Source organism: Stegodyphus dumicola, chromosome 5 (assembly GCF_044657685.1).
Source record: "Stegodyphus dumicola isolate Sdum_Otavi_A_Nest chromosome 5, ASM4465768v1".
In the NCBI taxonomy this organism is placed as follows: Eukaryota; Metazoa; Arthropoda; class Arachnida; order Araneae; family Eresidae; genus Stegodyphus; species Stegodyphus dumicola.
In genome coordinates, this window is record NC_140772.1 from 218,730,314 (window position 1) to 219,285,500 (window position 555,187).

Sequence of the window (555,187 nt, forward strand, 5' to 3'; positions counted from 1 at the left end):
CATTTGAAACTTAGCAGTATAGTGTATTTGTTGCCAATCTAGAGAAACTAAGCTTCGCATCAACAAAGATTATGTCTTCTTTTTAATATTGCGAATTGAATTGTGCTTAATTCATTCTGGAATTATCATTTAGGTTATTAAATTATCCCATATATTGACTCAGCGTAGCATCCAAAACAAATTCAGTTTCTATACCTTCAGTGTCTTTTTGTCAAGTGACACCAAAAGTAAACTTTTAGTTTTGTGCACTGAAAAATTTGCCTTCTTGCTTATTTTTGCGTAGAAACTCTAATTTTAATAGTAAAATTATTTTTAAATTTTTTTAACTGTAGTTTCACGTATTTTTGAATTGTCGCTAAGTGAGAACTGAATTAATTGAATGAGAAATATAGCTAATGAAATTTGAGGAAATAAGTTTAAACGGAATTCAGGAAAAAATTCGTATAATTTAATATTCCGTACAAGGAAGTCATGTGGTGTATACATCAATTTTTTTCATTTATATTTAAATTGCTATAATTGAATTTTTAATGAAATAAAAAAAGTGTTCGATAATTTTCACTGATGATTCGAAACCACTTCTACACTGAAACATAAATTTCATTAAAGTACTTCATTCTTACGTAGAAGATAAATAATCCATAATAAGCTTATTTAACATTATATTTACTAGGTTAATTTCTCTAATAGTTAACAAAGACAGATGTTTGACATCAATTGTGTGATTCCAAATAAACATACCTGTCCATTTCTGTTTAAATACTGTTCGGCTCAGGCTTGTTCTCTGAATAAGTTTATGAAATGAATGAAGCAAATAAAAGTCTTCAGCTACCGCAATAATGCACTTTTGTAACAAACAGGCTGAGAAAAGTGGAATTTATTGAAAACGCAAATAGATATTAAATAATTGGTACATTTGAACTTTTAACAAAGTTCAGATTCATAGAAATGTTTTATATCATGTATTAGAAAATTTGTATTTATGTTTATATACTTTTTTAATATAATACTGAAAGTAGAGTTATTTCCTGAGATTATTGTAATAGTTGTACTTCGAAATTCTACAGTCATAAAAATTTTAGATAGTATTGAGATTTATAAGAAACTGAGAATAATTTTAAATTAAATAAAAAATATTTCAGATTTATACTACTCTGAAAGGGGCGTTTTTTTATTTACACCTACGTACACATTTCGAGAGCATTTGGACTGACTCCCCTTTAGGCTGAAAATATTTAAAAACAGCATATCTTTAGAATTTCCGATAGACAATCTCGCGTGCTGAAAGTAAATATATTTTATTCCGTACATTGTGTTACCACTGCTCGCTTTGAAGTCGTTGAATTTCTTGATCAAAAATTCGTTAAAGTTTAAAAAATATGAGAGATAACAAAACAAGTTCGAAATTCAAGATTCGGACTTCCAGTTGCCCGTATTCGGATGGATTAATACGTTATTTAAAATTTTATGGCTCTAGGTACCTCTGTTTTGTACCTCTGTTACCACAATGCGAGAAACATACATACATTTATGCATATTCTTCATTATTTAATTTCTTTAAATATAATACAGTGTAAAGTCACTAGGTAATTGGAAGCAGAAAAGATGAAAAATTAGCAACCGCCTTCGCCAGGAATCGAACCACGGACCTCTGGAATACCGGCCCAGCGTGCGACCTTTACACCACGAAGCCACGCTAGGGAAGTGGGAGAAATACCTTACATACTCCCCTTTTTAAAGGGCGGCAAGGATTTTAGGAGACCTAGTCGCCAAATCCTGGGTGCGGAGAATCATCATCCACAACCCTTTTAGTTCGGGCGCCACTTGTCATTATGTAATTGGAAGCAGAAACGATGAAAAATTAGCAACCGCCTTCGCCGGGAATCGAACCACGGACCTCTGGAATACCGGCCCAGCGTGCTACCGTTCCACCACGAAGGCACGCTAGGGAAGTTGGAGAAATACCTTATAATAGGACAATGATACTTGGCATCAACAATTTAAAAAGTGATATATACGTTTATAATGATTCGATGCAAAATGCTGCGTAGAGACTAATAGCGTTTCTATGCGAATGCCTGTCTGGGTTAATTATATAATAGCTTCAAAACTATTCAGCTTCGGTATAAATTTAATTGATTTAGGAGATCAAAGTATGTATGAATAAATTAGCTGTTTAAAGTAGCTATAATTACTGTGGTAAAAATGCACTATACTTTACCGGATATAAAGGCCTCTACAGAATGTAAATCTAAATTCATGTTATGTCCAGGCTCATTTCATGTTTTGAACAATGATGATCAACAAATTACAAATTAACGTAATACAAAGGCCTTTACAGAATGCAGAAGTGCATAATCTAAGTTCATGTTATGCCCAGGCTCATTTCATGTTTTGAAAAAAGACGATTAACAAATGATGAAGGTAATACAGAATCGATTTCAGTTCTTTGATTTAGGAGACCTATTATAATTTTTTTCACGGTGAGGTATATGGTATATTTAAGAAGCATTTTTGCCTTTTTAAATTTTACATAAAACTTTTATACGCATTTACGAAATGTGTAATTGAAGTTACGTCAGTTTAGATTTTTGTTATTCTGCAGAGAAGTTAATCTATATTACAAAGGAAGAAAAAGGATAACCAGTGGTTATTATTTTTTATTTAGGAAATATCAGAAACAAATCCCAGCTAATTCTTTGGGGAATCTTCCTTTTTCATTCCTCTTTTAATAACTCTCTCTGCGAAAGCTGGGTGTGGCCTTTCAAAACCAGTAAACTGCTTAACCTTTAAACGAGACCAAACACATCTTAAGAAGATGATCAGGGCGTCGGCTTTGGAAAAGAACATAGGAACTAACGGAATAATAAACGATTGTTTCGTAAGGAAATTCTGTTAAATCTATTAGGAAAACCTCAGTTTCAATAACTAATAAAGATTTTTTTCCTGGTGGCATTCTCCGCAGTTACAATAACTTCATAAGTTACTATTTATAAAAATAATTATTATTACTATTCCATTTCATTTAATTGAATTTAATTAAAGCATTCTTGCATAAAAAATGCACATTTTCGCATCTAACCATTTTTACAGCTTCATTGTAATTACTATTTAATATACTCGTTTTTAAATTTAACTGGATGGGACTTGAAAGTTTTATTTCGATCAGAGAAAAACTATACCCTTTGATATATTATTGTTGCATATGGATATCAGTTTGAGATGAGAAGATATACAGCTTATCATATATCTTCCCAGCTCACTGGATATTTTTGTATAAATATTATACCCGAAATTTTCGTTGTTACAATACTTCCTTTATTTTGTACAAGGAATTAGTACAAATTATTACATCCAAAAGTTACAGTTAAAAGGGAAGAAACGTAAGAACTAGTAAGCGAATAATCGCTTAAGTTCATGAGACAGTGAATAAACTTGGAAAGGGTTAAAAGACTCATTATTATTCAAATAAGATTTAACAGAACTCCGTCTTGGAGTTGTACAATAAAGCCGACACTCGGGCAACTTAAGAAACTAAGAATTAAACTAAACTAATCTTAACTAAAGAGATACAGCCGAAGCTATCAACATTCTAACAGAGTTGGCTCCTTAACGCTAATTGACTTCGAAGCTATCAAGGGCCTAAAGTACGGCCGAGCGTAATAATAGCTTACGAGAAAGAAGCCTAAAAAGGCGGACTCATACCAGAATATCTTGTATCTCTCTCAATAAGACAGTAGAACTTCGCGCTTAAATACCGCTCTTCCTCATTATCATTCAGACGTGATTCTAAAACTGCGTTCTGGCCGGAAGTGGTAAGTTGAAATTAAGAAGCGATAGAAAAGGAAGTTTAACTCAAAATTTAGCTGTTAATAAAATTAACATAATCCTTACAACTGCTTGGAGTTGTAAAAAATGTTCGACATTTTTGGTTAATATTTTGCTCCTCTGACATTTTTCACAAAATTTATAGGAACTATACCCAGAAAAAATACTTAGTATTTGAAAGCATTGGAAAATATAAAATTATTTAATTTATTTGTTCTTTGTTTTGAAGCCACGGATGGCAACGACTTTTAAAGCAGTTAAAATGGAATCCTAGTTTTAACACCCTAATTTTGGTAAACAGGTAAGAGGTTATTTTTATATAGTTAAGGTAGGGAATTTTAAGATTCTAATTATGTAATCAATAAGATATGATTGTCTTATTATTTTGACCTAATGAGTTGCTTTCTGAAAAATTTCCTCATGTTCCTTCTAAGATATTATGAGATGAATCAGCCTTAAAGCATGTGTTGCCTATATTAGTTATTATTTATTGTTCATCAGTTTGTGGAGGTGGCTAGTTAATCATTGAAGAACCACGCGTTTCGGCCTATGTGCTTGCCTCGGCAAATTGTTAATCTTTCAACGTGGTATTCAGAGTTTGCTGAATTATCAGCGGTATTTTAGAACGCGGTGAGGTTAGTTACGTTTAGAGAGCCTCGTAGTTAGTGACTTGTTATTATCTCTTTTTAGTTTCTTATTTTTATTTTACCGCCGGGTCGGCGTAGTTTGTGAGCGTCAAGAGCACGCATGTGTAACTTCTAAAGTTGAATAAAAAGGGACTTAAACCCTTCCCAAGACTCTGTCTAATTTCCAGTTTCAGCAGTCACCACTTTGTTGCGTGCAGGTTGGAGGCGCGCAACTCTACAAGTTATTTTTTTCATTATTAGCAACGGCACCAGCGTCTTGGTTAGTATGATTCAGAAAGGCGAAGTAAAAAGAATGGCGAAGGAAACTGGACTCATTCAGCTGATCAAGGTTTACGTTTATAAATAATGATTTCGAAAATGAGAGTAATCAGAAACAGTTTCAGAGAGATAATTGAGCAACCAAAAAGTTTTAGTTCTCGACGAGTTAGCGTCAATAATCAAAAACATTATTCGAGACATTAGGAATTGAAAACAAAGGCTAAACTTTGGACAAGACATTGGATAAAGTATTACTCGATTCGCTAATCGGGAGCTTATGAGTTGTATACAAATTATGACGCGACGTATGTTTCTTAATAGAAAGCACGTGCTAAACATTTATTGCTTTTATCTCTTGAAGAAGGATTTTATAGCTTTTATCTTACTTTAGTCTATATGTAGATTAAAGAAACAAGAGGAAAGATTGTGTAGCTTCTTTTGCCATTAGTTGTTGTTCACATATTTTCTTTTGCGTTTTTAATAGTTGTTTAGCTGTGTTGTTGTTGCTTATGCTTTCTTGTCTGACGTAGTCAGCCCAAGCCCACGAAATACCCCGTGCTAGATTACGTTTTTGAGTACCTAGATTACGTCTCCCTTTGGCAACAGCCTTGAGTACCATTAAGGTGACAGTGCGATTTAGCTCAGTTCCGCCCCCAATTTTGATGGAGAACACCCCGCGTGAGGACGGATCCGAGGGTCTCCCACCCTTTTCCCTTCCACCAAATTACAGGAGAGGACTTTCGACTCGCCCCGTATATAGAGTGCCGCCATGCCGCACTGACACTATACATTTACAAACAACCAAGCCTTCTCCAGGATTCGAACCCGGGCCTTCGGCAAGTCAGCGACTCACCATATCGGTGATTAAATCTTGCTTCCCTCAAGGAATACATTTAAAATAATAGTTTATTTTGCTATTTAGTACTCTCCGAAAATATTATGATCTAAAATTGATATTTACTGAAAATATGATATGCTATGCACCATAAATACTTACATAAATATTGAAAATATTCGAAAACATTATTCTTCATAACAGTTACCTCAAACTATTTTGAAATGGTTTTTGGATGTAAAACAACTACATTTTTCAGACTCAATGTCGCGAAATAATTTTTTTGCCAGTTTCCTTTTTTTTTTTTAGTCCAAAGGGATTTGAATCCCGAAGGACTATTAGTTTCGTTTTGGCATTTTGCGTCGGACGGATAAATGTCCGTTCACTTTTCAAACTGTTGCCATAAAATGTTAGAGTCCTGCATTATATTTGAAGAAATTAAATAATGAAAATCTGCGTAAATGTATGTATATTTCTCACATTGTCATAAAATAACGGTACATAGAGTCATCGAATTTTGAATAACGTAATCCTCCAACGAATATGAGCATGTGGAAGACCAAATTTGAAATTTGTTTTATGATCGATTTCCTATTTTTTAAAACTTTGACGAATTTTTGATTAACAAACTCAAGGATTTCAAAGCGAGCAATGGCAACGTTGTGCAGAAAAAACATTTTTATCTCCAGCGCGTGAGTCTCTGTATCGGAAATTCTAAAGATATGCTCGTTTTAAAACTATTTTGCGATATTGCTGTTGCACTGGATCTTATGGTTTAAGTGCGAGGAACATGATATTTAATAAAGAAAGGTAAGACACAAAATGTTAAAAAACGCCCCTTTGGACGTAATTTAAAATCTGAAACATTTCAGATTTTTTTTTTTTTTTGTAGTGGCTTTGTTCCTGAAGGGTTATTATTTTCGTTTTTGCGATTTTGCGTTGAATCACTATAAATGTTCGTTTCAATTTTCAAACTGTTGCCACCCAATGTTAGAGTCCTGCATTATATTTGAAGAAATTAAATAATGAAAAATCTGCATAAATGCATGTCTATTTCTCGCATTGTGATAAAACAACGGTAGATGGAGCCGTCGAATTTTGTATGACGTAATCCTCCTACGAATATGGGGATGTGGAAGACCAAATTTGAAATTTAGAATTTGTTTTATTATCAATTTCATATTTTGTAAAACTTTAGAGAATTTTTCAGTAACAAACTCAACGATTTAAAAGCGAGTAATGGCAAAACTCTGCGGCGGGGGAAAAAAAACCTCTTTATCTCCACCGGGTACAGAACTGTGTATCGGAAATTCTAAAGATATTTATTTTTAAAATTATTTCGCGACATTGTTGCTGAACTGAATTTTATGGTTTGAGTGCGAAGAACATGATATTTAATAAAAAAAGGTAACACGCAAAACGTTAAAAAACGACATTTTGGATGTAATTTAAAATCTGAAACCTTTCAGATTTCTTTTTTCATATATATATATATAAATGGCAACTCCCTCGTTCCTGAAGTGCTGGTAGTTTCTTTGCTCAACCTTTGTTTCGACACTTCCAGCAATATCTTCTGTCGCTTTGTCTCTTGGGTGATATTCTTTTGTTTGTATATGCGTTTTTACAAGATTTTAGCCTTTCAAAAACAAAATCGATAGGAACTTTTTTCGAAGTCGATAAGGATAATTTTTTTCACGATTTATATATTTTAAAGTAAAAAACAAAAGCAAAAGCAATATATATGCTGATATATCTAATAGATTGTGGAATACAACCAGTGAATAATTTGTCTTTTTTTTTGAAAAATATCCATCTACTATTTTGTCTAACGTAGCGAGAACTCCCTTAGTTTTCTTATAACCAACGATTTTATTTAATTTTCTATCCAGTCTCTATGCAATATTCTTTGGAGAACAACACTTTAATTTTTCTTTGGAATGAGACAATTGCTGTGTCTTTACTAAAGGAAAAAGTTATATCTTGCTTACAAAATATTTATAGGTATAGTTTTTTTTTTTTTTCTTCGTAGTGTGCCAATCATCGTAATATTCCTTTTGAGTAGCATTTAAGCTAAATTATAAGATGTAAAGATATTGTCACAGGTAATTTTATGTCGTCGTAAACAATACGATAAACCCAAAACTCTCAATCCTTAATTCTTTTCTGGAACAGATCCTGGTTTTCTCTAAATATGACTGGTTATTCCAAGCATAGCAAGGCCATTATCACCCAAAATCCAATATTTTATCTCATACTTAACATGGTAGGTATGTTTCGTTCAGATGAAGTTTTTTTTTGTCGTAAATTTTGTGGTAAAAGGCATGAAAGACATAAAATCAATTCTCTCATGTTTAACCCTTTCCGACGCGCTACCTTTTAAAGTGCAGTTTTGATTTAAAAAATATATATAGGCAGTCTAATTAGGCCTAGAGGAGTACACAGGTAAAATTTTGTGAAGATAGCACTTATCGTTTTAATTCTGTGGGTGTGCCCAAAGTGGCACACTAACTGAATAGAGATTCGAAAAGAGTGATGAAACGAGCATTGTTGTCAATGAAATGACCGATGAGATGCGGAGAAACAAAGAATAAAGTTGTCCTAGGTTATCAATGAACCCGGTCCGGGCACACCTAGGGTTCGCCGTTTGATTTTAGGCAAGATTTCAAGGTAAAAATTTAAAGCTAATATAGAATAAGGAGATTAGCATACAGCCAAAAAAAAAGCATAGAAATTTCTTTTCAAACAATTTCTTTTATACCTTAAAAAAATCTGGAAGATTTTTTTGAAAAATGAAAGTCTTAAAAAACTAAACATGGCTAAAATATATGGACTTGTTTGCGTTGAGCTGTCATCTACTATAAATAAAGAAGGTTCAGAGTAACCTATAAATCCTTTTTCATTCAATTTTTCTGTGCGTACAGAAGGAAATTTTTAGGTGTGTCCAGACCGGACACATTGTGCCGCAAAGGGTTAACATGGTTTAAGCCGCAGCCAATCAGAGAAGGGTATATCGCGTATGCTTAAATATATAGCTGACTCAGTGAAACCTCGACCAATGTTTGCTTCCCTGTGATGGGTCATTTCATACACCACGTTACCATAAAGTTGAAAATTTATGACTTCTAGGAAAAATTTAAATGTTTAAGAATTAGAATTTTAGAACAATTTTTGAAAAACTGAACGTTAGAACCTTTCTTCTGTAGAGTCATTAGGTGGAAAACAGGAAAAATGAGCATTGCCCTTACCGAGGCTCGAACCTGGACTCTCGATTACGTTCTGAGTGTGCTTATAAACTCCCCTTTTTAAAGAACGATCGGGGATTAGGGGACCAAATAGCAAAAAAATCGTTAAATTGCATTCCATAGCGGTCAAAATGGATATCTTATTTGAATTATGATACCTGGAATTTTCGTAATTACAAGTCATGCAGAAAGGAGGGAGAAAATACCTTTAAAGTAATTTTGTGGAGTAGTAATTTTTGGTTGCCTAGCAACAAAGTTCAAGTCAGATTTCTTACGATCTTAAAGCTATCATGTGAACAAAGCTTAAAGAGCTTCCTCTAAAAGCAGTAAGTTTTCGAACAGTCATTATATAAGCTTCTGAATTAAAAAAATTGCTAAAATTTCTACCCATTTATCTCCTAATTCTCTGATAGCTGCAAATTTGTTATTTCATCTTTTTCTTTGTCGAATTCTGTCCAATATTTTCCATATACATATACATGTTTACCTTCAACATTTGAATAAATTAAAATCGTAGTTTTCAGATTATGGGGGAAAATGCAGTATACATCATCTTCTAGTCATGTTGTTTTTGAAATCTAAGTACGATCAGTGGCGAGATTCAACATATTACTGCAGAGTAATCTACAAGCATTTGGAAATTTTTATTTTGCTATCTTTTGACACCATAATATGAGGTAATTCCTTCTTGTTTATATTCCTTTATCAGATTGTAGGATTTATATTTATTTTAACTAACATTTATTTTAAGTTTAAACTATCTTTCCTGTCAAGCCTTACTTTCCCCTGGAATTGCCAGTGCCAGAGTATGTAAATTTTAGTAGAACGCGCAATGATTCAAATTATCAGCGGAAGTATTCTGAGTTAAATAGAAAGGAAACGAGTTCGAAAGGGTGCTTTTTTGCTCCACCAGTGTGGCTAGTTAGAAATTGAAGAACCACGCGTTGCGGCCTGTGTGCTTGCCTCGGCAAATTGTTAATCTTTCAACGTAATATTCAGAGTTTGCTGAATTATCAGCGGTATTTTAGAACGCGGTGAGGTTAGTTACGTTTAGAGAACCTCGTAGTTAGTGACTTGTTATTATCTCTTTTTAGTTTCTTATTTTTATTTTACCGCCGGGTCGGCGTATTTTGTGAGCGTCAAGAGCACGCATTTGTAACTTCTAAAGTTGAATGAAAGGGATTTAAACCCTTCTCAAGACTTTGGTTTATTTCCAGTTCTCAGCAGTCACCACTTTGTTGCGTGCAAGTTGGAAGCGCGCAACTTTACAAGATGAAGAAGTATTAATTCGTACATGATCCTCTTCATTCGATACAACATTAGCCACGTAATTTTCATCTTCATTATAGTCTTCCAACATCTCGAAATACTATTTTCATGTAAAGAATCCGAAAAATATATACAAACCTTTTTTCTGCACAGAAATATTCAGCCTCATTCTAAAAATCTAGCATTTCTACTAAATTATCGAACATACCAGACAAAACAATTTCTTTTTCATTATTACTTGACGCCAAATGTCTCATAAATTAATTCCCTTTACTCATTTATCCTGTATCTGTAATTTCTCTACAGTTGCATGTCAAAACTAAAATCAAACTTTCCAGTAATGAATACTATAGAGACTGCACTTTTTGTCGTTTATTAGGAGTATCTACTACTCAGAATATACAAAATTGTACTGTTTCGAGGCACTCGAGGTTCCGAATCCATAAGAACGAATTGTCCTTTAATAAATGTTTTACTGTATTAACGATTTTTTCATTGAAATAATAAGTAACTGTTTTATTATTGGGTCAAAAAAAGACTCTACAGCATTATAGTGTTCGATTTTTCTACAGTAAAATATAAGACCCCAAATTATTTGAAATTTTAATAAATTATCGTTTTGAACAAAAGAAGTAGTCCCTAAGCTACTAGAAGTTTTAACAAATAGCTTCTGAAATACAGATGCGTATAAACTTGGTAAATCTATTTTTGGTAAAATCTATTTTTCTTTCTAGAAAGATCCATGGAGGATCTTTAGGGTTAAATGTTCATTTAAGGAGAATAAATGTTCCTCAAATTTGTTAAGGGTTAGTATTAGATGTTATAGTGTGCGGATTGACAACACTGCGTATATAGAGTATATGATAATTTTGCAAAGCTTTGCACGTTGAAAACAGTAACTCCTGCTTGCAAGCGTTAAAGATGAAACAACAACAACAAAAACCTGTGATTATAAAAGCGCAAAAGTCCTATGCTTACCTTGTCTGAGTTGAAATCATTGGAACTAGATGCATTTTTATTCCACATTTCTTTATCATAAAATGCTTTTAATTCTTTGGCAATTACAACGGATTTTCAAACTTATTCTGCAGGTTTTCCTCTAGGATGCATATTCATTCAAATCAATTCAGCGTAAGAAAAGACACATTTAAAGAAGAATTTGGCAACAGCTTAAATTTTGAAGATTTCTTTTAGTTTTTTCACAGCGATGCAATTTAACGATCTTGAAGAGTAATAAAATGTTACAGCCGCCTTCCAAAAGCTTTTATTACGCTCCAATGGACAAGCTTAAAAACCTTTCCACTTCATTTGCGAAAAAGAAAGAAAAATAGATTTTACCATCGAACATTTGATAGTCGCTTTTCCCTCCAATCCATCGTCAACGCCAATGTCCGGCTATTCCGGCACATCAGGAAAAAGAAACTTTCTTTCGCTTTCTCACAGCGCCTCGAAGTCGTTTCGCTTCTGCCGGACTAGTAGGTGGCCGGATAATTGGCCCCTGGGCAGCGGTGCGTAGAACTCCTAAAGTAAAATATAAAAAGTTTTAGAGTTGACATCTGGCAACTTCTAGAAGTCGAAAAGACAACAAATTGTGTTTTCTGCTTGAAGAAATATTCTCGGGAACTTTGTGGTAAATGTAACCAAGCTGTACAAAACAGGTGAATGTATTTTGTAAAACAAGCCAGTATTCACTGTAGAAAGGAGAAAAGTGTTAATTTGAGTTATCAATCAGAGTCACATACAAACAATGTATATGTTTCGATGAGTGAGGGAAAGGTTAAAATATACTCTAAAACTGATTAAAACTAGGTCACGCTTTCATAATTTCAAAACATTAAATTATGCTTTTCAGTTTATGAATACTTTAGATAATATTACTGAAAAAAAAAAAAAGTAAGTTTAAAATTTCCCTTTTTTTTTTTTTTTTTTTTTTTTTTTTGTGCTTTTTTGAGTTGTTGAATTTTAGGTAATTCCATTCTGCAGAAATTAAACGTTTTAATATGTCATTTTCATATTAGACTTCAGCAGTATGTGCTGGTATCCTTTTCATACTGTGGAGACATTAGATTATTTTGAAGTAGAAGACATGAAAAATGAGTAATGCCGTCACCGGGACTCGAACATTTACCTCTCGAATACGCTTTGAGTGTGCTAACCGTTACACCGCCCAGGCATACAGAAAGGAGGGAGAAAATATCTTGAATACTCCCTATTTTACAGCGATACTAGGGATTAGCTGACCTAGTTGTCGAATCCTGGTGGTGAAGAATCATCAACTACCACCGTTAGAGTTCGGGTGCCATTGTCGGGAGTCATTAGGATAAATACATTAAATAGGAAACACGAAAAATGAGCAATGCCATCACCAGAACTCGAACGTGGACCTCTGGAGTACTCGCTGAGTGTTCTACCGTTTCACCACCAAGACATGCAGAAAGGAGGGAAAAAATGCCTTATATATTTCCCCTTTTAAAGTGTGACTGAGGATTAGGGAAGCCAATCGCCAAATCCTAGTCGTGAAGAATCGTCTTCTAGCACCTTTTAATTCGGGAGCCACTGTCGAGACATTATGTTATTTTGAAGTATGAAACGTGATAAATGAGCAATGTCCTCGCCGGGACTCAAACCTGGACCTCTCGAATACGCAATGTGTGTGCGTACACGGAATCGTTACATGGAAGGCATGCAGAAGAAGAAGAAAATACTTTATAATAGTTTTTAATTTTGTATTTGATATAACAGACATTTTGTTTTTGATATGATATACTTTTAACTTAAATTAATATTTTAATTACGCTGCATTTCAATTATAAAGACAGGTTTTGAGGGATAGCAGAACAATCCCATATGCTATTAGTATTTCGCTAGAATTCATGACCACATTAACTCTATAATTATAAAAAATTTCTTAATTTTTTATTACTAAGAAAGTATTATAAAAGTGTTGTGATTCACTCTTTTAATGCCATGCTAAATGAATTTATTATATACGTCATTAATGCAATGAATTAATTTATAGTTTACGGAACACATTAACCAGAAATCACGAAAGTTTACAGGAAAAGGGGAATGGTGAAAGAAATAACGGTAGCATACTTGTATATATCTGCTTCAGCACTGGTGGGCCAGATGTGATTTGTAAATATCGATTGAGTTAAAATTAAATGTAAAAGGAAAACGGTTAACAATTAAGAAAATTATTAGCAATACCATTAAGTGGACGGTGGACTTTTAAAATAGTTAAAAATCAACCAAAATATTGAATTTGTCTCTTTACTCTCGTAATATGTCATATGCATAATTACATCGTATGCAAAAACCGAATTCAAATATTCTAATTTTTAAAGAATTTACAAGCATTTAAAATGTGTAAACAACGTAAACTTTGCGCTTTAAATTTTGGAGAAAATTTTTAAAAAATGTATTTCAACAGTTATTTACCGATGTTATAATTTATATATTTGCCCAAAAGTGTTTATTTCTAAAAAAAAGGATAGAAATGTCAGTATTGACAATTATTAATGAATTTAGCTTTGGTTATGTAAATGCTATACGCGTAGAACCGGAAAAAAACAAACTCGTTTTCCCTACTCGTTGCGAAAAAGCGTGATTAACGTCGTTTGAACCAAACCAAAGCGAAGGTTACCTGCTTGGAAAAAATAGAAATATTACAAAATATCGCAAATCAGTAAAAGATAATGTAAATGTAACAATGAAGGTAAAACTTATGATGCGGGTGAATCTTAAAAGTTTCATTTCATATAATGCATAAATTTTTTCTACCTATAACTTCGAATCACGTACCAACTTGCAATATGTTTATCTTCCTAATATTTAATATTATGAGATTAAAATTAGTTAAATGATATGAAAATGTTATCTAGTGTTTACATATGCCTATTTAAAGTAAATTTACTGTTTCTCGTAACCATGTATTAAAAGTAAGTTTAAAGAAAACTTTACATTTGGTTTCCTCAAAACAAATGTTTTCGCAGTTCGAATGTCTTGGAAAGGCTCCATGCGTCTCATTATTAGCTTAAAATGAATGATATATCAAAGAAACTGTCTTGTTGTATGTTACAGTAGATCTGTATATGCATTTATGGGTAGAAGTTTTTTAAACTTGTGAAAATTTTTAACAAAAGGTGTAATTTTTCCGAAAACTGTGTTTAAGTTCACAAAAATCCTTTTTAAAAATATCTAATCCATCATATTCAATAACGGATATATAAAACTTTTGCCAAGTCTTTATAACTAACTGAAAGGAAAAATTAGGAAAAAATATTGAAAATTAGCGAGCAAGGAGCAATTTAAATCTCAAATTAAAATAATTAATTATTTGTTTTAAAAATTTTTAAATTAAAATAAATTGAAATTTTGAACATATATTTTATAAACTGATGTTATAATATGTATATGTGTAACATTTCTTGTTGACAACACAAAAGCTTAAAAAACCAATTTTTAAAGTTCACTGTCCCTTTTAATCATCAGAAAACTTTAAAATCAGTAGTAACCATACCTTAAAGTCACCAAATATCCATCATTGAAGGTGAGTTTTGCTCCCCAAAATATTATCGTCCTGAAATATTGAAATGTGGTATTTTCAATTTACTAAGCCCTAAAGACATTATGTAAATTTTTATTTATTAATGATACATTTCACACAATTACTTATTATTTGTTAGAAATGTACTCATGAAAAGTACTGTATAACATCCGATGGGAGAAAAGAAGGACTACAAAGGCTTCACTTGCATAGGCATTACAGTTTTTTGAAGCTGTAGAGGTGAAAAATATCCAGTGACCTTGCAGGAACTTGTATCTGAAGCTCTCGAATATAAACCGAGTGTGCTACTGTTACTCCACGAAGGCATGTTGGAAGGAGGGAGAAAATACCTTATATACTTCCTAAAATACTAAAATACTAAAATACCAGACAAATAATGTGTAAATCAGGTATTTATTTAACATGTATAGCTTCTTTTTCTTTTACTCTAAATTTCTGAAGACGGGAACATAAAAATATAATCTCCTTTAGTAATTTATGATTTTTCTGGCATCTTTATTACTAGAGAGAGATTTCCAAGTTCCAGAAGCTCTGATATGTCCAAACTATAGCTTTAACAACTTATCAGGATGCAGCTATGAGAACAAATGCATTCCGTAAACTAGCTGTTTAATCTTCCTCCATTCAGGACGTACATGCTTCTAGCAGAAATGACACGCTGAAGCAATTACTCAGTTCCTGAGTCCTTACACGGAATACTCCAAATAGCGGAATCTTGCAATTCACCTCTAAATAAGGCTACTTGACTTCGCAAAGGACGATGCTAATTAAGGCAGCGTTTCGTGCTCCGGATCTGCTTTCAAAGCTCCTTGACTCCTTAGAAGTAAAGTGCAGATAGCACTGAGCTCAGAGATTTGATATCCCTGTGAAATAACGCTATCAAGGAGTTTCAGAGACTGCAAACCGAAACAATATATTAACATCTGTATATGGGCACGCCATGGATACGTTTTTAGTGCACGATATCCCAGCGTTTACTAACAGGGGTCGTATTTATATTTAATTTCAAAGAAGAGAAGGACATATCATATTATTATTTGAACATATTGCAAACGTATGATTATTTTCACTTTCTTGTACGAAGTATCGTAATCGCGAAAAGTTTCAGGCAGCATATTTCAAAGAAAATATCTATTTTGACCGCTATCGAATGCAATTTAACGATATTTTTGCTTGACATCTGTACGTAAAGACAAAATAAAAGACTCTTTTGCTCCAAAAAAATTATAAATCTGCTTTAAAATTAATTCTGAAGAGAATTTTTCGTGTCGTGCGTACGTACGTATTTCGCATAACTCAAAAACGAATAGCCGCAGAACGTTGAAATATTGTATGCAGAACTGCTAGGTTCTGAACATTTAGATTGTGCACCTCGTAACTGAACATGTAGATATGCACCTCGTATTTTGGTAGCAATCGGCCGTACCAAACGTATATCCACTCTGTTAGCCGGCTTAGTGATCTCAGTATCTTTATTCTTATATGTTTGTAAATTGTGCATTTTTTGCTTTAAAAATTATTTAATTATAATGTTCTCATCTTCCGGTTAAGGTGTTTAAGCCTTTAGTAAATCTGCAAGCAATATTTGTACAATTATCAAGAATTTAAAAGCTGTTTAAGTGCGGTTAAGCCTAATTTTTAAATAACATGGCGGACAAATTTGTTTACTTTTGAAACAGGAGAATTGTAGATTTGCTGCCGATCTAGAGAGTCTAATATTCGCAACAATAAAGATAACGTCCTCTTTTATTATTGCGAATTAAATCATGCTTTATCCTTTCTGGAAATTTTTCGAGGAAATCAGTATTTAAGATTTACTTCGTAATTTTTAATATAGATATTTTGAGTTTTTATGTATTTTTGCCTTGTCGCGAAGTGAGAACTGAATTAATTGACTGAGAAATACGCAATCGTCTGTGAAAAACTGTTTTTTTTTTGTTTTGTTTGCTTAATTTCTATTATACATCGTTCTACATTTATTATAGTATTTGAATAGAACATGTGGCAATGATTAGATAATTCTTCAAATGATATAAATTTTGTGCATATGAATATGAACGAAATATAACGCTGTTAAGTGAACCTTGCGCGAGGGTGTCGCTATGGTAAACAAATGTATTAAATTTTAAAGAGTGCATTTATTCTACTGTGGTTTATGCGCTATCGAAGAAGTAGATTTGATTCAATCCAATAAGTTTAAATGAAATGCAAGAAAAAGTACTCATAATTTAATATTCCGTACAAGGAAGTCATGTGGTGTACACATCAGATTTTTGTTTTAAAATGAATGACTTCATTTTTAATCTGCAAAGTATGAAACGTGTCCAGTAATTAAGGATAAAATATTTCTACAGATTGTAAGGTATTACTTACATTAACCAGTTACTATAATTTGGTTCTTTACTATAACTTCCGCTCCCCGTTTTCCTTACCATAATTTAAATGTATTAGTTAGCATTTAAATTAAGATTTTTGGATTTTATGTTGTAGAGTTTCATTTATTTTTACTCATAGTTATTTTAATTTGTACACTTTTACATGCTTTCTCTTATTTCCCTTGCGTTTCCTCGCTAGAATTGCAGTGAGAGAGGATTAACGAGGGTATTAAACTGTTAGAGAGGAACGTTTTGTCGGAGCGGGATTTCACTATTCTGAACGCCCGTTACTATCACCTGTTAACTTTAATACCAACTACGCATTCTTGCCGCCGAGTTATTATACTGCCGGTTTAGGTTCTGAGTCAACCTGTTAGCTGAAGCTGAATTAAGTAGTCTCGCACTACTCTTTAAAATTAGTATTACAATATCCTTTTAATTTCTCATCGCAAATGGTCGGTGTTTGTAAATACATAAGTCATGCCGCCTGTAAATTATATTGCGTTAAAAAAGGGCCTTTTACACCCTTTTTTTGGCTGTTTTCATCTTTTCGCCTGTGCGAGAATTCCCAAGGATCGACACTTGGTTACATCTAATTGCATTTTATTATAACTAAAAAGACTAGATCTTACAAAGTGAGAGGGTGTACCTGGTCTGCGCGTGTACGCTATATTTAATTCTTGCCAGATCTGATAGTTTTAATTATTCAGCTGTACGTTATGTAGTTGCTAATACCCTGCGTTTTATCGTTATCTATCGTACAAGTTCAAAACTTGATTCTGACGCTCTGTTAGAATTCTTGAGTCAGCCTCAAAATTGTGTATATTAAATTGTGTGTTGAAATCTTAGTCTTTAACTACTAGTCCATGTTTTAACTTGAGTTTGACTCTGTAGTTGCCTTATCTTGAGATGTAGCGGATTATATCGATTTCCATGATATAGAAATTTATTTAGATCAAATTTCCGAGAAGTGTAAAACTTTACTAAATACTGATGACTTTTTATTGGAACTTCTACAGAAAAAGGACTATACTCAAGAAGAGTTTGAAATAAAATTTAGTGCAGCTCAAGGAAATTAGGGCAAATTACTTACGTTGAAAATAAAAGGCAACAGAAAAAACGTACGTGTTAAAAGCCTTCTACGGGTGCAACAAATAGTGGTACTTTATCAGTAATAGCTACAATAGCAAAAGAGAAACTTCCGGAAATCGAGCTGGTGAAATTTGATGGGGGACATCTGAAACTGGCTAACGGTTTGGACGAGATTTAGTTAAATACATTGTAAGGATCTTAAGTTTTACTAACGTTTATTTTTATTTTAAATCTTTACTATCACTTCTTATTTTCTACTTCCGGCCAGAATTATAAGCGTGAAGGTATTTATGCAAAGTTTGTCTGGCGAACGCCAAGTATTTAAGTTGTGGCTTTTTGCCAAGCGAGAGAGAGGAAGCAGAGAGTCGAAGCAGGCCGCTTACCTTAGAAGTTACGCAGTTGCTGTTTGCCTTCCAGGCCAGAGGTTTTAATCCTCTTGATAAATTTTAAAACGTATTGTAGTGTTCACAGTTCTCTGTACTACATACGCTTCCTGTTAATATAAAGCCAATCTTCCACGTTTATAATTTTAAAGTTAAATTAGAGTTTAGTTATATTTTTATATTCTTACGTTTGGACCACAAGTAGTGGGTCTTTGTATTCCGAAGTACGGAAGTTATTGTATATAGAGAAAAATAAAGGGTTTTGTATACCCTTCGTGTGTATCCTGTCTACTTACCACAATTATTGAACATAGCTTTAGTAAACTCTCTGTTCCGAGTCAGGTCCTTGTATGTTCCCGAAGAAGGTAAGAAGGAACATTGACCCGGATAGTGGCGCCCAACGAAGAAGAATAACCATGGCCGAGTTTCAAGAAGAACTTGTGCTGCCTGAAGAAACGGCTCAGAATCCAGAAATGCCAGCTGCCGCCCTGGAAGGATTTGTTACATCGTCCAGACCATGCGCGCTTCGATGAAACCAGAAGCAACATTTAATGGAAACTCACAGGTAACCAGTTTTTTGGAAAAATTGGATGACCACTTCATGCTCTACCCCGTGCACGAGTTTCAAAAAGTTACCTTAGCTACCAGCGCTTTGAGGGGCCAAGCGCTTAACTGGTTCAATTGTATAGGCAGAACTCTCTTGGGTCAAGCAGGAAGTCCCACCTATACTTACGAAAATTTCAAGACTGCCCTACTAAAAGCCTTCCGTGTTGTAAGGGATCGTGCGAAATTAGAAACGGAAATTTTCAGTATATATCAACAAAGAATTGAAAACCTCTCGAGCTTTATTTTAAAAAAATTCACGTTTTCAAGCTCTTGTATGGAAATCGTCCGGATCCTGAAATAATTCAAGTGATTTTGCCGAGGTTACTGCCCCAAGTGCAAGACTTTATTGAATTAAGAAATCCGACTACACTGGAAAAGTTATTTGAGCTAGCAATCCAGTTTGAAAGTAGAAGAACGGCGGACGTCGAAAGAAGACGCCAATATCAACAGCGAAACCAATTTGGTACGCCAAGACTACAGCAAACTCAAGCACACGGCTACGGAGAAAAAGCGAATCAGTGGGCAAGGAAACCCGAGCATTCAAAAACAGCCGGCGAACGTCGACAGTTCAATAGCAACCCAGGAAAAAAGTCTCAAGGCCAGTGGAAAAAGAAGGAAAGCACGGAAAGGAAAAATAATTTAAACTAAAACGGATTTCTGCTTACGAGAGGGTGCGGAAATCCGAAGGCCACGAAAACCCCTCTTCCTACAAGTTAAATACAGTAATGGTGAAAATTTTGACTCTTCCGAAGATTGAAGACTTGGTGAATAATATCCCAGCCACCGCACTCCTGGATATCGGCGCAATGTTCCTGTGTGGCAGAAGATTTTTTTAGGAAGTATTTTCGCAAATACCGCATATATAATGCGGATAATACGACAGTGTTAGCGGCGCAAGGAGAAAAATGTAAGTGCGTAGGTAAAGTACCTTTGCATATCCGTATCAAGGACGAACAAGTAAAGGTGGTGTTTTTTATAGTAAAGAATCTGCAAGCACATTTAATTTTAGGAATAGATTTTCTTTCAGAAGCACAAGCTACGCTGGATTTTAATGAAGCGTCCCTTAAGCTGACAATGAAACCAGTTCGTACAGAAAACGCTGAAACGCCGATGTTAAAACTTGACCACCTCTCTAATGACGAGCAAGGAAGAATCCGACAAGTGGTAAGGGAATTTGCTTCGTTATTTAGTGATATTCTAGGATTTACTCAGGTTACTAACCATAGTATTGACACCGGAGATGCAATGCCAGTTCGTCAAAAACCATACCGGTATGATAAGAATAAGGAAAAAATTATAGAATGGCATATTACCGATATGCTACGTAAAAAGATCATAACGCCCATCTCAAGTAGTTATGCTAGCCCGGTGGTTTTATGTAAGAAAAATAATGACTATCCTTTGACGCATCCAAAAAGATGGAGATTCGCTATTGATTACCGTAAATTAAACTCCATAACTAAATATCCGGTATATCCGTTACCGATCATAGAAGGAATTTTAGGGAACATAAAATCAACCAAATTTATGACGACTTTAGACTTAACGACTGGTTATTTTCAAATAGGGGTTAGGCCTGAGGACGTGCCTAAGACTGCTTTTATAACCAAGTCTGGGACTTATGCATTTCTGCGTATGCCGTTTGGCCTTTCAGGGGCACCGGCAACATTTCAGCGATGTATGGACATTGTGTTAAGGCCTGTTCATGGAAAGTCCACATTTATCTATTTAGAGGATATCATTATTACTAGTGATAATCTCGACCAACATGTACAGGATTTAAGACAGGTGTTTTCTTTATTAAATGAGGCCGGTCTAAAAGTTAATGTCGAAAAGTGTAAATTTGCAGCCCCTGAATTAAAATATTTAGGTTACAAAATATCGCAAAAAGGGATCGAGACAGATGAATCAAAAATAATCGCTGTACAAAAGTATCCGACTCCAAACACGGCAAAGAAGCTCTCTTCTTTTCTAGGACTTTGTTCATATTATAGGTCCTTTATAAAAGATTTTGCGGCTATCGCTGAGCCATTGTTAAAATTAAAAAGGAAAAAGGCAAGATTCTCGTGGACGGCTGAAGCCAATAGTGCTTTCGAAAAATTAAAACAAGCATTAACGCAAGCCCCTGTGTTGAAATTTCCTGAAAAGGATGAAAATTTAGAAATTTCAGCGGATGCTTCGGATTATGCGGTAGGAGCGGTACTTTCGCAAAATCAGCAGCCCGTGGCATTTTTTAGCCGAACTTTAAATCAAACACAAAGAAACTATTCCGCGAACGAGAGAGAGGCACTTGCAGTGAAGAGAACCAGGAGAAATGACGGCAACTATAACCCGGTTCTAAAACGGAAGATCTACTCATCCGACAGGACTCTCCGCAGTAAATGTCGCCGAACTGCGGAAGGGCCGTCAGCGGCGGAGGAAAAGTTACAAGGAAAATTTGAACGGCCAGCAACGAGGTCCAAGCAGGAACACGACAGAAGTTTCCCGGTTCCACCAAGACCAGCTGCCATCAAACGGCCAAGACCACAAGCAGAGGAGAAAAAGAAGCTATTCAAGGGTGGCCGAACTGGTGAAAAAAGGAAGCTTCCAGAGGAAGGCACTGAAAGGCGAGCAAGTACAAGAAGGAGGATAAATCAAACTACTATCTGCAATACCTTTAAAGACTGGGCCCAGAAAATGATGTCCGAATATTACACAGATAAGTAAAATTTTATGTTACTTTGCAAACTTAAGTTAATCTTTCATTCTTACTGCAAGTGGCAGATTTCAAGAAGTTTTACCTCATGCGATGTCTACCTTTATCACCAAAAGGGCGAGAAATGAGTTGTTACCGATTTCCGTATTATGTTTTTAAATTACTCGCGCGTAAAACTAAAGTTGATGTATAATAGCGTTGTGTAAAGACTTAAATATTGAAAAAAGTTATTGTATAAATTTTATTTAAAACATTCTAACAAGAGAGAAGTTTTAGTCTGAAAGACTTTTTGAAATGTAGTATTTCAATGTAGAAAGAATTGGCACTTGCTTTGAAAAGAATAGAAGTTAACAATGTACTACTAATGTATGTTTTCAAATATGTAAAATGAACGGCATGTTGATATGTTCTTATATACAATGTGAACTGTTATTTTAAATGTTAAGAAATACCGTGATATGGTAAAAGTGAATGTTAATTTTTTTTTATTCGTGTGACTGTAAAAAGACTAAAGCATGGCGAATATGTGTTAAAGGTTGAATGATGTAGTTAGGCTCTCTGACGCTACACTTTAGAGTTAGCCACTTTCAGAATAGTACCTCAGGGTTTAGAGTTGAAATTAGGGTGTGTTAAGAGGTCTTGTTATGTTGAATTTTAACACGTTAGTGTTTTGATTGTAGGAGGAAATGTGGAACACGTAGACAGAAACACATTCGTGTTTGGTGTTCTTTTACAACACACGTCAGAGAGTACGGGGAGAGATAATTAAAATAGTCATGAATGAAATAAGAATGTTAAGAGAAGTATAATTGTATATGTTACTTGCCATTTCATTGTGTAACATTTCATTAAACTAGTTTTCCTTCCAGATCTCTGGAAGGAACCAGAATTGAATAAAAGCTCCTGTTTAGATGCAGTACAGATGAAAAAAAATTGTTGTATATCCTGGGAGCTGCTATTGTAAGAATAACAAATTTCTTTCTTTTAAATTTCTAGTTTCTAGCGAAGTATGTTTGTAAAAGATTGGCCTCGCGTTAGATTCTAGAGCTAAAAGTTTTCAACAAGGTCGTTTTAGACCTCAGTTTCAAACTAATTAACTCTGGCGGGAAGTATGTAAGGATCTTAAGTTTTACTAACGTTTATTTTTATTTTAAATCTTTACTATCACTTCTTATTTTCTACTTCCGGCCAGAATTATAAGCGTGAAAGTATTTATGCAAAGTTTGTCTGGCGAACGCCAAGTATTTAAGTTGTGGCTTTTTGCCAAGCGAGAGAGAGGAAGCAGAGAGTCGAAGCAGGCCGCTTACCTTAGAAGTTTCGCAGTTGCTGTTTGCCTTCCAGGCCAGAGGTTTTAATCCTCTTGATAAATTTTAAAACGTATTGTAGTGTTCACAGTTCTCTGTACTACATACGCTTCCTGTTAATATAAGGCCAATCTTCCACGTTTATTAGTTTAAAGTTAAATTAGAGTTTAGTTTTATTTTTATACTTTTACGTTAGACCCCAAGTAGCGGGTCAGTGTATTCCGAAGTACGGAAGTTATTGTATATAGAGAAAAATAAAGGGTTTTGTATACCCTTCGTGTGTATCCTGTCTACTTACCACAATTAGTGAACATAGCTTTAGTAAACTCTCTGTTCCGAGTCAGGTCCTTGTATGTTCCCTAAGAAGGTAAGAAGGAACATTGACCCTGATAACATGAAGATAAGAACATCGAGAAGAGAGACAAGTTTCGTTATCGGCTTCAGTCAACAAAAACTGACACGACACTTTTAAAACATCAACATTCTCCAACATTTAAAACACCAACACTGGCACTCTTCGGTTATCGGAACTGGATTCAGAAATGTCTGTATATATGCATGTATGTGCGCACATACATGCATACCTACATATATATATATATATATATATATGCATGCCTACGTACACTTCTGAATCCAGTCCCGATAACAGAAGAGTACCCATTTACTTATCACACCTTTTTTTGGCTACAAATGGGCCTAGTAGTTTTTTCTTAACAGTAGTTGTAATTTTAATTCTTCCCTCTAAGTTCCCTTACATTTCGCACCTTGGAATTTGGAAGCGCAAACAGCTACTCGCTTGTTAAAGTATACTACGTCTTAAACATAATACATACACGGAGCTTCACAGTAATTTCCTGAAAGATTCCGTACCATTTTGCCCGTCGCTTTACGCTGTCCCACATCTCACAGTGTGCCCTCTGACGACGACTTTCTTACAATGTCATCTGTTAGCTTATTATATTATTATATGGGACATCGTAAAAGACGTGCAACGGTTAGTTGGATTCTTCATGTCGTGCAACCGAAGAAAACTTCGAGGAAATTCTTCAACTCTTGACCGAAGACTGTCGGTTCAAAAGCCACGCCACTTGACTCTTTATCAGCTAGATGAGAGGATTTCGCCGCGCGGAGACTTTGTTGTCAGGCAGATAATGACCGCCCTTTCTTCAATGGATCATTACGGGCGATAAGGTATAGTGTCTGAACTACGATCCGAAACCGAAGAAGCAAAGCATGGAGCTATGTGATCCAAAGTACCCCAATTCCAAAAATGTTAGTTGGAGAGGTCGCCCATCAAGGGCAAGGCAATACTGATTACCTCTTCCGATGCTGGGAGTATACCCCAGTATAACGTAAATGGGTCCTTATGTTATGTGCTGCATAATACCCGCATCCAGAACGCCATGCTTTGTGTGCAGACGACACCATAATCATCTTCCAAAATGCACCTTTGAGTTCAGCCTTACATATCCATATAATTTACAGATAATAAATAGGCTAAATAAATAAAGAAATCAAAATTAATGTCGATAAATCAGAACTTTTTATTCACACATAGAAGCACAAATTGGATCGTAACATCAGCATGCATTATACAGTTATCCAATGGGGGCAAGCAACTAAAACCCTTGATGTTGTTTTGGATCAATAACTCACATGGATCCCACAAGTTAGACAAATTTATTGTCATGGATTTCAGACATGAATGTTTCAAGTGATATTCTTTGAAGTTTTTCCCTATCGGTATGTATCTTATACATAATAACTGCATTCTGGAGTCTTTTCGTAATCTTTTTTTGTGTCGCCAATTCTTCTACTTTAGTTGCGTTTCTCTTTTTTCGGACTATGGTACAGCTGTTGTTGTCTCTGCCTTATACTGAACCAGTCTAGCATTTGACAGACTATACAGTCGCTCGTCTTCAATATTTTGGTCTCGATAAAAAAAAGTTGTTTTGTCACTGCAGATGATAAGACAAAAATAATCCCCCTGATATGAATGATTATAAGAAGCAGTTTAAGACCAGATAATGACAGTGTTGGCCGAAGTAAAATTTTAAGTACTCGCATGTCTTGTCACTCATTATAAATACTCTACATTATATCATTGTATCACTTGACGACAGACATCCAATCTATAGTCCATTTTCAGCTCCCATACGTTGAGGCATATCCTATCTGATTAACACAAGAGTACAGATAATGTACATTTTGAGTTTATTAAAGGCGGATCTAAGCTATAGCAAAAAAGAATAGTTTAGATGTAACTTCTCGCCCTTCCTCAAAACATTTGCAAGGAACACGTTCCTGAGATTTGGGAAACTTGCTGAGGTATGCGTTGTTATTATTGCTTTGGACTACAGAGTGAATGAGTATTTTGTGGCAAAAAACACCCGCACTTAGAACATCTGTAAGCTACTATGACCAGAATGTTTTTAATTTAATGTTAAACCTCATGAATCACAGGTAAATATGTGCGAGTTAAATTGCCTGTTGCAATAATCTGTATGTTTTTTTGCTTTTTATTGTTCCTAACTATAGCATCTAAAACGCAATAGGTGTTTTCAATTCAAGAGAATACAAACTATATATTTTGAAGAATATGAGGTAGAAGATAGGACAAAACGAGCAACTGAAAATGTTCATTATGACAATTACTTCTCTTATTATTACAATTCGTTTTTTCTTCTTAGATTATAGGGTATTTTCTTTCGCCTTTCTGTATGCCTTCGTGGTGTAAAGGTTAGCACACTCGGCGCGTATTCAAGAGGTTCAGGTTTGAGTTCCGGAGAGGGCACTGCTCATTTTCCATGTACTTCTGCTTCAACAAAACCTAATATCTCAACAAGATAAAACCTATAGTTTTATGGTTAAAATACTTAATTCTTGAAAAGGAATTCTTATTTACTTGTAAAGGAAAATACAGTATTTGAATAAATCGTCTATTTGAAACATACAATTGTAGGATTTTTTTTTCAAACGAATCAATTATCTGAATTCATTTTCGCACAGATTATGGAGAACTTTCAATGCTGCATTTCACACATTATTGTTAGTAGCCACCTTATATTCACGTCTGTTCTATAAGTCTTGTTCTTAATGAGCAATTTCATTCTTGGATTTAATAATCAGTAAAACTACGGCCCTTTGTAAATTCTGAATATCAGGGCGTATCTTATATTCACAAGTTGGAATATATAAATATAAATAAATTGCTCTCAGCTATGAGTTATGCACACTCAATTGTAGCAGTTCTTAACCAGTTAGAGTCACGCAATCCCGCGGTTAGTAAATTAATCTTACATTCTAAAGTCATTTACTTAAATTAGCCTCCTTAATTTAACTAAACCTTTTCATTAAACTAGAGAGTGCCGGTTCGAAAAGCGAAAAGGGGGTTATTTTGCTTGAAATAATTACCGCAATTTAGTTATTAGTCCCCAAAATTACAAATGAGTAATCACCATTAGCACACAATAGATAGCCGCCTTTTTTCATAGATTCATATCTACTTATACCTTCAACACGTCCAACAATGCTATATTTCCTTTCGAATGGCTTAACCTTAGTGAACTAAATAGGATTACCGAACACTGTTAGCTTGATCCTCTGCCGCATCCCTAGTAATAGAGGAGATTCCCGACATCGTGTTTTTACGGTTTTCGTAGTGATAAAAATAGCATAAATGATAAGATTTCCCGCAAATAGGGGCAAAATTTATTATTTTTACTTCATAAGGTTCTCTTTAATATTTTATCAAGGTTTCTGAAATATATTCCTTTTAAGACAGATAAGTATACAGTTCACTTCTTATATGGAAACTTATCTGATGGAGACAAGTTAATGATCTACCTATCTGTTATTTAATTAAATATATTTACCGCCCTTTAGCCTTCATTTTATGCAATTTTAGTAAAGAAATATCATCAAGCTGACCGATTCGAAAATCGAAATTTGGAAAACGCGTCATGTACATAAAAAGCATCTAGAATGGAGGAAACAGCAATAATGTTCTAACGATTCCAACTACAAACGAAAAGAGATGAGACATTTAACGATTTCAACAATAGTTTTATATAATTTATTATGACTATTTTAAATCATTTTTAACTAGTCCGTTGTTGAAACATGAATTTCATTAGTTAAGTATTATGTATTTTCTCCATTGCTACTCCACACATGTGGAATAACATTTATGTAATAAACTTGCTTAAACAGCTTTAAATGTATTTTCATACATGAAATTTCAAACTGCATTCCAAAATATTGTGTGACTTGAATACTGCGTCATTGAGTGAACACATGCAATTTCATTCTGCCGGAATAATGTCTAATGTAAAAACTGAACAGCGAATCAACATCAAGTTTCTTGTGAAACTTCAGAAATCAGTCATGGAAACATTTCAAATGTTAACCAAAGCTGTCTCGTGTATGAATGTTTGAATGGCATAAGCGATTTTCAGAGGCTAGGGGCAGTGTGGAAGATGATGAACGTCAAGGCATGAAAATTCAAGGCAATGAAAATTGTCTTCTTCGACATGATTGGAACTGTAATGATTGAGTATGTTCCCAGGGGTCAGACTGTTAATCAACACTGTTTACTACATTGAAATACTAAAAGACTTCGTGAAAAAATTAGGAAAATAAGGCCATAGTTGGGGAGTGATGGAGGGCTGTTGCACTAGGACAATGCTCCTACTCGCACGGCCCTATCTGTCAAGCAGCTTCTGACCAGTAAAATCATTACTGCGATGCGGCCTCCTCCTTATTATCACCAGATTTGGCTCCATGCCACTTTTTTTATTTCCTAAAGTTAAATCTTGACTAAAGGGATCCCATTTTGCCTCAATTGAAGAAGTTCAGGCAAAAACGGAGAATCTTCTCAAGGGCTTTCCAAAACGCTTTTTCCAGAACTGTTACCAGTAATGGCAGCAACGAATGCAGAAGTGTGTGTATACTGAAAGGAACTACTTTTAAGCTGATAATGTCACGAAGAACTGCTTCTGTATGTACAATGATTTATTGGACCAGTCTCTTTTTTTTTTATATCATACCTCGTATATGTAAGTACTTTTAGCGAAATTATGTTATCCTATATATGATGTACCATAAGGAGTTTTAAGAGATGAAACTTTGCCAAAAATATAAGATTACAGAAGGAGACCTATTTAACGTCGAGGTAAATGACTGTCTCGCTAAGTTGACAAAATATCGTCAAGCAGCCGATAGATTTGGGAACTAATTTTCGTCGTCAAATTTGGCAAATGTCGCCAAGCTAGTCCGTCATTTGGTCTTTGTATAGCTTTGATAATTGAACGCTGCTGAAGAGGACTCGCGGCCCTAGCTATGATAAGCCTTATGCTCCTTTTAGACAGTAGTATAAATGTCATAGATGTATAGTCATAAGTCATAAAAGGAGGGAGTTTCGTTAACAACTGCGAGACAGGGTCTAAGTCATAGCTAATTAAAAAGAGGAGCTAAATTTAAGCATGCGTGTTATTTGTGTCTACAGCTTTCCTGCTTTGTTTCTTCGCTCAATAGGTTTCACGCGTTTGCTCCGATTGGTCGACTCTTATACCAAATATTTAAATCTTCGAACTTTGTGCCAAAACCTCTAAAACAGTTTCTGTGACGTAGCAAGGTTAAGTTACCTAGGAACAAAACTCGGATTAAACCAGTTATGACATTTATACCACCGACTGAACGGAGCCTTACGACAGTTGTTTCAACCTGGCAGATGTTGTCACTCCCAGATCTAACAGCATTTTCGATTTCACATCAAATGAGATACATAATCACAAAATTATTTTACTTTTTTTTTAGTTTCTGCAACTTTCTGGTAGTTAAAACTGCTTCTGCTTTAACTACTAAAATATAATTTAACAATTACAATATATATACTACAATACTTTACCCTGGGCAATGCTACTATATTATTTTATGCTACAGTCCTACAATATATTTTACATTGGGTACATACAATACGACACTATCCCACATAAATTCAAAACACGGAAAAATACAACTATGCCTATGGTTAAACAAATGCCTATTTTTTACTGTAATGCAGTGGTATTAGAAGAATTTAGTATCGTACCGGACTTTGTACAAAGCAATACCTACAAAACATTATACTGTATTATTTAAAAATACAGGGGTAAAAGTTTTTTTTTTTTTTTTTAATTTTTTTTTTTTTTTTTTTTTTTTTTTTGAAGTTTTTTTATATAGATTGAAACTGGCCCTTAATTATTCTTCATTTTAAAAGGCATACAATTACCTAAATAAGCTTGCTATTAAAAAAGCAAACGGCTGAAATTTTACTTAAAATGCATTTCTGAAAATGTAATGACAGATAATTAGAAAATGTCTTCAAATCTCAGGATCAGGAACTTTCATCATATTTTAACACTCTAATTATTTAATTGTAGAATTTGCTTCTTAAACCTATTCTCTTAAATCTCTTCTTCAGCTATACAGGTATTGAATCATAGATTCAAACCATCACTTTGCTCAAAGAATTCCTATAGATACTACATTTAATAAAATCATTAAAATCCTGCCACAAATTGGCTCGTCTGACATTCACTCACGTAAATGCAAATTAAACCTCGACGTACTCAGTAAACTCCTAATTGCCAACGTAACGAAAGCTCCCCCATCAGATATTATAGGAGACAATGCGTGTTCCCTTCAGCTTTGGGTTATTCCTGCGGGTGTCCGAAAATTCCATTGCTTCACACACATGTCTTTATTGATTAAAGTCTCCAAGAGCCATCTGCGAGGGAAGACAGACATTTGAATTTAATCTGCTAGGCCTTCAATGTATGCGTTTACACAAGATTTGCATTGAAAACTGCTCATTGTCCGTCTAAATGTTTCAATAGGGATCAACTACATATTGCTCTATCATAATATTTCCCCTTTATGTTACGTATTTTTTATATACAAGTATATTTTGATTCCTATGCGTTATGAAGATTTTGATGAATGCATTAGTTTTTACGATACGTAAGTCTATAAATATGTAGGTTGCACTACTGATTATTTGGCAAAGCTTGCATTTATTGAAACGTGAGAGTAGAAACGAGAGCTAAAAACGAGAAATTAACATTTTCGCAAGAAATCTATAAAATTATTTCATTGCTCAAAGGCTTAGGCTGTGTATGGGAATATAACTAAATTTAAGCATTCATTTTGCAGATTCATCAGTTTTCTTTCGGAGTACAAAAATGAACAAACAGCAATTGCCCCGCCAAGATCTGAACTCCCAACGACTCGACTACTAGAGGGATGTACTTCCTATTACACTAAGAAGACACACTTTAAGGACGGAGACAATATTTTACATTCTCCCTCATTTTAAATGCAATTAAGGAAAAGTTCATTTGAAGTGCGATTAAGGAGAAGGACGTCACATCACCAAATCCCAGTGTTGAGCCACCATTTTAGCTGGTGCGCCACTATAGAGCCTCTGAATATTTTGGAACCAATAAAGCTAAAAGAACTTCAGGGATTCAAACTTCCCCTCCCCTTAATTCTCCGATGCTAGTCGAAAATGCTACACGAAGGCACGCGGTAGGAGGAGAAAATGCCTTACACTTTGTCTTTTAATAAATTATTTTTAAGGGAAAATAATCTGTTTATTCTACAAATTTAGACAGGCCTTATACAAGCAGTTTGAAAATATTTTAAGTTCAGCGTATGCTTTATAAAACGAAAATAACAGGCATTTATTGACACACATTTTCACAGCTCATCAGAAAATTTTATATAAATTATGTAACAATTTAAATGCAAACAGCAACCAAACCTTGATTTATTCATAAATGTTAGTTTAATTTCTACCAAATTAACGTTATCTGAAGTAAACACACTTTAGACAACTCACGTTTTCTGCATGATTCGCAACAGAAGCAATTTAACTTCGCTAGCTCATCATTGACTGGTCACGAATGTTAAGCAGACCTACAGAACTTTAAATATCTGTGTTATGACAACATTAAAAATAATCAGAACAACTGGTTAATCAATTATTGGTATACGTAATTATTCGTACTTGTCTTTTAAACAACTTTATTTGATGTTTTATTTATAAAATGCTGGACTCATCGCATTAATAGGGGCAGAGACAGATAAAACAATGATTAAAAATGGTTTATATAAAAAAAAACACAAAAGAATTTTGTAAAGATCTTACTTTTATTAAGATACAGTAGTAAAGAAAGGAAACAAAAAATGTTGCTGAATGATTAAGCTTAAATAATTAAAATTATGAAAAAAAATATCTATTGAAATATAATCTAAAAGAATAAATAACAGCTCGAAGTGAAATTAATAAATAGCAATCACTGTCACATTAGATACAAGAAGTAAAAATCTCAAATTTTGGGGATAAACGAACATAATAAATGAGCCACAGAGCTCTAAAAATTCTTATAATTAGAAGGGAAATCAGTTTTTCATAAAGCACATTACAAAATTCTAATGCAGTTCGCATTTTATAATAGACAACGCTACACTAAAATGGTAAATACTCTGTTAAAATAATATGAATGCTAAAGTTTATTTTGACCCGAAGTAGCTTCTTTTTGTGACGTGACCCCAGGAGTGGACGAGTGGCTAAGACCTCTGAATGTTGGTAATTTCGCGAGAGTTCGAACCCAGACTAATGTGTTGACTGTGTGGATGATTTTTGTAGTTTTTCTCGATGTCTAACGTAAAAACGAGCCAGTTACCCTAAAAAACTCTCCAAGAAGGCACCCATTCCGTTAGGCAGATAGCCCTTGTGTGCTTTGTCATGTTCAGATAGTCTAACCTGCTAGCGACAGAATAAGTTATATTTTCTTTATTCATAAATATTAATATATATATATATATATATATGAAATGTAAATTCTCATACATTATTTGTTTTGTGCAGCCGGGGCAACAGAAATGAGACAAATTTTGGAATATAAAGTGCTAGGTTTATTTTAGCATCCATCTCGTAAGCGTTCTCCTCGTACCTTGAGCAGAAGCCCTACTTATACATATGTGTACTTCACGAGGCTCCTCCAATCAGCGATATTAATTGAAATCACGAGGTGACGCTATCTTCTCATCAGGAGTGTTCTTAAGTACTTTATGTAATATGACAGATTTATGAGTTTGGCGATTTGGCGGGCGCCAACAGGTTAATATGTTTTATACTAAAGAAAGGATTTCGCCAAAATTTAGGAACAGGGATGCAATTTAGGTAAAGAATCGCCAACACATTATTAAGCAATATTAATAGAATTTAATTTAATAAATTGATTTAAAAATATCATTACAGTCCAGATAGTGAGAGCAGAAAATTTAGTTATTAGGAAATTAAGTGAGTAGGAAAACTGATTGGATTTACCTCAAGGCACACAAAATGTTTACATAAAATATGACATAAAATATTTGAATATAATTAATACAGTATATAAAATATAATAAATGATTAATGAAATTATAATATAGTAACTAAGTGCAGAACAAATAAAGCACTAATAACATATTGCTGGTTAGCTACGCGGCAATAGGAAATAGTAATATAACTGAATTTGTAAGTTTATATCTTAGGGCATGCCATTCACAGTTTGTGTATGAGTCCGTACAATCATTAGAGTTGTCATTCAGCCTCATCTTCAGTCTTTTACTGGTCTTTGGAGATCTCCGGATCATTTAATTAACGCTAGAATTATGGATCAGCATTGGCACTGAAAACATTTGAGTTTTTATGTCACGATACTAGAGCTCTTATACTCTTGTTGAAAATACACATTTTGCTAGGTTTTTAACATATTTTGTCACTCTATTTTTCTTTTATTAATGATAACAAAACAAAATTTAACTTTCAACATCCATACCAGTTTTTTGTACACGATGCTGCAGAAACATAAAATGAAATTCAGAAATTTCAACAACTGAAATTTAACTTTTCCAACTGTTGCTACAATTTATAACACTAACATAGGAAAACATGAGCTCAAGGAAATGTGAGGGTATAGTACTCTACTTGTAGTATAGCCTCAATTGAGTGTTTCCCACACGGAAAGTGCATTGAACCTGAAACTCAAGTTTGAAGGAGCCCAGTAAAAGAAAAGGGCAGACAAACTTTTCAGACGCTGAGAGATAAATCAACTATTAAGGGGGACAACAGGATGAAAACTAAAAGAAGGGTTATGGATAGTTTATTGATTTATAAATTTTGATTTATTCATGATGTAATTTAAAGTTCTCGGGTGGATAATAGAACCTTAATTTTGACGCATGTACAATCTCAGTTGGTTTCTTCGTGTGAAAATTTTCCCTGTCGATTTCATAATTAACTTCAGATAATTTATTCATAATCCGATAAGGGCCTGAATAGGGTGAAGTCAATTTTCTAGTATTTGGGTATTCAAATTCCTCGTAAAGGACAAAATCTCCAGGTTGAAATTTAGATTCTACAAATCTGATGTCATATCTAGTTTTATTCTTTCGGTGATATTCGATAGTTCTTTTCTTTGCTAAAGCCCTTGCTTCATTTAAGGAAGGGTATTTATTTTGATCAACTGGAGATTCAAAAGGGAGGTTACCAAATAGTAAGTATGCTGGGGTGAACTTAGTTACCGTATGAGGGGAGTTGTTATATTCGATAACAACTTGCTCTAGCACTTTAGTCCATGGTACTTTTTTAGAAGAATTTACATTTTAGTCGACTTACTATTGATTGATTTACTCTTTCTACTTTACCATTTGTCTGGGGATGGTGAGATGAAGTTAAAAGTTGTTTAACATTATGCTTTTTAAGAAATTTTTTGAATCTAGAGGAAGTGAAGGCTGCATTCCTGTCACTCAGAATTTTTTCGGGGACTTGTAGTTGAAATATTTGTTTTAGACAATTGGCATAGGTTTCTGAAGTTACACTTTTAGAGGGAAAAGCCCAGACATATCTTCTTTCACAGTAGTTTCATAGCTTGAAGCTGAAATTCTACTACTATTAAATCGATTGTAATCTTGGGTACTGTTCCCAATCGGAGTAACAAATCTGCGAGGTTCACTTTTGATTTGTTGATTTTCGCTAATCTTAATAAGCTTATGGACATGAGTAAGCCAAGAGATGGGGTCAGAGGGTGCGTTGATCGTCATTAAGGATTTTAATTCTATAGGAAGGCCATCCGTCAGACCCTCCAAGATCATTTCATGAGTTAGATTTAATTTTTTACCAATATCTAATTTTTTGCGAAAATATTGCGTTATGTCCTCTTTATGATTGTACTTGTAATTGGCAAAATCACCAAACGTAGTTAAAGTGGTGTCGAAAAAATTTTCCTTTAAAATTTGGACTAATTCCACATATTTAGTAATTTTATGGCAGTTTTTGACATATACGCTAAGTGTTTTAGATTACCTTTTAGATATCTAGCTACATTATTAAGCTTCCACGTTTCATCTTTATCTAAATGAGTTTTGTTAAAGTACTCAAGCCATGAATTTATATCCATATCATTCTGCGCGTCAAAGGGAATTATACTTGTTTCAGGTTCAGCGCTAGCTGCCCTTAATGAATCATCAGGATCAGAGAGGTTTTCATTAGCCATTATTCTTTTAATAATACTTTCATAAATAAAACTAATAATACTTTATAAATAAAACTAATAATACTTTCATAAATAAAACTAATTCAAAAATAATACTCTTTAAATTTTCCCAAAACAATATTAAAACCAAAATACATCCTTTAAATACCAAATTTAAAAAAACATTTATAACAAAATAATACTTTTTAAAATTTTCAAAATAAAAACACTATTATTAAATCAGTAATTATAACTCAATAGTAATAATATCATTTGCATCGCCAATCTTTTTACTAATTGCTTCTGTTTGACTTATTGTGACGAGAATACAAGTGATGAAATCGACACGAAAATACACATTTTTGTGCACTCTTGTTTTGATTTTCGTAAAACACGATCAATCACCACACAAGCACAAAGCTCTCGAGAGCAACACAGAACGGCGTAGACGTAGGGAAAGATTTCCATCCTCAAAAGTAGGTCAACGGTAAGAGCACATTTGATGAACGACGAACTTACGATGGAAACACAGATCACACATCACAGGGGGCAGAAGGATGCTTCTCTGGACGTAAAATAATCTGCAGAATACCAGAATACAGGTAACAGAAGGATGATTCTCTTGAAGCAAGAACGCCTAGCGAAAAATGTAGAAACATAGAAGTCGCACAGCGGCAAATTCATCTAAAGTGCGTAACATTTTATCCGTATAATCCTTGGGGTATTTTCTTTTTTAGATAATCCCTTTGAAGGTGGTATCCTACCGGCTTTCTGAAATGTAAATTCTCATACATTATTTGTTTTGTGCAGCCGGGGCAACAGAAATGAGACAAATTTTGGAATATAAAGTGCTAGGTTTATTTTAGCATCCATCTCGTAAGCGTTCTCCTCGTACCTTGAGCAGAAGCCCTACTTATACATATGTGTACTTCACGAGGCTCCTCCAATCAGCGATATTAATTGAAATCACGAGGTGACGCTATCTTCTCATCAGGAGTGTTCTTAAGTACTTTATGTAATATGACAGATTTATGAGTTTGGCGATTTGGCGGGCGCCAACAGGTTAATGTGTTTTATACTAAAGAAAGGATTTCGCCAAAATTTAGGAACAGGGATGCAATTTAGGTAAAGAATCGCCAACACATTATTAAGCAATATTAATAGAATTTAATTTAATCAATTGATTTAAAAATATCATTACATATATATATATTAACTGCATATATATATTTACAATGAATAAAATAATTTTTTTGCAAGACTGCATTTTATGCTTGATATCAATTGTGATATTTTGATATAATTGTGATTTTGTAATTTTATCTAATTTTAAATACCTGTGTATAATTAAATGAAAAATGGTTTTAAAAGTTAATATTAATTATCAGAGGAGAGTTTTCATGCGATCTTTAACTTTAAATTAAAATTTTATTATGTATATATATATAAGACCTATTATATGCAGATCTAAAATTTAACACATGATTCAAAATATTATTTATTTCTTTACAGTTTTTTTTTTCAGTTTTACTACAATAAAATCTAAACGACATAGACTTAAAAGTCTGACTAAAATATATTCCAATAATTCACCGTTTTAATTAAATGTATGCTCCTTGCAGATGATATATTAATATCTTTTCTAATAATAAAGTATATACATGTAATTTATTATTAGAGTGATTATAAACATGCATTAAGAACATACTCACGAAGCAGGGATAAAATATCGTTTTATAGTCTACAGCTGAGAAAAGATTTTAACGTTTGACGAAAATTAGAAAATTAGACTGGTATTATAAGGAAGTTAGAGTTTTTTCAGTCGCTAAAGCATCTTAGAAGAAAAGACTGCAACAATATTCAAAATATTTATAACATTTAATATTCCAATAGATGAAATTGAAGTGTTGCATGTGAATTTTTTTGTCAATTTGTTATTCAAATATGTAAACGACAGTTAATAATTCGATTCAACAATTAGCAAGTACCAATGGTTAACATTACACTGACTATTAATTACTTCAAACATCAGCCATCGTTTTAAAAATATCCCAAATTAAAATTGCTTTAGTCATCTTTGCATTTTCAATAGTAACAGCGTCAAGTTTTTCAGTGTGTTTCAGGTCCAGGAGTTATAGTATAAAAAATCGCATTAAACAACACATACAATTACGAAGCATAAACCAAACCTTCTCTTAGTTTAATTTTATATTATGAAGTGATATTGTCAGTTACAGTTATGAAAAATCTACTAAACATATAATAGAATAAAAAAAAGTATATTTCATGAAAAGCAAGGACGCATTATATGAAAACGATAATGTCTACAACTCAGGTAAATTAGCTCTTTTTTAGTGAATAAAAAATGTGTTACCACTGCGGATATATTTTTACTACAAAAAATTTTTATTGTCTATTCCCTAAGGTATATAGTATATTTATACTGCTTTCAGCGATATGTCTGAAATTTATCAAAACTTGACATGGAAATACTTAATGTTTTTTCCCCACACCTTAGAATAATAAATATAAGACCACGTCTAAGAAAAAGGCACTGAAATAAGAACTCCGAATAAAAATTACATTGAGACGAAAAGAAGCTGTTAGAAATTGCTTTGTAAATGTTTATCTCAGCTGAAAGAGCACCTTTAAATCTAACCTGTTCTTTATAAGTTTTAAATCCCTACTATTGCAGTCTAAAACAATATTTAAAAACTTTTTTTTTATCATTCTTACATACAGTCACATTGCTGCGACTTCTTGCTTTACCTTGCTTCAAATTGTAATGTTTGTTTATTAGTCCGTCATATTTTAATTGAGTGTCCATGTTTTAATAGTCTTCGTCAGAAATATTTTAATAGCTGTGACTTACCTCTCGACCGTTTAATCGGAAGAGAGGTCAATTGTAATTTATTTTATCATTTAAAAGAGACTGGATTTTATTACTTAATGTAATCTGTTCTGCAGATTGTGCATTGGATTTTTAATGTGTGGTTTTACCTTGTTTTTATGACTTCATCCGCTGGATTTGTTACATTTGTCCACTTGTTTTTATTTATTGTATTTTAATTTCATTAATTGTAATCATCCCATCTTGTGTTTGGCGCGCTATAATAATCTTTGGTTTGCGCCAATAACCTCTCACTCACTCATTCACCCCCAGAATATATATCCGTAATGTCAGCTCGTTCATAAGATCAGCCATAAGATTCCATAAGATTAGCTTGTGAAGCCTTCTAGTCCATAAGATCAGCTATAAGATTCCATAAGATTAATCATAAAATTCCATAAGATCAGCTGGTGAAGCCCTCTAGTCCATAAAATCAGCCGTAAGATTCCATAAGATCAGCTGGTGAACCCCTCTAGTCAGATATCAGAAAAAAATTTCTAAAAAAAATCTTGTTGCACGTACTTATTCTAGTTCCTTCTTCGCAAGGGTTGCATTATCTCTGTTGCCTAGTAAGATATATATTAATTTTGAAATTAAATTTAAAATATTAAGTTTCCCTTGTTCTTTTCCTTCCTTCCAAAAGATTTCATTCAAGAGTATGAAATTATATTCCGTTTCCATAATTTCCTTTCTCTTACTGTTAATAGCCCACCAGCGGCCGAGCGGTAACGTCGGTAACGTCGCTGAACACTGGTAATTCGGACCGAGGTTCAAATCCTGCGAACGGCCTGGCTGCATGGGTGTTTTCGTGGTTTTCTCCATGTGTAACGTGTATACGAGCCAGTTCCCTTAAAACGTCCTAAACGAAGGTATCCCTGCCTTAAGGCAGATAGCCCTCGAATGCTTTGCCGTAATTTAATAAACCAAACCAAACCGTTAATATTAGATCTTCGGGCTCTTAGGTGCCCATGTTCGGGTGGACGACTATGCTGTTCAAAACTTGATGACTCTAGGTACCTTTTTTTTCACAATGCAAGAAACACACACACAATCAAATATATTTTATTATTTAATTTCTGTAAATATAATACAGTGCGATAATATTTGATGGCAGCTATTTGAAAAGCGATTCGGGCATTTAAAATTATGCGATGCAAAATGTCGTTTTGAAAGTAATATCCCTTCTGTGTTAATGACAATTTGGGCTATTTATTTAAGGTAAAGTTATATTAATTTAAAAATCATTGGAGTTTCAAACTGAAAGGATACAAAACTAAGAGATGTAAAAAAGTGAGCTCTAGTTTATTCACTAACGAATCTAAAATTTAATTATGTCTACAGATCTCGATTTACCTAAACTTTGGTATGCATGGACACGCAGTTTCTTTCTGATGATTTGAATTTACGCCGTCTCTTTTCTCGTGTAATAATAAATCATACATTTGTTAAAAATGAAAGTGCAAACTTAGAAGAGTTTAATACGAAGCAATCTTATATAGAACAGAAATATGTAAATGTAAAGAGGTTCATTTGGGTCAATGTGATTATGGCAAAGTCTCGAGGGCTATCTGCCTATGGGAAGTTGCACTCGTGGAAGACATTTTGAGGGAAACTAGCTGTACACTTTATACATGGCGTAAAAAGAAAGCGTAAACAGAAAATACATTTTAAAGCAATACACAAGCATAGATAACTATTTAACTAATTTTTTAACTTAATTTTTTATTTAACTTAATTTTTTGGTTGATGTGGGGTTCTCTTGCAGAGACGAAAATATATTTTATAAAAATTCAAAAAATGTTTCTCGATCTAAGGACTATTTTATTAGCCTGATTAGACTGCAGTGTACTTTTTATCTATAAATATAAGCTATAAAACATTCATGTATGTTAATAAATAACAAATTCATTATAAACAGAAAGTGACAAATTAAATAATATGAAGAGAGAGAATATGAAATAGGAACAGTGTTATTACTAATTAGGTAATTTTAAATAATGTAAAATCAAATGTGCAATAAATTTCAAAATAACAATAAACGTATTGTTGGTTCCTTAGGTTTATAAATGTGATTCTATGGAATCAAAGCGAGTAAAGGAAGCGTTGTAATCACCAAAAATTTCGGCTATGGTATTTCAAAGATAATATTCATTTCTACCGCACTCGATTCCACCTGAACGATGTTTTCGCGCTCTATCTGTACATGCGGACAGAATAAAGGTCTCAAAAAAGATTAGCCTCAGAATGTTAAATTTTGTATATGGGATTGGTATAAGATGTAGATGTCCACCTTCATTTTTGGTTGAAATTGGCCTCACCAAAAAGTATATAAATATATGTATATTTGTACACGGCTCAGTGAGCTAAGTTAATTTATTCTTATATATTAGTAAACTGTGCATAAACTAAACTAAACTCAGCGGCGCAAACAGCTCTAATGGACCAAGGCCTGCAGTGCCCCCAAATCAAATGTGTATTGCTTTCTTCACCGTGGACTCCGGGGTGCGGAAGCATATGCCCTGAGAAGTGGTCAGCTTGTCGCAGGATCCTCAGTGTTTATTAGTCCCCAAGCGAACTTGGTTCTTATTTTATCGATCCAAGGGATGGAAATCAAGGGATGAAAGACTGAGTCGACCTCGCCCAGCCCGGGGTTCGAACCCCGGATCTGTGGTGCTGCTGCGCGATGCGCTAGCCACTGCACAACCGAGTCTAAACTGTGCATTTTTTGCTTTAATTGAATTATATTGGTGTTATGTTCCGATTAAGGTTTTTATACGTTTAGTTAATCTGCATGCAATAGTTGTAGAATTATCAACACTTTGAAAGTTGTTTAAGTTCCACTAAGCCTAACGACGCAGCCATTTGCTTACATTTGAAAAGTAGTAGTATAGTGTATTAAGGGAGTTTCTGCACATACTTCAGTGTCTTTTTGCCGAGTGGGGCCAAAAATTTTGTGCACCGAAAAATCTGTCTTTCTGCCTAATTTTAATTAATTTATATTATAATTTTTAATTGTAATTTTTTAACGGTTCTTAACTCTTTATGGTCTTTTAGGTTTCTCTGTAATGAACAAATTTTAATGAAGTTGTTTTAAGTTTTTATGTAATTTTTTTTCTTTATCGTGAAGTGAGAACTGAATTGATTGAATTAGAAAGATATGTTTTAATAAAATTCGGTGATATAAGTTTAAATGTAAGGCAGCAAAAAATAGTATAATTTAATGGAAAGGAAGTCTTGAGGTGTCCAAATCAGATTTTTTTTTTGTGTGCTGTATCCGTTTAGAGTTCTGTATTTTTGAGTTATGTCAAGTAAAATTTAATTCCGTTCACTACTTTTTTTATTTAGGGAAACTGTACTGAAAACTACATTCGTTTCGATGACACTAATCACAAATGTAAATAAATTCAAATATTTACCATTTTAATGGGTATATAAATAATTGTAAGAAGTCTTTATCAATGACCACTGTAAGTAGTCCTTTATTTGAGATATCACTTCGAATTAATTTCCTCGTCATTCATGGAAAAGGAATTTTAGTTTAAACTATTTCTATAATTTATTTCAGAATCCATCTCCTCATACTATATCCGGAAAGCTATAATCAGGTTTAAATTAGTGTGAAGAACAGCCGAGTGATTAATTTGCCATAGGGAAACAATCTCCAGTTTCTAATGTTATTTGGGAAAAGGGTTTTCCGCTTCCCATTCGAACTTATTCGATGCCATTTTAAATACCACAATAATGCTTAATTTATCGTAATTAAAAGCATTCAGGAGAGTAAGACAAAATAAAAACTTTTCACTCAGTCTACTTGAAATTCCAATACTTTGGGATTCTTCGCCATTTCTCATTTAAATTAAGGTAATATATGTTTCACGTTCAGACAGTAAAGGCAGGAAAGGATATTCAAGCTCCTTTATTTGCAGAATTGCTTTAAAACAAAGGCCTAGTTAGTGAAACTAAAGAAAAATCAATTGTAATCATTAATGCGTTATGATGAAAATGCTGTAAGTAATTCCATGTCACGGTATAGCAATTAGATTATTGCAATATATTGATATTTTTCTCTCCACTGTGATGTAAATGTGCAAAGCATGAAATCATTTCAATTTGAGTTGTGAAAAGAAGCATAATATTCTAATAAATGCATAAAATTTGCACGAATATATTCTTATATAGGAATAATTCTCTTTTACGGAAAGCGTATTTCTAAAAATACTTCAAAAAATTCCCTTAAGTAATTTAGGAATTATCCTGTATTACGGCAAATATTTATAGAAATGTATGCTAATTAAAAATATTAATTGCTTTAGGCATATTACTATGTAGCTAGAAAATTATTAATTGATACAAAACTCATGAATATACAAAGTACAAAAAAATTTAAAACTTCTTTTAAAGGAATTTAAAACTGAATCGCAAAACTGAATAATTTAAATCTGGATCGCAATGTAGCAATGATTCTGTATTCGTTCTACCTGAAAACCTTTTGAGGCGATTTAACTTAGAAGCAAGCTACGTTCACAAAACACATATGTGCAGTTTATTTCCATAAAGTAATACATAATTTAATAATACGGATTTTAGTCACATGCCTATAGAGGTACTGAATTTGATACCTATAAGTTGATAATTATATTCCTTCTGGGCAGAAATCAAAAATGTTTTCCAAAATGCCAGTGTACCAGGAGGCCTACTTGATGGTTGAGAATAATGATTTATTAACACAAGCTTCTAAGTATATTTTGTCTACCCCAATTTTCCGATTTTTATAATTAGTTTGGTGGAAGAAATCCTCCCTCCCAAAAACGAAAAGGGGTTTTGTATATCTTTAGCGAGGAGCAAGTGTTGAACACTCTCATATTACTCACTGCTCCATCCATGGCGGAGTTTTCATTTTAAATCCGGAGTTTTTCTATAGAGGAGCATAATATCATGGAAGCGGTTATATGAATTCTCAAAGCTACTGAAAACGGAGATCCTACATGTGTTTGTCGAGCTTATTTTGCCTATTGTGAAAATTATTATCTGGTGTGCCATGTGAAAATGGCAATTATTGTGTCTTGACGACAATGAATATTGAAATCTGCCAAGATACTATCCGAGAGTTCATTCATTGTCTCATCGCATGAGAATGAATATACTTCTGGATATAACAAGGTATTGTGAAATATCTCGCAGTACATTCCACCATGAAAATTCTGGGGAAGTATTGTTAACCAAATCGCATTTAAAGATCGTGGCCCCTAAGGTCTCCAGTAATTTCAATTACTTTTTGTGGAATCGATCGAAAAAAATCTCGTATATAAATAATGGAAGAGTTGGAAATAAAAATGAAGCCTCATTTCTTTCCTTTCTAAGGAAAGGCTTCGCAGGGTTTCTAGGAATATGGTAAACGCGTAGATATCCATGCTTTCCGAAGGACAGCGGTCATCCCAGCAAATCTTAAATATTACGTCCCCTAGCTAATATTTGGGATTTGAAATAGCTGCCAGATTCAAAAATAAATATTAACCCTTTGAAGGCGGTCAAAACGCCCGAGACAGCCTTTAACCCAAACGACCTTGTAGGGTTTATATTTATTTTAACTAACATTTATTTTAAGCTATCTTTCCTGTCAAGCCTTTACTTTCCCCTAGAATGCCAGAGTATGTAAATCGTAGTAGAACGCGCAGAGTATTCAAATTTTAGCAGAAGTAGTTGAGTTTAAATAGAAGGGAAGCGAGATTGTAAGTGTGCTTCTTGAATCACGAGCGTGAAGGTTGCTTGGTAGAAAGTTTAAGAACCGCACGTTTCGGCCTGTGCGCCTATTTCGACAGTTCGTTGAATCTTTCAAATTCTTAATCAGAAAGTTTGCTGAATCTCAGCTGTATCTTAGAACGCGGTTAAGATAGTTACAATTATAGAGCCTCGTAGATAGTGACTTCGTTATTTATGCATCCTGTCATTCATTTTTAGTTGTACTTTCCTACTTTTATTTAACCGTCGGGTCGGCGTAGTTTGTGAGCGTCGAGTGAACGCAGCTGTGACTTCTAAAGTGAAATAAAAAGGGGAGTTAAACGCTTCTTAAGAGTCTGTGTAATTTCCAGTTCATAGCAGTCACTACTACTGTTGCTGTTAAGTTAGGGCCTCCCAACATCATAACCTAAAGCGCCCTAAACGGCCAAGATTGCGATGATGTGTTCTTCCCTTCTCCTAAGGTATAAAGTAGGAGGTTCAGTTTCCACAAATGCATTCAGTTTATTGTAGATACAGCTTGCCCTAAAACGCTAATGAAATCTTCTTTGTTAGGAAGTAGTAAGGATGTCATTTGAAATCTTCACACCTCTTCATGAGTTAATGGACAGGAAGTGGACTAAATGGACGGGAGGGTTAATGGACTGGGAAGGGTGTTTTGGTATTTTAGCCATACATGTTAGAGAAAGCTTCGATGTTCTAAGAGTTCAACTAATAAGAACAGGCAATCCTCGTGCTTAAGAAATCCAAAGAGAGCTTGGATGACACGCTTATCAAACATTGTTATTCTTCACTATTAGAGCATGCCGCTTCACATTTCTTGACTCCTCTCCAACCGGGCATCAGCCTGTAGACTGCATCTGAAAAAGGAAACCCACATGGTTTTTATTTTTATTTTTTATTTTTATTTTTTTTTATCTTCATCTGGTCTATCACAGGATGTTTCTATAACACGAGACATCAATTACATTCAATAAGACACAACATACCACAGTCAAAACCTCTCCAAGTGCATTGATCCTCGAAACAGACGAACGTCTTTTACTTCTGATACCTCATTTCTCTAAATCTTGCATCATAATTTTTTAAGATTATCATCCGGAATATTCTGTGATAAAAAGTACGATAGCAATGCCAACAGCTTATTTCTTTTGCATTACTTAAAAGGAATTTCTTCCAAAGCTATGCCAGGTAATTTTTATGAAAACATATTATATTTTGCGCGTTTTTTTCAAACTGTTTTAAATGTATGTGCATCTACATGAATTCGAAAATTATAATTTTAGGATGGAGTTTTCAGACCTTTATACCTAAAATTGGGACATCAGGAAAGAAAGTAAATGTGCTTCAACAAATCATTTTTGCAAACAACTTTCACCAGAAATCATATGTTGTAATGGATGACCTCAAAAAGAGTTATTTCTTTACTACTAAGTAGGTAGGAGAGTTTAAGCAGACCCAAACTCATATTTCTTTAACTTTGTAAACAAGTGTAGGTCTTTTTTTCAAATCGACAGAAAATACACATGAAAATGTGTTCCATGAAAATAAAATAGTGTCTCCTTGCAGAAAACTAAACTCTTCCGATTAAGCCTTCATAAAGCTTGCATAACATTTTTCTTAATACTACTACTTCAATTAATTCAGCATCCATTTAACTTAGATTATGCATACTTACGGAAATGCATAAAACATTTGTTGAAGGTTTCATAATGCCCATGTACTGGGACAGTGTATTTTATCTTACAATAATGCTTAGGTGTTACTTTACGCATTTTCTTGCACGTGCTTACGACATCTAGAAAACTTCTTATTTTCTGGGCATATCGGTAAATACAAAAGCTACAAACGTTTCAAAAATGGCAAAGGATTTTTTAATTTCCTTTTACGAACAAAACTTTATTTGGATAAAAAAAGTTTATTCAGTTTATTGTGACAGAGCTCCTGATATGCATGGTAAAACATCGAGTTTTGCTTCTTTAGTGAAAAAACAGAAAACTTTCCATGTTATCCTTATTTTGTGGTTTTACTCAGATATGAATTGCCGACAGAGATTCTTTCAAGACTCATCATATTTTTAAAATAAGTTACTAAGAATTTGGAGGAGAATATGAAGTACTTGAAAGAGCGCTTATTATCTTGAAGAAAGTAATTAAAATATAACTTAGCCAAAAAAAATTAAAAATTGTTCGCTTGTCTGATTTGACAACACATCATAATAACAATGAAAGCAGCATTCTACTAAATCGAGATAAATGGTGCTCTCATCACGTAAACTGACAGCTTTCATAGTAGAAAAAAATTTCTAGACATCTTTCGAATATCCTCAGATTGTTAGCCACAGATTACATAACTTAATTCGGTGTTTGTTCTGTTTTTTTCGCATAGTTTTTACTCATATCTATGTTTTTAGTTTATGTGTCCATTATCCTTATACTGTAATTTCACCTTCTTTGGTAACATAAACCACATGAGAACTCTGGAAAATATAAAAGAATCATAATTTTTGCATCTTCATATTCTACAAAATGAGAATTTAAGTTTAACGGAAGTAGATTACAAACGTTTTACTGTCGAAAGTGACTGTGGATTTCCTAGCAGCCCTTATGTTATCGACAATAATTCCAAATCAGTCCATGGGACTAACTGCAGCCGGTTGGAACTGCAGAATTTTCCTTAGAACATAGTTCTTACAGGTGTTCGGGTGGCAGTATACAGTCTCACCATCTATGGTAATATACAGTAAATGAAAACTCTTGAAGAACTAAACGAATTTTTACCATATCTTGGAAATTACAACGAAGTAGTTCAAAGAGAGTAAAACACCATTTTTTTAACTCAGATAATGTAACAGAAGTCACAACTTGTGCTTACAAAACCAGCCAGTATTTATAGCGTAAATTCAGAGTAATGAATTGAAATTAACTAAGTAAATTAACAAGTTAGCCCAAAAGCTACAAATACAAAATGCGCTCATATCTAATATCAACTTGAAAGTCTAACGGCGAGAATAAGCCAACGACGCTGATACTCTGCTATCAAGGGATTCAATTAGTAACGTGGTATTCAGCAGCAGAAACACGATCTGGTTTTTCAATATAAAAATCTTCCTTTAAATACTGTCTCTTTCTATCTCATATGAATATGCGCTAAATCGAAATTAGCATTCTGACCGTAAAGATAGTTAACATAAAATTCCTGGTCAGTAAAACTAAATATATCCTAATAACATTGCCTATTCTCTCTCCTATTTACATAATACGCTTATGTCAGATAAAATAAAATTAAATAAAGACACACAATATTAGTATTAAAAGCTCTATGATTTACTATTTGTATTTAATTGAAATATTTGAAAACCCTCTGGAAGCGAAAATTCGCTTGTCTTCTTACCCATATTGTATCTACATGTGAAAGTTTATCCTGGTTGGTCTGTTACTTTACCACTCTATCCGTGCATAGATAACTAATATACACACACGTCATCCATTAGAGTTTAACATATAAAAAAATATTTGTTTCGTAATGGGACATTAGTTTGGATTTTGATTTATAGAAAATGTAATGTAATTATTTCTTGTAAACAATCATGAAAATTTTCTAAAGATCATTCGCAATATTTATATTATAATTTATAAAATTAATATATAAAATTCATATAATATATAAAGTTCCATATATAAAATTTGGAGATGTTTCCAGGGAAGAATTACTATTGTAAAAATCCTTTTATTTTTTCAGTACAAAATCAATAATTTGCCGAAAATATAAATTTCTGTTTTCTTAGTTGCAACATATTAGAAATCTATAATAGATAAAGCAAAATCACATTATGTTTATATTCGTACTAAAATAAATAAATAATTTTAATAAAATCGTACCGAGAAAATGACATCGGTGCAAATTTATGAAGAGTTAAGTATAAATTTTTAAACCAGAAAAAAATAATTAATATTTAAAATTTCACGTCAAAAGAAGTTTATTGCAGTTAATATAAATATATTATTTCTACATGCACTAAATATTTTTGTAATATAGAAGAAGCAAATTTAGAGTTCATATATATTTATGTATACTGATCTTTTACAATACCGTTAAATTAAAAATTCATACAGTCCACCTAATTTAATGAAATCCTTCGACCGCCTTGATTAAATGAAAAATTAATAATTTGAAAAATCATGTTATTTTAAGACGCGTTTTTGAATATTTCATTAAAAATCGGACAAACGCTCCAGTCTGATAATGAAAATTTCTAACTCCCTGGTGTTCCAAAAAAAAAAAATTAAAAAGTCATTCCAGTTTATTCCTTAAGGGTGTCATCCTTTCTAGTAGTAAGAGATGTATGAAGAATTTTAATTTCGTGAAAGTTACAAATTCTAAATTTCTAATTACGTTCTCGAAACGTTTTTTAATTCCATTAATTCCCAAGATGCATTAGAAAAAAGAAACTGAATTGAATTCTACTTATTCACTTGATGCACCAATTTGATAAAAAAGTACTCGACTAAATAGTAAGCACGTTCTACCAGGCGAAATGTTGAACAGAAGAAGACATTTTGATCAAGTGCTAATTCCTAGTCTGACAATTGAATTACGTGCAGAGCTTTTCTGTCTCTATGGTAACCAAGCAATTTCTGGCGGTAAAGGAGACTTTCCGTGTGGAAATCACAAAAGCACTCATTAGTGAAGGAATTATTTTAATTAGTGAGAAGATCTTCGGCCTCATTAGGATCGAAAGTAGGAACCAATGATGTTCGATTTCCTTCATAGGGGCTCTCAAGTTACTTTGTTTTGAATTTAAGTGAAGCGAATCTGAAAATTAATCCATAGCTACAAATGGATCGATTAATCACAACTAGTGTTTTGAAAGGGATAATCAGTTAGCAGGAAATTCAATCCACTAGTTTTCTAAATTGCAAATATTAATCATTCAGTCAAAAGACCTTATTGAAAAAGAAAAAGATTAATTTAATTTATTATTCTGATCGGAGATTTAATTGTTTCTCTTTCATTACACTAGCAGGTTGTAAAGAAACTTACTTAATATCAGACTCATTTTTCAGCATAAATATTGATATTCAGAATTTTAAATAAATTAAAATATCCAAGTTATTAATAATTACAGAAGTTTATTATTAACTAGTGGGCCAGCCCACAAGATGAGCGAGCTGGAGCCAAAGCAAAATTTATAAGTTCTATATACACTTGAAGAGAAAATGTATAAAAACAGTTCAGTATGAATAAAATTTGTTCCTTCTTTCCAAATAACAATTCGCAAAAAAATTTTTGTTGCCAAACCAGGAACCAAAAGCTTTTGACACTTCAAGTACATGTATGATGCCCTGATTTAAATATAATGTAATATAACCGGTTTTTCTCAATCTCAATAAAAGAATTAGCGTGACAAGAACATATAGGGTCTATTATCCTAACCTGAAACAAAAAATCTCCCAACAGTAGCTTTTTATTTAAAATGCTGGCATTAACAAAAATGTTCCAAAGTAGTCACAGACAAACGTGTGTTTTCTTCTAGGTCAGAATATGACCTTATATAATAAAAATCTGAAAGGTTTCAGATTTTAAATTACGTCCGAAGGGACCTTTTTTTAACATTTTGTGTGAACCTTTATTTATTAAATACCATGTTCTTCGCACTTAAACCATAAAATTCAGTTCAACAGCAATATCGAAAAATAATTTAAAAATGAAAATATGTTTAGAATTTCCGATACCCAGTCTCGCGCGCTGGAGATAAAAATGTTTTTTTTTTTTTTTTTTTTTTTTTTTTCGTGCATTATTGCCACTGCTCCCTTTGAAATCATTTATTTTATTAATTAGAAATTCGTTGAAGCGTACAAAATATTAAATCCATAATAAAACAAATTTCAAATTCGAATTAAGGTTTCCACATGCCCATATTCTTTGGAAGATTACAGTATTTCTTTGGAAGATTACAGTTGATGGCTCTAGGTACCGTTGTTTTATCACAGTGCGAGAAACATACATGATTTCATGCAGATTCTTCTTTATTTATTTACTTTAATGCAGGGTGATAATATTTGGTGGCAACAATTTAAAAATTAAAATTCATAACGAAGTTAATAGTCCTTCTGTGCAAACTGCCCCTTTGGACTAATGGTATGTTTAATGTCTGGCAGTGTTATTTTTATTTCATACTTTGTAAAACTTACAAATTTATATTTAACAAAATCTACGATTTGAAATCAAGCAGCGGCGACGCTTTTCTAGATAAAATATTTTTATCTCCAGCGCCCGAGACTGTTGCCATTGGGAAAATTGTGTGCGAAAATTAGCGATTTCAGAGTTTTGAGTTTTTAATTAATATCTGGACTGATTAAATTCGTACGAAGATGAGAATGGTCGCATGACTTCGCACGAAATTCTGGAATCCTTTCTCGAAAGTCAACTTCCTACCGTTCCAGAGGAGATGATGTCTAAAACAAACAAACAGAAAGACGCTCACAGATTTTAATAGTATAGATTAGTTATTGTTCTAAAAACTAATTTTCATTGATTTGTGAAACAGAAATATATTGAGTTGTTCTTAAATATTTTATGTGATAAAAATGGCTTAAGAATCTGTTTTAATGTATCCGTAAATGCTGAAAATTCTGATAAAAGAAAATTTTATATAACTAAATTCTTTTACAGATTAAAATAGAATAATCAAAATAATTGCTTGAAAACAAGCAAAAGTTCACAAAAAATTGTACATAATATTTTCTGCATAGGTTTCTGAAATGAAAGCCTCATATAAACACAAATAATTTCTGTTATGTAACTGAGACATTTTAACAGACTCGTAAATAAATGCTTTAAAAGCTTTTAAAGCTAGAGCACTTAAATTATTTAATTTATCAGGTGGGAGAATTTTGGTTTACAATGTTTTGTTGATAATCAAATAAATATAGTAGATGAATAATTATTTATTTTTATTTAATTTAAAAATTAAATATTTGTAAACAAAAAAGGTATTAAAAATTTGTAAACAAAAAAAGATATTAAAAATTTGTAAACAAAAAAGCATGTCAAGTTAGCATTTGCTTATAACACTTAGTAATATAGTGTAGTATATACACTTAGTATATACACCTTCTGTAAACAGCGAAGAACATGATTAGTCCAGATACATTCTTGCAAAAAATACTTTAGAGGTCTCTTAGAAATGCATATATTTCTTCTAAGTAAATCTACTTCTATAGTGGATGCTGGGATTCCTTTTTGAAGTTTAATAATAAACGCATAGCAGTGTAAAGCAAAATTAATCTATTAGAGCATGAAATTGTATTATTTATGAAAGTGTTGGCGTTTCAGTGAATACAGTATAAGATGTAGTGCTACAATTGGGAAGTTGGAATGCTTTGTCGAAAGACGAGTGGTGAGACTCGGAAGATATTTTTCCGAGCCTCAATCAGAGACGAATAATACACCATAGTTTTCCCTCCGTTTCTATTGCTGTGAATGCTACGACATCTAGTTCATACCGTTCTCACTTTATCCGACCGATACCTTTATTTGTTAGCAATTGCTAATAGCTTGCTTTCTTAGAAATAAACGAATTGTGCTATTTATTAAACAAAAACAGAAAAATAACAGTTATAATTACATTTATAATAAGTAATATTACATTCACTTTTATTAATTGAATTTTCATTTGAATGTGGTTGTTTATCAAAAGAATCTTTACAAATACTTTGTCTAATTTCCCATAATATTAAATAAGTGTACAAAAATGTAAAAAATAAGTAAAAGAAGTCTTATAAAATATCTGGTTATGCTATGAGTCTAAAAACACAGATGTAAAGAAATGAGAATCAGAATGAAACAAAATTTCCTGTCCTATCAAAAGATTCTTTATATAAATTAAATAGCTATTTTGGATATGCTATTCTTAAAGTAAACCTAAGAGTTGAACGCTTTTAAGTATATAGAACTTTCTCAATTTTAGCGGGGTAAAATAGAAAGGTCATTGAATCACGAATCAGGAGAATGTAGTTTATCGAAATCTGTATATATGAATTTAGAGTAAATAATATTTCCTTTCTTTCACATTATAATTAAGTGAAAATGGCTTTTAGCTGCTACTAGAGAAGGTAAGGAATAATTCTTGCACTTACTTTTGCGACTGATTAGTGACTGAGTTGTGGTTAACCTTGAAGTTTATAAACCTTTAAGTTTCTAATAAAGGAAAAATTTTGAATCTGTGCAGATGAATGATAAAACCAATATTAAAATATGATATGACTAATCAACAGAATGAAAACTGAAATGATGAAGAGTAAAAACACATAAGGTAAAAGCACACAATAAAATACTTGGAACATTTATAAAAACTGCAAAGTAAATCAAATTAAATGATAAAATTCAATCTCTTTTAGATAGGAAAACAGGTTGTCGTTCACCTCTTTCCCGATCAAACAGTGTAGAGGTACGTCATAGCTGTTAAAGTATTTAAAGCGAAATTCCTTAAAACAGGAGCAGTCTACTAAAATATGATGAACTGATAAAAGAGCTTTGCACTTTGAGCAAATAAGTTCACTCTCGGCGTTTAGGAGGTACCCATTTATAGCTCGACAGTTACCTATTCTAATACGTGCTAAAAGAACCTGCTCCTTTCGACTTCTAGTTGCATTCCAATATTCATTCAGAGGTTTTACAGTTCTTAGCTTGTTATTAAACTGTAGATCCCATAGCAATTGCCACTTATCTACCCCTTTCCTCTTGATGACCTTACAGATGTTTCTGTAAGGAGCAAGCTGGCTGCACGTATTAAGAGCGGATTTAGCTGCGATGTCTGCCAACTAGTTTTCTTTTATCCCCACGTGTCCGGGTACCCAACAATACAAAATCTGATATCCTCGCCTTCACAAGTTCACCTTGTCCACAGTTATTGAGTTGTGAGTTGCTGAATATGATTCTTAGGCTTTTAGAACACTATAAGAGTCAGTGTAGATAATAAACTTTTTCTAGTAATGAACTGGTGCACGACACTTTTTCTGGCGCATGTAGATATGTAAAATAGGGCATAATGTGACTGATGAGAAACGATGCTGATCTAAGTGAAATTAACAAAGGACAGATTGTAATGATCCAAAGACTCGAAGCAAGTAGCTTCGAAACAGCACAACTAGTTATTTACGATCTGCCATATTTATGCAAAGTACCTAAATGACGATGAAATCAGCAGTAGACGCCAAGGCGTTGGACCTCAACGTGTCATCATAAAGGACATCAGAGACTGTGCCGCTTGGTACAGCAAAACCGGCGCCAATGGCTTAGCTGATGGCCTAGTGAGAGGCAGATCCAAGTGCAAGTGTTTCGGAACCCACAGTTCAGCAGAAATTGTGGGATATGGGACTGCCCAGCAGACGTCTCATTCGTGTGCCTCCTCTGTAGAGTGGTGTTTGCTACACCTGGGTGCCTGAACTCAAAGCTCTACCGCATGTAGAATAAGTTAGAGATTACGAAAGATGATATAAATTAACCTAAAAGGGCATTATAATATATTTTTCTTTAAATATATACACACATATATATATATATATATAAGTTTTAATTAAATGCTAGTAGACAGTTCAAGGCCTAGTAAACAAATTGAGCATAATCTAGCTGGGAACTTAATAAGCTGTTAAAGTTTGCAAGCGCAAGAGGCTGTCGTGTATGCGTGTGCCTCTGTTGACTAAGCCTTAATTTCAACTACGCCTACAGGGGGCTCAGGAACATCGACACTGGACAGTGTATAAGTTGAGGACAGTTGCCTAGTCAGGTGAATTCAGATTTCTCATTCATTATGTTGATATCCGTGTCAGGATACGCTGTTTTCCAGGTGAACTGTTGCTCTTTGCCTCTACAGAAGGTCATACACAGGCTGGTGGTGGCGGTATTATGCTTTGAGGTAGAACAAACTATGAAATCTGCGGACGTATCAGTTGCTCCATGACATGGCTTTTGTCTTCCCAACTGGAAGTGGAATCTTTGAAGAGGACATCACCCAATGTCAAAGGCTGTAATTGTGCTGGAGTTGTTCGAGGAGCATAAAGATAAATTCCAGTTAATGTCCTGGTCACCTAACTGCCGGATCTTAACACGATAGTGCACATTTTTATGTCATAAAATCATTTGGTGAAAAAAACCAATTCATCACTTCAAATAAAATGCAGCCTACGTGATACCGAGCGATTAATTCGCTGAATACTGATAGCTCCGACGTGGGTTCAATTCTGAACGAACGAGCTGGCTGCATTGAAGATTCGTGGTTTTTTTATAGTGTGTAACGTGTATACTAGCCAGTTTCCCTTAGAACTTTGTTAACGAATCCACGCCTTCCCTCAGTAGATAGTCCTGGTGCGCTTTGTCGTTATCTCACTAAACCAAACCAAACTAAGCCAAACCTAGCAGATATTTGTTTTCATTACATTAGACAGTTATATTACAAGAGGAAAACTGACGTTACGTATGTGACAGAAATACAAATGTCCCTCTTTATTTTAGTGTAGAATTTTGGCAGGGACAAAAAGAAAAGGTATGGATCTCTTAGGTCTTGAACTTTAACTAGCGAATGCATTTTTTCTGTTTTCAAGTCTAAGAGAGAGAGCGATGGGAAATTTGCAATCCCTCTAGCTCTGCGCAGTGCCGAAGGGAGAAAAATCTAATATTATATATAATCTCGCATTAGAAGCTAAGAAATTTGTGAAAATTTTATCGTTCCGATGTTCTCATCCAAGGCTTGCGTTGTCCTACTTACCATCGTGGCCAGCAGCCGTGATATTTTCCAACGTGGTGCGGCGATTTAATGCATGGAACATAATAGAACATAATTCTGCAAAGATTAGATTAGGAACAGAAATTTAGTAGATTGTCAATGTTAGCATTTATAAGAAGCGTCGCATGGAATTGTAGCCGAGTACCTGCCGACCTAAATGAAATGCCTAGTAGACTCCTCTACTCACATAATGCAGTTGTTATACTAATCAAGTTAATGAAGCACGTTTCCTACTGAGCAATTAATCTCAATAATACGAAAAAACAAACAACAAATGAAAATTATTTTAAATTCAGAACTCTTTTTACACAAACTGTGCTTGAAACCTGGGTTGAAGCGCTTGATTACGAACTTAAGACAAAAGTATTCTACCTGAATAATCCTCAGCACAGCTTGCAGTTTTTATTTGCTCAAAGAAGGCAGTTTGCTCAAAAGGTCTATTAATTTCGTTTTCGCATTTTGCATTCGTTCACTATACATGGTTTTAACTTTTCAAATTGCTGCCACCAAATATTACGGGTGTGTATTATATTAAAAAAATTAAATAACGAAGAATCTGCATGAATTATTGTATGTTTCTCGCACTTTGAAAAAGCAACGGAGCCTATCAAATTATGAACAACGTAGTTCTCTACTCCAATATGGGCATCAGGAAGCCCAAATTTCGAATTTGGAATTTGTTTTATTATCTATTTCATATTTCGTAAAATTTTAAGGAATTTTTTTATTAACAAACTTAATGATTTCAAAAGGAATAATGGCATCACTATACGGAGAAGAAAAAAGAAAAAAAAAACAGTTTTATCTCCAGCGCGCGAGACTGTGTGTGTCAGAAATTTTAAAGATATGCTCGTTTTAAATTATTTTATGATAATGCTGTTGAATTCAATTTTATGGCTTAATTGCGAAGAACATATAATTTAATAAATAAGGATAACACACAAAATAAAAAGCATCCCTTTGGGAGTATACAAAATTTGATAGCTTTCAGATTTTTTCCCTCCTTTCTTTTGAAACCACTTATCCTTTTATGCCAATCTGGAGAAACATTTGGATGCCTTTATACAATTCATACGCATGATGCATCTTTCGTTATTAGACATATCATTGTTTCAATGTATTATGAAGGCTGTACAGAGATATGATTTACATGAAAATAAGTAGTTGTATTTCTATATAAGTATGATAACTATGCGGACAATTGAAGCACAAATTTCGAATTTGGAAGTCCAAATTTCGAATTTCGAATTTGTAGTATCGCAATTTTTAATTTATGTTGTTTTTCGACATCTTTTGGAAGTTGTGTATAAAGTGTAGATACATATACGTATGCGAGCCATTATTGTAAAAATTAATTAGCATTTAAAATTCTTAACATCATTTAGATTTTTAATATTAAAAATTATAGCAATTAAAAGCAATAACATCATTTATCTTTTCTAAGTTGAGATTAATTAACAATTACAAATGTTAACATCATTTAAATTTTTACTGAAAGCAAACAACTGAAATGTGCTCTATAAGTCTAATGCTACTGATATACAACCTTAGCATCGAAAAGTAAATATTACTATTATAAATCTTACTATTGTTAAGTTTTATTTTGCTGAAAATGTATTGAGTTGGTTCATCAAATGAAACGTTACGTAACAGTGCACATTTAATTAGCCAAAAGAAAACGGAAATAAGCCGAAAAATTGCATCTTTTTGTGCACATGTTTCTAACTAAAGGACCTGTCAGCAATTAAAATAATTATGTATGCTTTAATATAACAATTATAGCCCAGACAAAAACTGTAATTTTATTTTTATTTTCCTAATATTGCAAATATTGCTTTAATATTATATTACTGTAATTGCAATTATTGCTTTAATAAATAAGCTCTAATACTGCTATACTTGCAAATATTACTTCAATATAACAATATTGCTTTAATACTATATTGCTTTAATTACATTGTCTTAATATTGCTATAATTATATTGCCTAATATTGCTGTAATATTAGCAAAGAAAAAAATTATTTTATTTTTTATTTTTATTTTATTTTATTTCAAAATTGTTATTTTATTTTTAAATTGTTAATTAATTTTATTTATATATTCCTAATAGTGCAAATATTGCTTTAATATTGCTATAATTGCAAATATTGCTTTAATATTATATTTCTTTAATTTTTCTAGAATTGCAAATATTGCTTCAATATAATAATATTGCTATAATTATATTGCCTAATATCAATTTAATATAACAATTTTACCCCAGACGAAAATTATTATTTTGATTATAGACTCTTAATATTGCAAATAACATTATTTATAAGCTTCTAATATGTATATGTTTCTAATATTAAGGATCCAAATCGACTCTATCCATAATCAAAGATTCAGCTGCTAAGAAATAATCAATAATATATATATATATATATATATATATATATATATATATATACAGAGAAGAATATCGTAAACTGGGTAATATTTTATTTCTAAATACTATGATACTTACGTACTTATGTGTATATATATATATGAATTCTTCTCTAGTTAAGAATGAATATATATGAATTCTTCTCTAGTTTTCTGTGTCCTGGAATTAAGTATAGATTTGTATGTCAAGCAAAAAGTATACTTATTTATTCTTCTCCATTGGCATTTATATCTGATCTGAATCTAAGAAACTTCGAGAGAAAAGTTTATAATGCCTCACAGAAGAGATTTTGGACAAATTGCCAGTCGTCGTTCTTTCTAGGGGCTGTAAATCGCTTCATCCTCTCTGCTGGGAAGCGATATGGGGAAACTTGAGCCTCTCATGAATTATTCCATCCCCTCTGCTGCATTTTCCCGACTCTCGGACGCACTTTTGTCTCTTATCGGTGTCCTGCCAAGTGTCAAATACTGAAGGGCAGGAAAATGCCATAATAATCCCATACTGAAACAAGTATCGATACATAGATAGTCAGAAATTACTCTTTAATGTATCTAGGAACGTATGTATCGCGCAGTAAATGATATAAAATGGATACTTGGTGATTTTAATTAAATCGAAAATGTATGGATCTAAGAACGAAATAAACGAATGCATTACACTATTTCCATATTGTAAAACATACTGATTTTAGAAACCGTAAATTGTTACAATAGCATTTTTCAAATGAATTTAAATAATTATAACATTTATTTAAGTTTTACAATCAAAAATAACACAAACACCGGTTTTCTTATAACATAATATATTCCTCTGATTTTTAACCCCAAGACCGTTAGCCCAGAAGAGCTATTAATTCCGTTTTGGCATTTTGCGTTGAAAACTTTAAAAGGTATTTCTCCTCCCTTCTTAGCTTGCTTTCGTGGTGTAATGGTCAGCACGCTCGGCGCGTATTCGAGAGGCTCGTGGTTCAAATTCTGGCGAGGGTATTGCTCATTTCTCATCTCTCCTATTTCAAAAATACCTAATGTCTCTACAATGGCGCTCGAACTAAAAAGGTAGTAGATGACGATACTCCACCAGGATTTGGCGATTGTGTCCCCTAATCCCCAGTCTCCCTTTAAAAGGTGGAGTATATAACGTATTTCTTCCGCATTCTTCGCGTGTCTTCATGGTGTAGTGGTCAGCACACTCGGCGCGTATTCCAGAGGACCGTGATTCAAGTCCCGGCGAGGGCATTGCCCAGTTTTTACATCTCTCAGCATCGAAAATTCTAATGTCTCTACAAATTTAAATGTCCGTTTCACTTTTGAAATTGTTGTCACCAAATATTATCACAGTGTGTTAGATTTAAAGAAATTATATAATAAAGAATCTTCATGAATGTACATATATTTCTCGCATTGTGGTAAAACAACGGTACCTACAACCATCAAATATTGAATAACGTGCGTTTCTGCCTGCATCTGGAAGCCCGAATTTGTTTTATTATCGATTTCATATTTTGTAACATTTTAACGAATTTTTTATTAATACACTCAACGATTTCAAAGCTAGCAATGGCAAAATTGTACGAAAAAAAAATTATCTCCAGCGCACGAGATTGTGTATCGTAAATTCTAAAGATATGCCCATTTTAAAATTATTTTGAATTAAATTTTTATGCTTTGAGTGCGCAGAACATGATGTTTAATAAATAAAGGCAACACAAAAAACGTTAAAAAACGCCATTTTGGGTTTAATGTAAAATCTGAAAGCTTTCAGATTTTTTTTATTTCAATCTTTAATTAGATATGGCATAAATATTCTTGTAAGAAAATACAGAAAACTGATGAACTTTTGTTTAAATATTCATCACAATAAATCCGACCTTGTCAAAATCAGCGTGATGCTGAAATTTCTAAATACAGAAGGATTTCTGCTTTTATTTTTCATAACCTGTATGTTTAATTTCTTGGAATCCTAACAAGTAAAATTTTAACTATTAATTAGAATTACATAAAAAGGTCTCCCTCAAAAAGTAGTTCTAGATAACTTGTAGCTCTAAGAAATCCTATGTAAATTATACGGTACTGCTGAATTAAACAGAATTGTTTCCTCAATTGTGGATTGAATGCAATGAGATGTTACCTAACTCTCTATTGAGCTGCATGTTGAGTGTGTTGATGTGCACTGCGAGCAACAGTCTAGCTATTATCAGTTAATCGGTTTTACGCATGTTAAGATGATAACCTGAAAGGCACAATTCTAATTTAAACCATGGAAATGATTTTATTCTTCGTTTATTCTTATTCGTAATGATTTAAACAAAGTAATCGAAAGAAATTATATTTTATGACTAACAAGGCACTTCAGTTATGCATAATTTTACATAAATTACTTACTGTAACTTTTTAAAAATAATTATCCGAATTGACAATTATGAAATTTTAATATTTATGTTTAATAAAGGCATTCTAATTCATTAATAAAGACTATTCGATATGCATTTTTATTCTTAATTTGCGCATTTTTATTTTTAATGATATCTTAAATACCTTTCGAATAATATGCTTCATCTAAAATCCTAATATTCTGGGAGACTTTGTTGACTGTCATTTACTTATTGACTGTCAAAGGCGATATGCATGTTTAGTCTTTATAATGAAGTTTTGAATAACCTTCGAATATATTTAAAATCCTAATATTTTGAGAGATTTATCTCACTTTCATTTTTTGAGTCTACTTGCAACATTTTGCTTGTATTAAAAATAAATAAAATTGAAACATTGCCAGAAATTAGAGTTAACAGTGAGAAACATTGCGAGGAACACGTGTGTACAGCTGTTCTTCAGTAAATTATTGTACTCATGGATATTTATTCGGCATTTGTAAGGCAGATAATCATCACAGTTTAGTGATAATCAAACAGATATGCACCTTTCTTGTTTTACTTGTAGATACATTAGGTTATTTCGAAGCTTGAGACGCGAAAAATGAGCAATGCCCTCGCCGGGACTCGAACCTTGGACCTCACGATACGCGCCAAGTATGCTGACCACTACACCACGAAGGCATGATTAGAAGGCGGGAGAAATACCTTATATACTCTCCCTTTTAAAGAACGACTGAGGATTAAGGGACCCAAACGCCAAATCCTGGTGGTGAAGAATCAGCATTTGGACGACACTGTAGAGACATTCGGTATTTTTGATACTGGTAACGTGACAAATGAGAGATGCCCTAGCCGGGACTCGAACCACAGACCTCTCGAATAGGCGCGAAGCGTGCTAACCATTACACCACGAAGGCATGCTAGGAAGGCGAGAGAAATACCTTATATCCTCACTAGCTTTAAATAAAGCAACAATATAGTTTGTAGAGCAATATAGTTAGCTTTTATTATACATTGTGTCTTTAAATGAGAAATTAAGGTAATTTACTTATGTCTGTTTTATTTCTTTTTCTGTCTGTATTTCTGTTTGATTAATATGCCTTTCTTACGTGAATGTTTTTGATTTTCTCGGTAGGAAGAAAATCGCAGTATTGCTCTTTATTAGTGCATGCATTCTTAGTCAGTTTATTCTGCAATATATATGTGTTAGATAGTTTATAAATAATTTAACTGATGTTTTAACTTCATTTGACGACTAGTACTTAAATATCGAAATTCGCATTCTCTATTTAAGATACTGTATAGTACTACTATGAAGTTTAAGAAAAGAAACATGCGAGGTAGGATATACCAATGAACATTCGCAGCTCTTTACACCCATTGATCATGTGTCTCAGTGACATTTAGATCTTCCTGGAAATTTCTAGGAGATCTAGTCCACGCATTTAGGGCATCTTAAAAAAACACAGCTTTCACCTGCCCATCGAAAGATAAAGCCTTTGAAATATCGCTTTAATATATATAAACAAAATAAAACTGATAGCACTACCATGAGTCTTTCATTCCGCGACAGTTAAAATACTGAATGCTTTTTCCTATATTTTTAAGATCAATATCTGTGACTTATAAAACTGTATATAGAAGTAAGCATTTTATTAGCATTCCCAATATTCCTTATTTCTGCTATTTTTTTTTTTTTTTTTTTTTTTTTTTCAATAAGTAGCCTTAAACTTTACTTCTGTTGTGCAGAATGTGTTTAAAAATCTGAAACACTTTTAACGTATTCTTTAAAGTAAACCACCTGCTGGATTGTGGCTTGGTTGTGTCTAAATCCAGATTAGGCTACTGATAATGAATTCTCAATCTCTAGAAATCATTTAAGTCTTGAGGTAAACGATCCTTTCAATAATGTACTAATAAATATATTAGTAAAACTATGAAATGTACTTGAATCACTTTGCTCGTTACTGTTTATATACTTACTTGTTTATATTATAACGTTGCGCGCCTCCAACTTGCACGCAAACAAGAGGTGACTGTGAAAGCTGTATACACAGAGTCTTGGGAAGGGTTTAAGTCCCTTTTTATTCAACGTAAAAATTACAATTGCGTGCTCTTGACGCTTACAGACGGTGCCAACTCGGCAGTCAAATAAAAATAATAACCTGAAAAGAAACTAAAGACAAGATTCTAACTACGAGGCTCTCTAAAATAACTAACTCACCGCGTTTTACAATACCGCTGCTAATTCAGCAGACTTGAAGCTCACTGGAACGATTAACACTACTTCCCGCCAAGCACATAGGCCGAAACGCGGGGTTCTCCAATTCTCGCTAACTACCTCCGCGCTCGTGCAGTAAGAATATCACACACCGAACTCGTTTCCTTCTATTTAAATCAGAATACTTCCGCTGATAATTTGAATGCTAGCGCGTTCTACTCAAATTTACATATTCTGGCATTGGCAGTTCCAGGGGAAAGTAAGGCTTGACAGGAAAGATAGTTTAAACTTAAATGTTAGTAAAAATAAATATAAACCCTACATTTGCCGCTGCCAGAATTTGGAAAACTTGGAAGCAGGTCCTACAAACGACCTGTTGTAATTTTCTCTAATTCTGAACTAACTGGCGAGAACCTCGTTTACACAAAAAAATCTTATGTAACAAATTGTATTCTGTTGCTCGTTTTAACTCTCTCTTCTTACAGCAAATTTTCCTGGACTTCATCAATCAATCTTGGTTTTTCCTTCCAGCATCTTTGAGTTTTCGATGCTTGAAACTCCGTCATTCGTTTTTGGCAGAATTGATCCCAAGTTAGAGGTTTCATGGATGTTAATCTTCTCCTTACTGCCCTCCGAGTGTCGTCCACCTGACTTTTTCTTTTGCGTCCTCTACATGCTGGCCTCTTGACGGAGTAATCGTCTGGTTGTTGGCCTTTCCGTTTCTCCCTGGGACGGCTGGTCTTGACGTCCTCCGGTCTGGAGTCCTTCTTGAATTTCTTCTGTTCCTCGTATTTTTGTGCCTCCTGTTGGCGTTTCAGTTTCCGGAACGGCGGCCTTGCTGGCACCTGACTTTGTGGCCGTGTGCGCGTTCTCCTTGATGTGTAATTTCTCCTGCTATCCTTTGTAGGTGGTGTTTTTCTCTTTACCATGGTTTCTTTACCCGGTGCATCTGTATTTTTGTTTTTCTTAAATGCTGGAGTTTGAAAATTATTTTTTCTTTTTGATACCGACGTCCGGGTTGTAGAAGTGCTAGGTCTCTCTTCAGTTCTCTGTTTCTTGGGTAGTGGAATAGTTATTGTCTCTGGCCCTTCTATTTCGTTTAGACTTGAGTCCTGCAAGAAACTTTTAAGGATTTCAAAATCATTTGGATTATAGTATTTTTTCACCTGGTCGGGACTTACTTTACAGATTTCCCCTCTCTCGTTCTTAAGATATAAGACTACTCCTTTGATTTCCTGAATTACATAGGGGCCTTCAAACTTTGGAGCTAGCTTTGCCATAAAATTGTCTGGGGCACTTGATAAAGAAAATTTCCGCTTCAATACTTTATCCCCAACTTTAAAATCTGCTTCACGGCGTTTCCTATCGTAATATAGTTTCTGCCTATTTCTTGCCGTATCCGAGGTTTTAAGCGCCTGATCAATCAACTTTTGCACATCTTTTTGTTTAAACTCCTGCTCTCTTTGTTGCACAAAGAATAATTTATCTAAAGGCGTAATTAATTTTCGGCCTAAGAATAATTCTGCTGGAGTTTTTCCCGTAGTATCATGATGTGCCGTTCTTAAAGCATAAGCTAATTCATTTATGTAGCCATCCCAGCGCTTGTGATGTGTGCTCACGTAACTGCGAATTATTTTTACTATGTTTTTATTAACTCTTTCTGCTATGTTAGCCTGTGGTCTATACGGAACCATTTTGATATGGCGTATGCCAAGTCCATTGCATATGTTTTCAAATATTTGACTAATGAATTGTTTTCCGTTATCGCTAATGACTTTTATCGGTGCACCGTATTTTAAAATGTATCTGTGTAAGAATGCATCTGCGACTGTTTTGGCTGACGCGCGTTTAAGTGGAACAATTTCTATCCATTTTGAGAAATGATCTACTATTACTAAAAGAAAACGATTTTTATTTAACTCGCTCTGGGGGAAGGGACCAAGAAGATCTATGCCTAAAATTTCATTCGGAAATGTAGCGCGAATACTATTTAAGTAACCGGCCGTACAGTAATTAATATCATTTATTAACTGACATTGATTGCAGGACCTGACATACGCCGTTACTATTTTGTATAATTGCGGAAAATATACCGCCTCGCGTACCCTTTTTATAGTCTTTCTGACCCCGAGGTGGCCCGCTGTTTTTTCTTCGTGCAACTCCTTCAAAATGCTTAATCGAAGCGAGGCTGGGATGACTGGCTTATACTCAAGATTTTCGTTTGTTGTTTTCGTATAGAATAATAAATTATCTATTATTTCATAGTTTTTTGCTCTATTTCTTATCGCATCGATATCTGTATGCTCAAAGCTTTCGGGGTCTTTCAAATAAGCATAGATATTTCCAAATTCAGGATCAGCTTTCAGTTCAGTAATAACCGTATCTCTAGAATCTAAAATTTTTGAAGTCAACACAGCGCATTTAAGTTCATTTCCTTCATCGTCCAGTTTTATACGAGAAAGTGCGTCAGCTACATTGTTTTCCTTACCCGGTTTATATTTTATTGTGATATTATATTCTTGGAGTTTTAAAGCCCATCTTATTAACCTGGGCGTTAGGTTTTTTCCCGAGTAAAGTCTACCAACAGCCGCATGATCCGAAAAGGCTGTTACTGGCGATTTGCCGAAATAAACTCGAAATTTGTGTACAGCCATTAATACGGCTAATGTTTCTCTTTCTGTAGCTGTATAATTCCTTTGTGTCTGATTCAACGTTTTACTAAAAAATGCCAGCGGATGGTTATTTTGCATAAGAACCGCACCCACCGCATAGTCTGACGCATCTGCTGCAATTTCCAGGTTTTCGTCCCCCTCCGGGTATTTTAAAACAGGGGCATTAATAAGCGCTTCTTTTAATCTTTCAAAAGCTGTGTTAGCTTCCGCTGTCCACGTAAATTTAGCCCTTTTTCTTTTGATTACTAAGAGTGGTTCAACAATATTAGCGAAATCTTTTATGAAAGATCGATAGTAAGAACATAATCCAAGGAAAGAAGAAAGTTTCTTGGCGGTGTTGGGCGGTGGGAAATTCTTAATAGCTTTTATTTTTGAATCTTGCGTTTCTATACCCTTTTGCGAAATTTTATAACCGAGATATTTAAGTTCTTTAGTTGCGAACTTGCATTTTGAGGCGTTAATTGTAAGACCGGCCTCTTTTAATAATTTAAAAACTTGTTCGAGGTCATTAATGTGTTGTTCCAACGTACTACTCGTTATAATTATATCATCTAGATAAATTAAAGTGGATTTTCCTAGGACAGGCTTTAGAACAATGTCCATAGCTCTCTGGAATGTTGATGGGGCCCCACACAACCCAAAGGGCATGCGTAAAAATGCATAAGTGCCCGATTTTGTTATAAACGCGGTTTTATGTATGTCTTCGGGTCTCATAGCTGTTTGATAGTAGCCAGACGTTAAGTCCAAAGTAGACATATATCTTGTCGATTTGATCTGTCTAATGATCTCGTCTATAAGCGGCAAAGGGTAAACTGGAAATTTGGTAATACTATTTAGTTTTCTGTAATCAATAGCAAACCTCTAAGCCCTTTTATCCGAAGGAGGAAACTCGTTCTTTTTCCTACATAGTACGACTGGACTCGCGTACTCACTATTTATGGGCGTTATTATTTTATTCTTTAACATCTCCTGAATATGTTCTTTGATGATTAAGTCTTTTTGTTTGTCATAACGGTATGGCTTAGTCCTACAAGGTTTTTCGGCTTTTAATTGAATCTTGTGAGTCACGATTTGGCAGTTTCCTGGTTTTTCTGAAAACAAATGAGAAAAATTACTCACCACTTGCTGTATTGCTTTCCTTTCATGGTCATTCAGATGGCTAAGGTCCACTTCAGGTGTCTCCACAGGTTCCACCACCCTCTGGTCCATCTCCAACACCACGGAACTATCTTCAAAATTTAATTTGGCCCTCGCGGCCCTTAAAAAGTCCATACCTAAAATAAGAGAGTGTTGTAGGTCTTTCACCACAAAATTAATACTTTGAGACTTTCCTCTTTTACCTGTAAGTTTAATGATAATTTCCCGATGCAGTGACATGTTTTTCCTTGCGCCGCTATAATTTCCGTATTTTTGGTTTTAAATAGTCGTATCCTATAAAAATTCTTTTTGGAGAAATTTTCACTCATAAAATTTCCTTCTGCTCCTGTATCTATGAGGGCTTCTACTGGTACATCGCCAACCAGGACTTGTATAATTGGTAGCTGTGAGTTTTTTACGATGACCGTGTTTAAATGTCTATTTGAGGGTTTTTTTAAAACTTCCGGGGTCTGGACCCTCCTTTTCACAGGCCCCTCTACTCGTTTAAAGCTTTCCTTTCAATCTGTGTCTTCTGGGTACGCGGATGTTTATTTTCAAATTTTCTTTTTGGGCCTTGACCTTCGAGTTTCGATGCGTTAGCTTGATAGTTCTTTCCCCCATAAGAGCGATTTCCATTTCTGGTTTCCTCCTCCTTTCGGGTACTTTGAGAATATGTTTCCCCTCTCGCTTTTCCCGCTAATCTGCGATTTTGAAACTTCACCGCCAATTCGAAAAGTTCCTGCAATGTGCTTGGGTTTCTAATTTCAAAGTAGTCTTGGACAGCGGGTAACAATCTTGGTAATATTATTTCAATTATCTCCGCATCGGGTTTCTTTCCATACAGCATATCCGTTAGCTTGATTTTTCGTAGAATAAAGTCCGTCAATTCTGCTGTATCCCGTTGGTAGAAACTATATAGTTCGGCTTCCAGCCGTGCGCGATCTTTCACTATGGGGAAGGCCTTTACTAACGATTTTTTGAAATTTTCAAATGTATACGTCGGGCTTCCAAATTCACCTAGTAAAAATTTGCCTATGTTTTTCCACCATAGCGCGGCCTGTCCTTTTAGTGCTGATGTGGCGATGGCAACTTTTTGTCTTTCAGGCACAGGGTAGAGCTGAAAGTGGTTTTCTAGACTTTCTAGAAATACCGCCACCGAATTTTTTCCGTCAAAATGGACGTTTGGCTTGATTGATGCTCTCAAAGTCTGGACCAGGTATCCAAATCCTTCTAACTGAGTTGTCATTTCTTGGTGTTGTCCAGCGGCTTCCATCCAATTTTCGGCCATTTCAGTTCGATAATTGTTCGGGCGCCAATATAACGTTGCGCGCCTCCAACTTGCACGCAACCAAGAGGTGACTGTGAAAGCTGTATAAAACCACAGAGTCTTGGGAAGGGTTTAAGTCCCTTTTTATTCAACGTAAAAATTACAATTGCGTGCTTGACGCTTACAGACGGTGCCAACTCGGCAGTCAAATAAAAATAATAACCTGAAAAGAAACTAAAGACAAGATTCTAACTACGAGGCTCTCTAAAATAACTAACTCACCGCGTTTTACAATACCGCTGCTAATTCAGCAGACTTGAAGCTCACTGGAACGATTAACACTACTTCCCGCCAAGCACATAGGCCGAAACGCGGGGTTCTCCAATTCTCGCTAACTACCTCCGCGCTCGTGCAGTAAGAATATCACACACCGAACTCGTTTCCTTCTATTTAAATCAATACTTCCGCTGATAATTTGAATGCTTGCGCGTTCTACTCAAATTTACATATTCTGGCATTGGCAGTTCCAGGGGAAAGTAAGGCTTGACAGGAAAGATAGTTTAAACTTAAAATAAATGTTAGTAAAAATAAATATAAACCCTACAATATATATTAACGTTTACCCGCTTCATGTAGTCTAACCTCAAACATTGCTTTCTTATTTTTTTTTTTAATTTATTTTTTTTTTTTTTATTTATTTATTTTTTTTTTTTTTTTTTTTTTTTTTTTTTTTTTTTTTTTTGTTTGGAGAACCACAATAAGCATTTGTTTCGAAAACAAAGTAGCAAAATCAATGGCAATTCGTTTGTCATCTTAAATGTCTTTGACATTTACAGTTACGCTTTTCTAAATATATTACTAAAACTAACATTTTTGAATGTTTAGGCTTATCTATGTATCCATGTATTACTAGTTTCCCTGGGTATAATCATTCCCTGTGTAAATGCATTGGAGATCTGAGGGTTTTCTTTTATTATTTAATTCTTAAAAATGCAACAATAAATTTAAAACAAAAGCATTGTTATATTTTTATGTTTAAAACATTTTATTGTTATAGTGCCATTTGCAAAGATGGCCGCCCTGGTAATCTGCAAAATGAAACTCTAAAAAAAATCTGCTCTTAAACAAGAACCAGATTTTGAGCAATTCAGTAAGGATGGCTGGACAGTCAAAAAGATGTGCAGTTGTCAGTCCTGTGTCTAGCCAGTAATGACAGTTGTTATAGGTTTTGCTATCCTCTTTTTGAATTCCCTGTAATGGCCAGCTCTGAATCTCAAAAGGTTTTAGTTATAAGTCGATCTCCACTGATGTTATGGAGCTGGTGCTTTATTGGAATTGAAAGTTCCTTCAATTTGTATTTACCTATAGCATTTGCATCTGAAAGGGTGACATTTACATTGTTAGTATTGTTGAGATTTCAAGCCTCTTTTGCCAGTATCTGCGGATCAGTATCTCTTTTGCCAGTATCATTATCTACGTTTTCATTACCTGTGATGTTGATGTGCGTTGGCAACCACTGAAGAATGTAGACCTTATTTAACATTCGAAGCTCGTTTTAGGCAAAAGTGAATTCCGTTAGTAATCTAGAAGCTTCCCTCTAGAGCTGCCTTTGAGTTACAGAGAAAAAAAGATGCCTTTTGCTTGTTCAGAAATGGGAAGGGATGTACATAATTGCCACCGCTATTGTCAGGAGCTCGCAATTGAAATTAGAGACTATGGCTCCAGCGCCAAGTTTGTGTTGATGAGAAGTATCATCTAGGGTAGTTAGAAGTGCTTCAGAACCTCTGTTATTGATTGTCTCATCTGATGAACCATGTGTATAAGCTTCTACAAAGTCCTCTTTTGGATACTGTTTCAACGGTTCTGATCTTTTTCGCTTTAATGATATCAATAAATTACATTTTATTGCAGGGCTCTAATAGATAATACAACATACTGAACTTATCCTACTGATAAAACATTTTATCCATGGGATACGAGGCCCACCAGCGGCCGAGTCGGTCGTTGAACACTGGTAGTTCGGTCCGAAGTTCGAATCCCGCGAACGGGCTGGCTGCATGGGCGTTTTCGTGGTTTTCCCCATGTGTAACGTGTATACGAGCCAGTTTCCCTTAGAAAGTCCTCCACAAAGGCATCCCTCCTCTTAGGCAGATAGCCCTCGAGGCTTTGCCATAATCACACACACACACACACACCATGGGATACGTTTATTTTAAGACAAAGTTAGAACTGTTTTGAGCTAGTAACCGATCTTTATATCAAGCCTTCCTTATATTTGATATATAATTGAATTCTACCGACTTCTTCACGTCAACATACTTCTTTTTTCTTAGAATAGAAATGTTAATAGCCCTTTCTATGCACAATTTAGCATTAGAGTAAAACATGTTTAATCACATGAGAAAGAGTGTCAGTGAATTACGATTCCTCATGTGTTAAAAAATCTGTCATAAATGAAATATAGAGTAAAAGTTTTACTTTTTCAACTTTTTTTCCTAGGATATTAAGAGTAGAATTAAAAACAGGGCTTCCCGCTTCATGTAGTCTAATCTCAATCATTGCTTTCTTATTCTTTTTTTTTTTTTTTTTTTTGTTTGGAGAACCACAATAAGCATTTGTTTCGAAAACAAAGTAGCAAAATCAATGGCAATTCGTTTGTCATCTTAAATGTCCTTGACATTTACAGTTACGCTTTTCTAAATATATTACCAAAACTAACATTTTTGAATGTTTAGGCTTATCTATGTATCTATGTATTACTAGTTTCCCTGTGTATAATTTAATGCGCATCTTGCGCTTAATGCGCACCCAGTGCAAAACATTATTACAATCTGATGCTAATGTATCTGTTACCAGTATACGGCATATTAGGAATGAAAATTAATGTAATAAGTAGTTAATTGAATGTTAAGGTAAGGCGTTATTTCGTCTTGTCAATCTGATGTGTAGAATATAATGTAATGTGTAAATCATGTATCGCAATATATAATGTAATATATAGTGTAGTGTGTACTGATAAACGAAGTATACACTATCTTGTTAATTTGATATGTATACATAATCTAATGCATAAGCCATGTATCTTTATATAAAATGTGATATGTAATGTTATCGTAATAGTGTCATATGTATCATAATATATAATGTAATATGTAATGTAGAATGTACAGATTAATAAGCAACATGACACATAATGCAAAGCCCAACTGAAACAATGTGAATGCAAACTGTATAATAGCATTGTGTATAACGATGTAGGCAGTGTATCGAGTAACAGGTGCAATTGGCATGGTGCTGATGACAATTCAATATGCATGCAGTGTATAAAGCTTATTATGTATATAATTTATCCTGTATAATGCAATACCTGTGTGTATTTCCTGTGAATAATTTAACCTGTATCGTGCTTCAAACCTCTTATTGCGTATAATGTTCCTATGTATCATTAATTTCCTCGTGTATAATGTAATGCGTACGCAGTGTATAATGATAATATAATGCGTATCCGGTGTCTAATGCGAATCCTGTGCAAAATAACCCTTTTATAATGTACCAATGTACCGATATAGGGTTTATTAGGAAAGAATTTTAATGCAATAAGTTGATGTGAAGTTAATGTAATGTTAGAGTAAGGTATTATTTTGATATGTAATATATAATGCAATTTGTAAATCATGTATCGTAATATATAATGTAATATGAAATGTAAGATAAAGGTGGACGTGGTGCTGTACTGAGTAACCCATATGGTAAAGGGACAGTGCCTACGTCCTCCGTCACTTATCACTATACGTTATAGACCAGGGTTTTTTATTTTTCTGTTCAGTATTTAGTTTTAGTTTATGAATATAAAATGCTGATGCAATTTAAGTTTTGGTATTTATCAACTTTTTCTATAGTTTTGTAATTTTATTAACAAAACACTTTAAAAATAATCTATATCTAAATAAATGTGTATGTATTTTTTACGTTTTGGAAAGGAATGGGGGAATGAACTTTTAGCAGTGAAGAGAGGCATGCATAGAGCCAAAAGTGATTAATAATCTCTGTCATACATATTTCCAACAAATTTCAAAAACTTATAGAAGTGTAAAAATATAAACAACTGACGAATACTATTACGTTTTCACTGTAATAAATCTGAAATTAATTTTTCTTAATACATAATTTTTATATGTCTTCCACTTTTCATTCTTATTCGTACATCAAACTTTAAAATTTTATTTATCCTAAACTATCTACATGTTCTGCTAGAAACCATTTTATTCAAACACCGATTGAGATATATATTTCCAACAGCATGATTCTTTAAAAGAAGAATAAATATATAAACTTTACAAATAAAGTAAAAGGAAATTTCATTTTATTTCCTTTTATCGCTTCTGCACTTCCTACAATCTCCTCTACGCCAAAGTCCAGCTTAGAAAAAAAATTTCCGCTTTCGCTGCATTTTTTTGTCATTTTCTTTGAGTTGCTTCAAGGCGAAAGATTTGACGCCATTCGTTTTATACGGTCCTTCTATCCACCATGTTGACTGCTTTTAAAAAATTTAAACTCCCATCACCAAATCCGAGTAACACATCGAAGTGGTAATAATAAAATAATCGTAAAAAGAACTTACGCCCGGACCGAGGACATACTCAGTGGCACATCGCGTTTTAAAATGCATCACGCCAACAAAAATAATCCGAACAGTGCTGTTTTGTACCATAAATGTACCATAAAATGTACCCTCCAGTACACGGAGATGAGGTAAGATGGTATAACACCAGAAGCCGGACCAAAAATAAATAAAGATTTAACAAAAAAGGAAAAGAAAGGAAATCTGTAGGCCACAAAATTTCTAAAAAGATTCAAGAAGAAAAGTGGTACGTGAGCAAGCCGCAACTCTGCTTTCTGATGCTTTACAAGTACAGTTTTGTAGTAGTAGTCAAAAAATGCAACGAAATGTGTTCATCAAATTAAGGAGTACGACACTGAGTGTATTTTTGAAAAATCGTTCCATCGGAAGCAAAGTATATTTTCTGGCTTAAAAAAAGGCATTTTCAGTTACTTAAGATAAAATTTTTTTAACATATCATATATAGTTATATGTAGCGAAACGTTTTAGTCTTAATCGCTTCGTTGATCTTGACAGGATTTTCATTGTTAGCTCAAAAGGAGAGTTAGCGCAGAAGGCGGATTAATATCGAAATGGCAATCTGTGTCGAATCACTAAAAGCATTAAATGACGTTTCAAATTGTTGCCACCAAATATTATCGCCATGTATTAGATTTAAAGAAAATTAAATAATGTAGAATCAGCATTTAAGTTTCTCGCATTGTGAAAAAACAATGGGGACAAGAGCCATCAAATTTTGAATAACGTTGTCCTCCACCCGAACATTGGCACCTGGAGGCTCGAGTCTGGAATTTCGAATTTGTTTTCTACTCTATTGAGCATTTTGTAAAACTTTAACTAACTGCTGATTAAAATACTGGACGATTTCAAAGCGACCAGTGGCAACACTGTACAGAGTAAAACATATTAAATTTTCAGCAGTATGCATTTACTAAACTTGATCTCGGTTTTAAACTTCAGCTAAACAGGTACAAAATAAGTAACTTGCTTTGCAAACAGATAAAAGATTTGCCATTGTAAACTAAAGGAAGCATATTTTATGCACTTTTAAATATTAAAATTTTATTTCCAGTCTGGAGAAGAAAATAGAAAAATATAATAAAGTTGACAAAAAAGAAGCGTGTTAATTTAAATAACCCTAGCAAGCTTTGCCTTAAGGTGCGTTTTAAAAATAACTGTTGAGAAATACGTAACTTTTTTTTGCACCAACCGGAAACTGATATTTTCCTAAAAGCGATAGCTGAACATGTTGTTATGTCTCCTAAAAGGGTAGTAACCCGTCTTTAGCAAATTGGTAGAATTTTGTGCTGCAGTTTTTAACTAAATGATAATGAAGCAACTGTAACAGGAATGTAAGGCATTGAATGAGAGCAGGTGGATTATTGTTATATTTAATATACTCTCATTTAAGTAGAAATATAAGCTTTTGTTATATTTGTATGGAATTTAAAGTCACAAAATGGAAATTGCAATATGAATATTTCCTTACCATTCTAGATGCATTTCTGTTATTGAACAAACTTACATAATGATAAATATCAAAACATAAGAGAATTAAATCTGTTCGAGAATCTGTTGAATTTTTCTCTTCATATGCATTATTGCTAAATATTAGAAATTCTAGATAAAAATATAAGTTAAAAATACATTACTCAGTGTTGGTAAATGAAGCATTTGAAATTAATAGATAAATAAAAGGATGGATTTTGTTACTTTGCGTAATGTCACTCTCGATTTATTCGTTAGTCTGTAGAGATTTAAATTTATCTTTTTATTAATATTACCGTCATTATCTTTATCACGTTTGCATGTTTTAACAGCTATCAAAATTTGTGTAATTTACAAGCAGTAACATTTATGTAGAAACACGATCGAATGAAATGCACTATAATTGCTTCTCGTTACAGTCATCTCATTTTTGTCTTGGTGCCCGTTTAATGAGAAAAGATAAATATTCGGATTCTTCGCTACTGCGAACGTAAATAGAAAATTAATCCATGGATGTATTTAAAAGCGAATCCATATTATGCTATTATAAACCCGTCCACTGCTATTATAAAATACCCCAGAAAATTTGTTCAACTTTTTTATCAAATTTTTTCTATGATTTTTAATGTGATTTTCAGTACGCTGCACGAAGTATATAGAATTCCTTTGTAAGCATTTTTCTTTTTTGCTAAGTTTTTTTCTATTAAAATCTGTGCTTCAATTAATTACAAAAATGCATTAAAATTGGGTCTACAACCACAGTTGTTAATGTCCAGTGTAATACATCTCCCTTCTGATGTTAAACTTTTCCTTCCAAAACGTATTACAATATTTTATACCTAATATGCCAATTAAAAACGATCAGAAACTAATCGCTATCACAGGAGTCGACAACTTCGTAGCTATGAGTGCCAAACCAATCAACCAATATGATTCAGGAACAATTTCGATTCTCGCAGAAATGCATGCAACGTTAGGGAACATTCTTCAAGAATATAGATTTAGAGTTTTATTAAGTATTAATTATGCATCATTTAAATGTATTTATTAATAAACAATAAACAAAAAAGGGTAAAACATTTTAAAGGTTTCAGATTTTATATTACGCCCAAACAGGTTTTCTGTGTTAACTTTATTCGTTAAATATTATGTTCTCCGCACTTTAACCATAGCATTCAATCCAACAGCAATATCGCAAAATATTTAAAACAGCATAGCTTTAGAATTTCCGATACATAATCTCGCACGTTGGAGATAAAATTGTATTTTTTCTCGTACAGTGTTGCCATTGTTAGCTTTGAAATCGTTGAGTGTCTTAATAAAAACTCATAAATACTTTGCAAAATATGAAACAGATTGTAATAAAATTCCAAATTCGCGCATTCAGATGTCCATATTCGGGTAGAGCCGTATAATATTCAAAATTTAATGGCTCCAGGTACCGTTGTTTTATCACAATGCGAGAAACATAAATACATTTATGCAGATTCTTCATTATTTAATTTCTTTAAATATAATACAGGACGATAATATTTGGCAGCAACAATTTCAAAAGTGATTCGCCGTTTATAGTGAATGGATGCAAAATGAACAAACGAAATTAACTGCCCTTCTGAGCTAACGCTCCTTTGGGCTAAAAATAAAGTATAACTATTCCATGAACATAAATAAAAAATCTTAATTATACATATATTATGTATCTTTTAAACATTGTCATTAAAATAAAAAAAGAACAACACACAATTACATCACACTAACAAGACATGCAACCTCTACCTCATGATAAAATCGCATGTTTTAATTCTCCATTCTGACAATTGTACGTTTTCTTTTAGCGCTTGTTGCTTATTTTTTTAGAACGAATGTATTTTAGATGAGTTTGTTATCAACAGCTGAGCGTTTATACAGTAATTTGAGAGTTTGTTGGTATGTTGTATTAAAAACAGTATTTCGGCTTATTAGCCCATTCTTATTAGTCCATTATTCTTAGTAGGCCATTTCGACTTATTAAATCCCGCGAACGGGCTGGCTGCATGGGCGTTTTCGTGGTTTTCCCCATGTGTAACGTGTATACGAGCCAGTTTCCCTTAGAAAGTCCTCCACGAAAGGCATCCCTCCCCTTAGGCAGATAGCCCTAGTGTGCTTTGCCATAATTAAATACACCACCACCACACCACACCAATATGGGCATATGAAAACCCTAGTTTGGAATTTTTTTTTTTATTTTCAAATTTCATATTCTTGTAACAATTTGATGAATTATTGCTTAACAAACTCAACGATTTCAAATCAAGCAGTGGCAACACTGTACAGAAAAAAAAATCATTTTTATCTCCAGCGCGCAAGACTATAACGGAAATTCTAAAGATATGCTCATTTTAAAATTACTTTGCGATATTTCTGTTGAATGAATTGATTTTTCTGTTTTAACCCTAGAACACTAGCGTGTTTATATATGCCGCTATCACTAGCGATACGTAAAATTTACGTGCTCGTTTAAAATTCATTTTTTTACTTATATTACATTAATGATGTTTATAAATATGTTTTTATTTGCTGTTTTACCCAATATTACTAAATTTTCATTAACTTGATAATTAATTGTATTTAAAAATATAATTGAAAACTATAAAAATGTATACTGATAGATAAAATATAAATAAAATATAGTTTAACACATTTTATTTTCAATTAATAATAGACTTAAAAAACCACGAAAACAAAAAAAAAAAAAAAAAAAAAAAAACTATAATAAAAGTTGTTCGCCTTTTAAATTTAATATAATTGACACAATTAAAAAATAAATTTACATAATAATTAGTTACCAATACAATTATGTCTATACACAAGAAGGACATGACTTCATCTGGTGCTCTCCACATATAGCTTTTCGACATTTGCAGTAGGTGGTTGTCATTCTCTTTTTTTATAGTCACAAAAGCTGCAATAGGTTCGAAGACCTTGCTGATTTTGGGGAAGTTCTAAAATCTGTGGTTCCTGTCCTAACGCTTTTGTGATTATATCTTTCAATTCTCTTGACAGATTTGGAACATTTAGACGTTGAAGTTGCCATTTTTCACATAATTGTTGATGAAGTTTCAACATGAAGTTCAATCTTGATAATGGCATTCCATTTCCAGTTCGATCTCTGTAAAAATTATGCAGATAAATTACGTATGCATTTATTCCTGCTATATTTATAATATCATAGAAAAAAGCCATTGGCCATCTTTTGGTTTTTCTGCCACAGTTCATATGATTACACAATTGATCAAAACAGTCAACTCCACCTTTTGTAGAATTGTATGTCATAACTATTTCTGGTTTTCCGGTTGACTGGTTAACTTCTGAGTTAGAATGCATCGTTGATATTAAAGTCACAAGTTTTTTCTTTGCTATGTAAGATACTGCAGTGACTTCATCGTGAAATAAAAACAAACTAGAACCATTCTTTCGCTCTTGATACTTTACATCAGTAAATTCCGGAGGAAACTCCCTTTTATTTTTCTTTATCGTGCCAACCACTGTTAGTTTGTCTTCTTTTAGCATCTTTTCAACAAGAGGCACATTCGAGAACCAATTGTCCATTGTTACGTTTCTGTTACTGTTCTTGATAGTTTCGGTCAGTTTGTTTACAAAATAGTCTGCTGCAACCATTCCTCTAGGTACACTTCCGCTTCCTAAATATGGGACCGCATTCATCATGTATTTAGTGCTGTTGTTGCATATCATTATCACTTTTATCCCGTACTTGTTGGGTTTTGACGGAATGTACATGCGAAAAGGACACCTTCCCCGAAATCCAATCAACTGCTCGTCTATAGTCGTGTATGAACTGGGTTTGTAATATTTTTTACAATTTTCAATAAGAATTTCCCATATTTGGCGAATAGCAGCTAATTTATCAGTTTTTTTACGCTCTCCCCTTGTATCTTTTTCATCAAATCTTAAGCAATCCAAAAGAAATGAAAAGCGTCTCTCAGAAAATGTTGCTCTATACCTTCCACCAGAAAAAGTTACATCAAACATAACTTTTGTTGACAAATGGTTATCTTTTAAAGCTACAGAAAGTATTAATATTCCAAACAAGGCATTCAGTTCATTATAATTTAAATTATTTAGGGAACCATCCGTAGCATTGGCATAACCCATCTTCTTTCTGTTTATCTCTGCGTTTGTGTGAGTAAGTATTTCTTCCTTTACTACATCGGAAATAAACAAATTAAAACAATCAATTGGTTCCTTAGCAAATCGAGCCTCAGCAACTGGACCTGGTCTAATATGAACTATATTTTTTGCGCTGGTTTTCTGTTTAGTGGTGTCATTAATTTTCGTACACCACTCATAACCATTTATTCCTTTTACTAAGTCAGCATCCAGAAATATAATATGTCCTTGTTCATTTGTATCTTCAATATTTGTAGTCTTTCTATTTTTCTTTTCAACATTTAATTCAACTTTCTTTTTCTTACTTTTGTCCATATCACTACTGCACTCAATATCTTGTATCGGGGAATCAATCACTAAATCAGGATCAATCTCTATTCTATCATCAGGAATATAATCCGGATCAGCATCACTGTCATCAATATCTTCATCAAATTCAACATTATCACCACTTTCACTTTCATCAGATTCCAAAAGCATTGCTTGAATTTCTTCATTCGTTAAATATTTGCGGCGTTTCGCCATTTTTTCAACACAGTATGAAATAAGATTTGAAACACATTTATATATGTCGCTCACAAATTTAAAAATAACAGACGCTATCACTAGGACTACGTTAAAATTACGTATTTGAAAAGTCGTATATTACTAGTGACACGAAAAATTTACGTGTTCAAAATTTCGAGTATTACTAGCGACACGTAAAATTCACGTCTGAGCTCTAGCTCATGTAACGAGACAAATGAACCGCAGACGAAAAAAAATCAAACCACGTGGCATGCAGCCAACTACATGACCCCTCGAAGCACTCAAGGTCAAACAAGTGTATAGATGAAAAGGAAAGGGCAGAAAGGAACCAATAAAGGATGACAGCACGTAAAATTTACGTACACTACTGTTCTAGGGTTAAGAACATGCTATTTAATAAATAAAGGTAATATACAAAACGTTAAAAAAACGCCCTTTTTGGCTTACTATAAAACCTGAAAACATTTTACACGGATATTTTTTTTCTTTTTTCAAGTTGCCTGAATGCATTGAGTCCGGTTGAAAATTTAGGGAAATATGTGGCAAAATATAAAGATATCAGTTAATTTCTCTGATTATCAAGTGGAAAATTTAACCATCAAAATTAAATTTCAGACTAATGTAAAAAGACTAATGTAAAAATTAAATTTCAGACTAATGTAAAAAGACTAATGTAAAAATTAAATTTCAGACTAATGTAAACCTCTGTCCAAAGTGGTTTTAACTAAGAGATCACTCTAGAAAAAGAACCGTTTAATGATTTATTTAGGTTCAATTCCAATATTTACCTTACTACATTAACGTTTTCTGTAACTTTGTCAATTCCTTAATTACAGGAAGCAATATTTGTGTATTTGTGTCAGCATGTAAACATAATACATTAGTTTCATTTTGAAATATTAGTTTATATCACATTAAATTCACTAAAATAATATATCCTGAAAGCTTATGTAGATAGAAATTTAATTATCTTTTCTTTTCTCACATTCGCTTCTGTTTCTTTTTACCCGACTAAAGTACTATAATATCATACATTTACTATTTTACACTTTATTTAATTCGAGTTACAAAATTTTAAATTTAGTTGCCCTTGTAAATGCCTCGATTGGCGATTGGTGTCATTTCTCTGAGTTAACACAAGTGAATTCGCTTTTAAGCGATTACAAATAATTCTTTCTTACATTTTAAATTAGCATTATACATATCTGATGTGGGTGTCTCTTCTCTGTTAAAAAGGAAAGAACAAACAGCATCATTAGACAAATAATTTTAAAATATATATTCCCTGCATGTTCAGAACACCATGTATTTAAAATTGAGAATATACGTGATAATTTTTACTCTTGTAACCATTCATTAAGCTAAATGCATACTAATTAAACTAAATATGAGTTGGTTCTCCAGAATATGCCCTGAGGGTGATAAGACCTGACAAAGGTTTTCACTCTAAGGAGTTCTGTCACTGTGAGGAAATCTAGTACATAAATCGCTTTTCTCATAAAGAATGTATTTTCGGACAAACTTGAAAAAACATGAATTATGCATTTAGCTTCGAATAAAATTCGTGTAGGCAGCGATTTACTGTAGCGTGCCAGAAGATCAGTACCACAGGTTGGTTACGAGTTCAAGAACTGTTAGTACACTGTCATGTAATATTTTCATAATTTCTGAGTTGGAGTTTAGAGATTTAACATCCACCTTTCTTTTCATATTGAGCATGGCAGAAAATTAGAAAGCTTTCTTTGAGAAATGAAAATTTAATCAGCTAAATTTGACTTTAGAATGTTGTATATAAACTTTAGAAACACATGACGTGTTTTCATTAACATATCATTACTTTTTGAATTCTTTTAACCCAAGAAATTCTTATTTTATTTCTTTCAGAGAGATCCCATTAAATTTTTCCAGTCTCTAATAAGCTTGTCATATATTATAGTATATTCTTCTTCTTCAAATCTTGAATAAAAACCTTATAGCTTATAAGGTATTTTCTCCCTCCATGCCTTCGTAGCACACTCGGCGAGTATTTCAAAAGTCCAGGCTGGAGTACGGGCGAGGCATTGCTCGTTGCTCTGTCTGCATACTTCATAAACTAACCTAATGATTCTACAGTGGCGCACGAACTAAAAGATGGTGGACAATAATTCGTCACCACCGCAATTTGGCGATTGGTTCCTCTAAACTCCCAGTCGCGCTTTAACCCTTAGCCTGTCGAGTGATTTTCTGCGAATCCCTTTAAAACTGTCGCTAGTTTTGGACCGAACTTCCCGTAAAATGTCGCGAAAATAACCCTAAACCTCTGAAAATTGTCAAGCAGTTCTTTTGTTATTTCCCATCCCTCCCAGAATTTTACTTCAATGATCCCGCTAAGTGAGATTGATTACTAAATATTGTTCCGTGAGCTCTTAAGAGAATTGCAAAAGGCTAGACTCTCCGTGATGACCGTCTTAGTGCCGCAGGGGGTACACCTGCGAAACTTAAAAGTTACCTTCCCTTAAACAATCATATCTCTACATATCTTCTCTACATATAATAAAAGAAATCTGTCTGTGTGTGTGCCTTTCGTTCGCGCTGCGCGTAAGCTAATAGACCCACGGCTACGAAATTTAGTAAGTAGGTGCATCTAGACAAGAGCCAGTGCACCTCGAAGCGATTTTTTCGAAATTCAAATTCGATTTCTTTTATTTTATGTTTTGTGACGAAATCGCGTCATTTTGAGGAATAGGAAAGCGAGATTTTACTCTACACTCTCCATTTTCACGTCGTCATGAAACGCAGGCACTTAGCTATTTTACGAACTTAAAATAAATTTCGTGTTTTAATAAATCGATTAAATACAAATTTATTGAACAAAGGGAATTAATTTTAACACTTTTTCAATGGGATTTTTTCTAAAAAAGTTTATTTTTAAAAATGTACAGTTTATTTTTCTTTGATTTTTGGACACGTTAAACTTTCATCCTTGCGAATGCTTTTACAAAAAGAATTTTGGAAAAATGATAATATTTTGTATTTTTAAAACATTTTTTAAATGAAGCTTCCGAGTACTCTTCTCACATCTCACATCTTTAAAAATGTGATTTTGGCAACAATTTTCCTGTCTTATTGTTGTTGATAGATTTTTGATGAAATCGCATCGTTTTCAATAGTTTCATTCTTTTAGAAATATGGGTTTGGCAACAATTTTTCATCGTATTTCTTATGTCACTGTTTTTAAGAGATTGGCATATTTCATTGTCATTTTTATATAAATATATTTTTATTGATTTTTTTTAATAAAGTTGTCCTGTGGAGTAAAATTCTGCTCGGAATTTTATGTTTTTTGAGTTGCTTTCATGTTATTTTTTTGCTTATTTCACTGTTTATAAGATATTGAAAAGTTTTGCATGATTTTTGTTCTTCTACGGAAAGTTGGTTAATTTTTTAATTAGGATAATTAATATTTGTATTAAGAGATATAGCTTATTTCATTGTAATTTTTTCCCTTGAAAACATAAGATAAAATATCATTAATTATATTTTGCTTTTCAGAATTTTTTGTTTTTTGCATTCCTTTATTTTATTTATTGCTCATTTCACTGTTTTTAAGATATTGAAAAGTTTTGACTGATTTTTTTAGGAAACAAAGTTCTTAACTTCCTTTATACCATTTGAGTTCTTAAGATTTTGCAAAGGGAATTTGGTTAATTTATTTATTAGGATAATTAATATTTGTATTAAGGGATATTGCTTATTTCATTGTATTTTTGTTATACGTAATAACTTTTTTTATGAAGTTGTTCTGCAGAGTAAAATCCTACGCAGTATTTAAATTTAACGTTTGGAGTTCCCTTCAGCCATTTTTCCGGTACATTTAGAAGTCAGACGAAGACTCGCAGAGAAGCTGCTAGTTTTCAAATAAATTGGTTTTAAAATTTACCCGGTTATATTTTAAATTGTTACGCATTTTTAACCTAAGTAACCTAAATCTGTATGTCACTGATTATCACCGGAATTTCAATGCAGACTGATTAAACTGCTATCACTAAAATTATATTCTGACAAATATCTTGTGCAACTTTTATTCCTTTTGAGATATTGCTGAAACATTTCGTATTATTTCCGATTTTCTGTATTTCTGTCATTAATTAAAAATCTTTAAAACCTTCAGCATTTTCCTATATTCTTCAACTGCATGCAACTAATAATTATTTTAAATAATTTCTTTTTTCCTTAATTATTACGTAGTTTTTAGAGAGTAATTAGCGAAACATTTAGGTGTTTTTTAAGGGTGATAATATTAATATTAAATTTGCATTTTACTTTTTCATATACATTCAGGATATTCAGAAAGGGAATTATAACTTGAAACCGTTTTCAGTGTATCATAAATTTATTGATTCAAATTAAAAATTCTTGCTTTCCTGTCCAAGAAACACTAGTAAATTTTATCTGAAATAGGAAAGATGAGACATATTAATAACAAACAAAGCAATTAATTTGGAAGTCAAAGAACAAAAACCAGCGTTATATTTTCAAATTTTCACAGGAATAGTTTCGATGGTTTTACCGAACCATCATCTTCAGCTGCAAAAGCGCAAATGAACGAGATAAGATATAATGAAAATTAGATTGTGAAAATTTGAAAATATAACGCTGATTTTTGTTGTTTGACTTCCAATTTAATGTTTGTTCGTCTTGTTATTGTATCTTAATTAAACAAAGCAATGTTGTTACTTATAAGCTTACAATATAATTTATTCAATATGGTATTTTTGTAAAGAAAGAGTGTTGCTGTACATTTGGTAAAGTAAAAATAAACATTTCATTTAATAATTATAAAAGTTATTAATTATTTAATAATTAATCATAAGAATATGAATAATTAAATATTTTTTCGGAGATCTATTTTCCGGCGATATTTTTTTCTAGGGATCCCAGCATACATTTTTGAAGCATTATGCTCTAAATAAATGTCTTGTTTGAACATAGCATTTATTGTTGACAAATCTCCAACCAAAGGAAATACCTTACTAGGGAGGATATTAAAACAAAAATTTTATTAGAATAAATATTTTCGTTATTTTAATACTACTAATAATATACAAACATTAGTTTAAGTTCACTATAGTTGAGTGAATAAGATTGCTGGATGTTGGTAGTTTTTTGTTGACAACCGAACAGATTAGCTGCTTGTAGTCTTTATGATTTTCCCGATGCGTAACGTGAACTCAAGCTAATTTTATTTAGAAAATTGCCCACGAAGGTGTTCTCTTAAAGCAGATAACCCATGACTTCTTAAAAACTGTAAAATATAACCTGTGGATATTTTCCGTTATACGATAACACGAAGAAAATGATTTCTTATACGAAACATATGATCAGCGCTGTTATTGCGCGCCGTTTAATTAAATGCATCCATCTTATTCTTTACAATTAATTTTTCTTTTTGAAAGAAAGTTTGATTTCAGTAAAATGTACTATTTACAATGTGTCATTTTATTTTGCTCGTTTTTTATGCAAATATTCAAATTCAGATAGATATTGCGTAAGTTCAGAAAGCCAACTAGTCTCCAAGCGGTAAGATAGCTGAGCACCGGTAAATTCTAGAGGCTGCATGGAAGGCTTAGGGGTTTTTCATAAGTACAATTGATTGTGAATTAACAGTTTGTTTCCCACAAAAAAAAAAATCTACCCTGAAGACTTCCTTTCCCTTAGACAAATAGGTCCTGTGTGCTTTATCATAATCCAAAATCTTAAGCGTATAAATCTTTATCATAGCCGATGATGACGATAAAATATTTTCTATCTGATGTGTCAAGTTAGCATAATTGTATATTTCTAACGAAAACTGTTTGGCTCATGTTACCCTATAATGAAAAAAAGATTCAAATCGGTTTTTAGCTTAAAAGTATTTTCATTATTAATTATATCACGAATTTTATCAATAGTATTCTTAGTATTAATTGCAGGCACGTATTCAAGAATATAATATACACAAAGCTGTATCTAATGATTACGGCTATTTTTATATAAAATTTTATAGTATAAAAATTTAGGTTCATAGGTCAGCCATATTTGAAAGAGTACTTGTGTATTATAAGAAAAGAGAGAGAGAAATTTAAGAATCAAAAAATTTACCACGAAGTAATATAAAAATGCAATAGAATACAAAAGAGTACAATACTATTTCATGTTTTGTGGATATACTTGAAGACAGAAACATGTTTCAGCTGTATTCGTTCATCGGAGAAAAACTTTTCATATGAAGCTATTTTTTTCAAATCTTTCACTATACAAGTAATACAAAAGCAGTATAGGAATTTCTTTTCTTAATACCCAACCGAAGAGCTGAGGGGACGTACAATGATTAACATACAATGGGTGCCTTGAATTATTTTGCTTTACATGCAGTTTCCTTATATATGTAAACAAATTAAACTTTCACCCATTCCAAGATTTCAAGAACTCACAGAGAGAGAGAGAGAGAAATATCTATAACAAATTTTATTGCTGTCTGACTGATTGCTTCGGGAACGTCTTCCAACTCAAGCTTTCAAGCTTCAAGCTATTCAAATACGAACGCTTCTCAGCAAAGCCATTTGGACCGCATTTGCTTTCTTAAAGTAAACCTTTTGGGGGTAAAATCATCCACTTCATCGGGTTTTTCAAACAGGTCCTGTTACTACCTGCTGACCTAGAGAAATTTCTCAGAAACTTTTGTTCGAAAAAAACGAGTGTTATATTTTTAAGAATTTCCATTCTGACAGCAAGATTTTGTTATTTTTCATATATAGATGAAAAGAAACTAATTTGTTTCTAATAAAGAAGAAAAAAATTAATAAGCTTATTTAAATTTTTTACACAGCACCGAGTAAGGAGACGAAATTTAATTTTCTTTATAAATATTTTTCTCAGACAATACTTTAGTGTTTTTCAAATTACGAGAATGGTGCGTTAGTGCATGCATTTTCAAATCAGATTTATTTAATTAATTATGTTATGGATAAGCATGTTATGGATAAATATTTGAAGCATGTCATTTATATATACGGATATGCCGAACAAGCACACTTTCGCCCACATACGCTGTATATTATTACATACATAAAAATGAAATAAAATTTGAAAACAAGCAATTTAAAAACAACTGTATTGAAAAATTATTGAAAATTTGTTTTTACCTCATTTTTTTTTTCGTTATATACATTTACTTCAGTTTTTTTATATGCATTTATAATTTTATTTTCTTATATGCATTTACTTAATTTTATTTTGTTATATGCATCTGTTAGTCTTTTTGAAAAATTTTTAGATTTTTTGAGTATGGCAAAGGAAACGAGACCTATAAGCCGAAAGGCAATGAATGTCTCCATGGACGACTCTCTTAGTAAAACGTACTCATGTTCATGTTACACATAGGGGAAATCACAAAATTCAACCAGTTCATTTGTTTGGGTTCGAATATGAGTCGAAATAGCGATAATCAGATATCTTAGCCAGGAGGCCATTGATTGGGTTTGACAGATTTGGAAACCTAATAAATAGTATTTGATAATATAATATTATTAAACCAATCGGATTTATATAAACCAAATTAAATTCTTATATCGAACACAACTAAAACTCGATATAACTTACACTGATAAACTGATGTGTAATAACACTGATAAATTAAAATACTAAACGGAATATACATTAATTGTACATAGATAATTTTTTGTAATGTATTTCGCTGGGAATGTCTGGCCGCAAAATCCTGATTATATATACCTTATTTTAAGGTTGTCACATATCTGATGGTTTGACTTTTACCTCAAAACACAAAGAATCCACAAAATTCAATAAAATTAATATCTTTATTTCCCTGTTGAAAATTCTCTGAATCTTTTCAAATATAAAAGCACACACGCCAAGCAGTTTGCTTTAAATAAATATATGCAGCAACGAGAAGATGCGCTTTTGACAGCAACTCGTTTCGAAAATCGAAATTTTTTCTAAATGTAAGAGATTTGTCGCTTAAATTAATTTTTCATTAAACAAAAAAAACAAAATAGAATTGCATATTAGTAAAAGAATTTTATTGATAATTCAGATTCTGAAAACAAGAACATTGTTGTTATAAAAAACAAAGAAAAAATAAACAACATACTTCATTCAACGGGGGCCAACTTTGGCGCATAAACTTTTCAACATAAAAATATTTGAAGCATGTTATGGATAAAGCATAACAGGATAAATATTTGAAGCATGTTATGGATAAATATTTGAAGCATGTCATTTATTTGATTATGGAAAAGTACTCGATGGTTATTTGCCTAAGGTGAAGGATGCCTTTGTTCGAGGACTGCCTAACGGAAATTGGCTTGCATACATGTTACATTAATTGATACAAAGATTACAAAAGGCCGCCAACGAAGTAGCGGTAAAATCGTTGAATATTAATAGTTTGAAGCGGGTTCAAATCCTGACGAATGGATTGCCTGCATACCAGTTTTAGCGAATTTTTGCTGCCCATGTTTAATGTGAATATGAGCCAATTTTAGTTAGCTTTTCATGATGACGTGCCTTGACTACAAGTCCTCGCTCGGGTTGTGTTTGGTTTGACTTGTTAGATTATTAAGCACGTGAAGGCGATCTGTCTAAGGGAAGGTATGCTTTCGTGACAGATTTTCTAAGGTAAACAATCTCGCACTACAAAAAGTTAAAACCATAAAAACGCCCATGCAATCATATCGTATTCTTATTTCTTAGTCTTAGTTTAGATTCTTATTTCTTAGTCTTAGTCTTAGTTTATATATTCTTAGTTTTCCATATGTTACACATATGGAAAACTAAGAATATCATCCTGGCAACCAGCCCGTTTGCCGGGTTTTGAACCCCGGACAGAGCCACCAGTTGTTCCGTTAGACTCCGCTCAGTCGCTGGTGGGCTGTCCGATAACGGAAAAGTTCAAAATTTCATATTAGAGGAAAAGTGGTAGCATAGTATAATTCGAAGTTATTGCCATTTCAGTAATGTGAAGCGATTTCAAGAATGTTTAATTATTTTATTTAGCTTATGACAAACTAAACAAAATAATTAAACATTCTTGAAATCGCTTCTCTTAACATACTGGTAGTTTGACCTGCATTCAAACCCCCGTGAACAAGCTGATTGCATGGGCGTTTTTATGGTTTTAACTTTTTGTACTGCGAGATTGTTTCCCTTAGAAAATCTGTCACGAAAGCATACCTTCCCTTAGACAGATCGCCTTCACGTGCTTAATAATCTAACAAGCCAAACCAAACACAACCCGAGCGAGGACTTGTAGTCAAGGCACATCATCATGAAAAACTAACTAAAATTGGCTCATATTCACCTTAAACATGGGCAGCAAAAATTCGCTAAAACTGGCATGCAGGCAATCCATTCGTCAGGATTTGAACCCGCTTTAAACTATTAATATTCAACGATTTTACCGCTACTTCGTTGACGGCCTTTTGTAGTATCTATAAGAAAGGTAATCGCAAAGACACAATCATTGCGTACCGACGGATGAATTAAGTTCGGAATTTAAAGAATAACTTTCATTCGTGCTATTGCTGTTAGCATTGACATTTGGACAGATGTTAATTTATTTTAAATTCTTTTAATGTAATTAATTCATATCTTTAAATAATTGATCTTCTGACTGTAATTTTTTGTGCGGAGTATATCTAACCCTTCCGTACACTTTAATTCATTTACACTCCATTAATTTTAAGAGATTTTATATCGATAGATTTCTTTCCAAAAATGTTTCAAGGATTACATATTTTTTCTTTAGATTCCAAAACATTTTGGATTTAAAATCTTAATAATAAAATTTTTAAAACAAATATTTCTAGAAATTCCTTCTGCGTATTCATTTATTCGATTTAGTTGAAGTTTCGAGTAGAATATCTTCCTTTCAACATTCATATAATTTTTATATGTCAGTTCGCCATTTCTACGGAGCATAGAGCCACACATACGAGTACAAAACTCAGGCATGCTGAAAGCACAGTTTTAACATTTAAGAATGTAAAAAGAAGAATATACCATTATAATAACGCTCATTTGAAATACGAAGGCAAACAAGAAAGCTGGTTGCAACATTTTATATTTTTTCCTGACGAATCAGAAATTGTAATCATTTTTCAATACAAAAATAAAATATTTGATTCTATAACATATAGGCATAAAGGCGTCCTCCGTTACAATTCTTATAATTTCTTGTTTCTACTAAAATTCGGCAATGTACTATAACAACGTCGGATCCTGTTTGACTTTCATTTGTATAAAGTACCACAAGGCAAACAGTTGTAAAACGATTTATCTTCTTTCGCAAACTTTCAGTCGGCACACAGATAATACATACCTGCTGTCTGACAAAGATATATCACTCTAAGGACTTTTTCCTAAAGTGCTCTTTTCAAAGAGATTCACACCCTATTAAGACTTTTATGTCAACTGACAGCCGCCTGCATAAAGCTAGGGGAAGGAAGACCAGATCGCGTCGTCTAAACACGTCTTAAGCAATCTTCGCGAAATTCGGGCTTCGTGTATACACGTCTTAAGCATTTTTCCTGCGATTTGAAATTCGTGTAAAGACGTCTCAAGCATTTTTAAAGAATTCCAAAAACGTTTAAACACGTCTTAAGCAGTTAAAGGGTTAAAAGAGGGAGTATATAGGGTATTTTCTGAATCGGCTTCATGGTGTAACGGTGTCACACTCGGAGGTTCGAGAGGTTCGGGCTCGAGCCCCGGTGAGGGCATTGCACATTTTAATATCTCCTACGTAATGACGCTACCTGACAAATGCAACTATTTCTATGTAAGTTGAAACTTTCTCTACACCACGATGGTCACCATTCAGTTTGTTCAGTTTGGTCTGGAGTTTTGATCAGCGTGAGTTTAGCGTAAGTTTTAAATGAAATTCCATCGATTTCGAGCACGACCAAGCAGAAAGTTTTTTTCCTCATGAAGAGAGTGCTACATCCATTCGCCCTCGAAATCAATAAAGTTTTTAAATCGGTATCAAGCACAAGGCTGTTGTTTTGCCTAAATTTAAGATTGAGAACCAGATTTAAAATCCATTTCATTTATTATATTTTTGTCTATATTCGCTATATTGTAACATAGCATCAAACATGACTTATAAATGATGTCAGCATATATCTAATCGAATTTTTAAAAAGAAATGCCATGTTAAAATATATGATAATTATTTTTAAAAATAAGTTAAATAAGTATAAATAAGTGTAAATATATATGAATTTTTTGCATGTGTTGTAAAATAGGAATATAATGCTGTACTGTGCATTGTTCTTGTGGATTAAAATAATTGTATTTCATAATATTTTAAACCTAACCATAAAATACAGCAAAGTATCGCGGAATTGTCGAATTTACTCTGATTCACAAACTGTAAGGTCTAGAAGAAAAAACAACATTTGGAATTGCCTGTACTCTTCCTAAATATGTAGCCAGCGTTAAAATGTCACTCAGTTTCAGTTCAGGCTTAACCGCAAATTCAGCCCATTTTTAAAACTTCATTAAACAGTAAAAGGTAAAAGATTAGCTCGTAGGGTGGAGAAGCAGTAGTAATACATGAAATTTAAAATTAATAAATATTATTTTAATAAATTCGTACATTACGATTTGGACAAACTTCTCTGAATGTAGAAGCAGAATTAAATGTGTGAAAATTTCTTTTCTAGAACTCGCTAAATTTAAAGTTAAAAGACTGATGGATTGCGCAAGCTGATATCAGAGGACATTTTATCAACGCAATATCAGACTTATGTTGACGAACTGGTTATTGTGCAGACGAAGGGTTAACTTAAACCTTCATGCACAGTCAGCATCGGATGGGTAACATCTCTAAATACATAAATATTCCTTCTATTTATCCCTCTTAGAAACAAATGAGCCAAGCAGCTATGTCTCCCAATAAATTTAAATCTTTTGACTTCCAAATTATTTTCTTTACTTCCTTATGTTTTTTACACTTCAGAACCTCATCTGTATTGTACTCAAAATATCCAATTAAGGATCTTTATTAAAAATATTAAAATTTATTTTATTTTACTTCTGTGACCATTTAACGAATAAAATCCATATTTTCCTGCATTAGCCTAATATTTTCACTAATATATTGGCGAATTCATTTCACAAGCTCAGGCACTAAACCATCCCGTTTTTATCTCGCTCTACAAGCCCTTTCCTATTTTTCAGTCTGCTTTTCTGGCAGTCAGCTCAGCTAAGTCAAGCTTAGTTTAGGTTTGCACTTTGACAACCTAAATTTCGACGCGATTTTAATGAAGCCACTTTAATGGTGTAGTGGTGTATTTAATTATGGCAAAGCACACTAGGGCTATCTGCCTAAGGAGAGGGATGCTTCGTGGAGGACATTCTAAGGCCACTTTAATGAAGGATTGCATATGTAAAGCTCAGGATTCTGTGTTAAAAAGTACAACTCCTCTCTATTTCCTTATTTCATTTAGTTTCAGGCATTGCATCTTTATAACGTTAATAAATTGTAACTTAGAAATGAATCATTTTTTATTGATTTTATTAAAATTTTCACTACCTTAATTTTTGTTTCCTGTGATGATTTAACTGTTTGTTTATAAATGCAGTATTTTTAACAAAGTGCAGTAATTAAAATAAAAACTAAGCTTAATGGCGCAAACAGCCCTAATGGGCCAATACCATGGTGCTTCTGCGCGATGCGCTAGCCACTTTGCCACTGGGCTTCAAAGTACAGTAATTAAGATTGCTTAAAACATTTTCTATCTTTTGTTTTCATTGTTTACCTCTGTATGTAAAGTAAAAAAAGCTCTTTAGGGATAGCATTGTATCAGATGACGTTCAATTATTAATGACCTAAGAATTTACTTTTTCTGTTAATGATTTTCAAATTCATCTGATTTCATGTCAGAAAATGGCTTTTAATATTAATTCAATTAACTGATCAACATGAGAAACAGCTTAAGTGAATGAAATTTATATTGATCCTTCATTTTTGGATTTATGTATTTGTTCGCTAATTATTAACAAATTGAATAATTTTGTATTTAATTCGCTTTCTTTTTAGAGTTAATTTAATTTCATTAAAAGTGTTTTGTAATATTTCTTTGCTTAATTAATTAATGAAGAATTAAAAACTCGTCCACTGAATCTTTTATCAAAGATACGATATTACATCTTCTCGAAAGATACAATGACGTAATATATTTTTAACATAACTACTGCTTCTGAAAGTATATATTTTCACGAATATATTTTAGCATTGGATTTCTAATTTGCAATTATAATTATCTATGAATCATTTACCGCCCATAAATATTATATTTTCAGGAAAATAAAGGAATAAGTTTACATTTTTGTTTACTGAAATATTAAATTTAAATTACAGAAACGAGAGCATATGTATTACACAAAATACAGTGTTTGATTGATAAATACAACGCTCAAATTCTGCCGCAGGAAATGTCGATGGAATATCTTCATGAAACATGTTTTCATTTCTTAAAATGAATATATGAATAAAGGAATTTATGTCTTAAAACGGGATGTATTTGTGTTTAGTTTGCCTGAATTTAGTTGAACATACACAAACCATTTCGGTATTGACAAATTACATTTTAGGACACCATTTATAAAATTTCTTACTAATTACTATTGCCTGTTTGATTCATTTTTTTCAACATTAATCATTTTAGTATGAAGTTGCATGCACTGATATACATAATTAATGCATTTGTTTGAAAAATAATAAATTATAATAATTATAAACAAAAAAAGATGAATATTTAAGAAAATATTTTTTAAACTTCTAAAGTTTGATAAATTTATTACATAACTATTCAAATAAGTATTCATTGTTTTGGTTTCCTTCCACCTTTGTTTTTATGATACTTGTTGATTTTCGACGGACTATCCTGGGAATTAAGTATTTTATTTCTTCGAAATAATAAATGTTGAATTTAGGTAATGGAAGTGAAACACATGGCCAATACAACACTTCATGTTTCAAGCCAACGAATAAGTGTTTCTAGATGAAAAGCATGAAATGTTTACAGTTATGTCAAGATCATCAGGTTCTGTTATTTAAACCTTCAGCGAAATTACACAGATAGAGAGAGAGAGAGAGACGTAACAGAGACATTACAATTTATATTTATATAAATGAATGCTATATAGGGCTCAAAGAGTTCAAAGGGGAAACACAGCCATGGCATATTTTTTTTTTTTTTTTTTTTTTTTTTTTTTTTGCGTGTTGTATCTCTTACTAGTTATTTAGCATTTTTACAGATGAATGGAATGCAACAGTATTCATGCACGTAGCGGCATTCCAAAAACGCGTAGACAATCGGCCAATCCGAAGTATACGGAAGTTATATAATTAAGATGCTAGAATGTTAGATCGAGTTATGGCTCAAAAATATACAGCAACTTATACCTAAATTATGCCAGAACTTCACATTTTTCCTAAATGAGTCAATTCTTCTCTCTATAACTGCCGGTCATGTGATTCACAGCATTAACATTTACGGTTTATTAGTTAATGCAAAGCCGTTGTTAACCATTCATCCTCTGACCGCTGGTTTCAGTGGTTTCAAAAACTGACAAATCCATTTTCATCGTCTTTCTCACGTCTGGGAAAATGTACTTCACAGACACATGATTCCGGCAGTCTAATACACAGAAAGACGTTTGGATATTATTTGTCATTGGTAAGATGTTGGGATTCAGTGTCATAAAAGTTTCTTGGAACAATTGTTATTCTCGATAGTTACGTTATTGCCAAGAACTATCAATGTCCACATAGTTGCTAAACCCTGTGTCCCGAAACATGTACATCAGAACGACGATACATCAGTTCTTACCGCAAAATTGGTAACAAAAGTCGTTAAAAGGATATGAATACTTGTTTAAGCATCTTCCATATGCTGCGAATGCTTCTGATCTCAACCATGTTCAGTCTTTATGGATTATGCTTCGTAAACTGTTTTCCACCTTTCACTTGCATATGAGAACTGAAAAGCAGTTTATTTCTTCATCATCATGAAACGAAACGGCTAGCGTCTTGCAAGATCAATGGCTACGAGTATCTTTAATAATTGGAAAAGACTTGTATCGATCACTTTCAAGAAAATGTTTGAAGAAATATAGTTGTAATATCTGTATGTAAAAGCAATTTTGTGCCGTAGTGCCGTATTACAGAATAAATGCAGATGTTTCAATTTGATTAGCCTTTACATTTACCTAGCTTTGATTAGCCTTTACATTATCTTTACATTTACGATACCTTTGCATTTACCTAGGATTCCACAATGAATATGGCTTTTAACATTTCTATTAACGGAAGTGGGATATAAGAATTATGAAGATTTCTTTTAGGCTGCTATCACACGTCGGTTTGTTTCGGAAGAGCAACTGTTTGGAAATTTTTTTTTTGCTTTTTCACAACAGCCAATCACCATAGATAGCTTTGGGGTTAACACAGCGAAAACTGGTTCCTCATTACAAACAAGCTGATTGTTTGAAAACGAACAACTTGCAATTTTTTGTGAAACAAACAGGTAGAAATATTGTTCGAAACAGTTGTTAGTGTGAAACAAACGCCTTGTGATATGGGCCTTAGAAGACCAGTCACAGTTCCAGAAAATTTACCTTTCAGTGCAAGTGGGGTGAAAAGAGAATATGTTTAGAATCTATTTCATAATGTTCTCCTTTAATTTAACCTTAGGAGCAATTCTGTTTTAGATCATGAGCATTCAAACACTTATGAAAACTTTAATAAACATGATTCTAAATTCATCTCATTTCTAAAATATGACTGAAATAGACAATACATGAAATATGGTTCGAAAACATACACTAATAAATGCAACTGTCTTTCAAAATATTGACACGAATTTATTCTTTCAAGTATTTAAAATGATATTATCAATCACAGAAGTCATTAAACAAAATAAATGATCATGCAAGGCTTAAAATTTTAAAAACGTACCACATATTATATACACAAAAAAAAATCTATTTACGACGCATTTCCCAGCATCAAATTACTAGAATCACAATAGTGAGGGAAAATATGTAACATTACACTTCATACTTATAATATGACACTTCACTTTGAAAATAAAAAAGTACATACACACATCTATAAATCAAACCTTATACTGATGAGAAACACAAATATTCAAGAACAAAAGTGCATCGATACTGGTTTCGATAGAAACATAGAAAACATGATATACATAACAGCTCCTTCTCAAATCCATGCCATATACTTGATACTTTAAAAATCGATACAATATACACTTGATACCTTAAAAATCGATATTGGTTGAATTATTTAATGCAGGGCTTCTTAAACTGTGGGTAGCGGGACCTGCAGCAGGAGGTCGTCAAAAATTTTAGCAGTTTTGATATTTCTTTAACTTATTACAATAATTTTACAATTACCAAGTATTTTTACACAATTTATCTGAAAATAGATAAAGATAATACAGACAAAATAAGAAACGAAATCGTTTTGACGCATTGTTTTTATAATATAAACTTTCATTTTCCTTGCTTTGCTCGTGACGCTGTCATTCCGTCTGTTACTTATTTAAAATTTTCACATTGTTCTATGTCTTAAAACTAGAAATTAATGACCTAAAAACGTAATAGTATATTACAGTACAAGTGAAAAAATTGAAAGTGTCACTCAGGCGCGTATCGTATTTGTGCAATATTTATGGGGTCCCACGAAAGTTTTGTAAATATTATGGGGTCCTGGGAGTTTCGAAAAAATCTCAGTGATAAAAGGGGGTGGCAAATGGAAAAAAGTTTGAGAAACCCTGGTTTAATGCATGTTTTAAATAAGTTATAACCATATGACCACATAATATATTTAATGCACTTCGTAACCATACTTTGAACCAAACAATGTTGTACATCTTTTAAAATGTTTTGTAACCAAACAATGAATTTGGTTGTACATCTTTTAAAATATGATTGTAAAGTAGCACTTAAGTCTTTTAAACCATTTTAGCTAATTAGCATTTATGTTTACATATCATTTACATTTTACTACGAGTTTTACACTTTCTGCTTAATTATATACATGACGAAATACCGACAAGAAAGTAACTTCAACGAAAATGTGATAATGTCTTTTCTAGTATTTATCTACAATTTATTCCAAAGCCTAGTACGTAATTCTGATATGGTATATGGATAGGCTGCAAGAATTAAATTTATATAGGATAAATAACAAAGATGTATAAATTAATTCAAAGGGCCCAGAGCAAATGAGGTTATGACAAACATTCACAGCAGCACTTCAAACACTTTATCGAAGCAAGGCCGAAGAGAATTGAGGCATAATTATAAGCCAGTTGTCATAATACTAAATATTAAAATGTATTAGTATTACTTAAAATATGATTAACGGTACTGTAACGGACTGTAACGACCTTATTTTATTCTAACCAATTATTTTTAGTTTGCGAAACTTTCCTTTCTCTTCTGAATTCAGTTTCCTGTAAATATAAATTTTAATAACCTAGTATGCAAATCTAAGTCAGTACGGAATCAATATTTAAGCAGCTGTTCTAGCCAGTTAGCTGTAGCGCTCTTGTTTAAGAGTGCGCAGCGTTTTGTGTCGCCAGAATCAAGCCATGACGAATATATTCGTCCATCACAGAGTAATTTGCGCTGGTAAGAATTTTATTACTAATATTTGCTAATTTGGTTAAAATAAGCATATATTACATACATTAAACTAAAAGCGCAATAAATTCAATTGTTTATTATACATATAAAAGTAAAAATTTAAATTCCTGCTGTAGAGTGATATTCAGCCAAACAGGGTAATTATACACAATGGGGCTTTGCAATCGAACACCAGGAACGCGATTCCTTCCTGATCTTAAGTTTGTAGCAATGCGAACACCTTCGAGTAGGGTTTTTTTTTCCGATGTTCCAGGTATATAATCAGGAACATGTTTCCCACCTAATTGGGTTATATTAGGTCTAAATGGCCGAGTTTGTGTCGATTTATTTCTTTCAATTGGACCCGTCGCAAAAATGTCTTCAATAAATTTGAGTAAAAAGTTGATACGCGATAATGTTCCATTATTTTCTATTATATAATATGAATGCATTCAGACACATAATGTCTAAGAAATGGAGAAATGTATTTTTGTAGTACTTTTTGAGTCGTTTTCTTGCTGTGGAGTACGCTATGATAATTCCATCGCTCATATCTACTCCACCCATTTGATTATTATAATCAATCCCTAGCTCGGTTTCTTCGTTATTATTTTTCTTCTCTCTTTTTCTATTACGTTGTCATTATGTACAGTACTTACTAAATACATTTTCCTCTTATCTTTCCAATTCATTATACGCGTGACGAGTATGCTCATCAATACACAATATCGCGCCGCTTCTCCATGACGAGTATACTCGTCAATCACAGTTAACTAGTTAAAAATAGTAGTAGGACAGTTAGTGCCGCGTGTTTGAAAGAGCTTTGTAAGTGAATAGTTGGTGTTTAGCCAATCTCTTTAGATCATACTGATACTTAGGTTCGGTTTCCTGTGCGCAGCCGATTTAGCCGTTTAGATTAAATAAGGAGCCAGTCGCGCAGTCCATCTTACTTATTCTGATTTTGCATTTCCATTTTCTCTTCGAGTTACTTAGCCACCAATGGTAGTAAATTGTGAGCATTGAGGAGTGCATTCTTTCTTTACTTCAGTTCAAATAAAAAGGTTATTTGAACCTTCTTCTACAGTATCTGTTCTTCAAAGACATAGCGAGAATTCGCTACTCAATATTTTCAGTAAAGTCTACCCATGAAAAAACAAGACGACTTTTGCAGCACGTCTTTTGTTTGGATATACCATCAATGTGTAGTTAATCTCTAAGATATCACTCTTAACCATAGCACTAAATACTTTAGAGAAGGTTTTATATAAATCTATAATAATTTGGACAATATAACATTTATTAAGATTATTAATTTTATATTACTTTAGAAACAAAAAAACTGGGCTTTTATTTTATTTAATTGCACACATAAAGTAAATAACACTCAGTTGGGTGCAATGTACACGTTTGTGGGATTTTCTACATCTTACTAATTTGAGTAAGAATATTTAAGAATATCTACACTTCTTAATTCAATTATTCAAATGCTAGAACGTAGTTCAAAAATATATTTTGAGATTAACAATTTTGTTAAAATTTATATAACTATTATAATATTTAACTCTCATGACGGATTTAAAACTAATTATCAAATTCAAATCATCAAATACGTTAGTACACAATAACTAGGTTTTACTATCATAACTTTCTTTAGGAAAAAAAAAAGATTAGCAAAATATCTCAGACGAACTGACTGCTTATATATATATATATGTAATAATGAGCTGTACAATTTGAGAAAAAAAAGCATTGTCACCATCTGCTAAGAAAAAAAGCAAATTTATAGTAAAATCTTTTTCTGAAACTCTCATTTAATTCTTTTTGCTGCTAACAAAATGCAGTTCACAATTTCAATATGCAGATATAAATATAAAATATTTTTCCATCGGAAACAACTTGTAATTAATCTTAACCCTTAGAAAACCGAATCCTTATCTAACGTCTATGCTTAGAATATCGAAGCACCCGTTCCCGTACTTTACTCGTTGAGTACGTTTTCTTCCAACCCGTCATTTAACGCATAAAAAGCGCTGTGAGCAGTACAAATGGCATCCTTTCTACTTCCTAACAAATAAGCTTCCATTAGCCTTTTTGGACAAGTAGTCTGCAATAAACTGATACAATGCATTTGGGGAAACTCAACCTGTTATTGCATACCTTAGGGTTAGGAAGAAAACAACATTGCCATCTCGGCCGTTTCGGGTGGTTGCGGTAGCTTGAATGAAAGGCCATCTGGGCGTTTGTGCCTTCAAACAGTTAAATCAGTTCATTTAAAAGTAGGTGTATGATATAGTTCATATTTTGCTACATTTAAATATATTAGTTCACGTTTAACAGTTCTTCATTATCTTAAGAGAGTGAATTACATACTTCTATATATGTTGCATTTGAATATTTTTCAGAAATAAAAAATGAGTCGCTTGTTATTTTTTCCTGATCTCAAAATATTTGCATTTAACATGCTACCAAGTTTTTTTATAGCAAATCAAAATCACAGATAAAGTATAAAAGTTGCAACATCGCTCCTTTCTTCAGTAAAAATCATTGATTGTATACATTATAGTGCATACTTAGTGCATAAAGATAATTTTATGCAGAAGACAAGAAGCATACGAAAAAACGTCTTACATACGAAACGTGAACACGTACATATAAAACAACAGCTGAAGTTCACTGTGAAGGTTATTTTTAAAGAACGAATTAAAATTCTTTAACATCCAGGCTGTATATTACTCAGCAAGCAAAAATGAAATTTAAGCCTTTGAATAAATATCTAATAATTTTAGAAAAGAGATTTTTTTTTCCTTTTAGTTTTTTCAATAAACGAAAGCTGCTGTCCGTTAATTGTAATGCTGCGCATTTATAAACAATAGTTAATTCATATACATTAAGGAAAAAATTAAGGCATCTCTTGACATATTCGTCTGCCCTCTCAATGTAATTCTCAAATTATATGGACATTGCAAATTCTTAATTATTTTGGGTATAAAATAAAAACTGTATAATTAACAGGTAAATAATAAATGAATTTAAATAAAAATAAAACGTGCAAAATGAGAAACTTAAATAATTATTTTAGACATAATTCAACTTTCAAATCTGACTGCAGTTCCTTTTTTTGTCCCAGCCTGGAGGTAAGGAATAAGCAAAAATATTCATTTCACCTCCACAGTATTATTAGCAAAAAGAAGATGTAAGTAGTCTTGATTGACACAGTATCTGAGGAACTTGTATCTCCGTCCAAGCAACCGAGGTCTTTATTTGTGACGTAAGCGATTGCTTTACCCTTGAGATGTGGAGGGGCTTCACATCTGGTCTCCCGTGGCATGTTAACAACTGAAGATTTTACATCCTTCATCCAATCTTTAAACCATAAAATTTGGCAGTTGCAGTGGAATGGATTTTCTGAAACAAAACAACAGAAAAAAATAATAAATATTAGTAAAATGTCTGAATTGTTTATAATTATCTTCTTAGAACATAATAGGTCACCTGAAAACCTTTTAAATAGGAAACATATAAGCAAGGGTTATCGCAAATCGACATTTAAGTTAATCAATGCACTCACAAAAGCGTTATTTTGATGTAAGATTTAATATTTAATAGTGTTTAGAATACATATCTCAAACATCTACGTAAATTAAATGTATTAACATGAGGAAAATATATTGTTTTAATTAATTTGCAAGGAATTCAAATCTTATATATTTATTAAAATAATTTAAGATTATTTATTAAAATTTAAATTAAATGAATAAATTAAATTAAATTAAAAATAAATTTATTAAAATTAAAATATTATTTATTAAAATAATTTTTGATTATTTTAATAAATAATATTACTTGTAATTGATATGAAAAATATTAAAAAAAGTTTTTGAAAAATAAACTTTTATCTAAAACATAAAATAATTAACCAAACTGAAGGGTGAAGAATAATTTATCATATAGTTTAATCGGCTTAATAGATTGAATAAATCTCCCTACATAATTTATTTACTGTTTCCTATTGCGAATGAGAAAAGCGAGGAGATCTCTTGATGATTTCATAGAAATATTAGCTGATACTTTTCACAAGGTAATTAAAAAATATTTTTTTCAATATTTTTTTTATTTTAATATTTCCAATTTCAATTACAAGTTATCGAACAAATTATTTAAATAATAAACTGTCGTTTAGAAACTGCTAATCACTCTTTTATGCCAACAAGTCTGTTTCGTCAAATAATCGAAAAAAAACTAGCGATTTTGCCAAATATTCAGTAATCATGTCAAAGTGGTAAAGTAATATAAACATCATTTAACAGATTGTTTTCGATTTTATCCGTTGGTGCAAACAGTAAAATTCTGGCAGAGTTTTTTTTTTTTTTTTTTTTTTTTTTTTTTTTTTTTTTTATTAAACGAACATGTCTGCAAAAAATAGTTCAATATTAAATAAAAAAACTGTAAATCAAATTTTAAAGATATGTCCACCACATAGTTATCCATAGTGAGTCTACCTGCAAAATGTGAGCTGCATATTTACCAGCGAATTCTTTAAAAATATATGGCAATGTTTCAATAACCGTAGTAATAAATCCTCTAAAAACGAGGCGAGCATTTAAAGAATGAAGTCCTAAAAAAGTCGCCTCCTTAACACATTTTCAAATCATTATTATTGTAAAAGAGAGTGTAGAGTATCTTTCTTAGCCTTTAAAAAATTTTAAATCTTGTATAAATATGCAATAAACAAGTCAAATAAAAATTATAAAAACAAGGCATTATAAAAACAAGGCATTTGTAGCATTTAAAAAAATGCTACAAATTAAACTCATTAATGATTTTTTAAATCATTTTTGTTTTAAAAGAGGGTGAAGATTTTCTTTTATAATCTTTGAAAATTTAAAATCTTTGAAAATTACAGATGCAGTTTTGGATGTTAATATTTTAAACTATTAAACTACTATCAACAAGATATTTGTCTCGCTTTCTTAGCATGCCTTCGTAGTGTAGTGGTCAGCACGCTCGGCGCGTATTCGAGAGGACCGTGATTCGAGCCTCGTCGAAGGGCTTGCTCATTTTTTAAGTCTCCTGCTTCCAAATAACCTAATTACTCTACAAATGGCGTCCGAACTGAAAAAGATGGTGGATGATGATTCTTCACCACCAGGATGTGGTGGATGGGGGAAATAGCTAATCCACAGTCGCCCTTGAAAAAGGGGAGTAGATAATGCATTTATCCCGTCTTCTTAGCATGCCTTCGTGGTGTAGTGGTCAGCACACTCGACACGTATTCGAGAGGTCCGTTTTTCGAGTCCTGGCGAGGACATTGCTCATTTTTCATCTCTCTCGTTTTGAAATAACCTAATGTCTCTATAACTATATTTAAAAAGTATAATAGTACGTACCATGATAAAATTAAGAAAAATCAACCTTTAAAATGAAATCTAGAAAAAAAAATGCATGTAAACTAATGAAAAGAAAACGATTTGTGACTCTGTAGATTTTATTGTGAAGCAGTGTCATGTTAGCCTTGAAAATGCGTTTCACAGCACGATCGAAGGAAGAAGCTACTCTTTTTCACATCGTAGGCTTTTTCTAAATACAAAGGGAGGAAATAGCTAAATTACAATTCTTTAATAATATTTTTTCTGTTTTAAAAGATGGTTAAGGGTTCGTTTTTCAGTCTGTGAAAAATACACTAAAATTTTCAAAGCATTGTCAAATAATTGTAAACATCGAATTTTGATGGTTCGATAGTTAAGCCATTGAAACTAGCCCTGAAAAATGCGCAAATATAACAATGATTTTTGTTGTTTGACTTCTAAAATAATCTAATACTAACTAAAAGTAACGAGCCAAAGCTACACAGCATCAACTACGAGAGTCGACCCTTATTTAAGATCACTGGCGTATAGTAACAGGCAAGTAATAGTAAGGCAGTTAGACTAGCAGCAACAACGTGGCCGAAAGGCAGAACACGCTATCCTATTGCAGTAACGCAGACTTCAGCTTAAATACTCGATTTTACCTCATTTACATAATGAAATTTTGAAAACTTATTCTGGCAGGGAAACGTAGGTGGGAAAGGAGAGTGTATAAAAAAGGCTTGTTCCAAAACAAAAACAAAAAAAATTAACTGTTAGAAAAATAAAGTAAAACTTACAACTCATTATCATTACGAGTATATAAGGTGCTGGAATAAGAAATGTTGCAATAAGAAACAGGAATATTTTCAACTCTTATCTTTGCTGATATGCAGCAAAACATTATGAATATAGTTTAGTAGTAAATACTAAACTATGTGGGGAGAAAATTTTTAAAATAAGAAATTTACCTTAGGACTACTGTCAGTATTTCAAAGAATGATGCGTAAATCTCAAATGCGTCAGAAGTAATCCTGGATAGAAGGAAAAAGTTGTCCAAGATTTACTTCTACTGTTTGAAATGTTAACGTCAGAAAAATGACTACTTGTGTAAAGATTTTAAATTTTATTATCGTTTATTTTATTTTAAAACTTTACTGTCCCCTCTTATTTTAAACTTCTGGCAAGAATAAACGCGGTTAGTTTTAGTATACAAACTGAGCTTTTAAACTCTTAAGTATTTAAGTTTTGGTTTTTAGTCAAGAAAGAGTTAGAGAGAGAGACTTCTTGCCACCTTATTTCGCGCACGCTTTTCATTCAATTGCCGTCCGCCTTTAAGGCCAGAAATTTAGTACTCTTGATATTGAAGACACATTGTAGTTTTCCCGTATTCTGCATACTACATACGTAAAGATCTAAAAGAGGCCAATGTTAGCGTTACTAATCTTTGTATAGTAATTAAGTTTAGCTCTTATTTAACTTTTTTTTTCGTTCAAACCACGAGTACTGGTCTTTGTATCCTGAAGTGGGGGAGCAGCTGTAAGCTGTTAAGAATAAAAGGTAATTAAACCCTTCCCATCCCTGACATACATATCTTCTACAATTTCATTGGATATAGTTTAAAGTAAACTCGCTGTTCTACTCAGAAAACCCACATGTTTGCCAAAGCAATTAGACGCAATAGTAGTCCTGATACTTGTAAAGTTTACGTTTTGGACAACCACAGAATTTACAATATTGTTATGCGTTTTGTGCATAGATATATGATTTTATGTGACATTACAATTACGTTACAATTATATGTTAAATTGTTGTATTTTTCTAAGTAATGTAACGCGAAAAATCTTAAGAGATAAGCTAGGTGGGTAAAGTAAGAATACAGGGGCAGGTCCTTTTAACATTGAATGAATGGGCATCTTGCTTAAATTGGCGAAACATCGTCAAGTTGACTACAGATTTGGCCACTTTTTTTCGCCTAACTTGACGACCATTTTTAGTCCAAAGGGGCTTTGTCCCTGAAGGACTATTTCGTTTTGCGATTTTGCGTTGAATCACTGTAAATGTCCGTTTCACTTTTCAAACTGTTGGTACCAAATGTTAGAAACCTGCGTTATATTTGAAGAAATTAAGTAGTGAAAAGTCTGCATAAATGTATGTATATTTCTCGCATTGTGATAAAACAACGGTACATAGAGCCATCGAATTTCGAATGACGTCAGCCTCCTACGAATATGGGCATGTGGAAGACCAAATTTGAAATTTTAAAATTTATTTCGTTATCGATTTCATATTTTGTAAACCTTTAACGAACTTTTGAGTAACAAACTCAACTATTTAAAAGCGAGCAATGGAAACACTCTACGGCGGTGAAAAAACGCTTTTATCTCCAGCGAGAGAGGAACTGTGTATCGGAAATTCTAAAGATATGCTCATTTTAAAAATTATTTTGCGACATTGCTACTGAACTGAATTTTATGGTTTAAGTGCAAAGAACAGGATATTTAATAAATAAAGGTAACACACAAAACGTTCAAAAAACGCCCCTTCGGTCGCCATTTAAAATCTGAAACCTTTCAGATTTTTTGGGGGGTCGGCTTGTTTTACTTTTTTACGGTTCTTGTATCACCATAATAAGTATTGTAAATAAATATAATTGATAACTATATTAGCTTTAACCATAATTCGACCCTCATATTGCTTTCCAGTAATTCTGAGGAGCAGAAAGCACTATATATCTCGGCGGCTGGTTGAAAACTATATATGACCGGAGGGAACATCTGTACTCAGTTAGTTGTTGTTATCGTTGCGAGTTATTATTTCAGAGATCGGATTAGCTTTCTCTTTAGATACGCTTTGCATTTCATTATGTTTACGTTCTAAGTAGTTTGCAGTGTAACTACTTATTTTACTGTGTAACACTGCGAGTACCTGTACAACATTGAAGTGTTTCTGTTGATAAAATAAATTTTACTAATCTATAATCGGACCTATGTACATTCAGTCTATTACGAACCCGTACGCGCGAAACAATATCTCTAAATTAAAAAAAATACATGAACCAGATAAGGTGAAATTTTTCAAATAACTAAACTGATTATATTTTATTTGTTTAACAAAAAGTCATATTGTTAGCAGTTGCAAAGCATATTTTCTTACGTAAACTGCAAATCGAGGTATAACTCACAATGCTGCTTCGAACAAGACAAAACCGCCAATTTAACAGAGAGCACATGATATGTTACATCACTATAGCAAATGTTGCGTATCTTCACACATGTAGAGGTAATTATTCACTGAACGCGAAAATGAGTATTTTCTGAAGCAAATATTGAAAACAAGCCTTTTCGGAATCGGCGATTTTAATACGTAGTTTTTAAAAGTGCTCTAATTTCCACTGCATTTCCCCACTCTAAAAACAGAAACGGAAATTTCGTAGCAATTCATAGTTATAATTCATTAGAGAAATTAGAATTTCGTGAAGAGAAAATAAATTTTTCGTATCGGCTTTGATGATCGTAAGATGTAAACGGACCGCCGTTGTTACCATGTCCGGATTAATTTTAGCAGTGGCGGTATTGGGCGAGAAAACTGACCTACCAGGGCAGTAATACTCTGCATATAGCCCAAACATAGGCAACACACAAATAAAAGTAAGTAATATTTGATTTCTGTTCTTTTACGGTGAGTGTCATGCAAATTTATAAAGAAATTCCCGCTAGGCCATGCCCACTGCTTAGAAGTGCGCTTGGCATTGCTTTACAACAATACCAGCGCACGTCTAAGATTGTTAGTAAAGATTAGACATTTTTATATTTTTATGAATTCATTTGTCTATGGTTCTTGATCCAGTGCAGAAAAAATCTTTCTTTAGCCTACAAGTGAAAATGTCACTTTACATATTACAGTTGCAGACATTCCAAATGTTACTAAAAAACCACAGATTAGATATAGACCGAAGATATTGTAAATATGTTATGAAGAAAATGCGGCACAATTTGGTAAAGTAATGGCCAAAAAATTGACTGAAGAAGTTGCACATTTTGTGATACCTGCGAAGAACGACTGTTTTTACGTTTACCGTGCTTCAGTAAAAATCCATTAAAACAATGAATTTTATGAATTTATTTAGCTTTATATCGTATTTATCATTGTCAATCACGGGCGACTGTTGTGACTTGAACGGAAAATTGACTATTAGTCACCGGTGACTGACGTGGCCTGAATGGAAAGTTCAGTATCAGTCACCGGTGGCACTCACACTGTTGAAAGAGCAATCACGGGGAAAGGGATGTTCTTTACACTAGAAAACAAAACCACCCCGCGCGTCGTGTTAAAGATGTTACAAAATTCTGAAAAAAATGTAATCCGATGCAAAAATCTCAAATCAGAAAATGAAGGATCTGTCGAAACAATAAATTAAAAACAACTAATAATCCTAAAAAAATTCAATCATGCTACTTATTTTTCCAATCTTTTCTTTTATATTCATGCACTGGAAAAAAGCATTCACTGGTTTCGTGCTATAGGAGATCATAGCACTGCATGCACCTAGCATCACAATGGAAACTAAATCAATTTAATAAATCACAATGGAAACTACTGGTGTCATAATATTTTACGGCCGAAACACCGGCAATCAGTATTCAACCCGAATCGTTTTTTTTTTTTTTTTTTTTTTTTTTTGTGCTTCGTAAAAAGGCTTTTGTCCATATTTACCATTTTGCTAAACGCCTCGTTTTTACAGAAAGCCCTCTAGTCCCACCAGAGGGTCAAGTAGTTAAGACCGCTCAATACTTGCAAATCGACCCAGGCGCACGGGCTGGCTGGATGGTTGATTTTCGGGAATTGCCCCCATGTGTAAGCTGAATTCGAGCCTATTTCCTGTAAATAGTCCTCCACGAAGGCATCCATCACTTTAGGCAGATAGCCTCGTGTGTTTTGTCACATTCATATAGAGACACGAGGCAGATAGCATCATGTGTCTCGCCACATTCACAACCTAATTATAAGCTCTGCTTAGAACTTCATAAATGCAAACTTCTGTCAAATAATTCTTACATATTATTTTTGTTTTATCGACCATTTTCAGCTGATCATATCATGCCCATATGCATATTTTCTTTTCTGAGCCAGCCATATGGTATAGGGGTTGCGGGAGCCGATTGCGATACCAAAGATTCCGGGTTCGAATGCGGAGAAGGCATGGTTGTAACTGTCCAACCCTTCATAGGAGGCAACGGCGACCGCCTATTAGGTGCCTCCACAATAAAATGGCCACCACATCTGCCCTGAAGAGTGGCCAAGCCTAAGCTGGCCCGCCATTAAATTTAAAACAATATTTCTTATTTAAATGTAATTAATACACATACCACAGGGATCATTTATAACATTTGACTTTGAGATAGATAAAAAAATAATTCCAAAGCCTTTTCATAAAATTAAAATTAACAAAGCAAATAAGGCAGAAAAACAGAAAATGTGTGTTACTATTAATAATAGGTTCCAAAGTTTGTAGTAATATACTTTAATGTTATCAAGAATAATTAAATATTTTACAAGATTATGATAAATTTTATTATTGAGATGATGAATTCAAGGTAACTAGCTTCTTAATTGCTACTCAAAATAACTTTTAATTTTCGACTTCTTAAAAGTTTATTCTTAATCTCATGAATAAATGATATTTTCTTGATTATAATTAAAAAATGACTCCCATGATTCCTCTTCTTCCAATATACATCCAATCCCTAATTGTATACATTAAAAGCTGCAGACGTTTTATGTGTAATGAATACGAACACAACACTTCTTTACGGAATTTTACGTGCAGAGTGGTAAGAGTGTTAAAGGTTTATAATTATACATATAAATGTATGTAAGGCATTCAAACTAAGATAAATAAGAGCAGTTAAATAAAAAAATATGCGTATTTCTGGAGGAAAATCAAATAGCATTAAATGTAATTTTAGGACAGCAAGTCGTCAATCAAACCTACTTTCTTCTTGAGATCAGTGAAATTAGTTTGACTAATAATTTAAGTAAAACACATAGCAAAAACTTTCGAGGAAAAATTTCTTTCCATACTATAATAAACTTCTTAAATTTATTCGCACTCTTTTGCTAATGTAGAGAAAAAATGAAAATTAAATATCCAGAATTAAGTGCACTTTTTAAATCGATAACAGTAAACAGAAAAGAATATATCCATAAAATGCTTTGAACATTCTGAAAACAAGATTGTATATTTTTTTTATCTCCTGTTTCCTAAAATAACTAATTTCTCCCCCTCCCTTAACATGAAGAGCGGGATCAATTAACTCTCTGCCCAATGCGTTATTAAGTCCTTGAACTTTCGTTAAAAAGCGACGATCAATCTTTTCGAGTGTGACGTCAATATCAGACGATAGCATGTCCCTTCAACTCCCTACTTCTGCTTTGGAACCCTTCATTTCCCGTCTCGTTCTAATTTTCGAGTGAAGCGTGAAAATTGAAGTTTCGCTTGGAATTATATTGATACCTGCAAGCGCCAATCTCAAGAGTAGAGATTACAATTTTTTTTTCCTTTTTCCAAAGGGGAGGCTGTTATTGCTGCAGCGGAAAACCAGGAGTGTTCTAGAAATTTTTTATAAAGTTTTTACCTTCTTTTTTTGTTCCATTGATAATTGCTTCGATAAAAAAGCGTTACTAATTATTTCCATCCCTTAATTAGCTTGCATTATTTGGTAGGGTACGTAAACGAAATGTTCAAAGTTACTTACCCTACAGCCAAAGAATTTCACTCCGAGAAAAAGAAAATGCATATGCAATGCTGTTTTAATTTTGAATTAAGGAAAATATGTGATGCCCCAATTTTCATGAACGCATGTATCTAATATATATGCAAATATCTATAAATTTGTACTTACACGAACATGCATTCTTTAGCCTTTATTCTTTGGACAAGATCTGTTTTCCATTACATTATACCTAAAGGCAGGCAGAATCTTCTTGGCGTGTTTACGTCAAATCATATGAACATTTGTGTTATATAAAAAGTCTTTCTCTAGGACTTCAGTTTACGCAGGCTTTTTGTACACTTTTTTAGACGATTTTGCTTTTCTATAAAAAACTTCCTCTGCTTAGAATTTTTTCAACTGCAACTATATTTTTGTAAGTATAAATTATCGTCTTCCACTTGATAGTTTTGTTCTTATGCAAAATGGAGAGCTTTTAAAAAAGTAAGGCTTGGAAGTCTATGTCTGGGCTCTTTCCGAAAACATCTAGTTATTAAAAAGTATATAAAAAATCTGAAAGCTTTCAGATATTCCATTCCGCCCAAAGGGACTTTTTTTTAACTTTTTGTGTGTTGTTTTTAGTTATTAAATGTTCTTTACTCTGAAACCATAAAATTAAATCCAACAGCAATATCGCAAAATAATTTTAAAATGAGCATATCTTTGCAATTTCCGATACACAGCCTCGCGCATTAGAGATAAAAATGGTTTTTCTTCCTTACAGTTTTGCTATTGCTCGTTTTCGAATCGTTAACTTTGTTAATAAAAAATTCGTTGAAGTGATACAAAGTATAAAATCGGTAATAACACAAATTTCAAATTCCAAATTAAGACATCCAGATGTCCATATTTGGTAGAAGATTACGTTATTTATATTTTGATGGGTGTAGGTATCGTTGTTTTACCAGAATGCAAGAAAAATACATACTTTTTTGCAGATTCTTCATTATTTAATTTCTTTAAATATAACACAGGACGATACTATTTGGTGGCAAAATTCTGAAAAGTGAACCGACATTTAAAGTTTTCAACGCAAAATAACAAACCGAAATTAAAAGTACTTCTCGGCTAACGCTCTTTGAGCTAAAAACAATGTGAAAGCTATGGTTTTTTAATATTTAAAGCTACTATTGGTAATATTGTCAACAAGAAAGGAAACAGACATCGAAGTTTGGCATAAAGTGTTCTATATTAGAAATCACGCTTCAGCACGAAGTAGCCTTTAATTAAAAACTCGCATCATAGATTTAAAAATAATCTCTTTCATTAATATACTATAATTGCTGTGATTATTTACAGAATAGAATCAATTTCAACGAAAACAATCTTTATTATCCCGAAATAAATCAATAACGCTCCTAGCGTTCCTACATAGCTCTCGAACTTGAATATCTATTACTATTGCCATACACAAATTACTAAACTGTACTAACAAAGTCTGAGTGAGGCTTGCTCGTGAGCCAGGAAATATAAAACACAAGTAATAAACATTAAAATAAGTAATTTATTATTACCATTCTCCCACCTTTAAATTATAAACCATAATCAAAACATAAAATTAGTACTTAAGTCATTTTAAGTTAGTATTGAAAATATATGCGTATTCCGTACTAATTAAATAAACCACAGAAATACTCTCAAGTATAAGAAATAATAATAACAACCAATAAAAATGTATTTCACTAAAGCACATATTTAAATTAAAAGTCCACTTTTTCTGGAATCTTAATTTTTTACCAGTTCTACTAATATTTGGCTTCTTGTCAAACACACTACCTCTTTTGGGTTAGGACTAAATGGGCAGATTCAGGAATACTAGTTTGCAGTCATAAGCAAAGAGTGGGAAAAGATAGCATTGCAATCAAAAGTATACGTTAGACAAATAAAGATAATACCCAAGTGTTTCATACCCTTTTTAACTAACTTCGAAAGAAAAAAAAACATCCTAACCTTATATTCCAGCTGACACCTATTTATTTCTCAGAGTCAAATGGGAACCATCTGACAATGTGAGACTTTAATTATTGTAGTAAAAAGCCAATTAGCTAGGTTGGCTTTTGAAGAGAGATTTAAATTGCATTTATGAGAGTTTAGTTCTAATACAGAAATGAAGTATTGAAAAGGAGGCCCAAATGTAGGCAATCAAAAGGGCATTGAGTGGATTTCTTTCGAACTACTATGTAGTTTAGTGCTATGTTGCTAGCAATCCTCTTGATCTGAACAAAGTACAGATTACATCCGCGAATTTTCAGTGGGCAAGAAGAAGAGGTAAACACCCATAGGTCATTTGAACTATTTAGGCAGCAGCAATAATGTCCAACTACGTCTTAATCTTGATGGCAGAAACACCGGGGAATGGAATAATCAGCTGGTCTCATGGTCCCTCAAGGGGACATTCCGTTCAATAATGTTTCGAATGTCCCACTCCATAATAACGCATTGCATTTACAAACAGTTATTCCTTCTTCATAATTAGAATTTGGACCCAAAAATAAGACAGCCAAACCGCTAATCACCATATTGATGACAGTAAGGTTTAGTTTCAGTTTGGACACATTTTTGAAAAGTAGACGTAAACATAAGCAATAAAATGTCACTAATTGGGTGTCCTTCCGAAGACTTATTTTCGACTTAATTCAACTACATTTACATTTTATTTTAGATGTTACTTATATTTTTTATTAAAATATTAGTTCTAATCTGAAAATCAAGTGCTAGAAAAGATACACACACTGCTAAGATTTTAACTTTTATTAGCCTTTGACATATTTCAGAAAGCATTCATAGTTTAATATTTTAGTTAAAGTACACAATTATCTACCAATCGAGATGTAGTTGGAAATTGCATTTCCTTTCAGAGAAAAGCAGTTGATATTATAAGCTCTGATTCAATAAACTTCTAATATAAATTTCAACTTGATCGTAAACTTCTGCAAATGGCTTTAAATTTAAAAAATAAATATCGATTTAGACTTTTTTAATTGGGGTTAGACAGAATCTTTTATAGCCATAAAAGATCAATGGAGCTTCCTTCAAGATAACATTAAGCAAAAGAAAATTAATTAATAATAAAATATTAAATTACCAATTTGGCTTAGGTGAAATTATTCAGAAGATACTTTTTATGTTTTCTAAATAAAAATTTATCAAACGGAAAGAAATTATTGTTGAGGAAGATAGCTAAAGTTTATTATCACCCGCCACGAAAATTTCTTATTTTATTAATCGAAAGGAAAAAGAATCTCTTGCACATTCCATGCCTTATTAGCATCTCGAATGGAAGAAGTTTCAATTGTGACTTTTTTATCTACTTATAAGGGATGGGAATGTCGAGAAGGGAGATTAAAACTTAAATAAAAATAAAAGCAAGATTTAAAAGAGAAAGTTAACTAAAATAATTAACATAGCATTGTATAATGTAAGCAGTCTTATGAAAATATCTTCTTTGTTTAAAAGTGCAGTATCAGTTATTTTATCTAAAATATTGAGATTATGTATATCTTTTTTCGTGGATTCTAGATATAAATTCTACCGATTTAAATGAAAATAAAGAATTCCTACACAGAAATGAAATTCTTAAGTTAGCTTGAATATGACAACTACCAGCAAAGAATCTGTAAAGGTATTAAAATTATTTACACTAGTAAACAAAAAGTAGCTTGGGACGTCCAACTCTTGTTTTTTCGACCAAAAATTTCAACCTGCACATTGAAGCGCTATTATTTCTATTGTGTTTATAGTAACAACAATGTTTAAAAGAGTTTCAATGAAAAATAAAGACGTTTGTTGAAAACACATGAGCAACTGCTTTACATTTTATATAACACAAAACCAGCGTACTTTAAAAATTACTTTTTTCATTCCATACAGTTAAGGAACTAGTTAATTGACTCTCTACCTGTATGATATTCTCCATTAAGATTCCAATTTATATAAAACTTTAAAGAAACGAAAGGAGAGAAAAGTCTTATAATTTTGCATTATTATAAAATAAATATTTTTAAAAAAGCTTATATTTAAAACTCGAAAAATAAATAATGAACTAAAAACATAAAAACAAAATTCATATAGTTTAGTAGAAACAAAAGACTAAATCATTCTCTCAGCAAAATTCATCTACAATTCATCTACCTATTAATTCATTTGCAATGTCAAAATTATAAACCTTTATCTTTATAAATTTATAAATGATTTTATCAATCGTTCAAAATTCCTCTACAATTTTATATTATGTATGATTAAGCATGAGGCACGCTTTATAAATTTATAAAGATAATGGCTTATAATTTTGACATTTCAATTAAATGATTAGATTTCGTTACATAGGTGCTATGCATGTATTATTAATGATATATAATTGTATGTGAATTTTGTAAACTTGTAGCTGTAAACTGGTAAGTTCATAATTTGTATTAATTAAGCACTAAAGTATTTACTCGAATTCTTAGAACACTTTGTAACTATTTTATCTGTAACGTTCCTCCATTTTATTCTACTAAACCAAGTGTTGAGGAACGTAGTGAACTACTAATCGAATAATTGCTTAAGTCTAGTCCAGAAACACAGACGTAAACTCAGGGTTAATTATCCTTTATTGTTCAGAATAAAGATTCACAGATGGCCCCTTTCTCAGTGCGTACAACAAAGCCTCCGTTTGGGTTTAACTTAAAACGCAAGAAATAAGAACTATCTAATGACCAAATAAAGAGATTTAGCCGAAGCTAGCATAAATTCTAACCTATTTGGCTCGTAATATTAAATTAGCTAGCGAAGCTATCAAAAGGCACGTAATACGGCCGAGCATAGTAACAGTTAGAGAAACGTAGCCAAAAGGCAAACGCGCGCTATTCATGAATCCTAACTCTCTCTCTCTCGTGAAGTCAATGGAAATTTGACTTAAATACTACTCTACTTCTCATTTGCATTTAGGGCGATTCTAAAACCTCATTCTGGTAAGAAATTGTAAGCTAAAGCTAGAAGTGATAGGAAAGTGTAATAAACTTAAAATAACTATTATAAAATTAGGATATACGTTACATATCTTCTAATGATATCCGTAAAACCTACATATAAGCAACAATATGTCCATAAGCTAAAATTTCAATATTCGTTATATATTTCGTCATGGTCACAATTACCATGCAGTTATATATATAAGTAAAGAATGAAATATAATTCAATGAAACCAAAAAGAGCCGATTTTATTTCTTATACCATGGCTTCTAAATTAAAAGAACTAAAATAATATTTTTCTTCCCTCACCAACCCGAAAAAACCTTATAGCAAACAAATGCATTCAGAAAGTTAATTCTAGAGATTAGCTTCTTAGGAATTACACCTTTCTTGTGGTTTTTAACAACTCCAAGTGAAACAGTCACTTGTAAAGTAGAAAAATAAACTTGCATGCCAAAAAAAAAAAAAAAAACCTCTTACCGATATAATTGAAGAATGAAGTTTTAAAAATCCGTAAAAAATATTGTCATAAAAAATCTAGTCTGGTAAACATTTGCACGTAAATGTTAATTAATATGCATTAAATTTAAGAAAAAAAAACAAGATGTTTAAAAAACAAGAATATTACGTTTTTATGCTTTTCCCCTTCATTCGGTTCGTTAGGTAACCAGGGATGAAGCTCTCAATCACATGATAATAAGCAATAAATATTCATGTTTCTTTAGTAAAAAAAAGTGTGAATAAGTAGATAATAAAGCAAGCAAAGATATTTTTCAAATTAATTAATGTGGTCTTTAAAACTGCCAGGCCTTTTTGAATAGTTGAATATGAAAGATCAGTTTCAAACTAGTAATTAAAATGTCTTTTTTTCCGCAAGAGTGTTTTCGGAAATGATGTTTTTGCATGCTCCTTTAACACGCAGCTTTTCATTTTAAAATTTAGTAAAATGGTTCTGCAGCTATGAATCTGAAAGAAAATTATTTAGCGTGAAAAGCCATGTCAAAACAACAAGAATGATATTTCTTAATTTTTGGCTTTAAATAGCAATTGCTTAGATAATAATTAACGCCTACTTGTTTCAAGCTACAATATAAATACACTTTTTATACACTAGCGGAAAAATTAAAGGAATGACAATAGGAAGGTGCTTTACATTAATTATGTGAAGTCGAATGCAAGTAGTTGGATGGTAGTACAAGATCAGTGTTATTATATAGTCCAATGAGATTCATCTTCGTTACAGTAAATATGAAAAAATTTTCACGCTCTCTTTCAGCACGGGGAGTAGCAAAATGGTTGCTTCAAATTCTAATTTCAGTTCCATTCAGTTGAGGATGAGTGGAGACATTTTGTCTTTCACAGTGCTTAGTACGTATTTACCCATATCCATCAGTACTTAGATTTATATTCATTTTAAATAAGCAATTTATTTTTCCTTTTTACTTCCTTGTACGAAATAAATGATGTATTGTAATTGCCAAAAAAATTCCGAGTATCCTATTTCAAAGAAAATATCCATTTTGACCGCTATCGAATGCAATTTAACGATGTTTTTGCTTGACATAGCTACGTAAGGACAGAATAAAGGATTAATTTCCCCAAACAGATTGTAAACTTGATTTCAAATGGGTTCAGAAGAGATTTTTTCGTAATGTCTGTACTACGTATATTACCTATGCATGAATCTATCTCTCATAACTCTAAAACGAGTAGTCTCAGAACGTTGATATTATGTATATAGGACTGTTATAATATATAGTTATGTATCTCAGTTCTTTTTTTTTCAATCGGACGCACCAAAAGCATTATATATATATATATATATATATATATCTAACCCTATGACTCTGTGACTTGATAAGCTCAATTTGTTTATTCTAATATGTTGGTAATTTGTACCTTTTTTGCTTTAAAAATTATTGAAATTATGTTGTTCTTCTCTTCTGGTTAAGATTTTTATGTCTTTAGTTATTCTGCATGCAATAGCTGTAGAATTATCAAGAATTTAAAAAATGTTTAGATGCGGTTAAAATTATATTTTACCATAGCAGCCATATTTGTTTTCACATGAAATTTGCAGAATAATGAATTCCGTCAGTTTCTGCACTTTCAGTGTCTTTTTGCCGAAAGGGACCAAAAGTAAACTTTCAGTTTTGTGCATTGAAAAGTCTGCCTTCTTGCCTGCTGGCGGAATTGCTTTTTTGTGTGTATAAACTCAAATTCTACTTTTTAAAAAAAACTGTATTTGGTGTTTTATGTGTTTTTTTAATTATTATTATTTTTATTTTTTATTTATTTATTTATTTATTTATTTATTTTTTATTTTTATTTTTTAAATTTTTAATGAAGATATTTTGAGGTTTTATGTATTTTTGCCTTGCCACGAAGTGAGAACTGAATTAATTAAAGGAGAAATCTATCTCTAATGAAATTCGAGGAAATAAGTTCAAATGAAATGCAGAAAAATTGCATATAATTTAATATTTCATACAAGGAAATCATGTCTTGAATTTTTATATTATAATGCTTAATATAAATTTATAAATTTTGAAGCATTTTACAAGAAAGAGGGATAACAAACCGAACGTAAATTAAACTGCAAACGCATTAAAAATAAAGTTCATGACGACCACCGTCTATGGAGTGCATAAAGTAGATCCAACATCATAATACGATCATAAAAAATCATAGCGTCTTTATTAATATCTTTACATCTTTTGCTCAAAAATAAACTTACTATGTGTGAGCTTGTAAATAAAGTAATGAAATCTTTAATAAAGATGTAACTATGCTATAATTATATCTATACTTTTATTTATGATGAAAAATATATTTTCGCAATGCAAAAAGTAGCTTCATAATTTTGCAAATTCTAAGAATAAGGTGTCTTTGCTTAAAGCAATATCTTGAAAGAACTGAGAATAGCTGCGGTAAATTTAATATTTTATTGTTTAGATAAGAGGCATTCCATTACATAGAAATCTGAAGATCCTATATCTTCACAGGCACAAAGATCAGCATTGGTTAAACCATGTTTATAGTAAAACACTGTGAAGGGACAGTGTCCTGTTATCTATGTAACAGGGATCGAATACGCACCGGGTGTAATGGTTTCACCACAAAGGCATGCTGGAAGAAGGAATAAAATGCTTTGTAGTGTATATTCCGCATTATGATTTTTGGCAGCCTCTCTTACTAACTGGTTCTCTTACTCATTGTCATATAACCAGCATGATTTTTATCCAACAAATATTGAAATTGTCATTAATCCTTCTGCTGTTCTGTAATAAATTCTAAGTCTTGTGAATTAATGGCGTTTTCTCTGAATAATTGAAGTTGCAAAAAATGTTACCTATTTTCATTACTATAAACATTTGAATGAGCAATATTATAGTTTACAATATATTCAATTGTTTCAATCATAGCTAATAGCTCTGCTTAGAATTTATTATTTTCATCGTCAAGTTGTTCTTTCCATTGATATTTCATATAATTACACTCCAATAGAACAAATGCGAATCCTACATTATCATTAATTTTAGAACAATGAGTGCGTATTCTGAGCAATCTATTGTGAATTGATAAATGTTCAAGATATAATTCTTTATAATTTTTATTAATTAATATACTTTCAGACAGTTATGCGCCGGGTGAAAATACTAATTTTAAACTATACCAGTATTTTGGAAAACATTTTTGCTTGTGATAAATGGAGCATATAGTTGGGAAGGCATTTGATGGATCATGAGAAATGACGCGCATCTGGAAGCATGGAAACAGGACAGATACTGAAGATTTGTTGGTCTTTAAAGACCAACAAATAGTCAGTATTTCGCTATTTGTTGCTCTTTAAAGACCAACAAATAGCGAAATGTTGCAAGTAAAGAATCTGTAAATAGTTTAAAGTAACTGGTGTTGCAAGCAGACCACCATGTCAATTTCGTAAACGTGCCATTTTCACAAGACTCACAGGAGCGTTCTTTTGCAACGATTGTTACACGAAATAAAAAAACTGATGTCAGCTCAGATCGCAAGGAAGTTCGCTGCAGGTACAAAACCACGACTGTCCAGATATACCTTCAGTCATAGGCTGCATGAAAAAAGGACACCCGTCCGTGTTCCACTAAACTGGCTTTCTAAATGTTCACGGTTGCAGTGGTGCAGTTGTGATTACAATATAATGGACTAGAGCAATGTTTTCTTAGAGTCTCGTTTTTGTTTTGAGAATGATTCCAAATGTGACATAATCTGGAAGAAGCAAAACGCACGTAATAAGCCTCGAAACACGTATGAAAAGCATAGGTATAAACGTTGGGAATTGTGATAAGTATAGGCATTATTTTGAATGGATGCATAGAACTGCATATTTAAATTAGAAGAGAATAATAAATGCTGACCCACACAGAAATGAGATACTTGATCCTCATGTTAAGTTCTTTACTGGTGCGATGGGTAATAATGTTTTTATAATGAACTACACTGCTCTCCAAAAGTTAAAACACAGAATGTTTCTCAAAGCTATTCGTTGCAAAAATGTCAGTAACATTGAAACTCACAATTTATATGTATGATAGTAAAAACGTTTACGAAAATATATGCAAAAACAATATATAGTACTTTTATTTTATGTAAATTAATATTTATGTAAGAATTGAAGCGCTCTGTAAATGCGAAGCATAGAGCGACGCTCTATACCCGAGGAGCTGTTCGCCATCACTTTAAAAATATTTAACGTTTTTAAATACTTCTTTCTCAGGTTTAAAACATGAGAAAGGAAAGTCAATTTTCGGTCGAACGTCACTCCTAAAAATTTTACTTCAGGCGAAACTGGAATAATTGTACCATTCAGATATAACTCAGTCTCAGGACGGAGACATCGCTTCCTGCAAAAGTGCACGCACAAAGTTTTTTGTTTGGAGAAAGTAAATTCCTGTTTGTTTGACCATTCTTGGATCATATTCAGAGCCATTTGCAATTGCCTCTCTATGTACCTCATGTCTGCCCCTCGAAAGCTAATATGTAAATCATCAACATATAGAGATCCCAAGATGGTGGGAGGAAGTTATTTTAATACAGAGTTTATTTTTAAACTGAACAGGGTTTCACTAAGCACATAGCCCTTAGGCACACCCTCTTCCTGTTCAAAAACATCCTACAAAACAGAGACAATCCGTACTTGAAAAGTTCTAGTGTTGAAGAAATTCTGAATGAAAATTGGTAGGTTGCCGCGCAAGACACTCTCATGAAGATCCCGAAGTATACCGTATCTCCATGCCTTATCATAAGCTTTCTCAATGTCAAAAAATACTGCCACAAGGTGACTTCTTCTTACAAAAGCTTTTCGAATGGATGTCTCTAAGAGGAGCATGTTATCTAGTGCTGTTCTCCCCTTTCGAAAACCGCTTTGATAAGGCGATATGATATTATTCTTTTCCAAGAAGTAGACTAGGCGGCTGTTTACCATTTTTTCAAACAGCTTGCATACGCAACTCGTAAGGGCAATTGGCCGATAGTTGGAGGGATTTCTTGGATCTGTCCCTGTCTTATCAATAGGAATTACAACAGCTCTCCTCCATGCACTGGGAAAAATACGCTCCTTTCACACTCTGTTATAAAGAGTGAGGAGGGCAGTCAGTGATTTATAGGACAGATGCTTTAGCATTTCGTAATTCACGCCATCAAGACCCGGAGAAGACTTACGTGTCTGCAACAAAGCTTTCCTTAATTCAAGCATAGTAAAGGCTCAGATTTGGAAGAGTTGAATGCAATGGGATTTATTTCAGAGTGCTGCTTCATAGATAGAAATGCAGGTGAATAGTTTCTGCTGGAAGAAACAGCAGAAAAAGTGTCACCAATAATATTCACAATTTCTTCTATGGAGCTAATCACTCGGCATTCTTTTTCAAAAAAGGAAAGTAAATGGTCTTTATATATTCCGCATGCTTTTCGAACTCTTTCCCAAACCCGCTTACTAGGAGTAGAAGTTGTTACTGACGACACATATGAAATCCAAGAATTCCTTTGTCTCTGTATTCTTACTTTTCGTGCATTTGCTTTGGCTCTTTTAAATGCTATGAGGTTTCACAGAGTGGGACTACATAGGAAGACCGTTTGTTTCTTTAACTCCTCCTCGGGTGTTATATGAGCTTGAACAAGGATTAGTCCGTGTTTGGTCACTGCTTCCCCTTTCACTGATCGACAACTTAATGACAGCAAGAAACGTCGCTGCCGCTAATGTATTGCAACTATGGGTGGGCACATTCCCTATTAGAACCCATTTTGGTAATGTTACCACCCCATTTGTTCTCGAAAAACTGTGATATACTGTTTCTCCAAGATTGGATTTCTCTGCCAAGAGAGCAATTTTTTGTTGTAAATAATTTTTCTGTTGAACTGAAGAAGCATTTTCCATCACATTCATTAAAGGACTGTTTAGTGAAAATGTCCGCTAAATTTCTCGTTTTTCAAATTAGACACCAAAAACATGTTATTCCTTAATTTTAGGAGGGCAGTGTATGATGCTCGTTCGCATATATTGGTGATCGATCGTTGTAAAGACGAAACAATTCAACCAATGGTATGCCTCATATATTCACTAGATTCAAATCCTATAGAATATGTTGCTGAACGCCGAAATGTATTACTTCAGCCCTCACCTAAAACTCTTCAGGAGTTCTCATCAGCGCATTTTATTACCGTAGGATCGCCTAGACAATCTGTCACATTGCAGAGGGAATCGTTACAAACCTTCTATTAAGGTTAGAGATGAACTCTCACCTCGCACTTATGTCCATATTGATTTATTTATTGAATTCAGTATTTTTATTTTAGTTTTATATATATTTTACATTTATTTTGTTTTATTATTCATTTACTTTCAGAAACAGGTATTTAATGAATTTCGAAGATATGTCAGGCATGAAACAATAAAGATTTGAACCAAGTCTACATTCGTAACAACAAAAATCATTCAAGGAATATGAGTTTTTACAGTTGTTCCTTTAATTTGCTCTGCCAGGATATTTTCTGATCACAGGGAATTTACATTTTAATATAATTCTTCTTTTTAACAACGGATTCTGATGCATCTCATAATAGCTTACGTAACAATAATTCTAGGCAGTTTACCAGATGCTTTACGTAATAAAGAAAATCAAACCGTAGCAATTTATTTGAAGGAACAAATTTACTAGACGTAAATTTCCAAAATAACTAAAGCAGACCAGTTAGAGTTTTCTATTATCTAATAAAGACAGGGTAAATAATGAACCCCCACATGCAATGAGAGATAAATATAAGAACAAGGCATTAAAAGCTAATAATCGTTAATTTGAAACCTATGCAAGTCATGAAAATATATTGCATAGATTTTAAAATTAGCGATTACAACTATTTAATGAAATTCAGAAGACGAATTTCAGAATCATTATTAAAACCCTCATATAAAACAGTTCTCATTTAAACGATCGCAGTACAGCATCTCTCATTAATGAAAATAGCTCAAGAAATTATTAAAATTCTACTAGTCAAAGTTCTTCGAGCGCTACTAGACAGAGCGAGTCATTGCTTCGTCTGAAACAAATCACAGAGACTAAGAAAGGTTTAAATTACCCTTTTATTTACGTCAAAATTAACAGAAAGCACAACGTTTGAGACGGATGAACTTTCTAGACCTGCGGGTATTTAAATTAATATAGTAGAAGATTAGATTTCAAGTGCAGGAAAGTAGAATGAGACCACACAAAAACAGACTAATTAAGCTAGCTCAGATATTTAATGACACGTATTTTAAACGTCTGTTAATAATACACTAACAGATAACAGTGTACAACTTATGCAGAGCTGGCGATAATAAGTAATAGCAATATGTGGCCGCTAAAAGCTCCTATTTGAGCAGTTTAAACCCTCATCTTAAATACATAAAACAACTAATTTTCATTCTGGTAAGGAATATGACAAGAAGTTATAGTGAAGGCTTAAATTACAATAATTGGTTAATTAACGCAAATTACCTTACAAATTTAAGTATAAGACTCTGCTTCCGGATACTTGAACTAGAATATGGAAAATCACTGGTGAGAATAAATTTCTCTAAAGAGAAGAACAAAATTAATCCATGTCTTCACTGACTCTCAGCAAAGACTGCGGCATTTATGTTTACTAAAGAAATGTTACTTTATTTACACCTTTCTGCTTACTTTCGCCACGGAGTTTACGTATTCTGGAACTGGAGTAGATTTTAGTGGCAAGCAGTTTTATTATAAATTTTAGAGGAATTAGGAATAGCTGTGAGTAAGATGTTTGGAATTCTAGCCACAATTGCTTTGTATAAAACTGTTTTTCCTGTTCGTGACTCGATGCTAATGTAGAACTAATTAGTGTACTGAAAGGATAGATTTATGTTAATAAGTAGTACGTTTGAATTTCTGTTGTGGTCTAGGCAAAGCTAATAGCCGCTGATAGCTTTTTTATTAAGTTGACTGAATTCATACCAGGTTGAAGAAAGTTTGAGTTTAAGCCAGTGCCAGGTCATTGATAATTTTATGTTGTATATTATAATATTATATTTACAATTGTAAAGGGAAAATATATTTAAAGTTACTTCATTTCTCTGTCTGTGTGTGCTAGAGTTAGAAATGCTCGTAGTAAATATACACTCGTAGAACACATGTGACACCTCAACTGGATTGTACGTGAGCTAATTAAAATTAGCAGGAACTCGAGACAAGTGTTACAAATTTGCTTACATTTGAGCTTTGCATGAATTATTCTTTGTTCCACGCAAGTACGAATGTATATGTACATATAGATACATGATAAATATAACTCTAAGAATACAAATAAAAACACTTGAAAAATAGCGTTAAAAGCTCCTCTATAATAAAGGATGAGAATACAACATTAGCTAAGCATGTATATATCCTTTGTCAGAAAGGTTCCAGGATAATGTTTTATTCCTGAGTTTTCTGTACTAAAAAGGAAAAACAACGTTGTCTCTATGTTGCCTGGTATATAGGTTTACTTGACGAAACTCACTAGGGGACAGAGCTGTGTTTAGCAACACACTGTTCAAAATGTTGTCGCATTCATTAGGTTAACACAAGGGATGCTGATTGTGAGCAAAGAGTGAACATTAAGATCTGCGTTTAGTTTGTAAAAACTCCTAGTGAAATGTGGAACATGGTTAAGCAAGCATATGCACGCGAGTCACTTTCAAGAAGTCGTGTTTTCGGAGTAGTACAAAAGGTTTCGGGAAGGCAGATATTCAGTGCAGGACGATCCCAGAGCTGGTCACCCGTCTATAGCACCCGTCTGATGCAAACGTGTAGCGTGTAAGGCAGTTATTTCAAGAAGACAATCATGCAACTGTGCGTATGATAACAGAAGAACTGAATTTGAATAGTGATGTGTCTCATAAGATTTTACGCGAAGATTTAGGAAAGTAGAAATTTAATGCAAGAATCGTCCTTCACTCTCTAACAGATAAACAGAAAGAGGAAAGACGAAGATATTCTGCTGAGCTATTGAATAGAACCAGACGTGATCCCACATTTATGCCAAACATTAATGTGATGTTTTCTTGTTTCCTTGAGTAAAAGGGTGGCTGAAAGGAAAGCTTCATCAAGATTATTGCAGACAGCCAACGGGCTGTGACAAATGAGCTTGCAAGCATCGAAGTTAAAGATTTCCCTGATTGCTTCCAAGATCTCCTGAAACGTTGGCAATTGTGTATAGGTAGCCAAGGGGACTACTTTGATAGCAGCTAGTATCATTACTTGGTAAACGCAATTTTCTAATTTTTACGACCATTGTCCTGGAACATTTCTGTCAAAGAATGCACATGTATGTATATATGCATTCTTTGTATGTATGGGTGTGTGTGTAAGAATAAAACAAGCATTTATTTTGAATGGAAGGAAGTAACGGAGAGCATTAGGTTTCTTATATTATTTTGATATTTATTCTTTTGGCTATATTTGTAAAATTTTTTTAGGGACAAATTTTTCTACCAGGTAAACAAGAAAGTTCTTACGGCTTTTGAAAACAGCTAGATTTGGTACATTAGCGTGGTTAAATTGATTCTGATGACATAACATGTTTACATTCCTTTCAAACCTTATTCAGTAGAGTGTTCTTCGGTGCATCTCACATTTCGCTATTGGTTTTGTAGAAAGCGCAATTTTCAAAGAACATGCCATTGGAAAAGGAGATTTTGAGGACGATTCTGCTTTACGAGTACAAATTAGGACACAAAGTTTCAGAGGCCATTAAAAGAATATCCTCCGTGCTTGGAGAGACGTCAGAGAGTAAACGGAGTATTATATTTTCATAACTGTGAAATAACATCGAAACTAAGAAAATGGCTTGTTCATGTCTTGCCCGAGGAGAATAAACTCTATCGGTTGAATATCCGTTGCGCCATTCCAAGGCGTCGTTCCAGGACCCAATCCTCACATTGGACAAAAAATGGATCATGTATGATAACCGGAAAAGGAAATATTCTTGGTCGACTTCTGGTTCGGTTTCATTGGCCGCTAAATCGGACATTCATTAAAAAAAGGTAATGTTGTGTATTTGGTGGAGCAGAGTTGGCATATTCCGCTACGAATATTTAAAATGGGAAAACCGCAAAAGCTGAGATCTACTCGCCAAATCTGCAAAGAGTATCAGCTGCACTGCACCAGAAGCAGCCGCACTAGTCAAGAGAAGAGAAGTAGTTCTCCACGATAATGAAATTGCGACGAAAGTGGTAATCAAAATCACAGGACTGGAAGTTCTGCCTCAGCTACTCTATACCCAGAACATTGCCACAGCTGACTATTGCCTATTTTTGGCCATGGATAACCCAGCTGCATGAGCAGCAGTTCCGAAAATTCGTCGATGTCACAAAAACTGTATCATAATTTTTGGACTCCAGAAAAAAGCTTTTTTTTTTTTTTTTTTCAAAAATACCATTTATAGACCTTTGTCGCACTGGGAATATGTAACTGAAGCCAATGGTTATTATTTCGAAGAATGAAATGGGTGTTTAAGATTTTCGTGAGCAGTGTTTGATGAGTGACGAAAGCCAAACGAACTTTCTTGATGCTTTTAAGACTTTATTGTTTACTTCAAAAATTTAAACACTTACTCCATGTGATTGTAGGGCATATTATCAGGTTTGCAAACGTAATCGAACTCAACCATAAGGAAAAAAATCAGATATGAAATGCCAACACTATGAAAAAATGTATGCATTAAATTTAAACAATATCACATGAATTCTGGACAACTTTTCATTTGAAGCTTGTTGGAAAAAAATTCCTGTTATAGGTAGATCTTAATAATTTATTAGTATTATTTTAATAATATTATTAAAATGGGGATAGAATACGAATTTTAATAGTGTCATTAAAATATGGATATTAATTTTAGTGTTGTATTAAGACGGATAAAACTTCAGATAAAGGAATTTTCTTACTGATAGTCAAAATCTTTTAGTACTGTGGATTAATTCAGCAAACATTTTAATGTTTTCTAAAAAGTATTTATTAATTCGTTCTCAAGTATGGGCATATACATTCATAATTCAATGAATTAATTCAATGAATGTGTAACATATTGCTTAGATTTTTTAATCCAGTTAGATAATCCTGTCTTTCGCACAGATTTTTATTTTCGCTACTGCTCTTTAAAAATAAGAAAAGCTTCAAAGATGAGAAGTGAAAAAAAGAACAATAATTTCAGGGAAAATCATACCATTTTAGCTTAAATTTGTTTTTTTTTATTTCGAAAAGCAATTATGCGGACGGTGAAGGTGGATGTTTTACCTGAATATATTAGCAAGAGAAGCGAATTTTTAAATTCAATGAAACAGACTTTGTATTTTATTTTATCTGAGAAGACTTTTCGCATGGTTAGTGAAGCATGCTACTTTTTTGTATTATCTACAGAAAAGGCTTGACTTCCCACTCTGTGTAAAATATTATATTATACCTTGCAATTGTATCAGGCTCGGTAATGATATTAACTCCTGAAACGTATTTCATATTTGATTTTGCAGAATAAAATAGCATAAGACATAATAGAAATAAAAACATTATTACACAATTAAATGTCTATTTTTTACAGAAATTTATCATTTATCCGTGTATAATTTCTGCTAATGCAATAGTTTTACTTTAATTAGTAATTCTCAGCAGCATATCACATCATTTATAATGTAAAAAAAAAGGTTCTTTTGCTATAGAATAAAACGTTTCTCTTAGCTATACAGTATATTCTATAGAATATTCTGCAGTTACAGAATTCTATAGAGTATTCTGGAGCTAGGTCTTAGCTATAGAAAATTTTCTGAGTTGTATATCTTAGCTATAGAATACTTTCTGAATTGTATGGCTTGATGTATAATATGTTTCTCTGAGATACAAGACTTAGCTGAAGTTTAGATACAAATGGAATCAGTACACAAATTCTTCCTTTTATCACGTCTGTCATGGAATTAAACCTTTTTACCGATAGTGTTCGTCTTACTCTTAGGGAAATACTTCTGATTAGTTATACAGTGATAAAGTAGATTTATATCGCTTTGTAAGTTTTTCTATCAGGTTACCTACACAAGGTTTTAAGTTGCTTATGATAAACAGCGAAGGTAAATTAAATTCCATATGCATGTTTGACGTATACATAAAATACAAAGCGAAAACAAAATCATCATACATAAGACTTTTCGAAAATGCATAAGAACTAGAACGTTCACCAGAACAAGCTAAGTAAAAACTTCAGCTGTTATTAACACATCTATCCAAAACTTAATAATGAACATTATTATTCAAAGTTACAGACGAAGAAACCAAATCAATGAATCTTTCTGTCACTGTACACTTAAAACTCACACAGCAGAAGGTTGAAAATTATGCAGATTTCCTATTCTTGAATTTAGAGAAGTCAAGTGGTAATAGAAAGAGCGTAAAAAGGAAATCAGCACCACACTATCAACGAATTCAGTAGACGTTTTGAACTTGTCTTAATTTTCGTCCTTTCTCAGAGACATCGTCTGATTGAATGAAGACCGAAGATTGAAGACTGAGAACTAAATGATGAATGATTGAAGATTACAGGAGTTTTGCGAGAAACTGCTAAGCTGCAAGAGAGTTTTGAACAGAACAACGTGTTATGTCCAAACGTAGATAGAGCTGCGGAAAGAATGGAGCTCAGTTTTGTTCCAAATACTGCATGATTTGAATTGCATGTATTCCAAAGACCCTACAGGAAATATTTTTTTCCTACAAATCTGTATAAGAAGACGAATATATAGCGGTAATACCTAAATTTGATACGATGCTACGATGTTTTGAAAAATCTTCTGTACAGCCCAGGAAGAGGATATACTCTCAAACTTTAACTAGACATTCGAATTATATAGGATTTTATGTTCATTTACCGATCGTCTGTGTTTAGCTATCCGAAAACCAGTAGACATTTGCAGTGATTTCAGATCTATCTAAACCTGACAAAGCAAAAGTAAGTCAATATCTCGTTCATCGATCAGAACTGATTCAGATTGCATTCGAATTCCCGGTTCATCTGACATAAAACTTGTGAGAAGTAAAAGCAGCAGGAAAGTATTAGAAAGGTATTGTTGTATTGGTGTTATGGGAATAGTATGAGGTTGTACCGTCACTGATTTATGAGCTCTGTTACTGGTCTTGGAAAATGATTCCATAAAGGGCCACTGCTACTGCAAAGTTTCTTACCTCCATCTTCGCTTGTTATGTGCTGCCATTTCTGAAGCATTTTTATGGGTGATTCCGCATTATTTTTGAAACAAAAGCATTCAACAATCTTCGGAGAATGCATATTTCGTCGAATCGTCTAGCCAACTGACGCCCCAGACAACAGTCCCATTGAGCACTGAGCACGTGTGGAACATTATATAAACTCAAGATACGCGAGTCGCAATCGTTTGCAGGAAATATAAGCAAACTTTAATCATTTTTTGAATGGATGAGTCGAACAGTCTCCAGCATGAAGTCATAAAGACCTTAATGTTGAACATGCAGTGGAATTTTTTTTTTTTTTTTGCTACATCCTCTATTTTAAGGAAAACATATGCCATACTGAATAGTGAAATTTTCTGCGATTTTTCTGTGCTTCTCACCATCTTTCACTCATGCACAACTCTTATATGTAACTTTCTGCAATAGAATTATTACCATTATCTTTCATTTCTTTCCACGAGTTTATTAGTTATTATGTTAAGCATCGGGAAATGAATAACTGATCATAAGTGTCTGCAGTTACGCACCTTTTTCCCAGCTCACAATAAATATTTCTCTTATTAAATTTCACACGTATGTGTATATTGACTTCGCTTGTCCATGAAGCCAATATTCTATTTTCTATTTTACTAAAATATAATTAGAATAAATAGCTTTATATGTTGATATATAAGCATATATTTAATAATCTTGTTCATTTTAGCAGGAATTGACAACTTTTCTACTCAATTCGGTATTTGTTTTTCGAAATCGAAGTTATAATTCCAGTCACTGAAGATCTTTAACATTCCTTAGTCATAAATTAAGTATAGCCATATTTGATTGTAAATCATTAATATTAAATATTTGCAAGGTTTTATTTATTTTTATCTAACAATTATTTTATGTAAATAGCTTCACTGCCATTCTTCTTTTCCGATTTCTTGCCATAATGCTAATTTTAGTTCGAAAATATTTAAATGAGACATAAAAAGTCAGCACTTAAAGGAAAGTTTTTAGATTGCGGAATCAGAGCGTCTTCTGCCTGCTGAAGGCGATGTTACTAGTTAAAACTCTTCGATTGCAATATGTTTTGTGCATTCCGTTATTCTTGCCATTAGGGCTTGTCACGGCGGCTTAGATTTGAGTCAATTTGCGCATTATTCATTCACTTCGCTACATTACCTTTTAAAATTTACATTCATTAATTTTAAGTTACGCAATAAATGCTGGCTGGTTTTGTAAGCATTAGAAGTGCCTTCTGTTAATTTAACTAGTTTCTAATAAAAGGGTCTTTTACACCCTTCTTACGTTTCTCTGCCTTCGTTCTGGACACAGCGCTCAACTTGAGTCTCGAATCCGTTTACGCCTCCAAAGAAAGCGAGACTCGATATATTGAATATTATAAACATCTCTGAAACTCATTAAAATGAATTCTCGTTCTAGTTTTCCACTTTTTATCACATTATAAAAGCGAATCTTACCGTGTTTTGATCCCTGCCGCTAGAAACAGGTAAATAATGAAAATGAATAAATAAAAAAAAGTTTAAAAGTTTGTTTGGGTAGTCATTATTGCAGAATCCCGGCTTCGAAGTCAATATTAGCTATAATATGCCATAATGTCGGTCCTATTATTATTCTTAAAATACTTATAAGGTATTTTCTCCCTCCTCCCAGCATGCCTTCGCGGTCTTCGCGGCGCGTATTCGAGAGGACCAGGTTCGAGTCCCGGCGAGAGGAGTGCGCATTTTCCACATAACCTGCTTCAAAATAACCTAAAATGCTATACATGCTTCTTTGAAGCGGTGCCAGTTTTGTTAATTTAAAAACTCAAGAAATATATTAAATTAAATTAAAAGCTTTAAATATGTATTCAAAAAATAAAATACTGTTCTGTATCTCAAATTCGTCTTTAAAGCTAAATCAAAGTATATCTACACTAAACTTGCTTTAAAATGCAACAACCTTCCATTTGTATAAACAAAGTAAGAAATGTGTAGAAAAGTAATAAATTGAAAATCTTGGATGTGGTATTGTGAAATATATAAATTTTAATTTTAATAGGTTACTCCCCCAAAAAAAATTGTAAATAAAAGAGAAGAAAGGCATCTTTTAAAATCTATAACGTAATATTTAGAAAATTCGCAATAGTTAAATCTTTATATGTGCTATTTAAATCTTCAAACTGTATAATGTTGTTAGTATTGTACGGCATTTATAATAAATATAACAAACGTTTCAGATAACAAAAGACCAAGACTTATTTTATAAAAGCAAAAAAAGAGAACATAAGAAAATAATTATACACACAGTCTTTTAATAACATAATTTACAAGCAATTTTCCTTTAATGAAATTTTAACATTCTTAGTCAAGGTTAAATTAGCCTAATTTCCGTTCCTTTAAGAAAATTTATTTAACATGAAAATTAACCTCAAATACCCATTAGCGTCCAACTAATTAGATATTAGATAAAGTTCTTGCTCTCAGTAAAAAAATAATTTTAGATTTATTCTAATCTTTTCTATAGCGGAAAAAACATAGGACAGAAATAATGCGTTAAACCGTTGCCTAATTATAACATCTTTGTATTTTAATTAAGAAACGTTTTCTAACGTAAAACATTTTTAATGTTTTATTTATTCATTCAGAATAAGAGTATTCTTCAAAAATAAACAAAATAAACCGTCTGAACACTCTTTTCGTGCCGAAATCCGATGTTATTACTACAGATTGCAGTTTTTTTATCTGGAAATATGAGCCTAAGTTACCCATTTTCTCCGTACGTTTTTGTTGTTTATTTATTTTACGTTATTTTTTTTTCATTTTATCTCTTTTAAGTTATGTTATTATAATTAATTACATATTATATATCAATATTGCGTAAATGTCTTTATACGATGTTAATAGATGTACACTGCAAAAAAAAAATTGACTATTCTATATCTCCCGTTCTACTTAGCCGATTGACGAAATTCAACTTTCGTTTTTCATGTCTCGAAAGCGCAACTTAGGATATGTATTAGATTTATATACAGCATTGTTCTAATATACATATTTTGACACAAAGTCGGATTTTTTCTGAAACGACATGTCAATTTGTTTCCATGTTTTGATACTACGACTCAAATTTTGCCAAAGTGGCAAGTTTCGTAAAACTCGCACAAGTAATTTTTAAAAAAATAGCTCTCAATATTTTAGCTTCTCAATGTTAATTGATTTTGTATATATTTATTAATCTCTCTTTTCTTATTAATATTATTTGATTCTTTAGATAATTAGTAAAATTCATACGGACAACTCTGTTACTCATTAGTTTGTAGGAAAATACAAGTATGTTCTTAATGTTGGAATAGCACGTATTATCTCCTTAATAGTCATTTGATATGCAATCATGTTTAGCAGTGCTATTGAAAAAAAAAACGCTCCGGAAAATGTACACTAGCAAAAAAAAATCACTTGCAAAATGCATCTGAAAAAAGGGCATCACTTATTTTTCCACAACAAAACTGATCGCACTTTCGAATCTTGTCAATTAACCTATTCAAACATAGGTGAAAAAAATAGCTGAAATTTAATTTGGACTCCTTTATGATTCTTCTATTGAGAGTGAAGGTTTTCTTTGATATTCTTGGCGAGCTAGCTGAAGCTCATCAGTTTCATCTACAATAATTTTCCAAGCTACTTTATGCGCCCGTCGCTTTACTACAGGAGAATCGCTTTTGTCCATTCATATATCCAATACAAATTTTGCCATCGTCATTCAGAGATTTGATATTAAATGTACTAATATCCATATATCTTCAAAGGACACTGCAGGAAGGAAAAACAAAATAATATGTCTTACATTAATAATCTTTGAAGCGTTATGTTGTAGTATACTTTAAAGTTAAAAGATTACTAGAATACTGTTAAATATTACTTCACGGCACCATTGTTAAATAAGAAACTACTTGCCGTGAAAGGTTTCTACTTCCTCTTAGGGAGGAAACTAAACTCTTAAGAATTTTTGCTAATTACCAAACTTTTAGTGATCGTATAGTGAATTTTTAATGCATTACGTTGTAAAAATTGCATCCCGGGACCGCGCCGTGAGAGGATCGTAAACATAAGAAAACATATACAAGTTATATAGGAAAAACATATTAAATATATAAAGAAACATACTGTAATAGGTTTCCAGATTAAATATCAGTTTATTCAATTTCATCACAATAAAATAAAATCTTATCCTCATCAGAGAGTCTAATGGGAATTCTTCAATTTGTCATTTACTTTTTTTTTTTACATTTAAATTCATATAAAAAACTTTAAGGTTTGTCTTGGTAATTTAAAAGGGGAAAGGGAAACAATTGAAAGCCTGAGAATTAAATTAAGATTCGACGTTGTTATTTTACATTCCAAGGAAATCGTTGAAACCTTACTTAAAGTTCAAACACAAAAAATAGACTTATCTGGTCAGAACGTCTCGAAATGGAGGACTCGTATCCTAATAAGCGTTGACGTCGGCGGGGCTCATCTTTACGGTCACAAATGGAAGTTTCAGAAGACATCGTCCTGTCCTGGCACTATTGGCGAAAACACACACGCAGGTAACTGGTTTTCATAACGACGAAGCTATTTTTACTCTGGAAAACAGAAACAGGAGCACTGCTGCCCAGCACGGCTATCCGCTTGGTCTTGAAAGTCTTAAGTCAACACGCAGGTAACTGTTTTTCATAATGACGAAGCTATTTTAACTCTGGAAAACAGAAACAGGAGCACTGCTGCCCAGCACGGCTATCCGCCTGGTCTTGAAATTCTTAAGTCACTCGCCCGGTTCAATTTCGCCTTTTAACCAGAACGCGACAGGGGAGCATCTCTCTTCGTAAATTACATCTTTTTCAAGCAAGTTTCAAGAGTAACCTCCAAAAGTAAGTTCAGCAAGTCAGTCAGTAAGTCTCGCCTCTTAACCAAAACGCGGCCGGGGAGCATATTTGCCGCTCCCCGCCGGGAAACATCTCTCTTCGTAAATTACATCTTGTCTATCGCTTTCAAGCCAGTTTTCAAGAGTAACGTCCTAAAGTAAATCCAGCCAGCCAGAGAGTGATTCAACTCAAATTTTCTTCGTCTCGTTCACAAAAACGGGCTCCCACTATGGCTTCAATTATCGCCCCCTTAATTTTGGCAAAATTTGCGTTTTCAACCCCTGAATGCGGAAATAAGGGTGATTGCGCATGCGCGCCCTTCTTCACTTAGCCAACAACCGGACCCTCAATCGCCAAAAACCTGAATGACTTACATCGAAAGTCAAGTAGCAACCTTTGACCTTTCTGTCACGTACTTCCTCTCTTAAGGTCAACTACACAATGAAATTCCTTCTAGAACATTCTAAAGGACAAAGCGCGCGAAATCATGACTTAGCAAAAATTGCTTCCCTTTCCCTGCTTCTTTTCACAATGAATCAAAGCTTGTACAAAATTTGCAAATAAAAGAAAATAAATAATATTCTTTTAAACTAAATAATATTCCCAGAAGCATCTGTTTTTCCCCAAAATTAAAGCCTTAAAATAAATAATTCAGAATCAAATAAAATTAAGATTTCCATAAATCAGAAAATCATTCACCTAGTTTTTATAACGCTATCAGACAAATTATCTACACAACAATACAATAACTAAACAGTGTGTTGGTACATTTCAGCACACTGTTTAATTGTATTTAGTAATGATTTTGATATACAAATCAAAACATCCATAGCATTCATTTCACAGTTTATGAATGCAGAGGCTTGAAAGGGCCATATAATTATTCTTCTTAAGATATTCGAGATTAAAGAAACTACGTAAGCCGTGTACTCAACACTTTCATCTTGAGGTTACGAGATAGCTCGCCCTCCAGGAATTATTGCTGTGCGCGAAAAGCGAGATAACTCGTCCTTTACTCAAGGTTATTCTGTAGTATTGCAGCGTGTCCCATGACTTTTAGGGTATAGAAGACTCTAATATTTTGTCTTTACAACATTTCTACGACATGGCGCCAGGAGCACAATTTGTAGTGCTTTCACTTTTATTACGTTTCTCGTACGTTCTCTTTCTCTTGGGTTTTTCTTCCACTTTTTCTCTTTCTCTTTCACTTCTCCTAGATTCTCTTTCGCTTTATCTTTCACTTTTGTTACGTTTCTCTTATTACGTTTTTCTTTTTCTTTTTTCTTTATTACGTTTCTCTCTTCTTACTTTTACTGCGTTTCTCCTTTCTATCTTTTATTATGTTTCTCGTTTTTTCTTTACTTATATTACGTTTCTAGCCTTTCTTTTATTACGTTTCTCGTTCTCTCTCAGAAATCCTCCGATATGTCGCGCATGGATGAACAACATTACTTGGACATAATAACAGCAACCTCAAGTAACGAACGTAGGACACACAAAATTCGACGAGAGATTCGTTATCTGTGCAAGCCATGCACAAGCCATCATTATGTGCAGTACTTTGTTTTGAAAATTTTCACAGTTCAGAGTGATTATAATTAATACAATATTTTGGATTTTTATTTTTTATTTTATTATTATTTTAATTTTTTTATTATTATTATTTTTATGTCTGTAAACACAAATAAATCATTATAGTGAGAATTGTAATTGATTCCAATTGATTATTACTTTTCAAAGTAAAATAAACAAAGTTTTAAAGAAATTTGTGTTTTGTTCACATTCTAGTACTGCGGCGCAGACTCTTAGCGCAGAGGATGGGACAAAAGTGCGCCATCGCCGCGATGAAAGTGCCAAATTAATAACAGCTCGGAGACAGTCATCCAGATTAATACACCAATATTAATGCACAAAATCTATATATTTCAACATAAAATTAAAAGCTATACATGATTCTTAATATCTTAAAGTATTTTCATAATTAATCATTTTAGTTTGTGACTTGGCAAAAATTTCAATAAAGATTAAGTCACTTACCATGAAGATCAAGTATCTGAAGTGTGTTGAGTACAGATCTGTAAGTTTCATACGGTGCAGATGTTAGCTGATTAGACTGTAAGTATAGCCATTCTAAGGATATCAGATCCATAAATGCGTTGTCTTCGATTGTGTGTATTCTGAAAGTAAAATTACCAGGTGAAGTCAATCAAAATGCGTAATATCTTTCTGTTCAAGATGCATAATTTGCATTTGTGCTCTACTCAAGATGCATTATAAAATAAAAGGCAACATAAGCTGTTAGAAAAAATGAAGTAATTTACTAAAACGAAAAGTGTATATATTACGCCTGTTGCGTTTCCATAACCTTTGATAAATCATCACAGTAATTCATGATACCAATAATTATTATAATTTGCCACACATAATAATGCACTATAACAATACAATAGAAGTTGTGGACGCTCCTTCATTTTACGTTATCGTCTTCTGAATATAACTAATGTATATTTTACTTAACGTCATCCAGGATTTTTTATCTTAATGATACCTTTTCATCATGTAACGGTGATCAAAGTCTCGTAATATCTCTGAAGTTCAATCTGAAACGCTTTTCAAGTCAGATTTAAAATTTTATTTATGATGTTTTGGGTACGACTTAATATTTTAAGTAAATTGCAGCTTAGTTTATGAACTTTCAAAGTTTTCATTTTCATTTTTTGAAGACTTTTTAGACTGCTTTCATGGATTTTAGTTCCATTAAAAAATTATATAAATATTTCATTTTCTGATAACTAATTATTGATAAATAATCATGCTAATTTCAAAGAAGATTAAAAAAATCTAGTTTATATTGCATAGCATGAATAATTTTCTAATTTAACCATGAAAACGCTAAGCCGCCCAGACGGTGTAGTGTTTAGGGTAGCTTCCTGCGGTACCGAAGGGTACGCATTGGAATCCTGCAGAGGGCATGCTTGTACTGCTCGTCCCTTTATAGGAGGTTATGGTGGCCACCTATTACGTGGCTCTACAATAAAATGGCCACCACTACTGTCCTTAGAAGTGGCCAAAGTCGAATAGGCAAATGCCAGCCATTAGATTAAAAAAAAACATCAAAATTTAAAATAAACAAATCTGAATGTTTTCAGATTTTACATTACGCCCAAAGGGACTTTTTTAACGTTTTGTGTGTTATCTCTATTTATTAAATAGCATGTTCTTCACACTTAAAACATAAAATTCACTTCAACGGCAATATCGGAAATTAATTTTAAAATGAGCGTATCTTTAGAATTTCCAATACACAGTCTCGCTCGCTGGAGATAAAGTTTTTTTCCCGTTTTTTCTCCCGTAATTTGGAGTCATCCTTATTGTCGGCCTACTTCGTCTAAGTTTTACCGGTCAAACGATGCAAATACTTTTATTTATAATAACGAAAACTGAGCGCAGCACACACACTTCTAAAAATAACATCGCATTTTTTCATTTCCTGCTTATTGACATAGGGTTACAATTTTCTTTTTAAAAAAGTTAATTCAGGATAATTTTGAAAAATTTAATTTCCGAGTTGAGAAAATATTAGGATTTTAAAATTAATGCTACAGACGGGAATCTAACATGCAGAAATAAAAGCTAATCCAGGATATTTTGGAAAAAATAAGTTTTAGAGTTAAAAGAGAATTAATTAGTTTTAGAGCTAAAAGAGAATTGAGAAATATTAAGATTTATAAGTTAATGCTACAGATGAAAATTTAACATTCAGAAATAAAAGCTTCTCCAGGATATTTTGGAGAACAATAGTTCTAGAGTTAAAAAAAATTTTGAGAAATATTAAGATTTTTAAGTTAATGCTGCAGACGAAACATCCAGAGATAAAAGCTAATCCAGGATATTTGGGGGAAAATAAATTTCCGAGTTACGAATATTACAATATTACGAATTTAAATTAATGCTACAAATGAAAATTTAACTATAGGAAAAAAAGCAAAGGTAAAAGCAAAGAATTTGAACATCAAAAATACTGAGAATACTTAAAAATTGCTTGCATTCTTCAACAGATCAAGAATAAAAGCTGTAGATAACGCGGAACTGTGTTAAAGAAGTTGTGTAATTTTATTCTAAAACACTTACAGTCCAGTAAAAATCATTATTAAAATTTCAGTGGATCTTTGCTCTTCTATAAATTAATAAGTCCATTTTCGGATTTTTCACCCACTCATTTAAACAACCAGGATTTTTAGTCCAAAGGGATTTGAATCCCGAAGGACTATTAGTTTCGTTTTGGCATTTTGCGTCGGACTCATAAATGTCGGTTCACTTTTCAAACTGTTGCCACAAAATGTTATATTTGAGTCCTGCATTATATTTGAAGAAATTAAATAATGAAAAATCTGCATAAATGTATGTATATTTCTCGTATTGTGATAAAACAACGGCACATAGAGTCATCGAATTTTGAATAACGTAATCCTCCAACGAATATGAGCATGTGGAAGACCAAATTTGAAATTTGAAATTTGTTTTATGATCGATTTCCTATTTTTTAAAACTTTGACGAATTTTTGATTAACAAACTCAAGGATTTCAAAGCGAGCAATGGCAACGTTGTGCAGAAAAAACATTTTTATCTCCAGCGCGTGAGTCTCTGTATCGGAAATTCTAAAGATATGCTCGTTTTAAAACTATTTTGCGATATTGCTGTTGCACTGGATCTTATGGTTTAAGTGCGAGGAACATGATATTTAATAAAGAAAGGTAACACACAAAATGTTAAAAAACGCCCCTTTTGACGTAATTTAAAATCTGAAACATTTCAGATTTTTTTTTAATTTATTTATTTATTTATTTTATTTTATTTTATTTTTATCAAGGAAACAGTGCTGGACATAATTAAGGATCCAAGTGTGTTCTGTACAATCGTGGACGTCTGTTAACCCTAAAGTGAACAATAATTTTGTTTTTAAAATTCCATCTCCGTATTTAATATAATAAAATTCGCAATTAACGAAATAGTTCCCCTGCCATTCTGTGAATGAGCTCAAGTGAAACATTAGAAATTACAGCTATTTTTATTGCCCTCAGGAAATCCATTCCGGTATGGATCCGTTCTTCCTCTTAACAACATTGCTGTTAAGATACAATATACATCGTTATGAAAAGCCTAAACACTGCGCTTAGTAGACAGTTGCGCTCTTCTGTTTCGTCTCATTCAGCCCCATTATCTCTTTCAATGCTCAGTAGAATGGAAGTAGAACAATTAATTTAGCAATCCGTTGGTTCATCCGCTTTTCAGGAATTACAAAGTTGCTGACTTAGAGTATCCCTTGTAGTTGCCTTCCGTTCCGATTAGAGAGGAGAGCATTGTTACAAATTGGACGAATTACGGTTGTCGAGAACGGTTTCGGATTAATGGGTTGTCGAAGCTTAGGTCGACTATATAGCACATGCTGGTGCAGCTGAACAATACATCTGCCAACGTCAAGAAATATTGCTTTAAAATGGCGATGTTCGCATAGGCTGACATATTTTGAATTCACAAGAGAACCTTTATTGAAGTTAACTCCGGTTCCAATTACTCATTCTCTTGAATAATTATGCGTTATGTGTTTGTAGTACGCTTGGAAATGCCCTCGTTAAAACAAGGCATTATTAGTTTCGCCAAGATTTATAGGAGTTAAAATGCTTTCCTTTAGAGACTGCCTGGCCCTAATAATGTCTGATAATAGAAATGTTCAAAAGCAATACACTTCTTTAAAAGAAAATTTAATAAAACAGAATATCATAATGTATTTTCTAGAGTTCTAAGAAATGTCGAAAAGATACACGTTTACAAGGTATTTTTTATGTCCTCGTAAGAAGTAAAGGAAGTATTGCAATAGGAAAAATTTCGGGTATCATATTTCAACCGCTCTCAAAACCATTTGGACGATGTTTTTGCAAGACATCTGTGCGCACGGTTAAAATAAAAGATTGCCTTTGCCAAAAATGGATTGGAAAATGGATTTAAAATGAATTAACAAGAGATATTGTTTCTTGACATTTCTACGTACGTATGTATGTATCTCGCATAACTCATGAACAAGAAGACATAGAATGTCCAAATTTTGTGTATGGGACAGGTATAACATGTACGTGTATACCTCTCGTTTTCGTTGCAATCGATTAATAGTGCATATATATATATATTTCCTCCCTATTACGTGGTTGATAAGCATTTTATTCTTATATGTCAGTAAATTGCTTATTTTTGTGCTTTAAATATATTGAATTATGTGTTTCTTATGTTCAGGTTATAGGTTTTATGCTTTTGTTAATCTATATGCAATAGTTGTAGAATTATGAGCAATTAAAAGTTGTTTCAGTGCATCTAAGCCTAACTTTTTTTTTTTTTTTTTTTTTTTGCCATAGCAATCACATTTGTTTATATTTGAACTTAGCAGAATAGAGAATTAAGTTATTTTCTGCAACTTCGGTGTCTTTTTGCCAAATGGGACCAAGAGTAAAATTTCAGTTCTGTGCACCGAAAAATCTGCCTTCTTCCCCGCTGGCCAAATTGCTTTTTTTCGCGCAGAAACTCCATTTTTAATTGCAAAACTTGCTTTTTACTTGTTTTAACTGTAGTTGGCATTTTATACTTTTCTATACCTTTCGATTTTTAATGAAAATACTTTGAGTTTTTATGTATCTTTGCTTTGCTGCGAAGTGAATGAAAATGGGAATTAATTGAATGAGAAATATATCTTTAATGAAATTGGAGGAAATATGTTTAAATGAAATGCAGCAAAAATTCGTATAATTTACTATTCCGTACAAGGAAGTCATGCGGTGTACACATCAGACTTGGTTTCAAAATATTAAGCGCACGTGAAATGTTTAAACGTGTTTTCCTCGAAACAACGGTTGTGCGCGTTTATGTTTTTGAAATTCATGGTGGTGACCATTAAATGTAAACTTGCATATAAAAAATTACAATAAAATGCTTACCATTTTTTATTTTGTACTCGGTAGAATGATGTGTGTGTTTCAGATTGGATTTTCGTTTATTAGGGAAATCAGATCTTAAAATTAAGTGTTATTAAATAAGTCTACTTAATTTGGCTGTACGGAATTTTAGTACACAGGATACTGATAATTACTACTGTGAAATGTTTTCGGAATCTTTAACATACATGTAAGAAAAAAAATAATATGTAAAAGATTAAATTAGCAGCGTAAATTAATTTCCCTTCTTAATTCTAAAAATCGTAACCCCTCTCTGCACTGCGTCATTTCGAGACTATTCTATGTCATATGATGATGTAAATGGAACTAAACCATCCAATAGTAATTTTACAGCAATAAATAAACTGTCCAATCAAAATTCTTTGAAAACCAAAACTAACTCAGTCTGACTTGAGATTTCATCCTGAACATTACGCACTTGCTTTCTACGCTTTGCCTTAGGTGGACTGTAGTCTGTTTGCTTTTTTTTTTTTTTTTTCTGCAAATTTATATAAAATGAAAGCCCTTCGGAACAGGCACCTATAATGTGCCGACTTGTGTGTAACCGCAACATGTTGCTAAAAATAAAACTGAAGATTTAATATGCCTTCGCCTCCAATTTCTTAGTCATTGTGGATCAACATATCTGCGCCATCAAAACTTCTGTTCCTGGTCATCGCTTCTGATTTTGAATCTATTACATACATATGCAACTGACGTTTTTGTTTTGATGCATCTCTTCTCTAACTTGAAAAATATCGCGTAATAAAGGAATTTGAAAAAAAAATAACAAAAACCAGAATTTATTTTTTTCTCTTGTGTCTTCAATTAAATCATTATCACCTTTACATATTTTAGAGAAGTCCGTAATTTGAAATAGATTTCAATTTAAACTGCACTACTAAAGATATTAATTAGTTGCTAAATATTTTAATTAACTACTAAATATATTAATTAACTACTAAAGATATTAATTAACTACTAAATATATTAATTAATAAAGTTTCTTACTCAGCTTTGAATCACTTAACAGCAGCCAACTGATAATATCTTCCCTTACACTGACATTCTATAGAACCATCTTTTAATTCCTATAAAGCGAATTCAATAACTTGTCAAGATATCTTAAAAAATGATTTTGATAAACTCCGAATTACTTTTAGTCGTCTATTGACAACGAGAATCCGGCTAGCTGTCCATAGAAACATTTGAGGACAAAAGCTCTGCCGTCAGATATGTCACACACTTCCAGCAACAACATCGAGCTGTTATTCTCAGTAATCCAATATATGACGGATTTAATAACGTTTAGTCTTCCAATAAATGAGAGTGCACTGACAAGTATAAACCGGTTAAATTACATTTTACATAATTTAGTTTAATGCTACAATAAGCTTTAAGTAATTATTACAGATTTCCATAGTACAAAGCAATTGATAGTAAATGATATTCCCGTAAAGTAAAGTTTTTATATATGTGCGTGCGCTAAATAACCTGCAAATGTAAATATTAATTTTATGCCATTTCTCAGCATCATTGTGCATTAGTTTAAAATTATGTAAACTTTTAAACATTAATTACACAAAACATAAAACATTACATACTGTTTCATTAAATTAATCAATTTTTTTTAAATTTCAATGGCAGGATGGGAGAATTCACATTGCAACCAAGAAGTTTCTTAATTCACTCTGTGTTTATAACGTTTTTGCAAATTTTGTAAGCGTTAGTTAAAGGTTACCATCTTAAATATGGTGTACTTTTCTTAAAAAAATAATTTTACATTGTTATGTATCCCAGATCTATATTAAATAGAAATACATTTCACATTCTAAAATGATATTTATTGATAAATATTCTTTTAAATAAATATTTTTAAGTAATCTTATGTATGAATATGGTGGCTAAAATAATTATATCAACAGTTCGCAAACATTTAGTATAATTTCTCTCAAATGTGAGAAAAGATTTTGCAACTCATATTTTCTTCCCATTTTGCTCTATTGTTATAGTCTGCTTAATTAAACAATAGATTAGGAACCCCAAAAGTATGCGCTAATTTGCATTAGCATTTTCTTAGACAAAAGGGCATCACATAAACTAAATTAAATTATTTCATTATATTTGACCCTAAACTCATGTGTGGTATGTGAATGTCATATATGGATATGTATTCATAAAATATGATATGCAAATAAAGCAAAAATGCGTCAGATCACGTTGTCTATGCATATAATATTAGTCTTATGTTATTATTGTTACATAGAATAACATATGTTATTATTACCACTTCAGATTCTGAAACCTTTTCACAAACCATGTTTCATATTTATCTTATAAGGTATTTCTCCTGCCTTCCTAGCGTGCCGTCGTGGTGTAGTGGTCCACGTTTGCTAATTTTTGCTAATTTTTCATCTTGCCTGCTTCCAAAAAAATCCTAACGTCTCTAGAATCTAATGGGCATAACACGAATTTTTACTTCAGATGCTGAAATTTTAATAAACCGTGTTTCATATTTATTATCCAATGGACATAGTACGATATTTTAATCAATTGCCTAATCGTATCCGAAATATACATCCGCTATAATAGTAAGCAAATGAAGTATTTGAAGTATTTTTAAGAAGTAAAGACAAAATAGCGAAGTATTTTGTAAGAAACTGAGCTGCCAAAATGCTTAGCTGATATATCCAGACTCACTGTACAATTTTAAGACTGACTTTTTCATTCAGAATTGGATGAATCTATTGATTCTTTTTTGCTTTTCAAAATTCTAAAATTCAAACAATAAACTACATTTTTCAAATGTTAAAAAAATGTAAAAAATTGTGCTTATTCAAAATCAATTATAATGTAGTTTATTTAAAGTTCAATGGTTAGTGAGTTCTTGCATTTTGTTATATGATCTCATTATTTATTTGTGCCTTTCAAATAAATTTTTCTATAAAAACAATTAAGACAATTTTCAGTAAATTTTACAGTTATTAATAAGCTTTATTTACTCACTTATCTTTGAATTTTCAAATGATTTATAAACTAAATGCTGTTGGAAACATCACCAATGCTTTAGGTTTTAAACTTGTCCATTCCTTTCCTTTTAAATAGAGAACCAGTAATGATTTTATAGTGTTGCTCTCAGCACTACTTTGTATATCAGAAACTGAATACGCGTTCGGGGCTTCATTTAGATGAAAAGTCATATAAAAATCATATTTCTATGCCAAATATTTATCATACGTGTTTCTAATACTATTTGCTATGTTACTACTAAAATTCATATCCAGAGCATGCTATTTAATAGCAAAACGTACGTATCATTTTTGAAATCTTAAAAATGAATTCCGATTTTTTCACGATTTTATTTTCTGGTGCATTTTTTTTAAAAGGAAAAAATAAGATCATGAAAAAGGAGGAAAGGTATATTTCATCCATTTTATTCGAGTATTTCGGATACTAGAAATCTCAAAGCGGTTGCTTCAAAGTTATAGGGAAGCATCATTCTTCATTTTTACGAATGTGAAATAACTGACAATATATCATTGTTGCTCTGAAACTCAGTTCTTATTATATTCATAATTTAGACTCTGTGTCGAAATCTCCTTTTGCATCTCATGGCTGGCAAGTATTAAGACCCAGCGATGCGTGAATATGCAATCGACTGCTGATGTCCCTCCCTTCTCTTCCCATTCATTCATTCACACTCCCTTCTCTCATTCGAAAGCTCGCATCTTCAGGCCTTTCCGTTTCAAAGGACTGCGTTCGAAATTAAGCTATCTGTTATGTCCAGGATAAAGTAACCTCGTTTATGCAAGACTAGTCCGAGAGATGGCGCTGAGTTGAACAAGCATTGAGTCTTTATAATGAGTATGATTTATCACAATTTTTGGTGCCTCTAGTCCACAACAAGCAATTCTGCATCTTTAATGATTTATTAGGCAATTATTTCACAAGTGGAATATTTATCACAATCTGCTGTTGAGGTCTTGAAAGTATTTCGTAAGTGATAAGCCCATTGAACGAAACTAACGATATTTATATCTTCTAAAATTTTAATAATTTCTTCTAGCAGAAATGTATTATCTATTCTTTCATTATTATCACATTCAGTGGTCTATGCTTTATGAATGTACGGTAGGAAATTTAAAAAATTGATGTATTTATCGCAAACAGAATATACCGACAATTTAAAAGCATGATCTTTTCAAATCGTGTTGCCAAAACAATTCTGTAAGGAATATTTCTACTTCTCAGTTATTTACAGTTTCAAATGACATATTTACCCAAGTTACGCAACGAATTTCTTCTTCAAATTAAAGACAATATCTACTATAATTTTCAAATTAAATAATTACGATTTATGTTTCCAAAGCATAAAAGTGTCTCAAAAGCTGATAAAAAGTTACAAGTTAATTTAAATAAAGATTATAGGTAATAGAATCAAAAATCCCTCAAACGTAGTGCGAATATAAACATTTTTCTTACCTCAATTAAATTGTCAAGTTAAACAATTTTAATACATTTCTTATAATCAGAGTATGAACAAAATATGTCTCTGTTGTTTTACCTGTAGCAGCTGTAATTCCTTCAAACAATGTTTGATTGTTTCAGAAATGTTGTTCTCAGTGTCAATAAAACACTTATTCAGAGAAAATGAATTTTTGAAACATTTTTCATTCCTTGATTCACTTTCTTAATTTGCACTTCCTCGCATCATACAAGATATAAGCAAAACGTTAAGTTGAGACAGTAAGAAGTGCGGATAAACTAAAACTATTGAAAAACCGTATATAATTCACAAATCAGCTGAAGAATTTTCTTAATATCACTAATTTAATTTAGATCAGTGATCGTTCAGTGAATTAACATACGACTCATTTGCTAATGTTCAAAATAAAGACAATTTCTACATTTGGACGAATATTTCTAGAAGTAGTGAAAATATTTAATAGAAATTAAGTACAAGCATAGTTGAAATAACGTAAAAAATACGTCTACGTTTTATACGGTTTAGTTCTGCAGATCTGGCTATCCATTACAACCGGTTGGTATCCTCCCTAATCAGAAAATCATCCACCATCTTAACTCTATTTGTATGAGCACTGCTGTCCATAAAATTGAACTGAGGGACAAATGCACTCTTGAAAATGTGGAAAGATAGGACTTAAAGATCTCTTCCTTATACGTTGCAGCAGTACATAACCTCTGACAAAGACGTGAAGATCTGTGGTCCCGTCCGACGTGGTTCCTACCCAAACCATCTAGCTTCCGTCTTCATACTAGTCCTTCTGTTGAATGTTGAGATATAGTTAGCGAATATCTGATGTTTTTCCATTTCAAGGTACATCAAGTATCACTGGTTAGGCTTCTTCGGGATTTATATGTGATAAAAAAGGTTTTTAACTGGGACTTGGTTCAAAGTTGATGTATTCTTCACATGCACAAACGTCAGCAGAATGCAAGCAGCTGATCTGCTTGCAAACCAGCATCTCATTTTGATTTTTCAAAGCAGTACCCCTTAAACCTTAATCTGTTACTGAAACATCTGTTGCATTCTTATTCCACTCACTGAAATCAACAAATGTGGATCATAATTAGCCAATGTGGCTCTTTGAAGACATTGCCCAGACAAATGCTGCCTGGCGTAACATATATGTCTTTAGTTATTTTCATTTGCGACTACTTCATATTTTCCCCTTGTTTCTCCTCCTAAATACCTTATTCAAACATTGGTGGCTATAAATTTGAAGTGTCCGCTTTTCAGTTTCATTTAATGTTGCAATACAAACACCAGGAATCTCGATCATGACGAGATGATGAACGAAGCATGGAATGTCATCAACGATGTAATTATAAAACTATTTTTTTTTAAAATTGAAAAAATGAATTTTGAAATTGAGTAAATAGCTTACTTTTGACATTCATTTTCAATTATTAGTTTAGGATTAATTACTTGATTAATTGTAATTTATTATTTTACTTTAAAATTGAAAACTGACATAATGATTTGCAATACACAAATCATCGTCTCAGCCGTCTAATAAACTCAAAAATATGTATAAGGTATTTTCTCCCTCTCTTCAGCATGCCTTCGTGGTGAAACGGTAGCACACTCGGCGCGTATTCTAGAGTATTCCAGGTTAGAATCCCGGCAAGACCGTTTCACATTTTTCATGGCTCCTGATTAAAGAAAAAAACCCTAGTGACTCTGTACATGTATCGGACGGAAGTGGTTTTTAGAAGCGTGGGTAGTGCTCTGTAAATATAACTGATAATTACTGTCAATTTAATAATCTTTCTATCACAAATATGATTAATAAGTTTTAATATTATTCATATCATAGCAACAATAAATACAGTCGTTATTTGTTGGTGAAAATCAACTGGCGTGTATGATCTTTCGTAGTTCAGCACTGGATCTACGAAAAAAGTCTTGATCGCAGAAGTATGAAGCTTTGGAGAACATTTAACAGTAGGGACTAAATTTATCGTTGTAGGAGCTATAAAGTTACCATTAAGCTAACATATGTTTTAGTAATTTAAATCGATGGTTGTATGTGTATGAACGAATTCATTTCTATGAAAGAAAATGATTGGATGATTTTATTGCTGTTTCCTAAATCAAAACATACAATACTGTATCTGAATATATATACAAATATAAAGTGTCTTGAAATATGTCTAAAAGTTTTATCTTAATTTAAGTGACATGTGTATTTTTCTAGACTGCTACTTGATGGATTCTGATTTTAGATTTCGACCAAATATGTGACTTAAAAAATGTGAAGCTAAATTTGTAGTTTTATTTCGATTTCGCACGGAAGAAACGAGCAGACATTTTTTCCCAACAATCTGCTAGCCGAATTACGCTTATGCTAGAACTTTTATGGAACAAAAGTGCTTAATCATGACGAAGATTAGGTGCGAAATTGGGAGAAAGTGCAGAATCGCCCACTGCTTGCCGCGTTTTTAAGAATTGCACATACACGGTATCCATGTACACGTCGACCTATTTTCACTAAAAAAACATCCCAGAATTGCACAAAAATGGCATTGCGCACATTCTTGACTTTATCCATGTACATTGCTTAAGTCCTAGCTACCTTTATCGCCTTACCAAAATGTCGCCAAACTACCTGTTACCATATTCCAAAGATTAACCGTTAATTCCAAAATTATATAAATGTATCGGAATTTATAATGAATATAAATTGTTTAGGAAATGTTAATTTGAGCCAATATGATCGCATTTAATCATGATCTTTAAAATAATTAATTGTTGAAAAAATTGTGGAATTAAATATAAAACGATTCTAACAATAAGAATTTTTAATGAGCTCATTCGAAGAAATACAACTTATAATTTTTTTTTGCAACGATAATATTGTAAATTCTCGAAATTAAAATAAAAATTAAAATTTAGAATCAGACTTTAATTTTGAAACATAACGCAATAACTCGTTTATATTTTAATTATTTGAATCATATCCAATAACACTCTTGATAAACTAACCTGACATATTTTAATATGCACGTATATACGTTCTTACAGATATCACAAAAAGTATTCTAGGCCGTAAATACAATAATTATACCTTTAGTATAATAATATATTAATATTATTATACTAAAGTTATAATTATCGTATATGATTCAAATACTTAAATAATACATTTCAATTTTAATTCACATCAAACAATTCGCATTTAGATAATAATGAAGAAAGTAACAAAATGTAAATAAAAAGTAAATAAATATTTACTTAAACCCTCTAAGCGGCCTATAATATTTTTTGTGATATCTATAAAAACGTATATATACGTGTATATTAAAATATGTCAAGTTAGTTTATCAAGAATGTTATGAATATAGCTCATTACTTTTACGCATATGGAGTAATTGCAATAAATCAAGATTACATCTCTCCTCTGTTTAGGTAAATGAATAAGCATCCAACCTAAGTTACTTGGATCAACACAACAGTAAACGATATGACTGTATTTCATGTCATATCGATGAGAGTGGACCGTTTTATTTAGTACAGTGGTAAGTGTTAACGACTGCCGTATCGTTGATCCGATTTGAATGGCAGAAAAAGCCTGGATATTCGTAATAGCATTTTTTTTTTTTTTTTTTTTTTTTTTTTGCATGGGAGCATTTAAAGTGCACGGTGAGCCGAAATTCCTCTAGAATGATTTAGTAGTAGGGAAAGACGCACAGTAGTAGGCAAAGCAGCAGTAGTAGAGACAGAGGAGTGGCAGACTCTTGGATCCGTCTTCTGGAGCATTCTCCTTCAAGATAAAGATAGTAATGAGCCTAGAAATTGTGCCAGAATTCAAACGGAATTTGAGCATAGTTTAACTTTGTCTTGCAAACTTTCTTAAGGCCTGTTCAATGACAGATGAAATCCGACGCTCTACGCCACGATAAAATCTCCAATCCACGGTCTATTAGTTCTGATGTTACTACCAGACACGTGAGACGAGCCGCATCAATAACTATGATTAAACAGCAGGTTTTCTCAATAATGAATTGGACATTTAAATATGATCACACTCAGTAGGTTATTTATTCTTCTGTTTTAAAAATAAAATGAAGAGTCTGCTTTCCTTCTATTTGAAAAATAAAATGAAGAGTCTGGTCATTTTAAGTTTAATGTTTTAAATGCATAAATTTTGGGTATTTTCTTGAAAATGGCAAAGAACTTACAGATTTTTTTGCAGGAATATAAACTTTAGGGTTCTTCCATAGTGCTCGAAATCCACATCGCTAAGTCTTGTAATACGATTTTGTCTGATGTCTAACTGTCGTAACTTTTCCAGACGGTGAAGTGCCTCGTGAGGAATTGCTTCAAGTAGGTTCCCTCCGAGTTTCAGCCATTCTAATGAATCTAGAAAAAAAATGAATTTTTAAAACGTTATTACTTACATAGTAAGTTTTACTAATAGCATCCACAAGTTATTGTGTGAGTAGTATATTTTAAAATACAAAAAAATATAAAAAAATTTTTCGACATGTGCATATAAAAACAGAGAAATAGAATTCAGAAGCATCTATTTATATACAAAACTGTTTTTAATTTAAAATCACGTTATCCTAAGCAGTATATAACCTTAAATACTGCTGGAGAATAGATATGTAAAAACTGCATGTCTGATGGTCATTTTATGAAATGACCTAAAAATTTACTTTCGTATTAGATACACTATGATCATCGCAACGACACTACAAATTTAGTAGTTTTGTTTCCATTAGGTCATTGCCAATAAACGATGATTATGCATAATGAATCCGTAAAGATTGTCTAATCTTTACGATTGTCCAATTCACAATTTACTTTGTTTTTTTGCCCATTTTGTTGTAAATGTCCACAAAGGTTAAAAAAATGAAATATGGTGTTTTTATGGGAGCAGAAGAGATGAAAAATTAACAACGTCTTCGCCGGGAATCGGACCGTGGACCTCTGTAATCCCGGCCTAGTGTGCAAACAACTGCACCACGAAGGCACGCCAAGAAGGTGCGAGAAATACCTTAAAAACACATTTTATGATTTACTTGTTTTTTTTTCCTGTTAATTCTAATCACCACAGAGGTTTCCTCATCAGTACCTCATGTAAACGGTTGTTTCTGGGCATTGATCTCTGAACCACATGCATATAAACAAAGTTAAAACTATCTTAAAGTACGAATACCATCTTCCTTCATTAAAAATAAATTCATTAGACGTCCCGAATTGTGAGGGATAGTCTGAGATTTCAGTAAATTTCTTATTTCAGGATATATCGCGGATCATATTCATTCGTATTTGGATTTTTGTACATATACAGCAGACTTCCGACTAATTGGTTATGAAACTGGAGACGATCCCCACAGTGCGCCTAATATCAAGGCTAATCCAGCAGTTAGTGCCCATGTTCGGGTGAAAGATTACGCTATTCAAAATTTAATGGCTCTATGTACCGTCGTATTTTCACAAGAAGAACATACATACATTCATGCAGATGAATTTCTTTGAATATAATGCAAGGTGGTAATATTTGGTAGCAGTAATTTAAAAAGTGATTCGTCGTTTATAGTGAAATGCCACAGAATGCCGTTTTGAGATTAATAGCCCTTCTGAGCTAATGTTCCTTTGTTTAAAATTTATTTTGAATAAAGTACTTATTTAATTCTTTTTTTTTTAATTTTTAGCACTTATTTAATTTAGAAAATAAGTTCGTTCGGTTCTGCAAATTAAATCAACACTCAAAAGATTAATAGCCATACACTGAATTTGTTTTTAAGACTTAGCAATTTCCTTTTAACAAATGATTTAACAAGGTTCATATTATATTCCAGATTATATACACTGGGCAGAAAAAATGAGACAGTTCTATATGTTCCGTTGTATTGGGCCGGTCGAAGAAATTCAAATTGCGTTTTCTATGTCTCGAAAGTGCCACTTAGGATATTTATTAGATTTACATATAGCATTGTTCTAATATATACATTTTAACACAAAAACGGATTTTTTTCTGTAATGATATGCCAATTCTATTTTCCATATTTCAATTCTACTACTCAAATTATGCCAAGATGCCAAGTTTTATAAAACTCGAAAATTAAGTATCAAAATTTTAGCTTCTCAATGTTAATTCATTTGACATATATAATTATCTCTTTTTTATTAAACTTGTTTGATTCTTCAAATTTAGGTTCATTCAAAATAAAATTCTCCCATTTTTTGCGATTTATTTTTAAATAATTTTTACAAATTTTTCGAAAACAATTCTGATTTATAACTCACAAAAGTTTTGTAGGTTATAATGTAGTAAGTAGATGTATTTCTAAGCATACCATCAAAACGTTAATATTTTTAATTCAAAATTTCCCAACATATGCTTGAATTCACATTTGGCACGTTTTGAAATTTGGCGTATTTATGATAAGCGATAATAACGAAAACGTGGTCTACCTACTTTTTAAAAATTATTTGAAGTATGAACAATGACTTTTCCCCGCTAGTGGACAATAAAAAAAAAGGAAAGGAAAATAGGTTGCTATAAATTAAGAAGTTCTCCATGCGAGTTATTCCTGGCTCAAATTGAAAAAAAAATGTACCAAGATAAATTTTTAAATTGTTCCATGAATTTCTCACCAAAAGATTACAAAATTTAATATATATTCATGATTTGAGTTGTGCAATCGAAAGACGAAAAAATTGGTACGTCCGATTTTGTTTCAAAATACCTACGGTAGAACAATGCTATATATAAATCTAATATATCCTAAGCCGCGCTTTTGAGACATGCAAAAGGCAATTCCAGTTCGTCAATCAGCCCAGTAGAACGGGAGATATAGAACTCATTCTTTTTTTTATACAACTGACGCTGTTATTTTTGGCGCAAATTTATACGCTGTATACAATTAATTAACGCTCTGTTGTAGATAAAACAATTTCTAGATACTATGACTTTAGTTTGCTCCCTTTGCAGTTGTCTCAAACATTTTCGTTTCTATTTTAAATTTTCCTCTGGAAATTTTGCTTTATTCCTATTTTGGTGACAGTAAATTTTCCATCCAAACAAACGTTTTTTAGTCTAAAGTAAACAAACTTTAGGCATTTAGAAGTAAATAAGTTTATATAAACTTATATGAACTTAATTTTCTTAAACTTAATTACCTAAATTAAAAAGGTTCGATTAATACGCTTCTGCTAAATCGGGAGATGGCTTTATTTAATGAATATTATATCATATATTTACTAAAATGCTGCATTTTTTTTCTTAATTTATTAGTCATTTACACTTAATATTAAGTTCAAAAACGGTACTATTTATGAGTAAGTAAGTCCATACATAATGAAATTAAATTCGGCTGTTGATTAATCTTTGGCCTACACTGTAACCCATCATTTTCGGGAAAAAATACTTAACTCGGAAAAAGCATGGTCTGCATAGCGCCTGTCATGCATTCCATAAATTTTACTAGATTCATAAAAGTTAGGAATGCAGAATGATTCATAGAGGAAAGGAGTTTCTCAGTAATAATAATGAAAAGCAGAGTTTCCTGAATCAACCTATTAACGTGCTCCGCATTCCGCTCTTGTTACACAGTCTGGAAAGTTTATAAGTAATATATACCACAGGTTTGATATTAGACAGTTGCAATTATAATGAACTGAACCAGATGTTAGGACTTTTAGTATATATGATAATATGCGTAAACAATGCATAACAGTAGTTTAGCCAGATGATTCTTTATAAATGCCTAAAGGTATAATTATTGTATATGATTCAAATAATTAAAGAAAGCATTTCACTTTTTTTATTCACATCAAGCAATTCTTATTTAGATAATAATGAAGAAAGTAAAAAATTGCAAATAAAAAGTAAATAAATAGTTGCTCAAGTTGATATTTTGCTAATAAGGATGTTTTTCCAAAATTTAATATCATAATATTACAATAGAACCTCAATGTATCAATCCTACAAGAAGCATTTCCACACATATATATTTTGCAAGAATAATACTATATATTGTAGAGGCAATAGGCATTTTGGAAGCCGGGGAGATGAACAATTAGCAACGCCTTCGCTGGAAATCGAACCACGGACCTCTGAAATACCGGCTCAGTGTGCGGACCACTACACGCGGGAGAAATACCTTATATACTCCCCGTTTTAAAGGGTGACTCGGGTTTTTTGGAGACCCATTCGCCAAATCCTGGGTGCGGAGAATCCTCATCCAACATCCTTTTAGTTCCGGCGCCACTGTAGAGACATTAGGATTTTTTAGAAGCAGGAGAAATGAAAAATATGTAACGCCTCTGCCGGGAATCGAACCACGGATCTCTAAATTACGCACTGAGCGTGCAGACCACCACACCACGAAGGCATGCGAAGAAGGCGGGAGAAATACCTTATAACCCAAAGTCTGGAAATTATTTGGAGGCCGGAGAGATGAAAAAATAGAAAACGCCTTCGCCGGGAATCGAACCAAGGATCTCTGGAATACCGGACCAGCGTGCAGAACCACTGCACCACAAAAGCACGCCAGGAAAGTGCGAGAAATACCTTATAATATAAATAACGCTATTTATCCCGTATCTCCATGAAATGTACTTTTACCTCATCAGTTTTCGAATACAATGTTCAGGTCGCAAAGCTTCGCGCATGTATTCTCAGAGGGAATATTAATTGAAGAAATTAGAAATTGATTGATTGACTAACAATTCAAAAACAAGAAAAGCAACTGAAATTGTTTTTATATATCAATACGAAACAAAGAAGATGAAGAAGAAAAAATTCTGAAACATTTCAGATTATAACGGTGGCCCCCAAATTGTTCGTTAAGGTTTTTTAAGCTCTGCTGAGCTCGCAATCAACATATCTGCTGGTGCATTCACTCCTGCTAACCACTTTTTTTTGTTTTTGGTGATTTTACATTTATTACAAAACATCGTTTTCTGCGTACTTAATCCACCTACAATTCATAGCCAAATAACTAAAATTTTAAAAACAACGCAGCAACATATGTTTAGAATTCTGGATGCAATGTTAAGTGCTAGCATACATTTTTTAGTCCAGACGGGCTATTTGCCTAGAAGGCCTATTAATTTCGTTTTGGAATTTTGCTTTGAAAGCTATAGACGGAGAATCACTTTTCAAATTGCTGCCACTAAATATTAGTTTCCTGTATTATATTTAAAGAAATTAAATAATGAAGAATCTGCATGAATATATGTATGTTTCTCGCTTGTAATAAATCGACGGTACGTAGAACCATCGAAATTTGAATAACGTAGAATATAGACAAGTAAAAGCCCTAATTTGAATTGATATTCTTTTTATTATCTGTTTCATATTTTGTAACATTTCAATGAATTTTTGAATAACAAACTAAACGATTTCAAGCGAGCAATGGCAAAACTGTACGAAAAAAGCATTTTTATCTCCAGCGTGAGGTTCTCTATATCGGAAATTCTAAACTTATGCTCATTTTAAAATAAATTTGCGATACTGCTGTTGAACTGAATTTTACGCTTTGTGTAAGTAGAATATGATATATAATAATTAAAGGTAACACACAAAAAAGTCCCCTTTGGACATAATTTAAAACCTGAAATCTTTCAAATATAATTTTTTCTTTGCTTTATAATTTGTTTTCAGTTCATCATATCAATGTGAAGTCTTCTTAGTATTGATGGCTTACAAATCGTTCTTCGGACTTTTTGTTGTTAATGTTTCGTGTTTCAAGTTATTAAATATCATATTCGTTACACTTACGCTACATATATTTTTAGAACTCCTGAAAGATGGTCTCGCGTGCAGGAGATGAAAATGTTTTATTTCGTATGATTCCATGTTAAATACGTCTTATTTGCCCAATTCATTATACTCTCTTTGAATAATACATTTGGCAACACAGTAATGCAGTGACACTTTGCGCCAGGCTATCAAACCCATGTCTTAGTCATTCTCTAAAATTATTTCATCATTTGCCCTTTTTCCTTGTTAATTTGCTTAAGTTTAGAAGTTATTTGCTCTTTCCAGTCTACATCGTGTATGGAGGCTGAAGATAGAAATGAGCAAAAGATTGATGCCGAATTCTTTCGCTTTTCACTTACAAAGCTCTTTTGCTCTTTTTGAAGCACCAGAGACATGGAAAGTCTCGAAAAGTTGTATTCTCAATTCAGAAGAATTCAACCAAGAACTTGAGCATAAGGTGATATTTTTTTCTTTTTGCTCTTAAAACTATATTTTTATTACAGTATATTGATTAACAATTTATTCATATTTATAAAGTTGTCTCTGGTAATCGTTTGAAAAAGAAATTGACATTCTTACTGTATTAGTAGTGTTTTAGTTGATCCAAATTTCGTTATTGTTTTACACAGAGAACGTTTTTAAATAATAAACTATCAACCATTCAATTCTTAATTATGAAACCAAAGAGTACTTTTGGCAGCAAAGAAGAATACAGTTGTAATAATCAATTCCAATTTTATAAGACAAGGATTGCATGTTTATTTAAAACTAAACAAGTGAATTTAACAATTTTTTACGTTTCTTCATTTAACTTATTTTTCAGTTACTGCACAACATTAAATTAACATTAAATTAATTAACCGCATAACACATACTTTATGTAAAATGTTTTTTCTTTGTTTATTAAACCTATTATCGTATTCTTTTTACCCTTACGATCACTTCTACTTTCGTCGTCTCCCACCAGGATGCATAATTAGTTAACATACATAAGAAAAGTTCTCTAAGCTACGAGAGTGTTTTTGCAGCGATACCAGACTTTCTCTGAACTATTTTCTTAGGTTTAACTAAATCGGCTTTAGCTTTTTACTAGCCGTGGTTGCTCTTGTTGAGTAGAAGACCTCATCCAAGGCTTATATTAGAATTTTGTGAATTTGTACTTTAAATTCTTAAGTTTCACTTTGACTGTTATATTCTACTAAATTTCGCAAGAAAGGATTAACTAACTCTATGAGTCAATTTACGCGAACCGTGTAGAGTGTTAACTTAAAATTATAATAAAAAATTTCATTTTAAGCATTCTGATTTCTGAATTATATTCACTGGAAGATTAAGACGGGACAATGAGTAACCTGGCTACCTACATGAAGGTAGAATTTGGCTTTGAAATACTTATGTTCTTCATAAATGGACTTGAAGTTAAAAATGTTTTAAAATTTGAAATTTTTTATGGTTTAGCGTAAAACTGTTTTTAAATTTAAAATTTTCAAATAGAAATTTTTAGTCAAAAATGAATTTAAACTTTGGCTTTTTGTTTAAAAAAAAATAATTAAATAGAGTTGATGGCTTGTATTTAGACTGTATTTTCAAACAACCCATAAATTCATATATAATAATTGATTCAGTAGATATCGGCCTTTGTTAAGCACTTTATCGAGAATAAGAAATAATTATCAATACAAGGATTTAAAAAAAATTATCGCATTAGTTATACCTTCCATAATTTAGATTTCTATGTTCATAAATTCTTTATTTAAAATTAACCGGTTTTGTCCTTTTTTAGAATTTGAAATGGAGCTGATTTTTGTTATCAGTTTACAGTTTGTTGTTTATTTTTAATAGAACATAATTATAACAGACTAAAAAGGATAAATTTCTTCCTTATGTGATTTAATTTTAACCCAATTTAAAGTTGTTAATATTTTAAAAGACCTTTGTAGCCATGGTTTCTCTTATATTGTGAGAATTTATTTATCTATTTTAATTAATAGTTAATTTTAGCTAAAGTAACTTCCCTGTTGCTCTTCTTTTCACCCACGCTTTCCTGCCACAATGTAAATCAGTTAATGAGAGTTTATTCAAATTAAATGAGAAAGATCTGCTATTTAAGCGAAGGTTTCCGAAGTTGATTTTTAAACCGTGTTACGTCTGCTTATAGGCCATGATGTTACCTTGATTTAATAGATTTGATTATGTGGCGTTGAGTGCTTCTAGCCATTAGGTTGCCTGCCGGCTGCTATCATCGAGAGCCTTTCTGCGAGTTTGAATTATCCACAGGATATTTTAAGTTGCATTGCATTTTATTTTATTTTAATTGCATTTTATTTTTTGCATTTTATTTTATTCTAATTGCATTTTATTTTATTTTAAGTTCAACATCACTTGTTTAAGTGAAGTCAAAAGTGCTGGCTTATGTAAACCTTAGTGGCGTTATCTATGAACTCTTTTTGTTAGAATAAAAGGTCATTTACACCCTTCTTTTAACTTTGTCTGTATCGTAAGACCAGAGGAAAATTACTCTACAGTCTTTCTAGAGCTCGTTAGTTACCAAAGAATACGAGATTCTAAACGGTTAACACGTCAAAGTCACTAATGCTATCTTTTGCGTTTATTGAAACTGACAGGTAGAGGTCAAGTCAAGCAAAACTTGATGTAAATAAAGAATTCTATCGCCCAATAAAGAATTCTATCGCCCAGTTAGCGTCGCTGACTGCCGTGTCGAAGGCGTGGTTTCGAATCCCGGAGAAGGCATGGATGTTTTTAAAAGTATAGTGTTATGGCGGCACTCTAAACATGCGGCGAGCCGAAAGTCCTCTCGTGTGGTTTGGTGGAAGGGAAGAGGGGTGGAAGACACTCGGACCAGTTTCCCCGGGGTGATCTCCATCAAAATTGGAAGCGGAACTGGGGCAAACCGAACTGTCACCTGTTAGGTGCTCGAGGCTGTTGACAACGGCAGGCTAATCTTGCGCTCCTTGCCACAAGGAATTTCGTGGGCTTGGGCTGACTACGTCAGACAAGTGGGCATAAGCAACAACAGCATTGTAAATTCTTACGCTTTTCTCTTTTTTAATAGTGATAAACACTTTTAAATTACTCTTTTTATAAATATCTGACACTGTGATTACAATTAATACTTAAATAATGAGTAAGAAAGAAAATTCTGTATAATTTAAAATAAGCGTTCAAATTGCTTCAAATATTCATCTTAAAAGAGTGGATAACAAGGTTAAAAATAGTCACGCTTTTCGCAAGAATCTGTAGAAAATTAAAACGATTTATTTCCATCGTTTTAAATAAATTAGCCTAAACAAAAGCACCACAGTCATCGTTGAAAATATAACAGCAGAAAAAATATAAAAGCGTAAAAGGCCAAATAATTGCAAATAATATGAAAATTCTTAAAATTAACTTGAAAATTAACTTCCATCCTTTCATGCAAATATAAATGTTTACTATTCCCTGCCACATAGGTATTATGTAATTAAACTAATTTGAAATCTTTAGCCTCTTAATAGCTCTATCACAGATAATTTTGAAGTTTAACGACGAATAAAAATTCAGATGTTCGCGAAAATGACAGATTCATGGTAAGGCCTTCGGAATCAGCAAATAATAGTTTTGAAGACACTCTTCGATACTACAACACATAATTGGCAGATTTCATTCAACTTTAATTTCGTATCGCTAAATATTCGAAAACACAGGTAATTAAATAATGTCTTTTGTTTAGAATTTAATATCGCTGACTCTTCAAATGTGCATAATTAGGAGCTTTATCCCATTCACAAATTAGTATCGCTGAATTTCCAAATGCATGCAAGTGAGATACTTCCTATCTTTTTTTTTTTTTTTTTTTTTTTTCTGTCAATGAAATTTGAAAAGCTCACATATTCAGTTCATTTATTCTGATTAAAATGCGAAATTACACGATTTCTTCCTTTTAGAGTTTGGTATCATTGAATCGACAAAAACACGAAAATACCCGTGTAATAAATAAATGGGTGACAAATGTGATAGAAGTGTGTGGTCTAAAAGAAAACATGGAATTAAAAGTAACTTACCCCCAAAGGATGACTCTTCAAATAATGTGAATTACGAGAAATTTATTATATCTTGAAATCGTGAAATTTTAAATTAATACTAGTATAAATCAAGAAAACATAGCCAGACAGAAGACAATATACGACGTACTACTGCGGCAGTAAGAATCAGTCCTACTATTCCGAGTCCTAATCTTTCGTGCACAAAATGCGTAAAGTTCCAATCTACTAAATTTCAGATCATCTTCGCTGCACAAGGTTACATGATAACAAATTTGAATTTTTATAGAGAAGGCCGTTGGTTTGAATTTTTATTCCAATATATTTTTGTGGAAACACAAGGCCAATTTTAGCATCAAGCCGCAACACGTGCACGGAATTTCCTTCCGAGAACGTCTCAAGTCGTAAAACATCATTCATTTACCGCAAAAGTAAGCATCTAAGTCAATTTTAGTTCAATCTTCATATTACTTACTATTATTTTTTGATATAATGCATTCTCTTGAAACTATATGGAGATGGTCGTCAGAAAGGCACGAAAAGAACAAATTACAGACACGCATGATCCGCGGTGAGGACGGACAGAAGCCCACCCTACACCTTCAGAGTCTACCAGCACAAGAGACAGAAAATCGGTTGTTGTGGTCAATCTCGCTCTGTCATTGAGCGGTCCGAGTGAACAGACTTTATGTTGAATAAATGTGGAGGCTTGCCTGCACAGCCCGATTTCATTATTTATAATTTCATTTAGTTGAATGACTGAAACACCAAAATGCACATAACCGAAAATCTTCTTCTACTTAGTATAGTATCGCCCATTCTACAAAGACTCTAAGCTGGCAAACTTTTTCTATTAATACTGTAGTAGCACTGCTAAGTGATGAAAATGTAGCTACTTTATTTATAAATTTTTTATCTTTGATTTATTGAAAGCATACAAACTGACATATATGCCTATTTAGAATTTTACGAAACTGGCCTAGTTTGCTTTATATTTATGTTTATAATTCAGTGTTTATCAGTGAGACAAAAATAATGAACTCTTTGAAAATATAAAATGAGAACCTCAAGTTAGACTCCCAAACCTCGAAAATAATTACTTCTGCTCGTATTCTTTTCGAAATTTTCTAACAGAAGAACGTTGAATAAATTTAATAGCTTAAATAAATGTTTCTTTAAAGTTTAGTGTAGTACAATATTTCGTTAAATTTAGACAAAATGCTATGAAGAAGGCTATGAGAAATCGTCATTCAGGCTGATATTTCAGCGGGAAGTGGCGAAAAGCATGCTGCAATGTCAGCAATGTATGTTACCGCAAAATGAATAGAATACCCTCAGTGTGCAATAAACACGAAGAGCCAGGTCTTTCTACGAATAAGAAAACCAAAAATGACGATGATAGAAGTTTAGTTTATTTTTTATTTACATATTTTTTCTGTTTTATCTGGTGACCTTGGAATCTCAATTTTTGACTCTGACCACATACGTATTTTTAGATTTAAATAGAGTCAGAGGTATTTCCTTACAATTTTTCCGTAATATATTGACTCCTACGTGTGGATATAACATTTCCTAAAAAAATATATGCATATTTACTTGTCGTTGTCGCTGTGACTTATTTCCCTTTTTTGACAGTAACGTCAGAATAAACCCTAAAACCCATTGTAGCAAGGAGTTCAAGATTGCGCCTGTCGCTGGTAGTCAGGTACCTTGAGCACTATACAGGTACACTACTACGTTGCTCAGTTCCGTCCCTAATTCTGGTGGAGGGAACCCCGGGGGACCTGTCTCTCACCTCTCTTCCTCCATGCTCTTGAGAGGACTCTTGAGAGGACCTCTTGAGAGGACTCTAAATATGAGTAAATAATATACGTTCTCTAAATATGAGTTCCCCCATGACGCACAGACACTATACATTTACAAACATTGAGGCTTTTCCAATTCTATATATCTCTTCCGAGATTCGAAACCTGGCCCTCCGGTACGTCACTCAGCGTCGCTAACCACTTTCCCGGTTGGGTGGCACATATTTATTTTAATCTGTGTTTAACAAAATATAGATCAAGGAATTGCGCAATCAAAATCTTAGAGATTCGTTTAGTTACAAAATGGAACTTTCCGAGTATTTAGTTGACGCTACTGAAATCCCCGAAAAGCAAACGTTACTTGTAAATGATTAGTTAATAAAATCAACTACATTTGCTTAGGCAGCGTAGTCATCCTCGGAATCTACTAATTCTGTCATCATTTTGAAAATAACTGGATGTTTTAGATAAATAGTCAAGAAAATATGAGTTTTCAATTGTATACTAGGCTTTGCCATCGCAAAGTTTTCTCACACTAAAATGCGGTCGAAACTGTGGGAGAGGCAAATGTTAAAGTGAACCGTTTTTAGAACGACATGTTAAGAGGCATCTTATTTGTTGATAACTGTCTGTTTGCTATGTGTCACGCAAATTAGCATTATGATGATCCACTTAAGCCAGGGTGAAGGACGATGCGATGAATCGCTTCAGTAGTACAGCGCAATAAAATGAGCAGTGTCTTGTAAGGTGAAGATATTGTTTGGAATGATGATTAGATTTATAATCCCCTCATTAATTGATATCTAGTTTATGATCGTTATGCTACAGCCATTTTTCATTACTTGCGACAATCCAATGTAAAATTCCTTTCTGTTTTTGCCACATACAGGAACCTTGCACTTCCAGACCAGTGGCAGTTCATACCGCATTTATTTGTCCAAATTTTTCATTTTGCTGATTGCGGGAATACGCCAAAAGCAGTGCTTTGGGTCTACAAATCTTACCTGGAATAACACAGACACTTTGCTGTAAATCAGCTTATTCTTCAATAATTCGCCTGATCTTCATACCTATCTGTAGTCACGACGCTCATTTACAAGTGCTAAGTTACCAGCATGAAATGGCATGTATCAGCAGAATATAGTACGTATACATTAATCATATCTGTGTCAGAAGCAGTTTCAAAGTTTTGTGTTAAAACTCTTCCAAAATGTTTCATTTTAAACTTATTAAGCAAAATTACTCATACTGGTTTGCTCTCCGTGTTTCAATATGCCAAGTCCTCTTCAACAGCATTATACCTACAGATGGCCTGAAAATGACTGTTGTGCTGACCTCTAGTGAAGAATATTTCTGTGTCTGCAATGAATGGTTCTTTAGTTATGCAATGAATAGTTCTCTTCAAAGGCTGCGTAAAATGATTTCTATAATGAATTAGAAAAAAAAAAAAAAACATTTGTTTTGAAATAAACATTTCTGACAAAAGCTTACTGATTCAAATGAGAAATATTCTCTTCTACATTTAAATTTACTGTTTCTTGAAAATGTTGTATGTAAATTAGCTGTAGATTGAAGGATACGTTTTTGAGTTTACCAAAGAGAAATATTCTTATTCCGTAACTCAAAAGGCTACGAAATGCATTTTATTAAAATTTCGAAATGCAAAATAAGCAGCATTATTAATCGCAAAGTGAAATAATCGTCAATCATTACTTCTACACGGGGAGAAAGACACCAAAGACATACCCGGCAAAGGTCCGTAGAGTTTCTAATGTAACTAAAGTTACACCTTTCGTAACAGTTTTCTGGATAGGTAACAGTTTTCTGGTAATTTCGTAACAGTTTTCTGGTAGTTTTCTGGATTCAATCTTTGGTCTCCCGTGATTTAGAACAATATCTTTGCTCGGAGATCATGGCCGGGCCGCTGGACGCCATTGTTTGTGGATGGATGGAGGAGGGTCCTTATAACCATGAGGCAACACTGCAGGCGGGTGGACCCCTCTCTCCTCTTCTTACCTTTCGTAACAACATAAAATCCGCCAATACGGAAATCAATTATAAAGTTTTTAAATACATTTGTAGAAAAATAAATAAAATAATTAGCGAAGGTTTACATCTTAGAAACGCTAAAAACAATGCTTACCAGCTTTTCCCGAGAAATGTTGCTCAACGTAGAACTATACTGAGAACTCTGCATGAAAACGATTTGTTAGGACCTAAATAAGAATCCGCCGCGACCCTTATTGACGCAAAGATTTACCTAAATTGCTGCACCAATAAAATGTCTATATACGATTGAAAATGAAAAGAAAAAAATTGTAAACCTTGTTCCGTTAATCCAAAGAAAATTCCGACAGGTGTTTATGATTATAAGCAGATTCTCTTATAATGGGATATTAAAAATAAGAAGAGTGGGAAAAAATGGTAAAATCAACTCAACGTACAAACAGAAAATGGTTTTCAGTCCAGTATTCGCAAAAAAAAATTCAATTTCTTTAAGACGGGAGTGCTAACCAGAAGTCGTTTTAATGTCTGAAAATAATTTTCTTCCTCTGATCCCAATGACCGTGCTTACGTTCTTCTCGGATTATTTAGATGTCTAGCTGTTTCTTAAAATTTCGGTATGAATCTTTTTCACCAGAAATACATCTGGAAAAATGATTGTACTTGTTTCATGGAGTGGCATCTTCTGTAGAGCATAGGAATTTTTCTGGATCAGCTTCTAATTCCCTCACCAGTAGTCCAGCGACCAAGATACTTTAATTTACTGCAACGAAAACTGCATTTCTCGCGATTTACACGACGCTTAAATTGCGACAGTCTCTCGAAAACTGATAGATCAACTACATGTTTTTTGAAAGTATTATAATATAAGTGAAAGAGAACAAGCATATCTTTTAAGTCTCTTCGAAATTTATCAATTAATTCTTAAAAATTGGCCGAAGCAAATTTCAATGCGAAAGTCATTCTGACGATTCGGAAGGTTTCAAATTGGGAAGCAAATGCTGTTATGTCTCTATCTGTAGGGCAAACGCTGACTGATGGTACTGAGACCGCAAATGAGTGGTTGTCATATATGCTGTATGTTTAGCAGCAAGCAATAAGTCATCTATCGCAGGTAATGGATATAAGTCTGACATTGTAACAGCTTTACGCCCTCGGTAATCAACGCAATGTCGGACTTTGCCGTTTTATTTGGGCACAAGAAACGCTGACGCGGCATATGGAGGCTCAAATACAGTGCAAAATCATTCAAAATGTTCAAACAATTTAAATCAATTTAAAATTTCGTTTTCTTCATCAATGTCAATGATGTGTAATGTCATGTGTTTTTTTAATGTCCGAGTGTTTATTTAATAGCCGTTAGCCTTACGCCACTACAAGGACCGAATGTGGCAGACATTTCATTATGGAAGCACCTAGTACGTGGCCACCGTTGCCTCTTATGAAAGGATGGACAGCTAACAACCATGCCTTCTCCAGGATTCAAACCGTACAAAAACTGAGAAGAAAAATTGTGTACAACTATAGATGCAGCTTTTCGGAATATCTAAAATGTGAACTTTCAACTGCGTCCTCTCCGGAAATCAATTCAAGGGTCTTCCAGCTACTAGGTGGATGTTCTAGTTCCTCAAACCACAAGGAGAATATCATAGTTTCCTTAAAATCTCAATATAAGACTTAAACGTTTTCGTGTTAATAACTACAAAAAGTTATTCTTAGTCCTTCAGGAGCTACGTTCAAAGTACTTAATTTTGTCCGATTCAAATGTGCAAGATACTATATGCACTGACTATATATGCAATGTACTGACTAATATATGCACTTTTAATGAAGACAAAAGAACGATACCACTTTATAAAGTTTCATTTGCGTTGGCAGCATAAACTAGTATCAAACTCCTAACAGACATGAAGAGAATTGTAGGTTGGTTTGAAGATGAGTTCGGATAATTTTTTTAATCAGAACTTGAAAAAAAATTGCGTGTATCATACTCATAGAAACGTCACCATTTGTGCGATGTAACTCCAAGTAGCAATCAAATTCACAGTTTAACCTAAATCGAATAATTAATGACTGCACAATTGATTTTAACTCTAAGGTGGCTCAATGTCTCACTGGTATAACATTTAAATGTCCGTAGCAATAACATAAAGCCGAAGAATTAGATACTATTCAGAGCTGGCTATACCTAGTGTTACGAATTTTGTATACAGATGATGTACCGTACAACTTAAACAATGTGTAAAATCATAGAGTTTTGAGCCTACATCCTAATTCAAGCCAGTAAATTGTAGCGCTATTATCTTTGTAACAGTTACTGATTTAAATATCGTATTTTAAACCTTTCCTGCCATATCGTATTAAATGCAATAAGGCATTGAACGAAATAGCTTCTACTGGAACTGTCGTCACTAAGTCTAGAAGCAATGCCAATTTTTCACATTTAGATCGTTTTTATATGTTCGCACTAGCGGTTACCTCCATAGTGTTTCATTGATGATAAGTAGCTCCGAGCGCTTTCTGACATCCATGTGCACTCTTAAGAACCCATTCTGAGACAGCAAGAATTCTAGAAATTTATGTCCTACATCAATTGGTAAGACTTCTCCATAAATGTTATAAATTGCTTCCATGTATTAAAGCCACCTGGCCATCATCATAACGGAACTTGCATAAACGTAATTACGGGTAGTTAGAGTGATAAAGTGGAGCAGTTTTTGCTATTATTTTGTTTCGCTCTTTTGCGGTTTAATTTGTCAATCAAAGAAATGCGTGATGTGTTTCTGTAAAATATTACGCATTCATTACTGGGGAAATATTTCTGCCTTTCGAATTTATTTCGGAGAATTATGTTATCGCTTTAGTGGAAAAGGAATTGCGAACATTTGCCCGTTAGCTTAGCCCTGTTTCGCGAGCGCTGGAATGCAGTAGATTTATTATTAATAAAATTGCACTTCTTTGGCATAACTGAATGACGTATGCAGATTTCCGCTTTGTTATAAGATGCCAGTTAGTCTAATCACGTTCAAACTGGTTGAATATTTTGCCAAATGGATTATAAGGTCTTATTTGTTATTCAGTTTATGAAAATTGAAATGAAAAATTGTTGTAGGTATTTATTATTTTGAGATTCCATACACTTTTTAATAATTACTCTCTATCATGATAAAACATTTTTTAATATTTTGTAGGGATTAATTTATTTTTATGGAGAGGTTTCATTTTCATAAGTGACTTTTGGTCTCTAAGAATAAAGATCCAAAATTGTTGTCAATCGAGGAGGTTCAGGCTATTTATATTACCTTCAAATTTACAAACATGCGCGGATCACCATTTAAATTATAATTTTATCACCTTTTTAACGGCATTTTCGAAAAAACATTATTTTAATAAATTTTGTTTCTAACGCCCGCCTTGTACATTCCAGCATTTCAAACTTTATTTATTGTGCACAATATTTTCTGTATCAAAAATAAAATCTTATAAAACTGAATAAATTTTGCATCTACATACGTTTTACAATTCTCTTTCTCTATATAAACATATACCGAGTTTTAGATTTCTATACAAATGAAAAACAGTTTGAAACATAAGGGTGCTATTCAACAGAAAAATATTTTCTAATACTTCGAAGATATGTTACTTTTCTCAACTAAGAATAAAATCTTGCCCGTCTTAAATACGGATCCGCAAAATGGCACCATACTGGTGCCATTCGATAATGCTTAAATATTTTATCCACCTCCAATATTATAAATTTTTTTTGTAAATCTTAAGGGAGCTCATACACCTTAAACCTCTTATGAGCTTCGAATTATGTGACTGTTGCAAGAATTGAGATATTTTATTTATTTTAAAAGTAATTACCTCCAACTTTTAACAGCTGACTACATAATATAGCTGCTTTGGAAACTAGTAACCAGAAAGTTTGTGTTGCCACAAAAAATTTTGTAATTTAATCAGCTTTGTGACAAAATTTTTCGTCCTGTTTCCACTTTGCGCGCATGATATTTTAAAAATGTCTAATGGTACATACTTGAAATTGGATGGAATTCTTTATATGGGCACTGTTTTCTAACTGAACCAAAACTTTGATGAATATTTTAATATTAAAAAATTTTATGCCCGAAAACGTTACAGATTTTTTTAATAAAATAGATTTTATAAACTCAACTTCAAATAAAATAAAAATTTAACATGAAATTCACAGTTTTTTTGGTTTGCAATAGTTTCCAAATGTTATAAAATCTATATATAAACTATGGAATTAAATAATGCAACAGATAATTTTAAACTGTGCGCGCAAGGTGGAAACATGACGAAAATTTTTGTCACGAAGCGGATTAAATTATAAAAATATTTGTGGCAACACAAAATTTCTGATTACGATTTCAGAAAGCAGCTATATTATGTAGTCCGCCATAAAAAGTTGAAAATAATTGCTTTTAAAATAAATAAGTTATCCCAATTCTTGCAACAGTCACATATTTGAAGATCATAAGGGGTTTAAGGTGTATGAGCCCCCTTAAGAGATCGAATTAGATAAAAATATCTAAACAGTGTTTAGTAATAAAGGCTACTTTATAAGTGCAGTATACAAACATGTTCCCACTATTCAATTCATTGCAAAATTTTCCAGTTTCAGTTCTTTTTCATCTAAAGTAAAACCAAATGTTGACGGCGAAATTTAAAAGTAACAAAACTAATATTCAGAAGACTGTAAATGTCTGACTCACTTGATATATATTTATATAATCAAGACACAAAAATTAACAATTAAGGGGTATCAGTAATCCTATACCGACAATGTTAAATTGACCATTTTTGATGTACCTTTTCTCAAAATCTGCTGTAGATACACGCTTGAATTTTTTGTGTAGTTAAAGTATACCTATCTGATTATACTGAAATGAGCTTTTGAAACATTTTGAATTTTAAAATAATTTTCAAAATATTTTGTTAGGCATAGTAAAATTTAGCACTTTAAAATGCCTAACAAAGTTTGTTTAAAAGGTTTAAATTTAACCTTTTAAAGATATTTGGATTCCAATATCACTTAAATGCGTGTAGTTTCCATTAGGCAACATACAAATATTAGTCATATAACTCACTAGTTTACTGCATAGTGTAATCAATTGTATGCATACTGTTTACGTGCCTAGTTTTAAAAATTTCAATGTGGTCGCGCCATTAACGGTGTAAAGTTCATTATTGTGAGTTGATGTACGGTGTGGACATCTTTAAGTTTACGAATTTTTGATTTTGTGTTTGTTGTTATTTTGATGTATTCAAGGTCTTTAATTGTTTGAACAAGTTTATAAGGTATGTATTATTATATAAAATTATTATTACAAATTTGCCTATCATATTTGTTTTAGTAAACGTTAATAATATTTTTTCAAATTTAATATTTTTTTTACTTTAAAAATTCATGTATTTAACGGTTAAAATTCCACTATGAAAGGTGAGCTGTTACCAAAAGGAAATGCTAACACAGAAACATAGATTTCCAAATAAAAAAAATTCAAAAAGATTTTAAAATTATAAAATATAAAAAATATAAATATGTAAAAAAATTATTGACAATTCCTTGTCTTTTTAAAGGAGCAGTCGAAGATTCTTCTGAATTATATCTAGAGGATTTTAAAACTAGACACATTTAAAAAACTATAGAAAATACCAATAAAGGAAATTCGGTTAGAATTAAGTTAATTAAAGTTCGCCAAAAGTGCAATAAATTAAATTTTAAATTTTTTTTATTTAATAATCACTAAGATATAACCTTCTAAAATCTGACCCTCAAAAATTGAATAGTTCTCAAGTAAGAAAAACAGAAAAACCAAAGGTTAAATCAAAAGTTAGTAATCTGTTTTTCTAAAGTTATTGTTTCTATAAGATTATTTTTAAATATTAATTTGTTTTCTTGTCACTCTAGAAACAAGCTATTTTACTTATTTCGTTTCACCAACCGCCTGACAGCGATGCAGCGAATAATGCAAATATCATTTCTCAATTTTCGTTATTGATTTTGGCATGTTTTGCCTAACTATTTGCTACTGCTTGCCACTCTGCCTCTATTTTTATATGGTTTATTCCGAATTGAATACAAATTGATTTAGAATTGACGCAGTCGAGAAAAGTTATTACTATCTTTACAATAGAAAGAGAGAAAATACCCAAATTAAAAACAAGGAATTGAGAGACTATTGCTAAATTAAATTACAAAGCTGATTTACATATTTTTTGTCTTACACATATATATAATTAAGATACAATAACACACATAACACAAATAAAATTATTAAATTAATACATACATATATATTATCAGGTTCAATGTTCCGTCTTACTTTCTTCGGGAACTTGCAAGGACCTGACTCGGAACAGAGAGCTTACTAAAGCTATGTTCAATAACTGTGGGAAGTAGACAGGATACACAAGAAGGGTATACAAAACCCTTTATTTTTTCTCTATTTACAATAACTTCCGTACTTCGGAATACACAGACCCACTACTTGTGGTCTAAACGTAAAAATATAAAAATAAAACTAAACTCTTAAATTTGAAATAATAAACGTGGAAGATTGGCCTTATATTAACAGGAAGCCGTATGTAGTACAAAGAACTGTTAACAATACAATACGTTTAAAGTTATCAAGAGAATTAAACCTCTGGCCTGGAAGGCAACCAGCAACCGAGTAAAACTTCTAAGGTAAGCGGCCTGCTTCGACTAACTCCTTCCTCTCTTTCGCTTGGCAAAAAGCCACAACTTAAATACTTGGCGTTCGCCAGACAAACTTTGCATAAATACGTTAACGCTTATAATTCTGGCCGGAAGTAGAAAATAAGAAGTGATAGTAAAGATTTAAAATAAAATAAACGTTAGTAAAACTTAAGATCCTTACATACTTCCCGCCAGAGTTAATTAGTTTGAAACTGAGGTCAAAAACGACCTTGTTGAAAACTTTTAGCTCTAGAATCTAACGCGAGGCCAATCTTTTACAAACATACTTCGCTAGAAACTAGAAATTTAAAAGAAAGAAATTTGTTATTCTTACAATAGCAGCTCCCAGGATATACAACAATTTTTTTTCATCTGTACTGCATCTAAACAGGAGCTTTTATTCAATTCTGGTTCCTTCCAGAGATCTGGAAGGAAAACTAGTTTAATGAAATGTTATACAATGAAATGGCAAGTAACATATACAATTATACTTCTCTTAACATTCTTATTTCATTCATGACTATTTTAATTATCTCTCCCCGTGCTCTCTGACATGTGTTGTAAAAGAACACCAAACACGAATGTGTTTCTGTCTACGTGTTCCACACTTCCTCCTACAATGAAAACACTAACGTGTTAAAATTCAACATAACAGGACCTCTTAACACACCCTAATTTCAACTCTAAACCCTGAGGTACTATTCTGAAAGTGGCTAACTCTAAAGTGTAGCGTCAGAGAGCCTAACTACATCATTCAACCTTTAACACATATTCGCCATGCTTTAGTCTTTTTACAGTCACACGAATAAAAAAAAATTAACATTCACTTTTACCATATCACGGTATTTCTTAACATTTAAAATAACAGTTCACATTGTATATAAGAACATATCAACATGCCGTTCATTTTACATATTTGAAAACATACATTAGTAGTACATTGTTAACTTCTATTCTTTTCAAAGCAAGTGCCAATTCTTTCTACATTGAAATACTACATTTCAAAAAGTCTTTCAGACTAAAACTTCTCTCTTGTTAGAATGATTTAAATAAAATTTATACAATAACTTTTTACAATATTTAAGTCTTTACACAACGCTATTATACATCAACTTTAGTTTTACGCGCGAGTAATTGAAAAACATAATACCAAAATCGGTAACAACTCATTTCTCACCCTTTTGGCGATAAAGGTAGACCTCGCATGAGGTAAAACTTCTTGAAATCTGCCACTTGCAGTAAGAATGAAAGATTAACTTAAGTTTGCAAAGTAACATAAAATTTTACTTATCTTTGTGATATTCGGACATTCTTTTCTGAGCCCAGTCCTGGAAAGTAGCGTAGATTGTTGTTTGATTTATCCTCCTTCGTGTGCGGGCTCGCCCTTCAGTGCCTTCCTCTAGAAGCTTTCTTTTCTTTCCAGTTCGGTCACCCTTGAATACCTTCTTTTTCGCCTCTGCCTCTGGTCTTGGCCGTTTGATCGCAGCTGGTCTTGGCGGAACCGGGAGACTTCTTTCGCGTTCCTGCTTGGACCTCGTTGCTGGCCGTTCAAATTTTCCTTGTAACTTTTCCTCCGCCGCTGGTGGCCCTTCCGCAGTTCGGCGACATTTGCTGCGGAGAGTCCTGTCGGATGAGTAGATCTTCCGTTTTAGAGCCGGGTTACAGTTGCCGTCATTTCTCCTGGCTCTCTTTGCATACGTCGTCCTTCTCCCTTCTTCATTGTGGGGGTGTTCGTGAGCTCTGTTTTCTGGACGTTGGAACGGCTTCTTTTTCTTGTTACCTTCAAGTTTCCCGCGGGGAAACTTTCTTTTCACTTGCTCCTGCCTCTTAATGGCTTGCCCTTGTACTTGTCGTTGTTCCACCTCTGGAACTTGTGCCTGCGGTGTCTGCCGTGCCGGAACCTGCAAAAGATCTCTAAATATTTGCATTTTATTACGATCATGGTAGGGTTTGATTTGATCAATGTTTGCGGAGCAGGTTTCACCATTTCTATCTTTTAACACCACTACAGCGTGAGTTATTTTTCCTATGACATATGGTCCTTCAAATCGTGGAAAAAATTTGGCAGTTTTATCTTCTGGTGCTGAAGAAAGTGAATGCTTAATTTTTAATACATCATCCCCTACTTTATAAGTTACTCCCCGTCGTTTCAAGTCATAATATAGCTTTTGTTTTCTCTGTGCTACTTCAGTATTCTTTTTTGCTTCTTTAATTAGTTTTTCTATATCACCCATTTTAAATTCTGGGGCTCTTTGTTGCACATAAAATAATTTATCTAACGGCGTTATAATCTTTCTGCCTAAAAATAACTCAGCAGGAGTTTTGCCCGTTGTATCATGTTTTGCGGTCCTAAGGGCGAAAGCAAATTCATTGACATAGTTATCCCAGCTTTTATGAAAATTTTTAACATAACTACGGATAATTTTCACTATATTTCTATTGACCCGTTCCGCTATATTTGATTGCGGCCGATACGGGACCATTTTTAAATGACGTATGCCCAGTTTTTGGCACATGTCTTCAAATACATTACTTACAAATTGAGGACCATTATCCGATATAACTTTTAGGGGCGCCCCGTATTTTAAAATATATTTATTTAAAATAGAATCAGTAACTAATTTCGCGGAGGCTCGTTTTAAGGGAACAATTTCGGTCCACTTACTAAATTGATCAACCATAACAAGGAGATAGCGACTTTTATTTAACTGACTTTTGGGAAAGGGCCCAATAAATCGATGCCAATTATTTCATTTGGAAATTCGGATTTAATACTATTTAGAAACCCGGCCGGGCGGAAATTAATATAATTAACTGCTTGACATGTTGGGCAGGACTGGACATACGCCCTTGTTAACTTTTGCAGTTCAGGAAAATAGACTGCCTCGCGTACGCGTTGGATAGTTTTTCGAATACCAGCATGAGAAGCTAAAGGGCTGTCATGGAGCTCCTGCAGGATATTTAATCTAAGACTAGCTGTGATAACAGGTCGAAATTCGTTGTTGGAATTCGTAGTTTTTGTATAGAATAATAGACCATCTATTAGTTCGTAATGGGCCGCCCTATTTCTTATCGCCACAATATCTTGGTGGCTAAAACTTTCAGGATCCTTTAAATACTCATAAATGCTTCCAAACTCAGGATCCTTACCCAGTTCGGTTATTACAGTTTCTCGGGAATTTATTGTACATGCTGTGAGCATTGCCACGTTTACGGTATTACCTTCTTCATCTATTTTAATTCTGGATAGGGCATCTGCTACGATATTTTCCTTTCCGGGGGTATGCTTGATTGCCAGATTATATTCTTGTAGCTTGAGTGCCCATCTTATTAACCTTGGGGATAAGTCTTTCCCTGAGTACAATCTAGTTACTGCCGCATAATCAGAGTACACTGTTATTGGCGCCTTTCCAAAATAGACTCGGAACTTTTGCACTGCTAACAGAACTGCAAGTGCCTCTCTCTCGGTCGCGGAATAGTTTCTTTGTGTTTGATTTAAAGTTTGGCTAAAAAATGCCACGGTTTGCTGATTTTGCGAAAGTACCGCTCATACCGCATAATCCGAAGCATCCGCAGAAATTTCTAAATTCTCATCCTTTTCAGGAAATTTCAACACAGTCGCTTGCGTTAATGCTTGTTTTAATTTTTCGAAAGCACTATTGGCTTCGGCCGTCCACGAGAATCTTGCCTTTTTCCTTTTTAATTTTAACAATGGTTCAGCAATAGCTGCAAAATTTTTATAAAGGACCTATAATATGAACAAAGTCCTAGAAAAGAAGAGAGCTTCTTCGCCGTGTTTGGAGTCGGATACTTTTGTACAGCGATTATTTTTGATTCATCTGTCTCGATTCCCTTCTGAGATATTTTGTAACCTAAATATTTTAATTCAGGGGCTGCAAATTTGCACTTTTCGACATTAACTTTTAGACCGGCCTCATTTAATAACGAAAACCCCTCTCTTAAATCCTATACATGTTGGTTGAGATTATCACTAGTAATAATGATATCGTCTAAATAGATAAATGTGGACTTTCCAAGAACAGGTGTTAACACAATGTCCATACATCGCTCAAATGTTGCCGGTGCCCCTGAAAGGCCAAACGGCATACGCAAAAATGCATACGTGCCAGACTTGGTTATAAAAGCAGTCTTAGGCACGTCCTCATGCCTAACCCCTATTTGAAAATAACCAGTCGTTAAGTCTAAAGTCGTCATATATTTGGTAGATGTTATGTTCCTTAGAATTTCTTCAATAATATGTAACGGATATACCGGATATTTAGTTATGGAGTTTAATTTACGGTAGTCAATTGCGAATCTCCACCTTTTTGGATGTGTCAAAGGATAGTCATTATTTTTCTTACATAAAACCACCGGGTTAGCATAACTACTTGAGATGGGCGTTATGATCTTTTTACGTAGCATATCGGTGATATGCCATTCTATAATTTTTTCCTTATTCTTATCATACCGGTATGCTTTGTGGCGAACTGGCATTGAATCTCCGGTGTCAATACTATGGTTAGTAACCTGAGTAAATCCTAGAATATCACTAAATAATGAAGCAAATTCACTTACCACTTGTCGGATTCTTCCTTACTCGTCATTAGGCAGGTGGTCAAGATTTAACATCGGCGGTTCAGCCTTTTCTCCACGAACTGGTTTCATCGTCAGTTAAGGGACGCTTCATTAAAATCCAGCGTTGCTTGTGCCTCTGAAAGAAAATCTATTCCTAAAATAACATGTGCTTGCAGATTCTTTACTATGAAAAACATCACCTTTACTTGTTCGTCCTTGATACGGACATACAGCGGTAATTTACCTATACACTTACATTTTTCTCCTTGCGCCGCTAACACTGTCGTATTATCCGAATTATATATGCGGTATTTCCGAAAATACTTTCTAAAAAATCTTCTGCCACACAGGAACACTGCGCGCCTATATCCAGGAGTGCGGTGGCTGGGATATTATTCACCAACACTTCAATCTTCGGAAGAGTCAAATTTTTCACCATTACTGTATTTAACTTGAAGGAAGAGGGGTTTTCTTGGCCTTCGGATTTCCGCACCCTCCCGTCAGCAGAAATCCGTTTTAGTTTAAATTATTTTTCATTTCCGTGCTTTCCTTCTTTTTCCACTGGCCTTGAGACTTTTTTCCTGGATTGCTATTGAACTGTCGACGTTCGCCGGCTGTTTTTGAATGCTCGGGTTTCCTTGCCCACTGATTCGCTTTGCTTCCGTAGCCGTGTGCTTGAGTTTGCTGTAGTCTTGGCGCACCAAATTGGTTTCGCTGTTGATATTGGCGTCTTCTTTCAATGTCCGCCATTCGTCTACTTTCAAACTGGATTGCTAGCTCAAATAACTTTTCCAGTGTAGTCGGATTTCTTAATTCAATAAAGTCTTGCACTTGGGGCAGTAACCTCGGCAAAATCACTTGAATTATCTCAGGATCCGGACGGTTTCCATACAAGAGTTTGAAGACGTGAATTTTTCTTAAAATAAAGCTTGAGAGATTTTCGATTCTTTGCTGATATATACTAAAAAGTTCCGTTTCTAATTTCGCACGATCCGTTACAACAGGGAAGGCTTTTACTAGGGCAGTCTTGAAATTCTCGTAAGTATAGGTGAGACTTCCTGCTTGACCCAAGAGACTTCTGCTTATACATTTGAACCAGTTAAGCGCTTGGCCCCTCAAAGCGCTGGTAGCTAAGGTAACTTTTTGAAATTCGTGCACGGGGTAGAGCATGAAGTGGTCATCCAATTTTTCCAAAAAACTGGTTACCGGTGAGTTTCCATTAAATGTTGCTTCTGGTTTCATCGAAGCGCGCATGGTCTGGACGATGTAACCAAATTCTTCCAGGGCGGCAGCTGGCATTTCAGGATTCTGAGCCGCTTCTGCAGGCAGCACAGGTTCTTCTTGAAACTCGGCCATGGTTATTCTTCTTCGTTGGGCGCCACTATCAGGTTCAATGTTCCGTCTTACTTTCTTTGGGAACATGCAAGGACCTGACTCGGAACAGAGAGCTTACTAAAGCTATGTTCAATAACTGTGGGAAGTAGACAGGATACACAAGAAGGGTATACAAAACCCTTTATTTTTTCTCTATTTACAATAACTTCCGTACTTCGGAATACACAGACCCACTACTTGTGGTCTAAACGTAAAAATATAATAATAAAACTAAACTCTTAACTTTGAAATAATAAACGTGGAAGATTGGCCTTATATTAACAGGAAGCCGTATGTAGTACAGAGAACTGTTAACACTACAATACGTTTAAAGTTATCAAGAGGATTAAACCTCTGGCCTGGAAGGCAACCAGCAACCGAGTAAAACTGCTAAGGTAAGCGGCCTGCTTCGACTAACTCCTTCCTCTCTTTCGCTTGGCAAAAAGCCACAACTTAAATACTTGGCGTTCGCCAGACAAACTTTGCATAAATACGTTAACGCTTATAATTCTGGCCGGAAGTAGAAAATAAGAAGTGATAGTAAAGATTTAAAATAAAATAAACGTTAGTAAATCTTAAGATCCATACAATATATATGAAACACTTTTGCTTGCATTAATTATTGTTAATTGATCGGAAATTAATTTGTTAGCCTTGCCAAGTCAACTAATTTCTGGTCAATAACGTTAATTACTTAGTTTATTGATTTCACTTTAATTTTTAAATTTTTAAAATATTTCAATTTCCTCTGTGCTCTCATATTATCTATTTCAATACCTCACTGTAAAAACATATTAATATATATACAGGCTATGCTGATAATTTATTGTTAATATTTTGGTCTCATATATATAAAAGCTCTCCTTGTAAAAGTTGAGAAAATACATGCAGTGAAAATTAACTGGGTGAAAGCCCATTATGGTGCTACAGGCAATGAAACGGCCGACATGCTGGCCCATTAATTTTTAAATTTTTAAAATATTTCAATTTCCTGTGTACTCTCATATTACCTATTTCAATACCTCACTGTAAAAATATATTAATATATATACAGGCTATGCTGATAATTTATTGTTAATATTTTGGTCTCATATATAAAAGCTCTCCTTGTAAAAGTTGAGAAAATACATGCAGTGAAAATTAACTGGGTGAAAGCCCATTAAACGGCCGACATGCTGGCCAAAGTGGCTGCTATGAGTAATGCCGGGGATACGTTCGATATTTAAGCACCAAAAAGAATTGTTATTGGTAATATCAAGGATTTCTATTATGATTGTAAGAAAGAGAAGTGGAACATTTCAGGAAAATGGGAAGATTATTTGTTGAACTTTGAAATTTCTAAAAATATGAGAATGATGTGTGATTTTGATTATAATCAAGTAATTAGAGGCTTTCCGGCATAGCCGAAAAGAGTTAACTTACATTGCAATCTTTTAGAAAGAAAGGAAAAGATTTAGTTTAATTAACATTAAGATTTAATTTAATTAAGATTAAGATTTAATTTAAGATTAAGATTTAAGAATCCTGAAAAGATTTAATTTACATTCAGTCGAAGACTGCATATTATTGGGACATGTTAGGGAAAAACATGGTAACATATAGAAATTCTATTGCCACAATAAGAGATATATCAGTTTAGACAGAACAATACTGGGAATTTTGATCTGATGTTTTAAACTGTATTTCTGTTTTAATCTACGTATGTTGGATGTGCCGCGTTAACCATGAGACCGATTATTATCTACCAGAAGGGTTGCACTGCACTCGTATATTACAATACATTATATAACCTATTTCAATTTTAAATATGCTAATGAGTAAATTTATTACAATATAATTCTAAATTAACTACTTTATTTTCCTAGAAGGTAATATATAATATATTCAATAATACATAATATATTCAATAATATATATATATATATATATAACAGTTTAGGAAATAAATTATTATACATATATATATATATATATATAATATTATGTATGTATGTATTGTATACGTATAATGCATATATTTGTTACACTACAATTTATTTCATATAAGCTGAAATCAAAATTACACTAATATTAAAAATAGTGGTTGAAAGTTAAAATTATTTTAGAAAAATGTATTCAAATTTAGAGGCCACCTTTCGCACTGAATCCCTTAATACTGTAACGTAGCCTTCTTAAAAATATACAAAGAATGAGATCTTTCCCACCTTCTTAGACAATTCTTTCCAAAGCTAAAAGCTTCATTCGTACACTTTTCTAATAAAGCAACGAGATCTACAAATGTTAAATTGCTAGTTTCGAATGGAGATTGTTAAAAGTAACACAGCATGCGTATAATTTTGCGTAAAATGTTTTTACTTTCACCTCACGTTCTTGCCTTAGTCACGTGCCTGATTCAAACTGCCAGCTTTGCCCTCGTAAAAATGCGTTCTTTCTCTCTTTATTTCCTGATAATTTCATTCTAATTTTTTCACAACAAGTGCTTTTAAACGTTTTCGAACATTTAAAGAATTGCACCACGTTCCAGCTAAAAACTTGGAAACCTTTCTAGTTTTCTTACGCTTCAACAATTTTAAACTTCCTGCCTTTGTTACATTTCAAGACTTTTCAACAAAATGCAGTTATGAAAGCTGTTCAATGAATCTGTGTTGTGTAGCAAAAACTAAAGTAATAATAATTTTTTTTTAAAAACATTCTTCTACTAGCAAGGTTTTCGGCAGTCACGTGCCTAACAGGAAAAATCTAGTGTATGATAAATATATTTTGAATACCTTAAAATGACTACATATTAAGAATCATTTTTATTTCAAATCTTTTCGCTTTAGATAAACGGCATGAATTAATGTATGGTATAAATTAATGAATTAGCAGATCTCTTTCATACTTTCATATCTATTTACAAATTACTTTTATATTATGGTCAAATGCAATCAAAAGATCAATAAAAGATCAATAAAAATAAATTTTGTTAGTATATGTAATAATCATATGATTGCAAATCACGTTTTAATATAAATAGAAAAGGTGCATAAATCAATGTCTATATAATGCTATTAAGTGCATAAAACTCCGTCCAGACGGTATAGTGGAAGCCTAATGCGGTACCGAAGAGCCCGAGTTCAAATCCCGAGACTGCACGGATGTTTGCAAATGGATAGTGTCTTTGCGGCAAGGGGCACTCTAAATAATACAGAGAGCCGAAATCCTTCTCGTTCAAACTTAGGGGGGATAGACACCCCCGGAGTGCTTTTCCTTAAAATTGCGGTGGAAATAGTAGTCCAACCTTCTTGATGATCTGGCAACCATTCTTCCGTGAAATTCATGGACAAAACAACAACAAATGCATAAAATCTCTAAACTTACAAATAATTAAAATTTCTAATTATTTATATGTTTGCATTGAAAATTCACATTTATCGAACATGATTACTAAGGAGATTGCTTTAGTTTATTTTTTTAATTTATTTTTTCTTTGTATCAATATTTTATTGTTAATTTAAAGTATGTTGTTCAAGGCTGATGGGAAATCCTATTAATTATTAAATGAAAGTCTTTTACGGCAATAACTAAAAGTCTTTTACGGCAATAACAAATACTCCCAAATAGCTTAAACACTAATATATTTAAGAATATCGACTTACTTTACATACAACTCGAAGTCAGTAACTTAACATTGAGAAAATCTAAAAGAGATTTGAAATTCAGAAATTGAGAACAAGTTATATATTTGTTGGATAATGGTTGTGAACGAAATTTTTTACCTGCCATACATTTTTTTAATTTACTTTCCCTAGTACAGATAATTTGAAGTGAAAGATATTGAAACTGCACAGCCTGGCCGATGTTTGGTTCTAGATAGCACAACTGTAAACAATAATTAATGCGTAAAGCCAAACTATGTGTTAACCTAAGCACCCAACTATACATATTAAAAGTAAAAATTGAACGAAACAGGTGTAAAGTACCTTAAACATAAATATTAAGTACCCTAAACAAAAGTATTAATCAATCTCTGAGTAAATGTAAACTGCACTATGAAATGTGTATAATATGTACCATGCAAGTATTAATTAATATTATTAATTAATAATTAAATTCTTAGAAATGTAATCTGTATTATGTAATGCGTGTACTATGTATCATGCAAGTCTTCTCAGTAAATATAATCTGTATAATATGCAGCATGCAAACCTGTAAACAATAATGAATGCGTAGTGTTAAACTATGTGTTAACCTAAGTACCTAAAGTGTAAAGTACCTTTAACATAAGTATTAATCAATCTCTCTGTGTGTAATATGTACCATGCAATTCTGTAAATAATAATGAATGCATAGAGCTAACCTAAGTATCTAATCATTTATAATTAAATTAATTAATAATTAACGTAAATATTGAACCTCACGGATGCAAAGAACCTTAAACACATAAGTCATAATCAATTTCCCAGTAAATGTAATGTGTAATATGTAATGTGTGAAGTATGTACCATGGAATATGAATGTAAATGCACCATGCAAGTATGAATAAACAAGTCCGAATATGGCATGTATAATAGTCATGCAAATCAGAGTATGGCAATATGTACCATGCAAATCTGAATGGGTAGTGATAACCTAAGTACCTAATTATGTCATTCTAAATAAGGGCGGACGTGGTGCTCATACCAATTAACCGTAACGGTAGAGGGATGGTGCCCACGTCCTCCGTCACTCACTCACTCTAGATAGCACAACAATAAGTATACAATTTTTAAAAAATGCTTTAAAAGTTGATGTTTTGGGTTTTAAAATTTTTACAAACTGAATTCATTCTGAAAAAGAATTTTCTGCAGGAAAGCAAATCACAAATTAACTTTAAAAAAAAAAAAAAAAAAAAAAAGAACTCACTTACATTGGATAAAACTGATAAAGCGCTTAAGGTGAAACGTTAAACGCTAAACTAGAAAATCTTGCCGTGGGAAATAAGAAAAACGTAATTTATACCATAAAAGAATTTTCCGAATTATTTAGCGATAAGCCTGTACAAAACTTACGACATAATTCAAGAAACTGAAACAGAGCAATATTTTTCTTATACATCAAAGTAATGTAAATATGATGCGATTTAAAAAAAAGAATTATCAAGGCATGCATAAAAACGTATCAGAAAACAAAATTACAATCTTGGTATCAAAGGCATATGCGAGTCCTTTAGCAAGAAAAAGAAGTAGTAGATTTTCGACACTGGAGATTCGCTGCTAAATACTGTACGTTAAATAAAATTACAAAGTACCCCACCGTATTCACTGCCTAGTATCGAGTAAATAATTCGTAGAATACAAAGTGCGTGATACATGACACTATCTGGTCTGACCAGCGGACACTTTCAAATAGCTATAAAGCAGGAAGATGTTAATGAAATAGCCTTTATTACGAAATCAGGGAGTTGCGCGTTTAAATACGCATGGCAATTATGTTATCAGGTAGCCAGTTACCTATGAGTATAAAGGAGGGGGATGGATGTTTTTTTTTTTTTTTTTTTTTTCTCAGGGCCTATCAGGAGAAAAAAATTCTTTTATATAACTAGATGATAGACTTGTAAACCCGGAATCACAAGAAAATAACATTATATTAAAATATGCAAGAATAAATGTAACTATTGAGAAATAATGTAAATTTTCTTCGAAAGAATAAAAATATTTAGGATTTAAGCTCATTCAAGGAAGCATTAAGACAAACGAGTAGAAATCTTGCTATAAAAGACTTTCTGATTCCAAACAATGCCAACATTTAGCACCGTTCCTCAGATCATATTTATGTTATAGAACATTTATCATAAAATTTCCAGATAATCTCAAGCTCCGGTTGGAGTTACAAAGAACAAAATCTGATGTGTACACCATATGACTTCCTTGTACGGAATTTTAAATTATACGCATTTTTCTTGCATTTCATTTAAACTTATTGAATTGAATTAAATCTACTTCGTCGATACCGCATAAACCAGAATAGAATAAATGCACTCTTTAAAATTCTCCTATATTTGTTTACCATAGCGATACTCTGGCGCTAGGTTGAATTAACAGCGTTATATTTCGTTCATATTACAAGTCAGAATGCAAAAAATTTATATCATTTGATAAATTATCTAATCACTGCTACATTTCATTTAAACTTATTGAATTGAATTAAATCTACTTCGTCGATACCGCATAAACCAGAATAGAATAAATGCACTCTTTAAAATTCTCCTATATTTGTTTACCATAGCGATACTCTGGCGCTAGGTTGAATTAACAGCGTTATATTTCGTTCATATTACAAGTCAGAATGCAAAAAATTTATATCATTTGATAAATTATCTAATCACTGCTACATGTTCTATTCAAATGCTATAATAAATTTAGAACGATGTATAAAAGAAATCAAGCAAACAAAACAAAACAAAAATATTTTTCACAGATGATTCAGCATTTCTCATTCGAAATAATTCAGTTCTCACTTCGCGACAAGGCAAAAATACATAAAAACTCAAAATGTCTGCATTGAAAATTATGAAGTAAACCTGAAACACTTATTTGCTCGAAGAAATTCCAGAATGGATTGAGCATGATTTAATTCGCAATAATAAAAGAAGGCATTATCTTTGTTATTGCGTAGCATACTTTCTCCAGATTGGCAACAAATCTACTATTTTGTTGTTTCAAATGTAAACATGCACTGGCCGACATGGCAAAAATTATTAGGCTTAGCGGCCCTTAAACAACTTTTAAATTGTTGTTAATTCTAAAATTATTGCATACAGGTTTACTAAAGGCATAAAAACCTTAACCGGAAGATAAGAACAGCATAATTCAATCATTTTTAAAACAAAAATTGCACATATAAGAGTAAGAAACAGAGAGGATATATATATAAATGTATTTATATAAGTTTGGTGCTATCGATTGCAACCAAAATACGAGGTGCACATCTATATGTTATAGCAGTCCTATATACAAAATTGCAACGTTCTGAAGCTATTCGTTTTTGAGTTATGCGAGATACATACGTAAGTACGTACAGACACCACGAAAAATTCTCTTCAGAATTCATTTTAAAGCAGTTTTATATTTTTTTCAAGGAAAAGAGTCTTTTATTCTGTCCTTACGTACAGATGTCACGCAAAAACATCGTTAAAGTGCATTCGATAGCAGTCAAAATGGATATTTTCTTTGAAATATGCTGTCTGAAACTTTCCGTGATTACAATATTTCATTTTTACTTCGTACAAGGAAGTAAAAACCAGGTTTAAATGGTTTGGAGAGGCAGACAAGACTAACTACAGCCTAAAACAGGAACTGATTTGAAAGTAACCGACCTACAAAAATATTCCAAATTTACAATGATAGATCCGATTTTTCAGTAAGAGTAGTTCTGATTCAAAAGGGACATCGGATAACGTATTTGAGTAAGAATTTTAAGACCAACGGAAAGAACTTATTCTATTACTGAGCGGGAAGTACTGCCATGTGCGGTGCGTGTGCGGTGAAAAAAATTATATTTATTTCTCGCAAAAACAAGTTGAAACATTCGCCAAACATATGACGATAACGAAGCTGAAAAATGCAAAATGTAATACCAAGAATGATCGGGTGTACCTTGTAACTGCAAGAGTGTAATTTACGAATACAGCTTCGCGTTGGAGTTGAAAATAAAGTAGCAGATGCTTTATTAAGAACTAAGTTAGACGAGAATGGCAATAAAATAAAACTTAACATGTTAAACATCTGTCCTTTTAGATTCTACGGAAACGTTTATAAAGAAATTACAGTGGGATTTCGAATTTGAACAAATTTATTCATTGAGACAGAAGTGAAGCACGCCGAAGTAAAACATAAAAGTAAAGCAGCAACACTGCATTAGGCTTAGATTTTAAGTCAAGACTATATCGATTTCGAGGGCAGTCATGTACAGTTCCTTTTTCGTCACGAACAAAGGAATTTGCAAAGAAAGGAAACAGTCCTATTTGTACCCAATAGGAGTAAAACGAACAAAAAGGTACCGTCATCTATCGGTAGAAATAACAAAAATTTGAAAGATTATATTAATCGAATTTTAAAAACCTTAGGAAGGAGTAAACCGGATTAAAGTCATTTATTAAAATAAATAAATATTTGTGAATGTGAAGAGCTTCGCGAAAATCCATTTCACCAATGGAAGAAACTTTTCGGATAATTTTTGCAGATCCAATGTTAAAGTTATGATTCAACTGCCAACTATGACTAGCTGTTAAAAACCTGTTAACTTCGGCTTTTCAGATTTACGATTCGTATTCGTAAATCTATTCGTAAAACGCGAAACGTTAATACCCTATTAGTTTGGCCGATGTATCCCAAACCACACTGAAAAACAATGCTATAAATTCCTCAAAAATAAAAACTCAAAATGGAATCTATAAGAACTGAGCCATGCATTTTATTGATAGGCGCAAAAATGACTAGAAAATTTGAATTTCTTGGGAATCCGTGCAATTTTGGGTACTGTCCTGTTATCAGGAACGGACCCAGAAACGTACTATGTATGGATAAATGGATGTGTTCCTGAATGCATGTATACATGTAAGCACGAATGCATGTGTGTGTATACATATATGCACATGCATACATATACAAATATATGCACATGCATACATCCAGACGCTCATACATTTCTGAATCCGGTTTCGATAACAGAACAGTACCCAATTCTGTAACTGACAGAAGGATGAAATGGGGACGCCTCAAGGTTATTAATGGCCAAACTGAAAGACAAAATGAGTTAAAAATTTAACTTCTGAGAATCCATGCAAATTTTCTATGTGACAGAAGGATGAAATGGAAGCACGACAAAGTTATTAACCCAAATCGATAAAGTCTTGCGTAAAATATATCCCAAACGCTGTTGCTTTGCTATTTTTAAATTTATGCATATTTAATAGATCCAGAAATGTTTCACGCAGTGAATGTGGGATGAAGCCCACCCGTCTGGTTGCAGGCCTCATGGTTGCAGGAACTTCTCCCCTCAAACCACAAACGACGGCAACCAGCGGCCCAGCCGTGTCCGGGAATAAGAAGTTATACAGATATTAAATATCAATCGCGCTGTGAATGGTATAGAAATTAAGGGTATAGCTGAGCATTTTGTAATAATTGTTGACTTTTTATTTTATAAAAACAGTTTATGAAAATTTTGATCATCCCATCTCCAATTTCAGCTCATATGAGGTAGGGAAGAAAACAATAGAGAAAGTGAGCGAAGTTATATTCTTCCCAAATTTGCAGCAAACTGCACACCAGTATGGCCAACCTGTATCACATGCCAGAAGTGTAAATTCGTAAATTTCGTTCCGGCTGCAATCCGGAAGCAAACGGGAAAAGAATGGTGAAAACCGTTGACGATCCATTGCTTCTCCCACACAGAATCAACACGCTTAGGCTGTAGCAGTAAGGAATATATATGGTAAAAGACATTACCTCGGAAGTCGGAGTACGAAAGGTTAGTCCAAAAGTAGCCGCTTTAAAGGAGCGTGGTTTTAGAGCAACTATACGAATCATCGTTAGAGCGAGTGTAGCAGGAGCCAAATTTAGCATCTAACAGGATTTCAGGACTGGTGTCATCAAATATTGATAGCATGAAAAAAGCACGAAAAGCAATGGACTAAGAAAAATAAGAACTAAGTATACTTTTCTTAATATTTCAGGCTGATGCATAAATTAAGGCGAAGCAAAACACATATTTTGTAGAACATCAATTGAAATAACAGAGTTAGTAGTTGGCTTTAAAGAAAGCTGCGCAAGTAGTTGAGACTTTAAAAGAGGTCATGTGTGAATGGTGAGGTATAATAAACTTTCAAGACTTTTTTTTTTTTTAATTCTATGTCCGTTTGTTTGATGATTTAGTATTCTGGTGGTGAAAATTCACCTAAAATACCATAAGCCTTATTGCTACTGGATTGACCTACAAAAGTTATTTGGAGCCCACACAATGTGTTACAAGATCTCTAAGGTTAAAAAAAAATGAAGAAAACAGTAAAGAATTGCTAATTCTTAAACGTGTAACTACCATGTATGACAGAAACTTGTAGCAAGAAGTTTAAGTAATATGTTAATTAGTGAAATAAACATTTGTCTTTTCAAACAAAAAATTATTTTACATTAATAACTAGGAAGGATATTGTATTGTGTATTTGTAAAGTTAACTTGTAGTTAAACAGTTGACAACTTTTAATTAATTATAACAGTAACTTTAAAAATTATCCCTATATTTATTAATTTCATTACTTGAGTAACATTTTAATTTGTATTCCGGCAACCTAGTACCCTTACTGACCATGGTTGTTGTTAGTTGCAAGTTTTTAGTTTGGATGCCACTCAATTTTTAAATGTATAAATCTACAGTGTTCTATGTCTATGACACAAATGCTGTTGCCTAATTTATCAGAACAAAAAGAGGTTTCTCTTGAAGTATCCTTCCTATAATGAAATACAGTTATATTCATTAATGACTCCTTTAAATATTTCTCACGGCATTTCTTAAAGAGGTCTTTTACACTAAATCCTTGGGAGGACATAAGCTTCTGTAACCCGATTAGTATCTAGGTTTCTAGCTTTAATGTAATCCCCAAAAGTTGGCAATGTGCTACTGCTGATAAAAACCGAAAATTGCCTTTTTATTCCTACTTCGGCTGCTACTCTATGCTAATGGATATTGTTCCACGGCATATTAAATACATACGTTTTTAATTCTGGTAGTTTTCCTTATGGGGCATTTTAGTAGTTTCCATACATGTTTATCCATAAATCATCGAAAAACTCCTGACACCGGATTTTATTTTACTGCCTTGTGTTCTACGTGCAAAATAGCTGCAGTACCTTCAAATATAAAGATAAAAATGTCAAATTTAACTGTCTTCAAACTTCACCATGGAATGTGTTCTTCACAATTTCGCAAAATATACTCACAGTTAGTACGCAGTATATTTTTTATTTGTTGTTGCTGTTATTGTTGACTAATGCTCCCTTGTCTCACCTATAGTCAACAACCCACGCCCACGAAATTCCTCGTGGCAAGGAGCGTAAGTTTTACGCCTGCCGTTGGCAACAGCCTTGAGCACCTTACAGGCGACAATGTGACTTAGCTCAGCTCCGTCCCTAATTTTGATGCAGAGCGCCTGAGGAGATAGGTCCCAGGTGCTTCCACCACCTCTATCCCTACCAGCAACCTCTCGAGAGGACTTTCGTCTCGACGCATATTTAGAATGCCCCTATGCCGCACGGACATAATACATTTACAAATAGTCATGCTTTCTCCGGAATTCAAGCCCGGACCCTTCGTCACGACATTCAGCAACTCTAAACTCTTTACCGGTTGTGTGGCTTTATATTTGTATTTTCGTGAAATCCTTTTTATAAAGAAAATATCACTTATATTTTTACCTTGTTAAAGACTCTTTTAGAGAGATAAAGAATTTCAAAAGATCTCTTACACTACAAATTAAGAAAGGTAACTATCAAATACCAATGTTTATGGAGCATGAATTTATTTAAATGTGGTTTATTATTATCATTAAAATGTCATAGTGACATAAAGTGCTGTTTATGGGTTCTGATGAAGAGGAATGATACACTCGTGGACTATTTAAGAAATATACTGAATATATGCATAACCTTGGCCTCTACATATTTATCTCCAACGTTTAGGGCTCCATAAAGTGCCACCAATTGATGTTTGAACTATACACTAATTTCTGGAAATCTAATAAACTGGTATAACTTACGCTAAATGCGTGTTTCTATTTAAAAGTACCTAAAATATAAATATAAACAGAAGGTATAGTACAAATGGGAAAATGAATCATAATTAGCTCATTGAACTGCATTAGATGGCCTAAGTTAATGGCACTTCATATTCTGTAAGTATTTTGTTGCATTTATTATCATTCAGAATTTAGGCTTTTAGTTATCTATGGCATTTTTCAAATTTAGCAGTATTGAGAAATATATCTTTTTAATCAAATATTGCTTTAAATCCTCTTTTATTAAGATGATAACTTACTTAAAGTACACAAAATTCAATTCAACAGCAATATCGCAAAATATTTAAAAACAGTATATCTTTAGTATTTCCGATAGACAGTCTCGTGTGCTGGGATAATTTTTTTTTTTTTTTTTTTTTTTTTTTTTTTTCGTACAGTGTTGCTATTGCTCGCTTTGAAACAGTTGAGTTTGTTAATCAAAAATTCCTTAACGTTTTACCAAACATGATACAGATAATGAAACAAATTCCAGAATTTAAATTCGGGCTTCCAGGTGCCCGTTTTCGGGTGGAGGACTACGCTATTTAAAATTTGATGGCTCTAGGTACCGTTAGTTTCCCCAATGCGAGAAATATACATTCATGCATGCAGATTCTACATTATTTAGTTTCTTCAAATATAATGCAGAGCGATAATATATGGTGGCAACAATATGAAAAGTGATTCAGCGTTTTTAGTGATTCAACGCAAAATGCCGTTTCGAGAATAATAGCCCTTCTGGGCTAGTATATTCGATGTATGTCACTAGTAATAATTAATAAATTTAACTAATAATGTAAGCATTTCAAGTGAAACATTAAAATTATTTCCTATATAACATGCTTCAGTATTTATGTTGGGAGAAGTAATATGTTTTATGTGGTATTTTATACTGTTCTTAATTTAAGATCATCCATTATTTAGTTTAGTTCATGAATAAATTAAAGCAGAAAAAGCTTTATTGTTTTTTACGTACAAGAGTAAATAAGATAATATATTACATCTAATAACATCCTAAGAATGGAAATTAACAATTTTCGGATACTCTTATTTAGATCATGCAATCTCGGGAACCTTTGAGGACAGTTCTCCATCCAATCCAACCATTTATGGGGCCGAATTTCAAAGGTCGATAGCTAAGTTGCTTTCCCACCGAACAACTAAGGGATGATGTATTTCACTTTCATTATTAATACTACACTGGGAATTATTAATACTACACTGGGAATTATTAATACTACACTATACATTATTAATACTACACTTTTATTATTAATACTACACTGTATTTACACTGGGAGCCAACTGAACTGACTACTTACGGTACCAAAATGACTGGTAAAATCATGTGAAAATAAAACAAATACACATATAAATGAAAACACAGCTGCTAAAATCTAATAATATAAATACTAGAACCAATGAGTACATACATGCTAAAATTCATAAAAATTTAATTATACTGGTCATTCTTTAAAATCAAAGTCTACGTGACCTACAATAAATTTAATTTCTCTCTTTAAAGAGGGACAGATATCAAATGATCATGTTTCCAAACCATACTTCTGATTAGAAACCACACAGTTAACACATTTCCTATCTTTATCTTTATTCTTACAAATAGTCGCAAGAAGATTCCCAGCCCATTCAGCACAATGGACTTGATCTTATGAAAATCTTTTTTGCTTGTAATTTTGTGTTAGATGTGCTTACTTATTTTTAATTTAGTATTTTTGTTTGTTGTTTGCGGGCGGCTGGGTTGCTGGCTTCCCTCGTTTGTGGAGAGACGAGGCACCTTCTTTTGAGCTATGGGGACACTCATGTCCAGGTGGGCTGAAGAGAGCCTCCAATTCTTACACATTTTTACCAAAATGACTGGAGAGGGCCTTCGGATACGCTTTAGTATTGTTGCAATACTATCACCTCTTAAGTTACACGTGGTTTGTTTCTCTTTCAGAAAAATAAAAGCGGGCGATGTTATTATTACTTCTTCATGAGTTATTTAAAATTCTTATTTGTAAGTACTTATTCGAACATACTATATGATAAAACACTGCATAATGAAAATCAAATTCGCAAATTAATATTAGAGAAAGAATTCTAGCTTACCTTCAATTCCTTCAAAAGCGTTAGGATGAATGAAATGAATGTGGTTGTTTTCCAGATCCAAAGAGTTCAGCGTCTTTAAATTTTTAAAAGCTCTTTCAGGAAGCTCTTTCAGTTGGTTGTCAGAAAGCTCCAACGCATCTATGTTTTCTCCCATCCCTTCAAACTCGTCTGCTATGATAGCTGTTATATTATTGTTATGCAGTTGAAGCTTCTGCAGCACAGTCAAATTTTTAAGAGGCCTAGAAGGCACTGAAGACAGGTGATTGTCACCAAAGTTTATGTGCGTTAAATTACCTCCTGTACCCTCGAAGGCTAAATTGTCAATAAATTTTATTTTATTGCCGAATAGATTTAGCCTTACGAGGGAAATTAGTCCTCGAAAAGCCTCAGCGTGCAAGATCTCAATTTTATTATAGTTAAGATTCAATGATGCTAAATTGGAAAGATTTTCCAATGCTGTTGTTGGAACACGATCTAAGCTGTTCTGTGCGAGATCCAAAGTTTCAAGGTACTCCGCTATTCCCGAGAAAGCTTCATCGTCAATTGAAGATAGACTGGAATTATGAACAATAAAGTGAGTCACATGCATGTCTCCCAGAATATCGCGAGGAATGTTATTTAATTTCAAGTTGCGTAACTTCAGATACCAGACATTCTCTTTGGTGCCCGTCACTGCTTTTATAGATTGACGTAGATCATCCAGTCCAGCCCTATCACAACTGAGATCCAGGCCACGTGTTTTTATTACGCAGGAGCATGTTTTAGAAGGTGGTAATAACGGGCAACTTATAGCTTCTGTTCTTACTGCATATGTCATCAAAAGCACTAGCTGCCAAACGTGAAGGCGATGCATAATTACTCTTTATCATTTACTGAATCATGGCTCAGAATCTGCAAAGAAAAGAAAGAATATGTTAGAGTGTGCTCTGGCATTCTTCATAGATACATTTTACTTTGCGTTTTGTATTAAATCATAACATGTTCATGCATTTATTGAAATCAAATAAATTTCTAGCTAGGTTTTTAAGAATTCATGAACAGTTAACGAATTTTATTAAGCATAAATTAATTTATTACAATATGAACTCATGCAATTTTTGGTAATGATTTGCATTTAATTAAGTGGGAAGATACTCAGAATTAGCTCCTCCATGGATACGATACGAGAACCCTGTGGTTGCTCCAATCAGATATTTCTGCAGAAAATATTACAGCAATACAGAAAAATGTTGACAAGCTTCCGTCTTGTTACTCTAGAAGTTTATGAGGCTGCATATGCATATTGTCAAGCTGTAGTGATTACGTGAATTCGGCATGAAAATGCCAATGTTTATTCCCTATTTTTCACCGCTGTAGCGTTCTATAAATTACTTTCTTTGTGCTGATTTTTTAAAAATTAAGATTTTAGTTTTATTATCGGGAATATTTCATATGTCAGAAAAAATACATCGGATCTAAGTATTTTAACTTTGTCAAATCACCCTAAAAACGTCAATTTATTTTACGAATAACATTTAATTAGACAAATTAATTTTTGTATTTGTTTCCGTGTAGCCGCCCAGAGGGTGCAGAGGATAGGGGAGTCTACTGCGATACCGAAAGGCCGAAGTTTGAATCCCTGAGAAGGCATAACTCAAATTGTTCATCCCTTCAAGGGAAGTAACGGTGCCCCACCTATTAGCTGCTTCCATAACTGCTGGCCACCAACTTCTGGCCTTAGTAGTGGCCAAACCTAAGTCGGCTCAGTGGCCGCAAATGGGGAAAAATTAGTGTTCGTTTCCGCAAATACTGGCATGAAGTCGATTTCTCTTCTTCGATCGAACGGAAATATTTGAAAATTCATATTTATATATTATTGAAACATTTTCACCTCCCTTCATTGTGTAATTCGAAGCAAATTTGTCTAGCAATCGGGAAGTCCTGATTTCGAATCCGAGAAAGAACACTGTCGAATTCTCTTGTTTTCTGCTCCGATAAATACCTAATTGTTCTACAAAGGATATGTCTTATTAAATTTTCCTTTATAATAGTATTTAAGTATGATTATTTAAATTAGGAAAAGTATATACTATCTAAATACCTATCTACAATTTTTGAAGCCAGGCAAGTACTGATTGAAAAATTTAAAAAACTAATCTACCGTCTAATTTACTGTAATTCTTTTCTATTTGATCCATCATTGGTAGAAACAGACATTTCTGCAAGAATGTAGTGCTACAGCGATAAATCTGTTGGGCTCTTACTGTTTATATGTTGATCTAATAATATGAAAACAAGCAGCATTTTGTCTGACTCTACAACTAACACACATATTTTTATGAATAATTCATCATAAAACATTATTTTCGTTTCTTCTATTTTCCATATAGGGAAATAAATATTTAAGAACGTTTTGCTTTACTTTTAACAACACATCCATTGGAAAAAACCAGCTGCGCCCACATTGTTATGGTTCTTATCCAATGCTCGTATTACACATAACTTTGATTCTGTCAACGCTCCTAATCATTGTGTTTGATTTTTCAGCGTACACAAATCTGGCTTTTGACAAGATAGAAACCAGCTATTAAACTATCACTAATTATGAAGAAATGTAACGTATTTTCTCCCTCTTTTACGCATGCCTCCGTGGTGTAATTGGAATCACTGGTGGTCGATAATTCGTCACCATCAGGATTTGGCGATTGGGTCCTATCATCCCTAGTCGCCCTTCAAAACGGCAAGTATTTCTTCCTCCTTTTCCGCATACCCTCGTAGAAAAATATGTAATCATCTTGTAAAAGGCATGTTTTGATCTAAAAAATGTTTATTCTTGCAAAAGCTGTATGTGGCGCTGATGTATTTTCTCAATAACGCCACCTGTACAACATCCTCAATACGCTGCTAGTGACTTTCGTTATCGAGACACTGTTCTGTACTGCTGTAAATGCATCATGTTGGAGATAAATGAATTCGAATGTAGATACATTTTTGGGGCTCGTATGGTGGTGCTTCCGTAACCAAGGTAGCAGAAGTGTTTGGCATTTCAAGTGACAATAGTATCTAAGATTTTTAACTCATACAGGAAAACTCGCATCAGTTAAATCACAGCATGAACAAAAATGAGTGTTGAGTGACCAGAACAGACGAACATTGAAGAGGATTGTGACAAAAAGTAAGAGGACTACAGCCGGAAAAAAACTGCTGAAATGAATGCCGCACTCGCAAACTCTGTCAGCAGTAAAACGATACGAAGGTAGCTCCAAGAGCAGAGTATTTTGGAGCGAGCTGCAATTCGAAAGACATTCATCAGTGCCTGTAAGACTCAAAATGGCTTTTAGAGAAAAAGGTGGTGCCGAAATCACAAAACCTGGACAGGGGAGGACTGTCATGTGGTCAGTTTCAGTTGCTTCCTATTGTTGCCGACTTCTGGGCGAGAGAGTTTACATATGGCGAACGCCGTCGCAAGCATATGATAGAGACTGTTTGCTGCCGAAAGTGAAACATTGTTGGGCTTCGGTCATGATTTGGTCGCCATATCGTGGTATTCAATGTGATCCATCTTTACTGTGCAAGATCAAATTACTGCCAAAGATTATATGACCATTTTGGGATAGCACGTCAATCCCATGGTACAAATTTTGTTCCCAAATCGTGATGCCGTATGATCGTGATTCCAAGACAATAAAGCTCCTGTTCACCCAGCTCACATCGTTCAGAACTGGTTTCTGAGAATGAGAGTGAGCTTTATATTTACCATGGCAACAGTTATTAGATATCAACGTTATTGAGAATTTATATAGGCTATTTTGGAGAGAAATCCGCTTGAGCGCTATCCACCGCCATCATCGTTAGTTGAACTTGCCAAAGTTTTGCAGGAAGAATGGTACAGGATTCCCTTGCAAAGCATAAAATACCTCTATTTAATCATTCCTAGAAAACTTTAAGCTGTTTTGAATGCCAGCCGTTTACCTACACCGTATTAGTGAGAGCAATGTGTTTTTATTTTGGAGTTTCTACATTTTTGTCTAATGCCTGTATTTTCTTTTTTGTTGGGAGAGAAAATTAGATATAAATTTTCTTTGGGCTTTGCTGCTATATTAGTACTAATGAGGGAAGCAGTGTTCTATGAGAATTCGAGAAATTCAGGAAAAAATGTTAGCTGTTATAAATTCAATCCTAGGATAATGAGAGATCTGATAAGTACAATACGATTACTATCATTGTTTGTCCAAAGTTACAATAAAATACTAGTAGTACTGAACGATTAATCAGTATTCAAATACGGTTTGTCGATGGCAAAATTTCCCAAAACTTCTGCGAGTATCCAATGGAAATTATTTCGTCTATCTCAAAGTGCTAGTTTAATCTTTTAAGTTATACAATGAATAAACGGAAACTGGAAGACAATTTATTTTAGTTTAAGAAGTGGAATCAAAATTTCAAATCTTAAAAAAAAATTAACATTAATTTTAATTATTTCTAAGAGAGATATACAATAATGAATTAATTACTTCCTTTTTAAAAATATTGCTCGTCATTGCTAGAAAGGAGATTAAATAAAAAAAAGGAATTACAAGCCTTTGATATTTTATCGACGTAATTACTTCCACAACATTTGTGAATAACAAACTAATAAAAAAAACTAATACCATTGCGACAAGAGCAAGGGGGGGAATATATAATATTCTAGATCACGCATCTCGGGAAAAAAGTGAGCGAGGGAACACAAAAAAAAGCTTTAAATATGCAGAGACCTTCAGAGATGAATAAGAAATAATGCATAAAAAATACCTCCACATAGCGGATTATGCAATGGAACGGTTGGATTGCTTTCCCACGAGTCGAAGAACGAACCACGTTGAGCAGTCCGCACAAGAATGCGTTTAGGAAGACCTATTTTTATAATCCTCGTCTTTGGTGAGTTTCTTTACCAACACAGAGTCGGGAAAAATGTTTACGTTTGCAAATAAATTTGTGAGCTTCATCGTGCCTTGGTCTTGCTTTGTTTAGAGTACAGGGAAACAGAGCTATTTAGTCACTCTATTTACATAGGCAGCCTATAGTATGTTTGATGGAAATTTGGAACGTGTATTGAAAACGTTGCTTTCGAATTTCCTATATGTGTTTTACGAATAAGACGTTTGTTACTTGTTTCAAACCCTTCTTGAATGTAGGTCTTTTTAAACGTAGATCCTAGTGGAGAAAATTTGAAAAAAGCTATATGTATATAACGATTAAGTTCTCTCTGAAAAATTCCTTGTTTAATTTATTTAGAGAAATATTTTTGAAATTCATAAACACTTTTTACTCACTCTTAAATGGCTATAGTAATAAAAAATTAAAATATATTTGATTTCGCTCTTGTTAAGTACATAACACAGATTTATCTATACGGCTGTTTGGCAATAAAAAATGAAGTCCCATAGGTTGGTTTAGGTTTTTTTTAGATTATAACTAAGCATACCAGGGCTATTTACGTATGTGGAGAGATGCCTTCATAGAGGACTTTCGAAGTAAAATTGAGTCGTATCCACGTAACATAATGGAAAATCCCCGCATCCAGTCAGCTCTTTCTTCTAGAATAGAACCTATGTCGAACTACTGGTGTTCGACTAACTACTGGTGTTAAATTTACCGCTCAGCTACTGGTGAGCGAAACATCATGAAAAACGATTAAAGAACTTCGAACTTGGGAAAGATAAATTTGTTTCTAGTTCATGTAAACAAGTTTATGTATTTATTTCAGCATAGTTACATTCTATGTAGTTTATGTAACTATATCAACACAGTTACATTCTATGTAGTTTAAGCAACTATTTCAGCATAGTTCAACTAGTTAGGAAGGAAGACAAGTGACCTTTTCGTCCTTCCTAACTAGTCGTGTAACGCTTCCTCGTTTTGTGATCCAGCCGTTTGTTCTGCTAGCCCTCCTGAGGCAGCGCTGTTGCAGTAGTGGATAGCTTCTGCAAAGAAGATTTAATGCTGTGAGGCTAACAACTTAAAAGCCAAGGGCAGCAGTCCTCTTCTGCAGAGTACAACAATAACAACAACTATTTCAACGTAACATTTTTCATAAAAGATGCGAATAACAGGCACTACAAATGCACGCCCCTGTACTTGATGCTAATGTTGATATAGTTTTCTGGGCAAATTATTTTTATATTCCACTAACAGATACATTTTACGTTACATGCAGTCTCATCTTGTCAAGCCTTTGCTCAAAATCAAAATCGTCATCAAAATCTTTGCTCAGACTAGAAAAAGATAAAGCAAATTTAAATTACGGGTAAGCGGATCAAATTTGGTCGAAGTACTTCAACTCATGCCTGTGTAGAACGGCATATTCTCACTCTCAGACTTAAATTGAGTTTGTTCAAAAAGAAAGTCTGTGATAGTTTGCAATCTTCCAGTCGAGATTTAGACCTTCACTCTGTCTGCTATACGAATTTCAATATAATTGACTGTGTCTTTTTGGACCACAAGACCACAATTTTTGGAATCTTCAGCTTATAAGGCTGGATGTAAATTTTATTCCGCCAAGAGCAGTCTTTTATTTTCTGTATACGTTCTGTGCCAGAAATTGTCAATGAATATATTTTGTTTAGATTTATTTTAGCAGCTGTAGAGGTTTTTTGTATGATATTTACGTTCTGTGCCACAAGTTATCAATGAATATATTTTGTGTAGATTTATTATAGAAGCTATAAAGTTTCACTTTTTAGACAATGAATAACTCTACCCCACAGCTATGGGCTGTCCTCTTTGATAGCGTGGTTAGTTACACTGGCTGCCATATCATTGGCCCTCGGCTCGAATCTAGAAGATTTGGCTATCTGTAAGCATGTAATGTCTTTCTGAATGGGAACACTTAAAATACACAATGAACTGAAAGTTCTGTATAGAGGTTTGACGGTAGAGGATCAGAGGTGAGAGACCTTGAATCCGTTCCACCGAGGATTCTCTTTCCATTCTGGGGCAGAGCTGGGCAACGTCACTCTATCACCTGTCAGGTCACCGTGATCCATGCCAAATATAGATTTAATCCTATCCACAAATATAGATTTAATCCTATTCATGGAATTTTTCTGATGTTACTGTCAAACAAGCAAGAAAAGTCATAACAACTCGTACGTGGGATTTCTGTCATTTCTAGTTTCGTAATCAGTTTATAAAACTGATTTCTACATTATTCCATTAATAACAAATTTTAAGTGGCATTTCTCCCCAATCATATTTTTTTCACGAATTATTCATTTAAGATCTTCACCGCAGCTTCTCTTCAATTTTATAAGATATGAGTTTTGTGTTGAAGAATTTCGTTTGGAACTAAATTTGTATAGCGTTTTCAGACCTTATATAAACCATAATTTTTAGTCTGATTGCTAATACAAAAGCAAATCTGTATTATTCATTTGTGTTGATAGCGATCATCCTCTCGAAGAAGGCTAGAAGTTTATTATACTAATGTTAGCCTGAAAATTATTATGTTAATATTTTTATCATTATTGAAATCACCAGTTAACATAAATGCATAAATATAGTTACATACTAAATCTCTTCAATTATTTTACGTTTTCAAGAAAGAAACACATCTGCTAACAGGAAATTTTAGCGGCAAGAAAATCTTTGTAGCCCTTTGTTCCAGAATCTACATTTAGCAATACTTCATATGAGAGCTAAGCTTATCTAAACAAACATTGCTAAATCTTTCTGTCCAATGACTAATATAATATTTTTCATTATAATGAATATTTTGCCATTCAAATAATCCGTCACGAAATTGCTAGTCTATCGTTTTCTTAGAGAAAATAATCTTGGACAAGCAGACGTATTTATCAAAAAATGACAAAAAGTCTGGGAGAGTTGGTATTGGATAAGATTCACACTACATAGTTTTCTTCACATTAATAGACAAGAAGAAAATACTAAGTAAGACAGTGAAAACACAAATGTGTCTTTTATACAATGAATAGATGCTTGGCTAAAATATATGATTTAACTTTTAGAGCCATATACAAAAAAAAAAGAACCTTTAGATTGCCAATACATAAAATTATCAAGAAAGGTCAATTATCGGATTTCCACCTAAATAGAAGAAATGACCTTACCAAAACTGAGCCAAAGGCTTTAGTTGAAAGTTCAAAAATCTAAATTTCAAAGAATACTCAGCGAAGTATAAATTTTGAAAATGTAAATTATACAAACATTCAAAAGAGATTAAGTTTCAATTTCTGGACGATATACGGTTTATTTCGAATTACAGATTTAAAAAAATTTCACATTTGAAATTTCTTTATAATTCTATTTTTGTGAAATAAATGGAAGAATACTTTAGGGGGAACAAGCTTTAAGATAACTAGATAACTGAATGTACAGAAATCCACAAAATAAATCGAAACAGGCCTAAATTACAAGAAAAATTTATTTGTAGTCATTAGTTGTTTTTTTTGGGGGGTGTCATGCAGTAGATATGGAATGTGCTCAATGCATTCTTCGAGACTCGAGCCTGGATCTCTCGAATAAGCATTCAGGATGCTACCGTTACACCTCGAAGGCACGCTGGAAGGAGGAAAAAAATACTTCCCCTTTTAAAAGGCGATTAGGCAGTAGTGGATCCAACTGCCAAATCCTGGTGTGACGAATTATTGCCCACCATCTTATAGTTCGGACGGGACTTTTAGAGTCTTAAAGAAGATTTTGAAGTCAGGAAACTGAAAAAATGCGCAAGTCCCTCGCCGAGACTCAAACGTGGACCTCTCGAATACGCTTTCAGTGTGCTACCGTTACACTACGAAGGCATGCTTTAAGAAGGGAGAAAATAACATATATATTAATTCTACATATGAAGCAATTAATCAATGATAGACTAGTTTTACCTGATTGTTGATGTTTTGAAATAAAATGAGCTTCGTATCTTGAAGTATTCTGAATCTTGTGTTTCAAGTAATTTGTTTTCTCATTTTTCTACTTAATTGTGTTTTATTGCCAACATGTAAGTATGCTTTATGTCAGAATTATGCAATATACAATGCTATTTTTTCTATGCTACATTTTCTCTGTTTCTCTGACTGAATATAACTATTAGTAAAACTTCTAGAATGTTACAAATATTTTCGAAAGAATCATACAACAATATTATTCTAAAAAAGTTAAGTTTTCATCTTTAGAGAAAATTTTCTTTCGAATTTTGTAAGCAAAATTTTGGAAAAGTATTATATTTCGTCTGAGATTTTAACAAGAACTTCAATAAAAACGCTTCAAATCGTTTTAAACTATATAAGCTAATAAATTAACGTTTCTGCGGAATTAAGATAAATATTTTTTGTTAAAATAACAACTACATTTAGGTACTTACATTAAATTCCATTTCAACAAGCCTGGTTCCTCAGTTATTTTTAAAAAGATACATGAGTTTTCTTTTAAATGAAATCTAAGCAAAAATGCTCTATGAAATATTACAAGATAAAAGTGCAGGAAGCTTTCTTTTTAATGTAGTGGTTCAGAACTCTTGCGGTATCGATTTTTTCTTTCCCTGTCGATCTGAAAACGCATCAGCTGTACGGACGGCCTAACGTCTGATTTTACATACAAACCGGATTAGAAATACATTACGGATTCTGGCAAACTTCCCAAAATTTTAAAGGACTCGCCCGTTTCTGGTGAAAATACCTTACCAGAATTTGAATAAAATTGAATTCTGGCATCGAATCGAGCTAGTGGATCTTTCAATATTTTAAATTCTTAGATCATGATGTCTGAAAGCATTCACGAGATTTGAATCTTAGGAGAGAATATTTTTGATTTTCTTCAGAAAATGAAACTACTGAAAAAATATCACATGCAATCTTCCTAAAAAGGTACTCTTTGTATTCCCAACTTTAGAAACGTTCTATATAATATTCTTTGTTACTTTATCCTTGGCTATAACATTTATTTGTATAATATCTATTTGAAAATTTAAAAATATGCATTAACCTAAAGGATAAACAAAATTTTATTTAAATATTTTACAGAATAAGAACATTTTGTTAATTTTATTAAAATATTTTATTACATTACTTATATATGCTATTTTTTCATTAATTTAAATTACTATTTGTAGTTCTTATACAGTGATATTTCTACGAGTATATCAATAGTTTCCCTTTCTCTTAAACTATGAATAGATAATACATGAATAGATAATACAAGCATGTTCAAAACATGCAGCTCTAGATCTGAAAATCATTTGTTAGTTATTATAAAAAATCCTGGCTCACACATTATTGATATAGTATATTCAAACAGCATTATATTATTTCTTCTGGCAAAGAACAACTCAATGAACCCAACAACACGAAACAACAGAACCGCATCTAGTAATATATAGGAAACTAAAGCAAGAACATAATGAACAGAATTCTTATGTAAGGCTTAATGCAAGCCATGAAAGCTTTCCGGAACTTTGAATGATAAGAATGATATATGAATAGATAATACAAACGAACTACCATGAAGACTAATATTTAAAATCCTAGAAAGTATATGGCGGCATTAATGGTCAAATTCTGGAACTGGTGAAATGAATACATTTTTTAAGTTCTTTGCGAAATACACATAAAGCACGTGTTCTTTTGCGTTAACGTAGAATTAAGAACATATAAAACATTTACTAATAAATTTTGCTCATACAAAGACTAAATATAGAATTAATAATTAAAAGCTATAGAGTCACTAGGTTTTTTTTTTTTTTTTTTTTTTTTTTTTTTTTTTTTTGCCAGGAGACATAGAAATTGAACAATGTCCTCCCCGGGGCTCGAACCTCTAGAATACGCGTCGAATATGCTATCGTTACACCACGAAGGCACGCACAAAGGAGGGAGAAAACACCTTACTCTGCCTTTTAAAGAGCGACTGGAGATTAGGGGATCCTATCGCCATTTGGGTCACTTAATTACCGAACGACCGGAGATTAGGGGACCCAAATGGCGTTAACCTAATATTAAGTTATTAAGTTATTTAGACGATGAAACTTTTTTGAATAATATTGTTGTCATTAGGTTATTTTGAGCGCCACTGTAGAATCATTAGGTTATTTTGATGATGGAGACATGAAAAATAAGCAAAACACTCCCCGGGACTCGAACCTGACCTCTCGAATACGTGTTAATGTGCGCTACCGTTACACCACGGAAGCATGCTATAAGGTGGGAGAAAATATCTTATAAAACAAAGTTCCATTTAGGAATGTAGAGTTATTGGTTTCTATTGATGCAGAAACATCGAAAAACGTGCAATGGCTTCGCCAGGATTCGAATTTCAGACCCCCAAATGCGCATCGAGCGTAATTCCAATTACACCACGAATGCTTGTGGAAAGGAATGAAAAAATACCTCACAGTAACATTTCACTTTTTTTAGTTACCTTTCCCTCTCTATCAAAGGACTATCAATGAAAAAATTGCTTTGCCGTTGTTATAGTTAACATAAATAAATTGATCAGAAGGAGAGGGGAGTAATAATTATAGAAAGGATCAGCGATTTTAATTTTTACCAGTAATTCATCTTTATATTAATACATTAATTGTTAATTATTTTACACAATTCTTACTAATACAAAAACGATTCTGTGTGTGATTTTTAATTTTGATAAATTAGACAAAATCACCAGGCTTCTGTGTTGAACTAAATGTGTTAAACAGGGAGGTTAATACGAGTGATTATAAAATTTGTTTAAAGAAAATTCATATTTAGGTTCTGCAGTTTTATAATTCTTACGCTGTCATTAAACATCTGTTCAAAATGAAACATATTTTTAAAAGATCATAGAATATATAAACCTAAAGTATAATACAAATATATATCACAATTAGTTCTAACGAAATACGGTGTAATAAAAAGTTTCCAAAAATTTAGACAAAAAAAAATTGAAGGAAATCTTCCGGCATAAAATGATTTTCATAGTAAGAATTAATTGTAGTGACATTTTTAGCAGTATTTATATCTAAGAATTAAAGATTAGATTTAAATATTTACTTTTCCTTTTCAAATTTGAAATGTTTTATTTTTTAATGAATTTAAGTTGCCAAAGACTTAAATTTTTACGGATAATACTTATGCATAAATGTTAACACATTTTTCATTCAAGTTCCTATTCATACAATTCATACTATTCAATACTATTCGAAATATTCATTCGAAATAAAGTAGCACTTAAAAATAAATATAAACAGGGAGGGAAAGTAGAGATAAATAAAAGAGAAAGAAAGTGAGAAATTTTCATGTGCGCTATTTTGCCGGAGAATAAACTCTTTATATATGAGCACTTAATTAAGTAAGAAAAGAATAATTGAAAAAAAGAGAAAATGTTTCATATCCTGTATTTTGTCAGACAGAAAAACCATTTATGAAAGCTTTATTTTAAAGTTTGAAAAACTTGGTTCGTATAATTTCAAATTATCGGTTAATGTAATTTAAAAGGTGTGTTTTATAGTCATGCTTTCCCTTATAATATAATATTCTTCTTAGCTTCTTTCTTATATATTTTCTTTGAACATGGTTTTACAAATTTTCATTTTTATTTCTGCTACAAGGATGAAATACACACTTTCTTACTAAACTTCACTTATTGAATATAAATATCCACTTTAATTTCTGGGACTGGTGCTTGTTTAAAAGTTACAGCAGAATTTATGTTACATTTTAGTACCAGCAATATTTTAATAATTAGTTAAGTTTAACTTGTAATTATTACATAAAAATATGATAACGCTTGTTCTTTGTTCGCAGGTTTTAATCCAAATCTTTTAATGTTAATTTTTAGGTTCTCGTAAAAGAATACGGTAACTTCGACAGCTTACCGTATTCTTTTACGGTAAGCTTATGATATTTTCTAGAGGGCAAAAAAAAATATTAAAATAATATTTCATAAAACCAAGTCAGGATTGATTAATTACCTATCAATGCAATTTTGAAAGCTTTTCTTTAAAAATGGATAAGTAACATATGGATTCATTCAGAAGATGTTCTTAACAGCACTATCTAAAAGAATTACAGAAAACAGACTATACAGTTTATACTTGTATATCACAAAACAAGTATAGGTGCTCGAAATGTATATTTAAACATTAAAGCAAAATTTCTTCCACGGAGATTATTCTCTGCGATAATTTTCCCTCATAGTCTTTATTGAAAATCAATATGCTAACACAATTATTGGTGTACAGCAAATTTTATTTCTAATTAAGAGAGAAAGTTATAAGATATTTTCTCCCTCCTTCCAGTGTGCCTTCGTGGTGTAACGGTACCACAATCTGAGAGGTCCAGGTTCAAATCCCGGCGAGGTCATTGTTCATTTTTCACATCGCCTGCTTCAAAATAACCTAATGACCCTACAGTGGCGCCAGGTGGAGAACCACGATTTGGCGATTGGGTCCCCTAATCCTCAGTCGCCCTTTAAAAAGGGGAGTATATAAGGTATTTTATCCCTTCTCCCAGCATGCAATTGCATTGTGCAATGTAGCACACTCTGCGCCTTCTCGAGATGTCCAGGCTCGAGGACCCTCCGAGGGCACTGCACATTTTCTATGTGTCCAGAATCAGAAACTCCTAATGACTCTACAAAATTTTTGCAAGCTGGCTATAGATAGCTCGAAATCGGGTGTTTCGCGATCGATGTTCTCGATAAAAATAATTATCAAAGAAAAATTAATTTTTCTTGCATATTTTATATCCTCATACTAAGGCAATAAATAAATAAACTTTTAATGAATTTTTCAAATTATTCGATTTTCAAACTCAGTTCTTGAACACATCTGGTTCCAGGTGGTAAATGAGGCTCTATAGAAATTCTAGAGCCACAAATTGGTCTCATTAATCTAAAAGCAGCATGTTATTCCACCGAATAACATACGTCATTACGTGCCATCAACGCGCTTCATTACGCTACCATTAAAAGAAGAAAGAGGAGAGAAAATTCACTGAAAAAGATTTCACTCTCTAGCTAGTTTGTTTACTTGCCTTGCCCTTTATTAGACTGTGCTTAATGACTAAAGTAGAGGGAGGCAATCGCAATATTTCTTGGGGGCTGCTTTTAAATAAATTGCTTTTTCAGAGTATGATTCAGACACAAAATATTTCTTCGATGAATAAATATTATAATGAACTCTGCTTTCTATCGTTTTCCTTACAAATGAATGCTTTCGAGTGCTTTCGAAAGGCAAATTACAATGAAGTTTACTTCTAAAAATTAGGTACATTAGTAAGTATATTACGTTATGTGACTTACATAAGTAAGATAATTTCATTCTTGAAAATTCATGACGTGTAAGGAAAATTATTTGTAAAATAAAATCATTTCATAAATTTAAAAAAGTACACCTCGGAGAATAAAATTTGTTTTCGATATAAACTGCCTGATGCGTAATCATACGTGTTTAGTTAACTTTGATTGATTTAGATATAAAATACCATTTGAATTAATCTTGCTCAGTTAAGCCTAAATCTTTAGATATAATTAATAGATCAATTAGCTAATCGGCATGTTAAGTTGCAGCGGTTCCTCCCTTTTATTCTACTAGACTAATTGTTGAGGAACATAGTGAACTACTAAGCGAATTAAGTCCAAAAACGGAAACGTAAACTCAAGATTGGTTAATTATTTGCTCAAAATAAAGATTTATAGTTGGCCCCTTTCTAAGGGCATACAACAAAGACTCTACTTGGGCTCAAAGTGGCGAGTTAAAGTCAAAATGTAAGAAATAAAATACTAACTAATGACTAACTAAAGAGATTTTGCTAAAGCTAACATAGTTCTAAACTAGTTAACCCGTGATATTAATTTAGCTAGAGAAGCTATCAAAAGGCACGTAATACGGCCGCGCGTAGTAACAGTTAGAGGGACGTAGCCAAAAGGCAAACGCGCTTTTCAGGAATCCTAACTCTCTCTCGCTCCTAAAGTCAATGGAACTTTGAGTTAAATACTTTCTACTTCTCATTTGCATTTAATGCGATTCTAAAAACTCATTCTGGTAAGGAATTGTAAGCTGAAGCTAAAAGATATGGCAAAAGTGAACTAAATTAAAATAACTACTATAAAATTAGAATTTACTACTCTACTCTTATATGCCCCCTTAGATCACCAAATGTGGCGATATGTGTTGTGCGCTGGATTTTGGCGCGATTCCGTCCTATGGGATGATTTGGTGGATGATGTTGTTTGTATAGCAACTCCTTTGACGTTGAAAGTTAGAGACGTGGTGGGAAGATTTCATTCGCGTATTTTAGATTGTGTGAAAAATAAAATTTAGTATTAAAATGTACGATGTTGCAGTTGTTAACGAGTCTTTTGTTCACGAGTGTGTTTATGCGGATAGAAGTGCATTTTTGAAATCTCTGTGTGAGTCAGGTCTTTTAAAACGGAGATTGGCATCTCCGAAATGCGGAGCTGATATAAAAGCTCGGACGAAGAATGGTCTGATAGACTTGTGTGGGTTTGCAATCAAATGGTTGCTGGTAAAGTATGTGGCTGTCAGCGGAGTTTAAGATTTAATTGTGGTTTTTATGTAGTAAGTTAACTTTGGAGGAACTTTTTATCGTTACTTTCGAAATTTTGAATCACAGAAAGATATGTGATATAGCAAAATCGTGGCACTTTTGTTGACAGACGTTGTGTGACTGGCGAAATTTTATTCACGTATATAATATGGTAAGTGCATATTACTTTATTGTTTTTATTTTGTTTTTATGTTCATTGTTTTTTTTACTATGAATTTCTGTTGTTATTTGAATTGTTTGTAATTTATTTTAGTTATTTTAGTTCATTTTGTTGATTTGCGCGCAATGCCTAGATTGTGCAATTCGTAGATGTTTTTTAAGTTTAAACAGAATGTTGTGTACATGGTACTCTTTGAAATTTATTGTTGTTATATGTTAATTTATTAAAGCGAAGTGTGCGTAATTCGTAGATTCCTTCGCTGCCTAGATTGTGCAATTCGTAGGTTTTTTTTTTTTTTTTTTTTTTTTTTTTTTTTTTTTTTTTTAGTTAAACATATCGCTGTGTACATGGATTCTTATCAAATATTTTTGGCTAGAAACTTTACGTTTTTACTCTCTAAATTTTTTGTTTGTGTTTCGGATTTTTAGCTTAAATTGTATGTTCCAAACGTGGTTTTTGTATGTGCGAAAACCGCGTTTTTGGAGACATTTCAGGCTTAAAGTTCAAAATGTAGACAAAAAATTTAGATATTAATATGGCACCGTGGAGTTTCTCGCCAAAAATGTTTGCGAGAAATTTGGCGACCTGCGGGCACATATAAGAGTAGTTCCGAATATACCTTAGAAAGAAACTAGCTCGTTTCCTTTTCCATTATTCAAACAAACAGCATTTGTTCATTTGTTTTTCTTTTAAAACTTCATGCTATGTTAAAGAGTTTTATTTTTATTTTTAGATGAAGCAAATAAAAACGCACACTTACTCATGATAAAAATTTTTAGCTATTACTTCCAGAAATGGACTCCTTTTATAATGTTTTCATAGATACGAATGTATTAATTAAAGTGATAATAAGTCTTCCAGACATTTAATGTGACTGGCGAAACAAAATATTCTATAGATACATACCTCCAGCAAAATTGTACCTGTGTTTACAGGTATCATCAAGTTTGCAAACCAGAGAACTTTTCTTCTTTTTATGTTTTTAACTAATAATGCAAGTAATAACCTACTTTTATAGTGGTATAAGGGTGACTAACATTGCGAAATCCAAAACATTTCGTATATATGGATATTTGTCACTTTATATGGTCATTGTATTGCATTTTTTATAACTTGTTTTAAGACAACTTTAATTAATAGCTTTTATTCATATTCTGAGCGGATTTTAATATATCTCTAAATCCTGAATAATAAGAATGATTATTTTGAAATAAAACTTTCTGATTATAATGTTTATTTTCTCTCGTTGAAATTAAATGAAAATAGAACCATTCCCTGAAATATTAGTGTTGAAAATGAGAAACGGGGAAGCTGAAAAAGAATGGCATATTGCTACTACTACATTTTTTTAAGGAGGAAAGTGAACCACATCTGGCAATAGAAACACAGCGTTCGCTCTCATTTAAAACTATTTAACAGTAGATGTAGACTTTTTAAATACTGCGGATTTAACATTCTAACGTATTACAGGTTGCTAAACTTTCAAGAAATTAAGGAATGATTTAAAGCTACTACACCCACTCCTTCGGATCGCAAAAGGTTACTACAAACACACTCTGCATTTCCTGAATTGAACTCAAATTATAGACATCCGCTTGTGCCTAACTTATTAGATGAAAAATTCAAAGAGAATATAAAAGTTCATATTCTTTAAGAAAATAACACAGTACGTACATATTGACATGTTTACAAATAATAATTTATCTTTATCTTTGTAAAATCTATAAAACCAATGATCAGCATTTTACAACTCTGACTTTATATGATAGAGAAAGTTGTTTATTTCCAGAAAGTTTGAAAGGGTGTAGCGTCATTAGGTTTTTTTTTAAGCAGAAGACATGAAAAATCAGCAATGCCCTGCCTGAAAGTAGAACCTGGACCTATCGAAAACACGCCGTGTGTGCTACTGTTACGCCATAAAGACATGCTGGAAGGGGGGTCAAAATACCTTATAAGGCAAACGTCAGATGAACTGAAACCCTTGAGGTTCTAACAGAATAAGAAAGAGGTTGTTGTAATATGACGCCGAATAATTCCATGAATTTAGCACACTTAGGTATCTTCTTCTGCCAAACTCAGTCGGCTATAAGTTCCTCCGTTGCTCGCATTAATGGAGGAGTGTACTTCGTCATCTTCTTCATCTGCCATTGGTTAAGCTCATCTCAACAAACAATATTTTGAGTTCGGGTATTAAACGCTGCTCATCGGAATCTACTCCACAAACTAGTCCCGGAATGCTGAATTTCTAAGAAAAACTGAATGTTGCGTTTTGAATACTTCGTTTTAATAAGCTGGTAAGGTGTATGTTAATTTTATAATAGCTATTTTTTAATTTTGAAACCCTTTCCTTTCAATTCTTGTTTCCAACTTACAACTTCCTACCAGAATGAGTTTTTAGAATTGCGTTGAATGCAAATGAGATAGAAGTAATATTAAAAGGAAGTTCAGCTTACTTCGAAAGGGTGTGCTTAGGAGTCCTTAGGTAGCTCGTGTTTGCCTTCTGGCTAATTCCTTTTTGAATTTATTACCCTCAGCCGTATTATACGTGCCTGTTGATAATCGCAGGCTAGTTTAAATTAAGGGCCAAATACGTTAGATATCTGTAGCTAGATTCGGCTAAGTCTGTTTTAGTTAGTATTAGATTAGTTTCTTGCATTCTTACTCTGATTTAAAAGCCCGAGGGGAGGTTTTCTGGTAAGCCCGAGAAGGGGCAAACTGTTATAATTTATTTGAGTAAATAAAAGGGTATTTTAACCCTTCTCTGGTCTATGTTGTAAGTACTTCAACTCAGCAATAAGTTGTTACTTCATTCACTATGTTCTTTGACAGGGAAAGGTGGACGGAGCACCAGAACTTTGCATATGCTCACACAGGTCTTGCTCCGTCGCACTACTCTACGAAGGTTCCTCGGCATTTTGTCATAGTACTTGAACTCAGCAATAAGTCGCTACTTTGTTCACTAGGTTCTTCGACAGGGAAAGGTGGACAGAGCACCAGAACTTTGCATATGCTCACACAGGTCCTGCTCCATCGCACTACTGTATAAAAGTTCCTCGGCATTTTGTCATGGATAAAGTATGACTAAAATATCGATTAGCGCTATTATTTTAGTAGTGAAGGAGTATGCATTTAATACCATGCTATTGATTTCGTTAAATGCTCCCCTTCCGGATATTTACACATCGTTTCTGCATGTACATAAAAAAACGACCTTTTTTGTCATGTGTCTGTTTTTGAATAAATTGAAACAAGTGTGATCGCGCAGTTTGGCTCTTTTCGGCAGACTGTTTTAAGCATCCTCTGGGACTAAATGAACAATGTGAGACTTATTTAAAGATTAAACGATACTGAAAGTATAGCACGCGTCAGAAATTCTAAATAAAGGTAATCTTTCTTTTTCTTAAAATGTTACTTCTTACTTCACTTGCATCTTGGGTTGAAAAATGCAGAATGAAGCCGTATTATAAATGAGTCAGCATTTCACGTGGGTAATTTTTAAAGAATTCAGATGTTGAAGAAACAGCGGCAAATTATTACTTTTATAAAATTCCGGCCTTAATTAAAATCATGGAATATATTAATATGCTGGAGGGATTTGCTTATATCTCACTACTGTATGACCATAAAATCAATACATACTAAGAATATATGTTTACCTATTATGTTATCATACACGCTATGACCACCAGAACTAACACAAGCTAATGTAAAACAATGTGCTTGCAAAATCAGGTAGAAGTTTATCATCCCTACGAGAAGAGTTGTTACCCCAAATGGAGTTAACCAAGACTGGATATTGGTTTCAAAACTGGATTTTGCATTGAATTAATGTGAAAGTATGAATCACATTTTAAATTGTTGTCATCAAATATTATCGCCCTGTATTATATTTAACTAAATTAAAAAATAAAGAATCTGCATGAAATTATGTATTTTTTTCGCTTCGTGAAAAAACAATGGTGCCTAGAGACATCAAGTTTTGAATAACGTAGCCATCCACCCGCATATTCGCTTGAATAATTTTGCCATGACTAGATACTTTTCTGTATACACACATCTGAATTCCAAATGTGTCTCATGAATACACTTACAGTAAGAAACATATGCGAAATGTGTATGGCTAAGTTGTGAGCTAAATTTTAATGTTTTACGAATCTTTGGTGCATGCTACTGAAGAGGCAGAGGCCTACAGCTACAGCTTAGTTATGTGGGGAAGTAAACTCTGCACTGAAGAGTTCTTACAGCTTAGTTTCGTGGGGAAGTAAACTCTGCACTGGAGAATTCCTTGCGCAGAGTTTCAAGTTTGCTCATGTTGTACTTTATCTTTTTATGAAATGCTGGTAGTTTAACGAGAAATCTTTAATGTGCAACCACGTTTGCTGGAAATTTAATATGTTAGGTTTCTGTGAGCGGGCAGGTTGTCAGGTAGTGGTCAGACTCTTCGATATCATCGCATGCACAGATATTGGTGGCCGCAATACCAATGTCAAAAAAAGCTTGGGAATGGATGGTCCATATTCCGTTACGAATTTCGTGAGGTGTGGGTCTGAGACCAGTCTTTCTGTTGATGTTTTATGGAAGAATTCATGGGTCCTTCTATCCTGTAGAATATTGTGTCCTAATTTTCCTCTTATTGAGTTAGAGCTGCCTTCAATGTTGAGAGCTTAATGTGACTCTTAGGAAGAATGATGCTACACCTTCACAGGTTACAGGTTACGGAAGACGCGGGCGCTGGTGTCCAACATAGGTAAAGCAGGCGTATGTTCCACGCCCTCCCTTATCTAACAGCAACAACTCCCTGGAGCCCCAAGAGGCTGCATTGGGAGTTTATTGAGACATGAAAAGGTTGTACATGGCCAAACAACGGCGCTCGTGTTTTGGTTTGCAGATTTTGGAGAGACTGTGACTGAACTTTAGAACTTCACAACTCCGCAGAGCAGTGAAGTTACAACGTTGCAGAGCTGTAAAGTTACAACTTTACAGCTCCGCAACGTCCTCTTTCAACCATTAAGTGGATTCGCATTTCTCATAATGTCATCGGCATGAGATATTCCAAACCAATTAAGGCCCACCAGCGACCGAGTGGTTAAATTGTTGAGCACTGGGAGTTCGGTCCGAAATTCGAATCTCGGAGAACGTACTGGCTGCATGGGCGTTTCCGTAGTTTTCCCTATGTGTAACGTGTATACGAGCCAGTTTCCTTAGAATTTCCTCCACGAAGGCATGCTCTTCTTTAGAACCCTCGAGTTCTTTGCCATAATTAAATAAAGCAAACCAAACCAAAAATAATGAGATAGAACTGCTTTTCGCTAAATACCAATATCCATGTGATCTACGTAACGGTTAAAGTGAAACAGAATAGAGAAAGAAATATGGGATTACTAATTTGAGCTCAGGAAAAAAAAATTAAAAATTCTTCTTACCTGAGATTTATTTCATTTTACCACAGAGCCATTTACAAGAATTCACTTTCATCACCATCTAAAAAAGCTTCTTTAACGAGTTCTTACGCCTGTTAAGATAATGCTAATGAGCCCTCCTGAAACGTAAAGCAAAAAGCGATTGATCCCAGAGCGAACAGTCGTGAATTAAGAGGCAGATGCTTGGTGAGACCAAGAGCTAGAAAGGAGTAGCTTGCTCATAATGCCATAAAACCTACATGCCAATAATTATCTTTCTAAAGTCTTCTGCGCATTAAATATTGTAAAGCATAATTAATCCATGCAAAGATAATCGTTTTAAGAGAAAATATTTTACCATAACCTGTAGTTCATTTGAAAGAATTTTAAATTTATTTAATTAACTTAGGTCTTCAGTTTAACTAACAACGTATTTAGCCTAAATGTCGGCAGGGGAAAAATTCTTCGGCTATTATGAATTAATGCTATAAATCGGAGTTCGCTTTATTACTTATTGAAGCTTGTTTTATTACTTATCGAAGCTTGTTTTATTACTTATCGAAGCTTGTTTTATTGCTTACTATTATAAGGTATTTCTCCCACTTTTCTAGCGTTCCTTCGTGAAGTAGTGGTTCTGCACGCTGGGCCGGTATTCCAGAGGTCCGTGGTTCGATTCCCGGCGAAGGCGGTTGCTAATTTTTCATTCTTCCTATTTCAAATTAACCTAATGACTCTACAGTGGCGCCTGGACTAAAAAGGTTGTGGATGATGATTCTCTGCAACCAGGATTGGGCGACTAGGTCCTTTAAACCCTAGTCGCTCTTTAAAAAGGGGAGTATATAAGGAATTTTTCCCACTTTCCTAGCGTGCCTTCGTGGTGTAGTTGTTCTGCACCTTGGGTCGGTATTCCAGAGGTCCGTCGTTCGATTCCCGGCGAAGGCGATTGCTCATTTTCCATCTCTCTGGCTTTTCTAATTAACCTAATGCTTTACACCTTGATATCAGAAAACTTATTATCGAATGTTCGATCTTATTAATTCTTTTATTTCTTTATCAGATCGAGTTAAAGTCTTACATTTCCACTTACGTTACTTCAGTTTTTCCAGAACGTAAATAAAAGTGAAATTTTCTTTCAAATTTCTTTAAAGAGCTTTCAACAAAGGTTTTATATGTTATGCATGTAATAATTTGTACTACATTTTTCATGGGAATAATATTGTACAAATTATAGGTTTATGGATATCTTTGTAAATAATATTTTCAGATGATAAGGAAGAAACTGACAATTAATTATAAATAATATTGATACAAAGCAAAACAAATAGCTGTAAAAAGCTGAAGGGTACTGGATATCAAGCAGTTTCTTCTTAGAGCATTCCCGATACCCACTGACAGAATAAATTTTAAAAACACAATTCAGCCATCTCTTTGAAACGCAGTCTTTCAGACTGTCCTGTTAGCTGGCTGCTCCAGTCTGTCGAAGATTTATTTGTATAGTGCTGGACAAGTTTGTGGAAGCATTTGAAAAAATTCAGTCTACGACTTCAAAAATGCGTTTTTCGGAAAACTTTTAGAAAGTTTTAAAGTTGCCAAGAAATCGCCAAATTACGCCAGTATGGCGACAGCAATTTTCGTTAAGGCTCACCTGAAGCGTATTTGCCCGTTTCTCTCCTTCTAGTTGAGCTATTTTAAAAATTTAAATGTTGTGTTTTATTCAGAATAGAAAGAACTACAATTTTATACACGAAACAAGTACTAATATATAAATCATCTGGCCACAAATTCAATTTCACACTAAACATCCATATAATTACCATCCTAAATGAAGCAAATAAATTAATAAGTAAATAAATTCCCAATAGTACGAAAGGAAACACAAAAACAACAATGCAATCAAATGAATTAATATATTTTACTTTTTTAGTAGACTGCCTGTTCTTCTGTTAACTTATTAAATAGTTTTTCATTAACAACGCTCCGTCCAACGAAATTATAAATATATTTAAAATGTACAACGGAGCCTGTTACGAATCCAAAGTAAATTAAACGATGTTCACATTGTAGAGCTATTAAGATTTTTTGGAAGCAGGAAAGATGAAAAATGTGCAGTGCCCGGACTCGAATCACGGACCTCTCGAATGCGTGTCGAGCTTGCTGACCACTACACCAAGAAGGCATGCTAAGAAGGCAGGAGAAATACTTTATAACGTGATGTTACTTTAAAGGTTCGTCCTACATCCAGATAATTTTGCTACTTGGAGATGCTCATATTTAAGAAAGAATATTATGTTTTTAGCAACTTTCAAAAGTGGTCGTCTGGTAGAGGTAATAACCATAAACGAATTCACAGCACTCACTTAACGAAATGCATCCTCAAGTTCGTTAGATTCGATTCGCATTTATCTTCAGTTTATTGCGTACAAACCTTTAGCTGCAAATTACTTTTCTACTTTAGCGTATACAATTTTAAGATGCATCATAACATTTTATTAGTATAATTTCTCAAAGATGTATATTATTCAATTTACAAAATTTGTAATTTTTGCCATACATAATATTACCTGAGAAAATGATTATAAGGTGAAAATTTTGATTTTTATTTCCGCGTATTAAGTACAAAATGTATTGTAATTGCAAAAAATTTCTCTTTCAACGAAAATACCCATTTTGACCGCTGTCAAATCCATTTAAACGATGTTTTTTGCGTGACATCTGTTCGTACTCTTTTCTAAAGGACAATTTTCTCCACATCGAATCGTAAAATGGATTTAATATGGATTCAGGAGAGATTTTTTTAGTGACATACTTACGTACGAACGTATATATCACGCATAATTCAAAAGCAAGTAGCCGTACAATGCTGAAATATTGTACATGACACTGCTATAGCTCGTAGTAGTTGTGCACCTGCCTTCTTCGTTGCAAATGGCTGCAGCAAACATATACAAATATTGCCACTGTCTTACTCGGATCGGTGAGTTCACTTTTTTAATTTACATTATCGCCCCCGAGATGTTGTATTTTTCCTTTCACTATTATATCTGTCTACTTGAAAAACAATTTTATATCCAAGTACACAGGATTCCCCTGAAGTTTTAGAGCTTTGGGATTCCGTTGTATTTTTAGATCTATGGGATTCTCCATGTGTTGAAACCAATAAAGAAATGAGCTGGGAAAACCCAGATACCGGGATTCTATGTGATTCCCAAGCGCAGCTGGTACAAAATGCCAAACATTGTCCCGACGATAGAGTCACAACTTGTAACGTCAGACTCTCATATTTGCATCGACTATCTAGATTCGTAACTGGAAACGGGAGGATGTCCTTGTTCTTTTTTTAGTTTTGTACGGGCATAAATTTTACTGTTTTTTTTACTTCTTCGTACAAACTAAGAAAATTATTGCAATCGCGAAAAACTTCAGGTACCATATTTGAAAGTAAATATCCATCTTGACTTTTCTCAAATCCATCTGGACTTTTGCTTTTGAGTAACATCTGTAAGAAAGGACAAAACAAAGGCTTATTTTTCCAAAACTGATTATAAAATGGTTTTAAAATGGATTTCAAAAGAGGTATTTCTTGTCACGCAAGTACGTAAGTATGTATGTAAGAATATCATATAACTCAAAACGGATAGCCGTAGAACGTTGAAATTTTGTACATGGGACTGCTGTAACATCTAGTTGCGCACCTTCCTTTTTTATTACAATCCGCAGTATCAAGTATACGTAAATATATATAATATATACTTGGCCAAGTATATATTATATATATATATATATATAATATATATATATATATATATATACTTGGCCTTTATTTTCGCAATCGTTGGTCATAGTCATGTACATCCAATAACAGAGGTGTTTTAAATGCCGAAAATATTCATGGATTGGTTATGTCAAATTATTTATAAAAAAACAATCTTCGATAAATAGCGAAATCTAGCTTTTCATGCGATCTCTATTTACTTACTTTTATATCTGGGAAAGTTTTATACACATGAATTTCGAGATAATTACTATCTCTCATTAATTAGTAAACTCGAAAATTAAGTGTTCATCTGAGCGTTCCATTTGTAGACATTTCATATTTTGAGTTATCTGACTGAATTTCGACAAGTAAACTCGGACGTACATTCTTCAATTTACTGTATATTTAATAATTATTCCTACTTTATAGCTTTATTCTGCTCATAATAAATATAAGATAATTGGAAAACCGACTTTTCCGAAACTGAAAAAAAAAAAAAAAAAAAAAGAAAGAAAGAAAGAAAGAAAGAATAAATAAATAAATATTAAAGGGTTCAGATTTTAACGATGGCCCAAAAAAAGCTATTTTAAGGTTTAACATGATTTATCAATAGCAATTATCAATAGAGATGTCCCAAGGGAAACAGCGCACCATTTTTATAGGAAACTAGATAAACATCATTTAGGCTAAAATGGGAGCATTATATACCTTCTGCATATTTGAAAAATGAAAAAATATATTATTCTATCAAAATATTGAATGATTTTAATTACATATATCATGAATAGATGTATTTTTATTTAAGTTAATGATATTTAAACATATAATAATATTCTTAATATCTGCATCTTTTGTATTTAAACAGCTTAGGTTTTTAATCAATAACAGATAGATTAAAATTAGGTATAAATATCTTACATTTTGGCGAATATCAACAGAATCGAATGAAAAGTGGAACAATTCAAACCCGTTTTTGAGACTAATAGCGGTTTCGGGCAACATTATTGAACACAAAAGGGCTACTGTAAAAAATATTTACTGGATTAAAAGAGATCATTAGCCTATTGCTATTGGACTAAGAGTATCACTCTCTCTAAGTAATCTGATCTAACATTGAAGAAATAAGGCAAAGGTAAAAATCCATGTGCGATAATATACTCAATCAAAAAAACAAATTTCTTAATGAAACAATGAAATGATTTCCCCCCATTACGCCTAAAAGTTATTCTCGAGGATAAGTTTAAAACTAAAATATTGCCACATATGCTCTCGTAATTAAAGAAATGGATTTTTTGTTTTGTTTCAGGTGTCAAGCGTTTTTAAGCAACTGCTAATGATAGTTCTTGGAAAAGCAGCAATATCATTCAGCAACGTTAAAAAAAATGTGTGTGTGAAGCTGTGTTGATAAAGAAAGCAAATGTTCGTAAATTTTCGTGTATTTATATGTAAATCTGGGGTCATACAGTTTCATTAAAATAAACTCCACTGAGTTATATTATGTGGCAAGAAAAGATACTCTTCATAAAAGTAATAAAAACATAAATTTATTTCAAAAGTGTCACATATCTCTATCTTACAAAAGATGAATCCACTTCAGATAACTGTTGCCAATCCACTTCAGATAAGTTTGGCATCAAATGGTGTGGATCGTCAATAGCCAACAGCGAGTTTATCCAAATTATTTTTTTTAAGTGTTATGGTAGCGCCGTAGCTTCCTGTCTTTTCATTATATGTTCTGAGTTCCTGTTTTTCCGGATAACATGAGCTTTTATTTTTTAAACTTTTAAAATCTTATCAAATTTATATTTCTAGGATGTTCCACGAAAATAACAAAACTAATTTAAATTATTTTTCACTACCATAATATCCAATAATTCTCTGACAATATATGCCTCTCCTGAGATAAAATTACTCAGAATGTAAGAATAAATTTGACAAGAGTCTGTTTTCTCGATTTCTAGAAATATGACTAACAACATTTGAGTCGCTTATGCTCCTTTCATCTATCTCTTAACTGCAGTAACATTACTGTTGTTGACGAAATATATATGTGGCTTAAGTGTATGTTTGTCGCCGAGAGTTTATTAATTGCTTGCGTAACTGTACTAGCCAATGGGGTGAAGCAGCCACGGCATTCAAATAGTCCATATACACTGATACCATGCAGTTATCAATGTTTTAATTAAATTATCATGGTATTTAAAAACATTTAAATACTTTCAATTCATGTATTTGTTGCTTATTATGCATATTTAACTATATTTACATATTAATTACCTAGATATTTGCAATTAAAGGAGACGAAACCAACTAACGAATTGTGCGTAGTACATCTCATCAGGTAGGTTAACCCAAACTCCTATGCTAAATATCCTTTCGAGTAAAGAATTTAAATTTTGCCCGATTTTATTCTGACATTGCATTTTAACTTCAATTTTCAGCTGAAGGAAAATTGGGCGTGTCAGGGAGAACGTGAACATTTGCTTGCATTAGCAATCATCTGTTTTTGAAATGGATTACAACTGAACGCAAGAGTTCGTGAGTTCATGAGTTACTGTTCAAGAGTTCGTGAAAGAACGGACGTAAAATTAAAAATAATGGATGGTCCTCTGTAAGGCGAGCTTAAAAATTATGGAAAGATCTACACAAGAAATGTTGTGTACAAAGAGATCTTTGACGTGTAAATTAACATTTTATTACTTTAAATCACCTTTATTTTTTGAGCTAACGGTGGCTCTTAAAAGATGTACCGACAGTGGTTTCCTTAATTACACTCTACTTTAAGCAGTTAAGAAAGTAGAAGGGGAAAACCCTATGTTCCGGTAAGCAAAGTGGTGTCCTCGCCGCCTGCCCTGGGTAATTCAGTTTTTAATTAGCAGACACCTTTGCACAAATCATTTTAATTAAAATTTAACATATCTAGAACAGCGGTCATTCCGTATGACCTCCGGGCTTTCTAGTTAGTATTGTTACGAATTTGGTATTTAAAAAGCTAATGTTAGTTCAATTATAAATTAAATGGTTTTATTTCTCGCGCAGTGCAGCGCGTGACGAATATTAAAAGAAAGCTAAGCCGGAAAATTGAAAATACAAGAGCGCGTGCATTAAATAAATAAATATCTCTTTTTGATTTCGAGAAAGTGCTGGAAAATTCTAGCGCGTGATTTTAAAATCTTATAAAAGGAGGAAAACATCTCAGTTTGTAGTAGTTGCTTAGTTTGTTGTTGTTTAGAAAACTGCTCTTGTTGATTGTAGCGAATTCGCGGATTAGCGTTCTTTAGCTGTTTTGAATTACGTTCTGTTGGACATTTGAGTAGCTAAAAGATAACTACTGTAAGATATTGTAATACTGCATGATAATGTGAGAAAATTTAAGCATTTTTGTTGTGATAATATAAATTTTTGTTCATTTTTCATCGGACTTGTGCATTCATTTCGTAACGAATCCGTACGCACGCAACAATTTTTGGTGTCAGAAGTGGGATTTGAATGCCAATAACAAGAGGGATGGAAGAACAATTGAGACAGCTCATTACTGCTTTTGCTGCTTTCCAAGAAAAAATGGATGCTGGTCAAAAGTCCGTTAAAGAAGAAATGAAATTGGGCTAGGAATCCCTCAAAGGAGAAATGAAATTGGGCCAGGAATCCGTTAAGGAAGAGATGAAATCTCTTAAAAATGAGATGAAAGCAGGTCAGGACGAAATGAAAAGAGAAATTACCTGCGTAATAGAAAATAAATTTGAGGCTATGGAAGGCAGAATAGACGCGGTTGAAACTAAAGTTGGACATATAGAAGAGAGAGTTTCTGCCGTCGAACAACAAATTGATGATAGGGTTTCTGCTGCCGTCGCCAAAGAAGTTGACAGCCTAAAGAAGTGCATAGCGACGGTAGGAAACAATTCTGAAGGTTTCAAATTTTTATCGATGCCTGCTCTTTCCGTTCTGAAACTATCTACATATGATGGGAAGACCTCCTGGCAGGTGTATAGGACACAATTTTCTATCGTTGCGGATGCGAATGGGTGGGATTCCCAAGCTAAGGCCTGTCATCTCGCCGCTTCTCTGAGAGCAGACGCAGCGGATATCCTGCAGACGCTTCCCGAAAATCAAAGGTTAGATTTCGAAGCTCTATCCGGCGCTTTGGAGCTGCGCTTCGGCGAGAAATGTTTAAAAGACTACAGCAGGCTCCAATTAAAATCTCGTCAACAGAAGCTCACCGAAACGCTTCAGGAGCTCGCCACGGATGTTGAAAGGCTGTCACATCACGCCTTTTCGGAGTGCCCGACAGAAACAAGGGAAATCCTGTCCCTGCAATATTTCATCGATGGCATCCGGGACCCTGAAATACAGAAAGCACTGCGAATGGCGGATGTTAAAGATCTGAAAAGCGCTTTAGTGTATGCCATGAAATTTGAGGCAGCCCAGCAAGCCACCCGTCGAGACCGCCATCCAGTCAGAGCTGTGCGAGTCCATGAGCCAGTGGATCAACTGATGGCTCGTTTAGATGATTTAGCCAGACAAGTCGATGCTTTGATACAGAGTGGGAGCGAGAAGAAAGTGGCTCTAAGGTGTTGGAGATGTGGTAGTGAAGGTCACCTAAGACGGAATTGCAGAACACCCCAGGGTACGGAATATAAAGCAGATGATTTTACCAGACACGTCAGTGGCTTGAGACGGAACAGAAGTGAAAAGAAAGTAGTTCTAAAGTGCTGGAACTGCGGAGTTGAAGGCCACATACGAAGAAACTGCAAAACACCCTGAGGTACGGAAAATAAGACCATTTCCCAGCAACGACGCAGTAAACAAATTAGTGACCATATAGAGGAACGGAGTTTGCCAGATAATGAAAAACCTTGTTTTAAAGCGCTTAAAATTTATACAGTGAGTGGCAACAGTAACAGAATGTCCATTAATGGGAATATCGATGGAGTTCCTTGCAATCTGATCATTGACACAGGAGCTAATGTTACCATCATTAGGAAAGATTTAGCTGAAAAGTTTAAAGATAAACTTATTTGGACGCCATCCTGTGTTACCCTTCAGACTGCGTCTGGTGAAAAGATCGACATAGCTGGGAAGTTAAACGTGAAAATCACATTTGGAAGTGCCGCCTACCATCACACGGCATATGTGGCGGATATTACAGATCCATGCATACTCGGATTGGACTTTTTAAGGAAATACAATTTTTCCTTAGACTTGAAAAACAACAAACGGCTTTCAGGGTCTGAAGACATGACTATCCATCCTAAGAAGGGATCCTCACCCTGAAATGCCGACGCTTTGTCCGAAATTACAGTCACCTTGGGATGGCCCGTATACAGTCCTAAAAAGGCTGAATGACGTCGTGGTTCGGATTCGTAAGTCTTCGAACTCTAAACCTAAAGTCGTTCATTACGACAGGTTAGCTCATTACTATGGCCATAGTACGTAATGTAAATAATTGTAAATATTATCAGACCATGGTCCTTTTTGTTTATAAATGTGTATTTGATTTGATTTCTATTTAGTATTTGATTTGCATTTAGTATTTGGTTTGTATTTAGTATTTGATTTGCATTTAGTATTTGATTTGTATTTAGTATTTGTTTTGTATTTAGTATTTGATAGCATTTGATTTGTTTAAGTTAGTTATTGCATTTATTGTTTATATTGTTTGATATTGCAATGTAATGTTTATGCCACAGTCGTAAGTTTAGCTTCCTGTCCAGGGATTGTACTGCCCGGGACGTGCAGTCCTTGGGAAGAGCGCAGTGTTACGAATTTGGTATTTAAAAAGCTAATGTTAGTTCAATTATAAATTAAATGGTTTTATTTCTCGCGCAGTGCAGCGCGTGACGAATATTAAAAGAAAGCTAAGCCGGAAAATTGAAAATACAAGAGCGCGTGCATTAAATAAATAAATATCTCTTTTTGATTTCGAGAAAGTGCTGGAAAATTCTAGCGCGTGATTTTAAAATCTTATAAAAGGAGGAAAACATGTCAGTTTGTAGTAGTTGCTTAGTTTGTTGTTGTTTAGAAAACTGCTCTTGTTGATTGTTGCGAATTCGCGGATTAGCGTTCTTTAGCTGTTTAGAATTACGTTCTACTGGACATTTGAGTAGTTAAAAGAAAACTACTGTGAGATATTGTAATACTGCATGATAATTTGAGAAAATTTAAGCATTTTTTTTTGTTGTGATAATAATAAATTTTTGTTCATTTTTCATCGGACTTGTGCATTCATTTCGTAACGAATCCGTACGCACGCAACAGTATTATATACCAACAATATTAGTGTCTAGGAATAGCAGAAATTGACTCAGTCAAAAAAGTTATTTTCATGAAATATAGTTTTTATTGAAGGTAATCAAGGAGTTTGAGAACCCACGTGTTCGACGACTGTAAGAGATAATTTATAAGAGAATATTCAGTCAAAGACAGCTTCAAAAATCTCTTCGTTTCGAGCTTTTTTCGAAACCAGCGTTCATTAAACATAGTTAATATCCTTTTTATATTCATTTATAACAAAACTCAAAATTGTGATAAAAGAGACACAGCTTTGAGTCTTTTAAATGCCTTATTAACGAAATGCAAGAAACTAAATTTGAGCTGAAATCATATTGAAATTTTATGCAAGAAAGATATTTTTAAATGCTTCTGGATTTGACGTTATTGTTTCATACATTTTTATTGCAAATATGACTTCGTAATTTGTACAGTCATTAAGGTGTTTTTTTTTTTTTTTTTTTTTTTTGACGCAGGAGACAGGAAAATGAGCAATACCGTCATTGGGATTCGAATATGAACTTCTCGAATACGATCCAACTGTGCTACCGGAAGGAAGGAGAAAATACCTTATAAATTATTTTTTATTTGTTATAAAACGTGTGATTTTTAACTGTGTGGTTTAACAACTTTAATGTACACAAATAACGTTTCGAAATTTATTCTATACTGAATCTAGCGAACTTGTAAAACTACCTTGATATTTCAGGAAATCTCGAGAAAAATTATACTGCACACGAGTATTTGAGAAAAACCATCGTTTCCACTATCTCTTACCTGCTCAAGCACCCGTCAGCGAATTTATTTACATAAGAGTGACGATGCTGTAAGGAAGAATTCAATATATTTGAGCAGTGGTGATTTTTCTCTTTTATTGAAAATATCTTCGGGTCAGCCATTTTCAAACACATTGCATATTCTACCAAAAAATTTGGATGACTAAGGGAAGAATTGCTTATTTTTATTAATAATAGTAAATATTAAATTAATAAGCTAAGAAATGCATACTAACCCTATTAAAAAATAATTATTGGGAATAAGAATATAAAAATGGAATCAGAGCTCTCATTTTTGCATATATTCTTAAAAAACACACACAATATTAAAATAAGATTTATTTTATCCTTGTATTAGGAGATAGTACTTTATACTTATTTATTTCCTAACATAAACATGAAGTATAGAACAAGCAAAAAGACATTTATAAATACAAAAAACGTAAGTGATGCCATTCACAAAAAGAGTAATGTTATTTTTAATAGTTCGCTGGCTTTGCCGCAACATTCTCCCCGCCCTGGTCAACCTCCAGGGGATGACCAGCTGCACAGGTCGGATAATGGTATGTCCATTGGTGCGCAGAACACAAGTACGGACTCTTTTGTCGCGGCCAAGGATTAGCTCCTCAACAGGGGCCTTCTTCCAGGTGTGGCGAGGTCTAACATCTTCTTGTAGTAGGACTTGATGAAATGTACGCAAGTCCATCAAATATTCCTTTTGCCATCTTTTCCAAAAGGAGTCCATCAAATGTTGACGATTTTTCCACATATGATTTAAATTTGTTTCAGGATTTGTGGGGCTGGAAGGAATAGTGGTTAATTTCTATCCTATGAAGAAGTGCGAGGGTGTTAAAGCTTCCTCAGAATCATCTTTTATTCCATATTCGTGGACAATCGGTCTACTGTTAAGAGCGGCTTCAATATCACATAATACAGTGATCAAACCAGCGTCATCCAAAAGAGCCTTACCTAATGTTTTCCGAAGGCATCGCTTAATTGAGCCAATCATTCTTTCCCACCATCCTCCCCACCAAGCCGCTCGGGGGGCGATGAATTTCCATTTGATGTTGTGGTGGGCATAAAACTGTTGTGCCTTGGCAGAGGATATAGTATCCCACAATAACTTCAGCTCTTTATCCGCAGCGCAGAAAGTTGTGGCATTATCAGTGTACACTGTATGAGGAAGTGAACGTCTAGAGACAAAACGTTGTAATGCAAGTAGGAAGACGTCAGTACGCAGATCGGAAACTAATTCTAAGTGGATAGCTCGACTTGTAGCACATGTGAAGATGACAATGTAGGCTTTTGTAACGGAGTTATTATTTTTTACGTAGAGTGGTCCAGCAAAATCAATTCCGGTAGTTTCGAAAGGAGATGACTTTTGAATTCGCTCAGCTGGTAATGGAGCTTCTATCTGTTCACTTCTCTTTGTTTCAGTACTTTACATGGAAGGCAAGTCTTCATCACTTTTTTAATGGCTTGTCTTGCTCTTAATATCTAATATTCTGAACGAAGCTGAGAAAGTACAATCCGAACACCGAGATGATGCATTCGTAAATGTGTTTGGCGTATCAGTAGGCTTGTAAAAGGATGAGAACCTTCCAATAATATGGGATGTTTTTCAGCATGAGATAAATCAGAAAATTGTAGTCGACCACCAAGAAGTATAATATTCTTCTTGAAGAAAGGGTTAAATTGTTTTATCCTTGATTTCTTAGGGAGTGATTTTCCTGTCAACAGAGCTTCATATTCTGAAGTAAAGGATTCTTTCTGAACGGTCTGTATCCAATAAATAAGAGCTTGATTCAGTTCTGTGGCATGTAACTCACCCGCTAACTTTTTTTGTTTTCTACAGTTGTGAATAAAGCGAAGAATCCAAGATGTTACACGTAACAATCGAACGTAAGAACTGTGTAGTTTCCAGCCTTTATGATTGGTTGAGTAGATACGATGTGAAGGGTCTGAACTTTTTCTTTCTTTGCCTCGAAGTTATGACTGTAATCTTGAGAAATATTATCAGAATGAGGCCAATATTCTAGAGATTTGACTAACCTTGGAGGGCCGTTCCACCAAATTTCCAGGTTTTTTAGTGTTGATGGTGAAACACCTCTAGAAAGTTTGTCAGCTGGATTGTCTTTGCCAGGGCAGTGTCTCCATTGTGAAGGATTGGTATAGGAAATAATTTCTGTTACTCTGTTGCTAACAAAAGTTTTCCATTTGTTGGGGTCACTGCGTATCCACCCTAAGACAACTTGAGAATCACTCCACAATGTTGCATTTGACGAACAGATGTTTGTTTCAGCACAGAAATATTGCAACAATCGTGCTCCCATCAGGGCGGCCAAGAGCTCCAAAAGAGGTAAGGTAACTTTCTTCATAGGAGCTAGTTTGTTGCGACTACACACTAAATTCACATTCGATTGGTCACCTTTAAAGGTAACAATGTACAGAACTGAACCATAGGCACGTTCAGATGCGTCACAAAACACATGAATAGCAAAAGGAACATGTGATGAAATCCCTATGCATCGAGGAATTTGAAGGGAGCAAATGTCATCAAGTTCTGTCACAGCTGCATACCATAAAGTTGATAAATTAGCAGGTAGTAATTCATCCCACTTGATTCCAAGAATCCATGTATCTTGAAATAAGATTTTCCCAAGAATAGTAAACGGTGAAAAAAGGCCTAAGGGATCATAAAAACTAGCAATGCAGCGGAGTAACCATCTCTTTGTAAGTGGTTTGTCTGTAAAAACACAGAGGGAAGTCTTGAATGCATGCTTCAAAGTATCAGAAGTTGTATTCCAGCCAATACCTAAGACAGTTGTTTCCGTTTTGTGAGATTCTTCATGTGTTTGTAGTACATCTTTGAGTTTCAAAGAGTTTGTTCCATTTTTCCATAGGCAATTTTATTAGAGACATTAAATTCTTGATCTCGTGATATAGCATTATAATGCGTGATTCAGTTTCCATACTAGCAAGAAAGTCATCCATATAGAGATGTTTATATATCATTGGTGCAGCAATTGGAAGTTCTGCGCTATGTTTTGCAGCCAATTCTCGTGTCGCAGCACAGAGTAAAAACGGACTGCAAATAAGGCCAAATGGTAAACGAGTAAATCTGTAAACAGTTATTTCATCTGTAAGAGTAGTAGGTTGAGATGAATCAGATTTTAATTTGTATCAGAAAAATTTTGTGACGTCCCTATCTTCTTTATGTAGTGACAACTGTAAAAACGCTTGCTTACCATCACGTGTAACAGCGAATTCATGCAATCGAAATCTTAGTAGACAACCAATAGATTCAGGAAGAAGATTCGAGCCAGGTTCCAAGGTATCGTTCAGTGAAATCATTCCTGGAGCATGCGAGGAAGCATCAAACACAATTCTCCACTTGGTTTCAGATTGTGTTTTCTTTCTTACAGCATGATGAGGAAGGTAATATACTGGCTTCTCATTGGATTCATCTATGGAACAAACTTCAACATGCTTTTGTTCAATGTAATTCAGCATGCAGTTGTCATATTGTGTCTTTAACACATCACTAGATGCAAGTCTTTTTTTAAGAGAATGAAATCTGTTTTCCGTTATAATTTTGTTTGTAGGCAAAGGTGTGACCAATGGTTTTCTAGGCAGAGACACAATTCTTCGATTGTCTTCAGTGTTGTAAGTTTTGTGAAATTCTGATAAAATTTCTTCAACTCGAGTAGTCATTTTTCGTTTCTGCGCATCTTGTATCCCTATGGAGTCTAATTCCCAGAAGCGACGTACCTGATCATTTAAACAATCAGTTTTAACTTGCACACAAACTTGATGGACAGAAGTCTTCTAAGCGATTGTAGTATGTGTTCTTGTTCCACTAAGAACCCATCCTAACACTGACGGTACCATAACAAAAGATTCTGAAAGCTTGATTGGAGCTTCTGTGGAAACAATTTGCCAATAATGATCACCACCAATAAGTATTTCTATGGGCAGTGAAGAGTCATCCGGAGGATCAGCAATTCTCAATCTTTTCTTCTGAGCAAAGTGAACTATTTCTGGTGGAGCAGTAGAATGTGTAGTATAGGAATTGGAGCTTTCAAATGCGGAGATCAAAAATGATTGGTTGCTCCACAAACTTGAAAGTGACAGTTGAACACATCTACGTTGTTCTTGTGAAGTAAAAGATTCAAATGCTTGAACTGAAAGTGAGGCAGAACTGACAACTTTAAGCTTCAGTTTTGCAATGAGGTTTGTGTGAACAAAACTTGCTTGGCTACCACCATCTAAAATGCAACGTGTAATGCCTGTGGTAATGCCTGTGGCGCCAGTAACGTACACAAGTATTTTTCATGGGCAGTTTGAAACTCTATGACCACGGTTAGTACACAGAAAGCAGCGATTTGAAGTTTTAAGTTTCTGAACACGAGTATCATAGTCTGTAACAGTTTCACAATATTGAGGCCAATGTCCTGTAGTATCACAAAATGAACAAAATGGTGAAATTTTTTTACGTTTGTTTACTGTTTTGAAATTGATATTAAAATTTTCTACAGTGCACATTACGGTGCGATCAGAAAAAGACGTAGCTTTAACTCTTTGTGCTGCAACTACACCTTCCACTTCTTCTGCCAAGAAATGCATCAATCTAGTAATTATCTTCGTGAAATGATTGGTTGCTCCACAAACTTGAAAGTGACAGTTGAACACATCTACGTTGTTCTTGTGAAGTAAAAGATTCAAATGCTTGAACTGAAAGTGAGGCAGAACTGACAACTTTTAGCTTCAGTTTTGCAATGAGGTTTGTGTGAACAAAACTTGCTTGGCTACCACCATCTAAAATGCAACGTGTTAATTTAGTAATGCCTGTGGCGCCAGTAACGTACACAAGTATTTTTTCTTGGACAGTTTGAAACTCTATGACCACGGTTAGTACACAGAAAGCAGCGATTTGAAGTTTTAAGTTTCTGAACACGAGTATCATAGTCTGTAACAGTTTCACAATATTGAGGCCAATGTCCTGTAGTATCACAAAATGAACAAAATGGTGAAATTTTCTTACGTTTGTTTTGGAATTGATATTAAAATTTTCTACAGTGCACTTTACGGTGTGATCAGAAAAAGACGTACCTTTAACTCTTTGTGCTGCAACTACACCTTCCACTTCTTCTGCCAAGAACTGCATCAATCTAGTAATTACCTTCGTTTAGTTTTTCATGCTTGGCATAGATAATCCAGCAGCAACAAATATCATTGGGGAATGCACAAATAATTTTGGCACTAGGATTCTACCGTACGCTTCAATATTTTCACCCAGAGCAGTTAAAACTTGAATTCTTCTGTTACATTCTATGAAAAGATCATTTAGATGCGTAGGAGATGGGTCTTGAATAACATTTAAAGGTTCTAAGTAATCTAAGTGTGGTTGGATAATTCGATCTTTATTTCCATATCTTTCCTCCAACAATTTTTTTGTTGTTTCATAGGTGTCTCCTATTACACTAATTCCATCAACAAGGCGTTTAGCTTCACCATCTAAATAACCTCTGAGGAAAACATGTATATCAATAACAGAAAAATGTGGATTGGCATCTATAGAAGATTTAAACTGTTCCCAAAAACATTGCCACTGTTCAATTTCTCCTGTAAATGACTGTAGTTTAATTGTTGGCAATTTAACTGTATATGGTTGAGTCATAGGCACTGTAGTAGGAGGGTCGCCAATTGTCATCGCTAAATCATTGGTATCCATATTCGAAGCAGTAACATTATTTGGAGTTGGCGATAATTTATTTTGAATAATTTTTCGTGCTTTGAAAATTGCGGATTCACCAGTATCTATGTAGTTTTCACACTGCAAATTATCACTTTCATATTCATCGTCAGAAAGGAAGTTGTGAATTTTGTTATCTATTAGTTTCATATCATTTAAAGCAGTTGTTAAGCGATTACAAATATATTGAACTTTGTCAATTGAGAAATCATCGTTCAAAGTATCAATTTCAGTAGAAAAGCGAGAAACATTACTTCGCACGGCTTTCCGCTTTCGTTTCAGTTGCGTCATTTTGTCTCCAGCTTCACCGGTCGGCGCCATTGCCCGAGTAGTAGAAAAGAACAAAAACAAAACTAAGTTTTAATGTCGGAAGTAAAATATTTCAGCAAGAATAATCCAACAGTAGGAAGTATAAGTTCAAGGTCCTGTTTCGTAAATGGTTTTTTCGGCACCAGATATTAGGAGATAGTATTTTATACTTATTTATTTCCTAACATAAACATGAAGTATAGAACAAGCAAAAAGACATTTATAAATACAAAAAACGTAAGTGATGCCATTCACAAAAAGAGTAATGTTATTTTTAATAGTTCGCTGGCTTTGCCGCAACACCTTGTGTTAAAATTTTAGAGTAACAGTATTATTCATTTATTTGTCTAGGGTCTTTGTATATATTTGAAACACTGTTTACATATACTGCAGTAAAATGATTTATTCGTAACAGAATTTATGACGAGTTTTCATTGAACGAATGCGATAAAAATAGCATTAAAACTTAATATTTTTTGTGTCGTAAAATGAGGACTAGACAAAATTTTTGTAAATGCTACTTTAATAGAAAAACTTTAATAGAAAGATTTGGAATGAATGTTTAAACCATAGTAATAACGGAAAAGGAATTTTTCAATTTTTATTTTAAATTCTAACTTGTAGCGTTTTATAGCAGGACAAAGCACTAACCTCCGAGCAATAACTCATTACATCCCCACCAGATATCTCCTAAAATACCATGTAAATGTACATGTCCTAAAGTACCATCAAAATGTAAAGTCTTGTTATTACCAGAAGACAAGACATGGAGCGTCTAATCGCAGCTACAAATCTTCTAAAAAATAGAGAGTGTCTCATAAAAACACGAACATCAAGCCGATGGGAAAAGCAGCATCTAAAAGCATCTACTAAAAATTTGTTCCCGTTAGGCGGCTCCGTTTATTCGAGCTACTAAGGCATATTTTCCTATCCGCACACGCATTTTCCAAGTCAGCTTCTCTTCCATGCACGATTGCCTGATATCTCGTAATATGTCTGCTGAAACAGCTAAGAAAGGTTAGGAAAACCAGGGCTTGGAACTAATTTATGGAGCGGAGAGATTTCGCGTTATTAGCCTCATAAATGAAGGCGGATGGATACAGACGCTCGTAAAAAGGTCGCTGAAATTCTGTGGTGTTCTCTCTCTTTCTGCTCCCCCGTTTCCTCCTGGGTAACTAAGAAATGTATTCCTGGGATTGTAGTGTCGTCTTTAATTAAGGTTCGCTTCGCTGATAAAAAGAAGATCTCTTTGTCTTTTGTGAGGTACTTGCGCTTTTATTAGATATTCGTTTTTTTCTGGTTATAAAATAATTCCGTTTGTTTTCCTTGAACAATAGCAGAATGGGATAATTAATTTAGTTTTAGTACTTCACAAGGAATTACTTAAGGATATTCATAACGGAGAGGAGATTTTTCCATAGCCTTAAGGAAATTAATATATTTTTGTGTTGTCATTTAGCATAAATTTCCAAACCTGTTTTTGATCACCGGTTTTATTCCATGGAAAAATAAAAATGATGGTTCAAGATCTTCGCAAGGAGATACTGGATTCTGCGATGTTGGTCCTTAACCAAATACTAATCAATGGAGAGTTTAGGTTAAAATAACACCCCGAAAAATGATTATTAGAGAAGTCAAACAATAAAAATCAACGTTATTTTTATAAGTTTTGCAGGACTACATTCGATTGGTTACTGCAGAACCATCTGCCAAAGTGCAAATAAGTGCCATTTACACTTTGGCAGCTCAGGGAAGTTGTTCTATAGTAAACCATCGAAACTAAACCTGCAGTATTTACTAAAATAACACTAATTCTTGTTGTTTGACTTCTCCAATAATTATGGAGAGTCACACTTAGTTTTGGTTCTCAAAGCATTTTGATTGCATAGTTAATAGTGCTGTAAAATTATTATTGACTGCTTGAGGTTTAGTTAAATTCACATAATCAGAATTACGTAAGAGTCATATGACAGATTTTTCTCGAAATAACGCAATGCAAATAGATGTTGCTATTTTTAGAATAGAGAAGGGAAATTAATTTACGCTGCTAATTTAATCTTTTACATATTCTTTATTTTTCTTACCTATTTATAATTTACAATTCTAACCCAGTTATGAATGATATCTGCAGAATTTTATATACATATATGTGGGAGTCATCAACGTCCAATGCTGAATTAGAATACCAGGATTATGACGTCATCAGTATAGCATCACCCAGCGCAGTAAGAGTCATCCCAGACAGCGCTGAGACCTGGTCGAGAGTGGAGGGCAGACGTGAGCAGACGGCTCACACGTCTTCAAGAGTTTATAAACTTATATTGTGCTTTCGATGTTATGCCTTTACATCATTATGTTAATCCTGCATACCGTTAACTTCATCTTTATATACTTTTTTTATTTACTTTTATTTCTTTCTATTAAATAAACCATTTAAATATTACTTCGTGATCTCATGCTGTGAATCAAGTCAAATTCTACAAAAAAATATGGCGACCAACCGTGCGGCCTCGAATTCCAAAATGTGTGAGTGACATTATGAACTGTGTTCAGAACTACTGAGTGAAATACCGATTTATTGGATTACTCGTATAAAGTGTGGATTACCCAATTGACGACGATCATCTGTCGGGTGAGTACAAAACTTTCTTTCCAATATGAAGTTAGTAGAAATTCCAGAATTGGAAGCAGCTTTAAAGAACAGTAAAAGTTCTGAAATCAAAAGTTTGCATAAGCTTATTTTTAATACTGATGGAGACCGAAATAACCGGAAACGATTACGTGAATTTTCTGGCTTTATTTTTAAACCAGATTCCGAAGAATTTAATAAGAAAATAGATACAGTGCAGAATAGTTTTACTTTGAATGAGCTAATTAAAATTTGCAATGTACTGTGCATAAATTCAGAAGGTTTAAAAACGGAAGTCGTAACCCGAATTGTCTCTTACCTATGTGATTTATCTGTATTATTTGAAAATATTTTGCATGAAGAAAATAGTGATATTGAAGATGAAACTATTAATAAAATTTCTGAAGTAATGCTTGATGATAATCAAAGAGACAATCCTGGTTTTAATGAGTCTCAAGTAAATAACAGTATGCAGCTTCCAATTCAAGATCATTTTAAACCTCATCTTAGTTTTTCTGATATTGAAAGTATTGTTAATCCTTTTTCTGGTAATGCATATGAAAATGTTGATAAATGGATTGATGAATTTGAAGATGTTATAAATTCTTTAAAATTGAGTGATTTGCATAAATTAGTTTTTGCTAAAAGATCATTAAAAGGTAAAGCGAAACTATTTATTCAGAGTGAACCTAAAGTTAATGACTGGTGTAAGTTAAAAAAGCTTTTGAAATCTGAATATGGTAAAGCTTTTAATTCTGCTGAGTTGCATGAAATGTTATGTAAACGTAAATTAATGCCGAATGAATCCTTAGATGAGTATTTTTTGAAAATGAAAGAAATGTGTTCGCGAGGTAACATTGAAGATGCTTCATTAATTAAATATGTTATTGATGGTATTCCTGATTCTGTGGTTAGGAAAACTATACTATATGGTTGCGGAACAATATCTGAATTTAAACAAAGGCTTAAAATTTATGATAAAATGAGATCGGACAATGATAAGTTTAAAAATCCGAAACCGAAAGTAGACACTCAAGTTAAAGATAGAAGTAAGCTTTCGTCATCAAACCGAAATCAATCTAACGTTAATAAGGTCAAATGTTTTAATTGCCAGGAATTTGGGCATTATTCTAAGCATTGTGTAAACAAATCAAAGGGTGTAAAATGTATAAAATGTAAGAAGTTCGGGCATTATTCAACGGACTGTCCAGATCAGACCACCGAGACACATCAAGCAGCTTTATTACAACGAATTTGTGACAAGGATAGAATTATGAAGACTGCAGAGATAAATAATCATTTAGTTGATAGTTTAGTTGACACTGGTTCAGATGTAACGATATGCAGCGTAGAGTTACACAAGCAGATTGGTTCTCCTAATTTAAATTGTAGCGATATCACATTAAACGGAATTGAATCAAAGCAAACGTACCCCATCGGCTTTTTCATTTCTGATATTTCAATTGATAGTTTTTCACTGCGTACGAAAATTTATGTTGTTAAGTCATTATGTAATCAAATTGTATTAGGTTTGGATGTATTGAGTCAGTTTAACTTCTCTTTTACCGAGAATGGTCTTCAAATAATTTCTCATCGGAATAAAAGTAATGTAAACTTGATAACTGCTGAGTCATCTCGAAATTCTAACGTGCGTTGCGTTATGGGAAATTTGAATATTGCTATCTCATTGAAGAATGCTTATGATCCTTCGCGATCGTCTGGCGTCTCTGTTAATGTAAACAAAAGTCCCGAAAGCGGAAGTAGCTCGACGTTTAATTACCTTTCACATCTGGTGAATGCTATTTCTGTCAACGAGATTGATTTATCGCATATTTCGAATGCAGAACATAAAGAAAGACTGGGTAATTTAATTAATTCTTACCAACCACGGAAAAATAGACAATCTGACTTCAAGATGCAAATAAATTTATGCGATGATATTCCTGTCTGTCAAAATAGAAGATACATGTCTTTCGCGGAACAAAAAATTGTTGACGATCAAATTAAGGAATGGTTGAAAGAGGGCATAATAAAGCCTAGCAATTCTAATTATTCGGCGCCTATTGTTTTGTGTAACAAGCGTAATAATTCGAAACGTTTGTGCGTTGACTATCGGAAATTAAATAAGAAGATTATTAAAGACAAATTTCCACTGCCTTTAATTCCGGAAGTACTTGATCGCTTAGAACAGTCCAAAGTCTTCACGACACTAGATTTGAAAAATGGCTTTTTCCATGTAGACATAGATGAAAATTGCACCAAGTATACCGCATTTGTAACACATAATGGTATCTACGAATTTCTTAAAGCTCCTTTTGGTTTATGTATTAGTCCAAATGTTTTTCAAAGGTACATTTATTCAGTATTTCGTGACTTGTTAAATGAAGGTGTACTAATTATTTATATGGATGATATAGTCATACCGGCTAATGATGAAGTTGAATGTTTAGACAAATTAGAAAGAGTACTCAAAACTGCTTCGGAGTATGGATTACAACTAAATTTCAAAAAGTGCCAATTCTTAAAACGTAAAATTGAATTTTTGGGACATGTAATTGAAAACGGAACTATTCGACCATCACCTTCCAAAACTGTTGCTGTTCGAAACTTTCCACAACCGCGTAACTGTAAACAACTACAAAGCTTTTTAGGACTAACGGGATATTTTCGTAAATTCATTCCTCAGTATGCTAAAATAGCTAAACCTCTTAGTGACTTACTTAGAAAAGGTATTGGTTTTAAGTTCGATTCCGAACAACAGGAAGCTTTTTGCAGATTAAAAGAAATTCTCTCTCAGGCACCTGTTCTACACATATTTAGGCAAGGATATCCATTAGAACTTCATACTGATGCTAGTAGTCAAGGCTTTGGTGCGGTATTACTCCAATTGTCTGATGATGGTAATTATCACCCAATCCAGTATATGAGTAAGAAGACTTCACCGCAGCAAGAGAAACTCTGTAGTTACGAATTAGAAGCCCTTGCAGTAATAGAAGCTCTGAAGAAATTTCGAAACTATTTGTTAGGGACTAAATTCAAAATTGTAACTGATTGTAGCGCTTTTCAGAAAACTTTAGATAAGAAAGATTTAACTCCTAAAATTGCGAGATGGGCAATGTTTATTGAAGAATTCGATTACGAAATTGTACATCGTTCAGGAAGCCAAATGAAACATGCTGATGCTCTAAGTAGAAACGCTCTAATTTTAACATCATACACATCCGATGTAACTGAGAAGATTCGGTTAGTACAACAACAGAATGAAGATGAACATGTGAAATTAATCAAGAATTTAGTTGAGAAGGGAGAAGAAAATGGATTCTTCGTGAGAAATGATATTTTGTACAAATTTGAAAATGGTAAAGATCTTCTAGTAGTGCCAGAATCCTTACAGAACGAAATCATACAGAAGGTACATAAAAAAGGTCACTTTGCTGTAGATAAAACTGTGAATGCTGTAGAGCAAGAATTCTATATTCCCAGACTGAAATGCAAAGTTGAAAAAGTAATTGCTAACTGTATAGAATGCATACTGTACAACAAGAAGCAAGGAAAAGCAGAAGGATTTCTTCATCCTGTACCAAAAGAAAACGTTCCCTTGAGTACGTATCATATCGACTTTATTGGACCTCTTCCATCGACGAACAAGAGATACCAACACATTCTAACTGTTGTCGACGCTTTTACGAAATTTACTTGGTTCTATCCAGTGAAATCACCAACTACGCAAGAAGTTATTTCAAAATTGAAGCAACAACAGACTGTATTTGGAAATCCAGTCAGAATCATTTCAGATCGAGGTAGTGCCTTTACATCGAAAGAATTTTCAGCGTATTGTACTGAAGAAGGAATAGAACATGTCAAAATTACTACCGGTATTCCAAGAGGTAACGGACAAATTGAGCGAATTCTTAGAATTTTGATTCCTGTTTTGTCAAAATTATCACATGAAGATTCAACGAAATGGTTTAAGTATATTCCAGATGTCCAGAGGGTAATCAACAGTACAACTACGAGAAGTACAAAATATTCACCGTCTGAGCTTCTCATAGGCACGAAAATGAAGGACAAAGAAGATTTGAGAATTAGTGAGATATTGAATGAAGAATATCTAAAACAATTGATACAAGAACGTGATGAAATGAGAGAAGATGCTAAAAACAACATTTTGAAGATACAAGAAGAGAATCGAAAACAATTCAACAAGAAACGTAAGAAACCGAAACTATACAAGATTGGCGACTTAATAGCCATTCAGAGAACTCAATATGGGACTGGTTTGAAACTACGACCTAAGTTTCATGGACCGTATAAAATCATAGCTGTTCGATTAAATGATAGATATGAAGTCGAGAAAGTAGGATGCCATGAAGGACCAAATTTGACATCTACTGCGGCTGACCATATGAAGCCATGGTCAAATTGATTCCATGCTTGTATCAGCTCAAAACCTAAGGACCTGATACTCTCTCTTTTCTTTTTTTTTTTTTCTTTTTTTTTTTTTATTTATCTTTGCAGGTACATGATAGTGATGTCCATTCAACAGACATCGAGGACGATGCCTCTTCAGGCTGGCCGAAGCTGTGGGAGTCATCAACGTCCAATGCTGAATTAGAATACCAGGATTATGACGTCATCAGTATAGCATCACCCAGCGCAGTAAGAGTCATCCCAGACAGCGCTGAGACCTGGTCGAGAGTGGAGGGCAGACGTGAGCAGACGGCTCACACGTCTTCAAGAGTTTATAAACTTATATTGTGCTTTCGATGTTATGCCTTTACATCATTATGTTAATCCTGCATACCGTTAACTTCATCTTTATATACTTTTTTTATTTACTTTTATTTCTTTCTATTAAATAAACCATTTAAATATTACTTCGTGATCTCATGCTGTGAATCAAGTCAAATTCTACATATATATAATCTACAATTCTAACCCTGTTATGAAAGATTTCTGTAAATTACTGAGGATTTCATTTCTAACTGAACCAGTACTTTCTGATTTCAAAAAATCTCATTTTAACTGAAGCCATTAGTAAAGTCATTTTTTAATAATTTTCACATTTGCATTTATTTTTTTAGCTATTCAAAATATTGAAAGCACATGCAATGATATACAGTTTCACATAAGTCTGTCCGTTCTAACTAACAGCAAATTTATACTTTTCTTTGTACAGTTTAAGGCAGGATGATTTTCAATTATTTATTACCAGCAGCTTATAATTTACTAAGCATTTAACCGGTTTGCTAAAAGCGCAAACACGCAGAACTCACCTTATTCAGTAATTAAAGTTGACCTCAGGGAAAAACAAAGACTTGATTTTCCTAATATTTTAAATAATTAGCTTTTTGTTGTCCTACGAAGTGTTAGCTCAAAAGGGCCATTAGTCTCAAAACGGCATTTTTGGTGTATCATTTTTGAAATTCTAGCCGTCGCTCTGTTTTATATTTAAAGAAATTAAATAATGAACAATCTGCATTAATGTATGTGTGTTTCTCCCATTGTGAAAACCAAAGATACCTAGAGCTATCAAATTTTGAATAACACAATCCTCCACTCGAATATGGGCACCTGAATGCCCAGATCCTGAATTTCGGATTTGTTTTATTATCTGTTTTATATTTTTTAAACTTTAAGGAATTTTTGATTAGGAAACTTGTAGAGACAGTAGGTATTTTTTGAAAGCAGGAGAGATGAAAAATTAGCAATACCTTCGCGGGTATTCGAACCACGGACCTCTCGAATACGTTCCGAGTGTGCTGAGCACTACACCACGAAGACATGATCAGAAGACAAGAGAAATACCTTATATACTACCCCTTTTGAAGGGCGACTGGAGATTAGGGGACTCAATCTCCAGATCCTGATGGTGAAAAATCATCATCCACCCGCTTTTTAGTTCGGGAGCCACTGTAGAGACATTAGGTTATTTAGAAGCAGAAGACATGGAAAATGAGTAATGCCCTTGTCAGGACTCGAACCACGACCTCTCGAATACGTGCAAATTATGCTGACCACTACACCAAGAAGAAATACCTTATAAACTCAACAACTTTAAGCAAGCAAATACTCCTTTGGGAGTAATATGACATCTGAAAGCTTTCAGATGTTTTACAATTCTTTGTTTTTATTCTCAGAAAGAAAGACATATATGCCTTTTGATCACAAGCAATATCGCTTACACTTGAAATCAAACACTACGTCGTTTTCGAACTCTTTCTTACGGAATAAAATGATTTTTGCTTTTCATTTATTGGTTGTATTTTTTCCCACGTGGCTTCTTAAACGATAGCTGATCGCAAGTATTAAGAATCCACTGTACATCCAATTGCTGATCGTAAGTACTAAAAATAGAGTTGTGTTAGGAACTAACCTGCATTAAATCAAAGCTCTTTTTTAAGAGCCGAAGCAACGCTCTGGAAATTGAAAATAATAGATAAGCTGCACTTGGGAAACTTTTTTTTTTTAGTTTTCTTCATTTTTCTTTTTTTCCTCAGCATTTATGACGTCGTAATTTCGTCCAGATTTGCTGATTATTTTCCGCTCTGCACTTTAGCAGATGAAAAGAAAGCAAGTATAGTATTTCTAATCACACATTTTATGGTTGCTTTAACGTAGTTTATCTAAAGAGTTTATCGAACGAATAACAGTGTTTTTATATGTATACTATTTCCACATTAAGGATGATGAGTTATTTTTTGACCCTATCACGTTTGTTTCTAAATGATTTCCAAAACATTTTGCTAGAATAATAATTCCTAAAACATTTTTTATCCTTTAATTATATTTTTATAATTTTTTTGCGTTACTGATTTAAAAGATGCTGCCACTGAAGTTTTCATTAAATTTCATCAATAAAATATATTTTTTTTTCAAATTTTGACCACAATATTTTAATAAATCTATCCTCAGCTTTATATTCATAGCATAATTATGGTAGACGGTAAAAATGTTTTTTAGATTATGTATCTGCTGAAATGACTTCGAAATTTAAATAAAATTTTATCGGTTCTGCAATGTTTATTGCTTTAAACAATTTAAATTCTAACTCACGAATATAATTCTTTCGTCCTTATTTTCAATAATGTCTATTAAACTCTTCTTTCTAGATAACCGTATGATATTTCCATGCACAGTATTAAATTTCTGTGTGTAACACGTATATAAGTATTCAGATAATTCTCCCCTTTCTCAACTTCAAAAAGCTAAATCGCTCAAAAAGCTAAATTTTAAAATAGATTTATCCGCGTACTGATTGTTCTCATCTTACTAACTGATTTGCTCTGATTTTTAGTCCATGGCCTCTAATTGATAAAGCAATAATAAAGATAAGCTTTAAGGAAACGCAGATATCTAATGCTCATGATCGTTCTGAATATCATTGCGCTTGGGCAACAAAGACGGTGACAATGGCGACAACTTGAAAGCTATTAGGGCGTCAATTAGAGCGAGCGGGATTCAAGATACACGAAACAAATATGAAGATATTTTGTTAGATACTACTAGAATACACAGTAAGGTTAACATTGTGGATATACAGTAATATTAACGTGTAATGTTCACAGCTTTAAACTAAGAAAAACAGTAAGAATACACAGTAATATTAATGGCTGTATATGATAATAATAATAGAAAACAGTAATATTAACACTGTACACTTAATTAAATTAAACCAGTATTCTTACTGGAATGAAATTTTCTTTTAAAGAAATAAATGTTCTTCTAAATTAGCAATACTGTGACATTAGTTAATGCTAAATACTTCCCATTTCTTACGTTCTTATTCTAATCGTATCCTTCGCAAATTAAATTTTTCATATAATCTCCCCTGTCGATTTTAGTACGACAAAAATAATGGAGCAGGGCAATTAGACAAGCAAATATGATTTATTATCTCAACACATTGGCACGTGCCACCTTTTTTAAGTATAAGTAAACGAAAGTACAGTAAGCTCTTGACCAACGAGGAGATTACGTCATTAACACAATCCGTGTACTGCAAAATCGAACTGCGTAAAGTTAACTTACTACGGGAAAAAATGTGTTAGGTATAATTTAGATTAAGAAAGTGTGCATAATTTATAGAAACTTAAAATCAAAGCAAAAATCTAAATCTGTAAAGCTAAAAATCTGATGCGAACACCGCTTGACTTCCTTGTTTGGAATATTAAATTATTTTTGCTGCATTTCATTTGAACTTATTTCCTCGAATTCCATTAGAGATATATTTCTCTTCATAATTCAGTTCTCACTTCTAGGCAAGGCAAAAACACATAAAAACTCAAAATACCTTCATTCAAAATTGTAAAATACAGAAAAACATGAAACACGAAGTACAGTTAAAGACAGTTAAAAACCAATTTTTAACCAGTAACACTAATTAAATGTTTACTAGTAACTAGTAACAATTTTTAACAAGTAAGTTTTCTACTCAAAAACATGCAATTCGCCATCGGAAAGGAAGACAGATCTATCGGTGCACAAAACTGAAAGTTTACTTTTGATCCCTCTCGGCAAAAAAATAATGAAGTTGGTGCACAAACTGACTAAATCCATTATTCTACTAAGATTTTCAAATGTAAACAAATGGTGGCCTAGTTAGGCTTAGTATCACTTAAACAACTTTTAAATTGTTGATAATTCTACAGAAATTACATGCAAATTAACTAAAAACATGAAAACCTTAACCAGAACATAAGAACAACATAATTCAATCACTTTTATATGCAAAACGCAAGCAGCAAAAAATGCACAATTTATATCAATTTTGTAAAATTTACCACAGCAAAAAATTTACAATTTACAACAATTCTTAAATAAAAAAATGCACAATTTATGCACAAAATTTTTAAATGAAAAAATGCACAAAAATGCACAAAATGCACAACATAAACATAAAAAAAATTGAGATTAGCGAGCAGGTTAAGAGAATCAGTATATATAAATATGTATATGTATAATTTATATATGTTTGCTGAAGCCGACTGCAACCGGAAAGGGATTTGCACTACTGAATGTTATAGTAGCTTCATATCAAAATTTCAATGTTCTGAGGCTACTCGTTTTTCAGTTATGCGAGAACACACATACGTACGCTACAGATGTCAAGGGGGGAAAAAACTCTGTTCTGAATCTATTTTGCAATCCGTTTTGAAAAAAACAGTCTTTTATTCTGTCCGTACGTACAAATGTTACGCAAAACCATCGTTCAAACGGACTCGAGAGCGGTCAAAATTGGTATTTTCTTTGAAATATTTTATCCGTAGTTTCTCCCGATTACAGTAATGCCTTAACTTTGTACAAAGAAGCAAAAAAGAAACAAATGCTAATTGAAAGGATTTTTATCGTTTCTTAATGTGACTGTGATGCAATTATCTTTTTAAAAGCTGGTGTTGTTTCCTTGGGACAATGACTGAGAAAGCTATTTAAAAGTTTCGCAGTAAAGAGAGTAGACTTTTTCAATACTTCTCATTATTTCTCTCTTGTTGCTTTAATTCGTCGAATCTCCTTGCAAAATCAGGCAGTTCCCGTGCCTTTTTTAACAACTCATTTAAAACTTCATGTAAGTTAAAGACACTTTATCTTCTTCTTCATTACCACTGCTCTCACTATCTGCTAGTGATCATCCAGTGCTTTATTCTTCATTTCTCGAGTGATTCTTTGAATTCACCTTCTTCCATATTCGAAAATCCTTCGCCACAAATCGCTTTTGAAATTTGTACTTTTCTCGTCATTTTCAGTCGATAGAAATCTTCTTTTCAGTTTTGAGAGCAGTAATATTCACTGTTGACGAATGAACGTTGAACCAAATATGAATGAAATTCCAAATTTGGATAAACTAAATAGAAGCAGTTAAGGTTGTAGAGACATTAGGTATTTTTTGGAAGCAGGCAAGATAAAAAATTAGCAACGCATTTCGCCGGGGGGGGGAGTCGAACCACGCACCTCTCAATTACGTGCTGAACGTGCATACCACTACACCACGAAGGCTCGCTAAGAAGGAGGGAGAAATACCTTATATATTCCCCCTTTTATAGGGTGACTGTGGTCTTTAGAGGACCCAATCGCCAAATCCTGGGTGAGGATAATCAACATCCAACACCTTTTTAGTTCGGGCGCCACTGTAAAGACATTAGGTGATTTTTTGGAAGCAGGCAAGATGAAAATTAACAACGTCTTCGCCGGGAATCGAACCGCGGACGTCTCAATTAAGCGCTGAGCCTGCTGACCGCAGATCCAGCTCGGTAAGGGTTTGCTGCAACTGATCAAAAAGAACGTTCTTAGAGTACTAATATTTATCAAATCCGTTCTTTAGAGTTTAAATGATAATTATCATTCCTTAGTTTAGCCTTTTAGAAAGCAATAAAAGTATGTTAAAATTATTATTAGAGATAAGAAGTAGTTTATGAGTCGAGGAGAAGTACGATTGTACTAAAAGTTAGAAATTATTATTAGTTATTTTTAAAATATAGCATCTAGTTTCCATAATTTATAACATAATAAATCCATTTGAAAAATTTTAATAAAATTTGTATTATTATTGTCAATAATACAAGTTTTTGATACTTGAAATTATGTACTTCCATACAGGGACTTTCTCATCACGTACCACTTCGTGCCAATATGTACATACCTCGGTATCCGCGAGCTCTATATATACATCGTATCCCCGAAAGTCTTTTTACGGTCTACATTTTCGGTACCGTTGTTTGTTGTGGACAAATTCTACAACTCATATTTTAGAACTTTGTTTATAAAAGCCATTGAAGCTTAGAATACGACTAAAAAAGTGCATACGAAAATGGCGGCGCTGCTTGACTGAAAGATTGTCATCAGCATGGCTGCCGGAGGAATGGTTAGGCGGGTGGTTGCCACAGTTTGGCACATTCTGGAAATGTAGCGATTTTTTTTATATGGTAGCGTCAATACGTAGGTACGTACCCCAAATCCTTTCAGATACCTAGTAACGAAACCCTAAAACGGAAAACGAAAAGGGCTGTCTTCTCTCCGTTGTCTCAATTCTTATACTGGAAAGTATAGTTCAAGGGTGAATCAGTTACTTTTCTCTGTCTATTAAATTACCAGTTAAACTAGAGAATCACTAATTGTCACGTCTTCATCCAGCCATATGTATCCCATCAAAAATATACAAATTAATAGAAATAAGGATTTTTTAAACCCAAAGGGAAAATTTTCCCAGAAGGGCTATTAATTTCGTTTTGGCATTTTGCGTTAGCTCATTATAAAAGGCGTTTCACTTTATTGTATTTAATTCACTTTATTATATTACTGCATTATATTTAAAGAAACTAAATAATGAAGTATTTGCATGAATGTATGTATGTTGCTCGCCGTGTGAAAAAACAACGGCACCTAGAGACATCAAATTTTGAATAACGTAGTCCTCCATTCGAATATGGGCATATAGAAGCCCAAATTTCTAATTGTGCAATTTGTTTTCTTCTGTATTTCATATTTTGCAAACCTTTTACGATTTTTTATTAACAAACTCAACGATTTCAAAGCGAGCAATGGGAACACTGCATAGAAAAAAAAATAATAAAATAATATAAAATCTGAAATCTTTCAGATTTTATTTAATCTTTATTTTTAGCCTAAATGGACGTTAGCCTAGAAGAGCTCCTAATTTCTAAACGGCCTTTTCCGTCGAATCACTTTAAATGTCCGATTCGTTTTACAAATTGTTGCCAACAAAAGTTATCGCCCTGTGTTATATTTAATTAAATTAAATAGCGAAGAATCTATATGAATGCATGTATGTTTCTCACATTGTGAAACAACTACGTAACCTAAAGTCATCAAATTCTGCGTAAAAATAGTCCTGCACCTAAACATGGCCACCTAGAAGCCAGAATGTGGGATTTGGGTTTTTGCTTATTATCTATTTCATATTTTATAAAACTTTAATGAATTTTTGATTAACAATCTCAAGGATTTCAAAGTGAGCAATGGCAGCATTGTACAGAAAAACATTTTTATCTCCAGCGCGTGAGACTGTGTATCGGAAATTCTAAATATATACACAATTTAAAATTATTTTCCGATACTGCTCTTGAACTGAATTTGATGGTTTACGTGGGAAGATGATATTTAAGAAATTAAGGTAACACATAAAATGTTAAAAAAACGCCCCTTTGGACTTAATTTAAAATCTATTTTTGTTTCTCCTTTTTTAAGCATTTGTGTAATTCTTGAGAGGATTCAAGTAAATACTGATTGCGTCTTGTTCCTCTCTATGTTGAGATCCTGCTCGAGAATTCTGTGTTCAAAGGGATAATTTTTTTTTTTTTTTTTTTTTTTTTTTTTGTAATTAATAAATCGTGTTTAACAGATTCGAACTTTTCCTGCTCTTAAATTCCGTTAGTAATTCCAGTTCACAGAAATCTTGAATAAATTATGCTAATTTAAGTATCAACTTTTAATTATCAGGAATTAACGACTTAAATTTTCTCTTCCTTTAATGTCGTGACTAGTATATGATTTACCACAAGACTTATGTCGTTGCTGTGCTGTTGCTTATGCCCACTTGTCTAACGTAGTCAGCCCAAGCCCATGAAATTCGTTCTGGTAAGTAGCGCTAGATTGTGCCTGCCGTTGGCAAGAGCCTTAAGTACCATTCAGGTGACAGTGCAGTTTAGCTCGATTCCCCCCCCCCAATTTTGATGGAAAGCACCCTGGGGTGAAGGACGGGTCCGAGCTTCTTCCACCCTTCTTTCCTTTCACAAAACCACTGGAGAGAACTTTCGGTTCGTGCATATTTAGAGTGCTGCCATGCAGCACCGACACTATACATTGGTAAACATCCATGCCTTCTTCCGGATTCGAACCCAGGTCCTCCGGCACGGCAGTCAGCGATGCTAGTACATCTAACGCTCCTTGCCACGAAGAATTTCGTGGGCTTGAGGTGATGTTACTGTGCGAGACAAGGCTTATAATTACAGTTTAAAATTGCCAGTTACGATTTAGGGTCACAATTGGCACAAACATGAATTTAGTGTAGAGGATTTTATTATTTATTATAGAAGGCAGTCAAATAATTATCCACCCAAGCGTATTTCGCATATGGGCCTTATTTTTTCCACCTATGCCTAGACGCATTCTAATGTGAAAGAATAAGTAAGAATTGGAAATCGAACAGCGAGCAAATGCAATTGCGAACAACAGAGAAAATAAAATAGTGAATGTGTACACACGTTCATTAATGAACAGTAATTTTTATTTTTGGTGAACACATTTATAATGAGCACAATTGTTTTTCTTTTATTTATTTAGTTTAGTTTTTTATTTCAGTTCTGTGGAAAATAAGGGATAACTTTACCAAGAAATAAAACATCTTATGTTTATATTTCAAGTTATATAACAAAGTTTAATAAAGATACGCTTGACCACTAAAAAGAGAAAAGCACAATTTAGAATATCCTGTCAAGAATTACATTTTCGGATGAGCAAGTTCATTAGCAGAAATAAATCCAGATAATGATTCGAGAATGTTCCGCTTTAATGAATATTCGAGAATAGCGTGATTAAATTCAGTAACTCACCAATCTGCATAAAGCTACATCAAAGTATTAGTTAAAAATTATATTCGTATCATAATGTTAAGGACGTGATCGTTATCGAAATTAAGCAAAAAGGTCATTCTGTGATTACCAGGAAACAAAGTCTTTTTTCAAATACGATCATTTTTTGTTTCCTTTACGTCAGTTCTAAAAGAATTCAAAAACAAATTGCGAGACATTGCACAAGCTTTTAATAGTTTCTATAAACTATTAGAATTTATAAATATAAAAATTCTAGAATATCAATATATTCTAAAATAAATTCTAGAATATTCCACAGTAAATGATATTTCTTGAAAGTATATAAAAGACATTTCATGAACATATTTGTAAGCTAATGTGTTTAAGATTTTGCAGAGAAGTAATCTCTAATTTTGTTCAAAGTATCATAAAAATTGCCATTTTTTATCTAATGGTATCAACAGTTCAGCATAAGGATCAAAACGCAATTAACCACCTTTGCTGTAACCTGGGATAGAATCTTGGTGAATACTTTGGTAGCATAACATGATTTCCCGTACATGTCACGTGAATACTAGCCAGTTTCCTTTAGACTCCACGAGGGCATCCTTCTTCTTATACAGAAAAATCTGTTATAGTTTACTGTCATAAGAATATCTGATCCCTCTTTTCTGCATGCCTTCGTGGTGTAACGGTAGCACACTCGAGGCACATTCAAGAGGTCTAGGATCGAGTCCCAGCGAGTATATTGCACATGTTCAGCATCAAAAACCCTAATGACAGAAGTGCTTCAACTAAAAGGTGGTGGATGATGATTCTTCACCACCAGGATTTGGCTAATGAGTACTCTAATGAGTCGCTCTTTGAAAGGGGGAGTATATAGGGTATTTTCTCTCTCCTTTCTGCATGCCGTGGTGCAACGGTAGCAAACTCGGCGTGTATATATGAGGTCCAGAATCGAGTCCCGTCGAGGACATTGCTCATTGTTCATGTCTCTTCTGCTTCATGAAAACCTAATGACTCTACATCGTAATCAAATAATTAATCCAATCCGCCGTTGCTTCGCTGAGTTGCAGGACGTTTTAATTTCATAGCTTAATAAAATTAATTTTTAAGCATTGATTAATTTTATGGATCATTGCTAACATTTTAATGATTTTAGCAATGTATTCGTCTGCTTATCTTGTAGTAGCAAATAAACAGCATTAGCTAAATTACGATTTCAGAAACAATATTTATTTCTGCTCTGTTTTTCCTTTGATCAAAGTTATTAAAAATGTTTTCTCCATAATATTTCATTCCACGATACTAAACAGCCTAGCTGAATTTTCGTTGTTTTCTAATGTACGTTTTGAGTACAAGCCAATTTACCTCGGATATTCCTCCAAGGAAACCCATCCCAAAACAGATCTTCTTAGATTGCTTTCTGTAGTAAGAAGCCAGACCAATTTGATCTCGCATCACATAGTCACATTTTTCGGAGCAGGAGAAAAGAGACAATGAGTTATGATCTCCACGGAATTAGAACTCCAGACATTTTGTTATTGTCCGGACGTGTTATCACTTACACCAGGAAGGAATGCAGTGGGAAAAGGGAAAATCGCTTACATTTTCCCTCGCTCAAAGGGAGTAAGGAGACTCAGTCATCAAATTAAGTGGTGGCACTTTATCATCCACCACTAAAAACATGAGAAAAGTAGTTAGACTCTAGCCAGGATTCGAACTCCAAACCTCTGATGCTAGTTGGACATTCTATATCTGACAACATGAAGGCACGTAATACGGAAGGCGAAAATTCCATACAATGTAACATACTGTAATATCGTTATGGATTTTTAGCTGAGTATTTTGTCTCCACAACAAAAAAATTAATCTAATTTTCATAACTTTGCCGTTATTATCCCTTCGGAATTGAACGTTTGCTACACCTGTAATAAAAGACTAGACTTCAGAATCATAACACATTAGTTCCTGGCAAGATAATTTTTAAAGGGATATCCGTGGTCTCCATTTGATAAATCTTAGGCGATTTCTTCGTAGTTGCTGATAACACAAAATACAATAATTTACGTAACAAATTATTCTTTTCTGTAATTTATAAGACGCAATAATGAATATACAGAAATTATTCTTTATTATTCTAAAATTAATAAAGCATATGCTAACTATTTTCTTCCGTAATAAATGGATTTTTTTTATCAATTTTCATTTATCTTTTTTCAAATAAATTAGGTAACAAATGTCCGTTTTACGGCCTGGCCTTAACATTCACTTATTGCGTTATGCTATTTTTCTTCATTTATCTTCATTTAACATAGTAGCATCACCCTGATTAGTCTAGTGGTTAAAGATGGCGGCTCCCGTATCATGGGCATGTCTTATCATTGTGGCTGCCTTATCAATGGCGGCTGCCCAAGCCTGAATTCCACTCAAACCTTCTCTGGGATTCAGCGTGTAAATTTTAAGTGGTTGTATATTTGTAGTTTGTAAGTGTCTTTGCAGCTAGGAGCATTTAATCGTTGAAGTCACGATGACTTCACGTGTATCGTTGAAGTCATTTCGGGTGTTTTGGTAGTAGGGAAGAAGGTACGGAATACCCTTGCATCTGTCCCTTCTTCTGATTCTTCTTTAAAATTGGGACGAAGAGGGCAAAGTCCTATTCTCACTTAACCAATATGCGAGTTCTATACCTACGATAGATTGAGTTCTGCATTACTCTCCACAATAAAATTCGTTGACTTCTTCTAATATTTCTATCAGACAAGCGAGATATGACACAACTAATATTTCTCAACAGACGGATGATAGCTCACATTAAACGGGTCACAATTATTCATTAACTTAAATACAATGTCACATCTTAGCCATGCTTTGAAAATCCGTTTTCGATAAGTTTAATGTTGAAATTTAACATCTCATACAGATTCTCTAATATAATTGATGCAAGCAAAAATTATGATTACATAATGATTTTACTATTACATAATGATTTTACATGCTAGAGCAATTAATGAGCCTACTTCAACTTTAACAACAAAAGCATTAAACGCGGAGCATTTGCTTGCTGTTTTGAAATTGTGTGCCAGAGCATATGATTCATGCATGATGGTGCACCAGGAGATTTCGCGATTGCAGTACGTAACCACAGCGATGTTACACATATCTCAGGAAGGTAGTCTGGACACGGTGAATCTGCTGCTTGACCTTCACGCTCCCCGGACCTCAATCCCTTGAACTTCGGTTTCTGGGGTCACCACCTGAAATCGGCTGTTATCAGACTCCTGTGGATAAACTGGAGGATCTGACAGCACAGACTGTCGATGCTCCAGCAGACCTAGTATGTTTGAAATCGGCTGGCTATTCTTCGACAGTCGTATCCTTCAAAAATCATTTTTTCGATTTTCGCCCTAAACATAGTTTGAGACCCCTATTCTTTGCCAGTTTTTAATCCTCTTGATGTCTACTATCACTCCTCTGAGTCTGTCGGTCGAACTGAGCAGGACCGTGTGTATATATATATATATATATATATATATATATATACACGTAATTAAATAGTCTTTCCTTTATAAAAATAACATGCTTATGATTAACTCCCTTATTAATTAGTTTACGATTAATTTCTTTTAAAAAATTAACTCCAGTTTATAGAGTCAATAAGATTTTTGAAACAGGAAACATGAAAATTCAGCATTGCTCTCGCCGGGACTCGAGCCTGGACGTTTACAACAATTCGCCTTGAGTGTGCTACCGTTACACCACGATGGCATTCAGGAAGGAGGGAGAAAGTACCCTCATTTAAAGGGCGCCTGGGGATTAGAGAGCCCAGTCTCAAACCATGGTGGTGAAGACTTTTACTTCCGGCGCCATTGTAGAGTCATTAGGATATTTTAAGCAGGAAACATTAAAATTTAGCAATGTCTTTGTCGAGACTCGAACTTGGACCTCTCGGATACGCGCAGAGTGGGCTATCGTTACACCACTGAGGCAAGCTGGAAGGAGGGAAGCACCTTTTAAAAGGCGACTGGCAATCAGGGTGTCCTATTGCCACATTATTGTCTACGATCTTTTAGTTCGGGCGCCACTGTAGAGTCATTAGGTCCTTTTTGAAGCAGGAGGTGTGGAAAATGTGCAATGCTTTCACCGGGAGTCCAACCTGGATCTCTCGAATGCGGCACGAAGGCATGCAGAAAGGAGGAGAAAATACCTCATAAGTTTATAAGTGCTTAAAGTATAGACTTTCGGTTTTCAACATTTATAGTGTTAAAAAAAAAGAATGAAATTTATGTAGTAGGGGAGTTGAAGATGCTAAATAACAGTTCCAACTTTGTTTTCCACACCACAGAACATTTAATAAAGATAATCAGAAAAGGTACAAATTAGATTAAATACAAGTGCCGTTTGATACAAAGAGGATTATGTATAGCTTTTACCAGTCTTATCACATAACCGATTAGTGCCTACTCGCATTTGCTGATGTATTAAACAGTACAGTCCAATTTACCACCTTCGCGTGGAAAACTACAGTTCCTTATTCTACACCTTCACGTGCAGCTCACCACCTTCGCGTGGGATAGCACAAGAGTCTCTCTGTCTATGTCATACTCATCTTTCACCTCGCTGCTGGCGCATCGGTGAGGCCCTCTGGTGGTTGTGTCGCACTTACGGATACTACAGTTCGGCCTTCCTGACGCTTTTTTGTCCTCGAAAACACGGATCAGCAACACTGGAACATCAAGACAGCACCTGAAAATAAATTTAAAAAAAAACAAAAGAAAAGAGAAAAAAACAAAAAGAAAAGTGCGGAAGAACCACACATGGTTTTATATAGTAGAAGTCCACGGCTTCATGAGATCAGCTGCTGTAGTGGTACATCCAGGACCTTCATGGTGTCCCACTTTTTCCACCTGGTAACGATCTTTGCCTTTCCTCGCTGTTACACGATATGGACCGAAGAACTTTGGCCTTAACTTTAGACCACCTCCATATTGCGTTCTTTGTATGGCAACTAAGTCGTTCACATTGTATACTTGTGCCTCTTTCCTCTTTTTGTTGTATGTTTTTCTATTCTCTTCCTGAATTTTTAGAATGTTTTTTCTTGCTTCTTCTCTCATATCTTCTCGATCTTTCATCATAGTATTTCTTTCTTCTTCTTCAAGAATTTTCATAATCTTTAAGTCCTCTCGATTTCTCATTTTAACACCAGTGAGAAGCTCAAATGGAGAACTCTTTGTGCTTCTGCTCTTAGTGCTGTTTAAGATCCTTTGTACATCGCCAACATATTTGTACCACTTGGTTGGATCATCTATGGATAATTTAGATAGGACTGGAATCAGAGTGAGATGAATTCTTTCCACTTGTCCATTTCCTCTAGGAACGCCTGTAGTTGTAAATATGTGCTGGATCTTCTCTTGATTACAGTAATCTTCAAAGTCTTTAGAGGTAAACGCCGTACCTTTGTCACTTATAATTCTCAAAGGATTACCGAAAGTTAATTGTTGCAGTTTCAGCTTCTGCAATGCCTCTTGAGCTGATGTAGACTTTACTGGATAGAGCCATACGAACTTTGTGAATGCATCAACCACGGTTAAGATGTGATTGTAGTTCTTATTTGTCGAAGGTAATGGTCCTATAAAATCGATATGAAAAGTGCTCAAAGGGATACTATCTTTTGGTATGGGATTGAGCAATCCTTCGCTCTTACCTCGTTTTCTGTCGCACAAAATACATTCTACACAATTTGAAATAACTTGCTCAATTCGTTTTCTAAGGTTAGGAATATAAAAGTCGTTTTTTAGCAGATCTTCTGTTTTAGACACTGCGAAATGTCCCTTGTTATGGATACTACGTATGATTTCTAGCTCTAATGCTTCGGGTACCACAAGTAACTCATGACCTCTGTCAAACTTGTATAATATTCCATTTTTCACTAGAAAATCTTTCTTTAGTCCTTGCTCGACTAAGGATTTTAGCAACTGGAGACGCTCATCACTTCTTTGCGCAGCTGCAATTTTGGCTGTAATTTCTCCCTGAGAACAAGTAACCATCATGACCGCGTTTCTACTTAAGGAATCCACATGCTTCATTTGTTGCCCAGATCTGTGAACAATTTCGTAGTCAAATTCTTCTAGAAGTAACGCCCATCTCGCCACTTTAGGAGTTAGATCTTTCTTAAACATGGTCTTCTGGAAGGCATCGCAATCCGTAACTATCCTGACCTTAGATCCTAAAAGGTAATTCCTGAATTTCTTTAGAGCTTCTACTATAGCTAAAACTTCAAGCTCATAACTAGATAGCTTCTCTTGTTGGAGACTCGTTTTTTTACTCATGAAGTAAATGGGGTGTAACTGTCCATCATCTGACTTTTGTAGCAATACAGCGCCGAAACCATGACTGCTTGCGTCTGTATGCAATTCTAATGGTGCTCCTTGTTTAAAAATATGAAGAACCGGACTTGTGGATAAAAGTTCTTTCAATTTATTAAATGCATCTTTTTGTTCAGGCCCAAATTTGAATTCTGCTCCGTTACGAAGAAGATCACTTAATGGTTTCGCTATTTTTGAATAATTGGTAATAAATTTCCTAAAATACCCAGTAAGGCCCAAGAAACTTTGAATCTGCTTAAGGTTTTTGGGTTCCGGGAAATTTTGAACAGCCCTGGTTTTTTTCAGTAGAGGGGCGAATTGTACCATCCTCAATAACATACCCGAGAAATTCTATTTTTCTTTTCAAAAATTGGCATTTCTTAAAATTAATCTCCAAACCATATTCTTTGGCTACTTCTAAAACGTGTTTCAACTTTTCTAAGCCTTCTTTCTCATTTCATGCTGGAATAATAAAATCGTCCATGTAAGTAACAACAGTGTCATCCCGAATTAAATCTCTAAACACATTATAAATAAATCTTTGAAACACACTAGGGGACGTGCACAAACCAAAAGGTGCTTTTAGAAATTCGTACAAGCCTGAATGAGTAATAAATGCCAAATATTTAGTGCAGTTTTCCTCAACTGGAACATGAAAAAAGCCATTCTTTAAGTCTAATGTCGAAAAAACCCTTGCTTCACCCAAACGATCTAAAACTTCTTCTACTTGTGCCATAGGAAAAGAATCCTTAACTATTTTTTTATTTAACTGCCTAAAGTCAACACAAATCCGTGTCTTGCCCGATTTTTTCCTACACAAAACAATTGGCGAAGCATATTCTGAACACGACGGCTTTATAATCCCATCCTTTAACCATTCATCTATTTGATTATCAACAATTTTTTGATCAGCAAAAGGAATTCTCCTCGAACGCTGAGAAACTGGAATATCATCTTTTAATATTACTTTCATTTTTAAGTCTGTACTGCGCGGCTTTTCTAACGGTTTATAATCATTAATAAGAGTGGAAACAGTATTGCGTAATCCTTCATCTTTAATATGCCATAAATCTGTTTCGCTGTCTGCCTCAATGGCTGCAGAAATAAAAGACAAAAAATTCCTTTCCGAAGAGACGGAATCATTTTCATATTGCGTAATCATCACCTGGTCGCAACAGATCATTTTTAGACAGGAAGGGGGGAAAATACAGTCTGTTATCAATTCATCAACTATCGCTGCTTCAATCTCTTTTTGTTTTTTGCTTTCGCATAAAGAAAAAATAAACTTAGCCGTTTCCGCTTTAACCACGTGACCAAACGAACTTTTGAGTTCTATACATCCAGTTGATAATTTATTCGGAAAAAGGGATTTCTTTACAACTATCAATTCACTTCCAGAATCTATTAAACATTTTACTTTTTTACCATCAATCAACAGTTCAATAAATTCTAACTTATTTCTAGCTGCATTATCCGAGTCAATCTCTAACCCAGATAGCTTTTTTGGAGACAAACTTTCCTCCTTTCCTAACCGTTTGGGACAATTTCTAGCAAAATGAAATAATTCCCCTTTACTCCCACAAACATAGCAAATACGTTCTGGTTTACTACTGCCCTGATTTACAAACTTCCCTGAATCCTTGAAATTGCTCTGAGCTTTTCTAAGATTGTTTTTGGAAAAATTAAGCTTTTTATTTTCTGGAGTTTCGATTCGTGTGTTATTGGTATCAACTAAAGATTTACCCCTGGATGAATAAAATAAATCACATTCTCTTCCCAATTGATTAGGTGGGAACCAACTTTGACCCTCCCGAACACTAATATGTTCCTTTGTTTTAGAATCAAGAGTTTCATACAACTTATCAGATACAATAAGATCACACAATTTCTTAAAGTCATCTACCTCTCTTAACTTGCAATAATAATTGAAAGTTGCACTGAGTCGAGACGCGAACTGAACATGTGATTCAGATGAATGTCTCTGCGCATTTTTAAAATTGTTCAAACACTCACGCGGTGTTGGCTGAAATTCTTTCAAGATTAGAGTTTTTAATTTATCATAATCCGCGATTTCTTGTTCAGAAACATACGTTAGAACATTATTACATTTATCACCTAATATATTAATCAACACTTCTGATTTTAACTCCACTGGTACACTTTTAGTAGTAAAAGCTTTCTCAAGTGACTGAAAAAACAAATGCATAGCTTCCGGTTTCTGAGGTACAGCTATAGTTAGTGTTTTGACGCTTTTAATAATATCTTCAACACTAGTCTGCGCGTTTCTTCTATCACTCGATAATGATTGTGATTTTAAACTTTCTAATTCAATCTGCTTCTCAATTTGAGCTAATTTAAGACGTTCGATCTCTAACAAATAGTGTTCATTACTTGTTTTAGGCGTCCGATCCTCTGCGATCGACTTGACGACGCCACGAACAAATTCAACGTTCGTTTTGAAAACATCAGAATTTTCGATAATTCTTCTAATTTCAGCTTTTTTAGCATTTTCTGGAACAGTCTGTCCAATTTGTTCCGCAATTACTATTAAATCACTTTTCTTTAAATTATTTAGGAAACTCATTTTAAAAACGAAACAAAAGTATCACTATCTTCAAGAAAGAAATAAAGCAAAGTTTTCACAGTACCTTCTCTGAAGTATCCAAATATCCAAATATCCCGGACAGGGCCCCCAGATTTTCTGTAGTAGGGGAGTTGAAGATGCTAAATAACAGTTCCAACTTTGTTTTCCACACCACAGAACATTTAATAAAGATAATCAGAAAAGGTACAAATTAGATTAAATACAAGTGCCGTTTGATACAAAGAGGATTATGTATAGCTTTTACCAGTCTTATCACATAACCGATTAGTGCCTACTCGCATTTGCTGATGTATTAAACAGTACAGTCCAATTTACCACCTTCGCGTGGAAAACTACAGTTCCTTATTCTACACCTTCACGTGCAGCTCACCACCTTCGCGTGGGATAGCACAAGAGTCTCTCTGTCTATGTCATACTCATCTTTCACCTCGCTGCTGGCGCATCGGTGAGGCCCTCTGGTGGTTGTGTCGCACTTACGGATACTACATTTATATGTTAGTATATTTAAAATATGGGAATAAGAAAACGTTTTGATTCAAAAGTTAGATCTTCCATATTATGTTTAGATAAATTTTCATTAAGGATCAATATACAAATAGAACCTTAACTTATTAGTGAAAAGAATTCTTATTGCTATTTGTTTTATTTATTTAAGTCATTAGAGCTTGAAAGTTGTTTTCAAATTTTTTTTAACCAATGGCGGGCCCTCAGCCGAATTTAGCTTGGCCACTACTAAGGCCAGAAGTGTCACTTTATTATGGAGGCACCCGATAGGTGTGCCACTTTTAGCTCCTATGAAGGGACAGACAGTTACAACCATGCCTTCTCCGCGCTTCGAACACGGGCCCGTTGGTACCACTATACCATCTGGGCGGCGGTTATCAAATACAATAATAGTTATTAGGCAGTCTGGCCATTCTATTTATGCAACATTGCTAAGAAACAACAACTCTTTGGACAACACTGCTGACACTGCTAAGAAAATTCTCATATATATACGAGATTTCTTCCTAACATATCAGGAAATGACTGATTAGATGGTATCGGGAACTGACTATCTGGTATCAGGAAATCACTGACAATAGAAAACTTCCAATCTACTTACCTTTCAACACCACTGACACTCCTCTCCAACCCAGAAGAGAGAGAAACTGCTCCTCTACAGCACAGCCCAGATTTATCTCTTTTCAAAGACAAAATAGCCTCAAATCTCCATCTCACCCTGTTATTTCACTTTTTAAAAACTGCATCTTATGATACTCAGGCCCTATTTAGGACTTTCTGGGAATCTGGGAAGAGCTGTATGATATTTTCCCCTGAACACCAGATAAAACACCAAAAGCCCCAAACTATCATTCCTCTAAATGATGTTTTAAGACATATTTCATAACATTTAGTTGCTTAGTAACTCAAAATGTTTCTATACGCAGAATGCAAATCCTAATGTGGCTACAAGACAATTTGACTGTGTTTTTGTTGACTAATGCTCACTTGTCTAACGTATAGTCAGCCCAAGCCCACGAAATCCCTCGTGGCAATTACGCCTGTCGTGGCAACAGGTTTGAGCACCTTACAGGTGACAGTGCTATTTAGCGTGACAGTAAGACTCTCATAAACGTTTTGTGCATTAATTTTGAGTCTAGTCAGAATTCAAATTAAAAATCACTGTGTTAAAGTATCTTGATTTTTCATTCATCTTAACAAAACACTATGTTTAGTGTTTTAAAATATGAGTATGAAATTCTACGAAAATTTGCTTAAAAGAGGAATTAAAATTTTAATGTCTTCCTGATGAAACTTTTACATTAATACAAATACATTCTTAACATTAAATGTTAGATTCTAAGTGATTAAAACTTTCATAAATTTCTTCATTTAAGTGTCCTTTTAAATTACTTGACCATTAGAAATTAATTTCAATTGACTAATTTATTCTATTCATCAATTAATCTTAATTTATGCTTCTATCATTCAGTGCTGTATGGTGCTCAGAACATTAATTTAAATTCATGTCACATCGGGAGAAGATATATAATGATACAGGAATAAATCCTAAATCAAGATACAGAACTTAACACCTTTGGGGCAGCATTAGATTTACGAACGGGAGAAACCAGTTCTCCACTAAAACGTAAATCAATTATTTTCTTCATTAATTAAATTGATTACCGTAATCACTGGTTAATGCCAGTAAAAACTTTATGATTCCATTTAACTTTTGTATTACGTAACAGAAATTTAGATTCATGACAGGTAGGATTACACTAAGAATTCCCTTCTCTTTATTTATTTATTTATTTACTTTCTTCTTTCTAAACTTTCGGGGAAACCTGAAATGGGCGTCTTAATGTTGCCATTAATTTAGCTTCAGTTTAATCTCAACTATGTGCGTTTTAAAGAATTCTATTTATGTTATTTTATTTTTTTTATTTTGATCTTAAATTATTGCTGTCTTGCGCTTTGGCAGAATTAAGCGGCAATTTTTCGCACGTGACGCTCGTGCCAAGAGAACATTTTAGCAGATTATCCAATTACATGCTTGCGAAGTTTTTACTAAAAATGTTTTCTTTACAAATAAAATATAGTGCTTTCGAAGTTATAAATTGTGTCTTTAGAACAGTATGGTCACGATTCTTTCTGAACCCTGTGCTTCAGAGTATAAAAATTCTTCCATTATCTTTTTTAAAAAAGGTAAAATTCGACAACCATATAAAAGCGTAATTGCATTCGTATAGCGAAAAGATTATTATTTTTATCAGAAACACAATAAATGTTTATAACATTTTGAAATGAATTTATTCTATCGGATATTCATAACTCATTTGTTTTCGCAATTTTTTTAAATATTTATCACGGAAAGTGATTATTTATTGATAAAGAAATTCATAGGGCAAATTAAAATTATAGATTATTTGCAATGAAATTATCGCATTTTATAGCTTCATTTATTTGTAAAAGAAATTAACTAAAATAAAAAATTATTTTAAGCTTATTCGGATACGATGGAATGGCCAGTTGTGGTACAGAAACACGTTTTAATTTTTACGTTTATGAAAAGTTGGCTCTTAAAATTAGGCCCTTTCAAAGGCTCTTAAAATTAGCCTTTCTTAAAATTATGTTTTTAATAATGTTTTGGGTGATAATAATAATAATATAGAAAATAAATGTCATTAAATATGAATACATAGCGCAATTCAAAAGCATGTCAGCTCTTTATTTCGAAATAATTCTTAAAAGTTTAACTAATATATGTATGCATATGTTAAAAACCTACTACATAACTGCAATTCGAAACAAATGACAGGTCTTATAGCAGGCACAGTGCAAGAATTGCAGCAATACTTCATATGAATTCAAAAGTAAAACAACCGTCATGTGGTTAATAGGGTATTTGTCCCGACTTCTTAGCATGCCTTCATGGTATAGTGGTCAGCACACTCGTACGTATTCGAGAGGACATTGTTCATTTGTCAGCTCTCCTGTTTTCAAAAAATGCCTAATGTCTCTACAGTGGCGCTTGAACTAAAATATGTGTTGGACGCTGATTTCCCACCACCAGGATTTGGCGATTGAGTTCCCTTATCCCCAGTCGCCCTTCAAAAGGGGTAGTATATAACGCATTTCTCCCGTCTTCTTAGCATGTCTTCGTGGTGTAGATCAGCATAATCTACAGGTATTCGAGAGGTCCGTGGTTCGAATCCCGGTGAGGGCTCTGCTCATTTTTCATCTCTCCTTTCAAAAAATACCTAATTTTTCTACAAGTTTAATCTGCTGTTAACAATCTCAGTTACTGGAAATTTTAAAAAGCGTGGCAACTCTAGCAAAATGCAGGAATAAATCTAAAGGAGGAAACATTAATACAATAATCAATATTATACACGTTATATCATGCTGTGTATTGAAATTTATTTTTGAAATGCTTATACTGAAGAATTACAACATGCAACTAAGACCTTAAAATCTATTCTATAAAAAATCAATTCAAAAGGCATTTTCTTTAAACAACGTTTGCTAAAATTTTGGGTGTGAGAACTGTCAACGTAATTTGTTGCAGTGCCACTGTTTATCAATTTTTATATGCAACATTTGTGAAAGTATTGAAACAATTTACTTTACTTCTATACATAGATAAATTTTTGTAAAGTAATATTTTTTTAAATATTGGTAGTTTATATTTAATGCTTGTAATGTACTTAAATATTTTGTCTATTCTGAAAGTAGTGGAACTTATTGAACTATGCAGCGACTTTGCATTAGTCAGTCGCGAACTCATTACTATTGCAGCAATAGAAACATTCCTCACACTTCGCAAAATGTTTCCATCTGGGGACAAAAGTACATACAAAAGTCCATTATGGCATAATATCGTTGCAAGTTTTCTCCTACCGTTTGGCGTTGACATTTTCAAACATATAATTTCGTAAATCGCATTTTTAATTTCTGAAATTTCGTTCATAATTAATCATCACCCGAATGCTTTAAAGATTTGTTTTATGTGTTAAACCGATATATGAATACGGAGACTTACATTCATTACTCTAGTATAACGTTTTAGTTTTATTATTTATTTTATATAGTATTTTCTCCCTACTTTCCCCATGCCTTCCTGGTGTAACTGCTACCATGCTCGACGCGTATTTGAAAGGTCCAGAGTTCGAGCCCTGGCCGACGACAATGCCTATTTTTCATGTCACTTGCTTCAAAAAAAAATCCTATTGGCTCTGTAATTTACTTTTTATTTTGCTTTCATCGGTGATTTTACGTTTCTCAAGGTGATATATTCTAATTCTAAATTAGATAAAAAAAGCCAGTGTTAGTTTTATTATATATTTAAAGTATATTTAAAGAAACATTCCATCGATTTCGAACGCAATCCGATGTAGGTCTCTCTCCTTCAGACGCAAATATTTTTGCTCATTAAAAAGACAGACCTGTGTCTGATCAACCTCAAATGAAAAATCTTCGGGAAGCTAAGATTGAGCTTTTGCCTAATACTTAAGCAGATTTAAAAACAATTTTTAATTGCCATGATACTTTCATACAAGTATTCCTAGTCATATATAATTACTAACTTCGCTTTCCCAGTTGATAATTTAATTTCACTGCTCGGCGAAGCTGCGACATTAATGTAATATACAGCCTCAAATTATATATTATATTGATTTAACATATAATAATATCTATATGTAACCATCTCATTAAATTATACGTAACCACTCTGTATTTAATAAGCGCTTTTGTATCAAAATTTTCAAGTCATATCTCATTACCAGATAACGTAAAGGGAAAAACAATATATGCAAATGATTTCGATTTGATTTCTAACTTGGCTTTGCTTGGGTCCATCCCATTTAAATGTTTACAGATATCCAACCATAATGTACATATTAATGTTCACATCCCGCTGGATATACTCATCTACTCATCAGCAGAGCCGTGCTTATAACCCAGGCGAGGAGGATTAACTTGGGCATGGTGAAGACAGTCCCAAAACCCAGAGCAGTATCCATGTCGACGAGCAGCTTCAGCCCCCTAATCGGAGATACGGCAATTAACGTATAATATGTTAGTTGCAACATCTGCCCTTCTGTTGAATATTTAATTGCAAACCAAATGCCAGCAGAATTTGCTCCACGCTTCTCTAAGGAATGAGAGCGTTAGTGAGCGGTTAAGAAGGAAAGGGGGGAGGAATTAGTTCAGCCACCCGAGAAGAGTTTTACATGGACATATTCGGCATGAATTCCGTTGCGTGTCGTGTCAAGACTCAATGGTTCTGGTGTTACGGGCTCTTTGTCAGAAATTAATGCTGGCCTTTGTTAAAGTTTAGATGCCTAAAATGCGTGCTTTCGTTAGCGGTTGTGACACCGCTAGAGAAAGGGTAACTTCCATAAGGAGGGGAACTTCGTTGTTCTCGGGTGGCGTGTTAATGTTCGGAAGTCTCAACTCGAATTTCATACCGTTGCTAATTGTTTGAACTCGCTCCAAATAAAACTTTAATTAAATGATGGGCTTCGTTACTTTACTTTATATATCGTTACCATATCATTTAACTCAAAATCAATAACTTATCAGGCATCTTATTGAGAGCTATTTATATTTAATTATGCATAAAAACAATTCTTAATTTTTCTTGTCGTTTTCTGGATTTTTTGTGAAAAACTAAAAATATAACTACATTACTTTGCTTACATGAATTATAGTCACAAATTCAAATAAGATAGTTTTGTAGTAAATAACATGCAGTAGTGCCATGGTCATTAATATTGCGTCATATAAAAAAAGTCTCCGCGCTTTTTTGGCACATTTTTGAACAAAACTTTTCTTTATTGAAAATCCATTTTAATCAAATACATATTGACGATTATTATCCATGATCTTTTCCATTTTTCGGGTAGCTTCATAATTCCATCGGTATAGATCGTCTGCGGTTTATCGTGGAAAAACTTGGGCGAGTGATTTTCAGCGACTCTTCGGTCGGCCAATTTTTACTAACAAGAGAGTTTTGCAGATACCAAAGAAAATGGTATTCAGACTGTGCTAGGTTCGGGCTATATGGTGGATGCATCAAAACTTCCCAACCAAGTTCCGCCATTTTATTCCAAATTATCAAAGATGGCTTCCTTTACAACTCACTTTCCAAACTCATTTTAGAACACAACTCCCTTTCTTCTGGTCAATTCTGGTCGTTGTTTCTGTAACTGCTTCGTTCAAATGGTCGAGTTATACAGAGTACAGAGCCGAATAGATGGTTTTGCTATGTGGCACCTGGTTGCAGATTATGTGGCACCCAAACATAGAGCTTCTTTTTGTAACCTGCTCTTTTCAAATGATTCCAAACTGTCACGAGGTTGATGTTTAGTGTCTCTGCTATTTCCTGACAGCTTACGTGACGGTCCTGCACCACCAGTTGCAAAGTTTCATCGACGTTTTCAGTTATAAGGTATTTTCCCCATCTTCTTAGCGAGCCTTCGCGGTGTAGTGGTCAGCACACTCACCGCGTTATTGAGAGGTCCGCGGTTCGATTCTTGGCGAAGGCGCTGCATATTTTTCAAGCTTTCTTGTTTCCAAAAAAATCTTAATGTCTCTACAGTGGCGTCCGAACTAAAAGGGTGTTGGATGATGATTCTGCTCAGCCATGAACCCCAGTCGCCCTTTAAAGGGAGGTATATAAGGTATTTCTCCCAGCTTCTTAGCGAACCTTCGTGGTGTAGTGGCCAGCACACTCAGCGCGTAATTGAAAGGTTTGCGGTTCGATTTCCGGTGAAGGCGTTGCTAATTCTTCATCACTTCTGCTTTGAAAAAGTACCCTATGTCTCTACACAGTGCCTGACCGACCATAGCGAGCTGCATCTTTGATATCGAAACTTCCGGAAAGGAATCGAGCAAACCACTCCCTAGGTCCTTCGTTCACTCAACAACATTCTCACCATTCACTTCACGAATTTTCCGGCATGATTCTGAAGCCTTTTTACCTTTTTTATTGTAAAAAAGTATCACATAACGTATTTCTTCAGATATTTCACTCATTTTTAAATCAATATAACTTTTTACACAAGCAACAAATTAGAAAACTATTTTCACAGACAATGGAAGCTGAATGTCACCTTTTAAGCATACGTTCGTCTGAGACAATCGGATGAGTGTTGCCGGATGTATAAGCATCAACACCACCCAGTAGCAAAAAAACGGGAAGCCTTTTTCATGACACAATGTATTCCAAGACCTACTGCAGAAGGACAAAATCTCATTTAACAGAAGAATGCTATAGAAAAATGAACCTACCTTAGTGTTAACATACATAATTATCGTTACTGAATGAATAAGAAAGTTAAGGTGTAATCAAAAATAATGTACTCTATGGGCAAAAATACGTTATACACTGTACCAATAGATAAATAAATAAAGTAAAATATATTAAACAGTAGATTATGTTCGCTCTCGTACATTTTAATCTGATGTTAACTAACTAAGATTAATGAATGTTTTTCAGGTCTTGCGTAGATGCTATCCTAATTTCCAAATCAAAACGATTGATTCAAATTACATAAAAAATAAATATGATTTTCTCGTCCTTTCAGCATTCATTTGCGATCTAATACACTACTAGCTGCCTCAAATAGGAATTTTGTATAAACAGTATAAAAATCGACGCACTATTTTGCAGAGTCTTCTAGTGTGTTTTGGAAGCATTATCTGGAGACGCTAGTGAAAGAGGAAGTCGCTAATTTTCGCTATGTCTTGAAAGAATAGATGACTGAGAATAAAAAGATTATAACAACCTTTTTATTTTAGCAGAACAGAACAGAAAATGCCCTCACGTAGTGCTCACAGTTTAACCACCATTTGTGACTAAGTAACTTGTACAGAAAATATAATGTATACTGCGCATACAGTTCTATCTCCGGTTCTACTAGCTGACGAAATTCAGTTGAATATTTGTCTCGAAAGCACCACTTAGGATATGTATTAAATTTATAGATAGCTTTGTTCTAACATAGGTATTTTGACACAAAATCGTACGTTTTCTAAAATGACATGTCACGTTTTTTCCATATTTCGATTCTATGGCTCAAATTATTCCAAACTGCCAAGTTTTGTAGAAATAGCACGGGTAGTTTTTACAAATTAGCTCTAAAATCTTTAGCTCATCAATGTTAATTGAATTTGATATATATTTATTAATATCTCTTTTTTATTAAAAGTATTTTATTCTTCCTTTCATATTTCTAAATTTAGGTTCATTCTAAATAAAATTAGCCCATTTTAAAAATTTGTATTTTAAAATAAATTTTATATATTTTTCGAAAAATATTTTGTATTATAAACTATAACATTTTTGCAATCATTTTAAGTACATGTAGTTGTAAGCATACCTGCAAAACATTGTACGTGAATTTACATTTTGGCGCGTTTTGAAATTTGGCGTATTTATTATAAGCGATAATAACGAAAATGTAGTTTACGCACTTTGTTAAAATTATTTGAAAGTATGAACGGTAAATTTTTCCGCTCTCGTGAACAATGGAAAACAAAAAAAGAAAGCAAAAAAGGTTGCTATAAATTACGAAGTTTTCCAAGTAAATTATTCTTGGCTCAAACTGAAAAAAATGCACAAAGGTATTTTTCTAAATTCCTCCATAAATTTCTAAACAAAAATTAGAAAATTTAATATCTAGGCATACACTGGTGTGCAAAAATTAAGGACGAAGTCGAAAAATTAGCATATCAGCTGAACGAAGACGCAGAGCGGACAGAAATACCAATCAGGAGATTAAGTAAGGTGATGTACGGTAGCACATGCGCAGATATGCAGGTAGACGTAATGGGGGAGTGTCTGAGTAGTATAAAGCATGTTGTCGGTGTGAGATCAGTATTTCTGGCAAAGAGATTGCACGCCGTATAGCAGTTAAAATCACACCGAGTTGCTGCCTCAGAGAGAAATGGCGAATAATCAATCTGTTAGACGACATCTGGATGCTTTTACCCGAGGTCGAATCATTGGGAAGTTGGAGGAAGGCCGCAGTGTGACAAGTGTGGCTGCAGAGTTCGGAATTGCTCACAGCATCGTATCACGACTTTAGAGACAATTTCAAACTACAGGAACAGCTATCCGGGGGTTTAGTAGTGGTCGTCCACGAGGAATCACACCCGCAGATGACCGGTATATTGCCTTACAGGCCAGAAGAAACAGGCGGCAGACAGCGGGAGAAATCGCTTGACACACGGCACAGGCGACTGGACGACCGATATCGCATTTTACCGTGGCCAGAAGACTGCACGGTGGTGGTCTGTTTGCACGACGCCCTGTACGGTGTGTACCTCTAACGCCTGTCCATCGGAGAAGGCGTTCTCTGTGGTGCCGGGAACACCGGAATTGGAGAGACAATGAATGGGGACGAGTACTCTTTACAGATGAGAGCAGATTCAGTCTGAGTAGCGATTCTCATCGCATACTCATCTGGAGAGAGCGAGGAAGCCGCAATCATTCCTCGAACATCATTGAAAGGGACAGGTATGGAGGTGGCGGTGTTCTCGTTTGGGGAGGCGTCGTTTGGTAGTCGTACAGACCTTCACATCTTCGACGCAGGTTCAGTCAACGGGACCCGTTATTGTAACAAGATTCTTCTTCCATATGTGCGTCTTTTTAGAGGCGCTATGGGTCCGCAGTTCCTTTTCATGGACGACAATGCACCATGTCATCGCACAGTAGCTGCCGAACAGCTCTTAGAGAGTGAGGATATTGAACGTATGGATTGGCCGGCACGATCTCCGGATCTCAATCCCATCGAGCATGTATGGGATTTTCTAGGCAGACGTTTGGCAGCTCGTACCTTACCACCAGTAACGATTCCGGAGCTTCGATTGGCGCTGCTAGACTAATGGGCAGCAATGCCTCAACAACTCATTGACACCCTCATTCTCAGCATGGGCAGACGCTGTGAAACCTGCCTAGCAGTCAGGGGAGATCATATCCCCTATTAAAGACCGGATGTTTCTTGCTGGACACCCATCACAGGGATGTTTCGGCCTTCAGTCGTATTGCGCTCCATGCTACTTTTTCAATAAAGCTTCTTTTTATTCCTCTGATTTCTCTTTTAGTAAGTGTTGCTTACATTACTCATGTCCTTACGTATTGGGGATCTTACGGTATTAAATGTGTTGATTTGGAAAGCTTTTGTACAAAGTTATATTGAAAAAACCGTCTCGTTCTTAATTTTTGAACACCAGTGTAATTTGAGTCGTAGAATCGAAATATGGAAAAAAGTGGTATGTTATTTCAGAAAAAGTCCGATTTTGTCTCAAAATACCTACGTTGGAGCAATGTTATATGTAACTTAATATATATCCTAAGTCGCGCTTTCGAGACATAGAAAACGCAATTTGAATTTCGTCAACCTGCCTAGTAGAACGAGAGATATTGAGCTCTCGAATTTTGTTCCGCTTTATACAATCACAATAAATGAAAGTTAGCTATCTCCTACTCTATCTGAACAGCTTAATCGCCTGCACACGGCAAAGCCGAGCCGATAACATGAATATAATCTAAAGGAAGTAGCACCAACTATACAGTTACAGAGCGACTTTCAGACACGAAGCATAAATGCAGAACTAACTCTCTTACACTTCGAGCTTCAGGTTTGCATATACGTCAATAAATTTGCATTCTGGCAGGAAATTGAAATCTGAAGGGAAAGCAAAGTTTCTTAAACAAAAAATAAATGGTTAGAACAAAATATGGTCTTTACAATCTAAAGAAAGTTACTTCACAGTTTGACTCCATTTTATATAACAAATATACGCTATGCTGAACAGACAGCTCTTATATGTTTCATCGTATTCAATTAAATAAACAAGCAAACATACCAAATTGAATTAAAGATTGACTATTTTTCTGTAAAAGTAATTTTGTTGCTACATTGGGAACCAAAATTGTAGTTCTTTGATTTTATGTAGACAAAGTACTTATTTTTATGTCGTTAACTAACGTTAAACTCAGCTCTTGCCATAATCTTTGGCCCAGAGTCTCCACTACAGTGTAATACCGAAATTAATCATTTTTTATGTATTTGATGGTCTCCATCAAGTACAAATGCTGTTGAATTAAAAAAAGTTACTAACATTATGAATAATTATTTTATACCTACTAGTCATTTTTAGAGGCTGTCCTTTACAAGTACACGAATCTCCCAATTCATATTTCATGTTATTGACTACATGTCATTTAGGAATAATAACATAAATAGGCTAATGTAAAATTTCAGAATAATTTACGGAACATAAACAAAACGTCTATCTCACAATGTTTAATAATTCCACAGACAGTTTTAGTTTAGTAGCAACACAGAATGTGACGACGGACCTTTACTTAAACTACGTGATTGGGATTCGAATACACATCAATATAAATTTCTACAAGAGCACTAATTTTACTACAGACCTCTCTGGATCACATAGCCAAATCGTTACAATTTATACCTAAATATGTGAGACGCTAGTGGTTTGGGATATGCTAAATGAATGTAATTTTCTAAGTTTTCTTCATTATAATGTAGAATAAGTTCATGTCTTTAAATTATTTCAATGCAGTTTCGATTTCTTTTTAAACATCACAAGAAAAACATTTGTTTCACATTGTGGCAGATTATAAGGTATTTTGTGTCTTCCTTTCTTTTGTGTCTCCTTTGTTTTGTAACAGTAGTACACTAGGAGCGTATTCGAGAGGTCCAAGTTCGAGTCCCGGCGACGACACTGTTCTTTTTCCACATCTTCTACTTCAAAAATTTTAATGAGTTTACTGTGACGCCGAACCAATAGGTGGTACATAATGATTCTTCACCACCAGGATTTCATGAGTGAGTCCCTTAAACCCTTGTCGCCCTTTAAAAGGGGGAGTATATTAGGTATTTTCTCCCTCCTTTCTGCATGTTTTCATGGTGTAACAGTACCACACCCGTCGCAGATCGAGAGGTCCTTATTCGAGTCCCGGCGAAAGCACTGCTCATTTTTTACGTCTCCTGCTTCAAAAAAAAAAAATAATAATAATAACTCAACAGTGGCGGCCGAGCTAAAAGGTGGTGGATGATGATTCTTCACATGCCCTTTGAAAGGGGGAGTATATATAGTATTTTATCCCTTCTTTCTGCAGGCTTTCGTGGCATAACGGTAGCACACTCGGCGCGCATTGGAGACGTTCAGGTTCGATTCCAAGCGAGGACATTGCTCGTTTTTCAAGTCTCCAGCATCAAAATAACCTATTAACTCTACAATATTTTTTATTCTTATTGTGGCAATTATCACAGATGTTTTGTGCTTTATACCTTCCGAAATATCTATCCAAAAATAATCAGTACACCATTTACTGCAAATGCTTTCATTTAATTATTAGATTAGTAGTTCATGTAAGATAACAAAGAATTTATACATTTTTTCAGCAAAAAAAGTATACATAATCAAGAATTTCTTGACGCGTGCCTTGCCAAATTGTATTGATTTTGTGAGGACAGGTCCGAAACATAAAATCAATTTGCTAAGAAAAAATTACGTATATATTTTTAAATACATACGTAGAGAAGTATCGATGAATAAAGTAAAACAGGCAAGTTTTCACCGTTTAAGATTAAATTCTTTTAAGAATAGGCAGGGAACTTACTAGATGCAAGATTTTCAATTTTACTTTCGTTCTCCTTATTTTCAATAGTAGTCTTTCTGATGTTAATAACAGCATTGTATTTTTATCTCCTTTGTCAGAGTATATGATATTGCCTTCACATTTCTATTAAGGTGTGTTGGAAGCCAAAAATCTTCAAAAAATGGTGAGTTGGGATTTTTGCATTTTCAAATTCTCTACACTTTTAGCTTTCTAAAAATATCATACTTTGATCTCAATGAAAATTAGAACTGTAAAAGATCTTGTTTTAATATATCATCAAATAAATTAGGATTTTTACATAAAAATGTGTTTTTCTCCAAATGTATTTTTTTATACTCGATGTACCTTTTCTCAGGAACTATTGCTCTACAGGTATATAATGTTTTATGGCTTATTTATTATGTTTCCTAATCTTGACTGAAAGGAGCTTTTTGTGATAACTTAAGAAAACAAATTTTACAATTTTTTGTCAGAAAAGTGTCATATTTTACTATGCCTATAAATTATTCTAAAACTCAAAATGTTTCAATATCTCATTTCAATATAATCTGATAGGTGTATTTTAATTAAAAAAAATTTCAACGTGTATCTACAATAGCTTTTGAGAAACGGTACCTCGAAAATAGCAAATTCAACGATGGGTATTGATGATATGGGAGTTCTGACTCCCCTTGATTTTTCATTAGGTATTTGTCGTATCATTATTCCTCAGTGTTTAATTTTTATGACTAATTTCTTTCATTTCGGAAATAATAATTATTGGTGACATTATACCAATTGCAAATTGTAATCTAATCTCGAAACATTTCTATCACAATGTGGGTAAAAGTGTTATAAAAAAATATAAATTCTTGAATGAGCACGAAAGGAAAATATAATTCCTTGAGTTCTTGCATCAATTAGGAAAATAATAAATCGTTTTATATTTAACATTACTTTATCAACATGGACTTCAAAAATGCATTTGTAGATTCAAAATATCAAAAAGTTTTGTTTTCTGAATGAAAATTGTATACATTCTAAACTTTCTGATTTATATAATACGTAAAATACCAGAAGAAAATATTGTTGCGTGCGTACGGGTTCATAATGGATTAAACGCACAAGTGTTATGGTTTTTTTTTTTTTTTTTTTTTTTTTTAATGGCACCAAAATTGTTATGGTGTTTTTTGAATTTTTACCTTCTAAATTTTCCTACGTTACCAAAAGGTATCCTACGATTGACCATAACATCAGAATACTCTTTAATACCATAGCATTCCAGTATCAAAAACCTGTTCTAATTGCGTTGTGTATATTTCGGAATAACCCTAAAATCCATTTGAGTAAAGACCGGTAAAAATCATGAGCACACAAAATAAATTTAACCATTGAATGATCTAAAAAAACTTATTTATTTATTTAACTCTTATTGCAATTAATATATATATATATCTATTTACTTGGAAAATCAAAATATATTCAACACTGCAGTACTATTGTTTTACAAATCAAACTATTACTGAGTAATTATTTCTTAACATTAGCCTTTAGAATTTCTATTATAGTTACTATAGCAATCATGTAAACATACCAGAAATAAACTATAAATTAATGAACAGTATACCCTCCCCGAGGAGAAAAAAAAATATAAATTTTTAACAAGTTACACCTTCCACTTCACACAGAATAATCAATACAGAAGACATATTATTGCACTCAATACCATCCAACAAAAATAAAATAGTTATTGCACATAATAATTTCATATTTTTTTTATTTGTTTATTAAAGTAGTGATTAACCGGATAAATGTTAGGTAAATACACTATTACGATCCTACCAAAAGTTAATCCCTGAGAGTAGCAGAGAGGCTCAAACAAGATATTACAAATCAATCCTTACCAAACAGGCAAAGTTGAATTACATAATTACAAGAAGAACTTATTTTTCCTTTACAATTAAGTTAAGTTACAATAATGAAAAAAAAATAAATCCTTCGTCAATTTAATACTTTACTTAATAGACACAAAAAAAAATGATTTCTATATAGTTAGGTTAACTTGGTCTACTACAAAAAAACTTTAATACTCAACTCATCAATAAATTCAATCATTTAACTGCTGAATTCATTAAACTTTATCTAACCGGGAAAGAAAACATAAAAAAATAACTTATCTGAGGTAAACCGTTGCTGAACAGCAGGCAAAATCTAACCATCCGAAACAAAATTGTCCCTGGAAGTTCAGGAGTAAAGCCGGCAGCGAGTAACAGGATATGAGAGTTCGTTGATTATATGGAGGTTATCACGGGAGCCGAAAAGATTTACTAATTTATTCAGGATGAACAAGGAAGATTCCATCTTGGATGAAAATTTGAAATACAGTCCAGGACTTGGAGACGACAGCTGTCAGCAAGAAAATTTCAGCTAAGGAATCATTCGGTGGAATAGGCGAGTCGACTTCTAAGTTCAAAGAAGAAGCGGGTGTTGGATGAAGCCCAAAAAACTAATGAAGCATTTCTATGGTAGAGTCAGTACAGACACCTGTTGAAGCCAAAAAACTAATGAAGCATTTCTATGGTAGAGACAGTAGAGACATCTTTCTAGACGCCGATTTTCAGCATTTAATTTCTTGATAACTTTAATGTAAACGCATACACGAAAAAAAAATATATAATGTTGTTACGAAGACCTAGGTATAGACAAAGATACCCGTAAACCAGGGCCCGCGCTCAAGGCACAGAGGAACGAGGCCCGTAACAATTTCGGTTAAGAAAAGCATTTTCTCGGCAGAATCTGCTGCCGTTGCGTGCAGCCCCGAAAGGAATTCAAAAGAAAGCACCAGACGTGTCAAAAAGTGTGCTCGTCCCCCAAAACAACCCGTTAAAAGGGAGGACGCCGGATTGCCAAGTTGGCACAACCCACTCTTCGCCGAAAGTTAAAATAGTTGCAACAACAACATACCCTCATGTTATCAAACTCGTCAAATCCACTACTTTGAAACCTCAACGGAAATTCTATGTCGCCAAACCCTCGCCAAATAAACACCACATGTGACAGGGGAAAATTAGGAATTTCAACAACCCTGCAAGGGGTCCCAACGAAAGAACGCTGAAAACTCGCAAAAAGTGACTTTTCAACCGGAGAGAGGGCATTTCATCCCCCTTTAACTAAATCACAAGCAAACGAAGGAAAATTTACTAATTAAAGCTCATAACTGAAATGCAATTAAAGTTAGAAAAACGAAAGTTATGCCAAATTAAAGACCTAATTTTTCTGCAACTAATGATATTAAATACTAAGAAATCAAATTAATTTTTGACATGAAAAACTGAGTTTATTACGTGAAAAAAATCACCTATCCATTGTTTGCGTGTACAAGATTGACGACGCAGTTCGCGTAAACTCGGAAAGCCAAAATATATTGCACTAGAATTAATAGGCCAAAAAAAGAATATAACCAAACATGTGTAGCTCCAATTTTGAATAATTACAAATTAAAATTTTGATTTTTATGAATCACTTAGTTAAATTAAATTCGCTACACAACATTCCTCCTATGATCGGGAAAAAAAATTTTTGGCGAAGCCAAAAAAATTTTAGGACCCACAGACAATGGAAAAGGTTTACTTAAGTTACTAAATACGAAGAGAAAAAAAAATCAGAGTACATAATGGTACCACATGTTAATCACAAAGAAGGATACATATACCTATTTACAATTAATCCTACCATGAGTCATGGTTAGCAAATATAAATCCTACCAAATCAATGGTTAGCAAATCCAAAGTCCTACCATAATTGGTTAGCAAAATCAAAGTCCTACCATAATTGTATGGTCAGCAAATCCAAATCCTACCATAATTGTATGGTTAGCAAATCCATTAGTGAACCGAGTAAGAGGGTCAAGAAGTGTCCCTGGCACACAACAAGCATACATCAAAACAAAATAAAAGTGTTGTCAAACAACACGTGACACGCCCTAAAATAAAATGTGAAAAGTAAAATGTAAAATCACGAAACCCCCCAAAGGTAAATCAAGTGAAAAGTGTGTAAAACAAAATATATGTAAATAAACAAACACCACTGAGTATACGAGTGTTTAAAGCAAAACAATTCAAGAGCTACTGGCGCTTGATACAAAATGTAAACAAACTTGTTCTTGCAATCACCCATTGAAGTGACAATATCAACTCAAAAGTACGCTTAAGGAAAAGTGTACTTTATAAATCCTAAGTTTCCCTAACACACAGAATTTCACTTCCCTAAGAACTGACACCCCACCAATACGAGAGGGCAAACGAGTAAACACCGCGACTGTACAGCTCAGACTAAACTACTAATAAATCCTTGGCATAAGAAAACTAAAACGAGTTGCACTAAGAAGAACAGAAGACAATCACCACGAAGTATTGGCTGGAAAACTATCTAGTCAAAAATTCTAACCGAAACAAATCCCGACTACCATGGCTAAGGGATTTCAAGAGAGAAGAAAAAAAATTTTGAACTTAAGAAAAGGAGAAAAGCGGGGACCAGCCCAGCAAAACCTCAAAAAAAAAACCCGGGCTATTGAGACTAGAAAGTTCCAAGCCAAGACAACTTGATCACAACCTCACATGCCAAAACATATAAAATCCAAATGCAACACTCGACCAATGATAAGCCAAGAGGACTACACAACTATACTAATTGATTATAAAATTTAGCTACAAGAATACAATTATCAGAAACAAATAATAATTTAACCAAAATTGTATACAAAACACACTATTTCTCAAAATATTTCATTTCACTTTTTCGACACAAAACCATGTGTATTTCTAGGCCTTAGATGGTAAGGTGAATCGTGTGACGAGTTCTTTACATTATCTGTCAAAATTGAGTCATCCTTTTAAAGTGTGGGAAAAATAATTCTCTCTGGTACCTTCGTGAGTCTGTCCACGTGTATCGTCTGAATCCGATCAGGATTTGTAATTGAAGAGATTTTATAGTTGACTTTAGTCACTTTCTCAATAACCCTGAAAGGTCCCTGATTCAATTCAGAGAGTTTTCTAGCCATACCTGGCTGAACTACTGGAGTGTATAAATACACCAAATCTCCCACTTTTATGTCCTTATCATGAGAATTCTTTCCTCGTAAATTTTCTTGCTTATCAGCAGCCTCTGTTAAATTCTGATTGACTAATTTAAAAGCCTTTTGTAATCTCAAAAACCAAATCTTTAGAATAATTGTTTGTGTCATCATAAGTTCTAAAATTGGTTTGCAATAGTAAATCAAGTGGTAAGCACAAATCCCCGCCATATAAAATAAAAGCTGGACATTCCTGAAGTGCACTATGACGACCAGTTCTGTGTGCCAATAAGGCAAAAGGCAGATGTCTATCCCAATCCTCCTGAGTTTGAGAAACTAAGTGGCTACGTAAATTAATTAAAGTGGCATTTAATCTTTCTACTACACCATCAGACTGTGGATGATAACTCGTAGTAGTATGTTTAGTAATCCCCAATTTCTTATAAACTTCCATTATAGCTTGAGAAATAAAATTAGTACCTTTATCTGTAACAATGTGTTGAGGTATACCATGAGTTGAAATAAATTGTTCTAATTTCTCAATTATGGATATGGATGTAGTGTCCTGCAAAGGATAAGCTTCAGGCCATCGTGAAAAATAGTCAGTTACGACCAAAATATATCTGTTGCCTGCCGTAGTAACTGGAAGGGGACCCACTATATCCATCACAATTCGCTCAATGGGACGGGTAGCCATAGGCATTCTCATAAGGGGAGCCTTATGAGCAGGTCTATGACCCCTCCTCTGGATACAGGAGTGACAGGACTTAATGTAATTGTGCACCTGTTTATGCATACCCTTCCAGAAAAAAGACTTTTGAACCCTATGAAGTGTTCTGTGATAGCCTGAGTGTACAGCAGTAGGAGAATCATGATGCTCCTGCAAAATTCTTAATACTAGTGTTTTAGGAACAACTAGTCTATCTTGTTTCTGCCAACGTGACTTGGGTTTCTTGTATTTGCAATACAAAACATCTTCCTTTACAAAAAATATCTGAGAATTACGTGTAGGAGACTTATTATTCTTAAGATCATTTACAATCTGTTGGCAAGAAGTATCAGAAGCTTGTTCTTTTTTGAATAATTCCAACAATTCAGGAGTAATGGAAGTTTGAATTAACTGTGTAACATTTACTGCTCTAGATAAATAGTCTGCTGTTAAATTTAATCTACCTGGCTTGTGAACAATCTTATAATCAAACTGGAATAAACCCATAATCCAACGTGCAATTCTAGAAGTGGGATCTTTAAGTTTTAAAACATGAGATAATGAAGCTTGATCAGAATATACTGTAAATGGTTTACCAAGAAGATATTGTCTAAAATGTGCTGTGGCCCAAACAACTGTCAAAATTTCCCTCTCTACCGTACTATAACGTGTTTCAGGACCTTTTAATTTTCTACTAGCATAACAAATTGGATGTTGGAAACCGTTAGAATCTTCTTGACACAAGACAGCACCCAGTGCATACTTAGAAGCATCTGTACACAAGGAAAAAGGTTTAAGAAAATTAGGTAAAGCCAAAATGGGTTCATTCAGAAGTTCAGCTTTTAGAATATCAAAAGCATGCTGAGCTTCATGTGACCAATAAAATGGAACTTTATCTTTAGTGAGCTGAGTTAAAGGAAGTGCCTGTTGGCCAAAATTTGGAATGAACCTTCTGTAAAAGCCAATAAGGCCTAAAAATCGCCTAACTTCTTTCCTATTTTTAGGTGAATAAAACTCTGAATGGTCTTTAAATTTTTACCATCAGGCTGTATAATAAATACCCTTGGTAACTTTATATCCCAAATACGTAATTTGTTCTTTCAGAAAATGACATTTAGAAGGTTTAAGTTTTAAATTATGCTGTTTTAGTCTATCAAAAACTAACTTCAATTTTTCCAAATGTTTATCAAATGTTTTAGACGCAATAACAATATCATCAATGTAAATCCCTATTTTTAATGGTGAAAGATTGGCCAAAACTATAGACATCAACCTTTGAAAGGAACTAGGAGCATATCGCATGCCAAAATGTGTTCGTAACCACTCATAGTGCCCAGAAGGAGTCGAGAAACCACTTTTGAAGGTGTCATCAGGATGAATTTTCATCTGGAAAAACCCTGAAGTTAAATGAAGTGTGGAAAAATAATTCGAATCTCCTAACTGTTCTATCAATTCAATCATGGAAGGCAGAGGAAAACTGTCTTCTATCGTTTTCTCATTCAACTTGCGGAAGTCAGTGACTAAACGGTAGGTGTTATCCGCTTTCTTAACAAATAAAACAGAAGCACTGTAAGGGCTGTCACTTTCTTGAATGATGTTGGCTTCAAGCAGCTCTGCCACCTGTCTATCTAATTCATCCCTGAGATGGTAAGGTACTTTGTAAGGCTTTTGCCTAACAGGAATATTATCACGCAAGTTGATGTTGTGTAAGATGGTGTCACACCCTGTTAACTCAGTGACTGAGACAGCAAAGATGTTACTATACTGATTGAGAAGGTGTGATAAATGTTGTTGTTGCTGCTCAGGTAAATGTGTAAGATCAAATTCACCACCCCAAGTGTCGAAATCCTCACCTGTTTCTATGGTGGTATTGTTTACAAGTTCAGAGTTATGTGTGATGACATTCACAGGTTGGGAACTGGCCAATTTCATTCCTTTATTGAGATGTAGTGTATTCGGTGAAAAATTTGCAATTTTGACATAAAATTCGTTAGATGAAGAAGTCTGATTAACTGACCTGGCTATGGAAAATTGACTTTGAGCATGTTCTATTAAAGCTTCAATTAAGACAGTATCGGTAGTAAAATTTTCAGAACGAGCAGTGAGCTTAATGATATTTTCAGAAAAAAGGTGGTAATTTATGTTTGGTTACAGAGTAACAAAATGACTTAGAAACTGAAGTTGAGAAAACATTACTATTCATAGCACTAGGCTGACTTAGATTCCATTTAAGAATTACATTTGATCCTAAGAGTTGAGAAGTGGAGAAATCCAAATGCATATTGTGGTCTACAAGAAATTTAGTTCCTAATAAAGCACCATACTGAGATGAAAGAGATGTGTCAGTAATTAAAAATTCTGTTTCAAAATATTGTTGATGAAATTCTATTGTTAAATTCATTTTCTTATTTATTTTCACTTTTTCTGCAGCAATACCCTTTAAATATATGTTACATGAATCCAATGAGATTTTATTTCCAAAACATTTAATGTATTTAGCTTCTATGATGTTTACAGTTGCCCCGAGTCCAATAAAAACTTTACTTTATTCCCCAAAATAGATCCCTCAACAATAGGCAAAGACGCCTCACTAGTGGATACTGTAAAAACCGATGGCACCTCCAAAAGGGTTTTAGGAGACGAAACGGAGACTGGTTTCTCCCCACCCTGAATTAGTTTAAATTAAAACTTGGTGCTTTGGGATTCAAAGCATTTGTAGCCACACTTGTAGTATTTGGAGTACCCGAAACAGCTGGTGTGGTGTTATTAGGATGTCTCCTGGCTGTTTGGTTATTTCGAAATCTCTGTTGACCTTGTCTAGAATGCTGATTAGGCACAATATTTGCATAGCAGTCCCTGCTAACATGCCCTATTCTGTTGCATCTGTAACAACGAGGCTGTATGGGTCTTGAACGAGTACCTTGTGATATTAAACTCTGCACCTGTGTTTGGAGAGAGCCCATCAATTTTGTAAGCTGAGCTATATTTTCCTGCTGCATTTTAATAGCTGTAGTGAGCTCTGAGTTGGTTACTGATGGTGCTGTAACTGACTTCTCGACTGCTGGCTTAGCAGCATTCACTGCTCTAACCTCAGCTGTTGCAAAATCACTACTAGCATGGCTCTTAGCCCACATGTCTTCCTCAATAATTGCATGCTGTTTAGCAGATGCAAAAGTTTTGTGATTCTGTGGCAGCAACAAGCGTCGCAAATGCAACTGCAATCCTTCGATAAACACTGACAGAAGTAAATCCTGCCTCTGTGCTTCTGCTGCAGGGTCACTGCTTCTTTCCACTGGTACAGTTTTGTACGAAAGAGCCTCTATACGTGCTGCAAATTGTCTCACTGACTCGTGTGGTTTTTGAAAAGCCTGAATAAGAGCACGGATGTTAGAGTGCAAATTGTGCACTGAACTGAACCTCTCTTTCAACGCTTTCACGACATAGTCAAGACTGGCTTCTTTTTTTAACCTAGGATTATTCCTAATTAATTATGCAGCCTCACCTGCCACCTTGATTCTGATCACTGTTAACTTGTCTTCATCTGACCAACCCACATGAGTGGCAATGAGATCAATCCTATCCAAGAAGTCATTCAGACTAATTCCCTTGTCTGCACCTGAGAACAGAGGAACAGAATCCAGAGGATCAGAACCAAAATCTGATAGAGCCATTACTTCTTGACTCTCCTCCAAGTCTATTGCACTATTACTCGCCGCTCTGGCTGCTCGTTTTGATACTTTCTTTGGCATTTTAAACTGCGATCAGCAATTGCCAGCACATAAAGTAGGGATGTATGCCAATGTGTGATTAACACGCGCGCCTTTTAACCTTATGTTGCAAACATACAGTTGCAAAAGTGTGAAACAGTAATCCTAAAAATCAATATGTAAACATGCAATACACAATTTTGCACAAAAAGAAAATACTTAACTAAACAAGTACTGCGTGAAAATGTTTGTGTTTGGATACAATAGTTTTAAAGTCCAAATGTGTATCAGTAGTACATATCTGGTATGCAACCTCAAACAATAAGTATAAAATAAGCACGGTAATACGATCACTGTATAGGCCCGTCACTGTAACTAACTAACGAGTAGGGTTTCAGTAAAAGGCCTAGATATGTGGAAGAAAACTTTGACATAAATATGCAATAGTACACATGACAATCACCAGTCTCAAGTCAAAATTAAGTTCCACTATAAGCGCAAGCCAAAAATGATGCAAAAATAAACAGCACAACAAAAATAGTTAAGTGCTAAAATTTGGTTCAAAGGGTCACGGCACCAAAAAATGTTATGTTTTTTTTTTTTTTTTTTTTTTTTTTTTTTTGAATGGCAGAATGGCACCAAAATTGTTATGGTGTTTTTTGAATTTTTACCTTCTAAACTTTCCTACGTTACCAAAAGGTATCCTACGATTGACCATAACACCAGAATACTCTTTCCTACCATAACATTCCAGTATCAATAACCTGTTCTAATTGCGTTGTGTTTATTTCGAAATAACCCTAAAATCCATTTGAGTAAAGACCGGTAAAAATCATGAGCACACAAAATAAATTTAACCATTGAATGATCTAGAAAAACTTATTTATTTATTACTCTTATTGCAATTAATATATATATATATATCTATTTACTTGGAAAATCAAAATATATTCAACACTGCAGTACTATTGTTTTATAAATCAAACTATTACTGAGTAATTATTTCTTAACATTAGTCTTTAGAATTTCTATTATAGTTACTATAGCAATCATGTAAACATACCAGAAATAAACTATAAATTAATGGACAGTGTACCCTCCCCGGGGAGAAAAAAAATATAAATTGTTAACAAGTTACACCTTCCACTTCACACAGAATAATCAATACAGAAGACATATTATTGCACTCAATACCATCCAACAAAAATAAAATAGTTATTGCACATAATAATTTCATATTTTTTTATTTGTTTATTAAAATAGTGATTAACCGGATAAATGTTAGGTAATTATACTATTACGATCCTACCAAAAGTTAATCCCTGAGAGTAGCAGAGAGGCTCAAACAAGATATTACAAATCAATCCTCACCAAACAGGCACTCCAAAGTTGAATTACATAATTACAAGAAGAAATTATTTTTCCTTTACAATTAAGTTAAGTTACAATAATGAAAAAAATTAAATCCTTCGTCAATTTAATACTTTACTTAATCGATACAAAAAAAATGATTTCTATATAATTAGGTTAACTTGGTCTACTACAAAAAAAAATTTACTGCTCAACTCATCAATTAATTCAATCATTTAACTTTTGAATTCATTAAACCTTATCTAACCGGGAAAGAAAACATAAAAAAAATAACTTATCTGAGGTAAACCGTTGCTGAACAGCAGGCAAAATCTAACCATCCGAAACAAAATTGTCCCTGGAAGTTCAGGAGTAAAGCCGGCAGCGAGTAACAGGATAAGAGAGTTCGTCGATTATATGGAGGTTATCACGGGAGCCGAAAAGGTTTACTAATTTATTCAGGATGAACAAGGAAGATCCCATCTTGGATGAAAATTTGAAATACAGTCCAGGACTTGGAGACGACAGCTGTCAGCAAGAAAATTTCAGCTCAGGAAACATTCGGTGGAATAGGCGAGTCGACTTCTAAGTTCAAAGAAGAAGCGGGTGTTGGATGAAGCCCAAAAAACTAATGAAGCATTTCTATGGTAGAGTCAGTAGAAACATCTGATGAAGCCAAAAAACTAATGAAGCATTTCTATGGTAGAGACAGTAGAGACATCTTTCTAGACGACGATTTTCAGCATTTAATTTCTTGATAACTTTAATGTAAACGCATACACCAAAAAAAAATATATAATGTTGTTACGAAGACCTAGGTATAGACAAAGATACCCGTAAACCAGGGCCCGCGCTCAAGGCGCAGAGGCACGAGGCCCGTAACAATTTCGGTTAAGAAAAGCATTTTCTCGGCAGAATCTGCTGCCGTTGCGTGCAGCCCCGAAAGGAATTCAAAAGAAAGCAGAAGACGTGTCAAAAAGTGTGCTCGTTCCCCAAAACAACCCGTTAAAAGGGAGGACGCCGGACTGCCAAGTTGGCACAACCCACTCTTCGCCGAAAGTTAAAATAGTTGCAACAACAACATACCCTCGTGTTATCAAACTCGCCAAATCCACTACTTTGAAACCTCAAAGGAAATTCTATGTCGCCAAATAAACACCACCTGTGACAGGGGAAAATTAGGAATTTCAACAACCCTGCAAGGGGTCCCAACGAAAGAACGCTGAAAACTCGCAAAAAGTGACTTTTCAACCGGAAAGAGGGCATTTCATCCCCCTTTAACTAAATCACAAGCAAACGAAGGAAAATTTACTAATTAAAGCTCATAACTGAAATGCAATTAAAGTTAGAAAAACGAAAGTTATGCCAAATTAAAGAGCTAATTTTTCTGCAACTAATGATATTAAATACTAAGAAATCAAATTAATTTTTGACATGAAAAACTGAGTTTATTACGTGAAAAAAATCACCTATCCATTGTTTGCATGTACAAGATTGACGACGCAGTTCGCGTAAACTCGGAAAACCAAAATATATTGCACTAGAATTAATAGGCCAAAAAAAGAATATAACCAAACATGTGTGGCTCCAATTTTGAATAATTACAAATTAAAATTTTGATTTTTATGAATCACTTAGTTAAATTAAATTCGCTACACAACACAAGCCGATAAAAAGTTAATAAAATTTATTCTTATTCCAAGAAATAAAACAAAATGCTGAAATTTCCTCAGAGATATTCGTACAATATCGCAATACCCTACAGTAGTTATATTTTAAAACTACTAAAAACGTTTTATAGAACACAATTCAAAACAGAGAAAGCTAGTCTGATCTCACTACGAATTCGCTACAATCAACAACAGGAACTCAGTAAATAACTGAACTGACATTTCCTCCAGCTTTTATAAGCTTTTTAATCACGTACGAGAATATTCTGGTAATTTCTCGACTTTTCTGGATAGCAAAATGGTACAATTACGAGATATCTATTTATTAAATGTTAAATGCGCGTGCTCCTGTATTTTAATTTTTCCGGCGTAGCTTTCACTTCACATAAGTCACGTGCTGCATTGCGCGGGAATATAAAACAATTTTAATTACAAATTCTACTAAAAATAGCGAAATAAATGCAAAATGCATAATCCGTAACAATATAATCATTGCAGTTTATTCACCAATAAAATAAGTTCCCCAAACTCTAGTGAGAATCTCGACGCAGTTAAATTTTTCAAGATCACAACACAATTGAATGCCGATTTATACACAAACAATCCTTTGTCTATGTCATAAGCAATTCTTTGTCCTATCTCTTCTTTGCTAAACCTTTAAATTATGGTGGTTGAGGAGTAAAATACGAAGCCTGAGAACAAACCTGTATTCATATCTGTTTCACCCAAGAAAAACCAGCTTTACCCAATCAGATTAGAATTCCTGGAATAAGATTAATTTCTTTAATTAGAAAAACCAGCGTTAAAAAGCCAATTTAATTGCTTGACAGACACAGCGGTAAGGGTAATGCTGGATACATTATTTGCGTGGAATTAAGTAAAAGGAAAGATAATTTTACTTTAATTAAACGCTAAATGAATAAAGGGAATGCTTTTAGCGTTCATTTTAAGCTTTCCATTTTGTTTTTTATGTCAGCTTTCTTTGAATACAGCTTTTACGTTACTCGCTTAAAAAAAGTAGTATTCAGTAGCAAGATTTAATTTTAAGTCTTTAAACTTGTATGATAAAAGGAATTCAGGAGAATATTTTCTTAATATAAATGATATTAAAACGAGAAACTGTTGAAGAATAATTAAGGGGACTCGTACATCTTAAAACCCATAAGATTTTCGAATATGTGACTGTTGCAAGAATTGGGATATTTTATTTATTTTAAAAGCAATTACTTCCAACTTTTTACAGCGGACTAGATAATATAGCTGCTTTGTGAAATAGTAATCAGAAAGTTTGTGTTGCCACAAATATTTTTATAATTTAACCCGCTTTGTAACAAAATTTTTTGTTATGTTTCCACCTTTCGCGCACAGTTTAAAACATTCTTTTGCATAATTTAATTCCATATTTAATATATAGGTTTTATAATATTTGGAAACTATTGTGAACCAAAAATTTTGTATTTTATTAAAAAAAATATGTAATATTTTCCTCCGTAAAATTTTTTAACATTAAAATATTCATCAGATTTTTGGTTCAGTTAGAAAATAATGCCCATATAAAGAATTCCATCAAATTTAAAGTATGTACCATTAAACATTTTTAAAATATCATGCGCGCAAGATGGAAACATGACGAAAAAATTTGTATCAGAGGACAGCTATCACAGGATAGCTATTGCCATTCGACGAGGCGTAATATATTTTATTGCCTTCCAATTTCCATTTATTATATATTTTATTTATTAGCAGAAAATAATGCACACAAAACGTAATAAAAAAAACCAGAAAGGTTTCAGATTTTAACCTTCGCCCAAAAGGGTTTGTTCAGATGTTTTACGCTCTCGTTGAGCTCTCAGTCTACCAGTCTGCTGCTACACTTACTCCTACTAATCCATTTTTTGTCTTTTTAGCTTTATTATCAAGCATCATGTTTTTAGCAAATGCGCCATATACAATTCAACAGTAAGGTTATGAAATTTTTAAAAGCAGCATAGCAGCATATGTGTAGAATTCCTGATGTTGTATAACATGTTAAGTGTTGGTATAACATTCTTCTGCTATTTTCAGTCTTTTCTTAGTTCATTATATTCAATATCCAGTTTTCTTAGTTAGATGACTTGCAAAACGTTTTTTTGTCTTTTTATTATTAACATACAGTGTGTTTACTTTATTTATTAAATATCTCGTTTTAGGCGCTTCCACATAAAATTCGATTCAACAGCAAAATCACAACATATTTAAAAACAGCACAACTTTAGAATTCCAGATAAGCAGTCTTGTGCACTGGAGATGACAATTTTTTTTCGTACATTGTTTCCATATCTCGCTTTGAAATAGTTGAGTTTGTTAATCAAAAATTCGTTAAAGTTCTAATAAATATGAAATAGATAATAAAACAAATTCCAAATTTGGGGTTCCAGACGCCTATGTTCGGGTGCAGGACTACTTTATTTAAAATTTGATTGTTCTAAGTACCGCGTTTTTTCACAATGCGAGAAAAATACAAACATTCATGCAGATTCTTCACTATTTAATTTCTTTAAATATAATAGAACGTGGGAATATTGGCAAATATTTGAAAAGTGATACGAGCCATTTAAGGGTTTCGAGTAAAATGCCGTTTCGAGAAACAGGCAAAACCTCCTTTTTTGGCGTAATAATATCGTTTACGTTCTTAAGAATGTATTTAATTTTCTTAAATAAAAGTATATTTATTTCATGATATATCTGATTAATATTTTATGAACATTTCCTGTTTTCCTTAAATAATTTATTTCGACGTCATACTGAATCTTTTTCTTATCTCCTTTGTCTTCTACGCTTTTTAGTGGCAACTGATTCTATAAGGAACTTCCTCCCTCCTTCCAGCATCAATTCGTGGTGTAACGGTAACACAATCGGCGCGTATACGAGAGGTCTAGGTTCGAGACCCGGCGATGCCTCCTGCTTCAAAATAACCTAATGTCTCTATAATGGCGTCCAAATTAAAAGGTGGTGGATGATGATTCTTCCCCACCAGGATCTGGCGGTTGCGTCATCTAATCCCCAGTCGGCCTTTAAAAGGGGGAGTATATGAGGTATTTTCTCTTTTCTTTCTGCATGCCTTCGTGGTGTAACGGTAGCACACTCGGCGCGTATTCAAAATGTCCAGGCTCGTGCAACGGCGAAGGCATTTCACATTTTTCATGTTTTCTAATAAAAAAAAAGAAAAAGGGAAAAAAAAACTAATGTTTCAACAATTCTTTTAAATAATTACATACTGCAATCTGTGGACTTCAGATTCTATTATAATGCTACTGTTTAATAGCGTAGCCATCTTTTGGTCTGTCTAGCTTAGGTCGTAGTAATGATAAATTAAATAATCAATAAAGTTACTGACTTCTTATATCCGAGAAACAGGACACAATTCGTCGAGCAAAAAGGCCAGAACCTAAGCTTACATTCATACTAACTTTGATCTACGGAAGAATCTATTGCTGTAAATGTTTGAACTCCAAACTGGCTGGAAGTAATGAATTACCTATACATTTCCTGTCACAAGAGAATTTTAAAATTATACTTTGATTCAGACTAAAAAGTTGTAAACAGCTTGAAATTACGTGCACAGGGAATTTCGCAATCAATTTCTGAATTCATCATCAATTCATATGTTTTCCAGTTGCAACAATGCGCTTCTTTTTAGTATAACACATCATTTATGAATAACACATATTAGTAAGATACAAATTTTTTAATGGTGCTAACGTTATTGACAGAATTAAATGAATTACGATTTTCTTTGAACTACGGCTATTTATAAAAGGCGCAAAAGCGTTCATACTGTGGAAGTTGAGAAGATCGACAGGTATATAAGAAACCCCCCTTAGAGAGGAGTTATTCACAGTAAATGTGATAGTGAAAACAAAGGTGAATATAAATTTATAAGCTCTTACTATTGAAATAGATACTCATATAAGGAATGAAAGTGTCTGAGATTTCGAAAACTTTCTTGTTAACCGAAAAAAAAATACATTTTTTAAGAAAGAAGGAAAATGAAACTGTAATATTAACTTTTTAGTTTGAATCAACTATACATTTAAATATCCATTTTCAAATTTATCTCATCGTTTAGTGTTATTTAACCATCATTCAAACTTCAAATTCAAACACATATAAATAAGTTTTCATCAAAGCTATAATTACACAACTTAAAGATAACTGAATATATGATTTACACTTTTTGATACACGCTGATAAAACTCCACGTATTGATTTCAAACGAGTATGTAATATCTACATTGCTTCAAAATGCATGTGCAAAGGCAAAAACAGTTATAGAAAGCATTATTTATACTACTAATGTTATGAACACACAACTTTTATGTTGAAAAACATTTTATTTACATTTTAGAAAATTAATTAGACATAAAAAATAATTAATTACGTTCGCAAGAAATATTATCTGATACTTCTAACATACAAACATTTCTAATGATCTCTAATTAAGACTTCTTACTAGACTCCTTACTCTCTAATTAAAATTTAAAGTTTTCTCCTGAAAGGGTCCCCTTCATAGTTAGCTACCATAGCGAGATTGATTTTCATTTTCCTCAAAAGAATTCTGAGAGATTTTGATTTCTAGAGACACTTTAAAATTTTAAAATTCGTTTTCTAAGTTTAATAATTTCTAAGTTCATAGATTTGAAAACAAATGTTAAGAAAAATATTTTGAAAGTTCGCTGAAATTAAATTCTAGTAAGTTACATTTTATATTTTAAAACAATTAATGGCTATACTTAATATAGATACAGTATTTCAAAATTTTAACAGGAATAATTTTGCGTTTACTTGAGAAAAATCATTTTACGAAGTTAACACATATTAAATCATAAATTTCTCATTTATTGTTTTTTTTTCTAACAATCTGATCCTCTGTAAATGAAATGATTTATTAATATATGGTATTTAAGCAGAATCTCTGACTTTCTTCTGCTGAAACTCTAAATATAAATTGATGCATTCTGAAAACTATAGTTCATTGGAACAATTTTCTACTTTAAAAAGATAAGTTTATTTATTTATTTATTGATTATAAAATACCACTTTCCGAATGTAAAAAATCAAAAGTTTATTTTAAATATGCTAATCTGTAGAATAAATTTTAAAATTTTCTTTCACATTAATTTAGAATACTACATACATGCCATTACATACTATAATGTACTAGATTTAGAACGCACTCGTGTTTGAAATGTTCTTAATTTAAACATATTAATCCGACTGTCAGCATTTTACCTTCATATTTGCTTCAGTTTCCTATTTCTTTCTCAGGAAATTTACATCGTTGTGCAGGAGAACAAAAAACGTGCAAAATGCTTTCCATTTCCGTAAGGGAACATCTCCAATAATTAATGGACTTTTAAAGTACACACGTGAGTCCTTCCCTTTTACTGATTTTTATGTTAGCATGATTGTGCGTGCGTGAGCATGATTTTCTAGCAGAGCTGCATTATTATAAAAAACGAAACACCAAACATACGTTGAAATTATTGTTAATCTTGATTAAGAAATAATGTTAATGAATCCCCTTGCTCTAGGAATTTGTGTTATTAGCTGAACAAGAAAGCATAGCTGTAGAGAAGGCTGCCAATGTATATGAAAACAAAAATTTTAAAGTCTCAGTTATTTATTAGGCTTAAAATCTATGTTGCTTTAAATGCATAAGAGCGCTGCCTATAGATTATACCAAAGCCTATTTCATGCTGGAAATTTGTGTCAAATGGTTAAAACACCTGTGTGCCTTTTTTTTCCCGCAGAAGCTGAAAACTTCGTAATTAATAGATAATGCATAAAAAAAACATTACCCTAACCAACAGAAAGGTTACTCATGTTGAATATTATAACATTATGCTACCGCTAAATAAAAAACAATGGACCAAAGCCTACATCAAAACCTGGAGTTTTATTATCGTTAAGACTAATTCCCGTATACTGGAGTGCAGAGAGCTCTCAACGTCAATCTCTGTTTCTTTCCAATGGATCCCAGCTCACTGCGGGATTCCTGGGAACGCGGCTGCCGACTTTTGTCCCAAAAGTGCGCTAGGGTTATCCAGAGGCCTTTGAAAAGCCTTTGATTTCATTCAGTCAGACTCCTATTAAAAAGAAGATATGCCTCCAGAATAAAGCAGAGAGCACCGTGTGATTCTGCCGGTAAGCCATGGGCCTTACTGCGTGAGGATACACAGTTGATCCCAAACTTTCTTAGAAGTGTAACTGTGGCATTTCTCCGCCTTACTACAGGCCATGACTGTTTGCCCGCATACTTGTAAAAAATCAAAAGTTTATTTTAAATATGCTAATCTGTAGAATAAATTTTAAAATTTTCTTTCACATTAATTTAGAATACTACATACATGCCATTACATACTATAATGTACTAGATTTAGAACGCTTTGTGACTTTGGCTTTGTGACTCTCCTTTATGTCCTTTATACGGACAACATCAATTTTTTTTGCTAGTCATGTTGACTCGTGATCTGCGCTTGTGTTTTTAAATTGTAAAATTCAGAAATATTGGCAGGCGTCATAGCCAATCTTCTGGGCATTTGTAATAAATAAATAAATCGTTAAGACAGACTTGGAAAATTTTTACTTCCGATTAATCATAATTATAAAATTATGACAAGTTATGGCATGCTTTTACTGTGGAGTATCAAAGTATAATACCCGCAATCGCCCGCAATAATACCAACTGCTTTCACCGCTCCCAATTCATTCAGCATTTCAAGGATTACACGAGTATATGGAAATTGAAAACTCTATAAATTTTTGAAAGTTGTTTTCCATTTTTATTATTATTAATTAGTAGCTGGAAGCGTGGAAGGACACTATCTGGATTCATTAAAATTATCTCTCCCTCTCTGAATATATATATATAAATATATATATATGTAAGAAAAATAAAGAATATGTAAAAGATTAGATTATAAATGTGAATTTCCCTTCTCAGTTCTGAAAATAGTAACCCCTCTCTGCACTGCGTCATTTCGAGACTATTCTATGTCATATAATTCTTACGTAATTATTATGATGTAAATGGAACTAAAACTCAACCAGTCAATAGTAATTTTACAGCAATATTAACTGTCCAATCAAAATGCTTTGAAAACCAAACCTAACTCAGTCTGACTTGAGATTTCATCCTGAACATTACGCACTTGCTTTCCCTGCTTTGGCCTAGCTGGCCTGTAGTCTGTCTGCTGCTGCTTTCTTGCTACAAAGTTATAAAAAATGAAAGCCTTTTGGAACAGTCACATTTAATGTGCCGACTTGTGTGTAGTCGCAACATGTTGCTGAAAATAAAACCGAATATTTAATCTGCCTTCGCCTCCAAATTTTTAGTCATTATTGATCAACACTTCTACGCCATCAAAATTTCTCCCTTCTGCTCCTGAATTTATTACAACTGAGTTGACAGGACACATGTCCTGTGCGTTGAATTCCCAGTAGAAATGTCTGCAATAACCAAATCTTCAAACTTCCATGTGTAACGGAAATTCATAATGGATATCGAGTACCTGCAAGTCCAAAAGGCTTACATTTTTGACAACTTTGTAGCAATAAAGCAGCAGCAGACAGACTACAGTCCAGCTAGACCAAAGCATGAAAAGCAAGTGCGTAATGTTCAGGATGAAATTTCAAGTCAGACTGAGTTAGTTTTGGTTTTCAAAGCATTTTGATTGTAGAGTTAATATTGCTGTAAAATTACTATTGGCTGGTTTAGTTCCATTTATATTACGACAATTACGTAAGAATCACATGACATAGAATAGTCTCTAAATGACGCAGTGCAGAGAGGGGTTACTATTTCCAGAACTGAGAAAGGAAATTCACGTTGCTAATCCAATCTTTTACATATATATACTTGAAGAATTTCGCAATTTTACAAATTAAGATGAAGGACACTTTCTTTATTTCGAACAACTACCGCATGAGACATTTCTATTAAAATGACTCCCATCTTTGGGTCATGTCATCGTTATCGCATTTCCGCTATTAGGGGCAGTTATGTACACTGAACGAGAAGTTTAGTATATTTATGGAAGAAATAAATAATAATATTTACATACAGTTTCAATTTTGAAAATCACGTCAACCATCTTCGGTTTAATTCACCGTTGTTGTGTTTCCACAATCTGTTCTTACTTAAAACGATAGACAGAGACGAGTTTGGTTGATATTTAGAATGGTATAGAACTTTCTAAAATAATGCAGAAAATTTAAAGCAGAATTCAAGTGTTGGTTCTATTAGTTTTTCGCAAATATGTCGAAAACCGTTAAGAAATCGGCCAAAAGAAATAGTGGTTTTTCAAAGAGACATAACCTATTACAAAATAAATATGAGTTTTTACTACAATCGTTACATGACGCCGTCTTAGTACTACAGTGGTCTACAGTTTTATCTGAGCTTTCTAAAATTTTCACAATTTACCTAGAGCCAAAATAGGAGAAAGAGCCTTCTCTACTTAAGAAAAACACATATCCCATTCCCTCAAAGGAAGTATTTTTGGTCTGCGTCTAGCCCGCGTAACGTCGGCTAGTTTAGCTAGTTATACGCACTTCTCTGTACGTGTAACTAGCTAAACTAGCGCTGCAATTTTAGAGCCATGAGGCATAGATTGAAAGTTGTTTTAAAAATAAATACGTTTTTTAACATCGGCTTCCTTTAGTCATTTTATTAAAGCTAAAAATGATCATTGGTAAATGTATAGGCTCTAATTACTTTAGCTTTCTTCTTGGTTAAAAATTTATAGGTTTTTTCTAGTCTAAGGAGGATGTAGTCTAAAATAATTCTATAGGAAGTAGTCTAAAAAAGCTATGCTATTTTTAAACGTGTTTCATCATTTTACTAAAAGTAATTAATTACTGACTGAATTGCAAATACTAATAGTTCGTGAATTGGTTTGACCTATTTTGCTTTGTCTTCAGTCTATACCTTTGTGACTTAGTTATTGGAGAAAAATATTCCATGCATTCTTGCTCAGAAAGAGAAATTACGAGCTTTGAAAATGGAGAAAATAATAAAGATAACATTTTTTTATCAGTTTATCCTTATTTAAATTAGAAATTCCCTTATTTTTGATTTACGGAGATTCTGACTATAAATTTCTAAAAATTAAATAAGAATTGCTTAGTCATAATAAAGTGAATTATTATCTAATTGCTCTATTATTTACATTGTAGAGTAATTTATCAGGATGTTGAACTCTGATATAAAAAATGTCAAACGTACGCCACAAGAATTACAGCTGGCGTCGTTCTGAAATAACGTCTCGTTATAAATGTGCTTTTAGTTTTAATTAAATTTACATTTGCCATTAAAGCGCATGTATTCTAATTACTTTGCGTTTGCATTTTTAACTCTACAAAATGTATTTTGGACCTTTTATTCAACCATTCAGCCAAACAGCTAATGACATTAGAAGCCTCACTGGAAATGCCAAAGTTAATGAATACGGGTGAGGATATCCACAATTAAGGAGCAACTAATATTAACTCCTTTGGTAAATGGATTACTGATGAGAAATCAATAATGAGAAAATGCACAAAGATCTTGTTAGGATCACGTCATGGAAAATCTCAAAGTAACGATCTTAGAATTTTGAATTGGGGTGTTTTTAAACAATAAATATTTTTTTTTATAAATTATGCAACTGTCGAGGGATAAAAGATAATGCTAGGTTCCTTATTTTCTTAATTTAATTTTCTTTTTTGTCTTCGAAAAGCATGCTTTATGCCGTTACGGAGCCTTTAAGTAATTTCAGGATACTGAAAATGTCCGAAAAACGTTCTGCCATTTGCAGAAAATTAAAGAAAGGAAAGTATCATTCGCTGTAATAAAAGCTGCGAAACAGGATCATTCAGTATAAAAGTATCATTCTTACATTCATTTATATCATCACGTCCACTACTACAAATGATGCTATAAATGATTCATAGTCTCAATTATATCATTATTTATATAAAGTGACAGAGAAAAACGTTACTTTAATTGCAGAAGAGCGCACAGATTACAACCAGTTTTTTAGGATAAATGATTAGCATAGCGTTAATAATAAGCATAGCGTTAAAAACTATAAACTTCATTCGAATAAGTTCTCTCAAATGGCGCTTTCTTCAGTTGCAGTTTGAGGAAATACAGTTATAAATGAAATTACACACAGAAGTAAAGTAGCTAAGTAGAAGTGAATTCCTCAAATGATTTTTTGATTTATTAATTGAGTTCAGGAAGTTCAGGTTTGTACAAATGTAGGTGATAAAATTTGTCTAAACGATTTAGCATTTCTTACAAATTTTATAAGTGATTTAAATTTTAAATTGCAAAAACAAGACAATATTTGAGATGATGAGTAGCATTAATATATGCAAAACAAAATTTATTATATTAATAAAATATTTTCAAGAAAGCAATTTGAATTTTTTTCTCATATAAATCCGATCACCTACAAAATAATCAAAATTCTAATTCTAATTTGAAAACCAAGCTGCGGAAATTAAGAAGTGAGTGAAGATTTTGAGGTCAGATATCAGGATTTTGGAAACGTTATTGTGCAGTACCTGCTTTTTCCGTTAAGAAACAGTTTAAATTTAAAACATATTACCACAAAATTTCTGACAGCTTTAATACTGAATATATATGGATAAATAAAAAAGATGTAATGTAATGTTTATTTAGTTACGCACACTTGAGTTACTGCTTTGTTTCTAATAGACATCCTTCCACCCACCGATTACTGTAAATACACAACCGCTAAAGATTTTGCAGAAAGGTCAGTAAATTTAGAACCGACCTGCGAATTTTGCTCTTTGTCTCTCTGGCGAAATTATTGTTCAAATGTACAGTAGAACTACAAATATCCAAACTAACTAGAGTCACAAATCACACAAATATAAAATAAAATATATGAAAGGTTTCAAATAAGAACAATCGCTCAAATAGCCTCTTTAAACGTTTAATATGGTTTATCAGTAAATTTTTACGAGGTCCAAGTAAATCAGTAAATTTACTTGGTACGAGGTCCAAGAGGAATAAGGAAATATTAACTTGGATATTACGTGAATATGCAATTTAAACTAACAAGGAACCATTATATCTTCTGTATGTTTAAAAAGCAAAAAATATGTAATGCAATTCTATAAAAATGTTTAATATTTTAATTAGAGATGTCATTAATTAAATGCGTTTTTATTTAAATCAGTCAAATTAAAAAGTATAATAATATTAAGAAATGCATCTATTTCTTTTAAACAGCTTAGTTTGTTAATCAATAACAGACAGATTAAATTTTAAGCATAAATATCTTACATTTTCTTAATGCCAACAGACTCGAATGAAAAGGGAAACAACGCCAAACAATGTCATGTTTCGAGAATAATAGACTTTTTTGTCGATATTTTTTATTTACAAAATTAACGCGTTAAAAATGCAATTATAACTCTTCAAATTGATCTAGTCTTACAAGTCACAGAATTTGAGGAAGATTTTTGGAAAAGCGTCAATCAACAGATATATCCCAGTATCCTCACATGGGATATCTCAATCCCAATATGGCCATTTGTTCTCTCTGTAAATGCTCTGTTAACGCCCCAAACATTTTATGTAATTTTTCTAGTGTGTATTATTTTTCTTCTAAGTTATTTACAATTGCATTTCAATTACCATTTGTTTATGTGAGTATCATTTGCTTCATTTTATTGTTGCAAACAGCGTAAATTCCTTTTGTTTTTCTTCCTTTAGTTTTGAACTTTATGTGTGGCAACAAGATAATTTGATTGATAGAATTGTGTTTGTGACAGCCATGTAGAATGGCTCGCTTATTTTGTATCAATTATTTCGCATCGCTGACAAGTGTAATAAAATAAAAGTGTAGGAATACAGTCCATTTGTTGATTGATTATAGTTTGTGAAACATATTAAGTTTTAAGAACACCATTTATTCATATTATATCATTTAGTTAAAAAATGGTATTCTTAGAACTTAGGCAAATAAACTCATTAGATAGCTCTTTACATGTTTATTGTATTGCAGCATTTTTCCCACAAAATAAAATATTTTATAAATATGTATTAATTTCATTATCTTGAACAAACCAACAAAACTTTGGGACGAGTACTTTTCATACTCAAGCTGATTATGCCAAGAGAATAATGGAAGTTTTTCATTCCTTTCTGGCAATAAAAATAATCCATTTTGTTTCTTTATGAAAATTGTAACTAAATTTATTCGAAGAGTGATTCGATTTGAGTTTTCATTCTTTTGTTAACGTATGCCAAAACTTTAACATTATTTCGTTGTTAATGTCAATAAAACTTAATGACTACATATTTTAACCGGAATAAAAGTTTTCTCTTCAACATTAGCAAACAATATTACGCATGAAATAACTTTTTCTTCTAAGTTTTCAATGAAAGGTAAAAGAAATAAGATAAGTAAGCTTATTCAGCAGACATTTTTTCTCCCTCATATTTCATCTAGCAATTTAACAATTAATGCAGCATTTACAACATTTAGATATACATTATATACTAGCAGCTTCGCTGCCAGCCTTCGTCTGGCTTTTAAATATACCGGAAAAAAATGGCTGAAGGGAACATCAAACGCTAAATTTAAAAACTGCGTAGAATTTTACTCTGCAGAACAACTTCATAAAAAAAAGTTATTACGTATAACAAAATTACAATGAAATAAGCAATATACCTTAATACAAATATTAATTATCCTAATAAATAAATTAACCAACTTCCCTTTGCAAAATCTTAAGATCTCAAATGGTATAGAGGTTAAGAACTTTGTTTCCTAGAAAAATCACTCAAAACATTTCAATATCTTAAAAACAGTGAAATGAGCAATAAATAACATAAAAGAATACAAAAACAAAAAATTCTGAAAAGCAAAGTATAATTAATGATATTTTATCTTATATTTTCAAGAGAACGAAATTACAATGAAATAAGCTATATCCCTTAATACAAATACTAATTATCCTAATAAAAAAATTAACCAACTTTCCGTTGAAGAAAAAAAAATCATGCAAAACCTTTTAATATCTTACAAACAGTGAAATAAGCAGCGCAGAATTTTACTCTGCAGAACAATTTTATAAATAAAAAATTCCATAAAAATGTATTATATATATATATAAATGACAATGAAATATGCCAATTTCTTAACAACAGTGACATAAGAAATACGATGAAAAATTATTGCCAAACCCATATTTCTAAAAGAATGACACTATTCAAAATGACGCGATTTCATCAAAAATCTATCAACAATATTAAGACAGGAAAATTGTTGCCAAAATCACATTTTTAAAGATGTGAGAAGTGTACTCGAAAGCTTCATTTAAAAAATTCTTTAAAAATACAAAATATAATCATTTTTCCAAAATTCTTTTTGTGAAAGCAGTCGCAAGGATGAAAGTTTAACGTGTCCAAAAATCAAAGAAAAACAAACTGTACATTTAAAAAAAAAAACATTTTTAGAAAAAAATCCCGTTGAAAAGGTGTTAAGCTCCCTTTTTTACATAAATTCGTATTTAATCGATTTATTGAAACACGAAATTTATTTCAAGTTCGTAAAATAGCTAAGTGCCTACGTTTCCTGACGATGTGAAAATGGACTGTACAGAGTAAAATCTCGCTTTCCTATAGCCCATTGTGTCTCAAAATGACGCGATTTCGTCACAAAACATAAAATAAAAAAACTCTAATTCGAATTTCGAAAAAATCGCTTCGAGGTGCATTGGCTCTTGTCTGGATGCACCTATGTACCAAATTTCGTAGCCGTGGGTCTATTAGCTTACGCGCAGCGCAAACGAAAAAACACACACAAACAGACTCTTTCTTTTATCATATGTAGAGATAACAACATCTTCATCCCTTTCATTTGATGTTTTCTGTTTCTATTTCCAACATCTGTTTCATTAGTAATAATTCCGACGGCGAGAACGTTGTGACATTTCTATTCAATACAAGTCTCAAATTTACATTGCATTGACTTGGAAACAACTGTTCAAAGATATTCTTTATGAACTTTATTCCTAACACATCTTTCAAATTACACTTTAGATATCTCTTTCCCCAAGTAAATCACGATTTCAAAATCAATATCGAAGGTATCGAGTTATAATTTCTATTATTAAAAGTAACATCGTCAATATACAAAATGTGTTGGTAGCGAAAATTTTCGATAATATTTCTATGGATATTATTAGGTTTTTTTTATGCCAGGAGACGTGCAAAATGTGCACTACCCTGGCCGAAAGTCAAAAGCTGCTTCTCTGGAATACTCGAGGTGCACGTTTCCAATTACACCACGAAGGCGTGCAGAAAGGAGGAAAACAAGCATTGTATACTCCACCTTTTAAAGATACACTCCCCTTTTAAATTGACAGTGGGGATGAGGGGACCCAAGGGTCAAATCCTGATGGTGATGAATTATCATCCGCCACCTTTTAGTTCGGGCGCCACTGTAGAGACATTAGTTTTTTTATGCCAGAAGACGTGAAAAATTGTGCAATGCCCTTGCCAGGACTCAAACCCTGGACCTAATGAAAATGAATCGTGTATGCTTTCAGTTACATTACAAAAGTATGTGAAAACATGGGAGAAAGTACCTTACGGACCGAAAGAAATTTTTAATCTATTTGAAAACTTTTTGAACAGAAAAAAAGACTTAGGTATATTCAAATATAGTTTCATCAAGGTTAGGTATAATCTCTATATAGCTATATTTAAATCCCTTTCATTTAATGTTTTCAATTTTCTTATTCTATTCCATTTCCGACAAAAAAAAAAAAAAGAAATTTATAAATTTTCATTTAAGTTTTTCAATATTGTTATTAGGTTGATTACTTCATGACTGCATAAAAACGATTTAATACACATGCTTGGTGAAAATTGTTTTAAAATTTACGGTATAAAACAATAGAGAATTAGTTATTTTTAAAACTCGAAATACTAATTTACCATTTCAAACACAATTTAATCTTTATATTTATGTACTTAGGGCAAGATTTAACTTTGTAAGAAGTTTCTATAGTTTGTGTGAACCCAGCATCATAGCACAATATTTAGATATATTAATTGTAACTTTAATTTTAAATTTATCAAAAACAATTAAAACACTTTCAAAAGACTATAATTTAAATTAGTAATTTGTACCAGTTTACAGATTTTTCTGTAATGTAAAAATTCGATTTTGAGTCGCTACATGGTAAACGAGAGTTTTCAGCCTTTTTTACGTTACTTATATATAAAAGAATATCAGATGTAACTAAAACATGCAAACTAAGCACAGAATTCTATTATGATTAAAAATAGGAAAATGTCAGATGCTACATATACAACTCTTAAAGTTCACTTACTTTGATATAAAGCTAGCAATATTGGTGTTTAAGCCACGTAGTACTTCTTCTTTAGTTAAACCATTTCGAATTCTGCAAGCAACAGCCTCAGTGAAAGCAGGACTTTTCAAGGCATCCCTTTCTTATTTATTGCCTTGTCTCTTTCTTATAACTCAGAAGACCTTTCACTGGCGAAACCTTTGACTTTAACCAAAACACTTCGCACTTATTTCAACAAATTTATTTTCTCTCCTGTACAATTTTTCAAAAGCACTTTTCCCCTGCTTTGAGAGTCTAGTGTAATCAATGTGTCATTTGAACTGACTAGAAAATTACTCGTAGAATTATATCACTTTCAACAAATTACCACTTCCTATTTTGAGTAATTTTCTGCTTAAATAAATTTTACGGCGTAAATAAGCATCTACTTCTGTTTGCCACATACCGAAGAATAATTGATTCGTTTAGTCAGAAAATCTCACAAACCTTCTTCAACAGTATGTTTTCTTATTGAATTAAGTGACGAAATTTTCCATCCGTAATCCTTAAAATTACTTCCTGAACACTATTTTGACCTATATGTTAAAAAGTATTACCTACAGATATATTATATTAGCAGCTACTGATTTTACGTAGAATCTAAATTAAAACTATTTAATTCATATTGATTTAAGAACTTATAATCATCAAACTGCAAAAAAATACAATGGCAATTATCAGGGTATACTTTGTACTATAATGTACTCTTTGGATTAAATTTAAGACTTCCAATTTCTATTTGTTTGTGTAAAGAAACAAAAATTTGCTAGTACAAAAATTATTGTGTAAAGTATTAAATACATTTCGCACCTGCTATATACTCAAATATTTATAGTTGTAAATATTTACTTATTAAAATAGATTACAATCTATCCAAAAAATTAAATAAATATTTGTAATCGGTATTAATTTATAAAGTGTTCCATAGCTAACCAGAATTTTGAAATTTGCTTACTTCAAAAGACAATGTTAAGCATGAGGCTTTGATCTCAGTAAATAAATAAATTTTCAAATAATTGAATAAATAAAAAATCGGCTTTTAAAAAGTAAATTTTCATGTTTGGGTATTTTTAAATTTAAAAAGTCAATATTGCAAAAATTATCGAAGATAACGTTTTGTGGTTCTCATTTCCCTGCATTTATCCTTATTGAAAAACTTAAAGGCAGACAAATTGATTTCTGTACAACAATATTTGACAGAAATAATAATTTTTAAACCTTGGTATCATATTTTCTGAAATATCAAGGATCGTACACAAACTGAAGAAGAAAAAATTTAATTTATGCACAACTAAAAATGAAATAACAATTTAAAAATGTTTTCAATGTTGACAGATTAAATGACGAGTACTGATATAAACGCTGCCCAGAAACATTTTGATTTACATATTTTTTTTTTCCAAAAAAAGAAGACAGATTTTTATAGAATTCCTTTTCTAAAAAATAGTGGCAGTACTAAAGAACTGGTTCACAACAAATCGTAACTTATTTGTCTAAATTAAAAAAAAACGGTTTTTAATCTAAGCAGCGTTATCTATGACTATTCGATTATCATCATAAAGTAACAAAAAAGCAAACTTATATTTACATCAATGAATTTTATGACTCCTAATGTAATAAAACTTCACGTAAATAATATTAATGTATTTTATCATTCGAAACTTACAAATTACTTCTAAAGAAATTCCTTTGGCATAACAAATATATTAAAATATAAATTAAGAAAGTTTACACAACACTAAATCACACAGGAATATTTCCGAATGACATCAAAGTAAGAAAAACTCATTCTCGAATTATCGTAACTTATCTTGTTGTTGCGACTTATCGCACTTGTCTGTCTGACAATAACATTAGAACAAGCCCATGAAAGGCATTGTGGTAAGGGTGCAAGACTTTGGCAAGAGACTCAAGCGCCATATAGGTGATAGTACGACTTTGCTGAGTTTCGCCCTTAATTTTTATGGAGAGCACCGCGTTGGGACGGTCTCCGACTCCTCTTCTCCTACGATCAACTTCTCAAGAGGACTTTCGGCTGGCCGAGTGTTAGAGTGCCACCATGCCGCGCAGACACTCTACATTTACAAACATATATGCCCTCTCTAAAATTTGAATCCGGGCCTTTCAGTACGATAGTCAGCGTCGTTACCCGCTACCCAGGTTGGGCGATCATAATTTATCTTTAACCGACCATCCAAGGATAAAAAATAAGTTTGGCTAAGGTTCTAAACGTTTCGGTATAAGTCCAAAATTCTTAAATGAAATAATTATCTCGTTGAATAGTTACTGAATAATTATTGAATTGAAATTTTATCAATAATTATTCAGTCAAAACATTTATGGTTTATTTTTAAGAATCCGAACAAACGTCTACTGAATTAATATGGGCCAAGTGACCACATATAAAGTTAAATTTTGTAAATTTTACAAAACTGCTGCTTTTTAATATATTTTTTTTAAATGCTGATTCAATCACTGCGAAAATAAAGACCCTATATGGAATTTTATGGGTATAATTCATTTTGAAAGTCAACAGGTATGTGATATAATTTCCTTTAAATGGAAATATGAAAGCAACGCAATTACACGATTACTTCATTCCTCACTTAGGCAAATAAATGTCTTACGATCGAGGAGATAATTAAATTTCTTAAGTTTCGCGTAAATTAATGTATTAGATGTTACTACTAATTATTTACGTACAAATAATACTGAAAATGTATTAACATAAGCACTTTAGTATAATTTAATTCATTTTTAAATAACCTCGATAACATTATTTAACACCTTCAGTGTGTAAGACATAAAAATTTAGTAAACATTAGCTTGACAAATATCCTAAAATGTAAAAAGCCACTCTACTGAGATTTCTTCCTCATCCTCGGGATTTTAATTTAAAATATCTGATCTGGACACCACATGGCTTCTTTGTAAGACCTGTTAAATTATGCATATTTTTTCTGCATTTCATTTAAACTTTATTTTCTCGAATTTCATTAAAGAAATGTTTGGCATTCGGTTCTCACTTCTCTCAAAACTCAGTTCTCACTTCGCGCCAAGGCAAAATTGCATAAAACTCAAAACATCTTCAATCAAAATTGTAAAATACAGAAAAACATAAAACACCAAATACACTTAAAAAAAATTGTTATTACAATTAAAATTTGAGTTTCTAATCAAAAGTAAGCAATTTAGCCAAAGGGCAAGAAGATAGATTTTTCGGTGCACGAATTTGAAAGTTTACTGTTGATCGCCCATGGCGAAAGACGCTGAAATTTGTGCATAAACTGAGTTAATTCACTATTCTACTAAGAGCTGCAAATGTAAACAAATAACGCCTTCGTTAGGCTTGATACACTTAAACAACTTTTAAATTGTTGATAATTGTACACCTGTTGCATGGAGATTCACCAAAGGCATAAAACCCTTAACAGGAACATAAGAACAATGCAAGTCAACCACTTTTAAGGCAAAAAATGCCCAATTTACCAACATATAAGAATAAAAATTCTGATTTCACCAGCCGGGAAACAGTGTGAGTATATAAATAGATATATATATTTATATACATTTGGTGCAATGTACGAACGTCACGAAATGAATCTATTGAATCCATTTTACAACATGTTATGAAAATAAGAGTCCTTTAGTCTGCCTGTAGGTACAAATCTCACGCAAAACATTGCTCAAATGGATTCGGGGCCGTTCAAAATGAATATTTTCGTTGAAATATGATACCCGAAATTTTTCGCGATTACAGTACTTCTGTACAGGGAAGTAAAAGGAATATTTTTAATGAACCAAAACAGTTGTTTATATTCTGTCGGTGATGTCAAAAGACAAGAATCCAAAATAGTACTAGAAAGTGAGGCTATATCTTTACAAATAGTATCATTAGCATTAAAAAATCTGATATGTACACCACATGACTTCCTTGCACGGAATATTAAATTATACGCATTTTTCTTGCATTTCATTTACACATATTGGATTGAATTAAATCTGCTTCGTCGATAGCGCATAAATCACAATGGAATAAATGCTCTCTTTTAAAATTCACTATATTTGTTTACCACAGCGACACTCTGGCGCTAGCTCCACTTAATAGCATTCCATTTCATTCATATCATAAAACTGAAGGAATATAAATTTATATTGTTGCGTTTTTCTCTTTTCTGACACCAGTTGTTACATTATTTTCTTCTTTCACGTTCGTACGGGGTTTGTAGATTTGGAGTGAATAACGACGATGAGACACACACACTCACTGCGGACCAGCAGGGTTTATATAGCTTTCGGCTTGTGTTCGAGAACATTCTGGGCTAAACCGGTAAGAATTCGTTCCAGAAAGTTCTCCATCCTACATGGTATATCGCCAATTTTGTCGCCAAATATACCCAAATGGGCGATTTCTCGCCAAATGTGGCAACAATTCTTTCTTTTGCTATTTTATGGCAACCCTAAAACTGTTTTTCGGGGAAGCCATCTTACCGCGCCTGTACATTTCGTAACACTATCATTTGAAGAATTATCTAATCGTTCCCACATGTTTTATTCAAATACTATAATAAATCAAAAACAAAGTATTAAAGAAATTAAGCAAACACAACAAAAAAGAAACAGTTTTTTACAGATGATTCCGTATTTCTCATTCAACTAATTCAATTCTCACTTCCCGACAAGGCTTAAAATGTAAACAAACATGTCCCGCCAAAGCAAAATTCATTAGGCTTAGCTGCACTTAAGCAACTTTTAAATTGTTGATAACTCCACAAATATTGCATGCAGATTTTCTAAAGGCATAAAAACCTTAACCGGAAGATAAAAACAACATAGTTCAATCATTCGTAAAGCAAAAAATGCACAGCTTACAAACATATAAGAGTAAAGAAACTGAGATCACTGAGCCGGTTAACAGAGTAGATATATATACACATATATTTATATACGTTTGGCGCTACCGATTGCAACCAAAATACGATGTGCACATCTACATGTTATAGTAGTCCTATATATAAAATTTCAACGTTCCGAGGCTACACGTTTTTGAGTTATATGAGATACATACGTACGTACGTACAGACGCCACGAAACATTCTCTTCAGAATTAATTTTAAATCATTGTAGTAATTTTTGGGGCTGAAAAGAGTCTTTTATTCTGTCCTTACGTACAGATATCACGCAAAAACATCGTTAAATTGGATTTGATAGCTGTCAAAATGGATATTTTCGTTCAAATATGATGCCTGAAAATTTTCGCGATTAAAATACTTCCTTTTTACTTCATCCAAGGAAGTAAAAATGGGGAAAATATATAGTTTAATCAAATTACTATTGGAAGGTCTACTGCTGAAAACTATTCTCTTTTTAAATAATTATAGTATCTTCTGTCACCGCGAAAATAAAACAAATATATAAAAAAGATGAATTCCGAAATATAAATCTTTCTTTTGATTCCAATCTCTAACTCTCTGAGCTATTCTCTGCCGATATATCTACAAGTACCACTTCTAGCTGCTTCCGAATTTCTGATTAGCGATCAGGTATAGAGAACATAAGGATTTCTACCATTCCTCCTCGAAGTACTCTCTTCGAACAACCATAATAAAATATCATCGAATTTCCGCTTTGCATGAAGTAAGATCTTTCTTAATACGAGACTTTCTTTCACAATATTTCGTCTATAATAATAAAGAGAATTCAAGTTTTCTTTTGTGTATCTTTGTCAATATTGCTAGAGAAAGAAGTTATGGACTTTTGTTTATTTGTAAAAGAATGTAGGTCTTGTTTGATTTCAGCCAAACAATCGTTGTCGTTCTACATTCTACAAGCATCATCATTGTTTGATACATTATTTGTTTGTCTCGAGACTAGTACTGAATCTACTCTTTGAAGCTGTTTTTTATATGTATTGAATTTCTACACTGGAACACAAATTTACAAATAATTTTTTTCTTTTTGAATGAAGTTAAAAATAGGATATGGAGACGGCTTCATGAAGGTCAGATGAGAGCATCATCTCAAAAAGAAATGTAAACAAATTTTGAATTAGAATATCGATTTGTGAGTTCCTTAGAAGGCATCAATTATTTCCTGTCGGTTGGTTTAACACGATAAATACGACATTTATGTTTTAAATTCAAAATTCCGTATGGGAAATTTAATGTACATATATGCATAATTTTGTGTATATTTTCTGTTTCTTACTTTCAGTACATATATATATATATATATATATATATATATAGATATATAGATATATATATATATGTTTGTATATATTTCCTTATATGTATAGATAGATATAAATATTTACATATATAACGGATCAGTGCAGGTATATGATATGTATGAAATACCTGCCTACTTTTATTTTTGTATCTTCCGTAACTATGTTAAGTTTGTTTTAATAACTTTCGTAGTTCGATACTATGTGAACTAACTTTCTTCTACACAACTATTTTATTAAAAATTCGTATTTCGATGTAAATTCATTTCAGAAAAATAACACATTTTCCTAAACAATATAATTTTCTTTCTGCAATATAGTGTTAATTCCTACTTTTTATTGGAAAATGAGTAATTTACAGGGAGACCAATGATAAAAAATATCCCACAGACGATTCAGACTCTGTACGTTCGTCTTTGGAAGTTATTTTTAAAGGTAAGTTTCAATAAATAATAATGTATAATTTAACTTTCTGATCATTACATAAAACATTTAAGTATCATATACACGGAAAACATTCAGCATTTTTTTTCTTTATAGTACGCATATTTGAAGCCTATGTGATTTAAAAAGCATGTCTGAAAAACGTTTTTTTTTTTTTTTTTTTTTTTTTTTTTTTTTTGCAGTCTACGTCTATATCATTATTAATACTAGCTGCCATTGTATTATATGTAACTATAAACCAACATTAAGAATGTAACTGTTCGTTCCCACACCCTATTAAGAAATATTTTCAGAGCTAACTGGCGTCTGTGTTTACAGACAAACGATAAGCTATTTACTTTGCCTTCTATGCGCTAGTAGCAGGACACCATTTTTACTTCAACATTTGGTTTCGAAAATTATTACGACCAGCAGTTTATACCTGGAAAGAGTAGTCTGAACCGATTTCCACCAATTAAAACTTAAATTCGGGAGTTAGGGCATTTTTAAAGCCAAACCAAACGCCACTTTGTAAGCATAAATTCCCAACATTCCGTCGGAAGCCATTTTGTAAACAAAAATTCTCAACATTTCGTTGCGCTCCATTTTGTAACCGTTCTTCTATAAACACTAACGCCGGTTAGCTGTAAAAGTAATCTTTAAGAGAACATAGTAACATAAAATATACATCAGAAATGAACATACACTAATACAAAACACCTAACATTTAGAATTAACATTTAAAATTAACATTAGAATTACGAAGACATAATAATGGATAAACCATCCTCATCGCAGGTGGAGCTCCCCTGACTGCAAGTTGTTCTCGTCGCCACTAATTAGCGTTCGATAAAATAGTTCGGTTTCAGACAAATAGTTCTGTTACAAGAACATGTTAGGTTGAGGAAATCAAAAGGTCTGCCTTAGGTTGAGGAAATCAATTCGCAGACATCATTCACAGTCAGAAACATCATATCCTTGTCTGTGCATAGCACAGTAAAAGCTGTCAATTGACGTCTTTTTAAACAGAGTTAGTGAGATTTTTGGTGCAAAACCAAAGATGATTATAATGCGCCAAACACAAGGAAGGATGATCTAATGTGTTGAAATCAAATATTTAGTAATAAATAAAAAAATGCAGACAAATATACCAAATCCAGAGGATGAAGTCATATAAGAAAACCAGGTAAAAGCACACATTAATATACAATACGCAATCTTCAGAACAGATTACATTAAGTAATAAAAGCCAGTCTCTTTTAAATAATAAAATTAATTAAAATTGACCTGTCTTCCGATGAAATGGTCGAGAGGTAAGTCACAGCTATGAAAATATTTCTGAAAAAGACTATTAAAACAGGACACTCAATTAAAATATGACAGAGTGATAGACAAACATTACAATTTGAACAAACAGGCTCATTCTCAGCTTTCAAAAGGCAGTTACCGTGCGACCAATTTTGAGGGGAGTTAAAAGAATTTCCTCCCTACGATTTCTAGTAAAGTCCCAATGCTCAATTCTAGGCTTTACATTTCTCAACTTGTTTTGAAGCTGAACATCACAAAGTCGCTGCCATTTTTCAGATCTTTTCTTTGATGGTATAACAGATGTCTCCAAAAGTGATGAGGCGACTGGTCAGTTCAACAGCACATTTCGTTGTGATATCTGCCAGCTCATTCCATTTTATTCCCACATGCTCGGGAACACAGCAGTACAGGATTTCATATCCACGACTCGTTAAGTTCGACTCGTTAAGTTAAGACTATTACTGTATTTTGAGTGTTGGGAAAAACTTCTATTGATTTCAGAGCAATATAGGAGTCCGTATATTCTATGAACGTTTTGTGGCAGAGCTTTGTGATGTAAAAAAGACAATAATATATTGCAGTTGGCTCAGATGTTAAGACAGAGAAAGCATGTTGCAAGCATCAGCCCTCTATGTGATCTTCAATTACAAATGCCATCCCGACATAATCATTTGACTTGGATCCATCTGTTTATACTGAACGATCACTGCTATACTTCGCTGTGCTCCGCAAAGAGTTGTTTGTAAACGATGTCGTTGGTGCTTGCCTTCACGCGATGGTTGAAAACATTAAGAAGATGGATCCGTGCATTTTCCCAAGGGGGGATTTCTAAATTCTGCACTGCTTGGGATCACATATCAGAGAGGGAGAGTTCCTCAACGATAGGGCGAACTCTTAGAGTATAGGTACGCACTCGGGATGGACGTGTTTCAAATAAAGTGCTACACACATTATAAAGTAAGCACAACTTATTAGGATGTTCAGCTTGCGATAAAATATTAAAATACTGCAAAAGCGCTTTTTAAACAATATGCATCTTTTGACAGAATGCAACCGAAGAAATCGCAATAAATAATAATACAGGTTACTCAGTAAATCAATAATTATACAGAATGACTCATTGTAATTCTTTAATAATCTCATTTCACTATTCCTTACGACTCTTGAATTATAAAATAACGTGAACTCTAAAGAATATCAGATACTTAAAATAGGGAGGAGAATGCTGCTTTTTTTATATGTGTGTAATACGTTTGATTTGGTTTGTTTAATTACGGCAAAGCACTCGAGGGCTATCTGCTTAAGAGGAGGGAAGCCTTGAAAGAAGAGTTTCTAAGAGTAACTGGCTAGTGTACACGTTACACATGAGGAAAACCACGAGAACGCCCAAGCAGCCAGCCCGTTCGCCGGGATTCGTGCTCCGAACCGAAGTACCAGTGTGTAATGTAAGTGTGGTATCCTTCGACAAAAAATCAGTCACTGCAATCACGTTGTCTCTCGTTTCGTCTAACCTGATAACAGCTAAACTACTTCTTCAGAGTTTAATATAATCTTTCATGCATTAATAATACGAGTATTCGCTAGTTATTCCCTAACAGTACTACATTAAAGTTAATTTCCTAGATAATTTATGGCTCCTTTATCAGCGTAATCTCTGCATATAATAAAAGGAAGAGTTTGTCTATCTGTTTGTGCTTGTCTTTCGTTCATGCTTGCGCGTAAGTTAATAGACCCAGGGGTACGAAATTTGGTACATAGGTTGCATCTACACAAGAGCCAGTTGCACCTCGAAGAGAATTTTTTAAAATTCGAATGGCAGTTTTATTTTATTTTATATTTTTTGATGAAATCGCATCAACTCCATGGCACGCAGCCATTGTTGCTGATATATCACTGTTGTCATTGTTGCTTTTACCAGCACTGATGCCACTCGAAAAAATGGAGGGCGATAATTATGTGCAGATTTTTAATTTAATGTTTCTTTAGGATACTGGACGTTTGTCGAGAGGTATTTGGATACGACGTTTGTTGAGTTTATCAGCAAGACGTTTCTTGAGAGGACTTTTGTTTTCCGGTGCATTTAAAAGCCAGACGAAAGCTGGCCGCATAGCGGCTAGTATAATATAAGTCTGTGAATTTAACAGCTGTTATAAATTTCGTGTTAATCATCAGGAATGCCAAATTAGAAAAGGTGAGATTAATTTATCTTTCTCTGCTAACCATTATTATTCTCTAAGCCTTGCTCTTAATTCTCCTTAATAATTTAATATGCCAATATTTTTTCGCAACTAGAATTTGATTTTTAATATAAGACATTCTTCATTTTTTTTTTTTTTTTTTTTTTTTTTTTTTTTAAGAAATCCTTCGTTTACAATGTGTTTCGGTGAATCATAAAAGTAGTTTTTCTAAGCTTTACTCTGTGTCCTTTTTTTCTGTAGGGTGACAAACTTTTTTGTTCCTTTCAAGCATATAATTCAATCAATTCGTCTGATTCGAAGCCAAACTGAAATCAAATGAAATCTGACAGTAAGTCTGTTGTGGAAATTGATATGATATTTCGTTCTCCTATTACTTGAGGATAGTTTGCAAAAGCATAGTTTTAAGTTAAAATGAATTAATGTAAATTTGCCCACTCAAACAAAGAAGATATTATCTAACGGATGGACATTTACAACAATTTGGTGCACTGACATTAGAAATATTTAGACTTAATCTCAGTAGTGGAAATTTATTAATGCAAATGCATACTAACCTCTACTCTTACTATCTTGAAAAAATCTAAATGGGAAGGCAAAAATGAAATTAGAAGATCTTTATGAAACTATAGCTAAGTCTTATCTAGCTAGAATGCAACTCGTATCCTTCAGATGCTACGTGTGATCTAACATAGTAAATAATCAATACTACCGTAACTACGTACTTCTAGAAATATATGCACGTATTCACCTTAATTTAAGTTTATTTTACCTCGCCACTTGTAAGAATTAAAATACAGAATTCAGTGCAACTCGCTTATAACTAATCCTGATTTTACGAGAAAGGAACCCGGTTTTAACGAGGATATCCAAAATACTTATTTGGTATAATATTAAGTCTATGGTAGCGTAACTTGCTTTTAAAAGACAACCCGATTATAGCCACCAATATTTTTGTGATTGATAAAATTTTTTGACTTCCACATCTCCAATCCAGTTAATCCTTTCTTGTTAAAATTTCTTTAACATTTCGAATTCAACCGTAGTTAAATGATGAGTTATAAATCCTGCGCATACGTGACGGCGACCTTTTTTATCGTGGGGAATGATCATGATTGATTTTTTACCACCGAATTCTATAACTATTATCCACCCTATAGAACAATGGATCATCAGAAGTTTTAAATAAGCACTTGGCTTTGATGCTTCTCGATAGAAGAAGTGAAGATAGAAGTGAAAAAATAGGAATCAAATGCTAATGTAAACGTACTCAAAGCGGTACGTTTAATGAACGATGCATGGGAAAACGTTATATCAAAATGCTGTGCCAATTGCTTCCGTAAGGCTGGATTGGACATTTCTCGAAAGAGGTAGATCACTGAGGTAGAAGAAAACGTAGACGCCATGGAAATTGTGGAAATGAGTAGAGAAGAATTTGAAAGTTATGTATTTGTTGACAACAATGTTATCACTTCCGAGATACTTACTCGACAGGATATTGTAGCTGAAATTCACGCTAAAACAAATGAAAAATGGAATGAAATGGACGATGATAACGAAGAATGTGAAGTATTTTAAGTGAACCACCACCAAAATACTCAAATCTTTAAAAAAAACTTTAAAGTAAAGCAGTAAAACTTTAAAATATTTGAAGCCAGGGGGACAAATGACAAGGTTTTTCGGGCCATTAGTCTTCTCCGAAGAATAATAAAACAAGAAATAGAAAATAAAGCAGTTCTAAGCAAATTAACTAACTTCTCTTAGACTGTACAGAAAAATAAATAAAGTACATATAATATAGTAAGTAGGCATGAATTCTTATCATTTTTAAGAACCCTTTTTTTACGAGCACATGGTTATAACGAGCAAATATCGTGGCCCCCTCCTGCTCTTTATAAGCGAGCTCAACTGTATTACAAAACAAGTTATCAGTCGGCTGGAGCAGACGGTGAACACGAAACGTGTAGAGACATTAGGCTACTTCGAAGGAGGAGACATGAAAAATGACCAATGCTCTCGCCAGAACTCGAACCATGGACCTCTAGAATACTCGCCGAGTGTGCTCATCACTACCCCGCGAAGGCATGTTAAGAAGGCGGAAGAAATACGTTATAAACTGGCCTTTAAATATATTGGTGTTGCAATATCTAATTGCATTCTAACTAACAGCAATTCCAAAACCTTAGTTTACCATCTAAGTGTGTGTGTGTTTGATTATGGCAAAGCCTCTAAGGCTATCTGCCTAAGGGGAGGGATGCCTTCGTGGAGGACTTTCTAAGGGAAACTGGCTCGTATACACGTTACACATGGGGAAAACCAAACCATCTAAGTGTGCTTTGAGATTATAGTTATACGCAAGAGAGTGGCTTTTTGCAAAGTGACAAATTGAACTGATAGTTCTCCAACATTAATCCAAACTCACATACTGTTAAGAATTATTCCTCTAACTTAAAACAAAACTGCTTAACATTCAAATTTGCAGGATCTCTGGAAAGACAGGGATAGTAGCGAACTGAAATAAGAAATAAAGATGTAAATTGAAATAAAATTGGCTAGATAAATTGAAATATAATACCACAAAATTTCAAGCCATGCTGATTGTAAAGCCATGGTTTTTAAAACTTTTGATGTCCACTGTTTTCAGATCTTCATGTGGCTAAGTTTCGCATATAGAAGTTATAGTATATCATGATATACAGATAGGAACAGAACACCAGAGACGAACCCCTCATGGTACCGAGCCTTCCGGGAATTGCGTCCGTACTCATGAGACCATCCAGGGGCGCGCGAACCCCACCGGTCCCACCTGATCTTCAAGAAAGCATGGGACCAAAAAAACGCTATGACAAGTTTTAAACGAAAACTCTTTGCTCCGGTCACCACTCCGGGAGCACCGAAATATCAAATGGAGTGGTCCATACCAGTACAAGTTCCCCAAGTGAAACCAAATGAGACCAAACTCCCAAAGATAGCCACATATCATACAATGTAACAACCCCACAACCAAAGGCCAGACAAGACAGTACCAGTACGGTCCTTGCCAAGCCTGAATCCTGAGAATAAACTCGGGTTCTAGTCTAGTGAAGATTGATTATAGATATTTTGACGTCACTACATATTCCTGGGTCAAATGATGCTCATTCAGGCTAACCTATTCGTATATAATCATTTTTCCCGTCATTATTTTCCCTTTCTTAAAATAAATGGGGAATTTTATATAGTTTGTCTGATGTCGAAGCACACTAGCACACCACAAATATTCCACTTCCACGTTTTTCTATTAGATCTTTTGCAGAAAGCTTTTCAAACTTTTGTAAGTTCCTCGCGTCCTTACAGGGTGAACTGTTCCATTTTTTAACAACAATTAGGTGTATAATTACATTTAATTAAAAATATGTCTTCGAGTATAAAATCCAGATATAAAGTACACTGGTTATCATAAATTAAGGAAAAATATAAAAAATCATGATTACTGAAAAGGTTACATGTAGAATTTTATGAAACTTACCCACAATATACAACGCATAGTAAGGTATCAAATAACATAAAAAGAAATTACCAGACAATTATGGTAGTATAGAAATTAGCACATGTATACAATGAACAAATCGAAGATGTCAGTTTGCTGTAGTAAAAGTACCTTCAGTATGGAATATAATCGCCTCTAGAAGCAATACAGCACATTTAGTGATGTATGATGCTTTCAATTATGCGGTCTATCAGTTCCATAGGAAGCGAGAGCCATTGCTTTTGCAAAGCAGTTGAAAGCGCTTCAAGGGTCTAAGCGGGCGGATTGAGAGCAGCTAAACGTCTCACTAAAGCATCCCAAACGTGCTCGATAGGATTCAAGTCCGGGGATCGAGCTGGCCACTCCATGCGCATAATTGTTTCCTGTTGAAGATAATCATATACGATGCGAGCCCTGTATGGTCTTGCATTGTCGTCCTGTAACAGGAAAGCATCATCTATTGCCCCGGCATATGGGCGCACATAAGCACCAAGGATGTCATCTCTATAAACACGAGCACTCACGGTTTCCCTTCGAAAAACATGTAGGTCTGTACGTCCATCCAAAGAGATGCCACCCCAAACACAGACACTGCCTCTTCCGTATGCATCTCTTTCACGGATGTTTGACGAATGATAACGGGTTCCAGGTTCATCAAATAATGCCTACTATCGCGTTCTAGACTAAATCTGGACTCATACGTAAAGAGAATAGCCCTCCATTGCTCAGGCGTCCAGTGGACATGTTGTTGTGCCCACTGCAAACGGTCCCTCCTATGTCGCGACTTGAGCGGCACGCAAATGGTTGTTCGCCTCGCACACAGACCACTTTCGTGAAGCCTTCTACGCACAGTTGACGTTGACACCAACCTTCCGGTGGCTGGAGCAAGGGAGGATCTAAGAAGAGTCGGAGTAGCGGTTCTATTCCTGAGTGCACATAGTGTCAAATATCGGTCATCGGCGCTCGTCGTAGCAGTTGGCCGTCCTTGGCTGAACCTCAGAGGTGCCGAATCTGTGGTTTGAAATCGCCTCGAAATTCTATGAAACACAGAAGGACTCACATTTAGCCATCTGGCCTCTTCTGTTTGACTTTGTCCTGCCTCTAGTCTCCCAATGGCTTTTTTGTCGTAGTTCTGCAGGAAAATGATGCCTAGAGATCATTGTTACGAATTGGCTATCTCAGACTTCTGATGTCCCTATCACAGTGAAATATGTCGGATTGCTCTCAAACGTGGACCTTTATGCTCATTGCAGATGACATATTCCAAGTGCAGCGCCACTAATTTGCATATTGGAGTTTTACTCAGCTACTCTTACTTGGCAACATATTCAAATTTTAACGGTTTGGCTTGTTTTTGAGGGAGCTATCGCTATCTTTGTGATTTTTCCTTAATTTATGATAACCAGTGTATAAAACCAGCTCACAATTATAATTACAATTATTTCTTATAGTTGAAACATTAATGTACATTTACACAGAAGTTTAATTTTTATAAATCCTCACATTTTTATCTAGCGTCTAAGTATATGGTGTTAAGAGGGTGCATTGTAAGCTGCCATGGTTTATATTGTTCAAATTTAAGTGAAATAAGTACATGTGAATATATAAAATATATATTAATTAATCTATGAAAATGTTCCTACTTACAAGTATTATTAAACCTCAACTTGGAAAGCATTTCTTTAACTTTAATTTTCATTTCATTGCCTTTCAAATCTCATTTTAATATTTACGTAAATATTCTAGTAGTTTTCCTTAGATAAGAAACTTATTTGTATTTACCCTCAAAATCTAAATTATCTAGAAATAATCTGGGGCAAAAATTCAAGCTAAATTTTATAGGCATAATAAACACCTGGGAAAAAACATATTGTATTTTTTAACCAAATTTAATATAGTTAATTATCAACAGACCTACTAATGTTAAATAAATTTAATAAATCATAGTAAATGAAAATTCACTCTCAGTTAAGGCAGAATATTTGCCTAGACCACATCTCTACAATGCATTTCCAACGCAAAAGCAAAATAAATGCATTCCCTTCCCATTTCTTTTTTTTCAAAGATTTACTTTCTAACTCCACCCTGGCTGTTCAAGCTCTTTCACGTAGTTTTCGAAATTCGATCAATCAAGTGGGTATTTAGATCTATCTTTATCTGTTGCAGACTTTCTTTTTCGACTGTTTGAAGTTTTTCTTCTCAAATATTTTGTTTTTTAATCATTTTCCATTTCGAACAGAATGAATGTATATAATATTACCTTTTATAGGTTTTTCTTGAATTATTAACTGAATTCGTTGTCTGGAAGGCTATATGTGTGATATTTGATATAACTATTACAGGAAGAATTCGCATTTTTAATAATAAGATGAACTCAGCATCAAAAATTACATTAAAACGATTTCGAGAAATATGTTTATCATGAAATTGAATATCAGAAAGCCTGCAATGAAGAATCGTGTAGCATATTCAATATGAATTTATTATGTTTTCGTGACAAAATAGTGTGAAATAATTGTCACTGTATTCAAAGCATAAACATGTAAATATTCTATTAAATCTTTCATTTAAAGCTTCATATGAAACCATTAGAATCAAGTATTATATGTACACTGCGCACAAAAAAAAAAAAAAAAAAAAAAAAAGGAACAACTCTATATATAATGTTCTACTGAGCTGATTGACGAAATTCAAACTACGTTTTTCATGTCTCGAAAGCGCGACTTAGGATATGTATTAGATTTGTATATAGCATATATTTATTAATGTAATATAGGAACTTTTTCAAAAAATCGAACTTTTTCTGAAATGGCATGTCAACTATTTTCCATATTTCGTCTCTATGACTCAAATTTTGCCAAGTTTTGTAAAAATCGCACGAGTAATTTTTAAAAAATTAGCTTTCAAAATTCTAACTCCTCAATGTTATTTGAATTTGGTCATATATCTAATAGTATCTCTTTTTTTTATTAGAATTACTTGATCCCTTTTTCTAGAGTTGAAAATTAAGGTTAATCCAAATATAACTCACACATTGTTTATGATTTATTTTTAAAATTCGTATTTTAAATAATTTTTATAAATTTTTCAAAAAAAAATTTTATATATAGCCAATAACATTTTTTCTATCGTCTTAGAGTAGATATATTTCTTAACATACCTACAAAAAATTAGAGATTTTTATTCAAATTATCCTAAAATATATATGATTTTACGTATGCAAGTTTCGAAATTTGGCATATTTGTTATAAGTGATAATAACATTAGATGTGCTTTACATCTTTTAAATAAATTTTTGGTAAATTTATTTAAAAGTATGAACGATGGCTTTTTTCCTCTCGTCTACAATTAAAAAAATCTGATGTGCACACCACATGACTTCCTTGTATGGAATATTAAATTATACGCATCTTTTCTTGCATTTCATTTAAACTTATTGGATTGAATTAAATCTAATTCGTCCATAGCGCATAAGATACAATATAATAAATGCACTCTTTAAAATTCACTAGATTTGTTTACCATAGCAACACTCTGGCGCTAGGTTCACTTACCAGCCTTATATTTCGTTCATATTATAACTATGTCTTTGTCTATGTCTTATAGTAAGAGGCAATCGGCCATTAATGGCCTTTACCAATATATTATACTTGACTTTTAAACGCGTGAAGAATCAAATAAGTGGTATCCAATAATATGGAAGTACTTGTGCACATGCTGTGCTAGAACTCAGAGATTACTAGCGACGGAGGCTCCTGTGCCGTCGTCCGTAGAATAAGTAAACTTTGAACAAATGAGGCACTCGCGTGGTGCCATCTATTAGTAGGGATGAAAAGCAGTTTAGTTGACTGGAGCTTTGGTGGCGCCATCTCTTGCAGGATGTATTGTAAGGCATTTTTAAAGTTTCATAAAAATTATTTTTCTGACAAGAAATAATTGGCATAATTAAATGAAGTAAAATAATGAAAAACACAATTTGCAATACATTGAAACACGTTTCACAATAGTAAAAACTATTTATACACAAAGTCTACCTGTTTTGGCAGGAATAAAGTCCATAGCGCTTTGTAATTGAATAAGTAAAACTATAAGTAAAGAAAATGAAGTAAAATCTTGGCTAAATAAGAAAAAAACGAAAATATTTACTTTACCACCGACTGTTATGATGAATAGTGCGGGGCCTTTTGAGAAGTTGTTTAACTGAGAAATCATAATTTCCTAGTTTTTTGATGATATTCTTAGGGCGATTGTCACATTTCGTAAAAACGTTATGAGAAGCTTTTAGAATTTCAGAATCCGTGGGTTTAATTCTAAGTCATTGTGAAGAGTGCTGTTTCGTACGAACCAAGGCGCATTTGTAATTATTCGGATGGCTTTTCTTTGTATTCACATTTGTAATTATTCGGATGGCTTTTCTTTTTTTGAATTCTTTGTATTTTTTCGCAGTGAGTTCTTGCAGTTGCAGCCCACGCTAGGAAAGCATACAGTAAAATCGGGCGGATAGCTTGTAGATAAATAACTCTTTTTCTAGAGAGACTAAGTTTAGAATTTCTCCCTATGAGTGCATAGATACTGCCTATTGCTTGGTTGGCTTTTTTACAGACATTTTCGATATGGTTTTTGAAGGTTAGTTTTTGATCGCGATAAACGCCTAAATATTTAATACATTTTTCATTTGGGATGAAGATATTATTAATTGTGATATTGTTGAGATGTCTTACGGAAGTGTTCTTTTGAAAATAGATTGTAGTGGATTTGCTTTCATTGATTTTAATTTTCCAAACGTTAAACCATGGGAATCATATTATAACTCGGAATGCACAAAATTTATATCATTTGAAGAATTATCTAATCGTTGCCACACGTTCTATTTAAATAATATAATAAATCTAGAACGATGTATAAAAGAAATTAAGCAAACAAAACAAAAAAGAAACAGATTTTCCACAGGCGATTCAGAATTTCTCATTCAATTAATTCAGTTCTCACTTCGCGGCAATTCAAAAATACATAAAATCTCAAAATATCTATATTAAAAATTACGAAGTAATTCTTAAACACTTATTTCCTCGAAGAAATTCCAGAAAGGATTAAGCATGATTTAATTCGCAATAATAAATGAAGGCGTTATCTTTGTTGTTGCAAAGCTTATTTTCTCTAGATTGGCAACAAATCTACTATTCTGCTGTTTCAATGTAAACAAGCACGTTCGCTATGTTAATTGAAAATTAGACTAAACCGCACTTAAACAGCTTTTAAATTTATTCTACAAATATTGCCTGCAGTATTTTTAAAGGCATAAAAACCTTAACCGGAAGATAAGAACAACATAATACCATCATTTTTGAAGCAAAAAATGCACAATTTACAAACATATAAGAGTAAAGAAACTGAGATCACTGAGCCGGGTAACAGAGTTTATATATATATAAATATATTTATATACGTTTGGTGCGGCCGATTGCAACCAAAATACGAGGCACACATCTACGTGTTATACCAATCCTATATGCGAAATCTCAACGTTCTGAGGCTACTCGTTTTTGAGTTATGCGAGATACATAAATTCTTGAGTTCGTGGTACTTTTAAAGCAGTTTTGAGTTTTTGATTCTGTCCTTACGTACAGATGTCACGCAAAAACATCGTTAAATTGCATTCGATATCGGTCAAAATGGATACTTTTGTTGAAATATGCTGCCTGAAACTTTTCGCTATTACAATACTTCCTTTTTACTTCGTACAAGGAAGTAAAAAGAAAAGAAAAATAGGTGTCATAAATTAAGAAGTTCACCATGTAATTTATTCTTGGCGCCAAGTGAAAAAAGTGCGCCAAGATAAATTTTTGAATTTCTCTTTACATTTCGCACTACCTTTTGTATAATATAATATTTAGGCATAATTCGAGTAGTGGAATCGAAAACTGGCATGTTATTTCAGAAAATGTCCAATCTTGCGTCAAAATACCTATATCAGAATAACGCTATATATAAATCTTATATATATAATAAGTCGCGTCTTCGAGACATGGAAAACGCAATATGAATTTCGTCAATGGGCCCAGTATAAAGGGAGATATAGAATTGTCTCTTTTTTTCCCTCAGTGTACATACTAGAAAAAAATGAAAAAGAAAGACATTATTGCACATCAAAATATTACGAAATTCAGGAATACTGTTTTTAGTAAGAGAGAGAATCCTATACAAGCATGTATTTTCTTTTTACGACTGCTACATGGGCGTTCTTTAACCTCCGACATGTGGCAAAAAGTCAGATCTTGACACCACATGACTTTTTATATGGCGTATCAAATTATATGCATTTTATGCTGCATTCCATTTAAACTTATTTCCTCAAATTTAATTACGGAAAATCATAAAACAGCAAACACAGTTAAAAACAGTTAAAACCTACTTTTTATTGTTAAAATAAAATTTCTAAGTGAAAAGAAACAATTCGACCAGCGGTCAGGAAGACATATTTTTCGATGCACAAAATTATAAGTTTATTTTTGGCTCCACTCAGAAAAAAAGCACTGACATTGTTGCATAACCCGACGTAATTCATCATTCTACTAAGAGTTTGAGATGTAAACAAATAGCCACCTCCTTATTTCCACTTAAACAATTTTAAATTGTTGATAATTCTGCAGCTATAGCATGCAGATTAACTAAAGATATACAGACCTTAACCGGAACATAACAACAATATAATTCAATCATTTTTAAAGCAAAAAATACACAATTTACCATCATATAAGAATATAAAAGACTGAGCTCACCAAGCCGGGTTGAAGAGTGGGTCATAACCTAAAAAAGGAGATGCACAACTACATGTTATAGGTTGCGTTGGTTGTGACTTATCGCATTTTTTCTGACAATAACATCAGAACAAGCCCAAGCAATTCATCATGGTAAACAGTGCAAGATTATGCCTGTCTTTTGGCAATAGCATTGAGCATTATGAAGATGACAGTCCGACTTTGCTAAATCCGCCTTCAATTTTGATGGAGACTTGCCCCGGGGAGACGTGTCCAATGATCTTCCACCAACCTCTCGATAGGACCTTTTAGCTTGCCGCATATGTATTGAGCACCAATACCGCACGAACAGTATACATTTACAAACATCCATGCCTTCTGCGGGATTCGAACTCGAACCCTTCAGTAGGGCAGTCAGAATCGTTAACCACTATCTCGGTTGGACGGCACGACATATTATAGCAGTCTCATTTACAAAATTTCAACGTTCTGAGGCTTCACTTTTTGGAGTTATGCGAGATACATGCATAAGTACATACGTAGAGATGTCACGAAAAAATCTCCTCTGAATCCATTTCAAGTCCATTTTACAACCAGTTTTGGAACAAAAAAAGTTCTTTGTTCTTTCATTTTTTAGTATGTATGAGTATCGAATAATTAAAAAGTACTCGATTTTAAATGACGTCATTTTAAATGACGAAAGTATACATGTTTGAGCAGTGTCAGTTCAAGGAAAAAATTCGACAATTAACGAAATCAACATTTAATTACAAACAAATATAATTATGAAAAATTGACTCTCGTACGACAAAAATCGACCGAGATAGTTATAAGGTATTTCTCCCACTTCCCTAGCGTGCCTTCGTCGTGTAATGGTAGCACGCTGGGCTGGTATTCCAGAGGTCCATGGTTCGATTCCCGGCGAAGGCGGTTGCTATTTTTTCATCTTACCTGCTTTCAAAAAAAATATCCTAATGTCTCTACATAGTTAATTTCAAAATTTGCTGTTTTTGATGACATTTTCAACTCACCTTGAGGAATCGATTAAATAAGTTATAATAATTCGAAGAAGTAAGTTGAAATGGAGCAAATAATGTGTATAAAATAATAGGCTGTGCAAGGAAGTCATGTGGTGGCCAGCATCAGATTTTTTTAACTACAGGCTAAACGTTGCAGCAACCGGAGCCAGGTTGATTAGAAAGTAATTAGTTATTTTATATGTATTTAGACATTCAAAATTTAAAGACTCCGTAAGTAGAAACGGTAAATTTTTATCAATTATTATTTTAGTTTACTACTACACGCTCCTTGAAAGTAGCAGTGGTTAACCTTTCGTTAAATTTTACTTGTACTTCATGACATTATTTTGAATAAAATTTTAATTAAGCTTTTTTTCGCTTTCCTGTGTTTTGAGACTTTAGAATACCAGTGAATCTGAAAACGAGAATTTTTCTGAAACACTAGAAAGTTAAAAGAATTAATAATGTTTAACTTTTTAAATAACAAAACTTTAAGCTTTTAACAGAGAAATTCTTTCAGCTAAATTAAAAACTCGTTTTCTCGCACGATTATTATTTAGTATAGTATTTTCTGAGTTAATAATTAAAATTATTTTTAATAAGAATGTTTTTAAAGATCTACTTTATATGCAATGCCACACTAATCATTTATTATAAAATGAATGATCATTAATTAGAAAAGCCATCATATGTGCTTCACTTGTGTTTTGCCAACTGGATAGTTTTACCTCTTATTTTCATACATGAGAATAAAAGAAGCGTAATTCCCTAGGTGAGCAGCAATAAATCATTTTTCGTGCCACGTCTTTTCTCGCGACATTGGTCTGCGAAAGGCATGCCGAAACATTATGCTGCTGACGCATTTCTAAATGCGCGGCGAGAGAAACAGAACGCACACTTTAATGTTCTCCAGAGCGCTGAAGATTGCTTTTTGGATGTAGTGGGGTGGGTGGGAAATCAATATCCTCTTTAATGTTAACTTTTTGTTTTATCTTCTTCCAAAAATGTTATCAATCAATGTCATCTGCATTTTCTAACAATGCAATGATAAAAATAAAATGGAAGGTTAACATTTCCTATTACAGCGGCAACACACTAAAGTGAGCAGTCACATAGAAGAAAGGAAAAAAGGCTAGCTTTTTATTGACATTTGTGAATAAAAGTGCTGTTAACTTATATGTTATAAATTAAGATGTGACAATTTCTGGAGGCTGTTATGCTAAACTTCCATTATTCAATGTAACTGATTTCAATATTGCTGAAAAGAACACATAAAATAAATAATAAAAATATTGTGCATTGATATTTCTGATAATCTGTTAAGAATGATAAAGAATTAAGATATGTTAAACATAAAGAATCCAATTTTCTTATATAAATAGTAATTTGACTATTATGTCAACATTGGCCAGCAGGAAAAAACATTTAGCAATCATCGAAACCAAAGCTTAATTTTCTTAAGCTAATTTTAGCTCAAAAACATTATTCATTCCTCCCACTGCGCACATTTACGTTTTTTTTATACTATATACTGTTCATTTTGCACTCCTTATTTTTGATCAACATACTTTGTCGCGTACTGCTTTACACTAAAATATTCTGCAAGGACCACTAACAGGGAATCCAGAACTTTTGATTCATTTCTGCATACCCTAAGGATATGCATTTCTCACATCTCCTGCTTCAAACTAACCTAATAAAACTACAGTGGGACCCGAACCTTGTGATACACCAACTGTTCTTAAAGTGTTCGGAAAACAGTCACTGGCTTTTTAATAATTTTATTACAATTTTGTTCTATATTTAGCTAAAACAAAAGTGTTTTTAAAGTTTGCTCGTGAAACTGTAGAATCATAAGGAAATTTTGAAGTAGGACATTTGAAAAATGCGCAATGTTTACGCTGGAATTCAAATATGGACAACTCAAATACGCGTCAAGTGTGCTACCGTTACACCACGAAGGCTTACTGGAAAAACGAGAAAATGACATATAAACCAACATATGCCGTCGAGAGTGAACTCAACGAAGATCTTGATGTCAAGAAAGACGAAAACAATTATGATAACTGATGACCTTTCTTTGGTGAATGCGCCAAGATAAAAAAGGAGATGCACAACTAAATGTTATAGGTTGCGTTGGTTGTGACTTATCTCACTTTTCTGACAGTAACATCAGAATAAGCCCCAGCAATTCATCGTTGTAAAGAGTGCAAGATTACGCCTGTCGTATAAAAAATTGTAAAATTGAAAAACTGATAAAAATATTCTTAGGTGAAACATTATAGTTTTCAATATAAAGATTTTCAAGGCAAAACATTATAGTTTGCATTATATTATACAAGACTATTCAAAAGTGTAAAGAGAAAATAACGCAGGAACATACTGATAAGAATGGAAAAACGGTTCTTGAAGGTTGGAAATCGGATTGAGATCAATTTATGTGAGTTGAGCCTCAACCAATAAAAGAAAATTACTATGAGACACGAAGAGATATATTGACTTGTTTACAGCTTATATTATTAAAAGCAGAGGCTCAACGTTTGGATAATCTAATGTTCTTGGAAGTAACATTTCAAATATGTCTCCACTAATTTAGAAAACATAATTTCACAATGATCAAAATACTTTTATAGTAGATAAAAATTGTATTGACTAAAAATAGAAAAAAAGATCTTGTGTCTCTAGCAATGAACCTGAAGCAACGTTATGTGCGTATATGAAATGCAAAATGATAAATCGCTCTACAAATATTCAATGCAAAATTACATTAAATGCAAAATATTATTGCAAAATGATAATTTATGATAAACGTATATTAAATACAAGATGATAAATTGCCTTTACGAAGCAGGAATAAAACTGCGTCTTTGGCAGTGTTACTAATGGAAAGTCTTTTCAGAGAAAGACTTAAAGTTTAGGAGGAGGAAAATATGGATACTCTTACTAAAAATTTTGGCATTAAATAAGACGGGAGCTAAAGAAAGGATGGAATAAAATAATATTGATTTCTATATCAAAACCTACTTCTAAGAAAGCGGACTAAATATTTACTTCTTTCAGAAATAAAATGAACTTATATGAAGCAGCGCAACAAGAAGATGCTTTTATATGAGATCAATAATAATCCGGTCAAAGTCAACATAAAAACGAAATAAATTTCTCCTATCTGGTATTTATTAGAAAGCCAAGATAATCTTTACCTAACATAGTAATTCATGCTTTATGCAACTTATATATTAATTTAAAAAAATAATACATAAAATATATGCCAGGTGTTATCTAAATTTTCAAAAGACAATTATTTGCTTTTATTGTATAGTAAGCTAAAATTTTACTAAGTATAAAACTTAAGTTGGAAAGGTCTAACTCTTACGTTGGGCCCTCTAATCACCAGTAATCATTTTTAGGGGGAATATATAAGGTATTTTCTGTCTTCCTCCAGCATGCCATCGTGGTGTAACGGTAGCACACTCGATGCGTATGAAGACGTCCCTGTTTCTCACTTAATCCTTACTTTTTCAACAAGTGCTGGATAATGGAGGACGAAGGACAAGCGCCTACTTACCTCTCGTAGACGCCAGATGTCCCAGTGCCCCGTCATCTGTCACCAGTCGAGAGGTCCAAGTTCGAGTCCCGGCAAGGGCATTGCACATTTTTCACATCTCCTGTTTCAAAAAAACCTAATAATTCTACAGTGACTCCCCCTAACTAAACTGTGGTGGACGTAATGAACATGGGGGAAAATTCGTAACCACGAGGATTTAGCATCTGGATTCCGTAATTTCCAGTCGCCTTTAAAAGAGGATGTATGTAAGTGACTTTCTCTCTTCTTCTAGCATGTTCTCGTGGTGTATTAGTAACACACTCGGCGAGCATTCGGAGAGGTCTAGATTCGAGTCCTTGCGAAGGTATTGCACATTTTTCACATCTCCTGCATCAAAATAATCTAATGAACTAAAAGGTGGTAGAGGATAATTCGTCACCACCAGTATTTGGCGATCGGTCCCCTAATCGCCAGTCGCCCTTTAAAACGGGGAGTAATCTTCTCCCTCCTTCCAACATGCCTTCGTAGTGTATTTGATGGTATAATGAGTATAATGGTAGCATATTTGACGTGTATTCGGGAGGTCCAGGTTCGAGTATCGGCGAGGGCATTGCACATTTTTTACGTCTCCTGCATCAAAAAAAATCTAATCATTCTACAAAACTACGAATATGTACTTAAAAAGATGTTTTCTATTCGCTATATGCAATAATCTAAGCATTCAATTCAAAATTTTTCTGACATTTGCTGAAATTCTTTGTTGTTTTAATAAACAAATTAAAACTTGTTACTAATAATTACTTGTGCGACATCCTTTCATGTTCCAAATATAAAAGCAGCTTTCAGAATATACTTTATATAAAAGCATTTAATCCTTCATCAAGATACTTAATTTCAAACCCGTAATAAGATCTGAATCCCTGTCTGTTTTAATTAAAGTGCTACTTTAAGTCTTTAAGTATCATTTCTGCAATTATGTAAATAAATTCCACTTCATGTATGGAAGGAAATAATCCTAGAAGGTAATAGCAACAGGACAACAAAATCCTACTAAATAATTAATTTCAAATGACGAAGAATTTTAAGAACTTCCAAATCTTAGAATTAATTACAATTTTACAAATCCTACTTTGAGATATTTAAATATATTAAGCCACTGCAGTCGAAAGGACTTGACTAGTTTCCAAGTTGCTATCTTTCAAACTTTACCTCTGCGTTTCGAGACTTTAATTCTGGGATATAAACCAAAAGCTAAATGTATCTCAAAGCAGTAGTATAACTTACTACATAGCTCATTAATTATTAGTGATATTGCTAATATTACTATTTTCGTTAACTATCACTAACTTTTCGCGAATTTTCATTCTGGGATATAAAACAAAAGCTAAATGTATTTCAATGTAGTAGAAATTATTACATAGCTCATTAATTATTAGTGCTATTACTAATATTACTTTTACTATTATCATTAACTATTACTATTATTTCATTAACTATCATTAATTTTTCGCGACATTATATTCTGGAATATAAATCCAAAGCTATATGTTTCTCAAAGTAGTAGTAGAACTTAATAAATAGTTCATTTATTATTAGTACTATTACTAATATTACTATTATCATTAGCTATTACTATTACCATTAATTATTACTATTATTTCATTAACTATCATTAATTTTTCGCGAATTTTTATTCTGGAATATAAATCCAAAGCTAAATGTATCTCAAAGTAGCAGTAGAACTTCATACATAGCTCGTTAATTATTAGTGCTCTGACTAATATTACTATTATCATTAGCCTAGTACTATTATCATTAACTACTACTATTATTTTATTAACTATCATTAACTTTTCGCGAATTTTCATTCTGAGATATAAACCAAAAGCTATATGTGTCTCAAAGTAGTAGTAGAACCTATAAGTAGCCAATTAATTATTAGTTCAATTAATAATATTACTATTATCATTAGCTATTACTATTATCATTAGCTATAACTATTATCATTAGCTATTACTTTTATCATTAACTATTACTATTATTTCCTTAACTATCATTAACTGTTCGCGACTTTTCATTCTGGGATCCAAAAGCTGTATGTGTCTTAAAGTAGTAGTAGAACTTATTAAATAGCTCATTAGTTATTAATTCAATTACTAATATTGCTATTATCAATAACTATTACTATTATTTTATTAACTATCATTAACTTTTCGCGAATTTTCATTCTGAGATATAAACTAAAAGCTATATGTGTCTCAAAGTAGTAGTATAACCTATTAAGTAGCCGATTAATTATTAGTTCAATTACTAATATTACTAGTATCATTAGCTATTACTTTTATCATTAACTATTACTATTATTTCCTTAACTATCATTAACTGTTCGCGACTTTTCATTCTGGGATATAAACCAAAATCTATATGTGTCTTAAAGTAGTAGTAGAACTTATTAAATAGCTCATTAGTTATTAATTCAATTACTAATATTGCTATTATCAATAACTATTACTATTATTTCATTAACTATCATTAACTTTTCACGACTTTTCATTCTGGGATAGAAATCAAAAGCTAAATGTATCTCAAAGTAGTATTAGAATTTACTACGTAGTTACACTAACAATGTACAATTTCTGAATAAACCTACAGAGTCTTCAGGTTCCAAATGTTTCTAATGTTATAGCACATAAAATCAAAAGCATTTCGACAAATTTTAAACGCAGAGTTAAGAGTCACTGCATAAATCTCACTCAGCATAAAATTTTCTCAAGCCAGATATTTAAATAAACGAGCAATTACTATTTCCCTCATAAACTACATTGATTACCTTCAATCAATATTTTTGAATTACAGTGTAGATAATATTTGTTGTGTGCCTTGTAATGCATATGTGATTAAGTATACATGTCTAATAGTGTTTGCATATTACTGCTTTTATTTAACATGTCAGACTAAAGCCTCTAAATCATTCTGGTATTCGTAATTTGCAGAGACTAATTATACTTCATCATTTATTATTCGGAACCACTGAATACATCAGCTTCAAATTATTGAAAGGAACTTAGATTAATTGGGTACTAAATAAACCCATTATAGCACGCAAAATGACGTTCAAAGCAATCTTGAGACAGCGAATTTTGCCCATGGTATTAATGGGTATTTTATGAAAACTTATAATGAAATGAAACCTTTTTCATTCTGTTAAAAGAAAAATAGGGCAAAAGGAATGAAAAGAAGCTGTACATTACCGATGTTATCAATAGGTGTTTTTAAAGAAAAGTAAAACAAATTAATGTGAAGAAGCCCAGTGTGATATATCAAAACAATTTTTAACCATTTTAAATATATATATATATTTAAATTTCACACACAAGAGAGAGTATTTTATGTCTGTTTACCTGAATGAAGTTTCAACTGCCTTTTCTTTTCCTGAAATCGAGTTTTTAAGTAAGAAATATAGCACCAAAAATAATTATTTTTCAAATGAATCTTTGACTCTTAGTTATAAAATAAAGAAATATTAGGAGTGGGAGAGTTATTATGAATTTTTTCCCGCGATTGCAATATACTTTGTGGAGAATCATTTAATTTATATAACAGCTAATCTTTATTTCAAAGCAACTTTCCTTTCCTTTCATCTCGTTTCAAACCCACGCGTTCTTGCCAGAATATTAATAAGCTAGTGCACGTGTATTCATATGAAGTAGAAAGAAGTAATATTTAATAGAAGGCTTAGGAAGGTAATTTTAGAGCGTGTTATGCCAGCTTGAAGGCCACGTAGCTATCATGAATTACCATTGATTATATTTCTGTGGCGTTCAGTGATTCCAGCCATTAATCTTGTTTATGCCGACTTTTACAAGTTAGAGCCTTCCTGCACCTTAAATTGTCCTGTGAGCCGTTAGACTAAACTTACTACCTGTAATTTTAAGTTCATCATTACCTGTTTGAATTAAGCCAGAAATGTTGGCTTTCGTGTACACTCAAGTGGGGTCAACTGTGACGCCCAAGTTATATTGAGTTAATAAAGGGTTCTTTACACCCTTCTCTGTCGTACTGAAGACCTGAGGATAATTCCTCACAGACTTTTAGTGGCTTGTTAGTTTATGTTACTAAAATACGAGACACTATAATATGATGTTGGCAGCAGAGCATTGTAGATAAAGAATTTTTATTCACACCTTATGTTAAAATTATGTTCTAAAAATTTATTAAAACTAGTGATAACATAATAATTTCAATATTCAGTATCATATACTTTATAGTTTTTTCTAGACTTGTCTGTTACATTTTAATATTTGTATGAAACTAAAATGTTAGTATAAATATAAAAAAAAATTATACATATTAATGTTTATTTGAAAATATTAATATTTTACATGAAATATGCAGCGTATCAGTAAGAGTATTTACCCAACCTTTATTTTCGAAGTCGTTGGTAATAGGCATAAACTTAAAACTTTAAATGTTTTGCCATTTTTATATTATAAAATTCAGTTTTGTGCCAATCATGAAATAATCTTGTTTTACAGTTTCTTGTTCCTGTACTTACATCTAAAAACATTTTACGCACATTGTAAAAAATAAAAAGCTAAAAGTTTAACCCGTGGGACAAATATTTACGAAAATATTAAATTTTCAAATGTTTTCATATTTGGCGCAATTTCTAGCTTGCCTTGACAGACCGATTAGTAAGTAAATTAGAATAAATCAAGGCCGATTTTTTTCTCCTTAAGTGACTTTCAATGAAATACCCTTTTACGATTTACTGGTGAGTAATATATTTTAATTTATAATTTTATTACTACTGGTATAACGAACGAATTTCCATAAAAGTAATGCATTAGTTTCCAAACGCAAAAACTGCATTATTAGCAGGTTGACTACCATGGAGGGTCGTCACCGGTGGACGGCACTAGACTTGGCTACAGAGCCACAATGGCCACCGGTGACTGGCGACGCGACCAATAATAAAAATACATAATTAGAGTAAATATCAATACTGATAAATTTTTAAACAGTACCATTGTTACTGCAATGGTTTGAAGAATAATAAATCGCAAAAATTATCTACAGCGTCGCAGGTGTCACTAGTGACCCCAGCACAAAAGATGTGTTAAACACGATTATATAACTCACCTCTTCTTTTCTAGATAAAAATTTCAACATAATATACATCGAATAATAAAAAATTCATGTTGGCCGCCATGGGCAAACACGTAAAATGCGCATGACAGTCAACATATTAATATATTTTAGCAAGTTTCATTACTTTAAAATAAAACTGCTCATTAAATATTAATAATGCATTAATATACAATATGAAATCTTATATAATAATAATGCATTAATATACAATATGAAATCTTATATAATAATAATGCATCAATATACAATATGAAATCTTATATAATAATAATGCATTAATATACAATATGAAATCGCATATAATAATAATGCATTAATGTACAATATGAAATCGTATATAATAATAATGCATTAATGTACAATATGAAATCTTATATAGTAAGAATGCATTAATACACAATATGAAATCTTGTATTATAAGGTATTTCTCCCGCCTTCTTGGCATGCCTTCGTGGTGTAGTGGTTTGCACGCTAGACGTGTATTCTACAGGTCCTGGTTCGATTCTCGATGAAGACGTTGCTCATTTTTCATCTTTCCTGCTTCCAAAATAACCTAATGTCTCTACAGTATAAGAATAAGACCTTCATATTATAAGTCTAAAATTTATACTGTTATTTACGGATGAGTTCGTTATGGATTGAATGTACACTGAACCAATGATAGCTTTATTTTTCCAGAAACACTTGACATGTCTGGAACTTTTCAAACAAATGTACTGGAACAACACTTTTGAGTATCACAAAGCACAATCAGGTGTTACCACCACAAAGTATTATAAACTTTAAATACAAGGCCCTACAAAAAAAAACCCTCAAGCGCGTAAGCTCGCACAGTGGTCTCTCAGTGCTCTCAGTACTCTGAACTAGACTTTGAACTCAACTCTGAAATAAACTGAAAACTGATGTTCTATGAGTCTTATATAGTTTCATTCCGTCCGCTGAGAAATTTCCAATACTTTCGAAATTGCTGGAAGGCATACACAGTAAACGGCCGTTCCCACTGGGGTTTATCTAAGCTAACGGAGACAACCGACGTAGCCGACCCATTACAAAAGCAGTTTTTTCCCGAGTTGAAAAATTTGAACTGCAAGCATAGTGGAGCTAACATGGAATTGACTCAGTTAGTTTGGATAAACCCCAATGGGAACGGCCTTTTGCAGTTACATACAGCCGGTTACAGTTAAGTACCGTTTACACTTAACGACTCTAGCAGAGCTAATCGGTGCATTTATTTGAATTAGAATTATTATTATCATTTTTTGAATTATTTGAACAATATAATAATCTATAGATTTATAATAGTTTACAGATTTAAACAATGTATTATTAGTCTATATATTTATAATAGTCTACAGATTTGAATCTTACGAATTAAATAATGTTTGCGAATTAATTTGAAATGGCTAAGAAATTATTTTATAATTATAATTTAAATTATGTTTTCACCATGTAGAACATTCGCTGACCTTCAGATTCAAGCTCTTCTCCTTGCATATTATTCACCAATAGCTGAGAAGCAAAAGCCGATAACCATATCAAATAATTTCTTTTTCAAGTAAGACCTACATGCGAAATATTTCTAAATATTTCTAAAAAATGCTATTTCGGAGAGAAATTTATCTGACTACATGCTTTCCTTGCATCTTTCAGGTGAGATGTATCCAGACAAAATGCAATTTTTGTTGATTAAGAGTCCTTTTCTTTTGACATAATCTGCTTCTGTAAAGAACTAGGCTTGAAGTAAGGTTCATATTTGTAATCTCTTCTAAGCTAGAACAGCTTAGAAATAGTTTCTGTTTCCATTTGCTGAAGAGGGCAACTAGCTTAAAATATCTTCTGCTTGAAGATATGTCCCTAAAAATAATCCGAACAGAAACTAGTGGCCAGATAATTTAATCTGACCAAAGAGCTGGACAATTGGACATATGAAAGTAGTCTTTAAATATGCACAAAACAAATGTATTAATTTTGTGTTTAACATTATTCTTATGATTTGATGCTACAGTAAATGTGTACTTTTCACTTTTCTTTGTTCAAACAGCTACTATCGAGTAATATGTATGAAGAAATGAAATAATTATTCAATGAAATAAAATAGCAATCAATACAATTTTGCTTCCTTCCATTTCATTCAAAATACGTTTTAAATTAATGATAATAATAGTAGTGCATTAATATCGATTCCTAAAGGAGAAACCTTTTGTGTTATTACCAAGTGTCTAAAAATCTTCCTTTACAGTATGTATTTCAAACAACTTAGTTGTTCTCAAATTTCCTGCTGTATAAAATGATTAGTATTTACATTTCTCAAACATAATTATTAAATATATTTTTCAGTTATTTGTTTACTTTTGGATCTGAATTATTTGAGGAAAACTTATAGTAATTATAGGCAAGCATCACCTCATTTGTAGATGATCCTGTCCTTCTATCTTCTATATTTATAATTAGAACGTCTTAGCTCGAGATAATATCCTTTTCAACATCTATCATCTGCATTTTTAAAGATAAACTTTAATACATTTTATAAAAATTTATACCTTTGTAAAAACATTACCACTGCCCAAATTGATCGAATATGAGGTTTTGCACTAGATAATGTCAAATCATAAATGCTATCGAAAAACGTTCTTCCCACTATTTATTTCTAACCTGGAATAATTCTTAAAAGAGCTGTATGATGCAGCCATCAAGGGTCTAATAACTATTATGATACATAATTTAATAATCATATGTGCATTCAGTTAAAAATAACTTAAATTATGTTCAAGTACAAAGAGAGAATTAAATTTTATGAAAAATAATTAAACTCTACGGGTATGATTCTAGAACTTATCAAAATCGACACAATTTTCCCAAAAACTTATGAAATAGACATGAGCACTTTTCTACCATTTTTTCTACGTATATATTTTTTCTATTTATGCACATTAGAAACATCTATATTATTAAAATATGTGCACGTCTGTCGCTTTATTTGTAACATCATCTCCTTAGGAACGGCGGGGAATTGAGTTTTGAGAGAGGTAACATGCCTCCCCTCCCCCGGATTCCAAAAATGCATGGGAAGTCTTTTCGACCATTCTCAACTTTGTACAACTTTAATGAACCGAGATATAAATTAAAAACTCTGGAAACGATAATTTTCGCACTCTTTTTCCCGACCGGAACACTCTCGCGCGCTGGTGATAAAAATCTGCGTTATTTGGGAAAGTGTTGCCACTGTTCGCTTTGAAGTTGTGAAATTTGTTAATCAAAAATTTATACGTTGGCAAAATATGAAATAAAAATAGCATTGCCAAGCATTAAACACACATTATCACATAAGGTCATATTCTAGCGTTGAAGAAAGCTCGCGATTGCATGTGATGTCATTGTATGACGAAACGTTTCGTTAATGTCAGCATTTTAAACAAATACCTGCTCCTGGCAAATTTTTTGTTTCAGGTTAGGATAATTGCAACGATATGTTACTGCCATGTTAATTCTTATACTGATATAGAGAAAAGTTGTTATATTACATTTAATTTAAATCATGACGTCATACGTATTTGTTATAACCTGAAGTTTCAGAAGTTTTTGTTTAGTGATTTGGCAACAAAAAATACTTACGAATTAATTGTTGCTGGTAAAAAAACGAACTAATTCTATTCATAGTTAAATATGTTTTTTTTTCATTTGCTTTTCATACATTTTTCCCACTTATGCATCGCCAAAATTTATTTGCCTATTGCCATAAGATTGCTGCAATCGACTTGTCATCAAGTTCCTAATTATTTCCTCAAATGCTTATTTACTGAGTTTACTTAAGTATTGATTCTCGCCTTCGGGAGTGCTGTATTTTATACCATAAACCTCTAGATTTTTGTAACTTTTAACGGCATTTGGTATAATGATTAATTACTGGTTAGAACTCTTAGTAGTTGAAGCCAGAAGCAAAGATATGATCGAATATCCAACATCCTTTTCAGGAGTATATACAAAGTATATATATTGGATTTGCCGCAGCCCGCTAGTATATATTTATTTTGGGTAGCATCTTATATACAGTTTTATACCCGAATTTATGAAATTAAAAACGAATGTTCAGCATTTTTACGATTTCTTAATTTGCTTTATTTAATTCCTAACTAAGAGACAGAATAAGCACGATAAGTTTATACAAAATAACTACAGTGTGCTTATACAAAGTTCTAATATTTTCAGGCCTGCAATACCAACTTTGCACTTAGCATATATGATTAGCTAGAGCTATATTGCATCAGCCTCATAACACATGAAAAGAAAATTAAATTGCACAGATAAAAGAGAAATAAGGAAACAGAAATTAAATAGGAAATACCTTTTATCTCTCGGTATGCGTTATATCTGTTTGATTAATTACATCCAACGCAATGTTGACGGATTGGATTCTTAAATGAGTCTTAAGACATCATCTTTTATTTAATGCAGTGACGTAATTCTCTTAAATTATTCATCAAAGTCAGAAATTGGATTAAGAGGACACATTAACTGCTGATTGGATGGAAATGAGGAATCTGCTTTTACGTAGATACGCATCCATAAACTCAAGGAAGTGGGTTAGCGGCTTTGAGAGTAACGCGCAATTTATTTAGTAGCATTTTTGATTGAGAATGTGATGTAATTTGTTTATGCTGATTATACTAAGGCAGAACAAAATGATGTTTGAAGCATTTTGTTATTACGGAATGAAGAAAGCTCCAACATTTGTTAAATCATCACACATTGCTATTATAGCAATAAACAAGCTTAATTTATTTCCCGTTATAACTATTTATTCAGAGCTACCAAGAACTATATTTTATTAAATTATTTTTGTCTCTTTGAATACACTTATTAAAATTGTGTACTACATACACTGAGATACATGTTTAAGTGGAAACTAATTCACCATTGTTTATTTTTGATCTCTAATGTATTATAAAGCTGAAAGAAGTATTTTCAATGACACTGGACTGCATCGGATCTTTCCATGTCCGAAAAATGCAATTATTTAATTTATATTTACTTATAAATTAAGCCCAGAATATCTGACTGAATCGACTAAACCGATATGTTAAATAATTGTGTTAAGCAATTATATTGAAATTTAACTTAATTCTCAAGCTTTAATGAAGTTGGCTACTAAATTAAACTATCACAAAAAGACAAAACCACATTAAGGCAAAAACCACAATTTTCTCAGAAAAATAAGCCGAATTAAATATTCTCTTTCTTTACTAAACAAGAAAATTAAAAATTATAAAACTACAAAATAAGTGATATATGTGAACGGAAGAACAATGATCAAAAAGGAAGCTTAAATTGAACTGTTATTGAGATATGGACACCATAGCTTGAGAAACATTGGGTTATTTTAAGCAGAAGATATGAATAATGTGCAATGCCTTCGCCGGGACTCGAACCTGGATCTCTCAAATACGCGCCATGTGTGCTAACCGTTACACTATGAAGGCATGCTGGAAGGCGGAAGAAAATACGGGGATTAGGGGACCCAGTCGCCAAATCCCGGTGGTGAAGAATCATCATCCACCACCTTTTTAGTTCGTGCGCCAATGTAGAGTCATTTAATTTTATATATATATATATCAAGAAACTGAAGAAATGAACAGTGTTCTCGCCAGAACTCGAACCTGGACCTATCGAATACGCGCCGAGTATGCTAAAGACATGCTGGAAGGCGGGAGAAAATACCCAGAAAACACTTGAAGATAGAAATTAGCTGAAAGATTTTAACAATACTTCTATCAAACAATGTGTTTCCTTACAGTTTTACAATAAAATTCTCTTAAATTTTTAAGAAATAGATGTGAGATGTTAATTTCTTACACGAGGCACAATTTGTCGATTTCTTTATATGTATATATTAGACAACTTAAATCTAGATATCTTGAAAGAAGCAGTACTCGGATGATGGTTGACCATAAACAGATCTTCAGACCTCAATTCCTCGTAGCATATTTGGAATATCCAGGGGCAATTAAACTCACTTTCTCATCCCCTGTTAGCAGATACCAGTAACTTTCCAAATCCTAGTGACTTTTTTCCATTTTCCAACTAATAATAATTTGTACTAGATTAAATTTGAGGAAATATTAAAAAAAAACATGGAAACTCACTTGAAACATATTTCAGAATAATAAATATTTAAACGTAAGAAAAGCATAGGAATATCGAAATTTACTTAAGTATATAATGTGATAATAGTAAAATCGTTTATTTGAATAAACTGATTTTTAACGTGAAAGAATTAAAGCAGTTATAAATAAAAATTCTTCAAGCATTGTAGTTTCAACACTGTAGTTTGAATTGCATCTATATTTCATAAGATTTCTAAACATACACACATAATGTTTAGCATTCTATACAGCATTCTTCTTTTATTTAAGTGCATACGAAGTAGCTTGTGTATAATCACTCATTTCATGACAAAACTATGGTAATCACAGAATATTTTGACACCAAAATGTTGACAAAAAGTATGTTTTCACTGCCTGTGATACTTATCTAGTTAAGTTCTGTTATAAATTCCAAATGTATTAATTACTTCAGCATGGGCTCGGTTAAAAAAAATGAACCTTCAGCAAAAACAAGAAATTCAATGCAACCTTTATTTTTTATTTACTTTTTAAAGAATTTCCTCTTTACGATTTCTAGTAAAGTCCCAATCCTCAATTCTAGGCTTTACATTTCTCAACTTGTTTCGAAGCTGAACATCCCAAAGTTGCTGCCATTTTTTTTCGGATCTTCTCTTTGACAACACAACAGATGTCTCCAAAAGGGATGAGGCGACTGGACACTTCAACAGCACATTAGGTAGTATTTAAACAAATGTTTTTGGGATTGTATGACAGAGCGTGTTTCTGGCCTGCGCAAGCACGCTTTGCTTAGTTCCTACAAGCTTTGATAGCTGTAATTATTCGGCTTAACGTTATTCCGCTGCCGCTAATTTGATTTTGACGCTCCGATTAGAATTCCTGAGCCAGCTTAGAGTTTATTTAAAGTGTGTAGCCTTTGACTACTATTTCGTCTCTTAACTTAAATTTGACTGTTATGTTAGCTCATAACGAGCTGTGGCTGATATTGTTAGCACAAGAAAAGGCATTTATTTTCAAATTTTTGTTTAATAAAACAAATTTATTAAAACTTATCATGAGTGTATTTTCTTCAGCTTATTAGTGTATCATGAGTGTATTTTCTTCAGCTTATTGAGGGGCTTATTAGTCCCAGATCAAGCAAAACCTCATGAAGGCTGTAGGGGGTTAATTCAATTTTCTAAATAATTATTTTTTATTTTGGGAGCAAGACTTACGTTTTCTTTCTTGTTTCCCATCTACGACTACCTACCAGAGTTTTCCGGATCGCATTTTATGCAAATAAGGTAGAAACCAGTATTTAAGTAGAAGTCTCGACCACTTCACTAGAAGAGTTTATAATAGCATAGTATAGCATTAAGAAAGCGTGTTCTGCTTTCTGACCACGTTGTTGCTAAAAATCTAATATTGTTACCATTCGGCTGTATTGTTACGCGCCTGCTAGTATTCGTCGGTGTTCTTTAAAAAGGGCCAATACTGTTAATTAGTTCTGTGCAGCTTCGGCTGTATTAGTTAGTATTAGATTACTAAGTCAGAATTCAAATAAAAATCAGCGTTATATTTTAAAATTTTCACAGGACTAGTTTCGATGGCTTTACCGAACCATCATCCTCAGCTGCAAAAGCACAAATGAACGAGATAGGATAAATGATTAGATAAGATAAGAAAGACTAGACAGGAGATAAGCTACTGGCGCCATCTGTTGATGAAATCAGAACTAAAACATAATTCTTTAAAGGCTGAAGGCAAAGATGGATTGGCATTAGGGTCGTTAACTAGAACAGAAAGATATTTTTTGAATGTGAAAATGCCTCTAGAAAATCCAGTTCACCAATGGAAGATTTTTTTTTGAATAATTTTGGCAGCAGAAAATTTGAAAGTGTGATTTTCGGACCAATAATGTTGGGCAACAGAAGACATCTGTGTTTCCTTTCTTCCTAACATACGCATCATGTTCCTTGACGCGAAATTTTAAGGCTCTCTTAGTTTGGCCAATGTAAATTAAACCACACCGGCAAGGAATCCTGTAAATACCCCAGGAATTCATATCGGGAATGAGGTACTTGAGTGTGAAACTCGGAATTTTATTAATGGAAGAATAAACCATCGAAACTAGTCGTGTGAAAATTTGAAAATATAACGCTGATTTTTGTTATTTGAATTCTGAATTAGTATTTGTTCGGCGTGTTATTGTGTTTAATTAGTATTAGATTAGTTTCTCACTTTTTTATCTTCAGTTAAAACCCAAGTAGAGGCAATCTTTGAGTTGCAATAAATGGTAAAGTTAATTCTTCGTTTGACTTGTCGTTTAAGTACGAGAACTCAGCGACTGTTCGCTACACAGTTCTTAAATATTCTAGCCTTCAAGGACTACAAATCTAGCTAGAATATTGCAAGTTAATTATAATACTTTTAATTCTTACGTGCCTGCTAGTATTCGCCAGTGATCTTTAATAAGGACCAACTCTGATAGTTATTTCTGTGAATCTTCGGCGGGTTTTAGTTTAGTAAGTATTAGATTAGTTTCTCATTTTCTATCTTGAGTTTTAAGTCCAAAAAAAGGCTTAAGACCAAGAAGTGGCCATCTGTGGATCATTTTTAAGTGGAATAAACGGTAAATTTAAGTTTTCTTTGCACTTGTCATTTAACTCTACACAGTTTTTAAGTATTCTAGCCTTCAAGGACTACAAATTTAGCTAGAATATTACAAGTTAATTATAATATTTACAATTGATACTAAAATTTCGTTGAAGAAATAATTAGTTTTCTGTGCCACAAAGGATAATAAGATAATAATGATAATACCTTACTGTTTATAAGCGTCAATGTTCAGTACTTCAAAATAAAATCTATAAATATCAGGAATGAAACTAAATCATGTCAGCGAACTTTGCAGTACCTCTACATATACTTTTGAATTCTGTGATGCGTACGTTTATTTTATCTATTCGTGCAAATAAAGTCATGTATTCTTATTTAGTGAAGCTTCGGTGAAATCGAAAACATGGTAATGATGCATCAGCTAAAATATTCTATCTCTAAATTTGCCATTTCCATATGATTGATACTGATGCATTCAAAACAGATGCTCCAAGCATTCATCGCTCATCTTTGTAATGTTCCTTTTCGACTGTCACACGACATCACTCCTTTCCGAACCGAAAAGAAGGAAAAAAATGACTGCAACTGCATATTTTTATCCCAATAACTCTGATAGAGTGAATAAGCTTCAAAACATAGAATGCTCTGTTTAGTACAGTCTTTGTTCCATCTGTTTTGTTGTTAAAAATCTCTTCCCTCCCTTTAAGACGGTCCTCCTTCCCGATGCATATATTACTGTTGTCTCTTCAAATATACGTAAAGAGGCTTATAGTTTAGTCTTAACTGTTGAACTGGATAAGAGCTGAAGCGGAAGGAAAGTTTTTGTGCCATTTTGAAAAGGGGATTGAAAGTGGAACTTTTGTTCTCTTCAGCCGTTATAATGAAGTTTAACGTTTCCAGGTTTTCTTTGTCATCCATGAATGGATACTTTTCTAAACAAATGCTTCTTTAAGTAGCTTTTCTTGTACGTTATGTAGGTAACGTTTTTGATGAAAATAATGCTAATGATACTTATAAGTAAATATATATTTAATGTAACAAACATTTTTTAAAGTTTAATTGCAACTTTTAATGTAAAGGGTTAGCATCTCGGTTGAACGAAATGGTAAAGGTGTGTTTTAGTGTAATTATTTTTTGTCTATGCTGCAAATGTTTATGTTTATGCTTTAAAAGAGCTAACTATAGGAAGGAATTTATAAAAGAATATTTCATGATACAAAGAATCTTATACAAATAATCCAAAATGGTAACCATTTATAGAGGCTTATTTTAATTTTCTAATAGTTATTTTTCTTTTTAAATAAGCTGTCCTTTACTTCCTTGTTTCCCACCTACAATTCCCTACCAGCATGAGAAGGGGCCATCTGTTAATCATTATTCTGAGTTGGAATAAAGACTAATTTAATTATTCTTGGACTTGTCATTTACGTGCTAAAACTTTGAGGTAATTCTCTACACAGTTCTTAAGTTTCTAGCTTTCATTGACTAATTTATGTAGGATATTACATCATGTTTTCTATAACTAGGGAAATACTCTAAAATCATCACTTACCTATCTCCTCTTGCTGGGATACAAATTTCAATCATAGCTATTAGTTTTGCGAATTTTTATATTACTCTTTAACTTTTTAACGCAGTCGCTATAAAACGATTATTTCTTACTATGTTTAATACTCAATCAATAAAATTATCATCTCTGTCACGTTCAAAAATATTGGTTTAATGTAATTAATTTAACAATAATATTAGCCAAAATGATAACTAAATTCCAGATACTGTCAATATTTATTCAGTTCCTATGAATAAATGTACTACAAGACATGTTATAAGATATTTCTCCCGCCTTCTTAGCATGCTTAGGTGTAGTGGTGAGCCCGCTAGACGCGTATTCGAGAGTTCCGTGGTTCGAGTCCTGGTGAGGGCATTAGTCATTTTTCATGTCTCCTGTTTCGAAATAAGCAAATGTCTCTACAGTGGCGCCCGAACTAAAGAAAGTTGGTGGATAATGATTCTCCACCACCAGAATTTGTCGATTGGGTCCCCTAATCACCAGTCGCCCTTTATAAGGGGGAGTATATAAGCTATTTCTCCCGCCTTCTTAGCATGTCTTCGTGGTGTAGTGGTCAACATGTTCGATGCGTATTCGAGAGGTCTGTGGTTCGAGGCTCGACGAGGAAGAAACTTTAAGTGTTATTTCGAGCATCTTATAAAACAGAGTAAGAAATTGTGTCAGAATTACTATGTGCCAGAATATTTCATTCCTCTCTGTTAACACTAGAAAGACCATCGTTATTTTGAGGATGTTGTATTTAGTTTTGAGCGTTATGTATTTGTTTGATATATTTTATTTCATAAAAGGGGAAAAGTGCGTTATATACCTGTTCTCTTTATAGCTCTTTATAGCTGATACTTTGACGGCGTTGAGGAAAATAAGCAGAAATGTTTTAAGCTGTCCAGTAAAAACGTTGTATAAGTAAGGCCTTCTACGCTATGTTTTATTTTAAGGAAAATATGAAATGTATTCATATAGAGGTATCACTTGCAACTACAGAATTTAAAGAATTTGAAAAGAGGTAGCGCTCTCTGGTCGTATATATATATATATATATATATATATGCATATACATCCACTAATAGCCAACCAAGCAGAACGTTTGGATCTTTTGTATGATCGGAAATTTGGGGAATATCTTCATATGTAAATAGAAGTGTGAAAAATGAAGCTTTCACATTTATTACAGTAATTTATATATAAACTAGTTGCACGAATAACAAAGAAATATATTGAACAGAAGCTCATCGGCAAATGGTCAATATCAGTATATAAGTACAAGTTTTCTAGCTCTTTTTTATATTTGAAGAACACTCTTCATCAAATCGTTGACGTTACAGATAATACTAAGAAATCACCCAAAATGCAAAATTTTAGAATTAAAGAATATATTATAGAAATTTCTGAAACATTAGCTAGAAACTTCTCAAGAAGTCGAAGATGACTAGCGCTAACTTTCCCAATGATTTCGATGAAAGCATGTGAAAAATAACTGTCTTTCGCGTTCGATTCTATAAGTTTCTGACAAAAAAATCAAATTTAAATTTACGTATGCAATGTTAAACTGAAAAATACAATAAAAAGAAATGATATATACTACAGATGCAAGGTATTAGTTAGAGGAAAAGCAGTAAAAAATAAAAAGTAAAAAGATATAAATCTGAATGTTTTCAGATTTTAAATTACGTCCAAAGGGGCGTTTTTTAATGTTTGTTACCTTTATTTATTAAATATCATATTCTACGTATTTAAACCATAAAATTCAGTTCAACAGCAATATTGCAAAATAAATTTTAAATGAGCATATCTTTAGAATTTTCGATACAGAGTCTCGCGCGCAGATATTTTTTTTTCGTACAGAGTTGTATTGTTCGCTTTGAAATCGTTTAGTTTCTTAATCAAAAATTCGTTGAAGTGTTAAAAAATATGAAATCGATAATAAAACAAATTTCAACTTCAAATTAGGGCTTCCATATGCCCATATTCTATAGACGACTACGTTATTATTACTGTTAATTAAAGTTTTACAAAATATGAAGTAGATAATAAACCAAATTCTGAATTTGGACTTCCAAATGCCCATGTTCGGGTGGAAACGTATGTTATTCAAAGTTTGATGGCTCTAGGTACCGCTGTTTTATCACAATGCGAGAAACATACATACATTCATGCAGAGTCTTCATTATTTAATTTCTTTAAATATAACACAGGGCGATAATATTTGGTGGCAACAATTTTAAAAGTGTTTCGCCGTTTATAGTTTTCCTTGCGAAATGCAAAAACGAAATTCAGAGCAAATTGCCTTCAAATTGTCCCTTTGGACTAATAAGTTTTGTATGGATTGTAGAAAGTAAAAATGATAATTACACTGGTTAGATTTTTATCGATGAAATACGAAAAGCATACAATCTTTTCCCTTGGTGGCAACACTGCTAAGTTCGTTTCAAATTAATGTCATTTATAAATTATGTTTCGTCCACGTTGATTTAACGTAATTTCACGAATCTATTCTTATCTTCTGACCTTGGATATATACATCGGCCAAAAGTACTTCATTTTATTTTAAATATTTTTTCGATGTTTTAGGTTAGATTTGTTCATAAAATTATTGTTTCCAAATATGTTGTGATTTAATTTCCGTTGATAAGAAATACTTATATTTTAAGGTACTGATCGACAATATAAGTTAAATTTATAAAAAAATACTTTATTAACCCAAAAAGGAATTAGCCCAAACTGGCTATTATTTTCGAAACGGGATTTCGCGTGGTCCACTAGAAACGGCTGTATCCCTTTTCAAATTGCTTCCACCAAATATTATTGCCCTATATTATTTTCAAAAAATTAAATAATGAAGAATTTGCATGCATGTATGTTTCTCGCACTGTAAAAAACTATGATATTTAGAACCATCAAATTATGAATAACGTAGTCCTTCACCCAAATACATAAACCTCGACGTCCCAATTCTAAATTTTGAATTTTATATTTCATATATTATTAAACTTTTATGAATTTTTTTACTTACAAAATCAACAATTTGAAAGCGAGTAGTGCAACTCTGCGCAAATTAAACTTTTATCTTTAGCGCTCGAGAGTGTCTGTCAGATATTCTAAAGATATGCTATTTTTAAATTTTGTGGTTTTGCTATCTAAATCAATTTCACGAGGCGTAAGTGCGAATAACATGATATTTAATTAATAAATTTAACGTACAAAACGTTAATAATTAAAATACAAAAAGAATTTAGTAAAGCCATCTTGGTAAAAAAACTGAACATTGATATGATGAACCGAGAAAGGACTGAAAATAACACAAAAATGTATGACAACACTTATCCCTGTAACGGGAATTTTAAATATATATGCTGCTTTTAAAACTTTTGTATTTTTGCTGTTTAGTTATATATGGCTTAAATATAAAGAAAATTATTCTTAATAATAAAGCTAAAAAGAAAAAAAAAGTTCGGCAGAAGTGAGTGCAGCATGAGCGTAAAAATTAAACAACTGAGTTAACAAAAAATTAAACTTAACAAAGTCTTTTGGGCGACCGTTAAAATCTGAAAGCTTTCTGATATTTTTAATATACTTTATTCTTTATTTTAATTCGAACCATCAAACGGATACCTTTATTTAGTAATATAAGTCCCTACGATCTAATATTAAAGGTCCAAGAATCTATTTTCGTTCATTATATCCCATATTAAATATTTATTTTTTCATACACTCATTCCTCAAAGTATTAATTGTCTTTATAAAGCATAAACTGCAATCATAATCTATGGTGGTTCTGGTACATGCTTATATATTAAGGTTAGATACAGGAATATTCCTATGCCCATGAAAAACTTTTAAAATTCATACTTAATAACTTCACAACCAATACCAGGTTTCATTGCCATGAAAATGGGTTAAATGCATTACGTTCTAAAAGCAATAGGTGCAGGTTGGATGAAATCTCTGCGTGACCGAATATTACTAACAAGTGAGAATCGGCATAGGTAAAAATTACATTTAAATATAAACTACATAGTTTTTAAAGTCAGTTTACTTACCAAAAAAAAATCTGAAAGTTTTCAGATTTTAAATTACACCCAAAGGGGCGTTTTTTTAACTTTTCATGTGTTACCTTTATTTATTAAATATCATGTTCTCCGCACTTAAACCATAAATTTCAGTTCGATAGGAATGTCGCAAAATAATTTTAAAATGAGCCTATCTTTAGAATTTCTGATACACAGTTCCGCGCGCTGGAGAAAAAAAGGTTTCTTCCCCCCCCCCGTAGATTGTTGCCCTTGCTCGCTTTCAAATCGTTGAGTTTGTTACTCAAAAATTCATTAACGTTTTACAAATTATGAAATCGATAAAAAACAAATTCCAAATTTCAAATTTGTGTTTTCACATGCCCATATTCGCAGTAGGATTACGTCATTCAAAATGCGATGGCTCTATGTACCGTTGTTTTATCACAATGCGAGAAATAGACATACATTTATGTAGAATTTTCATTATTTAATTTCTTCAAATATAATGCAGGACTCTAACATTTGGTCACAACAGTTTGAACAATGAAACGGACATTTATAGTGATTCAAAGCAAAATCTCAGAAGGAAAACAATAGTCCTTCAAGGACAAAGCCCTTTTTGTCTAAAAAGCCCTTTTTGTCTTCTTATATTTTTACATTTTTCAACCATTTTCCTCGGAGACCTTAATCGACAATTAGAGAAAGTACTTAAACAAAAATTTGCTGCTAAAGTGAATAGACAGCACAAGGCGAGAAGGTGACGTATTAATGCACAGAAAAGGCCAGATTTCAAATTTAATTCTATGTGATATTATCTTAGCATCTGCACTCCCAGCTAATATCTGGGTCTTTGCAATTGCACCACAATTAACCAGGTTGGCACGCTTGCTGGATGAGGCGAATTTTCGCACAGATAACATTAAGGATAATTCGCAAAATCTTAGAGTGTTAGCACTTTTCTCAGCATTTTGATTCTGAAATTCATGAAATAGACAAGCATGCTGCAGTTAGAAATCTTTAAGTTACACTAATCCGTTGTTACTCAAGAATACCTAAAACCAGCTATAATAAAAAATTACATAATATGAGGCACATAAGGAACTTTCAGTAAAAGCTGTGTTTCTGATTATTACAAAGAAAATCACAGTAGAAGGTATTTTTCTCTCATTCTTCCAACATGCCTTCGTGGTGTAACGATAGCACACTGGGCACGTATTTCGAGAGGTCCAGGATTCGAGTCCCGGCGAAGGCATTGCACATTTTCCACATCTTCTGCTTCAAAAATAATCTAATGATTCTACAGCGTAATAGAAATAAATCTCAATTCTTATTTTTAATATTAGACTAGTTATTTATTTATTAAAATTTTGAGACCCAACAGCAGCAGAGAGGATTGTAGTTCAGTTTGTGTTTAATTAATGTAGCTCGCTGTAAGATCTTTACATAGATTTCTTCACGTGTAACGTTGATATGAACATCAGTTTGCAGAATATCCTTCATGAAGGTATTCCTTTCTTTAGGCAGATAATCTTAGTGTGTTTTGATGTATATCTAATTTAACAAATCTAATGCAATCCAACCAAAATTTTTAGATGAATGAAAATTGAGAATGCTTATGGTGAGCTTTCTCTGAAAGAAATGTTTCCTGGATCAGTTCTAAAAATAATTCAAAAGGGATGTTCATGAAATGGGACTGTAAACTAAATTTTAATTTTTAAATTGCATTAATCCGTTATTAGTTAAATTCTTTAAAATTCAGCCGCTTGATTTAAATTAGCTTTTAATCTTCACATTGAAGTTGTTTTCACTGCACACATACCATCTATGCTGAGAAACTAGTTCTACAGTACAGATTTCCTACATGAGTTTTCGAAGATTAAGAAAATTTCACTCTCCGGAAACGTTCACTCACTGCAGTCCAAGCCGTCTGCCTGCAAATACATTTATCTAATTGTTATATTTATTAATCATTGCATTCCTAGCTATTAAAAACGGTAATAAACGTTAACAATTACTACTCATTTATTAGGGGTAGAGTTTTACTACTATTAATGTACTAATAAAATTTTAAATTGTATGTCATATATTTTAAATCTATATAATTTATTTAAATGTATATAATAAATTTTAAAATGTTAGATCTAACACAGAAAGAGAAACTGCAAAAGAGCAACTAAAATTAGACTGAAAATATTTGCCTTATTAAAATACTATGAAAAATGCCTTTTATTAATACAAAAGATTATATTGTCTGCAGCTAAAGCAGAGAACTTAAATGAATCTATCTAAATGTACATATAAGTAAAGAAGTGCAGCGTATAAGGCAGCTGTGAAATATTGCGTAAACAAAATATCCAAAAATCATACCAAATGCGGGTAACATAACAATCATAAAAAATGATTAGATTCATAGATCCTGCTTTAAATGTCTGAGTAAGTCAAAATATCAAAATTAAATTAATATATTCTTATAATTATGATTAGTTATCTGCACTGTTTATCTCTTCTTACTTTTCGATAACAGTACTCGTGAGAGAAAAATAAGAAATAAAAGCGATTAACTCAAGAGAAAATCAAATGAATAGGAGACACTTATAAATTTTAGAATATTGAATACTCAAGATGTCGTTATAACACTGAAACGTAGATCGAAGCATGGATAACTCGAAACTGGACAGAAGTTAATAATTTGCTTTTGTGCATATTTTAAAAAGTTTAGATCATACCGAAACCCTCAAAAAGTTCTACACTCGAATGAAATAATACATACCTGCATCTTTATATATATAAGCGTCTAAAGTGTGTGTCGCCGATAGTTTATTGTTGCCAATCGGAAAAATGAGCGCGGAAATTAACGTTTCCGCAGTTTTTAATTAATATTTCGACCGATTAAAGTCGTACGAAGATAAGAACGGTATCGATAGATTCGGAGAATGTTTCGGAATCCGAGGATATGCGTCCCGAATTTCAACTCGGCACCGTTCCGTAGATATTCGAGAAAAAAGAATTTGCACGTAGTCAAATCCCTGTAATAGGGAAAACCCAAGAAAGAAAGTGGAAAATGTAGAGAAAACGTAGGGAAAATTTAGTTTTTAATTAATATCCCGGCTAATTAAAGTCCCAAGAAGACGCGAATGGTCAAAATGGCGTGCCACGGACATGCGGAATCCAACGGTGTGCTCCGCTAAGCCCATCAGGCAGCCGTTTCGGAGGAGATAATGCTACTTCACCCCATATATATATGCGGCTTAAGTGTCTGTTTTCGCCGATAGTTTATTGGTTGCTTGCGTAACTGTACTAGCCAATGGGGTGAAGTTGCCACGGCACAGGGTTGCCGTTTCAATTGAGACGTACACAATTTCCTGAAAAACTTGCCTTTGCTATGACCATCCATAAGTCTCAGGGCCAAACGCTTAAGCGTTTTGGCATTTTTTTACCTGCATTTGGACACGGTCAACTTTATGTTGTCTGTTCAAGAGTTCGGAAGGAACGGACGTAAAATTAAAAATAATGCAAGGCGAGCTTAAAAATGATGGAAAGATCTACACAAGAAATGTTGTGTACAAAGAGATCTTTGACATGGGAATTAACATTTCATTATTTAAATCACCTTTATTGATTGAGCTAGCGGTGAAACTTAAGAACTGTACCGCCAGTGGTTTCTTTCATTGCACTCTTCTTTAAGAAATTAAGCAAGTAGCAGGGGGAAACCCCTTGGGGTAGTAAGCAAATGGGCGTCCTCGCCACCTGCCCTGTGTAATTCAGTTTAAATTAGCAGACACCTTTGCAAAAATCATTTTAATTACAATTTACAATATCTAGAACAGCGGTCATTTGGTATGACCGCCAGGCTTTCTAGTGTATATATAATAGCTTAAAAGCAATTTTAAAAATTCTGCTCAGATACAACAAAGTAGAACTAAAACAAAAATATGTTTACGCATATATGCTACTACATACATGTATATATATATAATAGCTTTTATAAATTCTGTTCATGTACAACAAAGTAGAACTAAAAAAAAAATTGTTCAGAACAGTGTAAATAGTCGATGCATAAAATAGCTAAAGGTGAAAGAAATTTTTAAATTGAATAATTTTGTGGAAATATAAAAGCTGAGATAAAAAAAAAACATTTAAATGAAGAAAAGAAGAGTAAAAATGAATGTTGATTTATTTTAATATATATATAATTCAAAAATAAAATAAAAGCAATTTACCATTGGTAAATTCAAAAATTCATATAATAATAAAAATAGGACAGTAATGAATAACGAAAATCCTGTAAGCTATAAAATTTGAAAAATCCAGTAATAAAAGGATCAAAAAAAATTTATTTGAAACTGAAAATGAAAAATACATTAAATATAAATGAGAAGATGATGACAGATGCTAATATGAGCAAAATTCAAAAAGGGTTGCACCGACGTGTCTCAGCTAGGGGCAGATTTACTGTTCGCAGAACGCTTCCTGCATATGTGATACAGAAACAAAATATTAAACTTTTATGAAAATAGATATATATATTCAATATGACTCTGAAAGTAAAAAAACAAGAAAGCATTTAATAAAATGACTTTTCTTTATCCTGAGTTTTTCATACAAATAATGCATTTGTGTGAACATATGAATGAAAATAAAAACATGAAAAATTAAAGGAAAATTACTAAACAATTGCAGTTGTTTTAAAGCCAGAAGCATAGAGCCAGTACCACATATCAACAAATAAATCAAAAGTGCAATTTTCCCGCAATGTAAATCAACACAAAATCTGAAAAAAACGTAACTTATTTGAAAGTTAATCAGAAAGAAAACATGAATCATATAGGCCTAGAAAAAGTTTTAAACGTGTTTGTTTTAGGTTTTCTTTTATGGGTCAAATATATATTCAGTAATCTAAATTTTACTATTTAGCATTTTTCCTGTTTAAAATAGTATTTTTATACAGCTTCCTTTTATTGAAATTAAAATGCGAATTACCTAAAATACTGACTCAAATTGCATTCAAATAATTCATCGCATTAATTAAATTTATGTTCCTTGAAGATGAGGAGATGATTTATAAAAACACTTCTCTAACAATAAATAATATATATGCATATATCTATACATTAATGGTTACTTGCGTTTCTAGTTGTTAGAGCCAAATCTATGCCAGGGATATTTAAAATGAGTAGCTTGTCCTCATGTAAACACTGAAAGGGGACGTAAAATTAAATTGCAACTTCAAACATAAAAATGTATTCAGACATACGTAGATTCGAGATTTGTCTCAGGAGTAAATAATATGTAATTATGTTTCGGTATACAAGCAAACAATGTAAAGGAATCAGACCGTTATTTACATAAACAAATATATGATCAATCATTTCCATTCCTAAATTGTAAATCAATCGCATTAATAATTTGCTTATCTCTTCAATTAAGAAGATCTGTGATAAATAACAAAACCTAAGAAATTAAATGAAATCTTAAAAGGAAAATAAATTGGAGTCCAGCAAGTATTCCAAATAGAAAAATGTTTTAATCCCAAATCTTTAATTTTTTGCCCTTTGCAGTACTGTTGTACATTTTTTCATTTACTTTGTTAGTGCTATAACTAACTTCTGTAAGCCCCCCCCCCGTAGTACACTTTGTAGAATACGAGGAGTTAACAAAAACTATTCTAAGAAAGGTATCTATAATACCGAAAGAGGAAATTCAGTACAAGAAAGTTCTAATTTGCAGACAAATTCGAGATTTGCTTTATGGTATTCTCCACGGCAGCCGGACTAGAGTCATAGGCTACATGTGAAAGACATATTGTTTAGAAACTTCTATGATGGCGAGTAAACGTATCACTGGAAATTCACAAAAACCTTTTTAATGCCAAATCAAACTTTTAACAAAGAGGAAAAACACGTTGCAAACATTATTTCTATTCTCAAAGTGAACTTTAAAATTTAAATGCCAAACTTTCACGTTTGGTCTTTGTTAGCTCGCAATTTTGTTTTACGCTTGCTATGAATCTTACAGCACGAAGTGAAAGAACATGCTTTAAAGCTAAGAATTTTGTCAGAAACTTTAAAATTTGAATTTTTCAAAATTACCTCACCATAAGGTACTGTAAACGAATATCGAAAAATTCCAATGCAGGCTACTACATAAAATTTCCCATTGATTAAGTATTAAACGTTACGACATTTTTACATTTTGAAAAATCTCTGTTAGTTGGTCATGAATTAAAAGGCCACCTGAAACTAATATAGTAAAGAATTGTTAAAAATATTCATTGCTAAGAATAAGTTTAAGACCTTACGTCATGAAACTCATGCATTAGAATTAAAAATTCAGGATGTACAACCAACGTAAAATTATTCCTGCTGTTTGTTGAACTGTTACATTTCGTTTTTAACTGTTACGTTATGTTACGTTCCGAAGCCCTGCAGAAAAGCAGAAGCCCGTTCTACTTTTCTGCAGATCGCTTCCTCCCCCCCCACACACACATACAAATACACACTTTCGGAAATAAGTACATGTAATATTTAGTTTTGTAAATAAATAGATTGTTGCATTAAGATTAATGTTCACAAATGTGAAATTTATATTAACATATCATTAAAAGTTACTATTCATCAGCATCAGCACATGTTATCTACATTACTTACATTATTTAAGAGCCTGTAATTTCAGCAATGATAACTGCTAGGTATAAATGCGGGTGAAACTTAATATTTCTCCTTTACCTTAAAAATTTATTTTATATAATGACCATAAATTTGAATTTGCTTTATACCTGAAAATAGAAACTAATTTTTCTTGGCGTATTTGTTTTCATCACACTAGACAGTCTCAAAGAACTTGATATATTCATTTAAAAACTTTAAAAACAATTATTTTCATAAATGCACATTTGTAATAATAATGCTTTTATAAGATATATATACAATTTCCCTATCTTATGCTTTCTGTTAGTGAAAAAATTAAAATTCTTACCTGGATTTATCTTGTTTTCCAACCAGTTACGGGTAGGGCGGAGTTTTATTAGTTCATCAGTCAGTTAGCCAGTCAGTAATGCCTTGTCACGTCATTTGATCAACAGAATGTCACGTGACTAATATGATCTACCTCTGGCAACGTCAACAAATCTTCCTCTCTCTTCTCTTTGTTCAAATAGTAGCAAAACCAATTTGATCGCTTACGACGTTTGCTAAACTAACCTTTTACTGCACTAATAAGCTTCTGTCATGCACTGCAAAATGATGTTTTTGCTGAACTTCATTAAAAACTGACCAAAAATGTGCTTTCCAGTGCATAATTTTGCGATAAATCTACGCAGCATAGGATGAAAATCCTACCTATCAACAATGCTGAAAAGCGGTGTACGCAGAGCTTCTCCTGGAGAAGGTTAGAGGGCGCTTCTGCCACGCGAGTCACATGAGCTGAGAGGTTTCCTTAAAAGCTTTTATTATTCTTTATTTTGCGCTTAGTCATCCGCAAAAGAATAAAAACGTAAGTTCGCCTACGAAATGAATTTATTCTTAATACCTTCGGCAGAATAAAGCGAAAGGATAAAGTCGGTCTCCAACGCATTTTCATAAATTAATCAAGATGAAGTTTGTAAATAACTTGAAAGTAACAGTAATAAAAGGGAAATGTTAATTAAAACACCCAAATTAAATATGTAACTTTTTTCTTTCGCTGCATGGACACATATAACATATCCTATGCATACATGCATAATACATAAGCATAAAACATTTCCAAAATTATTTTGCTATTTGCTGTTATAAAAGAAGGGGTGTTTTAATCCAATAATGTAATGCTTAATAATAAAAATCGATTCTTGTTAAGTAATACTAAAGATTCAGTTAAAGTCTGAAGCTGCTCAAAATATTCAATCACACTGTCAATCACACACTTGAATCATTTTCTTGTAGTATGCCAGTCTCTTTCAAACGCTACAGAAGAACAATTTTTAATGTGTTGTGCTATATCGGTGTGATAGATTTTTGTGTTAGAGAGAATGCATCACAAGAAGACTTATCACTTTATAATAATTTATAATAAGAAAACTTTCCATATCCATCTCGAAGGAACACAAGTTAAATTTAAAAACATCAATGAAACAATTTTTAGAATTTAAATTAGTATTTTAAATAATTTCAACTTCTTGTTTAAGAATCTGCTAACAAAAATCTTTAACCATAAAAATACCAAAACCAAAAGTAAATTTGAAATATTAAAAATGTAGCTACTGTCATTGATCGCAGATTAATTGACTTATCAAGAGGATAAACCAATCTACAATCAATTAACAACAACTAAATGAGAGAGGGTTTCATCTTGTTTCATCTTACTTCCAAGTAAGCATCCAATTATTTGCTAGATTCAAACCATAAAACACAATTAATACAGACACTCAATCCAAATACAGACATTAGTCCATTTAAGCCAATAGAATCTTGTAAAACAAAATAGCAAATAATCTTAAAATTAAAGTTATAAGTAAAAACACAATTAATCTAAACGAGATACTTACTTTAGAAGACATATCCCCTACATTCGCATTTTCAAATTCAACAGAAGTAAATATATTAGAATATTAAAAGTTGATTCAAAATCATAAGAAGATCAAAAACGACACAATCTTAAAATTAAAGTTCAAAACAAGTACTTAATTAGAAATTTAAAGATCAAACTAGTAAGTTGAAATTAACAAACTTGCCTTTAAAAAATTTTTAAAACCAAATGGCTGGAAATTTAAGCATTAAGTGATGGAAGTAAAAGGGTTGTTGTAAAGTGCAGTTTTCTATTTAAGAAAGTTTAGCCTAAATTGGCGAGAAAATTGGAATTCTTCTTGGAGATAATACATAGAGAGTAGGCTGTTACTAAAATAGCTCTATAAGCTGCTATTAGTTACCAATTAAAAATAAAGTAATTAAAAGCAAATTAAAAAGCCTATGACTATGACTTATGATATGAAAAGTTTTCTTATTATAAATTATTTGTTTACTAATTTGCAGTTTTAGCGCAAGTCATAGACGTTTTAATTTACTTTTAATTACTTTATCACTTTATAAGGTATTTTATCCTTCCTTTCTGCATCCTTCATGGTGCAACGGTCTAGCATCAAAATAACCTAATGTTTATACAGTGGCACCCGAACCAAAAAGGTGGTGGATGTTGATTCTTCGTCACCAAGATTTCACGATTGGGTCCCTAATGCCCAGTTACCCTTTAAAAGTGGGAGTATATAACGTATTTCCTCCTTACTTTCTGTATTCTTTCGTGGTGTGACGGTAACAGACTCAGCGGGTATTAGAGAGGTCCAGGTTCGACTCCCGGCGAGGGCACTGCTCATTTTTCACGTCTCCAGCATCAAAACAACCTAATAATGTCTTTACAACTTGACACTTTATTTATACAAATATTTTTTCATGCTTACTTCACTTTGTTATTAATTATTGCATTCTTGCATATTTTGTACAGTTAATTTGAATTCATGCATTGTTAGGATTGATGTTATGTAGATATTAAAATTCTCCTTTTGTATCCTTTATATCCGTTTATTTGAATTCATTTCATATTCTTTTTATTTTTACTACTAATTAATCACTTTAGTAAGAACAAAATGTGGATCTCAAAATTTTTCTAATTTAGTAACAACTCTCGTCAGAAGCACATTTTACAGAATATCGCATCTTTTGATAACTTTGAACGTATTTTCATATTTTGATAGAAAATATCTGAGCAGAAGTAAAACTATTGTTACGAATTTGGTATTTAAAAAGCTAATGTTAGTTTAATTATAAATTAAATGGTTTTATTTCTCGCGCAGTGCAGCGCGTGACGAATATTAAAAGAAAGCTAAGCCGGAAAATTGAAAATACAAGAGCGCGTGCATTAAATAAATAAATATCTCTTTTTGATTTCGAGAAAGTACTGGAAAATTCTAGCGCGTGATTTTAAAATCTTATAAAAGGAGGAAAACATCTCAGTTTGTAGTTGTTGCTTAGTTTGTTGTTGTTTAGAAAACTGCTGTTGTTGATTATAGCGAATTCGCGGATTAGCGTTCTTTAGCTGTTTTGAATTACGTTCTATTGTACATTTGAGTAGTTAAAAGATAACTACTGTGAGATATTGTAATACTGCATGATAATTTGAGAAAATGTAAACATTTTTGTTGTGATAATAAATTTTTGTTCATTTTTCATCGGACTTGTGCATTCATTTCATAATGAACCCGTACGCACGCAACAATTTTTGGTGTCAGGAGTGGGGTTTGAATCCCAATAACAAGAGCGATGGAAGAGCAATTAAGGCATTTAATATCAGCCTTTGCCTCATTTAAAGAAGAAATGAAATTGGGCCAGGAATCCGTTAAGGACGAAATGAAAGCCGTTCAAGCTGGTCATGAAGAAATGAAAAGAGAAATTACCTGCATAATAGAAAATAAATTTGAAGCTATGGAAGGCAGAATTGACACAGTTGAAAATAAAGTTGGACAAATTGAAGAAAAAGTTTCTTCTGTAAAAGATCAAATTGAAGAAAGAGTTTCTTCGGTGAAAGAAGAAATAGAAGAAAGAGTTTCTTCTGTAAAAGAACATATAGAAGGAAGAGTTTGTGCCGTCCAACACCAAATCGAACAACAAATTGATGATAGGGTTTCTGCAGTAGCCAAAGAAGTGGATATTTTAAAGAAATTCGTAGCGACGGCAGGGAACAATAGTGATGGTTTTAAATTTTTACCCATGCCTGCTCGTCCCTCTCTGAAGTTATCCATTTATGATGGGAAGACCTCCTGGCAAGTGTATAAAACACAATTTTCTATAGTGGCGGATGCGAATGGATGGGATTCCCAAACTAAGGCCTGTCATCTCGCCGCTTCGCTGAGAGCAGACGCAGCGGATATCCTGCAGACGCTTCCTGAAAACCAAAGACTTGACTTCGAAGATCTATCCGGCGCATTGGAGCTGCGCTTTGGCGAGAAATGTTTAAAAGACTACAGCAGGCTTCAATTAAAATCCCGTCAACAGAAGCCCACCGAATCACTCCAGGAACTCGCCACGGATGTTGAAAGGCTCGCCTTTACGGAGTGCCCGAGAGAAACGAGGGAAATCCTGTCGCTGCAATATTTCGTCGATGGCATCCGGGATCCCGAAATACAGAAGGCTCTACGAATGGCAGATGCAAAGGATGTAAAAAGTGCTCTGTTGTACGCCGTGAAATTGGAGGCAGCCCAGCAAGCAACTAGTAGAGATCGCTACCCAGTTAGAGCTGTGCGAGTCCATGAGCCAGTGGATCAACTGATGGCTCGTTTAGATGATTTATCCAGACAAGTCGATGCTTTGATACGGAGTAGCAGTGAGAACAAAGTGGCTGTAAGATGTTGGAGACGTGGTTCTGAAGGTCACCTACGACGGCATTGCAGAACACCCCAGGGCACGGATAATAAAACGGATGAGTTGACAAGACCAGTGAATGCCTTAAGACGGAATAGTGGTGAAACGAAACCGACCCTAAAGTGCTGGAACTGCGGAGCTGAAGGCCACGTACGAAAGAATTGCAGAACACCCCAGGGTACGAAAATTGAGACAATTTCTGAGCAACGACGCAGGAAACAAATTAATGACCATATCAAGGAACGGAGGTTGCCAGATAATGAGAAACCCTGTTTTAAAGCGCTTAAGATCTCTATAATGAGTGGCAACAATAACGGACTGTCCATCAATGGGAATATCGATGGAGTTCCTTGCAATATGATCATTGACACAGGAGCTAATGTTACCATCATTAGGAAAGATTTAGCTGAACAGTTTAAAGATAAACTTATTTGGACGCCATCCTGTGTTACCCTTAAGACTGCGTCTGGTGACAAGATCGACATAACTGGGAAGTTAAACGTAAACATCACGTTTGGAAGTGCCGCCTACCATCACACGGCATATGTGGCGGATATTACAGATCCATGCATTCTCGGATTGGACTTTTTAAGGAAATACAATTTTTCCTTAGATTTCAAAAACAATAAGCTGCTTTCAGCATCTGATGGCATGACTATCCATCCTCAAAAGGGATCCTCGCCTGGAAATGTCGACGCCTTGTCCAAAAGATCCAGCTCGGGAAGCTGCCGAAATCATACCAGGGTCGAAAAGAAACGCAAGACTACCAGCTATTCTCCATACCAGAAGCTCTTCGGTCGAGACCTTCGTCTGCCTTGTGACCGCCTGTTTAGTCGCCTGGATGCGCCTTCATCGCCTGAGGAACACATCCAAGACGCCCAAGCCCGGTTTGAGGGGATGCACCGTTCTGCACGAAAGCGAGTCAACTTGGCGACGGAGAAAATGAAGACCAGATGCGACACAAGAGCTACTAGACATAGATCCAACAAAGGAGACAAGGTGTGGTTGTGGAACCCGATTCAACGAAAAGGACTGAGTCCTAAATTGCAGTCACCTTCGGATGGTCCATATACAGTGCTGAACACGAATGACGTCGTGGTTCGGATCCGTGAGTCTTCGAACTCTTACGACAGGTTAGCTAATTACTATGGCCATAGTACGTAATGTAAATAATTGTAAATAGTATCAGACCATGGTCCTTTTTGTTTTTAAATGTGTATTTGATTTGATTTGTATTTAGTATTTGATTTGCATTTAGTATTTGATTTGTATTTAGTATTTGTTTTGTATTTAGTATTTGATAGCATTTGATTTGTTTAAGTTAGTTATTGCATTTATTGTTCATGTTGTTTGATATTGTAATGTAATGTTTATGCCACAGTTGTAAGTTTAGCTTCCTGTCCAGAGACTGTACTGCCCGGGACGTGCAGTCCTTGGGAAGGGGGCAGTGTTACGAATTTGGTATTTAAAAAGCTAATGTTAGTTTAATTATAAATTAAATAGTTTTATTTCTCGCGCAGTGCAGCGTGTGACGAATATTAAAAGAAAGCTAAGCCGGAAAATTGAAAATACAAGAGCGCGTGCATTAAATAAATAAATATCTCTTTTTGATTTCGAGAAAGTACTGGAAAATTCTAGCGCGTGATTTTAAAATCTTATAAAAGGAGGAAAACATCTCAGTTTGTAGTTATTGCTTAGTTTGTTGTTGTTTAGAAAACTGCTGTTGTTGATTATAGCGAATTCGCGGATTAGCGTTCTTTAGCTGTTTTGAATTACGTTCTATTGTACATTTGAGTAGTTAAAAGATAACTACTGTGAGATATTGTAATACTGCATGATAATTTGAGAAAATTTAAGCATTTTTGTTGTGATAATAAATTTTTGTTCATTTTTCATCGGACTTGTGCATTCATTTCATAAGGAACCCGTACGCACGCAACACTATGATAGCACTCTAAAAATACTTCCTCTGCAAGGATTTTAATACAAATAGAGTATCTTCATTTGTGCGAAAACAATGTACATGTGTTTTAAGAGAATTTTTTTCTCTTTGCTCAGGGAAATAGCTTATGATTTAATTCCAATATTTGTCATCTAAAATGGACTTTTGTAGCAGTGCTTTCGAGATTTTTGCTCTCGATATTTCTAAAGTGGTTCACAATGAGTGTAGTACTTAGACAGAAAATAAAATCCTACAATTTCATATATTTCATTTTAGTAATATTGAAAATATCTTTTTCGTAGGTCTGATGACGCAACTGCTTCGGAACTAACAGTTCTGTCAACCATTTATTTTATGATAAATTAGTTTTAAATTTGTGATATTAATATTTTGCCCAAAATAAAATGTTTTATCTAAGCAAACACCATAATGAAAGAAAACTATAAATGGTATAAAAATAAAATAATAAAAATAATTTATGAGGGAACTATAATAGTTAAAGCCAAAAAGATTTTTATATATTTGGCAGTAGCATGAATTTTATTTAAGGAAGGAAATCATTAAATGCATCACTTAATATATAACATTTGTTCACAAGGAGTTCCAGTGTTGTTTTTTAAAATAAAAATGCTTCTTATAGGGAATCAGTTCGACTTTTTTCGTGTTTCCGCATCATTTTGTAAGTAAATGCTTTATGCTAAATAAATGGCTCGACACACTTTCAAATAATATTATTGCTTAAGGAATAACAATTCGCAGGGTTATAAAAAGAATTATTTCCAAAATGCTGGTCTGCGATCTTTCGCATAAAGTTGCAATCATAGATGAGTCCGTCACATAAACCATTACCTCCTATGACAATCCTAAGTTAAGGAAATATATAAATTTATTAAATTGGTGTGTTTCTTTTCCGTGTGATTGAGTATAAATGGAAAAAAAAACATTATTCAAGACAGCAGTTGGTTTGTTAAAAACAAGTATTACAAAAATAAAAAAATTAAAGTCAATTCCTACTTAGGTCAACAAAGAAAAATTTACTACTCAAGGCAACATATGCTTAACCTGCTGCGAAGAGTTTTCGTCTTAGATATATTACTGCATAATCTACTGTGCTACATTGGCCACAATGCTTACTGCATGACATTGCTATCTACAGTTCTTCGTAGCTTACTTTACTTGCTTTGAGAAGTAATGGAATATTACATCCGCTTCATTCAACTCTATAAAACTACAATTCTTTAATTCCATACACTTTAAAAACCTTTAGAACTCTGTCTTACTGTTGCCATTTATTTTTGTCAAATATTACAATTCCATTTATCACAGTCATGTACTATTTATTTATAAGCTGTTACAAAATTAATTTTTATGGCACGTGAAAATTTTTAATAAACGGTCATTATTTGTAATTGTTATAATATATTTAAATAAAAACAGCATATCTTTATTTCCGATAAACAGGAATAAATAAGTAGGAATTGAATTTGAAAAAAAAACTGTATTAACATCAAGTATCATTCAATACAAGTATAAAAAATGTATTTAACTTGAGAGGATGAATAAAAATTATTTTATTAACGACTGAAAATTTGAGTGAGATTTAGAGTGTGTGAGCTAATAGCAGGAACTTAAAGAGGAAAAGATAAATAAGATCCAGCAGCATACGCCCTATTTGTGTTTAGTCCGCATAGAGTAAATTGCTGGGTTAACTCTACACATTAACTCAAGCTGGTTTTGTAGGATAACATTTTTTCTGCAAGCATCGTAATATGATTTTAGTCAAGAAAACACTTGTAGTGAATAACGTAAGTAACGTAACAAATCGTTACAAAGCTAAACGAAAACACTCTTACGTGACTTAACTTGATGCAGTGTCTGCAGGTTATCCTTTCTGCTGCCCCAACTTATTGGATTAAAAGTTAAATATCCTAGAAATCTATATTACTAAAACCTGAATGCAAGGAAGAAAAGTAATGTACAATAAGGACGACATCTGTACTGATAACGAATGTTTAAAACAAGCCATCAAAGAACAAATTAGGACATATTCTGTGTATTTAAAGCTGAGTACGGATGGAACGCTATAATAAAGTTTATGCAGATGGCACTTTACTTATATCTCGCGCTAATGTAAAAGAAATCAAACGTGCAGCTCATATAGCAAAGAAACCATACATATGGAGCAATAAATGCAAGCTTCAATTTAAGTGATCAAAAACGAAAACGATTATTTTATCTAATGGCAAAAATCTAATAAGAAATTGCCCTCAAATAAAATGGAGAATCTCAAAATTCAAAAGTATGAGACATTCAAGTATATTTGCTTTAACTTGAATAAAAAGCTACCTTTGACCCCTAATTTGACAGATTTAAGAAGTAAATGTAGATTATAATCAATAATCGTAACAGAGACATGTCATATTCATGGATCATGAGCGATAAAATGATGAAGAACTTGTATTTAAAAGCTGTTGAAAACTGGTAATATGTGGACGTCCCATTTGCTAAGAAGACTATTGTACGGTGATGATATCTAATAAATTGTTTCAAAATCAAAGATAAGCATTTTTAAATCATTTTTCTCGACTGCATTATACGTTCTTTCGATAATTGTATAAAACATGCTTTATATAGTTTCATCATTCTACCTTTAGTTCGTTAAAACATTATTTGTTTTCGAATAAGCCCAAATTTTTCATTCGCCAGCGTCAAATTTTATATATTATGCAATAATTATTGAGTAAAGTATCTCTCAAATCCTTCTGTCCCACCTAGTAGATCCAATCTTTGTATCAGGTGCAAATGGTTTTACTTCTATAATTTTAATCATTTTTGAAACCATTTATCGACAAATTAAAAAAACAGTTTTTTACAATTATCTGTAAAATATCAGACGCTTATAACATACTTTTTAAGAAGATTAATGTGAAAATTTATATTTCTTATATATTTATTCAAAGGTGGGAAATGACCAAACGTTTCGCGCTCATAAAACTTGGTTTATTTCTTAAAATGCTTCATTTGAAACTATGTACAATACAAGTGTACAGTGAATCGGATTTTTTATTTTATGGAAAAAGAAACAAAGAATCAATCTAAACATAGTCATGTTTTAATAAGTAAAACCTAAAGCGAAACGCCCATCAAAAAAAAAAAAAAAAAAAAAAAAAAAAAAAATTGAAATTTCGACTGCGAAATGGTTTGGTATCAGTTCCGGAAAGCCTGTTTCGGTACTCATTTTGACTTATCTTCGAATTCCTAGTTCCGACAGCAATACCGTCAAGTATTTTGACTGGCTGAAATTCAGGTAATCGAATTTTTACTGCATATCAAAGGTATGGTAATTAAGTAATCATAGTATTTTAAAAAATCTTTGCAGCTTATACACTGATGAATGTTCTTGTCTTAATCCAAATTCGATAGGTAATTAAACAGAAGGCTTGCAGAGGTCTGTTTTTTTTTCTGTCTAGCATGGCTCTGAGAATGGAATGCCGCATTCCTTTTATCTCTTCTTTTGGAAGAAAAATGTTCCTTTGAAAGATTTAGTTTTGGTAACACGAAAATAACCGCAAAGTGACAAATCTGATGAACATGCGAAATGACTGAGTGCACATACTAATTTTTAGTTAAGATCGGTTTTGCGAAGTGGTTATTGACCGGTGTGAAGATGAAATATATTGCAACACAAGGCATTCCGAATAACGGTTTCCAAGCAAATAAGGTTAGATTAGTAATTGCCTGTTTAATTTTCAGCCATTTAAAAGTCATTCAGCAAGCATTGAAAACCACAGAAATATTTCGATACCTCAGCCTGTAAGATAAATTCCGTGTCACTTAAGCTAAATGCCTGTTTAATCTTTCCAGAGTGTTATGACGCAGAGAGATAATCAATATGTTTTTAGCTTAGACTTCCGAGACTACTAAGTGAATGCCAGTGAATATAATATCTTAAATATTTACTATTTGATTATTAGTCCGTAATTTACTATAGTACTATAGATTATTATTAGCCTGCAATTTACTAAAGTACTGTAGATTATTAGTCTATAATTTACTATAGTACTACTAAATTACAGACTAATAATCTGGCTACTATAGTAGCCAGATTCCGGAACTGATACCAAACCATTTGGCAGTCGAAATTTTAATTTTGTTTTTTTTATGGGCGTTTCGCTAATAATCTGGCTACTATAGTAGCCAGATTATTAGTCTGTAATTATTAGTTTGTAAATTATTGGTTATTAGTCTGTAAATTGAGTAGTAGTCTGTAATTTAGGAGCCAGATTATTATAATTAAAGTGTTCCCTCCAGCGAGGTGTTTGCTGAATACTGGTAGTATTCGGGCGTCTAAACCAGGCGAATGAGCTGACTTCACGTTTGGTTTCCATGATTTTGCCCATGTGCATCATGAATAAGCGTCATTTTTCCTTATAAGAATTCTCCATGAAGATATTCCTCCCCTCTATATGATCCATGCTCTCCATATTCTTTTCTATATTTAATTACTAACAAACCCAATTTAGGAACGATTTTTAAACTAGCAATGCCAGAAACTCAAAAATAACCAGTATAGTTATCAATTCGGCAGGAAAATTGGAAATATAGTGCCAAAATTCTCTTTCTAAACTTAGCTTGTATCTTTCTAAATTTAGATCATTAATTAAACTCATTTAATTTTCCCTTTTGCGAAAAGTTGAAGAAATAACTGGTGTTAAACTTCTAACTGACGTGAATAGAAAAGTTTTTCAATTTAGAAATTATTTTACAAGACGAATTTTAATAAATTATATTATAGCAATTAAAGTAACAGAAATAATAAGGATTTGAAAATAAAAAACATTTATTATCATAACCAAAATTTAGGTATTGTTGAATACATTCTAAATTAAAATATTAAGCCCATAATGTCATTACGTAGGAAAGGGCATTTTAAGATAAAAAGAGCCTAATTTTTAAAAAAATTATCTTCTTAGATTTATGTAAGGAAGATCGTGCCTTCATTGGTTATCGAAGCCGGAATAGATGCGGAAGAATTGTTTTCTGCGTAACATTTGAATATCCGCAATTTTACTGATTAATTCAATCTCTATATTTTTTAATGAATGTATCCCAATTTAACGTTTAAAAATGTCCAATTACAAGCATTCAATACAAGTAATTATTTTAAATCATATGCTCATGCAAAAATGTATTATGCTTTGAAAAAATGATCTTTGAAGAAAATATTAGTATACCTTTCAAATACTATAAACAACAGTTTATTTAAATATATATATAACGCTGATAATTTCACAAAAATAACAGGCGATAAAATGGAGGAACTAAAAGTTTACTTTTACCCAAAATAAATTGAAACATTTTAGTAATATTCTTTATAAATGTAAAACATATCTTTTCATGTATTGTGAATATATATTTATTATGCATTATTAATAAAAATGAGATTAAAAAAATTCCGTATGAATAAAAGTTTACTTGAAAATTTTAGGTTAACAAATACTGTTGCAATACATTGAAGATTGTAACAAAACGCAAAAAACTACCACATTTGGAGTTATTTTCACTTATAAAAATTGTGCCAAATTTCAAAACTCGTTAGCATGCAAATTCACGTATACCTTCAGAAATTTTGAATAAAATCTTTTTTTGCAAGTACGCCTAGAAATACATCTACTTTAATAGGATATCAAAGATTTTAGATTATAATTTAAATTTTTGCTCCGAGAAATTTACGAAAATTATTTAATAGCACTAATTTTCAAATGAATCAAGGGGGGATATATAAATTTCATGTAAGCCCAAATTTCTAATTATAAAGGAAGAAATAATTTATATTGTGGTTTATACGCTATCGATGAAGTATATTTAATTCAATCCAATAAGTTAAATGAAATGCAAGAATAAATTTAATCTTCCGTACAAGGAAGTCATGTGGTGTACACATCAGATTTTTTTTTTCTCTGTGTACCTACCTTTTGCACCATTCATTGATTTACTTCAGTTTTTGCTAGCTCCAGTAAATTTAATCTCATAAAAATGGAATATTTTTAACAAATTATAGCACGGAAAAGAATTTTCTCATCGACACTTTTTCTATTTTCTAAGGAACATTAACAAAATTTAAATTTCGGAAATGTTCGCTACTGTCAAGTGGCCCGGCAACCTTAATAATTAAAATAATTTTTATTGAGATATAGATCTGATTACGAACTTCATTTGTCTAGATCCAAACTGTCTTGATTCATGATTTCTGCTTTTTTCTGGTTCTCGTTGATTTATGGTCCTTGGTTCTGCTCTGTCGCATAGTTCCCAAGGGCCCATCAGTATCGCCACTAAGGGAGGGGTTTTAAAAATGGACCAATGACCTTCTATTACTCTTGTGACGCTGAATCTTTAAAACTGTGGATATGAGCGCATGTTGTTGTTTACTTTTGTTTCGCATTTGTTTCGCAATTATAAGTGTATGACCCATAAATGCTGCTATCATTTTAGTAGAAAATCTCGTAGTATATTCATTTTACTTGTATGAGTTTATTCAATCTTCAACTTTTCACTTTCTCTAAAACTATCATGCACTTATATTCGGATTAATGTTAGTGGCACATTATCGGCATTTATATCGAGAAAATGACTCAGGCTACAATTAAATTTGCTAATACTTTCGAATTAAGAAAATTCAAGTGCATAATTTATTTTATTTATTTTGAAAGATTCAAAATATACATTATGAATGATCTGATTATACCCATTGTTAACAGTTCTATAAGGATAACTTAAATATATTCGTTGTGAATAACATAAATTCATTCTGTTTGAAGAGAAGTTCTTGTGCAAGCAATACATTTAAGAGTGAACAATTATTAATGTGAAATTTAACCCACTAAATATATAGTAATGCAAATTAAGAATGTTCACTTTGAATGAAACTGTGCATTGGCTATATATTCTTCATACAGACTGCAATAAAAAATGCTAAGTCTTTTACCATTGAAAACATATATAATTATGCTTATGTTTGATCTAACTTCGCTCTGAAAATTTTCACAAGAAGTCCGTGATGCTTTATCTATTTTGTACAGGAAACTGTGTGACTAAACATTTTCAACCATTTTGCTTAAATCGCGGCAAAGGTCACTTGAAGTGACAGAAATATTAGTAGAAGGCCATTGGTCCACTCTAGAAACCACGCCCTCGGTGGCGGTATCGATATGTACTTACAAAATACGCGAACCGGTCCATCTGTGGTTTCTGATTTCTACGTATTTTCTTTGTACAGTTATTTATGTCCTTCTAATTGCCCAGTTCTTTCTACCTTCCATTTAAAAGGGCATATTTATATTAGTTAGCTAATTTGTCTTTTTATGCATTTTTTTTTCCTTTTGGACATTTAAAAATTAGTTAAGATAAATTATCGTGTTAGTTAAATTACAGCCATAAGATCAAATCATGCTCTAGATTGGTGAAAGAACATAAGGAGATAAACTGCAAAAATATGTTTTAATATTTCTAGTCTGATTTCTCCCAATGCTAATAAGCAGGCTCATTTAAATAGAAGATTTTGTAAATTAATCCTTTAAGGATAGAAAACCAGTTAACTGAAATAACACTTTTTTCAAGAGATTATATATATTTTATAAATTATACTATATATTGTTTTGAATAGAATGCAAGACTTAATTGATATAGCAACAGAACTTAAACAGAATATTAAATAACAATAATTAAAAACAGAATATTAAAGCTTCAAGACAGGATGATGAAAATATTTTTCCATCTATTATTCCTTTTTTGCTAACTATTATTTTCATAAAAGTGTTTTCATGGATATACACATACTTTTTTTTTAAAGTAGGACATTCTGAGCCACCTATAGTCAGAAAAAGTTCGCGGAAGATTAAATTCCTCATTTAAACAAATCAAAGAAACGTCACAAGGGCAATAATCTAAAGAAACTTGAACGCATAAAAGGAAGGAGTCCATTTATTGATTATTTGGGTTTATCAGTAGCTAAATTTTGCAACACGGTTAGTGTGTCGTGGGTGTGGTCATAAGCACCTGGGTTGGAATAGCACTGTGGAAACATTTGCAATCCAACCCTCTATGTCTAACGTAAATATCGAATAAATGTCGCTGGAAATCAACCCAAGAATACCTTCTCTCTCTTGAGCAATTATCGTTGCGCAGCTTTTCTATAGCTCAACAATTCAAAACTCTCTTCATCATTATTTCTTTTCATTAATTTTAGAAGTCAAATTTTTATCTCGAAAGAAACAATTTTTATTTTATATAAGTCAAATTAGTCATAAAATATGCTCGAATTTCACAACATTGTTTTACTAAATTTATGGAATTCTTTTGTAAGCACGTTTGGGAAGTAAAAGCAAAAATGTAACATCTACATCTAAGGATCTTTTAAAAGAAGTGTCTGCAGATAGTATGAATTTTTGTTTTTTGTAACTTTAGGAAACCTGTACACTTAAAATGTGCTAACAGTAAAGAAAAAAACTAAAAAAGAACTGCACCCGTCGTTCTTGTGCTGCCTAAATTGTTTTCTTGTTTCCTCTATAAGTGAAAGAAAGGTCAAGAAAAAAATGTGAGATCTTACGTTTTGGCTCTCAAGGAGACAACTTAATTAGCAAGGAAACCCTGTTAATGGAATCTCGGATGAGATGCTGGGAATGTTTCTTTAAAGTTCTTACCTTCTAATTAAATCCAAATTGAATGAGGGTTAATGAGTAAAAAAACTGTCATCAAGAATTAATGTCACGTGCCTTCTTTAGATTTCATTTTCGAATGTTCTCTGCCAAGTAGTTCCTTCTTGTTTCCAGTCATTTTTTCCCCTTCTCGTGTGTAATATTCATTAAGAACGTCAAATTTATCTTGTATGACGCTATGAGGAATGCCCGCAAAGTGAATAAAAAAAGAGAGAGTTTTCTTTACTTTGCTTATTTACAAAGTTTCTCATTTGAAAATTCTTTTTAAAATTCTCTTTACTTGGTAAATGGAGAAAATGAGGAAACATAATTATTATTTTCTTTTGGAAATCATGAAGCTTCTACGATAAAGCTCTTTTGCTTAGCATTGAATAGTGCTTAATTAATCATTAAATAAGTAATGCAAACAATCTGCAAAAAAACACTGTACATAAACACTGTTTATGTTACGTTCTTTAGTAGCCAGTATAAGAATATTATAAAATTGAAAAGAGTAATAACATCCTTAATGTATTCATTTCTGTGAATTCGAGTCATCGATCGCGGCATTGGTGTAAAGTTACTCTGCTCCGTGAGCTCAGCTCTTTTTATTATTGTATGTTGGTAAATTGTGCATTTTTTGCTTTAAAAAAATGATTGAATTATGTTGTTCTTCTCTTCCGGTTAAGGTTTTATTCCTTTATTTAATTTGCGTGCAAAAGTTATAAAATTATCAACAATTTAAAAGTTGTTTAAGTGCGGCTAAGCTTGAAATTTTTACATGGTAGTCATATTTGTTTACATTTGAAACTTAGCAGAATAGTGAATTAAGTCAGTTTCTGCCCCTTCAGCGTCTTTTTGCAGCGTGGGACCAAAAGTAAACTTTCCGTTTTGTGCACCGAAAAATCTGCTTTCTTGCCAGGTAACCGAATTGCTTGTTTTTGCGTAGAAACTCTAATGTTAAATGCAAAAAAAATTTTTTTTAATTTTTTTAACTATATTTGATGTTTTATATTGTTCTGTATCTCTAAATGTTTAATGAAGATGTTTTATGTTATTACTATTTTTCCTTGCCGCGATAAGAGAACTGAATTAACTGAATGAGAAGTACATCTCTAATGAAATTCGAGGAAATAAGTGTTTCATGTTAAAGTAAAATACTGCCGTTCGGTCTGTTTCGGAGAGGAGAATGTTTACGAGTAGTGCATGCGTATTAGCTAAGCAGCGTTGAATTGTCTATGAAAAATTGTTTATTTTCTTTAATTTTAAAAACAATTTGTTTATTTGTTTTAACTGTATTTAGTGTTTTATAGTTTTCAATTTTTAATAAACTTATTTTGAGGTTTCATATATTCGCCTCACTTTGCGGCAAGACGCGAAGTGAGAACCGTATTAATTGAATGAGAAATCTATCTCTAAAAAAATTTGAGAAAATAAGTTTAAATGAAATGCAGCAAAAAATGTGTATAATTTAATATTTTGTGCGAGGAAATAATGTGGTGCAGACATCAGATTTTTTCATACATGTAATGTAGATCAGTTTCTTTTAAAAAAATCAGCCCCAAACGCAAAAAGCTTACAAATGGGCGAGTGAATAAATCCACTATAGATTAATTTGGTTGAACGCTAGCTGCGTAGGATTTCGAGTTTTTCCGCATGTGCAATCTGTGCATCGCATGGAAAGTACGATCTAGCACACATAACATTCGCCAGGTTTAGCGAAATAATTTATTCCTCCTATAGCACATAAAAGGCTTCTTTACTTCAAATGAAGAATTGAATTTCCTTATTATCTCATTCCGAATAATTATTCAGTGATTAAGATCTTTAAATAGTGCCAATAGTGCATCCAGGACTCGAACCACCAGTGAACGAGCGGTAAAGATAGTCATCTCTGTTAGTTCGACCCAATTTCGAATTTTTACAAACCTTGGATGCTTTTGCAGTTTTTAGCATAGGTACCATAAATATAAGCATTTTCATATTTCATTTCAGCATAAGTCACATTTTGTAAGAAAATTCTCCACGAACACATCCCTCTTCTTAGAGAATATGTTTAATCATAATCAAACAGAAAACATCCATGCCTTCATTCAGACAACTGAAAAGATCGTTTGCAAGTGGCTATCCTGATTTTTCTCATCCTCAAGTTTATTAACCAATTTCTCATTACTAACTAAAAATGAAGAAGAAAAATAAAAAATAAAATAGCAAAAGTTTTAAATGCAATGCTTTTAGAATGTTGTTTCAAGACACATTTAATTTTGTGGAACAAGTTCACGACGTCATACAGTGAGTAAGGTTACACAAGAATACAATGTTTGTTGTTCCAACCGTTTCGATTTTCACATGTAAACAAATATGAATCCACAAAAAAAGCCCTTTATTCAGATGGAATATGAAACAAGTTGAAAAACATTACAAGATAAAATGTCAAAACTGAAAAGAAAGCAGAATGCTTACTAAGATATGAATTAAATAAGTATTAAAATAAAGCTAAGAATTTTCTGAAAAGGATTATAAGTACAAATCAATATAAGAACTATATTATAATCAAAGTATTAGATTGTTTAAAATTAATTTTTCAACTCTGAAAAGAAAGACACTCGCCTTTCTTTTCAGAGTTGAAAAATTAAATGTAATAAATAATTTGTCTGAAAAATACTGCATAAATTGTAGAACCGAAAGAAATTTGTAATACCTGATTTAATTTGAAATTATTGCAGTTTTTCTATATAAGGATTAAGGAAAGAAAAATAAATTAAAAGGAATTGCATAACAATCATTGACGCTTTCATTAATGGCAGATTTTAAAGGTACCGCAATGTATTATTCAATCTTTAAGCATAACATTCTTGGTAAAATCTATAGTTTTGTTGTTCAACAGCTTAGAATTTTATAAAGCAAATTCATAATCATCGCTGTTGTTAGTTATCGAAAAGTGATTTTTGCGTAAATGTAACTAAACTATACAAACTGCTATTATCCATCACATAATGAATGTTTCCTTTTGTGCGGAAGTGTCCAGTTTTTCGATTTGTATGGAACTGTCGTGTCAAAATACTACCAGAGCGCTGTCAACGGACTTCTGAATGTAAACAAAAAGCACCCCAACTGGAGACCGAAGCCTCGGAGCAGTACTTCACTCGTAGTGCGGGGTTGGCCTCTCCTTTTTTTCTTACTTCCATGTCGGGAAGGAGGGGAAGAAGTGAAAACCTTAGCCATATATAATGGCTCCAGAAAAAAAGAAAAAAATACTCGAACCCGGCCAGATGCAGGTGTAGGAAAAACAGTGTATTTCTCATTCAACTAGCAGTGGTACAGCAAGCTTTCTTAAGAAGGTGCGATAAGATGCTGAACTGTAATTGTAAGAACTGTAATTTCTTAAAAAGGTACTATAAGATGCTGAATGTATTTGGATCGCAAGGCTGAAAAGTTTCGAAAAAAAAGAATTTTTTACCATTTTCCTCTTTATTTTAAGGCTTTTTCACTTTTTATTTGAAGCCTAAACTCTTCCAGCATCATTAGTTTAAAATTTTCAACATTCCCTTCATATATATATTCTGAAAAAATAAGAATTTAAAGCAAAATCTGCAAAGTTAAAAATACTTGTTGCACTCTAGGTACATTATAAGCATTAATAATCAAAGTATCTATTTAATTGTTTCTGCTGAAATCAAATCCATGTCCATGCCAAAAGTCCAAAGTTTTTGTAAACAACCATGAATTACCGTTTTGGTATAGCGGCTACTGAAGGGCAGACATTCGCCAGTTCTTCTTGGAAGTTATTATAGTATTTCCATTACATCCATGAGTATTTCATGGGGAAAGAAAACAACGACAAAACAAAAATTCCAAAGAAAATCTAGCGTTGCAGAGTATTACACAGTTGAGGATGTGTCAAAATGTTCAGTCCGTCCTTCCACAGTTAACAATGCCAATAATAGGAAACATCCACACTAGGTGGTCCATTGGCAGGGAATCCCTTGGGCAATTCTTATCACAGTCAATAATACTCCTTCCACCCAGGGTGCTTGAAGGGAGGTCACGTGACGAGGGCTGATCGTCGTTAATGCCTCCGTCCCTGGAGGAAAACGATCCTTTCGGAACGGCACTCTGATCTTTCCATTCACCCATATAACTAAGCCGTTTTTTTGTGGGGGGGATGCAATGCAAAAGTGGGACCATGATTCACGATCTGTTATGAGGAGCTGAAAGGTAGCACGAAAAAGAAATCTGTAGCTTTTTTATTGATAATGGTCTCAAAAGAAAAAGGAATTAGATCGCCATGGGCGCAAGTGATTTCCTACTTGCTTCATCCAGAAATATTTTTAGAATATCCATATACAAAGAATCAAAATTGCAATTAAAATATCTCACTGTAATCACATCCATTTCATTACAATGTGTAATACAATGTAATATTTTTGTTTACCAATTAAGTAATTTTTCGCTAAGTGAAAAACTCCTAACAGCCGATGATATACTTTATGCAGTCCTTTCTTAAAAATTAAGAAATGGGAAAAGCGCGATCTAATTATTAAATTATTTTAATTTTTCTTTTACATCTACCTTATCTTTTTATCATTTATGTGTTTCTATACTTGGATCTGCTTTATGCCGTACGTATGTAATATTACTTTATCTAGATCACTGTGGAAGAAAGCTTTAGTTCTCAAGTGCATCTCAGTACTTGAAAAACTGTATTTTTTAATTACGAACGAAGATAAGTGCAAGAGTAGCTTTAATTTATGATGAGACTTTTGTAAAAGCAGCTTTATGGTTGGTTAGTTTATTTGGTTATATCAAATTTGCCTAAGAGAAGGCATGCCTTCGTGGAGAACATCCTAATAGAAACTGGTTCATATACACATGGGAAAATACCGCGGAAACGCTCATCATGCGGCCAGCCCGTTCACGGGATTCGGACTTAGGACCGAACTACCAGTATTCAGTGACTTTACCGATCGGTCGTTGGGCCCACCAGCGGCCGAGCGGTAACGTCGCTGAACACTGGTAGTTCGGTCCGAGGTTCGAATCCCGCGAACGGGCTGGCTGCATGGGCGTTTTCGTGGTTTTCCCCATGTGTAACGTGTATACGAGCCAGTTTCCCTTAGAAAGTCCTCCACGAAGGCATCCCTCCTCATAGGCGAGATAGCCCTCGTGTGCTTTGCCATAATTAAATACACCAAATACACCAACACCGTTCGGTCGTTGGTGGGCCCAAAAGCAGCTTTATATTAAAGCTCATAAATTAAAAGAGGCTATTAAATTTAAATACAAAAATAATTTAAAATAACCAAAAATTATTTTTTTAACTATAAATTAAATATAATTTATAACTATACAAATAATTTTCAATAAAGAATAAATTACTTTTGTTACCATGAAAATAATATAAAACAAAGAACAAATTATTTTTGTAACTATGAATATAATTTAAAATAAAGAACAAGCTAGTTTACAAGTACGAAAATAATTTAAAATAAAAGCAAATTATTTTTATAGCTATGAAAATAATTTATTCTGCTCATTAATTAAATAACATTTTCCTTTATTTTTTAATATTGAACATTACGTATAATTAGTCTTAGCCATATACCGTTAAAAATATACTGTGAGGAAACCGACAATGATATTTTTCATTTCATACACACATACGGACAATACATTTAAAATAAAAATACAAATTATAAAAAAATAAAAATAAACCAATTTTCAGATTTTTTTTATGGAAAGATTATAGTTAATCATTTAGTTATAAAGTAGAAAAGGTTCTTTTCTATAATAAACAAATAAAATAGTGATAAAATACATAAGCCGAAATAATTTTGAGATATCAAAAGTCAAACTCAAACATTCTATTTATTATATTAATAATTATAAGTACATTTGATATTAATAAAAAAAACAGTTCTTTTTTTTATTTACATCGGCTTTTATCAGCGTCGAGTTTCATCAATGTTGGCTTATATCAATGGCGGTTTTTATCCGTGTGGGCTTTTGTCTACGTTCGCTTTCATCTGTGTGTGTATTTTGCACAGTGAGTAATTTTTGTAGACTTTTGTCGCGAGAGCTTTCTTCCAGAGAGTCTTATCTGGTGGCCACAGACGTAGGGCCATTTTCGATTATTTCTTATGATGTTGCAACTCATATAATTTGATATGCTTGCTATTATTAAATGCATTTATGATACACTTCAAAGTCTGAAATCGCATGATTTTGTCAGTAAAAACTTAGATAAAATGATGCCATCTCTTACGTTTACTTTACATTTGTCTGTTTTCATTATTATAATATGTTGCCTCCCAACTACATTTATTTTTGCATAATCACACGAATCCTGTGAACAGCTAAGCGAATAATCGCTTAAGTTCAAGAACAGAAACGTAAATTCAAGAAGGATTAATTACCCTTTATTTGCTGAAAATTAAGATATAACGTTTGGCCCCTTTCTCAGGGCATACAGCAAAGCCTCCACTTAGGCTATAACTCAAAACGTAAGAAATAAGAACTAACTAATGACTAACTAAAGAGATTTGCCGAAGCTAACACAATTCTAAATTAGTTGGCCCATAATATTAAATTAGCCAGCGAAGCAATGAAAAGCGGCCGAGCGAAGTAACAGTTAGAGAGAGGTAGTCAAAAGGCAAAGATGATTCCTAATTCTATGATTTCAAAACATTATTCATGAATCCTAATTCTCTCTTCGGTGGAACTTTGACTTAAATACTTTCTACTTCTCATTTGCATTTAACAGGATTCTAAAAACTCATTCTGGTCAGGAATTGTAAGCTGAAGCTAGAAGAGATAGGAAAATGTTTCAAACTTAAAATAACTGTTATAATTTATAAATATACCTTACAAAGTATTTAAGAACCGTATTCATTCTTTTTAAATTGCTTAGTTTATTACTCAGTAACCTTAGTTTGTTACTCAGTAAATGTGGGAGCATCTTAGGCTTTTCTGAATGGCAACACCCTGGCGCGTGGAGGATAAAAGTATTCCATTTCCGGCTTACAATTTTCCCAATTGCAACCGTCTCACGAGCTGGACATAAAAAATGTTTTATATCGTACAGCGTTGGTTGCCACTGCTTGTTTTCAAATCGTTGAGATTGACGTTAAAAAAATTAGTTGAAGTTTTACAAAACATGCAATAAATCATAAAAAAATTCAAAATTCAAAATTCGGCTTTTCAGTTTCACATGATTGGATGGAGGGCTATGTAATTAAAAATTTGTTGGCTCCATCTAGGTGCCATCGTTTTTTCACAGTGCGAGGAACATACATACATACATGCATGCATATTCTTCATTATTTTGCTTTTTAGAATTAATACAGGGCGATAATATTTGGTGTCAACAATTTTAAAAGTGAATCGCCTTTTGTAGTGAATCAGTGCAAAATCTCAAGTCGAATCCAATACCCTTTTTGGACTAATAACTATAATAAGATAAAAAAAAAACTATTTTACTTGATTCGGTCATTTGTTTTCTAAGAAATTCAGTAAGGAAATGCATGTAAATAGTTTAATATAAAACTTGATGTGTGTGGTTAAACACCCCAAGCATACATTATTTTTAAAACGAGAATGAACAGTCTTGAAAGAGAAACATTTGCTATTAAGTTTCAAATTTCCAGGAAAAACTTGAGTATGATGGATCTTTTTTGAACGCAATAAAGATTTTAAATGTATACATGAGTAAGTGCAAGCAGGGCATGTAAAATCTCCATTTAGAATCTCGAGCGAATCTTGGAAATAATCGCTCATCCGTATAAAATGAATTGCAGTGAAAAGTGTTAATTTTTTTTTTTTTTTTTTTTTTTTTTTTCTGTATACTGCTTTATTTTTATTTTATTTTCCCGTGCTTGAAACTTTCCAAGATTTCAATCCCTGAATATAATTTAATTTCTGTCAACAGAGAACTTTTATGCTCATGTAAAAGGAAGTATTATGCAATGGTTATAATCTTTGCCTTAATTTGACAAGATTCTCATACAGCTTTGAACTGATTGCAAGTAGCTGACGCCATCTTTCTACTGATTGCTAACACATTTGCTGTAGAGGGAGACACCGTAAAAGCAATGCATGTTCAATAGAAAAGAAAAAAACTCGTTATTCATAATACCCCTTCAAAGAAATTGCGGTAAATTCCGTTAAGACCCTATACATATCAAAATGATATGGCCCTATTACTGAATATTTAAAAATTCCTTAATTAATATTTAATATTGTTTAAGGAAAACGTTTTTTTGCTAAACTCGTATTTTTCTTGGATATTTTATGCTTCTTAATAATCATTAGAAGAAAAACTTCAATTTACATATTATTTGGTATTCATAATCATCTGAATATTTTTAACCTAACGGGGCTATTAGTCTCAAATTGACATTTTGTGTCGTTTCATTTCCTGCCTAATTCACTTTTCAAACTGTTGCCACCAAATATTATCGCCATTTATTACATTTAAAGAAACGAAATAATGAAGAATATGCATGAATGCATGAATGTTTCTCCCACTGTGAAAAAACGACTGTACCTAAAAATATCAAATTTTGAATAACGTAGTCTTTCACCCGAATATGTGCATCTGGAAACCCGAATCTTGAATTTTGATATTGTTTTAATATGTATTTCTAATTTTTTAAACAACGAATTTTTGACTAAGAAAGTCAACGATTTCAAAGCGAGCATTTTGCATCAATTCACTTTTTAAACTGTTGCCACCAAATATTATAGCACTGTATTGTATGTTTCTCATGTTGTACGATCTCGTAATAAAATAACGGTACCTAGAGCCATCCAATTTTGAATAATGTAATCCTTCAGCGAATATGGGCTTCTGAGAGTCCTAATTTGAAATTTGGAATTTGTTTTATGATCTGTTTCATAGTTTGTCAAACATTAAAGAATTTTTTATTAACAAAGTAAATGATTTACAATCGAGGGCTGGCAACACTGTATGGAAAAAAAATCAGTTTTATCTCCAGCGTGCGAGCCTATGTATCGGAAATTTTAAAGATACCCGCTTTTAAATATTTTGTGATATTGCTGTTGATTTGAATTTTATGCGTTTTAAGTGCGAAGAACATGATATTTAATAAATAACGGTAACACATAAAACGTTAAAAAAATCGCCGTTTTGGGCATAATACAAAACCTGAAAACTTTCAGATTTTCATTTCTTTTTTAATTATTTTGGTATTATTTCAGTGACATAGACAAGGAGTTTGGTTTAATTAATTAATAAGTGATACATTTCATCGTTTGCTAATTATCCGAACGATTTTGAATGATCCAGCATAGTCGGAATGAAATCGGCTAAGCAAATGAATAAGTTATAGAACTTGCAATTTTGTTGGTATTTTTTGTTTCGGAAGAATATTTATATTTACGGATTTCAGAGTCAGATGCTAACAGAATGGTGTGAGCTGCCATTGAAATTCTATGAACCATCATTTGTCGGATTGAGAAAATTTTGCATTAGATATTTGTGATAATTTGTAATTAGTAATTAAGTGTAAAGAAAATGGCTACAAAAATGCAATAAAATTTCTCCAAAACTTTCTGGATCTTTATTCCAAGATAATATTGATCCTGAGTCTTCTGCTGTATAGGAGAATCTGTCCGATGGAATATCCTTAGTTCTTCTACTAGAAACCTCCTTTTCTATACTTTCTTCTTAACAGTTAATTAATTCCTCAGATCCTTTTGAACCTTCCGTAAAATCATCCCCAAGATATGTTTCTTCGTTATTTTCTTTATCACTTTGCCAGATACCGAAATGAACTGATTCTGAATATTCAGTATTATATGACACATTGTTTTCAAATGTGAGCACGTTTTCGGAAAATTTAATTCTACTTATTATCATTATCCTTTCTTGCACTTTGTTGCGGGGAGAAAAAATGCTTGCTGCCAAATACTCGAAGTGACCTAATTATTTTTGAAGACCGTGAGCTTTATTTAATAACCATTAGCCTTGCACCACTGCAAGGGCCAGAAGGGTCATTTTGGTATGGGAGCGTCTCATAAGTGACAACTTTGCTACAGCAGTCCCTCGCTACAGCAGTCACCCTCGCTACAGCAGTTAGGGTCACTAACTACTACACCGGCAGGAAGGCAAATTTAGTTTCCTACCATTCCTTAATTCATAATGTGTTTTAATCGTAGCCTTATTTGGTAATCTGTTTTGGAGATATGAAGAAGTAGCTTCTGTTTCAACCCAGAAATTTTCCCTAATAAATTAATATTTAATTTATTAGCACGGCTATGTCATTTCCATTTAAATAACGGTTTATCCTTTCTCTGACGCCGTTTTATGAGGAACCTAATTTTGATATAAAAAAGTGCTAAGTTTCTTTAAGTAATTTTCAAAACTTTCATTACAGTATTCAGGACCATTGTCAGATCTGAGAACCTTTATTTTCCTTTCAAATTTAACTGTTGTCATTTTAACATACTCTTTAAGTTTATCTAATACTTCATCATTTGAAGCAATAAAATAAATCTGAGAAAAAGGCGAATAGCCATCAATTAAAGTTACGAAATATCTTTTCCCTCCTAAGCTGTTAATTTTCATTGGCCCACATACGTCTGTGAGTAATAAAATTATGGATTCTTCGCTCTGAAGGCCGTTTTTGGATAATGTTTTTCTATTAGTTTTGCTTTTACGCAAGTCAAAAATTCAAACCTATGAGTGCATTTGTTTAGTGCAGTTTGCCAAATCATTCTTCTCAAACGTTTTTATTGCATCTATATTTCTGTAACCAAAATTTTGATGTCATTTCCGTTTGCATTAGGCCATGAAATAAAATTATCGAAAGTAAGTTACTATCTAAATCAGATGCGTGCAGTATATTTTTTAACATTGTTTAACATTGTTTGGGTAATCTCGTCATATAAATTTTGAATCTTGAAATAGGGTACAGCAAGACGATACGAATTTAATTTAGCACCTTTTGCTACAGTAATTCTTTGCTTATTAGAATTTTTTTCATATCACTTCTTATACGGGTTGAGGCTCTTGAGTCTATAACACTGTAGAGACATTAGATAATTTATGGAAGCAGGCAAGATGAAAAATTAGCAACCGCCTTCGTTGGGAATCGAACCAAGGACCTCTGGAATACCGGCCTAGCGTGCAGAACCACTACACCACGAAGGCACGCTAGGAAGGCGGGAGAAATACCTTATATACTCCCCCTTTTAAAGGGTGACTGGGGTTTTTTAGAAGACCCAATCGCCAAATCCTGGGTGAGGAGAATCATCATCCAACACCCTTTTAGTTCGGGCGCCACTGTAGAGACATTAGGTAATTTTTGGCAGCAGAACAGATGAAAAATGAGCAACGCCTTCGCCGAAAATCGAACCACGGAACTCTGGAATACCGACCCAGCGTCCAGAACCACGAAGGCACGCTAGGAAGGCGGGAGAAATACCTTATAACCCCTTTTTGTGTTTTTGACTTCTAAAACTTGGATCATTCATGATTCATCTTCAAACTTGATTCATTCATGAACTTGATGTTCATGTTCCTCTTTTAAAACTTGATTAAAGTGAACTACCTAATTCTTAGTTTCGATATTTTTCTAAGGTATTTATTTTCTGTAGCTTGTTTTTACGTTTTCTACATTTTGCTTCTTTGCTATTTGACATGCATTACTTTTATAATTTTGACAAAATTTTCTCGCTCCGCTGTTATTCACATTTCCTTTCGGGGAAGCCCTAGTGTTGCGTTTTAACCCCTTCTTAGGCGGATATTTATTCGAATTTCTGGCCCCAAAAAAGAATTTTTTAATATTGCTGAAAATTAATGTATGATCTATCTTAAATTCGAAAATGCAAAATATTTTTAGACAGTATTTTTGATGGACTTATGGGTATCAAATATGTGATATCCCGTCCACCGATTACCAGTTTTACCTGCAACGCACCCGAGGTTTTTAAATTAAATAACATACAGTATGATACTATATTTATTAACACTATTGTTTTAATGTGTTTAATATAAATATCTACATAAAAATAATTATTAAAATTAGTTAAAAAATGCTTTAGAAAATGGTTTTCCAATTTTACCGCTAAAACAGCTTTACGACCTACCTGCCTTGGACATCAAAGCATAAAAACCACATTTATCACAGAATGAAAATTACTTATTTTATCAAAAAAAAATTTATTTTTCTTAGTTTATCAAAAAATTTGGCTATGAATATAAAAAATATTCTTAATAGTTTTTTTTAGTTGAAATTCTAACACATATCACGCGGATATTCAATAACAGGCATTGAAGGCAGGAAATCTCACTGCGAAAATTGTGAAGAAACTAGGACTAGTCGCGTTATCTCTTAGCAATATTCAGAAATACAAAAGTAATAGCGGAATTCAAAGCGACGTATGAGTAGCGACGAATTCAATTTCAAAGACGGAATTTTCACCTTGTTGCATGGAATGCGGCGCCGACCTCGGCACAAAAACGCCGAATTTATACGATTATTTCTATTGCAATAAATACAATATCGCGTAACATTATACTTTAATTTATCTTCGCTTTTACCTTTTAAGGAAACTGAATCGTATTTTTTACCTTGCTTAGTTTCAACACGTCTACAATACTCATCAATTAATTTATTTTTAACATTTTCTAGCGACAATTCGGTTTCTTATTTACTCTCTAACTGCGGTTATTAACCATTTGTGTTAATTTCGTAAAGAGCACAATAAATCTATTAAGTTACTTTCTTTAATTTCTTCATCTATTCTACGCAGCATTTAAGTCAGTTCTAATGCTTCCTTGATGTGTTCCTTCATTCTAGAATTTTTATTACAACCTAGGGTTTAACAGTTTTCAATCCTACCATCAAGTGAATTCGATCAATGACTTTTCTGAAAGAATTATGCTGACCGACGTAATCTGTAACGTTTTAGATGAAGTCTTGAGTATTAGTAACAGTTATTGTAAAATCATTAATGGTTTTTCTTATATTTTTAGGTTTATTTATAACTGCAGAAACAGATTTAAGATAGTAGGATCTTTTACACTATAAAAGAATAGACCAGTTGAGGAAAAGTTTATTAAACCTGAGCAAAGATTCCTATCTTTTAAAAAAGGGCATAACAGGTAATTAAAAAAAATTTGCATCATTTTGTTGATTGTAAAGAAATAATTTGCGTTTATGTGGGTCTTAAAAACCGTTTTTACCATTTTTGCTGCATATCGTTCGATAATGCCAAGAAATTCTAAGATTTATTTTTGCAATCTACATAGAAAATTATTGAATATTGCCTCATATATTATACATAATTGATAAGGATTTATCAATACAGTGTATTTATAATTTGGCTATTGGGTGGCAATACACCTTTGTCTGACTTGCTTTAAATGCAAACCAATTTTTTTTCCAGATTAGCGGTTAATTTACCGTACGAGAGATTTGATACATCACATTTAGTGTTTGACAGATGAATATATGCGATAAATTTTACATAGCTTACAAGAATCAGAGAAGGGCGTGTTTGATAAAATTTCCATTTAAATAGATATGTGCTTCGTGACATAAGCTATCCACTTTGAGCCTTTGTCTGATTTGACTTCAAATGCCTTAATTTCCCCTCACTTTTCATGACGAAATAGTGGTCCCATAATTTAACTTTAGAAGAGATAGACTGAAACTTTGGCCCTCCCAAGTCCGCTTTTTACGGAGAGCTATGGGAGATCAGTGAAAAACCCATAAAGCATCATGTAAAGAGTATGATAGGAAATTGACGTTTTACGAACGAGGAGTTTGAAACAGTAGTTGTGCAAACGGAGAGAACACTAAACTCGAGACATCTTACCCGCTTTTCAATGATTCTGACGTTTATTAAATTAATTTTGACCCTAGGTCATTTTTAATAGACATCGATAAATGCGATTCCGGAGCCAGTGATAATAGAGGTAAATGAGAATCGTTTCAGTAGCTGGTAGAGAACAAAACGGGTTGCTCAGATTATTTAGAATAAATGGTCGATTGATTATCTAAATTCTCTGCAACAGAGAACAAAGTGGATAGTGGAGAAAAACTATGTTTCAGTTTGTGCCAAGGTACTTGTCAAACAAAAATTCAAACCAGTTTATAAATGTATATTAGGGTGTGTTTTTGATGTCTGTGGGGGTTTTAATAAAAAAAAAGCAAGAAATGTTAAAATCAAAACAGAATCGGTGGAATTTAAAAGGTTGAAGTATTTTCTGTAGAAAATTAAAGTTCTATTATTGATTGTATAAAAATGTCTTTCTTTCCAGTGTTACAATGCCAGAGTAATTTGTTTTATTTTTAAGTACTGTATTCTAATCAAGTAATTTTTGTTTTAAGAATGAATGTTTTTGTCTATTTTCTTTAATTTTTCTAATTTTAATCCGGATAAGTGTTAAATCCTTTTCTATTGAGGTGGCGCTGCCATTGCTACTTAATTGTGAGAAGAAAATAACATTTAATTCTTTCTTGTTAAGTTGTATGTGTGTACAGTCGCCAGAGTATCTTTCCAATAATCAGAGTATCTTTCCAATGACAGTTGCATTCCATCCTTTGGCAATTAGATCGTTAAAAAACAAGTTTATGCAGGTAGTGATTTTTTTCGTGCTATTAACGGATTTGCCTGTGGTATTCCGTTGCGTGGGCTTTCGTTGATGAAACAATAACAGTGAGGAGCTTCGTTAAAACGGAGATGTCTAAGTTTTTGATGGGTCTTAAGATCATTGTACGTAAGAAGGCAGGCTGAACGATAACGACGGCGATGACAGCGAATGAAGACAGCGAAGACCTGCAATCTGTGGCAGACGACACAGACAGCATTTCCAGCAGATTTAGAGACTGATTTGAGGTCTATGGATTAGCAATGGGAAATGATAAATTGGGGCGAAATTCAACATACAGAGAATCAGAAATGTAGATAGCTTATCAGATGATTTAATGGTAATATTCTATTACTATACATTCAGGGTTGGAATGTGGTTTCTTTTACATAAATTATATTAGGATAGTTACCAGTTGTTTAGCTATAAATACTTTTCATTTGTTATGTCCTTTCTTTAACCGCGTCTTTTGAAATAAAATTATTTGCATAATTTCACCCCCCCCTCTCGATTTTTCATAGATTAAAATTGATAAAAAAGGGGGCAAGTACACGAGTAAATATGGTTTGAATGCATGTAACAGAGTAGAAATACATTCATATTTTAAAGATTTCCTGTAATGAAAGTGAGATATGCAAATATGCATCTCCAGAAAATTTGATGATCTAATTATAATTTTCCCAAAAGAGAAACTTTAAAATCTTCAAACTATAAAAAAAGGCCGCCCTCAGTTTATTTTACTTCCCTCAGTACCCTCATTTCTGAAATTTTGCTAGGGTTCAGTTGAAGAATGTAAGAACAAAAAAGAGTACTTTTACAAATTTTAAGAATATTCTTTCAAAATTACTCAGCAGTCGAATAAAACGTGTGAAATTTGGAGTGAAATTTTGCTACGTCGCTTCTTTAATAAAATCTTACTCTTAACCAACCTACATATATGGCTGCGGAAAAAACATAAAGCATACAAATATATTACATAGTGCAATCTGGCAGAGAGATATAAAATAGTAAAGGCAAAAATCTGGCTTCTATTATTTATATCAGATTCTTCAATATAAAATACCAAAACTCATTATTTAATTAAAAAGAAAAAAAGAAAAGAATATATTATTGTGCTCTATGGGTCCGTGGTTTTTGAGTGATTGATGAGAACACTTCATGAAGAATGAAAACACAATTTATTCTCCAGTAATATACAGGCAGCTCCAAAGATGTGTTTCAGTCGTCGAAAAACTACGCTAAACACGCTGAAATAATCAGCCACACTTTTAGGCTATCAGGCTATAATGGTGAAGACAGCTTCACGGCAAAGCACAGCTCCCGACTCAGTTGATCGCTCTCAAGCTAATCTCAAGCACTACTACTGAACTCAACATACTCAAGATACACAATAAACTACTACTGTAAGTATAGGCAGGGTATTTATTGCTTTTGCTCTATCTTCGAGAACATTCTGGGGAAAACCAGTAAGAATTCGTTCTAGAATGTTCTCGTTCCGTGTATGGCATATCTCCAGTTTTGTCACCAAATACCGCCAAACGAGCGATTTCACACCAAATCTGGCAACCCTGCTTTTGTTTGCCATTTTCTGGCAACCCTAAATCCGGTTTGCGGAGTAGCTATTTTACTGCGGCTGGGCACTTACTAACAATATCTTGAACATATTTACAATTCAACTCTTTGGTTACTTAACACTTTACCAGATTTATCAGTAATGTGAATAAGAATGATTATCTCATCACAAAAATTAGTTCTATTACTGCAAAGAGAAACTTCAACAAATGAGAATTAAAAAAAGGAATAATTGGCAATTGTCGCAACCGTTGTGATCTTTTACCAAAAGAAGGGTATTGATTTTGAATCAGAAAAGAAAATTAATTTTACAAAATCTAATGGGAAACAAAAAAAAATATTGTCTCATAAATATCCCTTCACGTATTTATCATTAGGATATTAAAACTCCCTGCGCGGCAGGTGTGTTTGATGCTCAGCAATCGATTAAAGAGTGTTCATCCGATGTTAGACAGATAATTTTAAATTTTCTTCAATTTTTTTAATCTTATGTAAAATTGCTAGTAACTTTTAATGATCTATTCAGACGAACAAAGATTCTCCTCCTCTTCTATTGCTATCCAAATTAAAGATAATTATTTAAATTTTTAAAAGAGGATACAGTGAAAGCGATGAACAATCGAACTGTGCGCTACTTACGATCCATTTTATGATTAAAATCATTGTTGCAGAGAAAAGCTTTAAGGGTATTAAAAACTGATATGCATATTTCACTGTATATAAATACAGCATAATTTCAATCAATCTTCTTATGGGTACTGAATACTCTAAACGGAAGATCTAAAGTATATTAATGTTTTGCGAGGATTTGCTTATAAGTACAATAAACTCCGAAACTGTTTTTTAAAGTAAGAGCTATTTATTCATTTAAATTCTCATGTTCAATATTCTCCTTACATAATTCGTTTGCCCTAAAGCGCCAAAATGCTATATACGAATAGTTAAGAGTGTAACAGAAGGTAACGGTTAACTAATAGCTTGTAGGGATTATTTTAATTTCCTAATAATTATTTTAAATTTTGAAACCCTTTCCTTTAGTCTCTTGTTTCCCACATACAACTTCCTGCCAGAATAAGTTTTCAGTATCGTGTTTTATGTAATTGAAGTTGAACCAGTATTTAATGGGAAGTTTCCTTCACTTCCGTAGAAGAGGTCAGAAGCTCTCAGTAGAGCGTTTCTGCCTTCTGGCCACGTCGTTCCTTTAATATAGTCTTACTACTTTCAGCCTCATTACAAGGCCGTGAAAATGAAAGACAAAAAAATGGATACTAAATGATGGAATCTCGCGAAAAAAACAGGAAAAATTTGATGAGTCATTAAAAACTTTGTGAAGAAGTTCAGTCCATCAGTTCACAAAATGAGAAAAGTTTTAATTTTAGCAAGAGAAAGTTTAAAGAAAAATCGGAGGCCAATAAGTTTAATCTGCGAGTCATCTTTCCCATCTTAAAAAAAAGTCTTAGTTTCTTCGAAATTAAATTTTAAGCTCTCGCATGTTATGCAGTGTTAACCAAGCTGCTCTAATAATGAATCTTCTTCTCGTATTTCAAATTGGATTAGAAATTTTAGGAAAAAGATCCGTTGTTTTGTCAGTAAATGAAATTAAATTGGAATGCAAAATTAATGGTGTGTTAGTGTATGTGATTATAGCAAAGCCTCGAAGGTATCTGCCTCGAGGGTAAGGGTAATGCTTTCGGGAAGGACTTTCTAAGGGAAACTGACTCGTATACACTTTAGGCATGGGGAAAACCACGAAAACGCCCATGCAGCCAGCCCGTTCGAGGGATTCGAACCTCGGACAGAACTACTAGTGTTCAGCGGCTTTACCTTTCAGCCATTGGTAAGCCGCAAAATTAATTAATAGAAGGAAGACAAAATATTATTAATTTCTACTGGAAAATAAAGACTTCTGCAGCAGACAGAAAACATATAATTAAAGAAAATAAGAAATATAACATAAATATCATTGGCCAAGCCACTAAAAAAAGGAGAATATCCCTTAAGATTTGCAATTAGGAATAGTAACACTTTAATTATGTTCATGACTTAATTCGCAATGGAACGAATGAAGCTTACGAGCACTAAAAATGAAATGTAATGAAGAACTCTTTATTCTTTTACACAATGACAGGATTTGCCATGAAATGAAAAGGAAGTTAAAAAGGTTTTCCGATGTTCACCAGTATCAAACTTACATTCATAGAAACCAAGACAATTTTTAAAAATCTAATTCAAAACTGAGTTGAATAGGGGAATTAACTGAATTCACTGTATATAAATTACATTCATTCCATTCGATTCATTTGTGTTTCATTCAGTTCTTTAAATAGTTGTTAAATCCTTTTCCGTGACATTAGGGGAAAAAAGTTATTTTCTTCGTACCAGATGCGAAAAGGAAATAAAAGTGTGCATTTGTCTAACGTGTATCCACAGTAACATAATAAATAATGAACAGTAAATGCACATTCAGAATAACATACGAGTAGAAATAATACAGTGGCCAAGTGAATGTTTGTTCTTTAATAACAGTTATTAAATTCTGAAAAAAGGGAAGCACTGTAGAGGACATTCAGTTGCTAAAATGAACACATTTATTTTAATGCGTAACTATAAGTTGCAATAAATATAGTTTATTACAGTTTAATTTTCGTTTAACTTGTAAAGTCTATGCCTCTTTGGGAACATAGGTTTTTAAAAGGACTATTGAAGAATTATCCTCTAGCCTTGTGAAACAAAACAGAAACCAAAACAAAGTGTGTATAAGACTCTTTTATTCAAACATAGCATTAACAAATGATCCAACGTGCATCACAATAAGCCAAGCACTTCTAGCTTAACAGAAATACGTAGCAAATAAGAATTTCAAGATGCGGTAAGGTAGCCTAACGCCTCAGGGAATAATACCTTAACGCGCAAAAAGGGCTCTGGTTTGCAATAAACCGGCGAAACAGAGTCAAAAGTCTAGAACATTCAACGCCTCTAATGCAAGTCGCTAATAATCATATCATAACGTGGCCTGGAATAGGCAGACACGCTCTTAAACTGACTTCCAAAACTCTTGCTTAAATAGCATTTCTTTCTACCTTAATCTGAATAAATTTTCGTTATCTCATTTACATTTTGGCATGAAAAGCGTGGGTGAAAAGAAGGTAACAGGAAAGTATTTCAACTTAAAATGAGCTACTAGTAAACATCACAAACTAAAACATTTGTAAAATTGTATTTTACATTACACAAAGACATGGATCGATTTATATGTGGATCATATTCTTTGGATTGCGGGAAAACATTATTCTTAAAACTAATATGTTTAAATGAAAGTAACTTAAAAATACTTTCAGGACTGTTCGGATGAAATTATCATACGTTAATTATCATACTGAACCCAATAAGCCAAAATGATATGTTGGTTTGTGAACCGTACCATATTAGGCTAGTAGTAATAAAAAGCAAGGGCATAGATAAAAAACGAGACATTCAGTAGCTGCTGTCTTACAATCTCTACATATAATAAAAGAAAGAGTCTGTCTGTGTGTGTGTGTGTCTTTCTTTCGCGCTAGGCGTAAACTAATAAGCCCACAGCTACGAAATTTGGTACATAGGTGCATCTAGACAAGAGCCAGTGCACCTCGAAGCGATGTTTTCCAAATTAGAATTAGAATTTTTTTATTTATTATTTTGTGACGAAATCGCGTCATTTTCAGACATAATGGGCTATAGGAAAGCGAGATTTTACTCTACACACTCCATTTTCACATCGTCATGAAACGTAGGCACTTAGCTATATTATAAAATTTAAATAAATTTCGTGTTTCAATAAATCGATTAAATACGAATTTATTTAACAAAAGAAGCTTAACACCTTTTCAACGGGATTTTTTCTAAAAAAGTTTATTTTTAAAAATGTACAGTTTATTTTTCTTTGATTTTTGGATACGTTAAATTTTTATCCTTGCGACTGCTTTTACAAAAAGAATTTTGGAAAAATGATAATATTTTGTATTTTTTAAAAAATTTTTAAATGAAGCTTTCTAGTAAACTTCTCACATCTTACATCTTTAAAAATGTGATTTTGGCAACAATTTTCCTGTCTTATTGTTGCTGATAGATTTTTGATGAAATCGCACCATTTTGAATAGTTTCATTCTTTTAGAAATATGGATTTGGCAAAAATTTTTCATCGTATTTCTTATGTCACCGTTTTTAAGAGATTGGCATATTTCATTGTCATTTATTATATATATATATATAATACATTTTTATTGATTTTTTTATTAAATTGTTCTGCAGAGTAAAATTCTGCGCGAAATTCTATGTTTTTTTTAGTTGCTTTCATGTTATTTTTTGCTTATTTCACTGATATTGAAAAATTTTGTAGGATTTTTTCCTGCAACAGAAAGTTGGTTAATTTTTTTATTAGGATAATTAGTATTTGTATTGAGGGATATATCTTATTTCATTGTAATTATTTTCTCTTGAAAATATAAGATAAAATGTCGTTAATTATACTTTGCTTTTCAGAATTTTTTGTTTTTTGTGTTTTTTTTATGTTATTTATTTCTCATTTCTCTTTTTTTAAGATATTGAAAAGTTTTGAGTGATTTTTTTTAAGAAACAAAGTTCTTAATCTCCTTCATACCATTTGAGTTGAAGTTGGTTAATTTATTTATTAGGGTAATTGATATTTGTATTAAGGTATATATTGCTTATTTCATTGTAATTTTGTTATACGTAATAACCTTTTTTTATGAAGTTGTTCTGCAGAGTAAAATTCTACGCAGTTTTTAAATTTAACTTTTGGTGTTCCCTTCAGCTATTATTTCGGTACATTTAAAAGCCAGACGAAGGCTGGCAGCGAAGCAGCTAGTGTGAAATAAAGTAACAACAGCCTAACAAATTTCAGAAACATCCAAAAGCAAAATGAAACTAAGATAAACAAGCTATCGATTAAAATTAAAAATTTCCTTAATCTTTTGACTTATATAATTTTAGGAGGCATTAACGCATAGTTTAAAAGGTCTTTATAGTTTCGTTCTGCTTTTATAAAAACAATTTCTGTGTTTATAATTTAAGCATTTTTTACTAACTACAATAATTTTAAACGCGAAAGATTTTGAAATTCCTAAAAAGTTGAAGTGCAACTCAAGAACTTTCCTTTGTTCGTGCACGGAACAAAGTTTGAAATATAAGACTGTTAAGAGAAAAGGATATAATTAAAAAAATTTTGCAAATTTTCAGAAAAATATTCATTTTTATTAAACCGGTAAGATTATCGATTTGAGAACAAAAAATATTATTTACAATGGCTTATATTAAGTATCTATTATTAGTAACTAAAATCATGTAGTTACTTAGTGAGAACCTAGTAAAATCTAAATAATAAAAACATAGTAAAGTTAATCCAATGAAAAAGTTAATTAAATCGTCAAAATTTGCATTAAATTCCGTTTAAACAATGCAGCAGAAATTCTAGCAATATGAAAAACAAAATCGGAAATAGACCAAATTTTTTACAGAAACTGAACTTTAATCACCATTAAACCATCGTGAAAAATAACACAATAATGAAAATAATGAAAAACCATAAATAAATAACTGATATTCTATATTTTATAAAATTAAAAAATGGCATTTTCTAAACTTTTTAAAATAGGAACTAAATAATTTAAGAAATTATGATTTTAAAATTTATTGCTGCGTATACTCAAAGATCTACAAAACCCTTTTATATCTCCTTTCAAAAATCGAAATTACATATTAGATAAACAAAGAAAATATCGTTCATTACCCATTCTTAGTTTCAAGATTTTCGCCGGAGTGAATTTATCTGCGAGATTAAATTTGGCGAAATTTTCCCGTAGTTGAATTCTCAGCAACAGTTTCGAGAAACTTTATAAGACTTCGGAAGGAGGAAGAATGGTAAAAGATTCTCCTTTACATGAATAATACATATAACCAACTCTTAAAGCAGTGAACTCTAATTTTTAAAATAAAAGTTTATACTTAATCGTAACCATCATGAACGTCAAAACATACGTGCATAACCGTTGTTTCGAGAAAAATACGTTTAAACATTTGATGTGCGCTTAATTTTGAAAAACAAAATGGATTTTTGATTTTCGTACACATTCTGACTTTTACTTTATAATGCATTTTGACACTGGTGAAAAGTCCAGTATATTGATTTTCCAGAGATACTCTTTTTAGCACAATGTAAAATATCAAAAAATATATAGAGAGCAATTTGAACTAAACATAAACGTAAAATAAAAGGTCTGAGATTTTGTCGTGTTGCAAACTATTTGCAGCACAGTTACATTCAAGTGATATAATCAACACAATCGTACGATATCAAGTTTTCTCATATTTAGAAAGACGGCATTTTGTTATAACACAAACATGCAGATTTCCTTCACTGAAGAGCACAATTTTAAATTTAGAAGAAATATTGTTAAAACTAAAAGTCATTTATCAGCACTAACTAAAGGCAACTGCTAGTGAGAAAAAGCATTTTCTCATATATGGCAGTTTAGCAGAACTGAGAAGTAAGTCGAAACTCAAAACTAAAATCCGAGAATTTATTCTACATTCAGAGAAAATTTTGGTTTTCGTAAAATGTCAGAAAATTCCGCAAAATTCATGAAACAAACTGCAAAATTTTGTATTGTAAAAAATTACTATTCTACCAAAATCCAGCATACAGCTTTGATCACAGTTATATAACATAATCAGTGTTCAGTTACTGAATTTAATGATACTCGTAACCAAATATTCCTGAAATTCACACACAAATACAGGACTATATATCGGATTGTAATGTCTGTACTGTCTTTAATATTACTTCTGTTAACAAAAGTTACACGCACAAAGGAGAACTTTTACAAGGATTCTACTCGGATGGACACTCTTTCTATCTGCACTTTAATATAAACTGCATAATCAGCGTGCATAACCGGCTTAGAATAGCACAACCAGATTTTGATCAAATGGCAGATTAGTTAGTGGAGCCCGACTGCGATACGAAAGGGCTCGGGTTGAGAAGGCATGGATGCAGAATAGCCTGTCCCTTCATAGGAGGTACCGGTGGTCACCTATTAGATGCCTCTACAATAAAATGGCCGCCACTTTTGGCTTTAGTAGTGGCTAATGCCATTATAGGCAAGTGCCGCCATTGGAAAAACAAATAGCACAACCAGAACACACAAAATAATGACGGCTAAGGTTTTTTTTTCCTACTCGAAGTGGCCAGATTCCTCAAGTTAAACAATACTCAAATATTAGATTTTGGCGTCACTTCTTTTCCGCGTTACCAATCAGCATGGCGACCGCTATAAGGTAGATCAATTTAAGCTAGGTTTTACTAACAGAAGAGTTATTTGTACCTATTTTCCTTACATATAATAACCCTTTGCAAACTGTTAGTGATCTGGTTCCTCAGTACTGGAAAATGAGATGTTCAGGAAAGGTACAAAACTTAAAGTAATCTCTTATGCAAAATAAGGAAAACCCTACAAGAGAACTTTCCATGAACAGAATTACCTACATAAGTTGTATTATTATTTACATTAAACTCTCTTATAAACAGTATAGTACGTATCGCTAATTTAAATCTTTTGAATATTTCAATTTTTTTAAGAATTAATTGAAATTGTTCAGAGCCATTCATGTTTTTTAGTTGTACGGGCATACTAATGCATTAAATAGCTCAAATAACCTGAACTTTAGTTTATATCTATATGTTTAACATAAACAATTGTCTTCAAATAAAAACGCTTTCCAACGAAATATATAGCATTTTCTAGTTTAATGTGTTGCAGAATATATCTTACACTAAATTATTGTAACCAAATTCTTGAACTCAATAAATTTACAACATAAAATCTTTATGTATGCTTTCATTGATCAAGAAGAATTGTATAACATCTTCAAAAGAGAATCTAGAGTCCAATCACCAGACTTTTTTTTTCTGTCTTTGGGAACACTGGAGGAGGAGGGCTAAACTTTGTCTTGCCTCGGGACATTGAGCGATGAGTGATTTATAATTAACGATCTGACGCTCCCTAGAGACCAAAGGGTAGTGGTTGGCAGTTCGGACTTGCATGCAACCAGCGCTTAGGTATTGATTTCGGATGCAAAGCCTAATCGTGAATTCGCAATGCTTGCATTGCTTTGTGCATTGAGGCAGCATTTTGAAATCTATTCAGAAATTTTACATGGCTTTATGCGACATGTTTTTGTAAATGTGATATAGATTTTGTTTCATTTGTTCTTGAAATTTTCTCATACTTCCTAGCTTAGGGATCGAATAGAATTTCTATCTTCGCACCACTAGCCTGATAGAAAATATATTTCAAAGAAAGCATTTTCGGAATCTTTAAGATTATGTACAAAATTTTGATTTCTCTCCTTTCAAAAATAGTTTTTAAAGGATATAATGCAGTTGATTTTAAAATTAAAATATTCAATCTTACACCCCAAGACCTTAAGTGATGCAGAAATCGTATTTCTAAATCAAATAGAAATTTAAGTAAATCAAATGTAATTTACGCCACCCTACAGATTAGAAAACTTTAAAAAAAGGCATGTCGAAGCGTGCTTCGTTGCCTCAGCAATTTAAAGTAATAACTTTCCATTCACTTTGTGGGGTCTCTGTCTTAGCAGCTAAAAAAGAGCACACGTCTCCAGTAGAAAAAAAGGTTTAAATTCTCAATTTGTAGCTACATTTCTCTTACATAGTTGTAAATATTCAAACAAATTTACACATGCTGCTCTTTTACTGTATGAATCATCATTGGTGGCAAGTATGAAAACAGGATAAAGAAGTTTAAAACTTGTTGGAAATTGAAATCGGTATATTTACATCTTTACGAGGACAAATAGGAAAGCAATTATGAAAGGGTTTAGATTTTCAGTGTCACTTAAAAGGGTCCTTTTAAAGTTTAATATAGTTTATCAGTGGAATAAAGATGCATTTTATGGAGTGATAGATGAATGTATATTTAAACTAACATGGGGACGTTATATACCTTCTGTATATTTAAAAAGAAAACAAAATATATAGCGTAATTCTATAAAAGTATTTGATCGTTTTAATTAGGTATATGACGAATTGAATGCATCTTTATTATATCAATCAGCTTAAAAATTTTAAAAAAATAATAATATTCTTAAGGCCTGTATCAGGCAACAGATTCAAATGAAAAGTGAAATAACGCGTTTACAGTGGAAGACTCAAAATCGTGTGTCGTGACTAGAAGCTCTTTTGCACTGTAAACTTAAAACTGCTTAGTTGATTTAAACGTTACTTACTTGTGTTAATTTTCCAGATCTGTAAATCGACTTATATTCAATATTTAAGGAAATTTAACAGGAAGTTACGAAAAAAGGAAAGAAATAATGCTCTGTTGCCCATTGGTGGTTTCGCCTTGTGGAAACCTGCATTCGTTATTAAATTTGTAGTTAAAGGCTTAAATGTGTTTATGATACATATATTTGTGAATTTGGCACTTAAAATATTAATGAAATATAATGAATGAAAATTCTAATGAAAGGTAATGGTTCGCTTTACCAATGGGATGTTTGCTCTGCCTTCGCCATGCAAAATGTTATATTTTGTTACTGCAGATATCTCCAACAAACAACAGCTAAAATCGTTTTAATTAATTCTCTGAATTTCATTTCGAAAACTTTGTATTTGCCGTCGTTTGTAGCTAAGATCCATATTTGAGGAAATAAAGCCTATAACTTCCTTTTTAGAATTAATTATACAGCCCATGGTTTATATTAAAGGAACAGACCTGGTTGGTTCATACGTATGCTTCTAATATAGAGATGTGCTTTCATTTTCGACGATAACGTAACTTAAAATTTACTGAAAAAGAACTTAATGAACCCACAAAATGGCCATATACTTGGGATTACTCAAACGCGTCCTGTAATATCTGCTCCCACTTTTTCAAAATGTTCAGTATTAACAACAACAGAAATTTTCGTCATGCTCGAGAAATGGAAAGGTTTCGTTCACATGGTGGTTTTAAAGTCATAAAATGCCTAACCTCAGCTTTCTATTTAAGCAAACAGACCTTCCTGTATCACAAAAACGGGTTTAAGGGGTATCAAAAACCCCTATACCGGCAATGTTAAATTGGTCATTTTCAATGTACCTTTTCTCAAAATCTGCTGTAGATGAAAGCTTGAAATTTTTTCTGTAATTAAAGTATGCCTATCTGATTATACTGAAATGAACTTTTGAAACATTTTGAATTTTAGAGTAAATTACAGGATATTTTGTTAGGCATAGTAAAATTTAGCACTTTTCTCACACAAAAAAGTTTAAAATTTTTTTTTCTAAGTTTATTACAAAAAGCTCTTTTCAGTAAATATTAGGGAACCTAATAAATAAGCCATAAAAAGTTTAGATACCTGTGTTCCTGAGAAAAGGTACATCGAGTATAAAAAAATCACGTTTGGAGAAAAACGCGTTTTTATATAAAACTCCTCATTGATCAAAGCAGTAGATGACAAATTAAAACTAGATTTTTTTACAGTTCTAATTTTCATAGAGATTAAAGAATGGTATTTTTAGAAAGATAAAAGTGTATAGAATTTGAAAATGCAAAAATCCGAAATCACAATTTTTTGAAGATTTTCGGGTTCCAACTCCCCTTAAGGATTTTGCCTGAAAGTTCTACCTTTTCAACGTTATGACAACTTGGTAAAAGAACCACCAATTACAGCGAAGCAAACATCTGTCGATGGTTCCGCTGAGTCGGCTACACATTTTCGCATGCGCAACCTGCTGTTCTATGATCAGCTAAGGTTTAAAACCTCTTAAACAGATGTGAACGGATTTTTATGCCTTAAACTGTAAGGTTCATTCTCCCTTCTTTCTGCATGCCTCCGTGGGGCAGCGGTAGCACACTTGACGCCTATTCGAGAGGTCCAGGTCCAAGTTTTGGTGAAGCCCTTGTTCATTGTTTATGTCTCCATCTCCGAAATAATCTAATAATTCTACAGTAGCGTCCGAACTAAAAGGAATGATGATTCTTCACCACCAGGATTTGGTAACGAGGTCCCCTAATCTCCAGTATTCCTTTAAAAGAGGTTTCTCCCTCCTTTCTGCATGGCTTCGTGGTGTAAAGGTAGCACACTCGAGTCCCGGCTACGTCATTTCTCAGTTTCCATGTCTCTCTCATAAATATATCTTAATGCTAAAAAAATCACAAGCTTTTTGATGACAAAACCGTCGTCTGAACGAAGGCTTAAGGCTTTCATAATTCTCAACTCAACTTTGAAATGCAAATCATTCAATATTGTTCCATTGTAACCGCAAATGATATTCTCCTTAGTTAAATCCCTTGGCTGCAACGGGAAGAAATTAATCCAAATTAAAAGCTAACATATTATGCATCAACTATCAACACATCGTATTTGTAGGAAATACCGAAAGCTAAATAAAAATGAAAAACAAATCAAATCGAATGCTTAAAAATTGTTCTTTCATTTAAATAAGATTTCGAACAAACGTCCTTACTTCCTTTAATCTTAATTCATATATTTACTTAACGAATGTAAACAGAAAATACAGACTGTAAATTCACAGAAGAAAATGCAGTTTAATTTTCTATGTAGGACACGTTTATCGGAAATATAAAGCAGTCATTTTGCAACGTATGGAAGGGCTTCTAATTAAAGTTATTTGAATTGTCGCACGTCTGAAACTCCAGGTGGCGTGACTACTTTAGTTCGCTTTTCATTTTATCTTTTCTTTGCTACTTTTCTCTTTTGAGATGGAGAGGGCGGAGAACAGCCAACCATAAGGGGGCGATGTATTTACACACGCAATCCAGATTTCACGAATAACATATAATCTGAAGGAGCGGAAGGAGCTTACTATGTCTACAGCTCCTGTTCACACATCTTTAATGCACACTCAGTTATCAGACGATTATGAATGAGATTGTATTGAAAGTTTTCGAATCGATTATTTATGTTAATGAAGATTATTTATGCTTAAGTTAATAACTTACTGCAGTGTAATAGTAAACAAATGAAAAAAGTTCAACTAAATAAAGTTCAGTGAAGAAGTTCAATATTAGCACCAAATTAAAGGTTAAAATTATAGCTGTATATCACTTCCACTTGGACGATGAATTGATCTTACAGTGAACGGAGAAAAAATTAGAATTAATTATTAATTAAAATTTAAAGTGTTTATGGATATTAGTAATAGACATAATAACGTTGTTCTTGTGTTAACTTTAATATATTAGTTGCGTCGAAATAAAATAGGTGAAGTTCAGATCAGGATTTTCAATGTTTGAGAGACAAGATAGTGGAAGGAGTTCGAGATTGTTACACTATTTTTTTTTTTTAAATCTGATAACCACATAGTCACCACATGAGTTTCTTGTCCGGCCCATTAAATTTTTGAAATCTAAACTTGTTTCCTATAATTATTCTAACTTAATTAATCGATCCGTTAAGGGAAGTTGAGAATGACATCGAAAACTGCAAATTTGGAATTTAAATATACCGGGCAATTTTTGTCGTACGAGAGTTCTAACTCTCATACCTTTATTTTTTCATAGCTAATTAAAACTCATGTAGTAACGGAAGATCGCATTAAAAGTTATACTTCGTTATTTGCTGTAAATTAATTTATTTTTAATTTGGACATCGTAGAAACATGAATATTTTCCTCATTTCAAACTGGAAAACATAGTTGGAAGTATATGACTACAATCAACGATTGCGAAAATAAAGTCCGGGTAAGGACTTTAGCAGTGCCCTGTACAAAACCTCAACCTTCTACGGCTAGTCGTTTTTAAGTTACGCGAGATAGATACTTACGTATGTGCAATGCGCAAACAAAATGAGGCACTTTCATATCGCCCGGTCTACTAGCCTGATTGACGAAATTCAACTAGTGTTTTTCATGTCTCGAAAGCGAGACTTAGGATAAGCATTAGATTTATATATATTATTGTTCTGATATAGGTATTTTGTCACAAAATCAGACTTTTACTGAAACGACATGCCAATAATTTAAGAAATTCGCCGATAAATTATTCTTGGCTCAAACAGAAAAAATGTGCCCCAAGATAATTTTTTCAATTTCTTACCATGAGCTACAAAATTTAATATTTAGGCATAATCTGAGTCGTAGAATCAAAATATGGAAAACAATTGGCGTATAAGAACGCATATATAACAAATACTATTTTTACTTATTTTCTTTTGAAATGACATAACGAATGAAGAAAAGAAAAGAACTTTACTAATTAGGTAAATGTGAAGACCTTTAATTTAGGGAATTATAAAATTTAATATTAATTAAATTAATAGAAGGGATGTTCAGAAAATGATGAACAGAATTTAATTCTGCGATATGCAAGTACTTCGAAGGCGATACGTATGTCGATATATCTGCCAGACTCTAAGCATATTATAGTTAATGTTTGAAAATAATGTCTTAACTTCATTAAAAATTGCTTTCAAAAATGTGGCTACGTAGAAGAAACCTCAGAGGAATGGCAAACTGCAGCTAATGCCTCAGATATCAGTGAAGGAAGTTATGAGGATTCATTTTTACATCCTTGTACGAAGTAAAGGAAGTATTGTAATCACGAAAAATTTTGAACGCTATCGAATGCAATTTAACGATGTTTTTGCGTAACATCTGTACGTAAGGACAGAAAAAAGTACTCTTTTACCCAAACCGAATTATAAAACTGATTTAAAATGGATTCAGAAGAGATTTTTTCGTGGCGTCTGCACGTATGTATACGTATGTATCTCGCATAACTCAAGAATGAGTAGTCTCAGAACGTTCAAATTTCGTATATAGGACTGCTATAACATATAGTTGTGCACATCCCTTTTTGGTTGCAATTGACCTAAAAACCTTTATAAATAATCAATTATGTTTTCTTATTTTCCAATCCATGCCTTTAGCTAATTTTTGCATGCAATATTTGTAGAATTATCAACAATTTAGAAGTTGTTTAAGTACGGCTAAGCTTAATTTTTTTTTACTATAACAGTCATATTTGTTTACATTTCAAACTTAGCAAAACAGTGAATTAATTTCTTCTGCACCTTCAGTGTCTTTTTTCCGAGCGAGACCAAAATTAAACTCATTTTTAGGCACCAAAATTTCTGCCTTGTTGCCCGCTGGCCGAATTGCGTTTTTTTTTTAGAAACTGTAACTTCATTGTAAAAATTGTTTTTTTTATTTTTTTTAATTGTACTTGATGTTTTATGTTTTGCTATAGTTTTCAATTTTTAATAAAGATATTTTGAGGTTTTATGTATTTTTACCTTGTCGCGAAGTGAGAACTAAATTAATTGAATGCGAAATATACCTGTAATGCAATTCGACGTAATAAGGGTTTCGTATTAGCAGCAAATATTGTCGCCAGTCTGACTCGGACAGAGTAAACTCTTTATGAGTAGCGCATACGCATTAGGTAAGCGGCGCTAAATTGCTGTAAGAAACTTTTTTTTTTTTTTTTTTTTTTTTTTTGTTTAATTTATTTTATACGTCGTTTTAGATTTATTATAGTATTTGAAGAGAACATGTGGCAACGATTAGATAATTCTTCATATGATGCAGTTTTTATGCATTCTGAGTTATAAAATGAATACGATGTAACACTGTTGAGTGAACCTATGGTAAATAAATGTAGGGAAATTTAAGTGTATTTATTATATTGTTGTTTATTCTATTGTGCATTTATTCTATTGTGGTTTATACGCGTCATTTACCAGCTATATCTAGATACAGAGATGTAGATATGTTTCAGCAGATATACAGGCTAGTTGGGTTCCTACTAATGCATTAACAGGAAACATTTTTTTTACCAGCTCTATATTCTACGACGTAACTGAATTCTTGTAATATACCAGAGCCTATCTAGCAACTCGTGCGATAAATCTCATGCTCACTGCATCGAGAGGCCACTGCAGTCAGCAATATTTCTCCTACGCTTTCAGTTCCATCACGTATAACTCGGATAGTAATATCATAGGCCCAAATCCTTCAGCGTACCAATCAGGTAAAAACTCACTGGCTGTGAAAACCATCCACTGGTCCGATTTAAACTTCTTGAATTATACATTCCTCAGGTTGGCAGAAAAGTATTCATCAAGGATGGACTTTACTTGCATGGTATTTCTGCTGCCATAAAGTCAGGTACAGTTTTAGAAAATTTAACAGCTCGTGATTCTGACCTGCTTTGACAATCAAGACTACAGCAAATTGAGCTTAGAAAAATATACTGACGAAATTAGGCAGCTAATTCATTTTGGTTAAAATTTTTACACGCTTCTCTGGTTCATCAGCAAAACTAGCAAAAGTTTCACAGACGGTCCAAACATAGTTTTTGAATCCACCAGAACATCACGTTTAACTCAAAATTTACTGCAAGTCATCAGTCCATTAATTTCAGCAAAGACTGTGCTACAGATAACTAAGGCTACAGTAATTGTTGAAAGCTCAGTCACTTTCCAAGGGAAAGAATATTCGAAAATTTACCATCTTAAACCTCAACTTTAAGCAATAGATTTGGTCAAAACTACGTCAACATGATTTGGTGGAGTAGATGCTATATTTCTCCTCCTCCACTATTAAGGAACATTACGGATGAGGACATCAAAAATCTATTCAAGACTGTCACATCACTATAACCAGATTTCAGAAGCTTCCTTCGTCACACCCAGGCTGTATCACGACGTGTGAAACCTGGCCGAAGCATCTAAAAGTGTATATGGCGTTGCGCAGGAGACGGCAAGACTACGACGACCGTCCTATCAACATGTACCATGTCAGAATTTCTCCAAGCAATAAACTTAAAGATGCACTCTTTTGAATAACAGACTTAAAAACGACAAATATGTTTACCGTTTTCTTAGAAAAAGGTAAAAAATAAAGTTATTAGATATTCAAAAATATCACTATGTTATTTACATAAAATAGTGTTTTCCGAACTTTTCAAGCAAACAATAAATAATTTGAAGTTACAGATTTTAAACTTTGTACGTGACCTCATGCATCCAAATTCAGATTAAGAACAATTGCATTTCGATTGTAGTGAATTATAAAAAATTGACGTAAAACAGCAAAGTTTTGCTACTTTTCAAAGGTTTGGGTGCGATGGACGAAAAGAAGATTTTTATATGAAGGCGTTTTATCTCTTTTTCCTAGACGATTGTCATACCTAGGCTACAGTCAACTTCTCCGAAGTACCGCAAGAGAAAAATAAGAAAAAGTGTGTTTTCTCGGCCTACCCTAGATTAGATTCTGAATTGATTTACCGATTAATAATGCAAACTATGGGCAGACTTAAACTTGTAGAGACATTAGGATTTTTTAAAGCAGTAGAGATGAAAAATGAGCAACGCCCTCGCCGGGAATCAAACCACGGACCTCTGTAATTCGCGCCCAACGTGCGGACCACTACACTACGAAGGCTTGCTAAGGAGGCGGGAGAAATACCTTATATACTGCCCCTTTTAAAGGGCGACTGGAGATTCTAAGGGACATAGTCGCCAAATCCTGGGAGTGGAGAATCATCTTCCACCACCCTTTTAGTTCGAGCGCCACTGTAAAGACATTAGTATTTTTTGTAAGCAGAAAAGATGAAAAATGAGCAACGCCCTGGCAGGGAATCGAACCACGAACGTCTGGAATAAGCACCAAGACCACTACACTTGCTAAGGCATGCTAAGGAGGCGGGAGAAATATCATATAAACTAATCATTCGATGATAAAATAACAATCAGTGAAAATTTCGGAAATTTATTTTTATTAATCACGAAAACCGTGAAATTTAAACGAGAGTAGATTATCTGATCTTCCAGGTTTTATGCAAAAATAATAGTACATTGTCAGTCTGAAATCAAATTAACATTCAGATTGCTTCATTAGTAATTCCATGTCAAAAATAATAATGAATTAAAAAAACAGAACATGTTATACCTTGAAACAAAAGAGAAACAAAATTTTCGCAAAAAATTATTAATTAAATACCTTTTATTCCATATATTTCTTTAAAAAATAAGCAGGTATTTTATATGAAAGGAAAACTTTTCATTTCGTTAACCCATCCATAACATTAAATACATTTATTCAAAATCATTTTATTTTAAGCAATATGCTCCTTTTTATAAAGCTACTCATCATTTTTTTCAATTAGCATTTAAATCAATTGAGTAGATTTTCTCTTCCGCGTTTATTCACAAAGAATAAATAAAATCATCTAAAATTTATCATAATTAAAATTTTTAATAAATAAAAATTAGAATAGTGTGTATCGGCAGTAGATTTTATTTCCAGCATTTAATAAAAAAAATATCCACTCATCATTATGCAAAATGATTACGATTTCCCTTATCAAAAGGAAATCCTTAATTATCTTCTTTTCTCCAGCTGCTGTCCAGTATTTTACTTCAATTATTTTTAATTAGAATTTCTGTTAAATTGTACCACATATTAAAGGAAATTTTTAATTATTATTTAAGTATTATTTATTTTACTCTATCGAAGAAAACAGATTTCTTGCATAATTAAGACTTAACCTTTTACAAAAAATTCTATTTAGATAATATTTTATTCAGTTCTTTCACATGCGCTTAGAACAACATGTCCTTTTATGTATTAGAAAAATAAAACAATTAATTATTTTAATAAACTACTTTTCTCAATATCCTACATTCCTTAATTAAGCTAAGCTACCTGCTTATTATTACTTGCATAAGCGAATTTATTTTACGTTTTTATTAAAATATAATTTTATTTTTGTAATATATTTTAATAATAACTTGCAAATAATCTTCTTTCATTTATTTAAAATTTTATACGGCGTAAGCGACAAGAAAGTGATATTTAATAAATAAAATAAACACACGAAACGTTAATAATAAAAAGACAAAAGCGTTTTCTAAAGCCATCTTAGAAAGAAAACTAAACACTGATATGATGAAGAGAAAAGACTGAAAAAAAAAAACGAAATAATGTACGCCAAAATATAACGCTACATCGGTCGTCCTAAACGTATACTGCTTTTAAAATTTTTGTAATTTAATAATAAAGCTAAAAAGACAAAAAAAAAAAGGATTAATAAAAGTGAGTGTAACAGCAGACCGGTAAACTGCAAGCCTAAAAGGCGAGAGCGTAAAAACCTTATCAAACCCTTATGGGCAAACTTTAAAATCTCAAACATTTCGGATTTTTTTTTAATTAGATCTAAGGAATTTTTCCTAGAGAAAAAGAAAGATCTCTGCTATTGAGAAGTGTCTGTAGGTAAGCTACTTAAAATTAAACTAATTTTTGAACCAAGGGCTATTCATGTGGATAAAACATTTCGGTACTATTTTGTTATAGGGACCGAATTCAGAAATGTATATGTGGCTGTATATGTTCATGAATGCCTGTATATATTGTTGCTTGCGTAAGGCTTCGTAATAGAGTGAATGCAAAAAGATTCAATGCCCAAGACTAAATGCATAATAGGTTAATGAAATTTATTGTTATCAAAAGAAATATACACTCACTTCCAAAAGTTAAGCTCGGAGAGGAAAATGCTAATTTCCGGAAGCCAATCAGAACTGAAGAGGATGCAATTCAGAGGTAGATGGTAACAGCCAATCGTGCTTTCATGTCAAGAAATATGCAAAAAAAGCAGTTGTATGAAGGGTTGCAGAAGTTGATTGTAAGTGTTGATAGAAGGTGTTTAAAACTTTCGTACAATTTGTTTTCAAGACATACGTGTTTCTATGACTTCCAGAAGACGAATGGAAGATTCTGAGCGCTGACGTGCTGTGTGGCGCATTGAAGCAGGACAGTTGATCACAGATGTTGCTCTTTTCGTCGGCGTTCATCATTCTGTAATTTCACGTTTATGGAAACAATTCCAAACCACACAGACAGTTGTCCGAAGGCCTGTAGCCGGTCGCCCAAGGGTTACAACCCCCGCGGAAGATCGATATAGTGCTATTGTAGCCAAGCGGAATCGCAGAGCGAACTCCGCACGTGTGACATCTATGATTACAGCGTCCATTGGTAAGGCGATATCTGAAGCTACTGTACCCCGAATATTACATATAAGTGGACTGTACGTCCGGGTACCTCGAGTTTGTGTTCCTCTATCCGTCCAATCAAAAGGGGCACGATTACAGTGGTGCCGGGAACATGTCAATTGCAATGTGTCTGACTGGGGCAATGTCATGTTTACTGATGAATCAAGATTTGCTCTGGATCCAGATGACAAGCGTATAAGGATATGGCGTGAACAACGAACACGCAATCAGTCCCAAAACATCACCGTACATCACGCATTCTGAGGTGGAAGCATTATGGTGTGGGCAGGGATTTCATTAGGATACCAGATCGACCTGCACATCTTTTAAACGGGGTTCTTTGACGGCTGTTCGGTATCGAGATGAAGTCCTAGAACCCATTGTGAGATTGTACACTGCAGCAGTTGTCCCAACTTTTCTTTTCATGGACGATAACGCGCGTCCCCATAGAGCTGACATCGCCGATGATTACCTGGGGAGTGAAGGAATTGCGCGTATGGCTAGACCAGCATATTCGCCCGACCTTAATCCCATTAAAAATCTTTGGGATGCTCTCGACCATGCTGTATCCTCACGTTTCCCACCTCCAGCCACTCTTATTGAGCTGGAAACTGTTCTACAAGAAGAATGGCGATTGCTTAATTCTGCGGTGGTTGTCCACCTAATTGAAAGCGTGATCACAAGGTGTAAACTTTGTATACAGATGAGCAGGGATCACATACCCTATTAATGTCCTTTTTTCCATTTTATGCTGTTTATTTTCACTTTATACATAATTCTGTTCAAGTCTCCAGTATGTCATTATCTGATAACTTACAAAAATTTAATATTGTTTTCATTTCTGTATATAAATATTGATTTTGTTTTATGCATAAATATATATATGCTACTTTCCTGCCGAATTTTGTGTCAATCAAAGCAGTATTTGTTTCAAAATTCTAATCAGATTTTCTTTTATTTTATCTCTTTTGATGAAATCGCATCATCTTGAATAGTTTCATTCTTTTAGAAATGAGGTTTGGGCAACAGTTTTCCATTCAATGCTTTGTACACTGAACTGCTGACTGTTGAAAATATGAGATAAAATATACTTTCTTTGCAGAGTTTTTTTTATGTTTTTATTGCTTATTTAACTGTTTTTAAGATATGAAAAAGATTCGTATTTTTTTTAAGAAACGAAGTTCTTAACTTTCTTTATATCATTTAAATTCTTAAGATTTTGCAATGGGAAGTTAGTTAATTTATCTATTAGGATAATTAATTTTTGTATTAAGGGATATTGCTTATTTCTTTGCAATTTTTTTATATTTTGTTTTAATTATATAAAAAGACTTGCAGGATATTTTTAGGGTTGGATTGGATTATTTAATTATGTCAAAGCACACGAGGAATATCTGCCTAAAGGGAGGGATGCCTTCGTGGAGGACTTCCTAAGGGAAACTGGCTCGTATACACGTTACACATGGGGAAAAACACGAAAACGCCCATGCAGCCAAACCGTTCGCGGGATTCGAACCTCGAACCGAACTACCAATGATCAGCGTCTTTACCGCTCGGCAGCCGATGGGTCCTGATTTTTTTTAGGGAACAAATTTCTTAACTTGTTTTCTACCATTTTAATGCTTAAGATTTTGCAACGGGAAGTGGGTTAATTTATTTATTAGGATAATTAATATTTATATGAAGGGATATTGCTTATTTAATTATAATCTTTTTATATATAATACACTTTTATTGAATTTTTTTTTGGGGGGGATAAAGTTGTCCTGCAGAATAAAACTGTGCACAATTTTTAAATTAATGTTTGGTATTCCCTTTAGGCATTTTTCCGGTACATTTAAAAGCCAGATGAAGGCTGACCGCGTAGCGACTAGTTTCATATAAATATGAAGAATTGACTAATGGTAGTAACAACATGTTTAGCTAATTTTCATTTATGGTACCCACAGCAAACGCAGGACCTTATTTATCGAAGTTTTGTTGTACATGATGAAGTCAAGTCACTTACCTCTTTAATAACTTATGAATCCGAAAGTGTGACTTCAGTTGCCAAGATATAATCCTATTAGGTACCTCGATTCAAGAATTCATTTTGCCTTCATTTTAACTGCATATTAGTTTATGTTTCATAATTTTAGAATAAACTCCTGTTGCAGATAAAGTTTTTGACCTTGATTTCCTTTTCTGTTAAAATTTTTTGAGCTAAAAATGGTTACTACTGATGAACAAAGTCCACTTTACAAACTCGAAATTTATGAAGCTTTTTTTTTTAAGATGAGGAAATTGATAATGAGCGTTCAAATAGTTACCCCCATATGTTCGGCTTTTATTCTTTTAATCTATGCCCATATTTTTATTTTTACTATTGTATGTCAGAAACAGGAACTAAAATAAATAGTCATCTCAAATTACAAAGGAATCGTATAAACTTTTTCAATCAAAATTTAGTTCAAACAGTTTACTGTATATAAGAAACGCAAAACAAAATGCCCAATTATAATTTACAGGACTCAGATCGATTTGGTTTAAAAAGGTTAATAGCGAGCTCAAAAAAGCATCTGACACTGTTCAAGTTGAATATTAAACTAATTCTATAAATTTGTTTCTGCCAAATATATCACATATCAAGAATAGAAATGACAGCTATGAAAAGTCTTGGCGAAATACAGATTTAACAGATGTATTCCTAAGTTTTGCTTTCTAAAGTTTAATGACTGAGTAATTCATTATACAAAGATTTTCAACGCAAACTTCAATAGTAAAGAACCATTAGCAGTTATAAAAGAAATTAAATAATAAAGAATCTGCAAGAATTTATACATGTTTCTCGCACTGTGAAAAAACAACTGTACCTAGTGACATCAAATTTTAAATAACGAGGTTCTCCACCAGAATATGGACTTAAGAAATTTGTTTATTATCTCTTTTATATTTTGTAAAATGTTAACAAATTTTTGATTAACAAACTCAACACTTTCAAAGAGAGAAACGGCAACACTGTAGGGGAAAAAACGCATTTTTATCTCCAGCGCGCGAGACTGTATCAGAAATTCTAAAGATATGCTCTTGTTAAATTATTTTGAAATATTGCTGTTGAATTGAATTTTATGGTTTAAGTGAGAAGAACACAATGTTTCATAAATAAAGGAAACGCACAAAACGTTGAAAAAATGCCACGTTGGGGGTAATATAAAATTTGAAAGCATTTTTTTTACTATTAATGCTAATAGAATGCTAAGTTTTAAAATCTGATAATCTTCAACCTTTGTTTTGCGTGTTAATTTCAAGAAAAACATTTAAATGCATTTGGATGCAAAAAGACCCTGCATGCCGTAGCGATGAGGCCCGGGTTCGAATCCCAGAGAAGGCGTCATTGTAAATGTCCGTTCCCTCTTAGGCGGCAAGGCGAGCCACCTATTAGATGCTTCTGTAATGAACATCATATCCGGCCCTTATAAGGGCGCGAGGCTAATGGCTATTAAATAAAGCCCCCAGCTATTAAAAAAATTAAATCTCATGTTGAGTGTGTCTCTTACTCGAAGAGTTATAAGATATTTATTAATTTAACTCAAAGCTCTTTTTAGAACTTGAGGAAAGCTCCTCAAGCGACAAACTAAATAAAAATTTAAATAATCCGCAAACTTTCCTGCATGAGAGACTCTTGCTATGGATCGGAGATACAAAAACCGTGTTTTAACGTTTTATGCATGCTATCAATCACTGCCACAACAGAAAAAATAATGATATTTAAAGATACATTTTCCGAAAGGAAAGAAATAATGCATGGGAATTTATACGAACTTGAGGATTTTTTAGAAAGGAAGACATTAGAAAAGCATTTAAAATACAAGATGAAAGTAGAAAGACGTATTTAGAAAGCAGGTATCATAACGAGAAATATGAACGAAATATATCATAAAAAATAAAAAATAAAAATTAGTATCGTCAGGAGTAAATAAATGTAATCAAAGAGTCCTGCTCAATTAAAAGAAATTTTTGAGAATGAAATTATCTTTCCCTCGATAAATTAACTTTTAAATTATGTATCTTACACCAAGTTAGGATACTTTAAACCAAAAGTTTCATTTTAGTTTTACTAGTTGATAAGCGAACATAACAGCAAGAGTTTAAAATTTTAGCTTCTTTAGAAGTTTTGTTTTTGTATTGTATTATTTAATTTAATTGTTGTTTTAAATATTGTTGTATTTGTATTCTATTATTAAATTTAATTTTTGTTTTATTATTGCTGTATTTGAATTGTATTGTTAAATATATTTATAATAAAATTATTTAGTAAAATTAAAATTTTATATTTTATATTTTATTTAATAAAATTAAAATTTTTATTAAAATTTTCTAATAAAATTATGTATTTCTAATAAAATTATTTATTTAAGAAAATTATTTATTTCTAATAAAATTAGTTAGAAGAAATGTTAGTTTAGAGAATCGATTTCCAGAAGAAAGGCCATATTTTTTTTATTTTTCAATGCTGAAATTTAAAAATAATTTCGGATCCAGTTTTCGAAAACAATCTTCCTGAGTATCACCTTCACGACTACAGTTTTCATAAATCAGATAGCTCTTGAGTGACTTTCTAAAATTAGTGTTTCCAAAAGCTACAGCAAAACAATCAACTCAAAATTATGTCTTTACAAATAGTATGTAATATTCATAATAAATTTTGAATGATATTTATTTTAACGTTCAAATAGCTTTTAATATAGTATATAAAGTTATCAGAGAGGTGGCTACTCACAGAGGCACTTTATCTTACATTCTGGATAATTCTTTGTTGAAATCCAAAGAGATACTCTTTTGTCCTAATGTTCGGAGAACTTTAAGTAAATTTAATCGTGATGTTGTGAATGTTTCTAATTTAACTGAACTTAAGAACTTCCGATGTTTATCATAGCTAATGAGTATTTGATAAAATTACATAGAAACTGCCACGTTTCTGTTTGATATATATGATTAGGTAGATATCCCTCGTATATTTTGCCTTAATCAAAAACAAAATAACCACAATACATGTGACATATTTGTTCACATACTTTCTCGCTAATGTTTGAAATTCGCGTGTATCTGTACGTGAAATTGTAATACGAAATTTGTTTGGTTTCTGTGTGTCCTTGAACGATAAACAAAAACTCAATTTCGCATCCGTAGTTGTACCACATTCAGAAATGTGTTTATTCTTATTTATTTGCAGTTCCCGTTGTCAGTTGGCTCACATTTGGAAGTCAGTGTATTAATGGGACTACACAGAGCAAGACATAAAATTAGGTGAGAAACAAATAATTCGATGCACTTGAATGACTTATTTCGCTAATTTTCACGAAATACGATCAAATAATGGCATCGCATTGGCCTTTGCATCACCTGGCATTGCGGCAACTTTATTGGATGGAGGCAGAACAGCTCCTTCAGTATTTAAGCTGCCACTAAATATTCAAAATAACCCAGACGCAGTGTGCAACATAAAAAAAAACAATCGTCCATGGCCACAGTGCTGAAACAGTGTAAAATTATCATCTGGGAAGAATGCGCTATGGCACACGAACATTCGCTTGAGGCGTTGAACACGACATTGAAAGATATAAGAAACAACAACAAACTATTTGGCGGCACTCTGTTACTTCTTTCAGATGACTTCAGACAAACACTTCCCGTCATTTCACGTTCAACGCACGCTGTACGCTGATAAGATCAACGCTTGCTTAAAATCATCGCCACTGTGTTAATGTTGAAAACGTAGAACTGAAAGTAAATATGCGGGTTCAAATGTTTCAAGATCCATCCGCTGAAACATTCTCAAAACAACTGTTAGATATCGGCGGTGGAAAAGTTACTATAGATGAAACTGGATGCATAAAATTACCGACCGATTTCTGCACAATCATTAATTCGCAAGATGCTCTTATTGCCCAGATATTTCCCGCTGTACACACACAATACATTAATCATGAGTAGCTGGCAGAAAAAGCAATTTTAGCAGCAAAAATTGTGGACGTCAACGATTTTGAATCTCAAGATATAACAGTTGTTGCCAGGGGACTTGGTGTCATACAAATCTATCGATACAGTTTGCGATGCCAACAGCCCTGTGAATTATCCAACAGAGTTTTTGAACTCATTGGATTTGCCAGGCATAATTTACAACTGAAGGTTGGATCTCCGGTTATTTTTCTTCGTAATTTGAACCCACCACGGCTGTGCAACGACACGCGATAAGTCATTAAAAAATTAATGAGAAACGTTGTCGAAGCCAGCATTTTAAATAGCAAGTTCCGAGGTGAACATTTTTACTACCACGAATCCCTATTATACCCACAGATATGCCAATTCAATTTAAACGTCTTCAATTTCCAATTAGATTGGCATTTGCAATGACTATCAATAAGTCTCAAGGCCAAATGATGTCTGTTTGTGGCTTCAAATGATTGAGTACACCATGTTTTGCACACGGACATATTCTCGAGTGAGCAAACCATCCAATTTGTTTGTGTTAGCTAAAGATGGGCTAATAGAAAATATTGCACACTCTATTACATTAAGGGATTAATATTGTTTTTAGTGATATTGTCATAATTAGTGATATATATAATTTTAAAGAATAAATTACAATAAATTAAAAAAATAAATGTTTGGTGTTTTGTTATTTTTATATTTCGTCATCGTTCACAGCGCTCCATGCCTCGTTCACTCATATACCACATCCTCACAAACTTACAATAAGTTAGTTATTTTTTTCTGCCAAAATATTCCCTAGAAATAAGTTACATGGCAAAACAAAGTTTGCCGTATTATCTAGTAATCATATGAAAAAAATCAAAAAAAATATATATGAAAAGGCTTAGATTTGAACGGTTTGTTAAGGTTTTCCTACGCTCTCACTGTGTTCACAGTCTACCAGTTTGCCATTGCACTCACTCCTGATAACCCATTTCTTTTTGTCATTTTAGCTTTAATCATTTTCTTCGTACTTACTCCTTATACAATTAATTCAACAGCGAAATTCCAAAATTTTTAAAAGTACATATGCTTAGAAGTCGCAATGAAATAGTAAGTGTTGGCACACATTCTTCTACTTTTTTCAGTCCTTTCTCAGTTTATCATATCAACGCACAATTTTCTTAGCAAGATGACTTGAAGATTTTGGAGGGGCATTTTATTATTAACGTTTTGCATGACAACTTTATTTAATAAATATCACATTCCTCGCATTTACACCACATAAAACTCAATAGCATATCTTTAGAATTTCCGATATATGGTCTCGCGCGAGGGCAATAAAGAAGTTTTATTTCGTAGAATGTTGCTGCTCTTAGCTTTCAGATTGCTAAGCTTGCTACAAATTCATTAAAGTTTCCCAAAATATCAAATATAACATCCTAAATTCAAAATTCAGGCTTCCAGATGCCCATGTTCAAGTAGACGTTCTACGTTTGATGGCCCTAGGAACCGTCGTTTTTTCACAGTAAGAGAAACATGCATGCGCTCACGTGGATTCTTCATTATTTAATTTCTTTAAAAGTAATGTAGGGCAATAATTTTGTGACAAGAATCTGAAAAGCGATTGAAACATTTAAAATGATCCTGTTTCGAGACTAATAGCCCATTCTCTCTGACGCCCTTTTGGGGCTAGTAGAGGATTATTGCGTATTGTAATGTAAAACTGTACTGTAAAACTTTATAACTTTATAACACGCATTTCCATTATGTTTATATTGCTATTATCATGATTTATGACCCTGACCAGAATCAGATCATGGTCATGAGATCATCAGGGTTAAAAGGTAGTGTAAAGCAGCATCTATCATTGGACAAAGCCTTGCAATACTGTAATATTATGGTTATCTTATTGTTTAAATTGTTAAATCTGCAATTCAACATATCTCTTATGACAGTTAAAAAGCCAATAAGTAACAGGCAGTTGGAATGTTTTAATGTTCTCATAAAATATATCTCTTGCGGTTTTTTTTTTTTTTTTTCTTATGGGAGACAAAGAGACAAATAAACTTAATTTGATACGATGAATTTTTGACGATTTCTTTACATTGTAATCTTCTTTCCGTACCAGGCTAATTGATTGCATATAGTTTTCAAATTGTCCATTTACATTTTCATTAGAGATGTTAAACAAAGCTGATGTTCTTAAAATTCAAAATTTCAATTCATAATACTTTAGAATGATGGGATATATGTTTTTCAATAGAAATGCTGGACACTTCTAATTTTATTACAGCGAGTATTAGATTCCTAAGAGACTTGAGAAGGTTTAACATGCTCTTTTATTAACTCAAAGAAATATGGCCCCTTCTCAGGCTTACAGGGAAGCCTCTACTCGGGTTTTTAAATCAGGAATAAGATAATAAGAAAATAATCTAATACTAAACTAAATAGACTTAGCCAAAGCTTAGACACGAATACCTAATGTCAAATTAGTAGGCTAATGCCTAGCCAGCGATTCTTAACAGGCGCGTACAATATGGCCGAGAGTTGTAGATTCAACAACGAAGTAGCCAGGAGACAAACATGCGCAGCTAAGGACTTTTAAGCATTCTCTCTCGAAGTTTCGTTCCGTTTGCTGTTGTCGCCGCGTCTTTCTTGCAAGGGTGCAAGCTGTGTACCAGCTATCTTCAGTTGGTTGCTTCATGTAGCCTCTCTCTCGAAGTAAGTTGAACTTTCCTTAAATACTTCTTCTAACTCATTTACATCCAACGCGATTCTAAAATCTTATTCTGGTAGGGAGTTGTAAGTGGGAAACAAGAATTGATAGAAAAGGATTTCAAAATTAAAAATAACTTCTGTAAATATGTGGATTTTAAAATTAAAATACACCTTACAATACAGTACAATACATATTAATTTATCAGCAATGATGTAAAATTTGTAAAACCCGTTTTTAGTATTACCCTGACTTTTAAAATACTATAATTTGAGACATCATATCAGACTATATTTATTTAATTCAACGCATCCTTTTGCTATAATAACACATACTTTACTTCGGATGCTTAAGTTAAACGCGGAAAAATTTTCCCACTTTTCTATGTTTTGTTGTCGTAGTTGTGACTTATCTCACTTGACAGTAACATCAGAACGAGCCCACAATATTCATCGTGATAAGGAATGCAAGATTATTCCTATGTTTTGGCAAGAGCCTTGAGAACATTCAGGTGAGCAGCAAAGTACGACTTTGCTCAGTTCTGCTCCTAGTTCTGATGGAGAGCACCCCGAGAAGGGACAAGTCCGAAGGTTTCTCACCTCCTTCCCCTGCCACCAAATCTCTCGAAAGGACTTCGATTCGCCGCATATTTATAGGGCCATCATGTCGCACAGACACATTTACAAATATCGATGCCTGTTCCGGGATTTGAACCCGGGTCCTACGGGACAGCAGATCAGGGTCGCTAACCACTATATCGATTAGGCGGCTCTTTATATTTTATATTATATAACGGTAAGTATTTTGGGAAATCTAAACTTAGCTATGTTTACTGGAGTAAGAGTGATTGTGCATGCCTTATCTTATCCTGATTGTGCATGCCTTGCATACTTTTCCTCTAGTCGCTCCCTGAAGAATTATTGCGAATGAATAACGCCACTGCGTTTATTTCATCTCAAAGGAAAAACTAGAGTGAAGAAGAAAATCAAAATTACCGAAATCTCTAAGTACAATCGTTAGGTTTCTTAGAAGTAATATCCAGAAGGGTATAAGAACATTTTTCTAGTGGCAATGAGGGTCTAAAGTCTCGTTTGTTTTAGTACCCTTTTTCATTTCCCTCTTCTCATTAAAGTACTCCGATAATGAAGATGGGAAAAGAATTTGCGAGCATTTATTTGTCCCTTGGCGATCTTTCTCGTATGCTTTATGTCTTCACAATTGCCGACGATAACAAATACTACGTTTCTTCCAGTCTTAACCTCATATAATACTTTATTAAAGCTCACATGCGAGTTTCTACATTCGTGATTATTTTTGCTTTTGAATAATTGGATCAGAAATCGAAATACATAACATTTCCTTGTTATAACGAAGGGGAGAGAAGAGTCTGAATTAAACTTGTGCTATGATGAAAGAGAAGGTTTCCCGGTAAAAAGTTCAGTATTTAAGAAGGATGGATGGTGAAATAGTTTTCATGTTATAAGGCATTTTCTCTCTTCTTTCTGTATGCCTTCCTGGTGTAACGGTAGCACAGCTCGGCGTAATAGAGAGGTCCAGATTCGACTCCCGGTGAGAGCACTGCACATTTTTCACGTTTCCTGCTTCAGGAAAACCTAATGACTCTACAGTGGTGCCCGAACAGAAAGTTGGTGGATGATCGTTCTTCCCCACCCGAATTTGGCGACTGGGTACCCTAATCCCCAGTCCCCCTTTAAAAAGAGGGTACTATTCCATTAGAGCAGCATAAGTTAAAAATGAAGAAAAAAGGGAAAAGAAAACAATGCTACAACAACACGCCAAATATCTCTTGTGGCTCGAGAATTTAACGTAACGGCTCCAGATTTCTAGTTCTCGTTTGAAATATCATCACTCGTTATTTTTTTTGCCATATTTCGCCATTTTTTAAGTACGATGGATTACACAATTTGGAAACTACCTAATGATCTAATGGCTGTCATAAGATTCTTTCAGGACATAGGAATAATTCATAGCAATAGACTTTGTTCTCAAAATCATCCGATGAAGTTAATTTTTGACTCAAACAAAGCTCCTATATGATGTTGTTACGTACGTTCTTGATATGAAAAAAAGGACTGAGAACCAAAACATGGTTTGAAGACTCGGGTCTTTTTCCTTAATGCCGTTTCTTTATCTGTCTGTGCTATCAAGAATTGACATCGATTGAATTTCGCTTCAGTTAGAAATCAATCACAATACGGTAATAGATTGGAACAGCTACTTTTAAAATCTTTTTACAAAATGAAAAAATCAACGCTAGACTTGTTCCTCCGGAACAATGGGCATTGGAGGTTTATGTCGAGAAAGCAACGCGGATGGCAACATTATATTTTCATACCGCTAGAAAAAAAGAGGAAAGAAACATTTTCTGCATTATTAAATGATATTTGTAATTTTATGCCGTCTGTTTAGATTGAATTCGGTACTGCTTCATTATTTTTATTTATGTTTAGAGTATTTTAGATTAAAAAATTAAAAAGAAAAATTTACTTTTTTTAAGTAAGTTTAAAAAAAAATTACTTTTGACAATTTTTTTTTTTATATTTTGTCTTTTGAACTCTATTATTATTTCGTAATTTTATACTCGGCAAAAATTGGTGGCCAAAAAAAAAAGCAACGCATTTTAACTGACTCCGTTCTAACGGAATAGTACCAAAAAGAGAATATATAAGGTATTTTTTCCTCCTTTCTGCATGCCTTCGTGATATAACGGTAACACACACGGAGGCGGATTTCAGAGGTCCAGGTTCGAGTCCCGGCGAAGGTACTGCTCATTTTTCATGTACGTCTGGTTCAAAATAACCTAATGACTCTACAGTATATTTAACAGTTAACAGCAAAAACACTTTTAATGCATTTCAAAAGGCAAATTATGCATGTATAAGTAACAAGCAAAGTAGAAAAGTGTAAAAGCTGATGCATAATGCAATAAAATTCCACTTATCTGTATATCGTACATCTGCAATGCTAGTTTATTTATTTGGGACAAAATTAAGTTAAACCCATTTTTCATTTATTTACATGTTTTCCATTGATTTAACTTCCATTGATTTATTTAAATAACATAAAAAGCACCACAGAACAGTACGCCTGTATGGTCACTACTTATCTGAAAACTATTAAATCCCGAAGACACTATTAGACAAGTTATCGTTACGTGTTACGCGAGTTATTTCTACGTGTGAAATATGAAAACGTGTTCAGAAAGTTTAAATAGCCTTTTTTTTAATCTTCTACTTAAAACATAAAGGACATGACTAGTGTTACAGACAAACCACCACTTGTAGCGATGTAAACTAAGCAAAATCAAGCAATAAAATTCAAGTGCAGGTAACGTAGTTCAACACTACTCATTTAATAAACAAAGATGTAATCTAGCTCAGTATTTTACCGGAAATTTAAAACATCGGCTAGCGAGAGCAAAGTCGGAATATCAATTGTAATTAGGTCTGGCAAAAAATTCTAACATCGCGATGATCTCTTTCTTTAAGATTTATGTATATAGTCTCGTAATATTCTCCAAATTAAGTTGCATTCTGACAAGGAATATGGAAAGAAGAAGTTACGGTACAGGTCAAAATCTTAAAAGCTGGTTAATTTATGTGAGAAGATCACACTTACGGAAGAAAGGGAGAAAATACCTTATAAAGCAAAGAAGAATTGTTTAAAAAATAGAACTAAAAGTTTTCAATCAATGTAATTTCTTGCTTTACAATGTTACCTTTTTACTAACGCTACCGATGCATTATTTTTCTCCGGTTTCACTATTTCGCTTATTTGAACAATTCATGTTGGGAGAAAAAAATAGTTCCTGATTATTTTTTTCTCCCAACATGACAAAACTGCATGATGTTAAATAACGTTTCATTTTTTATTTCTGCCTCAAGTGCGAAAGGAATTTTCTAAACTACCAGCATTTTTATCTTAAAATAATTCAATAGTGTATTTTTAATATTTTAGAAATATGCATTTCCATGTAAACAACTGCTGATTTATAATTATTTATATCATATCATAATGTAGTTAGATCGATCCATGCATATATAGTTGGAAAAAGATGAAATTGGTAAATAATCAAGGTAATACAGTACAACTCTTGAAAGAGACTCAAGACTTTATATCTCAAGACTTATAGACTTTTATATAGAAATATAAAATTTAAATCTCTTACACCCCATAATGCATTAACAATAAGTCGAAAAAAGAGGGAAAGCTTAAAAGGAGAAATACAGCATAAAATTTAACATTGATTAAAATTCTGAATATTTAGACGTAATAAAGTACAAACTGTAAATAAATCCTACATATGAAATCATTTTATACAAACTATGCGAAGCAAAATATCGAGATGATAACTAACACTTGAAATAATTTGGCTGAAATAAAATTTCATGTTAATGAAATTCTCATTAATATCACATTGCTTTATCAGCGTCATAAATACTTACTGAAATTACTATTTTATCTAAGCAATACACTCTGAGTGCATACATACATACACACTGTAAACATGTGTATACGAACAAGGTGTCATACGAACAAGGTACATACTGTAGAGACATTAGGTACTTTTTGGAAGCAGGCACGATGAAAAATGAGCAAACTCCTTCGCAGGGAATCGAAGCACGGACCTCTGCAGTACCGGCCCAGCGTGCAGAACCACTACACCACGAAGGCACGCTAGGAAGGCGGGAGAAATACCTTATAATACATACGCGAATAAATGTAATCATGAGTAAATAAGGAACGTATGCAAATTTCCGAAATACTGACCATATCTTTCAAAGCTGCGGTGAAATTCGTCAAAGCATTTGAATGATCAGAACATCTGGTAGAATTTAAAGAACGGTTGGAAATATAATCATTGTTTCATTGCACCTCGAAATCCTTGAATGTAGTGAAGTAGTCTCTTTAGTATAATGACTATACAATGGTATAAAATACTTAGTATGAATGCATCTTCAGATAACATGAGGAACAGTGGAAAAGAGAATAAATGTGAAATGTAGTCTAACAAAAGCAGAGCAAACCTCACAGATATTACAACCTAACGCGAGAAATTTTGCATTAAAAATAATTTGTAATTGCAAATATTTTAAAATCCTCTTTAGAATAATAAAGTCACCAAAAACGAGACTCATGCTATCTTTTATACAAAGTCTGACAACAAAATTCAGTGATTGTATTCACAAATAAGGGATTCTTACTTAAATCAGGAAAACGCTTTACATAAATTTGAAGTAATTTCCGTCGTTTGCAATAAACTTCTGGCAATGACTGTATACAGTTCTTGAAAATTTCGAGAAAAGTCCTCTTTCTGTAAAGCATAGACAATCCTTGTTTCATGGCTTTTGAACTTTCGAATATGCGTAATCTGCGGGAACATGCCATGTAATTCTAGAAAAACTGAAAGAAAAAATGCTTTGTCTCTTTCTTGAAGCGGTTAAATTATTAGCATTATTCATTTTTAACAGTTAAAAAAGGGTACTCTGTCATAAGATTGGATATATATTTATTAAAAATATAACTTTATTTATACAAAAGTTTGCACGGAAAATTCAATATCCTTCAGTACAGAAATATTTTTAAAATGTAAGTAGCCTTAAATTTATATCTAAAATTATATCAGGATTATTCTAAGAATAGAAAATTTGTTTATAGTGCAAGAAACTGACTTTTGAGGAATTCTGATGAAACTGGAAAACAAGTTGAGCATCTCATGTACATGTGATGTAAAGTATAAACTGAATTTCCTTAATGTAATGTATCGTACATGCTCCATGACGTATGTGTAATAGTTTAGTATTGCAAGCGTAAAAGTTATATTAATCTGTGTATTAAGTAAAAGTGCTTGCATAATTGTAAAAGTTGACATCTTGACGTAAGCTATCAAAGTTAAGTTAAAATTAAGTTAAAACTAATGATATGCATGTAATTAAAAGTTAGGCTCTCCATTCAAAGCAAACGTTTAATGACCTATTTTGATTAGCACATTAGCTGCATGTTGTTTTGGAAGTCTAGTATATTTAAGTTTCTAACATGCAGGAATACAGACCACATTGCTAAGCTTGCTATTTTGATAACTATTCCTGTCTTCGGCGTCCCTACTTGCCAATAGTCTATAAGGTATTTCTCCCGCCTTCCTAGCGTGTCTTCGTGATGTAGTAGTTCTGCACGCTGGGCGGGTATTCCAGAGATCCGTGGTTTGATTCCCGTCGAAGTTTTTGCTCAGTTTTTATCTCTCCGGCTTTTCCAATTAACCTAATGTCTCTACAGTGGCGTCCGAACTGAAACGTATGTTGGATGAGGATTCTCCACACCCAGGATTAGGCGATTGGGTCCCCTAAAAACCCCAGTCACCCTTTGAAAAAGGGGAGTATATAAGATATTTTTCTCGCTTTTCTACCGTCCCTTCGTGATGTAGTGGTTCTGCACACTGGGTCGGTATTCCAGAGGTCCGTGGTTCGGTTCCCGGTGAAGACGTTTGCTAATTTTTCATCTCTCTGGCCTCGAAAAATCCTAATGTCTCTGCAAGTCTAAAGTCACGTCGGTGAATTCGAGCGAAAATCGTGATTAAATTTCTGCGTATAGCCTTTGGTTATTATATATTTAAATTTTAGTTTAGTTCTGCATTTGAATTTCTACTTATAATTCAGGCGAGAATGGCACTTATCTCGCCAAAAATGCTGGCGGACTATGTAATCACCAGCAATAATTCTGTTCATCTTATTGAGTTTAAAATAAATGAGTTTTTTACACCCTTCGAAAATTTCGATACTTACTTTCTTAGACTAAGGTATAGTTCGTTTTACGTCTATCTAAGGTTTGGTCACACTTTGCAGCAGTAAAGAACGTTAAATCTTATACATTAACAAAATTCTAAAATTTCGAATATCGAGGTACAAATTGAAATGAAGTATGTAAGCTTACATTTTCCATTTCATTTATATCTTATATATATGAGCAAAATAATTCTATAAAAACTAGAAAAAAAAGGAGGAAGCGAAACATTTATATTTCGCTTTGTTTGATAGGTATGTAGATATTGTATTTAATTTATGCATATATTACATTGTGCACTCGAAATATTTCCTAGTCTATGATATTACTATTCATTTTTATTTTGCAACTTTGTGTACTTTGTTGTTTTGACCTGTTGCTTCAGAGAAATTTCCTCCTTCTAGATGACAAAAGTTGGTTTCCGTATTCAATATCAGCATTCGCTTTACAAATAATATTAATAATTAAATTACTGCATGAGATCTTTCATTCATACAGCAAATATTCTGTTCATCGTTTTGAATTAAATGAATTACGATATAATTAAATGATATATTGCAGTGCATACAAGGTCTCCAAGAATAAATGATGGAATATCACGAGGTCTCGGTGTAGTATTTATTACGTGTCGACTGAAAGCGCTTTATTTTTAGCCTCTTCAAATGCTCAAAAAACATTTATTAAGTTTTCTCAATATGTGCACCATTAACAGCATGACCGACGTCATAAGAATGTTCAATTAAGGTCCATATTCTGGCAAGAAAACGTGCTTCAACATGTGTTGCTGGCTGTGTGAATCGTCTCTTAAGATGGTCTACATTATCAGTTCTTTCTCATTAAATGTCCTTTACGACTGAGCCCCGCAAGAAGAAATCTCATATGGCAAAATAAAGACTTCTTGAGAGCCATAAAATAGATTCACTTCTGTCAAACTACCGTCCTGGAAATAGGTGTTTCAATTCACTTTGCACATTATTTGCCTCCTGTTATATAAACACATGCAATTAATTGTTTTATTTGAACAGAATGTATAAAAGCATGTGAGGTTTATCTATTTATTTTGAACTAATAGTTCATTTTACTTTAGCACTTTCCTATTACTTTCTTTTCACCTACGCTTTTCATGCCAGGATGTAAACGAGATAGTGAGATTTTATTCAGATTAAGGTAGAAGGAAGTGCTATTTAAGCAAGGGTTTCGGAAGTTAGTTTTAAAGTGTGTCTGCATATTCCAGGTCACGTTGTGCTATGATTATTAGCGACTTGCTTTAGCGGCGTTGAATGTTCTAGCCACTTGGCTTTGTCTCACGGTTTACGACAAACCATAGCTTTACCGTAGCGTTTAAGTAGTATAGCCGTTAGGCTAATCTACCACATCTTGAAATTATTATTTGTTACGTATTTCTGTTAAGCCAGAATTGCTTGGCTTATTGTAACCCAAGTTGGGTCATTTGTTAATTTTATATTTGAATAAAGAGGTCTTATACATCCTTCTCCTGATTTCTGTTTCGTTTCACAAGGCTATTTCTTCAATAGTCCTTTTAAAGACTAAGTTCTCAAAGAGACATAGACTTTACAAGCTGTTTCAATGCTTTTCATATTATACCCGCTTCACAAAAACATCGCGAAATATCATAATTTATTCTTTCATACTTTTATGATTTTTGAATGATTTTGATGACATGTTATCATCAAAAATGAATATAAAATTATTTTCAAGAAGTAGCTCGGAATTTTCTGTGCTTCAATATAACTATTATTTTCGCTTTCTATCTAAAGCTCTTTTAGGAAAGTTAACATCGCATCTTCGCAAATAAATTTCACTGAAATTCTCTCAGCTAAGAAATAGTCGGTGAAATGGAAGAGAGAAGTTTCGTGCATTATATGATCATAAAAGATGCATTTGTTAATGGAACAGAAATAAAAGGCACGCTTTCAAAAAGTTTCTTTGCTTTGAAAACTTTTAATAAACATTCCTTAATTAGTAAATTAACTGCAGAGCTTCAGCTTATAATTAAATTTTCTTGAAGCTTTATAAATTGAACAAAACCTTTCAAATTCTAACATTAATAAATAATTGAAATTTCAGTCTTCGATATTTATTATTTTTTAAATACAGCCTTCTTATCCTCGACTCTGATTTTCTTTTACTTAATAAGTAGCAATTTATACAACTGAGATTCAGCTTTCAAATTCCATTTCTCTTTTGTCTCTTATGCTTATTAAAATAAGCGGAATCAAATTTTTACCCTCGACACGCTTCTAACATTTTGGTTTTCAAATTAGCCCAATTATAATTTTTCCTGTAATATTTTATTATAAAATGAATTCTGACTAAACCTTTTAACTTCATTTAAGTGTTCCTTAAAAATCACTATCCGAAATAAATACTACACAAGAATTTTACGAATACTCCAGCTGTGATTTAACTCGCAAAGCACATTCGACATAGCACCTCCAACAATGAGATAAATGTCATCTTCAAATTAAATAAAGTTTCATGAGCTCTCATTAAAATCTCTTTGATACCGCGACAAAATGAAATCCCACCGGCACATTCCCGATTAAGTGACTCTTGCGAAGTAATTTTAACCCAGTACCTGACGCCTTTGAATCAAACGAATGAAATATTTAAAACTCATATTTGGTGTCCAGAATAATTCTGGAGATCTCAATTAAAGTATCTTCGACGGTTTCTGTGAATTTCATTATATTTTAGAGAATTAATTTAATATGCGTTTTCTCTTTGATGTTGGAAGGAGCTCTTGAATTCATCTTAAATGCGTCTCTTGGGCTGCTTATTGTAAACCTAATTCATTTAAATGTTTAGTCGTTTCTTAAAAATTTCCTCACCGCTTTTAATTTAAGCTTCTGCATAATAATTAGTTTTGGATGCAACATTTTGACCAGAAATATGAAAGAATAAAATTGTTGTCCCATTTCTCTCTCTGCGCTAAATTAAACGCATTTCTTTTATTTCCCTAAAGAAGAAAATTAAAAAAAAAGTGTAGATTTAAAGATCTTCTTCGTTCTGAGGTTACACTCACAGAAATATGCACATTTTTGTTTTTGTCACATTTTCTTTATTAATACATTACTCCATTATTCTCATTCCATTCCAGTTATATTTTGTTTTTGTTTATAATCGGTAGCTTGGAAGTAAAAATAACAAAATCATTGTACACAAATTTTCATTAAAAAATTTTAATACATTAATACATAAAACGTGTATTCAATATGTAATCAATTTTTCTTAAGGAAGTAAAATTTTTTCCAGTAATTAATCTTTCATAGTTTAAAGAGTGAATCTCAATCTCAGACTGTCGTTTGTGTTATTTTTGGATACAACTTGAGATAAATTAGTGAATTTTATGCTAAGCATTCTAGAAAGTGGATGTGAAATATTCTTCAGATTTTATTACCTTAATTATCGATCTTTGCCATGCATTTCCAATTAAAACATTTCTAAGACCTTGGAAATTTTTAGATACAGCTAAATGATATAACTTAATAAATCTTATATGCATTTGAAGCACTCCTTTCCAACTTTAATGCACTTTTTATGAGCGAATCTCTCAAGGACTAAATGCCTCAAACCATTCCATTTTTTGACATCGTAGAAAATAGGCTTTTATAGCCACATCAATCTCATCTTCAGAATGAATGCAATGGCTTCATAGATTCTGCTTTATATTGCAAAATAACCAAACGTCAAACATAGTAAGATATGGAGAATAGGGTGGAAGTTTTGTCACTTCATTGTGCTTTTTATCCAAAAATTAATCTATTAATCTTGTTGAATCAGAAGATTCGTCATCAGGGTGAAACACGAATCCTCCGATTTTTTTTAAGAATTTCTACGAGACACTTAGCAATGAATCTGGTTGGTCTTATATTTATGAATAAAATGGTTTCACTGCTTGTTTTCTTCTCAGCTTTTCGATTTGGGGTCATCTTAGAGACTCTTATTTTGCTTTCTTGACGTATTGAAAAGTCAAAAAACGGTATGCACTAGGTATGAGTGTAGAAGTCCCCAGCTATGAGTCTAAAAATAATAAAGTATTCGCTTCATTAAAAAATGCAGGGTTTCTTTTCTGATTTTGACGAGCTTCGAATTTTGTATTCTTTTCATTTATGGCAGACACAACAATAAGTTAAATTTTCCATATACAGTTCATCATGAATAACTATATGTTATAGGCGCGGATTTAGTTTTACGTTCTTTCTGTATCCCTTTCAGGTACATCGATTATCACTGATTAACATTTTTTGTATAATCATATAAAATCATAGTGTAATAATACTCTCACATCAGTTCTATTTTTCTTTCTTTTGAAATTTATTCTGTGATAGATATATGGCCCTTTCTGCCACAAATTATCATGGGCGGACCTAAGAGAATTCAAATTTACACATCTAACAAAAAATTTCTTTTAGAGCATATCTTCTCCCTTGTCTTAAAAATTTCTGAGTTAGCTACACATTAATTTGCTGATTTGGATTACGTATCAACGCACAGCTTTAAGTGAAAATAAATATGCCTCTAAAAGTTTTGCTAAATTTCTTCTAAGCTAGAGAATAAATTACAGGTAAAAAGTTGATTATTTAGTAGTTAACTGTTTCATAATGGATATAAGGAAACGATACTGATTTTCGAAAGTTAAATAAGAACGATACTGATTTTGGAAAGTTAAACAACAGGCAGAAAACTGATGATAACTCAAAACCTATGTAAGCAAATTGGACGAAACACGATGATAATAGTTATTATACTACTTGTAACTGAAAAATGCAGCAAACTATTATACAGAGCATTTATATTCCTCGAACAGCAATACACTCTTTAAAGCGATGTCTTATGATGTTTTTAATGAGTTGCGGTGGTTCCAGGGCCAACTGATCACGAAAACAGTTCCAAGTCCATCTAGAGCTTGAGAAGGGGGTTGGAAGGCAGCAATCTACCTTCCCAGGCTTCCGACACAAGGTTAATAGGACTTAGGTTGGAAAAGCCTGCTGGATATTCCATTTCAACTGTAGTTTCTTCTTCGAGAAATTGATGCATAAGGCGAGCAGTGTGAAGGCGGGCATTATTAGCTTCCAGAATGAAGCTATCAGCAACTCCGGTAGCATTAGGATTAATTACGTCGTCCTCGTATTTCTGAGCATTGAGAGTTCCATGTGGCAACATTTAAAGATTTGTGCACCTAGCTAAAAATAAAGGTGTACTGTGCAAATATAGATATTAATTAAAATGACACAGATCTAGCCCGTGTGCTGCCAAGATGTCTAGTATTACTTTGATTTTAGTGAAGAGTGCTTTTTGCTTGATGGCAAAAATCATATAAAAGCTGTCAAACAAATCATCTAAAAGAAGGCATTCATTACCAACATTAAGGCACTTCTGGACATCTTGGCAACCCACTGGACGGATGGATGTGATGTTACGCAGTTCACAGTACATCCCTATAGCAATACGCAATTTTTAATTTAGTTGTTTAATCCTATATATAACAACGCCTTTGCGTTAATTGTCAAACCACACTTTGAAACGGATTCTAGCACAACGCAAACTACCTGACTACACCTGACTAACTCTCAAAGATAATGGCAAAATACTGATGTCTCCGTCTTTCGTTACCTATCACCTAACCGCATATAAGGGCACTACCACCTGCATAGGTATGTTTTTTTTCGTACATTAGACGTAACTTATAGAGTGTTTGTTTCTCTCCAAATGTAAACAAGTCGAGAACCACTCTGTAAAGCAAAACAGGACTCATCAGGGAACAGAAAAGACCTCCAGTGGCAATGATTTTCATTTTAGTTTACATGGGGAGGAAACTCATAACAAACGGGTTCCATAACTATGGTCTCTATGCTAGATTTGTCCCCTTACTAAAATGTTTTGAATTATTTTTAATGTTACTTTCCCTTGTAATGATAGGAATTTAATAATAAAATTTCGAAGCTTTATACACTACAGAGGCTGTTCACACAGTTTTCAAACGATGTATATTGTATTCAAAAAACTAAATTACATAAAATTCTTGTCTTTTAAATGTTCTATTTGACATCCCTTATTCTGAATCCTTATTATCTTTCGACACCGCAATTTCCAGGTTAATAATGCCTTTTGAAGTTGCAGAAGAGATATTCTATCCCATTCCTCCCGAACAGCTTTCCAGAGTCCTGTTAGGGTTTTGAGACAACGTTTGGATAATGCAGTTTTTTAAAAGTCCGAAAGCACGAAACTCCATAGGTGACACATTGGGAGATTTAGTAGGATAACAGTGAAGGGTATGGCCTTGCTACCAGTTTTTTGTTCCATTTCTTTTAGGAAATGTACAGTGGATTTTGATGTGTGACTGCTAGCTTTGTCCTGATGGAGTCTGACAGATTGATGGCACTGTGGGTAAAGCGATGGTATTTCATTCAGAAAAAAAATAAATGATATTTCATTCATAAAAAAAATTGGCGATAAAATATGTTCCTGATAGTATTTGGAGTTAATCTTGACATTTTTTTTTTGCACTCTATTTTTAACTTGCCATTATAAGAAAAACCAGCAACAATCATGAATCCCTTAGAAAAACTTTCTTTCGATTCTTTGAACCATGTACTTACATTTTTTCCTCTCCTTTTATGATAATAAATGGCTCTTTTTTGTTGCAATCATTTAAGTACACGCATGCTTCATCTATTGTGACAATTGTTTTCCATTTTTCTTTGGATAAGTGTTTCTCATATAGAATTCTGCAGCGTGTCCTGCGTTGAGCGATATGCTTTGGAAGAAGACGATGCACATTGCGTTTTTTCGCTTTTTTAAGATTTAAATCAATGTTTATCATTTTGTTTATAGTGGACCGAGCATTTTAATGATTTTGCAACTGTCCTTTGACTAGGGGGATTTTCTTTTAACATTAAACAACGTATCTTTGCAATAGTCGAAGATGTCCTTTTTTTTGCTTGGATACTTGTTTGGAATTTCTGTCCCACTTGAGGCTCCAATTTGACGTTTTTTTCCTTTCTTGTTGATGATTTTACCTATCTACGCTTTAGATATCACAAAACCATGACTCTCACATCGTTTTCGAATAACGGAGTATGAATATTTCTCTTCGGAAAGAGCGTAAATGTAGCCTTCAAACCACTGCTTTGTTAAACTCGCCATTTTGAATAAAAACAAAACTTTCAAGCCACGGACGATAATTTCAACTTTTAAAAACATAATACAATTGCAATTACGTCTTTGGCAGCAGACGATTTTTTATTACCGCTTACCAAAATCGTCTAAAAAATGTGCGAACAGCATCAGTATTATTATAAACTGTTCTTTCGTCTATTTTGAACATATTTTGTCTATGTGTATAGAGAATAAATGTCATACGAATACATCAAATGGTTGTAATACTATTAAAACTTTATCTGCATTTTGAACCATTTTATTTCTCATATTACATATATGATCAAATAATATCTCAAAAATTTTCTTTATCATGAAAATATTGTTTGCATCTAAAGTATGTATTTTTTTAAATTTGCATCACTAAAACTTATTTCTTAAAATCATAAGTTCATCATTTGTAATGTATTCATATGCAACTTTGCATACATTTCTTCCAGCATTATCATTTCTCATATAAAATTAAATTACGTATTAAATAAAAAGTTTGTGCCACTGAGGATATAAATTCGCTTTAATGAATTCTTTCAATTGCAACAAGCATTCTGTAAATAAGTAAGTTGTTCTTGTAACTAATTTATTTCATTCTATTCTGAACACATTCAAACATTTGTGGGAGATTTTAATTTTAATTCTAAAAACTTTAATGCATTTAATTTTAATGCTAAAAACTGGTTAACTTCGTGAATTACCGAAGTTGAAATTGCTGGGCATCTTCCGAAGTTCATGATACCAATTAAAATCTCAAGTTCAAAAATATTATTTACTGATACGGACTTCCTAGGTTTTAAACGCATTATTAAAACTTATTAATCAGTTATTCAAGAAAATAAGCAAAAGAAAATGGAAAGATGATAAATAAATTTTCGTTTATACATTAAAAGTATTCAAATGGCACAAAATAGTTATCTTACTTTCATCTAAATTTAAAAGTTAAGAAGAAATTTTTATGAATATTTAGAAGTATTTGTTTCAAATAATTATAAAATAAAATCTTGAAACAACACTGTCATGCATTCATAATAAACTTACACTTAAGTAAGAATTCTTGCATAAAAATATTTGCAACCTTAATTGCATAGTTTATCTAAGCTGACTAACATTGCTAGATTTATTGCTTCAATACAAGAAAACATGTGCTTCTTTTGAATTCTTACTTTAGACGAAAAAATGAAATCCAATGTATACTTAAAGCTGTATTTTATCTATACTGAACATCTACTACACTTTCCCAAAATTACCTCGAGAAAGAATATTTTAATCATTCTGAAGGGCAACATTCGAAAGAAGTTCGAGATAATAATTGCATTATTATAAGGGAAAAATAATAACTCTTTCAAAATAAAAGTACTGATTAAAGCTAACTTCGTTAAACTGCCTTTAGTTCAGAACTCTGCAATAAAACAGTGCATTATTATAATTAAATTCAGCTGAAGTTTATGGTTCGGAATCTTCGGAAAATTTCTTTGACATAAACAGACTGGACACATTTCTTAGACCACAAACGATAATTTAATTACATAACCAGAAGATTAAGAATAGAGTCATAGCTTTTAAAAAGTTAAACCTTGTTCGTCTTTTTGCTATTCAGTTTTAAAAAGTTGCGTTAAAGAACATTTTGATCACACTTAAAGTATCCTGGTATTCCGGGCATATTTTTCTAATTTCAAAAAATTGTTTTAACGCGTTTTTAAGCAAATAAGTTCTTGCGTTCAATTTAATTCATTGTATTCAATGCAAATATTTCATAATTTTGATTCATGCAATTATTTTAACCAAGGAATTTAGAATAAATGGAGTAAGCCACCTCTGCATGCCCCGTGCAATGAAAATAAAGCCATGAAACGTCACGATATGATGTCACGACTTATCATGGCTGCTTCCACAGGCGAGCTTCTGGTTTGTTTGCTTACATTGCAATCGGTTCATCTACTTAATGTTAACTTCCATCAATGAATGTTTATAAGTATCCCGTTCTAATTTTATTACTTAACATTAATGATTTTCTACTTAGTACATAGAAAAATCACAAGGACTGCAAATACTGCACATGACTCTTTCAAATTCAATAAAATCTAAGTACGTGAAAATGTTTAAATGGTAATTATACAACGTGGTAAAACCTAGAGTACTAGTGGAAGTTTCAACTGTATTTTACACAACATATGCATAGAGACACTTTTCTGAGCATCCGGACATTTATATTTGCTCTCAGGTTAATTGTATTTAACAATATGCTTCGTAGTTTGATCCGTACGCTTATGGCGGCCATGATAAGTCGTGACGTCACGTTGTTGACATTTCATTAGCTTCATTTTGGGGACGTCATGCTTGCTCCATCTATTCTAACCTCCTTGATTTTAACTTTGTCCCGGCCTCTCAATAGGCAATGCTGCTCGTGATGTCATGTCAGTTACGATTTTTTTACGCGCTGGAATTTTAGTGATCATTGGAATCTGGCAACAAAATAAAATTGCAAGAAAGGCATTTTTATGTTTTAGAACAGTTGTATGTTGAACAACGAAATGAATTATGTATACAAACACAACAAACTTAGTATCATTTTTCAATTCCTTCAGGATTAATAAAATTTGCTTTAATCTGAATGTTTAATTTATGTATCTATTTAATGGACTAAAATTATTTGCTTACACGTGACATTTTTATGGTTATCATCCAGCTAAATACTCGCAATTGCCTTCTAAACCTTAGCAAGTTTAAACACTTCAAATTTCCCACATTATTACTAGATTTCATAAATGTTTACAATTGAGTGCCTCTTAAAATTTTTGGTGATCTGTTTTGACGTCAAGAACCAATGCTTTCAACGTAATTGTCACCCGAAACGACGCCAAAAATATATGATACATAAAAAAAGTAATCTCCTTGTGTGTTCTTGGCTATGTCCTGTTGTCAGCATCGGATGATTGCTGTGCATACAATTCTTTAATGGAATCATATATTCCTGGGATGAACCGTACAATTCTTTCCTTTAGTGATTGAAGTCATAGTTATATCAACTGATACTATTATATGCTTTGAGAAGTAGTCGGCGGTTTTACGAATAGGTTTACTATAGATATACGAAGGATAGATTTTAAATAGATGAAATACGCATTTATTGGCGTCATGTTTTAAGTATAAACGCTAATTAAATGCTGGTAGATAGGTAAAAAATTTTGAAACTCATTTCCATATTTTGGTTAAATATAACTTTTAGTTCTCTGTGAAAAGAAAGTTGGGTGTTCGAACTAGACTGTAACCTTGGCCAGAACAAGTCCGCGATGCATACAGCTTAGTGTAATGGATTTCTACTGCAATTTTAAGCATAATAGTTATCGATTTTCCATTGCTGAGTAGATTTAACGTGAGCTCTCTGTATTAGACTTTTCTCCTATGTTTGTAAAATGTATAATTAAATGAGGTGTTTCAGGTACATAAAAACTTATACCTGTCCCTAAAATGGAGCTCGTTTTGATAAAGCTATGCTTATCAAAAATTTAGTTTTCATCATATTTTTAATTAACAAATATTAAAAATATAAATACAGTAAAACTTTGATAAATCTCCCTCACATATATCCACACATGCAAGGGATAATGACATTTAAACAACTTAAGCTGAATGGCAGTATAAGCGGATTAATGACTCAAAATATTACTCAGTAAGCTTTACTGTAAATACTGTGTAAATTTTTGAGTTCCTGAAGCTTTTTGTAATAGTAATACATATTAACTTATATAAGTAATTAATATAGTATTTAAATGATGAAACGATTGCATAATGAAAAACGTTACAGTTTGAATTTTGTTGCTGCACGTCCGTATTAACATACGAAGTTTTCGTGTAATTCTGTCTGAAGTCAAACACCTGTCAGTACAATAGGCAGTTTTCTCGGATGCGTTCAGTGCTCTGACTATATAAGCTGTATCACCTGGAATGCAGTTAAAGTAATTTCGTCATTGTCATATTCATCCCACTCATTTTTCATTTTTCTCTTCCATGAAAATTTCTTTGCTAAATCTTTTATCACAACTTTATGCTCTGGTACAACTTTTTCTCAGAGTTATAAAATCTGAATCAAGTCATATCAGATTCAAAAGACGGATAGCTTGAAATTCGAATCATGGTGTTGTTTTCGGGTTTGCAATACATATCGGAAAAGAAGATTAATAAAACTTTCTGTGACACAGAAGAAGTTACTTCAGCTCGTGTACAGTATAAGAATACGTAGTGTATAGTATAAGCATTTAGGTTATAATTAGACATCCACTTTTATGTACTATGTCTACTCAAGTCAGTAACTAAAATGAAGGAGAATCATTATTTTCTGCTTCATTTCATTTAATTGCAAGCACAAAGTCTACATGCCTGAGTGACAACTTTTGCAGATTTGATTAAAACCAAATTCCAGTATGTGTCAACTTAAATGATTGTTTGCAAAAGAGCAGTTAACATTCATGTTCATTAGGAGTTTTCTATCATATTTCTAAGCAGCAAGTTTTTATGTCTGCACTCGAGTTCAGGAATATTTCTTGATGAATAGAACAATGCAGTAGTATGTCAGAAAATTATTCAGTCTGTTTTTAGATTTTGAAATGAGATTAGACAGAATAGTTCTTCACAACAGAAGAAATTTTTTTTTCCTGACTTAAAACTGCACATTCAACATGAGAATATATGTTTTCTAAAATAACACACCGCATACGTGAGTACGAATGTGCTTCAAATCGATTGATTGTAATTTAACGTTTTTTTTCCCAATCACAATAAAAGGTTGCATCCATTTTTCTGTTCCATATGTGTATAAGTATTTTTTCCGCCTTCCTAGCGGGCCTTCGTGACGTAGTGGTCTGCATGCTCGAAGCATATTTCAGAGGTCCGTGGTTCGATTTCCTGCGTAGGCGTTGCTAATTTTTCATCTTACCTGCTTCCAATTAACCTAATATCTCAACAGTGGCGCCCGAACTAGAAGGGTCGTGGATGATGAATCTCCTCACCCGGGATTTAGCGATTGGGTCGCCTAACATCCCCAGTCGCCCTTTAAAACTGGGAGCATGTAAGGTTATAAGGTATTTCTCCAGCCTTCTTGGTGTGCCTTCGTGGTGTAGTGGTTCTGCGCTCGGGGACGATATTCGAGAAGTCCGTGGTTCGATTCCCGGCGAAGGCGTTGCTATTTTATCTCTCTTGCCTGCTTCTAAATAGATCCTAAATGTCTCTACAGTGGCACTTGAACAAAAAGGGTGTTGTATTATGATTCTCCTCACCCGGGATTTGGCGACTGGGTCCCCTAAAAACCCCAGTCGTCCTTTAAAAGGGGGAGTATATAAGGTATTTCTCCCGTCTTCCTAGCGTGCCTTCGTGGTATAGTGGTTCTGCACACTGGGCCAGTATTCCAGAGGTCCGCTATTCCCGGGGAAGGCGTTGCATATTTTTCATCTTGCCTGCTTCTAAAAAATGCCTAATGTCTCTACAAAGTATTTCTCCCGCCTTCCTAGCGTGCCTTCGTGGTGTAGTGGTCAGTGGTATTTCAGAGGTCCGTGCTTCGATTCCCCGCGAAGGCTTTGCTAATTTTTCAGTTGTTTCTTCTATATGCTTTATCAAAAAATTATTGTCATTAAAATTTCCAATAGCAGAATACTTTGCAATTTTCATTGCCTTTTTAAACTACAGTTTTATATAAAACTAGACTGGAAGTAATTGTACCTCAGGTTGAAAAGTATAATTCAAATTTCTGACGAAGAAAGATAATTTAGTTACACTACCGTCTATAACAGAATACCCGGATTTAAAAAAGTAACGATTTATCCAGATTAACGAGTTACAGAGATGAAGACTTCTCGAGGTTTTACCGCATTATGAAAAAATAAATGAATTACTAGGTTTCTTTTTATCTCAAAAGGGCATTAGCTAAGGAAAGTCACTGGTCACGAAACGGGATTTTGCTTTGCTGTACATGACTGAATCCTTTTTCAGATTGTTGCCACAAAATATTATCGCCCTTTAAAACTTTAACGAATTTGCTATTAACACTCAGCGATTTCAAAGCGAGGAATGGCAACACTGTACAGACAAAAAAAAACATTTTTATCTTTAGCTCGCGAGACTGTCTGTCGGAAATTCTAAAGGTATGCTTTTTTTAAATATTTCTGGATATTGCTGTTGAAATTAATTTTATGGTTTAATTGCGAAGAACATGATATTTTATAAATAAAAGTAACATACAGAACGTTTAATAAATACCCCTTTGGGCGTAATATTAAATCTGAATGCTTTCAGATTTTTTTAACATCGCTGCTATTATATCGAATATAGTGTTTTAAAAATAAGCGTGTACAATATGCCCCTACCTTATATATAAACTGAATAAATTAAGCATGTCGTTTCCCGTAATAACATGTTTCATAATACTTTTCAGTTAACAGACTAGCATGTTACTGTCAAAGGCGTGATTGGCTTTTGCAATCTGTAGCAAACCACATAATTTATTTTTACTTAGTACTTTTTAACATGATCACTAATAAAAGGAATGTAAATAATCGCCGATGGTACCGTTGACATAAGATTAATCCTGGAATTTATTTATTGTAAAATAATAAGCTTCATTATTCAAGTTTGATAACAAAAGTACATTTTTCTAGATACTTCACCACTGTTTCTACGAGTTTATTTCACATCATCATTGCGACCCATTCCTGTATGAAAAATTAACATATAAATGAGTTTTTCACGCGAATGTTGTAAAAAAGAATTGTGTTTTATTCAAACATGAACAAAAAAGAATAGAGATAATTATAGTTATTCTTTTTTGTCCTTTTTTTTCCCTTCATTTGTTTTCAAAAGAATTAACTGAACCAATCTAATTATTACTTACAAAAAAAATAGAAAATGAAGTTCCAAACTGTTAAAAAGATATGATTGTAAGGAAAAAACTGTTGAAGATAAGAAGTCAGAGGTAAGATTAATTATTGATAAATATTTCAGCTTTATTACCGGAATAAATCAGTTTTTTATTGCAGTTTTTCTACAGATTTTTAAAATTTCAACTACGCAAAATGTTTATTATTCCTTCAATTTTTAGACTATTCTCATTTTTTTTGCTTTCATCTTTACGCGTTTTGAATAAGAATCTCAAAAGAAAATTTTGCATTAAAGGACGCATTCATTAGTTCCAAGAACAATTTTTTCTAATTCTTTAAGAAACCGTGAAATGTTTTTGACGTTTAAACGTAATTGGAAATAAAAAAGTTTTTAATATGATTAGCTTTGTTTATTAGTTAAATACTCTTTAATATTAAAATGTTTACTAGAAACATCATTACCCTTTTTGTATAGGTATTAAGAAAAACAATTTCATTAATGAATGAAGTCAAAAATAAATTTATTGTAATGGAGTTATATGGAAAAATGAACAAGAGTTCGACATTCTCCAGTAATAGGTCAGGCAAATTCAAATATATGTAATCATAAAACAACAGTTAAAATATTAAAAGCCGAATTGAAATGTTTAACTTAAAGAAGCTGAAAATGTATTTCGGAAGCAGAAATGCCAATGAAGCATCTCTTTTGAATTCCGTAATTATCTTCAAGCATCCCCCCGGGAGTCGACTGGAGAAGTAACTCCCGGAGTTTTGGCTAGGATCTTAGATAGACCTCCTTAGCCAGACTCGACTTCTGGGGTAAATAATCAGGCTTCAGAGTGACTATAACCAACTTATTCTATAGTAGGTTCAGGTTCGGCAGAGACCGTACTGGTATTGTTTTGTGCGCTTCCTGGTTGTAGGGACAGTACATGGTTATATATCTAAGGTTGTCCCTGAGTGTTTAGCTCCCCTTAGTCAATACTCGGGGACAGTCTGAAATGCAAATGAATCATTTCTTTTGAATTCCGTAATTATCTTCAGACATTCCCCCGGGAGTCGACTGGGGACGTAACTCCCGGCGTTTTGGCTAGGACCTTAGACAGATCTCCTAAACCAAACTCGGCTTCTGAGGTAAATAATCAGGCCTCACAGTGACTAGACACATCTTTTATTCGGCAGTAGTTTCAGGTTTGGCAGAGAGTCGTACTAGTAGTGTTTTGTTCGCTTCTTGGTTGTGGGAACGGTACATGGTTATGTATCGAAGGTTGCCCTATGGCGTTTGGCTCCCCTTGGTCAACACTGGGGAACACACAGCCTTTGACATTGATCTTCCTTCTCTTTCCTGGCGGATGCTTTCCGGCAACCTTGACATGTGTTAATTTGGTCCCTCTGGGTTGACCAGGGGGTTATGCCTCCTTGAATCACCTCTAGATTATGGGGCTACATAACTGTATATGGGCGTCTGTAAGCTTGGGTCTGAGACTTCTTTCTCCCTAGTGTACTAGTCTTCAGGCAAATTCACAGACTTAAATGAAACGCCTAGTAAATTACACCAAAACAGGTCAATTTACACCCATCACTTCATTAGCATGGTTTATTCGAAATCAAATTCCCAATACATTCGTCTTACATGGCTCTGAACTCATGCCTACTAAGTGCAGCTTATCATTAGAAAGTCTTGCTGTATTGCGAGGAAAAGATGTTGGGGCTTGAATAATCAAGTACCAAAATTTGATAAAAATGTTCAGTTTAATCTTACTTCCAAAAGAACAATTTAACAATGTATTACAGCCGCAAACACTTTAAAGTAATTCCCGTACGGCCATAAACAAATAGTCACATATTTGTATAAACATAAACTTTCATTTCTTCAAATTTTAATTTTTTGTTCTAACATATAACCCGGAATTACGTTGCATTGAAAGTTAGGTAACAATATATAAAAATTTTAATTAAATATTTATATTACAGAAGCCGAATCCGAATTTTAGATACATTTGAGAGCGACTACAATGAATATTATCCCAGATTACTACGTTATTCAGCGCAATATTAGAAATAGCATATAGTTATTTTGAGTGTTTTCCACCATACTGTTCGAAACATGGGTGCTAGTTCGTTTAGATGAACCTGTGCCCCCAAGCGACATTCAGATTAATGGTGGTCTAGGTTGCTCACTTTTCCACAGTAGCAGGTGAGGTGTCTGTGTAGGAAAGATCACGCAGATATTCACTGTTCGGTTCATCTCCTGCTAGGAAATGTGACATACTAGCAGTTTTGCTCTACAGATCCTTCGGAGCAATGTATGCGTACTTGGGAGCACTACATGTGTATGCCGACCGTGCTTGCGTTGTCTTATGATAAGTTTACAGGTGAAATGCTTTAGCAGCGATATTGTATAGGTTGTGAGGCCCTCAACTATGGATGCACTGTTGACGGCTCCTTTAGCCACTGCGTCTGCACTTTCATTTCTTAGAATTCCGACATAAGCAGATACTTAACTGAGTATAGGACGAAATGGGATACGAATGCTGAGGAGAGTTATTTGTATTTTGTGTACCAGAGGACTCTTGCTGTGCATGCGTGTCACTGAAGGATAGGAACGTTCTTTATTTATTTATTAGGTCTGAAAACTGGAACACTTCATAACCGTTGGACAAAAACCATTATAAATCAGTCGAAACCTAGTCATCTCCAATAAATTCTGTCTCCATCTCTAAACACTACACATTCTTCTTCTACTAGTACTTATCATTCGCAATTTTGTCTCTCCTTTTTTCTTTATTTTCTTTCTTTTTGTTTTAAACCTCTGAAGTGAATAACAGCTAGAATTTATCCTTCTTGCTTCACACTCTTGTTTCACTTCCCCTTACCATCCTTTTTCCTTCTCACTCAAATAATTACCACAACAATACCTTTCCCATTTATCTCCTTACCTAATTATTAATTAAAGGACATCTTTTGATACAACCATGCATTAATTGAACTTAATTGGTCAATCTAGTAACTCACTCATAACTATTTCAAGCGAATTTCACCCAAGAAGCAATTAAAAGTAGGCTCCGTACGTATTTTTCTGCTTCATTTCAAGTAAATGCTTTTCCATATCATTAGCCGTGTGAAGTCTTCGACACATTTTCACGCCTCGACGAAACATCTCTCAATAAAATAATTATCAGAGAGTTTGTTTACATTTTTGCTTCCTTCACAGGCCAAGGACTATTTAAACAATAAAATAGCTCCATGCGACAAGCAGTAATTCTTTTTTCTAAGCTTCCGCATCCGATTTCCTCCTACAATGAAATAAATTTAACTTTCCCTTCCAGGTTTTCCGACAGTTCCTGCGTAAGGAGAATTCTTTGAAAGAGCATGACCATGTTGCCTAAGGAGGCAACCTCCTGCAGCTCGCTTTGCTCATTCAGGCATCAGAAAGCATTCTTTTTTTTTTTTCTATACGAACAGCTACAGAAAGCAAAAGGTTCCGTATTTGACAATGTCATTGTATAAATGTTACTGGTATTTTACTGCTTATACCCTATTTCTCGACTTCAAGAAATCAGACAATATTTGAATTAACCTTGAAGCCAGAAGAATTTTATTATGACGAAACATTCTTTGTGGACTGCACTCGTAAGTATCTCAGATTACAGCACTTCATTGGGGAAGCTACAAACTGAAAATATTTTATATAATATCAACATTATCATACCATGGCTGAGTTTCCTATCATATTACTCATTAGCCCAAAGGACGTTAGCCCAGAAGTGCTATTAATTTCTGTTTGGCATTTTGCGTCGAAAACATTAAATGTCGGTTTACTTTTTCAAACTGTTGCCACCAAATATTACATTCCTGTATTATATTTAAAGGAATTAAATAAGGAAGAAACTGCATAAATGCGTGTATGTTTCTCGCATTGAGATAAAATGACGGTACCTAGAGCCATCATATTTTGAATAACCCGAATATGTGCATATTGAAGCAAAATTTGGAATTCGTTTTATTATCTATTTCATATTTTGTAAAACTTTAACGAATTATTGATTAACAAACTTAATGATTTCAAAGCGAGCAATCACAACACTGAACGAAAAATAAAAAAACATTTTTATCTCGAGTCGAGAGACTGTGTATCGGAAATTCTAAGGATATGGTCATTTTAAAATTATTTTGTGATATTGCTGTTAAACTGAATTTTATGGTTTAAGTGCGAAGAACATGATATTTAATAAATAAAGGCAATCCACAAAACGTTGAAAAAACGCTCCCTTTGGATGTAATGTAAAATCTGAAAACTTTCAGAATTTTTTTGTATGTAATTTTAATCACGCCGAAAATGTTTTTAATATACTAAATGAAGTGAGAAGAGATTTTGGTAACGTTGATATTGAAGAATGTTAAAAGTGTTGAAGATGCTGAAGAATCTGCTGAGAATAAAAGTTAGCATTCACTAGAAAGAGAAATTTACTGAAACATAATTTAGATTAAGCAAAACATAAATGAATTTTAAACAGTTATTATGGTTAGTATATTGCAGATTTACTTTTAAAATATTGTTACGAATTTTGAATACGGATAGATGAGTGCAGTTATTGGAAATTGTATTATTCTCATACATTTAGAAAGCAACACATAGCCAAGATAAATTGTATTTATCTTGGATATGCGTTGCTTTCTAAATGTCTGAAAATATTGACCTGACTACAATAATCTAACAAACCTTATTTGTCCTCTCCTGATCTCCTTTATTCGGTCTCCAAATGGCTAATGACAGAAGACGAACAAGCAGAGCAGGGCGAGCGAATGTAAAACTAAGAGCGTCGTTGCCAAACGATCCATATCTAAAACATTCAATACCTTTGCCTTAAATGCGCTTTAATCCCTTTTGCATTCTGGTGCGGGCTAACGAAAAAGGAGGTTTTAAATTAAAATAAATCATAAAAATTGGTTAACTAGCATAAAGTATCTTATAAAACTGTTTCAAATTTGTTAATTAAGTTATATGGAGATCATCGTCGACCGATGCTGACTTATCGAATTACCAGCGTGGTGACGTCATCCCAGCCTAGCTCAGTGTAGAGCAGACGAGACCAACAGAAGATAGCGTCCAGACGTGGACGAGAGTGAAGAGTAGCAGATGCGAGCGGATGGCTTGCTTGTTCTCAAGATTTGGAGGAGACTGACGGTCTTCTCTGGTGTTTAAGTGCCTTTAGCTAATCATACTATTTAAAGATAGCTGTGTATGTTAAAATGATAACGTATTCTATCAACGCCGGAGAAACTAATAGTGTGTGAGAATTGTTCATCATTACATGAATCGTGCAACATTAATTTTTACTTACATTTTATTACTTTTATCTATTTCTTTTTAGTAAAATAAAAGTATTTAACAATACAATATTCGTGCTCTGTTTTGAAAGTAAAACCTACAGTTATAAGGTATTTCTCCCGCCATCTTAGTATGCCTTCAAGGTGTAGTGGTCAACACGCTCGGCGTGTATTCGAGAGGTCTCATTTTTCATCTCTCTTGCTTTCGAAATAACCTAATGTCGCTACAAAGTAAGATACATTACAAATTAATTTTTACAAGGCAAACATATCCTCTATTTCTCCTGCGAATTTTGACTCATTCTAAAATATATCTTCTCGAGACTCAAAGTGCCTTCGCGCAATGCGTCAATTCTATAACGCGCACAGAAAAGTGTTTTAACTTTTGTAAAATTTTGATACTCTAGTTGAGATCTGGTACAGTTTCTTGTTCATTTTTACTTATGCCTTCCTCCATTTGAATTGAAATCTAAAGCTGAAATTCCTCGAACGTAACAAGAATAAATTAGAAAAAATATTCTTACCGCAACTTGGAACGAAAATATATTCTAAAATAACACTAACGACGCAGCCACGGAATTGAGAGTCACGTGCGATACGTTACTATATTACTGAGTTACCAGATTTATAGCCCAGAGCGAAGGTAGCACAAATAATAAATATGTATTTTGCTTCATCGTTTTTTTTTCCAAACGATGGTGGTGAGCAATGCTATGCTAGCAACGTGAGGTGCAAAAGAGTTAAACTATATAATGCTAATTCCAGGAACGATGATTATGAAAAATAAATAACAGTATTTATATAAAACATAAATCGAATTTAATGATGGTGAAAGGTAAATATTATAAATTATATAATTTATATGATATTTATTTTATATAAGCGTAATTAAGTTTTCACCTGAACACTTATAAGGTATTTCTCCCGCCTTCTTAGCATGCCTTCGTTGGGTAGTAGTCAGCACGCTCGACGCGTACTTGAGAGGTCTGAGGTTGGAGTCTCGGTGAAGGCATTGCTCATTTTTCACGTTTCCCTGTTTCAAATATACTTAATGTCTCTACAGTGGCGCCCGAACTAAAATGGTGTTGGATTCTTCACTACAGGGATTTGACGATTGGGTTCCCTAATCCCCAGACGCCCTTTAAAAGGGGGAGCATATAAAGTATTTCTCCAACCTTCTTAACATGCCTTCGTGATGTATTGGTCAGCACGCTCGACGCGTATTCCAGAGGTCCGTGGTTCGAGTTCCGGCGAAGGTGTTGCTCAATTTTCACATCTTCTGCTTCAAAAAAATTATAATATCTCCACAGTGGCTCACGAAGTAAAAAAAGTGGTGAATGGTGATTCTTCATCACCAGGATTTGTCGACTGGATCACATAAAACCACAGCCCCCCTTTAAAAGGGGGAGTATATAAGGTATTTCTCCCGCCTTTTTAGCATGCCTTCATGTTGTAGTGGTCAGGACACTTGACGCGTATTCGAGAGATCCGTAGTTCGAGGCCCAACGAGGGCACTGCTCATTTGTCACATCTCCTGCTTCGAAATAACCTAATGTCTCTACACATTAGTTGTGCTTATACATTAATTTTTTAGAGATCTATATACTAGTATATTACCTTTCTTATTTTACCTATCATTGCTTAGAAAATCTTCATCACGGTCATGGCTTGACACAATTTTTATATTGTGTTATGCTCTCTTTGCTAAATATTTTAACTTCGAAAGGCTAATATGTAAATGATTCTTTTCTTTAAAAATTTTTTAGTATAATAGCCTTTTCCAAAGCATACGTCTTGGATTTTTAAACTTAAAAAATTTAACTTTGCACGCATTTCACGCGATTATCATGTACTGCATAAAATAATATTTCTTGAATTGAGTAATATGTAGAGTGGAAATTTTTTAAGCATTTCATTTCTGAATTTGTCTCGCATATTAGTAACCATTTTTAAATATGTATAGTATCACTCTCAATGATTATATATATGCGTGTTGTTTCAGAATGAAATGTGTGAATGTTATCATCAATGCACTATTATTAAATATTAATCACTTCTCTTTTGAAACTTTTTTGAGCCTACAAGGAATTTAGGATACACAGTTCCTCAGTTATTCAATAATTTGGATTTGGCCGTAACGTTCTATACTAAACGTAGATGACTTTTGTCATGAAAACAGAGCAAATTTTATACCAATTGTAAGAAAGTCATTGCAGGTTAAAATTTAGTCAAAATTCAGTTTTGAATTGGTCTAAATTTAAAACGAAATCGTATGCTTTAAGAAAAATCATATTAAACAGACTAATTAAACCATCAATTAATGCGCAATGAGAAAAATCACGTTAAAATCATATAGTAAAGTGTTGAATATTTTAATTTCCACACTCAACGGGGCAAATTAAAAAAAATTACACATATAAATTAAAATTTTAATTTAAATTAGCAATAGTCTTTTAATTCCTCTTTTTAATTTGGGTACTTCCCGCCTCTGTTCTAAAAAGAGTAATAACGTTTTCTGGACTGCGTTATTTCTAGATCATCCCTATCATATGTCATATGACGTTTACATAACGCTGAAGATATAGCTAATCCAGAACTTACTCAAAACTTCGAGAATCAAAATATTTTGTCTTAGTAAAGTGTCATATTGGAATAACTGCGGACTTTACTTTTATCTCTTTTCTCCCTTAGACGTCGCTTGCTACTCTACTTCTTGTCGCAACTATTTAAAAATATAAATATTCTTAAAAAGGCATGATTAGTGAGCAAATTTTTTGCGGTCGCAAAATGTCAGTTGAAATAAAAGTGAATATTTAATTTCGCTCAGTTGCCAAGTTTGCAACATTTCATCATGAGTCAACATTTCAGTATCTGCGCAATCAAAACTTCTACATCATTACATCTAAGTCTACATTATATATATACATATACGTATGCATGCATGTAAGAAATGTATAATTAAATTAGATATATTAGAGCGTAAAATAATTGCAATTAACAAAATCAACTAATTAAAATTTTATTTCATTTTCTAAATACTGATCTGCAATTTTTCAAAAGAAAAATGAATCTGAATGAAGGATACTACTTCAGAAGTCAAGCAACAAAAATCTACGTTATATTTTCAAATTTTCATAGGACTAGTTTCGATGGTTTTACTGAACCACCATTCTCAGCTGCAAAAGCGCAAATGAACGAGATACTAGGATATAATGATTAGATAAGAAAGCCTGAACAGAAAATAAGCTAGTGGCGCCATCTGTTGATGAAACAAGAACTAAAACATAATTTCTTCAAAGGCCAAAGGCAATGATGGATTGCAATTAGGATCTTTAACTAGAACAGAAAGATTTTTTTGAATGTGAAATGTTTCTAGAAAATCACGTCAAGGAACTTGAGGCATATGTTAGAAAAAAAGGAAACACAGAAGTCTTCTGTTGCCCAACACTGTTGGTCCGAAAACCACACTTTCAATTTTTCTGCTGCCAAAATTATTCAAAAACATCTTCCATTGGAGAACTGTATTTTCTAGAGGCATTTCACATTCAAAAAAAATCTTTCTGTTCTAGTTAACGATCGTAATTCCAATTCATCTTTGCCTTCGGCCTTTAAAGAAATTATGTTTTAGTTCTGGTTTCATCAACAGATGGCGCCACTAGCTGATTTTCTGTCCAGGCTTTCATATCTTATCTAATCATTATATCCTACCTCGTTCATTTGCGCTTTTGCAGCTGAGGATGGTGGTTCGGTAAAATCATCGAAACTAGTCCTGTGAAAATTTTAAAATATAACGCTGATTTTTGTTGTTTGACATCTGAATTAGTATTTGTTAGGCGTGTTATCGTGTCTTAATGAATGAAGGATGTTTTGAAATTTTATATTATTTTTATATTATTTTATAAAGTATTGTATTCTTGTTGAAACCATTATAAAAAATATGTCACTTATACTGATAAAACCGCCACACTACTGGAACAGTTATTAGCGATGTTCAATGCCGTACCGAAGGGCCCGGGTTCGAAACCCGGAGAATGCTTGGATTTTCGTAGTGTCTGTGCGGCAGGGGATTTTTGTAAATGTATAGTGTCTCAAAATATGCGGCGAGCCGAAAGTCCTCTCGAAAGATTGCTGGCAAGAGAAGAGCAGTGAAAGACCCTCTGATCCAACCCCCTCGGTCTGTTTTTTTTTTTTTTTTCTTTTTAGTCCAAAGGGATCTGAATCCCGAAGGACTATTAGTTTCGTTTTGGCATTTTGCGTCGGACTCATAAATGTCGGTTCACTTTTCAAACTGTTGCCACAAAATGTTAGAGTCCTGCATTATATTTGAAGAAATTAAATAATGAAAAATCTGCATAAATGTATGTATATTTCTCGTATTGTGATAAAACAACGGTACATAGAGTCATCGAATTTTGAATAACGTAATCCTCCAACGAATATGAGCATGTGGAAGACCAAATTTGAAATTTGAAATTTGTTTTATGATCGATTTCCTATTTTTTAAAACTTTGACGAATTTTTGATTAACAAACTCAAGGATTTCAAAGCGAGCAATGGCAATGTTGTGCAGAAAAAACATTTTTATCTCCAGCGCGTGAGTCTCTGTATCGCAAATTCTAAAGATATGCTCGTTTTAAAACTATTTTGCGATATTGCTGTTGCACTGGATCTTATGGTTTAAGTGCGAGGAACATGATATTTAATAAAGAAAGGTAACACACAAAATGTTAAAAAACGCCCTTTTGGACGTAATTTAAAATCTGAAACATTTCAGATTTTTTTTTTTTTTTTTTTTTTTTTTTTTACAAACGGAGTGGAACTGTACAGTTTTACTGTATGGTATATGGTGCTCAAAGTTCTTGCTAACGACAGGCGTAATCTTGACCTCTTACCATGATGAATTTCGTTGGCTTGTTCTGATATCAGAGACTTGATCCTACGTTACTATCGACCGGGTGGAATAAGCCACTAACAAACATTGTTAAAACAGAAAGTATTTCATTTCCGCTATAAGTAAAAGCTACTAATTTCGAAACTAAACATACTATTAAATCTTAAAAATTATATTAGAATTATCTTCAGTCCTTTTCTTTAAATACACGATTTTCTTCACACTATGAAGCGCGTATGTATGCAGTGGAAATTATTATTCCAAAGGGGCTTTGTTCCCTTTGGATTTTATATTATATTTGAAGAAATTAAATAATGAAAACTCTGCATAAATGTATGTATATTTCTCGTATTGTGACAAAACAACGGTACATAGAGCCATCGAATTCTGAATGACGTAATCTTACTGCGAATATGGGCATGTAGAAGCCCAAATTTAAAATTTGGAATTTGTTTTATGCTCGATTTCATATTTTCTACAACTTTAGCGAATTTTTGATTAACAAACTCAAGGATTTCAAAGCGATCAATAGCAGCACTCTACGGGGAGAAAAAAAAAGCTTTTTATCTCCAGCGCACGGAACTGCGTATCGGAAATTCTAAAGATAGGCTCATTTTTAAATTATTTTGCGACATTGCTATTGAACTGAATTTTATGGTTTAAGTGCGAAGAACATAATAATTAATAAATAAAGGTAACACACAAACGTTAGAAAAATGCCCCTTTGGACGAAAACCCCTTTGAAAAATCTGAAACCTTTCAGATTTTTTTTCTTTATTTGTTTCCTTAGCTAAAATTAAATTAAGATATTTTTTTTAGTTTTAAATTAAATAGATTAAGAAAATCAAAGAAAGGTACTGTAATCATGATTCATGTATTAGGTTAACTTGATTACATTAGTAAATATTTCATATGCACACAAAGACTTGTATTTTCTCTCTTAAAACAAAATATTCAAATTATTAATTTATTATTAAACACAAATGTGAATCCATAAAAACATTATCTGTAAAATCATTTGTTGTCTTGAGTGTACTCTTTTTTTGTAATATTTTCATATATGCCTGTATTTTAATTCATATTTCAGTGCAGTAATTGACGTTTATTGTTAATTTACAAAGCCAACTCTATTGACTTATGCTGCAGTTTTCGTGGTTAAATTCGCGACACAAAGATCAATATTTCAAAGTGTCTGAAAATCATTGTATGTTGCTCATATCTACCCTCCACAAAAAATCAATAGTCTGAATCAAAAATGTATTTTTAAATGTGTCCTTGTTGTGACTTATCTCACTTGTGGCAAGCAGAGCAAGATTGCGCCTGCCATTGGCAACAGCCTTGAGCACCATCTAGGTAACAGTATGACTTAGCTCACTTCCACCACAGTTTTGATGGAGAGCACCTCAGGGGGGGGTCTGAGGATCTCCACCCCTCTTCCCTTATCATCAACCTCTCGAGAGAACTTTCAGTTTCGTATATTGAGAGTGTCCCCATACCTCAAAGACACTATACATTTACAAACGTTCATGCCTTCTCCGGGATTCGAACCAGGGCACTTCGGTAAGGCAATTGGCACTCCTAACCATTATATCGTCTGGGCGGCCTCTTTCAAAAATTGTCAGATGACTCACGCTATTCAGATCTACGGAAGTGTTTTTTTTTTTTTTTTTTTTTTTTTTTTTTTTTTTTTTTTTTTAGTCCAAAGGGATTTGAATCACGAAGGACTATTAGTTTCGTTTTGGCATTTTGCGTCGGACTCATAAATGTCGGTTCACTTTTCAAACTGTTGCCACAAAATGTTAGAGTCCTGCATTATATTTGAAGAAATTAAATAATGAAAAATCTGCATAAATGTATGTATATTTCTCGTATTGTGATAAAACAACGGTACATAGAGTCATCGAATTTTGAATAACTTAATCCTCCAACGAATATGAGCATGTGGAAGACCAAATTTGAAATTTGTTTTATGATCGATTTCCTATTTTTTAAAATTTTGACGAATTTTTGATTAACAAACTCAAGGATTTCAAAGCGAGCAATGGCAACTTTGTGCAGAAAAAACATTTTTATCTCCAGCGCGTGAGTCTCTGTATCGGAAATTCTAAAGATATGCTCGTTTTAAAACTATTTTGCGATATTGCTGTTGCACTGGATCTTATGGTTTAAGTGCGAGAAACATGATATTTAATAAAGAAAGGTAACACACAAAATGTTAAAAAACGCCCCTTTGGACGTAATTTAAAATCTGAAACATTTCAGATTTTTCTTTTTTTTTTCCCTCCACAACATACAAAAAAATTTTTTTTAATAGGCATGAAAGAATTCTTTATTGATGCAATACATTGATTGTAGGTTAAATCATAAAAGTACCCTCCGATTTAACCTATATATCCAACTAAAATATATTAGCAAAATTTATCAATTAGCGAACGTTTCGCGATATTTTATTACATACCGGAAGCTAACGACATCTTTCACTGCCACGAAAATATTTTTGTAAAGGCTATAAAAATAGTCGCAGACTAAAGATATGAAATATTTCCCTCTAAAATTCAAAGAAATAGTTTATAAAATTATTAATCGTTAAAAGGTGAACACTGAGATAAAAATGACATGTATAAAAGGATCAAAAAGGATAAATATGAAAGCGACCTCAACATACCATCTCGGAAAAATAAAAATGAAACTGTCTGGCTACATTTAGTTAAGCTATATGATGCAAGACAATTTGACAGTCATTATTTTTTTTATATATATTGGAGAAAATTTTTGCGCTTCCTACTGCAAAATAGTTTTTGTCATTATAATCCATAAATCTTTAAGATCTGAAAAAAAAAAGAATTGTTATGTCTCTTAAGCTCTGTCAAAGAGATTAAGATATGATAAATATAACTCCTCTATCCTTTTTTTTACCCTCCAGATTGATAGTCCTAAGATCATTGTCTGATTTGGCAGGGTTTAGTTATGAATGACTTTATTTTTATAAATGGACAGTGTTAAATAGTATGTTACTGCACTGTTGCGTTTTTCAACCTGAAAAACAATGGACAGTTTAATTGAAATACAACTTTACATGATTGCGATGATGAATACAATGATTGAATGAAATGGTTCATTAAAAGGCATAACTCAGCTTTCCGTTTACTGTAAGAATTAGGGTATTTCATCACTTATTTCTCGCACCCGTTGCGATATTTCATAACCAACAATCAAAACGAGAAACATATTATGTGCATACGAGTTTGTAATGGAATGAATGCACAGATCCGAAGATAAGTTAATAAAATTAATTTTTATCAAACGAAACACTTCAACGTTGTGGAATTTACTGCAGAAATACTCGTTCAGGTGTTCATAGTAAAATCATTAGTTCAGGTGTTCATAGTACAATCATTAGTTTAGGTGTTCATAGTGTCATTAGTTTAGGTGTTCATAGTACAATCATTAGTTTAGGTGTTCATAGTACAATCATTAGTTTAGGTGTTCACAGTACAATCATTAGTTTAGGTGTTCATAGTACAATCATTAGTTCAGGTGTTCATAGTACAATCATTAGTTCAGGTGTTCATAGTATAATCATTAGTTTAGGTGTCCATAGTACAATCGCAGAATACAATCATTAGTTTCATTTCAAAATAATAAGAATGCTAAACACAGCGTAATGCGAAGCGCAACTAAAATGAAACCCACAGCGAACCTCAGTTCAAACTGAACTAACAACTCGAATCAACAATAACTACAACAACAACTAAATAAATGAGAGTAGATGCTCTTTCTCCGACCTCATATAGTTTTTACCCGGCTGCGTTGAAATTTTCTAGTAATTTTTGCTTCTCAAAATTACTGGAAGGCAATATGAGTGTCGAATTACGTTTACAGCCAATATAGTGATCAATTGCATTTGTTCAATTGCAATACTTATTACGGTGATACAGGGACCGGACATAAATGCCGCTAAATGGTCGCCAAGTTTGGCGATTTTTGGCGATTTCTCGACAAAATTACCAAAATATCCACTGACTCAATGTTAAATGGTCTTTTCCGGCATATTATCCCTGTACTCTTACTTTTCCGGCATAGCTCGTCTCTTCGTAGTTTTCATATTACATTGTACAAAAGAAATACAACAATTTTACTTATAATTCCAATAAAATTACCTATCTAAACATAAAATTCGTAACACTACGTTAATTCATCCGAAGACAGGGCAATGGCGGTTTATTTTCTTAAAAAATATTTTGATAAACAGAAAAGGCTATTATAACAGAGATTAAATATTTAAAACTTTGACATACATGCTAGGCCCACTAGCGGCAGAGAAATAAGTTTTTCTCGTTGAACTGATAATAAAAACTATATCATGTCACTGATATTGTTAAATTAGAGATTATTACCATCTGTGCAGTAAGTAAAGGCTACTATTTCCAAAAGTAAACGTGTTATCAAATCTTGAAAATTGCATTAGAATTGCCTTAAATCCTTTTTTTTTAATAATATCATTTTCTTCTCACTATGAAACACGTACTAAAATGCAAATTATTCTTTGTATATTATTCGTTCCCCCCCATTAGCTAATTTTTTTTTTTTTCAAAAATAGCTATTGCTTATAATAACTTCTTTTGAACTGTGCCATTTCTAGATTAATCCGTATCATATGACGTTGATGAGTAGCTCATTCGGACTTTAAATTCAAAATTTCCAGAACCGAAATCTTTCTCTTAAACTAAGCTTTCGTCATGAATAAATATGCACTTGCTTTCTGTGCCTCGCTCTAGCTAGAGAGTTGCTTGAAATGTGTCCGTCGAAAATATCGCTGCAAAAACAAAGCGGCAAAAACATCGCGGACGAAAACGTCTAGGAGAAAACGCAAAGCGAAATCGTGAAAGAAAATAAAGCAAAGAGAAAACATCGCAGTTCTAAAAAGTCGTGGTGCAAAATATCGCCGTCGAAAATAAAGCGGTTCAAAAATTTCGCAGTTTAAAAACATCGTCATCGAAAATATCGTAGTAAAAAAAGTACCTACAAATCATCGCAGGCATGCTTTTTTCAGGTTTTAAAAACTGTAAATGCATTTTCAAATAATGATTTGGGAGCGCAGGAAGGAAAGAGGGATATTTTTGCTTTTGTATTTCACATTTTCAATGAACTAATAATTATTTACTAAAAACGTAAGAAAGAAACGTAAGCATTTAAAAATTGGAAATGAGTAGAAAATGAATGCAACTCACAGCACTTTATAGAATTTTAAATTTGCATAGTTAATTTACAAAGGTCATTTGTAAATTAATTTTTTTACAAAGTTTTACTCATAATTCTTCACGAAAAATACAGCCAAAAACGTTTATAAAAAGGAACATAAATAACTACATGAAGTTACCTCTATAAAAATTGCTTAGTTAAGTATCAAATTACTTTCTTTCACGTTTGTTAATCTGATACTATTTTGGTGAAAATTACGGCTTGTTTTGTGACCGTCTATTCTTAAAGTGCCGTTAACATTTCTTATGCTTCCAAATCTTTATGCGAATATGCATTTACAACTTTTAAAACCTGAAAAACGCATGTGTGCGATGTTATCGTCATTCGATGATTTGTAGGTGCTTTATTTTCACCACGATATTTTCGATGACGATGTTTTTAAACTGAATAGTTTTTGAACCGCTTTATTTTCGACGACGCTATATTGTACCATGATGTTTTAAAAATTGTTTGCTTTCTTTTCTTCCTCGATGTTTTGTACCACGACGTTTTGGCCTTGCGATATTTTCTCCGCGACATTTTCGTCCACGATTTTTTCGACTATAAACGCTTGATGCTTCTCTTCTTTCCTCACGGCTGTCGAAAATGCAAAGTCACGTTCTGGAACGGGTAGGATGAGTGCACTAATTACTAATTTTTCGAAAAAATTATTGTTTCTTTGCAAACATGAAGGAAGTGGTACTGGTTGTGATGAGAACAAGAATAGTAGTACTAGAGTAGTAGTAGTAGTAGTAGTAGAACAAGAATTAAATATTCAAAAAGATTTTCGAAAAATATTGAATATTTCAATAATCCCAAACCAGTAAATGTTAAATTAAAAACATATTTAAAAAGTAGTAAAATGTATTTTTATATAAATTTAATTATTTATACTATTTAAATATTGTTTTTTATTTTGACTAAATTATCAGAAGCATATTTTAATCTCTTCTACTTATAAAACAATAATCCTTTGGTAGTATTATTTTCTGGGTATAAATTGCGATGATTATGGATTGCTGTAAGAGTTATGGTATATTACTCAAAATAGTTACCTTTGCTAAATGCAAAATTGTACAAGAAACGTTTTTACAATGTTCTTATGGTAGGTGCTCACATTTATCTCTTTGCTTCAAGTGAAAAAGTACCTGAGGACGACCCTGGTGGTCAATCTAATCCTCGCAAGATTCTTAATTGGAATTTTATACTGAGAAAATTAGTTTTACAAGTATTTTCTGTTTCTCATTTTTATATCGTAAATCTTTTTTTTTTTTTTTTTTTTAATTTTCTTCCATAAATCTGTTGATATATGTTATATTACAATGTGTAAAATTTTAAACAAATTATAGAAAATATAAGCTAGAGGTGTGAGTAGTTTTATTTGAGTTAATACTAGAAATGCTAGCTGGAAACTCTTGTGATATTTATTTGAGTGGTAGTAGTACAAAGCTATTAAACGATAGCATAGGCCTAGTAATCTCTATCCAATTAATTTGTTCCCATGAGTTTTACTACCGAAAGTCGAAAAGGTTGTCCAAATAAAGGAAAATGATTCCCAAACTTAAATCATTACCCAGGTTTAAGAAGAGAAAAAAACGTTTCTGGTAAATTTTCAGATAAAGGATTACTTAATCTAATATAGTTCAGATTTTTAAAAGAAAAGAAGTTTTCAAATACTTTATAGCGCGTTTTGTGATTTAAGTATTGCAAGGCTCAGTTGCCTTTGGAAATATCTTCAGTGATATGAGAATTAAATGGGATTTATCACTTTAATTGCTATCCTTTGGTAGAGCTGTGATTGCTTAACTCACTTTATATTTATTATAAGATATTGTAATATGTGGTACAGAATACAGGCAAAGTGTCTTGCCTTGTAATCTATAATTAAAAAATAAAGACGGTTTACCTTTTAATACAAGACATCTGACTTTACAAGACTGTTGCAATATACAAACAAGCAAAACTGTTGCATTGCAAAACGGCTAAAGCTGCTATCACACATCTATTAGTTTCGGACAAATAAATGTTTCAAGCAATGACTCTATCTGGTTTATTACTGAAAGAATAATACACGTATTTTTTCTTTCTTTTGTAAAATATTGTTGAGTTGTTCGTTTTCAACCAATGACCTATCACCATCAAATCAGTCATCATTATTATAATGGAAAACCAGCTTCTCCTTTGTAAGGTAACCTCAAAGTGATCTGTAGTGATTGGAGGTTTTACATTGTATTCCAATCCGTCTTTACTCTTAGCGTTTAAGGAAATCATTCCATATTTGTTTTCATCTTTCGTCAATAGATGGAGCCAGTAGCTTGACTTCCTTCCTCTTATTCTTATCGCTTGAGCACTGGCATCTCTTCCGTCATTTGCACTTCTGTAACTGACGAAAAATATTCTATATTTAAACCTTCAAAACTAGTCTTGCAAATTTATAAATACGTGGATTTTTGTTGCTTCAACTCCACCAGTAATTTTTATTTGGCATATTATTTTAACCCTCATTTAATTAACTACCAATCTATAGCTTAAACATGCAAGGGAATTTCTCCCTTTCTTCTCGTTTACCATCGTAGTCAAATGAATTTCACACTTCCCTCTGACTTTTGTTGCATCACTTGTAACCAAGTTTAGACCCTGAACCAACCCTCACAATGAAAATGGCTCAAACTATTTATTTTAGCGAAAAATTTGAAGGTCCTTTGTTTGAATTTTCATATTTGCCCCATTGTCTTATTCTTGACCGCATATATTCTGAAAGAGAATATCATATTTTCCCGCAAGTTTAATTATGATTTCATATAAACAAAAACCTGTAGTGAATCGACTTGATCTTTCATCAATAGATGGCGCCAATACACAGCTTGATTAAGATAATCTGGTGTCAGATTCAGAGCACTCAATCAAGCTCTCTCTCTCTTTCTCTCATGCTCACTTTCCTTGTGATACGAAGAAGAACAGAATAAGGAGAAAGTACAGGATCATTTCGAGGCCCATAACAGTTGGGACGTTTTAGATCTGGCTGGGCAGGAATCAATCCTTGGTTTTAAAATTTCTAAACGGTCCCCACTGATTTCGATTGCTTCATCAACAGATACAGCCGTAACGTTGATGAACACTGGTAGTTCTGTCTGTGGTTAGAATCCCCGAGAACAGGCTGGCTGCATGAGCGATTTTATTTCTTCCTATGTGTTACGTGTATATGAGCAAGTCCACTTTGAAAGTCTTCCACGAAAGCATTCTTTCCCTTAACCAGATGGCCCTCGAGTGCTTTGCCAGAATCAAATCAACCAAATCAAACCACACCTTCAACAGATATATCCAATATCAGACTAAGAATTGTTTCTTTATATGTTTTTAATGAACAACTTAAATCTGTTCAATAAAGTGTATGTTGACTCCCTTAGATATACTCATGAGAACAAGCAAATGAGAAAACCTTTATGAGATTGCGGAAGATAAATACATGATAAAAACATAGTCTCTTATGTTCTGTCTTCCTAATAAATATTTTAACTTGCCATGTGCAAATTATACATCAATATATAAATTGGCACACATATAATATGAGAAACAAGCCTATTATGTAATGTTATTCCAAAATCGCCTATTTTAAGATATTAAGTTTAAGCCAAAACACTACGATTTATCTTTAGAAACGGCTGGATCTTGGAGTACAATAAAAAGAACGTATACGAAAATGATGACGTTTCTTGATTGAAGGGTAGTTATGCGTATGGTTGTCTGTAGAATTTTTATGAGCATTCCAGAGACTGGGACATTCTGATGATTTAGCCACCTCTACTAAAGTGGTTGCGATAATATGTAGTACCGGAAATAGCTATATGGAGATTTTTTTTTTCTTTTTAAACTTTTGTTCATTTTGTTTTGCCATATCTGTACCATCTGTAAAGATGCTTCATAATCTCTATTAAATACGTACCAGGTTTATTTTCCTTAAACACTGTTTATTATTAGTTATAAAGAAAAATAACTCAGTTCCTAGCAGTTATCAAGCAGGATATATCAGCTGCTCATGAGTAAAACAACTTTGCCTATCAATCTTTATAAGACAGCCTGTGTATCAGTATATCATTTCGATAATAGCTTCCATTGCTAATACCTTTAAGCTGAGTGGCTCAAAAGGCGTAACTTCTTGTTCTAAATGTAGGAAACAGGCAGAAAAATTTGCTATCACTTAATACAGCAACATATGTTTTAAATGTTTAAAAGCATAATCCATTAAATAGTGCAGTATCATCATACCTTTTAAAGGAAATTTTAAATGAAGTAACCCTCTCCAAAATAAAAAATAAATAAAAATAAAAAAAAAAGATCTTATTTGCTCAATCAGTCATGTTTATAAATAAGTCACTGCTCTCTCAAAAGTGCCAGATTTACTGCCAGAATTTCAGCTAAAAGTGTATTACAGAATTCAAAAGTTTTTTTATTAGTTATTTCCAAAGGCAAGCACTAGCCGTTGTAGGCACTAGCCACCATTAAAGCCGGAAGTGGTGGTCACTTTATTATGGAGATACCTATTAAGTGGACCACCGTTGCGTTATATGAAGGAACAGGCAATTTATAATCATGCCTTCTGGGAGATTCGAAGCCGAGCCCTTCCGTACGTTAGTCAGAGTCATTAACCTTTTTCGGCAACCGAGCGATAAAATCGCTGAACACTGGTAGTTCGATTGGAATCCCGTGAACAGGCTAGCTGCATGAGCCTTTTTCGTAGTTTTCCCCTTGTGTAACGTATGCGTTCAGTTACCCTTAGAAAATCCTCCACGAAGGCATCCCTTCCCTTAGGCAGATAACACCCCCCGAGACTTTGCCATAATCACATAAACCAACCAAGCATTAACCATTCCCCCCTGCAAGACAGGAACTATTTAAAATGCAGCTTTTTTCTCTTACACATATACACATGTTTGTTATTTCTACAAATTTTAGGAATACTTATTTTTACAGTAGCAGTAAAATCTTTACATTTGTAAATAAAAATGTTTTTATGATAAATTTCTTATCATAGTATGAATAGGTTTAGATGCATCCAACCTGTAGACTAAAATTAAAAGAAAGTAGACTAAAATGAAAAAGAAAATGAAAACTAGACTAAAATTTCTATTCTTTGAGATTCGGTAGATGCTGATAAAGTTTCAGAACAATGAATTAATTAAAGCAATATTATAAAATAAATATAGTTTTAAGAAAAGGCATCATCTTAAGAAGTCAAATTCTCTTACTGAAAGTCAATTAATACGTACTAGCAGCAGTTGCCGACTGAATTCTTCGGTGTAAGTAGAAATAAACTTGAAAACAGACATAATATTTTTCGAATTACATAATTATTCGCCAGCAGTTTATTTGATAACTTTCTCCTGTCATTGCTTTTCGGGATTTTAAAGTACATCTTTGACCACCCTTAAATTAAATAAATTTCTCGTAATATTTAAACTACATTCCCAAAGAAAAATTGAACAGCATGTTAAATAGAAGACATTCTTCATGTCTACATTCTCTTATATCTTAGAATTCTCAGAAGTTCTTTGTTTCGAAGAATGTTGTTCACTTCCCGGTCATGAATGGATATACAACTAATCTTGAATAAATAAATATCATCTTGCTTTCGTTTCATTATATGTAATATTTCAAAGGAACATATTTGTTTCAGACGATGAATAATTTAATCAGAATGGCTAAGTAAATACGAATAATTCTAAAAAGCAAACATTTAACCACATTCAAACCCCTTATTGTTCCAAGTAAAACGTTGTCACCGACTAGTGCCTTAACATATTAAGGAAATATCATAAAATGTAAATGCAATTTGGGAAAAGCTTCTGGTAAACAAACGAAAAGAAAATATCGGCTTCGTGTGTTTATTCAGAGTCATTAAATGGAAGAGAAGTGAACAGTAAATGAACAGTAAATTTATTTTTTAATAAAGGAAATTAAAGATGTAGTTTTTTTTTCCTTCTAGCCCTACATTTGCACTTTTGAAAAGAGCCCCGATCTTGCTTCTGTAAATGAATTCAAGAACTAATATTTTAGAAGCAACAACCGTGGTTCCACGGTGGCTAATTATGCAGTAAAAATGTGTCTTGGTTTCTTTTGGGGGAGATGCCAACTTTATTATCAATTTGTATAAATTACTAACTAGAATAATGTTCAATATTAAAAGAAGAAAACGAATTTTTTGATACCATTTTATTTTTCTTAAGAAAAGTTATAAACTATGTGTTCGGTAGACCTTCTTTTCGAACAGCACCTAGATCACCACTAAGAAGTTCTTTAGCTCTTACCACAGAATGTTTTGAAACGCATTCTAAAAGCCCTTACGAAAAAAATTGATTTAATATAAATTATTTCAGTAAGTCTGCTAGCATAGCTGAAAGCTTAAGTTGTTGATTAGAGGTCTTTTTTCATTTTTATTTGCCACGAAAAGGTCAGGTAAAAATGTTCTATTAATACCGTAAATGCTTTTGTATGAAAAAATTTTAATATGTCCGTCACACAATCGAGTTCTCAATTGTTCCATGAATATTTTTTGTTTGTTTATCCCCTTAAAAATTAATTATTTAATTATAAATTACATGGATATTATTCAAGTTGCAAAATTTGCATCGATACGGGCTTTTTTAAGGAGGTAGGTTTGAGTAGTTCTTTTAATTCGCCATATAATACTAAACTCAATGTATGAAAATTGCAAAACTGCATTGTTCTAAACTTAGTGTCTCATTTCATTGTCTCCAGTAAGAAAGTCATGGAAAACTAAATAGTTTCGCTTTTGAACCAAATGTTTTTCTTCCTTCACAAACGCAAACAGATTAAAATGGCAATTTTCTTTCATAATGAATAAGCCTTATATATGCGTAATAAATCAATCGTTTTTGGTTACCTAGTCGTCCTTAATATAAAGTTTTTTTTTAGTTCAATGGCGGTCACTTGCCTTTTCCAACATTGGCCACTCCTAACGCCGGGAGTGGGGGCCATTTTACTGCGGGAGCGTCTAATAGGCGGCCACTGTTACTCCCTATGAATGGACACACAATTTACGTCCATGCCTGCTTAATATAAAGTATAACATTTATATTTTGCGTCAAATCTGACACTTCTACTAAAGAATAATTCGGTTATATGCTTTATCGCACATAGTTGCTAAACAAAAGCTTAAGCTTGAAATTGTATATCAAATCTTTATGGTATAAATTAACGCGAAAAACGTGTCCAGTTGTTTCCTTAATTCTTTTGTAAAAAAATGAAAATAATGTGATGTAAAAGATCGCAAGAAAATGTGAAAGGATTCAGAATTTAAGGTAGCACCAGGGTATTTGCTAAGGTGCTTTATGCTCTCATTGAGCATCGCAGATTGCCAATTTGGACTCACTCCTATTAACAAAAATATTTTTTTCTTTTTAGATATGTTATTTAGCTTCGCGTTCTTCGCACTTACGGCACATAAAATTCAACAGCAAAATCGCAAAATGTTTTAAAACAGCGTATCTTTAGCATTCCAGTAGGATTGCCACGCATTTTTTACATTCACTATATTATTTCTTTGAAAACTTGCCGTTCGAGCAGTCAGCCGATTAAAAAAATTATCACTGAAGCAAATATATATATATATATATATATATATATATATATATATAATGATTTTAATGAGTACAACTGGTGTCATTTCATAGAAGTATTTAATATTTCCAATTGGACAACGCATGATTTAAATTTATTTAACGTCTATTTTACGCAAATATTTTCAAACCCTTGTTAGCTTGTTAAACATTTCGTTTGCCAAAAGCAGTTTCAGAATCAAAATGTTCGGGAATCTATAAAAGACTATTATTTCGCAAAATGACATAATCTTAGTACTTTTTTTTCGCTTTCGCTGTCCGCGTTGGTTATTTAAAAAGATCCTAGACTCTACCTGGAAATCTGAGTAAGTTTTCATTTCCACTTTGCTATTACCCACCGAAATAATGAACAGCAACCTAATTGAAAGAAAGAAGAAATTTAGAACAGCAATCTGGATGGGGCGACTTGTTGACATCAGCAATTCTCTTTCATTATCTGATTGGGTATATCTTTCACAGTCTTGTTTTCCTCTCATGAACACCTTTAAATGTGCAATTTAATTAAAATCATAAGTTATTTTTTCCGCCTTCTTAGCGTGCCTTTGTGGTGTACTGGTCTGCATGCTGGGCGCGTATTCCAGAGGTCCGTGCTTTGATTCTCGGCGGAGGAGTTACTAATTTTTCAAGTCTCTTGCTTCCAAATAACCTAATAGCTCTACAAGTGGCGCCTGAACTAAAAACATGGTGGATGGCGATTCTCCCCACCCAGGATTTACGATTGGGTCCCCTAAAAACCCTAGTCTCCCTTTAAAGGGGGAGTATATAAGGCATTTCTCCCGCCTTCTTAGCATGCCTTCGTGGTGTAGTGGTCTGAACGCTGGACGCGTATTTTAAAGGTCCGTGGTTCGATTCTCGGTGGAGGTGTTTTTCATTTTTCATCATCTCCTTCTTTCAAAAAATACCTAATGTCTCTACAAATTAACTTAGTAAATTTAATACGGATGAAATTTTTATATAGTACCTCCCTGAGTACTGCGTCACACTATTTTTTACTGGAAATTACTTTTTAATATTTGTAACCTTTAATGCAATGGGAATATTCCTTAAAAAAGGAAAACTTATGATGTAACCAAACTTTGGATCTAATCTAAATGTTCTTTAAATAAGGCAAAAATAAATAAATGCTTCTATAACTGCTGAAATAAATTTTACTCAGCTGTTTATTGATAGAAAATAAAATACGTAAAAATTATAAATATGGATTTCATTTTGGCATTATCGGAGAGTCTTCTGTATTTACAAAAGCAAATGTGGTAAAAGCTAGAAAGCTAGAATTTAGAAAAAAAATATCCTTGCAGCTTGTCAGCTCCTTTTTCAAATGAAACTTTCCTTAACATGTTTGTGGTCGTCCTGTTCACTTCGTGCTTGCTCAATCGAATTTCTATATCAAGGAATGAAATACTAAAATTTTGTTACTAAGTCACAAGAGTAATATAGTTGCAATTATGAAAAAAATAGAATTATGAGCCAGGTTTATAAAATTGGTTAGCTTGAACACTGTAGCGTAAATATAACTGACATGAGAACTGCTTCACAGGATGAATTTCGGAGATGATACCATGGCAAAAATTTATAAATATTTTAAAATCCTCTTAGCCGCCGAAAAGTATCACAATAGTAGAATTTGTAACGAGCAACCCACATTTCCCTGTAACCCAACCATTTTAGCAGATTCATTATGTTGCAAATTTTAGAGAAGGAGACATTTTTGCTGCTTTTAAATTCCATATCTAAACCTCTTCTCAGACTTACATTAACTTAAGAATACAAAAATTCAAGATTTGTATGCATAAGGAAATAAACGGGAAGTATTTCCTACCTCTTTGAAACTTCTCTGTTCTCGTCGAGTGGACTCACTTTACAGGTTGAACCTTAAGCTCAGCACAATGCTCTATTTACGACAAAGTCTGCTAAAGTAGAGATTCTTTTAAAGACGAGAGGAAACTCCAGCTGTGGAAACTGTTGAATATTCTAAAGAACTAAAGAGCTTTGAGTTGATGGCATTTACGTTGCAGAAATATTCTTTCTCCTTTAAGATCATTTCTCGGGAATTCTGGTGGTTGAGAACACGTGAATATTTATTAGGAAATCTTCAACAGAAGCGGATATTTTAATAGTGGAAGTTTTTACACTGTAAAATCAGAAGTAGTTACGATTCCACTGCATCAGTACTCTACGGTATAGAATTGATTTTCATTGCTTTATGCTTGATTTTACATTTACATTGTACTGTTCGTTTTACAGCTTTTCCTTTAGCTTTTCTGCGATGACAATGATTTTACTATCGTGGTTTATATCACTTAAAATGTTTTCAGCATCGGAAAATAACTTTACCATGAGTAAATTTAAGTCTGAAGTAACTTCAGGAAAGAGCAAATAGAAGAACACCTGGTATTTCGTACAGGGAATGGCTTGATACTCGAGAAAAAGGGTTTTTATAATATATTTTAATAGCAAGCTCCTGTGAAGAGATATCATCTTAGTACAGTTCATATAAAAATGATTTCATGCCTATAAAACTGCATTTAATACTAGTAAGTAGATCACAGTTTTATTATTACAATTTTCAATAATTCAAACTACTTCAGTTTTTGTGATTATTTAATGTGGAACCCTGAGACTGAAAAAATCTTAGTGGATGACTAAAAATATGTTTTTAATGTTTGGGTTTTTGTGTGGGGAATTTCAGGAGAACTATAATATAGTAAGTTTTTTCTTACTGCATAAGGTATTTTCTCCCTCCTTTCTGCGTGCCTTCGTGGTGTAACGGTAGCACACTCGGCACGGATTTGAGAGGTGCCAGGTTCGAGTCCCGGCAAGGTCATTGCATATTTCTCACGTCTTCTGCCTCCAAATAACCTGACGACTCTACAGTGGCGCCCGAACTAAAAGGTGGGGGATGATGATTCTTCGTCGCCAGGATTTAACGACTGGATCCAGTAATCCCCAGTCGCCCTTTAAAAGGGGAGTATATAAGGTATTTTCTCCCTCTTCCGTGGCACACTCGGCACGTATTCGAGAGGTCCAGGTTGGAGTCTTGACGAGGGCATTGCTTATTTCTCATGTTTCCTGCTACAAAAAAAAAAAATCCTAATAACTATGTAACTGTTAGATCTAAAATTTAATTATGTCTAATTGTTAAAGTTACTTCTTCATGATCAGTTTACCGTTTCAACTAAACTAGCAATTAGAAACCTTCACACTGCAGTGCAATACATGAGGAGGAATTTACTAATAAACATTTTTAAAGTAAAGTGTATCTAAACCATTATGAATATTTCATTATTTTCTTGAATTAAGTTAACATCTACTGTTACTAACTCATGTTATTAAATCTTTATTGCCGAGGTCAGAATTATAACTCCTCTCAAAACTAATTTTTAACTTTAAAAGTGCGGTGTATGTTTGTATGCAGTATATCTTTCTCTGATGTATAAACAGAAAAACATCAATTATCGATTTGAAACAGCAGGAATCAGCGGTAATTTTTACAAATTGTAGTACTAGTTTCAAAGATTTGAGTACAGAGCCTCCTTCTTCAGCTGCAGGAGTTAAAATGACGGAGTACTAAGCTGTACCCAGACGATTTGATTAAAACAATAGACTAGAAAATTCAAAACCATCAAAAATCGAAAACACTACAACTGGCGCCATCTTTAGACGAAGAATGTAACAACTATGAAATAATTTCTTAAAAGGCTGAGGATAAATACGGGTTAAAATTTGGATCATTAACTAGAATTGAAAGATTTTTATAAATCTAAAATGTATCTAAAAATCTAGTTTAAAAAAATTAAAAATGCATCTAAAAATCTAGTTTTTCAATGGAAGATTTTTTTTCTGAATAATTCTGGTTGCAGAAAAATGGAAACTATGATTTTTTGACCAACACTATTCGGCAAGAGAGCATTTAAGTGTTTCTTTTTTTCTTAAGATATGCTTTAACTTCCTTAATACGAAATTTAAAGGCACTTAGTTTGGCGAGTATGGATTAAACAACAGTCGCCCCAGGAATTTATATCCTGAATGGCACCTGTAAGTATGGTAGAACGAATTTTATTGATGGAAGAAAGAAAACGACACTAAAGTTATTCTTTAAATTTGTAGAGATATACGGGTTTTTTAAACCGAAGAGATAAAAAATGAGCAATACTCTCGCCGGAACTCGAACCATGGACCTCTTGAATACGTGCGGAGTCTGCTGACCACTTCACCACAAAATGAATGAAGCAGACGCGATGTCTCCCAAAACTGTTTCTTGGAATATTAACGGTTTATAGTTTAACTGAAATTTTCCTATTTTTAAAATCTCAAAGGAAGTTCGTAACAGCTTAGTAACATGTATACATTGGAGATCAGCTAAATGAGTGTCGATAGGATTTATTCTTCTTTGTATGCTACAGAATCAGTGTCAGGAGAACTAACTCAGTCATCTATTGAACAGCATTTTATACCGCCTGCCTCACCACAATTTGGAGCAATTTGGTCTGCCTTGAAATTGTCGTACCAGTGGCTGAAGAGAGCTGACGAGACATGTCTGAGGTTGTGCTCCGCCTGTTTCTTTTGGCAGTAACTGCCAAATACCGGTCCTCATTCGGCGTTGTAAGTCTGGGGCGACCTGTGCTGTAACGCCTACTCACATTACCATCATCTTGGAATCGTTGCCAAAGCCTGGAGATGACACGTTGGGCAATTCAAAGTTCGTCTGATACTTCCAGTTGTGTACGCCCACATTCCAGACGGCCGATAATTCTACCACGTAAAAAATCCTCCAAATGCGTACTTTGTGTCATAACTATTCGGTTATTGCACTGAAAAGCTTATAACGCTCCTGCGAACAATTTTACTTCTTTGCCTGTATTCCTTATATATCACTCTCTTACACTCTCGTCATTGTGACGTACCATAGGTGTCATCTGGTTACTTCCTGAAATTTGCATATGATTCTTGAAGATGTGTGTAATGATTTTACAGGTGATATATTTATTTTAGAGTTCGGTTTCCGCGTGACTCCGAATTATCCTTAATTTATGGACATGAGTGTAGAAGCTATTTTGAATTCGCGTCCACATACCTACGCGAACGATTCTGATTATTGACTTCATTAATGTTTTAACCCTATCTCATTTTATTACAGGTGATACTTTGACTTTCATTCCAGACACACATCTGTCTGTCCGCACAAGGAGTTCTAGGTGGGAACTTGTTTAGAATATACGACCTCCAACAAAATTTCACCTTTGGCCTTTGTATCAAGACTGAACCTGATAGGGTGGGAGTAAGTTTATTCCCTTGCTTCTCGAATTAATTTACACTTTCTCGTTGCTCTGTGTCGGTAACCGACTGGTAACCGACTTTGTCCTCGATAGAATTCGGTCGCTAGACTGTAGCTGACCTGTAACTATTCTAATACTTATTTTAAACCTTAAGTGCTATTGGATTATTACTAGATGTTTACGCATGGATATTTCATTGTCACGTGTTTACAGTTTGGTAAAACTGGTGTCACGTGTTTACAGTTTGTCACGTGTTTACAGTTTGGTTTGAATAAACTGGGAGTAGCTGAATTTATTAAAGTTATTTAGAATCGAAACTACTCTTTCGATTTCGGCGCCATTTGAATATAGAAACCTAAACACCATCTATTTTTCTCTTGTGTACCACCAGTGGTACACATACCACTGACTGAGAATCACTGCATTAGAGATTTTGATTTTGAACTTTTTTTTAACGGATTTGACTCTTTACTTATATTGCGGTTAACGTTAAATACTAACTGATATCTTTTCTCCTAAAATGAAATTAATTTATCAAACATAGGACCCTCTGTAACATTAACGCTTAATTCATAATGCTTATGTGTTTCATTATCTAGCATCTGAGGTACAATATTTAATAACTGAACGTCCTATAAATTATTTTTCTCATACTTAAAAGCAATCAAAGACCTTAAGATTTTAATAACACTGTTTATTATATATATTACCTCTTTCAACAATCTGAAAGACATATTATGTGAATCCATTATTAACATTTATATGCGTCTGAATTAATACTTTTTATTTTCATACCTATCTTGAAGAGCTGTAGATAGAGAACTGAATGTATCATCAACAGTTTCAAGATTTTTTACTTCATCAATTAATCCAGCCTTTAAATAATAAAGCTTTTGAACTTCTGTTATCTGATTATTTGCAATAATATTTTCGAATTATAACTTAAAATTATTCCGTTCGATATATTTACCATAAAAATTAGGAATTGTGATAAAATGAGGTGAGACACATTTGTACTTTAGAATCAAATTTACTTCAAACACTTTCATATTCAAAATGTACAATAGATGATAGAATTTCTATTATTACTACCTTCATATTTTCCGTTCTTTCTTCCACTTCGACTATTCCTTGCTCGATGCTTGTTGCATTTTCTTTTTCGTCAATACTTTCGAAATGTGTTTCGTAAGTTTACTGTATCCATCTGAATATTTTAAAGCAATCTGTATTTTATTTGTATTTTGTTTTTATTTGCACTATCATCATAATCCCTAATTGCGTTTAGTGATTTAGTTCACGCTTTTTTACTTCTCGTCTTAATCCAATTACCCCGGTTTAACGCTGTATTACTTCTGTCTAATAGCAGCATTTTTCTTCTCTACTCCGGCTTAAGGACCAGATGTACGTACTTGTCGACTATGCTAAACTAAATGAGCAGACTATACTAAGAAAATTAAAACAACTTTAGTACCGCTAATTACTATACAGACATGCTCTGGTATGTTTTATTAACCAAATCCAGCGAGTAAGTGAATGTTTACTTTGTCTACCATAGGTGTCGCTCTATGCTAACTTAATTTAACTTAGCTGTTAATAACTTCGAATCCCAGCAATAGCTTAGTTGATTTTTCATCTTTCCTGCTTTGAAACAATTCTAATTTTTTTCATGTTTTCAGAATAAAACTTTTAACAAGGAGTAATTTATTTTAAATTATCCGAAGTTTTCCTAATGAAAATTATTCGTAGTGAAAAGAAGTTGTAAAGGCTCAGTACGGTAAACAATGTTGAACGGAAGTATAACTTAATAACTTCTTAATCCTATCGAATAATTTGATAATTACTTGATAGGATTAAGAACTATCGAGTAGTTTGATAGTAGACTAAAATATCGAGTAATTTGATGAAGATTAATGTGTTTTCATAAAATAATTTTTACTTTCTTCGTTGATTTAATATTTCAACACATAATTAATAGATGATGATTTTTGTTAACTTTCATTCACTCTAATTGGTCCATACCGAAGGTATTTAGACAAATCCTAGCAGGTTATATATTTGAGAAACCTATGTAGTCAAACCTCTTTAGCGAAACACCCAAATAATAGATTAGCCCTTTTAGATTTGAACTGCATTTAAATTTCTTTCAGAAATTCATCAAATGCTTCAGTATCTGTCAATCAAGAAGCAAGATGAAAGTAAACTATAAATTTAAAAAAAAAAAAAAAAAAAAAAAAAAAAGGTTTTTTTTTCATGTTGCTTTTCAACAATTGTTGTAATGCCCCATTAAGCTCTCACGTACGAGAAGTACTTAATGTTATTCTTCACTAGACTGATTTCCTGAAAGAGGTTAGTATGTTGTTACTTCGGAAAGGAAACCCTCAGTGCGTTTCAGCCGTATTTATTCATTGTTTCAGACACATGAGTGGAGAGCGCTAAAGATGGTTTTGGATGCAGTGTTGGATGCATCTGGTGTTAGCTTTTTAGAGCAGTTTCATTCCTTCTACATTTCTCAGGCGATAGTGTCAAAATCTACAGCAACAAGCTGCCGCTAGCGAAATCTTGTGAAACGTTTAAGATGCGCAACCATTGGTTTTCTTCCCAAAAATGATAGAAAAAATTTATTAGTGAATATTAGATAAATTCGAGTCGAACTACCAACAAGGCCTTCTACCTCTTGGCTACTGATGGGCCTTGCTTCCAAAGAACGAAAAACTGTGTTCTAAAAAATACACTCATGTCCATAAATTAAGGATAATGCAAAATCAGGCAAAGGAAGAGTTACAAACAAAACAAATTTGACTTATTTGTAAAGCTTACTTATTAAACAAAAGGTAAAGAGCAACAAAAGATGCTATATGTTTGATATTATTAAAAAAATTAGCGATTTTTTCTTCCTGGAGCAAATTACAAAAAAGACCTATTTGCAAAAAACCAATATTACATGGTTGGTATGATTGTTAACACATTTTATATCTCCCAGACGATGCAATACAGTCCGTACAACGCCTAGGCATGCTGAGTATCAAATTATCTATCTGATCTTGGGGGATATTACACCACTCAAAAAGCAATGCTCTCCGAAGTTCCGGTAGACATGTAGGAGAAGGTTGACGGGCTGCACCTCGTCGGCCAAGCATGTCCCACACGTGTTCTACTGGATTCAAGTCCGGTGAGAATGTTGGCCAGTCCATACGGGTGATATACTCCGATTGAAGGCATTCGCTTACGATGTTTGCACGGTGAGGACGGGCGTTGTCATCCATAAGCATAAATTGTGCGCCCATGGCGCCCCGAAACAAACGTACATGTTGTTCCAGAATGGCGTCCCGATAGATTTGGCTTGTCATGGTTCCAATTTGAACATGCAGGTCAATTTTGGAACCCAGAATAATTCCACCCCAAACGAGCACTCCTGCACCACCGTAACGGTGTCGTTCAATGATGTTTTCTTGGTGGTAACGGGTACCTGGAGCTCTCCATATGAACGTCCGGCGAGAATCAGACTGCAAGCTAAACCTGGACTCGTCGGAAAACCTCACACAAGCCCACTGTTGCGGTGTCCACAATGCATGCTCCCTACTCAGGCTAACCGCAGGCGACAATGAGTTACAGTAAGTGGAACTCATCTGACAGGTCTAAGAGCATATAGACCAATCTGCCCTAAGCGTCTGTACATGGTCTGCCTTTAAATTGTCGTACCAGTGACTGAAGAGAGCTGACGAGACAGATCTGAGGCTGTGCTCCGCCTGTTTCTTTCGGCAGTAACTGCCAAATACCGGTCCTCATTCGGCGTTTTAACTCTGGGGCGACCTGTGTTGTAACGTCTACTCACATTACCATCATCTTGGAATAGTTCCCAAAGCCTGGAGATGACAGTCTGGGCAATTCCAAGTTCATCTGATACTTCCAGTTGGGTACGCCCACATTCCAGACGGCCGATAATTCTACCACGGAAAAAATCCTCCAAATGCGTCCTTTGTGTCATAACTATTCGGTTATTGCACTGAAATGCTTATAAAGCTCCTGCGAACAATTTTACTTCTTTGCCTGTATTCTTTATATATCACTCTCTTACACTCTCATCATTGTGACGTACCATAGGTGTCATCTGGTTACTTCATGAAATTTGCATGTGATTCTTGAAGATGTGCGTAGTGATTTTACAGGTGATATATTTATTTTAGAGTTCGATTTCTGCGTGACTCCGAATTATCCTTAATTTATGGATATGAGTGTATTTGACACTGGTATCAAACTTCAGATGTTTAACTAAATGATTTGACTTTAATTGATTATGACAAAGCAGTCGATTGCTATCTGCTTAGAAATACCGTCTTCAGTGATTTTACCGGTCGGTCATTGGTGGCCTTATTTACTTAAATGAAACGATGTTATTTTTTGTACCTTTTACCCGAAAAGACACTACCTATCCGCTTAGAATAAGCTAAAGCCGTCCAGATAATATAGTGGTTAGGGGAGCCGATTGTGATACCAAAGGGGTCATGTTCGAATCCTAGATAAGGCATGATTGTAAATGTTCTTCCTTTCATAGGAGGAAATGGTAGTCACCTATTAGGTACCTCCCCAATAAAATGGCCACCACTTCTTAGGAGTGGCCATTATCGAATAGGCAAGTTCCAACCATTAGATTAAAAAACAGAATAGGCTAAGATTTTTAAATTAGGTTAAGGAATTCAACAGTTTTGTAGATAACTGAACCGCACATACAGAAATCAAATGATTAAAGAATGGATATGTTGATTTCCATGCCTTCGGAAATCATATGATTTCTGCAACATCTGGACTACAGAATTATTCTGTACTTTTGGATGTCATAGTAGAAAATTCGCCGTCAAGGACTGGATCAAAATATTTGATTGCAATTATTGATTTTTTTTTGTTTGTGTTCTGAATGTCATTCAATGCATCTTTAAGAGCAAAAATGTTTTCTCGGCAAAATTTATAGAAATGGCTTCATGCAAAATTGTTTATTGTGCCAGGAGCTCATGATAAGACATGCGGAGAACTGTAAACCGTTCGCACAGATTTTGAAGAAATTGGGAGAGCGTATAAATGTATGCAAGCAAATGATAACTCTTATCTCAACAAGCGACAGTGCTTGCTATTTCATACAATCAACAATACGCTGGAAGATAGAATTTCCAAAAGTTACTATGAATGAACTTATTTCTCCAATAGCACCATCCAAACAGATCTCTTTAGAGAACACGCATAGCTTTATAAAGTATATATTGCCCAGTGAGAGAACAACCTGAAAATATTATGAATATCTCTATGACGTAAACTTACATTTATTGATAGCTGTTGCAGATTCATTACGTTATTAAGTTAATAATTAATTTCAAGCAATTTTTCTTCGCAATAGTAGAAAACTATTGTTTGCTGAAATTGTTGATTTTTCAAACGTGTTTTGCTAATCAAAACCAAATACAGCCAAATTAAGCGTTTCCTTTAAAAAAACATTTAAATCTTTAAGACAATATTTTAAATATGCTTTTATCGTATTTCTAAGTCTAAATGCGGGCGACCTTCCAAAACAACATCAGCAACGTTTTTCAGAATTCTTTCGTTTTCATATCACAAGCGAGTTTTAACATTCAGCAAGTACAGATTTATCCGTTCTATTCCATTTTATTTTATTATATGAAGTGCGCTCCATATGCTTCAGCAAAATCCTTTACATTTCTCAGCAGGTGAATAAGAAGAGAACGGAAGAAGAAAGAGGAAATACAGAAAGGGCGGTATTTTAATCCGAGTGGCAAAGCTAATCATTTTAGAGGTCTCAAACCACTTCGGAACTTCGGAATTTTGCTGAAGAAAGCAATTTCTTTTCTTTTACTTTTATACTTGCCTTATACAAAATGTTCAATTTTGATAAAATGCTGCTTAGAATGGAAAAATATAAAGTATATGCTTTCAAGAAACTAAGAGAAGGGATCTTTAGAGACTTTTTCTTTCATTTTGCTCTGATAGCATTTCAATCGAAGTGATGAGACTCTTAATAACTGCATAGATCCTTTGGCATTTAAATTCAATTCAATGATAGTATTTTACAAAGGTAATTTTTCGTTATAAACCTCGTTTTATTTTCAGCATGGGTATACAATTTCTAAAGTAATGATATTTACATCGTTGCATACAAATGTATCAGAAAGGCTGATTTCTTTAACGTTGTTTATGTAATTTAAAATTATTGCAAATATTATATGAAATGAATACCTTGCTATATTTTATTTATGTTATTAATATCATTAAGCATAAATTTGTTCTTCTATTTAATGTAATTTTTAGCACAAAGGAGCAATTTGCCCAGAAAGGCCTAAACGGCGAATCACTTTTAAAATTGTTGCCACAAAATATTAGAGCCCTGTATTATATTTAAAGAAATTAAATAGTGAAGAATCTGCATAAATGTATATATGTTTCTCGCATTTTGATAAAACAACGGTACCTAGAGCCATCAAAATTTAAACAACGTACATCTCCATCCGAATATGTGCATCTGGAAGCCCAAATTTGGAATTAGGAATTTGGAATTAGTTTTATTATCCATTTCATATTTTGTAAAGCATTTATGAACTTCTGATTAAGAAACTCGAAGATTTTAAAGCGAGCAATGACAACACTGTACGAAAAAACTTTTTATCTCCAGCTCGCGAGACTATGTATCAGAAATTCTAAAGAGATGCTCTTTTAAATATTTTGCGAAATTGCTGTTGAATTGAATTTTATCATAAAAGTGCGAAGAACATGATATTTAATAAATAAAGGTAACACATAAAACGTTAAAAAAACGGCGCTTTGGGCGTAATATAAAATCTGAAAGCTTTCAGATTTTATTTTTGTACTTATATTTTGAATTTTATTTCCTTTAGTAATACTTTTGTTTTTTAAGTTCTAAGCATTCGGCTTTTTTCATTGGCTACTGCTAAACAAAAACTCGTTTCTTTGTTAAAACAGAAATCACCTTTTAATGAAACTTGATGATTAAGAATTATAAAATTCATTTCAAAGTAACTAAAAACCAGGTAACGTTGTTTTTATTCAGGAGTGAAATTTTCTAGGCAGTAAAACTGGATCGCTATAAACAAAAAGTTGCTACCATTCCACGAAGAAAATTTTTTTCATTTATTTTTTACCGTGACAGTATCTCGTATCTTTAATCTCGTAGAGTCATTAGGTTTTCTGATGTAAGGGAAGTGAAAAATAAAGACTCGTCGGGACACAAACCCTGGGCCTCTCGAAGACACGTCGAGTATGTTTCCAATCACACCACCAAGACATGAGGAAAGACAGGAGAAAATACCTTACGTACTTCCCCTTTCGAAGGCCGACTGGGGGTTTGCGGACCCAATCACCAAATCCTGTTGTTGACGAATTATCATCCATCAGGGCGCAGATTCATTACGTTATTTTGAAGCAGGAAACGTAAAAAATGTACAATGCCCTCACCAGAACTCAAACCTAGACCTCTCAAATATGCGCTGAATGTTCTACAATTACACTGTGAAAGCTTGATGGAAGGAGGGAGAAAATACCTTATGATCTGATTAGTAAAATTAGGTATCAGAACTGTTGAATCTAACGGAATTGTTTCAGAAATACTTGTATCGTATACAGCCTCTAACTAGTTATCATGAAAGTACCATGAACCAGTAAATATCACTTTACATCATAAAAAGATGGACATTTAAAAAATATCAGTTTTAGTTTCTATTTTTTCCTTCGACTCGCACTTGTAGTATGTTACCATAGTGGAGAGACTAGTCATCATTTTGTAAAAATGTGGTCAATGCAAGGATAAAGATGACACGCTTGTTTCATATTCAGTACTTTAGTTAGATTAGAAAATATATTAGTTTAGCACATATACACGCAGATAACAAATATAAATATAAGACGTGAGTCGGTCGACCTAATCTAAAAAGTAATCACAGGTGTGAGTCTACGTTAGTACTACGTGTACTAGTTCCCGGGTAAGTCAACCGATATTGCGCAACCAGAGCAAGATCAGTTGGACGTTTCACTTTATGACTGCGAAAAATTAATTGCCGAGGGGCAGTCACAAATTTTCTGTTCGATAAGACAACAGGGAGAAAAGTGGTAGCACTAATTCTTGGATCTGGATGCTACTCAAGAGTTCTCCAGAAACTTTTTACACTGCAATAGTGTTGCTTTATAACAGTTTTTTTATGGAGATTTTTTTACTTTTAATAAAAGCTAAGAAGGGGATTAATCACATTTGTATGTAAGTGAATGATAGTAATTCGTTTAATTGTTTCGAAAACTGTTACAAGTAGGCAGTGATTCAGCTTTGGCTTTATAATACATAAATTAAGGGATAAAACATACTATAGAAGTATGAGCTGCCCAGATAGTACAGTGGTTAGGGATACTACTGCGGTACTGAAGGGCCTGAGTTTGAATCCCGGAGAAGGCATGAATATTTGTAAATGTATAGTGTCTTTTCAGTGTGAGAGCACTCTAGATATATGGCGATCCGAAAGTAATCTCTAGAGATTGGTGGTAAGGGAAGAAGGAGAGTTGGGAGACACTCGGACCCGTACACCCGGGTGCTCTCCATCAAAATTGAGAGCAGAATTGAGCTAAGTCGTAGTTGCTATTGTGCTATCGTACTCAAGGCTCTTCCCAACGCCAGGTACAATCTTGCTTTTCTTGCCACGAGGATTTCGTGGGCTTTTCTGATGTTACTGTTAGAAACGTGAAATAACTCACAACAACGCAACATCAATAGAAGTGTGAAGTTCAGGTTTAAAGCTGCACGTAATCGCGGAACAGTAATCACGAAACTATAGCCAAAGTGTGTAAAGGAACTAAGTACGTGGATTGTACCTATAAGCGATGAATGGCTAGGTAGGATAAACATGCATTTAAATACTCCACCAGCCAAAATAGATCTTGGCTTATAAATGGGCACCTGGTGACACCAGGAACTGTGGCAGAAATGCGATGTCGGTTGCACCAGACAACAGCAACACCACGGCACCAGAATGGTACTGTTGTCCCCACGAAGGTGTTGCTAATCTGGACAGCTTGTAAGAGGCCTATACCTACTTACTCAGGGTAAATAATGGGTGGCCCCACCCTGTATCTAACCTAAGTAATCAAGGGGAAATATATCGGAAAACGTCGCCAATCCTTGCACGGTTTTATAAGACCAGTGGAAGGTTAACAATTCAAATCAGGTGCTGTTTCTAGTTTATGAACTTTTCAAACGTATGAGCGATTTTGTGATTTCTTCTGCGTGTTATGCTACTATGCTCACCAGACAACAATTTCTCTTAAACCTTTTCGAGCCAAACCTTTCGAGAAAAACCTGAATTTTAGGAATACTGCATAATTAAGAGCAAAGATATGGAAATACTATTTTGCTATACCTAGCAAAAAACAATGATTCTTTATTTCGCATTACGATTCTTTATTTCGCATAATTAAACAATCAGAAGGAGGAAGAATCATGGTACCTAACTATACACTGGTGTGCAAAAATTAAGGAGGAGACGGTTTTTTCAATATAACTTTGTACAAAAGTTTTCCAAGTCAACGCAATTAATACCATAAGATCCCCAATACGTAAGGACATGAGTAATGTAAGCAACACTTACTAAAAGAGAAATCAGAGGGATAAAAAGAAGATTTACTGAAAAAGTAGCATGGAGCGCAATGCGACTGAAGGCCGAAACATCCCTGTGATGGGTGTCCAGCAAGAAACATCCGGTCTTTAATAGGGAATATGATCTCCCCTGACTGCTAGGCAGGTTTCACAGCGTCTGCCCATGCTGAGAATGAGGGTGTCAATGAGTTGTTGAGGCATTGCTGCCCATTCGTCTTGCAGCGCCAATCGAAGCTCCGGAATCGATACTGGTGGTAAGGTACGAGCTGCCAAGCGTCTGCCTAGAAAATCCCATACATGCTCGATGGGATTGAGATCCGGAGATCGTGCCGGCCAATCCATACGTTCAATAACCTCACTCTCTAAGAGCTGTTCGGCAGCTACTGTGCGATGACATGGTGCATCGCCGTCCATGAAAAGGAAATGCGGACCCATAGCGCCTCTAAAAAGACGCACATATGGAAGAAGAATCTCGTTACAATAACGGGTCCCGTTGACTGAACCTGCGTCGAAGATGTGAAGGTCTGTACGACTACGAAGCGTGATGCCTCCCCAAACGAGAACACCGCCACCTCCATACCTGTCCCTTTCAATGATGTTCGAGGGATGATTGCGGCTTCCCCGCTCTCTCCAGATGAGTATGCTATGAGAATCACTACTCAGACTGAATCTGCTCTCATCTGTAAAGAATACTCGTCCCCATTCATTGTCTCTCCAATTCCGGTGTTCCCGGCACCACAGAGAACGCCTTCTCCGATGGGCAGGCGTTAGAGGTACACACCGTACAGGGCGTCGTGCAAACACCGTGCAGTCTTCTGGCCACGGTAAAACGCGATATCGGTCGTCCAATCGCCTGTGTCGTGTGTCTAGCGATTTCTCCCGCTGTCTGCCGCCTGTTTCTTCTGGCCTGTAAGGTAATATACCGGTCATCTGCGGGTGTGGTTCCTCGTGGACGACCACTATTAAACCCCCGGATAGCTGTTCCTGTAGTTTGAAATTGTCTCTAAAGTCGTGATACGATGCTGTGAGCAATTCCGAACTCTGCAGCCACACTTGTCACACTGCGTCCTTCCTCCAACTTCCCAATGATTCGACCTCGGGTAAAAGCATCCATATGGCGTCTAACAGATTGATTATTCGCCATTTCTGTCTGAGGCAGCAACTCGGTGTGATTTTAACCGCTATACGGCGTGCAATCTCTTTGCCAGAAATACTGATCTTACACCGACAACATGCTTTATACTACTCAGACACTCCTCCATTACGTCTACCTGCATATCTGCGCATGTGCATCATCTTACTTAATCTCCTGATTGGTCTTTCTGTCCGCTCTGCCTCTTCGTTCAGTTGATATGCTAATTTTTCGACTTCGGCCTTAATTTTTGCACACCAGTGTATAAAGTACCCACTAGCGTCCAAGCGGTAATATCCCTGAATACTGGTAGTTCGGTCCAAGGTTCGAATCCAGCAAACGATCTGGCTTATGGGCGTTTTCGTAACTTTCCATGTGCAAGGCAATTACCCTTAGAAAGTCCTCCATGAAGGCATCCCTCCCGTTTAGTGCATTAGTAACGTAATGTCGTGTACTACCTTAGTAACGTAAACACATAAATAATAATAATAATAACTATACAAAGTGCCTGGAAGTAAGGATTTTTCGAAAGGTTTCCTTCTATGAAATGTTGACAGAAACTCTTGACCCTCTGGTGTAGTGTATTTAATTATGGCAAAGCACACTACGGCTATCTTCGTGGAGGACTTTCTAAAGGAAACTGGCTCTGTTGACCCTCTGATAGCAGTTTTAAATATGCAGCTCTTGACCTAGAATGAGGGCATTCTACAACTGATAAGCCTCTAGTATTTTACAATAACGTATTACAAGTCTAAGGTCTATTATATAATCTAAGTAAATACTATAGTTTCTGACTACACATTCCCAACAAATGGAGGAGAAAACACTGTTGCAAAGGAAAAGCGATATAAAATTGAAATTCAAATCTGTAAATTATTTCAACCATTTCTTCTAGTAAACTTAGCACCTTTGTCGGTAACCTATTTTCAAATAATTTACAGTTTTTGCCAGTCTCATAATACTCACAAAGCTTCGTCTGCTACATTATACGATTTCATAATGTCTGGCTATAAATACTTATAAGATTTGAAAATACCGTAGCAGTGTGCCTAAGAAAGCTCCACAGAAATTAATGAATGGTATGAAAAACAAAGAGCTAAACATCCATACATTAAATTATCCTCTTATTTATGGCATAACTAAATATGGCAGTTATTTAAAGTAACTCAACCGTCGCGTCCCATACCTTAACGTTAAAAGCAAATAAAATCTGTTTTACGTTTTCTTTCCTCTTCCGAAACGATCGTTTATTTACTTTATTCTGCATTTGGATCAGAATAAACTGTTTTAAATGTTTCATATTTTACGTCAGAACCTGCTCTGTGCATCGTCAAAGAAAGGTTCGCCGGTATTCATTCAAAGATAAACATATAAACTAAGTTCTGAAGTTAGTTCTCAAAAGATTGAACCAAACTCCTCTCGAAGAAAATAAATTTCTAATTTGGAACATTTACTGCATGCTTCACCTCCCTAAGAATAAAACTTTACGAATCCAATCTATCTCTCCTTTCGTTCTTCAATACTCTAATGGCTCAAGCTTATTAATCTGATTTTAATGACTTTCAGTAAGAACGTTTCCTTGAAGTGAATTGCATGGGAAGAGAATTTTAATTCTTTTGAATAACTGTGGTAAATATCCATATTTTTACGGCCTTCAGTAGCTTCAGCAGTGCAGAATAAGAATTTAATGAAATGTTATCATATTTTTTCGGCTTGAGTTTATCAAAATCAGATTATTTGAAGAAAATACTTCTAATTACACGAATGCGATAAGCAATAAATATGAAGAAATGTGTGACAAATATGCAAATATCTTCAAAAAAGTTATTCGTTTAAAGAAATTAACCGTGTTTGAAAAGGTATACTCATATCGATTTTTTTTTTCTTGCTTGTGAAGGAATTGATTCCCTTGAGATATTTCTACCCTTTTTGTTTTTGTAGTGAAAAAAATTAATGTTGAAATCCTTTATTCCTTTTTGACCAAATTTTGAGAGATTCCATAAAATAGTTTTAGCTTTCGAAGATTCGTATGAAAACATTACCTAATTTAGTACAAATGTTTTACAGAAATTTATCCATTTCAAGATTGTACAGAATTTCTTCCTTTAAATGTACGCAGCTTCTGTTTCACAATGACTACTTGAGCTTAGTATGTTTATATGGATAGAGCTCATTGTAATTTTTATGAGAGATAATAAACTTTGACGGATGGATGAAATGGAACTTTCTTCGAAACATTTAACATTAAAATGTATTGATCGATTAAATTAATAAATATGAAGAACACGTATTAGCTCAATTGATTTTTCAGCTTTTTTACTATTATTATTTCTGGTATTGCGGTGTCTTTAATACTGCTATAAAAATGCTACTGTAACAATGAAGAAGAGAAACTCTAAACATTAAATTTAAAAAAATCTGAATGCTTTCAGATTTTATATTCCTCCCAAACGAACACTGCATACTTTGCTTAGATTACTATATATATTATATATACTTTGCTTAGACAATTATATATACTTTGCTTAGATTAATCAACTGTCTAATCTCAGCTGCCTTTAACATACCCTAGTTCATAATACTCTTTAACTCCACTATTTATCTCAATGAAGAAGTTACTTTGAATGATGTATATTGAGGTTAATTAATATTATTCATCCGTATTTGATGCATATTAGTTTAGGTTAATAATTATCAGCAACAAAATTCTTTATTACAAGTGAAGTGTTCGATTATTGTAGTCCTTCATCTACAGATACAGCTCTCGCCTAGCGTATCTACAATCAGCAGGAATTCAGAACATGGCTTTCCTGACACCTTTAAATTAATATCTCTAATTATTTTTCATATCATTCACTCTTTAACTTGATTAAAATAGTTGTCAAACCGTTTCGAAAAGTCAGAAAATTTCCTTACCAAAATCATCTGAAATAGTTAAAAAAAATCAGAAATGTCCTGTGAATCAGAAAGCCAGAATCATAAATGTCCTTTGAATTAATACTCTTCGTTATTCTGCATATCACCCATTTTTAACTTGATTAAAGTAGCTATGAAATCGTTTTGAAACGTTTGTAAGATTCTAACCTCTGTCCTTTTAAGTTACAGTTAAAGCTGAAGAATCTTAAGAACTGATAAGCGAATAATCGCTTGAGTTCGTGAAACAAAGAATAAAAGGTAAGAAGGGTGAAATTACCCTTTATTATTCCAATAGAGTTTAACAGAGCTCCTTCTTGGAGTTTTACAATAAAGCCTCTACTCGGTACGCCCTAACTAAACAGATATAGTCGAAGCTATCAAGGTTCTAACACAATTGGCCCCTTAATGCTAATTAACGGCGAAGCTATCAAGTGCCTAAAGTACGGCCGTGCGTAATAATAGCTTAAGAGAGAGAGTAGCCTGAAAAATCGAACGCGTACTAGTCAGAATCACTGGCTCTCTAACGAAGTCAGTAGAACTTCACAGTTAAATACTTCTACACATTTACATCCAAACGTGATTCTAAAAATACGTTCTGGTCGGAAGTTGTAAGCTTGAAATTAAGAAGAGATAGAAAAGTAACTTTAACTCAATTTAACTGTTTGATAAATTAACATAATCCTTAGAAGTTGTAAAAATAATCGTTTTATAGAGTTGCCGAAGTCGTTTTAAATAGCGAAAAAAATCAGAGAAAGAACCTTAAAGTACGAAATCAAAGCTATTGCTAGAGTTTCTAATAATGAGATTTTGAAATAAGATTTCTTACGAACAAAAATTCAATTTCAAAATAAGTGAAGCTTGTCTCACTTATGTAATACTCCCTCCATATGAGGATCCCCAACTTTTCTCAGGAACTACTTAAAACATCATTTTCAATTAAATATGGTCTTTTGAAGATAGAATTATCATTTAAATCAGCTTACACTCTTGAGAAATCGCTAGATTAAATTTTATACTACATTTAAGAAGATTCGTTACATATGTCTGTTACATAATTTACTAAACTAACTCTTTGAAGTTCGTACAGTATTTCCATCGATAACAATTCCTGATCGATAAATATTTCTTTAATGTAGGCTTAAATTATAGATTGTGCATGACATAAAAGTTATAACTTCCTATGCTACTCAGGCTTGGTTTTCCAAATTATTCTGCATCTAACCTTTAAAGAAAAAAGAGGTTAATTAGGTAAAGAACTGGCAAAGTAGCAAATAAAGCATATGTATTTAAAATAGGAAGGGTTTAACACTAGTATGCAGCACATACGGGATTTCGTGACTTTTGGCGACATTATAAGCAGTAAATTTGGTATTTATGAAGAGTAATAAACGAGTCATTTTTGTGTTGGCGACAAGGACGGGTGGCGTTCGTACCTGAGGACAAATATCCAGAACAGACTGCTTGCGGTAGGAGACCTGGTGTTTGATCTGAGGGACAGGGATTGAGGGAATGCAGACTTGCTTTCGTCAGTTCAGCATCGGCTTCCTCGTGGCGCCTGCTGGAAATTATGTCGGCTTAGGCTTCAGCTGGCATAGGCTAACGATGCTGGACAACCCATCCCTTGGGATCGACTGGTAGGAATTTCTGGAACAGACCAGTTATTAGGAGGAGACCCGGGGTTCTTCCAGACCACTGCCTGGATTTCTGTCTAGACAGCTTCGGTTGCTTAGGTAAATAATCAATCTTTTCATAGATTATAACCACCGTATATCCGGTGGTAGGTTCAGGCTGGCAGGGATCGTACTGATACTGTCTTGTCTGTGACCTTGGTTGTGGGGACGTTGCGTGTAGATTTGAAGGGCTGTCCGGGAGGGCGTTGGCCCCCGGTCAAGGCTCGGCGATGGATTATGGCAACATGTAAAATCCCCGTGAGTTGATCGGAGCCTCTAAAGGCTGGATTTATAACTATGTAAGGCGGCCAAAGAGCCTGCCAGGTAATTGAGTCCACCTTTGGTATTCTGTCTTCTCTTGGCGATAATTTTCAAAATCACGCTCAGGCCGTAATGTATACTAGAATTTTATCTTAGGAATAGTGGCAAACTTATTTTAGCGTAGATTTTGAGAAAAAGGAATAAATGATTAGAATAAAAAATACCATGGCCATGGCGCGATTTAGCATATTGTCGACAGCACCAAAATGACCCGTTCACTGCTCATCATAAATGTCGCGTTTACTGTTCATCATGATGTCGCCAAATCTCGTGGTACAGTTACAGTAGGAACAAACCGTTATATTTAAGACATTCTATTAGTTTGAGGATATCAGTTTCGTTTTATTTTCATTGTATCGAATTTCATTGTATCGTCTTCAGTGTACGTTAAAGTAAAAAGTAAAAATTATGTTAAATTCTTGTCGCCCCCCACCAAAAAAAAACTATAACCACAGTATTACTTATTCTACGTTTTTGCAATTATAATCATTAAGATCTGAAACAATGAAGATCATTTCAATAAATCTGATTCAATTCGCTTGTTTTAGGAGATTTTGCATACTTACTTGTACTTTTTAAATTCCACATTACGTTAAGATATAAATCCACATTTGAAACCATATGATACTCGGGAAAATAAAAAAATAAACTTTATTATGTAACAAGCGGGTAGGCCCACCAGATGAGCTAGCTTCGACCACAGCAAAATTTGTACGTTCTATGTACGCCAGAAAAGAAAATGAATGAAAACATTTCAATACAAACGAAATCAGTTTCATTCTTTCCAAGCAAAACCCAATGCGTAAATGCATTTTTGTCGCCAAACCAGGAAACAAAATCTTTTGACACTACAGTTTAATGCGTATACGTATGACATCGTGATTTAAATTTAATGTAATATAGCAATATTTTCTCAGTATCAATAAAAGAGCTAACTCGGCAATAACATACCGTGTCAATTTTCCTAAACTGAAACAATAAAAGTTGCCAACAGCAGCTATTTATTGAAAATGCTGATATTAATGAACATTTTCGACATAAAATGACGTCACATGCAATCGCGTTAGAATCAGCGCTAGAATTTGATATTATATAATAATACTATATTAAGTGTTTGGCAGTGTTACTTTTAATTCATATTTTGTAACAGTTTTTATTAAAAAACTTTACGATTTGAAAGCGAGCACAACACGTTTCGAAAGAAGGCAGATTTTTATCTCCATGCAAGACTGTTATCACTCGAAAAAGTGAATGCGAAAATTAGCGTTTTCAGAGTTTTTTAAGTAATATCTAGGCTTAAAGTCTTACGAAGATGAGAATAGTCGAAATGGCTTCCCACGAATTTTTGGAATCCGGAGGTACAGCTCTCGAAACTCAACTCCCCTCCGTTTCGGAGAAGATGATGTCACAAACAAAAAAAAAAAAATAATAATAATAAATAAATAAATAAATTTTAAAAAATATAAAAAATCTGAAAGATTTCAGATTTTAAATTACGTTTAAGGGGGCGTTTTTTTAACTTTTTGTGTGTTACCTTTATTTATTAAATATCATGTTCCTTGCACTTAAACCATAAAATTATGTTAGCAATGTCACAAATTAATTTTAAAATGAGCCTATCTTTAGAATTTCCGATACACAGTTCCGCGCCCGCTGGAGATAAAAAGGTTTTTCCTCACCCGTAGAGTTTTGCGATTGCTCGCTTTGAAATCGTTGAGTTTGTTACTCAAAAATTCGTTAAAGTTTTGCAAAATATGAAACTGATAATAAAACAAATTCCAAATTTCAAATTTGGTCTTCCACATGCCCATATTCGTAGGAGGATTGCCTCATTCAAATTTCGATGGCCCTATGCACCGTTGTTTTATCGCAATGCGAGAAATAAACATAGATTTATACAGATTTTTCATTATTTAATTTCTTCAAATATAATCCAGGACTCTAGCATTTGTTGGCAACAGTTTGAAAAGTGAAACGGACATTTATAGGTATTCAACGCAAAATCGCAAAACGAAAACAATCGTCCTTCAGAGACAAAGCCCCTTTGGACTAAAAAAACAGATGCGCACAGATTTTAATAGTATAGATTTCTCCTTATTTTTTGAAACCATATATTCATTTTGTTGCCAGTATGAAAGGAATTTCACCTGTAAAACATATTTCAAGATATTTAAGTTAATACCTGAAAGAACTGATTTCCATGCCACTCAGGCTTAGACTTATCCCCTTTATCACAGTCAATACATTCTGATCTTTCTCGCTAAAGAATTTAAATATTTAGAGGGCTGCAAAGAAACTAATATATCGCAATTACTTTCCGTCAAGAAGGAAACATCCCTGTTTCTTCATTTCTTGCTAAACAGAAGGATAAGTTAAACGATTTAACAGACAGAGCAGGCACACTGCAGCACTCATTAGTAGTTAGACACAGTCATTGAGCGTCACTAATTAATCCCTCCGGTTTGAAACATATTGGATAGAAAATCGATTTAATCAAGGTGGCGGCTTCCCTTTCCCAAATTCAGTCTTTATTCACAGATCAATAGAATTTAATCTCCTAAACTTACGTAAAAAACGAATTATGAATTAAACTCATTCATATCATTTAATTACTCATGCTTATTTTTAAGTTACTCGGAAATGTTAGATAAGGAATAACGAGGAGAAAAATAAATTTTGTCATATTATGACCTGTAGTATAATTGCATTTATTTTCTTCTGCTTCGGATCCGAAACGTTCAAGGTAAACAATAAAATTAAGCCTCCTAAATTCTTATATTTTATTAAATTTATTTAAACCCTTAAAAGAAACATATGTTTAAAATACAAGGAAATAAATCTAATTTATTTTTAATTTAAACATTGCTTTAATGCTCATGAAAATATATTCTTGTCGTAGCGTTTGTGAAGTGTTGTGCTTTAGCAAAATTTGTTTTATAAAAAGGAATGATCTTTGAAGATGGGAATAAAAGTTATTGCATTAGTATTACAAATAAACATTTAACACACTATTAGCTATTTAATATTGAGCAGAATGAATTTTTATGTTAGTCTTTCTCTATTATGACATTAATATCACTGGAAGAAAAAATGTACACCAAAATTCCTTTGAGGAAATTTTATATGCGTAACGAATATTGATTTCCTTTCCGCAAAACAGGATTAAATTATATCTGAAGGAGTTTCCCCTAATTTAACCTCTAATAATGTGCCTTGCAGTGATGGAAAGACAATACATGTAATTTCATTCTCATTTTCTAGTTAATGCTTTCGCATATTTAATGTTAATGTACGTTTTATATGCGAAGCATTTGTAATAACATAATGTTACGTTTTTCTCTTCTGACACTAGTTGTTGCGTTATTTTCTTCCTTCACGTTCGTACGGGGTTTGTATGGATTTGGAGTGAATAACGACGACATTTGATGAAATATCGAATTGCCAGTATTGTCAGGACAGCTCCAAAACACGTTTTACAGTCGTCGATGAACTACTATAAACATTCTGACATGATCAGCAACACAGCCTTCAGGTTATCAGGCTATCACGGTGGAGACAGCTTCACTGCAAAGCACCAGAGTACAGCTCCCGACTCTGCTCGGTCTTTCTCGGAAATCCACGTTCTCTCGAGACTCTCCACGCTGCAACTCGCGATGCACCCGATGACACACAGAGCACGGCTCCCGACTCTTTGGACCAGTCGTTCCCGGAGCTCTACACGCTCTCTCGACCATGCACTAACCGCGATACACTAAGAGACTCCTTCGGTGAACTCGACGACCCACTCGGCACTCGCTACCTGGCTGTCAACTCGATCGACTCCGTAGGGATTGACTCGACGAGACACCAACTCGATACTGACTATCTCGCGCTTCAGACGAAGCACTCTGACTCGCCCTCTCGATGAGGCACACCCTCTGAGACACACTGACTGCAGACTAGCAGGGTTTATATAGCTTTTGACTGGTGTTCGAGAACATTCTGGGCCAAACTGGTAAGAATTCCTTCCAGAAGGTTCTCCATCCGTCCATGGCATATCGCCAATTTTGTCGAGAAATGGGCGCTTTTTCGCCAAATGAGGGATTTTGCCATCCCTTGCCATTCTATGGCAACCCTAAACCTGCTTTGCGGGGAAGCTATCCCACCGCGCCTGTACATTTCGTAACAATAAGCAGTTTAGAGTTAACTGTTGATTATTCTCAATACTAGACATTCCAAATTGCTATGTTTTGTGTCGTTATCAGGTGTACTTTTATTAATGATATTTAATGAACATTGAAAAACAAACTTTAAAAAAAAATGATATATCAAAAAAATAAATTCCGAAAGCTTTCAGATTTTATATTACGCCCAAAGGGACGTTTTTAACGTTTTATGTTATCTTTATTTATTAACTATCATTTTCTTCGCCCTTAAACCATAAAATTTAATTCAACAGCAATATCGCAAAAAAAAGAAAAGAAAAAGAAAAAGAAAAAAGAAAAATGAAATACTCATGCGTAAAATATCCGTGCTTGAAGATGCACGCGACGTTAGCGTTAATGGAACGCTTTGAAATCGTTGAGTTTATTAATCACAAATTCGTTAACGTTCTAATATATGAAATAGATTCAAAAACAGATTTCAGATGCCCATATTCGAGTGGAGGACTACGATATACAAAATTTACTGTCTCTAGGCACCGTTGTTTTCTCACAGTGCGAGAAACATACATACATTCATGCAGATTCTTCATTATTTAATTTCTTTAAATATAATGCAGGGCTCTAATATTTGGTGGCAACAGTTTGGAAAGCGAAACGCTGTTTGATAGTGAATCAACGCACAATGCGGAAACGAAATAAATAGCCCTTCTGAGCTAACGATCATTTGGGCTAATAGTATGTATGATTAAATTTTGCGATTGCTCTGACGATTTAAAATTTTTATTTAATAAGCAACTATCCCTTTACGTACCAAAGTAATACATCCGAATATTTTGCACTGAAATTTACATTTAGAGCGTAACATAAATTATGGGTACATCAATTAAGCTAATAATTTGTTACTTACTTTACTTTTCAATATTTAAGTAGTTGACTCAGGAATCATTCGTAATCTTTTTTACTTTTAAACGTTTGACATCTTTTTCGATAAATTATTAAATTCAGTGCCTAATTAATTTTAATTTGTGAGAAAAAGTTCATGGAATGTCATTAGAAGGAAAAGTTTTGCAATCACCATTCTTCAGCTGCAAAATCCTTGAGTCCATGGACAAACATTTTACAAATTAAAACAACCCAAATAATGCTTAGTGCCATGTAAATAATATTGAAAATGAGGAAAATGAGAAAAGTAAAATCGGAATATCAAACCTTCACCATTAGTCTTTTTTAAGGTCTTGAAAACAAACTAATAGTAATGGTTGGAGTTAGTAATACCAACTTTTAAAACAAATTACTAAATCATCAAACTGAGAATTAGATTTCAGCGAGATATATCAGTTCAAGACAGAACTGGTTTGGATTTCTGTCCTCAGTTTTGAGGGTTCTTTTTTATCTACTAGTAAATGATTATAAAACAGAGACATCTCTCTGAATACGTGCAGTCTTATTATGTTAAACATGAAGTTAATTGCATTACGAATTTCATATTTCTTTAATTTATTATTATTCAAGAGCTTATTAGCAACAGTTGATTGTCGCGTCGAATGGAACAATTTTCTATATCACGAGAATGTTCAACACAAGAATTCATTCCCAAGAATGTTAAAATGTTCAACAGCTGTGTGAATTAGATTCTTATTACGAAGTAATATCAGCTTTGGTAAAGTAAACTTAACTAAATGTTGTTGCGTTGTGGCTTATCTCACTTGTTTGATAGTAACATCAAAACAAGCCCACGAAATCCATAGTGGCAAGGAGGGCAAGATTGCGCCTGTCGTTGGCAACATACAGGTATCAGTACTTCTCTCAGTTCCGCCCCCAATTTTGACGGAGAGCACCCCGGGGGGGGTAGAAGTCTGAGGCTCTCCCATCTCTCTTTCCCTACCATCAACCTCTCTTTAGGACATTCGGCTCGTCGCATATTTAGAGTGCCCCCATGCCACACAGACACTGTAAATTTACAAACATCCATGCCTTCTGCGGGATTCGAGCCCAGGGTCTTCTGTACCGCAGTAGGTTGCCCTAACCAATATACCATCTGGGGGCCACGCAACTAAATAAAACCCATCATTAGCCTGAAACTGGCACCATAAATACATTAAATCAGTACTGTAATAATAAGAAGAGGAAAATATCACTTTTAACAAACTTATTTAGAAAACAGAAAGTATATTTAAGTCTAAGCTCCGAAACATCTACGATGATTTCTATGCCTTTCAGATATACTGACGTTTTAAAAATGTTTTCCGTTATCTAGTCAAAAAAGCCTCAAATTACTTTCAGGCCTCCGAAAACTAATAAAAAGCATTGGTAATTTGGGATACATTTACAGATGACACCAAAATTCAAAATCTGAATGTACAAATGCGTGGACATTCTAAATAAATGGAATAGGTATGATATTTAGCTGCATTTACTTATTAAAACATTTTAGAGTATAAAACTCAATTTTGGAAAAAGATGTTTTATGTAAAAAATTCAGACATTTAGATATTGCCCGAAGAAATTAATTTTATTCATAATTTCTCCTAATTTGTGAGATGAAAGAAATTTATATTTATATTAATTTAATTTATTATATTATATATATCGAGCATATATTCTGCTCGATAAAACTTTTATACATCCTTTCATTTATTTGGATATTTTATTATCAATAGTATCAATAATAAAATATGAATAAAGTGCTCCTGTACTTAAAAAAAGAAAACAGTATTTTTATATAAAATTATCTGCGAATAAAAATTTGTCAGTCTTTTTAACATTCAGATGTTTAAATTTGCCACCATAAATATATTCTAATGGGAGTTTTTAATAGTGTTTCAAAGAAACAATGCTGCATAACCTTAAGTAGTTTCTTCTTCCCTAACAACTTAGAAATATCTGCATACGTCTTTTCTAGAGATTTCAATCATGGCCTGCTAAGCGTTAAAGTTCGCTGAACACTGGTAGTTCGTCCGAGGTTCGAATTCCGCTAATGGGGTCGCTGCATGAGCGTTTTCGTACTTTTCTTTATGTGTAACGTTTATATGAAGCAGTTTCTCTTAGAAAGCCGTCCGCGAAGGCCTCTCTATCTTTAGGCAGATAACATTCGAGCATTTTGAGATAATCGAATAACATAAGCCAAACCATGGCCTGCCAATAGCCGAGTGGTTACAACAGCTGAATGCTGAGAGTTCGACGGATCCCAGGCAAATAGGCTGGCTGTATAGTTGGTTTTCCTGTTTTAAAATCCTCCAAGAAGGCATTTCTCCCCTTACGCAGCTATATCTCATTCGGTTTACCGTATTCAAATAACAAATATGTTGTTGTTGCGACTTATATCAGTTGTCTGGCAGTAATATCAGAACAAGCTAATGAAATTCATCGAAGCAAAAAGTGTAAGATTGCGCCTGTCGTTGGCAATAGCTTGAGCATCATACAGGTGACAGTACGACTCTGCTCAAGTCCGTCCCCAATTTTGATGGGATGTACTCCGGAAAAAGATCCGAGAGTCTCCCATCCCTCTTCCCTACCACCAATCTGTTGAGAAGACTTTCGGCTAGCCGCATATTTCGAATGCTCCCATGTTGCACAGACACTATACGTTTACAAATATCCATGCCTTCTCTAGGATCTGAACCCGGGACCTTTGGTATAGCAATCAGTATCGCTAACTACTATCCCAGTTGGGCGACACTAACAAAGCCTATTTCATTCATATTCAGAATTTTCACTTTTTCATTAATGAAAAGGAAACGACAGCTTCTTTTACACATGAAAGAATTAGAGCCTTATTATAGTTTAGATTCAGTATTACAGTAAATCCCAGAATTATCCATACCATAACATTAAATGAAATAGAGAGAATGTTAGAAACTCAGTAAAATTTTATGGAAAAAATATGGGTATGGAAACACTATTTGACCATTGATACCTGAAATGCTAGCTATACTTTCTGAGTCTAAATTGTACAATTTGCATTTCATTGAAGTTAATCACTGCTTTTAATTAATTTTAATCCAAATAAATCTGTGCCACGGACAACGATAAAATTCACTGGAATTTAATTTTGATTATCTAAAATTAAAAAAATATGTTTGAAAAAACTTCGGTGAAACTTTACATTATGGTAACTTGGCGCTTTTTTGGCGAAAATTTGGCGACCAAGCCTGCTACAGCAACCTGCTAGTTTTGTTTTGGACGCCATTTTGTTTTCACGAAGTAAAGACATGTTTTTTTTTTTTTTTTTTTTTTTTTTTTTCTCTTTTCTTTTTTTACTCAACATTTTTTCCAACAATCTGCTAGCCGAATTACGCTTATACTAGAACTTTTATGGAACAAAAATGCTTAATCTTGACGAAGATTAGATACGAAATTGGGAGAAAGTGCAGAATCGCAAACTGCTTGCCGCGATTTTAAGAATTGCACATGCACGGTATCCATGTACACGTCGACCTATTTTCACTTAAAAAACATCCCAGAATTGCACAAAAATGGCAGTGCGCACACTCTTGACTTTATCTATGTACACATCGACCTATTTTCACTTAAAAAGTCAAAGAAATTGACAAAAATCCAATTCTTCTTACTCTTGTAAAAAGCGCCGAACAAATAAGTGGGCGATTCTGCACTTTAGCAGAGAAATTGTTGCTAAGTGCTTATTAGCTGAAATCACGATCGGAATTTTCCGGAAAATGTCACATTACATGTCTCATGATCTCTCATTTCTCTGAGACAAAATAATCTGTGATTCGAACTGTGTACTTCTCAGATTATTGCTAAAGTCCTAGCTAGTAACCTTTATCGCCTTACCAAAATGTCGCCAAACCTCCTGCTACCATATTCTAAAGATTAGCCAAAACTTCACTTACTGGCTTTGAATATATTTATATCCAAGCTGTGTTACTTAAATGTAGTATAACTAATGTTTCAGTTATGGTTATAGTACAGTGATATAATAAATCGGGTTTTATTATTCGCCCATACCATAAGTAATGAGAAGCAGTATCATAACAGGACAGGCATCAAAATTGAATCATAGATGCTTTATGTCTACGCTGTAATGCTTCATTCGAAGATACAGCAATTTTATCTTCTGCAAAAATGAATGAGACTTTCATATTTTTGTGAGAAAAGCAATAAATTCGGGATCAGCTTCGACATTGACCCAAAATGTGTCTAAATTATTCAAACGCATATGAGCATTCCAACAGCAATAAAATGTGAATAAAATTTTTTCGCATCTTTCTGTTGATGTCATTTTCTAAGGACTGTCATGAAGGACCGCTATCCTTTGCTAGTAATGCCTTGTCACTGACAGCAGCTCCATCTGGCACAAAAAATAAGTAAAAGTTAAGAAAGAGGAAATTTCTTTCATGTCTCTGGAGACGAATCTTCTGGACGTTGATATATCAGGTAATAAAAGTCTCTTCGCTGAGACTTTCCTGATGCCAAGGGCTCTCTCCTTTTCCCGAGGTGATCTTTTAAGAGAAAAGAATACACAACAAAAACGTATTATCATTTCGTTTCTTTTGATGGTGGTTATGTCTTCTCTCGAGGTATTTTATAGTGTTATAACATTTTCCCCAAGCATACTGCTTTGTCACTACTAATCCCTTGCACGCTCTTCTAATTTGACATTGTATGTGTACTATTATTAACAACTAAAATCAGTGGTTTGTAACTGCCAATAGTCAAGATTAATATGTCTATATTTTCTGTGTTAAAAAAAAACATCTCAAGAGGTCATAATAAGAACAAAATATATCCTAAGAAATCCTCTTATCTTTTGATTTCTTGTAGTTCATCATTTCTTGTTGCCTTTTACATGAATTCTTCTGATTTGTTTGTTATCTGTGTTACACTAATTCAAACGTAAGATGTACGTGAGAGGTGAATTTTAAATATCACTTCTTTCATTTTATCAATATGTTTACTTGAGTTCTCGTATTCTAATTTTCGTAGCCTAAACTTTCTACTTTTTTTTTTTTTTTTTTTTTTTTTTTGCCTAACTACACAGTAATCAAGTGTATGACAAAATTATTTTTTGAGATTGCAAGGGGAAAAAAATGTTTGATATTGATTCGAAGTTATAAGTAATTAGAGTATTCTCATATTGGTCAAAATCTTTATAGATGTCTTTCCAGTGTTTTCCCATTTTATTCGTTGCTTACGCTACTTGACGAGTTCTTTCGATCTGATAATAGTAATTTTATTATTCTATTGATTTATTGCTAATAATAATAATCAGTTATCTGTTATTTCATAACAGAAATATTTGTAATGATAAAGAATCCATCCATTAATTGCCTTTTTTAGAATAATTACAATCTTTGATTAAAATATTTTTCTCACAAAATTATGTTTTATTTTTCGTGGTCGCCTTCCGTTTAACAAAAAACTATATTATTTGTAAAAATCAGAAACAGTTTATGACTGATAACTAAGTCGCTTTAGGTATTTAGAAGAATATTTTTTAATTTTTGCATGACAGATGTGCTATTGGTAATGCAAAATTTGACCTAAGTTTTATTAACTGATATAAATTATCCAAATTCCACTTGTTGTTGGCTATATGAGAATTCCTCTATAAGAAGCTACTGCTCCATACAATCCGTATTGCAAGCAATGCATTTGTGCCATCGTGGAGTTCAGCTCTTGAATAGCTTTGGTAAAAATTCAGATATTCATTGTTAAACCCACTCCTTTTGAAGCCATATTCACTTCATTTATATTAAGAAATCTTTTTCTTCTTAGATGGAAATAAAAACAATGAAAACATAGTGGTGTGTGATGGATGATATACCATTTTCCAAGTTCATTAACTGAACAATTTTAGAGAATGTATTATCCTGCCCTGCTACCTGTGAATTGCATTTAGGTTCTTGTTTAACGTTTTCTTCATAAAGGTTTGGAGCTTTGGAGTCTTTGTACAAACCCAAAGTGATGATACCAGAAGCCCACGGATAAGTTAAAGATACGTAAACTTTAAAGTTTGATGATTTCTAAATAAGTAAATTCGGAACTAAAGGAAATTCATACCAAGTCAAAAATTGTGGTCTCTTTGAAATAATTTCGTTTTTCCTGATCGTAAGGATCAAATAAATATACGAATTCTGGTCATACTAATCTAATTTCGCTTACGCTAATCATCCGAATCAGTTAACTGTTCTCTTGAATTTTTTTATATGAAGTGTGATCATGCTGATCATATTGCATGAGTTCTGTCTTATACCAGTTCCTTTAGTGCCAGAAGATAAATTTTGAAGTATTGCTGAAAGTTAAATGAAGAATTTTGTGGTAGAGCACGCTACTTTGTCAATTTTTTTAAAATCATATTTGAATGAATATTCCGTAAAGCTTAAGTGTTTGGTTATATGCAAGTTTTGATGTGAAGCAATGAGAATAAATGTCAAATATACTAAATACAAAGGAAAGGATACTTAGTTTTGTTTCGAAAACAGAAAAATAGAAAGGGTATTGAAATATATAGTTGCAAGTTGCTATATTTTGCATGAATTTAAATTACTGAAAGTATTCTATAACAGTTTTATGCTCTGAAAATTGTGTGTTTTATATTTCATATTAAGCAATGAATACAGAGTGGTGTAAAATGAGTTATTGCTTTATTTTACATTTTGTTTTCAAATATGTATATAATAATATGTATTTAAATATAATAATATGTATAATATAATAATTTATATAATAATATGTATAATAATTTAAATATGTATATATGTATTAAACATGTATATAAATATGTATGTTAAATATGTAATATGTATATATTTTTAAATATGTATATTTGTTTTTAAATATATATATAAATATGTATATGTATATTTTAAATATATATGTCTTGCTAAACACCGAACGATCTTGTTCCAAAGCGTCAGGAATTATGTTTTTGTATTCCAAAGATCTCAGGCCTTGCAGAAAAGGGTTAATGTTATTCCCTGAACTTACTTCTTCATGTTTGGACTATAACAGCATATCTATGTTTCAGACTCTGCCACCTATCTCGAAACACTGTTCTTTATTATCTTTGAAAGTTTTCCATACATCAGAGCAAATTACTAAACTTTTCTCTTTCATATCGATTAGGCAGTCTCAACCACGGGGGCATAAAAACAGTTTTCACAGAAGGCCTGTGGGTTCTCGGAGCAGAGTAAGGCTCGGCAGGGACCGTGTCTTGTCTGCCCATGCTCTGTGGGGTCGCCACATGGTAGATTGAATTTTGTGTGGGGCGGCGCTACTCTGAAAAGCTAATAGCCAGGGCAGAGCTGCCTCGCACTACGAGTTGTGAGTTTATAAGGCATTTTCTCCCTCCTTTCCACGTGCCTTCATGGCTTCGTTGGAAGCATACTCGACGCGTATTCGAAACGTTCTAGTCCTAGTGTGCTTGTATGGTTCGGTCTGTACGAGGGTACTGCACATTTTTCACGTTTCCTGCTTCAAAATAGCCTAATGACTCTACAAATCGCGTCCGAACAAAACATTTGTTAGCGAAAATTCGTCATCACGAGGATTTGGCGACTGGTTTCCTTCCTCTCCAGTCGTCCTTTAAAAGGGAGAGTACATAAGGTATTTTCTTTCTCGTTTTTGAAGGCCTTCATGATGTAATTGGAAGCATACTCGACTTGTATTCGTATTTAAGATGAGAGTGCCTTGGTTGTAGTTAATTGGTTTCAAGTGCCCAATTTGTCTTCACTAATTGTTTACTCTTTCTTAAAAATTCCTCATTTATTTATGTTCATCCTACTTATTATATGTATCGTTTCTTAAAAATCCTTGTACTTTCTGCGGATGTTCGACAGATTGCTTTTCTTCATTTGTAAGGAACTCAATAGTAATAAATTATTTCCGTTCGTGTCCATTACTTATTTCGAAATGAAAAAAATTACTATTACGAATTGCATAGCGGAATTGCTCTAATAAGTTTTGTCTATCCATGGTAGCCAGAAGTTGAGCCGACTTCCGGAATAGTTTCATCCGTTACTGGTATTATATTTTGCCTCTGTATTGTTTAGTAGTCTTAAGTCTATTTGTTTCTTTACAATCACATCCATCGTGGAAGTTCAAAATAAATAGATAATTTTCTTTAATTTTGAAGGTACTCTTATTGTAATTCGTTTCAAATGATACTTTCTGTGAATTCATTTATTCCAACCTGTATTTCGCCCTATGTTGTTTCTTAATCTGTTATCATTTGAAATCAATAGCATTATTCCGAATTAATTCTTGATATATGGTCTATAAACTACTAACGTGTCTTTTAACATTGGTGTAACCATTACACAATTTTTACCGTCGAAAGCTCCTACCGATTTTATTAAGACGTCATTCACAAATGGGCAGCTGGGTAAAGCCTCTCTGAATAACACTGGTAGTTCGATCCAGATCTGTTGTCACAAAAAAGAATAGTTTCGTAGTAATTTCATGGTTTTCCTTATTTGCAAGGAGAATATGAGGCATCTTAGAAAGATCGCCGTGAAGACTGCTAAGGCAGAGTGTCATAGCTTAGAGTGCATTGTCAGTCAAGAAAACAAATAAGTAATATGAATCGTAAATAAGCCCTGCTTAATGTTATGACATCTAAAATAATACATCTATATACATATATATCAGTAATAAAATATGATCTGTATTTTGTGTGGCTTTATGATTAATTCTACCTGTCAACAAGAAGTTTTAGGAGATCAACGATTGGCTTTGGGATGGCGCTCTTATTCAGTAAAATTGTTGCTAGTACCGGGACAGTTAACTCAGTGTTTGGCTTTTAGCCACACTACAACGTTCTATAAAACTGATGTTCATTGTGCATTTTGTGCTGTCAACCACCTTGCAGCCTCTTGCAATTATAAGAAGAAAAGGAAATGCTTAAATTCTATTACTGGTAATCAAAAATATGGCATAGACCTGAACTACAAACATGGAGCGTGAGATAAAAATTGTCCTACTTATGTGACGGAAGTTAATTACATTAAAGATCATTTGGATATTGATTTCAGTAAAATTTCATGAATTTCTAATTTTTTTCTCTTGGTTTTAATTCTCCTTGTGTTTTATAGTGTTAGCGACCGTGTTTTCATGTTTGTTTATGTCTTGCTTTTATCATACTGTATTTGATATCATTACAATTTGGAATACATATTTACTTAGTATCAATCTGAACCATTGTATGCTGTAGCTGCCGTCTAGCTCTCTGTGGTTCATGATATTGTCGGAGTTTAGACTGGATATTGCTACAGGAACCCTATTTTATTGGAGGTAATGTTGCTTACGCTGATAATAAATGGAGGATTGCTACCTGTGATGGTATGTTAGTAGAACAGCGATTATTGTAATTAATGAAAATATCGACTTTGTTATCGATCACGAAACTGATGAGATTTTTGAATTACTTCCCGACGCAGCGTAAGTGTAAATTCGAAATTCAATTAAGCAATTGAAATTACTTATACAATTTTAACTGAAATTAGAATTGAAAAAATACAAAACTTTCTCATTGTCTCAATGGTTAGGGTTAGACGGATCTGGCCATTGGATCCAATAATTTAAATTCTAATCGATGTAAAGTCAGTATTTATCAAAAGGAGTCGTTCGACCTTCGGTATATTGTCTTCAAAGAGGTTCAAAGATATTTGCCTCCATGGAACTCCTGATAAATACTCTTAGTAGGACTTTCGCTATGACTCTATGGACTTTCACTAAAAATGTCCATAGAATCGGTAAACTCTGTAAAGAGTTTACCGATTTAAATTTAAAATGGAAATAGGGCTTATCGATACGATAACTGTTCGGAAATTTAAATATAAAAAGGAGCCTGCTGATTACGCTCATTTCTAATAGTGGAATAAATCTGAACCTGTTTCTGTTTAAATTCATAAAACGCATTAAAATATGCTCGAAATAAGAATCTAATAAACTCAAGAAACTTTCAAAAAAATCCGAAAACGCTTTATCAATAATGCATAAGACTATTGCCTCATAAAAGCCCAGTTTAATGTTGGTAATTTGTCAGTGGATGGAAGTGTTTTCTTTGAACTTCTTATTCACGTTCAAGCAACTAACATGGGCGTTATTGCACACTGCTTCGCGCTAAGAAGATCTAGTATTGGTGGTCCGAGAAATAGCAAGGAGACACTGAGAAACAAGTGAGAAATGAAAAAGCATTTACAAATTTTTATTGCTAAATGCTTTTGAAACGACCATTTAAACGCTTCCATGATTATTCAAACATTGCAGATATATTAGAAAAATCATGTCAATTGAACTCTTCACATATATTGCTTTAAGTTGCACATAGGCTCATTTTCTATTACAAGGCAACGACCTTATAAAAACTATCAGTCTAATAATCGAAAAATATGAACATATTTGTAGTAATAATCTGTAAGTAAAAGTAGCCTGTAATTTCAATATACGTCTCTGCACAAAAGTGTCCTTATGTTAACATGTGATTGTTTTGAGAAGTTTTGATCATACCATTCCGTTCCCATACTGCGTGACGAGTTTCAGTTCATAACTTAATGAAAGGCCAGTTCAATAAATACTTTGAATATTTTTAATGTTTTCAGTCAATGTTCAGGCATCACATTTAAAAAACATCTATATACCTATTTTAACTAAATTTATGATCCTTGGAGATGATACACGAAAATTCTTTTCTAATAATAAATTATATATGTATATATATATAAAATCACATTTTTTTTATTTAAAAACAAAATTATTTCAAGTATTTCCGTGCAATATGTTGCTGAAAATTGATCAGTATAGACAAATAAGAAATTTATAACCAATTTTTCACAAAGACCCAAAAGAAGTGAAATTCAATATCAATTTAAAAAGAAACCTATAAATATGTAAAATAAGAATTAAAGAAATATGAAATTAAAACCTAAAAATTACAAAAACCAGAAAAAATATAAAAGAAGAGGAACTCAATCAAATCTGATATAACGTTATCAAAAGGAGAATACATCAGACTCAATTGCAGTCCCCTTTCCAGTTGATAACCTCTGTGTTTCTGTAGTCAAAATTAGCTGATGAACCATTCTAAGGTATTTCCTTATTACAGTTTATTCAAAAATTTTCAATTCCTCTCCCACGCAGCGTAAGTAAAAATTCGAAGTCCAATTAAGCAACTGAAATTACTTATACAATTTTAACTGAGAATTGAAAAAATACAAAACTTTCTCATTGTTCGCAGAGTTTAACAGTTGGAAACACATACAAACATTTCATATGAGAAATGTTTTTCATTATTATGCATCTTCTGCATATGACACTTTTATTTTACTTTATATATCTACATATAAAGACAAACAAAAGTGATGGTTGTTCTCTCAAACAATTGATGCAAGGTAAAAGAGAGTTACACCTTCTTAAGGAAACAAAGTTTACACGTGTCACTGCCAAGACATCAGACATAAAATGCTATAAGTAAAAGCACAGCACTTTATTCAGCATATAAGGTTCATGAAGCAACTGACGAGTAGCTTTCACGGCGCAGTTTCTCTTGATAATCTCATGGGTAAAATAAGATAATTAGGAGCATATCGGAAAATAAGTATTGATTAACATTGTTAGTAAATTAAATTATATTATAAAATATATATATATGTAGAGACATTAGGTTATTTTGAAACAGGATATTTGAAAAATGAGCAATGCCCTCGCCGGGCCTCTCGAATACGCACCGAGCGTGCTGACCACTACACTACAAAGCCATGCTAAGGATCAGGGAGAAATACCTTATATTCTCTCCACTTTTAAAGGGCGACTGGAGTTTTTAGGAACCCAATCGCCAATTCTGGTGGTGAAGAATCATCATTCAGCACCTTTTCTAGTTCGGGCGCCATTGCAGAGACATTAGTTTTTTTTTTTTTTTTTTTTTTTTTTTTTTTTTTAAGCAAGGAAATCGAAGAAATGAGCAATGCGCTTGCCATAAATCGAACCACGGACCTCTCGAATATGTGTCGAGTATGTTAACTACTACACTGCGAAGGCATGCTAAGAAGGCGGGAAAAATACCTTATATGTGTAGGTAGATAAAGACATGTGTAGATGTAATGAGCATTTTATCTTATTTATTTGATTGTGTGGGAATCAGACATGTGATTTTAACGTTAGTTATACTTAAGGTATCCGACTACGTTTGGCACCCAAATATTGGAAAATAGTGCAAAAAAATCCATTATTGGTGTTTTTTCACGGAATACTACTCAAACTCATAAAAACGGCAAATATAAACATATTATCAAAAGATAAATTTTGTTTTTATTCTTACATTTTGGTTAAAAATGTGTCAAATTTTAGACTACTAGATATATTCCCACAAATATATTTATCAGTATTTTCCTTTTATATTTGTCGCTTTTATTTATTAAGATATAAGGAAAATTAAATAAGCTAAAATCTAAGGTATAAAGTAAAATCTATTAAATATACTTGTTTGAGTACATGCACTATCTATTTTTTGAGAAATTTCTATCTTTTCATTTACAAAATTATCTGAAAAGGTTAGCCTATGTACATAAATGTATGTATAAAATTTTTGATATGTACATCAGAATCAGTCCACTTAATTCACAGTATTTCAAAGAATATTTGTGGAATCTTTCATAAAATTATTAAACCTATAGTTTAAGTTTTAAAGCATTTTTAATGCCTGAAAAGTCGAAAAAAATCAAGTTTTTCCAAAAATAGGTTTAATGCAATGCAAACTCAAACAGAAGAAAAAGAAATTTTGCCGAGCATTAAAATTAAATTACAAAATTAATTTTCTTTCGGAGCGCTTGATAACAAATAGAAAAGTTCAAAATCGTCCTTTAAACATCACCAAAAGTATTCAAATAAAATATTCTCATTTTAGAGTTATTTAGAGTAGTCTGTGTACCTTTACACAAACATCCGGGTTCTTAAACAGAAACTTCCGATTCACGGCGTAGAACGAGATCAGCCATAATTTTGCTTCTAATAACCGGAGAGACAAAATAAAAATTGTTTTTGGAAGCTTAAATGTGTATGCTTTAGCATGAAGTTATAATTTTTTTGAAAAATTTCATCAAAATTGACTATTATAAAGTATTTGGATTAGCTTTCACTAATGGTTACATTATAAAGTTCCTCGGTACTTTGTCTCTGTAGAACGTTAAGGAACCTAATGTACTCTAAGACAGACTTATCGCTGAGTTCACGTATATAATAACCTAGTCAAGGAAAGGGTTAAAAATACCCTTTTATTCACTCAAAGGGAAAATAACAGATGGCCCCCTTCTCGTACTTACAGGAAAGCCTCCACTAGGGGTTTTGACTCGAGATAAGAAAATAGGAAACTAATCTAATACTAAACTAAATAGAATTAATTAAGACACAATAACACGCCGAATAAATACTAATTCAGAAGTCAAACAACAAAAATCAGCGTTATATTTACAAAATTTTAACAGGACTAGTTTCGATGGTTTTACCGAACCACCATCCTCAGCTGCAAAACCGCAAAACCTTTACGGTTTTGCAGCTGAGGATGATGGTTTTGTAAAACCATCGAAACTAGTCCTGTGAAAATTTTGTAAATATAACGCTGATTTTTGTTGTTTGACTTCTGAATTAGTAAATAGACTTAGTCGAAGCTAGAAACAAATACCTAACGTTGGCCCTTAATTTAACTTAGCAATTATCAGCAGACGGCCGAGCGTAGTAGATTTAAGAACCAAGTAGCCAGACGGCAAACACACGCCACTAAGGACTTAAATCTAAGGACCTTTAAGGACCTTTCTTAAATACTCCTTGTAACTCATCTGCATAAGATGCGATAATGAAACCTCATTCTGGTAGGGAATAGTAGATGGGAAACGAGAATAGACAGTAAAGCATATTTAAGCTTAAAATAACTCTTACAAATTTAAAGTAACCTCTGCAACATTTTGAAAATCAGTGGCTTCTTGAAACGGTATAATTGTGGTAATATGTTTTGTAATTTCAGTATGACAACCTATCAGTTTTTAAAATAACTCTAAAGTTAAATAAATGTTCCCCCTGTTTAGGTTCACGGAACTTTAAACCGCATATTCAAGCCCTAAATCCTTTGTAAAAAATGCACGAAATGTGTAATCTTTGCATTTTCATAATTTATAAACTGTAGAATGCGTGTTGGAATGAACCATGCTTGGAAACAATATTTTAACGTGTTTGTTAAATTGAATAACTTTATGTATCATAGCTGTTCACACAAAAGCATAAGAATAAGAAAGCTCTACAAATAGATTTTCATCAATTTCATTTGTTCGGACCCGCAAGGGAGATAGCATGCTGATTATTTGTGGAACCCTTTCTAATGCCAATTGTGCAACACCTGTTACCATATATTGAATTTATTTTAATCATTTAACAACGTTCCGTTTGAGGTATTCATTGCTTTAAATGCGCGAGAACTGCATGATGTGTTAAAGAAAAAAGAACTGCTTAAAGCGAGTATGCTGGCTCTATTACGCTTCCAAATATTACATAAAGGCTGAATTCCAATAACTGGCGGCAAGAGCTGACAAACTGCGACCGTTGAATTCGAAGTTCTCGTCTAGTTTCGACGACCCATTCCCGCAGCTTTATTAGACGTTGCATAATTAATGAGGCTCTCCCGGTTCATTAAATTTTGGAAACGCTGATTTACGCGAACGCCTAACTACAGACCAGAATGCAGAAGTAACATGAACGAATAATATCCTTCTTCTGCCGATAGGTGGCTATTGAATGCTCTGCTATCTGCAAAGGTTTTGTTTCTGTATCTCTTCAGCAGCTATAAGCAGTCTTTTGCTGGAAATCCAAAATTTTAAGCTTCCTTTGTTCGCTAAATTAAAATTGGAAATTGTATTTGACACAAGATTAAATATTAATAATGTTACAGGCTTATTATAGTTTATGCATTGTGTAAAAGAGGAATATCATCCAAAAGAGGAAATTCATGAACTTGAAAATGTTTCAACGAAAACGAATAATAATGCTATTAATAATTTATTATGAAAATATAATTGCAACATTATTTACAATCATTGTTTTTGCAATGGATCCATCACACTGTGGCCTTCATGGAAATCATAAAGCAGATTTTTTTGGGAAAAAAGGGACCAATATTTTCTACTTAAACTGACAATCACATCCTTTTTTTACACTGACAAAAGAGTAACCAAAGTTGCTACAAAGAAGCCTTTTGGAAAGACGTTACCGAAGGAACAGACATAAATTATAGATTAACAGAATTTTTACGCTCATTTAGATCGCAGAAAAAAATGTTTTGTTATTTTTCGTCTTGCTACTGGCCATGATTATTACTGGCTTTTCTTAAGTAGAGATAAATAGAATTTTTGACACATAGTTAGATCCCAAAAAGAAATGTGTTGCTATCTTTAGTCTTGTTATTGGCTATTCTGAAGTACAGATTAATAGAATTTTGACATTCATTTAGATCCCAGAAATAAATCTGTTGCTATTTTTCGTCTTGCTACTGGCCATGATTGTTACTGCTTATCTTATGTTATAGATTAATAGAATTTTTGACACTCATTTAGATACCAGAAAGAAATCCTTTGCTATCTTTCGTCTTGTTACTGGCTTTTCTGAAGTATAGATTAATAGAATTTTGACATTCATTTACATCCCAGAAAGAAATATGTTGCTATCTTTAGTCTTGTTACTGTCCGTGATTGTTACTGGCTTTTCTTAACTTTATATTAATTTCTGACACTTACTTAGATTCCAGAAAGAAATATGTTGCTATCTTTCGTCTTGTTACTGGCCATGATTGTTACTGGCTTGTCTTAAGTTATAGATTTATAGAATTTTTTACACTCATTTAGATCTCAGAAAGAAATCTGTTGCTATCTTTCCTCTTGTTACTGGCCATGATTGTTACTAGCTTTTCTCAAGTAGAGATAAATAGAATTTTTGACTCTCATTTAGATCCCAGAAAGAAATCTGTTGCTATCTTTAGTTTTGTTACTGGGTATTCTGAAGTATAGATTAATAGAATTTTGACATTCATTTAGATCCCAGAAATAAATCTGTTGCTATTTTTCGTCTTGCTACTGGTCATAATTGTTACTGGCTTGTCTTATGTTATAGATTAATAGAATTTTTGACTCTCATTTAGATCCCAGAAAGAAATCCGTTGCTATCTTTCGTCTTATTACTGGCTTTTCTGAAGTATAGATTAATAGAATTTTGACATTCATTTACATCCCAGAAACAAATATATTGCTATCTTTAGTCTTGTTACTGTCCGTGATTGTTACTGGCTTTTCTTAACTTCAGATTAATTTCTGACACGTATTTAGATTCCAGAAAGAAATCTGTTGCTATCTTAAGTCTTTTTACTGGTCATGATTGTTACTGGCTTGTCTTAAGTTATAGATTAATAGAATTTTTTACTCTCATTTAGATCCAAGAAAGAAATCCGTTGCTATCTTTCGTCTTGTTACTGGCTTTTCTGAAGTATAGATTAATAGAATTTTGACATTCATTTACATCCCAGAAAGAAATCTGTTGCTATCTTTAGTCTTGTTACTGTCCGTAATTGTTACTGGCTTTTCTTAACTTTAGATAAATTTCTGACACTTATTTAGATTCCAGAAAGAAATCTGTTGCTATCTTTCGTCTTGTTACTGGTCATGATTGTTACTGGCTTGTCTTAAGTTATAGATTAATAGAATTTTTGACACTCATTTAGATCTCAGAAAGAAATCTGTTGCTATCTTTAGTCTTGTTACTGGCTTTTCGAAAGTATAGATAGAATTTTGACATTCATTTAGATCCCAGAGAGAAATCTGTTGCTATCTTTCGTCTTGTTACTGGCCATGATTGTTACTAGCTTTTCTCAGGTAGAGATAAATAGAATTTTTGATACACATTTAGAAATCAGAAAGAAATCGTTGCTATTTTTCGTCTTGTTATTGGCTTTTCTTAAGTATAGATTAATAGAATTTTTGACCCTCATTTAGATCTCAGAAAGAAATCTGTTGTTATATTTAGTCTTGTTTCTGACCATGATTGTTACTGGCTTTTCTAAGTTTAGATTAATAGAATTCCTGACACTTATTTATATCACAGAAATAAATCAAATCTGTTGCTATCTTTTGTCATGTTACTGGCCATGATTGTTATAACTTTTCTCAAGTAGAGATAAGTAGAATTTTTGACACTTATTTAGATCTCAGAAAGAAATCTGTTGTTATCTTGTCTTGTTCCTGACCATGATTGTTACTGGCTTTTCTAAGTTTAGATTAATAGAATTCCTAATACTTATTTATATCCCAATAATAAAACTCTTGCTATGTTTCGTCTTGTTACTGGCTTTTAAAACACCTGCATCGAACGAACGTTATCCCAATCCCTAGTTGTAAACTGTGCAACCATTATGTGGAAATGGATCATTGAAATCACGAGGAAATGGATGCCTCACATCTGAGCTGTTGCTCTGTACTTAATGCTGGATAACTCTGGAAGAGATATTGGGAGGCGAGACACAAAACAGATTTAGAAGTTTTACTGTAGACTCTTTTTTAGTTTTGCTGTTTTCTTTCATCTTTGCTTGTTCTGCTCACACCAGTCTTTTAATCTGCCATTAGAAATTTAATATTTAAAAAAATTATTTCCAACAAATCAATTGTAAACTTTAGATTATTTACCATCTGTAAACTCGTAAAATTGCAGAATTAATAGTTAAACCATGGATCTTTGGAGACATGTTAAAGGAAAACTATATGGCATGCCACAAACTGAAAACTAATGAATAAAATATTCTCATCACGAAAGAAATACAAACTTATGAAATTATATCCTGAAGCAAAGATTTTTTTCAGAATATCAGTGTTTTTGCTTTAAAATAAACTTCTGTTTTTAATAGTATGCTACTCATTTACTCGTGAAGACTTACTTTCGATAATTATTTTTTCATCAAACACATCTCAAACTTTCGATAATTACTTCATTCTGTGAAGGCATACATAATTAATTAGACATTGTTTTCAACCGTTTAAAACACTAAGGTTTGCTCACAGCCGCCTTGACCTAAACCAAACTTCAGAGCCAAATAAAAAAAGGCCTTATGAAAATACATTAGCTTATAGAATTTAGAATTTGCAGCGCACAAATTACTGCTGACTGTTTAAAATGTTACGCTAGAAATGACAAGATACACAGAAACTTTATTAATCTCTTATATTGACTTGTGTCAAAAGGATGTAACTATTATAAGAACGACACTGCTGGATTAAGAAAAGGGACAATAGCAGCAGCTACAAGATCTGTCCATGGAAAGCTGAGACATTGGATGTGCTCCTGAGTTAAACAGTTCATGCTTTCTCGGTACGCTGTGCTAGTCCAGAATCATGGACTTCAGCGTCTTGATGAGAACTCATATTCATGATGACATCCAATTCGATTAACAGGAAGGCCACCATAATCGGCACATCTCATAACCCTAAGTAATTTTAAATGTTTCAGGATATTCGTGCACATGCTTCACTTTGCTGGCAAATCGTCTGAGCGGTGGTGCCCTGTAGCTCAAATACCGCAACAAACTTCAGTACTCTTAGTAGTATTAATTAGTAGTCATTCATAATCCGGTAATGAGATGGAATACAAGACTGACAGTGGGCTCCAATAACATTCCGTGTTACAAATTGTATACCGCTTAATCGATGTTTATAATTATGGCGCCCCAAAGGTCGGTTTTTGTTTCATGTTTTTTCATTACATAATCATTTGAGGCCTTTGAGAGTCTTATCGCTTTGGCTCAATTCCACTCATTTGTCAATGAAATTAAGGCAAAGCACGCAGGTCCTATCTTCCTGAGGAATGGCATATATTCGTGGAGGACTTATTAAGGAAAATTGTCTTATATTCACAGTTACACTCGAGGAAAACCATGAAATCAGCTATGCAGTCATCCCGTTTACTTGGGACAAAATCTGGGGTAAACTCCCTGTATTTAGAGGTCTTAAACACCTGGCTACTATTGAGACACCTTTTATACGAAACTGATTTATAGCTAACTCGCAGTTCTTCCTTAATCAAAGTTTGATATTTGGTCGAATCACTTCTATGCTTCGGATGGGACATACTTTCTTCAACAAGATCCACGAATAATCCCATATTAATATGAATTTTCAGGAAAGGCAGTGTAAATAACAGACCACTCTTTTAATCATTCTTTAATCATAGTCATCATGAATATTTTATATAAATTAGATATGATCATCCTAGGGTTAATTTTTCAACGACCAGCAGTGCATTTTGTTGAGTTTCAATTTCAATAAAAGCAAAAAATTGTCACTGAGATTGTTAAAATTACAAACCCACATCAGAATTAATTTAAGGTTAAAATTTAAAACTTCAAAAATTAAAATTTACTCGTACTGCAGTTACCTTTCAAAGAAAGCAGTGATAATTTCACACGAAAAATTTATGAAAGAAGAATAATTATCAGATATTTATATAAAATGTATTTTCTTTTATAATCTGCAAGAGTACAATACTCAGTACAATGTCATCATAAGTAATAAAATCATAAAATTCACGTAAAGTGAATGCTAACATAGCTTTCTTTTCAAAATGAAATCTAGAATTATATTTCGCCATTTTGAATATTATTATATTTCAAATGACGAAATATAATAGAATTATATTTCGCCATTTGAAATTACAATACGCAGCTTTCAATCACACCCAAAATCTATTCATTGTTTTATCACCTAATATGAAAAGTTAGTCTTTTGCCAGTGTAAAAAGCAAAGCTAATTCTAAAAAAATTTTAAAAAAAATGTTAAAAAAATCTGAATGGTTTCAGATTTTAACAGTCGCCCAAAAAGGTTTGTTAGGGTTTTTACACTCTCACTTAGCTCGCAGGCTGCTGTTGCATTCTCTGCTGCTAATCTTCTTTTTTTTTTTTTTTTTTTTTTTTTTTTTTTTTTTAAGCTTTATTAGTAAGAATCGTTTTCTTCGTACTTACGTCATATGCAATTCAGCAGCAAAGTCACAGAAATTTTAAAATCAGCATAGCAGAAGAATTCCCGTTAAAGTGTTAAGAGTTGGCAAACATTTTTCTGTTATTTTCAGTCTTTTCTCAACTCATCATATCAATATTCAGTTTTCTTAGTAAGAATGTTTACAAAACATTTTTTTTTCCCTTTTTATAATTAACTTTTTTGTGTGTTAACTTTATTTATTAAATATCACAGTTTTCAGACTTACGCCATATAAAATGCAATTCAACAGCAAAGTGACAAAATATTTAAAATCACCATAACTTTAGAATTTCTGATATATGGTCTCTCGCGCGGGAGATAAAAATGTTTTATTCCGTACAGTGTTGCTGCTATTCTTTCAGATCATTGAGTTTGTTAATAAAAAAACTTTAAGATGTTATAAAATATAAAATACAAAATTCGAAATTCAAATTCGAGCTTCTAGGGGGTACATGCTTGGGTTGAGGACTATGTTATTCAAAATTTGATTTCTATAGGTAACGTCGTTTTTCAAAGTGCGAGGAACATACGTATACAAACTCAGATCCTTAATGTCTTTAAAAATAATATAAAGCAGTAATATTTTATGGCAACAATTTGAAAAGCGTACGCTGTTTACAGTGAATCGACGCGAAATCCAATTTTGAGACTAATAGCCCCTTTGGAGATAATTAATGGTATTTGTTGTATTTAAAATAGTCTTATAGAAAAATCCTTTCAATACTTTCCTGGTTACATAAATGTTTATCATTAATGGTCCTTACATTGTAGGCGTTATTTTTAAACTATTTTGACAAAATTTATATTTGCTTTAATTTCAGAGGAAATTTTTGAATTGGTTTAATTGCAGTTTTAAGGTAAGCAATTTTATACAAAAATAATCATTCATTTTCACACTTACTTTGAATTAATTAATTTTGTGATTTATTGATCAGGATTAAAAAAAAAAATATTTAATAATTATTTTAATTAGATAATTTTGAAATTAGACGTTTATTAATCTTGATAGCCGCCCAGACGTTATAGTGGTTAGGGAAGCCTACTATGGTACCGAAGGGCTGAGATTCGAATCCTGGAGAAGACATGAATGTTTGTAAATGTATAGTGTCTGTGCGGCATGGGGGCACTCTAAATATCCGTTGAGCCGAAAGTCTTTCCGAGAGGTTGTTATAAGAGAAAAAGGGGGTAGGAGATCCTCGAACTCGTCCCCCCAAGTGTGCTCTTCATCAAAACTGGCGAAGGAACTGGTACTGTCACCTGTACGGTGTACTCGTACTGACACCTGTACGGTGTTCAAGGTTGCTGCCAACGGCAGGTGAAATCTTACACTCCTTGCCACGGTGAATTTCGTGGACTTGTTCGATGCTACTGTCAGACAAGTGAGATAAAAATTTAATAAGATAAAAACTGTGTGAATTTTATCATTCATAATGCAATTCATAGTAAATTAAAGCAAAATAAACTTGTTCATTCATTATGTAGTAAGTATAGAATATTGTTATGGGTATTACTGAGTGTTACCATCAGTCATACAATGTCCTTTATAATCAAACAGATGCATAAACAGAGATTTATAAAAATCTACCTTTAATGCTTTTTTTAACCTGTCATACAAGAACTTCTCAAAGTAATAATTTAACAATTGCAAGTACTTAAATTTTGCTAAAGTATGATGGATTGAAAATATAAAGAATTTAGCAGGCGTGAAAAAAAAATACAAAGAGAGAGAAGAAACGTTGTATAAAGTTATTCAAGCTCTAATATTACCTCGACGATGTATCGTGTAGAAAAAGCTTGTCTTAACCTTATTTATAGACTAAAGAACCGTGTAATCTAAAGCAACTCCTCTAATGCATCAAAGTGAGCCAATTAGGTCTTGTTTGCCAACAAGTCATGTGAAACAAAAAAAAACTTAAGCCTTTCCTTGTCCCAATTACTTTAAGACACCACAACCGTTTTAGGTCTTAAGGACTTACGCCAGTATTCTCATTAAACAACACTAAAGGGAATTCTATGTCTCAAAGCACAGCGCATCCATCTTGTAAAGGAAAGAGGTTAATCATCAAATAACCTTTCTTGGCACTCCTGGGTGTTCCTAGTCTAAACCTGATCCTTCATTTTAGGAAGAAAAGTCAATGGAAGTAAATAAATTCAAGATGAACAGCTCGTTCACTATGCTGTCATGGCGGAATGGAACACGAAATAATTGGAGAAGAAAAGATACTCTCGAATTGCACTGAAGATCTGAGTCGCGGCCAAATCACGGAAGCTGTGAAATGTTGCAGGTGGGAGCGTTGGAGCACTGTTATTGATGGATATGGGCAAAGAAAGAAAAAGGCCTTTAATCTTTTCTGGATTAATTTGCATTTCTCGTCAATCGAGATGAGAAGGAGGTTTCTTCTAGAGATTAAATGAAGGCCTGCATAAGGTAAATGATACATGGTTTCCTCAGACATCATGGATAATTTAGATGCTAGGTATTTGGGGGCATTTAAATTTAAACGCGATTCAAGTAAAATATATTGGAAGTGAGTCATTTAGTTAGAAGATAAAGCTTAAGGAACAGTTTTTGTTCAGGAGAAGTTTTAACGTGTTATAAATGGAACTTATTTAAGTAACGTAATTAATTTAAACGTCTTTTTTATTTATAATGGAAATTTTTTATAATAGAATTTATTTAAATAACTTAAAATTCCTAAAATATATATATACTAAATTTGGCATCATTACAATAATAATTGAATACGATTCGCTGAGTTCAGTAAGCAAAGAAGTAATTCCTTCTCTGAGATAATTCATTAATTTGACTTCAAATATTTGCTATATAGTTTCCCTTTCAGTACAAATGTAAGAATAATTCCTTGTAGTTTGTGTGAAGTTAAGAAAATATTTAATACATATATAATAATAATATATTTTAATAATATAATATTAATAATAAAAATATAAAAAATCCGATAACTTAAATAATCTAAAAGATTCTTCTAAATCGCCAATGAAGGATTCAACTGGATATGTTTCAGTGCCATTAAATTCAAAAACAGTTTCTAAGATATTACGAAAATGTAGGGAAATATTGCTAGGCATTCTAATGTTTTCATCCACTGAATTATTTATGAGAGGTGATTCTGACCGAGCAGAAGTAACATCATTTTTATCAGAATCATAAACACTTTCGTTTTCAGATAACTCATCATCGTCATCACTTCCGGATTTTAGAAGCTTAATATCACAAAACTATTCGATATTAAATCACAGTTTTTATCAGAATTTGAATCATAATTAAGATGTAACAAACTAAACACAGAAATAAAATCATGTGCAGTAAAAGTTTGAAGGAATTTTTGTTTGGTTTCTTCAATCTCAAAATCAGATGGAAAACCACAAAAATTACGCAATCTCTCTCTATTTTTTCTATCACCTAAAGTTCCAAACACAATTTGATGAAGAGTTTAATTGACTTAGTCGGCCGAGTCCTTAAAGAATTTAAAATTCTATGAATATAATTTAAGGTAGTCATTTTAACTCACAGTATCGTAGAACACTATTTTTAGAACTAACAATGTGGAAATAATCGAAAAAACTTACTTCTTTTCTTTTGTAATATTCATCATGATTCTTCCTAAGCTCACCGCGGCTGGAACACCCATTGTTACGAATTTTAGTAAGGAATAACGAATTTTAGTAATATTTTAGTAAGGAATTTTACGAGTATGTAAATAATTTTAGTGAAATTATACGTAAAATAGTGTTATCTCTTATGTAATGTACCATAAAATGCTTAAGAAACGAAGCTTTTTCGGAAAAACAAGATTACAGGGACAAGTCTATTTATCATTGAGGTAAATGTCTATCTAGCTAATTTAGCGAAATATCGCCATCTTGGCGCTGATTTTAGTGACTAATTTTTCTCGCCAAATTTGGCAAAAAATCTCAAAAGGCGCCAATTTTGGTAACCATTTGGTGACACTTTGTTTCTGTCTCTGTATAACTGTAATTGGTACTCTAACTGAATAACTGTAATTGATTCCTATATGTAACTGTAACCTCATACACCTTCCAGTAATTCCGAAAAGGGGAAGATACTAGAGATATCTCCGTGGCAGGAAAAAAACTGTAAGCCAAAAAAGAGCATCACTTCTCAGTTTTTAGTTCAGAGTTAGATCTCCGCGCGAACTTTGCTCTTTATTTGCGCTTCGCACTGCGTTCTGTTTAACGTTCTTAGTAGTTTAAAGTGGTAACTACTGTTTGAGCTCTGCCATTCTGAGAAGAGCTGTACGAGTACTATTTTGTAAAATTCTAAAACTGTAAAATGTTTCTTTTTATGAGAATAAATTTTATCAAGCTATTGTCGGTTCTGTGTTCATTCAATCCATTATGAACCTAGTATATGCACGCAACCGTATTAAAAGCTTTCCCGTTTGATAAAGACTTTAAAAAGACAAAAACTTTAATATTTCAAAATGTTTTTTGCTTCTGTTTTCTAATAAGATCTTTAAAGTGAATGCTTGTGGGCTGTTGCCGTGAACCCAAAAATTAAGAATCCGCAAAATGTTTTACGCGAAAAAATTATTTAATTATTCAAGTTTTGATCGTTTTGGTGTTTTGCGAAAATCCGATTATAACTATAAAGTTATAATCGGATTTTCGCAAAACTGTCCTATAGTTTTTATAACTTATATTCTATACTAGAGAACATAAATTGTTTTCATTACCCACAGTAAAAAACACTACAGAATTGCTTAGAAAATGCATGCAAGTGTAAAAAGTAAAATTTAACATTCCAGAACCCGTTGTATGGACGATATTATGCTAAAAAAAGCTCTAACAATCAGAGTTCCTTACTTATTCGGAAACAGTTAAATACTGAAGCAAATATCTAAGACTTAAGGTATGAAGGAATAGCAACTAAAAAAGTATAAATAATTCTAAGCAAATTTTCGATTGTTTATCTGCAGCTGGTGCTTACTTTAGCTGGTGCTTACCTTAGCTGGTGCTACTAACTTTTCTGCTTCTAGATATTGATAGTTTTCACGAAGAAAGAATTATAGACAATTATTTATAGAAAATACAAAATACATTTAGACTATTTTTAATAAGTGACTAAGAAGAATTATTAAATTTTCCTTTACACAAGAAGATTACATCTAATTTCAGGAATCTTAGCAACCATTTGAAAATAGGATAAATAATAAAAAAATTATTATTTGTTATAACACCCGAGAAAATATTTAAACGTTTAGAAAATTTTAGAATGTTTTAGAAGTTTGTAGAGCATTCTAGAAATTTAAGAATATTCAAAGCTTTAAATATACCGTATTTCTCAGCGTATAAGACGCATTGTGATTTATAAGGTTATAATTTTATAAGGTTAGAATTAAATAAAAGTACTTTGGACAGATAGAAAAGGAACAAAATACCTATTTTAATCATAACTCTTTATGCAGCGAAAACGGAACTGTTACACTAAAAAATTAACAAATATACCAGCGTTTATTCATCATACAATTCCAGAAATTGGTCACTATTGCTACTAAAATCATACACGTATTTGTTTTCGTTTTGGTTGAGACTGTCACTGGATTTGTCACTTTCCTCATCACAATGTCGAGCCCACCAGCGCTCGAGCGATAAAATCGCTGAACTCGGGGAGTTCCGACCTGGGTTCGAATGCGGAAGAACGGGCTGGCTGCATGGGTGTTTTCGTGATTTTCCCCAGATGTAACGTGTATATGAGCTAATTTGCCGTAGAACGTCCTCCACGAAGGCATCCTTTCCCTTAGGTAAATAATCTTTAGCATACTTTGCCATAATAAACTAAACCAAATCATGTGATATATCATCTTCACTCCCATCTAATGTATTGTTTATTCCGCACCTTTTAAAAGACTTTATAATAGCCTCACTTTTAGCTTTCTGCTAGGACTTTTCGCCCATTCACAAACATTAGAATTTAGTAGCCGTTTCATTCTTGCCGCCAGTGTTACGTCATGAGTTGGCCACCTAGTCCACTTTATCCACTCTTCATGTATAAATCTATTGACCATTTTTGCTGACCGATTTGCTGAACAAAACGTAGAGAGGCTGCAGCTGAGATATCATCTCACCAGGAATCACGCAAAGATGCATCTTCAGTTCAGTGGCAAGAGTTTTTGCCTACTCCCTTATGTAAGCATAATGATTTCTTCAGAATTCCACCTATACACCTATACCACACGTTCTGTAACCATAGCTTCATACTCTCTCCATCCAACCATCTTTTGTGAAGAATATAAATGCAAAATCCATGTGAAATTGTACATTTAAACACCGTTTTTTGTTTAAATATTAGCATCGGAGGAAGTTTGAAGCCGTCAACACAACACGCAATAACCGTAGTATAGCCGCCTTTCGCTTTATCAGAAGCTTTACTATTACTGTTTTAGTACCTTTAACGTCCACTGTTCTATCTGAAGACATGTCAAACGTCAAGAGTTTCTCATCCATGTCTCCTGCTTGCCTTACCTCCCGCCATATCTTTCTTCTGAAGTTTATGACGCATTTGTCTAATTCTATCATCTTTCGTTCGTATTCAAGGGGCAGTTTTGGTGCTACGTAGCTCTGGTACGTACGCACAAACCATTACACTTCAAGAATCTCTCACACATGACTTTGTCCCAGAAAAATCGGCAATAGATACATCAGTCTTTAATTTTCTCGCTTCAGTTAAACTTATTTTTGTTGAAACAGTAATCCTGGTCTTTCTGTGATTTATTATCCGGTTCATATCATATTCCTCAAGTGTGGGCCATTTAGAGCATATGAAGCTCTCTTACCCTGCATTCAGTAAATACGTCTTCTGCTCCCTCCAGTCTATTATGTTCTCATATGTATGGGGACCAAAACGTCTTTCAAGCTCTTTGTTTCCAAGCTCTGAAGCATAATTCACGACTTCAAATTCAAATGTAATAGTGTTAGAACAATCTTCTCTCGTTATATACAATTTTAACTTTTTATGGAACAGGTATTTTCTTCGTGTAAAAGCACATCTGAACATAAAAGAAAGGAACAGACTATGCAGTGAACACTAAAGTGTGTTTGGATCGTGAGGAAAGCAGAGTTTTCTGAATAGTAATGCAATTTATCATAATTTTTCTTCAGACTTCTACAAATTCAATGAATATGTTTTTCATTTTTGAAAGATAATTCATTGAAATACAAAGTGTTTCACAGAGACATTATTTCGTACAGACTGCTTTCCTCCCTCTTCGATTTAGTTCTCTTTCATGATAGTGTTCATATTTATTTATATGAACACAAAAAAAGAAACTTAAGAAGCATGTATTTTTAAGTTGGAGAAAGTACAGGAGAATGCAGGTCGGGAAATTTCGTTTGTTGAAGAAAGGAAATGAAAAACTTAATTTTACAAGAAGTTGACGCTGTTTGAAATTGCTGTTGTAATCGTTCTTCTATAAACACGAACGCTCTAAAAGTATTTATTAACAGAACACAGAAGCAGCTGCAAGGAAAATATACATCAGAACAGATTATACGCTAAACTGAAACACCTAAAATTTAGCATTGAAATTTAAAATTAACGTTAGAATTACGGAGGCATAATAATGGATAAGCTATCCTCATAGCAGCTGTAAGCTATTCTCTTCGCTACAAGATGGCGTTCAGTAAAATATTTCGGTTATAGTCAAACAGATCTGTTACACTGTGTAATAAATTGTTTGATAGATTTTTTGGGCTGTGCAACAAATTATTCGATAAATTTGTGCATGAGATATGGTTTAAGAAAGTTCAAAATGCGTTCTTGTCTCTCTTTGAACAGAAAGAAAATGCGTGTTCACCATACAACTCACAAAATTCTATTTACAATAAATGAAATGTGTTTTGTTTGTTTCAGCTCATGCCCCGTGGGCCCTGTAACTAAATTTGCTATATATTCATTTTCTGGGACGTTGAATGTCATACTAGTTCACTGTTTTAAAGTCAGCAAGTGTTAATTATTACACATACAAAGACCAATTTAAATGTTAGCTTCTTACAGTGTCAGTCAATATGCTTTGTTTCGCCAGTGTACGAAGGAATACGTTCTGGAATAGAAAATACGGATTAAGACAGCACGTACATTTATTCATAATCATCCTTATTAAGGATAAAACGATTATGTAATAAAATTTCTCAATAAGAAATTTAAAATCTCTTTTTCAATTTATTTTAATATTTGTGTTCTAAAAAATGTGTATATGTCATCAATTGTTCGTACCCCATAAAACAGTGGACTTCCTCATTCAATAACAATAGAAATCGGTTTTTGTTTATTCAGCTTGCCATCAGTTAGTCAACTTCGATTTACATGGATGCGTCGCATAGGTATATCCATGCAGAAAGAAAATGTATACTTAAAAATATGCATATTTTACAGAGAAAGTTAGTATTTTCTTGAAACATTAACTCCAAACTTGCTAGTATCCTCTCGAAATTCTAATATTTTGATTAACTACTACACTTATTTGATTTTCGTAAATTCTTCGCCCTTTTAAAAAGTACACATAAGCATTTTCTGTTTCAGGAGACGCATATTAATGAAATACAAGAGTATTTAGAGCTCATATTTATTGTAGAACTTTTAGAGCATAGTACAGTGCTGTCATTTTAGATTGCAGAATAGGTAAATATTATTCAGTAAATTCAATTAGAAATGACTGTTTTATTTTTCTGATTGAATGCACTATATAAGGTATTTCTCTCACCTTCTTTATTTATTTTTTATTATTTAGCATGCCTTCGTGGTGTAGTGGTCAGCACGCTAGACGCGTATTCGAGAAATCCGGGGCGTGGTTCGAGTCTCGGCGAGAGTATTGCTCATTTTTCATCTCTCCTGCTTCGAAATAACCTGATGTCTCTACAGCGTTACGTGTCGAACAAAAATGAAAAAAATCTGATAATTCTACTTTAAACAGTTGTGATATTTTTTTTAATTATGTTTTAACTTTATTAAGTGTTGGAAAATTTCTGTGAACAACTTGATATGAATGTATAAATCGTTTAATTCTAAGCTTATACTTTTACGTTAAAGCTCAATCATTCGTATTCTTCTTCAAAATGTCCTAAGCGTATGCAAGTACTTTTAATTTAAGATTCATTTGTGTCATTGCATTCAGTTTTAATGATAGATTCAAGTAGCTAATCGTTTCTAAGTACATAAGCAAAACCGGATTCTATAATGGAGTGTCGATTAGAATATCTGTCTTGAGGAAATGGGTGTTCCCTAGGTGGAAAATAATTTAACAATCTTTGTCTTAAATTAGCAAAGAAGGGTCTTGGTAGTCTCTGTGAATGTAGCTTTGACCCAACAGAAATTGATTCTTTTATTAAAGCACCTACTGCGAATACTTGGATGCCTGTTATGCAGATGCTTGCATTCACTTTCCAAGCAATTCCAGATTTAATTGCAAATTCCTTGTAATGCAAACAATTTACTATTATAATGCAAATTGTCACTAATTATAATGCGAATGCATAGATTGTAAAGCTTGCGGAGTTGGTTATTCTCTTAACGAAGCACTGCATGCAAAAGTTGAACACTACAAGGAAGAGTTTTATATTTGTTCTACCTATTAATTTTCTCTCTTGTATTCCTCAGCTTACTAAACTCACTTAGGGTTCCTAACCTGTTATGAAAATGCAGATAGGCATAATAATCAAGGAGAACACAATAAAAGATTACTTCCTCTTTATTTGCAAATCAAAAGATCGAAGGTGCTACCCACCCTAAAGTAAAATTGCTGATCAAAACTATTCTGTATTTTTAAATGAGAGGCAATAATTAGATTCATTTGTTAATTGTTAGTATGAAGGGATCTGTATACTCATATACTGGTTAAAATGAACTTTAAAGTTAATTTTCTTTCATTAAAATTAAGATATCGCTAATTATTTCCGAGTAATTTAAATTTTTTATTGCCAAGCTCAGGTTTCCTGTATGTATAAAATAGAACACTGGTAATACATGAATTTAACCGTATTAACTCAGGGCAAGTCAGATACAGTGGAGGGGGGGCACTAAAACAGCGTCGTAGACAAAACTGGTAACACCCAGCACACTAACCATCTGGCCCCTTCACGGGATTCCAACTGGTAGTAGAATATTTGTACCTTTAACCTTTAGGAAATCGAAGCCTTCCCTGACTTGTATGCTGACCAAAACGCCCGTCCCCCTCCATTAACCTTTTCGTTTGTTTCCTCCACTTACCATCCATTAACGCACAAAGAGGTATGAAGATCTCAAATGACATATTTTCTTCTTCCTAACAAAGCAGATTCCTTTCAGGAAAAAGCTGTCTGCATTTGGAGAAACTGATACAATGCATTTGGAGAAACTACACCTGCTACTGCGTACCTTAAGGGCAGGGAAGAAAACAACATCGCAATTTCGGCCGTTTCAGGCGGTTGTAGGCGTTTGAACGAAAGGCTGCCTCGAGCATTATAGCCTTCAAAGGGTTGAAAGAGGTTACAAGAAGGTAACAAGATGTTTAGAAAGAGAGTTACAAAGGTTTCGAGAAAGTTACTAAGATTACAAGAAGTTTATAAAAAAACTCAAGAGAAGTTTTTCATGGAATCCCAATTTATACATTATTACAATAATCTATCTTTCGATGTTGCACCAGGAATCTTTTATCATAGCTATTTCAGGATATCATAGCTATTTGGGTGTCTAATGTGAAATCTCTTGATTAGAGGACATCTAAAGAGGTAGCGGCCAGGATCTTCCCATTTTCCCATATAAAAATATATCAGAGATTGATAACTTTCTATCAATGAAATATGTAGGCAAGGGGCCATGAGCGGAGCTATATTGCGAAATAAAATGCGCTGAAATAATGATGTTGTCAATGATCTTTGGAAAAAATTCAAATGTTCTGTGTCTTTCTGATTCTTGATCCCACTAGTATTGCCATTTTTACCTGATCATATTTTCTATTAATTTTTCAAAGGTCATATAGGATTTCAATTTTATCTCCTAGTTATTCAAGTGTTATTCAAGTGCAGTTTGTTTTACGAGAATATTTGCCCAGTGATTATCTCCATGGTTATTATGTCATTTATTCCACCTTATAATAAAGTTTTAGTTGCTGTTCATTATGGTGTCCCAAATTTGTGTTGTTATTTGAAAGTCAAGGTATTGATTTTTAATTGCAACATGGAAAGACTGCCTATCTGTTAAGATAAGGATGCCACTGATTAGTTTTAGAAGGAGGTTCAGAATCCTTTTTGGTTGCTGTAAGTTTCGCTTGGTGTCCACTGTTGTTATGATGGAGGTTTCCTTGCCCCTTTTATCCTTTTTTAGAGATAACATATGTGCTGTTTCCAATTTTTTTCTTCTGTTCTGGAAAACCATCTCTGAAATTTGTAAACTCCGTTATTGGTAGCTGCTGGTTTATAATATTATAAACCTGAAGTTCTTTAGTGGTACTGCTGAATATTTTACATATTTCAGGGGTTTTTCTTCATAATTATCGGCTTGGTATTTTTAGTCTTCTTAAGCTGAAGGACTCTGGTTGTGGTTGTATAGATTTCAGCTTGCATGGAGAGTGCTAGTATACCAGCTAAGGTTTGGAGTTCACTCGTTGCAGTCGTACACTGAAGGCTCTAATTATATTGATTAGGAATGATCTTTGTATGGAATTTATGATTCGGATTTTTCTTATTGTCCCTGGGGTTGCCTGCATTGCAGACCCGAGGTGAATATTTCATTTATTACTGTTTGAAGAAGGATTTTGGTTACATGGTGATTGAGGCCCCAGTTGTTTCAGGGTTTCCCCTCATCGTTTTTAGGGATTTTGCTACTTTAACTGCTTTTTATCTTTTTTGCAGGTTAGGAATCCATGTGAATTCATTATCTAGAATGAAACCGAAATATTTGATAGCCTTAATACATTTGTTTTTTTTTTATTGTTACCGAGTTTGAGAATTGTCATTCTGATGATTTTGCGGCCTGGTTTGTGGATAATAAAAACTTGCGATTTGCTATGGGAAATTTGTAATTCCATGCTTTTATAGAGGTAATTAATGATATTCAGAGTATTGTTGCAGTTTTCTTGAAATTTTTCCTTGTGGAACCACTAACTACGAAGGCATGTGAATATTGCTGTGTGGATGATAAGTGGTGATTGAGGATGATTTTAATTGATAACTGATTTGGGAGCTCATACACTCTGCACTCATACACTTGTGGACAAACTCTAGTTTGTTGTCTAATGATAAGTTCGTATTTGTAAAGAATAAAGGTTTCTTTTTGAGAAAGTCATTATTAAGTTTATAGAGATTTTGATGGCGCTGCGTCTGTCTTAGTACCTGTCTGATGGCAGGCCACCAGAGAGAGTAAAATATATTATGTACGTTAAACTACAAAAATGCAGAATATAGCTAATTTGGTTTATTCCAATGAAATTTTGTCAGTGCATCGTCTATGGCATGAATGGTTGAGTTCTTGGTTCTGAACCCATACTCAGACATATATGGTTGTTTATATACACAGAAAATTTAATTCTGGATAAGCTACTTAAGAAGTTTGCTCAGAGCTAGTGATATGTTTACGGTTCTGTATAAACGTGGATCATCTGGGTTTTTATTCTTCTTTATGAAGATTATCTGGCCTTTTTAAATCAATCTGGAAAGCATTTTAGTTTGAGCCATTGATTGTATAGGTTTAGAAGTAAATTTAGAGATGCTTTATGGATATTTTTTATTACTTGATTTGAGATTCTGTCTAGTCTTCGTGCCATTTTATTGTCGACATCCTTGATCTGCTGTCTTAATTCAGTTATGTGGAATAAAATATCACTTGGAGTTTCTGGGAATAAATGTAAACTTTGAAGATCGTAGATCTTGGATTCTTGGATCTGTAGATTCTTGGATATCTTCACCGTTTGGAAAGACATTATCTGAAATACTACTGAAAGCAGCAAATGTTTTTGAATCATGTTGATTGTGATTTTTCATGTTGCTCAGATTATGAATCTCTGAGGGTTTGAATATTTTTGACGTTTCCATTTTATAAATGTTTTGATTTCTTGTGCAGTAATTATTCCATGATCTTAATTATGCTTCTGTAATTTTCTTCTGTCGCTCTTTGTTTATCGCATTCGATCCATGCATTTTTTCTTTCGTCTTCGTTGGTTTTCATTTTCATGCATCGTCTTAGGTCACGAGTTTCGGTTATATGGCTCTCAAATATTTTTTTCACCAATTGACGCTCAACTGAATTTCGATTATTCTAATTTTGAAGATTTTGCTGCTAAGATCTTGTACTTGATTTATGATCTTGGTAGCATACAAATATATTACGTCTATAGTATTACTCATATACATACCTTCAATAAGCACATTGGCTACGATTTCTATAGAATTAATTAACTTTTTTCCTGAGCTTTCGTTTATTTTGAAACGCTTGGTTTGGGTTATAGTTATTTCTTGTTCAACTGTAAAAGAGATGAATCGGAAAACGAGCAATTGATTATTATTTTTCTTTTTGTAATTTTTTGGAGAGTTATTAAATGGTAAAAGTAAGGTCTTACCATCCTTTACCATTTGCTATAGTCCGGAGTATTATGAAGAAACGTGTTGTAAGAGTTTATAAAGTCCTCCATAACATCTATGTATTGACTCATGTTAGGTAATGGCAATATGAACTACAAATAAATTATAAAGTGAAACGCATGAGTTTTAAAGCGATAATAAAGACACTAAAATATTCATATGACAAAAATTAGGGCACAATACAAAATTTATAGATCTGTCCATTGACGATTATGCACAAATACATACAGATCAGGAATACCTGAAATCGAAATATTTACGTTTTACTATAATCTTGATACGAGAATTTTCTTTCCAGACTCGATGAATTATAATTTTTTTAATTATGTTTATAAATAAATCATGTCATACAATAAGTTCCTTATCCTTCATATCATGTTTTGTGAATTTCACCTGAAAGAATGCATCTGTCAGTTGTAATCTTTTTGAGTATATCCATAAATTTCAATCTGCAGAAAGAGATTAGAATGAAGCGACCAAAGTTGTTGGAAGGTGATAAATTGAAGATATTAACAGAGTTAAATTCATGAAATTGCAGAAATGAAACAGAGGAGGATATTCGTTGAGAATATAGTCAAAAGCAAGAGATCAATTAAGTTTTCTTGTGTTGATCTTTGGGTTCCATGAAACTCCTAGCTGAAAACCATTATCAATATAAATGGATTTTCCATTTACATAAGAAATCAACTGCAGCCTTTCGTAAGAAATTTTATGACTTTTTAGATTTTTATTTTATCTAAATTAACACATTTTTTATGATTTGCATCTTTATTTCACTTCTTTTTTTTCGTCAGTCAGATTATAACCAGACTGTACATGAGCCAGATTATTTCAGTCGAAGTTTTTCATAGTCAAAAAGCTTTTGGCAGCGACGCTTGGCGTAGTACTTTTCTGTTGCCTAGATCTGCTACAGTAGTTATCTTGCATCAGCCATTTCGCTAGCTGCAGTAAAATTGCACACTTAATAAATCGAGCTTATGTTCGGTTGAGCTTTTTGATTTCTACTCTCCTGCATTGATTTTAACTTAAATTCTGGGTTCAGTTCTGAGTTAACTGATATCCCGCAAGTAGCAGAGTATTCCTAAGCACAAGTCGTGCATTTGTTGAAGTAGTTAAGCTTTTAATAAAAGGTTTGTTTAAACTTTCCTGAAGATTCAATGGTTATTTTACAGACGGACGCTATTTCACTTGTCTGTCTTGATAGGATTAAAGATGTTTAGTTAAATTTAAAAAAGTAATCTTGCAATTAAAGTGCAGAAATGGATTACTTATGCTAACTTTACACGATAAAAGGCAGTGGATGAATTCAAAGTAGTCTCACTGAAAATTCAGGAGACGTTTTTTTCAAAAATGTTCAGATTTCATATACAGGGTGAATCTGAATAAGAGGGGGGACTGAGGGCAGCTATAGGAGCAATATTCGTCATAGAATGTATGGTTGGAACGCGAGCGGTAAGCAGTTAACAGGTAGTTTTCCATTGTCATATTTATAGAATTAACACATGAATGAGAGGGGAAACTTCAAAAAACATTTATTAACAAAACATGCCCATAGAAATTGCTCAAATTTCCTTCCATCAGCTTTAATGTAGGCTTTACATCTGCGGGATATCGATTGATGCACATTTGTGAAGACACCAGGCATTTCCTGAATATCGCCGGCAACAACGGTGATCTTGAAGACTAGATCCGTATTCATTTCAAGGGAGCCTCGTAGATTAGGCTTTTCATATGGCTTTACAGAAAAAACAAAAACACGAGAGATTCAGTGATCTTGGTGGCCAAACTATGAGACCACATCTACCAATCCATCGCATAACCAGCAATCTACAGTAGAAAATGTCGTTGGGTACGAGGACCGACCCTTTTCATACCATTATTTTACAATGCCACACTAGCGGTTCGACGTTTGCGTTCCAACCATACATTCTGTGACGAATATTGCTCGTAGAGCTGCCCTCTATCACCCACTAAAGTTTGCCCTTGTTTTTCAGATTCACCCTGTATATACTGTTTCTAACATCCAAATGTATCATTCTAACTAACGTACTGAACTTAATTTACGATTATAATAATGAGTTCCACAGATTAAACTTGCTTAGAAACTTACTACTCCGCCGACATTATCATTCTCTACTATCTCCCTCTAATTTGAACTATAGATTTTATTTCGCTATAACAATCTTTTAAATTCCACTATCTGAGCATAGACGACAACGCAACTATCTACAGTTTATCACAACAGACTTAATGCATTAAGGCGTACTGAAAAAAGAATCGGAGCCTAAATAAAGATGTTGGAAAATAAAATGTGTCGTATTATCAATCTTCTGCTTTAACCTAATGCCGTTAAACGAAAAGCTTGATTCAAAGTTTTCTCTTCTTGTATTAACATTTAATCTGCCCGGGACTTTACAGTTGGTTTTATTTACTTTTATTTCTGGAAAAGTTAAGTATATTGCTGGACGGATTAAATGAATCGCATGTTAGACTTTTCTTTGTTTGAGTTGTTTCTTTGTTATACAAGGTAAAACATGACTTTCTTCTTTTTTCTTTTTCTACGTTTTGAGTTATTCCTTTGTTTATAATGAAACAATAAAATACATTTGCTATCAAAGAAATTAAAAAGGAGGTTTAAAATTTTGAATCTTTTGTGGCAAATTTAAGACAAGACATCGAGGTTAATTCAAAAATAATTGATACTGCTCTCAAAGCAAATTTTTAAAACAGTTTATTTTCATTTCATTAATTCTAAGGTGACCAGTGCAAAAAAAATATATTTAGAAAAATTCTGTTCCTATAAAAGGAATTTTAGGAAATTCAGTTTCGAACAGATTCAAATGTGAGAAAAATCGGAAACGTTATAAGCTATCAGAACGCTGATTTAAAGATTCAAGAAAACAAATCGAAATTAAAACATCAAAATCTGTTAGATTAGTTGTGGCAAATCTGTTTATTGCTGAGAATAAAACTTAGTTTCGTAAACACATACTATTAGCGACATTTAACTCATTGAAGTTTCCTGAGATAACTGATGAAGTAAAAAAGTAACGACAAAGTGTAAACCATCATAAAATATTAATTTAAACCTTTACTTATATTGCAAGAACATGATGAGAACAGTAGCTTATAAAAATCTTATATGATATCCGATCTACTGGCCATATTTAAATCACAGTTATCTGCAATATGATGTTTTGCTCATGCTCAGACAAAACTTTCTTCCTATGTAAATTCATTTGATTGTTAAATGTGTGTGAGTTAAAAGGTATTAAAGACTGATTCGTTGATAAATCAATTATAATAAAGCTTTCGGTATCATTATAATATCTACTTTAAGAGGAATGCTTATCAGTTATGGTATCTGCTTTAAGAGGAGTGCTTTCGTAGAGAATATTCTAAGGAAACTGTCGTATATTTATGTTACACATTTGAAAAGTTTGAATATTATACGAGAACCGGTAGCTGTTCAACGAACTAGGTAAGCTATCAATGTTATCCACTTGATTACTTATCAACATGAATATTAATGGAAAACCAGGATCGTAGAGAATCCAGAAACCAGGTTCACCATATTCTACCAGAGTCATCGTCATCATATTCTAATAAAAAAACACGATCATCATACTGTAGAGATATTAGGTATTTTTGCAAGCAGGCAAGATGAAAAATTAGCAACCGCCTTCGCCGGGAATCGAACTACGGACCTCTGGAATACCGGCCCAGTGTGCAGAACCACTACACCGCAAAGGCAGGCGAGGAAAGCGGGAGAAATACCTTATAATGTCTGCTAAGTATTTTTCAATCAGGAATATGTCTTAAAAAATGAAAGTTGTGAGCTCTTTTCTTTTAGTATATTAAAAGAGATTCTTTGTTTATCTATATTAAATGTGAAGAAAATGAAAATGAAAGAGTTATAAAATTCACTTTACTTAACAGAACCCGAACTAGTGACAGCAACAGGTCAGGATAAATTTAAGGAAGACAACATGACACTCATGTTTAGTTGGCTTCAATAGTAGGTTTATTAAAGTAAATTGCAATTTTTTATGAGTCGTCACAAATGACGATAATTATTTGTGGCATGAAGCCCTTACACGATTATTATCCCAAACCTGGAGCGCATCTAATAATGATATGTGTCGACCCAAAACAGACCTAGATAGACCTTGACAGCACCAGTACGGCCCTGGTGAGCCTGAAACTCCTCCAAAGAGCTGATGATTCTAGTCCTGTGGAGACTGATTACTTACTCCCGGTGATAAGGTTGCCTAGATACAGATCCTAGACAGCATGCAAGAGGATTTCCTCCGTCGACATCCCGAGGAAAACTAATTGCGGCAGCAAGTTACTACAAAATTTATTCTCATATTAAGATAGGGGAGGGAAAAACACGCGCGACAATTTTTGAAAGAAATATACGTGCACCCATGCTCTATTAAAAACTAAACTCAGTGGCGTAACAGCCATAATGGGCCAAGGCCTGCAGTGCCCGAAATCTGCTTTCTTGTCCGTGAGCCCCGGGGTACGTAAGCATATGATCTGAACAAGTGGTCAGCTTGGGGGGTCACAGGACCCTTAGTGCTTAGTCCCCAAGCGAACTTGGTACTCATTTTCTCGACCCAAGTGATGGAAATCAAGGGATGAAAGGCTGAATCGACCTTGCCCAGCCATGGAATCGAAGTCCGGACCTGTGATGCTGCTGCGCGATGCGCTACTCTGCGCTACCGGGCTTCCATGCTCTGTATTATTCACCATTAAATTAAATGTGTTATTTTTGGATTTTATAATATTTTTCTGTTTTTTAAAACGCATTTTGCCATACAAGGGTTGCCATACAAGTGTGTCATTGTTTGTTGAAATAAGTAACCTTCAGACATGCTTCTTATATTTAAGAAAACTGTCGGAGTGAGGTGAGGTAGCCCTGTTCGATTTTAAATAGTTTCTAGAATCTGAGAAGCGAAATGTTTTTCTTTGATATAAAAAACGAATCCACAACTACTGAAGAAAGTTTTTTGACTTAAAAAAAAACAAAAATAAGAAAAAAAAATAAGATAAAAGGGAAAAGATAAAAAAGGGATAAAGGGGATAAAAAAGATAAAGGGGGTAAAACATAAAAGTGGTAGTGGATTGCCAAACGAAATTGTTTATAAATTAGAAAAAATTGACATTCAAAATATTCAAGCCAAGGATATGATAATGGTATCAATATGACTAAACTACACATATCAGTGCAAGCCTTTATTTGACAAAAAATAACCAAGCTAAATACACTGATTTGTTCAACTCATAATTTAAATTTAGTATGAAAAAAAAAACATTTCTACAAGTTTATACTGCTTAATATTTTGTGACGTTGGACAGAGGACATATAATTTTTTAATCTTTGTAACACAGCCTTATAACTTTATAACTCTATAACCTTTGTAACACAGCCTTATAACTTTATAACTCTATAACCTTTATAACTGCAGCCAGTAGAATGGATAAACTGACGTCCATTTTTAAAATGCATTAAAATGTCATACGGATATACACTACGCATCAACAGCAAACGCCGTTAAAAATCAACATCTACAAATATTTGATACATATCAGTTATTAAAGAGCACGACATTAGATGATATGTAATTGGAGTGGTGTGAAAATAGCAGCATTTTGCAACAAATAAATTAAATAATTTTATATAAGTTATGTGTGGAAGGTAAGATTGCAAGGCAGAAACTAAATGTATATAAAGGCCTTGCAGTCAAAAGCTATTATTGTGAGTAAAGCCGAATTCTCAATAAAGGGATTATGTTTATCTTTACAGCAAATGAGAGAAACGTTTTAATTACACATACATAAATATTCATTTTGTACTTACGTATTAAAATATTTAAATGACTTAATTGAAACCTTTTTAAAGAACTTTATGTAATTAAACTGGAGTTCCAGAATTTCACAAGTAAGTAGAAAATTAGCTGAAAAAATCTTAAATATAAATAAACGATTTCCAATATGAACTTCCTAAACAAATACCGCATAGTTCTGCATTTGTAGCTTCACGCTTATTTAGGAATAAGAAAAAAAAATATTAAAAACGTTGTCATAATTAGACTATTGAAAGAAATTCTGAACTTTTCTGATACTGAAGATCCTTTTCTTCCATTCCAATATTTCAGAATTATATGTATTTGGATTGGAGGCAGAATAGATTACGCAGTTTCCACTTTAAATTATATCATCGTCTCTTTATATTTAATTTTGAAATACTTTAATATCCAACCTTTAACGTACTTATTTCCTGTATAAAATCTTAAATGCTTTTCAATCGTTCATAACAGATAATAAAAACAATCTTTTCCAGAATGCTTGGAAATTATATTTTTTATCGTTTGCTAACACTGGAGGACAAATTAATGATTCTTCGGGAAATCTTCAACCTGAAATCGATGAATTTGTCCAAGCGTAAGAGGTATTTCTTCTTAAACACGTAATTTAGATGTTTTAGTACAAAGCTTTACATTAGTCGCTTGATTAAACTGCTTGTTCTGATCATGCCTCATTTCATTTCTTTCATGAGTTGCTGAAGAAAATAATGATCCTTTTAGAACGCAATATTTGAGAAAAATTAAAGTAGACTTTTATTGTTGCCGCTGTTGTTGTTTATCAAAAAAAATCCTGAAAAATCGACTTCATTGTACAGTTGACATTTGATTGACATGGAGGTCAAAAACGCTTTTAAACTTTAATTTAATGTACAGGATTAATTATTAATAATTCGTCTTTAGTCGGAAGCCTTATTGAAACATGAACTATCGCTTAGCATACATGTTGGGTATTAACATTTATGTTATGAGTATTATTTTTATTTTATGGGTACATGTACTTTATAACTGAAGAATGAAAATGTTATGAATAAAAGTGTAAGAATAGGAAATAATTTACTTTAATGCACTGTAATTATTAGTATCTAATTTCTGTCTTTAGTAAATGAGTTATTTTGTATGGTCAGGAACAAAACTTCCAAAATATTTTGAATCATAAATGATTAAAAACGCTTTAGGACAAGTGTTCCCAACCGATGGTATGCGTACCATTCGTGGTACGCAGGAGAAAAATAGGCCGTACGCAATGAAGCAAAGTATTTTTAACTACGAAATTTAAAAATTAAAACCCCCAACATCCCGATTGAGTTTCTTCTCTAACACTCGTGAATTTCTGCGATCTGAGCTTTGTTCAAGAGTGGTGGTGGTACTAGTACTTTGTAGTGCTGGTACTAAAGGTTTTGAATTTTTGTTTAGATCGCACGGTAGTCAAAAGGTTGAATCGCTGCTTTAGGAGTTTTCGCATTGCAAACAAAGCTGCTTGACTATATATATATATATTTTTATGTTTATGTATTCATTTAAAAACAGACTAGCGTGTAAATGCATTTGACGTATTTATAAAACAGCGTTTACGTGCGTTTGAACTTTATTCTAGTAAATTACTTTGAAATACTGTTTAGTATGAGGTTTTCAAACACTTGCAAATCTGAAAATACTTTTTTACGCATTCATTGAGTAGAATAAATGATTAAAAAACGACGAATAGGCGTCTGTTCTTCATAAGCAATAAATCAGGTGAACGGAAGCAATAACTGATTGCAAATAAAAAATTATACAACAAAATCTTCAGTTGTTCTTTTACTCCCTTGTACAAAGTAAAGGAAGTATTGTAATTGCAAAAAATTCAGGAAACATATTTCAACGAAAATATCCATTTTGACCGCTATCAAATGCAATTTAACGATGTTTTTGCGTGACATCTGTACGTAAGGACAGAATATAGGACTCTTTTCCCCAAAAGAATATAAAATGGATTCAGAAGAGATTTTTTCGTCGCGTCTGTACGTATGTATCTCGCATAAGTCGAAAACGAGTAGCCTCAGAACGATGAAAGTTTGAATATAGGGACTCCTATAACAGTTGTGCACCTCCACTTTTGGTTACAAAAGTATATAAGTATATATATGCCCACTCTGTTACTCGGCTAAATGAGCTAAGTTTTTTATTCTCATATGTTGCTAAATTGGGAATTTTTTACTTTAAAAATGATTGAGTTATGCTCTTCTTATCTTCCGGTTAAGGTTTTTAAGCCTTTAGTTAGTCTGCATGCAATCGTTGTAGAATTATCAACAATTTGTAATGTTGCGCGCTTCCAACCTGCACGCAACAATAGTGGTGACTGCTGAGAACTGGAAAGTAGACAAAGTTTTGAGAAGGGTTTAAATCCCTTTTTATTCAACTTTAGAAATTACAAATGCGTGCTCTTGACGCTCACAGACTACGCCGACCCGGCGGTAAAATAAAAATAAGAAACTAAAGAAAGAATAGTAACAAGTGACTAACTACGAGGCTCTCTAAACGTAACTAACCTCACCGCATTCTAAGATACCGCTAATAATTCAGCAAACTTCTGAATATTACGTTGAAAGATTAATAATCTGCCGAGGCAAGCACACAGGCCGAAACGCGTGGTTCTTCAATTTCTAACTAGCCACCTCTCTGCTCGTGAAGCAAGAAAGCACACTTTCGAACTCGTTTCCCTTCTATTTTACTCAGATTACTTCCGCTGACAATTTGAATCCTTGCGCGTTCTACTAAAATTTACGTACTCTGGCATTGGCAATTCCAGGGGAAAGTAAGACTTGACAGGAAAGATAGTTTAAACTTAAAATAAATGTTAGTTAAAAAAAATATAAACCCTACATTTGCCGCTGCCAGAATTTGAAAACTTGGAAGCAGGTCCTACAAACGACCTGTTGAAAGGTTTCTACAATTCTAAACTAACTTTTAAGAGCCTCGTTTACATAAAAAAAAATCTTTTATCTCACAAAAAGTAGAATAAATTTCTGTAGATACTTATTTAATTCTCTCTTCTTACAGCAACCTTTCCTGGACTTCAGCAATCAATGTGTTCTCTTCCTTCCAGCATCTGGAAGGAATAAGTATCAGTATCTTTCTAAATACATTATAATTTACACTTTCTTGACACTGAATAAGTTTTTGTTTTTGAACGATTTATTTTCCTTAGTTACTGCTTAATTCACATTCATTCAAGTATTCAAACATGAATTTAACTTTACCCCTGCTCTCCACCATGTGTGGTGTCAAACGGGAATATTCGTGTTTTAGTATTGCAACACTTCCCCTAACCACAATGATTTGTTAGAATTCAACAACCAAATAGACACACCTTACTCGACATTCTATAACTCGATGAGCTACTTTAACATTCTTAAAATTCAAGTGTAGGTGGAGAACCCTACAAAACACATTCATTCTAAATTCCCCCTCATTCATCTTTAGACATGCAGGCTTTCGCTCTAAAGCATGACTTTATCCACCGTTTAATACTTAAATTTGAATTCATTGCTTTTGAGCATTTACTTTTAGCACCTAAAATTTTATGCTTCTAGACTAAATTCTACTTTTACATAACTTTCAAGTATTTATGTATATTTACAAAATTCTAATACATATGATTTTTACAATTTACCATAAAATGAATAAGAGAAAAATAAATTTTTACTTTACTCATTCTTCGCCAAGCTGGCGGCACTGAAACTAAAGTTCTTATTAATACAAGAATACGAAGTTATTCTTATCTTCGGCCAAATTTTGGCTTTAACATAACAGAATTAGTCTTTCGACCAACAGAAACTGCTTGTTCTTAGATTTTATACTTAAAGAAAATAATACTTTTGCCTTAGCTAAATAAAGTAAAACAAAACTAAGTCTCAACCGAGACACATTGACTTCCGTCAAAACATAAAACTTCGTATTTACGCATAGCATTTGGGAACAAAAGAAAAAAATTTTAAAGAAGATTTTAACTTATCTTTGAGTTTTCGATGATTGGAACTCCGACATCCTCTTCTGGCAGAACTGCTCCCACGTTATAGGTTTCATAGACGTCAGTCGCCTCCTTAGGGTCCTTCGAGTGTCGTCCACGTTGCTTTTTCATTTTCGCCCTCTGCATGCTGGGCTCTTGGAGTGGTAGTCGTCGGGTTGCTGTCTTTTCCGTTTCGCCCCTGGACGGCTGGTCTTGGCGTCCTCCGGTCTGGAATCATGCTTGAATTTCTTCTGTTGGTGGTGGTCTTTTCGTTCCTCCTGCTGTCTTTTCGTTCTCGGGAACGGCGGCCTTGTTTGCACCTGACACTCTGGCCGTGGAAGCGTTCTCCTCGATGTAGAATTTCTACTGCGATACGTTGTAAGTGGTGTTTTCCTCTTTGCCAAAGTTTCTTTACGCGGCGGCTTTGCTTTCTTGTATTTCTTAAATGCTGGAGTCTGACCGTTTTCATTTCTTCTTTTCGGTACCGTCGCATGACTTGTAGAAGGGCTAGGTTTCTCTTCAGTTCTCTGCTTCTTGGGTGGTGGAACGGGTGACGTTACTTCTGTACTTTCTACTTCTTTTACGCTTGAGTCCTGCAAGAAACTTTTAAAGATTTCAAAATCATTTTGATTATAATATTTTTTCACCTGGTCGGGACTTCCTTTAGCGATTTCCCCTCTCTCGTTTTTAAGGTACAATACGACTCCCTTGATTTCCTGAATTACATAGGGGCCTTCAAATTTTGGAGCTAACTTTGCAGTAAATTTGTCTGGGGCACTTGATAAAGAAAATTTCCGCTTCAATACTTTATCCCCAACTTTAAAATCTGCTTCACGGCGTTTTCTATCATAATATAATTTTTGTCTATTTCTTGCCGTATCCGAGCTTTTAACCGCCTGGTCAATAAGTGTTTGCACAAAAGTTCTTCTTAAAAAAAATATCACTCATAAAATTACCTTCTGCTCCTGTATCGATGAGGGCTTCTACTGGTACATCGCCAACCAGGACTTGTATAATTGGTAACTGTGAGTTCTTTACGGTGACCGTATTTAAGTGTCTTCTTGAGGGTTTTTTCAAAACTTCCGGGGTCTGGACCCTCCCTTTCACAGGCCCCTCTACTCGTTTAAAGCTTTCCTTTCAACTTCTGCCTTCTGGGTACGCGGACGGTTGTATTCAAATTTCCTTTTTGGGCCTTGACCTTCGAGCTTCGATGAGTTAGCTTGATAGCTCTTTCCCCCATAAGAGCGGTTTGCATTTCTGGTCTGCTCATTTGAAGATTGCCTTCGGATACTTTGAGAATACGATGCCCCTCTAGCTTTTCCCGCTATTCTGCGATTTTGAAACTTGACCGCCAATTCGAAGAGCTCCTGCAATGTGCTTGGGTTTCTAATTTCGAAGTAGTCTTGACCAGCAGGTAACAATCTTGGTAAGATTATTTGAATAATCTCCGCGTCGGGTTTCTTCCCATACAGCATATCCGTCAGCTTAATTTTTCGAAGAATAAAGTCCGTCAACTCTTCTATATTCCGTTGATAAAAACTATATAGTTCGGCTTCTAGCCTTGCTCGGTCTTTCACTATGGGGAAAGCCTTTAATAACGATTTTTTGAAATTTTCAAATGTATATGTCTAGCCTCCGAATTCCCCTAATAAAAATTTGCCTATATTCTTCCACGATAGCGAGGCCTCTCCTCTTAGTGCAGACGTGGCGATGGCAACTTTTTGTCTTTCAGGTACAGGGTAGAGCTGGAAGGGATTTTTTAGGCCTTCTAGAAATATCGCCACCGGATTTTTTCCGTCGAAATTGACGTTTGGCTTGATTGACGCTCTCATCGTCTGGACCAGGTATCCAAATCCTTCCAATTGGCTTGCCATTTCTTGTTGTTGTCCAGCAACTTCCATCCAATTTTCGGCCATTTCAGTTCGACAAGTGTTCGGGCGCCAATGTAATGTTGCGCGCTTCCAACCTGCACGCAACAATAGTGGTGACTGCTGAGAACTGGAAAGTAGACAAAGTTTTGAGAAGGGTTTAAATTCCTTTTTATTCAACTTTAGAAATTACAAATGCGGGCTCTTGACGCTCACAAACTACGCCGACCCGGCGGTAAAATAAAAATAAGAAACTAAAGAAAGAATAGTAACAAGCGACTAACTACGAGGCTCTCTAAACGTAACTAACCTCACCGCGTTCTAAAATACCGCTGATAATTCAGCAAACTTCTGAATATTACGTTGAAAGCTTAATAATCTGCCGAGGCAAGCACACAGGCCGAAAAGCGTGGTTCTTCAATTTCTAACTAGCCACCTCCACGCTCGTGAAGCAAGAAAGCACACTTTCGAACTCGTTTCCTTCTATTTAACTCAGATTACTTCCGCTGACAATTTGAATCCTTGCGCGTTCTACTAAAATTTATATACTCTGGCATTGGCAATTCCAGGGGAAAGTAAGGCTTGACAGGAAAGATAGGTTAAACTTAAAATAAATGTTAGTTAAAATAAATATAAACCCTACAAATTTAAAAGTTGTTTAATTGTGGCAAAGCTAATTTTTTTACCCTAGCAGCCATATTTATTTACATTTGAAACTTAGCAAAATAGAGAATTAAGTCAGTTTCTGCTCCTTCTGTGTCTTTTTGGCGAGGGGGGCCAAAAGTAAGCATTCAGTTTTGTGCACCAAAAAATCTGCCGTCTTGCCCGTTGCCCGAATTGCTTTTTTGAGTAGAAACTCTAATTTTAATTGTAACAATTTTTTTGATTGTTTTAACTTTGTTTGGTATTTTATGTTTTTGTATAGCTTTCAATTTTTAATAAAAATATTTTGAGGTTTTATGTACTTTTACGAAGTGAGAACTGAATTAATTGAATGAGAAATCTATCTCTAATGAAATTTGAGGAAATAAATTTAAATGAAATCCAGGAAAAAATGCGTATATTTTAATATTCCTTACACGGAAGCCATGTGGTGTACACATCAGATTTTTTGCTTAAAATTTACGTTCTTTCTATATCCTTCCAGTTTAACATTACTGAAAGATCTATTACACAGTATCTTCTAATTATTATCTGTTATATATCTGTCCAGTGACGGAGCTTGAAACTTTGCAATTATGTTGTTAATGTTAATTTAAATAGAATTGCTCAAAAATAAAATGAAAATAGCATCTTTTATGCTAATTTTGAGGAATTTCTACTCCATTTCTGATAAAATTTCAAAATGCTTTTATTCTAAATTTTAATTCTTGTAAGGAACGACGTACCTACAGATGAATATGAAAGTTGCAGTTTTAGTATTTTATTTGCAATATTAAGCACTCATAAGCAAACAAAAGTGCTTAATATTTCAGAAAATGCTTTTAAAAATTACGAATTTCAAAAGATTTCGGCTATGTATTCATTTTCAAAATTAGTTTTATTTATTTTCCATTTGAGCATTCTGCGTAAGGATGTGCTGCTCTTCCAAATTTAGCCACATTGCTAATAAATTGCAAGACAACAGAATTTCACGCCACTAAATAAATTATGTGTTTGTTTATTCTCCTCTGCCCTCTTTTCGAAGTGAAGGCTTAATAAGATTAGCAAGAAGTAGCGAAAAGAAAATTCATTATCAATTATCTTTTCACAAACTCATTTGCACAAACAAAACAGGGAATTGTGCTTCTTTTGTCACAACATGGACACAGAATAACAAACACTGGATGGCTCTCTAAAGAACGAGCTTATTGCGCACTCTTTTGTTGCCATCCGTATTATCGAAATAACGTCAACGCACGTGCTGTTAAAATCAGCATTGCATTTCACTTGTTTTAATTAGATTTACTTTCCCTGGATGTCTTTGGCAGTGATATCAACTTCATTGTCTTTCAGGCGGAAAAGAGATTTCGCATGCCAGTGATGCATTCTCTGGATCGAAAATTGTTATTTCGTACAGATGCTTTTGTTATGAGAGCCCGTATTTTATATCATTAAATATCTTCACTGAAATGCCTTCCAGGAGCTTTATTTGAGCATTAGAACATTTCAGTTTTCTTCTGAAATGGCAATATATTTTCTTTAATTTTAAATTGTTCTTTACCACTTCAGTAATTCACCGGATCAAGATGTGGTAACTCTGGAATAAAGCTTTCGTTCGCAAAGCATCTTTTCATTGTGATTGCATCGTGATCATTTTAGCATAAATTCAGAGCTTCTTTATTGGATGTAGCTGAACGTCCTTATTTGGTTAACAGCACGCTGCTTTGTGGTATGAGTTCAAATTTATCAGCAATCATTTAATTTCTGTATAGTAAGATTAATACAATACGGTGATAAGTTACTCTTATACTTTTCAGTTTCTTCCGAAACTAATGTCATTAACATGTTATGTTTCACTTGAATTCGCAGTTATTATTTCAATAAATGCTCTTTAATACTAACTCTGTAAGGTTTCCCTTAGCCAATTATTCAAATTTTTATTATCTTTTCTGAACTCCTCAAGTTCCCCTCGCATTTCCTCGCCAGGATGCAAATTTAAAGCTAAGCGGAGTGACTCTGAGCGCCATGACCAGCTTTATCCGGTCATGAGAAGTGTTGTTACTTGGGTTATATTAGCTTATAATTTAAGATATTTGGCTTTGTTACTTTCTTTAATGATGTAAATATCATCTTAACCCGCGGGAAGGCGCGTGGGGTGTATCATACCCCAACCCTACATAAAATTGGAATATTCCTAACTTGTGAAACTGAAATTCTGTGCTGCTTTCCCTAGCTGAGTTTCTAGTTGTGGTTGACTTTCAGAACCGATTTTTCTTTGCCTGTGTGTTTTAGAAAACGATTTATCGGTATGTTGTTGGAACTGGGGTATGACACACCCCACGCGCCTGTCCGTGTAAGTGTTTTTCTGACTGAATATTTAGTTCAAAAATTTATTTCTAGAGTGTAACAGTAAATATTTTTACTCGCGAGTGATTTTAAAGTACTTTACATTAAATTCTTAAAAAATTTCTAACTGCATTATGGTAAAAAGAGTGAGTCCCTATGAACTGGAGATGCAACGCATGTGAGATTTATTAGAAATATTTGAAAGCGATGAAGATTGCATTTCGGAAACTGAAGATGAAACTAAGAATATTTTCTACAATGTTTTGGTTTCGAAAAAGATAAAACATTAATTCCTGATGTTTCTAAAAAAGGAAAAACTGTTCTCATGCTTTCAACATTATATAACGATCATACTATAGATGATACTATTGGAGAAAATAAAACGTCAGGAATTATATGTTTTAATAATATGACTAAAGGAGCAGTGGATATGAGGGATGAAATGTCATCCAGTTATTCAATTGCCAGAATAACAAGGAGGTGGCTAATGGTAATTTTCTTTCCTGTACTTAATGTTGCTGTAATAAATGCTTGAATTATATTACATTCAACTGCTAATCCACCAACAAGAAACAGAAGTCTGTTTTTGAAGGGCTTTGCATTACAATTAATGAAAAAAAGTATTGAACAAAGATCAGAGGTTAATACTTTTCCAAGAAATTGACGTACTGCATGCAAAACAAAAGCAGAAGTTTCGATGAAGAATTAAAACGAATACATGAAATTCGAAACAACTAAGTATGAAAGATGTGTTAAATTTTTTGCCCTCGCACCAAGGACAGAAGAACGTGAACGCAATGTTTAAAATGTGAAAACATTGTGCCAAGAACACATGAATGTATTTCGTTCAAAGTGTGAAGAAATAAAATAAGCATGGTGTATTAGATATGCAATGAAACTTAGAGGCATGATGTTTATTATTTTCATTTATCTTAATTTTAACTTTAAGTTATTTCGGAAATTAATTTTTTGAAACCCAATTATTATTCACTTATTTATACTACACGACAAAAAAAAACAGTTTTAAAACTAAATAATACTATTTTTATTGCATTTTAAATATTGGGGTATGTGATACCCCACGCGCCCACTCTAGTAACTTTTCTTGGTGCGACTTCCGCCGGGTTAATGAGTGTAAGTTTATGGAAATAGAGACTAAAATAAGTAATTATGTAAATTCGATTAACCCGCGAGCACGCGCGTCGGGTATCTCATACCCGGGGGGGGGCATATTCTTTGTCCCTTATCTCAAAAGCCCTTTCCTGAAAATGGACGAAACCTTTTGTAGCTGAATTCAAGGTCACATTCATGAAACTGCGAAATCCGTGGAGTGATTCTTCGAATACTTTTCTAGGAATTGTACCGTTTGGATATGTGACACCCGCGAGCCTCTCAGATTTTCACCCTCACTTTCTTAGTTAGTCATCATGGCGAAGTTATGATAAAGAAATGGAAAAGGTTGAGGAATATGCTAGAAACCATTTCAACAGATGGTGAAACGTATAGAGATGAGGAGGAAGAATTAATAGATGAAGAACACAACAGCAATTATAATTCATCAACATACAATGATACAAACACTGAATTAGATAGTGAATTAGAAAGATCAATGAAATGATGAAAATTATGTTGGTAAAAATGGCTTGGTATGGAAGAAAAACAAATTCCAAATTAATGTTAGGACTAGTTCTAAAAGCATTATCTTTTAAAACTCTAGGAAATCCTGGTTATTCGAAAGTGGAAGATTACTCAATTCAACAGCGGCAGCAAATCATGCTCCCTTTGAAACTAAATGAAAAAATAATTTCAGGAGATTGCAACATAGAGCCACCATCAAAAAAGATGAAAAACGTTTACAGAAGATACACTGAGTGTCCTAAAAACAAGGACAGAAAGACGCGGTTTCTGTGCGAGAAATGTAATATCAGTATTTGTATAGAGCATATGTGTTCAGTCTGCCAGAGATGTGCAAAATAATTGTATGTTAAGTACTTCATTTATTACACTCATGTCCATAAATTAAGGATAATTCGGAGTCACGCGGAAATCGAACTCTAAAATCAATATATCACCTGTAAAATCACTACACATATCTTCAAGAATCATATGCAAATTTCAGGAAGTAACCAGATGACACCGATGGTACGTCACAATGACGAGAGTGTAAGAGAGTGATATATAAGGAATACAGGCAAAGAAGTAAAATTGTTCGCAGGCGCTTTATAAGCATTTCAGTGCAATAACCGAATAGTTATGACACAAAGGACGCATTTGGATGATTTTTTACGTGGTAGAATTATCAGCCGTCTGGAATGTGGGCGTACCCAACTGGAAGTATCAGACGAACTTGGAATTGCCCAGAGTGTCATCTCGAGGATTTGGCAATGATTCCAAGATGATGGTAATTTGAGTAGACGTTACAGCACAGGTCGCCCAGATTTACAAAGCCGAATGAGGACCGTATTTGGCAGTTACTGCCAAAAGAAACAGGCGGAGCACAGCCTCAGACCTGTCTCGTCAGCTCTCTTCAGCCACTGGCACGACAATTTCAAGGTAGACCGTGTACAAACGCTTAGGGCAGATTGGTCTATATGCTCGTAGACCTGTCAGATGAGTTCCACTTACTGTAACTCTTTGTCGCCTGCGGTTAGCCTGAGTAGGGAGCATGCATTGTGGACACCGCAACAGTGGGCTTGTGTGAGGTTTTCCGACGAGTCCCGGTTTAGCTTGCAGTCTGATTCTCGGAATTTCATATGGAGAGCTCCAGGGACACGTTACCACCAAGAAAACATAATTGAAAGACACCATTACGGTGGTGCAGGACTGCTCGTTTGGGGTGGAATTATTCTGGGTTCCAGAACTGACCTGCATGTTCAAATTGGAACCATGACAAGCCAAATTTATCGGGACGTAATTCTGGAACAACATGTACGTCTGTTTCGGGGCGCCATCTGCGCACAATTTGTGTTTATGGATGACAACGCCCGTCCTCACCGTGCAAACATCGTAAGCGAATGCCTTCAATCGGAGGTTATCACCCGTATGGACTGGCCAGCATTCTCACCGGACTTGAATCCAGTAGAACACGTGTGGGACATGCTTGGCCGACGAGTTGCAACCCGTCAACCTCCTCCTACATGTCTACCGGAACTTCGGAGAGCACTGCTTTTTGAGTGGTGTAATATCCCCCAAGATCAGATTGATAATTTGATACTCAGCATGCCTAGGCGTTGGATGGACTGTATTGCATCGTCTGGGAAACATACAATGTATTAACATTCATACCAACCACGTAATATTGGTTTTTTGTAAATAGGTTCTCTTTTTGTAACTTGCTCCAGGGAGAAAAAATCGCTAATTTTTTTAATAATATCAAACATATAGCATCTTTTTTTGCTCTTTACCTTTTGTTTAATAAATAAGCTTTACAAATAAGTCAAATTTGTTTTGCTTCTAACTCTTCCTTTTCCTGATTTTTCATTATCCTTAATGTATGGACATGAGTGTATATTCTTTAAAATATTCTAAAGTTCATTGCTATTTATGTTTATCCACATTTATACTCATATTTATATTATTGATGTAATTTAAAACGTGTTTATTGCTCTCGGGTATGACATACTCAGCGCGCCTTCTCGTTTTCGTAATTTTGGCGCGCGTGCTCCCGGGTTAATAATTACTGTTTAAATACCGGTCATCAGGACAGATTTGAAATCCTGCGCCGCTCTGAGGGTTAAATAAGTGAACCTTAAGAGTTTATTTTGAGAGCACGTTACGAGTCTGTCTTTGCTGTTACGCGGAGTTGCTGATACGCCTTTTTGAATATTTAAATAATTATCACGCCTGGTAGGTTCTTGATTCAACCTAGTTACTCTCAATTCAAAGTGTTAGTCCAGCGCTACTCTTTAGCTTTGAATTTATTGTCTAACGATTCATAAGTTCCACCGCAAGTTGTTGGTGTTATTCTAAGTACGTGTCTTTTATATTCAGAGTTTGAATAATAATAGAGGGTTATTTTTACACTTCTTACGCCTGTGCCCTTGGTTGTCTTACGCCTGTGGGAGAAGTCGCCAGGTTTCTTAGTAGGATCTAGTAGAGCATATACTACTAAAGAGAACATGATCCTTTGCATTTTTCTTTTCGATACGACACCAGCTAATATTCAATATTTGAGAATCATACAGATTTTTATAAGTTTTCCTGAAGAAACTGAATTTTTAATCGGAACGAAACTCTCATGCGGAATGAATGTTATTTTCTGAATTCTGCTGAATTTTGGCCAAGTGCACAAGGACTTACTCTAATTTGACCTATGACTTCTAACAATTCTATTTTTTCCTCATAAAGATGAGAAAAACTGAGCTTTGGGCGCCTTTGTGAGGTTGCTTCGCATAGGTGCCTAGGTTGTCTTAATGGTCCTATCTTATGAACTTTAACAATCTTCTTAATTGGTCCTGTCCTTTCACTTCTTCCGCTTTGCACTCCGAAGTTTTCGAATTACTTCAGCGACTTTGGGTGTAACTCACCGACGTTTGGTGTAAAGTTCCTCTATTTTACACCCAAAGTACTTAAGTGACTGTTTAAATGTCTGCATGTGGTCCGGCGGCTCCAAGGGAAGAAGCAGTTTTATAGTTTTCTTAATTCTTCTTCTTTTTACATTCGAAATTGAGAGCATGTGTTAATATTTAAGCTACTTCATAACATTTCCTGCTTCATTATTCGTAACAAATTCGTATTTTGTATTATAAAATTCGTATTATGTATTTTCTCGTGAATCATTTGAGGAGCCAATAATAAAATTATGTATAATACTTCATATAGCATACGAATGGTACATTAAAGTACATTTTATTGTAGAACAGTTACATTTAAATTGGTATAGAGTATTGATAACAAAGCGGGCTACTCACTTTTCCTGAAGCGAAGAGATGATATACTATATTAATAAACACAAACACTCATAAGACAGCAACTCTAGGCAAAAGCTGTGGCAGTCAGCAAAGCCATTCAGTTCGTTTCCTAACAAAATCTATACAAAGTTAGGACTTAACTAGTTAGTCTGTTATGACTTTGGATTTAATTTATGGTAGCAAAGAATACCAAACTTTACAAATACATTTTTTTTTAATATAAGGTTGGTTGTTATCTACGAGCATATTTGTTTGTTTAGGTTCTGGGTAAGACGGTAGTTTGAAAGTTACTGTCTTTTACCTAAAAATTACTGCCTGAAACAAGAAAGTTTTGAGCTTAAGAAATTGCTCTATAATAAGAGAAGCTTGTTTAAAATTCTGCAGCAGAGTAAATATAAAAGCAGTGTAAGTTTTAGATTAAGAAACTGTATCTGGTTACGAAGATTACCAAGATCAGCTTGCAGAGTATGGTGATGATCTGTGCCTCGCTGCGTAATCAATATAGTATATATAGGGAAAGTAATGCTCAAAGTAAGCTCAAATATATAAATTTACATGGGTGTATAATATACGCACAGTATATAATTACTCAGTATGAAAATATAAAAGTGTCTTTTTAGTAACTTCAAGCTATCAGTGGGTTAAGTAATAATAATGTAAAAATGCACTCAAGTAAATATATTAGGATTAAAGTGTCAGTGTAAAGGTGCATGACAAATATCAGCTGTTAAATGTTTTTTCAAGTATGCAAGTATGCATCAATAAGTAATATATGCGTCAATATGCAATTGTTTTTTAAATATCTTCAATGTATTTTTATATTCAGACATGCATGCAGCGCTAAGAACATTTTAGGACACTTCGAACTTGACAAATGCCCATCTAATGTACTGCAAATATTTAAATGTGTATTTTAAATCCAAAGTTTAAAGGGTATTAATCTATAAAGGAACACCAATGTCATAATGCGTAGATGTTCGTAGATATTCACAAAAAAAGGCTGTAGAGTCATAAGGGTTTTTTTTTTTTTTTTATGCTGGAGACCTTGCTGACTCGAATCTGGAACTACTGAATGTGCTACCGTTACACCACAAACGCACTCTGAAAGGAGGGAGAAAATGCCATACATACTCCTTTCAGTCATATGGCCGGCTGCCGGCCAGGTGGAATGGGGCCAGCAGCCGTTCATACTAATACTACTTCTGCTAATATCTCATATACTCCCCCTTTTAAATGGAAACTGGGGATGAGAGGATCCAATCTCCAAATCCTGGTGGAGACGAAATATTATCCACTAACTTTTTGTTCGGGCGCCACTGTAAAGTCATTATTATGCTATTTTGAAATATGAAACTTGAAAAATATGCAAATGCTCTCCCCGGGACTCGAACCTGGACCTCTCGAATACGCATTGAGAAGGCTTCCAATTACACCTCGAAGGCATGCGGAAAGGAGGAAGGAAATACAAATACTACCTTATAAGTCTTTAAACGTATGTTTCTTATCATGTGTATACATTTCTGTATCTATAGTGTGTTATTTTATAGTATACTTTTATTTATTTGTGTATTTTTTCTTTTGTGTGTATTGTGCATTTTATTAGTATCTAAAGCTTTACTGTTCAACCATAATCAAGAGTTCATTGAAATGCTTCTGGTAACAGCAAACACCTGTTGTGTCACGAACAATCATAACCTAAGGGCTGCAATATTTTGTAAACTGTCGGGACAAATTCACCAAAGATATGTGCCCAGATTCTTACAGTGCGATTTTGACACTAAATATGTGGAGACATGAAATAAACCATTTAAACTATAAGATATTTCTCCCGCCTTCTTAGCGTACCTTCGAGGTGTAGCGGTCAGCACACTCGGCGCGTATTGGAGAGGTCCGAGTTTCGAATCTTGGCGAGGGCATTGCTCATTTTTCACATCTCCTGGTCTCAGAAAGTATCTAATGTCTCTATAGTGGCACCGAAACTAAAAGGTGGTGAATGATGATTTTTCACCACCAGAATTTGGCGATTGGGTCTCCCCTAATCCTCAGGCATCCATTTAAAGAGGGAATATATAAGGAATTTCTCCAGCCTTCTTAGCATGCCTTCATGGTGTAGCGGTCAGCACACTCGGCGCGTATTCGATAGGCCCGAGGTTCGAGTCCCGGCGAGGGCATTGCTTATTTTTCACGTCTCTTGCTTCTAAAGTAACCTAATGTCTCTACAAAACGTTTAGTAAAATTACAGTGTTTCCGCTTCCAGCTGATTTTCAACTCCTTGCAAAACGTCATATTGCTTTTGATTTTATTTCTGCGCAATTCTGTGTTAAATTCCACCAAAATTCGCTTCCAAGGAATGCTTTGCTAAACAGATAAATTAAGGACGCAGTTGTTTCTCTAGCTCTCTCGTGCTCTTTGCATCATTTTTTAACTTTTCGTAACATTGTACCAGTAGAGGCAAAAATCTTAAAACAGTAAATTTTGCTGTCAATACCAAAGACCAATTAGCTATTCATTTATAGAATAAAAATCGATAACCAAGCTATTTATGCAATGCAAATAATAATAATATTAAAAAATATGTAATAATTTCTTTAAGTCATGAATAGAATATATTTCAAAATAAACAACTAAAGGACCACCAAAAACACATCGATATTTTTCTAAGAAAACTAAAAGAACTACGATTTCATCAGCGTTCAGGATCTTAAGGCATTACGGAGAAATTTTCTTTTATTCTCATTTCCCCCATTAATTCTATTACAACAAAAACCGAGTCCTTCACCTGAAACTAAGGTACTTTGAGAATATGTAACTAACTTATTTAGTAAAAGTTATCGATCAGAAATAGCAATTTCATTGCTGTTTCATTGTCGATATTATTGGAATATCGATCTTCCTTATTTCTGCAAGGAAGCACAGTTTAAAAGGATGAGAAGTTTCAAAGTATAGTTTAACTTTTTTTCCCCTTTTAAAGATCCATGGTTTTCCACATTATACAAAGAATGTAATAAAGGAACACGTAAGTATGCTAAATAATTTTTAAATTAACAAATGCCATAATGGAATCTCAGTGAATGTTTTAGAGCTTCAAATCGAATAAAAATTTTAACCATTTTGAAATCCAAAATTTTAAAAAGCACTGAGTGGTATTGTGAAAATATATTAGAAGTTAAGTTCATCCAAATTATTAGCATAATGAAGTTTCAATAATGACTGCATTTCTTTTTCATTTCCTGGGTTATTTTTTTCTTGTGCAAAATGTTTTAGAGTAAATGACAAAAATCCTCTCTTTGATGAACATTTTTACTCCTTCAAATCTTTTTCTCTACTTTTGGCATTTTTACTTGTACGAAGTAAAGGAAGTGTTGTAATCTCGAACAATTTCAAGTATCATATTTAAACACGAAAATATCCATTTCAGCAGCTCTCGAAACCATTTAAACGATGTTTTTGCGTGAAATCTGTACGTACGTACAGACTAAAGACGCTTTTTTCCCAAAACGGACTGTAAAATGGATTCAGTAGAGATTTATTCGTGACATCTGCACGTACGTGCTGCAAATTGCTGCTATTTTCACCTCTCTCCAATGATTTATCATCTGATTTCTGATCACCCTTATACGAAGTAAAGGAAGCATTGAACAATTTCGAGTATCATATTTCAAAGAAAATATCCATTTCAGCTGTTCTCGAAACCATTTGAATGATGTTTTTGCATTACATCTGCACGTACGGACAGAATAAAAGCCTGTTATTGCCAAAAAGGATTGTAAAATAGATTCAAAAGAAATTTCTTTCTTGACATCTGTACATGTGTAAGTACGTATGTATGTATGTATCTCGCATAACTCAAGAACGAGTAGCCGTAGAACGTTGAAACTCCGCATATGTGGCTGCTATAACAGATAGTTGTGAACCTCCCTTTTTCGTTGCCATCAGCTGCATCAATCGTATCCGCCATTTGTTTACATTTGAATCTCAGTAGAATAGTGAATTACTGACTATTACACCACGAAGGCCTTATAAGAAAGCGGGATAAATACCTTATATACTCCCCCTTTTAAAGGGCGACTGGGGATCAGCGGAGCCAATTGCCAAATCCTGGTAGTGAAAAATCATCATGCACTACCTTTTTTAGTTCGGGCGCCACTGTAGAGACATTAGGTTATTTCGAAGCAGGAGAGATAAAAAATGAGCAATGCCCTCGCCGGGTCTTAAACCACGGACTCTCGAATACGCGTGAGAGTGTGCCGACTACTAAACCACGAAGGCATCTAAGAAGAATGCTCAGAGAAATACCTTATATGTCTATGAATGTATTTTACCTTTCAGCTGCTGAAAAGAGCTACGTGCAAACCTATTTTGATTTATGTACTCTGGAAAGGCAGTTAAAGAAGAATAAAAAACAATATATCTGGAAATTTTAAGAAAAGTCCTTTTATCGTGAAAATCAAAATGCAGATTTTGTAATTCAAGAAAATGACAATCAGATGAAAGACTTAAATGATAAGTTCTTTTACTTTGAACATTTATTAAACTGTCTTAGAAGCTTTCTAAAAATATGCTAATACCCTCGAAAAAATGCAGAATACTTTTTCATATCTTTCGAAGAGGTAAAAATTATTTCAAAGAGATGGAAAATTTCTAACATAAAAATAACTGAATTAAAATAAAGGTAGGTGAAAATACCGATATTTTATTTGTTTTAATATTTGCGTAACTAATTGAAGAAATGCATTTATTTATCAAATATCCCCTTATTTCCAGTACACATATTCTCAATTCTTCGATAAAAGTTTCGTTTTTCTTTCTAAGTCTACTTTGATTCTGTTTACATATGTCTGAACTGACGCCATTTAATTGTTACTCTACTTAATTCAAACAGCAATTCATGATGTTACAAACTAAACTCAGCCTAGCCTCCACCCAATTACCAGACATTCTAAATTGCAGTCTGCTATTTTTAGCAGTAATTTAAGATCGTTTATCCACTCAAATCTAGTCATCCAACAAGAAATATTTCCCCTTTAAGGACAATCCCGCCCTACTTTAATTGCGGGATGAAGGTTATAATAGCCCCGTCAATTCGCTTCTCTTGTCTGCTACTGGGATATATATACAAGAAAGCCATACATTAAAAGTGCTGAATAGAAAGCAGTTAATAGCATCACTGAGACTCTTATTGCTGCAGGATTTTGTCAGAAATGGCTATGCTTACTGAAGAGTGTACTTAAAAGCCAAGGAGCATTGTGCAAAATTAGAAGATGGCGAGACGATAAAGTTCTGATATTTTATTAAAAGCAAAATTTGCATATCATACGCAGTTGTTTAATTGCATCAGCTGCAGTTTCTTGCAAAAGTTAAATGAAGCTTATAAAATAGAGATAGTGGTCTACAGAAAATTAATACAAGTTAATTCATTGAGCATTACCAGGAAATAAATTTCATATACGAGATTTATTATCATAAATATTAATAAAACACTAGCGGGCTGGGGCCAAATCAAAGTTTATAAGTTCTCTGTACGCTTGAAAAGAAAATGTATGAAAGTATGAAAACATTTCAAATTGAATGAAATCACTTCATTCTTTCCAAGCAGTGACCGATTCGTTAATAACGTTTTTGTTGCCAAACGCGGAAACAAATTCTTTTGAGACATCAGGTTAATACGTATACGTATGACGTCATGACCTAAATTTAATGCAATATTAAAACTTTTTCTCTATATCAATGAAGGGATTTTAACGTGGCAATAACATACCGTTTCAATTATCCTAATCTGAAACAAAACAGATGCCACCAGCAGCTATTTATTGAAAATGCTGTCACTAACAAAACATTTTCGACATACAGACAAGGTCGACATGATCGCGTGATTTCTTCAACGTCAGAACATGACCTTACATAATAATAATATATTTAAACGTTTGGCAAGGCTATTTTTATTTCATATTTTGTGAAAATTACAAATTTTTTACTAACAAACTCTCGGATTTGAAAGCGAGCGGTGGCAACACTTTTCGAAATAAAGCAATTTTATCTCTTATGCGAGAGACTGTTGCCACTCAAGAAGGAGTGCAAAAATTAGCATTTTCAGAGTTTCATAATTACTATCTCGGCTGATTAAAGTCGTATGAAGATGAGAATGGTCGAAATGGCTTCCCGCGAATTTTTTTGGAATCGGGAGATACCTCTCTCGAAACTAAACTCCTCCCCGTTCCGAAAGAGATGATGTCACAAACAGACAGAAGCGCACAGATTTTATTAACATAGATTATACAAAATAGCTTCCCAAAATACCATTCACATAAATATAAACCTAACCTGGTAGAATGAAGTGGTTTCGAGGACTCGCTGTAGTTTCTTAAAATTCCTAATTCAACGCTATGGAGTTATATAACAAGCAGATTTTGTGTTATAAATCAGTTTATATTTTATTAATTCAGTTTTATCAACAGATAATAATAGATGTTTTCAAATACCGTATTTTCCAGAAAATTGTATACTTCCATTAACGAAAGAAAATTCTTTACTCTTAGTACCGAACTTAATTATAGGTTAATGTACTCATATGTATGACTGGTTAGGTTAGGGTTTAATACAATATTTTTTGTACATGTACCTGTACATTTACTTAGCGCTCTCAAATGGTCAGAGTAGCGGTCATTAGCGGCCAGACAGATTACACAGCACTGAGCGGTTGCTTGAACAACATAGATCAACATGTCAGAGCAGATTGCTGCACAAGTCTCTGTAATTTCTTGACGAAGGGCTTCCAGCATAATCGATTCTTGCACTAAACGGCATCGTTCGACGTCCCCTCAAGGTCATTTTGATTCATTATCAAACGTCATACGTCACATATTACAGTCATGAGTGTAACGACATGCTTTGAGCAAACAGCATACTGCATATTGTAAAGATAATTCAGTTCAACCTCTCAACTAATACTCAGGTACCCTTTGTCAGGATTTCGGTAGCAAACAGGAGTTACTATAAACTATAATACGGTATTAACAGGCACAAGAATATAATGATAAATGTAAGGAAATATGGATAGAAAAACAATCAGTTAGATTTTACTTTAAAATGTGAAAAACTGTCTTTTACAACATGTAGAATTTTCACCATTTTATTAATACATGTGACAGAAATAATCAATAAATTAATACATATATATAAGCATAATTTATTTTCTAAAATTGTTCAAATAAATATACTTTGTTTACAATATACAAGCCGTTTTTCTTTTTAATTAAAAGCATGCCGCATTTTTTGTCCTATTACTATTGAATCAGGATACGAAGTTTGTTTGTTTTAAGATATCCAAACGTGTTGATTAATTTCTAAGAATTACTAGTTGGTATCTTCACTACATGGTAACGCAGAAATAAATATAGCTGTTTCACTAATTCATGCTTATTCAGGAAAAAGTTGTTAAGAGTTAATGATTGACTTATTTGACCACAACTTGGGACGCAAGTCTTTAGTTCTGAAAGAAGGGAATGAAATTTTCCTGATTAACTTTTACTCCTGCAGTAATTTATCTCCTTCCATGAATAATAAACATTCTAAGATACTAAGAAAATCATAACTAAAAGCTATGCATCCAATATCGTTCCATATGGTAAATATATATATATATATCGTTCCATATGGTAAATATATATATATATATATATATATCGTTCCATATGGTAAATATATATATATATATGTGTGTGTGTGTGTGTAACCGCCCTGATCGGAGTAGCGATTCGTGTTCCTGGTTGCTGTATCATTTGCTAGGGTAGGGGTTGAAAATTGGAAAAAACATGAAGCGTATAGTATCTGCGAGACATGGGATCACTCCAAATCTACGGCCAGCTCAAAGTCCTCTCGAGTGGTTTGGTGGTAGGGTAAGAGCGGTGGGGGACCTCGGCCCCACTCGTGCGGTGCTGTTCTCACAAGTAGGGACGCGGGCGAGCAAAGTCATCTAGATGATGGTGCTCAAGACCCATGCCATGTGGTGCTCAAGACACATGCCAAAGCAATCTAACGCGCCTTTCAAAAAAAAATTATTCATGGAATTGCTCTGATTAGGCAATGCAAATAAGATAAGCTCCAGCATCATGGGAATATAACTTGTTTAGTATTAAAGCATCGTAGGATAACCCATAAATAGAAAACTTCTTTTGAAATGCAGTAAAGATTGATCTCAACAGAAGACTGACAAAAGAAATGTTTTTTTCATTATTAAATATTCCTATGACTGAAAAGCAATATTTTCAAATTAGTTTGATTTCTTAATTGAAAAGCAATATTTTCACATTAGTTTGATTTCTTAATTGAAGATTATCAAAGAAGAATTTTAGCATTATAAAAGCGTATCATTCCAAAACTATTAAATACATCAAACTGGTTCAAGTGGTAAAATATGACAAGGCAGAATTTGTATAAATGTGTGGGGGAAACATAAATGATAAGAGAAATTTTTCCATTCCTTGGTTGGATAAGATGCACAAATACAGCTCCTGCTTCGTTAGTAAACTTTAGTGTCATCAGGAGTTGGCCCAAAACATTTGTTTCACTGCATTAAGCTCAGACCACTCTTTTCTTTTCTACGCTTAAAAAAAATAAAATATGAGGTTTAGCACTTACAGTAAAGCATCATGGTAGCGATCATTTATGTATCCCATAGATACAGATACCTATGAAGTTGACGTAAACTTCAGACTCTTCACAGCAATTTCTAATCATTTTGATGTGTAACAGCTTTGAGTAACGTATTTTTATAATCCAGACGCTCTCTAGATGACCCTCTATTCAAAAATATTTTTCTAAAATTTCAAAATATAAGGTTTAAACATATGAAAATTTTATTTTAGCTATAGAGCACTAAAAAAGAAATGATTAAAGCTCTGAAAAATTCATGAATTGCTAGTACCAAAATAATTATGTTTATTACTTCCTTCTTTTATTGTCTCATCCAAAACTTAATTATTATAATAATCCAGAAATGAAAATGGTAAATGTTCTCTCTATCACCTGGATATGAAAATTTTATTGTAGCTACAGAGTATTAAAAAAAATGATTAAAGCACTGAACATTCATGAACTGTTAATGCCCAAACAATTATGTTTATCACTTCCTCTTCCCATCCCCTCATCCAAAACTTAATTATTAGAGTAATTCACCAATGAAAATAGTAAAACTTCAATGCACTTATCATTTTATAGAATTCTTCAATTAGTTTAAAAAGTAACTCTTCCTATGAAAGAAATTTAATTTCGGAAATTGAGTTACTAATTAGTATGTTTCTTAGTTTTAGAAGTAGTAATAGTAGCGTCTGAATAAAACTGGTACAATGGCTTTTGCGATATGCCCACTTTGAGAGAATGATTTTATGACCGGATAGCACGAGGTTTCGGAATTAATAGACATTGACATAAAGAGCATCCTTCTACCTATGCTGTACGAGGTTTCGGAATTAATAGACATTGACATCAAGAGCAAATTTCTTCCTATGCTATACGAGGTTTCGGTAATAATAAACCCATTGACATCAACAGCATCTTTCTTTCTATGCTATGCGAGGTTTCGGAATTAATAGTCATTGACATCAAGAGCATCTTTCTCCCTTTTATTAAACAGCAAAACAGCGCATGGCCTAAAACTCCAGAGTGGACTTAAGTAAAAAGAAAATGTAAAGGACGTGCATATATGACGTTATTTTTGAAATAGAACCTTTAAATATTTTTGCATTCTTAAATTTTAATAAACATTATCAAATTAGATGCATATTTAATATTAAGTTAACCTCGTTTGATAATATTTATTAAAATATTTCTAGATATTTATTTCGAGTGTTAAACACTGAATATGTAATTCCACTTTAAAAGCCATGAAGAAAAATGTAAAACCTCTATCTCTCGTTTGTTGTTATTTGACATCAGAACAAGACCACGAAATTCTTCTTGGCAAGGAGTGATAGACTTCGCCTGTCGTTGGTAATAGCCTTGAGCACAGGTGACAGTACGACATTGCCCGGTTCCGCCCCCAATTTTGGTAGAGAGCACGCCGGAGGGACGGGTCTAAGTGTCTCTCATCCCTCTTCCTCTACCACCAACCTTCGAAAGGACTTTTTACTAGTCGTATATTTGGAGTGTCCCCATACCGCATAGACACTATACATTTACAAACATGGGCCTTCTCTGGAATTCGAACCCGGGCCCTTCGGTTCGGCAGTCAGCGTCAACCACTATATCGGTTGGGCGGTATGTTCGTTTTGATCTTGTTGAATGATCTCGTTTGAATTTTCAGAAAACGAGAAGTATCTCCAAAAAGTTCAGCTGCAGCCCGCCGGTGCCTATCTCCAGCAATTCTTGCTTATAATGTGAAACCAAAATTCAAGTCGTAGCACCAGATAAAATGAAGCTCAGGTATTGTTATTTGTTATTTGTCATTAATTCAATTTATTAATTTTGATGTCTTTACACTATATATAATTTAAATTATATATAGTTTATTATTTTCTGAATTTATTTTATTGACTTTTCCTTAAAGCCTCCATTGGGCTCCGGAACTTTTAATTTTAGAAATCAGCCCTGTTCTGTACAGCCATTTTTCTTTTTGTGTTTTAATACAATATTAAGAAAAGCTTAAATTACGATCTTTCCTTTATAGAATAAGCAAAAATATTTCATTCCGCTGAATAAATAAGTGATAAAACTTAAGAGAAATTTCATCTTTGAAGGATGTTCCTCAACTCTGATACATTTAAAATTCGAACAAAAGAATGTGAATCTAAGGCTCTTCAACTTAGTTGTCTGAATTGCTGCATTTCGCTTCTTTTCTAACTGAAGTTTCCCTAACTGAAGACAAGATTTCCCTTGGGCATCAAAGAATGACGATTTGAGGACTAGAAGGAAGAAGACAAATAAGAAATGAAAATTTCCTTCTTTCTGTTCAAGAGTTAAAAATCTTGGAGTATTTTCTTTCTTTCACTTTTCCAATACAATTTCTGCTGAAGTATACTTATCGTATAAATGCTGAAATGTAAATGCATTGAGTTTTCTACAACATGCTGTACATTTTTAAATATTTACCGATATCAGCTTTGCAGTTATTATTTATTTGACCTTAAATTTCGAAATCAATCAAAGATATTTCATAGAAGATATGTTAAACATTAAACTTTTCTCATTCCTCTGTTTTCTAGGACGACCTTACATTAGACAAAAAATTAAACTTGAAAATTATTTTTGTCAAAAAATTTGTAATTTCATATTAAAAATTTAAAAATACGTACAAATTCTTTGTATTCTTTGTTTAGAATATTTTTATTGTTAATAATTTAATTTAGGATAACTATAAAAATAACTAATTTAGTTATAATAAAGATGATATTCAGTTTATTCATTAATAATCAATTTGACACTTAGTTAAAATATTTAAAACGTTTACGGATACATTTGTTCTAAATCATTTAAAGCGAAGCTATTTTAGTGTTTGACATTTATTATATTCTAGCCGCTACGCAACCAGCCTTCGTCTGGCTTTTAAATGTATTGGGAAAATGCCTAAAGGGAACACCAAACATTAAATTTAAAAACTGCTCAGAATTTTACTCTGCAGAACAACTTTATCAAAAAAATTATTATATATAAAAAATTATAATGAAATAAGCAATATCCCTTAAAACAAATATTAATTATCCTAATAACTAAATTAACCAACTTCCCGTTGCAAAATCTTAAGAATTCAAATGGTATGAAAGAAGTTAAGAACTTTGTTTCCTAAAAAAAACATGCAAAACTTTTTATATAATTAAAATTATATATAATTAAAACATAATATAAAAAATTACTATGAAATAAGCTATAAATCTCATATTTTCAAGAGAAAACAGTCAGCAGTCCGGTATCCAAAGTAATGAATGAAAAACTGTTGCCAAAAACACATTTCTAAAAAAATGAAACTATTTAAAATGATAGGATTTCATCAAAAAAGATAAAATTTAAAAAACTCTGATTCGAATTTTGAAAAACAATTGCTTCGAGGTGCACTGTCTCTTGTCTAGATGCACTTATATACCAAATTTCGTTGCCCTGGATCTATTCGCTTATGCGCTACACGAAAGAAAGACACACAGACAGACTCTTTCTTTTATTATATGTAGAGACTAGCAGTGAAAAAAAAAGATATAAAAACATTTCAGTTTAAATAAAATCAGTTCATTCTTTCTAAGCAACAATCAATTCGTAAATACTCTCTTTTTGTTACCAAACCAGAAAACAAAAACTCTTGACATTTCAAGTTAATACATATACGTATTACGTCATGACTTAAATTTAATGCAATAATAACAACGTTTTCTCACTATCAATAACAGAATTATCTTGACAATAACATATTGTGTCAATTATCCTAACCTGAAAGAAGAAAAGCTGCCAAAAACGGCTATTTATTTAATATGCTGACATTAACGAAAAGGTTTTCGACATACAATGACGTCACATGAAATCGCTTGCGATTTAAAGCGAGCAGTGGCAATACTTTTCGGAATAAAGCAGAGTTTTATCTCCAGCGCATGAGACTGTTTCCACTTGGAAAAATAAGGGAGAAATCTAGAGTTTTATTAGTTTTTAATTAATATCTTGGCTGATTAAAGTCGTACGAAAATGAGAATGGTCGAAATGGCTTCCCACGAATTCTTGGAATCCGGAGGTATCTCCTCCGGATTCCAAGAATTCGTGGGAAGAGAGATGGTCGTTCAAGAGGAACTCATTCGTTCAAGAGGAGATGATGCCACAAACAAACAAATAGACACATGCCCACAGAATATAATAGTATAAGTTTCAGCATTATGAAACAGTTCAAATAAAGTTTACAAAAGATCTCAGATCTAAATTTCCGGTCATCGGATAAAGTTTTATTTGGTAATGGAAATTGCTAACTTTCCTATGAACTAGTGAAATGACTGAGAATTTAGTTTACTCATTATTTCTCTGTGTTTCGTTACAGTTTGACTCCATTTTAAAAGTCTCAAAATTCCTTTCGCTATGTTTTAGGGTAAAAATGGATAATATCACTTCTTTTTTTTAACTTCCTACTATTAGCTCACACCCTCCCTATATCTTGTTCAAATTTTCCATCGTTAATTAAATACTTTTTATACATCCACTCAAGTTCAAATACATTTTTTAAACTTGTAGTGGATGACACTTGATATTAATACAGTCTTTTTCATATTTTTTTCACATTTCACAGTTTTTCACCTTAATTCTTTGAATCGGATATATTGTGAGTCGTGGGAAATCATTAACATTTTCATCATTGTTAACAGTACACCGATAGATACTTACCAAGAAACAGTATAGTCAAGTCTTCGTTACTTAACATATTTTTCCGTCAATTATTTTCCATAAACAAAACCTGTGGCCATACAATGAGATTTAGAGCCGATAATAGATAAGCGTTAGTCACGATACATACGCATAAGATTTCAGCTTTGGTTATATGAACCTCAATAAGTCAGATTAATTGTTAAGAAATGATATTATTTGTAAAGAAATGCACAAATCAAATGCTATTTCTCTACCTTTCTCTTGAATTTCAAAACAGAAATTATTACATTTCGGTCCTGCCTTGTACAGAAGAGCAAGCAGGGAGTTATGAGACTGGTTATATTGGTGAGTATACTCAAAACACTGAAACAGCCTAGAGCTCCAAAATGGCGCAATAAAACAAAAAAAACGCTATGCCAAGTCACAGCATTTAGTAAATTTATATACCCAAAGTACATATTTATTTAAGCCAATTTCAAAAGAACAATATCACCAAAACTATTTTGGTGCTACTTGAAATGAAATTAGGATTTTGGGCCGACAGAACGTGGCATAGCAGATAATCCTAAAGCTTAAGCTCATATTTATGTAAGTTTGTTATCTGCTATATTCGTATGAAGTTGATTATATAATAAAATAAAAAGTGATTCATTTCTCTACTGTTTGGCTGAAACGATTGGTGCAAGTTTGGTGAGATTTCTGACGATTTTCACAGCCATGGGCTACTAAATAAGTCTTCTTCTTCAGTTGGCGCTACAGCCCATGACAGGCCAAGACCATCTCAACAAGCATCCTGCAACGGATCCGATTAGTCGCTACGGTTCGCCAACGATTCATTTTTCCGAGTCCTGAGATCTGCCTTCACAAAGTCTATCTATCTTTTGCGAGGTCTTCCTCTTTTCCTCATCCCTTCTGCATTTGCAGGGTTCAAGCTGTCACATCTAAAAACATGCCCAAGCCACCTAATACTACTATATAAGTATCAATTCTTTTAATATTAGTGCCTTTCCAATAAATACCAACAAATGCGCTGTTAACAAGCAATTCCATTTTAAGGTATAAGTATTTCGCACACTGCCGGATCCCGCTAGAAAAGGGCGCGTATATTTTGACAAATTTGCTGTTACTCTTGCGACAGTTGATGTAAGCAGACACCTCGGAACACTATAAAGACCTTAGAGCCCGTAATTCTCTAAATGTTGCATTGGTTACAAGCAAAACAAATGTAAAACATCCAGAATTCCTTGCCGATATTAACTGAAGACCTAAGCTACATTTCACTTGGTAAAGTTGTACAGTGTTCATATATTCTCAATTATATATTCTAATAATTTTTCAATGTCTTTAAAAATAAATAAAAATATATTCTAAAATTAGATGAATGCTGAATACGCATACTGCACGTACAAAGTTTCCATTTCAATTCAATTTACACCAGAAAACTGCATTTAACTTAACATAAGACGTCTACTATTTAAGCAATCTTCAAGTTTATATGCCAGCAACTTGAAAATTCTGAATCGAAGCTAACTGTCCGCTTACATGGCATAAACATTAACTTTACTTCCACTAACAATTTAATAATAACATTATGCTATTGTGCCAGATTATGCCCCTTAAGCATTTAAGATATTTAACCATTATGCCATAGACGATTACGTAAACATTAAATTGCAGGGCAACGATTAAACAGATATTAGAAAATGATCTCTGCTTCATTAAATTCCCATGAATATTTGAACATTGTACGGATTGTTAAGTTCATTTCTGTATATTAATTCTGATTCAGTGTTTGGCAACGAATTTGAATTAATAGGCAGAAATGGACTGAGCTTAACTTCCTCAGAGTTCGAAAATCCTTCATAAGAAATTTACTTTGAAGATTGAAATCGGTAATTTGCATCTATTTCAAAGACACAATAACAATAAATAACAATAATTATAACATTCATGCATGTCGCCGCGCTCTCAACGAAACAATATATCGTTTTTCAAATCAACGTTCCATCTAAAAGTAATCCTCGACAGACCATTTCAGCATATAGATTTAGGTTTGGTTTGGTTTATTAGATTACGGCAAAGCACTCGAGGGCTCGAGGGATGCCTTCGTGGAGGACTTTTTAAGGGAAATTGGCTCGTATAGACGTTACACATAGGGTAAACCACGAAAACACCCATGCAGCCAGCCCGTTCACGGGATTCGAACCTCGGACCGAACTACCAGTGTTCAGCGACGTTACCGCTCGGCATATAGATTTAATAAACTCATATGCTGCCCAGACGGTAAAATGGTTAGAGGTGCCTGACTACAATACCGAAGAGCTCGGGTCTAAACCTCGGAGAAAGTATGGATGTAAAATTGTCTGTGCCTTTCATAGGAGGTGACGGTGGCCGCTTATTAGGTGCCTCCACAATAAAATGGCCACCACTTCTGGCCTTAAGAGTGGCCAATCCCGTTATAAGCATATAAGCAAATGCCCGCCATTGGGGAAAAAACCAAACTAACATTATGCTTCAGAGATTTTTTTTTTTTTTTTTTTTTTTTTTTTACGCTAAGTGTTTTCCTTAATTTCTTCTTCTGCAAATTAACAATTGATTAAAAAACTATGTTAATTTTTTTTTTAATATTTATGTTTATTTTTCGCGATTTGGTTTCTGTCTTTTCTTGAATTAATGTATGTTTATTTTTATGCATGCAGTTTCTCATTTTGGTAGTAATTTTTTGTTTTATTTATACCCATTTTGTGCAATCTTAAATTTTTAAATGTGCCTCTGCCGTGTACTCTTTTGTAGGCCTTTAAGATTTGAGTCTATTTACTTGGAAATAATAAAGATAACTTGCGTGGACTTTAAATAGAATTTTTTCTAATTTTATTCAAAAATCTATGCTAAAATAAGTTTGCGTTTTTACCTAATTTTTTATTTTAGGTTTGTGTGTTTGTATCTGTTTATCCTGTCTATCGGGAATGTCATTCGTTTCAAATTGTAATAATATTTCAAATTTTCCCTATTCATATGGCTTAATCGGGCCCACCAGCGGCCGAGCGGTTAAGTAGTAGTACACACACACAGTAGTAGTTCAATCCGGGGTTTGAATCCCGGCGAACGGGAGAGTTGTATAGGCGTTTTCGTGGTTTTCCCAAAATGTGTAACATATATAAGAGCCATTTTCCTTTAATAATTCCTCCCTCCACTGAGGCAGAATTGCCCTCGAGTGCTTTGCGTAATCAATTAAACCAAGCCGAACCATATGGCTTAATTGTTCATGAATATCTTTACAACTTCAATGCACACAACATTGTAATTCAATTAAGCGTATCTTAATGAATCTACATAATTTACCAAGTAATACTTTATATACTTATATGCATAAGTGCAGTCATTACGCAGATACAAATAGAGACGTATGTGTGTTATTAAAGTTGTCTTGAATTCGAATAATATACAGCTATTTCAAAATCCATGAGAATATTTTTGAAAATTTCAATCCTTCAGAAATATTCTTGCTACTTTCTACATTTAACGGCATTTAACGGCTTTCTACATTTTCAATTGAGTTCTTCTCAACGCTTTCAGAATTCTAATATTTTACTCTCTCTTGTATCATTACTATTTTCCAAGATAAAAATGGCGCTTTGTTCGTTTTCTCTTTGGTTCGTCTGTTGATTTTGCTGTATTTAAACGAAATTAAATTGTAAAGTGATAAAATCTTTGCCTGGAATATTGTTCAAAGCGCAATGTATTAGATTTTTCAGCTTTCTGCATTATAGGCACATGATTTCTGTACCACATAAATCTCAATGAATGTACCGCGTTCTTCTGAATAAAGAATAAGAATTCTTGACCAGGTAATTCTTTATGAAAGAAAAACTGGGAGAAAGGAATGGAAGGGAAAACCCATTAATGTGTCTGTTGCTACGTAAGAAACTGTCGTGCATCCTCTTACGTGCTTTCATGATGTAATTGGTAGCATGTCCGCCTAACATCAGAAGATCCGTGGGACAAATTTTACCGCATCGTTAGTTGACTTTTCACGTTTCTCTGTCTCCCTATCAACTTCGCAAGAATGCTTTGCTTCTGAAGAAGAAGGATCTATGTCTGATGAACAGAATGTTATTCAAAATCTATACCAATCTAAAGTTTATTTTTCATTTTTCGTCTAATTTTAAAGATACGATGTTATTTCTACATTACTAGCACACATTTTTGAGGGGTGGTTAAACAATTCAGTTTTAATGTTGATATGTTTCGAGCATATTATTAGTTCTTGTTTTGTATATACTATTAATAATTAAGGTAATATTTATCGAAGAGTGGGAGAGGACGCACCAATTGTTTAGACATGTCCGAGATGGTTATAGATGTTGCTAGCATACAGACAAATACCAAGCAGAAGGATGGAACATAGAGACAAACGTAGCTGTAAATTCATCGCAAAATTTTATTTCTTAATGAACAACTTTTAGGACACATATCCTTGATCACGCATCACTAAGAGTGTTATAATCACCCCCTCCCGAAATTTATTATAATAGATCGCATTTCGAGATAATGGATGAAGCAGAGAAATAGGGAACACACGCTAGTACAGCGAGAGGAAGGCAGGAAAAGCACAGCGCATTTCAGCAAAGAGTATTTATAGAGTTAATTTCTTTGTTTAAGTTTTGAACGGTGATTGGACAATTACAAGCGAAAACATTGCGGCCGAAACGTCCAAGAGAAAGCAATGCAAGGCGAAATTGTTGTCGTACTAAACTTTGTGGGAGAAAAGAAAGCAAGGACAAAACATCGCAATTCTAAAACATCGTAGTACAAAACATCATGATCGAAAATAAAACACATGTGTAACATGTGTACGAGCCAGTTTCCCTTAGAAAGTCCTCCACGAAAACATCCCTTCCCTTAGGCAGCTAACCCTTGTGGCTTTGCCACAATCACATAAAACCAAACCAAAAATGAAAATAAAACTCTTCAAAAGCATCGCAGTTTTAAAACATCATCGTAAAAAAATATCGTGGTGAAATATAAAGCACCTACGAATCATCTGATGACGATAACATCGTAGAAATGAGTTTTTCAGACTTTAAAAGTTACAAATGCATGTTCGCATAATGATTTCACAAATAAAAAAAAAAAAAGCAGCATGCTCTAAACCAGAGTTCTTAATTAGTTCGCATAATGATTTCACAAATCAGCATGCTGTTTTTTTTTTTTTTTTTTTTTTTTTTTGTAATGAATGTGAAAATGAAATATGAATCATCGTTTTGAGTCAGCTATTCATCAACAATAGAAAATTACCTTTATAAAATGCTCATTTTATTTTAAGTATTTTATTTTGTGTTAAAGTTCACTACAATGTCTAAAAAGATACCTTTGTCGTTAAAAAAAAGTTTGCAGTAATATACAAATTTATTTTGTTGATCTATTTTAGAATTTTTGTGTCATAAATATGTTTAACTAAAAAAAAAGATAAAGTTGTTTTGATTTTAAAATGATGCTAGTACGATATATCTTATTTAAAGTATAATCATAGTAATAAAGTATCACAGCCAAACCCGAGCATTTACGGCATTTTTTCCAACCTGTGTACTCACGGGTTAATTCCTTTTTGTCTGCCATTTTTATTGGTTTTACCTTTTAGCGCCTGAGTGGTCGGCTATGTAGCCTATCTAGCCTAAACATCAAATATTTTAGCAATAATACTTGCAATAACATCGCGCTTACTCATGCTAGATCAACAAAGAACGAAAAATAATAAGTAACAAAAACAAATACATTTCTTGGAAATAATAAATCGAAATAATAAATCTAAAAATTCGCTTTTCGAACAGCCTCTTCCTTTATTAAAAGATAAACACGTGCATTTGTTAGAAAAGAATCTTATTAGCTAACGAGGAGAGATTTTAACCTGTCTCTGAGGTCGCACTACGCTAATTACAGCAAAATGTCTGCCTCCGCTTGTAACATCGCCATTTGCATGAACACGACTGAGAAATATTCCCTCCGCTGCCGTCTGTTAGAAAGCCGCACTCAGCGAACCTTAATTAGCTCCAGCCTTAGTAAATAATATTTCCCAACTCCGAATATCATGAACTACTTCCCAGTAAACTGAGAAATGTAACCCAAAATGTTTCAGTCTAAGAAAGGTAATGTTACCGCAGTAATCGAGAACCCACGCCATGAGATAAGCATCTGTAACATTTATTATTTCTAAGTTAACTAGATTTGTATTACAGGCACGATTCTTTAGTTGGCACTCCATTCCTTTTATTGAATAAAATCGAGAAGTTTTGCTGCTTAGCTGGGGAATTAAGAATTTAATCGTGCTTGGCTGCTTTATCAGTTTTACGCAATAGAATTTATGAATTCAATTCAAAGAAAATCAAATGTAATTTTAGGAAGAATCCTAATTACAATTTTTGGTAAGACAGTATAACGTGGCTATAAGAATTGAGAATTCTTCATCAATTTCTGACACACAAAAATTGAAAGAAAATAAATAAAATGATCCGAAAAGATCAAGCAGTTTTTTCGTTATGCATTGAAATAACAAAGTAAGCCAAGATCCAGATCAGTCACTTTTAGTAGATGCAGGAGGAGCATTAAATAATACTTAGGATTATTCATTAATTCCACTCAGAAAGTCTTGCGTCAGACTTTGGCTAAGCACACTAGGGCTATCTACCTACCTAAGAGGAGGAATACCTTCATGGAAAACTTGCTAAGGAAAACTGCTTCGTGTATACGTTACACGTGAGGAAAACTACGAAAACGCTTATGCAGCCAGCCCATTCGCATATTTCGTAAGTGCACATCTGTATCATCCCCGAAGGAGTGACTTCTAGAATGGACCACTGAATTTCCAGTAATATTTCTGTCATTTCACATGACCTTTGACGCGCTTTAAGCGAGATGATTGAAAATATTTTGCCACGCAATTTCATGTAAAACATAATTAAAGCATTGCGTTTCTCTTGTGAAAATTTTGAGTGTGAAGTTATATCCAATATGAGCATAATTACATGTGCAAATAGTAGAGTCGTAATATGTTTTATTGCAGTCTATATAAAAAAATGCTTTGTAATAATCGTAATAGGCAATGCACAATTTTATTTAAAGTGAACTTTCCTAATTTAAATTTCACATTAATAACGTTCACTTTTAAATGTATTGCCTACACAAGAAATACTCTTCAAACCTAAATTGATTCAAACAGAATGAATTTAATTTATTGATATATAACTTTTAATGTATAACATATATATTTTGAACCTTAACTTCCAGAATCAAAGGAATGTAAACACTGAGATGAGAAAATATTAGATTCATTGTAACACTTCCAGTTATTCGCTCAATGAAATGATTACGCACTTGAATTCTCTTAATTCACAGGTATTAATAAATGCATAATATTCAAGGCTAACTGCAGCTAAATGAATAGTATTCGAGGCTAATTGCAGCTTGAGTCATTTTCTAGAGCGATAATACGCCACAAACATTAATTCGAATATCAGTGTGTGAAAAGTTTCGCAAAAGCGAAATGTTAACGATTAAATAATCTCATAAAATAAAAGCACTACGAGATTTTCTACTAAAATGATAGAAGCATTTATACGCCATGCATGTATAACTGCGAAACAAATGCAGAATAAAACGTAAACAACGTATGCTTACATCCACATTTTCAAAAATTCAGCGTCACAAAAGCAATAGAAGCTCATTAGTCCATTTTTTAAACCCCTCCCTCAGTTGCGATACTGATGTGCACTTATGAACTATACAGCCCTGGAATCGAATCCAGGGTGGAATTATCAGTGTTCAGTGATTCAGCCGCTGATGGACCATTAGTCAATAACAGATTTAACTTTCAGATACTCAGATCTGATGTAGGAATAAATTGGTCTCCAGCAATTAACAAACAGCGTTTGAAAATGGAAACCTGAAATATAAAGAATAAACGCCAAAATATAAAGAATGAACGTCAAAATATAAAGAACGAACGGAATAAGAATTGCAAGGGGTGGGAATAAACCTAGGTGTCGCTTCTTATATCGTAAGTGACGGACCGGAGCATTGTCGAAAACCGAAAATCGAAGATATGCCAACCCAATTCCGTTTCAACTCGCAAATGTATTTTGATCGCCGAAAAATTAAAATAGTCAACCATGCAGAATCTTTAAAAGAGCCTGCAAAGCTAAGTACCTCTTGAATAGTTCGCCATAGATCCATGGTTACAATTTATGGCATGAATCATGCAAGATGCGCTTTTAAAATTACGATAAATTTGTTCCCGTTATACAGTTTAAAAAAATATATAAGATATTTACATTTTTATGTGTATTTCAGAAGCAACAAATTTGCCAGTGATCAAAATAAAAAAGAAAAAGAAAAAGAAAATTTCTCTACTGCAAAATTAGTCAAGCAAAGAAAAAAAATTCTAACCCCGTACGGACGTTATCATTATGATATATCATTAATGAAAGCTTTTAATATCTCGTACAAAAATTGTTATATACAATTATGGATGTACAGTTTTCGAATGGGAATTTTTAAAACATAACTTTTTACGTTAGATGGATATTAAATTAGAAATATCGATTTCAAATTACCATTCATAGAAATATTATATTTGGAAATTTTACATTTAATGAAGTTCAATTTTGTTCTGTCTCTATGTCTATATCAACTAAGCTCGGCTCTTTTTTTCCAGTAAAAGTGTACATGCTGCTACCACTTCGCCTTTCCTGCTACCACTTTCCTTTCGGGATGGCTGTCCTCGATATGTCGACGAATCCCGAGGCTATTAGTACTCGTCTCCGGCCGTTACAATTCTTAGGATATTTCATAATGCCGTACTAAAAATTTCTATTTTCAGCTCTGGATCCAGGAAGTAAAATTTCCGTTCTTGATGGTATCATGATCTTGAGCTATGATCTGATGGATAGATTTAGCCCCCTCATCTTTAATTCAGAACAGGGTTACGTTCTCAGTGGCAAAATGCAGTTCGTTATTTTTAAGGTCAGAAGAAAAATTATATTTTCTTAAAAAAGTCTAACCCGAGTATACGAGTATGCTAATTCCTGCCACATATGCTGCGTGATGGTAGGCGGTACTTTCAAATACGATGTTAACGTTTAACTTTCCACCCATATAACAATTTTGTTACCGAACACAGTCTGAAGGTTAGCGCAGGAAAGGCGCTCCGATAAGATTACCTTCCAATTTAGCAATTCGTTTTTCGAAACATGGTAAAATTGCTACTGCATGGATGGTCATATTGCAAAGAACTTCACTGATAATGTCCCATGATGAAGAGTCCATTACTGCCGCCACTCATTGCAGAAATATAAAGCGCTTAAACACGGGGCTTCTCAATATCTAGCAACCTCTGCTCTGCGAAATGGTTTCTTTCCTGCGTCCTTGTTGGAGAGCGGTTTTAACTTTCGAGACTTTGGATATTCTGCATTTCCTTCCTATGTGACCTTTCCAGTTCCAGCACTTTAAGGTTGGTTTATCGCCACTCCCAGTCCGCTTCAAGGCACTGACTTGCCTGTTTAAATAATCTAGACGAGCAGTTTCTTGATCCACTAGCTCCTAAACTTTAGTAGCTCTGATTTGGTTACGGTCTTTTCGGGTTGCTTGCTGGGCTGTCTCGAATTTTATGGCGTAAACAGCTTTTTATATCCTTATCATCCACCATTAGCAAGGCTTTCTGTAACTCAAGATCCCGTACACCATCGATGAAGCGCTGCAGGCACAGGATTTTCCTTGTTTCTGTTGGGCAATCCGAAAGAGCGAGATTAAGACAGCCTTTCAACATCCATGGCGAACTCTGAAGTGTTCCCGTGGACTTGTGTTGGAAATATTTTACGTGAAGTCTGCTATACACTTTTCGCCAAAGCGCACCTTTAACGCGTCGGAGAGAACTTCGAAGTCTATCCTCTGATTTTCGAGCAGAGTTTAGAGAATATCCGTCCCATCTATTCTCAAAGAAGCTGCGAGATGGCATGCTTTAGCTTCGAAATCCCATCCATTTGCATTTGCCACTCTAGAGAACTGAGTCTTTTAAACTTGTCAGGAGGATTTTCCATCATATGTGGACTGCTTTAGAGAGGATCGAGACGACGTATGTACGAATTTGAAGGTGCCAGAATTCTGACGAGCTGTCGTTATGGATTTCTTTAAACTGTCAATTTCCTTGGCGACAACAGCAGAAACTCTGTCATCAATTTGTTGTTGGACGGTAGAAACTCTTTCTTTGATTTGTGGTTAGATAGCAGAAACTCTTTCTTGAATTTCTCCAAATTCGTCTTCAAATGTGTTTATTCTGTTTTCCATTTTTTTACATAATGGGAGTAAATTTCCCTCTTCATTTCCTCTTGACTGCTTCAATCATTTCTCCTCCATGGCTCTTCTCATCGGCATGCTTGCATGGTAAAATTGCTACTGCATGGTAAAATTGCAACAATATGCAATATAACAAGTATGCAGTTCCACTCCTAACATCAAACATTGTTGCATGCATACAAGTTCGTAATGGACTGAATGCGCACAGTGTTCGCGCCTTATGTAAATTTTGATTTTGTTCCCTGCAAGAGGGCGCCTGCGAACGCCGAACTACTTGTATATCTATTGTACGAACTTGTTCTTCACACAGTCTAATAAACGCAGTAACGAACGTTTGAGTCTACTTTCCATCCGCTAACATGGTCCGTCGAGCCGGAGCATTTCTTTGGATGATGTGTCAAGACAATTTTTAACGTTCTGGTATAGAAGGACATTTCGTGCAGGAAAACGGATTTATATTTTGTCTGGATTGTGAAAACAGCGGCAGGAATATGGAGTCAATTTTAAAGCAAAAGCGTATCATTAAGGGTAAGTTGACTCGTTTAATTTCACAAATAAATAGTTTACAAAATCAAGAAAATTCTTTTTCTGCCATTGAAGTGTACGAAAATGATGTTAGTGCATTAAGTGTTGAAGTGAACTGTTTAAACGATAATATTCTTGGTACTTGTTCTGACGCAGAGTTTAGTAAATATGAAATAGAAATGAATGAATTATTTTCCAAATTAGATGCATTAAAAATTACTTTAAAGGAAGAATCAAGAAAACTTAGAAATTCAGGCAAAGATATAATAAATGCTAATGCAAACGGCTTGAAACTTCCTCGCGTGGAATTGCCAGTGTTTACTTCTAATTATGTTGATTGGATATCATTCAGGGATTTATTTCTTGCCAGTGTTGGAAATAATAGTACATTAAGTGACAGTCAAAAATTGCAATATCTTAAGCTTTCTGTGAAAGGTGAAGCTGCTGTTTTACTACAGTCAGTTCAAATTTCAAACGCGAATTATGAAAAGGCATGGGAAGCGCTTACTGAGCGTTATGAAAACGAAATAGAAATAATAAACGCAGCATTAAATAAATTAACTTCACAGCCTGTTCTAAAACATGAATCAGCTTCAGGTTTGCGGAGATTAATTGATACAACACAACAGTGTATTGATACATTAAAAATCCTTAAACAGCCGGTAGAGCATTGGGATACTATGATTATTTTTCTGTTAAAAGGGAAACTTGATCATGAAACACTAAAAGAGTGGACGATAGAGCATTCGAACAAGAAAATTTCTGCTTTCGCTGAATTCAAGCGTTTTGTTTTAAACAGAGCGAATGCTATTGCCTCTTTGGCGAGGTGCCAGAGGGAGAAGTCAATTTTGCCTTCTGAAATTAAAACTCGCGGTTCAGGTAGCAGATACGCTTTTTCGTCCCAACTTGTGGCTAATGTGTGCGTTCATTGTAAGAGTAATTCTCATTCTCAGTTATTTAAATGTGATAGTTTTTTATAACTCCCTATCAAAGAAAAATGGGATATTATTAAAATGAATAAATTATGTGCTAATTGTTTGAAAGATAGTAAAACGCATCCCATTTTTAAATGTCGTGCAGGAATGTGTAAATATTGTTCAAAGCCACATAATACAGTGTTATGTTCGAAAAATTCAAATGATGAAAAATGTCATATACCCATGGAACACGGAACTTCTGCTATTAGTAGCAATAACGCCACGGTGCCTGTTGTGCAAGCAGTTTTATTGCCTACTGCGATTGTTTATGTTAAGGATATTAATGGCGATTTACAAAAATGCAGGATGCTAATTGATTCAGGTAGTCAGGGCTCATTTATTCGAGAGCACTGTGTAAATTTACTGCAGTTAAAGCGCACTAGTGCAAACATAAGTGTAAATGGCCTGAGCTCGCAAAAAATTGGAAAGGTTTCAGGTTCAGTTCAATTACAAGTAACATCTCCATTTTATAAAAACGCAAGCATTTCAGTTGATGCATTAATTATACCCAAGATCACGTGTGACCTTCCTCAATATCAAGTTGATAGATCTGTTTTGACATCTTTCAAACATTTGTGGTTGGCAGATACAAATTGTTTCCAGCCTGGCCCAATAGATATTCTTTTGGGCGCAGATGTATTTGGCGAGATAATGCTTCATGGACGTTTAACTGTTCCGGGTCATTCGTTAACAGCCTTGGAATCAATATTCGGCTGGGTCATTATCGGAAAGACTAAAAGTGTATCGCAGACAATTGTATCGAATCATGCTAGTTGTACCAATGTTCAGCTCCAGCTTGAAAAATTTTGGAAATTGGAAGAAATTTCGGAGATAAAGCATTACACAGAAGAGGAGATTGAGTGTGAAAATCATTTTAAGCGGAATTTTTCTCGTGATTCAACAGGTAGATTTGTTGTTAAGTTTCCATTTCGCAGATCGGGAAATGAACTTGGGTCATCAAGGGATGTTGCTGTACATCGTTTACAAAGCATTGAACGTCAATTTATTAAGAATAAATCTCTTTCCAGTCAATATCACAAATTTATGGAGGACTATCAACAACTTGGTCATATGGAATTGATTCCAGAAAATGAAATTGATGTTCCAGCTAATTCTAGTTTTTACCTTCCGCACCATTCAGTTCCAGATAAAAATGGTGATAAATTTCGAGTCGTATTTGATGGTTCTGCAAAATCTTCTAGCGGTATTTCTCTTAATGAGAAATTGATGGTTGGTCCACAGTTGCAGACTGATCTGACAACATTAATTATTCGTTTCAGAATTCACAGAATAGCTATAACTGCAGATATAGAGAAAATGTACAGACAAATTATACTAAAAGATGCAGACTTTCAGAGAATAGTCTGGCGCGATTCACTTTATAAACTAATTCAGGATTTTCGATTAACTAGGATTGCTTACGGTACCGCATCAGCTTCGTACCTTGCGGTAAGATGTTTACAGCAGTTAGCCATAGATGAAGCAACTAATTTTCCTTTGGCTTCCAAGACATGTCTTAGGGACTTCTACATTGATGATTTGATGTCCGGAGCCAATTCAGTTACTGAAGCTATAGAATTACAAATGCAATTGAATCAGATGTTGTCACGTGCAGGATTTATTCTAAGAAAATGGGCTTCTAACAGCAAAGAAGTCTTGAATTCAATTAATCCAGATTTGTGCTTATCAAATGTTTCTTTGAACATAGACAATGATGATACTGTAAAAACGTTAGGTATCCTGTGGCATCCAGCTTCAGATATGTTTTTATTCAAAGTCAATTCATCATATCCTGAAGTCTTAACCAAACGAACATTACTTTCAATAATCGCAAAGACCTTTGACCCTCTTGGATGGTTGGCACCGATCACGGTTCGGTATAAATTGATTATGCAAAGATTGTGGAAACATCAGTTTCAGTGGGATGAAAAGGTTCCTCCAGATATTGAATGTGAGTGGAAACAACTTACAGAAGATTTGTTATTCATTAAAAGTATCAAAATTTCACGATTCTTGTTGGTTGAATCAGATAACCAGTTTCAACTGCACGGGTTTTGTGACGCCTCAGAGAAGGCCTACGCCGCTGCAATTTATTATCGTTCTGTGCTAGATACTGGACAAATTAATGTTCAGTTAGTGATAGCCAAAACAAGAGTTGCACCACTAAAAACCATATCACTTCCCCGATTGGAACTTTGTGGAGCATTACTGTTGACTAAATTAATGGATTTCACCTGTAGGGCTTTAAATACTCCTATATCGCAAGTTTATTTTCATACTGATTCCACTATTGTATTAGCCTGGATAAGATCTCATGCAAGCCGATGGAAGACCTTCGTCGCCAACAGAGTAGCAAAAATCCAGACTTTATCCTCTCCTGTCCAGTGGCATCATGTGAGTGGAAATGCTAATCCTGCTGATCTTGCAACCCGTGGTGTGTCATCATCTGCACTGGTTACTTCATTGTGGTTACGTGGTCCAGATTTATTGTATAATTTATTTCCTTTTCAGCAAGCATTATCTGCACCACTACTGGATGATTCTGTGCCAGAGCAAAGATGTGCTTTACAGTCTACAACTGCTGCCAGTCACTTGACAGACGCTCATGATTTATTTTATAAATATTCCTTTCTCACTAAACTTAAACGTGTTGTAGCATTGTGTCTGAGGTTTGTAAATAACTGTAAAAATTCAGAAGATCAGGTAAGTGGATTTCTAAAAACAAGTGAATTAACTAAAGCTATGCATGTGTTAATTAAATTAATGCAATATGTTGAATTTAAGAATGAAATTAACACTTTAGGCAGAAATCAATCATTATCTGGTACAAGCAAAATTTTATCTTTGAATCCATTTTTAGATAATTTAGGTATTCTCAGGGTGGGCGGTCGCTTGCGACATGCAAACCTTGCATATGGTTTTAGGCATCCAATTTTGCTTCCAAAGAAGCACATTTTAACTCATCTCATTGTTAGACATTACCATGAAAGACTTTTGCATGCAGATCCACAACTTATGCAATCTTGCATTCAAGAACAATATTGGATCATAAATGGTAGAGCTGTTATCAGAGATTTAGTTAGGAAATGTATAAAGTGTTGCAAAATTAGAGCATCTGTCACTAATCAATTGATGAGCGATTTGCCGTCTAGTCGCGTTTCGCCTGCTCCTGCGTTTTTGCGCTGTGGAGTGGATTACGCAGGTCCTTTTCAAATTAAAGCAAATAAGGGTCGAGGCTCTAGGTCATTCAAGGCATATATAGCTCTATTTGTTTGTTTTACAACAAGAGCTATTCACCCAGAATTAGTGACTGATCTTTCAGCAGATGCTTTTATTGCAGCTCTTAAGAGGTTCATTTCCCGCAGAGGCAAAAGCAGTGATATATATAGCGATTGTGGTTCCAATTTTGTTGGAGCAAAACGCAAACTGATGGAATTTGAAAGGCTTGCTAGGTCTGCAACTTATAACCAAAATGTTAGCAGATATTTGGTTGATAATGGCATTAAATGGCATCTAAACGTTCCAGGTGCGCCACATATGGGTGGACTCTGGGAAGCTGGCATAAAATCAACAAAATACCATTTAAAACGAGTAGTTGGTGAGGCGAGATTGACATATGAAGAATTTGAAACATTTCTCACACAAATAGAAGCTTGTCTTAATTCGCGACCTTTAACAAGTTTGTCTAATGATCCAAATGACTTGTCAGCATTAACGCCTGGTCATTTTCTTATTGGTAGATCATTAACAAGCATTCCTGAACCAAATTACATTGAAGTTTCCCATCTCACTAGATGGCAACATATTCAAAAAATGGTTCAACAATTTTGGAAACGTTGGCACAAAGAATATCTGTGTCGATTACAACAAAGACCAAAATGGCTTTTGCCAACTAAAAATCTTCAAGTTAATGATCTGTGTCTCATAAAGGAGGATAACTTACCTCCAACTAAATGGAAAATAGGTAGAATTATTCAGTTACATCCTGGTCTTGATAGTGTTGTTAGGGTTGTGACTATTAAGACTTCAGATGGCATGGTTAAAAGAAATATTACAAAATTGTGTCCATTACCAATTTGAGTTTTAATTCATGTATTATAAATTAAGTATTATATCATAATTTTAATATTGTATTGTGTTTTAAATTTACTGAATTTTAACCACTAAATGTTGAAATAGTATTTCAAGGTGGGCGGCATGTTCGCGCCTTATGTAAATTTTGATTTTGTTCCCTGCAAGAGGGCGCCTGCGAGCGCCGAACTACTTGTATATCTATTGTACGAACTTGTTCTTCACACAGTCTAATAAACGCAGTAACGAACGTTTGAGTCTACTTTCCATCCGCTAACACACAGAACCGATAACACCTTGATAAAGGTATTTTACCAAAGGAGACAATTTAAACTTCTGGAATTTTGACAGATTACTCGTATAGCTCTTCTCAGTGTCAGAGAGCCCAATCAGTAGTTACATTTTAAATTACAAAGAACGTTAAAGTAATGCAAAGCACATCTAAAGAGCAAAGCTCATGCGGAGATAATCTCAGTACTCAGAAGTCGACTATGAAATCACAATACTGAGAACTGAAGCTTTCTCTGATCTTATATAGTTTTACTGCAGCCGCCGAGAAGTCTCTAGTACCTTCCATATCTCCAAATTACTCCAAGGCATATATGTTTGTTATATAAAGAGGACGGATACGGTTGCAGTTACATATAGGGATCAATTACAGTACCAATTACAGTAATACAGGGACAGCACCAAATTGTCACCGGATGGTCGCCAAGTTTGGGAACTTCTGGCGATTTCTCGCCAAATTTGGAGACAAAAATTAGTTGCCAAAACGATTACCAGTTTGTCGATATCTCGCCAATTTAGCGAGATAGCAGTTTACCTCAGTGTTAAATAGACTTGCCCCTGTAATGCTACATTTTCGACACAACTTCTTCAGTGTTTTCATGTTACATTATACAAAACATGCTACAATTTCGTATCTAATTTCACTAAAATTATTTACGTATATACAAAATTCGTAACACTATAAATGAATCGAACATCATTTCTTGCGAAATTTTCATCTCTGAATGAACTGAATTTGCCATTTTGTCTGCATTCGGTTTGACTTCTAAATGAGAGTAAATATTTTCACACTTGAAATTTGCTTTAAGCAAGAACAAGAACAGCTTATCTACCGAAAATTCAGATGCTTGTACTCGTCTTAACCCATTTATCTCTAGCGCCAGACTTGACTAAACTGACCTCACAAGTTTAGCATCAGGGGGAGCCATTAATATCGAAGAGAAAAATAAAGTTCATTCAATTAACGTTTGTTGTTGTTGTTGTTGTTGCTAATGCTCACTTGTCTAATCAATAGTCAGCCCAATCCCACAAAATACCTCATGGCAAGGAGCGCAAGATTACGCCTATCGTTGGCAACAGCTTTGAGCACCTTACAAGTGACAGTGCTCAGTTGCGCCCCCCATTTTTGATGGAGAGCACCCACGGAATCGAGATCTAGGAAACCCAGGGTCCAAGGATCTCCCACCCTTCTTCTACCACTAACCTCTCAAGAGGGCTTTCAGCTTGCCACATTTTTAGAGCAGCAGGAACACTACACATTTACAAACATTCATGCCTTCTCTGGGATTCGAACCTGGGCTTTTCGACACGACAGTCAGCGATGCTAACCATTGTACAGCTTGGGCAGCATTACGTTTATTTTTATAATAATTATAATTAGAATTTCGATATTTATTTTTAAAGTATAAGTTTAAAGTATTATTTATAATTATTTTCTAAATTAAATTTATCTTACTATTTACCATAAAGATTGTTTTAAAATGAAAATACCACTGACGCTTTTAATTTCATGTCAATTTTCAAATCATCGTGAAAGATTTTTCACTACTTTTCTGTTATCGCAACCAGATTCAGAAATGCATGTATGTAAGTATGGTATGCACCTATGTATACATGTGAGTGTGTGCATGCATGTAGGTAACACACACACACACACACACACACATACATACATGGACACATGTAACGTTCATTAATGCCTTCATACATCATTCATTAAGCAAATTATACTTAAATATTCTCACACATCTGAGTACTATTAAAAAGAACTTACACTAAAGATGTCATCATTACTCATT

The 555,187-nt window shown here is 33.3% G+C and overlaps 1 protein-coding gene across 1 annotated transcript; it reads right to left on the bottom strand.

Moving 5' to 3' along the window:
• Nucleotides 1–92,743: 92,743 nt before the first annotated feature.
• On the bottom strand, nucleotides 92,744–341,969 carry LOC118184671 (uncharacterized). The gene is made up of 5 exons (XM_035354375.2): nucleotides 341,591–341,969; nucleotides 186,050–186,940; nucleotides 146,085–146,265; nucleotides 132,435–132,574; nucleotides 92,744–98,086 (listed from the first exon to the last, which is right to left on the bottom strand). The coding sequence occupies exons 2-5, from the start codon at nucleotides 186,900–186,902 to the stop codon at nucleotides 97,842–97,844; spliced, it is 1,419 nt and encodes a 472-aa protein (XP_035210266.1). The 5' UTR covers nucleotides 186,903–186,940; nucleotides 341,591–341,969; the 3' UTR covers nucleotides 92,744–97,841.
• Nucleotides 341,970–555,187: the final 213,218 nt, after the last annotated feature.

Bases quoted from the DNA above. Each gene is read 5' to 3' on its own strand.
- LOC118184671 (XM_035354375.2), bottom strand. From the start codon at position 186,902: ATGCATCGCCTTCACGTTTGGCAGCTAGTGCTTTTGATGACATATGCA. The intron at 146,266-186,049 runs GTAAGCTAGAAT...TTTTTTTTCTAG, and splicing joins CGCTTTTGAAGGAATTGAAG to ATTCATTAGAATGGCTGAAA. The intron at 98,087-132,434 runs GTAAGTGACTTA...GTTTTGTTTCAG, and splicing joins TCAGATACTTGATCTTCATG to AAAATCCATTCCACTGCAAC.